Source organism: Lepidochelys kempii, chromosome 16 (genome assembly GCF_965140285.1).
Source record: "Lepidochelys kempii isolate rLepKem1 chromosome 16, rLepKem1.hap1, whole genome shotgun sequence".
Taxonomy (NCBI): domain Eukaryota; kingdom Metazoa; phylum Chordata; order Testudines; family Cheloniidae; genus Lepidochelys; species Lepidochelys kempii.
In genome coordinates, this window is record NC_136395.1 from 10,173,936 (window position 1) to 10,660,652 (window position 486,717).

At 46.0% G+C, this 486,717-nt stretch overlaps 1 protein-coding gene across 10 annotated transcripts; it reads left to right on the forward strand.

The window, feature by feature from the left end:
• The first annotated feature begins 15,347 nt into the window (after positions 1–15,347).
• CACNA1B (calcium voltage-gated channel subunit alpha1 B) lies at positions 15,348–485,350 on the forward strand. Of its 10 annotated transcripts, none has more exons than XM_073313878.1 (47): positions 15,348–15,448; positions 24,745–24,884; positions 191,747–191,838; positions 194,899–195,051; positions 205,631–205,818; positions 258,393–258,496; positions 284,439–284,554; positions 294,661–294,717; positions 295,471–295,542; positions 297,285–297,374; positions 301,337–301,546; positions 316,398–316,510; positions 320,873–320,985; positions 329,169–329,300; positions 330,254–330,326; positions 336,060–336,177; positions 343,780–343,847; positions 352,026–352,132; positions 359,347–359,409; positions 370,806–371,627; positions 377,274–377,491; positions 379,597–379,723; positions 383,651–383,780; positions 385,805–385,864; positions 388,301–388,407; positions 399,781–399,877; positions 401,912–402,072; positions 403,596–403,733; positions 404,694–404,895; positions 405,633–405,797; positions 406,951–407,061; positions 407,203–407,286; positions 418,712–418,828; positions 422,534–422,599; positions 423,201–423,292; positions 428,659–428,809; positions 437,601–437,728; positions 442,410–442,506; positions 459,699–459,807; positions 462,636–462,743; positions 464,087–464,244; positions 466,988–467,115; positions 468,204–468,342; positions 469,803–469,952; positions 477,897–478,104; positions 478,479–478,678; positions 484,041–485,350. In XM_073313878.1, the coding sequence occupies exons 1-47, from the start codon at positions 15,356–15,358 to the stop codon at positions 484,578–484,580; spliced, it is 6,915 nt and encodes a 2,304-aa protein (XP_073169979.1). In that variant the 5' UTR covers positions 15,348–15,355; the 3' UTR covers positions 484,581–485,350. The 10 variants fall into 10 exon arrangements, with proteins under 10 accessions (XP_073169979.1, XP_073169983.1, XP_073169977.1 ...); XM_073313882.1 differs by having other exon boundaries at positions 464,087–464,199; XM_073313876.1 differs by lacking the exon at positions 442,410–442,506 and adding an exon at positions 446,856–446,952.
• Positions 485,351–486,717: the final 1,367 nt, after the last annotated feature.

Below are 486,717 nucleotides of genomic sequence, written 5' to 3' on the forward strand. Positions count from 1 at the left end.
TCTCCTGTGGGCCATACGGCCCCTGTGTAGGGTCTGCTCTGGCTGTGCTACACGGGAATGAACAGAGGCTTGCTTCTGCCTGAAATTTGGCCCCGATTCTGTACTGAGTTGTCCAGCAAAGCGCATCCTCTGCTGGGAGTGCTGCAGAGAGACCGGCCTCGCCGCTGCCTCTGGCTGTGCAGAGGGTGAGCGGTGCAGAGGACGCTGCTGGCCAGCGGGCAGACCCTGAGCACCTGCTAGGTCAGTTCTCCCTGACGCCATGCTCTCTTCCCAGCCCTGGGGCCCCCAGGCACCGGGCTTCACCTGCCGAGCTGGGCACGCGCATGGGGGCGGCTCAGAAAAGGGCCAGGCAGAGCTGCTGGAGCGTAGCTTTCTGAGGGGCAGGCACAGAGCTCCAGCCTGGATTTCAGGTGCCTGAGTGACACTGGGGCACGACTACACCCCGGCTCAGATTCGGGCGGGCAGGCCTGGCTGCTAAGTGGATCCCAGGCCCCCCTGTGGCTACGCCCCTGCTCTGTACCCACCAATGGTCAAGAAATGCTGAGATGCAGGCTGCTGAGCTTCAATCAAACCATCCTCTTGGGGAAGCAGGGTCCCCTCCCCGCTCAAGGGCAAGGGGCAATGCCCTTTCTATCCCACAGATGACCCATACTCACTGGTGAGGACCCCCATCCCTTGGCGTGTCTGCAGAGGGAGGGAGACCCACTTGCTTGGCATTAGTCTTCCATCTGGACTCCAGGCCCCTATGGGCAGCGCGTGCTGCTGACTGTTCCCTCCCTCTAGCTAGGGGAAGGAAACCTTTGGGGGAAGGAAGGTGTTTTGAGAGGGTGGAGTGGGCATCCTCTTAAAGAACTGACAGCCAGCAAGTTCCCCAATCTTTGGGAGGGTGATCCACTGGAGAGTGGCTCCTTGTAAGGGAACTCAGCCAGGGCTTGTCCCTCGGCGGGGCGGTGGGACATCACGCTGCCTCACTACACTCTCTGCTGGGTTGGGGAATACCCAATCTATGGCCTAGACCTTCAGGCTGGGCCCTGCAATCAGTTCAATATAAGCCCAGGCCCTGGGTCAGGGCGGGGCAGCAAACAAAGAGTCAGCAGCTCAGGCCCTCAGGCAGGGGCTGAGCCAAATAGTTCCACCGCAAACCCCAGGCTCCTAGTGTTAGCAACCAGGGGGAGGAGGAGATGGCCACCGGCAAGGTGGGTGGCAGGGGGGACGCAGGCCCACCCACTCCACTGCGTCCCTGCCCGGGGCCCTGGCAGCGGCCGAAGACCCGCTGCCGGGTCAGTGGGGATCCTGGCCGCAACACACTGACATGGGATCTGGCAGTGCTGCAGCCAGACTAGGGTTGGCTGCCCCCGGGCTACTTCCAGACTCCCCCTCGTAGGGTACCTGGGTCAGGGTGGTGTCCTTGGGGGGGGTTTCCAGCATCATGGGCTCCTCCAGGTCGCCGGCGAGGGGTAGGCTCGGCAGCTCCTCCGGGTCGCCGGCGAGGGGTAGGCTCGGCAGCTCCTCCGGGTCGGCCGCGGCTTGCTGGGGTCTCCCAGGCTGGAGCCAGGCCATGGGCATCTGGCCTCTCCACTTGCTGCTACCCATCTGAGCTCTGGGGTTGGGCTTTTCTACTTCCTGTCCCGCACCTTGACCTCTGGGGGGCAGGCGCAGGATCCACTGGCTCTGCCCACTTTGGTGTCTGGGAGGTTCTTCCCTCAGCGGGGTGGTGGGGCACCACACCACCTCGCTACACTCCCCTTTATGCTTCCTGTCCCTTCACTCACCAACACCACCCACGTCCAGTGATCCTCCACTGCACAGCATTCTGTAGGGTGGCTGCTGAGGGGCAGGGGCTGGGTTGGGGATGAAGCCATGTTAGCCTAACACCTCCCCTCCTGCCAAAGCTAGGGCCAAAGAACTGAGATCTTTGCTCCTTTTCATCTCTATGAGGGAGGGAAAAAACAGAGAGGTCGATCCTAGCCCTGCATGTGTAAGTACAAGACCTACTGTTGGAGGATAACGGGCCAGTGTCCTGACTTATTACTGTCTTGTGGCCTGGTGTTCTTCCACCAATGAAGAAACTGGGGAAAAAATAATCCCCCAGTTTAATGCTGGTGCAAGAGGGGTATTTTATGTTCTGAACTGATTCACCTTTTCTTTCCCTTTGGAAACTGCTTTTATTTAAGCAACCGTGAACACAAGAGAGAAATCACTGTGTTCTGTACATGACCAGAGCTTAATTAAACACCGAGCCCTAATTACTTGGGCCAAAGATAAGTGACTAAAGGCATCTGGGAAAACAGCTGAATACTTAATTTACACTGGGGTGTGGGGTGTAACTTCCACCATTAGCTGTCTAAACAATGGGCACTCAACCTAAGCTTATTGATTGCTTACTAGCTGTAGTTTAATGGCGCACCTCTCTTCATGTGCAGTCATAAAGCTGGACTCTGCCTCTGTCTGTATTGATAATAGTTACAAAGTAGAATTTTACAAAGGCGGAGCTGCTCTTCAGTACCTCACCCCGTCTTAAGCCTGGGGGACTCCTTGACTGTCAATATTATGCAGCTCTCAGTCCAGTTCTCAAAGCACTAGTAATCTGCATTTCAGGAGGGGATATTCTAAGGCACAAAAAGTGCTCCCTTTGCACTTAAAGTTATTAATGGAGCTAGCTACCTCCCCTTTGTGCCTTTCAGAATCTCCCCTAATAACTACTATAGATGGTGAGCAGCGAAAGTTAGTCTGAGCACTTCACTGCCATGCCCCCTTTTACACATCTATGGGCGTTAATTTCTCCGTATGTTAGAAGAATGAAGGATGGGCATAATTTCTTTCCTGTAATTTTAGGGAGGTTGTAACATGGCTTTTCTTAATCTGATTCTAATCGGAATAGCTTCACAGCCCCCCGTTAATTGTATCACACAGAACGATTCTCTGTTTCCTCTTTTTTAAAAATTATGGCAGTAGCACCTGGAGGCCCCAATTAGGATCAGGGCCCCGTTGTGCTGGGCGCTAACCATACGAACATGGGGAGAGACAGTCAAAATAGAAAAGACAGACAAAGGGTGGGCAAAGGAAGTCTCATCATCCCCGTGTTACAGACGGGGAACTGAGACATAGATATTAATTGCTCAAACCAGCTCCTATTAACTTCCCTTGATTTTGTTGGGTTTTGGGTCAGGCCCTAAGGCCAAGATCTTTAAAGCTATTTTAGGCATTGCTGTGTGCTTGGCATTGCAACACTTAACTGATTTAGGAGCCTGATTCTCATTTTCAAAAGGGATTTAGGTACTTAGAAGCACCTTAACTACAAGACCATAAAACAAGTGCTGGACAGACAAACTTCTGTAAGTCCACAGGTTTTTGATTGCTCTGTTTTTAGTGAAGTCGTTGCTATGCCAGCTTTGACATTTACGTTTCTCCCCAATCAAAAAAACCTAATCACAGTGTCCACTTTTTTAGTACAATTTCTCTCCACCTCTTTCATATTTCTCCCCACTCTAAGGACTGCAACAAAGGAAGTGGCGGCCCCAAGGATGTGAGGAAGTGATCCTTGTGTATGAAATTGATCCTTCTTATTTTCCATCATCTCCCCAGAATCCACTACAAATTGTGCTTCTTCCTAGGTTAGAGGGCCCAATGCACAAGAACAATTTCCAACTAATGAAGAAAAGCAAGTCATCAGTAGAAGGGTTAGAACGTGCCCTGGGAATATTTCCTTGTAAAAGAAGGGTGCAGAAGAACATAGCAAGTCAGGCAGGATTGGCTCCCTCAGAGAATGCTCATACTGCTAAAGGACCAGGAAACCTAACCAGAATCTTGCATATCTCCCCTCAAAGGTTGGAGGGAGAGAGAGAGACCATATTAAAATGATATGTGTCTGTCCTGAGGTGATCATCAAGAATGATTGACTGATGAGATAAATATTGATTGAGACAAAGCAGGGACACTGCTTATCTTGGAGGATAATGAAGCTCAAGTTCCCAGCACATGAACTCCACTAAATATTATAGACATGGCGAATGGCCTCATCAGGCACATCCAGGAATCTCTCTAGGATGATGTTTTTGGACAAAGTAAGGTTTTGGAGCGGGGAGGGGCAGGAGCTTTGGTTGGGGTTGTGTGGCATGCATTTTAAAATGGTGATTGAAATTAGAATTCCAGGAAAACTGGCTCAAAAATGGAGGCTAATCAGCAAGCTTAGCTGTCCATATGCCATCTGACTGGCTTATTAAGGTCTCCATTCTGAAACTCTTCCTCAATTTGAGTGGTACCTAGCTGTTGATGTCCGGGGCGCTACCTGAGAAGGAAGGTACTACTGCACATAAGGGTGGCAGAAGGGGATGCTAGGGAAATTTTTCACCTTAAAGCAGCTGCAGCAGTTGGGGTGCAGTCACTGCTGATTGGCTAACACATTTCCATTGGGGCTGTTTTCAGTCACTCTCGAGCCAGGACTCTTTCCTTGTATGCAAAACTCATCTTTATATAGGGCAAATGGCTGTTTGTTCCACCCCACTCCTGTTCCAGACATGTGCCATTATGCAGGTGAGTGTCCAATTACTGAGTGGCTGTCAGAGGTGCTGAGCACCTGCAACACCTTATTGAAGTCAATGGGAGCTGCAGGTCTCAAAAAATCAGGCCACCAGCTTTTTTGGTCTTAGAATGTGCATTTAAAATGCACAGACCAATTTCCCAAATGAGGAAGAAGAGAACTCTGCAAACTCTGCTTGTGTACTCTCCCCCTTAGGTTCTCTGAAAGCTGACAGAGGACTTCAGGGTTCTGTGCTGTGGGTTATGGCCTCCCTTTAGGTGCCTCATTCCAAGCATTCACAAAATTGGAAATGTTGCGTTGTATGTTCCTGTGTCAGGGACCTTCTTCAGGGCTGTGGGCAATCTTTTCTTTGTTCCCTTAATGCATTAGCACATTATCTTCCTCATCACTGAGAAGAGTGAAACATTCCAGGATAAGTCACGGTCTGTCTCTGTTCAATAATAAGGGTGGTAGTAAGTTAGGCAAAGTGTTTCTCTCTTCCTCTGTGTACCTTTACATGCAAGTGATAAGAGCCACACAGGCAAATTTCTAGTGGGGACAAACTGAGGCATTGCCAGTTTCATTTGGCAAGGAAGAGGGGAACTGGGTATTTGTGAAAGTGCATAGCTCAGGGCCACTGGTGCTAGGGTAAGACAGAGAGGAGGCACTGTGCAAGCTTCTCTTCCTACCTGCCCAGCCCTGACCTGGAACAACCTAGGTAGTCCAGTCTTGGGCCCCCTCTACCAGCATTGGTAATGCACATCACTCCTGAACTACAACAAGAAAAGGAGGACTTGTGGCACCTTAGAGACTAACAAGTTTATTGGAGCATAAGCTTTCGTGAGCTACAGCTCACTTCATCGGAGGCATTCAGTGGAAAATACAGTGGGGAGATTTTATATACACAGAGAACATGAAACAATGGGTGTTACCATACACACTGTAACAAGAGTGATCACTTAAGGTGAGCTGTTACCAGCAGGAGAGCAGGGTGTGTGTGGAGGGGAACTATTAGCTCATCTTAAGTGATCACTCCCCTTACGGTGTGTATGGTAACAGCCATTGTTTCATGTTCTCTGTGTATATAAATCTCCCCACTGTATTTTCCACGGCATGCATCCGATGAAGTGAGCTGTAGCTCACGAAAGCTCATGCTCAAATAAATTTCTTAGTCTCTAAGGTGCCACAAGTCCTCCTTTTCTTTTTGCGAATACAGACTAACAGGGCTGCTACTCTGAAACCTGAACTGCAACAGTTACTGCTCACCCAGTCTTGGCATGTAGCATGACGCTGCCATCTCAGCTGGGGTCATATTTTCAAAAGTATTTATGTGCCTAAAGATGCAGACAGGAGCCTGGTGGGATTTTCAAAATGCCCAAACGGGGTGGCGCCTAAGTCCCAATCAAATCAATGGGAGTTAGGTGCCTAACCTTTTGAAAATACCCCTCAGTGCCCATTTTTATGTTTATGCACCAGGCCCAGATTTTTAAAGATATTTAGGCATTGCTCCGATCAGCACTGTGTACCTAAGTCTTGTTTTCAAAAGTTACTTAGGCACTTACTCAGGATGAGACGTAGGCTCCTAAGTTACTTACATCTTGCAATGCTGAGCAGAGCAACATCTAAACACCTGTAAAATTTGGACCCTAAATGCCTTAGAAAATCTGTCCTTTAACACCTAATTTGCTACAGCCTACTGCATGGAGAGAGTTTGTTTCAAAAAGTGTGGTGGATTTCTGTGATGCTGCCAAAATAGCTACTAAAAATTAGGGTGAGATCCACCAAACTCCAGGTCTCCTGGGGTGGAAAAGCGAGTGTACCATCATAGCCCATCACCTGCCTCTGTTTGCTGCCAAGTCTTCAAGGATGAGGGTGAAGAACTTTGTAAAGAACAAGCTCAGAGGTACTGGTGAAAATAAATGTACAAAGTCTCTGAAATACAACTAGCAGGACCCATTCAATTCAGTCTCTTATTCAGCACCCATCACCATGGTATCTGAGCACCTAATTAGGTGCAAGCAGGAGCAGTCTTGCCTGATTGGACTTCACTGGCATCCACAAAGGAAAGCTGTAATTAGCGTTGCTGGGGCTAAGCCGTGAGCATAGTGACCTTTTAAATGGGAGCCTGGACACCGGTTGGTGGGCTCCGTGCCTCTTCTCACCACTCAGCCAGTAGCTGAGCAGATGCCATTGTTCCCTGCGATCCTTGATGTGACATGCAGCCAGCAAAGCAAATTTTTTAAAACCCTTTATTATCCAGACATTGGCCTTAACATCCAAAGCCTCCGCTGACTCTGAATTTCTGACGGTCCTGATTATTTAGCTAATTGGGTGAGCGTAGAGCTGTATGCAGCAGCCTCAGACGCATGTTAAACCTGCTTCTTCTGCAACAGAGAAATGGCTTTGGGTGGGTTTCATGTAAAATAGCCTTTTAAAAGGATGAGGGGCAAGGAACCCATCAGAGAGATGGGATGGCTTGTAGCCGATCTTAGTGTGCAAGGAAATGCGTTGAGTATTAGAGAGCATGATGTCAGAGGCAGTGTGGGCCAGTGGATGAGGTGTTCTTCCGGGACTTGGGATACCTGGGTTCTATTCCCAACTTGGTTACTGCTCTATGGCCTTCCTTCCTCATGTCTGCTTTCCCTCCCACCCTGTGTCTCTCCTGTCCTCTCACTTCAGGGGCAGAGACTGTCTTTTACCGTGTTTGTTCTGTGCCTAGCACAACGGGCCCCAGTCTCAGCTAAGGACCCTAGGTGCTAATGTAATACAAATAATAATAGGGGAACCAAATGGGACATTGCTCTGAGTCTAGGAGAAGTGTGAATAATAGGAATAGTTCCATCAAATGGTTTTCTTTTCAATTTCTTTCTTGTTGGACATTTTATTTTGTTCTTTTCTGTCTGATACAATTTAAAGAGCAATCCCTCCCATCCCCACTCTCTCCAGTCATCTTTTGCTCAGCGGTGTTAGGTATGCTCTGACCAAGCTAGGAATAATCATATTGCACTTCTGCAGTAGGTTTCACCCCAAAAACACGGGGAAGACCCTTATTCTTACCAAAAGTGCCACTGGGTCCTGAATGTGAGGTGTTGGCTTTGACCTAGAGAGCATTATTGGCTTGATCTTCGGAAATGCTGAGGTTTTTCGCAGCTCATCCATGGCTGATCCATATCTGAGGTCACACCTTGGCTCCACGGCTGCTGATAGACTGGAATAAAGTTTTGCTCCATCCTTAGGTGGTGCACAATTTTTGGGGGGTGGTGGTCGTGGTACTTAAATGAAGTGCCAAATAATATGCTCAGTTGTGGCCTTCCCATGGCCTCATCTGAATCCAAGCAGGGTGTTTGCCAAGGAACCTTCCCCTTCCCTCTGAGAAGTCACTTATGATGTGGGCCAGCCCTCATGGGAGTCTTTGGAATGTAATGGCCCTTCCTTCAGTTTACATTTAGTCTCTTCCCTATCGCCTTTCTACTACCATCTCTGCAAAGAGCTACCTGCTAGACTACAATCTTGGTGACCAGCCATAAGAGGATGTTGGTGTGGTGTCTTTCCCAGCCAGACAGAAGACCAAGCTCAGGCATCTGGGGCATATCAAGCTGCAGGTGACCTATGGTGCTTCCACATGGTTGAACCAAAAAGCCCTAGAGTTGGGGCCTAAACTTAGGAATTTCCACATGTTCTGTTGTCATGGTGAATAGTGTCCAGTGTGTCCCATAAGAATCCCATCCCACTAAATAGGGGACAGCAGCCCCTTTATATCCAAATGGCTGTAACTTTGTATCATTCTCTTTAGCTTGCTATCAGAATGTAGGCTTTGCTATTCTGGATCAAAATATTGCTCTACCAAGCCCACTGTCCAGCCTCAGGCACTAGCCAATGCTTGGTACTTCAGAGGAAGACGAACCCCCTCACTGATGGTGCAATGTTGCTCCAGATGGAGGATGGGGGAAGGGCAGAAAGAGTAATTCCTCTCTGGTGGCAGAGACAATAGGTTGGTGCCATAAAAGCATGAGAAGCACCATCATCTTCACACTGGTAACTGTAAAATGTTATTCATAAAATGAGCCAGTCCATTTTTAGAACAAAACTATTTAATGCTTTGTCCACTTGCAGTTGTAGATGCCACAGTGTTTTAAATATTTCCTTATTGGTTTGAAATTTTCTGTCCATTAATTTCCTTGAGTGACCCCTTGGTCAGGTAAAATGTAAGAATATTTTTTTACTGTTCTTTTCATAATCTTATGTACCCAAGATAAATCTCCTTGTTTCCCTTTTCAAGGCTAAATAATCCTAGCTTTTGCAATCTGTCTCTTATACTTAAGTCCCTCTATGTCTCCAGACAGCTTCACTGGCCTTTTGGATCTTTAGAATCTCAGCTTGATCTTTCCAGAGGTATAACAAAACAGATCATGCAGCTACAGAGAAGGGCAGAGCGGAGGTGGTAGTGTGGACTCATAGCTAGCACACTTCGACTGGGAGGTCTGAGTCCAAGGTTTTATTCCCAGATTTACTATGGGCCCCCTGAATGACCCGGGGTAAGTTCTGACCTTCTCTGTACCTCAATTTCCCCATCTGTTAAATGGAGATAATATTGACCTACTTTGCAAAGTGCTATGAGATCTACTTATGAAAAGTACGATATAATATCTGGGTACTAGTTTAATGTCATTACAACGTTTGCATTATTTTCTAGTCATTATGAATGTACCCAAGGATCCTGTTTAATGTATTATTAACTGCAGCTCCACAGCTGACTATCTCATGGAGAGAGGCCACATGGTCTAATGGATCCACACAGAATTGGGGGATAGAGCTCTAATTCTGGCTCTGAGTTGATTTGCATTACCATTGTGGATATGACCCTTCAGGCACGGTTCTTTAGAGATGCTGAGCATCCACCACTCCTGGGGAAGGCATCAGGAGTTGGAGGTGATGAGCACTTCTAGAAAGCCCCACATACCCAAAGCTGGTTGAAATATTTTCTATAGAAAGATTTTTCCATCCAAAAAATGGGGGGGGGGGGTGTTGGAAATGAAATTGTCCATAAAAAATGTCTGTGCCAGTAATAAATGGGTTTTAATTGAAAAAATGAAAACAACAAAAAATCTCAGGCTTTTAGCAACCAAAACCAGAAATTTGCAGGTACCATAATAATAAAAATTAATAATAAATCCACTTTGGAGTGTTTTGGTTTTTAAATTCAAATGATTTTTTTTGTGGAAAACATTTAATAAAAATGAAAAAAAAATTTCTACAGGGAGAAAAATAATTTCCCCACCAGCTCAACCCAAAACCGCCCTGAGCCCTGACTTTTCCAGCTGTACAATGGGAATAACAATTCCCTGCCAGCCAAGCAATAAGGTGAGGTCTTGCGTTTTGAAGATGTAAAATCTATATAAGTCTTATTCATTTATTTATATTTTCAGGCTGTCTGGGATGACTCCCAAGATTGTTTTCCTCTCTGAGGATCTTGCAAATATCAAGCCCATAAGGACATATGACCGGAGGCTATTTTGTCAAGGAACATTACCCTGCAGTTATCCACAGGTTCAACTGTGATTTCAAAAGAGATTGGGGTCAGATTTTTTTAAGGGGCGGGTACCCACAGTTGGGGCTACTGGGAGACTGAGTGGATAGAACATAGGACCATATTTTCTTAAGGCTTCCACATGCACAATGAGGACAAGATTTTCCAAAGAGCCCAGCACTGAACATGCACCCAGTGCACTGGACACTTTTGAAAATCCCTGGCCTGGACTGTGGGTGTTGGGAAACCATTTCTATATCTCCTCTACCAGCAGGCTGCCAATTCATCAATTGTATCTCTACGGCTCTCTACACTGGAAGCTCCTTTATCAGCATTTTCCCAACAGACCTTAGAAACCAGGATGATGTGGATGTGTCAGGATGGTACCATGTTTGCCTTATCACCGAGGCAGGCGGTGATATCATTCCTCCATTTTTATTTGTTTCTGTGTTCCCTTGATTTAAATGTCCTACTCTTTCACCCTGGCTCTAAAACAATATATTGCCTGTAATGATTACGCAGGCTTCCACACAGGTATACAAGAAAGCCCATCTAATTTCAAAACCCTGTGGAAGAAGCCAGTTTCTTCTTTAAAGTCACATGTTAGCAGACAGCAGCTGACCCTATTTAGGAATACACTTCTGTCCCCAGCAGATGTAAGTATTGCAGCCTTGCCTAAATGGTGGGTTGGTTTTGAACTGAGACAGCTTGGATGACGAAGGCAAAAATACATTAGCTGCTAGGCATGAAATGAGTCCAGGATTTCCTTTTGGGGGAGAAGTGAAAATGCCTTGACTGACTTCTCCGGAGGGTACATTTTTAGAGTTACTAGTTGTTATACCAGGCTTAGTCTAGATGTAGAAGAAGGGAATCCACCCCAGCTGCCTAATGCAGCAGCATTTGATGCAAAAGGCTGCAAGAATAAGGAGAAGTTAACTTCATGACCTACACTGAAAGGGAATAAAAGAGGGAGTTGAAATAAACAGGATTAAAGGATTTCATTGGTAAATACAGGGTTAAAGGTAGCCAGTGTTCACACCAAGGGGAAGGAGAGCAAGTTCTCCATAATGGAACAGTTGTACAGGTTCAGGGAGGGGGCTGTTAATGCCCAGGTACAGAGAGACGTGTACACACACACACAACGCATCCCCGCTACCGCTCCCGAGCCACTCTTTATTCTTAACCACAAACCAGTTAGAAAAACCAGGGACCTTATCATGCCCTCGGGGTTAAGCCGAACTCCCCCTAGAAGTCAGTGAGGGTTTCTGGGGGCAAATCCAGGGTAGGGCCCCGGCCCTGGGCTCCAGAGGGTCGAAGAGCCCCCCCGCCCCGCAGTGACTCCGCCAGAACCAATCCGCCCAGGAGCAGCTCCCCGGTGGGGGGCTGTGTTCATGCCGTCCCGGGGGGCGCGGGCCGGGGGGTTCCGGGGCTTCCCTCAGGCGCGTTACTAGTCCAACAGGATCAGGCCAGCCCGTGGCTTCGGTGACTCCGATTTCTCCAACCTGGCGTTGGCCCTGTGTGGCCGGCCCTGCGCCCCCTCAGCCCGGCTGGGCTCGGGACGTTTGCAGCGCGTCCTGGGGGCCGGGCGGGCACGGGCCGAGGCCGGCAGGACTCCTCCCGCTGAGGCCCGCGGCAAAGCCCGGCGCGTATGGACCGGGCGGGGCGGCTCCCCCGGCCCGCTCCGGGCGAGTCTTCCAGCAGCTGGACAGCGCACAGCTGGCGGGGGCGCGCACGCGCGTGGGGCCACCTTCTTCTCAGTTCTCTCCCCCCCTCAAAACAAAAAACAACCCACTTCTAGGTAGCCCCGCTTCAGCCCCAGCACCGTCCCCATCGCCCCCCCCCCCCCGCAGCCCATGTATTGGGGCATCTCTATGGCATGGATCCAAGCCCCCACCCCACTTTGCACCCCCCCCCCAGATCACTGGGGTGCGGATGGGCGGGGGGGGGTGTTATGGGGTGGGGGAGCGAATGGATCTCCCCACCCCCTTGCTATGCATTCAGGAGTCTGCCAGGGCTTGGCAACGAAGCTGGGGAAAGAAAATCTTGGTTCTCTCTCCCTCCAGGGGTTGTGTTGGCCTGGGTGGAGCTGCCGCAGCTGATTGGCTGAGGGGAGTCACCGGGCCGGGCTCTTATAGGGGGCTGAGGTTCCACAAACCGGTTACTCTGAACGTTTCCATTCGAGCGGCCGGTGACTCAGGGGGTCTCTCCTGCGCCGCGCTCTGGCTGCCTGCCCTGGCCACCGCCGGAGGAGAGGGAAGCCCCAGCCGCCCGGGGAGGAAGGGGAGAGAGAAGGCCAGAGGAAGGGGAAGGAGGAAGAGAGCTCGGATTCCTGCCCCCCCCCCCAGCCCGGAGAGCCTTCGCCCTCCCCCGGGGGAGCCGCCTGGGTTGGGAGAAGCATGAGTTTGGGCTGGAGGGAAGGCACCTGGATGGGAAGTTGAGCGCAGCCCTCTCCACTCCCTTCCGCCGGGTCGGGAGCGCAGCGTGGCTGGTCTGACCGGCCGGTTCCTACCGATCCCTCTGCTGCTCCCTCTCCCCAGCTGCCGCCGGAGGAGCCGAGGCGCACCCCCCTTCCTGCCCTCCCAGCAGCGAGGCCCCAGGAAGGAGAGTCCTGGGTGCTGGGATGCGTCTTCCCCCTGCCTCGGCTGCCAGTGTGGATTGTAGCGCCCGGCTCTGTGCGTTGCGAGAATGGCTCGGTTCGGAGATGATCTGCCCACCCGCTATGGAGGCGGAGGTCCGGCCGGGGCTGGAAGAGGGAGCAGCCGGCAAGGTGGCCCCCCACCCGGCCAAAGGATGTACAAGCAGTCGATGGCCCAGAGAGCCAGGACTATGGCTCTCTACAACCCCATCCCCGTCAAACAGAACTGTTTCACCGTCAACAGATCCCTCTTCATCTTCAGCGAGGATAACGTTATACGAAAATACGCCAAGAGAATAACCGAATGGCCATATCCTTTCGGGGAGGGGTGTGTGCGGAAAGGGGGGGGCAGGGATCAAACCGGGCTGGGTGAGTCTGGGGGTAATAAAAGCTTGGGGTGTGTGGGTGTGTCTGGGTATAAAATAGATCGGGGAGTGCTTGTGTCTGGGTATAACATAGAGGGGTGTGTGTGTGTGTGTGTGTGATCTGGGTATAACAGAGGTGTGTGTGATCTGGGTATAACATAGAGGGGTGTGTGTGTGTGTGTGATCTGGGGGTAATATAACTGTGCTGAGTGTGTGCCCAACCTAGATGTGTGTGTCTGGGGATGACATAGGTGTGTGGATCTAGTACAGAACTTGTTTATAATATAAGGGGTGGGGGGGTTTGAATATAATATATGGGTGTGAAATACGTGTATTTTTCTCTGTGTGTGTGTGTATCATGCGTGCACATACAGTCACATTTCCTGCTATTCAGAGCAGTGCAAAGGGATCTGGAGGACATCTGAGGGTAAATTATGGTTCTTATTTTAATATTTCCCCCCCCCCCTGCAGGAGGGCCAATGTGAGGTAAAATGGTGACACCTTGGCATTTAAGCTAGTGCTAGGGACAGCAATAATCAAGGTCTCCTTACTGACATCTCGCCAATACACAATTGTTGCAGCCTGGTTTTTAGCACCCCACCTTGCCCAGGCTGTTTCAGTGGGAACTGATGTTAGCCCTCTCACTTTGAATAGGGTACCAGAAACACCCGGAATCAGGAGAGCCAAGGGCTGGGTTTTGGCTTGGTTTGTTTTTTAAATGCTGAGTGGCAGAGTGAGACAGGACACGAAGAGGCGGTCCGTGGCTGTACTGCGAAAGGGGCAGATGCTTTTCATCCCAGAACCAGCTCCCTGACCAAGTGATCTGCAGAGACTTCGCTGGGAAGGGGGGACTCTGCTTCTGTTGCGATGCGTGCGGTGGGAGGCTGAATCCTTGGCAAAGGGAGCCAGACTCTTCCTTTGAGGTTTAGGTTGCCAGGGTGCATGTGTGCAGTGGATAATGTGCACCAGCAGGAATGCATTGCACTGGGGGATCTCAGGGGAGCCTGTTGTTTTCATTTCATCTGAAATCACACCCCTATTAATCCTTGGCTAGCAGCAGCAAGGCCTCCTCCCTGCCTCCTAGCAACCCTTGCACTTGCCAGGAGCCCAGCTCCCATTCAAACCTCCCCAGCTTGGACGCCGAGGGTGGCTGGTGGGAGTGGAATGCACTGGTTTGGTGACTATCCTTTCCCCACGGTGATCTCTCCGTTACTGTCCGCAAACACAGGGATGGCGGCTGCAATCCAGCCTGGAATAAACAAGCAGCCAAAGCCCCAGGGGCAGCTTTTCTGCCAGTCTAGGGGCAGTCTCCCCACCTCCCCCTCCTTCTCCTTTACCACGAAGGAAAGGAAATGTACAAACTATAGAAACCCCCGAGTCAGCAGGAAAAAGCAGAGCTACAAAATGTCCGCAAACCCCACTTTCCTTGGGGAAGGTCCAGCTCAGTCCAGAGGCGAGTTAAATGTATGGTACTTGCCGAGGATGCTCTCTGGGGTGAAGCCAGTAACCTGCTCCATGGAAGGACTGGCTTGTGGTCGGGGAGACCAGGCACTGTCCTTGCCCAGGGGAGCTCTCCGCGGTGCTGGAAGTGTCACTCACCGCTCTGAGCTACTCCTCAGTGCTGGAGCCAGGCAAGGGTTTGCTCATGTGCAGGTCGGAAAAGAAAGAGAGAGAGAAAGGCAGAGGTACAGTATTCCCAGCTGGCTTTACTATCCTGTGAAGCTGGTTTCCCTTCAGCAGCCATCTACACCTACCAGGCACTGTATCTTTCTCTACACTTTGATCTGGCATGGCCATCCATCAGTAATTCATATTTCAGAGCTAGACAGAAGGCTTGAAATCTAAGTTCCCTAACCTGACACTTACTTATCTACATAACATGCTTAGATTTAAATTCCAGAGAATTGCTAACCCGTATTTCAGTGGAGGACATCCAGTTTCACTGTCTGTGGGGGGGCACTTTAAAATGTCAGTCTTTTTTTAAAATCAAAACTTCCTGTTTGCTTTTGGAAAAAGGAGAAGACGAGAAACCCAGAATTTATAGAGGGATTTTGTGTGACCAAATCTAAATCACTGGTTCCCAAAGAAGGGAATTGATTTCTTAAAAACCTCACAAGCCACCCCTAGAAGGGACTGAGGTATGATTCAGAGAAAGCCTGGTTAAGGGTTTCCAGGAGAGACCAATGCCACTTGGATGATCAACCTCTATAAACGTGTAATAAGAATACATGGGATTATTCTTCTTGCTGAAATTCTCCTTGTGTCAGCTAGTTTCTTCTTTAACTATTGGCCCTACTCCATTTGAATACATGATTTTAGCTACAATCATAGCCAATTGCATTGTTTTGGCTTTGGAGCAGCATCTACCAGAGGATGACAAGACACCCATGTCAGAGAGATTGGTGAGTTGCATTTATTTATTTAGATTTTTACTATTTTTTTTTTTTTTTTTACTATTCTGTGATAGGAGAACCTACCCACCCAGTGCTGGATTCCCTTAGCAATCTTTTAAAGATACAGTAAAAGCTGTGTTATCCATCACTTTACCAACTGGAAAGCTCTAGAAGCCGGCATTTCTGATATCCATTAAAAGTCCAGTTGGTGCGGGGCCAGCAGGCTCCGTATGACTCCTAGGCAGAGGAATGCTGCTCCTAGGCAGAGGAATGGCCACAAGGACTCCGTGCACTGCCTCTGCCCTGCCCTGAGGAACTGCAGCCAATGGGAGCAGCGGGGGTGGCACCTGCAGGTGGAGGCAGTACGCAGAGCTGCCTGGCCATGCTTCCGCCTAGCAGCAGCAGGGACATGTCGCTGCTTGTGGGGAGCTGCCTGAGGTGAGCACCAGCCAGCTCCAGCACCCCAAAACCCATCCCGCTGCCCCGAGCCCCCTCCCACACTCAAACTCCCTCCCTCTTAGTTAACCAGAATTTTTGACTTACCGGCACCTCCCATTCCACCAACATGCCAGATAAAGCTTTTACTGTACATGTATAAATAAACAGGCCAGAACAAATAACCCAGCCACACCATGAATATAACAAAAATAAATGACGTTCTCTATATGACCCCCACCAGAGTTGCACACCACTACTAGTCAGCCCTGACCATCTTAAAGTCAAGGGAGAAAAGTTGGACCCCTGAAGACCAACAAACTCAGGCTGTTACGGACCAAGGTGGGAAGAGAATTCCAAAGGCTTCAGTACTATATGTAGAAATGAATGACCCTCTTGGGTCATTTCCCCCAGTATTCTGTATAGAATACAGAGGGTTTTCTTTACTCTTCAGATATCGTCCTACTGAAGATACGTTGTGAGGGACCTCTCAATGCTAAACTCTTTGGATTTAGAAAAATTTACTATCTTGCCAAAAAGAAACCAGCTTACAAGGAAAAGTAATTTACCAGCAGGCTTTATGGTAATGAGTCAATTACTTTATTTTAAATGGAAAATAAGAATAGCTTCAAAATGATCCTTTCATTTCTTATCACCCGATGACAAAATGGGCAATGTTTGGTTTCATTTTTTCTTACTCTATGCAAACTGGAGTGACTTCCAAGCTGGAATGAATGGATATTGGTGCTTGTTCGGTGTGGGACTAAATCTGAATCCATCTGTGTTTTACATGTATAAATGAAATGATGCAAATTAAAGTAATATTAGGCTTAAAGCCAAAAGCTAGGAAATTAAGGAGATTCTGATCTATGGTTGTTAGTTTCCTAGGCTTTGCAGTACCTGATCTCTAGAATAGCACATTGCCCTGAGCAGTGTTGATGAGCTGAATAATTCTTTAGTAAAAGGAATACAGTCATAGGTGATAGGACTGGAAATGTATCCAGGGTCATTTACTGGACCCACCTTTTCTTGTGCAAGTTGACCTGCTAGTGTCTGTTATTTATTTGTATTATCAGAGTGCTTAGCAGCCCTATTCATGGACCAGGATCCCATTGTGCTAGGCACTCCACAAACCTATGAATTTCCTTAATTGTATCTGTATTGATTTCCCCAGCTATTGAGTTGAAAAGAGCGAAGGAAAAAAAGAGGAACTCATGCATACATGTCCAACGTTTTCACCATTCTATGATAGAATGATGAACGATAGAATATGATAGAATGATAGAATGATAGAACCATCCGATGAAGTGAGCTGTAACTCATGAAAGCTTATGCTCAAATAAATTGGTTAGTCTCTAAGGTGCCACAAGTACTCCTTTTCTTTTTGTTCTCAGTCTTGGGATTTATGAATTGGGGAAGGATGGTTTTGTGATGAAGGCACTGGCTGGGACCCATCTGGCTTCAGTGTAAAGATTAAGGACTTGGTAAATGCTGGATTTTCCCTTGGAGTTCCTAAAAATATGAACCAGCAAAGGGGCAAAATGATTTCCTAGCCTACACTCACCCAGTAACTCTTAAGTGATGGATTATTCCAAGCAACAAGGGGCACAATTAGCAAATCTTCTTTTATATCCCTACATTTCTCTAGAGGTAAGGGATTGGGGGTGCGGGATGGGGTAGAGAAGATAGGGTTCTATGCCATGTCTGAAGCGGAGAGGAGCATTTTATTGGTCTTCCCCCCCCCATCATTTTAACACCTTTCCTCAAGGTTCCTATTGCGGGTGGTGTCCTGCTGGGATGCTTGTCAGTTGCTGTCAGTGTTACTCATTAGTGAACCAGAAGTTCACCAGTGTGTGGCATAAAACTCACCCAGTTCCTATGAGTTAAGTGCATAGTCTCTACAGCACTGCCAGCTCTTACTGACTGATGGAGTACGAGTTGATCCGTAGGTTTTTGGCCCACTGATAGTGGACAGCAATGTCTCAAAGGGTGAGTGTACGCTGTGATAAAAGACCTGCAGCATGGCAGTGGCTGGCTTAGGTAGCTGACAGGCTCATGGGGCTTGGGCTGTGGGACTATAAAATTGCATTGTAGAGGTTCGGGCTTGGGCTGGAGCTTGGCCTTTAAGGCTTTGTAAAGGGGAGGGTCTTCAGATGAACCTGAACATCTACACTGCAATTTTATAGCCCCACAGCCCAAGCCCTGCAAAACTAAGTCAGCTGACCCAGGCTCTGAGACTCTGAGCCGCAGGTCTTTTAGCGCAATGTAAACCTATCCTCAGGCAGCCTTTATAGGTATGTTTACACTGCATACTCAGCCTGTGTCTGTGGATTTGGTGTTTCCAAGCCCATGGTTTTTATCCCTGTGTAGGCATACCCATAGTGTGCAGTATAGACATGTCATGGGGCCATTTTAATTAGAGTGTTTTGATAGCCATAGTTAAGGTTGCCAATTAATTTCCATTCTAAAGGCCTTACCGTAGAATCATGTTGATAATGTTTTGAAGTTAGATTATTTCTTTCATCCTCAAAGTGTATTGCAAAAAATAAGGATTGCTAATGAGAAATAGTTTTTTGTTGGTGTTCCAATTTTTCTGCCGTGGGTCACAGCCGGGGCTGGGCAGGAAATGGTATTTCTCTTCCACAACAATTTTCAACACGTTTTCCCCGTCCCAACTTGGACTGCAAATCTTTCTTTGTTTTGTTTTTATTTTTTTTTGTTCAGGTCAATAAAAAATATTTTATTTCAATAATTCTGAAGTGTTTCATTTTCATTTCAACCTTTTCCCCTTCTTTTACTTTTTTTTCTTTAGTGAAAATGTACTAACATTTTGAAATGAAAAGTCCTTTTGACTGAAAAAACTGAAGCTTCCCAGTTTGAGAATCTTTTTACCAAAACTATTTCAAACTGGGTGTTTCCTTGACCCTGAAGCCGTTTTGTGAACAGTTTCAGTTTGGAAGAAATGGCATTTTAGGGTGAAAATTTCCCAGCCAGCTCTAGTTGTGAGGCATCTTGAAGGTGCTTCCTGTTTCTCCTGCAGAGCATAAGCTGTTTCTTTGAAAATGCTAAAAAACTAATGTTAGATTGCACAATAAAACACATAGTGGGAAGAATTGCCCTCTCATTTTTGATACCTGGGGCCAAATCCCAATCCCATTGAAACCTATGGCAGTTTTACCATTGACTTCGGTGGGACTAAGAGCTGGCCCTTTTGGTGTAAGGATTTAGAGCCACATCTTCCCCTCTTGCACGTTTATTAAACCACGACCATGAGTACGGTGGAATGGGAGCTGTTAGCTGAAACAATGATCAGCTCACGCCTTGGGAATGGGAATCAAGCAGCACTGCAGAAGGGATAGAGGACTGGCCAGGGAAATACTCCTACCCGAGTATTTGAACCCGAGCCTTATGGACCCTTGGACCATACATGTGGTAGTTTCTAGAGTGTGTCAGAAAGGGGGCGGGGGAAGGGAAGAACTGCAAAAATTTCCACAAAGTTTCATTTAGTTTTGTTCAAATTTTGTTGGTGTAAAGTTTTCCGTCCAGCTCCAGTTGTTCCCCTGCTTTCATAGGGCTCGGCAGTTCCATCGGCCATGGCAGTCCACTAAACAGCTCTACTGCTGTGCTATCACTGGCTGCCCGATTCCCTTCACCTGCGTCCAGGTGACCCTTCAGCTGGGTTTCCACATGGCCTGTGGGAGGAGCTAATGCCCCCCCAGTCGGCTTTAATGTCTGCAATGTTTCAGCATATCGAAGGCTAGTTTTCTGGGCTAGACTTGCCTAGACATAAAGGATCTTCCTTTATTCCTCTTTCATGGCGGCTGCATGCAGTTTGTGGCTGGTGGCAGTTATGTGATGCCATGGTTTGATTCCTTCTGATCACGCTTTCCCTTTACGTGGCCTCTCCAGCCTCCTCTGGCTATAACACACTGCTTTGCTCCCTGCTTTGCTCAAAGAGGCCGTGGGGCATATGGACCTCAGTGTACATAATGTCCATGCTTGATTGTAAGACACAGGAGGTTTCTACCTGGCGATGCTCTGGACGACTCGCACACTTGGGTTTTTGGGATGTTTTTGATGTGAAGGTGGGGTAAAGCTGCCTGCTCTGTTATTCAACATGACAGACTTTTTAACTTGGCTAATGGATTTCATTCTTTATCCCAGCCACAGGCATTCAGTGCAGTCATACGCAAGCTGCTCAGATTAACCTCTGTTTGTACAAAGCCTCTATTTACCAGCACACCCAAACCTATTTGATTTGTCACCCAGAGCCCAAGGAACAACATTAGGAAATGAACCGGGAATTGCAATAACTTTCCAGAATCAGAGCGTGTTTCCGATCTGAAACTTATTTATTAATCTGTGTTTCTGGCCCAGCCCGGCTGCGTCCACACTAAGCAGCCTGCTGGCACAGCTTGTGGCCAACTTCTCCACCAGAATTCTGCCCTGGTAGGGAATGTTGTCAAGGGTCCCCTCTGAGCACATAAAATGCCACCCCAACGTCCCACCAGGGTTGTGGATTTCCCCCCACCCTCCAGGGAAAGGCTGAATGGGGCTACATCAGTTACCCAAACTTTTCATGTCATGCCCCCCCTTTACCCCTCTCCACACCCCCCGGAGCAGCGGTGGGGGGTGGGGAATGCGGACAGAGGTAAGGGGGGGCGGAGGCTGGGGCCGGAGTCGTGGCTGGGCTGGGAGCCACGGGCTGAGGCTGTGTCCGCAGCCAGGGGTGGGTCTGGGGCCAGGATTGGAGCCATGGCCAGCGGCCGAGGCTGGGGCTGGGAGCCGAGCCACATGCCAGGCCATAGCTGGGGCCTGAGACTGGGGCCAGGGCCAGTAGCGGAGCGCAGATGGGTCATGATCGGGGGCTGAAGCTGGGGGCAGGGATGGGGCCAGAAGCAGAGCCATAGACGGGCTGTGGTTGGGGCAGGGAGCTGGGGCCAGGGCTGGGAGCAGAGCCGCGGCTGGGAGCCAGGGCCATGGCTGGGGTGGGGCTGGAGCAGAGTGGGGCTGGGTGGTGCTCCCTCTCTGCCCCCCCATGGGGGCTGGCCCAGGCCCTACTGGGATCCACTGCACATTCCTACATGCCCCCCTAGCAGGGAATACCCCACAGTTTGGGCACCACTGGGACAGATGGTGATCGGAAGGCATCTCCCTGACTGACAGCAACGTTGCTGAGTTGTCAGCCAGAGGGAAGAGACATGCCTCATTGGGCTGAAACCATGGCAGTTGGTGAAAGGGGGTCTGAAGAAGAGAGGCCCCCCACATCAGAAGAGACCTCCCCTCGCAGCACCCACCCCAGCAGTGTGTGTTTGTTTTTTTCTTTTCAGCAAAGACATGAGCCCATCTCGGACCCTCTTTTCCCCCCAGCCCCCTTGGAGCTGCCAAGGACTTCCTTCCCCTTCCCCTTAGCTTTGGGAGGGACTTACCCTATAAGGCCCTCTAGTAGAGTACTGGGCCTTGGGTGCATGTAGGCACCATAGTGTGTCTTATGGGCGATGTCCTTTTAAAACTGGGTGCCGGGGGTCACAAGCCACATGGCTCAGAATAAGCATGTGACCTACAGGACCCCAGATATAAGGCTTTCTGCTGCCTGAAACGGAGAGGAGAGTCTCAGAGTAGGGGAAGGGCTGTCTCCATGAGCTGTGCAGATGGCCTGGGGGGAGAAGCCAGGTACTAGAGGAGCCTGAGGGTAGGGCTCTCCAGAATGGTTGATGGGTTAGAAAGCCTTCAGGGGGTGGACCCTGCTGGTAGGGGGGTGGGGGAGGCAGGGAACTCTTTGTCTATTGGGTTGTTGAGGGTCCTGCGACTGAGGGTGGGCTAAGCCTAGAGGGGACTGACTCTTTGTGAGCCCCTACTCTGTGGGGGGAGCAATGCTTCTACTTATTGTGTGGGTCTAGGAAACCAGACCCTGAAAAAGGAATGGTCTCTGATCATGTGGGGTTTGTGTGCTCAGTGGGGAGCTGAGAAAGGAAACTTGAGGCAGCCGCTGTGCCTTGGTTTCCCCTTCTTGGCTCCAAGATGGCTGTGCACCCCCCTTCTCCATGGTTCAACCAACATCTCTCTTTTGGGGTCTGGTTTATTAGACATGCTGCTGAATTGGAGCCTATGTGAGTTGTCCCTCGTGTTGGATTCTTTTCTCCAAACAAATGCAGCTCCTGCTGTAGAGAAGCAGCAAGAAGAAAGGGTCTCTTTCCTTCCCCCCCTCCCCCCCAAATCCTAGGATCTCCATCTGGATGTGTGACCTGCAAGCAGTAGCCATCATAAATCAAAGTCAGGTGGTGGCCACCTCACCTTTCCCTTGTTGCTAACTAGGAGAGGGGTCTGGGAGCTTCAGCGGAGGTCCTGGTATAAAAAAAGTTAGGAATCATCAACTTAAATCAAAGAAGGAAAAACCGTGTGAGTGACAGGAAGCCAGCTACAGGCTTCCTGCCCTAGAGAAGGGATAGATTTTTGGGGGGTGGATACTGAGGGATGGAAGAGGGTAAAGACTCTGGGGGAGAGAGGGGTGGGGGATACACCCTCCATCCAGTCTGCCCTTTCTCAAGCTATGAAAGCAGTTAAGGGAGGAAAGAAGGCCAAGTAAAAAGCCCAAATATCATGCCTTCAAGTTGATCTAGGGGATTTGGATGCTTAATTCCTGTTAATTTTAATAGGGTTTGAGCCTCTAGTTCCCTTTGATGTGTTACAAAACTCTACCCTAGAAGTTTGGGAGCAGAGGGATAAGTGCCTTGTTAGTTGGCTGAAAAATGAAGAAACTTTGTCGCTACAAACGTGAGATTTTTTTGGGGTGGGGGGAGCGGGAGTTTGAAATTTTGAAATGTTTGACCCCTCTCTGCCCTTGACAATAGGAACTGCACACACATACCTCTGACAATTGTTCCTTTATAGAGTGGGTGGGAAACTGTGGATTGCTGAGTTTTTTTTTTCAGATGTAGTCATTCTTTCTAATTACTTGCAGATTTCCTCAGTGAATAATCCTTGGTGTGAATATGGATGGGTGTTCATGCTGCTTTTGCTTTTGCAGCGTGCGTGTGTTTGTGGGTGGAGGGTGGCTCACTGTTTGTGGGTGGAGGGTGGCTCCCTGCTTCCTGCACTGGTGAGAGTTGGGCCGTTTATTGTATACCCCGTATGGAAAGTCTGAGCATGTGCACATGTGCTGGGTTTGAGAGCTGAATAAGAGGGTTTTATGCTGGCAAAACAAATTCTTGGTGTCAAACTCACTTCCTTACCTCTTAACCTGGGATAGTCAAACCTGCTGCTGCTCCTGTCCAAAAATACTGGACAATTCCCCACTGGAATTGTTTTGATTTAAATGGCAATACACCAGGGATGAAGCGAGCCCCTCAGAGGCCATGGGTCTTAGGCTTCCAACTATCGGCCCTTTTTTGAAAATGGGACATGGGCTGCTAAGTCACTTATGGTGTGTATGTTGGAAAAAACAGCCACCACCTTACAGCAGCAAGTTTCAGAGCCCGGCTCTACAGATTTGGGCTCAGGGGGCTCATGCTACCGGGCTAAAATAGCAGTGTAGATGTTCTCACTTTGGGTGGAGCTTTCCTTTGAGACCAGCCTCCTTGCCAGGCTTCACAGCCTGAGCAGGAAGGTCTACATGGCTGATTTTAGTGCCGTACTATGATCCCGAGCCTGTAGATTCAGGCTCTGAAACTTGCTTCTGTGGGGGATTTTCTCTGCAGTTTAGACATATCCTTAGGTGCTTTAGAAAATTGTACCTAATGTCTTTGCCTTTGTTACCTCCAGCTTATACGTTAATGCCAGCCACAGCCACTCCTCTTTGGCACCAATTTTCTGATACTTAGATGATTTAAAGTAAAAATTAACTAATATTATAGTGCCACAAATGTCTATGGTGCTGAACAAAACATGGCCCCTACTCCCAATGAACCGACAGTATAAAGTTCTGATCGTGCAGTGAACTCCACATGAGACCAGGAAAGCTCATTGCAGGGTTGTGAGGCCAAAGAACCCAGTCCCATTATCCTTAATTGGGCAAAACTCCAAGGGAAGTGAATGGGAATTTTGCCTGAATTGTGATCAAGTACTAAGTTAAACAAAAATAAATGTGGGATAACAATTCAGATAAGGGAAGCTGTGGAGACACCATGGAGGCGAAAGTTACTGAAAGAAGAATTGACGGAAGAAATGATTTTGGAGGAGGATGGGGGAGGGGTGGATTACTGTACAAGAAGTGGGAAGGCTTTTAAAAATCAAATGAAGCTAAACAGTTCATTCACAAAGAGTAATCTTGGTTGAATTTTGCCTTACATTTATTAAAATGAATTTGTCCACAATCAGGTCAAACATTCTCAAATCATTCCAAGATTCAACTTATTTCCCCAACAACTAATTTTCAGTTTGCAGATCATTTGCAAATAGCATGTTTCCAATATTTGCAGTCCACGCTGGTCTGATGGCCTATGTGTCAGGTGCTTTTGTTTCTGGTCCCTGGCTGCATGGTGTTTGTAAGTCACCAACATGGGAAGAACTTTGCAGTGTACAACTAAACCTCAAATTTGAAACTTTGCTTTTGGTGAATATTTGATCTTAAAATTCCCTTTTCATGACTACTGGGGCCTCTGAAGCTTGAATGCTCAGATATTCATGGCAAAAGAAAATGAGACTCGCAAACATGTTGAATCACAACTTAGTTTTGAATGTAAAAAAATATTCGTGTAACAGTTTTTTTACTTATATGCCCTTAGGTCTGGTAACATAAATATATATGGGTTTCCACTTAAGCAAGAAACTTGAACACTGAATATATTTATTTTTAGTTGTACAAAAGTTGAGGCAAACACAGAAATGTCTCTCTCTTTGACACCTCTAATTTTTCCTCCCCTTCCTTTCAGGATGATACTGAGCCGTACTTTATTGGAATATTTTGTTTTGAAGCTGGTATAAAAATCATCGCTCTGGGGTTTGCTTTTCACAAAGGCTCTTATCTCCGAAATGGCTGGAACGTGATGGATTTTGTCGTTGTCCTCACAGGGTAGGTGACTGTTACTATTGGTTTAAGTTTGCTAAGGGATTAAGGTTGCTTTGTTTCATGTTGTGTTTTTTTTAACTTTGGATCCATGAAGAATTGAAATATGTACTGCAGTAAAGTTGTGCATTGCTGAACTTACTGTCTTTAAATAATAGCTGTTGTGCTGAATGAGTTGGTTTTGAAGTATCGTTTGAACGGAACTAAAAAGAGGTTTTGAAGACTTGTTAGAATCCATACTGTCATACCTTGCCTGGATGCTCTGAGAGATGCATTCTTCCATTGCCAATAGGCACTCAATTGCCAATAGGCACTCAAACTCTAGTTACAATAAACACTCCTCTGAAATGGTGGAATAATTTCAAAAGGAAACACTGACAAAGGTGATGGGTGAAAGTTTGTCTTTGTTGAAACAGCTGCAACTCCATCAGACTTAATGGAGTTTCATCAGAGATGAAGCTGACCCATTACAAAAACGTGACTTTAAAAGGAATATCAGAAAGAGGCTGAGTGTTCTCAAAAGCTGTACAGTTAAAAATTCTGTTTGTGCTTCCTGAAATGTGGAATGCACATGTCTAGCTGGAAAACGTCTGTTGGGCTTGGTATGTTGCACCTATGCTGAATGTGCGTTGTCCCTATTCTGTATAACAGTTTACAATTACGTACTTTGCCATTGTGTGTTTAGCCAGTGAGCGATTACACAAGTAACTTTGTTTAAAGAGTTCTTGTGACTCCATAATGATTTATGAACTGTACATTTAAAGTCCAAAATACCTGTTAAGGTTTTGAAGACCTAACTGAGGACCCGATCATGCAGTCTTTATACATGCAAACACCTGATTGATTTCAGTGGGAGTTTTGCCTATAGAAAACTGTGGAATCAGCCCATTAATGTTAATATCTACTTGTTTCACCTACCTCTCTCTGGCATCGTGAGTATATTCTCATGGGGAATATACATTCGCTGATGTCCGTATCCTGGCATGTGATGTGGAATGGAGTGCTGTTAGGAAAGTGCATCCACATGGACATATATATAAAATATAATTTTTTTTTCATTAGATACATTCTGACTGTAATTCTATTTGTTATTCAAAGTACCATGTGATGTGACTGTCAAGATGTTGAAGGGAATTTTTTATGCATTAAGAAGAAAATAAATGTGTAGGCTTTGATTCTCCTGACGCTGACGTAAAACAAGAGCATCTTCGCTGAAGCCGAAAGGAGAATTGGCTCATATTCTAGGAATTTGTTAGAGGCACCAGGATGAAACCTGAATTAATGCAGTTGCTAGAGTCATTGATGATGATGATGACAGGATGTTTCACATCCTATTTCTCATTGTACCCTTGTAAAGAAAGGAGAAACAGACCTCGATTCTGGAAAGTCCTTAAGCACATGTTTAAATTCACCCTTATTCCACAAAGCATTTAAGCATATGCTTAAGTCTGATTCCAAAAGTACTTATGCTTGTGCTTAAAGTTAAGAGTACAGGGGTTTTCTTGAATCCAGATGCTTTTCTGAATAGGGGCCATATATCGGTTTATACGGGCAGGTTTTTTGATTTACTTTTTTTTAAAGACCTGAACACACTGTGTTAAATGCTTCCTGATTGTGACTGAGTTGCTCAGGATTTAGCTATAGGAATACTCCTGGTGCGTGCCATGCCTATGGGATAATAAATGAATGTGTAATGCTGTAGCCATGACACGGGCATATTATTGCTATAATTTCTATTACAAGTATTTGCAGAGCTGTTTGATCTCTGAGAATAATTGTGGATTACCAGTTTGATTAGACAGCTGTAATAAGGAATCCTGTTGTCCTCTGCAAACATGTATAATCCTTTGAAGTACAATCCTGTTAATGTCAAGGCTTCTGGTTTCCAGTGGTGGCACTAGCTGGGTTGTATTGAAGTTATCTTGTACATGGACTTCCCAGCAGGCAAGCAGTGCAGGGAAGACTTAGTATAAACTGAGTGACATCAAGTATAGCAGCCATCTCCAGTGAAGAAATTCATATCACCTGTAAATATTACAATTTATGGCCCTGATTCTTTGGCACCGTACTTAAGTGTGTGTCTAACGTCAAGCATTGAAATCAATTGGATTGCTCATGAGTTTAAATTAGTTATGTAGTGTCCATACCTAGCTGAATTGGGGCCTGAGTTTGCAAGACCAGTAATGAAAAGAAGGAACCTATGGGACAAAAGTGGTGTTGAAAGATCTGCAACATCACACAGGATATTAAATTAATTTTTCTATGAAGACTCTTGTACTCTGGTCTAAATTTCCTAGATTAACAGGTTATTCTTAGCTTACCGTTCTTGCCACACATTTTCTAGACTAAAAGGCAAGAATTTAGGGTTGTTTGGGCATCACTGGCTATCTCAGATATCTTTATTACTCACTCATTTTTCCCCCAATAACCCGTATACACGGGAAGCTTTAAGCGAAGCTATTTTGTTAGAGAGAGAGATCATTATGGCATCCCTGCAAGAGGACTTTAAAGAAAGGGCACTGAGGAAGAATGTTTACCAATAACAAACGTGCTTATTTCTTCAGGGAAGATTTTGCTCGTTGGTGACATGAATTCAGCTTGGGTTTTTCTTTTCTATGAAAGGTGATAGCAGATCAGTTTATTTAAAAATGCTCGTGCTGTGTGTGTGTGTGTGTGTGAGTGACACATCAGAAAATAATAAAAATGACCTACAGTAGTAAATCTGCAGCTCATTTCAGATATTTATAGAATGTGTGCTACCGTATTACTCGTGCTACGCTAATATGGCAAACTTTATCATTGCCAAGTTATTTTCTTCTTACCATGCTACTGATACTTTGTGAGATGGATTAATTTCTCTTGTATGGAAAGTGCACAACTGTTTGTGAGATTGTGAAAACAGATGATGTGATACAGAAAATTACACACACAGAGCGCCTCTGTTAATCCTGTTTTCTTTGTAAAGGTAAATGATGAACACCGGAAAACCTGATCTCATTTTCAGCTTTCAGCTTAAACCCAGAAAAGCAAAAAGCAGATTTGCTCTCATTAGCTGTTTCCATTGGGAGAGGGCTAGTTTTTGCTGTGCTTTTATCAAACACATCCTTTGTGTGAATTTTAACATGAGCTGATCACCTGTCTCAACAGATATTCTGCAAACTGCCATACCCCTTTCTCAGCCTCTTCTCCCCCACCCAAATCCTGAACCCAAATCCTGGAACATTTTTGATGATGTTCCTGGCTACCAGCAACGATAGACGTTTTGTCTGTCAAAATTAGACATTAGAACTTGTTAATTAGAAAATAAATCACATTTCTGGTATCTGCAGCCAGGATCAATATCCTATTGAACTAAACTGGAGGCTAATAGATTGTGGCCTAAAATGGCTTGTTTTATCATTCCAGAAAGCACTCAGTCAGTGTCTTACCGCAAAAGTGCTGTGGTGTCTCTTTCTCATTTACTTTTAGGAAAGCCTGCTGATTTGCTCTTAATAAAGGCAAGGGAAACAAATAGATTTCTGCTCTTCAGAAGATTTTCTTTCCCCTGGAATTTTTTTTTTTTTGGTTTGTTTTAAACTCCTCCGGTTGCAGACAAGTACCAAGGAAAGTTGCATTGTTGTGATGTCTGTTGCTACATTAGAAGGAGCCGCAAGTATTTAATAGCTGCTGTTATTTGACTTGTATAATTTTTATTGGTGTGTGTTAACTCCAGTGACATTTCTTTCCAGTAGTAACTGTTAACAAAAAACCCAAACAAAATGCACTTGAGCAAGGGGACCAGAACCAGATGAGCTTGTTAATTCATTAGCACCAGAGAATGGGCCCTCCGCACCCCTAGACCCACCTGTACACCTGCAATGTGTCCTGTATGGCAATTCCCAATGTTTTGGGGACAAGTTCTTCCACCAGCTAACCACCTTCTGTGATGCAGCAGTGTCATTCCCAGAGGCTTGGTGTAATGTTCCTTTGGATTAGGGCCTGATCCAGAGACAAGTGGAAAGATTCCAGTTGACATCAGTAAGCTCAGAAACAGGTCCTGAATGAGGTAGATGTGGTAAACTCCCTCTACTCTATAGAAGGAACATGCTGCGTGAACCTGTTGCTGTTGCTTGCAATTAACAACTAGCTGTAGCCTGCCATACAGTCACACTTGTGCACTCCCATCGGAGCTTTCACCCACTTTAAGTTGCACGTACTAAAGGGAAACATTGTTGTGTTCACTGTAACATGTCAGCAGAGCAATTTTGCATAATCGTGTACAGTGTAGCCAATGGAGGGAAACTTGATTGTGTCTGCTTGAGCATTCCACGCAGCATAAGGAGCGGTGCGCTCACACAGTGTGGGAAGACCGACTGACAAATGTCGGGCGGTATGTTCCAGCCGAGCTGTTTCAGTCTCCGCTTCCAAGGAAGCATCGCTCTAGTAAACCCAACAGTAGTTGGGAAGCTAATTCTTTCTGCACATAGTAACGGCCTGACTGTCCTCGACATGGATCTGGCTAGTTACCAGGATTGTCCTAATTATGTCACCAATTTGATATACGACTCTTGTAGCATGGTGCAAAAAGCAGTGGCTTCTGTACCTCCGTGGTATCAAGTCCCAGAACACTGTACTTTCTTGTCTAAGTGCAGGGCAAGCAGCAAGTATCAAATAAGCAGCAGAAAGCAAGAGGAAGCTAAATACGTAGCTTCCTTGCTTGATTTAGGGTCCCAAACCCAATTCTCTTAAGAGTTACCGAGTCTGACAATTATTAGGAGAAAGGTACATGAATTGTGTGGAGCTCTGATCATGCAGCCAGAGAGGGAAATACCTTACCCTGGTTTCGCTAGTGTTTGTTTGACATGGGGGTGAAGAGTACTTGCAAAGTGGTTGGTAAAAGAATGAAAAGTGAATTTCTCGATGCATCCGTGTAGGTTGGGATTTTCAAAACTGCCTGCTAGATTTAGATGCTCAATTCCTATTAATAGGTTAAACACCTGGAAAATGAGGAACACACAATTAGTGACCGCTTGTGAAAAGTTTGGTTTAAATAACTTGCCTGGCATCATATAGGAATTCTGTGGCAGAAGCAGGGATAGAATTCAGTTCTCCATGGTAGCATTCACCTGCCTTAGGCATTAAATCATCTTTTCTCTTCTTGCAGTTCTCTGCCTCATTCACCTTCCAACTTCTGCAACAAATGAGGCCAGGGTCCCACAGACAACCGCCTTTTTCACTACACAGCCTCGATTGAATCCCAGAGCAGGTCCGTCCCATGGAAAGAATCGAATGGGGTCATGTAACTAAAGACTATCGGAAGGCATACATACGGGACGGGGCAAATTAAAGGAGCACTGGCAATGTTAATTCTGGTGCTTTCTAAATGAGGAGTGCTTGACTTTTCAACCTTAATGTTTTCATTACTCTAGTTTTGGTCTGTAATAGACATAGCCATGGAGATATGTATGGAAAACATCATTCACATAGGAGACTTTTACATCTTCCATATCTTTTACCCACATTTTCCTAGAGTCCTGCTATTAGGGTGTATTTTTGTGGATTATTCCCCTGGCACAGAGCTCACGGTGTCACGCCTTCAACGGGGCATCTACCTGGCTCTTTTAATTGTGCCTACCATTTCCCACGCCTATGTCTCTGTGCGTGCGACAAAGTTGGACTTGTGTGTCGGACTGCAGTTCCCCAGGCAACTGGCGTTTGTGTTTGCACAAAGAAGTAGATTGAAAGAAACTGTTGGTGCAACATCAGAGGCTGCTTTTGAAAATATGCTCCCTGGGTTTGTCTAATGAACCTCAGGCCTGAAGTGGGTTAGGGGCAAAGGGACCAGAAGAGGGGAAATGTAGATTTGCCTGCGCTTGGTATGTATTTAACCCTTTTCATGTCTTCAGCCGAAGGCAAAGCTGAGCACAAGCATCAGTGGAAATGGATACTTTCACAGGAACAGGCTTTAATCTTGGTAATTTGTTGAAGGAAACCAGCAAGCCTCTTTGTATCACTGCATTGTATGGGTGGCGATAGGCTGCGGCTGATTGCTATTAATGTTGTGAATGAGTCACGCTAAGAGCAAAGCCTCTATAGAATTAGTCAGTCTGATCCCTCTTTTCAATTTCTTTTGTGCTTTCGTGATGGATGGTGACTTGCTTGTGCAGAAGAGCTAGCAGTACCTTGCAAAATGAAATTAGATAAGAAATGTGACAGGGTGAAGAGGGTCTATGTGATTTCCAGCGAATGCGGCGTTAACTCCCTGCTCAGATCTCTCACTGGTGTCTGGAAGGGAATAATGAGGCAGAGTGAGAGACCAGAGGCCCCAGTAATAAATAAATAAAATCAGAGAGAACCCACAAAGAACCAGCTGCTTGGTAATTGGCAAGAAGGGCCTCTGTGGGGGCAGAACTCCACCTTCAGGAGCTCCCTCTAAGGGGCTTGGATTGTGCCCATCACATTGGTATCTGAGCCCCTTCCAAGTTTATTGACGTGAATCCAAGAAGACTTGAGAGGCAAGGTGTTTCAGTGAGAGGGCATCAGACTAGGAGTCAGGCCACCTGTGTTTCGAACCCAGCTGGGCAAATTACATCACATCTCCGTGCTTCTATTTCCTCTCCAAACCTTTTTTCTCTGTCTTGTGTATTTTGACTGGAAGTTCCTAAGAGCAGCCAGTGCCCAGCGCAATGACTACCAGGTCTCTGCTGGCATCTCTTGGCGCTCCCATAATGCAAATCATGCTGATGTCTCTCTATCTTTCCTGCCCCCTGCCCTGCACAGATGTTATTGTGTGAAATCTGTGATTTTTGGTAAGGACTCGAGAAGGCAGCTGGAGAGGTGGGTTGTACCATATCCATATGGCTGCCTTGTGAGCCTAGGTGAGCCTTTCCTAAGCCCTGTGCACAGCAAGGCTCAGGAATAAAGCCACGGAGGGAATCTGTGCTGGGTGACAAACTTTCCTTTAGTCTCCAGACCTGATGCCCCATGGCACGATATTGCGGGCCAGGCCAGGACCTCAGCTGGTGCAAACCGGTGTAGGGCTTAACGTTTATATTGCAGTAGCGCCTACGAGCCAACCAGGTCATGGCCCCGCTGTGCTGGGTGCACACAGGCTACATCTACACTTGAAGCTGGTGCTGTGATTCCCAGTCCATAGAAAGAAAAGGAGGACTTGTGGCACCTTAGAGACTAACCAATTTATTTGAGCATGAGCTTTCGTGAGCTACAGCTCACTTCATCGGATGCATACCGATGAAGTGAGCTCTAGCTCACGCTCAGATAAATTGGTTAGTCTCTAAGGTGCCACAAGTCCTCCTTTTCTTTTTGCGAATACAGACTAACACGGCTGAAACCTGTCCATAGAGATGCATTCGCATTGGGTGTGCACACGCAAAATAGTGGTGTGGCCACAGTAGCATGGGCAGTGGTGAGCAGCAGAAAGGCCTTCACCCCCCACAGTGCACATCCACCCAGACCCCTGTGCTGCGACTGCCCGTGCTACTCTGGCTATGCTACTATTTTTAGCTCCCTAACTCAATGAGAGCCAGCTCTGGTATGTCTACGCAAGCTGGGATTCACGCCCTCCCCAGCTCCAGGTGTAGACAGAGCCATAGAATAGCTCCACCGACTTCAGTGGCGTGACACCAATTTACACCGGTTGAGGATCTGTCTGCCTTGAGAAGGGGAAGGAAACGTGAACCCCAAAGAGCTTCTCGGGGAACCCAGAACATGTCTGACCTGGGACAGCCTAGGCACCAGCCCTGCCGTCTAATCTGTGCAGCTCCATTGAAGCCATGCGGATCAATGGCATATTTGAGTCTTTAGTTTGAACTCATCCATGTCATGATCCACGCAGTTTTTAAGCCTTTCCTTTGTCAGGCGGTCCAAGCCTGGAATTTCTGCCCACTCCTCCTCCTCCCCCTGTGGCGGCAAGATGTGAGTTTCAGGTGAAAGTCGCTGAAGGGAATTGGCTAATGAGCTTAAGGTGCTTTTTGTTTTGTTTTATTAGTAGGAAATACTAGAGGAGCTGACTACCTGGGCTGTGAATAGACAAATAATGGGCCTCAGGCAACAACGAGCAAGGAGGAGGAGGTCTGTGACAGATAACGTCACTCCAAAGAGAGTGAGGAAACAGGACAGTAGCACTTTTCAGATTTCCATCTCCTGCCGATTTCCATGTTTTGTGCCTGTTAACAACTTCTCTGCAGCTTTTCCTGTTAGCAAAAGAGAAACAAAATCCCCCATGATTATTGCTGTGACATTACTGGAGAGCTTCCTCCTCCTTCGCCCACAGACCCTGCAGTTGGGCTGCCTGCAGAAGGGCGGGGGGAGGAGGGGAATCCATGAGCAGTTGAATGGAAGGCATGTTTCCCCATTGCAATAGGGGAAATTATCTGAGCTGATAACGCAGGCCGGGATCGTTTATCTAGGCAGCAGTGTTACACATTTCATGGCATTAAAAGGGAGGCTGGTAACCACAGAACATCATCTCTATCCAGTCAGTTAGCCGAAGAATGTCAAGACAATGGGGGCTCGGTGTGGTGGGGAGGTTTGCTGTGGTCTGTCCCTAAGCTGTGATGGTTCTGTGAATGCCGGGTGATGCAGGTGTCTGTCCCCTAGGGAGGCAAGGGAGCTGTTCCCTGCCCTGGTGGATGAATCTGGTCAGCTGACAGTTGCTACTCTCTAGGGGCAGAATGTGCTACTAACTAACTCAAAGTGTTGCTTCCAAAATGGGGGGATTCTATATTAGGCCTTATCTTCACAGTTAAAGAGGAACTGATCACCGAACAAAAAATTAATGGTAACTTCGGGCTTGTCTACACTATAAAATTAGGTCAACTTAAGTTAGGTCGACCTACAGCCACAGCAGTAATTAAATCGGCTGTTGGTGTCCACACGACCCTCTTTCCGCTGGTAGTGCGTGTCCTCACCAGGTGCACTTGCACTGATTGAAGAGGGGCATTGTGGGGCACTGAGAGCCAGAGTGTGGGGCGCTGACAGCTGCAAAGGGCTCCCAGCTGGAGCCCCCTGGCTCTGGGGCTGACAGACAGAGCTGAAGACCAAATGTGAAATAATAGCAGCCGTGAACCTGACAAAAACATCAATTTCACTTCTGGTAGGTTCCCTGCTGTGAAACTGGGCCCCCTGCTGGGCTCACAGCTCAGGCTGTCAGCCCCCAGGGCATGCGGGGAGACTGACAGCTGGGACCCCCATTGCCACCTTCCAGTGAGGGATTGGGGCAAGGGGGGAGGAGAGCCTGGGTGGCTCAGCCAGCAGAGTTAAGGACAATAAAAAGGAGTTTAAGTATATTAGGTACAAAAAGAATCCTGACGATAGTATTGGTCCATTACTAGATGGAAATGGTAAAATTATCAGTAACAAATATGCAGAAAAAGCAGAAGTGTTCAAGAAATATTTCTGTTCTATATTTGAGGAAAAAAGCAGAGGATGTCATATCCTATGATAACATGCTTTTCATTCCACTGGTATCTCAGCAGAATGGAAAACAGCAGCTACTAAAGTTAGACGCTTTTAAATAAACAGGTCTGGATAACTAGCATCCAAGAGTTTTAAAAGAACTGACTGAGGAGCTCACTGGACCGTTAATGTTGATTTTTCAAAAGTCTTGGAACACTAGGGAAGTTCCAGAAGACTGGAACTAAGCTAATGTTGTTGTGCCAATATTTAAAAAGGGTAAATGGGATAATGCGGGTAATTACAGTCCAGTTAGTCTGACATCGAGCCTGGGCTAGATAATGAAAAGTCTGGAAAAAAAGGGACTAGGTTAATAAAGAATTAAAGGAGAGTACTGTAATACCAATCAAGATGGGTTTATGGAAAATAGATCCTGTCTAACTGGATACTTTTTGTTGATGAGATCACAAGTTTGGTTGATAAAGGGTAATAATGTCAATGTACTATTAGACTTTGACTTGGTATCACATGACATTTCGATTAAAAACTAGAAAGTTATAAAATTAACATGGCACATATTAAATGCTGGCTAACTGATAGGTCTCAACATGTAATTGTAAATGGGGTGTGAACGGGTGTGATTCTAGTGGGGTCCTGCAGGCACTACTTCTTGGCCATATACTATTTAGCATTTTTACTAGTGACCTGGAAGAAAACATAAAATGATCGCTGAAGTTTGGAGATGACACCCAAATTGTAGAAGTGGTAAATAACAAAGAGGACAGGTCACTAATACAGAGCGATCTGAATCACTTGTTAAACTGGGCACAAGCAAAAATGTGTGTGTTAATATGGCTAAATGTAAATATATACATCTAGGAACAAAGAACGTAGGCCATACTTACAGGATGACGGACTCTATTCTGGGGGAAAAGGTTTGGGGGTTGTGGTGGATAATCAACATGAATTTCCAGCGTGACCATAAGGCTAATGTAATCCTTTGATGCATAAACAGGGGACTAAGAGTAGAGAGGTTATTTCACCTCTGTACTGGGCATTGGCTTAACTGTTGCTGGAATACTGTGTCCACTTCTGGCTTCCATAATTCTAGAACAAGGGCGGGCAAACTTTTTGGCCAAAGGGCCACATCGGGTTTCCCAAATTGTATGGAGGGCCGGTTAGGGGAGGCTATGTCTCCCCAAACAGCCAGGCATGGCCTAGCCCCTGTCTCCGATCTGACTCCACCGCTTCTCGCCCCCTGATGGCTCCCCAGGGACTCCTACCCCATCCACCACCCCCTGTCTCCTGACCACCCCTGGACTCCTCACCCATAACTGTCCCCTGCTTCCCAATCCACCCCCCCCTCATTCCTGACTTACCCCCTGCCCCATCCAACCACCCCTTCTCCCTGTCTCCTGACTGCCCCCCCGGGACCCCTGCCCCATCCAACCCCCCTGTTCCCTGCCTCCTGACTGCCCTGACCCCTATCCACAGCCCCGGCCCCTGACCATCCCCCAAACGCCCCTGCCCTCTATCCAAGCCCCCGCCCCACTCGCTGCCTGGAGCACCGGTGGCTGGCGGCGTGGCTGCCCCAGGACAGGAGCCGCGCAGCACCGAGCACCGGGTCAGGCCGGGCTCTGCAGCTGCGTTGCCCCGGGAGCTCGCAGCCCAGAGCGTTGTTGCCAGTGGTGCGTGAGCTGAGGCTGCTGGGGAGGGGGAACAGCGGGGGAGGGGCCGGGGCTGAGCCTCCCGGGCCAGGAGCTCAGAGGCCGGGCAGGAGGATCCCGCAGGCCAGGTGTGGCCCGCGGTCTGGAGTTTGCCCACCTCTGTTCTAGAAGGATGTTGATAAATTTGGAGCGGGTTCAGAGAAGAGCCATGAGAATGATTATAGAATTAGAAAACAAGCCTCAGAGTGATAGACACAAGGAGCTCAATCAATTTAGCTTAATAAAGGGGAGGTTAAGGGGTTTGATTACTGTCTATAAGTACCTACATGGGGAACAAATATTTGATAATTCACTCTTCAGGCTAGCAGGAAAAGGCTTAACTTGTCCCAATGGCTCGAAGTTGAAGCTAGACAAATTCAGACTGCAAACATAAGTCCATCAATGGCTATTAGCCAGGATGGGCAGGGATGGTGTCCCTAGCCTCTGTTTGCCAGAAGCTGGGATTGGGTGACGATAACCTGTCTGTTCATTCCCTTTGGGGCACCTGCCATTGGCCACTGTCAGAGAACAGGATACTGGGCTTGATGGACCTTTGGTCTGACCCAGTATGGCTGTTCTTATGTTATGTTTTTTTTAAATAAAGTATCAATTTTTAACATAGAAGGCCACAAACCATTAGAACAGTTTACCAAGTGTCATGGTGGATTCTCCATCACTGATAACTTTTAAATCAAGACTGGATGTTTTTCTAAAAGATCTGATGCAAGAATTATTTTTGGGAAGTTCTCTGGCCTGTGTTTCACAGGAGGTTGGACTAGCTAATGGTCCCTTCAGGCCTTGGGATGTCTGAATCTCTGAATGAATCGACTAGCATCGCTGTGGAAGCGGTGCTAGTGGTTCAGAGAGCAAAGAAGAATAAAAAGGCAGCTCTAAAACAGCTCTAAAACTTGCATGATCTTCAATGCTCTAGAGTAAAAATGTTGACGAGGGAGGAGGGTGTTGTCTAATGATTAGTGCTGAAGTGTGGGACTGAGGACTCCTGTGTTCTCTTCAGACACTGACACACTCTTTGGCCATGACCAAGTCACCTAGGCCTCAGCTTTCAAAAGCAACCTCTGATTTTGGGTGCGTCAGTTTCAGAATACCCAGCTTTAGGCATCTAAGGGCCTGACCACCAGTGGTGCTGAGAATGCGCCGACAGCTCCCCTTGAAGTGGATGGGAACAGTGGGCAATTAGCCCCTCAGAAAATCCACCTACCAGGTATCTAAAGCCAGGCAGCTTTAGAATTAGAGGACACTTTTGAGAACACGGGGCTTTAATATTTAGGACCAGGGCTGATGCTAAAGGTTTTTTGGTGCTTTGGGAACATTGAGTTCCTCAAGGTTTTCTGAAGGGGGATGATGGCTTGGCAGCAGCACTGCTGAGAAGGATCTGGGAGTTGTGGTGGATCACGACCTCAACATGAATCAGCAACGCACTGCTGCTGCAAAAAAAGCAAATAACAGAGGCAGAGCATGCAAGTTACGGGAGGTGACAGTACGGCTCTACTTGGTGCTGGTTCGGCCTCAGTGGGAGTACTGCGTCCAATATCTGTGTCCGCTGTATAGGAAGGATGTAGAGAAACTGGAAAGGATCCAGAGGCGAGTGACGCAGATGATCAGAGGGATGGAATGCAAGTCATATAAACAGAGGCTGAAGGAACTGGGTATGTTTGGTTTGGAGAAGAGGAGATTACGAGGGGAGACATGATAGCAGGCTTCAAATACTTGAAGGGCTGCCATAAAAAAGGTGGAGAAAAATTGTTCTCTCTTGCCACAGAGGGCAGGAGAAGAGGCAATGGGCTGAAACTACAGCACAGCAGATCTAGATTAAATCTCAGGAAAAATGTCCTAACTGTAAGAACAGTAGCACAGTGGAACAAACTGCCTAGGGAAGTCACGGAAGGTCCTTCACTGAAGGTTTCCAAAAAGAGGCTGGATAGCCACCTGCCTTGGATGGTTAGACAACAAATCCTGCAGCTTGGCACGGGGTTAGACTAGATGACCCTTGTGGCCCCTTCTGACCTTGTGGTTCTATGATGTGCCAAGGAGGATCAGGATGTGGGGAAAAGTGACTTCCACTTCATTCATTCCAAACTGTCAATAACTCTAGAACTTGAGAGTGGGAAGGGGGGTTGATCCAGGCTGGGCCAAGGAGCCCAGGGCTTCTGGGAGGCAGGGGAGTGGTAGAGTGTCGTTGGGCCATCACGTACATATCCCAAGAGCCAGGAAATATTCCCCTGACTCTCAGATGATTAAACTGTTAATCTGCAATGTTATGGCAACATTTTTAGTGCAATCTACTGGACAGCACACTGGACTGGGTCTCAGGAGACCTTGATTCTATTCCTGACTCTGCCACTGGCCAGCTGAGTGACCTTGGGCAAGTCACGTCACCTCTCCATGCCTCAGTTTCCCTATCTATAAAATGAGAATAATGACACTGGCCTCCTTTGTAATGCCTTTTGAGAGCTCCGGATGAAAGTGTCCTATAAAGGCTTGGTGGTGTTAACTCTGGCCCTCCTGTGTCTGTCTGCTTACACAGGAAGGTGTGATATTACTCTTTGATGTTTGAGATCTCTGGTTGAAAGGCCACTGCATAAAGGCAAAGTGTCTTTAATATAGTGGACGGTAGAATGAATGGGGCAGCGCATGGTTCCCTTAAGCTAATTCTGGGCTGGGCCAAATGTGAAGTCTTGGAAACTCCACTTCTCCAGTGTGAAAACAATGGATCAACAGGAATCCTAGTTGAGCCCAAGCCGAAATAGCTCCTGTTTCTCCCCCCCCCAGGGGACACATCAGGCATATAAAGAGCTGGGATCTTTGAAAAGCCCTTTGTGATTCCTGCAAATAAGCTGGCTGGTTTAATCCCTTATTTTTTTAAAAAAAAATCTCCTTCCTCCCTGGTGTTTCAGCATTCTCTAAATCGGTAGCAGGCAATGAACAGAAGGCTTTCTCTCCATTCTCTTGCCACCAGCCAGTCAGTCAAAGCACCGCCTGTTGGCTTTCAATAATTGAATGGAAGGACCTAATTTGCTCTGGTATTTCTATGGAGGAATATTGAAGATGCCTGTTGATTTTAAGTGGATAACTTATCCTGCCTGTTTGGTTAGGCCACCTTGGTTTCAACAGCTGGCTAGTGTTGGGACAGGAACGAGGTTCTGATTAAAAACCCATTGCTGATCAAAGTGGACTGGGAAAAGGGTCTGAGCATGCTATTATTGCTGGGCTGAACTAAAATTCCAGAACCAAGCACCCTTAAACTGTGGGTATAGGAAGTAGGCAATGAAAATGATGAGAGGGCCAGAGAAACTTGCATATGAAGAAAGACTGAAAAGACTGGGCCCATTTAGCATGGGACATGGTGGAGGTATAGAAAATAATGATTCATACAGAAGGTAAATTGTGTGTTCCAACCTCTCCTTTCATAATGCAAGAATAGGGAATGTACAAAGAAACTCAATCGCAGCGTAAACATATGTGATGCATAATTAACCTGTGGAACTCATTGCCACAAGAAATAACTGGGGCCCGCATGGATCCAAAAAAGGACTGGATACTTACACGAACCAAGAAGACATCCACAGTTATTTTAGAGAGGAAACACACACACATATATATATTTTTTAGAAGGGATATAAACTCTCCTGCTTCAGGGCTGTTAATGATGGGAGTTAGGAAAAAACTAGGGTAGTTACTCCATAACTGTGCTCTATGGGGTGTCTTTACAGTTCCTCTGAAACAGCTGCTACTGGCCACAGTCAGATCCATGATATTGGAGCACTGGTCTGGTCTATACAGCAATTCCTAATAAGCTTATTTAGACTATGAAATGCCACATGTTGCCATCAGGTACACCAGGAAAGTCATCAGTGATGTGGATGTGAGATGCAGGCTCCAGCACTTGACATCGTTAGATCAAGACTGGCTATGGTGCTAAAAGACATCCTGCAGCTCAAGGAAATGATGGGCTTTGTGCAGAATGGGTGGATTTTCTGGCCTGTGTGATGCAGGAGGTCAGACGAGGTGATCGTAACGGTCCCTTCAGGCCTTAAACACGATGTATCTGTGCAGACGCTGGAGAGCAGATTTTGGCTCTAAAATTGTGTCATTAAAATGAATTGTAATGGTGAACATAGGGCTGTTTTTCCAATAATGTAGAAATGGCTTCTGTGCAGAACAGCTGTTGTTGGTCTCTGTGGCCACACCCCGCTTCTTGCTACACCGAAGTCATCCTCCACGATGGGAAGGCAGGGTTCAGAACAGACAGTGGCTGGCCGCAGCTAGTGGCAGGCTCTTGTTGGCGTGTTGTGTAATGTTGAAATGAAAACATAGCTGTTAAATACAAACTTCCCATGCCTGGAGAAGAATAATGCAGCTTCTCGTTCCTTCTTTTCCCAGAGGAGAGTGTTGGACTCAATCCCCACCACCTGTAAGGCAAGGGAGAGAACCTAACTATGGTCCTCACCTGGGAGGTGACTGCCTCCTGGGCAGAGGAGGAGGAGCAAAGCTGTATAAGGAGAGAGAACTCAGGTGGAAAGGGGGAGACCCAGGAGAGAGGAGCTCAGGAGAGGTCCCTGTTCCTGGGAAGGGCCTGGGGAGAAGGACCAGTGGGCCGAAAGCAGAGCCATACAAACAGGGTTAGCTCCTGTGGTAAGGCCCTAGAGGGGAGACAGGGTTGCCGACCCTCCCGGTTTCATCGGGAGTCTCCAGGAATCAGGCTTGATCTCCCTGAGGCTACTGAAGCCAAACTGGGAGATTTTAGGCCACTAAAAGCCCAGTGGTGCAGTGGGGCTAAGGCAGGCTTCCTGCCTGCCCTGGCACCATGCCGCTCCCGGAAGCGGCCGGCATGTGCCTGCGGTCCCTGGGGGGGAAGCCAGGGCGTCTCTGCGCACTGACTCCACAGCTCTCAATGGCTCGGAGTGGTGGGTGGGGGGGTGTCGGCAGTGCACAGAGGCCCCTGCCTCCCCCCTCCCCCACAGGGACATGCCGGTGGGGAAGCGGTGGGGCAGGGCAAGGGTGTTTGGGTTTGTCTGCTTAGACAGTTGGCAACCCTAAGGGGAAGGGAGTTCTGAGCAAGGGCCCATGAGGACCAGGGAATGAGATGGAAGCCCATGAGGGATGGAAAGCTAGTTTCAATGGTACTTGGACTCCCAGCTGGGAAAAGCCTGGGGGAGGAGTTGATGTTGAGCCCTGGGGAGGCAAAGGACCCTTTGTCCATAGTCAAGCCCAGGAAGGGCAAAGGGCCTTTTTGTTTAGAGCTGAACCCCGGAAGGGGATTCAACTATTGTGTGGCTTGGCCAGTGAGGCAGTCCAGAGATGGGACGGACCCCTGCGGCTGAGGATGTGGTCCCCAGAGGGAGCGCAAGAGGGAAAGCCCCCTGCAATGCTGCGTCTGGTGGCAAAGGGATGCTCTAGAGGTAAAAAGGTGCATTTCCTGGGCCACTAGCTCCCTTCTGCTCCATTTCATAGCCATTTTATAGGTGTGGTAACACTCTGCCACTGGGTTCTGGCAGGGGGCTAAACCCAGAAGGAGGCCTGGATCCTTTCCAGCATGGCTGGGACTGCAGCAGGGGGTACGATCACCTGAGGCTCTGGCTGCTTGTAAGCTTAACTGTACAACAGCAGATGCTGGCTATGCACATTCCCTAGATATGCGGGTAATACTGTTTCTGGTATTTGGCAGGCAAAATTCCAGACATGGAACAATTTCACAGCCCTAAGACTTGGCTAGATAAGTACCTATAGATGATCAACAGCACCTAAAGCCTCTGCATTTCCAAATGCAGTGGATATAAATCCTGTGTCTTCACTGAGATTGCATTAGCGTTCAAGGCCCCAATTCAGGAAAGCAGGTGTTTAAAGCCCACTGATTTTTCAAAGGGACTTAAGCGTGTGCTCAAAGTTAAGCACGTGGCCTAGTGCTTTACTGAATCAGGACCCAAAATGCCCATTCTGAAACATTTTAGCAGGTGACATCCTATTTACTATCCTATTTACTAATGTATCCTATTTACTAATGTATAGTGAGTATCCCTAATCTGACATTGAAAAAGATTTAATAGAAACAAACACATTTTTCCAGTTTTCCTTTCCTGGTGTCAAATGTCATTTAAACACTTCCCAAACAGAGGGAGATTTTGGTGCTGGAGATTTTATAAAGTCCTGAGATGAGGAATTTTCCCTGGGATGCATAGCTACAAAGTTGAGTTGAGTGAATCCTGTGCTCTTCACACTGTCTAAAATCCCTTTTGTGTAGTAATGGATAAAGTGTTTTAAATTGGATACGTACAATGTAAGAGGATTTGGGAATACTAAACTTGGCTGCCAATTGTAGCAAAGATAAAGCCACTCCTTGATCCATTAAGTCCATTACCAACAAAAAAAAAAAAAAAGCATTTCTCTACCCTCCACCCCCAGGCCCTCCAGTTACAAAGTTAATGCTAATTATACCCGATATAAAATTAGGGTAACCTTGGATTAGCACAAGAGGCGAAAGGGATGAAAAGGTGGGTATGATCCGATTCCCCTGCTTTAACTGGACTACATTAAAAGACGACTATAGAGGCAGGTAATGCTGTGTAGTCACAATGAGACATGCAGGACAGTGCGATTTCATCTGTCATAGGGTGTGTCCACGCTGCAGCTGGGAGTGTGCTTGGGTAGACTGACATGCACTAGCCCTGCTTAAACTAGTGTGCTAAAATAGCCGAGGGGCGTATGGGCGGCAGCTCAGGCTAGCCACCTGAGTACAAACCTACCTGGACTCCCTGGGTACATACTCAGGTGGCTAGCCCGTGCGCCCCCTGGCTACGCTGCTATTTTTAGCATGCTCGCTCAAGTAGGGCTAGCACATGTCTGTCTCCCCGAGCTGGAAAGAATACGGCCAGCTGCAGTGTAGGCGTACCCATAGTTAGTGTGTCCTCGTGCATAGAGCACTGGGCTGGGCCTTCAGAGACCCGGGTGCTATACCTGACGCTGGCCTGCTGGGTGATGGTAGGCAGGACACATCACCGCTCTGTACCTCAGTTTCCCCATGTGTAAAATGAGGATAATGATTCTGACTTTCTTTGTTAAGTGCTTTGAGATGTACTGATCAGAGCTAGCTATGGTTATTTTTAAAGGCACTTAAAATGTCCCAAATAAATGTTTAACAGTCTTTTTTTAAAGGTGTTGAAGCCAACTGGGGGGGCATTTGAAGCTGCTGATATGCCGGCACACGTTTGACTGCTATATCCAGACCCTCCTTTTCTTCCTCCTGCGCTGCCCCCAGCCACAGCAGCACTGTGTTCCTGTTCGTAATAATGGTTCTGACCTCCCAGCTCCTCAGGGACCCTTGTTGTTGTTATGGGGAGGAAGGCTGGGTGAGGCTTAATTTCAATTTCTTATTTCCCTGTTAATATATTAACCTAATCTCCTTGAGAATGCCATTAAAAATCAATTACGTTAATGGGGCTCAGTTGGAGATTTTCTAAAATGTGGTTATGGCCAGAAAAGTGACTTTGCAATATTGGCCCCTTGGTACTGCAGATATTTGCTCCTTATAGAGATCTTCCCGGTCATAGCTGTGCATTTTACTGACAAAGTTTTGGCTCATGTCAGCTCTGCAGAAGGCAACGTAGCGGCTCAAGGGCAAGCTGTAAATTTCATGCTCCAGGCCATAAGCCCATCACTTTTTGGGTCAGGAGGGAATCTTCTTCGCTCCTTTATTAATTATTTGCATTGGACCACAAGTGCTGTACTCAGCCCTTTGCAGACAGGAAAGAAGACAACATCTCTATTAAGCTTGCAGCCTGGACCCTGGGCTTGCAAACTTACTCCAGAGGAAATACTTACTACCCTGTGTAGTCGCACTAAAGTCACATTGTTTGCCTTCCTATTGGCTTGCCTCCTAGGTATTTTTGAAGTGCTTCTCACTCTGATGTCTGAGTTCTGTTCCTCAAAGACCTGTGGTACTAGTTGTTGTTGGAATCCGGCTACTGGAATCAGTAAGCCTATGGTCTAATCTGGTATGGCATATGCTGTATATTTCCACCTCTGCTGCAATCTTACGTGCATGTAATGGAGGGAGGAAGGATTGTCTGGTGGGTAGCCCGGAATACAGGAAACTCCCATTCAATTCCCTGCTGTGCCCTTGATTTGCTGTTCAGAGGATGCGTATCTTACGAGGGGGTGAAATACTATTTAAATTCATTCCTGTAACCTAAAGATCTAAGGTAACAATTGATTTCTAAGGCATCTATTCAGTGAAGGGAATTAATGTAGTTACTGGAGCATGTGTCCTTGCAGTGTCCCCAGAGTGGATATCAGGGAGATGGGCCTTTCATGAGGTGTACTTCCACCCCCTGCAGTGACCGTAGAGTGGAAGCAAAACTTGCCAACAAGAGCCCAGATTCTGGCCCATGCTACTCAAAACCTGCAAGGTGTAGTGACCCCCAGCAGAGGAAGCGGTGGACGAGAAGCTGGATATGAGTCAGCAGAGTGCCCTTGTTGCCGAGAAGGCCAACGGCATATTGGGCTGCATTAGTAGGAGCATTGCCAGCAGATCGAGGGACGTGATTATTCCCCTCTATTCGGCACTGGTGAGGCCATGCCTGGAGTATTGTGTCCGGTTTTGGGCTCCCCACTACAGAAAGGATGTGGACAAATTGGAGAGAGTCCAGCGGAGAGCAACGAAAATGATCAGGGGCTGGGGCCCATGACTTACGAGGAGAGGCTGAGGGAACTGGGGTTATTTAGTCTGCAGAAGAGAAGAGTGAGGGGGGGATTTGATAGCAGCCTTCAGCTACCTGAAGGGGGGTTCCAAAGAGGACGGAGCTCGGCTGTTCTCAGTGGTGGCAGATGACTGAACAAGGAGTAATGGTCTCAAGTTGCAGTGGGGGAGGTCTAGGTTGGACATTAGGAAAAACTATTTCATTAGGAGAGTGATGAAGCATGGGAATGGGTTACCTAGGGAGGTGGTGAAATCTCCATCCTTAAAGATTTTTAAGGTCGAGCTTGACAAAGCCCTGGCTGGGATGATTTAGTGGGATTTGGTCCTCCTTTGAGCAGGGGATTGGACTAGACCTCCTGAGGTCTCTTCCAACCCTAATCTTCTATGATTCTATGACTAGCTTGCAGCCAAGTGATGTTCTCATAGGCAAAGCCCTGGGTAGTCCATGGCCTATAATCAGTGGCAATGCCCACTGGGCACTGTAGCGGATTGGAAACTCTGATCAGCTGTTTCATTTCAATTAGCAAGTGGGGGCTTCAAGCTAAGTGTGATATGGAAATGGCTAATACAACAGGCATAAAAACCTCAGGGGTGGTTTCATTCTAAATTCAGTTGGTTTTATGCTGTCCAGTGGTCCACAGATGTTTGCACTGGCAATCCATAACCTCATCATAGACCGTAACAGGGCCGCCTCGGTCTACAAACTACGCAGAGACCCATGTGCTGGTCCAACCCCTTGTGCAGTTTATTTATAAAGGAGTCCCACCACCCTCACGGCATACATAGCATCTTTAACAAGCCGGGGAGAGCAGTAGCTCTCTCCTTCTTACTGCCTGCTTCCCCCCCTTTTTCACTTCCTTCCTGTGCCTATTTGTGGCCTCTGGCTAATGGCTTAATTAGCCTTTGTGCCCTGCCCCACCCACAAATTAAGCACAGCTCTGCTTACTCTGCTCCAATTTGCTTTTCCTGATTGGAGCTGCTGTGAACAGAATCCTGACTCATGCTTTCATACCGAGCGCTCTGTCACATAGACAGTGGAACAGGAAGCTGGACATTTTCGCAGTACCGGGCCAGGCATGGAAATTATCTTGGGATTGTGAGATAAACACATGAATTGGATGCTTTCTCGAGTGGCATTCAGGTCATCCTTAAGTTTCAGGGTTAACAGCATGATTGAGATGGTTAGGGCAGTTGGCACCTCTTGGAGCTGTGTGCAGACTGAGAAAGAGAATGCTGTATCGGTTTCTGAGGGTTTTTTAAGGTTATCTGTACAGTTAGGGGGGTAGAAACATAATGTGAAAGAGCTGAAGCTTAGATTCTGGAGCACAATTCTGCAGAGTGGGCTGAGTTGCATGTCTCTGAAATCGTGGTGTACACAGGTCTCCTTGCTAGGAGAATGTGAGGGTGGCGAGGTGAGGTTGATCAGTCGGGGCTTTGAGTCATGGAGGGAATTGAAGAGTCTGGTGCCCTCATGCATCATGATTAACTGAGCTCTTACAGTCTGCTCAATGCTGTACTGAACAGGGAGGAGAAGAAGGTGGACACTTTCCCGGGGAGCTTGTGTGCTGGCAGTGACCGGCATCCTCTCTGTTTACCCAGGGGTTTTGCCTTCAGTGGGCTACTCATTGCCTGAATGGAGATGGGAGTGCCAGGGCAACTGGGCTTAAGTCATGCACAGGGTGGCAGAGGCAAGGGACGGGGGCTGCAATGGTGGTTCTTAGGGAAACTTTTGCCCATTTTATTCAGAGTGCCCATCTCTGTGTGTGATGGAGCGACTGAGGAGTGATACACTGCAGCCTGTTTACTGTAGGGACGGGCTGACCCTGGCAGGGGCTGGAAGGGAGAAGGCTGTCTAGATTAGTCATGACCAGTTGTTTGAATGGGGAGAGGAGGGACAGACAGTGTTTCAACTAGGATTTAAAAAACCAGATCTCACTTTGTTTCCACTGGAATCCTTCCACAGCCATTTTAAGAGCCCCTCAGAAACGCTGCGGCATTGTTTTGGGGGGTGTGGGGTGTGGAGGGATGGGAAAGATTGGCCATCTACTCCTCTTCCACCCCCCCCCCCCCCAGCCACAACATGGCCCCAGTTTTTCTCTTGAGAAGTCTGGTTTCTGTATTCGCACCACCCTTGCCAGGCACTCTAGGTAACTCTTCCTACAGCGTGCAGGAGTGAAGTGGCATGCTCCTAGACCACCCAATGGACCAGCAGCAGAGCGAGGGATGGAACCTGTTGGCTTCCAATCCCCTGCCCTTACCACTGGGCCTGCTGAGGTGCCCCTGGAAAAGAAGCATATTAGGTGCACATCAGCTGTGATGCTTTGAGGTAGGGGGACATCTTGAAAACGGCTGATCTAGTGCCTTTCAGTGGAGCTGTCATCTTCCAAATCAGGTACAAGAGCTGCCTTTAATGGCTTATTGCCCTTAATGTTTCAAACCTGAAATCCAGGAAGGTGTGTGAGGTTTTTCCAGGCAGGGCTAGCTTTCCCCAGCAATGCCAAATGCTTCATCTCACATGCAGTCTGCTGATTAAGCAGTGCTCAGGGTAGATTAGATTGAAATCTCCAGGCTTTTCTTTTCTATCAGGTGCAATTGGAGGCCAGGCCTCGGCATTCACAGGCAGTGTATCTGGCAGGAAACACAACCAGGTGGCAGCTAAGCTGTGACTAAGCAGCTCGAGTCTGCAGCAGCGTGGAGTTAAGCTGCAGAGTGTGCCAGATGCAGAACCTTTAGAACTAGTGCTTTGAACAGGAAAAAGTGTGTGTTTGTGTCTGCAAAAGAGAGACAGACCTCCAGAGGTCTGAGGGGTGCTGAGGACACATCAGCAAAAATGAACTGAACCGGAAAGCAAAGTTTCCCCCTGGAAAATACATTGGTTGGAATTCTCTCTCCTCATGTGGACTGAGAGGATGGGGTACTTGGAGAGGAGCTTTGTTGATAAAGGCCTGACCATGGCAGTTCATTTTCTCCCTCGCATTGGTACTGTAGTTCCAAGAACATTAGAGCCTCTTCGGCGAGAGCCCTTTGAAACTGAAGAAAAGAAGCCACCCAACTGAAGCCTCTAAATAAAAAATCATTTGCGTTAGCGGCACAAATGCAGCTTTTAAAAAAGCACCAAAATATACCCGAGGCTTCTCCTCCTGCAGCACTAGGCAGGTGAGTGACGTTCTGATTCTGCTCCTGTATAATGAAGGGAGGTCTGACAGACATGGCAATTTCCTGCAATATCCTTGGAAGACCTTATTGTATTAAGGTGGGCTTGGAGTTTCCTAGGGGGAGATGTGACAGATGTGAGACTTTTGAAGTGAAAAGGAGTTCAGACCATACTGAATTGTGCTGGATAAATATGGACATCTAGGGACAACAAATGTTAAGTGGATTTCCTGGGGAAACCCTGGGGAGTGGCTAATGCAAATTCCACACCTGCAGTTATAGAAAACCCCAGCCTTTTGTAGCTATGCCCTGAGGAAAGGGCCTTTTCTGCTGATTACCTGTTACAGCAGCCCAAGATCAAAGGCCCGTGCCTGGGGCTGATCTGTCCAGCCTTGGTTCTGGATCTAAGACACATGAATCTGTAACCCCAGTGAAACCCAGTTGCGGGGTTTGAAGGACAGAAAGCTCCAGAGTGCCAGGTTGGAGTTGGAGGTGACCTCTGCTCAGCTTTTTAACATGTACGTAGGTTTTTATGTTCTAAGATGTTATCTCTTTAATGCTCCTACCTTAAGAATAAATGTGCTTGCTTAGAAGGAGCTGTTTGGTAACTTCTAACTGTGGGCGATACATTGCCTTTAGAGAAAAGGCAAACTGCAAGCCTTTGGGGCAGTCTGGCTTGCTGGGGATGTCACAGTGTAAGGCAGAGAGCTGTGCAGTCTTAAAATCCTGAGTGAGATGCAGGTTTCTGACAGCTGGGAGCGACAAGCCTGAGGTGGGTGCCCTTGATGGCCCATGGAAGGGATGCCGTTCCATGAAACTGTGACTGGAGGGTGCTTCCTTTTTGCATTGTGAGGAACAGCCACTGCCTCCCTTTGCTGCACCCTGCCAAACCACCCCCCCCCCACACTCACTGAGTAGTTTAGCCCTTGACAGCTAAATAAATGCATCTGGTGTGACCATCAAGCCTGGACACATGGAACATGGATGGAGCATGTGTGGAGAGCTGCATGGGCACGTGTAACCCACTAGTAAGTTGTGTGCTGCTTCAGAGATATGAGTAGAGCCAAGGATCACTGTTCTTCCTGTTTGTCTGGACTGGACAAATCTGGGGAAAAATCAGCTAGTTTTTAACAAAACTGAATTTTTTTTTTTGGGTTGCTGTCACTAGAATGAGAAACCAAAAAAACTTCACTCAGATCCAACAAAATGTTTTGGTGCTTAAATTTTTTTTCTCCCATTCTCCCCCTGGCCAAAACTATTATTTAACCTAAATTCACGAATAGTTTTGTTGTCCTGAAAAGTGCATTTTTTTGGGGTGGATTTTACTATTTGCTGAATTTCTTTTTGCTGCGCTCAAGATCTGAGTCTGTTACAGCCCCAGTCAGAGACCCTGATTCTTTAGCTCAAGCGGTAGCAGCCCGAGCTTTTAGCTATGGAGGTCCCAGTGCAATCCCTGGTGTGTCAGCCAAGGTGGCCGCTGTCACGTAAGCACAAGGTGAAATGCAACGAACAACAGAGAGACTAAGCAGGAGAAAACAGCCTCGTGTTAGACGTAACTTCAGCACTCTCACTACCCCACATTGTAAACTGGGTCTGTGAGATCCAGGCTAGTGGACTGAAGTGTTTTTAAGCCTGTGCTTGAGCAAACGCACCGCATTGTAACTCTGGGTTTGTAATTGCTAGACCCGGGTCTTTCAACCGTACTGGGGCATCCACCCTGGACCACGCAGACCTTCTGACTCGGGTCGGTGGCTTGAGCTGCATCCACACTGCAAAAATGACAGGGCTCGGACCCGAGTCTCAGCTCCGGAGTTCTTGCTGACCTGAGTCAGACAGATTTGTGTGTGGACAATGGGGGGTTTGGGCTCAGGCCTGAGTCTGAGACCAGGTTTACAATGCAGTGTGCACACTCCCTGAGTTACTCCAGGAGGGGAGCAGGCAGTTCAGAGATTCACTATAGTACTGTCTCCTCAGACATGCCCCTCCTCTGCTCACTCCTTTTTGAACCTGTGCCCTTGAAGGGGAGGTGGTCCATTGTGCAAGAGGCCTGACCTCCACCTCAGTGCAGGGGGCTTTGCTTGGTGGTTAGTCCTAGTTAGGCCCCCACGTAGCCTCCACTTCATTGGAGTGCCCCAGCCTTGCATCCCCTGAGCGAAGACTCATGATCAAGGCCTGAGTGGTTCGTTCTTCAATTTCATCTCAAATGGAAGCAGAATACAGCCTTGACCACATGTGCTTCACAACCTCCCGAGTACTGTGTCTGACGTGCACTTAAGGGCTGCGCCTTTTCACGTACGCTCACTGGGCCATTCCTATTCCACTTTAGATGCAACATGGATGCTCCATCAATGAAGAGAGATTATGGCTGTGTGGACAATATGGGTACGTCTACACTGCGGTAAAACACCCATGGCTGGCCCATGTCAGCTGACTCGGGCCCTCTCTGCGGAAGATGGGGGGAGGGGTGGTTACACAATTGCAGTGTAGATGTCCCCATATTGTCCACACAGCTGTGGAAGCTGAGCCTGAAAGTCTATACTGCAATTTTACAGCCGGTGTCTTATTGCAGTGTAGACATACCCAGTGAAACTGCACAGCTTCCTGTGATGGTTCCAACAGCCTCCTCCACCTTGGTGAATTCTGTCTTCTCCCAGTCACAATTCATCCCAGTCCTCTGTGCTTACTAGCACGGAGCAGTAGGAGCAGAGGGATAGACTGGCACATGGGAACTGAAACCAAGCTGGTCTGGCTAATTTTAGGCCTGTATTGCAGCCAAGTGTTCCTTGAAGTCATTTTGATCTATTGATTTGCAGTTCACCGTCTCCCTAGGGGCTGGCCCTAAAGGAAAGCACCCGTTGTGCTCAGCAGGGCAATCTGAATGTGCCATCTAGGTGAGGCCCAGGCCTATGGAATGCTGTTGCTCACATGGAGACTTAATCAGTCTGGCTTAATCAGAGCCACCTGCGTGAGCTGCGTGTACAATGCCTGCAGCTGAATTCTCAGCGCTGGCAAACAATGGCAGAAGTAACCCGCAGGATCGCACATACTGTTCCATCAGGGCCCAGGGACACAAACCATTTCTATAATAGCATCAGCCATTTGTTGGCATGAGGTTGAAAACGCAAGTGAGTCGCAGATGCAGAGTATGCGGGTCATCCCAAGTGATTGCTCATGTGAAAGCTTTACCCCACTCCACCCCGTCACGTAGTCCGTGGGCGCCACATTTGAACGAAAGGGGATTCTTAGATGTCTTGTTAGTACTCTTAGCTTTATTTATTTTAAAATTTATTTCAGTGGTACTATTCTTTATCTGGCACCCATGTACTTTGGGATGCAACTATCTCAGAAGAATGATGGAGACTAACTTTTCTACCCACTGAGGCCTAGCAGACGTACAACCTGAGATCTTGCGAAGCCCCAAGGCTAGAAACAAATGCTGCTCATCAGTAGAAAGGCTGGAATCTCCGCTGTACAAATGCTGACCGCCTCCAGTTGAGATTTGCTGCTGCACCTCCAAGAGATGCAGCCTGGGGGAAGGAAGCAAAGGTCACTGTAAGCCTCAGGAGCACGGGCTGCCCCAGGAGCCAAAATGGCCCTGGTATGTTAGAGCAGTCCTGGGGGTGCTCTAATTTATGGCAGCATGCCAAAGTCTTCTCTACAGCCCGGCACAGCCCAGAACCCACATTGTGATGTGTGGTGGAGTTCTGCCCCCTGCCCCAACACTCCCCTCTGACCCTTAGTCTTGCCTCCAGCACCATGTGTCAGGATTTGCAATGGCGTCAATACAGCTCTGCACTATGCCTGGGCCAGAGGAATTAGCCCTCGCCCCTTGCAGTACAGTACTCACCCTTACGTGCTGCTGCAGGGAGGTATTCAGGCCGGGCAGGGCATAGTATCAGTGTCTCTGTCTCAAGTCCTGCTGGTTTGCCAGATAGCCGACCTTCAAAGCCGTGTCTGGTCCAGCAGTAAGTATAGCAAGTGTTATTTTCAGCCTCTGGGACCTGCTCTTCCACTAGAAGATACAAGTGACTTCAAAGGGGAGATGCTTGCATTCCACTGCCGGAGAATGATGCCCTGTTTTTAGCTAATGCACATTTGGGAAAGGGGAAGAAACCTTTCCTTACCGTGGGGTCTTTTTGAAAACGGATCAGGTTTCCTCCTGCTTGTTTGAGCTAGAGTTGCAAGGTTAGGCCCCTGTACTTTGATTGTTATGGAAGCTTAGAGGCTTCAGCTGAGATCAGGGCCCCGTTCGGCTAGGCCCTGTACAGACTCCAATCAGAGGCAGTTATTGCCCCAAATACTTCAACTAAATTTTTCAAAATGGGTTATGGATATGCTCCCAAATAAGCCAAATTTACATGCCAATGAGAAATCTGTGTGTTCCTGCTTGATTTCTTTAAAAAAAAGAAATGGGCAATTATTTTTCCCACTGGGAAAAGTGTGTATATATCTCTTTAAAACTAAAGCTAGTGGATGGGTATTTAAGAAGAAACAAAGGAAAAGGAACAGAAAGAACTAGGCGGGCAGGGGAGACTATCTCCTTTCAGCTGAGACCAAGCCTGGGAAATTTCCACCCAAAAGTGATGAGTAAGGCTACAATTATGTCCCCGAGGTCACGGAATCCATGACTTTCATTGGCTGCTGTGATATTTTCTGCCCTGGGGTTGGAGCTCCCAGCCAGCCCCACCCTTGCACCTCCCAGCCCCCAACCTGGTGGGGGGACCCCACAGCTACCAGCTGCTCAGGCGAGGGGACCCCACAGCAGCCCTGCCCCGGGGCAGCCCAGCCCCCGGAGCTCTCACGCACCACATCGGTGGGGGATCTGGGAGCCCCAGCAGCAGTGGGTGCTGAACCCACCTATCCCTTTTGTCAGGGATATTTTTAGTGACAGTCAGGGACAGGAATGTTTTTTTATTTCCCATGACCTGTTCATGGCTAAGAACATAAGAATGGCTATACTTGGTCAGACCAAAGGTCCATCCAGCCCAGTATCCTGTCTACTGACAGTGGCCAATGCCAGATGCCCCAGAGGGAGTGAACCTAACAGGTAATGATCTAGTGATCTCTCTCCTGCCATCCATCTCCACCCTCTGACAAACAGAGGCTAGGGACACCATTCCTTATCTATCCTGGCTAATAGCCATTAATGGACTTAACCTCCATGAATTTATCTAGTTCTCTTTTAAACCCTGTTATAGTCCTAGCCTTCACAACCTCCTCAGGCAAGGAGTTCCACAGGTTGACTGTGTGTTATATGAAGAAGAACTTCCTTTTATTTGTTTTAAACCTGCTGCCCATTAATTTCATTTGGTGGTCCCTAGTTCTTATATTATGGGAACAAGTAAATAACTTTTTCTTATTTACTTTCTCCACACCACTCATGATTTTATATACCTCCATCATATCCCCCCTTAGTCTTCTCTTTTCCAAGATGAAAAGTCCTAGTCTCTTTAATCTCTCCTCATCTGGGACCCATTCCAAACCCCTAATCTTTTTAGTTGCCCTTCTCTGAACCTTTTCTAATGCCAGTATATCTTGTTTGAGATGAGGATACCACATCTCTATGCAGTATTCAAGATGTGGGAGTACCATGGATTTATATAAGGGCAATAAGATATTCTCCGTCTTATTCTCTATCCCTTTTTTAATGATTTCTAACATCCTGTTTGCTTTTTTGACTGCCGCTGCACACTGCGTGGACGTCTTCAGAGAACTATCCATGATGACTCCAAGATCTCTTTCCTGGTTAGTTGTAGCTAAATTAGCCCCCATCAAATTGTATGTATAGTTGGGGTTGTTATTTTCCAATTTGCATTACTTTACATTTATCCACATTAAATTTCATTTGCCATTTTGTTGCCCAATCACTTAGTTTTGTGAGATCTTTTCGAAGTTCTTCACAGTCTGCTCTGGTCTTAACTGTCTTGAGCAGTTTAGTATCATCTGCAAACTTTGCTACCTCACTGTTTACCCCTTTCTCCAGATCATTTATGAATAAGTTGAATAGGATTGGTCCTAGGACTGACCCTTGGGGCACACCACTAGTTACCCTTCTCCATTCTGAAAATTTACCATTTATTCCTACCCTTTGTTCCCTGTCTTTTAACCAGTTCTCAGTCCATGAAAGGATCTTCCCTTTTATCCTATGACAACTTAATTTACTTAAGAGCCTTTGGTGAGGTACCTAAAAATATCCCTGACAAAAACTTAGCCTTAGTGATGAGCCAATGAAAATGGGGTTATCATAACGAAAGCGTTCTCTGTTAAGTGACTATTATTTATATTGGAGACAGCAGAAAAAGTCTCTCTGAAATAAATACAACGTGGCATTGGAGAGCTAGCTACACAGGTGGAGAAATGAAAACAAATGGGCAAATATTCGTAGTTAACAGTATCAGTCCAGTTTTTATTTTAAGTGTTCAGATTAATTAAAGAAAAAGAACTTGGACTATTGCTCTATTCATTTGTAGATCAAAATGAAGCTGACATGTAAAATAAGGCACGATGACTCTGTGTTATCATGCACTGGTGTTTAAAATGCATGAAACAAGCGGATCCAGACTTTAGGTACACCCTCTTGTTGCATCCGACGAAGTGAGCTGTAGCTCACGAAAGCTTATGCTCAAATAAATTGGTTAGTCTCTAAGGTGCCACAAGTCCTCCTGTTCTTTTTACTGAAACTAGAGTTCTCTGAATTAAATCATGTGGAGTTAATACTGATTTCCCTTTTCTTGTCGATGTGGGATTAGGGGCTCCACATCCGTCAGTCCAGACTACTCAGTGCCATGTTGAGCATTTTTCTTTTAAGGCCCATAACAGCGTGATATTAATCGTGCCATATTGTAAGATGTAGCGAGTCTCCTGTTAATGCTGCTTGTTACAAAGGGGAGACACAAGGTGCAGCTGACTCAGTCTGCGGTTTGTATGATTGATGGACTAACTCGGCTCCAACTGCAGCTGCAGGCCAGAGGGGTTTATTTCTCCCTTCCCCGATGTTGCATTAATAAATATATCCCACACATGCTGCTCTCTGCCATCTGACTGCAGGCCACTGCCTCCGATTCCTGCCACTGCGTGCGTGTGTTTGCGTGTTGCTAATGCAAACAGCTCGTGCTACTTTGCCACAGGTTCTGCTTAAAGAAAGAGAAAAAAAATCGCTACTAATCACTCACAAGTCTCCCAGCTCATATGTGAATCCCTGATACACGCTTATACACCTACATGTCTCTCTTGTGCATATACACACCCACTGGTGCTCGTTATCCAACTTGTGTACGCACCCTAACTGGCAAACCTTCTGATTATGTACCTACTGCTGGCTCCCTCCAACACGCTGCATAGCCCTTTAAATTCTGATGGGCGATAGGCACCTGTTGAAAAGGATTATGGTTCTAGGTTCTGGATTCTAGGTTCTGTTCCCCACTCTATCATACCCTCCCTGTACAGCTTTGGCAAAGCGAGTAGGGCTGAGTTGTTTTTTCAGAGGTGGTGTAAATCCACAAACCTAACTGACGTACATGGGAGCAGCAGCTGTTCTTCCTATTGATTTCAGGGGGCCTTGAAACAGGCCCCGAATCTCTTGACCACACGGCCATGTGTTCTGCATGGGCCCGATCCTGCACGACTGGTGTCGGTGGCAAAACTCCAGCTGGCTTCAGCGGTGCAGCCTTGGGGCCTGCGTACAGTATCAAATGGGGAAGTCTTAGCGATATCTCACTGTCCCATTTCACTCCTCTACCCCGCTTCCCCTTAAACAAATGTCAAATATGTGTCTTCAAAAACCTCTTTATGCCTTTGCACTTACACCACCTCTAACAGCCTAAACTATATCAAAATCGAGTATGTTTTGTACAGCAGGTTTGTATTTGTGGTGTTGGAGGACAGAGTGGGATGACCGTGTTGAGGTTCAGTAGTATCGTACTCCACTGAAATGAATCGGAGCACTCCTGGAAATGAGGAGGAAGGGTATCAAATTCTGGGCCTTCGTGAAAGGTCTGTGCAAACAGGTCAAGGAAGCCAGATGTCTTCCAAAAACCCGTGGCTCTGGCTTGCAATCTGAACATCTCTCCTTCATGTAACGGGGAGACAGGAAGACATGATACCCATTCTACTTCTGCTGGCTGTGTCACTTCTCCAGTTCCTTGGGGATTATGTGCAGGGCACCGAGAAAAGCTTGTTGGATCTGGAAAGCTGCTGTATCCTGCAATATTGTTCCCTGCATATAACAGGGCCAGATAGAAAATATTTTAGCTGTCAATCTTTGTAATGACTTTTTCTTAGAATTTATAGATCTCTTTGCTCTCATACAAAGTATATTCCCCATATTGTTCCAACATTGCCGGTGTAAATTTGAATCCGTCGTTTTGAAATATCACTGTAAATGCCATATAAATAATGGAGCATCTTGAACCCTTGTAACTTCAAATTACCGTTCATTACTGCAGAGTAATTATTACCCCATCAATGAGTCCTTGGTACTTCTGAATAAGCCTTTCCATCCTCCCACATCAAAGTCTTTTGGAGAGGCAGTTTAGAGTTGTTCTGAACCAAAAATACTTACTTGTTTATGGGCCTGATGATCTTGTAACATAATGGTTGGCTTTGTAGAATGGTTTGTGATGGAGGCACTGCCAGAATTCTGATTTGAACAAACCTTCCCTAGAGTTCAGTGTAAGTTGCAAATGTGCCGTTACCATATAGGTCTTCAAAACAGCATGCCAGTGTGTGTGTGTGTTCTTGACCTATGCAGGATAAATAAGGAATCTCTGCAGACGTATGTGTCTAGCTGCAAATCTGTTCTTCCCCTGCTTTTATGTGTTACTTCCAGGCAAGCCTTATGATGGGATTTTTGATGATGAAAGTAGATAAGCTCCAACACCAGAAGTATGATTGTAGTTAGGCGTCCTTTTATTGAATGCAATATCCTTCCATGGTATTGGGTTAGGTTCTGGCATTCACAAAGACCAAATAATTGGTATAGCTCCATCAAAATCAATGGCTAAGAATCTGGCCCAAAATCTTAGTGTGATCAGTTAACGGCTTTCTAGTACCAGTTAAAATTTGGAAGTTTCAAACTGCCATCTTCCCATGAAGGTATTTCTTCCATTTTGGTTTTGCTTTGTCACTGGGCCAGCTGAATTGTGCAATAGCTCTTTCTTTGGTGAAACCACTATCCACAATATCTAAAGGGGCATTTGCAACACAGAGTTAAATTCTGGAGCAGAAGACAAGTTTTATAACACTTATTCTTCTTTGTAGGCTAAAACTGTTTGTGCCACTTCTTGAAGTCTTCTGTTGTGTTTTTCATTGTGGGATCTGCTGTCTTTTTTTTTTTTTTGTAAACTATATTCTTTCAGCCTCTCTTTAACTTTATCACTAGGTATGTTACATTCTTTGACTCCCCTCACCACAATTGGCATAAACTTCCCTTTGTTGTCAGTCAAAGTAGAAGGACCAAGGATTGAATGAGCCATGGAAACTGAACTCCAGTTTCCGCTCGATCCTCTAGGGGAGTGGCAGAAAGGGTGGGTAATATGGGAGATACCTGAACTGATCTGTGGGTAAACAAAGTGGCCCACTGCGGCCCCTATCAGCAGCACTAGGATAAAAAATGGAATGATTTGGTCAATTGGAGGTGTTGAAGAATGGATCAATCCAATGGACTATGAAACTTAAAATGTAATCACCCGGGTTGGTGTTTTGAATGGAGGTCTCTGGAGGCTGCAGATCTGCTATGGGTTTATTAAGGGAAGTTTTTGAAATGTGCTCAGGATTTTACTGCTTTCTCTCCTCCGTATTGCAGACAAGATGGCCCTGACGCGCTGAATAAATGAGCATGCTGCCGTCTGGCCATTTTACATTTGTAAGGACCATTTAGCACACTTCTATTTTTTTTCCTCTTGTGCGAGGGAGCTTTTCAAAGTGAGGGTCAAGGAACTCGATGCAGGCAATTGATTCTGTTCTTTCAGCTGTCCTTGCTAGCAATACAGCTTTAAATATCTCTAACGGCATTGTGTAAAACTCCCACGAGCTCAGGGATCCCACCTAGACCAGGAGAACATGGCGGATTAAGATCCACACACATTATAGAATGTCACTGGTGAGTGGGGTGAGTATGGGGCTGTGAAGTAGGAACCGTGGAGCTCTAAGATCAGCTGTGACAGACACAGACACCTTCTATGAGTTTGGACAGAACATTTACCTTCTGTGTTGCACTTTCTCATCTGTAAGGAGGCAATGTGTCAGGGTCAATTAACGTTTGAAAATGAAAAGTGCCTTAAGTGTTTTATTGTAAGCTCTTTGGGGCAGGGACCACCTTTTTCTCTGTTTTGTTCAGAACCTAGCCCAGTGGAGTCTCGGTTCATGACTGGGACTCCTAAGTGCGACTACAATACAAAATATAACTCTGACATTATTATTACGGGAGACCTTTCATGGGGCAGGGGTAAGGAGCCAGGGCACGCTTTTCCTAGTGTGAAATCCATTGCCGGGGTGTCAGACACCAGGCCCAACTGGTGCCATGGCGGTTGTGCTGAGCATTTACTGAGCAGAAGCTAACCAATGATGAGCACAGCCTTCATTGTGTTTCATAATGAAGATGATACCTAGCAGTTCTACAGCAGCCAGAAGCTGGGAATGGTGATGGGATGGACCTGTAATTGATGATTACCTGCTCTGTTCATTCCTTCTGGGCACCTGGCATGGGGCACTGTCAGAAGACAGAATGTTGGGCTAGATGGGTCTTTGGTCTGACCCAGTATGACTGTTCATATGTTCACCTTTCATCGGAGGAGTTCAGGCTAACCTGCAAAAGCTCGTTAATTAAGTCTCCCAGGTGAACATAGTTGTGTACTCACAGCTGTAGTTGAGTACCGTTATCCCCATTTTACAGATGTGAGTTAGGAAATGGTCCCATAGTGATTTAGTGGCAGAACTGTCTGGAACAAAACCCAGGGGTCTTGACTACTGATCATTAGACAACTCCATTTTTTCCCAAAAAGCAAGATATGGTGGTGAACTATGGCAGGGAGCATGATCTTCCTGTTTAGCCAGAGCTCAGTGTGACCTTCACCTTAAATCTCTGGGGTCTTTTTCATGAAGACATGAAACCCCGGTCCTGGCCCAGGGGGGTCATTTCAACTTTTACACTTTTCAGCAGTTAAAAGGTGTTAATCCAAGTGTCCTGCCTAAAACCCACCCGAGCCGCTATCTTCCTAAGTTCGCTCTTCAGTGCGAACTGCATGTAGTATCTTCTCCACTTCCTGTCCTAAACTATCATTATGCCTTTGTAACAGGGTGTGCAGAGTCAGCAGCTGGCTCAGCACTGTGTCACTCTATTCTGCCCCAGGCTACGTTAATTGGGACCTGACTGAAAGACAGGCAGTTGGCAGAGGGTGCCAATTAGTGGAGTAGAGCTACACCTGAGGTGCTAATTGGGTGGAAGAAACCCCAGCAGCTGGGCCTATGTGGGCAGACAGGAAGGAAGTGATGGGGAGGAGAGAAAGAAGGCAGGGATAGGCAGAACTGGCTGCTGCTAATACCGTATCCTTCCCCAGAAGCAAGTGGGGGAAGCTGGCTACGGACTATAAATTGTAGGTAAAGAACAGCCCAGGCTGCGGCCTGCTGAAGGGATATGATGAAGCATGGTGGCGGCGGCGGCGAATAACACCTGGAGTTGTGGTGTCAGTTCTTGAGGCTGGAAAAGACAGTCAGAGGACCGTTCCATGAGAGTGTTTTTAAATAGCTGCTTCCTTCTACCCAGGAGGTGGCTGCTTCTGTATGGTAAGTGAAGTGACTCCTGTTCCTTGTAAAGCACTTTAGGGTCATTTGGGATGAGAGGTACAGTATAAATGTAAGGTGGCTATTATTTAAGTGTGGGGAGCCTTACCCACGGAGTTCAATTGTGCATAAAACCAATTGGAGTCTGAACAATGTTGAGGAAAAATTGCAAGCTGGGATGGCAAAGTTGGGGGTGCGGGAAGAAGTAATCCCTGGTTCTTCAGCAATAAAAGTCCCAAAGTCGTGGCTGGCAGCCCCTAGCTATCTGAGCTTGACCTCCGAAGTAAAGAAGTGGCAGGGTGGTTGGTGTCTGATGGAAATGTAACGTACAATCATTGCACACTTGAACACTGGCGCTATCTGTGTGGTGCAGAAACACAGGCAGAAGCAGTTCTGAAAATGCTCTACTGCCTTTGAACGTCTCCCAGCTTAGGGGGAAAATGTGCATTTAAAAAAAAGTTCACAATGCAAAAGACCCTGGTATTGCTCTTTATGTGTTAAAGTAGGAGAACCAAATCTTACCCTCATCTTCCTAGGACATGGCTCTATCTGCCGTAATTGGGTGATTCGTTTGTTCCTCTTATGTATTTCAAAGAAAGATTCAAGAAAATGAAATCCAGTATTTCCCATGCTCAGAAGGGCCCGATTCTGATCTCACACCTTGGTGTCTATCAATGAAGCCAAGAGAATGGCTCCAGGAAGGGAGACCAGAACCAGACCTGGGTACTTTAGCTCAGGAGTTTGTTCAAGTCCATTCTAAGAACAACTCTTTGTACCGCTGAAAATGATGGACTCAATGAGATTGCTGACCAGCCCTTTGTGCACCTGTGAGGTCTGAGTCCCATGTGCTGCTGTGTGCGTGGACCTATGTAAAAGGGGGGAGCCTTTATCTCCATATGCCTAAGTCGTTTCACTCAACTGGATCAATCAAGGGTTACTAATGAGGTTCTTAAGGGGCCTGATTTGCTTCTCATATACTTATTCCAGCCAGTAGTTGGAACACTTCATAGCACGTGAACAGTATGTCTCCCTGAGAGTTTTTATGTCCCAGGATTCTGAGCCATCCCTTCATCCAGACTTCTTTGGTTTGGAAATCTGACAACAGAAGCAGTTTTCTCATGGTATATTAGGCATTTCCTGGCCAGACATACCATGCCCAGAGGAGGCTGCCTCTTCTGTCTGGAGGAGACAGTTCAACAAATCTTGGCAGGGGACCTGACAAGGTGAAGGGGAAAGCATAGGACTGAGGGTTGACGCAAGAGAGGCTGCATGATAACCGTGGATTGTGGAGCTCTTATGGAAGGAATCAGTCACAAAGAGAAGGGGCTATTTATTGTTGGGGTTGAAAGGGAAGGGCGTATTAGAACCCTCACAGCTGTGTCTGAGGGACTGAATGTAGCTGGGATCAGCTGTTCTGTTTTCCATTCAAGAGAATTACTCACTTACAGGGGGAAATGGGCTTTAAATCTCTCTGCCTGTCAAGCTGGGGGAATGGGACAGGCGACAGTTAGCTAATCATGTTGCCAGAAGCATTGGGCATATGAGGGTGTTGGGCTCAGATGGCATGGCTGAAAAGTAAAAGTGGAGCTTCCAAGCCTTTGCCTATTTATAGATGCTTCTGCCATCGCTTCCCTGGTGAGCATCGCTGGATGGGAGTAGGGTGGGCAAAGATCTACACCGTTCTTTTCCAGCTAGGAACATCTTGTGACTTCAGGGGTTGGATGGAGAAATACGTTACTTTCTTGTCCAACCTTAGGAAGGTGCAACAGGAAAAAAGCTGCTGTCATTGGCTGTATTGTGTCCTAGGGGCCAGGGCACCGATTTTGGCACATAACAGATTGTTGTAATGTCCTAGGCCAGCCACGCTTGTCTGTGGGCAAGGTAGCACAGGCCCCTTTAGGGGTGGGGTTCAGACCATGCTCAAAGCATGTTGGCTGAAAAAAAGACTTTGGGGGTCGTGGGGCGACAGTCATCTGAACGTGAGCTCCCAGGATGGTGATGTGGCCACCAAGACTAATGCAATCCTGGGATGCATAAACAGGGGACTCTTGAATAGGAGTAGAGAGGTTATTTTAGCACTGTTGAGACCATTACTGGAACACTGACATATTCTGGGGTTCAGAAAAGAGCCACAAGAATGATTAAAGATTAGCAAACAAGCCTTATAGTGATACTTAAGGAGCTCAATCTATTTAGCTTAATAAAGAGAAGATTAATTTGTAAGTAACTATATGGGGAACAAATATTTTATGGTGCACTCTTCAGTCCATCAGACACAGGGCATACCACAATCAAATGTCTGGAAGTTTAAGCTAGACAAACTCAGACTAGAAATAAGGTGTACATTTTTAACAGCGGGGCAATTAACCTCTGGAACAATTTACCAAGAATCCTGGGAAATTCTCCATCACTTGCAATTTTTAAAATCAACATGGATATTTTTCTAAAAGATCTGCTCCAGGAATTATTTGGGGTAGTTCTCTGGCCTGTGTTACACAGGAGGGTCAGACTAGATGATCACAATGGTCCCTTCTGGTCTTGGAATCTATGTGAATCTGTTTGCTATGCCCCCATCCCTCTGCTAAAGAGCTGATCCAGAGTGTAGAAGTGTGTGGCAAGGGCGGGGATGGGGACGGGACATATAAATAGTGTGAAACAAACTATTTTACATCCCCCAAATTCATCCTTCTCCACATTGGAAAATCTTATTTCCTCCCAAAATGACCAGATGTGAGATTGTGCAACCTCCATTGCTCTGCCTCATGCTCCTCTTTCCTGAACGAGTTTGGAATGTGCATTCCAGGTTGGGAAATGCTTGACCTAGACAGGGAGAGGAGACCAAAGAAGTTCAGGGAATTTGGATCAGCCTCAAAACTTCCAAGTTCTTCCTTGCACCGAGCCTGCACAGATTGGCTTTGTGGGAAAGCAGTATTCTAGCATCACCTGAGAAGGAGGGTGTTTTTATTTAATGTGGGTAGTTGAAGGAGCTGCAGGGGAAACATGTTACTGAATAACTAACTGTGTGAGTGTTGAAGATACCGTCAGAAAGGTGAAGTGTGTTACGGGCGTTCGGAGGTCTGTAATGAGGACAAATTACATCTGAGCAAACACTTCAGTCGTGTGACATTTGGTTATTGCTGGCCTCAGGCCCAGCTGTTAAAATCCAGTTTAGAACTTCTAACGGATTTACAAAAATGATTCGGTCAACAAAGAAACAAACAAGCAAACAAAAAAGAAACCCAGAAAGGTTAAGAACCAACGATTGGCGTCGTCATGAATGCCTTCGAAAAACAGGTGGTGTGGGGGGGTATTATGGGAGCTTTTATAGGAGTGAAATGTCGGAAGGTCCTCACAGTTGCAGTCCAATGGGGTGTAGTGAAGCAGAAGATGAATCTAATCAAGATGAGGGTTGGAACGATGAATCTTTGAACAGTGTTTCCAGGACGCAGAAGTGAGGCTGGATTTGCACCATAGAGACGGAGCCTTTTATTATCTGTCAGTGTTTTCACTGGGAACGTGTTCAAATGCTGCACTCATTATTTCAAGTAAGCATCAAATTGGGAGGCTTAGAAGAGGCCACTTCTACCATCAGGCCTCTGATCTTCATAGGAAAGATGCCTTCAGGAGGATAGCATGTTGAAATTTTTCCTTCTTTACTCTCCTGTGCCTCTTTCCTCAGTGCATGGAGGGAGTGGGGATGCAGAGAGAGGATCTGCCCCTCTGCTTACTCTAGGTCAGTGGTTCTCAACTTATTCACCATTGTGGGTTGCGGCCCTGAGGATGTCACATGGGCCGCAGCTTGTGCTCAATAGGCTGCAAGTGGCCTGCAGGTTGAGAACTACTGCTCTAGGGTTCTGATAGGCACATGGGGAAACAGCCTTCTCCCATGCCCCGAGGGTCTGTGTTTTGTTTTGCATGGAGTGTGTTAAATACCCAATGCCATTCTCAGCAAATAAGTTGCTTGCTTATAAGACAAGGATCCATGAAAGAAACTGCAAGGTGTAAAGTGACCAAATGTTCAGGCCTTCTCTCTACCTGATACAGAAGGTTAAAAGGACACAAAGTTGAAATAAAGCAAAACAAAACTACTGCCTCCCCCCAGTAAAAAAAAAAAAAAAAAAATCATAACAATTGAAAAAAACCCTCATGGGACTTAAATGACATTTGCCAGTCATCACCCTGAGTGCTCTGCCTGTATCCCTTTCTCCCTATGACTCGTGTTTTTAGACTGTGAACTCCTTAGTGCTGAGATTTTTACTGCTTGTTTATACAGCCCTAGCCCAATGTACCTTTGATCTCGGTGGGGACCCTACTCCCTACTGTTGTATAAATGATAATACATAATAGCCATATTTTTTTCCCTTACAAACCACCTTCTACTGTGCTCTGTGTTGCTGTGGTTGTACATTTCCAGTGGAAGAGATTGAGGAAGGGGGAAGATTGTCAGAGGCACAAACAATTATGTCCCTACCTGCCACTGGATGCCTTTGAAAATCTTCCCCGGAACCTTGGGTCCAGATTTTGAAAAGTGACTTGTGACACGAGGTGCCCAACTTGAGACATCTCAGATGTGTACCTGGTTTTCAGAGGGCAGCTGCTCGACACTTTCTGCAGCCTGCTGATGAGCTCTCAAAACCAATAGTCGCTTTTCAAAATCTTGGCTTTAATTTCTTACCATGACACCTTCCATTTGCAGCTGAGAAATTTGCCAAGGAAGATGCTAGATCAGGGCAACCATCATATTTTCTCCACCTCTGACACCTCTCCCAGAACAGGCTCTTATTTTGCGGAGAAGCGGTAGCTTTTACCTTCTGCATTTCACTGACACACTCTTAGTTCTCTCAGGCAAATTGTCTCTGCAGCTGCAGCCACTGGCCACATCGGGCCAAGCCGCGAACACCTGCATTGTGATGTCACAAAGGGCCGCGGGGCCAAGTGAGACTTCAAAAACTTACCAGCAACTTCACTTTCCAGCTAATTATTTTTTTCCAGAGTTTAGAAAGCTGCACTCCCCACTGAGACAAAGGGCTCTGTACGTGCCAACGTTGATATTTCAAAGTGGAGTCATTTTTGAGCTATTGAGGTGGAAAACAAATATGTATGTCAATTTAAAAACATTGGGCTAAATGCACTTTTTCAGCCAGCACTCCTAACTTAAATGCTGAAAGCATTTAGCTGAAACTTAATAAATCAATCAATAAATCACCACTGTCACACAGAGACCAAACATGGCAAATTATCGCTCCAAACCAAAATATTTTAAGCCTGTTAAACGCTTGTTTATTTGTATTTCACTAGAGCACTAGTCATGGACCAGGAATAGGGTTGCCAGGTGTCCAATTTTCGACTGGGAAGCCCGGTGTAAAAGAGACCCTGGCGGTGCTGACTAGGCCGCTAAAGTCCGGTCAGCGATGCAGCGGGACTAAGGCAGGCTTCCTGCGGCTCCCAGAAGTGGCCGGCAAGACGGGCTCCTAGGCACAGGGGTGGCCAGGGAGGCTGTGGGGCAGTGCCTGTGGGCGCAGGCAGTGCACAGAGCCCCCTGGCCCCTCTGCATAGGAGCCAGACATGCCGGCCGCTTCCAGGAGCCACCTGAGGTAAGTGCTGCCCAGCTGGAGCCCGCACCCTCTCCTACACCCCAACATCCTGCCTGAGGTCAGAACCCCCTCCCGCACACTAACTCCCTCCCAGAGCCTGGACCCCAATCCCAACCCCCAGCCCCAGCCCTAGTCCCCCTCCTATACCCAAACTCCCTCCTAGACCCTGCCCCAGCCCTGAGCCCCCTCCTATACCCAAAATCCCTCCCAGAGCCTGCACCCCCACCTCCTTCCCCGCACCCCAGCCCTGAGCCCCCTCCCACACCCAAACTCCCTCCTGGAGCCCTCACCCTGCACCCCCTCTCACACTCCAAACCCCTCATCCACAGCCCCACCCCAGAGCCCATATCCCCAGCCAGCGCCTCTGCCCCACCCCAGAGCCCCCTCCTGCGCTCCAAGCCCCTCATCCCCAGACCAGACCCAGAGCCTGCATCCCAACCCCTTGCCCCAGCCCAGTGAAAGTGGGGGAGAGTGAGCGACGGAGGGAGGGGCCTTGGGGAAGGGACGGGGTAGGGGGTCGGGCAAGGGTGTTCGGTTTTGTGTGATTAGAAAATTGGTAACCCTAACCAGGAACCCATTTTGCTAGGTGCTGCACAAACGCAGAACAAGATGGTCCAGTCCCTGGGGCCTCGGCCAGTTAGGGGCACTGGACAAGCACATCATTAGACCCCTCCCCACTATTATGGAGTCTGATCCGCAGTCTTAATAATAATGGGCAGTATCAGGTGCCTACTAGAGTATAATAGGCCTCTCCATTTTGGATGGAGAGTAAAAGGGGGATTGGGGACGGGCTAAGACTTTACGGGTGATTATCACTGGGCATTTCCACACTTGCAAACATTTGTGGGGCCCATACTAGGGCTGGTGTTGAATATGCTCATTAATAGTCCAGAACAGGGATTGAAGAGAAGGGTTGACATTTGCAGGTGACAAGAATTAGGTAAGTCAAGACTAAAGAATTCCAGAGGGACCTAACCAAGCTAGGGGAATGGGCAGCATAATTATACATGGATTTCAATGCTGACAGAGCTGGGTGATTTTTTTTTGGTTTGTTTTTTGGACAAATAGCTTATCTGATAACAAGTGAAGTTTTGGGTCGACTGAAATGATTTACAAAGTTGGGTCAAATAGTTTCAGTAAAAAGGGGAAAAAAACCAGAAGAAATGTCAATGAAATGTTTTGACTTTGCTTCTAAATTTAACCAATTTAATTTTTACCAGGGTTAAAACAAAACAAAACCCTTTGTTTGACCTGAATCTGTGTCATGTGCCCCCCCCCCTCGTTTTTCATTTTGGGGAGGAAAACCAAAAGAATTTCCATTTTGGTTTGACCCAAAAGGAAGAAAAAAATCCAGGTTTTTTCTTCCTTCCCCACCTCTGTTTGGCCACTGAAACAAACAAACAAAATCAAGTCTGTTATCTGTGCTGTAGACCAGCACTTCTCAAGCTATCTGATGTGGGGGACTGGCAACTTTTCCCCCAATGTGCGCGCAGACCGGCAGCCGATGGCTCACGGACCGGCACCGGTCCGCGGACCACCACTTGGGGTAGCACAGCTGTAGACGACAACAACAGAAAAGGTTTTATGCTTTGGAAGGAATAATTTGAATTTCTCGTACACCTGGACGGGTTCTAAATGAACAGTCAACACTTAAGAGAAAGATCTGGGTGTCACTGTGAATGGCTTGATGAAAACCTCTGCTCGATGCAGCAATCCTAAAAAAGCCAACTCATAGACCATTGTGATCATCTAGTCCAGTGGTTCTCAACGAGGGGTAGGGGTACCGCTCGGGGTACGCAGGTCTTCAGGGGGTCCGTCAACTCATCTAGAGATTTGCCTAGTTTCACAACAGGCTACATAAAAAGCACTATCAAAGTCAGTGCAAACTAAAATTTCATTCAGACAATGAGTTGTTTATACTGCTCTCTGTACTATACACTGAAATGTAAGTACAATATTTATATTCCAATTAATTTATTTTATAATTATATGGTGAAAGTCAGCAATTTTTCTGCAATAGCCTGGCAGTGACACTTTTTTGTATTTTTCCGTCTGATTTTGTAAGCAAGTAGTTTTTAAGTGAGATGAAACTTGGGGGTACGCAAGACAAACTGGACTCCTGAAAGGGGTAGCGTAGTCTAGAAAGGTTGAGAGTTGCTGATCTAGTCTGACCTCTTGCACATTTTGGGCAACAGAACCTCATCCATCTCTAACTACCTTTTTAGGATTAGAATGGGATAGAAAATAAACCTGGAGGCATGCCCTCACCTGCAATACCATGTTCTGGTCTGATCACGGCATCTGAAAAAAAAAATATATATATAAAAATCATATAGAAGGTGTCCAGATGAAAATTATTGACCTGTAGATATGGAAAAGCCTGGAGTTGTCTAATGTAGAGCAGAGATGTATAAATGGGGAGATGAGAGGTATACACAGTGAAGAATGATCCAGAGAAGGTAAATCGGGCACTCCTGTTCACGCTCTCTCTCTCATTACATGAAATTGAAAGGCAACAAATGGAGAACAGTTACATGATAATGCTTTCTTTTTATGCAGCACATAATTAACATGGGGAGCTCATTGCCACAAGGTGCCACTGAGGCCAGGAACTTAGCAGTTTATTAAAAAAAACGGACATTACATTTGAGTAATTACAAAAATTTCCACAGTTACGCTAGATAGAATTATTGAATTTTTAAAAGGAAGGGTAGAAACCATCATGCTGAAGGGCATAATGCAAAGGCTGAAGTGCTGGGGACTAAGAAGAAACTTTCCCTCCAGGCAGGTTATTCCATAACTATCCCCCTGGGGTTTCTTGCACTGTCCTTGGCTGCATTTGGTACTGGCCACTGTCAGAGACCCTGATTCCTTGAAGCCTTCCTTCTTCAGGAAAACACGTAAGCACATTCTTAAATTCTGTCAACTTCAGCACATGCTTAAGTGCTTTCCTGAATTGGGATGGATTTATTCATGTGCTTTCCTGGGTCAGGGCCGGACACAGGCTGCTACATGAGATGGACCTGTGGTCTGCTCCAGACTAGCACCCTTATTTATTTATACAGTGCTTTACAGAGCCAATGAAAAGGGGTGGCATGCTTCCCTCGACCCCCAAAGAGAATGCACTGTGCTTCCCCAGAAATAGACAGGGCTCTGAGGCTCCTTCTCAGGCAGTGAAGCATCTCTGCTTGGAGAGAGGCACCGTTTTGAAAGATTACTCAGTCAGCATTACTTAATGTAATTGTTCTCCCTGTACATGCTGTCTTGTCCCAGCAGCTGGCGGGATGGATTTGGACATTGCTTGGCTTAGACATCTGTTGGGAACTTGCGTGGTGAAGGAGCAAGGAAAAGAAAATGCATCAGCCGCTGAAGGATCTGATTTTTGATTTCTTGCCTCCTCAGGCCTGTTTAAGGGAATCCAGCTCAGCTAGTTCCCTCCTTGGGCTGCTCCTGGGGCAATGGTTCAAAATGCTCTGCCTGCTGCATGAGCTTCGCAAGAGAGGGGTGACCGAGGTGGTAGTATATGAATAGCCGGGGTGTGTGGGGCGAGCCAAAGTGCAGTGCAAGATCAGTAGCTCTGCATCACGGAAGGGCTGGTGGGTGGTTGGGGAGGGAGCCCGGCTGCAGTTAAAAATAAAATCTCTGCATACGAAAGGGAAAAACAGCCCCTCTTCTGCAGTGCTCGCTCGGTTCCCCACCACCACCTCCCCAGGCTTTCTCCCTTGCCCCGCCCTGCCCCACCCTCACCCCAAAGGCTCAGCCGCTCTGCTTGCTGTCAGGTTGAAATTAGCCGGGAAGAGAGACAAGGCCTATTCCTCCTTGCCTGGTTTCTATGGTGATATTCCACTCAGCTGTTTTCAGCTGGTCTCCCTTTAGTTCCCTGCAGATAAGGCAGCCTATGCTATTATGCTGCAGCCTGGGCTCTATACCTTGGCATCGAGCCGAGGGCTGATAGCACGGAAATTAAACGGCACTAGGTGGAATGAATTTCACGCTGGCTTTGGCAATAGCCGGCATTATCTCGTAAAATAATATTTTGATTGTTTACTGCTGCTGTTTGACACTCCAAGCCGGGAGGCTGGAAAATGCACAGAAAACACTCAACCTCCTTTTCTTTCGGCCCTCCTTTGTGGTGGAAAGCCCAGGGCCTCTCAGCGATGACCTGAGCTAAGACGCTGGGGTGACATTCACACGAGGGTAGAGAGTGCATGCAAAGGCCTCACAATGCTGCTGAAAACCTGCCTGGCCCCTCTGTGGTTAGGGGCAGAGAGCAGTGGGTGACTGGCCATGCAGAGGGTCTCAGCATCACCTAGAGACGCAGGAGGTTACCGGGGATTACTGGATCTGCATGTACTTGGATCCAGTGACCCCCACCTCTTTCTAGGGGTCTGGCATGGCTGCGGTGCATCCCCCTCAAGGTCTGCACATGGGTTTTAGGGAGCGGACCTAATCTCCCCTCCTGGGTTTCCACATGCAAAGCTTGATTATTCAGGGAGGGGGAATGAATTTCACTCACTGAGAGAAGAAGATGGTGCAGTCTGCCCTCACTGCACCTTACCCTGGTACCATCCCCTAATATTGCAGAGCGGGGTGGGGTGGGATCTTTTTTTCAAGCAGAAGCTGCCAATTAGCGCTGTTGCCCAACCGGAAAAATTGGCACCAGTATAATTTTCTAGCTGATTGGAAAAGAATCCAGACGTCAGGGTAAAAAAGCAAAATAATACTTAACAGCAGCTGCCACCTGAGGATTTCAAAGTGCTGCACAAACATTGACTTAGTCTGTGCTAGCTGGGTATTACTGCAATTTTACAAACGGGGAAACTGAGGCACAGAGGTGACATGACTCACCCAAGTCCGTTGCAGAGCTGGGAGTAGAACAGTCTTTTTTTTTTTTAAATACTCCTTCTACTCTCAGGGCTTCCACACTCTCTGCAAGGTGCTGGGAGTCATCCACTCTCCCCGATTTAAGAGGCAGTTGAGGGGGCTAGTAGAAATTGCTCAGCACCTGGCAGGATCAGTCCTGTAGTTTGGAAGCTCACACGCAAGTAAGGAAAAGATAAGTATCTCAATTGCCATTTGCAATTAAAAGTGCATTCTCCCCCTGATGCTTACTGTCAGAGTTTGATGGTTATTTACTGGCAGTCATTTACTGATGCTTAGCAACCCAAGTCACAATGTTGTATTCACTCCCACGGGAGGGCAAACAAACTTGTGGGTTCTGAAAAGTTCTGATTGTTGTTGTTTTAATCGCTCCCTGGTTTCATCAGGGGTCAGGGATGGAAATGGCTTGAATACCAGGTGTGACTGGGCTGGCTGGGCATGCTCCCATGAGGGCCTGTTCTTGTTCAGCCTCCCTTTGCAGGGTTTGGATGCAGGGGCCAGCACACTGCGATGCTGAGAGCATCTTGGTCTGTCCTGTGAGTGGGCCTGGTTTTTTGCTGCTGCCGAGGGACACAGTGGGCTATGTCTGTATCAAATTTTGAACTCCATTTTGTATGAAGTGTCAAATGCATGTCTGGACATGCCCAAAGGCATCCCATTGTGTTATGTTAAATTTTCTGTAGCTCTCCAGTGCTTGAAGGGTGAAGTATCTGTGGTTAAGAAATTCCTTTGCTAAGCCTGTGTTCCACACCATAGTGCCGTTAAGGGATTAAATTAGAAGCCTAGAGAGCCCACAGCCATAGGAGCACTTAGGGGCATGTGTAAGTGACTGGGGTGAGGCTTGGACATCTCAGATGCTGGTTTCAGGGTCTATGATGGCTGGCCAGTGGCCCATGTGCCAAGGAAGGGCATCAGAGGAGAAGTCTCAGTCTAGTACATCTTAGGTCCCAGACCTAGAAACAGTGACTAGATTCTACCCAGGACTGGCTGGAGATTGGACATTGGACGGGGTGGGCCAAGGCTCTGAGGTGACACCAAGCATTCCCTCTCACAGGGGGTTGGCTGGCTGGTTCTTGCTCACATGGTCAGGGTCTAAAGGATCACCATATGTGGGATCTGGAAGGAATTTTCCTGCAGGTGAGACTGACAGTAACCATGGGTTTTTTTTGTCTTCCTCTGCGGAGTGGGGTGTGGATTATCTGGGCATAGCTCCTGTAAGCTATTCCCTGTGTGATGATGTACCCCATAATGCTTTATAGAAATATGCTTATGAATGTAAATATGACATAACTGGAATGTTTTATGCTACATAACCTTTGCAAAGATATGTTACATGGCATATGTTCTACTGCATGTTTTCAGCTTATTCATATGTATGTATCCTTTTTATATCTGAAGTTCTGAGCATTGGCTGTATGCTTGTGTTTAAAGTGTTTGCTGTAGAAAGCACCTAAGGCAAATTTGATCAACATAGTGTGAGGGGGTTATTTAAATAAATGGAGGCACTTGGCGAACAATGGACCTTGATAGATGCCAATCCACATCTGAGCTTTCCTGGGAACATTCCTGTAGAGAACTAAGTCATGCATGGACATGTGACTTGCCCATGTGACTCCAAAACTCCATCTTGTAGAGGGGATTCTACACAGGGGGAGAGAGGGGTTTAAACCCACAAGGAGAAACTATATAAAGCCTCTCGACCCCCAAAGGAAACCTGAAAGAAACTGGAACAAAGGACAGTAAACACAGGGGGTGTGAGTGATTGCTGGGCCCAGACTAGAAGGAGACTAGTCCGTAAAAGAAGCTTACTGGAACATCTCTGAGGGTGAGATTTCATCTGTAATCACTTTCTAACTGTATTAGGCTTAGGCTTGCGTGTTGTGTTTTATTTTATTTTTTGCTTGGTAATTCACTTTGTTCTGTCTATTACTTGGAACCACTTAACTCCTACTTCTTGTATTTAATAAAATCACTTTTTACTTATTAATTAATCCAGTCTATGTATTAATACCGGGGGGAGGGGGGGGATAAACAGCTGTGCATATCTCTCTATCAGTGTTATAGAGGGAGAACAATTTGAGTTTACCTCGTAAAAGCTTTATACAGGGTAAAACGGGGTTATTTGGGGTTTGAACCCCATTGGGAGCTGGGTACCTGAGTGTTGGAGACAGGAACACTTCTTAAGCTGTTTTCAGTTAAGCCTGCAGCTTGTGGGGGACGTGGTTCAGACCTGGGTCTGTGTTTGTAGCAGGCTGGCATGTCTGGCACAACGAGGCAGGGTTCTGAAGTCCCAGGCTGCCAGGGAAAATGGGCTCACAGGTAGTCTCAGCACACCAAGTGGCAGTTCCCAAGGGGGTTTCTGTGATCCAACCTGTCACACCCTGCCATTGTAGAGGCCTCAGGTCTGGGTTCACCTTGTTCTCTCTGCCTATGGTACATGATAATCCAGTCTCCTGTAGGCTGTAATACATTGTCTAGGTGTGAGTTTAGAGTGCAGATGGTGGATGATGGTGGTGGCTTGTGATAGACAGGAGGTGAGACTAGATGATCTGGTGTTCCCTTCTGGCCATGAGCTCTGACTCTGACAATATTCCTCACCTTTCTGTCCTTACGGCTGCTTTCTTACCTCGGGGTGTTCTCAGGTGTTGCGCTCCAGGGGAAGGAGTGCAGCACTGTTCCATGACTACTGTTTTTTAGGACAGGCTTGTGTGAAGAGAGTTTTGCAGTGCACCTGAAAAGTGGCAAAACTAAGGTTCATTCCAGACTCCCACAGTTCAGTGCTTCTCAGTTGAGGGCCTGCTGTCCTGCCTGTGAAATGATCCCAGGCGGGAAGGGGGGAGGGCAGGAGACGCCATGATCTGCCCCTGCCCTGAGCACCAGCTCTGCACTCCCATTGGCCAGGGACTGAAGCCAATGGGAGCTGGGAGGGCAGTGCATGCATGCAAGAGCAGCACGTGGAGCCTCTGCCCCCGCCGAGGAGCCAAACCTGCTGGCCGCTTCCGGTTTTGTGCGATTAGAAAGTTGGCAACCCTATGTCTTGGGCAGAGCAGGAAATTAAACACTGGTCTTCTAGGTCCTAGACTGAGGCCTGACCCACTGGACCAGCCTTTTGCTCAAAGCATATATCAGCCAAACTCTCTCAATTCTCAACTGGTTTCCATGTAGAGCTATACTAGGGTTGCCAACCATCCAGGATTTTCCTGGAGTCTCCAGGAATTAAAGATTTAACCTCTAATTAAATATGATTTCATGTGATGAATCCTCCAGGAATACATCCAACCAAAATTGGCAGTCCTAAACTATACATTTGGCCCAGTTTTGTTCAGACCTTGTAGGAACCCAGGTGTACCTGGGGGCAAACCAGCCTGAGTCTCATGTACATGGGTGAATCTGACCCGGAGTAAGCCCAATTTGGAGTTGTGTTAAGAAAGTTCATTTCCGTTCTAGTGATGACCATTGAGCTCCTACTGACTGACCTGCGCTGGAGCTAATTTAACTTCCTTGAGTTTATTTTTGTCCATCACAGACTAACAGCTTGAATGTCTGAACGAAATCTGCTTTTTTTCGTTTCCCCTTCCAGTGAAGTATTATTAATAGATGAGGCATTAACAACGAAAAGACCATTTGAGAAATAAGAAAGGACATTTGCTCTACAGGGAAAAGAAGCAACAGCAAACCTCCATATAAAGCATATAACTTTTTAAAAGGACCTTGACAAGGACTCTTTCTCTTTATAATAGGCATTTTTATTCCCTATTGTTTGGTTCAGCCAAGCTCTCTGCTCCCTCTAAACAGTTTAAAATCTGAAGGACTCTTCTTCCCCCCTCCCCAATATCATGGTCGAATGATTTTAAGGTAGGTCAGGTGTTGACTCAAAAAGTCTTGCCTTGAATTTCATTTCCTTTTATCGCTCCTGTGTGAGATTTGCATGTCTCTTTGGGCTCTGAGTAAACACTGCCTACAAGCATAATCAAAACTCATGCTTCAGAAAATAAGATGATTGCTTGCAGGGATCAGGTAGGAATTGTTTTTCTTCTATTTATAGGGTTGGCTGGATAAATTGTGGAGTTTTTTATGGAGGGCTGGGTGGCCCTGGTGCTTTCCTCTGGATTTATAGAGAGGCACAGATGCAGGCAGACTTGCCAGACCAATGATATAATTGAACATAGAATCATAGAATAGCAGGGTTGGAAGGGACCTCAGGAGGTCATCTAGTCCAACCCCCTGCTCAAAGCAGGACCAGTCCCCAATTTTTGCCCCAGATCCCTAAATGGCCTCCTCAAGGATTGAACTCACAACCCTCGGTTTAGCAGGCCAATACGCAAACCACTGAGCTATCCTTCCCCCCCAAACATGACAAAGTCTATGCCACAGACCCAACTTTAAGAACACAAGAATGGCCACACTGGGTCAGACCAAAGATCCATCTAGCCCAGTATCCTGTCTTCCGACAGTGGACGATGCCAGGTGCCCCAGAGGGAATGAACAGAACAGGTAATCATTAAGTGATCATAGAATAGAATCATAGAATATCAGGGTTGGAAGGGACCCCAGAAGGTCATCTAGTCCAACCCCCTGCTCAAAGCAGGACCAATTCCCAGTTAAATCATCCCCTGTAAATGATCCATCCCCTGTTGCCCATTCCCAGCTTCTGGCAACTTTGAATGACTCATCTCTTGGCACTTGGGAGGTGTGAGTCTGTTAGAAGCACCCCATGTCCACAGACCATGAGTTTTGGATTAAGATCCAAATCAGAACTCCATAGATAGGGCCAGTTTTGGTAGAGAAGCATCAGATGTCCATGGGAGCTGGGAACGCTGTCATTGCTCTGGAACTGACCTGCTTCTGGGGTCATGTGGATAAAACACACCTAGCCCTCCTCAAGCAGAGGGAGTGATGCCACAAAACTTGGTCCTAGGAGCAAGGGTGGAAAGTGAACGGATGACACCCTCCTTCAATCTCCCCCTTTCCAAACCAGCCCTGTGCCTCATGTTTCCTCCACCATCGAGTGAGGGTGCCACACAACTCTCCACATCCACAACATCCTGCATGCCCCCTGCCAAGAGATGGGCGTCACTCTTCCCCTTATTCTGATAGGGAAACGGAGGCATTGGGGGCAGGTGAGGGGTGCAGCACGTGACTTGCCCAAGGCCCCCCAGCAAGCCAGTAGCAGAGCCAGGAACAGGAACAGAGCCGGTTTGCCTGACTCCCAGTCATAGGAAATATGTGTAGGACTTGAACCACGAGGTCACAGCTTCCCAAATGCCGGTGTGACATAGGCAAAGTGTGTCAGCAGCTGGTTGGAACAGAGACCCTGTTATCCCTACCCTGCAAGTCTTCGTAAGTACCAAATATCCTGATGATTTCAAACTCCGTGGGAAAAAAGGCTTATTCTGCACCAGACATGAATGAGGATAAATTATCCACCACTAACGTGTAACAGCAGAAGAGCAGAGTAAGCACTGGGAGGAGCACACCCGGCTAATGTCCTCTCTCGGAGGTTCACTTCCTTCTCTCTTATCATAGAATATCAGGGTTGGAAGGGACCTCAGAAGGTCATCTAGTCCAACCCCCTGCTCAACGTAGGACCAAACCCCAGTTTTCACCCCAAATCCCTAAATGGCCCCCTCAAGGATTGAACACTTCTCACAGCACTCAGCCAGACCCTGCGAGGTGCTGAGTATCCTCAGTACCTCACAGGGCCAGTTCCTTAATAAACCCCCTGAGTTATTTGGGGGAACTTATCTAGCCCCATTACTGTAGTATCTGAGTACCGCAGATGCTGGTAACGTATATATCCTCACAGCACTCCTGTGAGGTAGGAAGTTCTATGAGGCCCATTTCACAGATGGGGAGCTGAGGCACAGAGATGACTTGCCTAAGGAAGCTGTGGCAGAGTAGGGAACCGAACCCAGCCTACACCTGCACTGAGTTATGCTGCTCCTGCTGCACCTTTATGGGTTGCATTCTCAACTGGTGTGAGCTGGAGCTAGTGACTTATTCCAACTGAGAATCGGGTCCCTCCTGTATTCCTCTAATAACAAGATTCCTCCTAGTGCAGCTTCATGCACAGCCTGGCAGGCAGTCTCTGAATGGGGAAGCAACTTACTGGAGAACAGTATTTCCTAAACGCAGCATCTGTTCCCTTTTTGCCGCAGCCCCAGGCGGGGACCCACTGTGTTATTTAAATGCTTGGGGGCATTGGCAGGGTTGATAGGAAAAATGAAACAGTCCTCTGAGTTTTTCAGGTGATGTTTTATTTGGAATTCTAGGGCAGCCCTCCTACGTCAATTACCAGAGGAATTGCAGTCCCTCGGGGATCTGGATTGGCTGTATTTACAGGCGTTCTTGGAGATTCAGTAACAGGTTGCCGCTCCTGGTCCAGTATGTTGAGGTAGAAGACTTAGTAACTGAAGTGGTTAACAACTTGAAATCAACGCAGGGGAGCATGCAGTTGGCCTTGTGATTAAGATGTTGCCTGAGACACAGGAGCTCTGAGTTAAAATCCTGGCGTCTCACCGCTTTTCTCTCTGATGTTGGGTGAGTTGCTTGATCTCTGTGCCTCCGACTCACCCCTCTTTGAAAGGAGGGCGATAGTATTTCCATTCTTCAACCCTTGGTCCATCCAGCCTGTTTACACTTCGGGGGAGGGCCTGTCTCGTGGTGTGTTTGTACAGTGCCCCATGGGGCCTCAGTCTTGATTGGTCTCGTTGCTGCTACTAGCTATGGTAATGTAAGCCCACGGATGCTGCCGAGGAGGAGGCTGGTGAGTGGCACTCCTCTAGTGCGTGACTCATGTTTCCGTACGCAAGGAGCGAGACTGGCGTTTTCATTCTACAAGGACGTTAAGTTTCGAGGAGTGCAAAGAGCCAGGGAGAGATCGAGAGCATAGTTTGTGTGTCTCCCGAGTAATCTGCCGCAACCCTGGGAACAAAATGGCAGGCAGAGCTCTTACAAATGTAGAGACGAGGGACACAGTAAAACGAAGCCAGCACAGCTCCAAGCTACCTACGCTGCAACATGGTCCAGTCAGCTAATGTCAGGGCATCTGAATTTGAGGTGCCAGCAGCTAACCCCAGCTCATTTGCACACCGTTCCCAAGGGCGGAGGAGGGGAGAATTTGAAGGCTGGGGAGCAACTACTGGAGCAGCCTGAGGGGGAATTTTGCCAGTTCATGTTTCTTATTTCCGGCCTTTCCCACCCCATGGGAGGTTCAGATGCCCTTTGGCTCTGCTACTCCCACCATGCTGTATGTGGGTGGCTATTACTGCTACTGCAGGTACAGTACTAGGAATGTGCATAGCCCTTTAGCATTCAGCTAAAGGCCAATAAATGCCTTGCAAGATAAACTGAGAACAAACGGGGAGATGGCACCAGAGGGAGGGGAAAGACAAGGGAGAGGACAGCATGATGGTGCAGTCAGTCACATGGAAGGCTAGGACACATGTCCCCCCAGGACACAGACATTTGGCTTCCCTTGCCCCCTACAATCAGTTCATCTGCCTGGTGCTCTCTCACTGTGAATACAGATTGCAAGCTCTCTGGGGTAGGGGCTGTCTTATATCACCGATGTGTAAAGTGCTTCCCTGTGGCCGAGTGGATAGGGCTCTGGACTAGGACTCAGGAGACTTGGTTCTAGTTCTGGCTGTGCCACTGCTTTTCTGGGCAACCTGAGGTAGGTCACTTCCCTTTTGGTGCCTCAGTTTCCCTTTCTGTAAAATGGTGATGATAATACTGGCCACTTCTCTAAAGAGCTTTGAGATCAGTGGATGAAAAGTGCCAGAGTAGAACTAGGTTATTCCTATGACGTGATGCAGGGAGAGATGGCCAGCAAAGGGGACGGAAATGTAGGATCCCTTGCCTGTGAGGTTGGTGAGCTTGAGATGCTGCTATCAAAGGCCTTACTGCCAGGATTAAACCTGTCAGGGTCTCTGTTCTCCAGTGGGATCACACTGAGGTTTCATTTAAATACAAGTGGAGAAAGGAGGAACAGTTACCTCTCTCCCTCATCTCTGTTCCAGATCAGTGAACACCATAGAGACACTAGACGTGGGCCTGGGCTGCGCCGTCTGGATCCACATCTTGAGTTTCCCAAGTTTCGGGGGCATTTGGCTCAGGCCCACCTCAGGTTGTTATTGTGCACAGTATGTGCCTGCATGATGACACGCTCCTGGCACTTCACCACCATTCCAGGAGAGGTTGGGCCAATGCAAGTGCGTGACTCAATGTAGCTGTGTCCAAAGTAGCCAGGGAAACTATTTATCAAATTCTCTTTGTCTCTTTCTCTCTCAGGCACTTGCGGTGTCCGTCACCATGTGTTGGTGCTGGGGCACAGCTGATTAGAAAAGCGTTGGTTTTTTTCTGTAGAAAATCTCCCCCAAACAGAATATGAGTGGAAAATGTTTTAGTTAAAGCCCGATTTTTCCATCAAAGAATGTTTTCAACAAGATTTTTGACCAGTCCCATGCTGGGGCTTAGTGCTGTGAGAGAAGGTATCAGCCTTCACCTAAACCTCATGAATTGGATCTTGTGTGTTGAATAAAGTGATATACGTTGTCTAATGACAACTTTGGCCCTGAAGCATGAGCACGTCCTGCCTGAGCTATAGGACCCAGGTCTGCTAGCTTAGACAGCAGCACATAACCCTCTAGCCACGAGAAGATGACAGAGCCCTACACTGCCGACATGGGTTAGAGTAATATCTGGTGTTAGTGGGCCTGACAGCAATTTTACACCAATGTAACCCCACTGACTCCTGTCACCAGTAACTCCTGATTGACCCATGAGGAAATCAGAAGAGAATCAGACCCTATAAGCTTATGAGTGCGGTGTTTTTGTTTGATTTGTTTTAGCATATTATTAGGCTTGGCAAATTCAAATTTTAAATAATTTTGATGGATATTAATATGCTTTAAATATTTGAACATTTAAATTGATTTAAAAAATTTAAAGTTTTACAGAATTCTAGCTTTTAAGCATTTTTCTCAAAAAAAATTTTTTTTTAAAATTTTCGCAGTGGGGGAAATTCCGGGGGTCAGGCAATAATTATTTAATGACTGTAGACGTTGAGAATCAATGACTGTTAAATCACAAACTGTCAACATCAGATGTCAAAAGATACGAAGTAAATAGCCTTAAATCAAACTCCAAGTTCTCAAGCAATGTTTTTTTCTTTCTTTGCCCATCTATACATTTCGACAATTATCGATGGAAATGTTTTTCCACTAGTTTGGGTGTGTACGCTGACATTGATTTTCATCAGCATTTACTGATAAAAATCTAATCCTTCGAAGCCTAAATGCTACATTTAGAATAAAATGTTCATAAAACCGGATGAGTTAATTGTAACTCTGCTTTACCCATGATGCACTTTACCCACTTATTGCACTCATGCCAGTCAACGGATCCCTAACAACCACCACAGCCACTTGCTACCTAGAGATCAAGCCGGGCGTTGCAAGTGATCATTTATTAAAAAAGTAGGTGTTTGGATCAGCATTAGTTGAGCATAGGATGAAGGAGATGGGAGAATCAAGGGTTAAAAGTAACCAAAGAAAGAGGGGGTTTGGGGGAAGTCCTTGTCCTTTAATAAAAATTGGAGCTGGTCGGGAAAAAACAAAACAAATTTTACAGGAATTTTTCAAAATATTTTTGGCTGCTTTTTTTTAAATTTTGAAATTTTGAAGAAATGTTTGGTGATTGGTAATTTTGTCAGCTCTGTAGCTGGTCGAAAGACATGACATTTTTTTAATAGAAAATGTTCATTGCAAACTTGAAATGTTTGAAGTTTCAACCAGCCCTAACAAGAATGTTTAGTCACACTCTATACACTCTTTCTCCCTATGTGATTAATATCTAAAAATAGGGACATATTCACTGTGGGGACGTGGTTTGAACTTCCATGGTTCTGGGCTTGCAGGGGCTGGTTTGGCTCCTGACCCAGGTTAGGGCACCCTTGAGACCTGCCCTGTTCTGCTCTCCTCACTGCCACAGGGAAATCACTGGGCACAGCTTCCCTGGCCATGACTAATCCCTCTAGTCCACCCCTTCCCTCCTGTGGTCTTCCCTGAATGGGGTCCCTGTCTGGAGGGTTTCTGTGTGGTATCAAAGAGCTCCCTCCTATACTGACACTGGTCTACTCAGAGTCATAAAAATGTAGTACATCCATATTGGGTCAGACCAAAGGTCCATCTAGCCCAGTGTCCTCTCTTCTGACAGTGGCCAGTGCCAGGTGCTTCAGAGGGAATGAACAGAACAGGGAATCCTCAAGTGATCCATCCCCTGTCGCCCATTTCCAGTTTCTGACAAACAGAGGCTAGGGATGCCATCCCTGTCCCTCCTGGCTAATAGCCATTGATGGACCTATCCTCCATGAATGTATCTAGTTCTTTTTTGAATCCTGTTAGTCTTGCCCTTCACAACATCATGTACAGCAATTCCTTGGGGTTGTTCTGAAATTTTAAAATGGAGCTTCTCCCACTCATTTAAAAAAATAGCTGGGATCAAAATGTACTTTCCCTATGAGGTAGCCAGGGCATAAAGAAAGCAGCATTATCTAGTGGTTAGAGCATCTGACAGAGCCAAGCGTCCTGGGTTCTATTCTCTGCTCTCCCACTGGTTGGCGTGGTGAGCTTGGGTAGATTGCCTTCCCTCTCTGGGTGTTGGTGCCCCATCTGTCAAATGGGGTAAAGAGACTGAGATCCTCAAATGCGACATGAAATATAAATGTGAGACATTTTTGAAAAAAGTTACTACCTTTAAAAAGTGCTTCTTTCTCCTCCCCCCCCCACATCCCTGAATGAGCCAGTCAGCCACCTCTGACATCCCCAAAGGGCTCTTATGGGTGTATTGTGTCATCAGCTCATATTTATTTATTTTTCAGTATGACAAAGGCTCATCCCATGCTGCAGGTTCATGCTGAGGAAGCATGGCTTTCCTGGGTGGGGAGGCATTTCTGGGAAGGGTATCATCAAAATGGTGGCACCAGCCCCAGTCCAAAAGCCATTCAAAAAACTTGGGCTCTGATTCTGTGCTGTGCTTCCAGAAGGCGACAGCCCCTGGGGAGAGCTGGCAAAGGTGGCTTCACACCACATTTACTTCCTCTGGACTGTGTAACTTAGAGCAGCCCCCATGTGCTACAGGCCTCCCCTTAATCTCCTGTCTCCTTGCACCTGATGGGCCCCCTACGTCAGAGTTTGTGGAGGGTAGCTGCAGCTCATTAATGGACCCCCTGTGTTGCTGGCGTGAGGGGGAGTCTGTCCTATTCTCTGTGGAATGTCCTATAGCCCAACCCACTATTCAACCTTAGTTTTCATTTTAAAAAAAAGCCTCTAAACAAGGAAAAGAAAAATCTCTCACAATTCTGAAAGTGAAATTTGAATTGCACATTCGTGAAGAAACCTGTTTTTAAAATCTACAACTGTCCTGTCTATCTATATCTATCTAAGGTGGATTCCTCTGCCAGGAGTGCAGGATCTGAAGTTAACAACATATCCAGTTATATTAAGTTCCGCATATACAAGAGGGTCGAATAACCGTTGCTGTGGGAACAGTAATTTTGAAATAACTTAATTGCAGAAAAAAAATCAATCTCTGCCTTAAAAACTTCAGTTATAAAGGCCTCCCCCAAAGCACTTACAATGCTGGGCAAACTATTCATATGCACTAATAAAAACCAATCTCATACATAGGTGTGGCAGAATTCAATTTTGATCAATGTTTGTTTTGCAGCTTTTTTCAACTTTTACTGATTTACATTTTCACAGTTGTACAAAATGATAGGGTGGAGGGGTCAGACGATTATTTAATGACAGTAGATGGTAAGATTCATATACCATCAAAACACAACTTATCTCTCACATGTCAAAATATACAAAGTAAATCAAACTCAAATAAGCTCTCAAGCTGCATTTTCCTTACTTTGCTTATCTATACATTTTGATGATCATCAATGGAAATCTCTTTTCGTGTGTGTGTATGGTGAAATTGATGTTGACTGATAAATCTCACCCTTCCAAATCTCCTCATAAATAACACAATCTAGAAATGAAACAAAGTACTAAAAAGAAGCATCATAGAAATGGCAAATGTTTTGCTGTTTACATTTTTGCGGTAAAAAGGGGGGGGCACTTTTCCTTGCATATCCAATAGCAGTACCACTCCCGTTTGGTCCCACCTATCACAAAGGGAGGGACGGTTTGGAGGCTACTACACAGGACTGCAAGTGAAGAACTGAACCGAGAGTTCTTGCAGTCCTGTGCTCTAGCTACAGAACCATCCTCCCCATTGTGGTAAACGGGTACAAAGAAATGATCGTGGCACCAAAGATACAAAAAAGAAATGGCAACAAATTGGCGATGTACTCTGTGTATATGTGTACATAATCTTGCCATTTGGTGTATTTTGGTACTTGGTTTTAAGTCTGATGTCTCCTATATTTGCAGTATGAAATCTGTTCATTATTGATGATTCCACTAGAGCTAGTTAGGAATTTTCCATCAAAGATTTTCTGATGTGGGAAAATAGCCTTTTTGCAAAACCAAAATGTCCCACAGGAAATTGCGTGTTCGTTTTCACGCTGTGCTGCGATGGTGGGTGCAGCCTGTATCTCTGTTCCAGTGTCTGTAATGGGGAGTGTCCGACGCCTGAATATTGAAACTCTCCCCCAGCCTCCCATCTTGAATGGAAGTGAGGGATTGATTGCACTGGCTGTAGCCAGGCCTAGGGTAGGTAGGGGCAGTTTTGCGCATGATTGCCAGAGGTCTCGAGAAGACAGTAGTGGAACCTCTGCATAACTGAGTCAGGTACTTCACCGTCTTCCCCACTGTTATGATTATTGGCATAGAAGAAGATGCAGCCCCTACCCTGTGACGCTTGGGCCTAGATTTTCAGAGGTGTTGATCACCAGCATCTCACGGTGGCTTCAAAGGCAGCTGTGTGTGCTCAGCATCTGTTTTTCTAACAGATCTGCTCTAGGAATTATTTTGGGAGAAGTTCTATGGCCTGGCTTATACAGGAGGTCAGACTAGAAGATCACAGTGGTGCCTTCTGGCCTTGGAATGGATGAATCTAGCACCTCTGAAAACCAGCTGACAGTCTAAGTGCTGGGTTGTGCTTCTCAGCCCATGACTGAGGTGACATGGAGCCATGCCAGTCCAGCAAGAGAGGTTCTCAGAGCTCCTAGAAGGAGCTGCTGCTGCCTGGGCTCTTAGGGTGGCCGCTGAGCGTGTCTGCAGAATACCAGATATTCCAGTACTTCCGGGAGCAGTATGGGACTGCCCTTGCCTGTATGACCCTGTCCCCCCCAGCGTGACCTCACATGCACGGGGGAGTGGCATGGTAAGCTCCTCAAAATGGCATCTTCCGTCCCATGTGGCATGATACCGGACACAACCACGTCTCATCTGGTTTTCTGTCTGTACCAGATGGGACAAACCTTAAACAGGATTGTCCAGCTTAACAGTAGACAAATGGGCTGCTTGTGCGTGCTCCTCTGTGATCTGACATGCCAAGCACAGCGACTGCAATCAAGGCTGGCCCTTGCATGGGATGTGCAAGTGGGGGAAGATTCTGGCCCTGTGATCTAAACTGCCACGAGCTCGGCTAACCCCTGCTCTTCCAGGCTAAGCCCCTTCCCGCTTCACTTCCTACTGCTCAATGCATCTCCAAATGGGCTTTCAGCCCCCTGCTGTTCTATTTCTGTACCCACACAGACTGCATCTCAGACCCGACGTCCTGCCTGCCCCGCTGTTCTAGTCATAAGCAGGGCCTATGGAGGTGGGTCCATGATACAAACAGGGAACCAGACTGTGATCGCCAAGCTTATTCCACTTATAACTGAAGGCAGATTTGCATCCAGATCCACAGAGCTGAAAGGCTGGTGCAATTACTCGCCTAGCCACCCACCGCTCTCCCCAAGAGCTCCATTTTGACGTACACTAGTGCTGACAACTGTAGCATTTCCGACTAGTGCTTTGATGTTCTCAGGCTGAAGTATGTTGGAGGAAGCATAAAAATTGCATGTAATTATGCTTGGCCTGGGTCTATGGGAGAAAGCAAACATCAATATTGATGGATGACAGCATTTATGTTTTATACAAGTATGTATATGTGCCTCTCTATATTCAGCAGAGTCTTTTGATCGGTGTGTATGTGCTGGAACATGCAGGGGGGTTCTTGGGCTGTTTTCTCTTTCTGGGGCCAGTGTCGCTTGGCTTAGAACGACAGAATGTTACGGTGATCTTTCCAGCCTGTTAGAGCAAAGGGGTGCTGATCCTTAAATTGCAAGAGATCAGGCCGTTGGCATCTGGGCAGCAGCATCAAGGAGTCTCTTTTGGGTCCAGTTTTTTTTTTCCTGAATGTATTTTTGCCCCATCCCTGACACCCAATGAATAATTCAGAATGAAAGATGTAAGAGGGAGAAGGATGTTGGCTCATGACAGAGGAGTGGGAGGGAGGGGTTAGGAATAAGTGCTGGCAGCCTGTGACAGCCAGCCCATTAAAAAGAGAGAGATTAGGCAGGCGTGTTTGAAGATGAAAGATGTTTGTGTGCCTGTGAGCTGGGCACATGTACAGAGAGGGCATGAAGGCGGGTGTTCCTCATGGGAGAGTTGATGCTGATGCCAAGCAGGGGAGAGTTGGGGGAATATACTAAGTGTGGGTGGGGTGGCTGGGTAGCCCAGGCTATATATATGTGTGTGGGAGGGGGAGGGGGGGGCTGGGAGTGGCTGGACAGCGCAGGGGGGCGTGTGTGTGTGTCGGGGGGTGGGGGTGGCTGGACAGCGCGGGGGGGGCGTGTGTGTGTGTCGGGGGGTGGGGGTGGCTGGACAGCGCGGGGGGGTGGCGTGTGTGTGTGTGTCGGGGGTGGGGGTGGCTGGACAGCACGGGGGGGGCGTGTGTGTGGGGGGGGTCGGGGGGTTGGCTGGACAGCGCGGGGGGGGGCGTGTGTGTGTGTGTCGGGGCTGGGGGTGGCTGGACAGCGCGGGGGGGGGGCGTGTGTGTGTGTGTCGGGGCTGGGGGTGGCTGGACAGCGCGGGGGGGGGGGGGCGTGTGTGTCGGGGGGGGTGGGGGTGGCAGGTAGGTAGGTGCCGGGGGTATGTATGGGGTGTGGTGTGGCACAGTGTTCAAGTGCCATCATCCTCACATGAGAGAAGATGCTGGTTTTTTTTCAGTTCTTAGTGATTTGTCTCAAATCAATTGAACTGTCTTCTGCTGCATCTTCTCGCCCAACCCAGCTGCTGCTGGAGCCGTGTCCCAGGCCTGCTGGTGGTGGTGTGGGCCAGGGATGGGCCACGTGGCTTCATGCGACAAACTGCTCTTGGGAATCCAGAAGCAGTGAAGGAACAATGCTCCCATCAAGCTGCCAGCTGGACTGTCTCAGGGTTGGCACCTGCCCCTTCGGAAGGGTCAGTGCCCGAGCAGGTGGAGAGAAGCCTCACTGGAGACTCGGGTCAAGGAGAAGCCCCCCGTGATTTATTGTGTAGGGTTCCTGTTCAACACATGGAGCCAATACAAACACAACACGCCTTGCATTCCCTTCGGGCAGCCTAAGGCTTTAGACCAGTAGCAGCATGATCAGGCCAGCTCCCCAGTCTCTCAAGCTCCCCCATCATCCTGGCTTTTGGTTAGAGAACCAACCCTTTTCTTCCCTGTCCCCACCCACCTCTCGTGGGAGTTGCCCAGATCCTTTTCCTCAGGTCCTGAGCGTAGCTAGCCTCAGTTGCACCCTCTGGCTCCAGCTCAGTGCAGGGCAACCCTCTTGGAAAGCCCCGGTTGGGATTCAGCCCCAAGCATTCCGTGTTGCTGTGTGGCTCAGCCGGGCCTCTTCCCAGCAGCAGCCAAAGGCCTGTGTACCTGCCCCCATGCTGACTCCAATAGATGCTGCAGACCTAGCTATGGTCATGTCTCCCACGGCTTCCCCTTTACCAACTTCTGTCCTTCTAGACCGCGCATCAGCTAGTGTCCCCCAGGCTATTCTGTTCCATGTAAGTTCCTACACCACTCGTATCTGAGCACCTTCCAGCCGTGCATTGAGCAACGTGGCCCATTCCTAGCCCATACCCCCACCAGACACTGGGACACAGGGAGGTGGCTGCAGCAGCTGGTTTGGATGAGGAGATGCAGCATAAGGCTGTTGAATTGCTTTCACTTGTGATTTGAGACGAATCAAGAACTGAACTGAAATAAAACAATATTCTCTCACGTAAAGATGGTGGCATTTAAATCCTGTGCTCCTCAGCCACCTCCCCATCCCACACCCGGCACCCTCCAGCCACCCCATCCCACAGGGTACCATGGTCTCTCTGCTCAGATGCAAACCTTGCCACAGAGATGCATGCCTATGTTCCTGCCAAGTCAGATTACTGCAATTCTCTTTACCTGGCGTATCTTAGAATAGGACTGGGAGAGTGAGCAGTTGCAGAATACAGGACCTGTTTGCTAATCTGGGGTGTGACCCCTAATTAGCTCATTATCCTATGCGGGTCAGGCACACCGCACATTAGCAAGGGAGTATAAGAGAAGTGCATTGCATCTCCCTGACCTGTGCCAAGCTCGACCATTTTATTGTTCTAAGGTAGGATGTGCCATCTAGCTCAACCCTAGATCCTACCTCAGCCCGATGTTTATGCACCTCAAACATGCATCAGGGAGGAAGACTGTCCCCTTTCTATAACTGGCAACCCCCTTGGGCTCTTGTGTACTAAAATTGTCGGGGGCAGTTAATGTGTTAGCTGAAACTAGACTTACAGTGTTCATGGAAGCCTGAGGCTGAGAAAGATTGGAGCCAGGTGTATTGCAGACAGGTGTGCAGTTCTTCCCATTACACCATCAGCTCTGCCAGTGCACCCCAGCTACAGAACCCCCTGCTGTTCCAGTCCTGGGCCTCGCAGCATTCTCCTGACCTGCAGCACTTTCTGCTTACCCAGCCCTGAATCTTTCCTGACCAGAAACAACTACCCAGAATCAATCTGCCCACTCACTCGACACTCAAGTATTGGCAGGTAGCCTTGTTAGTCCTCCACTTGGCAGGTAACTCCCTTCTCTTCATGTGTCAGTATAATAATGCCTGAATCTGAAATTTTCACTCCATGCATCTGAAGACGTGGGTTTTTTTACCCACGAAAGCTTATGTCCAAATAAATCTGTTCATCTTTAAGGTGCCACTTGACACTTGTATCCAAGCCCTATTATAAAGCCTTATTTCACCGAAGACCACGATGGTTCTGGAGGCTACTAAACTTAATGCATCTTATGACCTCATCTAAACTCGGTCTCACATCTCTGGGAGTGAATTACTAGCACTAGGGCACCAGGATCTTACTAATGGCTGCTGCTGTTCAAGTGGAAAAGGGTTCATATTTATGAACGGGGACAAGGGTGGTAGGACAGGGATGTGAGGTAAGGACCGGCGGTGACTCTCTGATCCCTGTGAGGTGGGCTGTCGGTTATGCTGGGCTGTAACTTACATTCCTAGAGGCAGCCTCCTGTGCCACTGAACCCAGCAAGAGTGTCTGACTGCTGCCGATGACAGCAGCCTGGCTTCTCAAAGTGGAGGCAGATGGCACAAGTCAGACGTGTCCTTCAGATGGTCTATAGATGGATCCCTGGCCATAGATGGGTACCTGCTGGGCTATGCCAAGAACAGAGGCCTGTTATACTAAGAATCCCGGTGGTTTTATAAAAAGTTTCAAGAATGTTTTCTCCCAAAAAGAGTTGGACTTAGAACAAAGTGCAGTGATTAGTAGCTAGAAGACCTTACACAGCCAACTGAATATTTACTGTGTAAGGGCTGAATTCACCCCTCCCATATTCACACACAGTATCTGCTAAATGAATTGAGTGAGACAAGGTGGGTAAGGTAATATCTCTTAGTGGACCAACTTCTGTTGGTGAGAGACACAAGATTTCGAGATCCATTTTTCTTATTTTAGGGGGTGTGTGTGAAATTTATCTTGTGCAGAGGGGCATACGTTAGTCCCACTAAATGCCTTTGAGGATTTAAGTTTTGCACAGGCCTTTGGCAAATTACTCACATTATACTTAGGCATATCTGAGAGCAACGTCTAGCCCAAAGACCACATAAAACGCTAAGTTTCAGAGTAGTAGCCGTGTTAGTCTGTATCCGCAAAAAGAACAGGAGTACTTGTGGCACCGTAGAGACTAACAAATTTATTTGAGCATAAGCTTTCGTGGGCTACTGTATTTTCCACTTCCTACTGTATTTTCCACTACATGCATCCGATGACGATTTTATGTACACAGAGAACATGAAACAATGGGTGTTACCATACACACTATAATGAGAGTGATCAGTTAAGGTGAGCTATTACCAGCAGGAGAGGGAAAAAAAACCCCAACCTTTTGTAGTGATGATCAAGATGGGTCATTTCCAGCAGTTGTCAAGAACGTGTGAGGAACGATGGGGGGTGGGGGGGAAATAAACATGGGGAAATAGTTTTACTTTGTGTAATGACCCATCCACTCCCAGTCTTTATTCAAGCCTAAGTTAATGGTGTCCAGTTTGCAAATTAATTCCAATTCAGCAGTCTCTCATTGGAGTCTGTTTTTGAAGTTTTTTTGTTGTAATATTGTGAATTTTAGGTCTGTAATCGAGTGACCAGAGAGATTGAAGTGTTCTCCAACTGGTTTTTGAATGTTATAATTCTTGACATCTGATTTGTGTCCATTTACTCTTTTACATAGAGACTGACCGGTTTGGCCAATGTACATGGCAAAGGGGCACTGCTGGCACATGATGACATATATCACATTGGTAGATGTGCAGGTGAACGAGCCTCCAATGGTGTGGCTGACGTGATTAGGCCCTGTGATGGTGTCCCCTGAATAGATATGTGGACACAGTTGGCAATGGGCTTTGTTGCAAGGATAGGTTTCCTGGGTTAGTGTTTTTGTTGTGTGGTTGCTGTTGAGTATTTGCTTCAGGTTGGGGGGCATCCAATGAAGTGAGCTGTAGCCCATAAAAGCTTATGCTCAAATAAATTTGTTAGTCTCTAAGGTGCCACAAGTACTCCTATAAAATACTAAGTGTTTTGCAAGCTTATTCCATTAGAGACACACGATTCCTAACCTTCAGTCATTCAGAACAGTGACTGGCAGGAAATGCCACTTCGTTACCTCATAATGGTGAATGGTGCTGGGGCCTCTCCCAGCGTTAGCTGGTCATCCTCTAAAACTGCCAGTTGCCTTAGATGTCTTACATTGAACCTAGCTATTCCTAATAGTTAAGTATACTGAGATAATCGCATCTATTTATCTAAGGCAAAACTGGCCTCAGTATATCATCTGACTATCAATAGGGCAGCTTCTGTTTTGTTTTTCAATTCTTATTCCAACTGAGACCTGCTCAAATTTTCTGTAGTGATTTGCTCTGTATTGTAATTAGCTACATGGATGAGAATTTCCTCTCTTTCACACTTTAAAATGAGGCTGTACTCTGATAAATGATGCTGTAAAGATGAGATCATAGGGTGTCTGTCTTAATTTCGTGTCAAATCAGAGCTGTAGGAATTTTCCCCAAAAATGTTTCAATGAATCTGTGCAGAAGTATAGGTTTATTGAGCAATGCGGTGCGTTATCTTAAAGCACATGCATTCATTCCACTGCCCTCAAAGCCTGATTAGCCAATGAGAGTTTGTTCTGAAAATGTAAAGTTTCTAACATTGCATTTTATTGGTTGAGTATTGTCACATGATATCATCTGGGTGAGATTTGGGGGTGGAGTTTCTGTGGAGAGTCCCAGACATTTCTCTACCATGGGTTGTTTGATAGTCTGTATTGACATAGAGCGAATGTGGCTTAGAATTGAGTAGAGCTACTTGAAATTTTTAGAACAAAAAGTGTTTGTCAAATTGCCTCTTTTATTTTTGAGAACAAAATTTTTTGGAAAATTGTTGTCCGAAAGAGAGAGAGAGAAAGCTTGGAGCATTGGACCTGGTGCAAGGCTTGATGCCTGAACCAAAGTTAGCAAGAGCTATGCTATGTACCAAAGCCAAGCCCTGTCATAAAGCAAACGCCTGCTTATAAGTTCATTATCCAGTACATGAACTTGGCAAAAACATGGCTAGCATTGCTAAAACACCAGGCACTCCTAAGAAGTACTAGGCGCAGGGTGTTCATGTAGGCACATTCCAGAAAGCGAGTACAGGTACACCCCAAAATTGAGTTATGGCATAGACACAGTCCTGGGAGATGGGGGGGGGCATAGCAACCCCAAGTAAAACAATGATGGGAAGAGGGAACAAGTTGATGGATGAAGATGTTTTGTTCAAACTGGCAAGTACAAGGTGTAGGGTTGGTACCCTACCAATGTCAGGAATGTAATATGGAACTTGTTTGTATCAATGTATAAAAGAGAAGGAATAGGAGGGGCATCAATGTCCAGCCAAGAGGACAGCGGAAAGTCCTGCCACTAACTGAGCTGACTCCTTGCCACTGAGCACTTGTGTGTTAGCACCTGTAGAGATTGATCCGGGAGGGTGGTACTGCATATTGAGGGCAATAAACCTGGCTGAGCGCCTTCGCTGCTGAATCAAGTCTGTGGTCCTTCTGGATAGCATTTATTGAGGTCCCCTAGGCCAGCTATCTGCGCCAAGCTGATACAGCACACGGCGAGACCACGCACAGACAGCACACACTGCCAGCTGATGATTGTCAACATTGTCCTTGCATTTTTTTTGTTTGAAAACTTCTGTTTTTAAAATTTTTAACTATTTCAAAATTTTTTTAACATTTTTTTTATTGATCAAAAACCAGCTTTTTGGTAAACAACATCATTTTACAACCATTTCAATAATGTTTTCAATATAAAACATTTTTGAAAAACATCGTGAACAATTTTGAGAAAACGGGTCTGCCTCAAATCCACTGAACTGAAAAGACTGTTGAATTTGTTGACAGAAATAAGTGGGGTTTTTTTCCAGGCTGCGCTAGAACGGAGACATTTGATGCTTCCTCAACCGTGGGCCCTGCCTCGGGAACCTCCCTTTCCCCTGGGAGTCTCAGGACCTCAGCTATGGTCTTTCTGCTTCTTTTGGACCTTATAATAGGAGGTGCTGAGCAAACACCCTTCTTTATTTATGTGGGAGCGGTGGAGGCTCAGCACTACTCTAGAACTGGGCCATTTGTTTGCATGGTTGTGTAAACTCTGAATGTAAGCCGGTGGGCTTTTTCCCCTTTCAAAGGTCAAGCTGTCTTATGTCTGTGCTAACACTAGTGCAGAACTCACTGTAACCTTCTTCCATATACAGTTAAAACTCATTTCTGCTGCAAATCACTCAATCCAACAATTACCTAAAGGCATGGATTAAGCAATCCCTTTGCAGGTTTGTTACTGTGTTGTACTAAATCCAATTAAGTTTTCACACAGTAGTTATGTTGTCATTGCGAGTAGTTTTCTGTCTGTTGACTCTCCCTGGTGTGAAACCCCCTAGACTAACCAATGACTGATTGGAAATTCATTAATCATTAATCATGAATCATAAATTCATTAATGAGAGATGCCACCTTTAGAGAAGATGACAGGAGAACCAGTAAAATGGAGGTGAGCAAGCTAAAGCTCCTGGCAGGGAAGATGACCATTGACAGGGGTAGCAGAGGATCGGGAGCAGATTTATGCTCACAGGATTTTAGCTGATAAAATTAGGTATTCTCTATAGCAAGATTTTCTCTACACGTCCATCCTTCCTTTTTCCTTCTCATTAAAACATTACTACTTCATTTCCAGGTCTTTTCAGTGACAGTGAGAGTTGTCCTATCAGCCCATTCCGTGCACTTGCGAACACCACATTTAGTTTTCTTTCTACAACCAAGGGGATAATTTTTGGTAAACTTAATGGGAGGCAAACATTGTTCCTAGAACTGGGCAAACAATTTCCAATGAATAATTTACTAGGTAAATCTAGGTCTTTGTCCTTTTTTGAAAATTCTTCAGTCTTCATAGATACACCCCTGCCTGCAAAAATTCATTTGCTATCCTGGTATCCTGCTATCCTGCTATTCATTTGTGCTGGAAATGGCCCACCTGATGATCACTTTAGATAAGCTATTACCAGCAGGACAGTGGGGTGGGAGGAGGTATTGTTTCATATTCTCTGTGTATATATAAAGTCTGCTGCAGTTTCCACGATATGCATCCGATGAAGCGAGCTGTAGCTCACGAAAGCTTATGCTCTAATAAATTGGTTAGTCTCTAAGGTGCCACAAGTCCTCCTTTTCTTTTTGCTATCCTGAATCATCAGAATTTCTTTTGCAACCAAATTTTAGCCTATGGATGGCTCACCATCTGCTTGTTATGAGCATTTATGCTTGTAGAGCTGAGTGAATACAGTCATTGATTTTTCCTCGTTTGGGGCTGAAGCAAAAAATACAAGTTTTTTAGAAATTGGTTTGGTTAGAACCAGAACTGATTTTTTTTTCATTTTCTCATCAAAATGGAAAAAAAAAAGCCCAGCAGTGATCTTGACCCAAAATGTCAGTTGACCCAAAAAGATTTATTTTGTTTTTTTGTTTTTGTTTTGTTTCAGGTTGTTTTTGGGTGGTCGTCATCCATTGAAAAAGAAAAATAGCTGAATTTCCTAAGAAAATGCCATTTCAAAATCAAGAGTCTAAATGTCTTATTTTGAAATGGCTGAAATTGACCATTTTTTACTTTTTTGGGGAAAATATTCCCCTTTTTTCTTTTTCAAGCAAAATTATTTGTGAATTTGGGAATTTTGGTGTCCTCAATAATGCATTTTTCAGCATATTTACTATTGACCAAAAAAGTTTCTCTCATTGCTACATGCCAGTGTTTGTTCATTATTCATGCTGTATGATTAACCGCTTAAGTCACATGATGCTAATTCTGGCCCCTGATTGGACAACCTGTGATGTGTAAACCAGAGGAAATCATTAGTTGGGGACAGAGTATGTTCACTTCAATGAGAGCAAGATGAGCAGGCCTGGGGAATATTAAAGCATTTAAAAAGCTTGTCCTTCCCTCTTATGCATAATGAGGAGCATTATAATATATATGGCTAGGCATGTGATTCCTGGATTTTTAAAATATCTGGGCTCTTTCCTCATAGAGTGAGAGATGCCAGATTTATTTATTTATTTAGCAATTCCCTTTTGTTTCGTAGAGCCAATATCATTGTGTTTGCATGTATGTATGCAGTGCCATTTGCCGAGGGTATAGCCACTTATCTTTCCCGACTAGCTGCCTCATTGTCAGGGTTCGGGCTAGAGGGTTCAGGACTGGCTCTGTGTTCTCCATCCCATAAACTGTACAGTTTTGTTATAATGGACTGCTAGGTCTGCTATAGTTAAGTCCAGCTTTCTGTTTAAAGCTTGACTCTTCTTAGCGCTCTAAAATCTCCATGGTTTTATAACTAAATGACTGACCCAGACTGTCTGGTCTCCACGTGATGGCATGTTATCACCTCTAATCACAGGTATGTGTTTAATGACATCCTGGCTTGGGTTGTCTCGGGGGACTGAACCCAGGACCTCTGGGTCTAAACCCATGAGTTTCTACTGCTTGACCTAAAGAACCTTGGCTTTTAATGTGGAGGCAGTAGTAGCTTCATAAACCTCTATACATCATCCACCACTAGAGAGTGACAAATGCCTGCATTGGGTTAACGGAGGTTAGTGATTCTCAGCCAGGGGTAGGTATAGCTCTGGGGATACGCAGGGGTCTTCCAGGGGTACATCCACTCATCTAGATATTTGCCTAGTTTTACAACAGGCTACATAAAAAGAACTAGCGAAGTCAGTACCAACCAAAATTTCAAACGTACAATGACTTGTATATAGAGCAGTGTACGCTGAAATGTAAGTACAATATTTATAAACTATACTTTGTAATATTTGTAAACTATACGCTGAAATGTAAGTACAATATTTATATTCCAATGGATTTATTTTAGAATTATATGGTAAAAATGAGAGAGTGGGCTGTGACACTTTTGTGTATTTTTCGGTCTCATTTTGTAAGCAAGTAGTTTTTAAGTGAAGTGAAACTTGGGGGTACGCAAGACAAATCAGACTTCTGTTGGGTAGCGTAGTCTGGAAAGGCTGAGAGCCACTGATGTAGGTTATACGTGGGCGATTGCATTGACAAACAGTTCAGCCACCTATTATCTTTGCTGTTGATGGATTGCCAGCTTTCTGGCCAGGAGAGTTTGCAGAACTGCTGTGTTTCATACTGTCCTCTCACCATCCCATAATGTAGACAACAGAACTACTTAATGGAACTGCCAAATGCATGAGTTGAATTCACTGGTCTCCACTTCCTACCATTGCCTTTCTTGCCCAAATCCTGGCAAAAAGAGGGAATAAAATGGTTGCAAAATACTGGTGAATCAAGCTTACCCATTTTATTCTCAAGACAAATACTTCTCTGCCGTGTTTACGTCACTCTGATTGTTAATTAGTGGTAACTCACCTTCCTCCAGGTGTTCTGATTTGGTCTATCTTGAAAAATGTAGGTAGTAAGCTCTTTTGGAGACAGAGACCAGGGGAAAGTCAATGGGGCTTGGGCTTCTAAGTCACCTTCATCCTAGTTGAGTGCCCGAACCACTGGGCTGAAGCTTAGAAGGGGGAGATGATGCTAACCCCTTCTCCAGCCATTGTGGAAACCCTTTTTGTTTCACTATTTTCAAAATGTCTGAAAATCGAAAGGAAAATTTTCAGATTGAACCAAAACCTTTAGTTTGGAGACTCATTACTTTTTGATTCACCAAAAAATTCCAAAAGATGTTGGTTTTGGTTCGGCCTAAAACACAACTTTTTTTTTTTTAGACTTGCCAGAGAACTGAAAAATACACCACCTGCCCGCCTCTACATCTGACAAGCCAACCATTAGTCACTGGTACCCCAATTCAGCAAAGCACTTCAGTGCGTGCTTAACTTGAAGCACATGCTTAACTCCATCAATATTCAGCAAATGCTTAAGACAAGGGCTTAAACAAATAGTAACAATAACACTGAAAGCTGTTTGTGAGGATTGCTTTCTGGTAACTGAAATCAGTGAATCCAGACTTATTTCCTCCTCTTTAGCTACAAAACAAAAAGATTTCTATCTCTCTCTTTGCTTTGTTGCCTTGAATCTACCCTCAGGCAACTTGCAACCATCTGAGACCAGGAGACAGTGTCTCTTCTGCAGCAGCTTTCCATGCTTAGATATTTCCCACCATGCAACACACCCTGTAGGGATTTTTTTAAAGCAAAGAAGTAGCTTGAGTCTTGGAAATCTGTGCTGGGGATGGGGTGGGGGGTGTTGCCCTACAAAGCACACTCTTCGCCAAGGACAAAAATAAATAGCTCCTTTAGGTTTTGCTCCAGCATTTGTTCTGAGATGGCAAGTTTCCTTTTGATTTTCATCTTAGTGTCTGCACCACCTTTTGTGAATATGAGATTCAGCTAGCTTGAAAGGAAGAGAAAGGCAGGCAGAAAGAGAAGGAGAACCAGACTGAATTCCAGACTTCAGGTACAGGCCCTGTGTTGTCATCTACAACACCAGGATGAATTTGCTTTCAGTTCAGTCCCAGGTGGTAGGGTCGATTTTTAGCACTTGTGAATTGTTTGCCCCGCACAGTCATATGTTGCTTCACCCTCCGTTCTGGCTCAGTCTGCGAGGCAGCAAACAGAAAGTGGAGGGAAAGCCACAGCGACCGATCCCCAGCTTTAAGAGCTTAGTGCTGTGGGCAGTCTCTCAGGCGGTGCATCAGTGTGGATGAACGGCCACTCTCTGGTGAGCTGTTGGACACCACTAAGACTTAGAGCTGCTTTGTGCCCCTTGAAGACTTGCAGCACGGCCCTATTTTTTAATGCCTCAGATATTTTTAGATCATGAGCGACAAATATAGTTAATGCATTCTGCACTGACGTCAAACCCGGAGCCGGTGGGTAGCTGGAACGGCTTACGTTTTATTTAATCATCTTGGTAAGCAATTTCCCCCTCTCCCTTTCTTTGTAGCTAGAAAGAAAGGATCTACAATGTCTCTAATAGCCAGGCCATTGTAGCCGCAGCCATGGGGAAGAGGGTGATGATGATTTTTTACTTTGGCCTTGTCTAAATCAGGAACTGGATTCTCTGTTACCTTTCACCTTGTGCAGTCATTTACACCTGGCAAAGTGGGCATGAAATGGTTCGGATTCGATAGGGTTTGTGATGGGATGCCCTGGTCAGTGTCTGTGATGTGTACAGCTGGGCAAATAACTGATCTTTTGGTTCGGTAGCAGATTAAAAAAATTTGGTTCTGGTTGAATCGAATCTCAAATGGGTTGGAACTTCTAGGTGAATTGCAAAAGCCTGTCTGGGGTCTGTCCCAGAGCAGGGAGTAGAACTTGGGTCTCCCCCTTTGCTCAACCCCTTACTCCCATCACCTTGGGTTAGAAGTTAAGTGTGGTGTGGGGGGGGAAGGGGGGCTGAGGGCTGTGTGGGAGGGGGGAAGGAAGCAGAGGCATCACCACCACGAACTTCTCCTCCACCAATTTTATGACTGACGGCAACTATTGGTGTCAAATTCACAAATAGTTTGGGGTTGACCAAAACTTCATTTCATGGTGAATGACTTATTTGTCTGAAAAATTTCACCCCACTGGAGTTATGTGCCTCCCCGCAACCCCCCGTGTGCCTACTTCACAGAGAATCGAGTCTGTTACAGCCCCAGTTACAACATTTGGCTCTTTAGCTGAAGCTGTAGGACCTAATACTATATGTTCTGAATATCGCTGGTGCGGCAGTCAAGATGGCACCTGTCACATTTGCCAGCAAGCCTACAAAAGGGTTCGTAGCAGAACGGTGACATCAGTGCAAAAATAAGACCAAAAGCCGCTAAAGCTGGGGCTGGCCCTGCAAGGTACCATGAGCCTCGTGAGATGGGAATTTGGGGTGGCCAGCACTCTTGATTCGAAACAATGGAGTGCTGAGACTGCAAAGCGCAGAGCAAACGCACAGAAGCCAGTGCTCCAAAGACAGGGGTGGTTTGAGACATTGGCTGTGGAAGCTGCTTTATTTATTTATTTTTAACAAGAGACCAACATCTTTGAGACTTTAGGGGGAGGAGCCTGCGAACTGGAGCAGCGCAAAAGGCTGAGCTCTTGTGGCTGGCGTTGTCACAGTCAGCGTATGCTGCTTGCCTGGTGAGACGATGGCAGGAGAGTCCCCGATGGGAGGCATTGGCTCGGTGAAAGAAAGATGCAGCAGGATAGTGCATCAGGGACGGTCTGCTGCAGGGAACCACCAGCGGAGAGACGTGTATGTGTGAAAAGCGATTCATCTCAGCCTCCCTGCAAATGGCTTACATGTGGCCAGGGTGGGGAGGCATGGGTTTATTTTGCCTGGAGTTTCCTCCCATCCCTGCTCTTTTCCTCTTCTCTCTGCCTTCTGCAGTCCCTGCTATTGGAGATCTCAATCTTTCAGCAAGTCCCGTCCCCGTCAGTCGTTCCACAGCCTGTCTGTGATAAGGCGGAAAGGCGTCCCAGCATGGGAAGGATTGCCAGCTCCCCTGCCTGTCACATGGCCTATCTGGGGTGGGGCTGTACGACGAAGGGGGAAGCCCTTGCAAAAGAGACTAATATGGGGTCTGGCACCAGACCCAGGCTGTGCTGCAGGGTTTGGAGCAGCTTTGCTCTGGATTTTTCTTTGCATCGGTAAAGGGGAAAGGGGCTTGAACTGAATTTTAACTGGGGCGTTATTTCATTGTCTCTTCCCCCAGCTGGTGAATCTGCTCACTGGCGTATGCTGTCCATACTCTACCTGGTGCTAAAACCCTTCTCCTCCCTTGCCCTGATTATAATAGCTGTCCTGCCAGGCCTTTCCCTCGCGGCCTGATGCTCCACCCCACCGTCCAGTGTTCCACGTGCCATTGCCAATCGTCTTCCTCTTCTGCTGTGCTACCCCCTTCCTTGAATCTCTCTGCTGGCTTCTTGTCTCTTACTATTTCACCTTCATGCTTCTTGAGCTCCTCCTAAAAGGCCCAACAGGATCTAACCCCCGGCTTCCATCTCTGCTTGCCATCACTTCCTCTGGTCTTCCATTGCTCCCACCACCTGCCTGCCTGCCTCTGGCCCTCACCTGTTCTCTGTGCTATGCCTTCTGTCAATCTGCCATATAGAGACTGAACATAATCACTGGCCTCCTACAGACATCCCTCCTCCATTCTCTCATCCTTCCCTTTCCTGAACTGCCGTCCAGCATTCTGGCATATTTGCCTCTCTGACGACGTAAGCTCTGCAGGGCAGAGAATGAGCCTGTAATAATTGAGAGAGAAGTTATTTCATATTCGGTTCTCTAATTTGGCCTGTACTATGCAGGAGGTCAGGTAAATGGTCTATTAATCCATAGGGGTTTTAGGATATTTTGTACAGAACACGACTGGGTTTGTAAAATGTCTAAAAGCACTAAGTGACCATGGTTTATAAGTGCTGTTCACTTTCTGTGCTCAGGTGCTTTGGAAAATGTAAGCCTTTATCCCCACTGTATCCTAAAGGAGTATCCATAAGAGACAAGTTTTTTGATAGATAATATTAGCTGTGCGCAGCCCTTCTCTGCCTCTCATTTAAAAATCTCAAGCGCTAATTAATTAAGCCCCACAGCCCTCTGATGAGGGTCAAGTATCATCATCCCAGACTTACAAATGGAGAAATGCCGGCAAACAAAGTTTATTTGCATAAATGGCCTGGTGACCGAGCAGGGGTTAGAAACCCAAACTCCTGGCTCCCAGCCCTGTGGTCTGGCCACTGGATACCTCATTACTTATTGTTACTTTTATTCTGATTTGCACAATTCTTGTTACAGGTTGTCTGGGGAGCTCTGCCCCGTTTTGATTACACTGAATACCCGAACAGTCAAAACACGAGCCAATCAGATTTTCCAGTTCAAAAGAACGCCTTAACGTACATAGTCTTTGGCAGAAAATTTAAAAAAAAAAAAAAGATCGAGGAGACGTTATTTTCTGTATCCAAGACCATTTGCTGAAGTCTTCTTTTATTGAAAGAAACGGCGTGTGGCAGGAATAAGGATTTCCAATAATGCAATCGGAGCGAGGGATGTAAAATTCAGCTTGCTTAACGGAGTGAGGCCCTGGGAAACCTGCTGTACAACCTCCCTTTTCTGAACCAGAAGATAAAAGCCTCTGCTCTCCAACAGTGTTTTAACAGGCAGCTTTGAGACAGCGGTACGTTCTACTTCGAGTCTATGTCTCCGTGGGCACTCCACCGTAGGATCTTGACTGGAGATTTAAATGAGCAGTGTCTGCAGATCCACGCTTGCATGCTAGACAAGCTCCTGTCCAGAGCCAGGGTATAGAGGGAGGAGTGGACCCACTGCTGCTCCAGTTCCTTCTTGACTGCCTGCTGTTTGAGATGGAGCAACTGCTGTGTCGCCCTCTTCCTAGATGCTGCTTCTCCTGCTTTTATTTTGTTTTATTTTAGAATTTAGTTTAATTTTATTTTGGCGTAAGTTTGTGCTTTAGGGGGACTCCTGCGCAGTCTCTTGGGATCAATTCCTTGGACCCCTTTGCTCGGCAGCTAACTTCTGGGGAGTGCCAAGGCTCCAGGATTTGAATCCTGCCATACCTGCCATAGGTTTGTCCACCAGCTGTCACTGGTGTCTTGGAGACGCGCATGTCCCATCCAAGTGCAAGGTTTGCACAGGGTTTAAAGAGCCAAGAAAGAGGTGAGATTGAAGCTTCTTCTGGCCCATGGGGTCCAATTTTCTCCTCCTCTACTTGGCCTCACCGTTCCAGTGGCTAAGGATACGTCTACACGGCAAAACAAAACAAAACAACCCTGCAGCCGTGAGTCTCAGAGCCTGGGTGGCCTGACTTTGGGCTCACGCTACGGGGCTAAACGTAGCCATATAGACGTTCGCTCTCAGGATCTGAGAACCGCCTCGCCAGGTTTCAGAGCCTGAGCTCCAGTCTCAGCATGAACGTCTACATGGTACTTTGAGCCCTGTAGCACAAGCTCCGTGAGCCTGAGTCAATTGATCTGGGCTCTGAGACTTGCTGCCGCAGGGTTTTTTTTGCAGTGAGGCTGCCTCGGGGACGAAGCACTCTAAGAAAAGAGCCTCATTCCCCTGAAAGAAACCCCAGAAGAAGGGGTCTGTCACCTCTCAGAGCTGACCCCTGGGAGACCTCATGTCTATAATGGGTATGGCCGAGGCTCCCACAGACGCTGCCACCGAGGCGTCAGTACATTCTGCCCTGATACTTCTGTCAGGAAGTAGTGCCAAGAGGCACCACCCCCAGTACCATCTACAGAAACTTCTAGGCATTGAGATTTGTCTAAAACAAAAGACTTGAAAAAGCCCAAGACGCTGATATCAGCATTGTCCTGAAGCCGTACGGACTCCTCTCACCAGCCCTCTGCATCCTCTCTGGTACTGTCCTCTTCAGCTCACGCATATTTGGAGTGCAGAGATATCATTTGAACGGCCACCTCTGTACCACCTTCAACTCCGGCTGGGTTACCGCCCCCTGCTAGAGCTCCAGTACCGTCCCCGGCTCTGACAATCCACTCTGATCACACACCTGCACCCTCAAGGTTCCTCTGTTGCAAGGATGTATTCATCTTCGGGAGGATAGCTCAGTGGTTTGAGCATTGGCCTGCTAAACCCAGGGTTGTGAGTTCAATCCTTGAGGGGGCCATTTGGGATCTGGGGCAAAAATTGGGGATTGGTCCTGCTTTGAGCAGGGGGTTGGACTAGATGACCTCCTGAGGTCCTTTCCAACCCGGAGATTCTATGATTCTATGATCTCCAAGGAACCAGAGTGATCTTAGGAGGCACTGAGAGAAGCTCCCGTCTGGTACTGCTACGTCCGTCGGCACCAAACCCTCACACATGACAGCAGGCACCAGCCTTCTGATACTGACCTGTCCTCCAGTTCTTCCAACACCTTCTCAGCCCCCAGGTCCAGCCCTGGCATTGATGTGCCACCCCCAAGACAAAAAGGGGGGGCCTGGATATCTGAAATTTCAGTGCAAGGCTCTCCATCTCTACCATACCACTTGACACCCATTGAGGTGTGCCCCAAGGAGGACTCACCAGAGTCCTGAACGCTCCCCAGGTACTCTGAATGTGAATACCCCTGCAGACTCTTCTCTTACCCACTATAAGAGTGGCCACCAGTACCACACATCTGGCAGTTCAGGAGGAGCAACAGCTACCAATGGAGGAGGAGACCTCTCCATCACACACACCCTCCTCTTCTCCCGACAAGGCAGTGATGCCGTCCCCACCCTCCTATGCAGACAATATTAGGAGCTTTCAGGACCTAACGAAGCCACTTGCAGAGTCTCTTCAAATCTCTGCGGACGAGGTACAGGAGTCTCGGCACTCCCTTGTGGACATTCTACGTCTCATCCCCCAGAGTAAGAGCTCTGCTCATTAATGAAGTGCTCTTGTCTCTAGCCTATAATCTCTGGCAGACCCCCAGTGCTCGCACGTGTAAATGGGCAGACAAAAAATATTACACACCAGCCAAAGCACTGAAGCATTTCCTTCTTTCACCTCCATCCCAGTTTGTTTGTGGTGGATGTGGTCAATGAGAGAAACAGTCAAACTTGTTCAAAATCTGCTCCCTTTGACAAGGAAGCTAACACCTAGACTGCCTTGGCAGTAAGAGTTACTGCGGCTCTTCAATCTCAGGTAGCAAACGATCAAGCCTTGATGGCTTCAACAGCTATTGGAAGCTTACTCATTTTATTGACCACCTGTCACAGGGCCAGAGGGAGCAGCACCAGGCTGTCCTTTCTGAGGGCCAACTCATAGCCAAAGCTTCCTTGCTGGTGATACAGCTTCATGGTCTTTAGCCACCGATGTTATGTTATGAGCATCTGGGCTCCAGTCGCTTGGCATTCCTAAGGACGTACAGAACATGGTGGAAAACCTCCCCTTCAAAGGGTCTAAGCTCTTCCGTGGCAATACGGATACCTCTTTCCACTCCTACCAGGACTCAAAGACAACACTGAGTTCTCTTGGGGTTTATGTACCTGGAACAAAAAGGCAGACAGCACAATGCTCCTGGCTGTTCCAGTGCAACCCATGTCATCTATTCCAAACCAGCAGAAACTCCTAGAAGGAGGTACAAACCTCAAAAGAAGGGACCACCCTTGATGGTGACTCTCTCCCCTCCCTCCCCGCCTGAGCCTTCTGCTAAATGACCATTTTGACAACCTGGTTGACAGTCACAAAGAACCCTCATCTCAGGATCTGCTGTCAGAACCCGCCATCCACCCCCTTTGCAGGCTGCCTATCCCACTTTCTACCTGCTTGGGAACTTATCACCTCAGACGTTAAGTAGATCCTAGAGGTGGTTTCTACAGGATATACTATCCATTTCCATTCTATGTCCTCCTCCCTCTTCACAAGGATCCCTCCTGCACCTGTGGGTGTTAAAGCCTGTTCCCTCAGAATTAGTTGGAAGAGGTTTTACTCCAAATATTTCCTGGTCTTCATAACAAATGACAGCTGGAGGCTGATCGTAGGTGTTCAGGTTCCTGAGGTCTAAATTCTTTGGCAGCATTTCAGGCATGGGATTATGGTAGCCAGAATCACCATCTTAAAGTAGGATGATTGGTTTGCTGCCCTTGACCTTCAGGTCGCTACGCACGCCTCACACAAATGCCTTCTGCATTTTGACATTGGCACAGACCATTAGCAATATTGTATCCTTCCCTTTGGTCCAGTAATCCTCGGGACCTTAATCAAATTGAGGCAGGAGCAGATGCGGGCCACCTTAATAGCATCTTCATGGCTGAGACAAGTGTGGCATTCAGATCTACTTCATCTTTCAGTAGCGATGCCTCCTTCTCAGATCAAACCTCCTGGCACAGTCTGGGTACCATGAGCCACCCCAACCTCGTATCTTTGAGCCTCAAGGGCTGGCTCCTTGATGGTTCTCAGATTTAGAGTGGGCTGCTTGGCAGAAGACCGGGCTGTAGTTTGAGTAGTAGGAAGCCCTCCACATGTAAAACTTACCAGCAGGAGTGGAACTGCTCCCTTTCCTTGTGCTCCCCCCACTCTAGATCTGCTTCTGAAGCTCCTCTCTCAAAGATCCTAGACTACCTGTTGGAACTGAAAACATAGGGACTGTCCAAGAGTTCTGCTAAAGGCAGTGGTTACGGCCTTCCATTTGCTTATCGAGAGCCTTCCAGTCTATGTCCACCCACCCACAGCCAGAGTCCTTGAGGGCTTATCTATTTTTATTTCCTCATGCCTGGAACTTCCCTGGGACCTCAATTTGGTCCTCAACATCTCAATGAACACTCCATTTGACCTTGTGGGTACCTGTTCATTCCTTAATCTTTCCCTTAAGGCTTCATTCCTGGTAGCCATCATCTCTGTCAGAAAGATGGGAGAACTCGGGGTGCTCCTGGCTGACCCCCCCCATGCTACCTTCTACCACGACAAAGTCATGCTGTGCCCCCTTCCTCCATTTCTAGTGAAGGGCATGACAGACTTTCATATCAATGAGGATATCTGTCTGCTGGTATTTTATCCTACACCCCACCCCTCAAGAGAAGGGGTTAGTTTCTACACCTGAGATGCGAGAAGGGCTCTTGCCTTCTATCTAGACAGGAGGAGAATCAAGTGATTCGATCAAGTGATCCATTCCCTGTCCATTTCCCCCAGACTGTTTGTTCCCTTCACTGAAAGAATGAAGTGGCAGTCAGTTTCCATACAGAGACTGCCAAAGTGGGTTTCAGATTGCATCCTAGCCTGCTACGAAGCCGCCGGGGGGGGCAGACTCCTCACAGAATGATGGCCCGCTTCACCAGGCTCAGTCCACTTCTATAGCCCTTCTTAAAGACATTCCCATGGTGGAAATTTGCAGGGCTTCTATCTGGTCCTCAGGTCACATGTTCTCCAAACATTACACTATCCTACCTGCATCCAAGACAGACACAACTTTGATGCTGTCCTCAAACTGTCTTGGATCTTCCTCCTCCACTCCTGCCTGCACATGGAGTTACTGCTTGGAGTCTCCTGTGGTGGAGCAGAAGGAGAGGTTTATACCGGAATTTGAGTTCTGCAGATGTTTTGTTCCTATGGATGCTCCACCTCCCACCCTCCTTCCCCTCTGCTGATGAGTCTTCTAGGGTCTGTAGCTGAGAAGGAGCTGGAGTGGTGAAGGGTCTGCTTCTTCCCTATATACTTTGCTCTGGAGCACAAGGTTGTGTAGTGTGCAGGACCGGGCCCATGGACACTGCTAACTTAAATCTCTGGTCAAGAGCTCATAGGACAGTGCGCTCCCACTCTACTGTGGAACACGTATAGCAACAAAATATCTCAAAGAACTCAAGTTGCCATACACAAGTAAGCTGTCCTTCTAGTGGCCCTTGCCTGGCTTCCAGTCCTATGAACTCCTGGATTTTAATCCCAGTACTGGCACTCCATTTCCTTGGCTGAGTCACTTGATCTCTTCCTCGGACCTCTTGTCTGAGAAATGGGGATAATGGTACTTACCTCACTGGGCTGTTGTGAGGCTGAATTGAATGGTTGTGAAGTGCTTTGTAGCTGAACAGAGCTAAGTAATTTAGCTCACTTCATCGGATGCATACTATGGAAAGTATAGAAGATCTTTTTATACACACAAAGCATGAAAAAATGGGTGTTTACCACTACAAAAGGTTTTCTGTCCCCCCACCCCACTCTCCTGCTGGTAATAGCTTATCTAAAGTGATCACTCTCCTTACAATGTGTATGATAATCAAGTTGGGCCATTTCCAGCACAAATCCAGTTTTTCTTCCCCGCCCTCCCCTTCCCCCCCCCACAGACCCATTCTCCTGTCGGTAATAGCTTATGTAAAGTGATCACTTTCCTTACAATGTGTATGATAATCAAGGTGGGCCATTTCCAGCACAAATCCAGGGTTTAACAAGAACGTCTGGGGGGGGGAGTAGGAAAAAACAAGGGGAAATAGGTTACCTTGCATAATGACTTAGCCACTCCCAGTCTCTACTCAAGCCTAAGTTAATTGTATCCAATTTGCAAATGAATTCCAATTCAACAGTCTCTCGCTGGAGTCTGGTTTTGAAGTTTTTTGTGAGTATTTGCTTCAGGTTGGGGGGCTGTCTGTAGGCAAGGACTGGCATGTCTCCCAAGATTTGTGAGAGTGTTGGGTCATCCTTCAGGATAGGTCGTAGATCCTTGATAATGCGTTGGAGGGGTTTTAGTTGGGGGCTGAAGGTGACGGCTAGTGGCGTTCTGTTATTTTCTTTGTTAGGCCTGTCCTGTAGTAGGTGACTTCTGGGAAGTCTTCTGGCTCTATCAATCTATTTCTTCACTTCCGCAGGTGGGTATTGTAGTTGTAAGAATGCTTGATAGAGATCTTGTAGGTGTTTCTCTGTCTGAGGGGTTGGAGCAAATGCGGTTGTATCGCAGAGCTTGGCTGTAGACAATGGATTGTGTGGTGTGGTCAGGGTGAAAGCTGGAGGCATGTAGGTAGGAATAGCGGTCAGTAGGTTTCCGGTATAGGGTGGTGTTTATGTGACCAGCACTGTAGTGTCCAGGAAGTGGATCTCTTGTGTGGACTGGACCAGGCTGAGGTTGATGGTGGGATGGAAATTGTTTAAATTATGGTGGAATTTCTCAAGGGCTTCTTTTCCATGGGTCCAGATGATGAAGATGTCATCAATATAGCACAAGTAGAGTAGGGGCGTTAGGGGACAGAGCTGAGGAAGCCCAACACTCTCACAAATCTTGGGAGACAGGCCAGTCCTTGCCTACAGACAGCCCCCCAACCTGAAGCAAATATTCACCAGCAACCACATACCACACAACAAAACCACTAACTCAGGAACCTATCCTTGCAACAAAGCCCATTGCCAACTGTGCCCACATATTTATTCAGGGGACACCATCACAGGGCCTAATAACATCAGCCACACTATCAGAGGCTCGTTCACCTGCACATCCACCAATGTGATATATGCCATCATGTGCCAGCAATGCCCCTCTGCCATGTACATTGGTCAAACTGGACGGTCTCTACATAAAAGAATAAATGGACACAAATCAGATGTCAAGAATTATAACATTCATAAACCAGTCAGAGAACACTTCAATCTCTCTGGTCACGCGATTACAGATATGAAAGTTGCGATATTACAACAAAAAAACTTCAAAACCAGACTCCAGCAAGAGACTGTTGAATTGGAATTCATTTGCAAATTGGATACAATTAACTTAGGCTTGAATAGAAACTGGGAGTGGCTAAGTCATTATGCAAGGTAACCTATTTCCCCTTGTTTTTTCCTACCCCCCCCCCCCAACCATTCTTGTTAAACCCTGGATTTGTGCTGGAAATGGCCCACCTTGATTATCATACACATTGTAAGGAAAGTGATCACTTTAGATAAGCTGTTACCAGCAGGAGAGTGGGGTGGGGGGACAGAAAACCTTTTGTAGTGGTAAACACCCATTTTTTCATGCTTTGTGTGTATAAAAAGATCTTCTATACTTTCCATAGTATGCATCCGATGAAGTGAGCTGTAGCTCATGAAAGCTTATGCTCAGATAAATTGGTTAGTCTCTAAGGTGCCACAAGTCCTCCTTTTCTTTTCACCACCCATCTAAAATCTTAACACTATGTGGTTAAAACAAAAAGGCAATACTGATGCAGAACTGGCTTCATGGTATCTTTACAGCTGTGCTTAATTGTTTTTCCTGTGAAGGAAGGCTTAGGGAGTGCTGAAGCTTTTGGCTGTGCCGAGGGTAGGAGCACATAAGTAAGGTGCTCATTATACATCACCTAATAATTATATTAATCCAGGCAAGAGCAGTGTCTCAGTGCAAAGATCGTTGCTGTGGCTCATACTACTCCAGCAGCAGTCAAACTGGACGTAGGGAAGAATTACTGATAGCCCTGCTTATTTTGGGTTGTGCTTAGTTGGTTCAGGTTCATGGATTAACGTCATAAGAGTGAATGTCTCTTATTTCCTGAATTGACTTTGCTTATGGCCCTGCCACTTAATTCCCCATCTCCGCCAAAAGCCTGCACTCATGTAATGTCCCTTTAGGCGTTCACGGCACTTGTTCCAGATTTCTCCTCCCTGCCTTCTCAATGGGCCTGCTTGCAGAGCCCTGGTGCGTTGTCCCCATATTCAAGAGTCATGCTGCTCCTGCTCCATGCAGGGCTTAGAGCCCACACGCTCAAATGGGAGGCAGTGGCTGTGAGAGCAGAGATCTTAGCCGCGCACACTGCTTTGACTGTCTTTATATGGCTGACCGCCATTGTAATATACCAGCAGGGCTCCCTGCTTTAAAAACACTGTGAGCTGGATTCTCAGCTGCATCCAGTCTGTACTGAGCATGGGGAGGAGGGGTGTAACCTGCTCTGATTCTCTCTCTGCCCCAGCCCTGGAGGGCTGCTGTAACCTGCACCAGTTGGCAGTGGCCCTGAAGGGACCAACCACTAAGTGGAGATTGCCAGAGTGCACAGGTCTTCAGCCGCTCTCCCTCTAAACTGCCTTCTCTGGGATCTGTGGGGACCCGTGCAGTCCCTCTGTTCACTGGAGACCGCTCCCTCCACACACACACGCACTTTGGGAGAATCCTCGGAGAGGACGCTAAAGCTAGTCTCTGCTCCTGGGCATTGCGAAGAGAATAGAGAGGGACACCGAACCCGCCAGTTCTCTTCTGATTCCAATGAGAAAAATGGGCTCAGCTGCTCCAGTTTTGGGGATGGATTCCAGGAGAGAAGGGGGGAGCAGAGCTCAATTTCTGTGGGGTGGGAGAGGCCAATTTCCTGTGTTGCTCTGTATCCTTGGAACTTGGATGCATGCTGGGGCTGTGCACGCGGTACCTGGCCATCACCCGTCTTGAAAGGGTTACAAATGGGCATGATGGGCTCAGCTGGTTTGCTGCCTAGCTCCGAAGGGGAAAGAGGCCCCATTTCCTTGATGCTCCTTTCATACGCTTCAGTGCTTCAGTGGAAAGCAGACTTGCTGCACTTACACGCTTTCATTATTTACTAAACAAGGACCTCGTTTATTATTTAGGGAGAGACGTCTGTAAAACGGACTCAGAAGCCCACAGCAGCGGAGTTTGCCTGCTCTCTGGGCTGCTGCATTGCCTCCTGCTAACCACTGTCCAAAGTGCTCTGCCTCTCTCAGCCCTCCTCTCCCTCTGCCACTATCTCTGTATGGCACATCCCCAGCTACATTCTCCAAGTACCAATGTTCTTTCTCCGCAAGAGTGAAAGCAAACAGCTTTCTTAATAGAAAGGTCTCTTTGTGCCATGATGTGACTTTTTTTTTTTTGCTTCATGAACAAAAAACTTTTGCTCTCTGGATTTTAAAAAGTTAAAGGCAGGGGTTTTGAGCCTTAAAGGGCCAGGCTCAGACTTCAGTTGCACAGGGTGTAAATCCAGAGAGGAGCTACTCCATGTTGATACCGGATGCAACCAAGATCAGATTATGGATTTTTCTCCTCACTTGGTTCAATCTACAAGGCAGGAATTTTCTATTATAAATCAAATTCTAGTACATTTATTCTATAAATCATCCATCCATTCCAGACACTACATAGATATATTTTCTTCTGCTCCCATTCTTGCAACAGCTCTGCATGCCCCACATGAAAGCTATGGTCAATTTCTCACTGTTCATGGCAGGAAGCGGTACCAAGCTTCGTCCAGCTGTACTTGGACTGCAAGCTCTCTGGGGCAGGGATGGTCTTGTCATGACATTTGTGTACAGTGTCTAGTACAGTGAGGCCCTGATTTGCTGCTGGAAGGCCTCCAGACATTATTGCAATGCAAACATATAACTGTCCATCCAGTAGGAAGATAAGAAAAAGGAACCGGACAGAGAAATACTTTTGCAACCACATGGAGATCTGTGGGGTGGCCTGGGCATAACTGAGTAGAACGGAACCCATTGTGTTAGTTTAGACCCCTTCAAAAGGATGAGACTTTTGCCACGCTGTGGCTGCTGATCAAGTTACGTGAGCAGCTCTGTAAGTATGCCATGAAGCTGACACCTCCAGTTCCTCTGCAGACACCCCCTGCTATGGTATTTATAGAGTGCCTGGTAGTGGGTGGTGTGATTTGTTATTTTTTTTTTTAACTTTCATTCATGAGGGATGATGCTGCACATCCCACTCATGAGTAATGCAGCCATCCCTAGCTGCTGCAAACAGAGCAGCTCAGATTCAGGGACAAGCGTGCCCACTCAGCTGTTCTTGGAAAGGATCTGAACAGAGAGAAAGCTAGCTCTGCTTCGAGTGGGCACGGACAAGAGCAGGTTCCCCCATACCAGACGGCCCGCTCAGGGCTTGGGCTGTTGTAACAAGCTGCTGGCGTTGCCCTTTTTAGCTGGACCTGATTCAGCTCCCCTCCTTTGCCTGGCGCACTCTGCTCGCCTTCTGGAGCTCTCCTCCTCTCCTCAGCAGGCCCAGGCCCCCTCTGACAAGCCCTTGCCCCCTCTGCAGCCTAAGGTCAAGGCCTCCTAAAGTAACCAGGCATTTGGGTGCCCAGCTTGAGAGGCTTCAAAGGGGCCTGCCTTTCAGCACATGCCAACCACCTGCCCCCTGAAAACCAGGCTGCTTTGTGTCCCTAAATTCCTAGTCACTGTAGAAAGTCTGAGTAATTCCCCCATCAACAGCTCCCCAAAGGGGCCTTGGAATGTTCCCAGCCCTGCTCCACCTGTACCCTCCCTACCTGCCGTGACTTCGCACCCCTCCTCCCCTCAACAAGCCCTGACTCCATCCCTTGCCCTTGGGTATGAAATGGCCATCCACCTCCCTACCTCTGCTGGGGTCTCTGAGCCCCTTCCTGGGTCTTCTCCTGAAGAAACGCTGTGGTTGCTTCAACCCAATATTGGGTAAGACCCACCGATCGGGCTTTGCCGTGAGTTTGCCTCCACCAGCCGGCACCCCATATGTCTGAGACGGGAGCTGAGGTGTGTGTAATTCTGTGCCTCCCGGAGGGAAGTGCTGTCCTGTACAGAGATTCTTCATACGCTGGGCAGTCCCTGTTTCTTAGGGACCCTGTAAGCAGCTCAACGAGACACGAAACGCAGAGACGGAAAGTTCAGAAGACTCAACGTTTCACAGGGCGGAAGAGAACAAAGACTCTTCAGAGAAAGGTGCCAGACTGACACCGTCACTGTCTGAGTGCTTCTCTCTAGCCACAGAGCAGGTGCCGCACAGATAGTGCAAGCTTCTAAGCCAGCTAACCTCAAGGGACCCACCTCTGTTTGGTCCTTGTCCTCTTGCTTCAGTGAGTGCCAGCTATGGAGTCACGTGCGGAAGTGACTCTCAGATGCATGGACCCCTGCCCACTGGACTGAAACCAAACGCTCATTTTGCATGAGCCACCAAGCAGGCATCAGATGGTAATTTTTTTGAACCCTGTTGCCCAGGGCTGGATTCAACCCAGCAACTTACTGGCTCGGTGAAAGGCTCCTTAGCTTGTTATCAATCCCCTTGAGCTATCCAGTACCCTGATAGGTAAAATGTTGGAAAAATATGTATATATCTTCCATATATAGAATACTGTGCTTTTGTGCTGCATTGCTCTTAGCACAGGAAATATAAATATTTCATGTAGAGCTGCGGTAAGATCAGTTTAGCACCCAGGCAGTGTTTTTTGCCACGCTTTTTCTTAGGGAATGTGAATGTCAATACCATGAAATCCACTTAAATGCCAAATGTGAGACTAAGCACTGTTGGAGTGTAAAGTTGTTCCATGCCAATTTACACAGCTGCGGCGTGCACTGGGGCCTCCTTCGAGAGGAATGCAGAAGGACAGATGGAATCTGTTACATGGATATGACCCTGCCAACCAACTGGCTGAAAGAAGGAAGCTGCGGGACACGTTAACCTGACAGATCCTTTAAATAAGCAAACCTGAGTCTCTTCCTTTTTGCCCGGGCGATGGCTTGTACAATGAATGAAGACAGCCCTAGTGCCCCAAAACTAAACACATTTTAAAGAAAACCATTCAAGTCAATGCATCTGAAGAAGTGGGATTTTTACCCACAAAAGCTTATGCTCAGATACATCTGTTAGTCTTTAAGGTGCCACCCAACGCCTTGTTATTCAAGTCAATTAAAACTGCATGTTTGAGAGGCTGCTCTACCCTTGGCTCTCCGACCCAGTTACCTCTCAGCTGTCAATAAACCAGCAGAGATGAAAGTAAGATGCCCTCAGAACAAGTTCTGACTCTAGGAAGCTTCAACAGACTCCTAGCCAATCTGGCCCGGAGGCCGATGGATCTCTGCCCTGGAGCACTGTCATATTCGCAGTGATACATCTGAGGGGGGTTGAGAGAGAGAACGGCCGAGCTCTTCAAGGTCCTCCAGGGCTGTCAGTGCAACCTTATTTGGAGGATGACACCCTCAAAGTGCCCATCACTTGCCTACTCTCTAAAAGACTCTTCACCCCCACATCTGGAGGGTGAACTTCTCAAGAGAGTGGGAGAAATGGATGGGAGGTGGGACCAATGGAGATAAAACTGGGGAGCAGAAGAGAATGATGAGGTGGTGGGAAAAGGTGGACGAGAGGGGGCTGGGGCCTGTGGGGAAATTATACATGGTAACATAGAGGGGAAAGGCCCGATCAGAAAAGAATGGTTTGGAGGAAGCGAAGGATTTTTACTGAAAGGATAAAGTGAGGCATGTAAACGGTGGGTGTCAAATATACAGATAGCCGGATCCCAAATTACCATCTCCAATGGGAGCAGTTGACACCAACGTCACCCTCTGCAGGCAAAGTCAGCAGAGATGCCAAAGAGTAACTGGGCTGTGGAGACTGAACCTGGCTGTGACTCACTGAGCTGGTTAGGGTTATAGCTCACTGAGGACACAGGGAAGCTTGCAGTGCACTGTCTGTGCCACACTAGCCCTGTTCTGCAGATTAACAGAGACTTTGAGTCTCTAGGACTGTCGGCCTGGCACCAGATTCACTATCAAAAGGATAGAGAGAGAGAGAGAGAGAGAGAGATTTGCAACGCACTGTAATCTATTGGTTAGAGCACTGGACTGGGTCTTTGGAGACTTGTGTTCTGTTGCTGGTGACCCGGGGTGAGTAATTTCCTGTCCTGGTGCCTCAGTTACCCCATCTGTAAAATGGGGATAATGAAATTGAACTCCTTTGTAATGTGCTTTGAGATCTCCTGCTGAGAAGAGCTAGGTGGTGGTATTGTTAAAGCAGACTGAGCAAGATATCGGCTGTTGTGTAGTGCTCTGCTGAAATGGGGTAATGGGTTCTGGTGATGTACAAACTCAGCCTGCTTTCCCTTCCTTTTCATTAGATATAGGTGCTCAGGCACAGTCTCAGTGCGTCACCAGTATCCTTCTCTAAGAGCTTCAAACGGGGCTGTTTGAGGGCTTGTCTACACTTAAAACGCTGCGGTGGCATAACACACTTCCGCAGCGCTTCAGTGAAGACGCTGCCGATCCCGCCGGGAGGGGTTCTCTTGTCAGTGCAGGTGGGCCACCTCACTAGCATTGTCTACAGCGGGGGTTAGGTCGGTGTAACTGCGCCACTCAGAGGAGTGGATTTTTCACGCCCCTCATTGGCGTAGTTATACTGACCTCATTTCGTAGTGCGGACCAGGCCTGGCTGCCTGAAGCATCTTGTGTCTGTGTCCCTCCTCCTGCTGCAGGCTAGGAAGGAATCGTTCACCCCATAAAACACTTTCCGGTGGTGCCCAGCGGGCTCAGTTCATTGCTGCCTGCACCTTGTGGAGTAATTTACACCAGTAGAAAGCGGGTGGGAAGTGCTATCAAATCGGAACAGCAGCATTTTGCACTCCCTGGGCACTGGTGTAAATGATGCCATTAGGCAATGGTGAACTGGGCCTACCAGAGTGTACCAGATGTTCGGTTCACCCATAGTGCTAGTAAGCAGCAGGCCTGAGCTAGAAACCTGTTGAACGCAGTCCTGACTGTCCAGTTAGTGAGGTCTGAGCTGTCGTTGGCCTGGCATACTTACCATCCTCACTGTGCATGGGAGAAGGTGAGAAAAAACCCCTCTAGTCTGCTCCCCTTTCTCTCTTCCAAGGAGAGGAACTCCAGGGGGGTTGGAGGAGAAGACTGCTCTCCCAGGTTATCCCTGCCCCAGGGCCTCCTTGGGAGAAAAGAGCCCATCGAGACGGAGCCTTCCCTTTCCCAGGTGCTCAGAGAAGGGGAGAGAGGGTGGTGTAGAACTCTTCCCGGGTTGAGAACATGCAAGGGAAGACTGGCTCGCAGAGAAGAGCTGCAGAGCTGCTGATATTCACGTTTGGGGCCGAATGTTTCCTAAATAATACGATCCCCAAATCATCCGAGTGCAAGCATCAGGGCAGTGTATCAGCCTGTTCCTTCACCCTTGCTCTCAGTGTTGCCAGCTCGATTTTTATCATGAGTCTCAGGATACTTTGTGTCTTTGCTCAAAGCCCCAATTCCTGGAGTCCTGTCATTAGGTGAGACTTTGGGTTTTTTGTTAAAGTCAGTCTCTTCCTAGCCTTCATGGCTACACAGTGAAGCTTATAACAGGACTCCTAAAGGCTCAAACAGACAACAAAAAAATCCTGAATATTTTCTTTTAAAAATCTTATGACTTTGTGGGTGCCTGTCTCCTGAGACTTGAACCTCTGGGGTTGGCGATAGAGTTGCTGCAGGTCCAGATCCCAACCATTCACATTCACTTTTAATATAATTTTTTAACTTAAAGAAGCTAAATCAGGTGTATTTCTGCCTGGAGGTGTCAGGGCATGCTCCCCGATTAATAATGCTCCGGTTTAGTATGGCAAATGCCCTCCCATAAAAACATGATTAGAAAGCAGCCCATAAACAGAACCGCAATCATTAGCACCACCTAATGCATTGCAGCCTTGCAATATTTCTTTTTCCAGATCCTTTTCTAATTTCTAGTAATTGAGCTCAATGAGCCTGCTTGGAACTGATTTCTCCACACAGGTTTCTTTACGTCTATTTTTGATGTCTGGCCTATCTCCAGCTTGTCACTTGATGGTACATTTTATTTTAGCTTCTTAATTTGCTGCTAGAGTTGTCAACAACATGCCCCCCCTCACCCCCCGCTGTTGGTGGTGGTTGGAGTTTTGTTTTGTTTTTGCTTTTGCTTAAATAGAGCAGATGTATTTCTTGGGGAAATTAACCACTTGGCTGCTGCTAAATCTTCCAGGTACATTCAGGTAGAGGGCACTGGCCGTACTGTTAGCATGCCGGTTACGTTCAGGCAGAATACACCTGGTGGGCTGTTGAGCGTTTGAGGAAATATTCAGGAAGAGAGCAAGCCCTTGCTATGAAGATGAATGTGCTAGGCACATCCTCACATTCCTTTGATTCTAGTGGCATGGTAATAAAATTGACGGTACACAACGGTTGCGTCAGAGAACCATCTGCAAAGGGGCCGATGTCTCTTCCCCTTCCAGAAAAGGTAATATGTTTCAAGGAGAGATCGTGAGATTGCAACCAAACTTCATGCGTGCACACTGTTCTGCTAGTAAACCTAGGGGCCGGATTCTCAGCTAATGTAAATCACCATCATTACACTGACTTTAGTGAAACTACACCAGTGTACACCTGCTGAGGATCCGGCCCTATCTTCATGGCTTTCTTGTTCAGTTAGCCATTGTAAAATGCAGCACCCTTGTTTCATTGTTATCCAGTGACAAAAGTGATCGAATGGGAATTGTGATACAGCAGCAATAGGCACAATAGAGAGGGCAGCAGCACCTGCCTTTGTGACTTCCTCGTCCCTCTTACTCTCCCCGGTGCAGGGATATGCCGTCTTACAGGGACTTTCACCCAGAGAGCTTTTTTTTTTGTGCTGGCCCTTTAAATTTGGTAGAACCCATCACTGCAACCCTAAAGAAGCCATTTTGCAGGTTTCCTGGTGCATTTTCTCTTCTTCAGATGTTAAGTGTTGTGGCCTTTCTTATTGCTCAGGAGCCAGGCTGTTCTCCCAGGAACCACTCTCCTACCCCTGGCTGTAATGTGCTGGCTTTTGAGTACGTTCCATTGCCCCTCTTCTGGGTCTGAGATGTCAGCCCTAAACATGGAATCAATTCTGAGCTGCAGAAGCTGCTTTTTTAACTCCCCAGTACAGGCCTGTTGGCGGGCGGGGGCGTGTTCTGAGGAGGGCTAGATAGAAAATTGGGGGGGGGGGGCCCTGCGCTATACATCTTGTGTGCACACGCCACCCTTACTTCTGCAGTTCTGGACGGTGCCTTCGGAGCTGGGTACCCAGCCAGCAGCCTCTGCTCTCTGAACGCTGCCTTCAGAGCTGGGTGGCTGGAGAGCGGCCGCTGTTGGCTGGGCGCCCAGCTCGGAAGGTAGTGCCGCAGCCAGCAGCAGCGCAGAAGGAAGGGAGGCAATGCCAGGCCATGCCACCCTTCCTACTGTGAAATGTTTGGCCTTTGCACTGGGAGGGGTGGCTACAGGGGGGAAGGGTGGTTACAGGGGAGAGGGGGGCTAAGGGCCCCTCAAGCCCCCCCTCCCAGGACTGCCCCTGCCTGTGGGCTCTTTGCGCTAGAGGTCATGTGACTAATTCTAGCTGCCTTGTGCATGCTGCTGTCTGATGGGACATGATGTCTTTATGTAGCCATTGCTCATTGCGGAGTCTCTCTCATTGAGGAAATAAAGCACATGTTTGTAGCCTGTTGCTCAAGTGCTGATCTACTTGCTTTGGCTGAATCATCAGCCACATGCACATTATCACTGTTTGTTTACCTTGCTACTGAGTTAACCAGCAAGTGTCTCTACAGAGTAGAAAGGGAGGAAAAAATTGTTGAAGCTTGTTTTGGGCTGAGATCTTTTAGCTTCTTTGTCGCTGCCTAGGCACGCTCCAGGTACCTAGGGCAAAGGGTACCTCCAGAGCTGTCCAGTGGGAGTGGCACATCCCCTTTTGAAGTGACCGTATAGTATTGATCGTGCGGCACTGCGAAGAGGACGTGTGGGGTACCTTTGGCTGCACTCGTGGTGTGTTTTTGCATTGATCATTCTTGGTCCATAGCACAGTACAGTGGGTGTTACTAAATGTGGCTGTTTCACTGAAGGCCTATTTATTATTATTATTATTGATTAATGGTTATTTATGTGTATGATGGTAGAACCTAGGCACACATGTGATGAATCAGGGCCTCCTTGTGCTGGGTACCGTACAGACAAAGAAGAAAGCCCCACCCGGGCGGCTTACAGTCCTGGTGTCAGGTGGGCAAAACAGATAAGAGTCAGGGAGCGTGGGAGGTGGTAACATGAACAGAGTTTAGCAGGGGAGTGCAAGGCTCACACTTCACAAGTTGCTGATGCTCACTAAAGGTTCCAGCAAGGAACTCAGCCAACAGCGTGACTCCTATAGAAACAGAGGTGAATACTCATCTTGCAATTGCTATCCATTTATTTGCCAAAGGAGGTGGGGGTGGTGGGGGTTCAGAATGCAGACCTCTGCAGAGGGTACACCTCATGGTGCACCTGTAGCTTTAATAAAGAAGGATTTCAAGCCTGATAGTCATGGGAAAATAGGTACGGTGATAGTCATCGCCTTTAATGCTGTTGTGGTCAGCTGGGTGCGGCACCGAGGACTGGGACCCGAGTCCTCTCCATGAAGGAAAAGGAAGGAGAATGACAGGCGGAAGTTGGGATGCAGAGTTACAACAGAAATTTCCCTTATCTCCTGCGCAGAAAGAGACTGACGGAGAAAATGAAAGAGGCAGAGGCAAGGGTGAGAAGCCCTCAAAGAAACTGCTCCCACGTAGTGGTGCAGCCTTGTGATTCCATCAGCTCTCACGAGCAAAGCTGGCTCAAGCAGGGTCACTACTGGGATGGGAGTTGGGACGGGTTGGATCATTATGGGGAGACCCAGTGCAGTGCGGGCAGGTGTTAGTTATTCAGTAGGTGGTGCTCTGTCCCAGTGGGTCTTCTCGCTCAGTGATTTCTCAACCAGGGGTACACGTGCCCCTGGGGGGACGCAGAGGTCTTCCAGGGGGTATATCAACTCATCTCGAGATTTGTCTCGTTTTACAGCAGGCTGCATAAACAGCACTAGCGAAGTCAGGGCAAACTAAAATTTCATACAGACAATGACTTTTTATACTGCTCTATATTGTATTGTAAGTACAATATTTATATTCCCATTGATTTATTTTATAATTCTATGGTCAAAATGAGAAAGTCAGCAAATTTGTCAGTAATAGTGGGACTGTGACACTTTTGTATTTTTATGTCTGATTTTGTAAGCAAGGAGTTTAAGCGAGGTGAAACTTGGGCTTACGCAAGACAAATCAGACTCTTGAAAGGGGGACCGTAGTCTGGAAAGGTTGAGAGCCTCTGTTCTAGCTGAAGAGCTGTAAAATCTTTCATCAGCAGCCTTCCTCTGCCTCCTTTCTGGCTGCTGCCGTGATGGGTCCTTTTGAAACATGAGCAAGAGCTGCAGGAGTTTACATGGGATGAAGGGAGGAGGAAAAGGGCAAATTTCTTTCTTCAGCTAGCAAGAAGAAATGAGTGTCAGGCTGGAAAATACAATCGAGGGGAAACAATAATAAAATGTACACAGAAAAACTAGCCCCATATTGGTCCATAACTCAACCTTCAGTTTTTTAAGTAGTTCATCAACATTTAGGGGTTTGGGTTTTTTTAGTGCTGTTTGTTTAATACAAACAGTGCTGTTTCTGATGATTGAGCAAAGTCCGATCCTGGTTTCTCCCATTCTTAATTATATCCCTCTCTGTATGTGGCTTGTGGGATTAGTGGTCAACTCCATTATCTCATCCGTGCTTATAATGCCATGTGGGGTGTGTTCCTTCTCCCAGGTTAAAGGATGGATGGTTTTACAATTTCAGCACAGGACTGGGCATCTGTACCTCTGGGTTCTCTTGGCTGCCGCAGATTCACAGGGTGTAAACTAGGGCATATCACTTTATAGCTCTAATATACTTCATTTTCCCAGTCTGTAAAATGGGGACAATTAAACTGACCTCACTGGGGAGAAAAGCTGAGAGGAGAGGGGAGGAGACTGAGGTTTAAATGAATTAATGATTGAAAATCACCATGAGTTTCTCGGACAGAAGGCGTCTTGATCCTGCCATATGCTGTGAAGCCAGCTGGGCTTCCTGCAGGTTCAGGGGCCCACTTGAACGGCAAATAGCAGGATTGGGGCCATACTTGCTGACCAGATACTGAGCCAGCCTGGGTTATGAGATCTGACTGCAGGCCCTACAGCACGTGATCCGAGCCACAGTATTTACATTTTTCACGCAAAGGCCCTAAAATAATCTTCACAGTCCAAGAGAAAACTTTAATAGCTGTCTGATGGTAAATTTCCATGTCAACTGCTCTGGAATTCGGTTTCAAGGCAGAGCCAGGAAAAGCATATTGTCGCTGGGGGATTCCTGGTTATGTGAGAGCCACAAATGTGACCTAGCAGGGCGGCAATCCAAAAGATGAACATAAAGTTTGAACGATACCAGTTGCCTCATTCCAAGATGCAAATGAAACACCAAATGTTCCAGGACAAGCTGGGGTGCAGTTTCTCTTTTTAGAAGGATTTGGCCACCCCCAGATTGGGTCTCATGTAGTTTCCTTCATGAACATATTGAAGGCAGAATTCATCATCTTGATCACTTATTCCATATGGCCATTATTCCTCCTGGATACAGTTTTGCATTTGCTTTTTTTTTCTCTTCTTTTTGGCTTCCAATTCCCTGATTTTTCATCAGTGAGACTGGGGTCCATCATAGCTTTAACATTTGTCTTGGTCAAATGTTGGAAAAAAATGAGCCTGGAGCAATTGTGTATTTCTAGCACTTCATCATGTGTTTTCTTTCATGTACACTCATTTCATAGTCACGCTCACTCATCCACATGGTTACACTCACACATACTCAGGTACTTACACTCACAGAAATGCACATGCCCATACTAACTCCTTCTCATGCTTGGCCTAGTCCTTACCCCCATCTCAACATGAATAAATAGGCAGGTCTTTCTTACTGGAGTGTTGTTGTAGCCATATTTGTCCCAGGATATTAGAGAAATTAGAGGTTTTTCAAAAACAGACTTCAAAGAGAAACTGCAGAGCTACAATTCACTTGCAAACTTAACACCATCAATTTGGGCTTGAATGGGGACTGGGAGTGGCTGGCTCACTACAAAAGCAATTTCCCCTTTCTTGGTATTGACACCTCCTCCTCAATTATTGGGAGTGGACCACATCCACCCTGACTGAATTGGCCTTCAACACTGGTTCTCCACTTGTAATGTAACTCCCTTCTCTTCATGTGCCAATATATATTTATGACTGTATCTGTAATTTTCACTCCATGCGTCTGAAGAAGTGGGTTTTTTACCCACGAAAGCTTATGCCCAAATAAATCCGTTAGTCTTTAAGGAGCCACCAGACTCCTTGATGTTTTTAAGGTAGGCAAAGTGATCTCTTTTACTGGACCCACTTCTGTGGGTGAGAGAGACAAGCTTTTGAGCTCCACAGAGCTGAAGAAGTGCTCACCCACCTTGTCTCTCTAATAATCTTTGTCATTTTGCCCATTAGTTTGAGGCTATTTCATATAAATGCAGTGTATCGTTAGTTACCGTTGAAGGGGAAAGTGTGATGGCAAGCAATTGCTGCTTTCTCTGAGGAGTAATTGTTGCATCAACACATGGCTTTAAGCTACTCTATTAAGTTAGTGTTTCTTGCACCTACCATATGAGCCTTGCTTCAGAGCATACAGGGACAAATTAAACATCCCGGGGAGGAAAGTCTGTCAACAGGGTGACTTTTGTAGCACTCTTCTCTTCAGCACAGATCTTCCCAATGACCAGAGAGCATGGTGAGAAATAGATTTGATCTGTGATGTGCCCTGGCCGATGGGATCCCTGGGGCAAATGTGGTTTATTACGGGAGCTCTTTGTGAATGGGCCGGGGGACTGTGGAAAAATGCAAAGGGCTGAGTGCTTAGTTTAGTCTGAGAATTACCCACATTCCCCACAAATTTGTTTTCTTTTATTGTTGAAAATTTGCATCAGAGATAAGGAACCAGGAGGCTGAGGTTGTAGAGAGTCCTTCACACCAAAGGAAGGAATCCTGTTGCATTTTAAGTTTTGTTTTGCATGAATAATTTGTGTGTGTCCCCTCATTCTGGGTCTTTGTTGCAACTGCTTCCCGCACATGGGCTGGAGTTGGATATGAAGCCTCCTGTTTGAAGCGGCTGGTCTGCGGGATCTAACTACATCAGCAGGCTGTAATGAATAGGGAATGAGCCTGTCCTTTTAAAAGAAAGACTTAATTTTCCTGTGTCATCGTCCTGCCTTCGCAGAGCGAGCGAGCGAGCTCCTAGGGTCTGTGGGGTAAAGAAGCCCTCTGCTGCATGTAAGTTGTTGTAAATATCAAGTAGGAGCATTAGGCTCTTGTCCTGTTCTTATTTCTGCCTTGTACAGCGCTAAGCACATGGATAGCACATACAAAATGATTAATGGAGACTGAAGTCCACAGGAGCAGGCCTTTAGTCAGACCGGGCTGGCCCAAGAGTGCTGTGAGCATGAAACAAAACCAGAAAACTCACAGCTGAGTTGTCTGGGCCAGAAGCCTTTTCTCATGGGCTCTTTCACACACTAGCTGCGGGTCTGAGAAGCATCCCAGCTTCTGAGAGCTCATGGGAGTGGGACCTTTCCTTGCCTGTCTCTATATGGCATGCTAACTTTGCACCTGGCCCCAGATTACAGGGCCCATGGGCACACAGTCATGCACCCTGAAAGTGTTGGTGTGTCAATGGCACCTGCCCTGGCTGTTACGAATGAGACTGGTGGGTCTCACAACCCCCTTCTCTTCTTTCCCACCATAATTTTGCATCATTTACTGGGCACTTACAATGCTATTGAGAATTGGACATTACTAGAGGTTCTGGAGGGCTTTGGGGCATCTCTGCTCCTCACCTAAAGCATTCACTTCCCCCCCCTCAATGAATTGGTTTCTTTGACTCTCTTATGCCGTCTCTGTGCCAGTGGGGGCCCAGTCCATTGGCATGGCCTTAACCACGTAGTGCAGACCATGTCTGATACCTACTGTCCCTTCAGCAGAGACGTGAAACTGGGAGAGATGCTTGTGTTGGCACAGAGGAATGGAAATGGGAAGCCTTCTTCAGGCTGAGCCAGTTGCGCTGGGATTACCTTTGTCTCAAGTGGAAATAGTCATTACGTCATGTGCCATCTGACATGCATTAGGTCCCAGGGAAGATGACACTGGTACCAGCGGTTTCTTTGCCAAGACTCAGAATCTGGAGACCCCTTGTCTGGCACCTCAAGGCACTGCCGAGAAGGCAGCCTCCCTGCTGGTAACTAAGTGAGAATGTATTTGGCATTACCCTTGATACTTGGCATTATTACTTTATTTTTCATATGAAAAATAATCACCCTTGTGGCCAATTTATTCCATCAAAATTAATACAAATGGCATTGGAAGCATGTGTGATCCCTACAGAATATCTCTACTTAGTGATCTGATACACTGTAACCCTAGAGCAAATGTAGCCATATTTTAAGTGAAAGAATAATGACATACATTTTTAGCTCCTTTCATCTGAGTATCTCAAAGTGATTTAAAATATTAGATAGCAGAAGAACCCTCTGTGACTTAGGCTAGTATTCTATTTTACAAATGGGGAAACTGAGGCACAGAGAGATTAAATGGCTTGATCAGGGTCACACAGAGTTGATGTCAGAGCTGGAAGTAGAATCCAGGATTGCTGGCTCTTAGCCCTCTGGTCTAACAACACCCTCTGCTTTCCTTCACTGGTCGTCTTTTCCAATCCTGAATATTGTGCCAATAGTAGATATTCGTGCGCTGTTTGGAAAGTGGAACCGTAAATAATTGATTGCTGTCACTTTGTATCACTTGGTATTACACTGCAAGGATCGATGCATTGCTCACTGTGTCAGCATGATGGAAAGTTGCATAAACGGAGTCAGTGAATTGCTAAGCGTTTAAAAATCTAGCCTGCAGCTCTTACCCCGACACACAGACACACACCCCTCCTGATTTCATCTACACACTTCAGCTGGAAACATTCTTACAGTGCTTTTAGCTTTTGCTAGCAAATCTAATTAGGACTCCTTGGAATAAGAGGTGGGCCAAATTTTTCAGCTAAATTTTTTTGGCAAAAAAAAAATGCAATTTGGCATCATCGAAGCATTTATCGAATTTGTATCATTTCCCCAAATTGTTTGTGTTGAAAACAAATTCCCCCGATGTTGAAATGTTTTGTTGTGACATTTATAGGTTTGAAATGACTTTTTGTTCAGAAATTTCCTTCAATTTTATTTTAAAAATATTCAGTAACATTACCAATCGCTCCATCAAAATGAAACATTTAATTTCAGGTCGAACAAAACATTTAACTCGACCCAAAATGAATTTGCTTTTTTTAAAAAAAATTTCGATTTGCCAAAAATTTCAAAAAAATGCATTGTCCAGCCCCACAGACTGGGTTTTCAGAATAAGCAGCAAAGCGAAAAATCCATTGTTTGCACTGCTCTCCTTGGAATAGGAGAAAACCTGGACCCAACATGAGTTTAGCTCTTCCTCTCCCTCCCCCAGATGCTGTTGGAATGAGGTGAAGCTCCGGGAGCCCTCTAGGATCCTAGAACTGAACTGGTCCTTCCCTCGAGCATGGGGGAGCTGTCAGTCACAGACAGCCATGCCCTCCAGGCCCAAACCTCAATGCTTGTGTTTTGACTCCTTTTATCTCCCTCCCCAGCCTGGCCTGAGTGAAAGGAGCAGCTTGTCAATAGGCACCGCTCAGCCAAACTCCCACTTGCAGAATTCCCAGAAGATAGCAACTGTGCCCACAAGCCGGGCAGACGTCCGCATATGCATTTGCTATGTGTGCATCTCAGGCAGGTTCAAAGACTGCTGATAAACCTGCAGGCTGGCCAGGTCACTTCATGCCAGCAAATGCCAATGTGATGTGTAACAGCTCAGGCTCCAGGTCCTTCTGAATAAGAACTCCATGGAGGTACTGACTGGATCCACCTGAGGGTTCAGGACGGGTCAGGTGGCTTTATGACTGCTGTGTCTGGGACAGTGATGGGGTATAAAACCCCACCCTGTGCAGCACAGAGTTAATGAGCTCACCTGTGAGAGCTGTCAGACTGGCAGGGAGGAGCTTAGTGAGGTCTTCAGTCCTCAGCTCCCAGAGCAAGCACTGGCTAAAGGCAAGAACATCTCAAAGGACTGCTGCCTGGCAGCCCACGCCCAAAAAAAGAGGGAAGGAGGGCATGATGCTGAGCCACTTGTGATGGGCACTATTGATTTGCATTAACCAGTGAGGCTAGTTGCCACAGTTTACCTAAAGCCCTCTGAGGGAAAAGAGCTCTACCACACCTGGGGGACCATGAGTTTGTGTTTGGCAGACCCAGAATGGGGGGACACTCCAGGCTGGTTATGACTCTGACTGGATTGGTGTGGTGGAAAACCTGGACAGTGCAGAGCAGAGCCCTGGGTGAGTGCTGCGTCCCGGCGTAGGGATGCCCTGGGGTAGGAACCCTAGTGACAGAGAACATCACAGGTTCCCCTCTTCCTGTGTAACAGGAAGCTATCCTCTATAACTTCCTTACCTCTCTCTGGAAGCACACTAGTTCTGTCTGGACATGCTGTCTTGCCCCATGGGATTAACACCCATGTAAGATAACACAGGATTTTAGAGCAGGAGGAGATGGATCATCCTTTAACCTTTGAGTGGGAAGCCCAGAATTTCTGGAGGACACCCTGTGTATGCAAACTGGGGTTTACATGCATGCAAACAATTGTGCATGCAGCTGGTGCAGTGTTAGAGGCCACTTTGGAAAGCTTGGTTCAAAACGTTTTCTTGTGCTAGTGTGATTGTGTAAAGAGTGTACCCAAGTCTGAGTGGTAATGGCTGGGTATGTATTACCCCAGGTCTGTCCCTTGGCTTCTCCTGGTGCTGCCTGGTTGTGCATCTTTTGTTTCCTCTAGCGTAATCCCTTCTGTGTTTGAAGCCAAATCCGGCAAAGTGGTGGCTAGAGGGATCCTCCGGGGTAAGCTGTCTGAGTCTCTTCCCATATACATATGGTGAGGCAGCATCCTACCAAATTCCTCCGGTTGGTCAAGCTAATTGAGGATATGAAGAATCTTGGCTGTTTCTTCAGCTCAGCTAGTCAGAGGGACAAGAAATACAACCCACAAGGTTAGAGACACTCAGGGTACGTCTACACTGCCAAAAGAGACCAGCGGCAGTGAGTCTCAGAGCCCAGGACAACTGACTTGGGCTACGGGGCTTGTACTAGGGGGCTAAAAAACAGCAGTTTTGGGTTTACACAATTTGGGTTCTGGCTGGAGCCCAGGCTCTGAAACCCAGGCTCCAGCCCAAACCCAAATGTCTACAGTGCTATTTTTAGCCCCGCAGCGTGAGCTCAGTTCAGTTGACCCAGGCTCTGAGACTCACTGCCGTGGGGTTGTTTTTGCTGTGTAGGTGTACCCTCAGTTCCCAAATGGTTGGAGCCACCCTAGCTGGCTCCTTTGTCACTCCTCCTATGGCCCAGGGTATGACGGGAACATTAATGAGCTTTAGTTTTTCTCAGCTGGTACAATAGACTCTTAGCCAAGTGGGTGAATTTTAGAGCATCTCTGAAGCTGCTCTAAGCTATGCCAGAGCCCAGTCCATTGTAGAACAGCTCTCAGGACCAGGGAGATACAACTGGCTCCTTTTAAGCCCCTCACCCCCACTCACTTGCACCCACTGGATAATGGAGGCAGCTAAGAATCTGGCTCTTAATTCTTGCTGAGGATGGTGGAAATGGATGAAATCAAAATGCTCATCAGCGTTTAGGGCCCAAAAAAACCATTATTATCATCTAGTCCAAGGGTTCTCAACCTTTTTCTTTCTGAGCCCCCCCCCAACATGCTAAAAATCCCTCCCTGGCCCACCTGTGCCACAGGTGTTTTTCTGCCTATAAAAGCCAGGGCCGGTGTTAGAGGGTAGCCAGCAGGGCGATTACCCCATTCCACAGGGGGCCCTGTGAAACTAAGTTGCTTAGGCTTTGGCTCAGCCCCGGGTGCTGGGGCCTGGGGCCCCAGGCTTCAGCGCCATGCGTTGGGACTTCAGCTTTCTGCCCTGGGCCCCAGCAAGTCTAATGCTGGCCCTGACTGGCGGACCCCTGAAACCTGCTTGCGGCTCCCCAGGGGGCCCCAGGTCCCTGGTTGAGAACCACGGATTGAGCCTGACCTGCTGCCAAAAACCACACATGGTAATTTCTGGCATTGTAGAGGGCTGAAACCCAGAGAGATTCCATAATTCGATTTGGGGGATCTTCACAGTAGAACCATCCTAACACTTCACTCTGCTCTCTTGTCCCTGCTTACCCTGGCTATTGCCTGCTGCTATGAAGGGTTTGGGTCACAGAGGATTCAGGCTGCATCAGCAATAATTCTGGACTGGTTGGAGCTTGACATGTAGGATGGGGTGGGTGACAAGGCCTCCTGCCTAAGGTTGCTTTGTAGGGTCTGAGTCCATCAAACACAAGTTGTCATTTGGCTATCACTGTTGTTGGCAGCTGGTGCTGGCTTGAATGCATTCAGGGGGGAGGGATAGCTCAGCCGTTTGAGCATTGGCCTGCCAAACCCAGGGTTGTGAGTTCAATCCTTGAGGGGGCCATTTAGGCATCTGGGGCAAAAATTGGGGCTTGGTCCTGCTTTTGAGCAGGGGGTTGGACTAGATGACCTTCTGAGGTCCCTTCCCACCCTGATATTCTATGAGTTTGTGCTAAATAAAACTCCTTGTGTAGGCTTTGGATTATCAGTGCAATTGCTTTAAAAAGACAGAAGATGTTTAAATGGTTGTGAAGGTGTTATACCTTTGCCATCTATGTTGCAGGCTACATGAATCTAAAGAGCCAAAGATCGTGTCTGGTGATGGCTGGAATGCTTACCTGCAGCTTTCTTAGGGAAGGGTGCTGAGATTGTTAGCTGGGATCTTGGTCTTATGCGTCTTCTAAAAGATGCGCCTTCAGCTCACTTCCTTCCCTTCCTCCTGTGGGTGCTTAGGACCACCCGCTGCATGAAGGGATGGAGGGTCAGGTCCCGCTGGAGGGAATGTTTCTATTGTGTACCCTGGAGCCTCCCTGTACTCTAGCAGAGTGGAGGAGGGTTTGTGTGGGGGTAGCTCAGAAAAATATCAGTGGGTTAGGAACATGCCAACCACGAGGGCTACGATCCCATGTATCTCTGGGCTAAAGGTGAATTATTATGCAAAGAAATAGTGTGGAGTGGGCCGGCATAGAGACAGAATATTTCAGACCCTCGACCGTAAACACTGCCAGGAAACTGGCTAGTCCTGAGCATACAAAGTAGCCCTCATCTATGCAGTCTTCAAAAGGTTAATAGGAAATAAAGATTACAAATTAAAAAAATCCAGCAATAATCAACAGTGCATGTCTGTGACATTAGACAACAATCTGGGGGAAGCTTGGGCTTTCGTGAGTTACACTGAGAAACCACTCCCCTATTTCATGCCTAGCAAGCCCAAGTCTCACCCACTTGTCAGTGTATTATGTATCCCCTTCGCTTCTTGATCCACTGAGGATCTCAGACTGTTAGAGCCCTCAGCCACAGAGCCTGGCTCTTTAGCTCCAGAGATATGGATTTATGCATTTAGCTCTGGAAGCCCTGGTTCAATCCCTGGTGTTGGCCAAGATAGCAGCTGTCATGCAAGCACACACTCGGCCCCCTGTTCTATGGCTCAGCATCAGCCCACAGAGCTGGTTGAGAAAAATCTCCTGCCCTCTTTGGCTCTTGAACTAAATTCCCTCCCTCTCTCCCCACGAGTGGATCCCTCTGGAGCAGGGTCGAAGCACATTGGCAGGCCAGTGGATGGGAAGCTTGTGCTGCTGCTGTTTGTGCTATACCTGTCTTGTGCATAAATAGAGGACTTTGGTCTCCAGGGCTGCGAATCCAGAGTCTTTCGCCAGCACAAAAGGCACTGAACCAGATTTTGTTTTCAAACGTTCCCCTTCTCACGACAGCTGGCAATGAGTAATCAGAACAGGGAAGCAGACCCGTCTCCTGAGACCTGGTATTAGTAACTCATTTTGCCCTTTCCTGCAAGGCCGTGATCAAATCTGCAATAATGTCACTCTGTATCACGTCTGCTGCTAATAACCGAGATAGGAGACATGCAAACATCTCTTTAGAAGCCTAGAATTGCTCCGGGAAGATAAGGCGAATGAAGACAAGGATTAGCTAACTCGCTGAGTCATTGTGGTGGACACACATTTTCAATATGTTTCACGGGGAACATGGAGTTTAGTGATCAAAGCAGTTGTTTCAGTTCTAAAAGCCTACAAATCATATTTGAGACCAGATTGCTGATTGCCGTGGCCCCCTCCCTTCCCCAGAGCCTTCCTCTAATTGGGCTTAGCTGGGGATTCCGCATCACTTCTGGTATTTCAAAGCTGCGCCCCCCCACCCCGCAAAGAGCAACCCACCGTTTGGAACACGGCGAGACCTGTGGCCTGACTTCGTTGTTATGTTGTCATCCCTGTTCAAGGTGCCAGATTTCAAAGACAGCAGCAGTAGCATAGGAGGATAAGATTTACTCTCCTCTATCACCCGGGGCTCATCAAATCCCGCTTCCTGCCTTGCGGTTGCCAAAAGGCAGCTCCCCATACGCTGTAATGCACCGTGGGAGCTGCAGAGTGCTGTACCTGTGTGGGGGTGGAAGGAGCAGACATCAGCTTACTTTTGGGGAAACATTTCAGGAGTGGAAACAGTAAGGAAGGCAGGGACAGAATGCCAAGATGCAGCTTGAACAGGCTCAGAGTGGATTTATTTGGTTTAAATATCCTTAGGGAGACAGAGGGCAGATACTCCCCTGTGACTGAGTTCTACTCAGCTCAGGGGAATGGTGTTAGGGGAGAAGGGTCGGGGAGCTAGTTATGGTTCCTGGAGTCTGTGCTGCCCAGCTCTGGCATCTATTAGAGCACCCCCTAGGCTGCTCTAACTTACACCTATAGAGCTGTGTTTTGCCATGCCCTGTCTACATACCCTCCCTAGCCCTGCCACACCTCTCATGCTAGGGATGTGGTTAGCACAGGTGTGTGCTCTGACATCTTTATACCAATGGGGAATCCCCCACACGCCCTGATAAGAGGAATTCTCCATGGGCTGTTCATGGCCAGAATCTACAGCAGCGCCAAGGGGCAAACCAGGATCTGCCCCGGCCTATCTGTACGATGCACATGACGCTTAAATGGATTCCACTGAAACTTAGTAGGGCTAAAATGTTGTGTGTCTGTGATAAATAGAATGGATGGGCCAGTTTGGCTTAAAATTAGTCTCTCCCCTCCCAGAGGATCATCTCAAACCTTCTCCTGTGCCTCCTATGGAACTGGATCCACGAAGCAAGTGTTGCCTCCCCTATTTTTGCTCTCTTCTGTCTCCCTCTTGGTTGATGCTGGGACCCATCGCTGCCTCTGCTGGACTCTTGAACTCCCCTAGTAATCATGCCCTATAAGGCCTAGCGCTCCTGGCAAGCCCCAAATCTGGCAGCTTCCCGGGTAGCGCTGCATGTTCCACTCAGGGAAGTCCCAGAGGCATGACACCCCAGTGGGGGAGCAGCAAGCCCATATCAGCACCTGAGGAGGCCGGGAGGAGAGCTGTGTGATTTTTGCCTGGAGGAAGACTCCAGGGGGTGTGGGAAGATGAGGCTCCTCTTCCAAGAAGAGCTTTGGTACGGAGTCTACTAAAGGAGATCAATTTGTTAGTCTCTAAGGTGCCACAAGTACTCCTTTTCTTTTTGCAGTACAGGGAGGTGGATGATGAGTAGCATCTCCCCAGGGGGGTTCTGGGATGGGGGAAGGGCTGTCAAGTTTCACAGGAAGCATGTTGCTGCAGAGGGCTGAGTGTGGGAAGAACCTGCCTGATAAAGGGAGGTGACAGGAAGGGGATGGGATTAGAGGGTCCTTGCCAGGTGTGGCTCATTTGAGTGAATTTCTGGGTGTTTGTCCAAAGTGAAGTCTAGGCTCTCGCCCATTGCTAGCTGCGAGCCCCCGGAGATCAGCACAGTTCTGAAAGAGAGAGACAAGTTCCACTCCTCTCTCCGTAACATTGTTCGCTGTAGCGAGCTCTTTCTGCATGAGTGGCTTGATATTATGAGCATCCAACTATGCCAAGTTTGGCAGGGTGAGTCTGATCTGATCTGGGCGTTGGAGTCTGTCCTCCCCTGAACCCATCCTCTTTGCTCTGTCCTGAGAGCCCTCAGCTCTTTGCATGTTCCCTCAGCAGCTCTCTGTCTTGGCACAGCGGTCTGTGGGACCTGATTGGTTAACTCACTCGGGCTGGGCTAGGGATCCAGGAGAAATAAAGGAGCCTGGTCATCCATTGATGGATGCAAAACTGAGCTAAGCCTTGTTTAAAAAGAAAAAAACCCAGTGGCTCAAAGATAAAACAGGGGCCCCAGATCCAAACCTCACACCTCCCTCACGCACAGAGGAAAAGGAGGGCCTGTGTGTAAAATGGGATGGATGAGACAAATGCCAAACCCCAGAACGCTGGGCAAGGCTGGATCCATACTCAACTTGCTAGTGTGGGAACATCTCTATTTTAAAGCTTCTCGAGTGCTGGGTTAACTATATTTTCTTGTCCACCCACCGCTGGGCTCCATCGGAACCAGGTTGCCAAAATTATCCAAGGGTCCCACCAGCATCAGGATGCCAGACTTAAGCTCTCTTCAGTTGTTCCAGTCTCTATGCTGTCCTTATTGACGATAGTAAATAAAGATGGGGCTTATCAAAATGGTCGGTCTTGTTTCCTTGACATGTGCATCGAATGGTTGAGGTAATTTCCCGTTACTTTTATGCTTTGTACTCTTCCTGGAGCTGTCGGGATATTGCATATACTGTGTGTCTTGGATCTTTTTCTCTCTTTTTTTCCTTTTCTCATTTGCTTGCTTTTTAAAAAAATCCTGAAACAACAACAAAAACCAGCTGAAGGACTAAGCTGCTTAAAAACACAATGTCTGTGTGACAAGGTGGGTGAACTTTATTGGGCCAACTTCTCTTTTGTCTCTCGAATATCCTGGGACCAAAACAGCTGCAACAACACTGCAAACAGCAATGGAAGATACTGAATTTTGCTGTCTGATATGGACACTCCACAACACAAAGAAAAAGGAAGCAAAACTTAGCAGCAACATCTACTTCCTGAACAAATGCAAGATAACAGCCGGTGAAATGAAAGATATGACCTCACCCACCTTGTCTCTAATATCGTGGGACCAACATGGCTACAACACCACTGCAAAGACAGTATTTTCTACGTATAAGTCTAAATCTATGCCGCAAACCAAGCCCTTCTGAACTACATTCCAGCTAAAGGAATAAAGGACTCAACAGAATGACGCAACTGTCCATGCTCCCAGGGTGCCAGGTGGCAACAGACTGATGTGAAAAAGGAGCAGCCCTTTTCAAAAGCATCCTAGAATCCAGGGTCATGTCTACATTACAGGCACTACAGCAGCACAGCTAAGTTGCTGCAGTTCCATAGTGTAGACACGTCTGATGGTAACAGAAGGGGTTTTTCCATCAATGTAGGTAATCCACCTCCCCAAGCAGCGAGAGCTAGGTTGATGGAAGAATTCTTCTGAGCTTCTAACCATGCCAGAGGTTAAACTGGCTTAACTGCAGTACTCGGGTGTGATTTTTTTTTTTTCATGCCTCTGATCACTGTCAACCTACGTTTTCTGTGGCTCATGCCTGGGAAATGCGCCCTTTTGTCTTTGGTAGACTTGATCCTCTTAGTTCCCACTGTTGTTGGGTATAGGCCCTTTGTTGGGTGTGACCAGCTTTGGGCCCCACCCTACAAGAAGGATGTGGAAAAATTGGAGAGAGTGCAGTGGAGGGCAACAAAAATGATTAGGGCGCTGGAGTACATGATTTATGAGGAGAGGCTGAAGGAACTGGGATTTATTTCATCTGCAGAAGAGAAGAATGAGGGGGATTTGATAGCTGCTTTCAACTACCTGAATGGGGGTTCCAAAAAGGATGGATCTAGACTGTTCTCAGTGGTAGCAGACGACAGAACAAAGAGTAATGGTCTCAAGTTGCAGTGGGGGAGGTTTTAGGTTGGATATTAGGAAAAACTTTTTCACTAGGAGGGTGGTGAAGCACTGGAATGGGTTACCTAGGGAAGTGGTGGAATCTCCTTCCTTAGAGGTTTTTAAGGTCAGGCTTGACAAAGCCCTGGCTGGGATGATTTAGTTGGGGATTGGTCCTGCTTTGAGCAGGGGGTTGGACGAGTTAATGTCCTGAGGTCCCTTCCAACCCTGATATTCTATGGCTCAAATCACATGCTGCTGTTTCAGATGGATGGGTGGGGTTTATGCACCGTGTTGGATGACAGGGTGCAGAATTCCCCCCCATAACAGGGTATAAAGGCCCTTGAAAGCTTGAGGGAAACCCTCCTAGGTCAGCACAAACTCTTTCCAGGCTTACTTGGGGGCAGGGGATACAGTCACTTGTGCTCCAGACTGTGCTGGAATTGCAAGCTGCTGCTTTAAGAGGGGTGCTCAGTAGCAAAGTGTGCAAGCAGCGGCTGGTGGGTGTGCCTCAGTGCTTTAGGAAGCAGGCTGCTTTGTCTCTCTCTGCTTTGGGTTTCTCGTGTTGTCGTTGAGAGTTCTCAGAATTAAAGTAGCGTCGCATTGCAACCTTCCAGCAAGAGCACGGTATGTTTTTAGCGAAGTTCTCTGTTTGTGTGCTGTGAAATATAACATCACTGAGGGGGAAGAAGGGATGTCAGGGAAGCAGTCTGAGCTTTGGAACCCCAAAAGCACTCAGCATCTGATTGGTTTTAAAGCCAAAATTGGAAGTCCATGAGCAGGGCCATCCTTAAGCATACATAGCATAGGCGTAGGGCACCTGAAAATTTGGGGCACCCCTGGGTCTTAGCGTCCACCATTTAGCCTCTTGCAATCCCTGTTCTGACCCTTCCTGAAGGCTCCCACAGCTAGCTGCTGCAGCCTGGTGAGTCTTCCTCCAGAGGGGATCTAGTAATTTAAAAGTGAAAAAGTATTTCAGCCTGCCAGACTTATTAGCACAACGTGAAACTGTTCAAGAGCCATCAAGGGGTAATGAAGCCATTTAACAGGCATTTGCCAACCCCCAAGTATCTACTGTCAGTTTCTGAATTTACTGACAAAACAGCTGTGCATTACTGTAATATTTACTCAGAACATGTTAGGCTACAGGACCTTAGTTTAAAATTTGCTTTAAAAATATTTCATTAGTGTGTTGCTGAAGATTATAAAATCACATCTCTTAAAAAATTCTTGCACAGATTTTTAGATGCACAGTCTGAGTATTCATCTTCAGCCTTAAATGCTTGGATCTTCGGACATATAATTTTTTAAATAAATTATTCAAAAGACCACCCTTATCTAAAATACACATGCGAGCACGGGCTGCTGTCGGGCATAGGGGCGCCAGTTTAATGATACTGCATAGGGCCCCATAAATCCTAAGGACGGCCCTGTCCATGAGCGGGAGTTGGGGGCAGGACCTTTCCTTTATCCTGGGTAATGAGGAACAAGCTGGTTCCTAGCTGGTCTCTTGTGAGATCCAGGATTTCACAGTAGTTGGAAAAGGTATTCCCTCCTGGCAGCCTGGGGCAAGGCAGGCTGGGATATCAGCCGGTAGATAACGCTGCCCCTTTCCCAGTGAGGGAGAGACTTAAATAGAATCAGTTTGTTTCTTGGTCTGATCCTTTTTACTTTATAGTGGACCTTTGAAGCAGACACTTCTGATGAGTGTCTGAACCTATTTCTATGGGAATGTGGAGACACATCACTGTTGTCTTGGTTAGGGTGAACTGTTTAAAAACGAACAAAAAAACTCAGGCAGGGAAAATTGATATTTTTCTAGTTTGATGATATATTCCATAAGATGCCTTTCTATTTGTTTGCTTAATGTGCCACGCCCTATCTTCATTCTCAGCTATTTTGTTCAGTGACTGGGCCTGGCTGTCCTTTAGGAATTGTTGGTTTTAGCTTCTTTCATAGCATTCTGTGTCCTCCAGCAAGAAGTCCTTCGGGATAGACGTGTATGTATGTATTTATTTAGTGCCTCTTTCTGGCTTATTGACTTTAACACCTTCTTTGAATCCCACTTAAATGAAGCTCTTGTCCTGTGATTTCAGATTGATTCAGTTTTCTTCCCTGTCAGCAGTTTCCCTCCCCCAGCTCGTAAATTTCACCTATTTCTGGTTTGTGACCTCTTTAATGTAATCCCCTGTAAAAATAGTTTTGAAAATACCTCTCTGTGTAAAGAGGCAGATTCTCTTAACAGTGATCTTCTCTCTTAATCCTGGAATTATATATTTTAGAAAACACATGGTATTTCTCTGCTAAAGCCAGTGCTCCGTTTTCCCAAGATTCTCCTGTAATTACTGCCTCAAAATAGACTTTTTCTCTGTTTGTTTTTTTGGTTGCTGTGGTTGCAGATTAGAATATGGAGATGCGAATCATTCATCGGCTCAGACAGACACTGTTGTACAACTGAACGGGCTGCGTATGCCGGTCCACAAGGGGGCACTGTCTCTTGCCATTTTGGTAACAAAAGCCCACAAATTTCTTTCCTTCATGCCCCTACACTTCTGAAAAAACAGCAGCAAATGTCTCCGGAAGCACCTGAACCAAATTTACTGTGTTTTGCATATGCAAATGTAGTATTTGCATGTAAGACCATTAGGCCACTCTGGGTGCATCTTTTCCTTTCCCGGGGGAGCAGACTAAGCAGTTATTTGGGACTGCCCTTGGGCATATGCTAGATTGCAAACTCTCTGGGGCAAGCGCTGCCATTTTGTTCTGTGTTTGTACAGCGCCTAGCACAATGTGGTCCTCGTCCATGACTGGGTCTTGGAGGCGCTCCGGTAATAATAATGAGGGAGAAATTGGATTAGGCATGGCACTTCAAACTCCTGCATTCCCATGCATAGCTGGATGGTGTCAACCAAACTTAGATGAGATCAACCCTACAGACTGCAGAAAACATCTGGAGTTCAGGCTTGGCCAATAAAATCCGCAACTACTATTGATCCCTTCTCGTATGCGAAGGGCTATGGTGGGTACGAGGGGAGTAACTTTGTTCCTGTGAACAAAGCACCGAGAAGCAGTGACGGATGTTTTTGTGATCCATTGCTTGCTGTTCCTGAGGGATGGAGCTCAGTCTGTCGCATCTGTAGTTGTCCACTCCGATAAGGGCAGTTGGATCTCAGAACTCAAAGAAGGCTGGGGAGGAACAACGATGAATTCATGGCTTCCACTTTGTAGAGCATTCGTTGCCCATTTTGTCAGGTGTATTAAGGACAGGGCGGGGAAGTCAGCTTCCTATGAAACATCAGATAACCCTCAGAGGTGCAAACAGCTGAGAGAGAGATCAGGAATTGGATGCTACCAGTGTTGAGATACCTGCCTGGATGGAAGAATCATCTGATCCACTATGGACAATCTTAAATAACTTCCATTTTTCTAAAACCAGGTGGGCTGAGAGATGCATTTGCCATTTGCAAAGGCAGCTGTGTTAGGCATTCATCTTATTTCCTGCTGTTTATTTTGCTGCAAAGCAATGGACTGACAGCACCTCCTAGAGTGTGGAATGCACAGTGCAAGCTTTCCTGCCCCTGTTCTCCTAGTGCCCCCTCAGTCCTGATATGTAATGATACCCATGTACATTTCAATGCTTAGTCTTGGCTCTCTCCTGAGCAGGGACTGCTGGTCATGCCAAATAGGGCAGTAAATTTGTGCTGTGGACAAATGCCTTCTAATACCTAGGGCAGACAACCACGAAACTCATCTCACTGATGACTTAAGGTGGAATTTAAATCTAAGTCCCCAGAACTAAGAAGCTAGACCATTAGCCTGCTTTCCTCCCCACGCTGTGAAAATGCCTCTGGAGTGAACCCAAATGCTGGTGTTTCTGATGTACAGTGATATTACAGTATTTCAGCGGCAATAATGGGAAAGGCTGGTGGTACATGTCTGACAGCAGACAGGCAGAGGAGTGCTGCAGGAGAGACAATTATCTGTAGATTAATTCAGAGGCATGTCCATTTTTAGCAGAGTACCTGTCCCATTTACATCAGAATCCTTTTTTCCCCTTCCATCCTGAAGTGGTTTTCACTCCTTTTTTATTTCCTCTTGAGTGCCCCGCACATCCCGGATGAAGTGTTGAGACTCACCCCCCAGCCCCATTTGCTGCTCACCCTGAGCCCTTGTGTTGCTGATGCCAAGCTTGCAAATGAGAGAGTGAGTGCTTTGCTGGTACTCCCTGGGCCCGTCAGTGTCTGACTCTTCTCAGGCATAGTTGTGTCTCCGGATAGTTGACTAAAGCAGGAATAAGCAAACCGAACACACACTCAGGAACAGCCCAGGGAGTTTAGGAGAAGATGCAGAAATCCAAGATGGTGCAGCCATTTTCATTTGGTGAGTTACCTGGAATAAAGGATCCAATTCAATTCTGCTGAGCAGAGACACACCATTCCCCTCGCAGTCTGAGCGCACTGCCTTACACTTGCCCTCGGTCCCCTGACAGACCAGGGAGAAAGGGGCCCAGGAATTGAACCTGGCCTTTTGCATGGCACAGGAATGGGCTAACTGAAGTATCAGCACCTTATACTGCATTAGCCTGTACCTTGTTACTATTCTGTGAGGCCTCTGCTTTGAGAAAGGACTTACTTAAACACATGCTTAAAGTCCATCCCCATTTAGCAAAGCAGTTAAGCACCGGCTTAACTTTAGGCATGTGCTTAAGCACTTTGCTGAACAGGGATGCTTTCCAGACTCAGGGCTGAAAGATGGGGGCAGGCTGGGTGGATACAACTGATTGCAACATGGGGTTGCTACTGAATGGGACAGTGTGGTCTAGTGGCAAAAATGGAGCAACTGGAGTCAGGACTCCTAGTGACTTGTGTGACTCTGAGGGTATGTCTACACTGGCAAGTTTCTGCGTCACAGGTTATACCACTCTTCTTAAAATGCTGGAATTCAACTGCTGTTGTGTGTCCACACTGTGCTCGTGCCGCTGGAGTGCGTCCACAGTCGCAGCTCTTGCGACGGCAAAGACAGCAGTGCGTTGTGGTAGCTATCCCACTGTGCAACTGGCCGCAGGGTGCTTTGGGAAGGGTTTGCAATGCCTCATGGGGCAGGCAGAGTCACACGATGCAGGTTTCCCAATCCCATTGTTCCATGGGCACCCTACGACGTTGCCAGCTGCTTTTCAAGTGAAGTGGGGGGGACTGTGTGAGACAGGGAGTGTGTGTGAGAATATGGAGGACGCACACACATTCGGCAAAGGTGGTCAGAGAGGTGCTCTGAAAGGGGAGGGGCGCATGCCTCCAGGGCAGCCGAGTTCAAAACAGCAAGCAGAGCACTTGAGGCATTATGGGGCAGCTCCGGAGGCCAATTACAGTGCAGAAAGCAATCAAGTGTCTACACTGGCAATAGGGTGCTGGGGCCTCTGCGCAAACAGCCTCATGACTCTCGTCCAGGTGGTTATTTTTGTTTTGCAGGACTGCAACTGAGGAATTTCTGCGCACAAAGTGACTTGGCAGTGCGTAGGCGTCTGCAGTTTGAGTGCAAAAAGCTGCCTTACTGCGCAGAAACTTGTCAGTGTAGATGTAAGCGGGGGAATAGTCCCGCTCTTGTGGGGAACTTTCCTGGCTTCTGCACTACCCCGGTGAAGTGGGCTAGCAAAAGGATCTGAGTCCTTGCTCCCACTTCCTTTACCCAGTGGCCTCCCTGCCCTTGAGGACTCCCCTTCCACTCTCCTCTCTGGCAGAGTCCTCGTAATCCCAACAAGGCTGGGCCCAGGATTCCTGGGGGGCTCGACCCCCAACCCTGCTGTGGTCACCTAGGACAGGGGCTAGGGTGTCCCCACTCCGGGGTACTCTCTCTGCACTGGGCACTTCTTTGACCCACTGACCATTACATACAAGTTAAAGCAAATGCAAGTTATTTAATCAACAATTAGTTTGAAAAAGAATAAGGAAAAATGGGAAAGGTTAAAGGAAACACATCACCCTGCTCTGTGGCTGGGAACATCACAAACAGCGTCTCTGGAATGTCAGGGCAGTTCACAGTCTGTTCCTTGTAAGTCCCAGGCCTCCTGCTCAGGCCCTGGCCGTGCTGCAGGAAGGCTGTGGGTTGGACACTTGCTCTGGTGGTGGCCTCACGCTCTCAGGCTCTAAGTAGTAGGACCCTTCTGCCCAGTGTCGCCCCCGCCCTGTCGGGGTTACGATCCAAGCCTGGCCTGCAGAGCCCCTTGGCTGAGGTGTCTCCCTGTGCTGGGCCCGCTGCCCAGGGTCCCCCTCGCTCTCCCCAGCTGCTCACCGCACCCAGCTCCGGACTGCTCCAGCCCCAGCTCCACCGCTCTGTCTCTGCTGCTCTGCTGCCAGCTCCCTGGGCTGCTTCTTTGGCCCCTCTGGCTCTGGTTGCTGCAGCTCTGCTCCCAGGACAGGTCTGTTCTGCAGGCTGCTTCTGTGACTCTGCTCCCAGCACTGACCTGCTTCCTGGGCTGCTTTTCTGGCCCCTCTGGCTCTGGTTGCTGCAGCTCTGCTCCCAGGGCAAGTCTGCTCTCTCTGGGCTGTGCCTCTGGCTTTGGGGCTGCAGCTCTGCTCCCCAGCTCAGCCTGGGCTCCTGCTTTCTCCTTAGCTCAGCCCCACTCTGTCTGACCCAGGCAAATCCAGCTAACACAGAGGACGGGACCTCCTTGGCCTCCTAACTCCCTGATGAGCCTGCCTGCCCTGTCATTCAGGTTGACCTGGAGCATTGGCTTCTCCCCATTGTTCCTGGGGACTGTTAGTCTCAGGGTCCTGATTTCCCATAGACCCTTCCCCTTTTAGTACTGGGAGCTAGCCAACCAAAACACCCCCACTGACCCTTAGTAAGGGGGCAACAGTCCCCTTACATAGACAAGCCCCGAGCAAGTCGGTTCATCTCTCTCTGAGTTGTTTTCCCCATTGGTGAGAAGGAGTGAACACTGCTCCCCTGCCTTCATAAAGTGCCTTTTGCCTGACAAACAATGAGCACTGTCAAAGGGCAAATTGGGCTGCTGATTGGTGAAGCTCCGAGAGCCCACTCGGCACAGACCTAGGAGTGGCAGTCCTTCCCCAAAGGCTCTTACAGCTGAAATCGCTGCCTGTTTCTGCACTAGTAACATGTTTTATTCTTCGTAATAAAAGTTTGATAGTAACAAAACAAAGGCAAGACCTCGGCCCTGGGTGTTTAATGTTTGTTGGAGACAAGGGAAATACTGTATCAGAGGCATTGCTCAATGCCACAGTGAAGATGATAAAAGCTCTTGTTTTCAAAGAGATGGCATTATATTTGTCCTGGTATCTGTGTTTATTTCTCCCCCCTTAATTAATCACAGCAGTCCTCACTATGGTTCTCTCTTCTTCGTCTTTTTTTGTTTTGTTTTGTTTTGTTTTCTTTGCTTTGGGGTAGGGTGACCAGACAGCAAATGTGAAAAATCAGGACGGGGGTGAGGGGTAATAGGAGCCTATATAAGAAAAAGACCCCAAAATTGGGACTGTCCCTATAAAATTAGGACATCTGGTCACCCTAAGGTGGGGGAAAAACCCACAAAGGCCCCAGGATGAGTGGATGCCAGAGGAATGTGCTGTGTGTTTGTGTGTGCAGGGAGACACCACTGCTGAGCAAGGCAAAGCCCACAGTCTGACATAAGCTGGTTGTTTTTATAACTTAGGTGCTCTCTCCCCTGAGTCTCATTAAATCTGAGTTTACTTATCTGGTTACTGAGCTGCATTAGCTTGGAATTCACACCTCTCATCAGTGAGCAGTGCAGTTAGCTCCACTGATTTAAATGCTGCTGTTTAAAGTGGTGTTTGAGGCCCTGCCTTGGTGGGCCAAAAGGATGCTCTTTGTGTCCCACTGGTGGGTGATACCTGTCCTGCTTGCTTACTGAGCTATAAAGACTGGGAGTTTCTTATGGCCCCTAAGTACAGAGCTCTGTAGCTCAAACCCTTGTGACGTGTATATAGTTAGCTCTGTACCGCCTCGGTTCAGACCCTGGTATTGCCAAACTGGTAGCTATCATCATATTTTCTTTCACTGTGTTAGCTCAAGCCCTGTGAATGCTTAAGATGCAGGCTGACCCATTTGAAGTTGTTAGCTGGTCATCACGTAGCCCAGTAGGGAGTGCAAGGACAGGCACAAACCAGAACCCTGGCTCCAAATGACCCTGAAATTGGGAAAGTTCAATCAGGATCTGAACTTCTGTGGCTTGGGCTCATCTCTGAACATGAAACAGAACAAGATTCTAATGCAGTGTTTCTCAAATGAGGTCACCATGGCCGCATGTGGCCACCAAGGCCTTTTCTTGTGGCCACAGTCATCTGGGCTGTGATGGGGGCGGGGGGACGCAAAGCAGTGGCCCCTCTTGCAGGGCTGCCAGCAGCGGTTGGGCCCTGCCCCTGCTCCAGAGACTCTGGAGGTGCAGGCAACTGGTGAATTCCCCACTTTCCTGGGCATAGGGGAGGCAGGCTTCAGCCACGGGGCTTTAGGTTCCATCCATATGGTGGCAGGCTCTCGTTCTGGCCCCAGGCTCACCACCCCTGCCCTCATCCCTGGGCCCCACTGTCTCCCTGCCCACCTCCTAAAGTTTTTCCTAAAGTTAATTAAGTGCTTTAGGAAGAATTGTTAGCGTGGCCACCAGCAAGAGTTGGTGGCCACACTCTGAGGCTACCAAAAAATTGGTTGTGAGAACCCCCGCTAATGTGACTAAGTTCATCTGGAACCCAACAGAGCAGCAGTGTGTGTATGTAGCTAGGGCTTGTATGTTTGTAAAGTTATTAAACATGGTTGTTTGCAGCCCAGCTGTGTCCTGTGGTTGGCTTGTATTCTTAGCATTGTGTAAAAAGCAAGGACACAACCTTATTGGTCTGTTTTCTGGTATGGAATTTTAATTGTTTAGAGATGTGTTGAAGGCACCTGGATGCCAGAAACAAATGCCTTTTAAAGTTGGTGTATATTGAAATAAAATAAACTCATTCGGAACATAAGGGGGAAGAAACAAATAAGCGAATAAAATGACAACACCAAAAAAGACAGAAGAAGTAAAGGAGAGGCAAGAACGGGTTTGCAAAATAATCTCTTGGGCCTCAGACTCCCTCCCAGCTTGTAAAAGGGGGAAATTAATGTTCACCTGCCATACAGGAGATGTTGTGAGGATCAGTTAATTGATGTTTGTAAACCTCTCTGAGATCTGGAGGGAAAAGGAGCTAGGGAAGTGCAATGTTTTATTAGGAATGGGGGCCTCGGAATGGGGGTAGGATGGACTAGATGACCTCTTGAAGTCCCTTCCAGCATATGATTCTATGAAAACAGATGCATCAAAGAGGAACTGACCTGATCTGAAACAGAACCTTTTCGCAAGGACTGAAAGCATCCACCAATTTCCTCTCCTCCCCATGCCCAGTGATTTTTACTGACACTACACCTCAGTGCTCCTTGGTTCATGGCAAGATAAGACCTGTCCAGAGCCTTATACCCCCATGGCGTCCCACTGAAGTCATACCAAAGCCCTGAATCTGAACAAACACTTAGATAATAGTAAATGAACAGTCAATAGACAGTATCTTCACAAATATTTTCCCCTTTCCTGTTAGCAGAATGTCCATGATCTCCTCAAATTGACTTGTCATTTGAAAATTGATGGTCTTCATTTTTGCAGATTTCTGTTGCTATTTGCAAATTTCAAATCTGGAATGCAAGCTGGCTTGCTTAGTTGTGATTGGCCATCTCAGTCACATGGCACTATTTCTTTATCGGATTGGGGGAGTGTTATTTTTTATAAACAGGTTTGTGGTGCAAAGGCATGTATGCAGTTTGAATTGGCTTTTAGGGAAAACCCAGGCTAGCAAATCTCAGTCCTGTGGATGTTCATGGATTAGGATATGATTGCAGCCAACGGGAATTCATTTAAAAATTGGAATTTCCCCTGTCAGGATCCCTTTTAGGGTCAATCAAATATTTTGTTTAGGATCAATCAAAACATTTTGCTTTGCTTTTGACTTTTTTATTAATCCTAATTTATAATCTAAAATAAATTGAAATGAAAATGCTATTTTGCAGTGAAAAAGTCAAAATGAATTGTTCTAACCTTACCAGAATGAATCACTTGGCTTATTTTCTCCGTGACATTGTGTTGCCTGACACATTCTTGGGGAGTGTTTCCATTTCATCGAATCAGCGTTTTCTGACAGAAAGCTGTTCCCCTGGAAAGTTTTCAACCAGCTCTAATCCTTACCTCTCTTTTCTTGCCCTAAGGGCGTCTCTGGAACTGAGTTAATTAGGTTCTTATATGTATAATTTCTCTTCCTGGTGACATAGTTTTAACTAAATTACACTTGATTCAACTTTATAAAAACTGATTCCCAGCCACTGAGCCACATCCTCCCCAGCTTGCTGAGCTCAGCAGCCTTTGCTGGTCTTTGATGAGGCAGCTTCAGGGAAGCGGCAATGCCTTGGAGCCTGTTTTGGGCCCAGTTGGCTCGCTATCTGGAGTCAGATCTTCTAATGAATCCCGACTGGTATCCTACACAAAGCCGTCAAGAGCTGCTTGGAGCGATTGTTCACACCGAGAGGGTCTGAGTTGTGGCTTTGTGTGTTGCACGCCTGTCAGAGAAATGGCTGCCTGCTTTGGTCAGCAGTGCCGAGTGATTGGGTAAGAGGGAGTGATGGGAAGGCAAGAAGGCCTTGGGCTGGAGTTTCTTTGGAAGCAGAAGCTGTATAAGTGCGGTGGCATTGTTAAACAGCAGAGAATTCAGACGTGATTTCAGCCTGTCTCTCTCCAAGTTGAAAGAGCTAAGGGGGAAGAAAAAAGTGAACTCCCCCCAGATTCACTGGTGTCGCCTCCCCTTTTCTGGCCTCACACTCCAAATTAATTTGTCATCTGCCATTGTGGCAAAGCGAACTCCTCGGGCCATTAAAAGTCCGGTTGGCGGCGCTGCAGGGCTAAGACAGGCTAGTCCCTACCTGTCCTGGCACCGTACTGCACCCCGGAAGCGGCCAGCAGGTCCGGCTCCGTGGCGGGGTGTGTACGGGGCTCTGCACGCTGCCCCTGCCCTGAGCCCTGATCCCCCCTCCAAACCTGGAGCCACCTCCTGCACCCCAAACCCCTCATCCTGGCCCCACCCCAGAGCCCTCACCCCCAACCCCGTGCCTCAACCCGCAGCCCACTCCCACACTCCAAATCCCTCGGCCCCAGCCTGGAGCCCCCTCCTGCACCCCTAACATCCCATCCTGGCCCCACCCCAGAATCCGCACCCCCTCCCATACCCCAACTCCCTGCCCCAGCCCGGAGCCCCCTCCTTCACCCTGAACCCCTCATTTCTGGCCCCATGTCGGAGCCCCCACCCCCGGTTAGAAACCTTACCCCCTCCTGCACCCCAATCCCCTGCCTCAGCCCAATGAAAGTGAGTGAGGGTGGGGGAGTGCAAGCCACCAAGGGAGGGGGAATGTAGTGAGCATGGGCAGGGCCTTTTTAGGGAAGTGGTGGGGCAGAGGCGGGGCCTTGGGGAAGGGGCGGAGCTAGGGTGTTTGGTTTTGTGTGATTAGAAAGTGGGCAACCCTACCATGGGGCCGCGGCACCCCTCAGGTCTGGCCTGGCAGGTCCTCGGACATGGTGAACCATGCCTCGAGCAGCAGGAGGATGAGCAGCCGGTCCCAGCAGCTGCGCAGCCAGTGGCAGGGTTTGTCCCATGGGGGCCCCTTGCGAAGCTCCGTTCTGGGGCCACCACAGGACTTGGGAGGAAGATGGGGAAAGTGGGGGAGCTGGGCCCAGGAAAGCAAGGGGTGCCTCCCCCTCCCTCAGAGCCCGTCCCTGCCTGTGCCCAGCTCGTGCTCCCAGCTGGGAGCTCTGCTGTCTGGACAGCCCTGCTTTTCAGGTCCAGTCCCTGTGCTCCCTTGCAGCATCCCTGTTCTGATCCACCTCTGAGCACCAAATGCGTCTCCCGGCCTGGGCCAGGCACTGGTGGCTCAGAGGATGCTTTGCAGGGGAGGGAAAGGGGCTGCCCGGCATGGAAGCACAAGGGCTGGAGCCTCCAGCGAGGGCCTTTCATTTGGCCCGCTGGGTGCTAGCTGTTCCTTCCTGCTCCCCACTGGGGGCTCTGCTGTTACGGTGGCCTCGCTACTCAGCTCCAGCTGGCCCTGGGCTCCTGGCAGCTCCAGCCCTTGCACTCTCTGTCTGCCAGGTGGCCCCTTTCCCTCCCAGCGGCAGAGCATCCTCTGGGCAGAAAAGGGGGGTGTTCAGAGGCGGGTCGGTGTAGAAATGCTTGCAGCGGAGGCTGGACAGGGGAGAGCAGGTGCTGGAGCTGAGGGGAGCCTGAAGTGGAGCTGGCTTTAGGTAGCAGGGCCATCTTTACAGCAGAGCCCCAGGCAGGGAGCAAGATGGAGCCGCTGATGCCCGGCAGGCCAGATCTGGCTTTCAGCCCCCCTGGTAATTGCACAGGCTGCAGGTGCCTAACACTGCCATTCTCCGCAGCAAGGCCTGGCTGGCCCCACTAAGCATACTGTACAGCTGTTAGGTTTTCATATTAGAAGGCAGGGGCCCAGAAGTGTATGTTCACCTAGGGCCCGGTGATGGGTTAGTCTGGCCCCGAGGACCAGGAGGCAGGCCTCAGAGTGACGGAACGAATGGCATCTCCATCCTCCACACCTCGCCCAAGAAGAAAATTTCCAACAAACGTGAAGTCTCTGGGCTATTAGTGCTGCCACTGGGTGTTTCTGGGGTATGTCAAACCCTAGGGAGGCACCGGACAGCGCTCCCAATTAACTCATGTTCCCCTGCCATAAACTAGAGTGGAAGGACACATCCCCGCTGCATTAATGCCAAATCATTTTCCTTTGATTAGTGTGATTGCAGTCCAGCCGTTCTGGATCTAATAGGAACAGACATTTAGTCATGAATTTTTGCAACCAGGCAACTCTCCAAAGAAATACAATGCAGCGACTTCTTCCTTGCATGGTAACCCTTGTAGTTATCTCATGAGCTATTTCTAATGGGAGGGGTAGAGAAGGAGATGGACCTTTCTCCTAAACCAGGCCAGTGGAAGGCAAGGAGGGGAACCAGTTTCAAAGAAGCGGCCTTAATATGCTTCCTTTTGTTGTGCCAATATCTCTTTTGCCTGTGTAAGCATTTTCTCTGCTCCTAAAGATGGTGTGGATTTTGCTAGTGTATTATGCGGAGCAATTCTCATCTGCAGCTTTTCTTCTGATTTGTTTTCCTGGGTTTTTGCTGTGCCGTGGACTCCAGCTGCACTGTTCAGATGTTCAGTGTTTGACAGTGCAGCTCAGACCTGCCCTGGATGCTTAATGGCATCCTGTGGACAGCTGATCTGCTTGTGGATGGTCGTGTGATTAAACCATTGGATGGGGACTCTGGAGGTCTGGCTTCAGTTCCTGGCTTTGGGCAAGTCACTTCATCTCTCTGTGCCTCGTTCCCCCATTTCTAAAATGGGGATAATATTTCTCAACCCCAAAGGGAAGTTGTAAGGATAAATTCCTTAATGATTGAGAGACGCTTGAATACTCTGATGGAAGCTATATAAGTACATAGGTAGAACAAGCTCATGGTCTGTACCACATATGAAGAACATACCTTACACACGCACATTCCCAATGGCACATGCAAGCCATTTGGATGTGCGTTGGCCAGGTGGGTCTGCCACTGCCTGATCTGTATGTGCACATTAGGTGTTTGTGTACATAAGCCAGACATGCAAATATATGTGAACAGTTACAAGGGCCTAGATTTGAACACCTGGTGCTTAATGTTTCATCAGGTGGTAGCTGCAGTCAGTCTCCCACGTAGCTAATATTGAGCCTAAACCTCACAGAGTTGGCTTTTTTAATTTAAATTTTTTATTAGGGTAATTATTGTACAATTACCCAGGGTCCTGTGCTGGTCCGACCTGTATCAATTAATCTGTTTTTCCCCAGGAGTAGGAGAACGGTGCTCTTTGCCACCTTAGATATATCATTTAGTGATACATTCTCAGCTCTCTCTGATGTGCTGCTGTGATTAAGAGAGGGAGAAAAACTCTCTTTATGGATGGCTTTAATTGAAATCCACTTACCCAACGAATGCCACAAATCTCCAAAGACCACAGTGTTCATTAGCCTTCGTGCAGATGATATTTTTAAGAACATGTGGATTTGTTTATTAACCCTCTCCGGGCTGCTGAAGAGTTGGGAGCAGAGTGGGCTGTCACGTTGGATGGCTACTGGGCAGGGTTCTCATTGAAGGTTGGACAAACACGGTTTGCCTCATTCTGAATGCAGTTGAAGGCTGTGGGGTTCAGTGTGCGACAAGTTCAGACCTGAGAGTCACATTCCGCTTAGGAGATCCTGAAAATCGGAGGAGAGAGGCAGGATATGAGAGGAAACTTAGTGAAACCATCCAGGAGCTAATAGATCAGGGAGCAGGGGAGGGAAACACTACAAACTGAAGTTATTGTTCCATTTGAAAGTGCCCTTTTGTGCTAGCCTGGGTTTTTTGGGAAGCAGGTGGGGTTCTCTGTCTGTCACTCAGAGAACTCTGCTTGGTTTTGAGCTGGCTCTCCATGCAAAGCCAATGGCTTTCAATTACAGGAAAAAGGGTGGTGACCGAAAATAGCTGTGCAAATCCCAGAAAATATCTGGAGAGCTTCTTGGAAGCCTTTTGCCCATCCCTGACTGATCATACAACTTCCTAAAGGGGGAGGAACTCTGGTCTGGGAAAGGAGGGGCCCGGTCATGGCTCACGAGGGAAAGCAACACCACTGCCCCCCTCACCCGCCCCCCAGCTCTGCCTGCTAGCCCTACCCCAGGGAGGGGGCAGAGCACAAGAGCACGAGTGGCTATGCATAGGGATGTCCTGGTACTGAGTGGGTCCATGCAGAAGAGGAAGCTATCCCTGTTTGGAGTGTGGCTACCTACAGGGGACGTCAGGGATGGGCTAGGAATGTGGAAGGGGTATAATTTTATGAGCTGACAGGGGGCTGGGATGGGAGGTGGGGAGAGGTGGGATCTCAGAGCCCATCCCAGTGCTTTGAACCTGAGGGCCAATAGGGTTAACTGTTCCTTCTTGCTGGTTTGTTGGAGATAGATCTGAACTGTGTACATGCGTGCACACACACATGTGTAACAGGCACACGTACCTTTGGGACCGAGGACATGATTACAGTCCCGTAGGCCCACCACTCGGAGGTCAATCCTTGGGGCTTTCCCTGGTCGGCCCGTTCCCCTCCCCTCAGCCCAGGGATCCCCACCGCTACTGCCAAGCACTCTGCGTTCCTGCCGGGGCACTGGCTTGCACCCAGGAAAGATAACAGTCCCCATCAGAAAGTCGCCATGATGTGTTGCTTACAGCATTGAACCCGCATCCTTCCTGCCTGCAGAATCAAACCCAAAGGGTTTAGGTCTCTCTTCCTCTGCCGCCTTCACTTCCTACTCTCTGAGCCCAGTGCAGTGTATTGGCCACAGGACAGTGGACTCTAGGCAGTATGGGCTTGATCTTAGGTGCCTTGAAGTCAATGGCAAAGCTCTCATTGAGTTTAATGGTGCAGGTTCAGGGCCTTTGTAGGCCATAGGGTTCTCAGGCTGTAGGCTGTTGTGTGGGCTCTGTGCAATACATGTCCAGTCCAACACCCTTTGAAGTCAATGGGAGTTGATCCATTGACTTCAACAGGCTTTGGATTAGGGCCTGTATAGGCCTCAGTGCTCCTGGGTGGTATAAAGTGGGTGCCTTGCAATCCTTATGTATAGTACTTAGAACATGGACAGTAATACCCTGTATAGCGTAAGCACTGTAATTCTCCTGTGCCTTGTGCCACTCTTCTGCCCAGTTCTCAGCATCAGCTATGGCCCCCATGGCTTCAGTAGGGTGATGGGCCGACTTTCCCCCTTCTAAATCATTAGCAGCCTTATTATTATGACTCCTTGATTTGTGATGGTAACCAGTTCATCAGCCCGTGACCCTCTATGTGCTTATGCTAATGTCAGATCTGGACTGTGGGGTCTAGTCATTTCTGGCCGCATTCCTGCTCCTCTCTGAGCAAACTCATTTATTCTAGCCTGGGGCCTTAAAAATACCCCAAGACACAGCTCTGTGCCTCTCTCTTTTGCAATAGGCTGCTTACAGCACGGCCAGCTGGGAGAACAATTATGCATATTGCTCCTGAAAGAGCCCTGGAGCGCCCTCAGAAAAGGCTCCCAGCCCTCCACATTGCCCTGCAGCAGTCTGCAAAGGGGGGCACGCCTGCTCCACCAGCCAGCCTCTTTTTAACCCCTTGGATCCCCTCCTTCCCAATCTACTACAGCTCTAGGGCTTGTCTTCACTCTCTAATATTCTGTCTCATATACACCTGGCGACAGAGTCCAGCTGCTCCCAAAACACACTGGGCTGGTTGAATACACTGAAGTAGGGGAGGTGCTATAGTTTAGTGCTGGCTTGTGAGCCAGGAGACCTGGGTTTTATTCCTGGCTCTACCAACGACCATGGCAGAGTTATTTCCCCTCCCCTGGGCCTCTGGGTCCCAGCCCACTCTTTAGAGACAGAAAAGCCCTATTAGATCATCCAGTCCGTCCCTTGCCAGTGCAGGATTGTTCCGTACCATCCTTTCCAGCTCTGTGATCTGTCTGTTCAGTCTGTCATCATGTGTAAGGCCCGTCCGAGCAAGGACTCCATCACAATGCCCAGCCAATGCTCCTTTTATTTTCATGAGTGCAGAGCTCATAAATTGCTGAGTGATGGGGATTAATGTGTGGGCTCCACCTGGTTCTCCCTAGTGAAAGGCGGAGTGTATCACACTGATACCCACCTTTACCTGTGATTCCTATCAGGCCAGTTTGTCTATTGTGGGCCTTAGTGATCTCGGTTTCGTTTCACTTAGAACCCAGCTGAGACCAGATCCTTTCTCACTGCCCATGTTAGAGATGGGAGGGGGTGAGCAATAAGGGTCTCTAGAGAGGTTATCAAATAAACTTTATTTTCAAAGTTTGCCGCCTGCCTTGTGCGTGCACATGCTTATCCTTGCATTGACAGAGCTAGGAGCTGCATGCATAAATGCCTGCAAATATGTGTCTCTGCATGTAAGAGTGAATTCATGCCTGATCAGAGGGTCAGGACAAGGTCTCTTCTGAAGACCCCCATATAATTGAAGGGGGCTTCAGCCACGCGCAGGCCTCGTGCTGGCCTGTACAGGGGTCTATTTCACGTGTAAGTGAGGGATTTGCGGAATGCAAATGGCTGCCTTTGCTGACTTCCTGTGCACAGGCTAGGTGGTGCCTTTGAAACCTGGGCCCTCCGTGTATATTTTGGAGAAAACCCCACTGTTTTGTGTGATGCTGGCTTTAGGGCTGCAGTTCAGTGACTGTACATGAGTAAGCTGTGCCATACTGAAGAGATTGCATTCATCTGGGGAATAAATACACAACTCTTTCTGTAGGCCAGGTGTGGACTGTTGGTTACACTGTTCTCTGGTTGTGTAGATCCCCATTTAGCAGAAATCTTTCCAGCCACTGTTCTGTCTCTAGGACTATTGCCTGTTGATAAACCAGGCGTTGGGGCTCTTCTGGTGCTCATGTGCAGTGTTGTTCCTTTGTAACTATTGCTTTGCAGTAGGATTGGTTTAGGGAGAGGCCTGGCCCTCCTGTAGGGGCTAGGGATGGTAGTGGATGAATGGACGGGAGCAATGCCAAGCAGCATAGGCGCCGACTCCGGGGGTGCTCTGGGGCTGGAGCACCCATGGGGGAAAAATGGTGGGTGCTGAGCACCCACCAGCAGCCTCCTGATCAGCTTCCTCTCTGCCCCCCCAGTGCCTCCTGCCTGCCAGTGGGCACCACGGATAAGCACCTACCCCTCCCTCCCCACGCCGCCCGCCTGCCACCCAAATAGCTGTTTTTTGGCGTGCAGGAGGCTAGGGGGAGGTGTGAGGATGCGGTGTGCTTGGGGGAGGGGCGGAACTGGGCGGGAAGAGGTGGAGCTGGGGTGGAGAGGGGGTGGGAAGAGGCGGGGCTGGGGTGGGGCCTTGGGGAAAGGGGTGGGCTGGAGCGGGGGCGGGAAGAGTCGGGTCGTGGGTGGGGCCTTGGGGAAAGGGGTGGGGTGGAGCAGGGGTGGGAAGAGCTGGGGCTGAGGCTGGGGTGGGAAGAGGAGGGGCTGAGGCAGAGCAGAGGCGGGAAGGGGCGGGCCTGGGGCAGAGCCAGGGTCGAGCACCTCCCCCCCCCGCCCCGGCACTTCAAAAAGTCGGTGCCTGTGCCCAGCAAGTTTTCACCCTGCGTTGAGTTGTAAATGGTTGAAAGAGTTCGAAGGCCGGGACCCAAGCTGAAGGAGATTTGCTGTTGCAGGTTTGGGATGTATGATGATCATGACGACGTATCGTAGCGCCTAGGAGTCCCTGTCGCAGACCAGGAGTCCAGTGTGCTCGGAGCTGTACAAACACAGAACAAAAAGACAGACCTTGCCTCAAAGAGTTTTTACAGTCTAGCGGGACGCCTGCACTTACAGCAGCGTGCAGAGCCTGGCTAGCACAGGTATAGAAAGTGAGGTGTGGCTAAGGGGAGTGGAGTAGAGTGCCCTACATACCTGAACCCCCAGGCTATGTACCCCACACGGGCTCGCTGCACGCCCAAGCACTGCCTCTCCTGTCTACACTGCTATTTTTCACAGTGTAGTGTCCTGTTTCCTCCCTGCTGCCAGAGCCTTTCGCTGCCAGGTGCGGCGTGGATCCAGCCTGCGTTCACTGCGGCGGGTAGCTGCCCGTGCAGTGCCCGTACGCTACACGCTGCCATACGTGCGGACGAGGCTTTAGTCTAAGATGAGACAACAGGTGGATACAGACAGGTGGAGAGTACAAGGAAACCGTGAGATAATATTGGTCGGCATGATGGGCAGTGATTTCAGCACAGCAGCAGGCTAGGCAGACAGATGGGCAGGAGCCATTCTGAGTATGCCTTGGAATGGAACTATTGGTTTTACCTATTAGGGATGGTGAATAAGAGTTACCTGTTGCCATTTCTCTTTTTGTCTGTCTATCCATAGCTATCAGTTTTCTCATTAGAGGACATTGCTCTAGCTCCATGCATCCTTTCAGAATGCTGCTCAGCTGTCAGCCAGGATGAGAAATAGTCATTTGACAGGAAAGTAAAATATCCTTTGTTTTTTTCCCATTGCTCTCCATCCTTGCAGTGAAGGAGAGCTGCGGGGTTCTGCACCTGGGCTTGACCCATTTTTATGACCGTTTTGCAAGGCTGGCTTCACATATCACCACATCAATAGAGCTGGTTGGGAATTTTTGGACTAAACTTTTTTCCCCCCTCGGAACGCAAAGTGGTTGTGGGAATGTGTCCATTTTGACAAAACTTCGATCAGGAGAGGTGTCTCGGCTCCAGGATGGAATGGACAGAGAGCCCAGAATAGCCCAGTGCTATGAATCAGACAAAGCAGGGACTGGAATCTGGATCTCCCACATTGCAGGAGAGGGCCCCAACCAGCAGGCTGTAGAAATAGTCTTTCTTGGTTTTCATGAAACATTTTGAAAGGTCTCTGTTTCATCCCAACCAAAACAGGAAAAATTTCCCACCCAGCTTCGCATGTTAATCTCAAACGCAGGCCCTCTGCTGATCTTCCAGCCACTAGGGGGTTTGGGAACTAGGAATAGCTGAGATCTTCCTTCGGCCACCGAGGATCATTTGCTCTGAGGCTGCAAGATGATTCCACATTGCACCAATTGGGATTGGGCAGGGTGGTAGAGGGGCAGTCCATTGTGGGCTTCCTCCCAGGCAGGGACAGAGGATGGTGCATATGGGGAACTGCTGGTGATGGATTAGCAGGGGAAACGATACCCATCTATCTCCGTCCAGCCTGCTCGGTGCCTCTGCTGATCTCTTTTGTCTGATGAATGGGCTCTGGGGGTTATTTTTCTTTGCTCTGGAGGCGGAGGCTGGGCCTTTTCCCCTAACAATGAAATCCTGTCTGTTGTGCCAAGGACTAGCCATTGCTGGGCAGTGTGTGCGGCGGGGCAAGAAGGGTGTTTTGTTTCCTCATTGCAAGGAGCTGCCTGCTGAAGACGGGCCCTCTCTCTGCATCCTGCGTGGCAGTGAAATATGAATGGGTGGCAGCAGTTGCTCATTAAAGCCCATTAATAATTAGAGCTGAGTCCAAGCGGAGGGTCATGGCAGCGGCATTTGAGTGAGGCTGCACAGAAACAAACGGAGATGATGTAGACCAGGCTAATATAATTCAATAAGGCCCCTGTTGTTCGCGCGCTGGGGTGCCCAGAGAGCTACCCACCAAGCCAAATGGAAGCCAGCAGCACCAAGGACAAACAGAGACCAGGGACCAATAGATCAGGAGGCAGATGGCCACCGGGCAGGCTGAGGAGACGGCCTAGCCAGGTGTGAAGACCCCCTCTGGGTCGCTCCTCCTCAGCAGCTGAATGAAACATCTGAACGCTGGCTCTCACCTGGCACAGCCCTCGTGCTATTATTATTACTTTGTGGATTGCCGTAGTGCCTAGAGGTGTCCTACAGAACTAGAGGTCTCCTACAGCCCCACGGTCTTAGATACTATCCCTACCTCTAAGAGCTAACTATCTAAACAGACCCTACAGACAAAGGGGAAGTGACTCGCCCAGGGTCACAAGCAGGCCAGGATGAGAACCCAGGTGTCTGGCTTCCCAGCACAGCACCCGCTCCGTTGGGCTGCTCTGCTGTGAGGGTTAATTCAGGTACAGCAAAGGAAAGCAGAGGCAATTGATAACCCCTTGGCTGTCTGGTTGCGCATCCCCTTGAACTGTGAATTTGTGGCTCCTGCTTTGCTGCATCGTGGTATGTGGCTGCTACGGGACGCTGCGGTGGGAGCTGCAAAGCCGTTGAATATCCTCGGAGCTGGGTTCGCACGACACAGGGTCACTGTCAAAATGAGGGTAGTCCGCACACGGGACATGCGACAAGCCCCTGGGCAGCCCTCGAGGTAGGACCTGTCTTCGTGGAACAGTTCAGGCCGACCAAGGGGAGCGTTCCTCATGGGCCTTGGTGCAGATAGTTGCAGAGCTGGTACAGTACGGAAGCAGTGGCATGCCGGAGTGCGGCCGGGGTGAGGGAGGAAAGAATTCAGAGCCATTGCTCCATGCCCTCTTCCTGCGTTTTGGAATAGCATTTGTTTATGCCTCAGTCAGCCCGCTCTGCACTGGGGGCTGAGCGCACACAAGCTCGCTTCACTTCAGGCTTGGTCCCGTCTGCCTGGTGATAGCTCAAGACCCCTGAAAACCCAGCTGGTTCCCGGTTCACTGCAGCAGGACAGGTGGATTGATGACAGCTGACAGGAGAGACGGGGCGGATTGCTCCTCTTGGAGTCACCTCTTGGGGTGGGAGACCATGCAGACTACACGAGTTGGAATGCCCACGTTTGGCGAGTCGGCTCTGGACACGGTGGTACCTTCAACTTGGAGCGTCCTTTGCTGTTGACTCAGACCCTGAATGTCATTCTGTTTTGCGTGACTGCTGAGTGGCAGTCAGAGGAGGATGCCTGCCTTTGTCTCCAGCTCTGTTGTCCCTGTACTTTTGTTTCGCACTCGGTTCGTGGCTGGCATTTGTCTGAAACAGATCAGCTGAGAGGGGAAAGGAGGTGGCTGGGGTGTCTTCTCAGGGGCTGGTGTGGAAGCACATTGATGTTTCCATTGAAAGCTGAACCTAATGTGTGATTTATCCAAAGAGAGGGTCTCCAGGAAGACTTCAGCTGGCTCCGCCAGAGCAGTGCAGCACTCTGCAGGACACGAGCCATTCATTAAAGGCCTGCTAGGGAAAAACAAACCCTGTCTCTTTACTGGCTGAGGACGGACATGAGCTACCTGCCTTATAGAATCATAGAATATCAGGGTTGGAAAGGACCTCAGGAGGTCATCTAGTCCAACCCCTTGCTCAAAGCAGGACCGATCCCCAGTTAAATCATCCCAACCAGGGTTTTGTCAAGCCTGACCTTAAAAACTTCTAAGGAAGGAGATTCCACCACCTCCCTAGGCAACGCATTCCAGTGTTTCACCACCCTCCTAGTGAAAAAGTTTTTCCTAATATCCAACCTAAACCTCCCCCACTGCAACTTGAGACCATTACTCCTTGTTCTGTCATCTGCTATCACTGAGAATAGTCTAGAGCTCCCTTTCAGGTAGTTGAAAGCAGCTATCAAATCCCGTCTTATTCTTCTCTTCCGTAGACTAAACATCCCCAGTTCCCTCAGCCTCTCCTCATAATTCATGCGTTCCAGTCCCCTAATCATTTTTGTTGCCCTCCGCTGGACTCTTTCCAATTTTTCCACATTCTTCTTGTAGTGTGGGGCCCAAAACTGGACACAGTATTCCAGATGAGGCCTCACCAGTGTCGAATAGAGGGGAACATTCATGTCCCTCGATCTGCTGGCAATGCCCCTACTTATACATCCCAAAATGCCATTGGCCTTCTTGGCAACAAGGGCACACTGTTGACTCATATCCAGCTTCTCGTCCACTGTAACCCCTAGGTCCTTTTCTGCAGAACTACTGCCGAGCCATTCGGTCCCTAGTCTGTAGTGGTGCATCAGATTCTTCCGTCCTAAGTGCAGGACTCTGCACTCGTCCTTGTTGAACCTCATCAGATTTCTTTTGGCCCAATCCTCCAATTTGTTGAGGTCCCTCTGTATCCTATCCCTACCCTCCAGCGTTATCTACCTCTCCTCCCAGTTTAGTGTCATCTGCAAACTTGCTGAGGGTGCGATCCACACCATCCTCCAGATCGTTTATGAAGATATTGAACAAAACCGGTCTGAGGACCGACCCCTGGGGCACTCCAGTTGATACTGGCTGCCAACTAGACATGGAGCCATTGATCACTACCCGTTGAGCCCGACAATCTAGCCAGCTTTCTATCCACCTTATAGTCTATTCATCCAGCCCATACTTCTTTAACTTGCTGGCTAGAATACTGTGGGAGACCGTGTCAAAAGCTTTGCTAAAGTCAAGGAACAACATGTCCACTGCTTTCCCTTCATCCACAGAGCCAGTTATCTCATCATAGAAGGCAGTTAGATTAGTCAGGCATGACTTGCCCTTGGTAAATCCATGCTGACTGTTCCTGACCACTTTCCTCTCCTCTAAGTGCTTCAGAATCGATTCCTTGAGGACCTGCTCCATGATTTTTCCAGGGACTGAGGTGAGGCTGACTGGCCTGTAGTTCCCCGGATCCTCTTTCTTCCCTTTTTTAAAGATGGGCACTACATTAGCCTTTTTCCAGTCGTCCGCAAGGCATGGAGCTCCCAGAGTCATGGCGTCACCAAACAGTGGTAATGCATGGGGCAAGCAATGAGCCAGGAGTGGAGAGCAGCCCTGGGATTCCAGGTCTCATCCACAGAATTGTACAATAAACCCCTTTGCATATTAGTCAAGTGTTTTCCTTCGTGGCTATTCATTTCTTATTGTTAAGAATCACCACTCACTGGCCTCTGACGTAGCTATACCACCCAGTCTCCTAGTCAGCCAGCTTAGCAAGCAGACATTTGGATGGGCGTATTTATCCTGGCATTAAGGTATAAGGCATGTGAACGCTGTAGAAATTGCAAAGATTATGGCTTAATACGACTACTCCAACCAGTCAGGATTAAGGAGCACCAGGGAAGGGTGACACAGGGAAGGCTGGAATGATTGGATCGTGTAGATGGAGTGTGTGCAGGGAGAGAGGTGTGTAAATTGTGGAGATGGTTGGTGGGGGTGTATGTGTGGGAGTGAGGAGTATATACAGATTGTAGGCATGCTGGTGTGTGTGTGGGGGGGGTGGGGAGGGAGAGAGCACACGGAGCGGGTGAAGGTTGTGGTGATGGGATGTGTGTGGGGGAGTGCAGGGGTTGTGGCGACATGGGTGGGAGGGGTGGGTGCAGGTTGTGGTGGCACGGGGGTGGGCGCGAGGAGCGGGTGCAGGTTGGGGGGGTGGGTGCGAGGGGCAGGTGCCAGGGTTGTGGCAATGCGGGGGTGGGTGCGAGGGAAGGGGGCAGGTTAGGGGGGGGGCGGACGTGGGGGGCGGGTGCAGGGGTGCGTGTGAGAGAGATGTTTTGCAGGCACAAGAGTGTTGAGCGTCCAAACCTCTCAGTACCGAGCCAAGAGTCGTCTGCTGAGTGGCCTGCGGGCTGCCGTGTTCAGCTCACATTCAACGCCCCCAATATCCAAATAACATTCAGCTGAATATCAGCCTCTGCCCTGTCTCGAGCCAAGGCCTCCGCAGTCGGGACCTCCCCGCCCCAAAGGGTTCGGCTTTTCCCCTCGCTCCTGAGAAGAAGTCGTGGTGCCTGTTTCCCTCCAGTGACTTTCAGGGGCCATCATGGGGGAGCTGGTTGGCCTGTGTCCCCACATCCTGCCACCTGCTGTATTTGGCTGCGGCTCCGGGGGAGTAGCTAAAGGATGCCTGCTCCTTCGGAACAGGAGAGAAAATCCTCTGAGATGGATGTTTTGGTTAGTGGGCTGCCTGCCTGCCGACTCGGGCCCATTTTCCTTCCATCCACCAGGCCCCTGCTCTTGCTCCCAGACCCGCAGCTTCATTCGCTCTGAGAAGTTTGGTCACCACGGGGAATGGCTGAGGCCACGCGTGCCCATTCTGTCTGGGGCCTGGTCAGAATCTGAACCCAGACCTCGAGAAATAAAAAGGTGTGGGCCTCAACCCAGTCTGCCTCCAAGATGGCTGTCCTGCATGGGACAACCTTGAAGAAGCACATAGAGGTGGCTGATCTTTAGTGATTTCCTTTTGGCAGCGAGAAGGACAGGGAAAAGCTGTAATTATAAAGCTCTTCTAACCAGATATTTCATGCTCCTAATTGCTGACACTGGCTGGATCGGGATGTTTTTTTTCTCCTCCTCCTCAAAAATGCTGGTTAAAGGAAGCTCATCTTTCAGAGCAAAGTAATGGGAGGGATGTGGGCCGACTCCCCCACTCACCCATCACTTTGACCGTCTGTTTTCATGGATGCACTACAATCAGAGGGGAGCAGGGAGGAATTTATTGACTGGCATGAAGCAGCTTGAGCCTTGAAGGTGAAGTTTGACTTAATCTTCCCCGGAGCTGAGCAGGGCAACCTGCAAATTATCTGGGCTGGCAAATGCCGGAGTCCCGGCAACCCAGCAGGCTGAGCAGCAGAGGAACAATTTGCTGACCTTGCACCCCACAGAGAGGCAACACATTACTATGGAGGACGATCAGTCAAGGAGCTGGGGCGGATGGTAAAACTGCTGCCTCAGTGCAATCCAGCTGCTCTAGCCAGAGGGGAAGAATCCAATTACAAGCAAAGTGATGGGGTCTCTGGGAGACATGGCCCAGCAGCGATGTGGGCACCGGATGGGAGCTGACAGGCCTCGTTTGCATTGCAAATGTTAATGCCCCTTACGCTGCACAGTTATAGCCAGGCTGATGAGTTGTGCTGCTTAGGCAGGGCAGAAGGAAAGAGGTGGGTCCGGTCACGGCCTCAGCGCCACCGCAGGGCTGAGAAATCAGGGGGAATTTCCAAAGAGCAAAGGACAAAAACCGAAGTCTTTGTAGTCCTTATGATTTCTTTTTACACAGTTCCAGAAATGCTGAATCGGCAGCGAGTCCTGTCCCCTGCCTCTCCCAGCCACGCACATTGCGATCTGGCCCTGCTGTCACGCCAATGCACGGTTGCAGTAGCTCCACTGTGGCTATGGTTCTGTGAAACCAGCACCGACAGGAGGAGAAGTAGGACTCCTGGGTCCCACAGGAAGTGATGGCTTTAGCTGAGCTCTCAGTCAGACTGTAGGATTAGGTGATGATTACAGCTCTGTGTGTGTGTGTGTGTATATATATATATATATATATAGAGAGAGAGGTAGGTAGGTAGGTAGGTAGGGAGAGGGGGGTAGTGCAGCCCAGTAGAAGAGCACTACCTTGGGTTCATAGAATCATAGAATATCAGGGTTGGAAGGGACCCCAGGAGGTCATCTAGTCCAACCCCCTGCTCAAAGCAGGACCAATCCCCAACTAAATCATCCCAGCCAGGGCTTTGTCAAACCTGACCTTAAAAACTTCAAAGGAAGGAGATTCCACCACCTCCCCAGGTAACGCATTCCAGTGTTTCACCACCCTCCTAGTGAAAAAGTTTTTCCTACTATCCAAGCTAAACCTCCCGCACTGCAACTTGAGACCACTACTCCTTGTTCTGTCATCTGCTACCATTGAGAACAGCCTAGATCCATCCTCTTTGGACCCCCCTTTCAGGTAGTTGAAAGCAGCTATCAAATTCCCCCTCATTCTTCTCTTCTGCAGACTAAACAATCCCAGTTCCATCAGCCTCTCCTCATAAGTCATGTGTTCCAGTCCCCTAATCATTTTTGTTGCCCTCCTACTTTCCAGTTCTATACAGCTTTGGTTCTTAGCTCCCTAATGTATCCGTTCTCATACTATCCAGCCACACCCAGAAGCTACCTGGAAAGGGAGTTGATTACGGCTTGGTGGATGTTTCAAACACAGCCAGCTTAATGGAAACATCTTCTCCAGCCAGACCCAGCTCCCCTCTCAACCTCCCTGTCTCTATATATAGCTGTTGGAGATCTATAGTTGACTCTTTCCCAGACAGTTCCTGGAATTAGCTGGCTGGGTTTTTGAAAGCACTTTTTGAAAAACCAGAAATGGCCTTTGCTGGAGTTGTACGCTGTCCGAGGTTGTTTTGGGAGGACCAGGTGTTGCTACTGGCAGGTGTTAACTTCCTGTGTTTTCCTCTTTGGGTTTAATTGTCTTTAGTCCCTCTTTCTTGTTCTCCTGATGTAGCTTTTGGAAATTTCACACAGTTATTCATCCTGGTGAAATCATTCCTCCCAAGTCCTCCTGGCTATGCAGTGGCCCATGCCTAGCATCCTCTGGGGCAAAATGTGGCATTTGTTAGTGCAAATGGAGAAGACTGCAAGTTCTTTAGAGGCAGTGACGATATCTGTGTTGGTGCATATGGGCAGCAGCACCTAGCACAATGGGGCGCCGAGGTGTAACGTTAAATATTCACAATAATATAAAGGCCCCACAATATTGTGCCCAGGTCTCCCAAGGCATAGGCGTAAATCCAAACCCACCAACACTTGGTGGCCTACGAATCCTTGAGAGCTCCCATTGCTGCAAGATGAGACCTCTGGCTCCAAGCTGAAGGGAGTAGCAGAGCCGTCAGCATCTGGAGGATAAAGAGAGGATTGTGTGGGTTAGGATGGATGTTCTGAGTAGGCAGACATTGCTTTGGCATGGCACCTGTGGGCCCATCTCTGAAAGCCATTAGTGTTCCAAAGCAGTATTCTGAGTTAGTTGATTTAGAGGAGTCTCTAGAGGCCCCCAGCTGAGACTGGGGCCCAGTCATGCTTGGTGATGTACAGACAGGTAGTGAGAAACAGTCCCTATAAGGGAGAAAACAGGACAAAGGATAGGAGGGGGATTAGAGAGGTGAAGAGATAGGTCTAAAGTCAGCCAGAGGCTCTAAAGCAGAGGCAGGAGCAGAACCCGCGCTCTCCAGACATATAGGCCGGTGCCCTGTCTATTAGGCCACACAGCCTCCCCTTGGGGCAGGAGATTGTGTGGATTTTTTTGGTAAAGGTTAGATGGCCAGTCAGTTTATGCAGTATGGGAGCAGAACTCTATAAATCAGACTGGCATATAAACAGGACTGGCAGGGCCTTAGCCCCATTCATCATATTGTTCCCAAGCTCCTCTGCACTTCCTGGATTCAGCCAGGACCAGAAGCAGGTTGGCTGATCTACCACCAGGGCAGCCTTTTTGCGGGTATTCCAGGCCTGGCCTGAATGGGGAGTACTGGGAACCTTTCAGCCTCTTTATGCAGATCCAGGATGTTTGGATACTTTGGTGAAGCATCTGTGGTGAAATCCTGACCCCATTGAAGTCCATGAGAATATTGCCATTGTGTTCAATGGGGCAGGATTTCACCCCTGACCCTTCAGGGTGCTTTACCAAACTACTAGGCTTCATTCACCTGTAGCTACATCTAGTTGTTACCTTCTGTCTTGAAATGGGGTCTGAGATGTACAACCCATCTTCCCTGTTCCAGGTGGTAAGTGGTCCTACTGGAATGACTGGGAAGAACAGTCCTAACTAGAACTGGGTGAAACACATAGATTCCATGACACCGAAATGTTTTGTGAATTCATAGCGATTTCACCGAAGCGTTCATTCAAAAAACAAACCCTAAAATTCAGAAGAAAAATCAAAATGCTTCAGTGATTTTGGTTTTTTTTATTGAAACAACTGTTTGATTCAAAATGTCCTTTAATTTTATTTTTTTTACATTTCAGAAACTTTTAAAAATGGTCCAAAAAAAAAATTCATTTGACCTGACTTTTTTTTTCTACTACCTGATTTGTTGAAAATTTTGAAAATGTTCACTTTTGGTCCAACCTATAATTTTATTTGTTTTCAACTTTTGGAATGGCCAGCCAACCCAAAAATCCAATATTCAGCTAGCTCCAGTCCTAACCCTTCATTTTGAGGGATGCAAAAGAGTATGGGGGAAGTATTACCCAGAAGATCATTTGGTCAGTTATTCATAGATCTAAGACAGCAATTATTCAACATGTTCCAAAAACGAACATAATTAGTACAATTATCTGTCTCAGATGGTAATTTAGTCCATTCAGTAATAGTTCAAGGCATAAAAAGGAACTCATCAAACAATGGGTCTGACACATGTAAGTCAACATCTTCCCATCCTGATACGTACAGCATGTGCTGGTTCAAAAATATAATTACAGAGATCAGTTCCAGATAAGTTGTTGTCTAGAAGAAAAAGAAGTTTAATTCTGTTCAGTTGTTTGTGTAAATGCCAGGCATGAAATCCTTCAGATGCAAAATTTTGGGTTGAAACTGGCAGAGAGATAGTATGGACTAGTGGTTAGACCACTGAAGTGCACTTCAAGAAATTGGGTTCTATTTCAGTCTTTACTACTTGCCTAGTAAGACCAAAGCAGATGCAAGGAGTTACAGAAGGATCTCACAAAACTGGCTGACTGGCCAACAAATGGCAGATGAAATTCAGCATTGATAAGTGCAACGTAATTCACACTGGAAAAAATAACCCCAGCTACACCTGTACAAGGATGGGTTCTACATTAGCTATTACCACCCCAAAAAGATCTTGGAGTCCCCATGGATAGTTCTCTGAAAACTTCTGCTCAATGCACAGCAGTGAATAAAAACGCTATCGGTATGTTAGCAACTATTAGAGAAGTGATAGAAAATAAGACAGCTAATATAATGCCACTAGGTAAATCCATGGCACACCCACACCTTGAATACTGTTTTTGAGACGGGAAACCAGAACCGGACAATCTAGTGGAACTCTAAAAGGTTCAGAGAAGGGCAACAAAGATGATCAAGGATATGGAAGAGCCTTAAAAGTTTAGGCTTAGTCAATTTAGAAAAGAGATTACTAAGGAAGGATATGACAGAAGTCTATAAAATCAAGAATAGTGTAGAAAAAGTGAAAAGAGAAATGTTATTTGCGCTTTCACACAGTACAAAAACCAGACGTCATATGATGCAATTAATAGGCAGCAGGTTTAATACAAACAAGAGGAAGGACTTTTTTTCATACAATGCACAACTAACCTGTGGAACTCATTGCCAAGGGATGTTGCGAAGGCCAAAAGTATAACTGGGCTCAAAAAAGAGTTAGATAAATTCATGGAGGAGAGGTCCATCACTGGCTATTAACCAAGGTGATCAGGGATGCAACCCTATGCTCAGGATGACTCTAAACCTCTGACTACCAGAAGCCAGGGTTGGAAGATGGGAGTTGATCACTCCTTAATTGTCCTGTTCTGTATTCTATCCCTTAAGCTCTGGTACAGGCCACTGTCAGAGACAGGATACTGGTCAAGATGGCCCATGGTTGGACCCAGTATGGCAGCTCTTATGTTCTTATGATGCTGGGCAAGACACTTTACCCTTCTGTTTCCTTTCCCACCCATTGTCTATTTGATTTGTCACAGTGTTTCCATCTTTTGTGGGGCTTTTTTTATTGTGAGTCTCACAATATTTGGTGCTTTCCTTCCAGCCCCAGGTGCTGGACTCAACAAAAGATGGCATGATGGTCTCATCTTTTGTTTAAAATGAAAAACAAGTTTCCAACCCTCCTGTTTGCAGAAAAAAGCTTGAAAGCATGAAGTGAATGTGCCCTAAAGGGTCAGAAATCAGAAGGCAAGGGAAAGGAACCAAACCATTTTTTTTTTTTTTTTTAAAAAGAACCTCTTGATTTTTAAGCCCATCTCATGTTTTTGGGTCCTGGCTTGTGATTTTTGAACGCTTGGAGTAGGCAGTACTGTTGTAAGCTTGTTGGGGTGGGAACTCTTTTTTGCCATGCGTTTGTACAGCATCTAGCCCAACGGGGCCCTGATCTCAGCGGGGGCCTCTAGGTGTTATCATACAACAAATTAATAATCATTAGGAAGGAACTGGCTGTGATTTGCTCCCAGGTCAGGGGCTCTTGTGGGCTCCTTCTGCCTTTGTCTCCCCGCCTCGGCCTCCTGCTGTATTTCTTTAATGCTCAACCGTCAATTAGCTTTTACATTTCCCAGTGATTTCTTGATGGTGGGCCCCATTGCTGCAAACATTAGCTGGAAACTTTAGTTACAGAAAGAAGAGCACAAAGTCTTGTGGCAGAGGAGATAATTACCTTTCTAATATAATTATGCTGGGGTTGGTGATCCTTTTATTTCAGTGCATGTACTTCTGGCGGTAATATAATAACAGGCAAGGATTAAAATTTACTAGGCTGTTATCAGTCTCCCGTAGCAATCGGAGCCCATTTCCCTCTCAGCGGAGAGAAATTTGTCAGAGGAGATCACAGCTAAACATTAGGGAAGAAGGAAAGGTTTGGAGAGAAAAGGGAAAAAAAAATCTCCAGTTAAATCAATTCTGTGGGTTGTTTTGGTGGCACTGATAACAAGGCAGGATTAATGGCATTTTAGGCTCAGCTGGCACTGGTCCACAGTTGGATCTCCAGGCGTAGAACCTAACCCCGCTTGTTTGAAAGTACTTACATGGCAGACTGATGGAAAGACCTTCAGGTTATGTTCACACTATAAGTGCTACGGCAGCGCAGCTGCAGTTCTGTGAGTGTAGACGCTCCGGCGACGGAAGGGGTTTCCCTGTCACTGTAGTAAATCCATCTCCTCGAGAGGCAGTAGCGAGGTCGATGTAAGAATCCTTACGACAACCTAGCTTCATCTACAGTGGGGGTTAGGTCGGCCTAATTAAGTTGCACAGGGCATGACATTTTTCACAGCCTAGAGCAATGTAGCCAGATTGATCTAATTTTTAGGTGTAGACCAGGCCTAAGTTCCTTGCTGCTGTCTCAGGTTCTTTCCACATAGAACACAAGGGCTCCAACATTTTGGCAGTTCTACCAGATTAGAAGTCAGGGACTGTGGAGAATTGGGAAATAGATCTTATATATCTATATAACAACATATGCCCCTCAGTGTATTGGTGTGATATTACTCTGCCTGACTGCATAGAGTTAGATCAAAAGGGATTGTTAAAGGAACCAGGCAGGGAAGGAAAAACAATGGCCTACATAAGGGCATCTCTTCAAACAATAGCCAGGCTTACAGCCCTGAAGGGAGATTTCTCAGCCTGGACTCCGGTGACAGGGCTGTTTGGCAAGGGCGAGAATCTGGAGAGGAAAAGCCACTGATCTGTCAAAGGGGCTCCCGGCAGAAAAGGAGTGGGGAAGTGGTCAGCTCAGCTGGTAGCTGACCCAGGGGAGCATGCTGCAGGCTGACCCAGAGACTGACAGAACTAGGATCCGCAGCAAGCAGGCTACAGCTCAGCCTGCAAAAGAAGAGAGTCTTATCCAAAGGCAAAGTCTTATCCAGCTGGTTTTAGGAGGGGAATATAATATGTGTAGGACAATGTGTTGCCCCATTTCACCCCGAGTGGCTTGTCAAAGTTTGGGGCCCTCGGGCTGGTCCAGGTGGAAGTAGAAATGGATGGAGGCTGGTATTTTCTTAGCTGCTTCTGTCTTGTTTGTTTGCGAGGAATGTACAAAGTCCTGCTCCTCTGAATGCAGGAGGAAGCAAGAATGAAAGGAAGAGTTTCTTAGCTGACTTCCCAAGCCTCTTTAGCCAATCTCCGAACCAAAGGATTGCTCTAGCTTTGCTTTGGCGATGTCTATGCTACACAGCTTTTAGTGACATGGCTGTGTCACCACAACCGCGCCGCTAAAAGTCACGCAGTGTAGTTGCTGTTTGTCGGCTCTCCTGCCGACAAAAAGCTTCTGCCGCCAATAGGCAGTGTTTGCATTGTTGGCAGGCCAGTGCTCCTGCTGACGACGGGCTGTTCACACTGGCACTTGTCGCAGCAAAACTTTTGTCTTTTGTGGGGGGTGGGGTGGTTAACACCTCTGAAAGACAAAGTTTTGTCACTCAATTGCCAGTGTAGACATAGCCTTAGGGTCATATTGTGCTCACAGGCTACTGCTTGGCTTCCTTGCATTTTGCCTCCACCACTCGAGGTTCTTGTCTTTTCTGCTTTCTCCCCCTCAAACTCTCGCCTTCCCCCCCCCCCCCTGCATCCAAAACAATACTCAGCCCAAGCTCCTGGGCAGGTTCACACACTTATTTTGTCTTAGGTGGGGGCTTATGCTTACAGGTAGGTGTGAACACACCCTTCAATTAACATGTCAATCTCAAAGGGGTTTAACAGGAGGTTTCTCCCAGCTCGTAACAATCTGCTCCTTGGCCTCTTTGTTATTTTAAATTAGGGTGACCAGATGTCCTGATTTTTTAGGGACAGTCCTGATTTTGGGGGCTTTTTCTTATATAGGTGCCTATTACCCCCCTAGCCCCGTCCTGATTTTTCACACTTGCTGCCTGGTCACCCTACTTTAAATCCACTTCTAAGTGCGGTGTCCGTTTTGGGCAAAATACATCCTGTATTGTTTTGGTAAACTACCACCGTAGACAGGAGAGATGTTTGAGCAGAGCACAGAGAGCAACGGGGTATTAACGGGAGACGAAGGCAAGAGCAGGTGCACTTCGCAATGAGGGCCAGGAGCTGGGGCCCACGGGGAGTCAGGGATGGGTTCTCTTACAAGAATTCTCTGCTTTGGCACCTCCCAAGTCCTTGTGCCTGACTGATCTCACGCTGCTTTTCCCTGGATGCATCTCCACTGGCTTCAGTGCGAACACTCCTGATTCACACCGGAGCAAGAGAGATGAGAATCGGGGCGGGTAGCTGGATCACGGAAGGGATCCCCACTGGAGAGTGGGCAGACACAAGTGTCTGGGCAGGACTGTCAAAGTGAGCCGATGCGACCAGCCCCCACTTGCCACCGTGAATCAGCAGCAGATGCTTTCAGCCGCCACCCTCACCATCTCCTAGCGTTGCTGTCTGAGGACAGGGTTGTTCTGGTTATGGCTGAGCCTAAACCCCCAGGGTTCTGACTTCTAACCCCTTCCCTAGTGTTTTCAGGGGTGAAAATTTCCTGAAAATTTCCCCAGCATGCCTATGCTGTGCCATCCTGAATCTCTCAGCTATGCTCAGCACCTTCTTCTCTACCCCTCCCTCCCCGCCCATGGGATTCTCCTCCCAGAGACAAGGAAACACTTCTCAGCCAGGTCCGAACGTGGGCTTGGCTCCACTTCCTGAGAGGCAAGTGTCTTCCCAGCTGCTGACTGAAGGATGACTGACATCTGGCATAAGCAATTTGGACGTCAAGGCTTTAGCATGTCACTGCCTGTCAGGGTTCTCCTGCTGCTGCCAGCTCCCTTTCGCAGCCGCACAGGGTGCCAATCAGACGCTGGAGGTGCAGCAGGAGGCTGGCCAAATAAGGGAACAAATAACGTCCCCCTTCCTCGGAACGGAAAAGGCGTGTGGGATCTGGGGAGGATGCGTGTTCAGGAGTTGGGGCTCCCGGGTTCTCTGACCAGCCAAGAGGGGGCATGTGGGCTAATGGTTAGAGCTTGGGAGTGAGAGTCAGGAGTTCTGGGCTTGATTCTTCCCCTGACGCCCCCGGACGATGTTGAGTAAGTCACTGAATCTCCCTGTGCCTTAGTTTCCACATTTGTAAAATGCAGATGTGATCCTTACATACCTCTGCGAGGGAGAGTTGCGAGTCTGAACTTACTTTTGAGGAGCGCTTTGAGTTCATCAAAAGGAAGGTGATATAGAAAGGCAAGATTTTATTATTTCACCTCCCAGGGGGCTACCTCTCTCCTATCTGTGTTGTTGGGTCCCTTGCTGTCTTGACCACCGCCTTCCTAAGTGAGACCCAGGAATAGAACTCGGAAACACCTGGCTCCCACTGGCAGGCTCGGAGATGTTTTCCTTCCTGAGATCTGTGCTGGGCTCCTGAAGTGGAGGTTCCAGAGCATCCCTGTCCTCTTTACCTGGGGTTAGTCTGCACTTGGATTCTTTTTCACTGGTGGCAGAGGCAGTAAAAGTGAAGAGTGGCTCTGGACAGCTGATCGAAATATAAAACACTGAAAAGGTCAGAGTGGTACAGTTTACTGTTCTCTGTCGCAGAACATAAGAGGCATTAAAATTCTGCTGTCTCATTCTTGTAACAAGGGAGAAAGTTGTAACGAGAGAAGAAAATGGCAAAAAAGAAACCCCCAGACCCGCCAACTAAACAATCTCCCGTGAAACAAGATTGGAACAACACAGGGAAATGGTGCAAACTGAACCCTTTGTAGTTACAGTCATAACTTCGAGGGGCTTGCATTGGTGGATTCGTATTCCAGCCTTTCACTTCTGGAGACTCAGGTTCAAATCGTGCCTGAGGGCAGGCCACAAGTAATGGGAAATTGGTGGTCTGAGCTTTCTTCTGGTTTGGTTTTGCCTACAGTATTTTAACTCCGTCTCTGCTCAGTTGGCTGGAGTCCTAGACTGGAATAACAGAGGTGTTGCAGGAAAGATGTATTATGACGGATCTGTTGGGAGTGACTTCAGGACTGGAAGGTCAAAAGTGGGGTGTGGGGCTGTGGTCTCGGCAAACTCGCAGTTGATGCTGTTTGAGCCCTTCCCCCTCCCAACCACACACAATCCTTTGTGGAGGATTGCAGGCTGAATGTGCAGTGCCTGGCCTGATCGCTGAGACCTGGTTTCTGGGAGAGACATGCCTCTTGGAGTGTGTTTCTGCTGAACTGCTTGTCACCTGCCCCTGGCACGGCTTTCGCACTTGCAGCCACTTCCTTGATCCTGCCTGAGTCTGTGCGCACCTTTGCTACTGAACACACTGGAAGAGCATTTCACCTGGCTTTTGACTGCTCTTCCCCTCCCGCGTCATGCTTCATGACAGGTTGCCAGGCTGCCTGGAAATATGACAACAAAGCAAAAGGGAGCTGGCAAAAATCCCCACTTGCCTCTCTACACCTTATAAACGACTGAAGGAGTTTTCCTTCCCTGCCAAGCGTGTGGGCTGCTGAAGATTACTGTGACAAGTGGCTCACTTATATAAATATCAAAGTTTGATCAGTCATCTGAGCCATCAACAGCTAAAGAGGCAACTGGGTTTCCCTGAGCCGTGCTCTTCAAACCCAAGCAGCGTCCTGAAATTGAGCCAAGAATCGTGTCCATACAGAGCACCTCTGGCAGGCTGGTTTCCCACCTGGTGGGGGCGTAGCTGGCTGAGCGATTTCACATAGCTGATGCTGCTGTTGACAATAAAATGATGGTGTATTTGTTTCATGTTCAAGTGCTTAAGGCCCCGATGTATCCTGTCTTAAAGCTGTTGTGATCTGATGCAGGGAAAAGCCTTCCTTTGGGTTTTAAGGAGAGCTGCTCAGAAAGCGAGTGGTTTTCCTAGGAGAAAGGCCTAGCGAAAACTCTTTGTTAGGAAATGTTCATTTTGACAGATGCTTTTTTTCCCAGGGGAAGTTTTAAAATGATTCTAAACAAAAAAGTTGGTTTAGAATAAACTTAAAATACCATTTTGGTTTTTTAAAAAGACCAACAAACCCAGAACAACATTTTAAATCAAAGTGAAACGATTCAAAAATCAGTTTGAATAAAATTATTTTTCAGCAGGAAAACTTCCTCTATGAAAGACTTCAACCAGTTCTGGTTCTAAGTGCTGGCACGTCTGTGCATTTGCTTTGCATACTTACCAAGAAAGTAGTCACTTTCCTCCCACCAAGAGTCACTGTTTACGTAGGCTCAATACAAAAGCAATGTTTTGTGCTCTGTTATGTATATTACAGTCGTGCCCAAAGGCCCTACTCCACTGTGCTAGGTTCTGTACATCCATACGCTAAAAGATAGTCCCACCCCTAAAGAGTTTATAACCTGCATATGACCTGACCGCCAAAGGGTGGGAGGGGAAATAAAGGCACAGAGCGTTGCTCAAGGTGACACAGCAAATCAACGGTAGAGTTGGGAATAAGATCCAATCTCCCGAGTCCAGGACAAGTGAGTACCCTGTGCATCACACCGTGCTGCCCCCTCCTTAGGCTGCTCTGCAGCAGTTGAGGTTTGTTCTCAGCGCTGTAGTGTGGCAGATTCCCGGCTAACAGGGATCACGGGGAAGAACGTGGGTGCAGAGCTGCCTGTGGGTTCGCGCTGCTTCATAGCATTGTGGTTTGCATGCGGTAGTTAGACTGGGGGCTGTGGTAAAAGTTCCCTTTTGCACCACCCTGAAGGTTTCAGCACTGGCTACTGCTTGTCCGTGTCTCCAGAGATGCACATACAGAAGAAACCGGCAAAAATGGCTGGAAGGAAAACAAATCTGTAAATAGTGCTGGGAATCTATTTCCCCACCACTGAAGCACCAGTCTCCTACTGATGCAAATGAGGATTAGGCGCAGACAAGGGATGGCAAAGGAGAATAGATCCCTCAAGGTCAGATAAATCACCTGGTTGGGGGCCTCTGGAAGAATGTGGCTAGAACAGAGAGTCCACCTAGCCATATAACCTCCCTCCTAGAGTGACACATTCTAGATGCTTCAGACGAAGCTGTAGTCTCTTCTTCTCCCAGTCAAACACCCACACCCATCTAGTCCTGTACATAGGGTGGGGGTGAGAAATCCTCCTTAGATCTACCTGGTGAAAAGTACATGCATCACAAATGGGGACTAACTGACCTTACAGTTCTTTAATCCTACCCAGTGTTCCTCCAGTTGCTATTCATTACAGACTTCAACCACAAGATATGGGGTTGGTACAGGTATTCCTAGCTAGAATTCTGTATGGCCTATGTGTTATGCAAGCGGTCAGACTTATCATAATGGTTCCTTCTGGTCTAAAATCTATGTGCCAAGTCCTTAAAAAATTCTTAGTAAGCTGTTTGCCTGCATTAATATCCCGCAGCAGCGAGTTCCATAGATTTATGTACAGGTTGTGTTTAAAAACTAGAAACCATGCAGTGCTAATTTGTTTTCTCTTCACTTGCATCATAGGGCTCCCTCTCTTCTGTTAGAGTGTGAGGCTTTGGTTCATGTTGGAATATCCACATTTCCAGTGACATACTTTAGACCTCAACAATTCTAAAACTCAGACTGCTGTGAGGAGAGAGTAAGGCTTTAAGTTTTTCTGAGAACAGTGCTCTTCCTGTTTCTGATCTTTTCCTTTAGGTGAGGGAAGCAAGGGGATGTGGGGAAGGGTCCTAGTGGCTACATTAAGCCAGAATTTTAGGTGGGGGACTATAACCCCCTTAGCAGGTAATTGTGTATGTACTTAGTTAACTAAGGGCACTTTGGCAGTTCCCCTTAGCCTTGCTGTTCAGGGTCCTTGTTACAGTCTGACTGCTGCATTTAGGGCCCTCTTTTGGAGCATGTATGTGTATTTAGCGACACAGATGTGTCAGAGCAACAGAGGGCTCCAGCTCTGTGCCCTTGGAACTACAAGGCCACCACCTTTCTGGACAAAGAGGATGACTGGAGAGGGGCAGGATAGAGTTCCTCGGCACAGCTCCCTAACTCGCCAAAGTGTGGTAGGGGCTCGCTGACCCCACAGCATCTCTCTGGGGCGTGAATTCAGCTCTGAAGGCTGAGAAGGGAGAATGTGATCCCCACCCACAAGGGGGGGGGGTAAAATGGGGTCCTCTGCTGCTCGTTCCCAGATGGGGCCCTCTTCCTTACTCGGAATGGGGCTACTCGTCCAATCCCTCTGGCCAGGGGTGAGGTAGGCTGCAAGAACAGGGACGCCCCGAGACTGCAGGTCCTCTCAGAGCCAAAATAACAGCAGCAGCCGCTGACATGGACACAGGCACATCTGGAGCTGCCTCCTCCCTGCCGTTTCCAGGGTTACCGGAGGAAAGAATCTCTGATAACTACAGACGAGAGGAAAGTAAATGACTAAGCGATTGTCAGAAATGCTTACTATGGAGATTAAACTCCTTCCTCCCCTTCCCCACTGGAGTTTAGTGCTTCCTAGGCTGGGCTCCGCTGGATGCAAATCCTCAATTAACTCAGGCCGATAGAGTGGAAAGTTGTGAAGAGGCTCCTTCCTGCCTTGATGCTGGCTGAGAAGCCAGCCTCAGAGCAGCATTTCCTACTATTTCCCTTTCTTCCTGGAGAGCTTCTTGCCTGAGGATTAGCGCTGTGTGACAGAGCCACAACCCAGAGAGAAGCAATTGATTGCGAACAGGGCTGGGCCCCAGGAGCTCCTGAGTTCTAATCCTAGCTGTGACATGCTCTCTCTGTTAACTCGGGCAATTATTATTTGCATTACAATCATGCCTCAAAACCCCACTGAAGATCAAGATCCCATCATGCTAGGCACTGTATAACCTTAGTAATAGTCCCTGCTGCCAAAGGCTTTCTAATCTAATTAGACAAGACAGACAGAGTGGGAGGGGAAACAGGCAACTGGAGAGAGGAAGCAAAGTGACGTGCCCAAGGCTGTTCAATAGGTCAGTGGCTGAACCGAGTCCTGGTCCTCTCAGTGTTTTCATCACCCCGTGCCTCAGTTTACTTGCTTGCAAAATGGGGATCATCTCTAATTCCCACAAGGTTTGTGAAGGTTCATGGTAAAGCCCTTTGCAAAGGCTTGACTAACACTGCTAAATATTTCAGCTGCTTTGCAGTGTGGTACAAACTTGAAAATGGTCCCATTTCAGTGACAAAATCCATTGTGTTTCAGTTTGTTTCTTTGTTGGTTGGAAAATGGGCTTCTTGTCCAGTCTCCTCCCTCTGGATGTGTGATAGGCTGTTGAGAGAGGAGACAGCTTCGCTAGGGTGCTCTGCCTGCATTGGTGTTGAAGTGACGAGATGAACAGTACTCGAGAGCAATGAGCAATCTGCCCTGTTGAGGTCCAGGTTTAAGGACAAAAGGGCTTTCCTCACCCAACTGAACAAGGTGGGGTCTGCCTCAGCCAAACCCATCACGAGAGAGCTCTTAGTTCTTCTCTCTGGTCCGGTGCTCTCTTTCAGCTCTTTGCCTCTGTGGTTATGAATCTCACCCCTCAAAGTTCAGCTGCCTCCCACTACCAACCTCCTTTGCCATGGAGCCTGAGCAGCACAATCCGGATCCCGTCAGAACTCCCCCAAGGTTCAGTGGTGCTTGGAACCAAGGGTTTTGGGTTGAGCCTAGGGCCAGCCTTCCAAGCTAGATCTGGATCTGGAGCCCATCTTCCTCCTGATCCAGGGTTGCCTGCTCTCATGATTTTATTCCGAGTCTCGCCATATTTGGTGTCTCCCCCCCACAAAGCCCCAGCTCCTGGAGGCCTGTCATTACATGAAGAGCTCAGCTTTCGTTTACCCAAAGTGAGTTTCTAGCCCTCGTGGTTGCAGCGAAAAGCTGGGAGACGTGACCCAGGGGCACCCTACAGCTCAGAAACCAGCAGGCAAATTAAAAGAACCCAACATTTGTTATTTAAATCTCAGGAATTTTAAACCACTCTCATGATATTTTTTGGGGGGAAGGGCTTACTGACAAGTTTTGAGTGCCTGATGTTGGCAATGTAAGTTGGGATTTGTTCTGCCTCTACTCATGTTGGTTAAAACAGCCTCAGGCTATAGAAATTAAGAGTGGGCTCCCTATGGGTGATGTGGGCAAAGAGCTTCCTTCCAAGCCCTTGCCCACCCGGCTCCTCACCCATGGATCCCTAGCTGTGCATGGATTGGGGTGATTGTACCACTACGGGGGCAGCTCGCATTCCCTGTGCCCTTTCTGTGCAGGCAGGAGGGATTCCTGGCCAGGGACCTCTCTACGCTAGGCTCTACACGGCCTGATCTCTGGCTCTAGGTTGTGTAAATGAGGTGGGAAATAGCTCCTCAAGTTTGAATGCAGCCAGTAAAGGGCTGTTTGTAAAAACTGGTTCTGCCATTGTCTGTATTGAAGCTTGTACCGATAAATGTTCTGCTGGCATAGCGCCGCTTACAAAACTACTTTGGTAGCGTGCATCCACCCTGGGCGCATTGTGCCTATGGTGCATCAGGTGGTATTGCCAAAAAGCATGTTGCATTATGGGTAGGTGCCCCAGCGTCCTCTGTGCTGCCGTCGCTGGATGTTGTGGAAAAGCCCCTGTGCATTGTGGGCTACCTGCGTGCCTCTCAGGGAATTGTGGGAGTCTGGGGACAAATGCCCTCGATTCCCTCTGTCCCATCCCATAAGCTGCTCCTCTCGCATGCTATTGACAAACGTGCTGTAGCAAACAGAGGAGAGCAGCGCTCTTATCTGTGGCACGGGGTGTACGGCCCTGTTGCATTTGCCAAGCTGCAGCGCTCAGACAGAGGGTGACCAGCCAGCGAAGGCGGAAGCTGAGCAGATAGGAGAGCACCAGCCTGCTCAGAAGGCTGCCAACTTCCATCCCCTTTCTGCAGGCTTGTAACTTTCCAATGGGCCTAAAGAGACAGCTGTGGACACTCGGAAAACTCAGGCATTTGCTGCTGTGCTGGGATCACATCTGTCAAGTTCCAGCTGAGTGTAATTTTTATGACTGAATTCTAGAGCACAGAAACACTGAGCTTATGATGAAAATGCTACCAGGCTTTTATCGACAGCAATTTCTGCATTAGTAACAGTCTGTTGGAGAGCAAAAGCCGCTGTCACTGGATTCCTGATTATTTGAACCCCTTTCTCTTACCCTGTCACAGAGATGCTGACTCTCTGCAGCAGGGAAATCGCATTGGCCTCAAAGGCGGGGAGTTATAAAGAGCCGGGGGGTGGGGTGGGGTGGTCAATCTTAATTCGACGGGGACACTGGCCGTGCCTGTCCTGCCACCTGTGTCATTAGCTAATAGCAGCATCTGTGCTGGCCTTGCGGGCAGCTGCCTTTTCTGACCACGCTGGGAAGAAGAAGGAGGCTGAGCAAAATGGAGAGGAGGAGAGAGATTGCGGCTAGTAAAACGTGACCGGGGAAGGGGAGAAAATGTGACTAGTGAAATGTTTAGGGCGAGGAGAGAGACTGTGGCTAGCAAAATGCCCCCTGCGTAGAGAGAGCGGCTACCAAACTATGGGGGAGAAGGGGTGTAGGTAGCAAAATACACCACGGTACTGGAAACAGCAGTCAGTGAGTTGATTGCTTCTAGAAGTCAAGTTCCCAGCTGCCACATGCAGTAGCTGCTGTGGGGAGCTCAGAATCCAGAATGTTTGTCCCCCATGGGCCTCAGTCTCTATCCAGGAGGGGATATTGGCACTGCTGTCTGCAAGCAGAGAGCAGACCCCACCTGCTGCATTTCAGGGATGACTGGAGCAAGCATTTGGTTGAACTCGGTTCGTGAACCGACCGGGTCTGAAGTATGCCCAGTCCCCATGCTGCTGGGAACTAGCCTGACTGTAGTCTGGGTCTGTAGCTGGTCCCCCTCCCACTATCAAGGTACTTCTGTGGCCCTCCTCACCCTTGTATCTGAGCCTCACTGTCGTTAGTGGGTTTTATCCTCACAACAGCCATGTGAGGTAGGGACGTACCAGCCCCCGTTTAACAGAATGGGAAACGAGGCTTAGGGTAGGGTCAGTGATTTGTCCAGGGTTGCACAGGGAGTCTATGGCTGCAGGGGAAGAGAACCCAGGTGCATGGAGTGCTGAGCTCTATTGAGAACCTGGCTCTTACTTAGGTGCAGAACTCCTTTGAAAATCAGGCCCATGGTGCTTAGACATGAGGGGACTGATCCTGTGAGGCACCTGGCATCCTCAGCTCCCCTTGGAGGCATTTATAGCTGACGATGCACAGCCCCTTGTACAAGGTGCTCGGAACCTCAGAGAGTCAGACCCTCATTATTAGCCTATCAACACCTCCTTGGCACAGGCATGTATCAGCCCCATGGGGCAATGGAGGGGCAGAGGTTCTGCAGCTTACCAATGGTCACACAGGCTATGTCTGCACTGCACAGATACCGCGACGGATGGGCACCTGGGTTAGCCTAACCAGAGTACCAGCATCCTCTCTGCAAGGTCCATGTGACTGTGTCCTCACTATTTCTGCACTTGCCCATGTGTGTCTGGGGGCAAATCCCGTAGTTCTTTGTGCTGAGACTCTTTAGGGTTCTTTCCCAGGCAGTTGGCAGTTGTGGGAGAGCTTGTCTGTGCTCTGGGGGGAATTGTAGGGAGGTACTGGCATTTACCTGAGGGCTGTAATACTTTGGTCTAATTTTGGTTGGTTGTTAGGTTTAGTGGGCGGATTCTGGGTGGGGTTGGTGGCCCGTGATGTACAGGAGGTCAGACTAGATGGTCTTGGTCTTTTCTGACCTTAAACTCTTTGGCTATCAGCACTTGAGTGATTTAGCTTGCATCCTTACTGCAGAGTGAGTAGGTTGCAGCCTGAGTTAAAGAGGATAAGAGACTTGTCTGAAGTTATCACAGAGTCTGTGGCATAACTGGCAATAGACCCCCAGATCTTTTGATTCCCAGTCCTGTGCTCTGTGCATCAGATTAATGTGGTTAGATGTTTGGCTGCATGTGTGTGTGTTCTCCCTGTGTGCTGCTCCAGCTCTGCACAGACAACCGATACAGCAGACCTCGAGTGAACAGCCCAATGGCCACAAGATCCATTAAGGTACAAAGGCGCCAGGCCAGGTTTATTGTCAATGAAGCATGGTAGTAGCACCTAGCAGACTCCATGGGGATTCTAAGACATGTATGCCCATGACAATGGACACAGCTCAGTGACTGGCGGGACTTTTTATTCCCCCCTCGGCTGGACAAAGATCCTTCCTCTGAGATACATCTTAATACCCCGATACAAACAAATTAGTACTGCCCCTCTGACATAGTTAGTTACTGCCCCTTGACGTGGCGAGTTATCACCCATTACCTTGTACATGTTGGTTCGATTAAAACATCTTGATTATGTACGGTCATCCTGACCTTATCTTTTAGGAGGGATCAGTGTGTTCCTGTTATCCTTGGGGGATGTTTTTGTACCATCCTTGATATCAGGATATGTTTGTGTGAGCACTCTGTGCTTAGCACTTCTTAGGAATGTGTATCTCTGCAATATCAGACCTATTCTTGCCAGATTCTGTGAGCAGGTCCTGCCTCATACCAGGCCTCTGATACAAGGGCTTCTGTCTCGGGCGCTCTTCCTACTACAACTACATTTGATCTACTGGGGTGCTGAGGGTTTTGCATTGGAGTCCATCCCAGCGAGGGTCATGCGACCAACTCCAACCCTAATAAGAAATGAGGGGCTGACGTGTGCATTTCCTGGAGTAGTGTATCTAAGCGGCAGAGAAGGAGCTGGGGGTTAGTGTTCCAAGGTGATGGAGGAGGAAGCGGATAGGAGATTCTGTTGCAGGTTACCTACTGAGGCCTCTTGTCTTGTTGGATAATTATTTTTCAGCTGACTTTTTCATGGCTGCTCAGCAAGAATGCAGAGGAAATGTGATGTCTGGTGCAGATACTGCCTTCCTCCCCAGGATCTTCAATTCGTGGGCAGGCTGGGCTGGGAAGGGTACTCTTGGAGTCTGGAAAGAGCTCGTTCTGTGAGAGGAAGGAACATCTAGCATTCAGCAGATGTGCTGCTGTTTACCATCAGGCTGCTGAAAACCACTGTCCTCCTGCATGTTGCAGATGACTCCCTGGTGCCCCCAAAAAGGCCCGATTGACACTAACATTTCTGGGGATCGCTCCACTCAATGCACAAGACTGGGACAGCCCCACTGGTGGGAGCACTAGAATGGATGGGGCACTAGCTTCGTACCCATCACGTCATCGTTTGTTCTGTGTTTGTACAGCGCCCAGAACAATGGGGCTGTCACCAGCATGAACTATCCCTCCGAGAATGCGCCTGCTAGGAGCTGAGGTGGATGAACGAACTTTAAAAAAAAAAAAAAAAAAAAAAAAAAAAAAACCCCAAACAAGTCACAGTTCCTTGTTCTGTTGTCAGATTGATTCTGTCTTCCTCATGTCAGCAGCCCTGCTTGCGTTGGGTTTAAAGCACTGTCCGGATGGCTATACAATTATTGCCAACTTCCATTCATTATAGCAGATAAGGCCCTGAATTTATTTAGTAGAAGCAGATGGAGGGAATACACAATATTGTAGATATCTTGGCAAACTGTCTCTTCTTTAGAACAACATTACACAGTTGCTGTAATGACTCTGGCAAAAAAACACATCCACTCTCTCCTGTTCTTACACTGTTATGAGAGTTACATAGCGGTGAGTATTAATAGACATGAGATGAGTCCCAGTGTTGCCAATTCTCACAATTTTATCGTGCGTCTAGTGATGTCTAGTGCTGTTTGTGAAGGCCGAGCTCCTGGAGTCATGTGATTAGAGGAGAATTTCTGCTTTCATTTAAACAGTTTCTAGCTGGCAGGGTTGCAGAGAAAAGCTGACAGGATCTGAGTGTACCCTAAAGGCTCAGAGATAAGAAGGCCAATAAACAGACCCCAAATATTGTTGTCATTTAAAATATCTCATGATTTTTTGGGCCTGACTCATGGTTTTCAAAGGCTTGGAGGTTAGCAGTGCCGAATCTCCGTGCAGGAGGCTTCTTCCACAGATGGTGCAGGACAGAAAAGTAATGATTGTGCTTTGGGCCCTTTAATCCAGGGGTCCGCAAACTTCATTGCCCTGCGACTCCCTTCTGACAACAATAATTACTACACAACCCCAGGAAGGGGGAATGAAGCCTGAGCTTGCCCGAGCCCAGCTGCCCCGGGTGGTGGGGCCAAAGCGAAGCCCGAGCTCCACCACCCTGGGCAGGGGGCCAGGGCCAAAGCCCAAGGGCTTCAGCTCCAGGCAGAGGGCTTGTAACCAGAGCCCCACCGCCCAGTCGAAGCCCTCAGGCTTTGGCCATGGGCGGTGGGGCTTGGGCTTTGGCCCCGGGCCTCAGCAAGTCTAGGCCAGTCCCGGCAACCCCATTAAAATGGGTTTGTGACCCACTTTGGGGTCCTGACCCACAGTTTGAGAACTGCTGCTTTAATCTGTCAGATTTGAACATAAGATGCAGTGGGAACCTATGGTTCTGTCTGCTTGCTCAGTGCTTTCACTGGTTGCAACCTCCCGTCTGAGATCTGGTTACCAGTGGGCCTTGTTGGGATCAGCAGACTGAGAATTGGTCTGGGAGGGCTCTCTTCAGTTACTGCTGGAAACAGAAACAAGGTCAGGAAGCCACATTTCCGTCACCTCACCTGCTCCATCCTAGCTCCCCGCCTCGGTTCCTCCAGCCTTCTTCCTGGCAGTGTCCCAGCCTGAGGGAGAGGGCAGGGCCTGGCCAGGAGGGAAGACGGGGCATATCAGGAGGGCAGGCTGGAGTGGGGAGGAGTGGTTCCTAGTGGTGGGATGTAGAGCCAGTCCGGTCTTGCTGCAGAAAAGACTCCAGGAGATGAACACCTGAAGATCAACCACCCTGCTAAGCTCTAAAGAGAGGAACCTCCGCTCCTTCCTCCTCTTCTAAAAGAGATGACCTATTTGTCATTTTTACCCCTTCTTCCCCAGGAGACCCTCACAAAGGCCTGCTGTTGGCAGGTTTGCCATATAGTATGATCCTTGTAGTCTTGTTAGGTTCATGCCACATGCCTGAACTAAGATAACCAGCTAGATTCTTAGGGGACTCTCATTCCTGACAGAACACTTGGGGTGAAAGATCAGGCAGGCCTCATGCTTGAGAGAAGCACGGGCTTTGATCTACATGACCACCATCCCTAGATACTGGTCACAGGTTGGACTGGACTCTTTAAGAGGTAGCAGGCCCAGTCTACCAGTGCCTAGGGTTGCCAGGAGTCCAGTTTTCGACTGGAACGCCCGGTCGAAAAGGGACTCTGCTGGCTCAGGTCAGCACTGCTGACCGGGCTGTTAAAAGTATGGTTGGCAGCACAGTGGGGCTAAGGCAGGCTCCCTACCTGGCTCTGCACGGCTCTCGGGAAGCAGCTGGCATGTCCCTCTGGCTCTAGGCAGAGGGGTGGCTATGGGGGAAAACCGCAGCCAATGGGAGGTGCGGGGGCAGTGCCTGTGGGTGGGAGCAGTGCGCAGAGCCACCTGGCTGCCCCTGCGCCTAGGGGTCGCAGGGATATACCGACCGCTTCCCGGGAGCTGCCCAGAGCCCACACCCCTCATCCCCTCCTGTACCCCAACCTCATGCCTCAGTCCCACACCCAAACACCCTCCTGGTGCTCGTACCCCCTCCCGTGCTTCAACCCCTTGCCCCAGTCCTGAGCCCCCTCCCACACCCAAACTGCATCCCAGACTCCATGCCCCAGCCCCCTCCCTCAACCCAGAGCCCCCTCCCACACCCTAAACCCCTCATTTGTGGCCCCACCCTGAAACCGGCACCCCAGCCCAGTGCCTGTACCCCCTCTCATACCCCAATCCCCTGCCACAGCCCAGAGCCCCTTCCCACACTCCGAACCCCTCAGCCCCAGTTTGGAGCCCCCTCCTGCATATCAAACCCCTCAGCCCCAGCCCCACCCCACAGCCCGCACCCCCAGCCAGAGCCCTCCTTCCCTGCACCTCAACCCCCAGCCCAGAGCCCCGTCTTGCACCCCAAACCCCTAAAACCTGGCCCCAACCCAGCCAGAGTCCTCAGCCAGAGTCCAGCCCCCAGCCAGAGTCCTCAGCCCCTCCTGCACCCCAACCCTCTGCCCCGGCCCAGTGAAAATGAGCGAGTGAGCAAGGGTGTGGGAGAGCGAGCGACGGAGGGAAGGGAGATGGAGTGAGTAGGGGGCGGGGCCTTAGAGAAGGGGTGGGGCAGGGGCGGGGCATGGGTGTTCCATTTTCTGCTATTAGAAAGTTGGCAATCCTACGCCTGCCTCATTGATGGCTTTGTGATGAGGCATGATAGAAGGTAGCTGGTCTCTACAAAGAGCCAGAGAGGTAGCTGCAGCAGAATGTAGATGGCTGCAGGAGAGTTTGAGATGCCAGGGGAATGATTCCAGCCAGGTAGGGCTAGGGGTGGCCTGCTAAAAGCAGGGAAGGGAGTTGGACTGTGTCCACTTCATTTGGGGACTCTAAGTTTCGCTTGCGACTTTGGTATTAATAAACCTGGACCCTCAGGAGTCAAGTTCCTGGGTCTTCTCTATCTTAACCGAGTGAAGAGCACACCTTTCCCTCCCCCACCCCCACCCCCAGTGTACACGTGCCCTCTGCTATCTGGTTCCACATCCACCCTCTTTCCAGTAATGGGAGAGGCAACCCCTCAAGGCTGAGATGAGGACCTGCAACTGTGCTGCATGCATGAGGTTCCACCAGGGATCCAGGGATCCGTAACTGGGTCTGGGGTGGAACTTGAGAGGTGTGACAGCGGCTCTCTGGGGCCATGGCCCCTCACTTCTCTCCCCTCACATACCCCAGGAACAAACAGCTGTGTCTCCCTTTGCAATGCTAATGTAGCGAAGTGGAGGGTGACCTACTTTCTGGCTAGATCCAAATGCAGGATGGTGCTTGTTTTCCCAACGCAAAGTCAGGAAAACGTGGCCGGCCAAGCTTCTCTGCGAGCTTGCTTCATGTTCAGTGGGAGGAAAAGTCCCCTTTTCTGTTTTGTGGGTTCTGGCTATTAGTCCTGTCTTACCTAGCGTCAAACAAGGCAAGATCACAAGACACATGATTGCACCAACATGTGCCCATGCTCCTGGGGAGCAGCCCTGTCCCCTGGCTCTCTGCACCCTGCAAAAGCTCAGCTGGATTTGAAAATAGCATGGCTCACGATTCTTCTGGCTCTCATTATAAGAATGGGAGGGTGTGTGGGGATCCCCCCCAAGGAGCAAAATCTGATCCAGAAATCATGCTCAGGAGATTGGCTTTCGGTAGCTCATTTTGGGATTTTGAAGCCTGATGTCTCTACATTGTGACCGTTCCTTTTGTGGGGCAGTCCTTGTGGCTTATTTTAGGAAGGTGCCAAACACCAGCCTGGGATTTTCATGGGGTCCCCAGGTCAGATGAGCTCCGTTAATTCCTAGAGATCAGTCCATAGGGATTGATGTATGCCATGGGTGACTTTCTGCCCTGCTTCTGTGCCTCCAAGAATGTGTCTCTGCATTTTATTTGCTGATGCAGATTAATGAGGCAATGAGGAGAGAGGTTTACATTATATATCGAGGCCAAGTATCTTTGTACTGATGCCTGGTGTTTAATATATATAACCAGGGCTTGAGAAACCCACCCAGGATGTGTAGGAACTTGGAGCGAGTGGGGTGGCTGGGGTCAGGGAGCAGAACAGCTCCTTCCCCTGAATGCTTCTGTTTCCCTTCGTCACTTTGCCTCTCTGTGCTTCTCTCTGCCCGTCCTTTGTCTATTTCATTTGTAAACTTAGAGCAGGGACTGTCTCTCTGACCTCGATTGGGGCACTGAGGTGCTAGTGTCATGCAAATAATAAATACCAACGAAGAGTGCTAACGGTTATCTACCTTTAAATTGCACTGGGGTGGCTTTGGTCGTAGGGTGGGCTTTGGGGGGCTGGCCGCAGAGTTATTTTTCGTGTGGGCTAGCAGGCTTAGTCGTGAAGCTAATAAGTATTGGGGAGCTGTTTCACACCTTCTATATAATATTGTAATCCCATGTTGGTGGGGGCAAATTGTTGTTGTCCTGCTTGGCAATGGCTCTGCCATGGACAGGGGTTACATAAAATTAGAGCTAAGGCTCTTTGGGCCGGCAGAGGAAGGAATGGCTAGAAAAGCACTGTGCAGAAGTCTGGCTGGATGATTGCATTCCTTTATGTCAGCCGTCCAACAAAGAGCAGGCAAGCTGGGTGCTCACATGTATGTCCGAGGGTTACTGAGGTCGATGGGGTTAGGGAAGTTAATTGGGGATTGGTCTTGCTATGAGCAGGGGGTTGGACTAGATGACCTCCTGAGGTCCCTTCTAGCCCTGAAATTCTATGATTCTATGATAAGTCTCTCATCTGTGGGTTAGCGGACTCCATGTTAAACTGGCCATGCTATAAATTATACGGTAGTGATTAGCATTCCTAATCTATTTGTCTGCCCGAATTTGGTGTCAGCTGCTTGCCTTCAGCAGCCAAGATAAAGCTCACACTCCATGAAATCAAATTGACTAGAAGAGGGCATCTTTCCAGATGGTGCAGTCAGTGCTGTCCTGGAAATCTGTGACATAGCTGGGAGAACAAGAATGTAAGGGGGAGAGAGAGACTGACAGCGATGCCATAGTGGTCGTTCGAGTTTGGAGGCAAGCCAGCCTTGCAGATGTGAGCAAAACCACTGCCACCATCCTGACATCCAGTTCAAGAGCTCATGCACTAGCCTTTCACCACCACTGACCTGCCTTTGGATCTGTTCTTGGGTCACAAGTGGGGGAAAAATAGTTTGATCTCATCCAATATCCTGTTAGTCCACATCCACCAGTTAATCCGCCAGGATTTGGTGGCAGAGGTGGTGTATGACTCAGCAGTCTCTTCTCAAGTAAGGTCCAAGTGTGGGATAACCAGAGTTAAATATATCTGTGTCTACATGGACTGTGATTGTGGTGATGAGATCTTGCTCTTGGGAACATCACTGGGTCACTGCAGGGATCAGGAAGGCAAGAATTGCTACACCCCCTGGGGAAGAGTCACATTACATGTTGGTTCAGCTGCATTTTGGAAGGCTTTCGTCTTCCTCGGAAGCATCAGGAATACGCCACTACTGGAAACAGGATAAATGGTTTGATGGACTAGAATGACAGTTTTGGTGCTTCTAAGTCGAGAGTAGCAGGAATTGTTCCAGGTCAGCACTGAGGTGAAGTAGCAAGGCTGTGGACCTGACTTTGTCCCAGTGTCATAAAGCAGAAGTAACTGCACTGAAGCCAATGGGATTATACTCATGTAATAGTGTATGATGTGAGATGAGAATCGGACCGTGTGTGCAGTAACCCTTGCATAGCACCTCACCGCATGTTATGCCTAGGTCAAATGAGTAGTATGAATTCTTCATTTTCACGAGCATCAGATTCTCATTGACTTTCAGGGTGCCCTGAAAGGCGTGTTTGCCAGGCTTTTCTGGAGTAGGTGGGTATCGCGCTCTCGCACAAATGACTAGTACATAGGTGCATACATGCCCTTCCTCTTGATATTTCCCATTGAGTGCTGCTCGTTCTGTGGAAACATGTGCTAAACTTTCATATCAAAATGAGAAAGGAAGTGACAATCACTTGGTCTTGCTTGAAATCGGGCAGATTCCCCTGAAAAGTTCTGACGCAGCACGTGAGTGGAACCGTTCAGGAATCTGCTGCCACGGGGCTGAGGTTGGAGTGAGCTTAGAGCGATTTATGGTGTGGGGTAGACGCTAGAGCTGCTCTGTGTTTCCGAATAAAGATCTCTAATTCCAAACTCCGCTGTTTGTGGGGCTAGACGGTTGATTACACTCAAATTCAGCCAGCTGCTGGTATTCACAAACCTTGAAAGTCTCATCAACTTGTATCAGAAAAATGCTACTCACTATGCTTCTGTTCAGTTGTCCAATCAGGGAGCAGAAGCAATGCCATGTGATGAGAGCTGGTTGGAAAATTGTAAATACTTTCCGTGAAAAGGTTAGGAAAAAAACAAAAATATTTCTTTTATTTTCTACAACTTCTGCTGATTTAAAAAAAAAAGGTTTTGATGAAAAACTACACACCAGTTTGCAAAGACTGATCATATTTTTTGGCAGGGTGCAGGAGAGTTTCCTAGAAAAATCAGAAAATGTTGCAAAAAACATTTTCTTGTAAAAACGGGTTGTTTTTCATTTAAAAATTTGTTTTGGAATGAAAAGATTTCAACCGGTCCTACATTTGATCAGTAATAATAATTAATCACTGGCCGAGGCCCCTTTATGCTCAGCTGTGTACCAGCAGGAATAAATGACAGTGCCTACTTCAGAGCTTACAGTCTAAATGGAGAAGACAAGACATAACTGGTGGATGAAACAAACAAGCAGGTCGGGGTAGGGGACAGAGGGTGACAAAAAATGATAGACTAATGATGCACACAGCCTATCAGGAGCAGTAAACGCAACTTACCATCTGCCTAGCTGCTGTCAGGTTTCGGTTTCCTGTATGTATTATGGCAGAGGTGAGTTCCAAGGAGGGTCAGGGTGGTGACTTTACAGATGTGCACAAAACGGCTTTTCCAAGCAGAAGGGGCAACATGGGAGAAAGCATGAAGGTGCTTGGGGTAGAAGCACCGAACTGGACAATTGAGGCTGGTGTTGAAGAGCGAATAGATACAATGAATGGGTCGTGAACCACTCAGAGTCTGGAAATTTGTTATCCAAGCTAGTCAGCCAGTTCTTGCAAAGAACGAATACAACTGACAGCAGTCAGGCGTGACTTGCAAATGAGTCATAGACCAACAAAGTGGCCTGCATGTGCCAAACACTTACTATTCAAACAGCTGTAGCAGAAAAATTGTGGAACCCTGTGATATTGCATTGATTTCAGTGTCCAAGCAGGAGATGGAGGTCTCTGAAGCTTAGATGACTTGGTATGGGTCTAGAAAGTCTGGGTCCAAAACTTGGTTCTACTCCTGTTTTGTTATAAGGTCTTGGGCAAGTTGCTATATTCCATTTCCCCACAAATAATATGGGGATAATACGCATACCTATTTTTGAAAAGAGATCTGAGACCAAGAAGAAAATGCCGCATGGAGATTATTGGTATTTATTAGGACAGATATCACCACATGGGGCTATTACACATAATCTTAAAAGTTCTTTTTCTTATTGTGTGAGCATCATACAGTCTTTGAAAAACTGCTGTCTTGTTGATTAGGTTTGTGATGGAGTTTCTTCGGAGGGAAACTGTGGCAAGCATCAAGAGAGCTGTCTCTCTGCCTTAATCTCTCTACCTTGAGTCAATTCTTGAACCGGAGGTGCTCCCTGGGAACTGGATACTGGTGTCTGGGCTGTGGTCGCTGAAAGAGGGGTTTTTCTACACAACATTTGGGCTCACCTCTGTTCTAGGAGTGGTGTATATAGCGTAAATAAACCAGTTACATTAAAAAAAATACCCTGCAGCTATGCCACTGATTTCTCCTCTGATGGGAAACTGAGCTGCAAGGCCCTGACATCTGACGGTGCTCTGAAGAGGGGCGATGCTGTGGTTATTTACCAATCTCAGTGGTTTCAGCTGCTGTTTGACATGACTCTTCACCCCCCCACACCCCTCCACACACACACACACACACACACACACTTCTAGACTAAAGCTGCTGAATTTCTCACAACTCTAGTTACAATTCTCATGCAGAGATCTCTCCGCGGTCCCCTCCATTGCAACTTATCTCATTATGAACGGCGACCAGGGTTTAGGCTGAAAAAAACAGGCCAAATCATCTGCAGTTTGGTGTTCTTCTAACCCTGAGCCTCAGTGATTATTCTCTGCTGAACCAGGACCCACAGTGTCATTTAAGCAGAGGCATCCACAGAAAGCTCCTTATCTAGGATCATTATTCCTGGCACTTAAGTCAGAAAGTCTCCCTGTGTTCAGTTCCCTTTTTCCTCTCCTCCATCCACATATGGAGAGAGAGCAGAAAGCCTTTGTCATCTGTTCCTCACGGGATCATGTGGAAAAGATGAACTAAGTCTGCTAAAAGGCTTGAAAGCCAGGATGAATGCAAGATAGCAGCTGTTCTGAAGAAGAGGGTTAGCTTTTTCCAACCCTCCTTGCCTCAGGCTTTACAGATCCAGAGGCTCAGTTTGAATAAATTTTCTGGCCTTTTCTTGCGACTGTCTTTGATCAGCATTTCAGTAAGAAGATTCACAATCATGTCTCCATGAAATCCCTGGCATCAGGTGACAATGTGTCTCTCGCTGTACTAGTACAGTAAAAATACTGAGTCCCCCGGAAATGAAAACAGACAATTATTTACCCTGAGTTTTTTCTTTTTCCCCTTTGCATCATTTTATAACCAGAGGAATAAGCTTTTTTACATATTATCCCAGGGACCACTGGAACAGAAGATGTCACATATTTCTCATAAATGGGCCTTGGTCTCTGAGGACAGAAATTGGCCAGAGAGCACTTTCATGGAGGGACATAAGATGGGAAGTTTAGTTTAGCCAAGTGATAGTACAATGGGATAACATAGTGCAATGCTATTGGGCAGTGCGGGAATAATGCACTCCATTTTCATCTTTGGACACCTTTGTTACAAGCCTACATTAACTCATGAAAAAAGAGTCTGGTCTCTCACTCAGCCTGCTCACACAATTCACGATTCGACAGCAGAACTCACTGCAACAAGATGCTATTCCAGTCAAGAGTGTAGTGGGATTTTTCAAGAGCATTAGACATTTATATGGATAACAAGAATATCCAGGATTCAATAGGAAATATTTTAAAAATAAAGTAGCTTTGGAAGGAATGCAGATCTCATGCTCAGGGCATAAGTCAACTTCTGACTACTGGGGTTGAGAGGGAGGAGCCTTTCCTGGGGGAAGGTTGTCCCATCACTGCCTGGGTCTGTTGCATGTTCCTCTGAAGCAGCTGGTACTGGCAGGCCACTGTCGGAGACAGGCTTTTGCGCTAGATGGTCTGGTATAATTGCGGATCCCAAGGGTTTTTCTTGACTCAAGCAGTTCTTGATCTACTCAGGTAGTTCCAAAAAGCTCCAACATTCTGCAGGAGCCGCAGTGAGGGGGAACATGCAGCCTAGCACACAGCTGTGGGGGTAAATCTGTTGCCACACGTGCCTCTCAATAAAATGAGGTTTCTCTCTGGAAAGCAGAGTCTGTATTGTTTCAGCAAGACTTTGTGCTGTAGCTTCATTGTCAGTCTCTAATCCTCACACTTGTGTAAAAGTCCCTTCCTGACACAACTGCTCAGCTTTCAGTCTCTTCCAATCCCGCTGGTTTCCCAGTCCTCCAGAGAGTCCTCCAGCGGGGAAGTCAAGACCTACTATTTCTAAAGCAAAAATCAAGCAGAAACCACCCACCCCAAATCTACAAATCATCAAGATGTCCTTATAACTCATCAAGAAGCATGAAAAGGTACAGCCCCAATTTTTTCCCTTGTTGCTAAGTCGCCTTTTAAACTTCTTTCCCTCTATTTTTATTCTCACTGTCAATTTCCTCCTCCAGCTCTGGCTCTTCAGTTACTTGCTCTTTGTTCTCACTTGTTACGCGTGCAGACAGGAAAGCTTCCGCAGGATTTTCAAGTCATGCTTGTCATCTGGCTTGTTTGATCTCTCCCTTTCTCCCCCATTTTTAATAATCCTTCTTGCTCCAGCACAGCCCACAATGGGTTCTGAGGGTTTACAGCTTGAGTTCAGGGAATGGGGCGGGGGGGGGGGGGGGAGCGCGGGGGAGAAAGACAGCCCTTGTGCGAATTTTATGAAGTTAGCAGAAGCCTTCGGTTAATTACATCCTTCCCTTCATTGAGGATTGGTATTATTCTCCATGTAGAACGGCAAAACAGCACAGTGGCAGAACTGGCCATACAGGAGCTGTAGATTATCATGCAATTATGTGGGAGAAATGACGTTATTGCAGAATATCCGGAAAAGTGCCTTACAGGAATTGTATTGTCACACACTGGGGTAGGGCAAATGGTTATTAACAACACAGGGGAGGCGAGTGGCTGAGATCCTTGACTAAAGGGGGTGCAGGGAGTGGGGGTAGCTGTAAATTAGGGAGTTTTTATTAACTTCAAACCTCTTCAGAACATGTCAGGGGAATGAAGAGCTGCCTCTGAGCAGAGACAGCCGGCGCTGTCACTGGGGCACTTATTGGCACCATGGCGCTCATTGACTCTCCTGCATCCACTCCCAGTCTCTCTCCAATAAGTTTGAAAGCAAACTGTGAGAGCACAGGGGCTACTCCTCTCAGCCTGTAGCAGACAGGAAAAGGCCTGGGTCAGGATGACATGAATCCATGTGAAAGCCACGGGAGGCCGCAGGCACAGCCAAGGCAGACGTTTAAGGCTTGAAGTGCGTGGTGCTGCCGGGCTGCAAAGGTTTGACACGTGAGCACTGGCATGGTGGGGGAGGGGAGGAAAAGGCGAATGGCAGCGTGAGCACGAAAGCTTCAAATTCGCTGCCCCTGAATGCGATAGCTATTGGTTTAAATGATCTTCGGGAGCTTGGGCTCGAATGGCAGCCCCTCACAATATGTTCTCATTCTTTTCTGGTTGCTCCAGTTCGTTGGTGCTTGGGAAGATGTAGGGCTAGTCACACTGGCCAGAGACAGCTGTAACGTGGCTTGGTGCCCGCAGCTCACTTCGTTCAGCCCCTGCTAGGCCCGGACGGGGCTCTCACCCTGCTTTGCCAAGGCACTCGGATCCTGACTTCAGCACTTCCTGCTGCTTGAGTCCTGGGCTCCCCAGTGTATTGCATGCCGGGGCTACACTGAAAACTTCCGCAGGCATAGCTTTGTCAAGCGGGGGTGTGATTTTGCTGACGTAGCTGTAGACAGTTACACAGCAGAAAAGTCCCTGTGTTTGGTTTAGCTTATTTCATTTGGGGAACTTGTATAAGCTATACTGACAAAAGCACTCTTTTGCCTGTAGCAGCTGTATCGACACCAGGAGGGTTAGCCAATCTAGCCATACCAGCAACCGTTTTCTGGTATAGACAAGGCCCCAGTCCTGGTCTGCCAAACACTTGATGATTCCTGTCTCAGGCTTTTTTACAGCGTTCCCCGACCTAAAGCATCCACTATGCTATTACAACTGCTGGAATCTCTCACAGCTTTGGTAATACATCTTAATGCCTACTTGTGACAACCTCTGCTAGCCAAGTCCTTTGGACAGAGTGTAAATTGTGCTTCATTGCTTAGCGGGTTTGTGATCTGGGCACATGTCCAGGGATGGACTAAAATGAGCCTCGCTTTCAACAGAACCATAGACGAGGGTTGTTGGAAATAACATCCTGGGCTGTCTCGTCAACTCTTTGGTTGCGTAGGAACCTCTCCTGCTTGAGCCTAGCTTTGAGTCCCTTTAATATTTGACAGGTTTCAGAGTAACAGCCGTGTTAGTCTGTATTCGCAAAAAGAAAAGGAGGACTTGTGGCACCTTAGAGACTAACCAATTTATTAGAGCATAAGCTTTCGTGAGCTACAGCTCACTTCCTCAGATGCATATCGTGGAAACTGCAGCAGGCTTTATATATACACAGAGAATATGAAACAATACCTGTTCCCACCCCACTGTCCTGCTGGTAATAGCTTATCTAAAGTGATTTCCAGCACAAATCCAGGTTTTCTCACCCTCCACCCCGCCACACAAATTCACTCTCCTGCTGGTGATAGCCCATCCAAAGTGACAACTCTTTACACAATGTGCATGACAATCAAGCTGGGCTATTTCCTGCATAAATCCAGGTTCTCACATCCCCCCCACCCCCATACACACACAAACTCACTCTCCTGCTGGTAATAGCTCATCCAAACTGACCACTCTTCAAGTTAAAATCCAAGTTAAACCAGAACATCTGGGGGGGGGGGGTAGGAAAAAACAAGAGGAAACAGGCTACCTTGTAAGGTACCTTGCAAGGTAGCCTGTTTCCTCTTGTTTTTTCCTACCCCCCCCAGATGTTCTGGTTTAACTTGGATTTTAACTTGAAGAGTGGTCAGTTTGGATGAGCTATTACCAGCAGGAGAGTGAGTTTGTGTGTGTATGGGGGTGGGGGGGATGTGAGAACCTGGATTTATGCAGGAAATAGCCCAGCTTGATTGTCATGCACATTGTGTAAAGAGTTGTCACTTTGGATGGGCTATCACCAGCAGGAGAGTGAATTTGTGTGGGGGGGTGGAGGGTGAGAAAACCTGGATTTGTGCTGGAAATCACTTTAGATAAGCTATTACCAGCAGGACAGTGGGGTGGGAATAGGTATTGTTTCATATTCTCTGTGTATATATAAAGCCTGCTGCAGTTTCCACGATATGCATCTGAGGAAGTGAGCTGTAGCTCACGAAAGCTTATGCTCTAATAAATTGGTTAGTCTCTAAGGTGCCACAAGTCCTCCTTTTCTTTTTAATATTTGAGGCCAATGCAGCTCACTAGGCAGAGAGTTGCATTGTCAAGAATTCCACCCCCCCTTAATTGCTTTCCTAAGGCAGGATTTGAACCCAGCTCTCCAGTGGCAAAGGGCAGCGCATGAACACATCATGAGCACATCTGCAGGACATTGGGCCAGACGGCTTTACTGACCTCTGTGGACGAGGATATTTTTTCCATCTGGGAAGGAGACAATGGCAGCAGTGATGGCTGCATGGGCAGGAGGCAAGAATGGCTAAAAATGGCCTGGGTCTGTGCAACTGGATAACATGGTTTTGGTAATTAAATATTCATGGTAAATAGGCTCCATGGCCTGTGATGGGATGTTAGATGGGGTGGGATCTGAGTTACCCAGGGAAGAATTTTCTGTAGTATCTGGCTGGTGAGTCTTGCGCATATGCTCAGGGTTTAGCTGATCGCCATATTTGGGGTTGGGAAGGAATTTTCCTCCAGGGCAGATTGGAAGAGGCCCTGGAGGTTTTTCGCCTTCCTCTGTAGCATGGGGCACGGGTCACTTGCTGGAGGATTCTCTGCTCCTTGAAGTCTTTAAACCATGATTTGAGGACTTCAGTAGCTCAGACATAGCTGAGAGGTTTTTCGCAGGAGTGGGTGGGTGAAATTCTGTGGCCTGCGTTGTGCAGGAGGTCAGTCTAGATGATCATAATGGTCCCTTCTGACCTAAATATCTATGAAAAAAACGTTGGCTCTTGTAGACTCCATTGGCAGGGCTAGTTCATCCACACCTTCTTTTTTGTTCCTTCTGTTAAAATAGCCGCACAACGATCCTATCAAAACTTAACGGATGTTGCTTACAGTGACTTTAAAGGGAGCGATCAATAGGGAGTAGGTGAGGTGCTTTTCCCTTCTGAGCTGTTTTCTGTAGTTGACATGTGTTACAGGGGATCTTCCTTCCCCAGATCTTAACATTTTCATTGTCGAAACCCCAAAGGAAGAGCTGCAGTAATTACTCTTGTCATTGAGGGGACACTGAGTGTCTAAGTTGGCTGGAAACCAGGGGTTCCAATTTCCTTGCTCCGGGAAGATTGCATTCCTGATGCCTTTTGGATCCTATGCCCTCTTTTCTTCCCTTGCTGCTGGAGTGAAATGTGGTGCACTCAGGATAGCCTGAAACTGTGATGCCTTTTTGTTGTCTGTGTGTGATGCCTTTTAGTGTCTATGAATTGTCTGCCTGCCAAGATGGCAGCCATTTTGTTCTCAGAGTTATTGCAGACTGTTACAGGGTAGATACTCACACCATGCTCTTTCATGGAGATTTTACTTTTTTTTTTCTTGTTGTTTTCCTTTCTCTAAAGTAGGGTGTTTTGGACCAAACTTACATTTACACATGCATAGAGTAAACACTGTACATTGTTGTGTACAGGAACTGCTTTAGTTCAAAGAAACCATCAGCATTATGGAGTCTCTAATAAAGTGTCTCACACGATAGCCTTGTTAGGGGCTAATTTATGGTGTGACAGGGGGATGTGTTCCCCTATCATCTCACTGGGAAATGGAAAAGGAGCCATCTTTCTTTAGTTGGAGGTTGGCCAACTGCCCCATTCCCCAATAAGACCTTGGGTAGGAAAAAAGGGGGGCAATGAAATTTTCTTGGAATATTTTCACCCCTCACTGAATTTTCAAAAAGAAAAGGAGTACCTGTGGCACCTTAGAGACTAACCAATTTATTTGAGCATAAGCTTTCGTGAGCTACAGCTCACTTCATCGGATGCATACTGTGGAAAGTATAGAAGATCTTTTTATACACACAAAGCATGAAAAAATGGGTGTTTACCACTACAAAAGGTTCTCCGTCCCCCCACTCCCCTGCTGGTAATAGCTTATCTAAAGTGATCACTCTCTTTACAACGTGTATGATAATCAAGTTGGGCCATTTCCAGCACAAATCCAAGTTTTCTCCCCCCTCCCCCCCACACAAACCCACTCTCCTGTTGGTAATAGCTTATCTAAAGTGATCACTCTCCTTACAACGTGTATGATAATCAAGGTGGGCCATTTCCAGCACAAATCCAGGTTTTCTCCCCCCACACACAAACTCACTCTCCTGTTGGGGGGGGAGGGGAGAAAACCTGGATTTGTGCTGGAAATGGCCCAACTTGATTATCATACACGTTGTAAGGAGAGTGATCACTTTAGATAAGCTATTACCAGCAGGAGAGTGGGGTGGGGGGACAGAAAACCTTTTGTAGTGGTAAACACCCATTTTTTCATGCTTTGTGTGTATAAAAAGATCGTCTATACTTTCCACAGTATGCATCCGATGAAGTGAGCTGTAGCTCACGAAAGCTCATGCTCAAATAAATTGGTTAGTCTCTAAGGTGCCACAAGTCCTCCTTTTCTTTTTGCGAATACAGACTAACACGGCTGTTACTCTGAAACCTGTCACTGAATTTTGAAATTCAATTGAAATTTCAGAATTTGAAAAATTTCAACCAACTCTGTGGTTGGTTCCATCTGGAGTTAGTGCAGTAGGTAGAGATAGACATCAGCTGAAGATGTCATTGGCCTGCAGATTTCTGGACACTGGGGGCCAGTTTTCAGAAGAGCCATATTACATGCACATTTCGTATTAGGTGCACGATAGGAGCCGAGCTCTTGAAAATATGACCCCAACTGTGAGTACTGAGCAAATTTCAAAATGTCATCAACATTCTGAATTTGGAGGGGATTTTTGGTGGGATGGGGAGTGGGTGAGGAAATTTAGAATTGTTTTTCATAATTCCTCTAGTCTCCAATTGATCCAAACAATTATGGAGGTGGTTGAAATTTTTCATACTTGGAAATTTGCAAAATTCAAGGTTGTGTGCTGTGTGAATTCCTCCCCACACTCAGGATCTTGTGGGGTGGCTCAGCAATCTCCTAAAGAGCAAGGCAGGCGACTCCAGAAGGCTAAGTTAATAATTTTGAACTCATGTAACTGAAGGAGGTAAAATTGTTTAAGATTAAGTGGAAAACATCAAAATCAGATAAAACAAAAAGTATTTGTGTGTCTGTGTACATGGGACCTTCTACTCTACTGGATGGAATCAGAACTGCTCAACCGTGTGTCATAGGCTCTATATTGCAGAGAGCTAATGAAGATTTTCCTTTAGCTCGAGTAGCAGGGATATGTAACTTAGGAGCAGGCAGATATGCATTGTATGTTTTCACTGGCTACTGAATGCAGTGTAATGACCACCGTGAAGTCCTAGGTGGCCTGAATTTGTTATCATTCTTCATTTATTTGTATTTTGAAAAACTCACATTTAATTCAATTTCTTTCTTTCTCTCTCTTTCTCACCTTTCCCACCCCTGCCCCTTTTTGTCTTAAATCAGGATTCTAGCCACCGCTGGGACTGATTTTGACCTACGGACCCTGCGAGCTGTTCGGGTATTGAGACCTTTGAAATTGGTGTCAGGAATTCCAAGTGAGTGTAAAGAGAACCATTGCAACATCATTGTCAGAGAGGCCCCCTGGCCTTTGGGGTCTGTGTCCTCTGATCTATATAATCTTCCCCCTGCTTCCTATCACACTGGGGTGCCCTTGCTTTCCACGCCTGAGGTCCTGATTTTCCATTGCTCTGTGTTGTGGGTCAGCTTTTACACCTATGCAAAGGGCGTGCAAAGTGCTCCCTACTAGGCCCCAGGATTGGAACTTCACAGATTTGGTTCTTGAGACGTCTTCACTCTGGGACTTGATCTGTACTCCAAGCACTGCCAGATGCCAAGTTTGCCAACCTTCTGGCCTCTCGAATTGGCTCGAATTGGCTCGAATTCCCAAGGGAGATCTTTAGCTGGAGCTAGGGCAGTTAACACCAAATGTGGCTCTGGCCTCCCATGTTACTCAGCCTGTAAGTAACACCAGGTAAGGGCAAGGGAGATAAAGGGAGAGTACCTCTAATCAAGTTTTCACCATAGGCAACGTGATACTTTTATCGTTTGAGTTGCCCAGATGCTCTGGTGAGGGGCACTGTAGAAATACTTTGCAGAGGACTCCTAGTGATACCTGTTCATTTTTCCCTTTCTGAATTTGGAACTGAAGCATTTTCCATGCAGCATGAGGCAGTGAGAGGAAATTGTTTCCCTTTTAAATGGGATGCACTTACATGAAGCTCAGCTGTTCATCCAGACTAACTCATTAACATCCTTCTCCTCCTCTCAAACAGCAGCCTGGTGTTTCAGCTCTACTCCAGAGGTGGTTTCTTGCAGCCAAAACACCAGGGGCTGTGCAGAGCTGATGAGGAATGAGCTTCCCTGCTTCTTGTGCTGGAAACTTGAGACTGCAGTTCCCTTTGGGAGCACAGATTACATAGGCATTTCCCATGCAGAAGGAAAGGGCTCGTGCCTCAGCTTGTGACAAGCTGACATCTATTTATTAATATGTATTTGAAATGAATAGTCATAGGGAAATGCCCTTCATCTGTTAAGCACCAACCAACAAATGCTTTTTGATTGTGCAAGGCCATTTAAATAGACATGATGAAGCATTGGAGGGGAAACTAAGCTGAAATGACTTATCTAAGATCACTTGATAAATCAGAGCTGGGACTGGAACTTGTGTCTACTACATCCCAGCCTACTGCTTTATCCACTAGGCCATTGACTGACCCTTCTTCCGAGCCCACTTGTGAGGTGCATTGAGAGTGTGGGGAAGGATTGTCCTGCCATTGCCCATGCTGTGGGTGGATAAAGAGCAGCTTCCACTCCCCAGGGCTGTAAATCAGGCACCTTTCTCTAGCATGAAATTCATATGAAAAATTAAAGCAAGTTTAATAAAATAATCATGATCCCATATAGGAACCACAAGGAGGGTGAAATCACAGATACGAGAGTTTCTTAAAGGAGAACAACACACCCACTCCATTGCATAAAGGCATCCCTGAGTAAAGAGATCAGCACAAGGAGTATGCACCACTTAAGTCCAGCGTACGCCTTATTCTGAATGCGTAAGTGGGACTTCCGTGGCACAGAGGCTGTGTGCGGGCTCTCTGCATAGGGGCGAATTTCACCTCACTATAACCACACAACATTACACACTTCCATGGAATACTCTAGGGCCCCAGTCAACTTTCTAAAACTGATTATCTGGTGGGAGAGAGTCTCCCATTTTGATGATTACATGTGAGAAAACTGCCACTTTTTGCTTCATGGGCACTTATGCCTTATGAAAACAGACATTCAACTTAATACAGCCAGCCACAACTCTTCCGCCCCTTGAGCCGAGTGGTAACTATAGCCCAGTGTGACATCATAGATTTAAGGCATACTATAGATCTGCTATATAATTGAAAGGCTGCTTTGGGATGATCCTTTTGCCCCAGTGTGGGCCCCACAGCCAAGGTAGCTTTAAACGGGTGGTTAACAGTGCATTGCTTTCCTTAGGCACATCTGCATAAAATGATCAGACACCTTTATCTCTTTGCCATCTCCTCTTTTCTCCCCTGTTTTAATTGAAACTGAATTTGAGTGCTGGTGAAAAGGCCCAAGATTGGAAGCCCGAGAGACAGCAGGCCTTTTTGTTTGTCAGTGGGTCTCACTTAAAGCAGGGCAACGTTTTTCCGACTAATCGTTTAGTCACTGAAAAATGCACGTGGGGTTGACTGAAATGATTGGCAACTTTGCTTGGAGTTTGCTGAATCGTTTCAACCAAACTGGAAAAGTCTATGTCCGTCGGTAATGTCGATAACATTTCGTTTGGCTCCCCAAAAATTCTGTTTTGATTTTTCAGGCTTTTGTCAGAAGCGAGGAAAAGAGTCCTAAAAATGACAGGGGAGGAGGCGGTGCTGGTGTTGGCTCCCTTTATAAGCTTTAGCTCCCAGGTTAGGGCATTCAGTGGGGATGGGGGAGACACCGGTTCAATTCCCCTCTCTGTCTGATGCAGAGCAGGCATTTAAACTTGCAGACTTGGCGATGGGATATTCTGGTATGGGGCTTTCTCAAACTCCCCTCTTAAAGCTGTTCCACTTTTTATCGATAATTATAGTCACTGGAGCAGGGCCTTAAAGTTGGGTCTCCCACCTCCCCGGCGAGTGTGCTAACTACCAGGCTGAAAAGCATTCTCACTTCCCCCCCTCGCCCAGTGACTGTGACTTGCCATGATGCTCTCTCTGACCCACTGACTCCTTGGCCCCTGTGGGAAACAAGAGTGCCAAATTCACACCGATTGTGGCATTAATTTTTTTGGTATTTGGACCCATCCTCTGGGCGCTGGCTTGAGACCACCAACATGTTTCACATGAGCCACTGAACAGCTTTTAGGACCTGGCCTGGCTCCCACTGATGCTAATTGGAAGATTTTGATGGGATCTGGTTCGGAGCCTTAATCCTTACTGAGCAGAGAGAGCTTTGAATCAATGACCTAGAAGAAGAGGCATTGCTGGACATTGCCAATCCAGAGCATTTTATTAAAAATCCAAAGTCCCCTACCTTCCAAAAAACCCTTCTTTTCCTCCAGTCACTGACTACAATAATTTCCTTGCTTCCTACAGGTTTGCAGGTTGTCCTCAAGTCCATCATGAAGGCCATGGTGCCCTTGCTCCAGATCGGGCTGCTTCTCTTCTTTGCTATAGTGATGTTTGCCATCATTGGGCTGGAGTTCTACATGGGGAAGTTTCATAAAACCTGCTTCTCGAATGAAACAGGTGAGATTGAGCTGCTGCTGTTCCCTCAGTAAGTCAGCAGGGCACACATTGTCTGTTTGAGGGCCTAGTGTCCTCTCTCAGGGAAGTGACCTATGTAAGAAAGGTTGAATTCCACCAGGTTTTTTGTGATGAGACTTAAAGCCAAAGTCCAGGAGCTTGTCTAGTGATGATCCCATGACCCAGAGGTGTCGTGACAAAATTCCAGCTGGCATAATTACCTTCTGCCTCCCTTATTCATCCTGCAGTTTGACTTGGATGTAGTGGGCCCAGTTTTCTGCTGATACAAATCTCTGCAGCTTGACTGACCCGGTACTCTTGACTTCCTGTTCTAAACTGTTGTGCACTGAGCCTGTTTCTGTTCTTTCCAGGGTGATTTGTGTGTAACATTTGATGATGAACACAATTTCCAGTTTTTGTCTCTAAGTTCATTCAGTCTTCTTCAATTTCTCCTTTCCATTCAACTTAGTTTTCTGATTCTTATTTTACCCTCAGTGTTTTCTGGCTTTCTTCTAGCTGATTAAACAACAGCCTTCTATATTAGACTCCTTTCTCCCTCCTGCTTTGTTTTCTTTTTCCCCTTCCACTCCTCCTCTCCCTCCCAGCCCACTTTCTCAGTGCTGCAGAACGCCTGGGTGCACACATGCATACTGCCAACCAGATACATTCTCCTCTCATTTACAGCACTGTGGCTGGGATGGATTGACTCCCAGTTTACACCAGCATGTGTCAGAGGCAGCTCAGGCCCTCTGTGTGTGTGTGACTTTTGCATTGTAACTGGCAATCAGGCACTCATGGCGCTGGCTGGATGCAATGACTTTTGATTTCCAGATGATTGGGGTTCTGATGTGCAGCTGTTTAATTGTGAGATCTCTAGAAGGTTGCTGGGGTAAGAGATAACACCATAGCATGAAGCCTGGGTTGGGACAGATGGCGAGCAGCAGAGAAGTCAGAGAGAGAGAGAGAGAGAGAGAGACGAATGAAAATTCTGGGAGGAGGACACAGGGGTGAAGGACTTCACAGAGAGGGAAGTCAGAACTGGACAGAGCTTTGAGAAGAGCAGGCCAAGGGCATGACCGTGAAGGTGAGTCTGAAGGATAGTCCAGAGACGGTGAGAAAGAGGAACTGGATGGCCGCTAGGTATGACTGGCCATCGATGTGAGGGTTGAAGTCCCTGTGAATAAGGAGAGACAGGGACAGATGGAAAAATCAGTCAGAGAGGAAGAAAGGTCCAAAGGGGTGGTTCAGAACCCAGCTGAGGGAGAGACGAAGGAGGGAGTAGAGTGCGAGCAGGCCAAAGCTGAGAAGGAGAGGGCCGAATGAGGGGCTATGGCAGATGAGAGGAAGGCGGAATCTATGGCATAACCACAGTCTTCCAGGTGGGGCATGTAGGAAAGAGAGAGGCTTAAGAAGGAAGTGGCTAGGGAAGCAATTGTGTGGGGTTTGGGAAGAGTGTGACGCAGGCTCCTGGAGCGTGGCCGGGGATGTTTAAGTACCAGTCTTGTAAGGGCGACATGGCTGGGCCCTTAGGATACGAGATAATCATGTTAAACAGTGTGTGCTAACACTGTGAAAAGTATCTGCACGCTGACCCCTCCCATCTGCTGCACTGACTCCATAGTCCCGCGGGGCAGCCCTGCCGTTACATACAGTCCGATCAGCAATGCAGCACCTGTGGTTGGAGAGAGAGAAAGCCCCCACAGCGTGTTAATAAAAGGCCAGATAAAGGATAAGGATAAAACCTGGCAACTGCCATAAGAAACGTTGCGTCCTGGAAATGGGAAATTGGACCCTGCAGTGAAAATAACATGTGTCTACCTGCCGCTATGTAATAAACCCCAGAAAATAGAGGATTAGGGCCCGGACAATCAGAGTCCCTTAACTAAGGGCAGGGTGCAACATCAGAATAGCCGCTTGGGGTGCAATTTAACTGTAAAAAACACAGAGCGTGTTCTGCTAAGTCAGCTCTTTTGGGGGGGCGGAGGGAGCCTGTCTGTTTGTTCTGTGTTTGTACAACAGCCCAATGGGGTTCTGGTCCAGGACTGGGGCTCAGAGATGCTACCACAATTCAAATTGATAATAACAATATTACTGTACTGGAAGTGGAAGATCTTTCCCAAGCGGAGACGGCAGTGTAAGCAGTTATATAGAGCTTTGCCTTTTCAAAGAGCTTTCCAGCTATTAGTGAAATGATCCTTACACCCCCCTCAGTGAGCTGGGTAGCTATTTAAATAGGCTTAAAAGGCTGCCTGGCCATTGAATGATGTGGGGCTTTCAGCTCTGTTCTGGGCTCAGAAATAACTTCCATTGAACACACGCACAAGGCCACTGAGCAGCAGCATGGGAGGCAGTGTTCCCTAGTGGTTAGAGCACTGGACTGGGACTCAGGAGATGTGATTTTTATTCCTTGATCTGTCAGTGTGTGATGGCTGACCTCGTACAAATCACTTCCCTTTGTGTCTGTTTCCCCATCTGTAAAATGGGGGTAATGATACTGACCTTCTGGGTAAGATGCTTTGAGATCTCCTGATGAAAAGCGCTAGATAACAGCTAGGATTGTTCCTATTTTAGCCCCATTTTCTAGCTGGGGAAATAGAGGCACCGAGAAGGGAAGTAACTTGCCCAAGCTCACCCTGCAGCTCACGTGATAGAAATGGGGATGAGGTTTCAGGGGCCGGTTTCTCCGTTCTTGCGCCCTGTGTAGTCATTTATGCCAGTGCAAATGAAAAGCTCCTGAGTCAGCCTGGTAATGACTGGTGTGCAAGCAGCAGCACGGGGTCAGGGCAGCGGACAGTCTGGCCCCAGGTCTCCCGGGTGACTGAGGGGATGCAACTGGGGAGATGTTTGTTTGAGATGAGAGAAGATTGCAAGCACATGGGAGCAGAGACACAGGTGGGAGTCGGACTGTTTGGGGCCTGGCTGGTGAGGAGGAGGATCTGGTGTGGTAATGAGACAGCCATCGTCTGGGCTGACGCACTGGGGACCTCCAGAGGGAAAATCGTGAGTGGCTAAAGAGCCAACACTCCATAAGGGGAGCTGTAACAACTCACATCCGAGGTGGATTGGAACAGAGGGAGACCTGTAACGCGTCTACACCACACCGGTGGGTTACATGTGGAGCCTGCCAACGAGTGAGTGTGAGGAGGGGAGAGCTCTGGATAAAGAAGATGGCTAGAGTGGTGGTTAGTGGTAGACAGAAGATGGGGAGAGGTGAGAACCAGGGAACAGAAGATTCAAGTGATCAGGTGTTGGTCTAAGCATCACCTAATACTCTTCTTCATGCCCTTGGCACTTAATAAGTGGGCAGAGCGCTGCTTAGAATTCTCAGCCTTTCCCTTACTGACATGGCGGCTTTGGTGGGTGGTGCGAAGGAGGGAAAGTAATTAGGTAGCTGCTGGGTTTTTTTCCATTTAATGTTTGTAGCTTCTTTAAAAAAAATAAAATAAAAGCCACAGTCCCATTTATGGCCACTTGGGAGCCATCTTGGTGTATGACATCATGCTGATGTTATGACTGACAGATCTCCAGGCCAAGCGGAAGGCTGAGCCCTGTTTGTGGCATGTGATGTAACATACCCCGCTTAGCCCTGCTCTTGGAGCAGCACTCGAGTATGGAACTGGGAGCCCAGCCAGAAGCTTGTGAGTACCATACATCATGGCATCTGGCATCTCGACAGGAGGGAAGCAGGGCCAGCTCCAGAATGAAGGTTATGACCTCCTTAAAGCCTCCACCTTACCAGTGTATGAAGGAGTCGCTGTTAAAGGGCACCACGCAGCTCTCTGCTCTGCTCTGTGGTTAATGTGTTCATCTACAGATGAATTACCGAAATTGATTCTACCCAGTTCCCTCTCCTCCCCTCCTCGCTCACTCCCTCCGATCGGAAACGGAGCAATGGCATTTCTGAAAAGGCAGCGGGCGAGGTTTCCTGGATCTGGAATCCCTCGTGTGCAGGGAAAGCAAACATCCCGCTAATCTAATCAACCAGCCTTTTAAACCTAAATGCCTAATCTCCGAAGTGGTGCATTAACAAACTCAGGTCCATTTGCTCTGAGCATTGACTTCAGGGTGGGAATATGAACCTCCTCAAGTAGCTACATACCTGGAACAGTAGTAGGGCTGGGGATCTGGGGAGTTAGGGGGCTTCAGGCCTGGTCTTGTTCACAGTCCCCAAATGAAACAGTCACTTAGGATTCTTATGGAAGCCAAGAAGCAAAGAGCAGTAATTCAGAAAGACGGTGAGCTCATGGGATATGAATGGAAATGTGGTGGCTCAGATCGACACAGCATTAGTAATCCTATGGTACTGGGCGGCTCAACTATAAGGGGCAACTATGAGTGTTTGTGGGGTTTTTTCCCCCCTCAAATATCAGGGAAGGTTTGTCACGTGACCTTTTATGTATGGCACAATGGGCTGTTCTGAGCTTATGGAAAAGACCCTTTGTTTTGGTGAAAAACAGGCAAAAAATCTAAGACCCACACATTAGTGTGCAATTTTCAGTGAATATGTGATATATTTTCCACTCTCCATAATCTTCCATGCACTCGTGTGTTGCTGACATATAGAATTCTTTTATGCACAGCCATTTGCACCTGTTCTCATTCACCATTCCCTGCTTACCAGACTCCAGAAGTTAAGGTTACAAAATCATCTTGAGATAGGAAGGCATTACACTAATTTCTGAATTTTCCTTTGGACACCTACCTAGCCCTTTGAAACATGCAGTAGAGCAGTGATTCTCAAACTTTTGTACTGGTGACCCCTTTCACTTAGCAAGACTCTGAGTGCGACTCCCTTTATGAATTAAAACACTTTTTAATTGTGATGGGGTAAGGCCAGATAGATATATTAGCTCCAGGCTAAACAAATCCCTGGTACCAGGATAACTGAAATGGCAGCTGCTCTAGGTCAATTAAGACAGCTGGGGCCAATTAAGAACTTTCCAGAAGGCAGAGAGAACGTTAGGTTGACTGGGACACCTGAAGCCAATCGGGCTGGCTGAAACTAGTTAAAAGCCTCCCAGTTAGTCAGGTGGGTGTGCATGTCATGAACTGTGGGAGGAAGTTGCCAGCAAGTTAAAGAAGTGTGGGCTGGATGAATGGACTATAAGGTGGATAGAAAGTTGGCTAGATTGTCGGGTCAACGGGTAGTGATCAATGGCTCCATGTCTAGTTGGCAGCCAGTATCAAGTGGAGTGCCCCAAGGGTTGGTCCTCGGGCCGATTTTGTTCAATATCTTCATAAATGATCTGGAGGATCGTGTGGATTGCACCCTCAGCAAGTTTGCAGATGACACTAAACTGGGAGGAGAGGTATATATGCTGGAGGGTAGGGATAGGATACAGAGGGCCCTAGACAAATTAGAGGATTGGGCCAAAAGAAATCTGATGAGGTTCAACAAGGACGAGTGCAGAGTCCTGCACTTAGGATGGAAGAATCGCATGCACTGCTACAGACTAGGGACTGAATGGCGAGGCAGCAGTTCTGCAGAAAAGGACCTAGGGGTTACAGTGGACGAGAAGCTGGATATGAGTCAACAGTGTGCCCTTGTTGCCAAGAAGGCCAATGGCATTTTGGGCTGTATAAATAGGGGCATTGCCAGCAGATCGAGGGACGTGATCGTTCCCCTCTATTCGACATTGGTGAGGCCTCATCTGGAGTACTGTGTCCAGTTTTGGACAAGAAGGATGTGGAAAAATTGGAAAACGTCCAGCGGAGGGCAAGAAAAATGATTAGAGGACTGGAACACATGACTTATGAGGAGAGGCTGAGGGAACTGGGATTGTTTAGTCTGCGGAAGAGAAGAATGAGGGGGGATTTGATAGCTGCTTTCAACTACCTGAAAGGGGGTTCCAAAGAGGATGGATCTAGACTGTTCTCAGTGGTAGCTGATGACAGAACAAGGAGTAATGGTCTCAAGTTGCAGTGGGGGAGGTTTAGCTTGGATATTCGGAAAAACTTTTTCACTAGGAGGGTGGTGAAGCACTAGAATGGGTTACTTAAAGAGGTGGTGGAATCTCCTTCCTTAGAGGTTTTTAAGGTCAGGTTTGACAAAGGCCTGGCTGGGATGATTTAGTTGGGGATTGGTCCTGCTTTGAGCAGGGGGTTGGACTAGATGGCGCCCTGAGGTCCCTTCCAACCCTAATATTCTATGATTCTATGAAGTTGTGCTGTTGGAGAGGTTGAGTAGTACACACTGTATCAGGCACAAGGAAGGAGGCCCTGAGGTAAGGGTGAAGTGGCGCTTGAGGAAGTGAGGGCTGCTGTGGGGGAAGTAGCCCAGGGAATTGTACATGTCATGTTTCTAAAAGGCCAGCTACCATAGCTGATACTATTAGGGTCCCTGGGCTGGAGCCCGGAGTAGAGGGTGGGCCCGAGCTCCCCCCCCCGCCCCCTGATTAATCACTGAGACTGGGAGACAACAGAGACTGTGCAAGGAAGGATAACTTCTCACCTCCCTCACTGGTTTATGATGAAAATGGCTCCGTAGACTGTGACCCTTGTCTCTAGAGAGAGAAGGGTTACGTGGAGGGTCACAGTGAGCCTCTGAGGCAAGCGAAATCCACCAGGAAACGTGGGACCCACAGAGGCAAGGACAGAGCTTTGTCACATAATATATTTAACACCGTTATAAATGCTCAAAGCAAAGCAGAGTTTGGGGTGAAAGCTGACCGCTCGCAACCCCCCTCATAATAACCTCACGACCCCCTGAGTGGTTCTGACACCCAGTTTGAGAACCCCTGCACTAGAGATTATGGACCAATTCTGCATTTGTTACATTAGGGTAAAAATCCAGAATAATCCCATTGAAATCAATGGTGTTATCCTGGATTTATAACTGAGAACAGATCGTAAACTCTTTGGGGTTTCTCCCTTTGAGTCTGTATAGACTAGAGGGTTTTTTTAACTTGAGGTAATTGATTGTTTGTTAACTTGAGTTGCTAAAAGACTAATCTAGATGTGACCTAAACAATTGGTGTGTGATGCAAACTTTGTGGTTTAGTTGTATCCTGGGACAAACCTTTATGGCATGGCTTTAAAAACATGTTAGCATTTAAAAACTCAAGTTAACTAGTATTCAGTTACAAGAACTCTAGACTTGAACAGGGTGAAAATATTTCATGTGAACCCTTTTTTCACCCAAAAATGCAGATTCAGGTTGACTGAAACAAATTTGAGAATTTGGACTGATTTTGCCAAATTGTTTGTCGGGGGAAGAAGGGGAAATTTCTTCAGAAATGTCAAAACTGTTCAGTTCAGCATTTCTGAAACCAGCATATTCAGTGATTTGCAGAGCCCAACTCTAGGCTGTGTATGGACAGCACCTAGCACAATGGGGCCCTAATCTCAGTTGCAGCCGGTAAATCATTATTGGGATTCAAATGATGATAATTTGGCCGCATCACTGTGCAAACTTTAAAAAAAAAAAAAGGAAAAAAAAGTGGAATAGCTAATACAGATTCCCTCCCCAGGACTCCCTTTTTCACATGGACTTTAGAAGACCCTATTTGCTTGTCATGTCTCCTGCTCATAAGGTAAGCAATACACGTAGTAATAGATGTTCATTGCCTTTAGAAAGGATTACCTTGCAACAAAAGGCCAAACATCAGAAAGCAGGCCGCAGTTTTCCAAGGGGCCCCTGGAGAATTGTCCTCAAAGACTTTGTTTTCTTTTTTTCTTCTCGCTGCCTTGCCTCAGTAAACCCTTCAACATTCATTACAAGAGCCAAAGCGACCCACACGGGAGCCTGAGGGCAGAATCTTGTATTAAGGGGCTGGTGAGATGGGAAAAGGTTGCTTGCACACACCGTATTGTGAAATGCCACAGAGCCCGGCTGCCAGACTTTCCTCTGCAGGCTTCTTTCTGTGTAATTATTTATTATTATGATTATTTTATGATTGTTATTACTGATTTTTTCCCTCTTCAGTGAATTTGATTTAGTAAAGCCTGATTCCCATTGTCCCTGCCCTCGCAGTGTCTTTTTGTAAGGACCTTTTCCTCTGCTGATGTGGTATAAAGGGACCTTAGTGTAAATGAAATATGTGGGCTGATGAGTTTAGGCCTCATCTGGAGTACTGTGTCCGGTTTTGGGCCCTACACTACAAGAAGGATGTGGAAAAATTGGAAAGAGTCCAGTGGGGGGCAACAAAAATTATTAGGGGACTGGAACACCTGATTTATGAGGAGAGGCTGAGGGGACTGGGATTGTTTAATCTGCAGAAGAGAAGAATGAGGGGGGATTTGGTAGCTGCTTTCAACTACCTGAAAGGGGGTTCCAAAGAGGATGGATCTAGACTGTTCTCAGTGGTACCAGATGACAGAACAAGGAGTAATGGTCTCAAGTTGCAGTGGGGGAGGTTTAGGTTGGATAATAGGAAAACCTTTTTCACTAGGAGGATGGTGAAGCACTGGAATGCATTACCTAGGGAGGTGGTGGAATCTCCTTCCTTAGATATTTTTAAGGTCAGGCTTGACAAAGCCCTGGCTGGGATGATTTAGTTGGGAATTGGTCCTGCTTTGAGCAGGGGGTTGGACTAGATGACCTCCTGAGGTCCCTTTCAACCCTGATATTCTATGATTCACTGTGAGAATCCAGCCCTGGGCTCCCAAAGCTTCTCCATCAACTGCATGGCGGCAGAGTAATAACTGCTCTGGATAACGGTGAGCATGGGAATCAAGAGGAATATGGAGATAAAGTGACTTTAATTTTTGGTTGGAGAGGAGTGGGTTTGAGTGTCCACCTGGCAGGTGATCGATCTTTGCTTAGTCATGACAACAAATTGCTATTTCTGACCTTGCTCAGAGCCAGTGGGATGGGGGATCAATCGTTCTTTGCTTATTCATGACACTCAGTGGATATTTCTGGTCTTGTCTCGGATGAGCTAGGTCACCCTTTGCACACGTCCTCTGAGGTCTTTCTGAACGGTAGAAGTCTATACCTTCACCGGGGCTGGAGGATGACCACCATAGAACAGAGACTATGTTTTGTACTCAGGGTCGCTTTACAAATGAATTAAATACAGATGACTAGTGCAGTGATGGTTTAGGACCAGCAGAGCAGCCATTATTAGTAGTTGTTCATTTATTATTTGTATTGTGGTGGTGCCTGGAGGCTGGGCTGCCACTGCGCTGGGCTCTGTACAAACATGTAACACAGCGTCAGTCCTCGTCCCCCAAAGGCTTACAGTCCATTCCGTGTTCGGCGGTTGGCAGCCATGGACATGAAAACCTGCTTCAATGAGAGAAGTAGCATTGGCAAGGGCATGCCATCCTCCTCCTCTACACTCTCCAACATGGGCCAGGAGGGAATTGGTATGCCCTTGCCCCAGATCCTCTGCTGAATATTTCCCTGCTAGATGGCCCCTACAGCAGTTCAGCATTGCCTTCTTTGCATTGGGGAGGAGCACCAAATTGCTAAGAGACATGAACCCACTGCCTTCTGTCCCAGAGGCTAGCATGCTCTCAGTTGTGCTGAAGTTAAAGGGCTCAGTTCGCCACTCTGTCCTACTGTCTGGTCCCAGAGAAAAGTTAGTTGTTTAGGTGCAGCTCTAACTTTCACTGCTGGCCTTGGGCACTCCTTGTACCGATGGGTATTGTTTCACTTCAAGTGGGAGATCTATTTCCAGCTGAGTAGACATGCCCACACTAGCTCTGATCAAGCTAGCGGGCTAAAAAAAAAAAGCGTACCCATGGCAGCATGAGCAGTGGGATGAGCTAGCCGTTTGAGTGCGTAGCTCCTCTCCTGGGCAGGATCAGACTCGGGGCTGCTAGGCCCTCCCACTGCCATGGCTACACTTCTGGTTTTAGCAATCTAGCTAGATCAGAGCTAGCGTGGGTACGTCTCCGAGCTTGGGAAGCGATTCCCAGCTCAAGAAGTGTAAACGTGCACTAGATAGGATTGGGTTTAGCTTTGCTCTGCCCCTCCCTTCATGACCTCGCCCTTGGAACACTCTCAACATTCTCCCTTCCTCCCCTTATGCTGGGACAGTAGCTGCGCTAAGTGGTCTTAGCGGACCGGAGAACTTGCCTCATGATCTTTTTGTTTCTGTCCATCATCACTCTGACGCAACAGGCTGAATACAATAGTAGTAATGTTAATACTTAGCACTTTTCTACACATTACAGTATGTCACTGAATCAAAGTATTCACTCTGCTTTAAATCCAGGGCATCTCCTTGGTCTATCACCTGGTTTACTGCTGGCACTGGTTCCAGGGCATGGATGGGGGGGCTGCAGTTTTCTGAATGAAAGTCTGACTATTAATGCTATGGTATTGCTCAGTTGTGGCCCCAAACATTGCACTAACCCTGTTGTGAGCTGTAGGTTTTGGACACAAGGGGCCTGATTTTCATTTACATTGTCACTAAAGTCCCTAACACACCCCTGGCAATGTGAAGGGCCTTACGTGGGCATACAGTATAGCTACACCCACTTTAAGATCCCAGAGTAGCATAAAGGAACCTTAGTGTAAATGAGAATCAGACCCTGCTTCTCCTGGAGGCAGTTTGGTGAGAGCTCAGTGATACCAGTATCTTTGATCAGTAACTGTGTTTTCCTCCCCCTGACCCTTCTTGTCTCTCTGTAGGTGAGGAGGTGGGAGATTTTCCTTGTGGAGAGGATCCCCCTGCCAGGCAATGTGAGAATGGAACCACATGCAGGAAATACTGGCCAGGCCCCAACTATGGAATTACCAACTTTGACAATATTCTGTTTGCTGTGCTAACTGTCTTCCAGTGCATCACCATGGAGGGCTGGACTGACATCCTCTACAATGTGAGTATCACAGACAATATTCATAAAGTTCTCCAGGCGATGTGTGAATTGCCTTTTTCTATTCCACTGCGAGGGCAGGCTTCGCACAGATTCCCAGTATGGAGAACAAAACAAGGAAGAACATGCCAGTGGTTCATTCTTACTGGGATAAGATAGAACTCTGGCTTGAGCTGCAAAACACATCAGCTGGTTGGTGTTTTTCCATCAATAGCCCCCAGCCCAGGCTTCCGCGAGCACTGTGCTTTGTAGGACATTCCTTGATGCCTTATAATCCTTTACGGGTCCCACAAATCATTATCACAGTCCAGAGAGACGGCATTTTGAGGTAGCATTCCTTGTATTTGCATACCTATGTAGTGACTTTTGATGCAGCCAAAATGTCATCAGGTTACATTGCAATGTACTGGTGCAGTTTCACACCAAATGGGTTTGTCCCATTGTAGGAACTCTAAGCATTGAGTTCATCCTCACTATTTGTTATGGAATATATTTCATCAAAGGCCTAATAGAAATGGCACAATCAGTGACTCCTTCACATTCGTCTCTTGTATCTAGGGGCTTTCCCTACAGCCTAGGTGCACACGTAGTGCTGTGTATTGTAACATGCTTAAAGGAACATAGGTAGATGATGGTCCAAAATGGAGTGCTGGTTTGGGTTATTCTGGGAGAGTTTTACAAAAGCTAATTAGCCACATTCTTACCTGCCGTATCTCCACTGACTTGGGCGGAGCTGCACCCAGGATGAATGTGGTCTTTTGGGTCTCAATCTTCATTGCCTTGCACTTAGTTTAGTCATTGACACATGTACAAAGTGGGTACAAAAGGCTACAGTGTAGATCTGAGAGTATTTTCCAGCTGTTTTTCACCCTCTTTGTGCCATGTAAATGACTGCACTGGGCACAAGGGAGTAGAGAACGCTGGTTGTAAACACGCTCATTAGTGCTAGTGACACAAAGATGTTTTGTATTTAAATGAGGGGTTTGTGCGGTAATAGCCGATGCAGCAGTGTGCTTCAGGGCAGGGAAGACGTCTATAGGATGCCTTGAGTAGTGCTATAAAGCATGAGAACAAAAACTATGTGACTTATAACCACTCCAGAAGTGCTCTAACCGCCTGCTTTACAGGTCTTAATGTGCTTTATTGCTTATTGTGGAATGGAATTTAGACATAAGGGAAAGAGTCAGATGATTGCATTCACTGAGCATTATTGTAATGGGCACAGCCAGTGACCTATGAGAAAACTTTAGTTGTGCTCAGTGTTTTAAAAACCATTTAATTATGGGCTATGGGACCCCTTCCCTTGGGATATTTCTATGACAGCAGGACAACATGGTTAGCAGCAAGCACGGTAAACTGTAAGGTGCAATTCTGCTTTATTTGAACTGATACATCTCATTTATTTTATTCCCTTCTCTCTTCATTGCACAATTCTTCATTTCTCAACAATCGCCGGCCCATTTAGATTGGTCGCAGAAGTCTGCAACCGCGAGGTGGAGGGAAGGCCTCACTTACCAGCCGTGCTCTCCACCTCCACTCCCTGCCTATTTCGTCTCACCACCAGTCCCCCCAGACCCATTCACTGACCCTTTGTCTTCTCTCCACAATCAGCAATCATGTGAAAAGCCCATTAGATTCCTGGTTTTGACTGATTAATCAATAAATGGCATATTAGATCATCTTCTTCCAGCCGGCCTTTTGTCTAGCATGCAGGGAGCAGAGCTGGCTATTGGAATTGATTCGGGCTTGCTTTGAAGTTATTGCAGTACCGTTTTTAAACATCCATTAACCTAATTGGAAACCGATACATTGATCTGAGGCAGCAAGGATTGGCTGTGCAATCAAGATTCGGACGCTGAAGATCTTGTCTGTGAAGCAGTAAGCTCCAGCTGCTTATCCCTGGTAAAGCCTTAGATGTCAGGTGGATTTCCAATCACCTACAAGTGGGAGGCTCTGTGGATGGCTGAGGACAATGTTTCTTCAGCTGTGAGGCTGGCATTCCTGTGGGAGCACCAATGCAACCATGGACAGTTCAAAAATGGGGGATTGTTTTTCTTTCCAACCATTCTATCCCATTTGTGATCTGCCTGTTACCATGGTTTCAGAAGCCCCAATTGAGGAAGGTTCTTACGCATGTGTGTAACTTTAAGCGAATGAGCATGTGTGTAACTTTAAGCATCTGCCTATCACCATTGTATCCCCCCTTTGACTTCAACAGGAATGCTCACACGCTTAACACTGTGCATGTGATAAGTATCGTTGAGAATCCTGGCCAAAGAGTCACCTAGCCATCTAGACTCAACTAAAGCAGAGTTAGATGATAGCCAGGTCTATCTGTTTCCATATTACCCGTCCCTCTGCCAGCTGCATGCCCTATATCCCTCTGATGGTACACTCCTATCACTCACTAGTGAGCTGTGCTCTTCACAGGGTAACAGCAGAGTGAAAGGGGGGGAGAAGAGAAGGGAAGAGCCGTCTGGTTTGTTGTTTTTTAATTGCTTAGTATCAGTGGGGTAGCTGTGTTAGTCTGTATCCACAAAAACAACGAGGAGTCCGGTGGCACTTTAAAGACTAACTGATTTATTTGGGCATCAGCTTTCGTGGGTAAAACCCCCACTTCTTTAGGTTCCACTGGACTCCTTCGTTGTTTTTGTAGTTGCTTAGTTTTTCTCTCGTTTTCCCCAGTGCCTACTCATATCATTTTAGAAACCCACAACAGCGACTGTTAAGCTCATCAGAGCTAATGTGCAGTGATGCAACTATCAGACTGCGCACAGCAGAGAGCACCCAGCCCACCAAAGCCTGCGGCTCCAACCAACCCCACTGTGTACCAGCTATTCTGTAGACTTTGCTGTGGAGGGTGGAAGTGAGCCAGAAAGACACTGTGTTTTCTATCCATCGCTCTACAAGCACATTACAAAGGGAGGGTGCAAGAGTCATGATCCTCACTAGACAGAGGAGGGAAAATGAAGCATAGAGCAAGAAAATGAGTTGACCAAAAGTCAGTAGCAGAATCTAGATCATGCTGACTCATCGCCCCGTGCTCAGTCCATTAGACTACAGCTACCTCTAGGGCAGAGCCCAAACTCAGGGACCGAACCCATGTCTCTGGACTGCCAGCCCAATATTGTGACCCAGTCTTCCCTGCCCGTGTGCCTAAAATGCAAAATAGGAGAGGCCTGGATATTTTCTCTGGTTTGTTAATAATGAGCATGTGTAGTACATAGCTTGGTGGGGGGAGGGATAGCTCAGTGGTTTGAGCATTGGCCTGCTAAACCCAGGGTTGTGAGTTCAATCCTTGAGGGGGCCATTTGAGATCTGGGGCAAAAGTTGGGGATTGGCCCTGCTTTGAGCAGGGGGTTGGACTAGATGACCTTCTGAGGTCCCTTTAAACCCTGATGTTATATGATAGCTCCATAATCTATGCAACACTTTAAGAAGCAGAGTAAGACGTGGCTTCTACCTTGCAGAACCTGATCTCCCCCTCTTTCCCCCTGTCTCCTGGAACCCATTGAGGGCCTGGTTATTTGTTAAGGAGTTTGCTTTGCTCTTGGGGCATTCTGCCAGGGAGGAGAAGGTTTCTGGGCTGGGACAGGTGAGGGTGGATTAGGATTTTAAAAGGGTGGAGCCTGTCCTGATAGGAGACCAAACCTCTGGTCTGTTCTGCTTTTCCCAGGTGAACCTGCCAGACCCCGGATGCAGGTCTTTCACCTTGGCCAAGTCGTGGGTCCACTTTTTGTTGTGATGCTTAGTTAATATTTGCAAAGTGCTGTGAGATCCTGAGATGATTCTCCAGGGAGATACAAGTATGAGTATGCTTTTGTAAGCAGTCAGGGCTGAGACTTCTCAAGCCGTCAACTGCCCAGGAGCCAGTGAAAAGGTCATCTCCCTGTTCCCAGAAGTGCTGTCCCTATTCCCCTGCCTTTGAGTGAACACTCTCCAGCTCCTGCTAGAGTTTGGTTTTACTTGGGCTGGGCAGGCCGTTTACTTTCCCTCTCACTTTCTGCTGTTAAAATGGGCTACCATGGAGTGGGGTCCGTCCCAGGGACTGAAAGTGGGTTATACTGCCGGGCAGTCTGAGGCCCAAGGCCATTATGGGGAAGTTGAGGTTGCAATGAACTTGGAGAGCCATTAGTTTCCTCCTGAAAAACGAGCGGATGGATTGTTTGATTGCTTTGGATCAATAGCACTCTGTCACTGTTCATATTTCTCTGCTCCTGCCAGCGCTGCTGCTGCGCTCTATCATGAGGGCAGTGGAAAGAGGTACTGCTTTTTCCCTATGTAAGTCATCGTTAGGGTCACTCATAAACTCAGAAGAGCATCGCTCACATCCTAGCAGCTTAGCCAGTTCCTCATTAACGTCACCAGGGAATAGGAGTGGTTTTCCCCCAAAAGCAACTTTGGGCTGATAGAAATAACCCATACTGATTGGTCCTGTTGTTGGAGCCCAAGCCTTATAGCTCAGGACTAGGCTGGCAACTAAACCCCAGAGTTCTGGCCTGTTTGGGCTTTCGCACGGTGATTCAGCCCATTAGAAAGATGGGCCCGAGCTGCAGCATTGGGGTTTGGACCTGAAGCCCTCCAAATCTTGGGAGTTTTTGGATCTGATGTTCTGATTTTTCCTGTTCTGGAGATAGACAACCTGCAGAGATCAAATCCAGGCACAAACTTCCCCAGCCAAGGAGGGTGCTTTGGGTCTGGTTTGACATTTGGGCTCAGCTCTTTCACAAAGGGTCTCTTTAATGGCAACAATTGTTCTGTGGGCTGTTTAAGTGTTTCTAAAGGATTGTGCTGACTTCACATCTGATATGGACATGACCTGCCCACAGGTTATTCAAGAGTAACACATCAAGCAGAAGGCAGGGCTTTGTGATAGATAAGACTGGCTTGGAAATCCTTAAACCCCTTGGCATCTCCCTCTTCATGATAATAAATGGAGGAGTAAGAAAGGCAAGAGGTGGATCTCAGGTTTTCATGGACTGCAAAAATGTCTTTCCCTCTTCGTCTCTCTCATCTGTTTATGCTTTTATGGGAGTTTCCCTTTAATTGGAGTCAATGAAAGCTTTCTAGCAAGGCTTTATGTGGAAAGTGATTTATGCTTGAGGCAAAGAGATTAAAGCATCAATCAGGTAAAATGCTTTAAGAATAAGCTAGAGGAAGCTCATTTCTGAAACAGTAGCACAATAACAGCAGAGTAATCGCTCCAAACAAGCCCTTCTGCATGCTGCAGGCTCACCAGCTGTGGCCTGCACCCAGCCAGAAAGCTGGTGTGAGTTTAGAGAGCAACAGATGATTTAGAAACAGTCCCTTTGTCTTGTGTGCCAATGACAGGGAATCATCTTTTCTCCTGCAAAGAGCAGAACCAAAATTCAATCCTTCTGAGAGAACCTCAAGGCCTCTTCATAATCTGAAAACATGATTAAAGCATTGACCGAGTCCATCTACACTGCCATGTTTTAAATGGGTTGGAAGACTAATGTGCCATAGCCGTTTTCTCCACTGTGGCAGAACATGTGTTCTCAATGTGGACTCAGGAACCAGTTTCCCTTGTCACAGCCCACCGTCTTAGTATCAGCGGGGTAGCTGTGTTAGTCTGTTACTCTTTATGGCTCATTGAGAAGATGGACCTGAAACTTTTTCTCCGCTGTAGCACGGGGTCACAGACTAGGGACCGAATGGCTAGGCAGCAGTTCTGCGGAAAAGGACCTAGGAGTGACAGTGGACAAGAAGCTGCATATGAGTCAACAGTGTGCCCTTGTTGCCAAGAAGGCCAATGGCATTTTGGGATGTATAAGTAGGGGCATAGCCAGCAGATGGAGGGACGTGATCGTTCCCCTCTATTCGACATTGGTGAGGCCTCATCTGGAGTACTGTGTCCAGTTTTGGGCCTCACACTACAAGAAGGATGTGGAAAAATTGGAGAGAGTCCAGCGAAGGGCAACAAAAATGATTAGGGGTCTGGAACACATGACTTATGAGGAGAGGATGAGAGAACTGGGATTGTTTAGTCTGCAGAAGAGAAGAATGAGCGGGGATTTGATAGCTGCTTTCAACTACTTGAGAGGTGGTTCCAAAGAGGATGGTTCTAGACTATTCTCAGTGGTAGAAGATGACAGGACAAGGAGTAATGGTCTCAAGTTGCAGTGGGGGAGGTTTAGGTTGGATATTAGGACAAACTTTTTCACTAGGAGGGTGGTGAAACACTGGAATGCGCTACCTAGGGAGGTGGTAGAATCTCCTTCCTTAGAGGTTTTTAAGGTCAGGCTTGACAAAGCCCTGGCTGGGATGATTTAATTGGGGATTGGTCCTGCTTTGAGCAGAGGGTTGGACTAGATGACCACCTGAGGTCCCTTCCAACCCTGATATTCTATGATTCTACGTAGAAGGTTGAGAACAATTGTGGGAAGATGATAGAGTACAGATGGGACCACAGAGATTCCTGCGTAACATATGGCCAGATTCTGAAACCTTTACTTATCCATACTAGTACCTTACTTTGAGAGTAGCTTGCTGAAATACAAAATAACATTGTTCTCTGGACTCCGGAAGCTATGGCTTTTCTCTGTACAACACAGATGTGACTGTATCTCCCAGTGGAATACCATTCTGGGCACCTTGATACTAGATACACACCATTAAATTGGCGGGAACTTGGAGAACAAGAATTAAGCGGCTGGAGGGACTGAAGATTAAAAGAACTTAATGTGTGTACCTTGGCTAAATGATTGCTAAAAGGATTAAGATAACTACCTAGAAGTGTTTATAATAATTTACATGGTTCCTTTCATCCTAAAATGCTTTACAAATTATATACAGTACACACCATACAGCACCACTGAAGTACAGCCTCCTGTGCTGTGGGGATTGGAAACCAACCAGCAACCAGTGAGGGATGGGGAATTTTGAACAAGTACATCAAAGCAAACCTCTACTCTTGCTAAATGTTCCATAGGATCTTTAGAATAAAATGATCACCCACCACAGTGCCCAGAAGTCCGAGTCATGGACAAAGGACCCCACTGAGCTAGGTGCTATACAAACGCCAACTAAAAAGATGGTCCCTGCCCAAAAAGCTTACAGTGTAAGAATAAGACAAGACAGTGGGTGGATACAGGGAGGCAGATGCGGGGACCATGAGGAAACATTGACACAATATTGGTCAGCATGATGGACAGTGATCTTGCTGCATCAGTAGCCTCACCATTGTCAAGCTTTTTGTTGGTACCACAACCAAGGAAAGTTTTAAGGCGAATGAGTTAGTTGTGCCGATGTTTGGAGGGAGCTCTTTCCAAGTATGAGGGGCACAGGAGACAGTATGCAGGGCGGACAAGGCCTTGCTTTTCAAGGTCTCTTCTATGGAAAGTGAGTTGCGTGGAACTTAAATTTGATCCTGTGGACTGAGGTTTAATTTCTATTGAAGACTCTTACTGAAATACTGGTGAAACACTGGAATGCGTTACCTAGGGAGGTGGTAGAATCTCCTTCCTTAGAAGTTTTTAAGGTCAGGCTTGACAAAGCCCTGACTGGGATGATTTAATTGGGGATTGGCCCTGCTTTGAGCAGGGGGTTGGACTAGATGACCTCCTGAGGTCCCTTCCAACCCTGATATTCTATGAAAGGCAGCGTAGCATGGAGCAGTGAGTACGCAGCAGGTGTCCTGGGTTCTGCTCCCGGCTCTGCTACTGAATAACTGTGTCTTGGGGCAAACTCTTTCACCTCTGCCTTGGTTTCCCCATCTGTAAAAGGGGACTTGTAATGGGATACTGACTCTTTAATACCAGAGGGGTGGTAGTTTGAGATGCCAGTTATTTTGTTCCAAGTATCCATGGAAGGAAGGGAAGCAGTCCTGGGTTATAGTTTGTCTGGCAGAGGGAAGGTGAGGGAAAAACCAAAACCACTGTTCCTTTAAGGGCCTGGGACCAAGAGCCTTGTAGAGTGGCAGGGCAAAGTTCCCCCCTCTCTTTCAGCTGGCCCAGGCAAGGGTTTGCAGTTATTAGACTCCAAGCCCTGTCAAGGAGGAGGAAGTCGGCTAGCCCACGTTTCCCAGAAGAAGGGCTGTGAAACCTTGAAGGGTGAGTTTGTGAGCTGGGGCCAGGACTCTCTCAGCTCCAGAAGGAGGGCTGTGAAACTCTGAACCTAGGGGGGTGGGTGAAAAGGACCTCACTTCGGGGAGTGGAACTAGGTAGAATAAATTAGATCCCAAGACAGAAGAGGATATTGTTTTGCTATAAGTGCATTATTCTGAGAGCCCAGAAGGAAACCAAGGGAGGATGAAGGGGATGAAAATAAGAACAATGAGATGAGACTGGGAAAAGGAAAAGTGAGGTTGAATGTCAGGAAAAAAAGCTTCTTAGCCGTGAGGCTCAGTAGAATAGTGTCCCATGAGAAACACGGGAGCTCTACTGCTGGAGTTATTTCAGACTTGACTAGACAAAGTACTCAGGTCATCCTGCTCATGAAGGATTGTTCTTATTAGTTCTTTCTCCATCCCCAGTTCTAGAATTAGTTACAATATCCTTGGGTACAATTCTTTACATCTTTAAAATGTGTATAGTATAGAATCATAGGAATGTAGGGTGGAAGGGACCTCAAGAGGTCATTGTCTTCTACTCCATGTCACAAATGTAGTATGGTATGGCACACAGACAGTATATGGGGATTTTTACCATACGTTCAGTGGCCTCCATATGAAATTAGTGCAGGGGACTGGACTAGATGATCTCTCGAGATCCCTTCCAGTCCTACAAATCTATGATTCTATGGTGTATGTTTTCCACAGGGAGTAGGAGAATCTTTTCTGTTTGTCTCCTTCTCTTGTGCTACGTCAGTGGTTTTTGCTCTCTTCCATACCAGGACTCCTTCCTCCATGCTAAGTGCGGATGCGCCCTCCCCTCTTTTCAGGATCTAGCCAGAGCTCACCCTCATTTCGCAAAGGCCAGGTGGTTGCAACTCCCCTGCCACCTGCCCGCGAGCTTCAGGTTGAGAAATCCCTGTGCTACACTGAACAGGAAATAAACAGCAACACTGAGTTGCAGGAGAACTGAGGTGTGCAAGTCCTGGAGCCTAGTACTTTCACAAATCCTGGCCCCACTGAAGTCTCTGTAAGTTTTGGTGTTGACTTCAGTAGGGCCAGGATTTCATGTAGGATCTTTTTTTTTTTTTTAAACAGGAGCTCAAAGCTATTCAAGGGAGTTTGCGCTGCAAGATGTGGAATGTCCTGCAGAACACACAAAATTTCAAATTTCTCTCTCTCTCTCAATAAGGAGAGATTGTAATATTTCTTGTGAGTGCAACACCTGTTTCTCCTGTCTAATACCAGTGGCCAATGGATATTTCATATCTGTGAACTACTAGGGCTAAACTGCTATGCTAATATATGCTTTTGGCACCTTAGAGACTAACCAATTTATTTGAGCATAAGCTTTCGTGAGCTACAGCTCACTGCATCGGATGCATCCGATGAAGTGAGCTGTAGCTCACGAAAGCTCATGCTCAAATAAATTGGTTCGTCTCTAAGGTGCCACAAGTACTCCTTTTCTTTTTACGAATACAGACTAACACGGCTGCTACTCTGAAACCTGTTAATATGTGCTTTGTGGTTCAAAAAAAAAATCAGAATTGACCCAAAACTTGATCCTAATTTGAACCCAACCTTTAGCAGGCTTGAGAATGGCTTTTGATTAACTTGGCCCTATTTTTCATTTCCCCCGGTATCTCTGAGTTTCCTGGTTCCTGTTAGAAGTGGAAGTATCAAAATACAATGAGAAAACTTGTTCTCACTCTATATCCAGCCCAAAGACAGCAGCAGTCCCCGGAATTTGGGGAGATACCCTGTGCTCATGAGACTTTCGACCCAGTTATGTTTCGATAGTTCAGATAAGCATCTCCATACTTTTGGATACTTCTTTCACCTAAATCTAAAAGACAAATTGTTTGAGGTTTGCCCATCACTAAACCAAACTGTGAGTCCTAGAGTCTGGGGGGTGTTGCTGGGATGGCTGTCAGGGAGGATTTCAGCATGACCAGCCTAGGCTCTGAGAGTCATCAGATTTTTAGCTGAGAAAAGAAAAACTGCCCTCAAAGGAAGGTAGAAGTGGATTGAAGCTTGATATGGAGGAGAAAAGTAAATAAGATGTAGTAATGCAGCCCTCACTCTCATAGATAGGATTCACCTTTGGTTACTTAATGGGAAGGATGGTTCAGTGGTTAGAGGACTTTCTTGTGCTCTAGGAGACCCGCGTTCAAGTCCTTCTCCCGCACAAACATCCAGGGTGACCGTGGGCAAACCACTTAGTCTCTCTGTTTATAGAAGGGTTTGTATAATAACGCTACCCTGCCTCAGAGGCGTGTTGGGATCACACATTAAAGACTGTGAGGTGCTCAGATACTACAATGGTGGGGTCAGATAAGTAGCTAAGATAGGTAGTTTTTGTTTGAGAGATTAATCTCTGTGCAGAGGCCAATATAAGTCTAGGCAGTACTTAAATTCTCCATTTAGGGTTTAAATGGCTTTTATTGGCATTTTGCACAGGGGTGGTTTTCACCCTGAGGCGATCTACTTCTGCCTGCACATGTGTGATCATCTCACCTACTCTGTCTTAGCTGTGAAATAAGCCGGCAAACCCCACGGGATTCCAAGGACGTAGCTTTGAAATCATTATTTTCTCAGAACGCACCTACCATCCTGCCCTCTATTGTCAGTTAGATGTGATTTTAACTGCCAGCCCAAATCCATAAATATTAGGCACCAGCATCGGCCTGAATAAATGAGGGCTCATTTGCACTTGATATTTATGTGCACCTGAAGCTAGCTGTCTGCAGTGTCACTGGCTGAGGGGATTTATGGAGGGCTCTCACTTTTCCATATGCGTGTGTGTGTATCAGCTCTCATTGCTCTCAGTGAATGTGCTGAGGAATAAAAACTGTTTAGCCAGCAAAAGCATGGGCAGCCAAAGGGTAAAAAATCACTTGGCAAAAATGTGACTTTTAATGAAGCCACAAAGGAGGGGGTAAAAGGACAAGTAAAGGTTTTATTTTTTCACCCTGACCACACATCAAGTTTCCAGGGTGACTTTTTCTTTTTAAGCTGCATTCTGTGTACTGTCCAGCGGGTAGAATTTGCACTATTTGAAAGTGGGGTACCATGAATCCAGATTGCAGAGAGCACCATGCCTGTAAAATGGACCGTGCAACCAAGGTTTTGGAAATCCCTTCCCTGGGATGCTGTGGGCCATGATGCTGGATTCCTTCTTGGGTGGTTGCTTAGTCATAGGGAGGGCCCTAGCAAATTCACGGTCCATTTTGGTCAATTTCATGGTCATAAGATTTTAAAAATAGTAAATTTCATGTTTTCAGCTATCTGAATCTGAAATTTCACAGTGTCGTAATTGTGGGGGTCCTGACCCAAAAAGGAGTTGTGAAAGGGGTCACAAGGTTACTGTAGAAGGGGTTGCACTACTGCAACCCCTACTTCTGGGCTGCTGCTGGCGGCGGCATTGCCTTCAGAGCTGGGCAGCTGGAGAATGGTGGCTGCTGGCCGGGAGCCAGCTCTGAAGGCCGAACCACCGCCAGGGGCAGCGCAGAAGTAAAGGTGGCCTGGTGTGGTGTTGTCACCCTTCCTTCTGCCCTGCTGCCTGCAGAGCTGGGGCCTCAGTCAGCAGCCGCTGCTCGCCGGCCGCCCAGCTCGGAAGGCAGCAACGCAGAAGGAAGGGTGGCATAGAATGGTTTTGCCACGCTTACTTTTGCGCTCCTGCTGGCGAGGCGCTGCCTTCCGAGCTGGGTGCCCGACCAACAGCTGCTGCTCTCTGGCTGCCCAGCTCTGAAGGCAGTGTGGAAGTAAGGGTGGCAATACCATGACCCCCCTAAAATAACCTTGCCACCCTCTGCAACTCCCTTTTGGGTCAGGACCCGCAATTTGAGAACGCTGGTGTCCCCCATAAAATCTGTATAGTAGAGGGTAAAAGCACACAAAAGACCAGATTTCAAGTTCCGTGATGTGTTGTTCATGGCTGTGAATTTGGTAGGGCCCTAGTCATAGGAATAACTACGAGGGATGAGAAGATGATGCCTGCCCACCTGCATGTGTGTTGATATCAGGCTGGTTAATCTGAAGCTGCAGTGCTTTCTTGTGGGGCCTGGGACACAGCATTATTCACAGTGTTGGGACCCAGAGGGTGGACAGAGGCTTCAGATACGTTGGTATGTCTACACTGCAGTCGGAGGTGTCATTGCAGCTCTGGTAGACATACCCACACTAGGGTAGATCTAGCTAGCACGGCTAACAATAACAGTGAAGATGTGAGGGCAAGGGACACAGAGGTCTAGGCAGGGTGGTACTGCCTGCACCCCTGCATCTTCACTGATATTTTTAGCCATGCTAGCTAGATTACAGCTCTCATGGGAGTGCCTACCTGAGCTGCAATTAAACCTGCGATTGCAGCATAGAAATGCCCATTGGCAAACCCCACTGAAGGCTGGTGACCTCATGGTGCAGCCCCCTGCAGAAAATACGGAGTGGTGAGGATAAAATGTCAGAAGCTCGGAGGAGCTAAGAAACGTGCTATCACTCAATGTTCTGAGGCAAGTCTTCTGTGCAGCCTCCTCTTGAGAAAAAGCAGCCCCAACCTCCCTGCAGTGCATGGACGCAAAAGGCAAAGAAAGCAAGAGTAATCAGTCGTATTGGAGAGCTCCTCCTTTCATCTGTTGTCTGGGGGAAGGTGTCATCAGGGTCTAAGTTATCATCACTGAAGTAGCTCTGATTAGCTAAAAGTTCTGAACGCTGAGAGATGTGGCAGGGAACAGGAGTTGCAAACACAGGAGTTGCATTAAGGAACCAGTGTAGCTTATGCCATTTGTACTGAGGCTCATGTGTATAGTGTGGGAGTGGGGAGAGGGGGGTGAATACCAGAGCATGCTGTCTGTAATGGGGGACCCCGTCTGCTGCAGAAATGGGCCACATCTATAATAGCTTTCTCCTTTTCGCCCCTGCAGCGCAATGAGAAATTTACCAGCCTCCTCAGCCTCTAAAATGTTGAGTGCTAAATATCATCCTATTTGATTAGGGATACTTGACCTGCTAATGAGAATCATTATCTCTCACACATGCAGCGGCGATGGGTTCAGCTGCTACCACCGATAGAGGAAGCCTTTGGATTGTGTAAGCCTAGGCAATGGTGTGTTCGGGACAGACAGTGCCCACCCACTGTGTGAGGAGTGACTGCAGCTATGAGTGCAGCTGGATTAGTTAGCTGACAGTGAATGGAGACTGCAAGGTGGAGGTCGGTAAGCCTAATTTCAGTACTGGGAAAACTGGTTGAAACTATAGTGAAGAAGAGAATTGTCAGACACATCGATGAACATGATTTGTTGGGGAAGAGTCAACATGGTTTTTGTAAAGGGAAATCATGCCTCACCAATCTACTAGAATTCTTTGAGGGGGGTCAACAAACATGTGGACAAGGGGGAACCAGTGGATACAGTGTACTTAGATTTTCAGAAAGCCTTTGACAAGGTTCCTCACCAAAGGCTCTTAAGCAAAGTAAGCTGTCATGGGAAAAGAGGGAAGGTCCTCTCCTGGAAAAGTAACTGGTTAAAAGATAGGAAACAAAGGATAGGAATAAATGCTTAGTTTTCAGAATGGAGAGAGGTAAATAGTGGTGTCCTGCAGTGGTCTGTACCGGGCCCAGTCCTATTCAACATATTCATAAATAATCTGGAAAAAGGGGTAAACAGTGAGGTGGCAAAATTTGCAGATGATACAAAACTACTCAAGTTAGTTAAGTCCAAAGCAGAGTTACAAAGGGATCTCACAAAACTGGATGACTGGGCAACAAAATGGCTGATGAAATTCAATGTTGATAAATGCAAAGGAATGCACATTGGAAAACATAATCCCAACTAAACATATAAAATGATGGGGTCTAAATTAGCTGTTACCACTCAAGAAAGAGATCTTGGCGTCATCATGGATGGTTCTCTGAAAACATCCACTCAATGTGCAGCGACAGTCAAAAAAGCAATGAGAATATTAGTAACCATTAGGAAAGGGATAGATAATGAGACAGAAAATACCATATTGCCTCTATATAAATCCATGGTACGCCCACATCTTGAATACTGCATGCAGACATGGTCACCCCATCTCAAAAAAGATATATTGGAATTGGAAAAGGCAACAAAAAATATTAGGGGCATGGAACAGCTTCCATATGAGCAGAGATTAATAAGATTGGGACTTTTCAGCTTGGAAAAGAGACAACTAAGGGGGAATATGATTGAGGTCTATAAAATCATGACCGGGGTGGAGAAAGTAAATAAGGGAGTGTTATTTGCTCCTCATAATACAAGAACTAGGGGTCACCAAATGAAATTAATAGGCAGCAGGTTTGAAACAAACAAAAGGAAGTACTTCTTCACACAACGCACAGTCAACCTGTGGAACTCTTTGCCAGAGGATGTTGTGAAGGCCAAGACTATAACAGGGTTCAAAAGAGAACTAGATAAGTTCATGCAGGATAGGTCCATCAATGGCTATTAGCCAGGATGGGCAGGGATGGTGTCCCTAGCCTCTGTTTGCCAGACGCTGGGAGTGGGGGACAGGGGATAATCACTTGGTGATTGCCTCGTCTGTTCATTCCCTCTGGTGTACCTGGTATTGGCTGCTGTTGGAAGACAGGATACTGGGCTAGATGGACCTTTGGTCTGACCTAGTATGGCCGTTCTTAGTGATAACAAAGACTGGGTAGCTCTCTTCCTTCGGACACAGGTTTACAATTCACCCTCGTTAGTCTTTCCCTTGCTTGCATTTCCATAGAAGCCCAGAGCTACAACCACGTACAGTAAAATTGAGTGGTGGGAGGAGGACCTGGTGCAAAAATGCCGGAGGCTGGCAGCTGCTTTGAGTGGCACATCAGCAGGATAATGCTTCGCTCTGCCCAGTGGTGGCAACTACAGATCAGAGCTCATGCAGAATTGCCAGTGGAGGATCTTCAGATGGTTCAATGTGGGAAACACTTGGGGATGAGCAAGCCAGTTCAGCAAAAAGAAAAATAAAGATGGATCCGGCTCTTTTGCCTGAAACACAAACTGATCCCAGGAGCCCTGCTGGCTGTAGTGTTGAGATGTGTGAGATTTGGCTCAGAACAGAGAGTCAGCACAAGGCCTGTGCACCACTTACACCATTTCAATCATCTTTTGAGGACTTGAATGGAACTTTAGAGAGGCATAGTGCTGGCTTTTTGCACAGGGGTGAGTTTCACCCATATTCTCTATCTGTCTTATCCCTAAGCCACAGACGTTTTGTTTCAGTGTGTCAGGAATCTCATTACATCCAAAGCTTTTCGCTCAATATTTATTAATTTAGCTGTTTGCTACTCTTCATTAAAAAGCACCCATCCAACACTTGGGGCACCCTTCACAACGTTTTAAACATACATGTATAAATAAACAAACTCACCAGTTACCCCCATATCAAATCCAACCCAGTGAATGAAGCTAGGCGAATAATGGATTTTTCAGTTAACTGGCAATTCCAAAAAAAATCAAGGAAAAATAAAATAATTTCAGGCGGATCTGAAAATGAAGCTTTTCAAAATGTACAGCTAATTGAAAATTGGGGGGGAAATTGTCATTTTGAGTTGAAATTAATGTTGTTAGACCTGAAAGAAAATGTTTCATTTTGAGCAATCTTTAATATTTTTCAGTTGTTTTTAATAAATTTGAAGGAAATGAAAAGCTTGTTTTTGAACATTTGGAAAATATCAGAACATATCAGAACAAAAAAAAATATCAGAACAAAAAAATATCAGAACATATCAGAACAAAAACCCAGAACATATCAGAACAAAAAAAAAAGTTTTTCAGGTTTTATCTGGCTGAAACAATTTGGCAAAATCAACATGAATTCATGAAACATTTCAGTGTCATTAAATCTGCATTTTTTTTCCTCAAAAAAAGTTTTGGGTAAAATATTTTGCCCCTATCTACCAACAACAGACATATAACAAAATTTAATTAAACTCTGCACGCAGTCCCATTCCACATGACTGCTACCATGCCCAATCCATCTCCAATTGCTTAAATATGGACCTTCCAATATGCATTGAAGGCCAGCACTGTCAGGCCAAGATGAGTAGTCAGCAGTAACCCAGAAGCAAAATTAAAATTCTTTAATCTTTTGAGTGCTCTTTGGTCTGCTTTAGTTTGCAGCAACAAAAATCATTAATCCTGTCGTACAAGGCAGAAGCTCATTTTTTTCAGGATGGATTTAATTGCCAAAAATGTCTTCCTAGAAAATGTGAAAACCAACCTTTTTAATTGTGACCAATGGTTCAGTATGGAAATCCTTGTACATCTGCATGCAGGGGGCTGGTTTTTTTCAGGTCATGTGATAAGAATAGCAAGTGATTCACAATATATAAGGAAGGCAAGAACAGAAGTGGGCTTTGTTTTGTGAGGATGACCAGCTTTTGGTAGTGGCTGAAGTCTTTTTTTCGGTTCATATACGGGCAAACCCCCATTAACCTTCCCCAAGAGCTTTGAGTAAGGACATCAGTAAATAATGGGCCAAATCCTGCCGTTGGATATCTATGTGCTTAAAGTTAGGCACTTCAGAAACACCCAGGGTGGACTGATTTAAATCCGTGATTGAAATCACTGATTTTAATCACGATTTAAATCAGCAAGCGAAAAACCTTGATTTTTACATATTTTATTTTAATTATTTTGCTTTTTCATTATCAGAGGTTGATTTGACTGGTTAGCCATTACAACGTGTTGATTTGAAACTCAATGCAGCTTTTACACTACATTTGGTGTTTCTTTCTGAAAACCATGAGGATACACTATATCTGTGCACATTTATTTAAGCAATCTTCTTTTGTGTGCATCACAAGTTGCTACCTAGATTATTCAGCTATTGAACTGCCGCATCATCAAGGGTAGCAAGGTCTGGCAGTCCACCCTCTAGTCTTCTAATTGTGCTTTCTTCCACCACGTGTTTGACCCTCTGTGTCGCTGCCCCATGATTGGGCTAAGCCAAATTCTGCATTGTGGCAATCACTCTGGCTGTTCCTGTCAGCAGCCTGTTAAGCCAAGTCCAGGATCTGTGTTTCAATTTGCAAACTGGTCGGTGTAAATTAGGGCTTCGGGAGTTTGTCAGAGTGCCTGTCTCCCTATCCCAGAGTTACTGTCACTCAGCGAGGACACAGCTGTTGGCCCTGTTATGCCATTGTTCATCCAAGATTGGCACTGGACCAGTGGCACTGGACATGAATGGCCCCACAAAAGGCTGTTGTGAAGTCAGTCGTGGCAAGTTAGCTGACTTGATTTAAGCAGTTATATAGCTTAAGCTGCATTTATTCACACGTTTTATTTTTTTACACTTTTTTATCATGTTAGAAAATGGTGAATAATGCACTTAGTTACCAGATGATTAATTTTTTACTTGTGATTTGTGTCAAGCTTTAGTTGCATGGGAATTTGAATCCAATTAAAAATGCAACCCTCTCTCAGCATTTTACAGTTGTTGTTTAATTAATTAAATAAAACTACCTTAACTATGCTGGATACATACAAAAAAAATGATCAAAACATGTTTTGCATTTAAAACTCTTTTAATAAACAGAGAGGTATTTTCTGCAGTTCCTAAACTGAACTGATTGTTTCTGGTCACCATGTCCTTCCAGATTTTAGAACTGGTAGTTCTCACCCTCACACCTCGTTTTTATACGTAGATTGGAGGAGGAAAACAAGCTTTTGTGCTTTTCAAAGTCCTATTCGTTTTTAACTTTGAATCATTGAACTGAACTAGCTAAATAAACTGAAATGAAGAGAATATTCTCTCTACACTACAGAAGAGGCTACTGTGGTCAAAATGTGGTTTAGCATATTAACCTACTCTAGTTCCAGGTGCTTAGCCAGTGACTTTACAGGTTCCCTGGTTCGAAATTCTTTAAAACTTTGGCAGTAAACATATAAGCCTATTTTTATTTACTTTAAACTTACTCTAATCTATTAAAATCATTTAGATCTTAACATAGATAGTTGCAAGTTCAAACAGGTTTATTTTTAAAAAGAAATCTGTATTTAATTTAATTGGAAAAAATCCAATTTAAATTTAAAAAAAATCTAAGTTTTCTTTTTAATCATCAAATATTTATTGACCCTGGAAATACCTCAGACACAGACAGCTGCTGGTAATGAAAGCTAATCAAATGTATATAACACATATATCTATTTCATTAATTGTGCTATCCACACTTTGGCTTCTAATTCAGGTTAGGTCAAACATCACTTCCACTTATTTGGATGATTACTGTTAAATGTTCAAAACCCCTTTGAGAGCCGACCCTCACTACCTAGCATCACAAAGTTCACCTGTTTATCAAAACTTCTCTGTTGGTTTAAGTGGGAGAAATCCCACAGAAGCCAAAGGATGAAATTCTGGCCCTATTAAGTCAATGGCAAAATACTATTTGGCTTCAATAGGGCTAGGATTTAACCTATAACTTTAAAAGTTAACTGTAGTTTTTATCATCTCATCAGAACTGTGGGCTCATTTTTACTTTAGGGCAAAGGTTCAGGCTGGGACTTATTTTACCTGATCCCATTTGCCAACCCCCGCTTAAAGGTCCAAATTATCCAGAGCATCCCCTAATTTTGGATGGCCAATGTGAGACCCAGATGGTCTCATTTTCAGAGATGCTGGGAGTCTCGCTTCCTGCTGAAATAAAACAATTGCTTTCCATTCCAAAGTTCATGGTTCCTCATCTAGAACTAATTGAATAAATCTAAAGACATAATAATAATTAATAATAATAGATTTGGCTTTTGCCTGCGGCTGAAACAGTCTTGACAATGGTATATTTAGCTTCTACGATCGGTCTGATATGCATCACTGATCATGCACCATACCTGGCTGGAAGCACAAACTGTCAAAGACCTAGTGCTGAGATGAAAATTCATCTTATGTAAGCCACCCCCACCCCCTAAAAAGTCATGATATAGCAAATGATCCCTCTTCAGGAAAGCACTTGAGCAAATGCTTTAGGTTAAGCAAATGTCTGAGTGCTTTGCTGAATCTTCAGGGTCTTATGTAGTGTACCGGTTACCATATATTCAGCAGTAGGTTGAAACAAAATGACAATGGGGCAGCCTTCTCACAGGTTTTATGAGAGGCACTTAAGATACCCAGTAAAGGAGTGACATCTATCATGCCCACCAATAGAGCCCTTTTAGCAAAGCAATTGACTTTGGAAAAGAATCTAAAATCTCTCCAAACAGCAACTTAATCATTGGTGCTTGCCAAGAAATGAAAGCTGAAGCTGAAGAGACATTCACTTGCAACTTGACAATATTATCACATTAAGGGGACAAGCATCTCTCTCATGTGTCCAACAATTGGTATCCTGCATAAGGAAATAAAGCCAACTGCATGCTTTCAAAAATATGCCATCCTGCTAATGCCTCGACTGTTACATCTGCGGTTATAGTGGAAGAAAATAACAGGACACTTATTAACAATAAAAAGCAAGACAACACACATTTTAATGGTCTGCCAGAAACTTTATTCACCCTCAGGAGTTCCTAATGCAAACAAATAAGTAGAGCTTGATTCTCCATGCAAAGCAAAGTGGCTGTGTTCTGGCCAGAGGCACCCAGAGCAGAATTCCCTTTTTCTAGGCCATTGGAGAACTCTCCAATGTTGTCAAGATGGTGGAGGTATCCTAGCTGTCTCCTGTGCTATCTGTCACCTGCATCGCTGGTGTCAGGGGAGTGTTGGGATAGGGTCAGAGAAAGGAAGGGCACAGCGGAGCAGAGTTCCACTACACCCAATCTTCTATTTGGGTAGCTCCCTGAGAGATACTGTGAACCCCTTGGCAATATCTAACTTAAGCTGGGGCTGGGCTGTGTGGGATCAAAGAACTCCATGCTGCGATTTCCTCCCCTGGGCCCAAGCAGATCTCAGGACTGGTGGAGATTTCAGCCCATAGCGGGTTTTTTTGGTGAACCTAACGTTCAACAGAGGAAGTTCAAAGTGCTATAATGGGCCTTGCAAGTGGCAAATCTCCAGGGTTGGATGATTTTAGCAGCAAGTTCTCTAAATCTTCTTAGAGTTTCTAATGCCTCAAATATATCAAATGTTCCGTCACTCCATTGCACAGGGAAAATTGCCCAGCTCCCGTTTGGAAGTCAGCATTGCTACTCCTGAAAAAAAGTACCGTAGATCATACTGACCAATATCACTAATGACTCAAGACAATAACACTCTGGCAAAAAGCCTCTGGGCTTGTCCACAAGCAGATTTTATACCAATTTTACTGTAGTGTTCTAGCAACCGCTATAGTTAAAGTGACAATCTCTGAAAGTGGGTGCAATTAAACCAGTATAAAGGTACTGGTATAGTTTATTCCCACAGATTTACTGAAATGTGATGTACGGCTGTAAACACTGGTATTACTGTATCCACACGGAGGAGGTTTTACTGATTCAAATACATCTGTTTCTAGACCAATTTAATTAAATGGTGCAAAAGCAGCGGGTAAACCGGCCTTACCAATTTGGTTAACTCTGCTGAGTCATGCTGACCACCTCATTCCAAGGGGTGCCACAAACTGCCATAAAATTCTGTGAAAGCTAAGCACCATTTATGCCATTAAACATAATATCAGCCTTCTTCTAGCATTAGAGGCAGAGAAGGTTGTGTGGTGACTATCTTTTAACATTGCTGGAGATGCAGAATTGCAAGCATTGATTTATAACCTCCATCAGACTGTTCAGCAATTCTCGGTGTGCCTTCTTTTATTTGAATGGCTCCCAGTTAGTGAATTTCTCTTTAAAAGATGAGATACAAGGCGCTGGTTTTTATTTTGTTCATTTTTTTGTCACCTCTCCTGTTTGCTGTCTCACTGAACCACTTACAGTAGCTCTCAGATGCTCCAGAGATTCAGAGCATTGCAATCCATGATAAAGAACATAAAATTGCTCTCTTCACAGATGGCATTCTGCTTATCTCAGTGTAATGCAATCCTCCATTCAGTGCCTTAAAGGAGTCTTAGAGGCCTTCAGAACTATATCTGCTTTTTTGTGTAAATCTGGTAAGTCAAAGGCAATGTCTTGAGGCCAGACTCCAGCAAAAGTCTGTTTGATTTTCCATGTCAATGGGCCTCTTGAGGTATCCAAATACCAAGGGTTATAAAATTTACCTAGTTTAACAAATCCAGTAATTTGAAATGTGTAACCCCTTCAGAAATGGTGTAACTTTCCATTGTGTGTAGCCAAGTCATCTTGAGAACAATGACTGGCCTTTCCTAGCTGTTACACTTCCTACAAGAGGAGCGTTGCTTTGACCTACTTGGTCTAAAATAGAAGAGGATGAGCTGGAGCCATGCATGCCGCGCTTGTGTGAATGGTAGCTGGTAATAGGAACAGATGCAGCTGCAAACAATGCATTGGGAATTTTAAATGGTCCAGTCACTGTGATCCCTGGGCAGCTGAGTTCAAAACTTTTACCAGACAGGTTAATGCTGAAGGCAATGTTGCATTGTGGAACTGTTGCAGGAGGACATAAACCAGTACAGATCCAAGTGTGCCAATAGATGACTGATGATAGAGGGCTACCCAGACAGAAAAGCAAAGCAGATATTAATCTCCTGGACTGGAAATTCCTTAGCCAGGCACCTGTAATTGGATATGTTTGAAATTGGTTATGTTTTACAGATACCCAGAACAGCAGCCACCCATTGCAAAGCAGTGGTGCAGCATATCATTAACCATTTTTCTTTTCAACATGATGTGTGGCCAGACTGTGCCTTCAGGGGTTCAGGCAATATACTTTACCACGCTGCAAACATGGAAAAAGGTAATCAGGTTTCTTGGCCTGGAGCCAGAATTTTCACTGACTTCCCGGATTAGCATTTTCAACTCCCTCCCCACTTCCAATTTCAAATTAGAGTTGAAATTTTGACAAAATTTTTCATCTACATTTGAAAAATTTTGACCAGTTCTACAGGATGTTGAAAAAGTGGATTATTTTTTCTTAAAAAATGTTATGAGAAGATCATCCCCTAACTTTTAATCAGAAATTTCTATCCACAATTTTGTTGAAATTTTTAAATTTGGGAAATTTTGAGCAGCTTTGCTAGCAGGTTTTTCTCTCTGACAGGAAAGACTAAATTTAAAACAAGGGAATTAGGGAAGTAAGTGGTCAAAGTATCCAGGTGTTGGCTGAGAATCCCTTCCATCCTGTGGAAGTCATTTCCGATGTCATCAGTGCACACGTACTTTTCGACCTGCATTTCTGGAAGGTTGTATGTTGTATATATTGCATAAAAGGGGGGCCAAAACTGACCCTTGTGGAAGGCCATTGCAGAGACATTTAAGGCAACCAGTTTCCTCCCCAACTTAAGAATGGCCATACTGGTTCAGACCCAATGGTCCGTTACAGGATGAAACTTCATATGCTGATCATTTCTTGGATGAACTGCTCCATCGGTGACAAGGAATAACTTGCAGCCCCTTGGCAGTTGGCGCCATGAGCCACACGGGGTTGTGGGCTGCTCACAGATCCGTGATGACTGCACCAACTTTCTTTTGTGACGCAAATGCATTTTCTGTGTCTTGAGCCAGACGAAGTACTTAATCTTGGGTGCATCGTTGCCTCCTGAGTCCAGCCTGAATGTAAGGCAGCTGAGGTTCCAGTAGCTCATTAATTTGCAACTTAGTCTCTCCATCCGCTTGTAGGTAACACGCATCTGAGAAATTGGGCAATGCTCTTTGGGTTTGTCAGTGGTTTCCGTGGCTCAGGAATCACTAGAGCGTCTGCTCTGCACCATTTTTATGGGGGGAGGGGTAGCTCAGTGGTTTGAGCATTGGCCTGCCAAACCCAGGGTTGTGAGTTCGATCCTTGAGGAGGCCATTTAGGGAGCGGGGGCAAAAATTGGGGATGGGTCCTGCTTTTGAGCAGGGGGTTGGACTAGATGACCTCCTGAGGTCCCTTCCAACCCTGGTATTCTATGACTCTATGATGCTGCAATCCTGAGTACAGTGTTTCAGAAATCGAAGCAGCCAGCTCTTGGTGATTGGTCCAAAGTCAGAGGCGAACTCATTATGGATGATATATCCAGGCCAGGAGCTTTGTTAGGCTGCAGCTGATGTATAGCCAGGTTGAACTTTGTTCTCCACTGAGGAACATGGACTCTCTCCTGCCATTGAATATTGCTTGGAAGCCTCTAGCTGCAGCACTTGCAGGAAAATGCAGTACTTTGTGCTGGATCCGCTATACTCCTCCTGTTCGCTTTTGAACAAAATGAATCCAAATCTCCATTTAAGGTGCTCTAGGTGTGGTTACCAATCCTAGGCCTTGTTCTTGGGGCGGTCATTTCATATAATGGTGTTGGGCGTTGATCCACCATTTCATACATTCCAAGTTGGCAACTGGCGACCTGGTGCTTTGCTAAACTTTCTGGGAATTGGCCCTTAGGATGGACTTTCTGTCACTGACTTAGGAGTACAGAGCATGTCTGCTATGGCATGTGGGGGAGGGGGCGAAGTGCTTATCCCAAGTTATACCAACGGAGCTCTCATTACAGTTTCAATCAGCCCATGCTTACTGAAGCCAACACACTGGATCAGCACCACTGAAAGAAGATTCTAAAAGCTATAGGACACACACACTCACTCTCTCTCTCTATAATATATGTCACCCCTTTGTCTGACACTAGCGGCCCATTTTTACACCAGTGTTGCCCCTCTGCTGAGTGGCAGAATATGCCTGGGGCTTTGTACGTCAGCTCCCCGGTTCCAGGAGAAACCAGTGACACTGAGTCTGGGTATATTCTAAGGGTAACTTACTTTACTTACACTATATATACCCGTCCTGGTCAAACAGCATGCAGGGCAACCCCTCCTTTCAGGAATCTCTGCCCAGTGTCTGGTTCCCAAGGAGCGATTCTGCCTCATGCACTGATCGCAATCAGAGCCCAGTTGTAAGCATGAGACTCACTGGCCGATGTGCCCCCATAGGATTGGGTATGGTGGAGCAGGTTTTCCTTCTGTGCCCTCTGCAGACAGCTGCTGTGGCTGTGTGGTGGTCTGTTGCCTTCTGCAGCTCAGCCCTCTGACCGAGTCACCCTAGAGTCCCACCCCTTCTGAGGTAAACCCATGGTCCAGCGGATAGTCCTTTGACCTCCCATTGAGCCAACTCCGGTCTCACTAGTCCTTACCCCTGCTGTCAAGATTTCTCAGTAGTCCTTACCCCCCTACAAGGGGTTCCTGCTTCAGCACTCTCAGTGGGCTGGTAGGGAGCCCAGGCCCTCCTCCTCTACTGGGTCCTAGTCCACAGTTCTTTAATAAGCAGTCGAGGCCCAACTACAGTCTCCTTACTTAGGGTTACCAATTTTGGTTGGATGTATTCCTGGAAATTTCATCATGTGACATAATCTTTAATTAAAGATAAATTTTATTAATTCCTGGAGACACCAGGCCAATCCTTGAGGGTTGACAACCCTGCCTCCCTGCTCCGTTTCCTACCCTGCTCTGTCTAGGGCTTTTGCCACAGCATCTTCCCAGTTTCTCAGTGTCTGAGCTCCTTCCTCTCTCAGCCTCTTCCACAGGCTCCCTGCAGAGCATCTAGCATGCTCTGCCAGCTGGTTCTGCCTCCTAAGAGTTCCCCCCACCCACCGGCTGAGCAGTTCCTGACCCTACAAGAGTCTCCCTGTGCTCCTTCCAGACTCCTCCACTGGCATGAAGAATCCTGGGTGGACTCACTTCCTCTTGCTTTCCTTCCCAACTGCCTTGGACTCCCTGTCATAGATGTACCTTTCTTCAGAGACGCGCCATCTGCCTGCAGTTTGCCTCAGCTCCCTGACTCCAGCCAGGCTTCTCTTACTGATCAAGAGCCAGAGATCTGCTCTCCTTCCTGGTCAGGCCACAGCTGAGCCAAGTCCCCTCCCTCCAGGCTTGACACTTCCTGCAGGTGTAGCGGGGGGTGCAGCCTCCCCCACATCAACCCCTTCTGGCCAAGTGTGGGCTTGGTATACTCCCTCACACCAAGGCAGAGAGCAATCTCCCCTCTGGCTCCCACAGCTCCTGCTCCCCAAAGTGCCAGTACACACGTCTTGCATAACTCAAGAAGTGTATCTTCCCAGGAGTCAAGACTTGCTTGCACACGAAGGGCTCGTCTACACTTGAAATGCTACAGTGCAGCTGTACCACTGGACCACTTTAGTGTAGACAGCAGTGGTCCCTCTAATTTTTCCCACCCTTGTGCAGAATGAATTTTGTTGTGTGCACCAATGTGGAGGTGATGTGTCAGGTGAGCTATTACCAGCAGGAGAGTGGCGGGGGGGGGGGGGGGGGACGGGACCTTTTGTAGTGATAATCAAGGTGGGCCATTTCCAGCAATTTACAAGAACAGTAGGGGGGGAAATAAGGGGAAATAGGTTTACTTTGTATAATGACACATCCACTCCCAGTCTTTATTCAAGCCTAAATTAATTGTATTCAGTTTGCAAATTAATTCCAATTCAGCAGTCTGTCGCTGGAGCCTCCGTGGCCCTGCCCCATGCCCCTTCTCTTCTCCTTGAGGCCCCATGCCCCTCCTCTTCTGCCCCCCTCCCCTCCCCAGCTTCCTAGCCAAGCTGGAAGCTGGAGCCAGGCTGGGGAGCCTGGTTCCTTCCGGTGCAGGCAGGTGGAGGATCCACGGCTCCCTACAGCTGCCCACGTGGGGTGGGGCCAAAGAGCCACAGCTGGGCCATGGTAAGAACCGCCCAGGCAGCTGTGGGGAGCCGCGAACCCTCGACCTGCCCTGCGTGGGTGGCCAGGCACTGGGGCCAGGGGCTGGTCTCGGGCCCCCCACCCTGGGCAGGTGGAGGGTCTGCAGCTCCCCACAGCTGCCCAGACTCCCTGGGCCGGGCTCCAGCTTCCCACCTGCTGGGGGGCGGGGCCTCAGGGGTGTGAGGAAGGACAGAGGGCTGGTTCTGTGGCGAAAAGTGGATGGGCCAGACCTGTCCACTTTCAAAGAGTGGGAGGGCTGTGGCCCCTTGGCTCCCCTGTTCCAGCACCCTGGTACAAATATTCTCGAGCTTTGCTAAATGATAAATCAATTGACTACCCCTCAAAACTCTCAAGATATCCCAGTGTCATGCTCTAGTCAACTAGTCTGATTCCCAGAGAGTTACTAGAATTAGGTATTTTGATTTACAATGAATATTGAATGAATGTAGGGGAAGGATTACTATTTAGAGTTTTTAATTGCTGACTTACATATTATTAATTTGGAAAAAAATTAGGGCTGTCAAGAGATTAAAAAATTAATCATGATTAATCGCACTGTTAAACAATAATAGAATACCATTTATTTAAATAGTTTTGGATGTTTTCTACTTTTTCAAATCTATTGATTTCAATTACAACACAGAATACAACGTGTACAGTGATCACTTTATATTTATTTTTTATCACAAATATTTCCACTGTAAAAAACAAAAGAAATAGTATATTTCAAATAATACAAGTACTTTAGTGCAATCTCTTTATCATGAAAATTGAACTTACAAATGTAGAATTAAGTACAAAAAAACCCTCCATTCAAAAATAAAACAATGTAAGACTTTAGAGACTACAAATCCACTCAGTCCTATTTCTTGTTCAGCCAATCGCTCAGACAGACTTGCATTTGCAGGAGATAATGCTGCCTGCTTCTTATTCACAATGTCACCTGAAAGTGAGAACAGGTGTTTGCATGGCATTGTTGCAGCTAGCGTTGCAAGATATTTTAGGCCAGATGCACTAAAGATTCATATGTCCCTTCCTGCTTCAACCACCATTCCAGAGGACCTGCGTCCCTGCTGATGACGGGTTCTGCTCGATAACAATCCAAAGCAGTGCATCGACCGACGCAGGTTCATTTTCATCATCTGAGTCAGATGCCACCAGCAGAACGCTGATATTCTTTTTTGGTGGTTCATGTTCTGTAGTTTCCACATCAGAGTGTTGTTCTTTTAAGGCTTCTGAAAGCATGTTCCATACCTCATTTATCTCAGATTTTGGAAGGCACTTCAGATTCTTAAATCTTGGGTAGAGTGCAGGAGCTATCTTTAGAAATCTCACATTGGTACCTTCTTTGCGTTTTGTCAAATCTGCAGCAAAAGTGTTCTTAAAATGAACAATATGTGCTGAGTCATCATCCGAGACTGCTATAACATGAAATATATGGCAGAATGCGGGTAAAATAGAGCCAGAGGCATACAATTCTCCCCAAGGAGTTCAGTCAGAAATTTAATTAACGCATTTTTTTTTTTAACGAGCATCATCGGCATGGAAGCATGTGCTCTGGAATTTTGGCCAAAGAATGAAGGAGCATACGAATGTTTAGCATATCTGGCATGTAAATACCTTGCAACGCCGGCTATAAAAGTGCCATGCAAACGCCTGTTCTCACTTTCTGGTGACGTTGTAAATAAGAAGTGGGCAGCATTATCTCCCGTAATCGACAGCCCTAAAAAAAATACAAAATTAAGCATTCATGTGCATCGAGTACTTTACAGTGCAGTCTGGTTTCCCCTGTACAGTCTGTTATCTGTCATAACAACCAGTGCACTCGAATTCCTAATGAGTATTCCTCTTTTGGGGGAGTGGTATAGAGAGAGTGTCTAGTGGTTAAAGCTTTGGGGTTCCTGAGTTCTATACCCAGCTGTGCCACTGGATCGCTGTACAACTTTGGAGAAGTTTCTTCTCTAAATGCAGGCTCCATACAACCTTCATGTCACCATTGATTGGATGTGGTTGGCACCGACAATCATGCAGATGCTGTGTTAATGCTGTGACGGTGCCCCCCATAAGGCTTTATGGAAATATGCTTATGAATATATATGACATAACTGGAATATGTTCTATGCTACATATGCCATGTAACATATCTATGTAAAGGTCATGATCTACTGAATCTATTAATCCTATTTGTATGCACGTATCTTTTTTGCATTCAAAGTTATGAATATTGACCATGTACTGGCTTGATTTCTAAATAACCTTATTAGGGCATTTGGTCAGTTCCTAGAGAAAGGAATTTGCAAAGTTAAGTGCCCAATCAAGAATCACTTAAGGAACAATGACAGGTTTCAGAGTTGCAGCCGTGTTAGTCTGTATTCGCAAAAAGAAAAGGAGTACTAGTGGCACCTTAAGAGACTGACCAATTTATTTGAGCATGAGCTTTTGTGAGCTACAGCTCATCGGATGCATCCAATGAAGTGAGCTGTAGCCCACGAAAGCTTATACTCTAATAAATTGGTTAGTCTCTAAGGTGCCACAAGTACTCCTTTTCTTTTTGCGGATACAGACTAACATGGCTGCTACTCTGAAACCATTCAAGATACAGGCACTCCTCACTTATAATCCTCCCGGTTGACGTTGTTTCGTTATTACGTTGCTGATCAATTAGGGAACGTGCTCCTTTAAAGTTGTGCAATGCTCCCTTCTAACGTCCTTTGGCAGCCACCTGCTTTGTCCACTGCTTGCAGGAAGAGCAGTCCGTTGGAGCGAGCTGGTCGGGACTTGGAACCAGGGTGGACCAGCAGCCCCCCTATCAGCTCCCTGTTCCCCTAAGCTCCCTCTGCAGCAGCTGCTCAGCAGGCTAACAATTGCGGGCAGTTCAGCTGTCCCTCCCCCCACTGCCATGTGCTGCTCCTGCCCTCTTCCTCGGAGCTGCTCCCCGAGACTCCAGCTTGCTGTGGGGGGGGGGGGAGGGGAAGAAGAGGGGGGCTAATGTCAGGATGTCCTCCTCCCCCCTGCTCCTGCACCCTGCTTATCGCATCTTCCATAGAGCAGGGGGACACACGGATGGAGGGAGCTGCTGCCTTAGGCAGCTGCTGCGGTCTGGTCTCAGCTTGCTGATCTAATTAATAAGCCAGTTTACTTCTGACCCCACGCTCCATACTTAAAGGGGAAATGCGCATCTCTATCTCTCGAACACACACAGGGTGTGTGTCTCTGTCTCTGTCTGCCCTCCCTCCTTTCCTGCTGCCTTGTAGAGTGTGAGAGTTAACCCTTGAGGGCTCAGCCAATTGCTAGTTCATCATTTAGCAGTAAGGCATTCCCTGGGATATATCCTACTCTTTGACTCCTCCACCTCAACCAAGCTTCACAATCATCATTGGTGTGTATAGTATTAAATTGTTTGTTTAAAATTTATACTGTGTGTGTGTATATGTCTGTGTTAAAGTAGCGTTTTTCAGGACCATAACTGCAACGTTAAGTGAGGAGTTCCTGTACCATGTGGTCAATGGCTTCTACCTGTAAAAACTGAGAGTCCTGCATGGACATGTGACTTGCCCAGGTGACTCCAGAACTCCATCTTGGAGCTGGACTTTGCATAGGAGAGAGGAGGGGGGTCTCCACCCACAAGAGAGAGTCTATTTAAGTCCATGGGAGACCCCTCCATTTTGTCTTCAGCTAGCTAAGGAGATAGCCTCTCCACCCCCAAGGATACCTGAAAGAAACTGGAACAAAAGACAGTAACTACAGGGGGTGTGAGTGATTGCTGGACCCGGACTAGAAGGAAATTAGTCTGTAAAAGGAAGCTTACTGGAACTGGTGAGGTTTTGTCTGTATTCAGTTTTCTTAGACATGAGACTTGCGGGTTTTATTTTATTTTGCTTGGTAATTCACTTTGTTCTGTCTGTTACTTCTTGGAACCACTTAAATCCTACTTTCTGTATTTAATAAAATCACTTTTTACTTATTAATTAACCCAGAGTATGTATTAATAGTTGCGGGGGGGGGCAAACAGCTGTGCATATCTCTCTATCAGAGTTATAGAGGGCGAACGATTTGAGTTTACCCTGTATAAGCTTTATACAGGGTAAAACAGATTTATTCAGGGTTTGGGCCCCATTGGGAGTTGGGCACCTGAGTCTTAAAGACAGGCACACTTCTGTGAGCTGCTTTCAGTTAAGCCTACAGCTGTTAGGGGACGTGGTTCAGACCTGGGTCTGGGTTTGCAGCGGGCTAGCAGGTCTGGCTCAAACTAGGCAGGGTGCTGGGGTCCTAAGCTGACTAGGCAGGAAAGCAGGAGCAGAAGTAGTCTTGGCAGATCAGGTGGCAGCTCCCAGCGGGTTTCACAAATGCTACCAGCTCAATACTGTCCATACTAAGGGTCCAACCCAGATCTTCCATTACCAACAGGCATTGTGATTTTCTTGGACCTCATTTTAGATTAATAATTAAAGTCTAAAGCTGTTTTAAAAATTGTGGGGAGGGGAGTGATTCGCTAATGTAAGAGTTCCTTGGTCAGATTGTAATTCTTGACAGTGAATTAAACTTTTAACAGTGCCAGGCTGGCGGGCAGCTGAGCACTCATATGAATGAGGCAGCTTAGTGAGTGCACAGTAGTACAGGACTGAATGAATTTTTTATCACTTGATCCTATTAGCATATTTATTGATTGATTTATTGGTGCCATAAGCCTTCAGATCGGTGCAGAAAACATTCCAGTTCTCTCTTTCTCTAAGTCTGAGCTTCTGGGAAAAGGGTAGGGTCAGAGGAGAGGGAGGGGGGAATAACAAAATAAAGATTTAGGTCCTCTTCATACTCCAGTTGAATTAACTGCGTGGTGATTTGCAATTACTGTATTTAAACACACACTGCTAGCAGGGTCCAAGCACAATTTCAATGTTCCTAGCTCTCAGGATTTTATCCTGAGTCTTGTGAAATTTAGCCTGGATTTTTTCTTAAATCCCAAGCTTCTGGAGTCATGTGAGGGTGAGAATCTCTGTTTTTATCTTCTTTCTGTTTTCTTAAGGAATTTTCTAGCCCTCATGACAGCGGAGAGAAGTAGTGTATAAAAGGCGTAGTGTATAAATCTGATGATTTTTTTAAAACATTGTGCATTGGCAATAGAACTGGGTGGGCAAGTATCTGATTTTCTGATTTCCTGGCAGTTCTGAAAAATTGAAAAAAAGAATTGATTTGACCAGAACCATTTCCAGAAATTGCAAAAAAAATTTGATGAATAAAAAAAAAAAATCCTTTTTAGATTGAATGACTCAACCCGCAACTGATCTTTTGCAGTGGTGGAGAAGGAGGAGGTTGCTATTCTGACTTGTAGCTCATTGGTCATAACACTCCCCGGGGATAGGGGAGACTCAGGTTTGATTCCCCACTCTGCCTGATGTGAAGAAAGAATTTAAACTTGGGTCTCCCACTGTGCAGGAGTGTGTCCTAACCAGGGGTGTATATGAGAGAGAGAGACTTTTGGTCAGGAGAACCATGCTAGCAGCCACTGTGTTTAAACGCTGATTCAGCAAAGCTAGCAAAGCTATCCATCTGAGTGTGCAGCTTCTAACAAAAATAAGGTAATCTCAAGATTCCATTTATAAACCATTAATAAAGGGCTAATAAAAGAGAAATGGGTGTTTCAATAAATGGTCAATCAGTTGTTACAGATTGTGAGAGACCAACAGGGCAATGCGTTTTTTATTACCATGAGTTACAGCCATCCATGACACCAGTAGCTGATGTGCTTAGAAACTTCCATACCATCTCCTGTTCAAGTCTGCAACGTGCTTATAACCTCTATGGAACATTTATAAATGGAACTTTACTGTAAAGTATCTCAATCATGATTATAAGGAGACTTGGAATAAGTACCACTCTTACAGTTAATAAGAATGCTGTCCAGTGTGTTTTTACCGTATTTTATTTCGTTTGGGTCTCTGTTGTTTGGAAAATTCTACTGGAAGTGTGAAAATCAAGGGTGAAATCCTAGCCCCTTTGAAGGCAATGGCAGTTTTGCCACTGACTTCAACTGCCACTGGCCAAGATATCACCTAGAATGTCTTCCCCACCCACTTTTGACTGCCCAGTGTGCCGTGGTGGATTTCCACTGAACAATCCTGAGAGATGGGCGAGGTGTGCTCGACCTTTTATTGAACCTGGGTTACATTCTAGATGACTCCGGTCCAAGTTTGGGGAGAGCATGGGCCAGTTTATTTTGTGGTGCAGATTATTCACACCCCTGAGCGACAAGTTATACTGAAGTAACCTGTAGTGCAGACAAGGTGTGAGCTAAATACAAGTTGGGACAGATAGTTAAGCATAAGGAGTAACACGTAGGAGGGCACTTGAGATGGAGTGGGCAATAAGAGTTAGATTGTTATACAAAAGGATTTTGAAGTGGGCTAAGGGTTAGCAGTGAGGTGTGTTCCAGGTTGTTCCTGTTCAGTCCATGGTTTTTAGTGTCTAGTGGCATTATGAATTTAAGTTCCTGAGCTCACCTCTGGAAGGTGTTGTGCAAGAGTTTCCTTTGAGGACAAATATTGAAAGATCAGATATGGAGTGATCACTTTGTGAAAAGTGTTCACCCACTGGTGGCATGGTTTCTTGTCTTTTATTATTTTTCTGTGTGATTTCATTCAAGAGCTTAGTGATTGTCTGGTTTCATCCACCTAGTTGTTGTTGGCGCATTTGATGCACTGGATGAGGTACACCACATTCTGTGATAGGCATGTGTAGGACCCATGAATCTTGAGAGGTATGTTGTGGGGGGTATTTCTCATAGCAATGGGAGGTATGTCTGCAGGTTTTGAGTCTGTTGTTCTGGCAGGGTCTGGTGCCGCTTTGAGTTATTGTGTCCGGTCTGTGGGGAGCTTGCTTCTGATGATGAGTTTGCCAACATTAGGGGGTTGTTTGGAGGCCAAAAGAGGGGGGGAAAGATATCTTTCAGGAAGTAGTTCCTATCAAATATGGATTGTAATTGTTTGATGATATTCTATATAGGTTCCATATGTTGTGTAGTGTGATAGGTGACAACTAAGGGTGTGCAGTCAGTGTTGTTTGGTTTGTTTTTTTCCTGTACTGAAATAGGTTCTCCTGGAGTATTTGGGTGGCTCTTTCCATGATGCGATCTACTTCTCTGGAGGAGTGTCCTTGTTTAGTGAAGATGGTGGTAAGTGTGTTTAGGTGTATACCCTGGATTTTCTCCTCCTAGCATGTTCTGTGCTATGTGAGTGCCTGGCTGTAGCTAGATAATTTCTTGGTATGTTTGGGTAGTTACTGGATCTGTGAAGGGAAATGTAGTGATCCATGGCTTTCTTGTAGATAGTCATTTGTAGAGTTCTATTTTTGAAGCTAATCGTGCTGACCAAGAAGTTGATTCTGGTGTGGGAGTATTTTAGAGAGAGTTTGATGGATGAGAGGTGGTTGTTGAAGTTGAGGTGGAAATCTATATGGGAATTTAGAACGCCTTTTCAGAGAAGGAAAATATCATTGATATATCTCAGGTATCTTGTTGGTTTCATGGTGCATTTTTCCAGAAATTCTTCCTCAAGATGGCCAATGAAGAGGCTGGCATATTGAGGAGTCGTCCTCTTACCCCTAGCTGTTCCCATGGTTTGAGCAAAGTGTTTGTTGTTAAGTGTAAAGTTGTTAAGGGTGAGGATGAAATGGATGAGTTTGGCAATGTGTTTTAAATGGATTTTGAGTGTTCCACGTTATTTTGTAGGTATTTGAGACAGGCAGTGATGCTGTCATAGCGAGGGATGTTGATGTATAAGGATGTGACATCCATGATGGCAATGACAGTTTTCTGTGTGATGCGTGGTTTGAAGATGGTGTCTATTATGATTCCTGGTACTCTTTTAGTAAGAGTGCCCTGGCAAGATACGATGCGTCTTCCTGGGTCCCTTATTGGTGTATCTTGAGAAACAGGGGAAAGGTCTCTGGGGAGGGTTCATGGGGGATGAGGTTGTAGAATTTTTCTTGGAGTGGCTTGGAGCAGGATTTCATGATATCTTTAAAATTCTGTGTAATTGTGGTGTGGAGTTGTCCTTTAGTTCTTTAGAGTAGGTGGTGTCAAAGAATATTCTGTTGGCCTTGTTGAAGTAGTCAATGCGATTAGGACTACAATAGTGCCCCCTTTGTCAGCTAGTTTGATCACTCTCCAGTGGTTGGATTCCAGGGATGGTATAGCTGTCGCATTGATGGTAGAGAGACTGTGGTGGATCTAACGTTTGTTGAGGATTTCATAGTCAATTTTTTTTCCTGAAGCAATTGACATAATGATCAAGTGTGTGGTTTCGTCCACTGGGGGGCATCCAGTCAGGTAATTCTTTTTTCTTATGACCATTGGTGGGGATGTGGTAATTGTGGATGGTGTCATCTTTGTTGTAAAAGAATTTCTGGAGGCAGAACCAACGGAAGAACTCTTCTAGCTCTCCACATGCTAACATGGTATCTGGTTCTGTGTGGGGAAGAAGTCCAGTCTTTTGGAGAGTACAGATACTTCCCTTCTGATTAGGGGTAGTCTTGTTAGGTTGCTGATGTTGGAGTGTTGTGCAGTGCCCATGTGGTGGGGCCTAGTGGCTTGGTTTATCCCAGAGGTGGTGTTCTGTTGGTTGTGGAATTACTGTAGTTGGTTCCACTTTTTTGTTTTTGTGTTGGATGGCTGTCAGCAGGGTATTTTTTAGATAGTTGTTTTGGGTGTCCTGCATGATCTTCAGGTAGGTTTCCTGATTTTTTTAAATTCCAGTGTGTGGGAGCATGTGATGATTTCTTGTTTGAGATGGTCCCTTCGGGAGTATCTAAGGTGCAGGAGATGGTTCCTCGGTTTTCCTGTAGTCCTCCTGCAGAGCTGTTCAGCACGTTTGGAGTTGTATGTAGTGGTCAGAGGGTTATAAATGGTAAGTCCTCTGGGGATGATTTTTTTTTATTGCATTTGCTCAGGAAGTGGATGTCACTGGTTAGTCCAGCTTCCCTCTTCTTCATGTTGTGAAGTTTCCATTTTAAGCACCAAAACTATGTTTAGTCTCTTAGAAGCGTATTATACTTTTATTTTATTTGTAATGATATCTGTTTCCACTGTCTTATCACTTAAAGATCTATCTTTATTAATGAACTTCTCTTTGTTTTACCCTAAATTCATGTCAGTGCTGTAATATTAAAGTAAAGCGTGCATCCTCAATTGTGCTAGCAGGCTGTTGTGGTCACTGTCTCTTCGGAGACAGTGGAGCTGGTAATTTCTGTGAGTGTCCAGTGACGGGCTGGGTATTGCAGGGGAAAGCTCTTCAAGGAGGTTCAGGCAGTGGGATGCGCCAAGCTTTACCTACAAGGCAAAGTAAGGGCTGGCAGAGTCCTGAGAAATTTGCTTGAGCTGGCGAAAGGGGTGTGTGTGTGTGTGACAAGGAGTTGTCACTCAGTTTAGCACCCACAAATCTCTCTTTTGCTAGGGCAGAGGTGTAGCAAGGTCACCCATAGTTCTCCTGCCCTGAGAAAGTATCACACCTCTCTGCAGATCTCTAACTCCCTGGTGTGGAGGGGCACATGGGGGTGCATCATGAGTAACTCCACAAAGCTACTGTGGACTCAGCTGGGCTCTGAGTCCACGTGAAAGAGAACTCAGGGCACCTCAGCTCACCCCTGCCGAGAGCTTCCATTAGCCCAGCCAATTCAAGACTGCCAGACCATGTTTTCCCTGGGTTGGAGCCTGGTTTCATTTCAGTTTCTGTCCAGAATGCAGCAAATAGCCCCTTTTCATCCGTGCGCTCACGTCTCATGCTGCCTGCTTGGCCACCTGAGACTTAGCTCTTCTCAGCAGGGCCTTTAGGGGCAGACACCTGCTCTCCCTCTGCCTGGCATTCAAATGCCATGGTGCCATTGCAGTAGCTTTGTTCTCCTGTGTATCAGAATCTGCACATCCCATGCTGTGCTGCTTTGCTTAGGCTGGTGAGGGCTCTCCCCTTCTGCTCCTCTCTCCCCCCCCCATCTGCCCACTGCTTCTATTTTTAGTTCCCTTCTTTTCAGCCATTCTGAGATTTGATAAAAATTAGCATTAAGTGCATCACTGCTCATGATCCTCTGAGACTTGGGCATGAGAAAAATAGATCATGATGAAGTGGCGAGGTCCCGGTTGACTAGAAAAAGGCTAATGTAGTGCCCATCTTTAAAAAAGGGAAGAAGGAGGATTCGGGGAAGTACAGGCCAGTCAACCTCACCTCAGTCCCTAGAAAAATCATGGAGCAGGTCCTCAAGGAATCAATTTTGAAGCACTTAGAGGAGAGGAAAGTGATCAGGAACGGTCAGTATGGATTCACCAAGGGCAAGTCATGCCTGACTAACCTAATTGCCTTCTATGATGGGATAACTGGCTCTGTGGATGAGGGGAAAGCAGTGGACATGTTATTCCTTGACTTTAGCAAAGCTTTTGATTCAGTCTCCCAAAGTATTCTTGCCAGCAAGTTAAAGAAGTATGGGCTGGATGAATGGACTATAAGGTGGATAGAAAGCTGGCTAGATCGTTGGGCTCAATGGGTAATGGTCAATGGCTCCATGTCTAGTTAGCAGCCGGTATCAAGCAGAGTGCCCCAGAGGTCGGTCCTGGGGCCGGTTTTGTCCAATATCTTCATAAATGATCTGGAGGATGGGGTGGATTGCACCCTCAGCAAGTTTGCAGATGACACTAAACTGGGAGGAGAGGTAGAGACGCTGGAGGGTAGTGATAGGATACAGAGGGCCCTAGACAAATTAGAGGATTGGGCCAAAAGAAATCTGATGAGGTTCAACAAGGACAAGTGCAGAGTCCTGGACTTAGGAAGGAAGAATCCCATGCACGACTACAGACTAGGGACCAAGTGGCTAGGCAGCAATTCTGCAGAAAAGCACCTAGGGGTTACAGTGGAGGAGAAGCTGGATATGAGTCAACAGTATGCCCTTGTTGCCGAGAAGGCTAACGGCATTTTGGGCTGTATAAGTAGGAGCATTGCCAGCAGATCGAGGCATTGATGAGGCCTCATCTGGAGTATTGTGTCCAGTTTTGGGCCCCACACTACAAGAAGGATGTGGAAAAATTGGAGAGAGTCCCGGGGAGGGCAACAAAAATGATTAGGGGGCTGGAGCACATGATTTATGAGAAGAAGCTGAGGGAACTGGAATTGTTTAGTCTGGAGAAGAGAAGAATGAGGGGGGATTTGATAGCTGCTTTCAACTACCCGAAAGGGGGTTCCAAAGAGGATGGATCTAGACTGTTCTCAGTGGTACCAGAAGATAGAACAAGGAGTAATGGTCTCAAGTTACAGTGGGGGAGGTTTAGGTGGGATATTAGGAAAAAACTTTTTCACTAGGAGGGTGGTGAAGCACTAGAATGGGTTACTTAAAGAGGTGGTGGAATCTCCTTCCTTAGAGGTTTTTAAGGTCAGGTTTGACAAAGCCCTGGCTGGGATGATTTAGTTGGGGATTGGTCCTGCTTTGAACAGGGGGTTGGACTAGATGACCTCCTGAGGTCCCTTCCAACTCTGATATTCTGTGATTCTATGACGTGAAAGATCCTTCACTCACATCCCCATCTTCCCACCTCCCAGCTCAGAGTGAGCTTTGTGGTTCTTTGAATCTCTGTTAGGAGTGAGTGACCAATGCCAAACTATGGGGAGAGGGCTTGGCTTTATTTTCAGCCCCTCGCTTTAAGAGGAAAATGGGAATTGCCTACGTCAGCGTTTCCCAAACATCTGAGATTAGAGCCCCGCTTCAGGAAAATGAAACTGTTCTCAGTCCTACCACCCCTCAACCCCATGATGTGTTGTCAGAGGCCTACCAATCTTAATGGATACATGTACTGTGCCCCTCTCCCCATAACTGATGTTTCTTGCCACCCCACGAGGCTATATTATCAGAGTCCAAATTTCCTTATCAAAATGATTGGGTCACTTGATTCCATTGATAAATGTTTGATAGCTGTGATAAGTGTATTAATACGTGAGTAGAAGGTGTAGATACCTTCTGCTGATGTGCTTGGAACTATCATGGGTGGTTCTAAGCATATCCCACACTTTGGAAAACATTGGCATTGATGGAACAGGCATGTGGTCTATATAAATGTGGAAATCCAGCTTCTGCTACTGGCCTGTATTGGAAGCTGAAGAGAGAAGCATAAAAATCCGCATCATGCACCTGGACAGCTGTACCATAACAGTGCTCCGAGTAGCTCTCAAAGCAGGCCCTGGTTTTGGCCACGTGAAATGTGGACTGTGACCTATAGTCTTGTAACTAGTGTGGCGGAGTCTAGCAGCATCCTTTTGCCCAGAAACGTTTATAAAAATATGCCTAGAAGTAGTGAATTCTCAGGGGGCCAGAGTGGCTTTTCATTTGAGCCAATAAAAGAAATCTATTAAGGGTTTGGGCTTGTTTGTATTTTAATCATTTAATATCAAATGCCATGTTGATTCTATGCTGGGTTCATTTTTGATCAAATTAGCAAACAGCTGTGCTCTTTTAAACATAAAACGACTGAGAGACTGGAACGTAATGATTTTTTCTTTCTCTTGTTTTTAAATATTGCTGAATCTGGAGTGTTTGTGAGAATTGAAAGAATTGCAGAGCTGGGCTGATTCTCAATCGGCTGCCCAGTTAGGAAGCAGGAGCTGTGAAAGGATATGAGGAGGAGGAAGGGAGGTTTGAGTTGTCTGGTCCCTTATATCATTAAAGCAGTAACTCGAACAGCCCAGTTTTTGTTTGTGCCAGCAGAGGGTGTAAAAGATGAATCAAAGAGCTGCTCTCTTGGAGAGAGGGTCATCTCACTAGTCTTCTTCTGCCTTCAGCTTGTGAGCAGAGGTGGCTCTAGAGGCCTGCAGTCCTTCAAGTTGTAGCAATAGTAAAGGTAATCTTGAGATCAGAAGCCATGCAGATGGGCAGAATTCCTGTTTGCATGATAGGAGATTACGGAGGGACATAACCCTCTCTTTTTAACTATTGCTGTCCCAGAGATGATACAAATATCAAAATGGGCATGCATGCTTGAGAGGAAGGATGGTGCAGTTGTTAGGGCACTAGCCTAGGATTTAGGTAACCTGGGTTCAGTTCCCTGCTCTCCTACATACTTTGGGTGGGACCTCGAGCAAGTCACTTCGTCTCATTGTGCCTCAGTTTCCCATCTGTAAAACAGGTTTAATAGCACTGACCTGGGTTGCTGGGAGAGTAAATACATTTAAGACTATGAGGCACTCAGATTCTTTGGTGCCGGGGGTTATCTAAGTTCTGAAGATAAATAGATGCATTGTTGTATAAGAAAAATGATGCAGAAGGATTTGGGGTGAGGAGAGGAAAAGTGGGGACTGCAGTTCCATTGACCCACCAAACCTGCCTGTTTTTCAGCTCACTATCTGGCCTTGCCACTGAGCTGCAGCTCCAAATCATTTGGTTACTTGAGACCTTTTGTCAATAAAATTCTGCAAAATATTTGTAAGGAAACCCAAAAGCAGGCTCTTGCCAGGTAGGCCAGACTCCAGCCCAAGCCTGAACTTCTACACCACAATTAAACAGCCCCATAGCCTGAACCCCACAAGCCCAAGTCACAAACCAGCCGCGAGTGTTTAATTGCAATGTAGACATGCCCTGTGATTCCAGATGAGTTTGGTTCCAAGACTTTGTTTTAAATGTAAATCCAAAGTTCCAAGTGCAACTTAGGACTTGTCTATGTGGGGACATTGACTGGAATAGCTATTCTGTAACAATGATTCCACTATAGCAATTATAGAATAAGAGTGTCCACATGGGAATTCCAGAATCACAATATAGCTTCAAATTCACATCCTGCCTTTTATTGGAATCACCTCCCATGCAGCCAAGCCCTTAGGTGTCAGCAAATCCCACACAAGCCAAAAACAAAGAGAAAGTTCTTGCAACAACTCTGCTATCCAGAAACACTCCGTTTGGTACAGCTCTAATTCTGATTTACAGTCACAACCCACCAGCCCAGTTACTTACAACAGAAAGGGATGAATGAGCCTATTCCAGTGGTGCTGCTAGAAACTCTGGGTGATTCAGATGTGTGTCCAGTGCTTCCCATTCAGATGTCTTGTTCCTGGGATTTAGACATGACTGTGGGAAAAAAAAGTTTGCCTCAAACTCAAGTGTAGCATGTAAAGCCTCCGTTTCATTTCAAAATATACATCTAGCTATGAGCCCAAGCCACAACCTTCAGGCCAGGATACAAACTGCCTTAAAGTTCAGAGGTGCTTGGATCTGCCATTTTGGCTCAGCCCCTTTTGAAGATAAAGGGGTTTGCTCTGAATTGGATCTGAATCAGGATCCGAGTTGAGAGAGGTTCAGATGTGAAGTTTTGGGTCAGGCTCATCTTTAGCTAGGTTTTCTGGCATTTTTTAAAAACTCCAGCTTTTGCTTTTCACTCCGTGGTTTCCTGTGGTAGCGAAGGACATGGGCTGGGGAATATAGAGTATGGTTTTGACTTATGTTTACTGCCCATTAATTCCAAAGACTGATCAGTTTTCATTGTGTCCTTCACAATGTTGAATACCTCTGTCAGACCCCTCTACCGCTTCTCCTTTCTAGGCTACAGAATTCTCAGTATCTGTGTGTGTCTTCTAATAGTTAGGCCATCCGTCAGCCAGTTTTATTTTGCTGGGAAAGGTCTGCTGATATTGTTTCTACCCAAAGTGTCATGCCAATGTAGAGCTAAATACCAGATCTACTCTATCAATGGAACTGAGCATCTGAAAAACAATAACCAGAGTTATTTGACACATGCTATGTCTGCACTACGGAGGCGTGGCTAAAGCGTAGACACTTCCTACACTGATGGAAGGGGTTTTTCCATCAACGTAGGCAGTCTGCTTCTCCAAGCAATGGTAGCTAGGTCGAAGAAAGAATTTCTTCATTAACCTAGCTGTGTCTGCACCAGGGTGGCTTAACTATGGTGCTCAGGGATGTGATTTTATAAGGCTGATATTAGACCGGGTCTATGTCTATGCCAAAGTTAAAGTGGACTGAAAAAGAAAGTTTGCAAGTAGCTACTATGTGATTTTATACTACTGGTGTAGTGGCTATGGCACTGGACTGGAACTCAGGAGACCTAGATTCTGCTCCCAGTTCTGCCCCTGACTTGCTCGGTGACTTTGGGCAAGCCTCTGTGCCTCAGTTTCCACATCTGTAAAATGGGGGTACTCATACTGACCTCCTTTGTAGAGTGCTGTTAAACCTACTGATGAAAAGTGCTATAGAAGAGCTGTCTATTATTGTTATTACTATGCCACTGAAAGTCAAAGTCACATCCGTTTGCTGACACCGGCTCATTCATGGGTCTGTAGAAACAGGAGATGGTGAGACGAAATCTCTTGGACTGTGACCCATCTGACAGGGCAGAATTCCTCTAGGCAGAGCCCACTGGCTTTTCATAGCCTTTTGTAGACCAATGGTTGTTTAATGGCGTTCTCTGCCTTGTGACCCCTGACAGCATCTTACATCCGAAGACATGAGCACTTCCTATTGTTCGAGTCATTATGGTTTATTGTCCATTGTGTAGTTAAAAGAAAGCACTGACCCTACAATTCACAGAGGAATGCAATTAAAGTGTGTTTCTGTAAAGCACAGAGCAGGAGGATAATCTCAAATAGAAATCATAACAGCGTAGCCTACCTGTGTGTATTGCTAATATAACCATCATTGACATAGGCTCTAGGTGTTCCCTTTACCAATTAAAAGATATTCCAAGGTTCACTTTTTTCCCCAAAACAATTTTAGATGGAAAATGGCCCTTTTCCCCCAAACTGGAAATTCTTGCCCAATTATTTTTTTTGTTTACATTTTCTGTTATGATGAAACTGGAAAACCAAAAAGGAGCTTTTTTGTTTTATTGCTTTACCTCCTCCCCATCTCCTTTTTCTAGAGCCAAAAATGAGTGTAAAATTTTTTTAAAAAAAAGTGTGCAGAGAAGGGGGAAAGAATAAAGGGGGAAAAGGTAATGCCGAAAAAAAGGAAAAACTTAAAAAATTTCAAAACCAAAATTTTTTAATAATTGCTGGGAAAAAACTTGAATAAGCAAAAACCTGTTTCCTGTTGAGACCTGCAGAATGAAAGGACTGCAACTTTCTTGAACCTTTTCACAGTTTCCCCTCTCAGTTTGTGACGAGCTCTGCTTTGAACCTTTGAAAAATAAAGCAAGTGACGTGTAGTGCCTAATTAATATTCTACTAGCTGTGCCTACTTTTAAGGCATCTGAGTTCTTTGGCATAGACGAGACAAAGTGAATCAAGTGCTGATCAGAGCTCTATTCACATAGAAATGCTATTGTCAGCTGAAACCAGGCTAGGGAGGCATGGGCCATCTAACCCTAAATGATGCAAAGGGATCAAAGTGTTAAGGGGTGACAAGTATCTGCTTGGGAAGAAGTATTTAATAATGAGCTCTTCAATCTAGAAAAAGATGTAGTACGATCCAAAGGCTGGAAGCTGAAGGTCTCAAATTCAGACTGGAAGTAAGGCATATATTTTTAATGGTGAGCGTAAAGAAACCACCGGCACAATTTACCAAGGGTCGTGGTGGATTCTCCATCATAGACACTTTTAAAATCAAGACTGGATGTTTTTCTGAAAGATCTGCTCTAGGAATTACTTTGGGGCAGTTCTCTGGCCTGCGTTATACAGGAGGTCAGACTAGATGATCACAATGATCCTTCCTGGCCTTGGAATCTATGAAGAAAATATCTTCGCTGGATCACTGAAGATAATTTCCAAGTTTATTACTTAGCTTAGAAGCTCTTTGTTCTATGTTTGTACAGCACCTACCACACTGGGGTCCTAGTCTGTGACTGGGGCTCCGAGGTACTACCATATTCAAAATAATAATTTCTGCATTGTGCAGGACTTGTGTGGGAAGAAGTATTTGGCGCTCTCAGGCTTTCAGACTGTGGAAGAGGACAGGGGCGAAGGGGGATGCTGGTTATTTTCCCTAGTGTTACAGTTGATGAAGAGTTAACAGGATGCCAGAAATTTGCATGTAATCAAAATTTTGCTGCAAACCCAATGAACTATCTAGAGGGCCTATTAAAAGGAAGAAACAGATTATTGCGCAGGCCAGTTTCAGGAACAAAGATAATAGAGGGAACAGAAGCTCTAATGAAAGGCTTTGTACACATGCTTCTCGCCTAGCCAAGGGGGACAAAATGCTCAAAAAAGAACATTTACAAAAAAAAAATGTCCCCCTTAATAACCACTTTGCAAGCAACACACTTGCCATGGCCAGCTGCCTGGTCGTGCCTCAGCTGAAGACCATTCAGAACCTTTAGCTAGTACAGAGTGAGCCCCCATCTGCTTAATTCACAGGGGATGTGTGACACCTGTGGGGCTGGGCTGGCTTCTAAGCTATTTCTGGGTGTTCGTGTTAGGAGGATGAATGGTCCAGTGTATAGCCCTGCACCAGACTAGCGTAGAGACTTGCAGCGGGACTGACCTCCTGCGGCTCCCACAGGACCTGCTGCTGTAATAGTGGGAGCAGGTGGGAATGGGTATTGCGGGGTGGGATGGGAGCGAGATTAAAAATAGTCCCGGGCAGTTCTCTAGTCCAGTGATTACGGGGCTAGCTTGGGATGTGGTAAACCTGGCTTCAATTCCTTGCTGTGTCACAGGCTGTGACCTTGGGCAAATCATGGAGTCCCTCAGCACCCCATCACTGAAATGGGGATAACAGTACTTTCCTACTTCACAGTGGGGCTGTGAGGATAAATGCATTAAAGATTCTGAGGTGCTCTGATAGTACGGTAAGGAGGGCACATTTAAATATCGTAGAGAGATAAATAACTTGTTCTGATTGGTTCGGCGATTGCCTCTCTGTGTGAAATTCCTAAAGGTGCTTGACTTTGTAGCCCCCAGTCTGAAATGAGAGGTGGCTAGAAACTGGCCATTCTCAGTGTAGGGTCTGGAATTTGCTTCTTCTCATTGGTCCCCTGGAGCCCGTGGTTGTCCTGTTGCAAAGTCTATCAGTTTTTCTAGGGTGGAGGGCTAAGTGGATGGGAGCAGGTGCTGGGAGAACTTTGTTTGGCTGGGTAGAGGAGGGCTCCATGTGGAAATTGGTCCAAATTCTACTCTGTTGCCTGTGTTGATTATGGCAATGTGTATCTGCACCCAGAGCTATGAGTAGGAAGAAATGGAAATAAAACACAAATGGCTTGGCTAATTAGCAGAAGTGGCATGGAGAATTGTGAAAATCGGATGAAAGATAAATGGAATTCAGCTCAGTGATCTAGCTGAGAGTTTTCCCCGATGTGAAAGTGCTTCTTTAAGGGAAGATTATAATTTAATTGCCCCAAATAAATCAGATTCTGCCAGTAGTTAAGTTAACTAAGATAGAGTGAACTTTGGGTACGTCATGCATTTTTGAAAAAGACATACTAACGGGCTAATGGTCTGTTTATTTCCACCTCAGATACCACTGTCAAATTAAATCTCTTCTCTATTGAACTCCAAAACACTTATAAACATTTCTTTGTTAACTTCTGCATCAGCTGCGTTTCATACGGACAGAATGTCCTATGTCACCATAGTGGCTGTACTCCTTCCCTACAAGAGGCAGAGGCATTCAAGCCAAATCTTCCACCCCAGTCAAGAGGGGAAACTTATTTAGACAACTCTGTGGTTCCCTGTGCAAAGACAAATGAATTGATTCTTTGTTATTGGTGTAAACCAAGAGTAAGCCTGCTAAAATAAATGGATTGTGCTACTAAGAGAAGACCACCAAGGCCACTATTCAAAGAAACCTTCAGTTTTGGCTCTGTGGACAGAACCAACCCAGATGGACTTGAACTATGGGGGTACATACTCCAACAGCTAGCTTGTGCTGCCATGGAGCCACTGCTGTTGGTACCTAAGCTAACATGGGTATGGCTACACGGGCTGGAGTCACACCTCCGATTGCACTGTCGACATACCCTTAAAGAGACTTCGGGTGCTGATCCTAGGCAGCAACACAGACTGCATTTGTTAAGTTGGGAGGTGGAGAGCCAGAGGGAGTCACAAGATCTGTGTGTCTCTAAGCCCCCATAAAGAATCAGCACTTGAGCAACTACAGTCCCGTCCTGTCTGATCACTTACCATAAAAGATGCTACAGGTCCTTGCCACCCCTCTATTGCTACACCATTCTGTAGTTCCTGGTTTTGACTGGGACCAGAAACAGACACAACCAGAAACGACTCTTGTGGTATTGCTGGCTCAACCAGAAACACCAGGGTGGATTTCCAAATTTTGCAAATTCTAGATGTTCAAATAAGTATCTCAGCATTTTGGATGCTTATCGCAGCCTGAACTTCCAAGTCCCCAATGATAATGTTTTACATTCATCCCAAAGAATTCCAACCTGTGTGCATATACCACTCACTTTGGGTGGTGTGAGGCAACCAAACGACACGCATTATTCTACTTGAGAACAAAGATGATGGAAATTTTGATCGAGAATAAGCCCCTGCTCTATGAAAAGTGCCATGAAAGCTTTAATGTCCAGTCCAAGCTGACAGGACCTTTAAAAACAAAGTCTCATCCCTCTGTGATAGAAGAAGAGCCATTGTGGCCAATGGGATAAAGCACTGGGACTTCAGTGAGCTGGGTTCCAAAGGCCAGTGAGTTGAGAGAGGGTGGAGACAGGTACCTGTACCTGGTGGTGGGGGCCTTTTGACACCATTCGACCCTTCTTCTCTCCACTGTGTAATAACAGAGCTAATTTAGACTCAGTTGAGAGCCTCGTTACCACAGAGCTGAAACACTGATACCTAGGTCTAAGCATTGGACCTGCTCTGGGACAGTGTGCACCAGCGGTGAGGCTCCCCACTAACAGCTGAAATGACTGAGAGCTGTGTTAAGTGATGGGACCTGAAGACATCCTAGTGGATTGGTGAGCAGCTAGCAGGGTGGCCAGCAGAGAGCTGTGGAGATCAGTCAGCAAGGCGACGGGCGGAGAGGCTCAGTGGTTGGCCAGCATGGTGGCTGGTGGAGAGGTGCAGTGATCGGCCAGGCGGCTGCCGGGGAGGAGCGGTGACTGAGTGCCCAGGCACTGGAGTGAATAAAGTGCCTTCTTACCCACCTCCACCCAGGGTGGGAGGTGAACTCTGCAGATGCATCTCTGGACTCTGCGTCTGCACTGACCAAGGACAACAACTGTGAGTGCGGTGCAGAGAAGGGATGGGCACGTTAAAGGGGCTTTTGGTTGCTGGACTTAAGAACCCGATGGAAAAGGACACAGCCCAACTTACTTGGAGGTTAGTTTTTTCCTCATGGTTTAGGTTTATGAACCCTGTTTGCGGTGTTTTCCCAAAGTAATGACAGGTTACTTCCCTCCTTTTAGTAAAAGTTCCTTTTCTACACTCAGACTCTGCTTGCAAGAGGGGAAGTATTGCCTCTTAGAGGTGCCCAGGGGTGGTGTGTAATTGTCCCAGGATACTGAGTGGGGGCTTGAGCTGGTTTTGTGTCATATTGTTGAAAAGAAATCCCTAGGTATTGAACCTGGTCCTTGTTGCTGCCAATTCCAATGGGCAGGAGGGTTACATATAGCACCTAGCCCCATGGTGCATCTAGGTTCTACCAAAATAGCAATATGTGAAATTAAATGTATCTGTCTCAGAGTTATGAAGGACTTTTTTGACCAATTGGGATTTGAGCTGGTTATTCCAGAGAGGCATCAAATATAATGTCTTGACTGCTAAACTACCCCATCACTGATCAAGCAGTGGGAGGAAAACATAATAAATCACTCTGTGTTGGAACCTGAACTTAATATCAGAGGGAGAAAAGGCCATTGAGACTCCGCCAAGGACTTGTCTACATGCAAACTTGTACTGGTTGAACTTAGTGTGATTTGAAACCTAGTTAAAACATTGCAAAAGGCTGTGTGGACGCTCTTACTTTGGTTTACTTTCTGTTTAATTTAAATGGCTTAGGAGCAGGTTAAAACTAAAATGGGTTAAAACCTAGCATGCACACAGGGGGTTGCAGTGGTTAAACTAAACTGGTGCAAATTTGCACATAGGCAACCCTGATCATTATTCGTGTACCCGAGAGGTGGGAGTTGAGGGACTGCTGAAGGTGATAGCGAGGTTTTGTGGGAGGGCCTGGAGAGCGTTCAGTTTTCAACTAAAAACCTGGAAGGCAGGAGGCGAAATGAAAGATAAATAGTGGTTTGTTCAACTATTCTGTTTATTGTTTAAAGTTCACCGCAGCATGACGGTCCCAGGAAGGGGAATTCAAAGGCTCTGCCAAGTGCCACCCAGCATCTTCCTGTGGGGGAGGCCTGTTTTGTTCTACTGCTTTGTTGTTCCCCAAATGGATTTCATCTCTCTCAGCACAACGTTTAATGGGTTATTTGAACAGGTCGTTTAAACACGCATTGCCATTCTGCTCGGGCCATTCGGCCCTTGACATGTGTGAACCTGAGCTGCAGAGCAGGAGGTGGTGGACGTATTGTTTGCCCAGGTTGCAAGAAACTGTAAACTCCAGGCTTTAAACCATGCTTAGTCCCTTAAGGTATGTCTACATTGCAGTTAGACACCCGGGGCTGGCCCGTGTCTGCTGATTCAGGCTTGCAGGGCTTGGCTCAGCGGCTGCATAACTGCGGTGCAGATGTTCGGGCTGGGGCTGCGGGTGTCTAATTGCAGTCTAGACATACCCTTCTTGCTGAGAGAAGCCCCTTGAGGCATGTGCTAGTTTTCAGCTCTCTGGCTTCTGCTAGGTAGAGTGCAGACAATTTGCCTTTGAATATTTGGGAGTTCTGTCGCTCATTAGAAAAAGTACATCATTAGAAACCCAAAGGGGTGGAGGATGGAGTGATTGTAAGGTTCCAGGAGCCATTTTCTCCTGTGGAATTTTTCTCCCTTGGAACATTAGCACAGGTAGTGGCTGGCCATTCCCGGGGAGGGAGTGTGTCACTGACAACAACGCCTCCTCTCAGTGTTGTTAGCTGATCCCTTTGCACTAAACAGATGACTGGACACATTTCCTTTTCTTGTTCAGAATCTTGGCTTAGCGTCATGTGAAAGTGTAAAGGGACGCTTCTGAAAAAAAGAGATGGAACAACAGGTGGGAGGGTTTGTAGTCTGGTTAAAGTTAGGGAACTGTGGAGTCAGGGCTCCTGGATTCTACTCCCTCCTCTGGCACCAATTCATTCTGTAGCCGGATGCAAGCCTCTTAATCTCTCTGTGCCTCCGACTGCTCATCTGTTCAATAGGTTAATTTAATACTTCTCTACCTAAAAAGGTACGTATGATGCGAAACTAACATATGTGCGTTAGGCACCTGGGCATTGCTAGAACAGAGGCTCTCTGTTAATGCAAATTGTTTTACACTAGTCTATACAGAAACTGCTGCAATCTCCCCTTGCTGTTTGTTGCTTGGTCTGGTTCCACAGGGAACATCCCACTTTTCCTCCCAACCCCCCTCATCGTTAGTGGAGATGTAGCTGACAATGGAGGCAAAGTCTTCAGGAGTATTTACATGCTCCTTTTTCATACTGATGCTGGAATGTGGCCCCTTTGATCAGCACTGTTTGAAGTCAGTGGAATGTGGAATTCAGCAGCTATGCCCAGGATTCATGAAGCTCCCCTGGTGATTCCCCGAGCCAGAGGGAGTGTGGAACTGAAAGTCGGTAGAGTCCCTGGAGGTAGAACTTTCCACTGCCGTGAGGTACACAGGGTTGGGGAGATCTGACTGAGCCGGCAGGTCTCCATTGATCTGGGCTGGCTGGAGCAGAAATCCCATCTCGTGTTTAATGGAACTGGGTTGAGCTGAGTGCGGCTGTTGCTCCTTCTCTTCCAGCGGCGAGAAGCTCTGAAAACAAAGACATCCTCTTCTTCCTCCTCCCGGTTTAACAGGGCAAAAGGGCTCTGTGCCCTGACATTTTCAGTGGCATAGAACCACCAATGAAGCTGCATCCAAGAAAAGGGCGAGAGAAGGGAAAGTGGCAGGGTGCAACAAAAGGGTTTCTAGTCATTGCAGCCAATTGCAAGCAGGAGTGAATTGCTGTCAAGCAGATTGTCTAAAAGCATAATTTTAAAAGAATTCACAATGAGACAGAGGCTGCCATCTTGCTTGTGCAGCGAGACAAGGTAGCCTAAGGCTTTAGCATGGATTAGGGCAACAAGAATGTCTGGGGGTTTGGCTGTACAGCATCTGGGACGGGTTGGGCAAACTTTTTGGCCTGAGGGCCACATCTGGGTATGGAAATTGTGCGGCGGGCCATGAATGCTCACAAAATTGGGGGTTGGGGTGCAGAAGGGGGTGAGGACTCAGGCTCAGGGGTGGGGATGAGCGGTTGGGATTGCAGGAGGGTGCTCTGGGCTGGCACCGAGGGGTTTGAGGGCAGGAGGGGTATCAGGGCTGGGGCAGGGGGCTGGGGCACAGGAGGGGGTCGGGGTGCAGGCTCCGGGTGGCCCTTACCTCAAGCAGCTCCCAGAAGCAGCAGCATGTCCCCCATCCAGCTCCTGCGCGGAGGTGCAGCCAGGCACCTCTGTGCACTATCCCATCCGCAGGTGCCACCTCTGCAGCTCCCGTTGGCCATGGTTCCTGGCCAAGGGGAGCTGCGGGGGCACTACTTGGGGCAAGGGCAGCATGTGGATCCCCCTGGCTGCCCCTACGCATAGGAGCTGGCGGGGGGACATGCTGCTGCTTTCAGGAGCAGTGCAGAGCAGGGGAAGCCCCCGCTCCTGCTCCCCGGCTGCAGTGCCGGAGCAGGGCAAACCCAGGACCCCGCTCCCCAGAGGGAGCTCAAGGGCTTGATTAAAACGTCTGGAGGGCTGGATGTGGCCCCTGGGCCGTAGTTTGCCCATCCCTGATCTGGGAGGTGTGATTCCTGGCTCAGGTATATGTACACATGCTGGCTCCACTCGAGCTAGTGTTTATGAGCAATGGGACTGTAGCGGCATGGGTGGTGGGTTGGGCTGGCCACCGAAGTACCTTCCCGCCCTAACTCCTCATTGTTTGTTCAGCCGAAAGTATTCGCCGGATTTGACCGGAATTTGCAAACCGTTTTGATTTCAGCAAATTCAAATGAAAAGTTTCCGCCAGCTCTGGTGGTAAGGATAAATGCCTGAAAGACTGTGAGGTGCTCAGATACGGTGGTGATGGGGAGGGTCACGTATAAACCCTTAGCTGGGTACACAAATGGGGCTTGTAAAGTGAAGTGCCAGCTTGCTGTTGTCACTGAGGTGAGTGTAGCAGTTCTGATGCTGCTGGGAGCGGCCCATAAGCGCCTTCTGCATCTTGACGCAATGCTGTCACCTCATTAAAAGTGTTTTATTTCCATCCCTTCCCTATCCGGTTAGTCCTGCGATTGGGATTGAGCAGCACAAACAGTCAGCCAAGCATGAACTGGAAGCATAAAAATTGATTTGATCTCTTGGCTTCCCCCACTTAATGAGGAGGACTGGAGTCAGGATGTGGGAGTCCAGCCCAGCCTCTCTGCTCATGGAGCACTGCCCTCTGCGGCCGCGGCGTCCCAGGATACGGCTGCAAGGCTCTGCTGCCGAGGGTGGGGAGTTCCTTTTTCCTGGCAGCTCACAGGTGAATTCACGAAAGCATCTCCCTGGGGCTGTGGAAAAGACCCTGCCCCCGAGAAGATTTCTATGGCCCCTTCTCCCTTCCTGCTGAATGCGGCCTGCACCTTGAGCCCTTTGTGCACGCGAAGAACACACAGAGCAAGGCCCTTGCCTGCTCCAAACATAAGGCGACCCTGCAGACGCTCAAAGAAAAGTGCTCAATGAGACACCTTTCTGCCCATTCTATTCTAAAGGCTTTGATCGTGGAATTGGATCATGGATCGGTCACCAAGTTTGGGCTTCGGCTGAATAAGTAAATGATAAACAAATGATCACTCGGCAACATTTTAACCTATAAAGCAGTGGATGTTTATATGAATTCTCTCCTCCCATCTATGCCCTTCCTCTGTGCTCCCCCTTTGGCATTTTCTAGACCCCTGTGTCCCATCAGCCTGGTCAGGGCAGGCCAGACTACAGTTCCCAGTATTAGTAAATGTGGTCTGCCATTGAGGAAGCGTTCCATCCATGTGCCCCACTGTGTTAGCTGTGCTCTTGGCCAACAGAGTGGGAACTGAATGGGGTCCTCTAGGGCTAAAAGCCTATGCTGCTAGAGCTTGAGCGAAGGGACCATGGTTCGCTCCCTGGTGCTGTAACAGACTCATCTCCTCCGTGGGTCAGGCACGGAGGGGCACGTGTAGTGCACTCTCACCGCTGGGTGACCGCTGAGCGTCAACACCATCAGCGGAGCCAAAGCACTGGGGAAAGAGGCATGAAGGGTGACACCAGTACTCACACTTCATCCTCGTGTGTTCAGCACAGTCCTGTGGAGAAGGGGCAGGGAAGAAAAAGGGAGGAAGAGTAGAAGGGAGGGAAACTAAGACTGGGAGGAAAGAAGAGAACAGAAAGACAGAAAAAACTGCAAAAGGAGGAAAAATATGGGGATGGGGGAAGGCTGAAATATATTGGTGGTGGCATTTGTTTTTTTTAAAGTATTTTGTGGGAGTGGGGGGATGGACCGGGTGTGGGACAATCTTTCTTTCTTTCTTTCTTTCTTTCTTTCTTTCTTTCTTTCTTTCTCTTCAGAGGTTTGTAACTAGGACAGCATGAAATGCTGGCAGGGACAATTTGTTAGCCCCTCTTATTGTTAGCAAATCACCAGTCAGCTGCTGTAGATATTTATAAATACGTTAGTTATTCAGAGAACCTTTCCTTATGAATCTGATCCTTAGTCTCAGTTGTTCGAGGAATGGTTTGTGTCAATGTATACTCCAGCGGTGACTCATGAGCTATTTGCCACGATGAATACTTCAAGTCTTTTTGTTATCTGTAATTCATACTGTATAACTGGTCATCTAAGTCACACGGTATTTGTTTTTGCTCCCTGATTGGATGACTCCCAAACCACACAAGGAACTTTCAAGATGGCTTCATGAACGCATGTGATTCAAATACTTGTCAACGCATTTGTGACACTTCCTCTTCCTGTTGTGAGCAAAATTTCACTTGCACAAATGTTGGGGAACAGTGAATATAAGGCATGACACATTGTGAATAAAAGACTCTGTGTCAAAGAGAGGTAATGGATTTTGTTCAAGCCAGTGCTCACAAGTATTTCCCTGCGGTATTTGCCAAGTTCTGTTTGCAATCTGTCAGGCATTTCAGGCCTGTATTAGGGATGGAGGAACTGTGTCATTCTTTCACCATTAAAAAAGAAGAGATGCAAATTTTCCTTGTTCCCGCCCCCCTCCCCCCCATCTTCAAATCAGCTGATTCAAAAGTCGCTGCATTCTTCCTCCACAAGAGAAGAATCTGAACGCTCCATGGCACTTGGCTTGGGTAGTGGCCACATGGCATTTTACTTTTCAGCAATTACTTGAAGAGCTCCCTTGTGGTTAAAGAATGCAGAAACTTTGTCAGAAACTAAAACCCGGTCTTCCCCCCCAGTACACATAGTTGCTTGCTCAGAAAGTTTTAGATTCTGGTTTCGATGACAGACTTCCAAAGTGCGGAATAAGCAGATGTGAAGTTGGCATCACTCTAAAGGCTACATTCACCTTACTTGTTTTCCCAACCATTTTTCTCTTTTTCTGTTTGTGTGTGTGTTTCATTCTGTTCCTCGGATTTCCGTCCTCAGTTCAGTTGCTGCACATTTAACAATACCAGTTCATATTGGCACAGTCTATAGGGAGTCTAAAGGGAGGACCCATTGTCCATTGCCCTGCAATGATAGATGTTTGCTTTTCTGGGGACTGATAAAATATTGCTTTTCTTTCTTCCCTTCTCTATTTCCAGACCAATGATGCTGCAGGAAATACCTGGAACTGGATTTACTTCATCCCTCTCATCATCATTGGCTCTTTCTTCATGCTCAACCTGGTGCTGGGCGTGTTATCAGGGTAAGGCGCCAATGACTTGTCTGTCTCCACCTGGATGTGAGAGGCAATAACAGCTGCAGCATGTTGGACTGCGTGTTGTGGGCAGGGACTGGGACGGGAGGGTGACACACCAGACTCAACACATTGATTTGGTTTCACTCTCTACCTACTCCCTTTCTCTTCCTTGTAATAGTGTGCCCCATGAGGCCACCACTCAGCTGTAACCTGAGGCCACCAGCAGGGCTGGTAAAAAGTCAGTAGCCAAGATGGTCCCGAATTGTCAAGCATGACTTCAGTTGCCAGGGTTAGGGAGTTTCATGGAGTAAACTAATTTAGGCCTTGTCTAGCGAATACTTACTCAAGTGCTGAACTGTAAGCAGGTGAGTAGCCCCACTAAAGGCAGTGAGACTATTCTGATGCTTAAAATTAAGCATGTGAGTACATGTTTGTAATGCATGTAACGGGCTCCAGTGACGGTAACAGCCTGCTACTTACTCCCAGATGATGGAGCTACCTTGTCAGCTCATGCAGTGGTAGGGGCTTGTGCCTTGGGTTACATCCACTATGGTATCTGTGGCTACGTCTACACCACACAGAACTTGGGGCAGCGTGTAGGGTATGCATAGCTACACCTCACAGTGAAAGGCAGGCTGTGTCCATGCTGTGGTGTGTAGCTACAAATGTCCGTGAAGGTTCTGGCTGGGGAGAGGCAGTGGGGAGGGAGCTGGTCACTACACTGCCTAGATGGAGGAGACACTGCTTGTGTGTTTAGACAGCCGTGTAGGGCATATAGCCTGGGGGTTCAGGGGTGTCTTTACTTGCCTACACAGCTATTTATACCCATGTGGGGGGGCATGTAGTGAATATACTCTGTACTCTGCCATTTGTGCAGTGTAGACGTAACCAGTTTGTATGAAACCCCAGTGTTGCCAACTCTTATGATTCTATTTTATGTCTTGCAATATTTTGTGTTCTTCTTAAAGCCCCATGTGATGGGGTTTGTCTGGCCTTTTCTGCCCCCTGCTGGAGCCATTGGCTGCTTGATACCTGTCTGCTCAAGGAAAATCCACTCAGAGCAGGCTACCAACAAGACAGTCCTCTGGAGGTCTAGAAGGGCCTGGAGGAAAAGCAGACCAATCAAAAGCCAGCAGACCAGTTAAGAAGGCTTGCCTGCTTCTTCTCAGGAGAGAGATGGGTGAGACTGGAACAGAGGAGGTGTTGCTCAGTGCTAGTCCAGGACCCCACGGCTGGGCCAGGCTCTTCCTTCGAGTGCTGCAACTAAGTGTTTGCATTTGAAGTTCGGCTTCTTTGCATAAAAGTGCAGACAGCCAAATCCTGAGTTTATTTGGTTATGTAAAGGTTGAGAGAATGACACCGATCTGCTCCAAGCAGGTGGCCAAATCTTATGGATTAAGGTGGGGTTTGGCCCTAGAGGGGGCATTATGGAGCAGCCCCACCTGCCACGCCTCAGCTCCTGGAGAGGAGAATGTCAGCTTCCATTTAGAAAGTGAAAGTACATTTCTAGCCCTTCTTGTTAAGGGGGCAAGCTTGAAAATGTGGAATGTAAAGACTCAAAAACCAGAAGGCAAATAAAAATAACTCTGCTTAATTTTTAAAAATTTCATGATGTTTAAGCCAATCACCTGTTTTTTTGGGGGGGTGGGGGGAAAGGGCTGACTCAGATTATAGTAATGCATGGAGTTGGTAATACTGAGCCAGGGGTTCATTACATTTGGATGTGAGACTTTGGTTTGGCCCATTAGAGAGAGAGAGAGAGAGACAGCTGCTAAATTCAGATCCTAACCTGAATGTCCCCATCACCCGTAGATGTCTGGATCTGGGTTTATCATCCAGACCCATCTCAATAGTACACAAACTCTTACAGTGTATGCAACTGGGTGCCGGAGCCCCTCCAATAAACCAGTATTGGGCTTGTGTATGTGCACCTCGATTTATGTCTCATAGCACGGTTCTCAGCCCTTGTTTGCTGATTGCCCTTCTGGTAAAAAGAGAGGAGTGTGCAGCTGTGTTGGAGGAAAAGGTTAATGCCCTTTAATATTGCAGCCGTTGCTCTTTCTCTGTCTTACGTAGCCAGGGAAATAAAACGTTCTTCAAAGAACAGATCCATGCCTAGAATTTTTAAAAGAGCCTCAACACCCACAGATCCTCCTGTGTTCAAAGCAGGTGTGGGGGGAAAAGTAGAGAGCGGCTTTGTGTGAGGATCGGGAACAGTGCCCTTGAGCAGGAAGAGTACAGCTGGCATAAGTTGTTTCAGAAGGTCACGGACAGGGTCAGAGTTAGGGGCAGGCGATCCAGGTGACTGCCTGGGATGCAAGGCTTGTGGGGCGCCGGGCTCAAGGCGCTGTTTTTGTTGTTAGTGACAAAAGGGAAAATAAAACGTTTGAAGTAAAATGTTTCAGGTACGCCATATGTGGATTCGTTTTTCACTAACCTTCTAGAATGTTCTGGACCTTTGTAGAATCTCATGGAACCTTCCAGTCTTGCTTGTATATGCCATGAATAAATACAGATCCTAGCAAACAAATTTATTGTCTTACACGACAGGGATAAATCATGCATGCAAATCGTGCATCAAAGTCGTGCAATGGGCTACAAATGCAATAACACATAAGGTATTCAAAAGTTTAATAAATGGAGTTGGAGGGTCTGAAGATGCTTCTTGCCTGGAGCGCCGTTTGGTCTAGGGCTGGCCCTGGTCACAGAACAGGCTGGTGTCTGGCCAGCTGAAGAGCTTTGCTTTCCCTTTGTTCCTAGATGATTGGTGTGGGGTAATGATGTTCTGTCGGGGCCATTGGCCAGGCATTGTCTGCTCTCAGAGGTGTTGGCAAAGGGGAAGCTCATGTCTGTACCCATGTGATATTGTACCGAAAGCACTTGTGCAGCGGCTGGAGCTGGGGGTGGTGCAGTGTTTGCACAATTCACCTGCAGGGTTCCCCAGTCTCAGCCCAGCTTGGTTAACAAGATGTTAATAATAATAATAATTAATAACAATAATAATAAACAAAAGTCGCAGGTTCCTGTTCCCTTAGGTTTGGACTCAAGGGTGATCTTGTGACCACAGCAAGGCCTTGAGAGATCTGTTTCTAGCTCTGCCACATGTTTCTTCTGACCTCAGGCAAGTTACTTTGATGCTCTGTGCCTCAGTTTCCCCATCTGTATTTTAGGGCAGATAATACCCACCTCACAGGGAAAGACTCAATTAATTAAGACTTGTAAAGAACTTCACAAGGAAGATCCCCTGAGGAGAGGCTAAGAGAAAGATCCAACCACCTGGGGCCGACATTAGCCTCATTGTTTACCACACCACTGGAAGGTACTAAATGTTACGGTGATGAGGAGAGTGTAGAAGAACATGGCAAGTTGCTGTGCTTAATTTTAGACGAGCTGATGACGAAGCCTTGCATTGCTGCAGGCAGTGACCAGTGCCGTCACCTTCCCTAGGAGAGGGCTCTGCAGCAGCACTTCAAAGAAATGTGTTTCTGCTGAAATTATAGGAAAAACCCTGTATTTCCTGGGAAGAGTCTTTGCCTGCAGATTTCAGAGGGGTAGCCGTGTTAGTCTGTATCAGTAAAAACAACGGGGAGTCCTTGTGGCACCTTAGAGACTTACAAATTTATTTGGGCATCAGCTTTCATGGGCTATAACCCACTTCATCAGATGCATGGAGTGAAAATACAGTAGGCAGGTATAAATATACAGCACATGAAAAGATGGGAGTTGCCTTACCAAGTGGGGGGGTCAGTGCTAATGAGGTCAATTCAGTCAAGGTGAATGTGGCCTATTCCCAACAGTTGACAAGAAGGTGTGAGTATCAACAGAGGGAAAATTACTTTTTGTAGTGACCCAGCCACTCCCAGGCTTTATTCTGGCCTAATTTGAAGGTGTCAAGTTTGCAAATTAATTCCAGTTCTGCAGTTTCTCATTGAAGTCTGTTTTTGATCATTAAAAGAGAGAGACAAAGGGTGAAATCATGACCCAAGTCAAGTCTATGACAGAACTCTCACGGACTTTGATGAGGTAGGATTTCACCCAAGGACTTTATATTAATCCACAGTACAGCTGCTCAGTGTTTCGGCTGCACCCAGCAGACACCAACCCCCCTGCTATGGACAGCCCCAGCGATAAACCAGCTTCCTGTTCCTGTAAAACAGAGGCAAGCGTGGATTTGGGGCTGAGGTGCTAGTGGGACCAACACCAAAAGTGTTCACTCCGAAATTGTCTTCAGTATTTATCTGGCCCCCATTATCATTATCTCATTATGTACGTGCCTGGGAGATAGGGCAGTGCTGCAATCCCCATTGTACACCTGAGAAACTGAGGCACAGAAAGGGTAGTTGGCTTGCTTGAGATCACACAAAACATCTGAAGCGGAGTGAGGAATTGAATGCTGATCTCACAAGTCGTAGGTCAGAACCATAATCAATATACCATCCTCCTCCCATGAGTGTTACTCGTGTGATGATATACGTCCAACACCTTAACCTTGCAAACTACATAGATATGTATATGACTTTTTTTAATTTGATTTCTAGTTGCGTGTATAGCTTCCACTTGCCACAGTTGGTGACATGGGAAGTCATGGAATAGACTTTTAACTAAATAGGTCTGTTAAGGTTCCTTCCTCACTCTGAACTCTAGAGTACAGATGTGGGACCTGCATGAAAAACCCCCTAAGCTTATTTTTACCAGCTTAGGTTAAAACTTCCCCAAGGTACAAACTATTTTACCTTTTTGTCCCTGGACTTTATTGCTGCCACCACCAAGCGTCTAACAAAATATAACCGGGAAAGAGCGCACTTGGAAACGTCTTTCCTCCCCAAAATCCCCCCAAGCCCTGCACCCCCTTTCCTGGGAAAGGCTTGATAAAAATCCTCACCAATTCGCATAGGTGAACCCAGACCCAAATCCTTGGATCTTAAGAACAAGGAAAAAGCAATCAGGTTCTTAAAAGAAGAATTTTAACTGAAGAAAAAGTAAAAGAATCACCTTTGTAAAATCAAGATGGTAAATACCTTACAGGGTAATCAGATTCACAACATAGAGAATCCCTCTAGGCAAAACCTTAAGTTACAAAAAGACACAAAAACAGGAATATACATTCCATTCAGCACAGCTTATTTGATCAGCCATTTAAACAAAACAGAATCTTACGCCTATCTAACTAGATTGCTTATTAACCCTTTACAGGAGTTCTGACCTGCATTCCTGCTCTGGTCCCGGCAAAAGCAACACACAGACAGAGAGAACCCTTTGTTTTTTCCCCCCATCCAGTTTTGAAAGTATCTTGTCTCCTCATTGATCATTTAAGTCAGATGCTAACGAGGTTATCTTTAGCTTCTTAACCCTTTACAGGTGAAGGGTTTTTCCTCTGGCCAGGAGGGATTTAAAGGTGGTTAGCCTTCCCTTTATACTTTGACAGGCTCTTGGGTATTTATCATTGTGATCAGGTTTTAACGAATTCCCCTCGATTCCTGGATTAGGGCCCTTTCCCAGAGTGGCAATGGAAATGCTATAGATTTCTGACCTGTTTAAAGAGATGCCGTCATCTCAAAAACCATCACCAATAATAAATAACTTTAAACACAAATGAAATTACCTACATTCCCAGTAGCACTGGAGATTATGAAAAGAGCAGTAATAAAAAAAAATCAAATTACTTTTCACCATTTATCTAGGAATTTCGCTTGCTAGCCATTTATACTGCACTCAATGCTATATAATATCTGAGTACCGGGCAAAGCTATGTTGTTTGAACAGCTACTACTGGTTCTGGTCCCGTCTACTTTAGAGAGATTTGCACCACTAGTTAGACTCCTTTACAAGTCTGGTACCCATGTAAAGCTGGGTTTGTACCGAGGAAATTGGTAAACCCTGCTTTACATTGGCGCAGTGTGTTTACATTCCGGCTTTTCACTGATGTAGAGTGTCAATAATGTAACACCAGTGCACTGTTCTCTAATGTAGACAGGGCTTAGCACGTGGGCTCTCTTTACTACTCCCCTGTCCCTTCTCTGTGCTGGGAGTTTTGTTTCCTTTCCTCTCTCGGTGAGTAGTGCAAATAAACTAGCCTGTTTTGCTTCCTGGTTCTCACATACCAATAAAATTTGGCAATGTTTGGGTTGCAAACACTGCAGGTGCGGTATTTGTTTTAAAAGGAAGGCCAAATAACCCCTCCATCCCCATTGTTTCCAGTGGAAATTAAAGTAAAATAAACAACCAACAACAAAAAAATGGAGAAAAATGTTTGGCTCTTAGGTGTTAGTAAAATTGTGATATAAAAATAACCCTAAACATCAGACCACACTTGACGTGACAATGGCTAAAGATGTAATTAAAAGCATGTTGGGGCTGTAATTCAGATTAGATTAGTCTCTGCCTGCTGTACGGCGTGCCCCCCCCCCCCCATGCATGCTGATCAAAGTTCTGCCAGTGTTCTTGTAATCAGTTAACATTTAAATACTCTCTCAGAATGGCCTTCTGAGCTTTCTGCTCTCTTTCATATGATGCTCACCATTGAAGCGGGTGGCTGTTTTCTCTTCCCCCATGCAAGTATCATGGGTCAGATGGTCAAAAGAGCTCAGCTCCCTTTGAGACACCAAAATAAAGTGGCCAGATTTTCCAAAGGAACACATGCCACTGTGACTACGATGCAATTTTTAGTGAGCTAGCTGGCTCAAAGCTAGCTTGGATGTGCTTACGTTACACATGGTCTCCGGATTGTAGTGTAGACATACCCTTGCCATATCGATTCAGTATGACATTAAGGGTGAGTCTATAAGGACAAACTCAGTACCCGTTTTCCAGTGGTAATGCAGCTGCACCAGTCTTAAACTGCTCAAGACCAGGTTAGGATGTTTTAGCCCAATGGCATGGGTTTTCATGTCTACACCAGTGGCTTATCACTCATGCAGCCAAATTCTACCAGTTGATGAAATCGAGGTCCTAATTTTTCTAGTGTAGACAAGGTGCAAGTCTCTGCAGCAGGAACAAAGCTGCATACTCACCATAGCGTGACAGCTGTGTGCAGTCGTGTTCTTCACTTCGGAATTTCGGAGCTTGTGTGCCATTATCCTTTGGAACCATTGATCAGGGAGGAATAAGACTGGTAGATCTCAGTGCCAGATCATAGAATATCAGGTTGGAAGGGACCTCAGGAGGTCATCTAGTCCAACCCCCTGCTCAAAGCAGGACCAGTCCCCAATTTTGCCCCAGATCCCTAAATGGCCCCCTCAAGCATTGAACTCACAACCCAGGGTTTAGCAGGCCAATGCTCAAACCACTGAGCTAGCCCTCCCCCATGTTCCTCTCAAATTGAGGGTATGCCTATCCCTTCTCTGCTCTGCAGTGAGTCATATTTTTTTCCCTCACAGGCTGTCTTCTATGTTCCTTTAGAACCTTTGGGGGTCTTCACTCCCACTCCTTCCTTCCTTCCCTCCCTTCCCTATACCAAGATCCCACATCCCAAGCACTACCCTTTTAGCTGAGCATGAGTAGCTGAGACACCCTTCAGAGATGACCGATGCCAATAATTCACCTGGCTGGCATCTGTTTTACTGGGCTAACCCTCCCGCTCATAAACATCAGTGGATGGTGTACTTGATCAAGTTGGACAGATACAGTGTGTGTTTGGCCATCCATCCATCAACCCAGTCATCCGTGCCCTAGAAAATGTATCAAACTGGCTTAAGGTGTCCGCATGCACTCTTCAGTTACAGAGACAGTAAAAGCCTTTTAAAGAGGAAAATGTTTACCTCAAAGAAACCAAATTAACAACCCGACCAATGTTTCCCATGCAACTTGCAGCGAGCCCACCCAAAGTAGCAGTATCTCAGGCTTCGTTTTCACTAGTGAACTGGATTGGTTGTACTGATCCAACTTAACCACAAACAGGCCTGTGTGTCTATACTAGCCTGGCTGAATCAGTTTACGTTTTGTCCTACATCCATAGGCGTGCTGTCCTAAACTGTTTTGGTTGCAGTGCCCTCTGGGTACCTATCCCACAATCCCCACCTTAGCTCCCAGAAGCCGTGCCTTCTTGGAGATTCCACAAGGCCACTAATGCCGTCGCAGAAGGCCTAGCTGAACAGTTTTAGTTTATTTGCATCCACATTGGCACTAATCTGCTCATGCTTTAACTGTTTTATTCAGCCTGCTGAAAGGTGGTCTGCCTTAGCTAGTTATTAAAACATTCATGGAGTATTTCAGGGACTGTTGTGTGGATGGCTATATAGTGTTCTCCCTTCTGTAACCGACAACACCGCAGGGTGTGGCTCGGAGTGCTGTGGTCCCCTAAATGGTTGGTAGTGTGCCGGGGGTAGGCTGTGAGATCAGACGCGAGTGCTAGAGGTGCTCCAGCCACTGGGCTCTTCTGGCTCCAGCGCTGGATGGATACCCCAAAACACTCGCATGCTTCAAATTGATAAAAGGGTCCTACCAGGAGTAAACGGGGCAGTTAATCTAGGCATGGCTTTTTTTTAACATACACAAGAGATCAGCTAATAGTTCCTAACTCTGCCCCTAGGGGCAGTCCAGGGGTATACAAGGTAACCAGGTCCAGTTATAACCTTGTACACCTCTTGGCAGCAGGCTACAATTCTGTGTCCTCCTGCTGTGACCTAAAGCAGGTTCCCCTCCCAGCATCAAGGTGTGTCTCTGTCCAGCTCTCAGGCCCTCCTGAGTCTCCTCCAGACTGCCTGCTATCCAGCCTTTCCTCAACAGCAAGCTCCCTGGCTGCTGGCTGCAGTTTGCTACTGCTGTTCCCATCTGAGCCTGAGCCAGATCCCTCTCACCCCAGGTAGGGCCTAGGCAGTGAGATTATGGAGACTTCTGGGGGCTGGATGTGAACGGGGTGGTAACAGTGGCCAATAATGAGCCAACAGATTCATTCCTATACATTTTTGCTCAGTGTAAATGCTTTGACCAGGCCTGTGTAATTGCTTTAGATTGTACCATGGCAGGAGCAAGGGGACAGGTGTCATCAAAAAAGGATGGGTATGAACTTGGTACAGAGCCTGAGCCTGGGTCTGAATTAATTAGGCTGTTTGCTAACAATTTCCCACTGTTTCTGCCATCAGTGATGGGAGCGGTGGGACCACAGGGCACCAGCAGCTGCCAGCATTCCTCCCACAGGAGCAGTGCATAGGGCTGGTCTGTGGGTCAGGGCTTACAGTGCGCCGGGCTGAAGTGGGGACACACTGAGCTGGGTTGCCACCTGCGGGGAAACCCCCCTCTGATTGGCTGCTCTTCCCTATAAGGTGGGCCAGTGGGGCAAGCAGCCAATCAGAGCTGCAGCAGAAGTCCTGTGAGCAGTGACTGACAGCTCCCCTGCCCCTCCCACTTCCCCTCTCCCTCCTGGCAACACTGGGTCTGGGGAGGGGAAGAGGGAACTCTTGCAGCCTACCCCCCAGACATGGGGAGAACCCCAGGAGGGGAAGTCGTGAGGCTGAAGGGCTGGCAGAACTGAAGAGGGGGCTGGAGGGTACAAACAGATGTGGGGGCAGAACTGATGTGGGGACTGGATTGATTTGGGGGCTGAGGGGCAGAATTAATTGCTGGGCAGATGGGATGATGAGACACCCGCACCAGCAGTCTTTTCAGACCACGTTCAGCGTTGCTGGGAGGGGAGTGAGTAGTTACAAGTGGCTCACTCCGGATGTGCATCCAAAAGCCTGGATGCTTTTACATGTGAACCTCTTGAGTGTGAAGGATGGTGCTGGACCAGTCTTGAAAACGAGCTTTTCTACAACATGGATGGTGGCCCTTGGGGATTTTCCAGCCCAACCAAGAAGCAAGAACTGCCTTTTTGGGGCCTCTGCTCCCAGCTGCAACCAGGAAGTGCAGAGATGCACCAAGATGGTAGCTTTTCCTGGTGGAGACATACCTGTGCATCGTCTAGACCGGCCGTGTGCAGGGATAGACAACATCAGCAGCCTTACTTATATTTAACACTCCAAGCGTGTTTTATACTCTGCCACAGCCAGATCGACAGCACTGGCTCCGAGTGGCCAGGCAGGGAGGGTCCTTCTGCGGAGGGAATACTGCTCGATATCGCTCAACACGGAGAATGACTCTGGCTTCAAGGTGCCAGGCTTAATGGATTTCAGTGGATTTGAAGAGCTCATCTCTGGCTTGAGCTAGCAGCTGTTGATTGCCCTGGAAGAGCTACTGCAGCTTTCATGGCTCACTGTAACAACGCATCTTAAATCTCTCCTGCTACAGCTCATTTTGAGCAGGTTGTGCCCTATCACGGTGTCGTCTGAACTGAACTTTCCATACGTTCTCTTCCCGTCGGCTGCTATTTTCTCAGTGCTGAGGTAGTGTGTCCTAGATTATCATTGCTTCCCATCTCTTACAGCGTCCCCAGGGGATTCCTTACCCTTGTGTGCTGGGAAACTGTGGCTTCAATCCTGATTACTGCAGCCTATTGGCTGGGAGCGCCCAGCTCCGTTCAAACCTCATTGAGCCGTCTGTCTTAGTGGCTCAATTTGCTAAGTTTCGTGACAGATTTTTCCCTTTCACAGCATTCTGCTAGATTGAGATAATAAAACTTCAGCTTGTGAGACATGCAGAGACTGCAGTAGAGTGAAAGCTAATTAATGTATCATAATGGCAAAAAATTCCTTTGTCCTTCTTTTCCCTCATTATGAGGGACAATCACTCGTTTTCCACCCAGATTTATTTCCATCCCACGCTTACCTACTGCGATCTCGCTTTGGCTGATATCAATTACTTGCCTCAGAAATGCTGCATAATGGAAAGGGATGTCAGTGCTATAAACGTATCTTGCATCAGTTTCAGATTCCTGCTCTCTCGCTTTGGGTGATCTCTGTTGTGGGGCTTAGCCCACCTTCTGCTCCACATTAGACCTGCAGACAGAGCACGAGATGGGTTGACTCTCCCTTCTTTCCCACCGCCACCCCACTTGGGTAACAAACCCATTGCTGTAAACAGCAGAGAGACTACGTGATCCCTGCAGAGGTGAGAGCAGAACTTCTGGTCCATGGGCCATGGGTGAACTGGCCCTTGGGGGAGGCTAGTTCCTGGCTCCTCCCCTTTTGCCTGAGGCCCCGCCCCCCACCGGATCCCAAAGCACCCCCACCACAGCCGCTGGCCTCCCTGCTCCAGCCCCAGGCCGCCTCTACACCTGCAGCCCGAACACCAGGCAGGTGGCATGGCCACAGTGCCCCCCAGCCCCAGAGCACCGGGCAGGCCGCAGTCCCAGCACCCCTGATCCCAGCCCTAGAGCACCACATGGGTGGCAAGTGGACGGGGCCACACTGGGCTGTTCGGGGAGGCTCAGCATCTCCCAGCCTCTGATACCCGCTGCCCATTTTCTGGTCCAAAGTACAGGCCCCCCCCACTTGAGTTCAATGACCCTTAGTTTGCAGCTCTGGTAATTGGTCCCTTATTCTGTGTGTGGCCCACTAAAACAGTGGCTCTCAAACTTTCCAGACTACTGTACCCCTTTCGGGAGTCTGATTTGTCTTGCGTGCCCCCAAGTTTTACCTTCTTTAAAAACTACTTGCTTATAAAATCAGACATAAAAATACACAAGTGCCGCAGCCACACTGTTACTGACAAATGGCCGACTTTCTCGTTTTTACCACAGAATTAGAAAATAAATCAGTTGGAATATAAATATTGTACTTGCCTTTCAGTGTGTGGTAGATAGAACAGTATAAACAAGTCCTTGCATGGATGAAATTTTAGTTTGTACTGACTTTGCGTGTGCTGTTTATGTAGCCTGTTGTAAACCGAGGCAACTATCTAGATGAGTTGACGTACCCCCTGGAAGACCTTGGGTACCCCCAGGGATACGTGTACCCCTGGTTGAGAGCCACTGCACTAAAGGGTATCGAGAGCTGTCTGTCATTCACTCACTCCGTGTTTTACACACTTACCCCTATTGGAAGTGAGGTAGAGGATGGAGCCTTTAGTATGAACCAATGGGGAGACCAGATTAGGTTAAGCTGCCTGGGGCTGTCCTTTCCCATTGGGATGGAGAGTTGCTGGATCTAGTTACAGCGTCCCTCACCACTCCCTCTCATTTTCTGCCGCAGGTTGAAAATGGCCCTTGATGCTGTGGGATAAATGGGGCTGCTGTCCCCAAACCCCCGCCTCAGAGTTGCACTGCTATGGGGTCTGCAGCATTACTTCCTGGACCAGGAAAATAAAATCGCAACTGACACAAGCTGGGTGTAAAGACAAAGAGGCTGCAAGGGCATGAAAGGGCTCGTCTCTGGGCCTTTCTGCCTCCCCGTCTCCAGGGAACACGTGGTGCTTTCTCTGTTTGAGTCATGTTTGATTCACTCCAGGCTCAAAAGATAGAGATGGTGGCAAAGCCTGGATTGATTGCGAGCATCGCTCTCCCGGTAATGCTTTCATCCCTTTTCAGCTAGCCGAGGAGAGCTATTTTCTCCTCTCTGCAAGCGACGAGAGGGAAGCAGCAGCAGCAGCAGCTCTGGCTGTGCAGGATTGATCGAGCCTAGACCTTGGCCCTTCCTGAGATAAATGCCAGCTATTAGCAAGGGCTGGTGGCTCCGCCAGCTGGGCTTCTCCTGCCCTCCGGGTAGCCCCGTCTCTGAGTCCAGTCAGGAAGCAACGGGGGGAAGGGGGGCGCTTTCTCCCGTGGACAGCATGACGCAGCCAGACGCCAGCCAGAAGGCCAGACGGGGTTGGATAGCACTGGGCATGCTGGGGATTTCATGTACCTAGCGGGAGCACACAGCTTGGCTTAATGATGAAATCCTAGCGGATCTTAAACATAAAAAAGAAGCTTACAAGAAGTGGAAGGTTGGACATATGACCGGGGAAGAGTATAAAAATATTGCTCGGGCAAGTAGGAATGTTATCAGGAGGGCCAAATCGCACCTGGAGCTGCAGCTAGCAAGAGATGTTAAGAGTAACAAGAAGGGTTTCTTCAGGTATGTTGGCAACAAGAAGAAAGCCAAGGAAAGTGTGGGCCCCTTACTGAATGAGGGAGGCAACCTAGTGACAGAGGATGTGGAAAAAGCTAATGTACTCAATGCTTTTTTTGCCTCTGTTTTCACTAACAAGGTCAGCTCCCAGACTGCTGCGCTGGGCATCACAAAATGGGGAAGAGATGGCCAGCCCTCTGTGGAGATAGAGGTGGTTAGGGACTATTTAGAAAAGCTGGACGTGCACAAGTCCATGGGGCCAGACGAGTTGCATCCGAGAGTGCTGAAGGAATTGGCGGCTGTGATTGCAGAGCCATTGGCCATTATTTTTGAAAACTCGTGGCGAACCGGGGAAGTCCCAGATGACTGGAAAAAGGCTAATGTAGTGCCAATCTTTAAAAAAGGGAAGAAGGAGGATCCTGGGAACTACAGGCCAGTCAGCCTCACCTCAGTCCCTGGAAAAATCATGGAGCAGGTCCTCAAAGAATCAATCCTGAAGCACTTGCATGAGAGGAAAATGATCAGGAACAGCCAGCATGGATTCACCAAGGGAAGGTCATGCCTGACTAATCTAATCGCCTTTTATGATGAGATTACTGGTTCTGTGGATGAAGGGAAAGCAGTGGATGTATTGTTTCTAGACTTTAGCAAAGCTTTTGACACGGTCTCCCACAGTATTCTTGTCAGCAAGTTAAGGAAGTATGGGCTGGATGAATGCACTATAAGGTGGGTAGAAAGCTGGCTAGATTGTCGGGCTCAACGGGTAGTGATCAATGGCTCCATGTCTAGTTGGCAGCCGGTATCAAGTGGAGTGCCCCAAGGGTCGGTCCTGGGGCCGGTTTTGTTCAATATCTTCATAAATGATCTGGAGGATGGTGTGGATTGCACTCTCAGCAAATTTGCGGATGATACTAAACTGGGAGGAGTGGTAGATACGCTGGAGGGGAGGGATAGGATACAGAAGGACCTAGACAAATTGGAGGATTGGGCCAAAAGAAATCTGATGAGGTTCAATAAGGATAAGTGCAGGGTCCTGCACTTAGGACGGAAGAACCCTATGCACAGCTACAGACTAGGGACTGAATGGCTAGGCAGCAGTTCTGCGGAAAAGGACCTAGGGGTGACAGTGGACGAGAAGCTGGATATGAGTCAGCAGTGTGCCCTTGTTGCCAAGAAGGCCAATGGCATTTTGGGATGTATAAGTAGGGGCATAGCGAGCACATCGAGGGATGTGATCGTTCCCCTCTATTCGATATTGGTGAGGCCTCATCTGGAGTACTGTGTCCAGTTTTGGGCCCCACACTACAAGAAGGATGTGGATAAATTGGAGAGAGTCCAGCGAAGGGCAACAAAAATGATTAGGGGTCTGGAACACATGACTTATGAGGAGAGGCTGAGGGAGCTGGGATTGTTTAGCCTGCAGAAGAGAAGAATGAGGGGGGATTTGATAGCTGCTTTCAACTACCTGAAAGGGGGTTCCAAAGAGGATGGCTCTAGACTGTTCTCAATGGTAGCAGATGACAGAACGAGGAGTAATGGTCTCAAGTTGCAGTGGGGAAGGTTTAGATTGGATATTAGGAAAAACTTTTTCACTAAGAGGGTGGTGAAACACTGGAATGCGTTACCTAGGGAGGTGATAGAATCTCCTTCCTTAGAGGTTTTTAAGGTCAGGCTTGACAAAGCCCTGGCTGGGATGATTTAACTCGGAATTCGTCCTGCTTCAAGCAGGGGGTTGGACTAGATGACCTTCTGGGGTCCCTTCCAACCCTGATATTCTATGATTCTATGAGGGCAGATCTGTCGCAACGTGCTCTGCCATCTGCATCATTATCAAGTCTTAGTCCTCCCTCACGCTTCCTCAAAGCGTATTGTTCAATGTTGGCGATTTAATCTTCTGGCTCAGATGCTGGTGTCGTTACACAAGTGCCTTTATGCTCCAGAAACTGATGCTGGAAAAAGCATCTTCTCACTCGGGGCCTCTGCTTCCTGTGCGGCTCTCAAGCCCGTCGGTTCACCGGTGCCCAGGCTTTTTCGTTCGTGCCGGCGCAGCTACTGGGCCACGCAGGGGCTGCAGAAGGCCATGCACACAGCAGTGCTGGGATGGGTCTGCTGTGTGTCTGGAGGTGGGAGAGCCTGAACAGGGAGGCTGCCGCCCCAGCGCCCTGCACTCCGTGGGGGCTACGTTCAGGGGCGTAGCTACAGTGGTGCAGCCGCCCCAGGCTCACGAGGCTGTGGGGGCTCAACCAGCAGAGGCTGCTCTACTTTCGGCACCAGGGTAGTTACACCACAGTCTCCCTACAGGCAGACGGGGCTCTCCCGCACCCTCCCCAGGGCCATTCAGCCTCGCGTCATGAGGGATGGGGTATGGCAGGCTGAGGGAAGTGCAGGGTTATAGCCGCTGCCAGGAGGATCCGTCAGATGTATTCTCCGCAGTGCAGAAGCAGCCGCAGAATTGCTCCATGGCCAGGGATGACTGAATGGCCTCCTCTCCTCCCAGCTGCTGTGCGACCTCCCCGCGCAAACCCCATCAGCAGGTCCGGACTATGCCTCTAGCGCAGCAGTGCCTGCAATGGGCACGCAGCGTGGTGTGCTGTCTCCTTGTCCCAGCATCAGGCGCCGTGGCTGCTGGTTCCGTTACACCTCCCTGCAAGGGCTCCCTTTCGGAGGGGAATGTCCAGGAATGATGCTGAAAGGCACCAGCTATGCACAGCTCTGAAGGAAGGCAAGTGAGAGCAGACACGTACCCTCCCTTCTCCATGGCTCTCAGAGCCCGCTCTTCAGTTTGAAATGTCCAAAGTGACAGGGCAGCCAGCCCTTCCCTTGAGAGGCCATGCTGCAACCAAAGCCCTCTCAGTTGTATTAGATGTCATCAACACCAAGACGTTCCTGGTGATGTTTTGCCAAATACTTCGCTTCCCTAATTTCATCTCATTTCATCCCAGCTCAGTTATATACCCCCTTGTATTGCTCTAAACAATTCCTCCTTGTTCTTGGTGTGTACACCCTTCTTGCACCCGTAGATTGTACCACCTCCTTTCCAAGTGGTTTCCTAGCCAAGGTAGACATATGTAATTCTTTCCCTCCTAAACAGAAAGGAAGGATGGCCCAGTGGTTATGCTTCTAGCCAGGGATTTGGAAAGACTTCAGTTTTCTACTCTGCTACAGACTTTGTGCATGACCACGGGCAAATTGCTTAGCTTGTCTGTGCCTCAATTCTCCATCTATGAAATGGGGGTAATAGTGCTACCTTACCTCACAAGCCTATTGTTAAGATTAAATGTGTTAAAAGTGGTGAGGTTCTCAGATAGTAATATCTGATTGGGAAGGGGGGAGCAGGCCTATATGTACCTGAGATACATTTGTGTCCTTCAGTCTTCACTAATCTCTCTTCACATTGTTTATATCTTTTTGGTAGCAAGGTTCCAAAACCAGTTTTCTCCGCATGGCCAGATAGCCACGGGCTTGTGTCTTTCCTTCTCAGCACCCTGATACCTCTGTGCATGCAGCCTCGAATTGTGTTGGCCTGTGCTGCTACCATGATGCATTACAAACTCCTTTCGAATGTGTGGCCCATTGTCACTCCTGGATCTCTCTTGACTTGCGGCTGCCTGCATCTCTCTCTCTGTCTCTCTCTCCCACCATATATAGGCTTCAGATTATTTCCCCCCCAATTTACTTGCCTTTGGTTTTTTTTAAAGACAAATTTCATTTTATTTTCTACCTGTGTTTGTAACCTCTCAGCAGCTGCTCTGGTTAGGGCATTGAAGAGAAAGATGTTCTCGTCTCGCCTCCCCCACCCCTATGGCTCCTATCTGCTGATATGAATAATTCAGCTGCTGCTGAGCCTGCCTTTGTTCTTTGCACAGAGGAGCTTTTCTAAGCTACACCAAAGGTTGGCATCTTTGAGGTGGTCGGACTGTGGCTGGCCCGCTGGGACATGCAGAGGTTAGCACGATGGGGGTCTCTGTTCTCTTGCAGCCATCTCCCTGACCTACCATTTCAGGCTCTCGGAGGTGTGCCGCTTCACAGGGCGAGGTGGTGGGCTTCTACCTGAATTATTCAGCTTCCAAAAGAATTCAAAGGGTTGCTGGCCCTGTTTCAAGTGACACTTCCTACTGAAAATACATCCATCTGGAGCTAAACAAGGCAGGAATCAAAGGAAAGACAGCCTACGTTTAACCCTGCTAGGGTCCTGAGCTTTGCTACTGTATCTCAAATCCCCTGCCTCTTTTTTCACTGTCTTTTTCTACCTCCTCTTCAGGGCTGCCAAACCACTCACCATTTTAATTCCTGGACCCATTTCTAAGCATCCTTAGAAGTCAATGGGATTGACAGATGCTTGGCATGGAATGCCATTTGCATTTGCAAATACATCTACATTTGGCAATGCTTTTCACTTTGCAGGATTAGTCCCCTGTGTTCTAACTTTTCTTTTCTTTTCTTTTCTTTTCTTTTCTTTTCTTTTCTTTTCTTTTCTTTTCTTTTCTTTTCTTTTCTTTTCTTTTCTTTTCTTTTCTCCTTAGCGCACTCTCATTGCTTTTTCTCGCTCCTAGGGCAGGTTAGCAGTGATTAAATGGATATTAGAGTCACGGAGGGTTGGTGTCCATATGTCTTTTAGTTGTATAAACAGAATCACAAAGTGGCTGATTTTGCTGCAGCCGGGAGGGATTGCATGTTACAATGGATTTACTGTGCTCCAGCAAGACACCACAGAGATATGAACCTGCAGAATAAATTCTTCCCCTGGAGCAAGGATCCGTTTTTCATAAACACTGGAACGCTAATGTGGTTACTGAGGGAAGCGTAAGAACATTAACAAGATCGGATTCCTAGTGAGATAAGCTGCGGGGGCTTTGAAGGACTTTGTAGCTGGGATTTGCAGGAGGGGAGAATGTGGGCTTGCTGCAGAAAGGGTGGGCTGGCAGGTGCAGCGTAATGGTAGTGTCATCACTGGCTGACAACCATCTGAGGAGAAGCAGCATGTTGCAACAAAGGAGGCTGAGTTCAAGATGGAGCAGCCTCAGGAACATGCACTCCAAGGGCTGGCGTGGGGTTGATAACAATGGAGGGATGTACCAACTGCAGTCTGGCACCGACCACTGTCGGAAGACAGGATACTGGACTAAATGGACCATTGGTCTGACTCAGGATGACCGTTTTGTGTTCTTATGGTGTCTTGGTAACCCATGCAGCTGTGATACTGCTGTCTTTAGACATGTGGTACTTCCCACCCTGGAATGGCTTTCTTCATCAGAAGCAAGATGGCCACAGAATGAAAGGGAAGGCTAAGCAAAACCCACCATTTCTCTTCTCCCACCCCACAGGGAAGCTGAATGAGCCAGAGGAGTCTAAGGAACCTGCTCCCTCCCACCGTCCTTTAAATATAGCCAAGTGTTCCTGCTTATATGTGGACTCTTTTGATGATGGAGACACAGTCACTGTCAGGCCATGGGGAAAGAGTTGGCGTGTTGCCCCATTCCCTGAGCGGAGAAGCAGACTGAACACCCCCAAGATTAGGCCTATCAATATTTCACTGCCCCAGAACAAACCAGGCTGGATCCTATGTGACATACTGGGGCACAATCCAGTCTAGTTGGGGGCTGTCTCACCTCAGTCTGCAACATTGGGTGCCTTGCAATGCTTTGCTGTAGTAGCTCCCACCTGGGACACTCACAAACAACCTGCCAGCATGCAAGCTACACCCTGAGTGTCTGTGGGTAACTCCTGCCTGCCAGCTACACCGTGGCTCTCACCAGCCTGGGTTATACTTCAGGGTGACCCCAGCATGCCCCCAGCCCCAGATCTTCCCCCAGGAATGTGTGTTGTGTACTGCCCAGCCCTCTCCTGGAAAGTACACATATATTCAGCCCATTATTCCTTTAAGGGAATAATATGACAGTTTATTATTTTAAATAGTTATCCAGACACTTCAACTTTAACACTCAGGATTCGATAAAACAGTAAAACAAGTTTATTAACTACAAAGAGAGATTTTAAGTGAGTGCAAGTAATTAGGCACAAAAGTCAGAAATTGTAAGAAGAAAAATAAAGATAAAACGTTTACTGGTGCCTAACTGAACAAACTATATTAGATTCAAGCAAAATTTCTCACCAAGTGCTTCCAGCAAGGTTCTGACCAGACTCTTCAGGACAGAACTCCGCCCCCAAAATCCAACAGTTGTTTTCTGTTGTCTTCTCAGGTGCAGAGAATGCAGCAGACAGGGAGAGTGGAAGGGGTGTCTTGGGGTGTCTGCCTCTTGTTTTTATAGTCCTGTCCCCCCTTGGAGAAGCATTTCCAGCTGGGAGCAAGGTGACAGGCAGTCTAGTGAAGAAAGGAAACTGCTGTTTCTTTGCTGATAAATAGATTTTTTTTGTCCCTGTTCCCTTCCTTGCCAAAGAATGGCCACTTAGAATGTAATGATTCAGAATATTGGGAATCATTAAGACAGTGATAAATAATAAGACAGAAAATATAATATTGCCTCTATATAAATCCATGAGACGACTAAGCAGGGATATGATTGAGATCTATAAAATCATGACTGGTGTGGAGAAAGTAAATAAGGAAGTGTTATTTACTCCTCATAATACAAGAACTAGGGGTCACCAAATGAAATTAATAGGCAGCAGGTTCTTGGGAGATTTTTAGGCCAGTTTTAATTTCCTGAAAGGTTTGGAAAAGACTCTGAGAAGTATCATTTAGGAGAACTGTCTTTACCAGACCTCTAGGTCTTTTGAGGTTCCTTCGTCACTGTTCACACCAAGGGTGGATTAAAACTAAGTTGGTCCCTGATCCACCAAGATTTTGGGTCATACCCACCCCCCAACCTCTTAAAATGGCAAACTCTGACAAACTCCCCCACCCACACAGCCCTCCGTTCCCCCCCGAACAGCTCTTGCCTTCCTCCCACTCCTCAGTCTTTCATTTTCCTGCCAAATGAGGCAAACCAGCATGTGGCTGTCTGGCACCACTCAGGCAAGCTTGGCCCCAGCACATGCTATGCTGACAGATTCACTGCTGCATTCAGTCTTCCTCTGACTGTGGGGTCTGGATCCCAGGGAACCAAAGAAGTTGCCTTATTCCAAATCTTATTTTCAGCTTGCATTAGGCATCAGCTGTCCATTTCTCTAGGCTGTTGAATGACTAGGCTGTTTAAGATACTGCTTGCTGTTCCCTAGCAAGCCTGTTCTTGGGCACTGCCCTACATTCAGCAACAATAGCTTCCAAATTTAGCCTCCGCAGAGCTCATCCATCTCTCTCGGCCTACTTTATTTTTCCACCTAGAGAATTCTCTTCAGCCAGTGACCAACCCAGACTCTGCAAAAGCCGCCTGGCTTGCCAGCTCTACAAGGAAGAATAGCCTTCTCACCAGTTATGTTCATATGGCTGGACTCTAGTCAGATGGGATTATGTTTTTCCACATAGTGCTGCACGCCGTTAGCTTCTTGTGTGCTATGCACGGCAGATTCAGTGTAGCTCTTCATCAGTGGAAGGTCAATTCCCAGTTGAGGTGACAGAGTTGTAGGCTTCTGAACTAGGTTCTGATTCACAAACTAAAGGGGCCTTTGCATGTGCCCAGCTCATCTCTTTTTGGGCACTGGATGGTGATGAAACTGCTCTGTTAGGTCTGTGCTTCAGTTTCTCTCTCTCTTTCTCTCTGCCTGCCTGTACTGAGCATGGCTTTCAATTCAGTAGCCTATGTCTGCCATCCTATTTTAGGAGCTGTGTTCTGATAATTTATGTACAGCACAGTTATATGACTCTGTATAAGAAGGTAATTGTATATAATAATAATAATAAATAGACAGTACATAGCAGCTTTCATCTGAGATGGGTAAATGTTAATGTCCTCATTCTACTGATGGGGAAACGAGGCTCAGGGAGGTTGAAGGACATGGCTGAGGTCACACAGGAAGTCAGAAGTAGCTGACCCCGAGAGGCTGGTAGGAAACCCAAGAACGATGGCCAAATTGTCCAACACTTGCATTTCAGCTGTTTGCTCTAAAGGAGCAGAGCTAACCCTGAGACCTGCTCTGCAGAGACCAATGAAAGGAAGCCAAGGGTTTGGATGTTGTGACACAGTTTATGTCACTGCCAGAGGAAATTGTGGAAACCACATTGCTTGAAATATTTACAGCGAGCAAGGATAAACCACTTGGAAGACCTTCATCAGGCAATAATCCCCTGTTGGTCCTGGTGGTGATTAGCTTAGCTTAATGGTCTCTTTTCCTTAGCGATGATTTCCCTCAAAATGGCCGTCCTGACATTTTTTTACACCCTGATTTACTTTCATCTTCTCCCCACCCAGAAGTTGACCACCCTTTGTGTCTCTTCCTATAGGCTGACTCCAGCAACTTGAACAGCCTGCTGCGCTGAGCAAAAGCAGTGACTCCTTTAGCTCAAGTGGTTTTCATGCTGAAGGTCCTGGGTTTGATCCCTGTTCATGGGTGTGGTGTCTCCATGTAATTTATTACAGATATATTCTGTATGTAGGCCTCATAATGCTTGATTGTCTTGCATCCAAGCAAGGAGTTGAGTATGGGGTTTGCCATAGTGAGGCCTCCTGGCTGCCAGCCTCACTGTGGTGTGGTCCCTGGGTGTGGGGAGAACATCTATGGTGCCGTGCTTTCACTGTGCCCCCTGCTGGTGCCCAGCCAGCAGGGAGCCCCTGGGACAGGAGAGAGTGAGGTGGAGGAGGAAGAAGTAGCAGGGAGCCATTAGGGAGCATGTGGGGGGACAATCTGGCTTCTGGACGCACATAGATGAACAGGGAGGTTGATGGGAGGCTGAAGGGGATGATGGGAATTTGAGGTAGCCTGGGTTGAATTATTCCAAGACTCCAGGCTCCCACTACCTCCCCCAATCCTGTTGTTTGCCTTGGTAAAAGTGGGCTGTGATGGGAGAAAGTTTTAGAGCCAACTGCATTGGGCTATGTAGATGGGTGCCTCCATCAGCACCTTGGTAACCTGGTACTGTCTGGGATCACCAGACTTAGTGGAGTTTATGCCCAGCGGGGGGGAGGGGTGTTTTTCTCTTTGTACCAGCTTACTCTCAAGAGTAGATCAATGAAACAACCATCTCCTTGAACCACTCGGAGTCTGTCTCTGGTGCCTGAACTCATTTGCACAACAGTAGGAGAAAGAGAAGAGAGACACTTGGAAAAGTGATGCCAAAAAGAGATGAACAGGTCATGGGCCATCCAACCCCTGGAGATGGTTGTCTCCAGCTCCAACTTGCAGTGAATTGTTGGAGAATCTGCTGCCCGTCCTGTGGATAGATAAGGGCTTTCGGTCTCCAGGGCTGTCAGTCTGGCATCCTTCACCGGCAGCATTAAATTCACAATGAAAAAGAGCCAGGAAAAAATCTCCTCTCCTAAAGTTAGAGCTTGGTGTGTGAAAGGCTAGATAGCCCTGCCTGCATGGGTCACTGCTGTTAGCATCTCACCTCCCCGGTGAGAGCACTCTCTTGTGCTTCATCTACCTCCTGCCCCAAAGTATGCGTGACATCATGCTGCAAAGCATCCACCCATTGAAACAGAGAAGGCCACAGTCTGTGTAAACTAGCCCCACTGTGTGAACGGGACACAATGCCGGGGATCACCTTACAAGGAATAGTCCTGTCGGTTGAGAGCTGCTCTGCTGTGTGGCGGGATGCCTGGATAGCTCTTTCCTGCTTTCACTTCTGTGACGCTATGGGGGATTTTTGGTTGTCACTGGTGTGAAAATAACAATTTTGGTAAATAAATCAGAAGGTTCATTTAATGCCAGCCACCCCCATCTCAGGGTCCTTCTCTGTTCTCAGCGAGAGTTGGATGAAAATTTTCTGACAACATACTTTTTTTTTAATGGAAAATGGCTTTTGGATTTAATAGAAATTTGTGATCATTTTGTGTATGTGTGTGGGGGGGGAGGGGGCGGGCAGTTGCTGAAAACCCCAAAACTGGAAAACTTGAGAATTTGTTGGTCTTCAGTGTTGTCCCCACTTCCCCACAAAAAGAAAGAAAAATGTTTAAGAAAGTGTGTGTGTGTGTGTGTGTGTGTGTGTGTTGAAAATTTTAATGGAGGGAAAAAATAATCTCCCCCACTGTGAGCAGATGCATGGGGATAGTCCTCTGTTTCCATCCGGCATCTACATGTCACCACCAGGAAAACCCTTCCCCAAAGCGCCCTTGTCTGCAGTCCAGGTGGCTTGGGTGGCAGCTCCTTAATCATACCAGAGAGTCAATGAGGAGTGAATTGAGGTGCTCTTCCTCCACAGCTTGTCCAAACTCAGCCACCATTGGAGAACAAGAGACCTGGCCTGAAATACAGCCTTGCTCTTGCATGTGGCAGTGGTAGAGCATATAACTTTAGGATTAAACATATTCCATTTGTGGCTGTACCTGGCAGAGGTCACTGTAATGACATGTCTCCAGGGACTGTATCTATGATAGTTGATTACATACAACTTCCTCTGCTAGTCAGTGTTGGCTGGAGCCTGTCACAAGGTCTAACCTTGCATCTTACAAGCAGGTGTCAGTGAGCCTGGTTAGGAGCCACAGTATTACAGTCTTGGGCCTTTCTGCCTCATTCGCTGCAGGATCTAAATCCACTAGTCAATAGCCAAGAGCATATTTAACCTCAGCTAGGATTTACTTTTCCCTGGGCCCAGATTGTGACTGGGGGGGGGGGGGGATGTGCACGTGTAAGGGACCTCTCCCCACATTTTAGGTGCATTGCTCAAGAGCCAAGAACATTCATAGTCGCTGCACTCAGGAGAACTCAAAGACTGCTCTGTCCAGGCCCACTGCAGCACACCTTGCCCAGAAGCGGGTCAGGGGAGACTTTGGCCCTGTTTTTGTGCCTCCCACTGCTCTAAATCTTGGACAGGTTAAGCGCAGTCCTTCAGGACACTCTGCCTGGGGCACTGCAGCACCAATCACCTCCTACTCAGGGCTGTGCTTATCTGGCACAATCTAGCCCTGCATAATTTGCAGTGAAACACACTGTATAGCAGTAATCATAGCCCAGCTGTGCCTCCAGGCATGGCAGTTTTAAAGGAGTACTGTCTCTGCCCCGGCACTGTCAGATCTCATCCCTCCTCTCTCTGAAAGAAATCAAAACTGACTGGAGGTCCCATGGCCTGGGCCAATGGGTGCTGAACCAGAAAGGAGAACATTAAAAAAAGACAGAGAGGGAAATCAGTATCCCTGCCGACACGTGCAGGTTTGCGAATCGCAAGCTAGACGCCCACTGAATACCAAGGCAGGCACTTGAGACTGGGAGTGACCGTGCTGCTCCTCCACCCAAAGAATGGGGTCATGAGTTGTGCTGTTGGATGTGAGAGGGGAGAGGAGAGTCATAAGATTGAGACTGAAGAGCAGAATAACGGCGTATGTGATGGCAAGTATCAGCTGCTAGCCAGTTGCGCTGTGCTGTGAATCAAGCTCTCACTGCAGTCCCTTCAAAACCAGTCAGACAATCCCTCCTGACTAAGCTAAAGTGTAAGCTTTGACAGATGAAATGAAAATCATGAAGCTGCCTCCGGCACCTCTAATCCCCTACCCCCACCCTTGCTGTTAACCATAGAGCGTGTTTGGATAACAGGGCTGGATGCTTTGAATGGGAATCTAGAAAAGAATGACAAAAGTAACTGGAAGGCTGCAGGGACTGGCCAAGCTTGGCTCAATGATGGCTAACTGGAGGATAAGAGGATCATCTGTAAATACTTGGAAGGTGTGAACACCAAAGGTCCAATCCTGATCTCCCTCATACCACTTTTACCCAGGTGTAAACTCCATTGGCTTCAGTGTAGTCACTCCTGATTTACCCCCAGGTGAGATCAGAATCAGCCACAAAATGAGAGAGGGACTGGCCAGGGTAATTCAAAGCTGTGTTCCTGGGAGCCACTGAATTGAAACAATGAGCAAAAGGAACAGCAGGAGAATATCAGGAAAAGCTTCTAACAGTGATGTGTGTTAGGCTGCAGAATAGCCCTCATGAGGGAAGTGGTGGATACACCATCGCTAGGGCGATTTAAACACAGACTAGAATATAATGTGTAAGAGATTGCCCCATTGGCTGGGGGATCCATTAGATGATTCTGTGTTCCGGGTGATTTCTGGCACACTCCTCTTTATAGTTCCATTTTTGACTATGGGTTTCCATGTAATTTTAGGTTTCAGAGTAACAGCCGTGTTATTCTGTATTCGCAAAAAGAAAAGGAGTACTTGTGGCACCTTAGAGACTAACCAATTTATTTGAGCATGAGCTTTCGTGAGCTACAGCTCACTTGATCAGATGCAAGTGAGCTGTAGCTCACGAAAGCTCATGCTCAAATAAATTGGTTAGTCTCTAAGGTGCCACAAGCACTCCTTTCTCTTCATGTAATTTTAGCAGCGAATGGGACTTCCCGGATCCTCAGCCTAGGGTTGTGTGAGATGTTTGACCATAACTGCCGAGTGCCCACCCGCACTCTTGATTCAAGTTTGACTTGCATGTGTGAACCTCCACCCAGGCCTGTGAAAGTTCAGCGATGGGCTAAAACTCCCCATTCTGAATTCTAATCCACGTTCAGCGTGCTTTGTGACGGTACGAGTCCTACAGGCACCTCCGCTGTGGGATAATATTTTTACCTTTATTAAGTTGTGTTTCTGGGAAGAGCTGAGGGTTTTGTTTGCATGCACCTTATGACGTAGTGTTGTTATGAGTAGCAGCGGTATGGTGGTTGTTTTAGTTATTTAGTATAATGGTAGTGCCTCACAGCCGCAGTCCTGCACTGGACCCCATTGGGCTGGGCAAACAGAGAACAAAAAGCTTACAGTCAGAGTATGAGCCCTGAGATGACAGGTGGAGACAGACAGACAGATAGGGAAGCAAAAGGAAATAAAGGGACAATATTTGTCCGTACACCTGCTGCCTAACTATTGACAAGTGTTTTGTAGGCATCCTGGCAATGGAGAGTTTTAAAAGTAAATTCGAAGGAGAAAGGAGGAGGAGTTAAGCTGTCTTGAACCTTGTGTGATCCACATTCTCTCTCTCTGCAGCGAGTTCGCCAAAGAGCGTGAGAGGGTAGAGAACCGCCGGGCCTTCCTGAAGCTCCGTAGGCAGCAGCAGATCGAACGAGAGCTAAACGGGTACTTGGAGTGGATCTTCAAGGCAGGTAAGGAAAGAGCCCTCCTCCTGCTTTGTCTCAACTTGTGTGTGCTGTGACTGCGACCACCTTGTGATGCTAAGGAAACAGCCTTGTGTTGAAAAATTAGGCCTCTCCCCCTTTTAAATAGCATGAAACCCTGACTGACACTGCAGGGCACACTGTCCTCCCAGCTCCCTAAGTTGCACCCACAAAATATGCTTCTGCAAACAGATAACTGTGTGCTCAAAACAAACAGTTGCACGTGCAAAATGGACAAGTGCTTGCAGTGACTCATTCTGTGCCCATACCTGCCTCTTTGTTCATGCCTGTAACTTCTGTGTCCGTGCTTTACCATGCACAGCTTAGGTGCCTCGATTTGAAAAAAAAATGACCTTGTGTATCTCCTGTGGCTTCATTTCTTTTCCTTTATTTTTTGGATGGCTTTTACCCCTTCTGCAAACCCATCCATGGATTGCCCTGCCCCTCTGTGAATTCCTCGGAGGCATTCACATTTGCTGGGATTGGAAGAGGAGCTTGCAGTAGTCAAGGCAGAAGATGGCCGTGGCCTGGACAAGAATTTTGACAGTCTGGTCAGAGAGGAAAGACTGAAGCTCTGAAATGTTAAGTAGGAGGAAGAAGCAGTCGCAGTTTGTATGGTCACAGGAACCCGGTATTTCACACAGTTCTCTGTAGAGTGGCAATCAAAAGCCAGTTGTATTGACCAAGCTTCATTGAATGTAACTGCTCACCTGGAACTACCCTCAATTAGTTAACCACACTTTATCTCCCTTTTAATTCTGTGGTTCCTTAGCATTCGAGAAAGGAACCATTCACATTGCTTTCTATTTATAAATTGTCCCTCCATTTGTTTACAACTTTGTGCTACTTCAAATTCAAATTAATTAAAGGTTTATCTAGTAGCTAGAGGAGAGGATGCCTCAGTTCTAATCCCATCTCTTGCTGCCTTGCCTTAGGGGCCCTCGTGACTACGTGGTCTCTCTGAGCCGCAGGATGTGTCTACGCTGTAGCCGGAGGTGTAATTTCCAGCTCAGATAAAAATATATGCGCTAGCTTTGGTGGATCCAGCATGCTAAATAGCAGTGTGGATCCATAGCAGTGTGCCCTTGGCAGCACAAGCCGTGGCTCAGGCTAGCCACCCTGAGTGCTGTCCTATCTAAGATCCTACGTAGGTGCTCTGGGTGGCTAGCCCATCCTGCCACTCTGGCTACATGGCTGTACTTAGTATGATAGCTCAATCAAAGCTATCGCAGGTATGCCTACCCCAAATAGAAGCTATACCTCCAGCGTAGAGGTACCCTCGGTTACCCCCATCGGTCAAATGAAGATAACAACACTGTTCTTGCAAGGGTGTGGCCTGGTTTTATTCTGACTGGTGAAAGAGCTTTGACGTGTTCTGCTGAAAGGACCTGTGCAGGTGCCAGCTATTACTGGAAGTGGCTGTTTGAAAATTGAGGTGCGTACGTCGCAAAACATGCGGTGAAATCTCTTCCCTTAAATTTGCACGCCACTGCGGTACCTCTCCGTGGGAACGTCTGGCTGCTGTGTCACTTTGCCCCCAAATGTTGCGTGAGTGTGTGGTACAAATGCTATGAAATGCCTGTCGTTTCCATTTTATCTAATGACATTTAGAACTGCAAAGCTTAAAGGAAGTAGCTGAATCAGGGAATAATAAAACACTCCTCCAGAGGCATTGTTGGAAATACAATAGCAGTGCAATACAGTGCAGCCTGAAGGAAGTTTCATGCAGCAGAAAAAAAAAAAAAAAAAAAGAGTGAGCTAGGTTGGGAAATCATTAAATGCAAAAAGTAACATAGGGGGCTGTGCTAAAGCTGAGAAATCAAGCGCTCAGAAGTCAGGTCTTGAAATCTTGGCCCCAGTGAAGTCAATGGGAATTTTGCCAGAGCAAGCTGCTTCAGAGGAAGGTGAGAGAAACCCATTCTGGGGAGCCCTGGACCAACCAACCCACATGGCTACTTAAGGAATGCAGAAGTAAGAATGCTGGCATTACTAAAAGACCTTAGAGACAGCTCACTGCTGGTAAATCCCCAAAGCAATATACCTTTAATGGATGCAGAAATGGACTTACCTGAGGCTGCTTTAATGGAGGAGTTTATAACTTTGGCAGAGGCCTATCTAGTTGAGGCATCTGAAACAAAGGTGTGCTTAGTGGTGACGTCCTTAATATGGGACTGCTTGCATGAGGCATACTTAATACAGGAAGCCTTAATTGAGGGAGTACTTAACAAATGCTTTTTAAACAAAAGGGTAGGGAAAGAAAGAGAAAGCACTGGATTTAAATGTGCATGACTTAAAAATAAATTACACCCATTTTCTTAAAGCTTGAATTGATTTCTTCCCTCCCTTCCCCCCCCGAAACAGTGTTATAAAACAAGCCCTGCAAATGCTAATATTTCAGCTGGAATTTAATTAGAAGAGTGGTTTTGGTATTTTTAGTGCTTCCAAGCTTGAAGACAGCCAATTTTACTTAAACTTCCCAGAAGAGCTTACCTTGGGGCTGAGACCAAGCACTGAACATTTTAGCTCATCGGAATTTGTTTGAGGAAGCTGTGAGTGACGGGAATAGAGGAGCTTGTCTGGAAACTGCATCTCAGCTCGGAGTGCAGGTTTGGGAGAGTGTTTGGGAGAGAAGAGTTTGTTGCGGGAAGACTAGGCCAGACAGGAGTCCTGCATTTGGCTCTAAATGGGGTGTGATCACTCTCATCTCTTGGGGAGCCCAACAGTCTAAATTCAGCTCCTGTCTGTCTGTGCCAGGGATGTGGGCGGTTGTGCCTCAGGGTTGGCACAGGGTCATGGCTAGTGGTTAGAGCAGGAGATGGTAGCCAGGGAATCAGAGTCAGAGGCTTGGTGCCAGGGCCAATGGTCAGAGCCAGAGTCAGAAGACAGGAACTGGAGCTGAGGTTCAAGATGGGGGTTCTTAGTGTGAGGCCAGGCAGGATCAGGGCTGGGGACAGGGCAGGAGCAGAGTCTATCTGTGGGCACGCGCTTTGAGCAATCACTGAACTGCTGCTACGCATAGGACCTGGTTTGCTGATTCTTTCAATCAATCAGGTGGCGTAGTCAATCAGGTAGCCTACTACAGCTGCACTCATTAGGTTGCCAGGAGACTGGCTTTGCTGCCGGCCCCGATTCCTGACTCTGTCAGAGTTCTGTTTCCTGGCCCCATGAGTCTCCCCAAACTGGCTGATAGTTTCAACGCTCCAGTGAAACATCAGGTGGCTAGGACCAGTCCCTTGGAAGGCTGTGAATATCAGGGCAGAGTCCTTAAACTGGAATCTGTTTTCATTGGGGAGCCAGTTCAGAGAGCAGAGCACTGGGGTGATGTACCTGTGCTACCCCATGGTGTTAAGCAGATGGGCTGCCGCATTTTGTACCAGTTGGCGCTTTCCCAGGGTATGGGGCTCCATTCTGAGATACAATGAGGTGCATTAATCAAGGCTGGAGGTTACGCGTGTGTGGATCACCGTGGCCAAGGATGACATGCAGACTCCTGCTCGGCTGTGGATGAGGCTGGTGGCTTTTTACTGTCACCATCCTTTGGACGCCTGGTAGCACTGAAGACTGCAAAAGGACCCCCATAAGGACTGCTGCAGACCATATTAACACTGAGGGCCGATGCCCTCAACAGAGAGGGCTTGTTATCGAGGAAGTGGCTTTGCCCCCAAAAGCTTATAGCCTACATTCACAGGCGGTCCAAGTGAGAATCGCAAGCCACGGAGGGAGGCGAGAGGAGGAGGTGGGCACAAGAATAAGACCTTGGGGGTTACTCATTCCAACATGTGCATGTCTTGATGGCTCCCTTGCAGTTTTCCAGGGGCAAATTTATATTTTTAATGAATGAACTTGCTTTGCGTAGGCAACCCAGCAAATATGAGTTTTTAGGAGGTTTAGGGGGGATGTGGATAAGGAGAGGATGGTTGTTAGGCAGACACATTTCAGGTGGGTGTTTAATAGATAATGGGGCATTATGGAAGAAGGGCCTGGAGGTGGACAAGAGAGAAGGAAGCCAACATATAGGGTCTGATTCTGCTTTCACGTTGGTCTAAATGTGGTGTGACTCTGTTCGGGTTAGCAAAGATACACTGGTGTAAAACTAGGATGCAAGGAGAATTTTTATAGATTCATAGATTTTTAAGGTCAGAAGGGAACATTGGGATCAACTAGTCTGACCTCCTGCATAACCCAGACCACAGAACTTTACCCTGTAACTCCTGCCTCAAGCCCGTAACTTCTGGTTGAGCATATCTTTTAGAAAGAGACACCTTTGATTTAAAGACTGCACAGACTAAAGAAGGAAGTCCATGGGATTTTTTTAATAAACCCTGCAGAAGGGTAATCCCAACCCACTGTTGAAACGTAGCCAGCTCCTGATGCGCAGTGTCTGTGGATTGCGTTGTTTTACAGCCCTAGACCCACAAACACAGTTCTCTTACCAAACACCACTTCCTCAGCGAATTCACCGCCAAGGGATACCTAGCTGGAAACTAGGGAAAGCTGCTGTTGTGTTGGGAACCTTCAGCCACTCACTCTCTGCTGGGGAAGGGTATTTTCCCTTTGGCTCCAAGGGAAGGTGGCAAGGAGTTTATGTGAAACGGTGCCCTTTAGGGGAATAAAGGAGAAGAGCACTGAGGAGACACCGATTTAATCCGTGAAAATGATCTTGCCACTGCTGCTTTCTTCATTAAACTCCTCAGAGCTGTAGCAACTGTTAGGCTTTCATGTTGCATTTCTGAGGGAGCTGAGAGCTAGAACGTCCCTCTGGAAAGAGAAAAGCATTCCTAAGTCCCCAGATAGTCTTTTGAAGCCATCCCTCTTATCTTACAAGGACATGCATCATTTGAAAATGTTTTCGCTTTGGAGACTGAAAGTCTTACAATTCAGAGTGAATCAAGCCGCTTCTTGCATTTTAATTCCTTTCAAGTCCATCTCCTAGCCATAGCCCTTCACTGCCCGATCCTGTGCATTTCTTTTCCCCTGGAATAAGTGATGTTTGGGACGTTTCATTTAACCTTTCTCTTCCAGCTCATTGTAGCGTGAGTGTCATGCTCCGGCATTGTGCGCTTTTAAGAGCATCGGGATGTAGCCTTTGTGGAAGAGGCACAGAGACAGCAATCCCCTCACCCAGCTGAGACTAGAAGCCTGGATTAATTAGAGAGTCAAAGCCATGCCAGAGATTCAGCAGGAGGGAGCTCATTCATGGGACATGTGATGGGCCCAGATGAAAGTTTAGTGGGGTTCTCCTTATAGATGCATTTTTGTCTTTCATATTTACTAGCCCCAGTGACTTAACTTGCTTTTTCTGCCTTGTATTTCCATTGCATCTTTAATTCCAATAATCCAGCCTTTTCCTTGGTGCACACGGTCCTTTCTCTACATGCCAGAGATTGTAGAAGCAGCAGTGGTCTCTCTGTTGTGATGTTTGGCTTGCTAGCTTGCAGCTCTTTAGGGAAAGGGCTGTCTTTATTTTGTGCCATGTACAGGTCCAAGCATATTCTCAACACTTAATTAGTAGCAATAGGTCTAATCTTGAAGGCAGCCATCACTATGATAGTTAAGTGCAGAGAGTTCCCTACCCCCATGTTCTTAGTGGGCAGTGGTTGCTAATATAACCCTTGCTCCTTGTCAGTTATTCTGTCTGATTTAGAATTATCACCTGCTTCCCATCCTCTCAATTTTCTTTCAAATGTTATATTTCATGAGAATCGCTAAAGCAACACAAAAAGAAAAGGAGGACTTGTGGCACCTTAGAGGCTAACAAATTTATTTGAGCATAAGCTTTTGTGAGCTACAGCTCACTTAATCGGATGCATGCAGTGGAAAATACAGTGGGGAGATTTTATATACACAGAGAACATGAAACAATGGGTGTTACCGTACACACTGTAACGAGAGTGATGAGGTAAGGTGAGCTATTACCAGCAGGAGAGAAAAAAAACCTTTTGTAGTGATAATCAAGGTGGGCCATTTCCAGCAGTTGACAAGAACGTGTGAGGAACAGTAAGGGGGGGGATAAACATGGGGAAATAGTTTTACTTTGTGTAATGACCCATCCACTCCCAGTCTTTATTCAAGCCTAAATGAATGGTGTCCAGTTTGCAAATTAATTCCAATTCAGCAGTCTCTTGTTGGAGTCTGTTTTTGAAGGTTTTTTTGTTGGAGAATTGCCACTTCTAGGTCTGTAATTGAGTGACTAGAGAGATTGAAGTGTTCTGTGACTGGTTTTTGAATGTTATAATTCTTGACGTCTGATTTGTGTCCATTTATTCTTTTACATAGAGACTGTCCAGTTTGGCCAATGTACATGGCAGAGGGGCATTGCTGGCACATGATGGCATATATCACACTGGTGGATGTGCAGGTGAATGAGCCTCTGATAGTGTGGCTGATGGGATTAGGCCCTGTGATGGTGTCCCCTGAATAGATATGTGGACAGAGCTGGCAACGGGCTTTGTTGCAAGGATAGGTTCCTGGGTTAGTATTTGCTCTGCTTGCAATTTCTATGGATTGCGTTGTTTTACAGCCCTAGATCCACAAACACAGTTCTCTTACCAAACGCCACTTCCTTAGCGAAGTCAATGCTGAGGAAGTCATAGTAAAAGATACTAGTCACAAGGTACCACGCCTCCTCCACTGACCTGCTCATTCAGCAAGTTAAAAAACCTGTGTAAAGTTGCTGAAGTTCCTCCAGTGTGTTGTGGAAGGTGCTGCTCTTTAACTCTGCCCAAGATATTAGGCAGATGGGAGTATCCATCTAGAGAGGGAACTTTTGGGAGCTGGGACAGAGGAGGACCTGGAGGGAAATTCTAAGGAGAATCAAGTTTGGGGTGGATGCTTTGGGTGAGGTATTTTGTTACTAGTAAAGGCAAACCCTGGGCAGCGGTTGTGTTTGGGAAGCAACTCAGGGTCTGTGTGCTGTGAGGAGGACAGAGGAAGGAGCCATCTGATTTACGGTGCTGTTCTGAAAGAGAGAGCATGTGATATGGGTGAAACACGTCTATACTAAGCTGTCACATCACATAACTCCCAACGTCCTACTGGCCTCTATCCTTATGACTGCTGGACCCTGACCGTCCTGATTAGGGTTGACTCTTTTGTTAGTTTATCTGATGTGGGGACACACATGATCCATGACACTGTGATGTTAGTACATCATGTTGCATCAATACCTCGTCACTGCTCAACCTGGTCCCATGTTCACAAACGTGGTCCCATGTTCACAAACCCGAAAGACTTGAGACTTGGGACTGCTCTTCAAGTGATGTCCACAGGAGGGTGAATAGCCTTGCGAAGATCTGACTTGTGAGCTCACTAAACATGAGGCCAGTCAAAAAGTGGGAAGTAAGACTTCTCCCCCTCTTATCAGTCACTTGTTTCTGAAAAGAGCAAATAGAAATTTATTTTGTTCCTGCTCTGATAGGAATCCAGTGTAGAATGTACATGGGGCTTCCGTTCAAAAAAGTTGTTTTTCTGGGGACTTTTCATAAACTAATAACAGGTTTCAGAGTAGCAGCTGTGTTAGTCTGTATTCGCAAAAAGAAAAGGAGGACTTGTGGCACCTTAGAGACTAACAAATTTGTTAGTCTCCAAGATGCCACAAATACGCCTTTTCTTTTTAATAAACTAATAGAGTCTGTAATAAGATTACATTAAAAATAAAGTTCCTCATAGTAGCAATGAGTTCACCATTCTTGGCCTAAATCAGACGTGGCATAAGCACACACATCTCCACAGAGTTCCATGTACTTATGCCAGGTCTGAATTTAGCCTATTGAGTCTAATGGTGTCTGCATGACATACCCCTGAGTTTCACTCTTTGCAGCACTCACCTTGGCCAGCATGTCAGGTAGTCCACAGCATAATGCATTCCAGTCTCTCGTTTATCAACTTCAGGTTCTAAACGATTGTGCTCCTTCAGCAGAGCCAGCTGGCGGCAAATCTCACAAACACAAGGGCACACCTCTTTGTATCATTTCTTCATAGTCTTTGCTTCAGTTGCAAACATGAAGTTTACACTCAAATCTAAGCCAGGCTGTTGGATTTTAGTTTTCACTGTAACGTAATGTATCTGGCTAGGTGGAATAAGGCTCGGAGAAGCTACAGATAAAGACCTGCATTATTGGGATATGCAGTCCATCGTCCTGCCAAAAGAAGATCGTTCTATATTGTACGTTTACTACTCCTTGGCTCATTCAAAGGTAAACTGGACAAAGTGACAAGGGTTCTATTACTTCCCTTGGGAGACTATTCCACAGCCTACGGGACCTGACAGTCACAGACCACTTCTTTCCTTAATTTATCCCAGTACCCCACATTTAGTACCCCTTTCTACAAAGGTAAATTATTCCTCTTCCTCTTATTTCAGATACATCATATTCCCTTTGAGTTGTCACTTAGCCATATTTAACTCTTGTCTTCTTCTCCCTCCCCACCCCACTCCTAAACATTCCCGCAGCTCTTCTCTGAACTACCTTCAACTTGTACGTATCTTTTGGATACTGAGGTGTCCAGTGATATTCCAGGTGGAGTCACACATGAGCCATCTAGAAAGGCACTTTCTACTTCCCTGTCCTGTCACGTGATGCCTTTACATATGCGCCCAATTATATTGGACTCATTGGGTACCTTGTAAAACTGCAGACTCATCTATCATTTGCTCTTTGCGATCACCTTCCAGTCTCCGTCAGCACCTCTGCTTCCTGGATTTCTCCCTCCCGCTGACTGAATGTCTCTAATTACTTTGCACTCAGATGCATTAATCTGCATTTTCCCCAGTTGAATCTCATTTTGCTCTTTTCTGCTCATATTTCTAATCTCTCTGACCCTTTGTATTATTTCTCCTTTCAATTTTGTGTCTTTTCATTAGTTTAGCAGCATTCACTACCTCTTCCATATAATTAATAAAGATATTTTAAGACTGTTGTTAACATCCATCTCTCTAGTATCTCTCTAGATAGCTCCCTCAAGTAATAGGTTCTTTGCTGTTTCGTCTGTTTCTTTAGCCAAATCTAAGATGATTTAAATTGTCTTTTCAAGTAGGATTTTGTGAGATACTCTATCAGATACTTTACTAAATCCAAGTGCACAGTTATGCTCAAGAATGTAAAGAAAATTACCATTTAAAATGCCAAAGTCTTGTGAGGTTCGCCAGTCCCTTCTTTAAAAAACCCTCTGACAATTCAGTATTGTACAGTAATAAGCCAAAACACTGTAGAACTATTTATACAAACCCTGGCCTTTTGGATTGTTGCTGTAGAATACTGCATAGTGTAGTTTCATGTGGATGGAATTTGCCCTACTCTCTAGTAAGTAAAAGCCCAACTGGTTCCATGCTTTGGCTTCAGTCAATACTAAGTTCATACATTACTGGAAAGCATCATCAACTCTGCCAATTTTGGAGACAGTTCATATAAACATGGAAAACAAAAAATGTATACCAAGTTTTTTCATGTGTATTTCATGTGTAGTTTTAGCTGTGTTGACATAGTGGATGAAATCCTGACCCCACTGAAATCCACTGGAGTTTTGCCAGTGTCTTCGGTGGAGCCATGATTTCACACAGATGAGTTGCAGATCAGTGCATAATTGCCTTAAGTCCTGGCATTGATGAGTGAGTGTCTGAGACATGGTAATGGCATACGGCCTCTTTCACTGCTGGTAGGATGGTACTACAATATATGCTTACGCCTGTGCAGATCTTGGGTCCAGGTTGGAGTAGATGGCAACAATTGCTCTCCAGATAATCTCCACTGCAAGCAAGTGGGTGGGGACTGGGCAGAGAGGTGTGGGCAAAGCCAATGCTCTGCCATCTTACTTGTCTGAGGAGGTGGCTCGGTGAGAGGGGAGAAGCAAGCTGCAACCTTTCTAAGGTTTTAATAACTTGTTTTCTTCCTTGGAGCAAGAAGGGCACAAGGGAGTAATTATGACTCTCGGTGCTGCCCCTTATTCAATGCTGAGTCTAAAGACTCAGTCTAGTTGGGTGGTATGGTGAGCTGAGGCTGTGGCAAAGGTCCACGCCCACTGCCTCCCAGTCAGGGAGCTTTACAATGACAATGCAACTGATCCAGGGTTGAGCGCTGCTGTTTCCCTTTTTTCAGAGGAGGTGATGCTGGCAGAAGAAGACAAGAATGCTGAAGAGAAGTCCCCTCTGGACGGTAGGTTGTTTTGCCTTGTACTTTTCCTCTTGCAATAGAGGAGAGGTTTATATGCCATTTGCAGATGTGGTTTTCACTGTGACCTAGCGGGTACAAGCACCATATCTTTGCATGCAGCTGAAAATTCTGATCCTAGTCTTGGAGCAAAGACAGCTAAAATTCCCTCTTCCTGTGTAGGACTTCTTCAAAGTTTCAGGTGGACAATCAGCAGCTATGAGACACGTCTTTCTGGGATGGGGTGCCACTCCTGGGATATGCCAGACTCCCAGTGTAATTGTGGGGGTCTGGTGTGCACAGGGCCCCCTACCAGCCTCTGGGTTGCATAGAGGGATGTGTCTACTTGTAGCCTCGAGGGGAAAGCTGCAGTGTGGATGCCAGCAAAATAAATAAAGGCAGGACTCTAAATCAAGGTTTTCAAAAGGATTTGACAAAGAGACTAAGACCCCTGTTACTTTTAAGCAGTAAGACATAGCAGGGTGTGGTGATCTTATCTAATCTCACGACTCATAGGGGCCTCATGTTAGCAGGAGAACTCGAGGGAGTACGATTTCCAAAACAGGTGCCGTGAGACTAGTGTTTTCCCCCTGCCTCTGACATCAAGCTCTTAGGATGTTACAGACAGTGAACGTTCAGTTAAAGACTCTTCCCTCTCCCTTTTCTGACCATCTTTCGTCCTCCTGTGTCTCCTCCTTTTCCCTTCCCTCCCCGTCCCTCCCCTTCTCTTTTTTTGTTTCTCCTCCCATTCACTGTCAGGGAGGGCCGCCTCCGAAGGGCCAGTTCAGCAAGGCACAGCACCGGCGGAGACTGGCGGCAGCAGCTACAACAGTGAGTGGATTGCAAATCAACAGGGGGTTAGGTGTCACAGTGGGGTGATGCTTTTTGCTCGTGGCCTCAGATCCTGAGTACCGTAGGTCACTAGGAACAAGGTTTGTCTGAATCCTCCATGGCCACTGGTCCACCATTCGAAAGGATCACAAAATCTAGCGTGCTTTGGAGTGGTTGGTGATCTGCACGCAGGAGAGGCCCAGGAGTGGAAAAGCAGGGGGTAGGGCAGGTCAGGTTGGAGGTGCTTTGGCAGAGCTTTGGGGTGGGAGGGAAGTTTTGCACGGTGCTTGGCGGGAGCCAGTGCTGTTGGTGCCTCATTGTAATGAGCACCTGGTTTGGAGGAATAGCTTTACAAGGTGGGAGTTGTATAAATAAAACAGAGATGGACTTAGGTCACAGAATTCAGACCCAGATATTTAATGCCCCAAAGCTGGGGCCTGTTGGACACTGGGGCCTGTTGGTGTCTAGGATTTATGTTCAGCCTGTTATAAAGTCGGTATATGCAAAAATTGGATCCAGATCCCAGTTCCGATTAGAACCCTTCACCCTCCAAAGTTCGGATACTTGTGAATCTGGGGGGGTTGCTGTGAGCCCATCTCTAAAGTGAACTAACTATGTAATCATTTATAAGAAGGATTTTGATGCTGAGGAGGTGGTGCACCCATTATTCAATCATAGCAATGCAGCTGGTGTAGGATAAGGATCCCCTGTTCACATTACCCTAAACCCCAATTATCCTCAAGACAGTTCTGACATAGCAGATTTCCTATAGGTCTCTAGTGGACAGTTTGTATCACCACACCATGGAGTGTCTTACTGCTGGTATCAAATGGTGCTTAATCATTATATGGTTTTTAAACTTTTATCAAGACGGTATCAAAATATTTTCTGATAGTTTGCAAGGTTCCAAGGCAGGTGGTCTAAGGCTCAGAGCCGGGTTTGCGAGGCAGCAATTCCGCTTTGCCACTGACATGTTCAATGGCCTGGGGCAAATCAGGTAATCTTTCCGTGCCGCAGTTTCTCCATCGGTAAAACAGGGATAGTGATATTTACCAACCTCACAAAAGGGGTTGCTGGGTCAGGCTTATGTTTTCAAAGAGTTTTGACGTCCCCAGATGGAAGGTATTGCAGAGTGGGTGTCATTAAAAAGACATTCACCATGGGATATTATCTGCTTACCCGTGGTATTTCCTGTGCTTAGGGCAACATACAGTGGCAAACTTTCTCTACTGGAATAGAGTGAATGCTGACGTTTTAATGGTGCATGCGGTAGAATGTGAATATGTTAACAGACAATAGCATTACTATCCCATATCTCATCATGGCTCAATTAACCAAGCCAAATCTCTCTTCTGCACATGCCTTTGTTTAATCTAAATATCACTCCAGTAGCTCTGCATGAACAATGGTGGCATGCCCTGCCTCTGAGCTCTAAGAAGCTACCAGATATTTGTCTTTCCTGCTGCCTTTCCACTTCAGTTGCATTGAGACATGGGTGAACAGAAGTCCTGCCTGGCAAACTTTCAAGATTTAGAAGGTTAAATAAATAATGACCCGGGTATCTAAGCAAGCAGAGGCCACAGTATAAAGCTGTAGGTTGATCCATTTGCTATGGCTTATCCGTATATGGCAGCTTTTAGCTGGCATTGGGAAGGAAATACAGGCCTTGGAGAGTGAGCGGTGGAGAGAGGATTGACTACACAATGTTTATAGTGCTTTTTATTTTTTAAATTTGCATGCAGTGTTGAAAAGAGCTACAATAAAGAAGAGCAAAAATGACCTGATTCATGCTGAAGAGGGAGAGGACCATTTCACAGACATTTGCTCCGTTGGTGAGTACTGGCCCTGCATTCTCTGACGGTGTTAAGAACTCAGGCAAAGTGCTTTCGTGTCACACTCCTCTGAGCTATTCCTTTGTTTCAACAGATGGCACTTAATTGCTAGAACCCATGGACATTTCAGCATCTGGTCCTTAACCAGTGTGCAAGGGAGTGGGAGAGGAGCCAGGAGCGCTCCTCCACACTTTTGCACTCCTGCTTGAGAGCCAGATGCAACCCCAGTCCTTGCCGTTACAGAGCCCTTGGAGGAGTCATTCCTGCATCAGCCACAATCACTCTGGGTCTCCTTTTTGGGAAATGCTCCTTCATGCATATACCACCCGCTGTGTCAGGCTGGGCCTTAAAGTGTTCTCTAGCCTCATCTCTTGTGGGGAGGCGAGGGAATGGACAAAGATCCAAGCTCATAAATGAACAGTGTTCCCTGATGGACACATGGCTGACTTCTTTAAAGAATGGCTTGTATTCTGGATGGTCGCAGGGAAACCCTAGGCTGGGTGTCTCTGCTAGCTCTATAACCTTTACCCAAGCAATGTCTCTTGTTGCAGATCTCCACATTGCTAAGCCAGATGCGGAGATGAAGGGCGCACAAATGGTCACCCCATGCTCACATGCATAAATCAGGTGCAGTGTGCACCATTATATACCTGTCCCAGACCCTTTCCATGACCACAGAATCTTCCAATACATAAAGCAGGAATGTGATAGGGTCCAGAAACCCTACTTGCTTTCCAGAAAATGGGAATTAATTCTCTTCTTAGACCTCACACAGGTGGACAGGGTGGAGTGATGAGACTGGGCTGGAGGGCTGCAAGCTCAGGCAACTCTCTGCTGCTTGAGCACCAGCATAGGGAAGGCCTTTGAGATGATAAATTTCCACCTGGAGTGGTGGCCAGGCTGGACTATAGCCCCAAGCTGGGAACATGTCCTGATTATTTTCTGGTAAATCATTTTGCCTTCTCCCCTCTAACCATCCTGAATGAACCCCAGGAAGAAACTTTGCTGAGTGTGTCTTGATTTTAGTTTGCTGCTAAAGCAGCAACTACTCTCAGCCAGCTTCTAATGCATTACCATGCTATCACAGACACTAAGGAGCAGCAGATCATGAGCTTTTAATGATGCCCGTTGAAAATGGAAGCATAAATGGTACTTTTCCATGTGCACGTACAAATGTGAATGCACCATGCACACTCACCTCCACTCTTTGAAAATTTGGCACTTAATGGTCTGAGGGCTTGTCAACATGGCAAGTTGCTGCGTGGCAAACCAGGGTGTGAATCTAGAGCACCCTAGCTTGCCACACAGTAATGTCCCATGTGGATGCTGCTATAGTACAGTGAAAGTCCCGAAGTGAGGCTTGGCGTACAACTAATTGAAAGTACAATGAGCCTAGCTGCTGCTGGGACTTTCACTGTGCTGTAGCATTGTCCACATGGGATGCTACTGCACAACAAGCTGGTGTACTGTAAAATCACACCATGGCTTGTTGTTGCGGTTACTTGCCATGTGAACAGGCCCCAAGAGATTCAAAGGTTTTGGTTTTCTTAAATGAGCAGCGGATCATTCCAGGTGAGTGCTGTATAGCACATTGGTGTGACTCTGCAACCCACCATCCCAGCCCCGGGAATCCACCCAGATTAGCCACAAAGCAGTTGAACGGCTCAGCCTGCTGAAACTAGTAGGAATTTTTTGTTGCTGGAGAAATCAGAACATCAGTGTGTGTGTGTATTTTGGAGTGAGGTGGAGTTGCTGTGTGGGTGGCAGGAGGTCCACACTGCTACAGCATTCCCTTATTGCCACGAGGTCATACAGGGAGCTTTTAATCTATTTCTAAGTCCTCTCGGGCTCCAGGAACTTGTGACGCATGAGCAATTCTCTGCATCTAGCGCCTCACGCAGCAGATCTGGTGGAAGCAGGAGCACTTGCACTCATGGATAATCTGATGCTGAACTGAGACCCATCTATTGAGCGTATGGTCAGGAAAATATCTGCGATGCCCCCTTTTCTGTGTGACTGGTTCCCCCGGTTGGGAAGAGCGTGTTTGGTAAAGCATGGCACATGGCAGAGAAGAAGAAACAAACACAGCAGTGAAAACTAAAACTGCTGCAGGCTGTGGAAGAGAGATTTTACCCTCCTGAAATGCATGAAACTCTACATATGATAAATAATCAAAACATACTGGGGTTTATGGATAAAGTGAGGATTTAATGAGGGTTTTTTCCAATGTTTTCCTTATGCTGTAGTAACATATCTCTCTGATGTGACTTAAAGGCCTTAGAAGAACTAACAATCTAATTACAAAGTGTGATGTAAATGTGCTGACCAGTGCAGTAGTTGCACTGATGAGCCTCTTGCCAGCTGTTACCTGCACAAGTTGCTCTGTAATTCAATTAATAGTGCCTCCAGGAACCTTATAGCCACATTAGAAAGCTATAGAACAATAAACATCAGTCACAGTGTGCTTTCTGAAATAATAGTTTAATCCACACTTCTATTTTCTCCCTTCTCTTTGTGTTCTTTCTGTGCTGATAAAACCCCAATGGTAGATCCTGGCTGCCTTGTGATAGGAACATTAGGTACTGGAATGGAAACATTAGCACTGGAATATCCAGCCAGTTCAGCACTCTGACTGCCTCATGTCTGGTATGGTTTTCCAAGGAAAGGGCAAAATTCTGCTCAGAGGCACATGACAAATCTGTCATCTCTTCTTGGGCCAAATACCACTCTGATTTACACCGGAGGGCGGGGGGTTCACTTCAGAGAAGTTGCTCCAGAATTTGGTTATCTCAGAGCGGTGTCCACATGAAGAGCAGTAGGGATGTAAGCGGAGTGGAATATCCGTGTGCACATCTCCTGGGCAGCTTTGACAGCAGAGGTTTGCCATAGGTTCCTGAGAGGTCTGGATTTACAGAATAACCTCAGAACTCTGACACAGATTTCTTCTTGGCCTCTGGTTAATTCTGTTGCCTTGAAGGGCAATATAAACAGTGAGAAATTCTTCAGCATCGAAGGAGATGTTATAAAACTAATAGCACTAATATCAAACACCAGGCATTTCTACAGTGCCCGTCACTGTAGGGTGGACACTTTAATCTAGAACACCTTTCCCCTTTCAAGTGTCTGTTTTTAAACATCTGACTCTTAATCAGGATTTCAGACAAGATGTGAAAGGCAGCCATAAGAGGCAGAGCAAACGGGAGTCAGCACACCTGCCACAGAGCACTGAGGTCAAATCCTGCACTGTTCTGTGCAGGCGTATGAGGTGAGAGAGGGAAGTAGGGAGCTTCAAGGGTGCTCAGCATTACTTCCCTGCACCCCGGCCAGTGCAGTGATGGGGGGCAGGGCAGCGATCGTGAACATTCTCGGTCCCAGCATTCCTGACGGCCCGAGCTGGATTGCACGGGGCAGTCAGCACACCACTCGCACTATAGAGCCACAGGGTGCCTGCAGCCAGCTCCACGGCACTCAGGCTCGCTGGCGGGGGAGAGGGGGTTAAACTCCTGTCACAAATAACAGAGTAAGTGTCGTGCTGCCCAGAGCTTGTAACCTGACCAGTTAGAGCTCAGGATTTAAGAGATTAGCTAGGATTTTTGGAGTGATTTACAGGGGCTGGGTGCCTAATTCACTGTGAAAGGCAATGGGAGCTGAGCATCTGACACCATTAGGCTCTTTTTGAATCCTAGTGTTAATCCATTGGGATGGTCTGGGCAAATCGGTGTCTCTTGCAGCTCATTGTAAATATGGCCAAGTTTGTGCTTAGCTGCATTTCCAGAGAGGGGGAAGGTTCTTCGGTTTGGATCCTCAAAGGTATTTGGACATCTAACTCTGTCATTTCAGTTAGGCATCTACATACTTTTGAGGATCTGGGCCCTTTGTGGTTGTGATTTCTAGTTTCTCACTCCCCCATTATCTTCCTGATTTTAGTGTGATGATAATCCCTTGTGTCCTCCGATGCCCAGGGTCTCCATTTGCCCGGGCCAGTCTGAAGAGTGGAAAGAATGAGAGCTCCTCATATTTCCGGAGGAAAGAGAAGATGTTCCGGTTCTTCATCCGGCGCATGGTGAAAGCACAAAGTTTCTACTGGATCGTCCTGTGTGTTGTCACCCTGAACACTCTGTGCGTCGCCATGGTGCATTATGACCAGCCAGAGGGGCTCACCACTGCTTTGTGTAAGTGCCAGGGATCAGAGTCATGTTCCATCCGGTCCTCCCACTCCTGAGTGCTCTGAGCACTAGCCCCATGTTGCCATTAACACCTGCAGCCTTGAGGCCTTTTTGTAATTTCTTATGCCTCATCCAGGAGTTTCACAAATAAATTACTAAGTGCCTCTAAGAAACACTAGAGAAAGTGGACAATGTGCTATAAAATACAGCCCAAGACACATCTTTGACTTGTAATGGTCAGCCACAAACTTAGCGAACATCACAGGAGGATTTTTGGGGGGGCTTGTGGATTGGGAAAAAACATTTACTTGGGTCCCTCCCAGCAGCTTTATACATTTCTTGAGCTGTCTTCCCCTGCGGCTGTCCAGAGACCCTCACAATTCAACCCCCACCCAGGAGATGTATAGCTTGTTCTCAGATTTTCCCTATGTTCAATACACTAGGCCATTTTTTATAGTAAAACATATGAAGATAATATAGACACTGAAGCCCTCTTGATATCAACTTGTGCAATGGACAGTTCCACTTAATAGCAACATTATTCCCTTCACTAAAACATTTTACACTAATTCAGTCCAATTGTGCCAATTAATAGCGAACCCTCTCTGAATGTGCACTTGTACAGAAAGTGGCTTTCTATGAGAGCACTTGCCTTAATAAGCCAGGCATGGCCAATGAGGAGAAATGTAATAGTACCCTCCAGTGAATCACACACTGAAAATATATCTGTACACATATAAGCAGTAACACAGGACAGGTGGGTGATTATATCATATGTCTGCGCATGTTAGATGTGCTTTAGCCCCATGTCTTCGGTCACCCATTAACATGGGCATTCAGTACTGTACAAAGGCCCTTGGAGTGTTATGGCTTTTTTAAAGTGTGTAATGTTTTATTTTGTAATGAATAGCCAATGAATCCTGCTTTCTGCAGTTAGATCCTTTATACAGGTAAACTCTTCCTCAGATGATCGCCTTCTTGCTTTCACAATGCTCCCTCCCCCCCCGCCTTTTTTTTTAATTTTTTTTTTTTTACAAAAGTAGGAGTGGCCCTGCTCATCTAAAGGTTGCAAGATTTGACCCAAAACCTCCTGAAAAATTGCAGTTTGGATAAACTGAAAATGTAAGCATACAGTGACAATGGGGATTTCGGGTACCATCAATTTCTCCCTGAGAGTTTGGGGAAGGTTGAGTTTATTATGAGGTGGAATAGCAGAGCTGCATTGTCTGTATGTATCTGACAAAGAATTCAAGTCAGATGGCTAGACATTGAATAGAAGATGATGTGTTTTAAAACCTAGCACAGAGTCAAAGCAACTGCTGAGCAGAAGGTCAGTTGTAGGGCCCTGATTCTGGCTTCATAATGGTTTAAAGGTATGGTCAGTGAAGATATATCGGTGTAAAATGTTTGTGAGAGAGATCACAGTCAGACCCTCGAAGTTTAGTTCTATGACAGGAGAGCTCATGGGTATCATGAATGTGAAGGTGGTAATGGGGTCTTAGACCCCAACAGTTTAGAGAGTTGAACAGCATGTCCATATCCTGTAATTGAGTTCCCCCATGTACTGTTCTCTCCCCCATCCTAGAGTCCCTCTTTGCAGAGGGACATTGTGAAAATGGTGCTGTAAGTCAGATGGTCAAATTGCATGATGCACTTTCCAAGATTTCCCTTTGTCTTTGGAGCCCTTGTCCCCAATCCTGCTCCCACTGAAGTCCCCTGCAAAACTCCCATGGGGATCTGGCCCCAGATCTTCAGCTCTGAGGGTGACATTTTCAGAAGAGCTCAGCACCGGCAGCTGGGGCCAGATTTTCAGAAGAGCTCAGCGTGCACGTTCCGATGAAGAGCGCACAGCAAACACACACTCACTCTGTGTGTAGAGCCTGAGGCTGAGCACTAAAAGTTCCGCAGTGCACTGCAGGGTTCACACAGACAGTTAGTGCTGTGCGCTAACTCTTCATGTAGACAAGCCCAGCATGTTTGATGTATGTATCAAAATGGGAACTGCTGAATGCTGAGCACTTTTGAAAATTTGGCCCCAGTTGTGCAGGCTGCACCTTTGGAAACCTGGCCCTTAGTGTGAAGATCAGAGGAGCTAGAGGTGGACTCTTGGCACAGTTTCATCAGCTTCATGCTTCTGGGTCTCAGTCCAGCAAGGTAAGAAGTACACTGGCTGGGACGAAGAGATCATTTAAGCATTTGCTTGATTTTACGCCTGAGTAGTCCCATTGGGTGAAATCCTGCGCCCGTTAAAGTCAATGACAAAACTCCATTTGACTTCAATGGGGCCTGGTCTTCACCCGTTGAGTTTCATGGGGCTGTTTAAAGTTAAGCATGTGCTTAAGTGCTTTGCTGGATTGGGCCAGAATGCTCAGCACCTTGAATGATCGAGCCCTTGCGCTAATATGTGAAGGTCAGACGTGGATTATCGATTCTTGGCAAATTTTTCCAAACCAGAAAAAAATAATAAAAATTAAATAAGATGTGTAAAACAGAATAACTTAGGAACTAAGTCTTCCTATCTTAAAATAATAATAATAAAAAAGATTAACTTTTGAAGTCTTTCCTTTCCCACAGGCTAAAAGGGTGAAGCTACGGGTTACTGTGTCTTCAAAGAGCTCCTGCTAATATTTACTAAAATATTTAATAATACCAGGTAACTGAAAGCTATAATGAGGGTTGGGTGAAAGGGAGAAAAAAGTCCTTTCAACTCTTCTCCTCTATCAGCATTTAGAGGGGAAAATAGAGACAGAAGACACAGGAAATTAGTCCTGCCTATTCTTTTTCTGAATTAAACAGCAGAAATAATAGATTAGCGTAGCAAGGCAATTAGAAATCTCAGGTTTAGGATTTTTTCTCAAATTGGGACTAAATGGCTAGAAAAATGTTTTTAAGTCTTTCGTTCTAACCAGAAGATTTTAGATTTCCAAGTTTGCTTTCTGGAACTGACTTATGCAGTAACATTTCTGAGGGAATGTTTAAAAAGGAATGTAAACTGAAATCCATTTCATTTTGATATCCAAGCTCACACTGAAGGAATGTTCATGTTAAGTGGAATTAAAGATGCATTTCCTGGTGGAGAGAAAAAAATCTAGGATAAAGGTGAGAAGTTAAGGGTCCAACTTATCTCAGTTGGGGCAATATGGGGCACACTCCAACCCCACTGAAATGCCGACTGTGCCATGACAGCAGTAACAGTTGAGAAGAGGAGTCTACCAGAAATGACCTCCTATTATAAGTCAGAGGCCAAGTGATTAATGATTTTGGGTCACTTAGTTCTGGGCTCCCAACTTGAGACACCTTCAAGCGGCCTGATTTTCAGAAATTCTCCAACACCTACTCTCTGAAAACCAGGCTCCTTTGCGGAATCTGAAATTGAGCACCCAGAAATGGAAACACCCAAAACCACAAGATGCTTTTGAAAATCTTGACCAGGTGCTCTAATCTGTGCATTTAGGATGCTACCCAACTGGGAATCACAGCTGACCCCTGTGATTGATTGATTTTCAATAGGAACAGCAGAAAAATTCTTTTCTCAGTCATATCTGTTCCTTGACTCTAAATGTTCAGTAACTTCCCAACCAGAGATGCTCTTTCTTATTTCTGTCCTATATAGTTTTCTGTGGTTTGCATGATCATTTCCTATGACACCTTCATTATACCATTTGCAGGCCAGAGACCTTTGTATAGCTTCCCAGGCCCACAAATAAATCCCTGAGTGGTGCTAAGGAAACACTGGTGGAAATGGGCCATGTGCTATTAGAAACAGCAGCCTGACACATTCTTGGCATGAGACTGTGGAAATTAGAAGTGGGTCCCAAGCCAAAACTCTAGATCCGAACCCCCACAAACTTGGTGGCCATTCAGATCCATGTGTGAGCTTTGCATCTCTAGCCTCTCTCTAGTTAGAATATTATAAGCTGTGTAGATTGGGGACAATTGGAGAAAAGGAGCCTTGGACATGGAGAATGAACATCAGCCATAGAAATGCTAAGTGCAAGTGTCATAGCTTGTAACTCTAGCGTCATTTCATAGGCTGGAGAGGACGATATTTCAATTAAGGAAGGGTATAGTGGTTAGATGAACCTGAACCTTGAGATGAAAGTCCAGCTGAGCTCAGATCCAACATTTTCTAAAGTTCAGATATGCATGGTTAACTCCTTGTTCATAATTTTCATTTGCTTTTGCACCTTCTGTCTTTGGCTGAGACCAGTAGCAGAAGTGCCACCATGCTGTGTGCAGTATTTCCAGCCTGTCTCTTAGCATTGAGTAATGAGGGGGAAAAAAACCCTCTTCCTTTAAGATGGTTCAACGCTTCAGAAATGCCGATAGAAACTTTTCCAAATGTTAAGGGTGATCAGATCTGGTGTTTTTATTGAGGCCTATCTCTACACTGAACCATAGGCACTCTAATTATCCCGATGTCTAATGGTGAATGAACCCTGGACGTAACAGGGTTATGTCGAAGAGTGACAGTGACGCTGAACGAGATTCCACAAAACCAGGAGATTTGAAATAGCTCATGGAAACACACAACAAAATCCTTCGCCACGACAGTGAGAGGTTTTAAAAACCATCCTTAAGATTAATCCATGAGTGAGCCTCTTTGTCAAGGAGTGAGACTTGGAAGGCCTGATGTAGAACACAAGAAATGTAACCACCTCTAATTATATTGTTTCCTGGGGGGACGCTTATAATTGAACTTGAAAGGAGCCTTGTGAACTGCGATGGGCAGGAGTCCGAGGAGTGAAGTCAAGTCCCGGAGGGTCTGCAGCACCTTGAAACTCAACCAGCACCCTCTAATTCAATTATAGCTGTCCCTCTGGGAAGCATTTAATTACATTACAAATATATTTTACTTAATGAATAGATGGTGAGAGCCTTTGGGTCTGCATTGATTTTTTTCCCCACCCCTGTTCTTTTAACTTTTGTGTTATTGAAATGCTTTGATTAACTTTCTCTGCTTGATATTTCTTATGGTCTCCACTGCTTTGAAACAGGAACTGTAGGAGCTTTAAGATATTAATTGGAATATCTGTTTAGTTTCACTTTTGTTTAGTAGCATCTGTGTTCTGTGAATTCTTTGGACTCAGGTCCTCAGTGAATAGCAGCGGATATCCACATGGTCCTGGAATCAATGGTCCACTGGCGAAACAACCATTCCCTCCGGGAGGCAACTGGGTGACTGAGCAACAAAATGGCAGATAAAAGTCACTGTTGATAAATGCAAAATAATGCATACTGGAAAACATAATCTCAACAATTCATACAAAATGATGGGGTCTAAATTGGCTGTTGCCACTCAAGAATCAGATCTTGGAATCATTGTGTATAGTTCTCTGAAAACATCCACTCAATGTGCAGCAGCAGTCAAAAAAGCGAACAGAATGTTAGGAACCACTTGGAATGGGATAGATAGTAAAATAGTAAATATCATAATACCACTATATAAATCCATGGTATGATTGCACCTTGAAGACTGCGTGCAATTCTCATCAACCCATCTTTAAAAAGGTATGTTAGAAATGGAAAAGATACAGAGAAGAGCAACAAAAATGATTAACGGAATGGGGCAGCTTCCATATGAGGAGAGATTAAAAAGACTAGGACTATTCAGTGTGGAATAAGAACATAAGAACGGCCATATTGGGTCAGACAAAAGGTCCATCTAGCCCAGTATCCTATCTTCCAACAGTGGCCAATGCCAGGTGCCCCAGAGGGAATGAACAGACCAGGCCATCACCAAGTGATTATCCCCTGCCCCCCACTCCCAGCCTCTGGCAAACAGAGGCTAGGGATACCATCCCTGCTCATCCTAGCGAATAGCCAGGACCTATCCTCCATTAATTTATCTAGTTCTTTTTTGAACTCTGTTATAGTTTTGGCCTTCACAACATCCTCTGGCAAAGAGTTCCACAGATTGACTACGTGTTGTGTGAAAAAATACTTCCTTTTGTTTGTTTTAAACCTGGTGCCTATTAATTTCATTTGGTGATCCCTAGTTCTTGTGTTTTGAGGAGTAAATAAGACTTCCTTATTTACTTTCTCCACACCAGTCAGGTTTTTATAGACCTCTATCATATCCCCCCTTAGTCATCTCTTTTCCAGGCTGAAAAGTCCCAGTGTTGTTAATCTTTCCTCATACGGAAGCCGTTCCATACCCCTAATGATTTTTTTGCCCTTTTCTGAACCTTTTCCAATTCCAGTAGATCTTTTTTGAGATGGGGTGACCACATCTGCACGCAGTATTCAAGATATGGGTGTACCATGGATTTATATAGAGGCAATATAATATTTTCTTTCTTATTATCTGTCCCTTTCCTAATGGTTCCTAACATTCTCATTGCTTTTTTGACTGCCGCTGCATATTGAGTGGATGTTTTCAGAGAACCATCCAGGATGACTCCAAGATCTCTTTCTTGAGTGGTAACAGTTAATTTAGACCCTATCATTTTATATGTATAGTTGAGATTATGTTTTCCAATGTGCATTACTTTGCATTTATCAGCATTGAATTTCATCTGCCATTTTGTTGCCCATTCACCCATTTTTGAGAGATTCTTTTGTAATTCTTCGCACTCTGCTTTGGACTTAACTATCTTGAGTAGTTTTGTATCATCTGCAACTTTTGCCACCTCACTGTTTACCCCTTTTTCCAGATCATTTATGAATATGTTGAATAGGACTGGACCCAGTACAGACTCCTGTGGGGGGCACCACGGTTTACCTCTCTCCATTCTGAAAACTGACCATTTATTCCTACCTGTGTTTCCTATGTTTTAACCAGTTACCAATCCAGGAGAGGACCTTCCCTCTTATCCCATGACAGCTTACTTTGCTTAAGAGCCTTTGGTGAGGGACCTTGTCAAAGGCTTTCTGAAAATCTAAGTACACTGTATCCACTGTACCCCCTTGTCCACATGCCTGTTGACCCCCTCAAAGAATTCTAGAGATTGGTGAGGCATGATTTCCCTTTACAAAAACCATGTTGACTCTTCCCTGACAAATTATGTTAATCTATGTCTCTGACAATTTTGTTCTTTGCTATAGTTTCAACCAGTTTGCCTGGTACTGAAGTCAGGCTTACCAGCCTGTGATTGCTGGGATCACCTCTGGAGCCCTTTTTAAAAATTGGCGTCACATTAGCTATCCTCCAGTCATTTGGTACAGAAGCTGATTTAAATGATAGGAATACTTGTGGCACCTTAGAGACTAACCAATTTATTAGAGCATAAGCTTTCGTGAGCTACAGCTCACTTCATCAAATGCATATCGTGGAAACTGCAGCAGACTTTATATATACACAGAGAATATGAAACAATACCTCCTCCCACCCCACTGTCCTGCTGGTAATAGCTTATCTAAAGTGATCATCAGGTGGGCCATTTCCAGCACAAATCCAGGTTTTCTCACCCCCCACCTCTCCCACACAAATTCACTCTCCTGCTGGTGATAGCCCATCCAAAGTGACAACTCTTTACACAATGTGCATGACAATCAAGTTGGGCTATTTCCTGCACAAATCCAGGTTTTCTCACATCCCCCCCACCCCCATACACACACAAACTCACTCTCCTGCTGGTAATAGCTCATCCAAACTGACCACTCTTGAAGTTTAAATCCAAGTTAAACCAGAACATCTGGGGGGGGGGGGGGTAGGAAAAAACAAGAGGAAACAGGCTACCTTGCATAATGACTTAGCCACTCCCAGTCTCTGTTTAAGCCTAAATTAATAGTATCCAATTTGCAAATGAATTCCAATTCAGCAGTTTCTCGCTGGAGTCTGGATTTGAAGTTTTTTTGTTTTAAGATAGCGACCTTCATGTCTGTGATTGCGTGACCAGAGAGATTGAAGTGTTCTCCGACTGGTTTATGAATGTTATAATTCTTGACATCTGATTTGTGTCCATTTATTCTTTTACGTAGAGACTGTCTAGTTTGACCAATGTACATGGCAGAGGGGCATTGCTGGCACATGATGGCATATATCACATTGGTGGATGTGCAGGCGAACGAGCCGCTGATAGTGTGGCTGATGTTATTAGGCCCTGTGATGGTGTCCCCTGAATAGATATGTGGGCACAATTGGCAACGGGCTTTGTTGCAAGGATAAGTTCCTGGGTTAGTGGTTCTGTTGTGTGGTATGTGGTTGTTGGTGAGTATTTGCTTCAGGTTGCGGGGCTGTCTGTAGGCAAGGACTGGCCTGTCTCCCAAGATTTGTGAGAGTGTTGGGTCATCCTTTAGGATAGGTTGTAGATCCTTAATAATGCGTTGGAGGGGTTTTAGTTGGGGGCTGAAGGTGACGGCTAGTGGCGTTCTGTTATTTTCTTTGTTAGGCCTGTCCTGTAGTAGGTAACTTCTGGGAACTCTTCTGGCTCTATCAATCTGTTTCTTTACTTCTGCAGGTGGGTATTGTAGTTGTAAGAAAGCTTGACAGAGATCTTGTAGGTGTTTGTCTCTGTCTGAGGGGTTGGAGCAAAGGTGAGAAAACCTGGATTTGTGCTGGAAATGGCCCACCTGATGATCACTTTAGATAAGCTATTACCAGCAGGACAGTGGGGTGGGAGGAGGTATTGTTTCATATTCTCTGTGTATATATAAAGTCTGCTGCAGTTTCCACGATATGCATCTGATGAAGTGAGCTGTAGCTCACGAAAGCTTATGCTCTAATAAATTGGTTAGTCTCTAAGGTGCCACAAGTACTCCTTTTCTTTTTGCGAATACAGACTAACAAGGCTGTTACTCTGAAACCTGTCTTTAAATGATAGGTTATAGACCACAGATAGTAGTTCTGCAATTTCACATTTGAACTCCTTCAGACCTCTTGGGTGAATACCATCTGGTCTTGGTGACTTATTACTGTTTAGTTTATCAACTTGTTCCAAAACCTCCTCTAATGACACCTCAATCTGGGACAGTTCCTCAGATTTGTCAGCTAAAAAGAATGGCTCAGGTTTGGGAATCTCTCTCACATCCTCAGCTGTGAAGACCAATGCAAAGAATTCTTTTAGTTTCTCCGCAATGGCCTTATCGTCCTTGAGTGCTCCTTTAGCATCTCGATTGAGGAAATATGATAGAGGTCTATAAAATCATGACTGGTGTAGAGAAAGTGAGTAAGGAAGCATTATTTACTCCTTCACATAACACAAGAATCAGGGGTCTCCGAATGAAATTAATAGGCAGCAGGTTTAAAACAGACAAAAGTATTTCTTCACACAATGCACAGTCAGACTGTGGAACTCATTGCCAGGGGATGTTGTGAAGGCCAAAAGTATAACTTGTTTCAAAGAAAGAATGAGAAAAGTTCATGGAGAATAGGTCCATCAATGGCTATTAGCCAAGATGGTCAGTGATGCAACCCCATGCTCTGGGTGTCCCTAAGCCTCTGAGTGCCAATTATCACCTGATAATTGCCCTGTTCTATTCATTCCTTTTGAAGCACCTGGCATTGGCCACTGTTGGAAGACAAGATATTGGGCTAGATGGACCATTGTTCTGACCCAGTATGGCTGTTCTGATGTCTTATAGGGAGATCTGGAATAGGCACTGGAACTTCCTGGATGTTTTTGGAGCATTTTCCAATTTTTCTCCTCTGCAGAGAAAGCTCATCAGCGTCGCACAATGCTATAAATATTATGGGTCTGTTATACAAGTTCTCTTCTTCACAGTGCAGACCTTTGTTTCGTGGCCTAGATGAAATAGATTGCCGTTCCCAGTGGACAGGTTTGCTTCATACAATCACCGACCATCACTGTTTACGTTAATTGCCACTGTCGCTAGCATTTTCAGGAGGAAGAGATTTCTGATCACTGACAATGCTTTAAGCTAGCACAAAATGGCATCATGTGAGCAAGTGGCTTGAAGCTGCTGTTAGACAAAGTCAGAGTGAAAATAAGGTACATGGTTTCAGTGAGGGTAATTAACCATTGGAACAACTTATTTAGGCATGTTGTGTAGTTTCCATCACTTGCAGTCTTTAAATGAAGACTAGATGCCTTTCTAAAAGATATGCTACAGCTCAACCAGAAATCGTGAGGTTGACGCAGAAGTTCTGTGAGGTTCTATGGCCTGTGTTATGCAGGAGATCTGAAAAGATGATCTCAGTTGTCCATCCAGGCCTTAAAATCTATACATCTGTGAAAGAAGACCGAGGAACTAATGGACCATAGAGACTGAACTATCCTTTCACTTCTGTAGATAAGTTTGGCTGGGCAGCGTGAAGGAAAGTCTCACGTTGCTGCTGTCCATGTTGTTCTTTGGCTCCCACCAATGGAGGTTGACATTATCCAGGGCTGTCAATCTAATACCTCCCACCTTCCCCCAGTATGCTTTAAGAATGATTTTTTTTTAAAGGCTGAACAGAAACGTTGTTACTATTATTATTTTTTGGGAAATAGAAAACTTGATCAAGATATTTGGGCCATTACGGTCTAAGAACTCAGCTCGTCTGTTTTCTTTTGTGCACCACAGTGTGCTTAACCAAATGCATTATGCAATTAGTTTCTTGATGATATCGTATTTGCCTTTGAAGTAGAGGCCCAGCTCCCTCTGGATATAAATATGCAACATTGGCAATTGAAAGAAAAAGGGTTTCTGAAACATGCATGTTTATTTATGTCTGCTGATTATTTCAAGCCCGCTCTCTTTAAGATGAGAAGGAGGTTTGGACCTGGGGCTCTTTTCCTGGTTAGAGGTTTCCACACAGGGAAGAGCAAATAAACCTGATAGTAGCATCCCCAACTCCTGCACCTAATGACATCAGACTTCCAGACAGTGCGGAAATGGAATTAATTTGTTGGTGATTGACAAAAAAGAGCCACTAACTACCTAATTCAGACGTATGGGGCAAAATGATACCAGTGTGGCCTTTGCCAGCAGCATAAATTTTTAAATTAAATTAGACTATTTGTATCAAACTATTTTCCCCTTAAATTGAATTACAGAATGCTTCTGTTTAAAGGAGATTAAATTAAATTTAGGGCCTGAATACCAGGAGGTCCAAACAATGAAATTGCATTTTCAATTATATGGGCAGGACCATGTCAGAAGAAATCCTGTTTTGGATCCGTCAGCCAGAGAAGCTGATTCATTCTGAGTTGCTCTCTTGTACTCAAAGAGTTAAGTGCTTTCATTTTTCTCTGCATCCTTGCTTCCACCCTTCCTTTGCTGCCTGCATATGGCCTCTTGGTGCCAGGGCCCATGGCAGCTGGTCACCATTGAGAGACTGCTGCCACTGCCAGCTCTGATCTCTGGAACCAGGTGCCATTCAGTCTAGTTCCGGAGGCAGGGGCCTCTGGCTCTGAAAGGACATTTAGTTTCTTCTCTCAGGGGTGCAAAGAGGAGATCTGGGGCAGGCACTCAAACTTCTTAGCTGTTTCTCTGACTTTTGACATCTGTTACTCCCATTTCCTGACATGTACCTTAAAAAAAAACACCCCCAGGTGGATCTGTCTCTCTATCCATCTAGCCAGCCGATCTGTGTTGTGTTTTCCTGTATATTAATATTTAGGGTGCAAGATAGTTATGAGTCCATGGCAGTGTTGTCTAGTGGGTAGGGCACTGGGCCAAGACTCAGGAGACCTTGGTTCTATTCCTTGCTCTGCCACTGGCCTGCTGGGTGACCTTGGGCAAGTCACTGACCCCTCTCTGTACCTCTAAAATGGGGATAATGATACTGACCTCCTTTGTAAAGTGCTTTGAGAACTACTGAGGAAAACCGCTATGTAAGAGCTAGCTATTATAATACCTATATAGAAGGATTCTCACACTGAGCCAGGACTTTTCTCCAGTGTGACTTCCTAGATCCACTCAAGAAGCATAGCTATTTTAAAAACTTTTGGGGGTAAATTTGGTGCTCTTGAAAGCAAGAAACCAAGAGCTTTGTCTTGAGCAGGGATCGGCAACCTTTGGCACATGGCCCATCAGGGAAATTCGCTGGCGGGTGGGATGGTTTGTTTACCTGCAGCGTCCACAGGTTTGGCCGATCTCAGCTCCCACCTGCCGCAGTTCGCCGTTCCAGGCCAATGGGGGCTGTGGGAAGGAGTGTGGGCTGAGGGATGTGCTGGCAACCGCGTCCCATAGCCCCCATTGGCCTGGAACGGTGAACTGTGGCCAGTGGGAGCTGCGATCACCGAACCTGCGGACGCAGCAGGTAAACAAACCATCCTGGCCCGCCAGCAGATTTCCCTGATGGGCCGTGTGCCAAAGGTTGCCGATCCCTGGTCTAGAGTTAGGTAGAACAGGCATGTGGATGGAAATTCCCTGACCTGGCCTGACCTGCAGCTCCCCTTGCTGCTTCATATCTTGCCCCCTCATAGGTAGAGACTTCTGCCTGTTTCATAGCATGTGGTGGGAAAAATATCCATGAAGAAATAGAAGGGTTCCACTAAACTCATTCCACTTATGTCCTGAAGGCCACATCCTTTGGTGGGGCTGAGTTCTGCTGAGAAGGGAACTGGAATTCTGTTTGAGGGCTAAGGAGAGTTGGAATCACAAAACTTAAAGGGCAGCTGTAGACAAAAGAGTGACGCTGTAAATATGGCATGTGAGTTCCATATTCTGTATCAATTTTTATAATGCACTTACTGCTGTTGCATCCGAACACCTTCCAGCTGTGCATTAAGCATCGAGATTAATATCTGTCATATGGTTTGTTCTTCTCTCATCCTTTCCCCAGGAGGAGAACTGTGTGTGCTGTGGAGAGTTCTGTTTTGGTAGGGTTTTGTTTTTGATGTTGCTTTTAAAAAAAAGTTCCCGGGTTACTCCTTCTCAGTGACCTCAGATCCAAGCTGCTCAGTTTATGAAGCAAACAGTAGTTTTTTCCATAACTGCGACTCCTGCAAATTCAGTCTGGGACTTGAAAAATCCAGCTGGATTCTTTCTGCCCCTTATGTCATGATAGGTGATAAAAACTTTCCAATCAAAAACTTACCTGGCTGTTTTGTGGGTGATGCACGAGGCAGAATGGAACCCAACTTGCTCTCTCCGAGCTGTGTAGATTCTGCAGGGATAACAAAAGGAAACTGCTTGGAGTCAGTCATAAAGCCAGGACTTTGGACACTGAATACACACACACAGTGCAGGTCTGTTGAATTAGGAAATGAGTCAGCAGTGTGCCCTTGTTGCCAAGAAGGTCAACGGCATATTGGGCTGGATTAGTAGGAGCGTTGCCAGCAGATGGAGGGACATGATTATTCCCCTCTATTTGGCACTGGTGAGGCCACGCCTGGAGTATTGTGTCCAGTTTTGGTCCCCCCACGACAGAAGGGATGTGGACAAATTGGAGAGAGTCCAGTGCAGGGCAACGAAAATGATTAGGGGGTTGGGGCACATGACTTATGAGGAGAGGCTGAGGTAACTGGGGTTATTTAATCTGCAGAAGAGAAGAGTGAAGGGGGGATTTGATAGCAGCCATCAACTACCTGAAGAGGGGGTCCAAAGAGGATGGAGCTCGGCTGTTTTCAGTGGTGGCAGATGACAGAACAAGGAGCAATGGTCTCAAGTTGCAGTGGGGACGGTTTAGGTTGGATATTAGGAAACACTATTTCACTAGGAGGGTGGTGAAACACTGGAATGCGTTACCTAGGGAGGTGGTGGAATCTCCACCCTTAGAGGTTTGGAAGGCCCGGCTTGACAAAATCCTGGCTGGGATGATTTAGTTGGGGATTGGTCCTGCTTTGAGCAGGGGGTTGGACTAGATGACCTCCTGAGGTCTCTTCCAACCCTAATAGTCTATGATTCTATAGGTGGTGTATTTTTACATATGGTAAAATTTGTAAAAGCACCTAAATCCCATTTTCAAAAGTGCCTGTATCATTTAGGCACCTAAGTTCTGTTTACTTTCAGTGGGACTTGGATATCTAAGTGACTGACTTAAGTGTGTTTGTGACCTAAATCACTTAGAAATCCAAGTCCCATTGAAAGTAAACGGAACTTAAGTGCCTAAATGATATAGGCACTTTTGAAAATAGGACGTAGATGCTTGTAAAAATTTTATTCATCATTTTTAATACCATAATCACACCTAGAAAAAAGGTGATTTTTCAGCTATAGCACATCTCATTTAACCAGTGATCTAAAGGGACTCCTTTTTTGTGCTAGCAATACTTAGGATCACATCTCTTCGCACATTTGAGAAAACTGGCTAACTGCACTTGATACTGTTTGATGCAACCATTGGAAGAATTTATCAATGACCTTTTTAAAATCAAGATTTGATGTCTTTCTAAAAGATCTGCTCTACGAATTATTTTGGGGGAAGTTTTACAGGGGTGCTGAAACAATTTGAATAGTGAGGGTGCTGAGAGCCATTGAACCAAACTGTAAACCTTGTATATAATGGAAACCACTTCAAGCCAAGGAGTTTGGCAGCACCCCTAGTTCCAGCACCTATAATGTTTTATGGCCTGTGTTATACAGGAGGTCAAACTAGAGAATCACAATGGTCCCTCTGGCTTTGGAATCTGTGAATCTACTACCTATTTGAAAGAGCGATTGACAGGTCTGTGTAATTGTACAGATGCAAAATATTATGGGTGGAGTTAAGGGAGGCCTTTATAAACAGCCCCACAAACTTCTTTCTCAAAGTGCTTTTCATAGAGGTGGACAGGATTTCTCAAAGCTCACATACCTAACTTCCCACAGCAGAGCTGAAACTGCTTCCTTTGTGCTTCTTGCATGATGTGCCTCTCATAAGTGTATGCCAAAATAATTGTGTGAAAGGGTACTAAAGCAGTTATCTTCCCATTGCAGAGGAGTTTTCGACCAGCAGGAGGCAGTCCATACTGTGAAGCTGTTGAACTGCATTATCTCAGCCTAGCAGGACCTCATTAACTGATTCAGCCTCTTTGCTGGTTTCTAGATTTTGCAGAGTTTGTTTTCCTGGGTCTGTTTCTTACTGAGATGTCCTTGAAGATGTACGGACTGGGGCCAAGAAATTACTTCCACTCCTCATTCAACTGCTTCGACTTTGGGGTAAGTTGACATCAGCTACACAAACTAATGTGGTGCATAAGCCCCTCCTTTGATGAGTGGTGGTATATGTTTATCAGTGAGAGCAAAGACAATGATGTCCCATGAGCACATTTTACAGGGATTAGTTACTCCTCTCTCACTTCCCTGTATAAATCAAGTGGACAGTGAGATACAATGAGGAAACATGCCAGTCTGAATACACTTCCTCTAGGAATTGTGTCCTAAGAAACCCAGTAGCCAACCAGAACTGGATGTCTGTGGGAATTGTTTTCTGCTAAAAGCCCACATGGATCCAGTTCTCATCAGCAGCCTCTCTAAGTGCTCTAATACCAAGAGATGCCATTTTGAAGTTAGGGGTGTGTTTGTGTTTTATATCATGTTTCCCTTTGCTCGGATTTCCTACCATCCTGTGGGTGACTTCCCCTCACAATACATGGGCAGTGAGTTTCAAATTTGTGTCCATAATGAGGCGTATATAATAAACGTGGCATGTTCTGGGGGAGATGCTGAGCATATGCCATTGATGTAAACATTTGTGCTCAGGCCCTCTGGAAAGACACTTCTGTTGGTGTGTGTGAATATGGGTGCCTAACACAATGTTGGGCTACATTCTGCCTACACATAGGCTTACACACCTTCTGTTGTCTTATATGGGAATTGTGTACCTGGATCCTAGGAGAGTATCTGGGCTGCAATATTTCCTGTCTCTGGAGCTCAAGATGCAGCCACCACCATAAAGATTAGAGAGGGAAAAATACAGCTGGGACATCTCGTGTGTCCTTCAGCCAGTCTGAGGTGGGACTTGGTCTGACAGCTTGGACGCTTAACTGACAAGATGCTGTGAGTGATTCCCTTCCCCTTCTGGGACTGAACTCCCTGTTTCTGCACCATTCCTCGACTGGGAAATGAATATCGAGACTCACTCCATTTCACTTTTGGCAGGTGCCCATCTAATGCCGACAGACCCCAGTTGTCGGCAGTCAGGATAGAACTGGAGAACCTCTGGAGCTTAGTGCAGGAGCCTCTACCACATGAGCTAAAAGCCAACTTTCTATTAGCTAAGGCTGTAGAGCAGACTCAATCTCTCTCTGTAAGTGGTCTCGGTTCCACTAGATGGGACAGAACACCACACCCAGAAGGTGTGTGGGTTACACCCACGTCACAAATTCCACTCTTACAGCGGACTCTAATCGGCCCCTTTGTTGGCCGTCTCAGCAGGGAGGCAAAGGACCGATCAGGCCTAGAGTCCGGACTAACCCCTTCTCTCTAGAGGGGGGCTGTCTAGAGCAGAACAAGGCCAGGGAAGGTGGGGTGTGTCAGGCTGCCGGCTGGGCTCCCAGCCCAGGAAGGACTAACACCATGCCACTCTCTCAGGACACGGTTTATTAATTGAGATTTTAAAAGCCTCTCAAAGTCACACAAAACGAAGCTATTCCCCAGACCAACACCGGCCCCCATCTCTCAGGGCCAATCATAGGAGTCAACTTTCCTCCTGCAGCCCCCCCTCAACCCCAACTGAGCTTTCTCAGCTCTTCATTGGATCACCTGACTTCTTCCCAGCTGGGACTGGCTGGCCCCAGAATCCCTGCTGCTTAAAGGGATAGACCACCCTGTTACATGTGGGAAGCATCAGGTGTATTTTCCTCTGCAGGGCTGGCAATTCCTTACCTTCTGCTGACACTGCAGAAAGGGAAACCACCACCCCCACCACCAACAATAAACCCCTGACAGAACATGTCAAATATGTCCAGACTTGGTGATTTTCATAAGAAGACACAGCATTTAGGTGCTGGCTGTGCAGACACCATCCCCCAGTTCTGTGGGAGCAAACTGTCATGCGAATAATTGTGTGTGTGGCATTGCATCCGCAACGACTTGCACCCCCAGTTTAAGTCACTTTGATGGCTACACTCCTGATTTTGGGATGTAATCAGGGACTTCAGTGAACGTCACCTAAACTAAAAGCAACAAGCTGTTGTGAGTGTAATTTTGTGCCTGCAAAAACAAAGGTTCTGCTAAGGCTGGACTGAAAATTTGGTTGGTGCCCCAGGCGAGGAGCTTGTTCAGCGCTCCTCCGCCCTTCCATTTGTTAAACTTTTGAATACCTTATTATTTTATTGCATTTGTAGCCCATTTCATGACTTTGCATGATTTGCATGCATGATTTATGCCCGTCATATAAGATGATAAAACTTGCATACTAGGATCTGTAAATCTGTATTTATTCATGCCATATATAAGCAAGTCTGGAAGGTTCCATGAGATTCTACAAAGGGCCAGAGCATTCTAGGAGGTTACTGAAAAACGAATCCACATACGGAGTACCTGAGACATTTTACTTCAAACATTCTATTTTCCCTTTTGTCGCTAACAACAAAAACAGAGCCCCGAGCTTGGCGCCCCCCAAGCCCGCACCCCAGGTGGTCACTGGGTTGCCTACCTCTAAATCCGGCCCAGGAATGGCACCCAGCTCCTACTGAAAGTCAACGGGAGTTAGGTGTCTAACAACCTGAGATGCCTTTAAAAATTCCAGTCTCTGTGAGCTGTTTTGTAACACTTTAATCTGGCTTTTAATTTACCTCAATGTGTCACTGCCTCATTTTTGGTCAAATTCTAGTGAAAGATGCTGGATTGATGTTCTCTATCCCTTACACAGGTACTGCATGGGCCACAATATGGCAAGCTTCACCCTCACTGTCTGCTAATTTCCCTTCATTTATTTCATAAAAGGCATTGCTAATCAGAATGCTCCACCCACAAGGAACAAAAACTTATACCTGATCTTGTGGGAAGAATGATTTAAGAATTTTATATTAAACACAGAACAAATCCACTGGGCCCGTCAGCTTTTCTTCATGCCATGCTGAATGAAGCACTGGTAATAAGTTTCATGGACTGGAATTCCCATGAGGGAGAGGGTTTTGATCACTTTTCTAATTCTTCCTTCTTTAGAGAGTCCATTGGGAACCCACCACTGTCTGTTTCTTCTCCCGCACCTACCTTCCCACTCCCCAATTAATTCAGTTTCTTCACCCCCTTTGGAACGGTACACAGTTCTGTCATCAGTTTAGTTTGACAAACTATCGAGATGAAACAGTTCAAAAGCAAAGAGAGAAACAACAAAAGAGAGAGACATTGGCCCCGGGAGGAGTAGACCAGTGGAGTCTTGTGTGAAGTTACTCCCAAGAGGTCATTTTAATAGGGCAAGAAAATTAATTATCAATTTAAAACTCAGAGGGTCTGGGGGAAGGTTTTATTGATGCATGATGGATTCCTAGAAAGGATACATAGTGGAGGAGAGGAGAGTTGGGTTCTGCTCAAAAGGCACTGGAATGCCGTACACAAATGGTGTTTTCAGGGTGCCGACAGTCTCATATCATCACTCTGGTGTGGTAACTGGCACAGGTCTGTCTATTCACCTTGATTTTCTGTGAAAATTGCATTCCATGGTAGAAATAAGTCCCTTGTGCATTTCAAGGCAATTATCGTGCTTCTCCATAGCTAAAGTTTCTCAACCTTTGGCCTTGCCTGAAGCTAGATATAATGGCTAAGAAATGCTTGTCTTACCTTACTGCCTAAGCAGTAACCTAGCTTTTATAAAATTCCTCTTTACTATAGTGCATTTTACATTACTATAATGCTCCCTATTTGCACTACATTTAATAGAAAGTCCCTTTGAATCTTAGGGTTTGTACTATTGCAAGCTGCCAACATTTTAACAAAATATGTCCAGAGACAATTCTTTAAATATCTCAAGGCCAGGGGCTGCTGAATGGTTGGATGTGAACTCTAGTGGATTTTAAGGATTTTTATTTACCTGCAAATATCTTAATTAACCAGCATTTGAAAGGTTCTGATCAGAGAGATACTTCCAGTAGATTTTACATAATAATAATACTTAGCTCCTATCTGGTGCTCACTCGTGAGCCTAGCTGTGCCCCTACTCATGGGAATAAGGGAGTGTAAGGAAACACTTCACATCCCTATGCATGGTTTAGGGATGGGGACAGTTTCTGCCTGACGGCTATCACCAGTCTTGTGCAAGTGGGCACTGGTGGGGAGTGGGTGGAGCCTTGGATGTGACCTCACAATACACCAGCCAACATACAGAACTGATGCAGAGGGGGAAGCTGCCCCTTTCTTCGGCTGGATCGCACATTTACAAAATTTGAGCCATTATGTCTGAGAGTTTGGGCTTTCTTGCTGTTTCCTTGATTATGCAAATTATACTGGCAGCCCCTATTAGCTCCTGCACTGTGATTGGATTCTGTCTCCTCTTTGGTCCCTAGCCCCTGTGGGAGGACCCAAAGCCACAGCCGGTCATGCAATCATTTTCCCTTTTAAAACGGGTTGTTCTTGCAGGTGATAGTGGGGAGCATTTTTGAAGTGATATGGGCAGCAGTGAAGCCTGGTACCTCATTTGGCATCAGTGTATTGAGGGCTCTTCGACTGCTGAGGATTTTCAAAGTAACCAAGTAAGTCCAGGTTCCTTTTTCACTCCCATCAGCTATTTAGCTCGACGTTGCCTGCTTACCTTGCACACTCCTGTTATAAAGCCTTGTAGAATTTCATCCCCAGCAGTAACTTGTGCTTCTGTCCATCACCCTTACACTGCCAAGCATGAACTGCGATTATCGGATGTGAGTGCGACCAGCACCCATGTCAGCCAAACTGGGTCATCGTCATCGTTGCTACAGCTGAATGAGCCGTGAAGACTAAACTACTCTCTCTCCTGCAGAGGACAAGACTGAGATTTGCCAGCATAACAAGCATGAGGAAGCTTGTGCTGTCATTACCTGTACTGTACCTAATCTAGGAGTGTATTTGAGGAGCTGTGAATCTGGCACTTTTGTGATCCAGTAGAGTTTGGTGGATGAAGCTTTTCACTTGTTCTTCTGACATGTCAGATTAATATGCGCTGGAATTAACAAACAGCTATTGTGCAATTTATAATCCATTTAGCGCCATTGCTGCAGGATGTTAAAGTTGTAATGTTGAGCTAACTGAAAACGTTATGGGCATTCGTGCCGGTTTTGGTTCCCCTCCCCCCTCCCCAAACAAGTACACCCCTCCCTTCCTCCCTCTCTTTAATTATCTCTTTGTATTAACAAGAGGAGTGTAGCAGCCAGGTGAGTGTTGGGGCCACTCAGTTCTGGTCAGTTAGCCTCACCTACCACATCTTTGCACGATTGGGGATGCAGACAAACTGTCTGATCTGTGCTAGGAGCCTAGCTGGAGACAGAAGCCGATCAGGGACTGCAGCCTGCCTAAATCCCTGGGGAGAGGGAGTGTGTTCCAGCCCCAGGGTGGTGAGGTTAAAACCCAGGAACTTGGGTCAGTGTTGGGACAGTTTGTAGCTAGCCTGCAAAGAAGGAAGCTAACAGCTGAGCCTAGCTGGGCTGATTATTCGGTTCTTTTGTTATTTTGTGTTGGATTTTAAGGGAAGGACTCTGAGGCCACAGAAGGGATTGGACTCTGTTAAGTGGCTTGGCTGGAGAGCCAGTCGCTTTTACAGCCAGAATGGGACAGAAAAGACATTGGGCAAACTGAGGCAGAGTTGCCGCAATATGTCTACTAGCCACAAGGAGGAATGCTGGTGCAGCATCTCTGTGCAAGGAGCAACACGACAAAGGTTTTAGATGGGGAGCCCAATTTTCGAACCTTAACAGGGTGTCCAAACCTTGGATGCTCAAATTGGCCAGCTAGAGTATAAAATGACCATTTGTTGTACTTACATACTTCTCTCATCATCAGCGGCACGGTTTGGATGTCCTTTAGCCCCTTAAGATAGGTTGCACTGCAATAAAAGTTATGTTCTTAACTCAGGTTAACTAATGCATGGTAGCAAACTTCGGTTAAAATAGCGGCAAAGACACAGCAACTCAGCTTTTAACTTGGATTAGCAACTCTAGTTCAACGCCAGGCCCCCAAGGGCATATCTACACTGCAGCTGGGAGTGAACCTTCCAGCTCAGGTAGACACATTCGTGATGACAAGGCTTGCGCCAGCATGCTAAAAATAGCTGTGTGGACTTGGTGGCAACGGCAGAGGCTCAGACAAGCCACCCGAGCTCAAGCCCAGTCTACACCTGGGGCAAGCTCAGGTGGCTTGCCTGAGCCTTCCCTGGAGCTGCAGCTTCCACACAGCTATTCTTAGCGCACAAGCACGAGCCCCTCTCTACCACAAGTCTGTCTACTTAACAAGGCTCCCTCCGGGCTACAGTGTAGACATACCCCTGCAGAATTGAAGTTGAGCTGCTAACCCAAGTTTAAAAGCTGAGTGTGACAGGTTGGACACCTTGGGAAGTCATCTGATGTGCTGCAATACCACTGCATCTACCTGGTCTGCCAACGTGGGCCCCCTTTAACCTGTCTTGCCATGCCAGGCTCTTAAAACCTCCTTGAACACACACACAGGCAGGGCCACAGCCCACTGCAGATCGGTTTTGGGAAGACTCAGCTTAAGGGACTTGCTCCAGCACTTAGATGTCCACCTCCCTTGGACTACAGACCCAAAGATCTATTCTTAAATTCGCCTCTTCCCTCAATGTGGAAGAGGGCTGTGAATAGAAATTTAGAAATTCTATGCCCCCAGTTAGAAATTGCATAAACTGGGTTATGTTATAACCCAGAAATAAATTTATTAACTATCACAGGTGTATTTTAAGTGGTTAAGGAGGTAGCAGACAGAACAAGGCAGATTACTAAGAAAATAAAACAGAGCACGCAAGCTAAGATTAATGCAGTAAAGAAACTGGTTACATGTGAGTTCTCACCCTAAAAATGGTTCTAATAATCTTCTTTAGGCCAGATGCCCTTCCAGCCTGGGCTCAGTTCTTTCCCCCTGTTCAGTCTTAGTTGTTTCCAGCCGTCATTTTGGGTGGGGTAGCAGGGGAGAACTGACTACCAGGATTACCTCAGTCCCCATCCTTAAATAGGATTTGCATAAGGCGGGAGTCCTGTGTTTCCTAATTTGACCCCCATTCCCTTACAGTGGAAAGTTACAAGAAATCCCAAGTAATGTTGTAGTATCAGGTGACAAGACCATCTGACTCTGTAGGGCCCTTGTAGCCTTTCTTCACAGGCTGACCCACAAGTTCACAGGAAGACTAAACTCTTTTACAGTCCATTGTCCTTGTCGATGGGCCATCCACCCTGTCTGGCTTTTCCATTGTTGTACCTGAAGTGTTGGCAATGGGTGTCACCCCAAGTAGCATAGTTGAAATACAGATACATAGTCAATATTCCTAATTTCAGATACAGAAATGATACATGCATACAAATAGGATAATGACATTCAGTAAATCATAACCTTTCCAATGATATCTCACATGAGCCATCTTGCATCAAGTATATCTCAGTTATGTCATATTTATATCATAAGCATATTTTCATAAAGAATATGGAATGACACGTCACACTGAATTGCCATCTCTTTGCTGCTATTTTAACCCATTAGCTAACCCGAGTTAGGAACACACCTTTCTTTGCTGTGTAGACACACCCTTAGAGTTATCTGGCTTTTTACATGTTGATCATTCTGCGGATCCTACTTTCACCTGTAAGTGTCTGAGGAAATCCAAATGTTGACACTTTCTGGGAATGGTGGGGAGCTGGAAAAATCATAGGTTCTCAGCAGAAAAGAAATGCCCTGAAGGGGCAGCAAGCTCCAATCAATCCAGCACTGCACATCTGACCATGAGCTATTTGAGAAAGTTAGCAAAGCAAGAGCTCCAAATGCTAGGTTCTCATTACAGCCTCACCCTGTGCTAATTCTTTCCTTTTTGCCTGGCTTTCACTGCAATATTTCCCTGAAGCATCCTGCCCTTGGATTTTTGTCTCTAATCTGTTCAGCGGAAGGCAGGGGCACACCATCCTGCTCTGAATAATTGGGGATATTATGCCTTTTGATTTGGAGGTTTTTTCTTCCTCCAGCACAAGCCAGGAAGATTGTAAAAAGCAGAGCAACCCAATGGTTAGAAAGTTAAATTGCAGCAGGCTGAAAAGGTCACAGCAGGATGGCACATCACTACCGTGAGTGGAAATGCAGTCTAAGAGGCACTGAAATTCAGAGATAGGAAGACAAGGAGAAAATAGCTCAACACAATTTCCTGCTTGTCAAGATGTAATGGGAACTGGCAGCTGTAGAAATTTAACTCCTTGTTACAGCCCTGGGGTCTGTCACCAGTCATAGATGGGTGCTGAAATGACCCAGGTATGCCCAGCTCCTCTGGATAACCCAGCCACCTGACCTGTGTGTTTGCTGCCCAACCATGTTAACTGCGAAATACCAGCCTAAGGGAGGCAGCTACATGAGGCAGGGAAAATTCCCTTGGAGAACTTTCTGTCCTGGACTATGGTCACAAAACCCCTTGTCTCTCCATCAGAGCAATTTAGCCTCTTTTTAGGGTCTAAGACTAACTGAGGTACATCTGCTTGATTCATCTCAGGGAGTCTTCCATCTCAGACCCTGAACCCCCCTCAAACCCATGCCAATCTGTCGTAAAGAAGCCCCTTTTAGGGGCTATCAATGGAGTGGGTGCAGCAGGGCATCAAGCAACCATTATACCCCATCTGTCACACACACACGCTTGGGCAGGGCTTGCAAGTACAGCTGGGTGAAATTTTCCCTCCAAAACTTTTTTCAGTGAAAAGTGCAGATTCAGTGACATCAAAATGTTGTGAATGTGTGAGACAAAGTGGGTGAGGTGATCTCTTTTATTGGACCAACTTCTATTGATGAGAGAGACTTCAGGTCCTCAGCTCTGTGTAGCTCAAAAGCATGTCTCTCTCATCAACCAAAGTTGGTCCCTTAAAAGATATTACCTCACCCACCTTGTCTCTCTAATATCCTGGAACTGACAAAGAATCATAGAGTATCAGAGTTGGAAGGGACCTCAGGAGGTCATCTAGTCCAACCCCCTGCTCAAAGCAGGACCAATCCCCAACTAAATGGCTACAACACTGCAGACAACATTGTGAATTTGTATCTGTTTCATTGAATTGTTTCTGTGGGGGGAAAAAAACCCAAAACAAACAAATTCCAAAAAAGTTGAAACGTTCTGTTGTGATATTTTTGAAACAAAACATTTTGATAAGACTTGGAGCACGGGGGAAGTTGCAGAAGCTTTCTAGGAGAGAAGGAATGTTGTGCTTTTAAATTGTTGTGGTTTTTAAAAAGGGTAAATGCGATATCCTGGGAAATTATAGGCCTGTCAGTGTGACATCGATCCCGGGCAATATAATGAAGCGGTTGATAAGGGACTTGATTAATAAAAAACTAAAGGAGGGTAAAGAAATTAATACAAATCAACATGTGGTTTATGGAAAATAGATCCTGCCAAAATGACTTAATATCTCTTTTTGCTAAGATTACAAGTTTTGCTAATAAAGTTAGTAGTGTTGACGTCATATACAATATGCTTTTTAATACGGCTAAAATGTAAATATATACATCTGGGAACAAAGAATGTAGGCCATACTTACAAGATGGGGACTTTATCCTGGGAAGCAATGACTCTTGAAAAGATTTGCGGTTCCTTTTGGGTAATCAGCTGAACATGAGCTCCCAGTGTGATGGTGTGGCCGAAAGAGTTAATGCGATCCTGGGATGGATAAATGGGGGAATCTTGAGTAGGAGTAGAGAGGTTATTTTAGCTCTGTATTTGGCACTGGTGTGACTGCTGCTGGAATAGTCTGTCCAGTTCTGGTGTCCACAATCCAAGAAGGATATTGATAAATTGGATGGGATTCAAAGAAGATCCATCAGAATGATTAAAGGTTTAGAAAACAGGCCTTACACTGATAGATTCAAGGAGCTCCATCTACTTAGCTTAACAAGGAGAAGGTTAAGGACTGATTTGATTAGACTATAAGTACCTACATGGGGAACAAATAGACTCAAAGACTTAAAGGCCAGAAGGGACCATCATGATCATCTAGTCTGACCTCCTGCACACTGCAGGCCACAGAACCTCACGCACCCACTCCTGTAGTAGGCCCATATATTTAATAATCTTAAATCGAGCAAAGGAAGTTATAACATGATACAATGGCTGGAAGCAGAAGCTAGATAAATTCAGGCTGAAATAAGGCGTACATTTTTACCAGTGAGTAATTAATCATGCGAACAATTTACCAAGGATTATGGTGGATTCTTCATCGCTGACCATTTTAAAATCAGGACTGGATGTTTTTCTAAAAGATCTGCTTTAGGAATTAATTTGGGGAAGTTCCCTAGCCTGTGTTATGCAGGAGGTCAGACTAGATGATCACAATGGTCCCTTCTGGCCTGAGACTCTATGAATCTATGAATTCAAAATGGCTTTTGAGAAGTTTCCTTCAGTGGTGTTAATTTTTTTTAAAGTTCGGGTTTGAAATCTAAATGAGATGTTTTGGTCAACCTAAAACATTTTTTTATTTAAACTTTTTGATTTGCGGAAAGATTTGAAAAATTCTGGGTTTGGAACAACCCGAAACAATTAAAAAACAAAATCAGAACAGACAGCACACCATAAAATCAGTTATTTACCCAGCTCTGCTTGCTAGTAGATGGTGGAGAAGGGAATGGTGTTCTAGGAAAAGAACTGGAAAAGTGAAACAGAGAAAAGTGAAGGAGGAGTGGGTAGCAATAGAATAATTAGGAGGCTGTGTGAAAGCCAGCTTCCTCTGCGAGCTGTCTTATAGAGCTGTGGTGAGTGGAACAGACGAATTCAGCTGGCACCCTTCTTCCACACCCTACAACAGCTGTTCTGCAGTAAGGATTTCAGATTAAGGGCCTGTCCCCCAAAACCCAGGTGGAAACTGTGGAGCAGGACTGCCATCAGGAACCCAGGCTCTGTGTGGTAGCTTCCTGGTCTGGAGAGTGGAGGTGGTAGAAGTAACTGGAGAAGAAGCAGAGCGAGAGCTGGAAGAATTTCTGCTTGCTATCCCAAAGTGATCAGAAAACCTTTAAGGGAATGTCTATACCGCACACTAAGCCTGAGCTCTGACTCAGGTTTGAGGCCAAGCCCCTCTTCTGTCCACACACAAATCATAGAACCACAGGGTTAGAAGGGGCCGCAAGGGTCAACTAGTCTTACCTCCTGCCAAGATGCAGGATTTGTTGTGTCTAAAATCAGTCTGACTCAGGTCAGCAAGTACTCAACCCCAGGTTTTAGAACCCTGCTTAGGTCAGAGCCTGAGTCCCACTGAGCCTTGGGGTCCAAGACCTGTCATTTTGCAGTGTGGACGCAAATCAAACCACAGACCTGAATGGGAAGGTCTGAATAGTGCAGTATGGACATGTTAGCACAGCTGTGAGACCTGGGGTCCAGCAATTGTAAACCTGGGTTTGCAATGCAATGTGGATGCTCAAGCATGGGCTTGGAAACTCCATGTTCACAAGCCCAGGTCCCACAGACCTAGGTTTACAATGTAAACCTAGATAACAGTGTATATAAAGGTTTAAATCCCTGTTTCCCATTGTGTGCTCTAACCCTGTTGTTTCTCAGGCTTGTCTGTCTAACTGGAGATTGTTAAAGAGATCCTCAGCTTTAATAGCTCTATCTACATTTTCTGATTCATTAGTTTTCCTAATATAAACGTTTCCTGCTTGTTCTCAGCAGGATAATAAAATGAAGAGAGAGTGCCATTTCTGTACACCCTCTCAGGACCTCCTTTATTTAGCCTGCCTCTTCCAGCTTCATGTGTGTGTATACACTTGCCCATAATGACAAGGGATGGAATAAATCCAGGATAACCTGGGTGGGGATAAGAGCAAATAGAGCAGCAGTGCCTGGCCAGGTGGAACCTGCTGTGTGCAGGTCATGAGCTGGGCTAGGTTCCCCTTCCTTGAGTTCTTGTTCACAATTGAGGGTTTTGATGCAGTGAGGTTAATTTTCAATCATGACTGCCTAAATAGGATGGCCAAATCCCCCTTAAGCACTCACATTCTATGCCTAAAAGCCTGTTTCAATTTAAATACCTGAATGTGAGATTTTTTTTTAGGTCTGTGTGTGGAAATCAGGCGTGAAACAATTGAAAGTTCATGTTTAAATAACTTCCCAAAGAACACGGTGGGAGCAATCAGGCTACTATGGAAATGACCCATTCTGTCCTGGCTCAAGTCTTACCAAAATGAGTAGTTCACAGTCCCCTCCAATTCTTTCTGACCTTGGCATTACCTCATTTTTGGCATCCCCAACAGTTGGTGTGCGTAGTAATGGAAAGGAAAATGCATGGGATTATATACGGTAGGGAACAAACCTATACTGCAGAGAGGATGAGCTAAGGAATGCTGCATTGTTTAGAACATTTAAAGTTAGATTGGGCAAAGCACTGCAGAATTCATGACTAGAGGTGACTATAGGTGACTATTCTCCACAGGCAGGTGTTTGCTCAGGATGACTACAGAGGTGTTTTCCATCTGTGACTTCTCTGATTCTACGTGTTATTTTGCTATCTGATAGACTCAAGTGGGCCACATTGTTCTGCTGGCATTACATCATTGGAGAGTTTGGCCCAGATGAATTTAAGGAGACTCTTCAACTTGGACTGTGTCCCATAGAACTCTCCTCATCACGTCCCTTTTAAAGAGCTAGATCATTTTAATCTCTCCTGGAAATGGCCTCTCCTCTCCCAGTGACACTAATGGTTGGTTGCTTTGATTTACAACCTAGATACTGGAACTCCCTAAGGAATCTGGTGGTCTCCTTGCTGAACTCCATGAAATCCATCATCAGTTTGCTCTTCCTGCTCTTCCTGTTCATTGTGGTGTTTGCTCTGCTGGGAATGCAGCTCTTTGGAGGACAGTAAGTGTAGTGTGTTCCTCATATCAAAGCAGTCCCTGAGGAAGGCAAAAGGCTGGCAGGGACTGGATGGCTCAGAGGATTTTGCAAATCTGGTTTAAATTCTTTCATGTGGAAAATTTTCCTACTGGAACATAGTTTTATTGAACCTGAGATTTCTTTTTTATGGGACAATGCCAGTTTTTATGAATAAGTTCAGCTTTCCAAACAGAAATGTCAAAACAAGCATTTTTGTTTCAAACTGACATTTTGAAAGAAACGAAGAGCATTTGTTTCGTTTAAAGATAAATTTGTAATTTTGTTCTTTAAAAAAAAATCAAAACAAAATGACATTTTATGTTGAAATGTCCGTAATTTCATTTAGTTTACTTTCAGGTGGATATTTCTGATTTAAAACTTTTGGAATTATTTGTTCCACAAATTTTTTTAATATTTTGATTTTTCCATTCCCATTTAGGAATTGAAATTAATTTAAAAAATGTTGGAATTTCCACTGAGACGAAAATGCCATTTTCTTAACAGTTTTGCTAAACACACCTCGCTTGGGTTATGTCTGCATTGCACTTTCGGCAGTAAAAACACACCCAGACCGACAAAAGTTTTACTGACGAAAAGCATCGGTGTGGACAGCACTTTCTCTGTGGGAGACACTCTCCCGCTGACAAAGCTACTGCCCCTCATTCAGGGTGGTTTTATTTTGTGAGGTCTCCCGCCGACAAAGAGCAGCTACACTGTATGCCTTACAGTGGCGAGGCTTTAGCTGCCCACCTGTGAGGCTGTAAGCTGCGCAGTGTAGACATAGCCTTACTTAACATACTGCATCCCTTCCTGAAACTGACCAGATTATGTCTATGTGGAGCAAATGTTGTCTTCTGACTCTGGTGATAGAGAATTATGAGAGCATAGAATTTTTTTTCCCTAGACTATTTAATTTTTAATTTTTATTTCCTGCTTAGGTTTAATTTTCAAGACGAAACACCGACCACAAACTTCGATACATTCCCTGCTGCCATCCTCACTGTGTTCCAGGTAAAGATGCCTCCTTTATTGGGTGCTCACTAGAAAGGAACCTTTTAGACATCTTTTGGTTCCCAATGGAGGTGATGTCCCTCAAGCTATCTGGAATTTAGGAAAGGAGAAAGTAATTTTTGTTTGCTCATAGCCTACTGTTTATTAGAGAAGAGCTTCTCACAACGTGCCGTGGGATTACAATGCACACATTTAACGATGAAATGATCCATTAAAATAAACGCTGAGGGACTCTTTGAAATTCAGGCAAACAGAATTCTTTTATGGGGAAAATGGACTGTCACTTTTTACAGACAAAAGCATAATCCAAGGACGAGAGGAAGCCCTCCAGCATTCTTCACGAGGTCACCTCCACAGTACCTTACACTGCAATGGGACTACTCATGTGTTGTCCTCTGCACAGCATCTATAACGGCATAATGTAGCAAATGAGCATACAATGACCCGCTTCCATTTCCTCCTGCAGTTGCCATAAGTTAATGAGGAGAGTTGCTGGAGAGGGGCCTGAGGCGCTGAGGAAATCAGATAGCATTTTACACTACCAAGGTTGCGGGATAAGACTGGATAAGAATTAAAATCCGTGGGGGAGCCAGGAAAGAGTCATCAATCTTAGGCAACATGATGTGATGGTACGGGAGAGCTGCAGCTCAGGTTTGAAGGCGCTGATGCTGCAGCAGCTCCATGCCTGACACTATTACAGAATCACTTGCTCAGTAAGAGAAATGGGAAATTTTACACTACTTTTTCTCCTCTCACATGATAAAGACACTGGGCAATAGGGCTTCTGTGGGATGAGAGTGAGTCTTTGCAGATCATTTGTGAAATTTATGTAAAAGTAAGTGTAAAATGGCAACACAAGATAAACTCAGTGAAATTTTGAAGCCAGCTTCTGCTACCCTGTTCATTCTGATGAAGTAATTTGATGTCATGTTTCCCCCACCACACACACAACCATTCAGAACACTGTAATAAGGGCTCCCCAAACCCAGCATTAGACCTTGCCTCTGCCTCAGTTTCCCTACTCTCATACAAGCCAGTGGGCCAACTCACTGGCCAATGCATCAATGGCTACATATATACTTGGAGCCAGGGGTGTGATTTCCAGCTGGCATAGATATACCCCAAGTGTAGATGTAGCCAATGACACTCCCACCAGTGTCAGTTTTTCAGTCCCTTTTTACCAGCAAAGCATTTATTGCTCAGACACAAATATAGATGAACATCAGTTGAAACAGGTAAACTACATCCTGCCCCTACTCCCTCCTAAGGCCTCAGAGAGCTTCTGCTGCTGCCCACACAGCAGGTATCCCCAACCAGGTCTTTCACCCAGCTGGCACATCCAGCCCTCCCTTCCAGATCCTTTCCCTAATCTCGAGTCTGCTGTAGGAGCCACTCTACTCCCTCCAGCTCTCCTCTGAACTCAGGCTGCCCTTTGTATCCCAGCAGGAGTGTTTGAGTCACAGTCTTCTATCATGTGACCCAGGGTGTTGTAGCAAATTGCTACATCTCTGTACTCCAGCAATCAGGTAGAATGCATTCAGCAGCTCAGCAAGAAGTGTTTACAACAACATTAGACCCAGAGACAGTTTATAAACCAGAAAGACCTCTGTTAGCTGTTCATCCAGCACTACTTGAGGATTGCCACTTAAATAATTATATGCTGCTAGCTTGTAAGAGGTAGACCATTGACGGGTGCCTGAGGGGATATGGAATATTGGAGACAGGATGCTATTGAACTTTGGCTCTGCTGAGGGATGTTTTATTCAGTGGCTAAGCTTCAGTGACCCTCTGCTTTTGGCCACTTTAGCTGTCTTCTTTTCTGAGTAGCATTGCTGGGTTTAAATTCATTCAGGTCCTGGTTCAGAAAGCATCCCCATTCAGGACAACACCTTAAGTATGTGCTTCAATGCTTTCCTGAATTGGCATCCCAGTCTTTGACATCACTAACACACACTAGTCAGTCTATTATTATTATGGAGCAGATTTTAAAAGCTATTCTTATTCTATCATCTGATGGCTGTTCAGCCAAACCTTTGCATTCAATATTGAGCAGTGCCGGACAAACTAATCACCATAGACCATCTGGGAAGTTTTGCCCATTTATATTTCTGCAAATGTTCCATAAAACAAATGTTGATGTTTGTGACTTTTTTCCATATTCCAAATGATCTGGCAAATAGTGTGAGCTGCTCACAGATCATTTCCCACAGCTCTTGGCGTGAGTATTCACTAGTCGTGATTTGCTATGCAATCTGTGATTGGCTTCCTAAGTCACATGATATTTCTGCTTCCTGACTGGATGATTCCAAAAGCCACAAATAGCTTTCCAGTCAGGTTAGCAATCCTCCAGGATTGCCCTAGAGCCTCCAATTGTCATGTGATGAAACCTCCAGGAATATGTCCAACCAAAACTGGCAACCCTGCTTTCCAGTTGACCCCGAACACTTCCATCCTGATTTTTCATGCATATGCCTGTTTCCCCAGCTCCTTCTCTTTCCATGAACATTCTTGTGAACCAAATTCACTCACATGAATGGTTCTGGAAAGCAAACGAAAGCAGATGCAAATTCATGGGAATTATTTGAATAAGTGTTTTTGAATCCTGTTTTGTAGAACTCATCCAGCACTAGTGCTGAGAGACCAATGGCCAGAGCCAGGTACTCAAGTTACTCTGGTATAAATCCAGAGTAAATCCATTGACTGGGGTTACTTCAGATTTACACTGATGTAACTGAGACCAGAATCCCTGTCCCTAAGTGGTCATTAGGATGTACACATTGCACTATACTTCCTCGTCTGCCATAAGAATCATCATCGTCCCTCAGAGCCTTTCCCGAGATCCGGAGCTGGTGGGCAGTCTCTGAAATTTGAAATTCTCTCTAGTATATGGTTCACATGTGGGTCGTGATTGCTAACAATACATCACGTTTTATTTTCTTACTAAATACAGACCACTGAAACGTTCTGTTAGTGGGTTGGAGTACTGAATTCCAAAACCCATTTCCTAATGCCGTAGGAAGTACTATAGTTAAAATCTTCCATACAGGGCAGGCAGAACACTAGGTGCACAAAGTTACTGAAAACACAAACAAAGTTGTTGAAAAATGGGGATGGCAGAGGCTCGGAAGAGTGAAAGTTTTGGTGTGGAATAAGCACCTAGTAGTTGTGATGCATATCAAAGCCTGAGACCAATTCATTGATTGCTATTTGTTTAGATATTATTCATGTTCTATTTATTGTTGTTGTGCCAGCATCCAAAGTCTACGATCAGGATCTGGGTCCCATTGTGTTGGGCCTTGTACAAGCACATAGGTAGTCACAGTCCCTCACCTACGAACCCAAGGTTCCTCCTCCTCCCCCCGATTATATTCTCCATTTAGATTCTGTGTTGGGTTTTGTGCTTCTCTGGCCTGGTGGTTGCTGTCTGCAACATTTGGCTGTCTGTGGCATCTTGTGGTCAAAGACGGCAGGAAGAAGCAGGTGCTGACCAGAACACCGTGTAACCCATACACCTTCTGGGTGTGGTGTTCTGTCCCATCTAGTGGCACTGAGACCACTTAAAAAGAGAGAGATAAAATGAGTCTGCTCTACTGCCTTAGCTAACAGCCAGTTGGTGTTTAGCTTACGTGGTAGAGGCTCACGCACTAAGCTCCAGAGGTCCCCGGTTCGATCCCACCCGTTGACAGACCAGGGTCTGTTGTCATTGCACCTACTGTTACTGACAAACCACAATGGTGGGGCTACCAAGTGTCCAGTGTCTCCTGTGACACTCATGTCTGCCTCAGCCCCATCACACCTTCGTGCAGCCCTGTAGGATCGAGTAGGGAGGCAATAGGGTTTCCCTAGCTGTTTCTCCTCCAGGTCACTAGGGCTGCTGTAAGGGTAAATTGTAGCTTAGCTGCCTCTTTCCCTCCACTCTGATTGTTCCCCGGCTGCAGCCAAGCTGCATGGAGCAGCCAGGAGGAGGAAGCAGCTGTGGCTGGTAGCCTGGTGCTGTGCTGCTGGCCAGGGAGAAGGGTGGGAAGAAGAGGGGAGATTGGGGCAGGCGAGTAGGAAGCAGGTTCCACAGTTGCTCCTTGAGGCTGCTGGATGGTGCTTGCTGAGCAAAAATCCAGATGGCCTCTCTGCCAACCCCTCTCACTGCTCAGCCTGTTGGCACTCTGCCAGGGGAAAGCGTGGAGCTGAGATGAGAGCAATGAAGCTGGCTGAAAAAGAAGGCGAGGGATTCACTGCTGGGCTCTGCCTCCCATCCATTGCCAACACACCCACTTCCTCTAGCTGCCCCCTGGTACCTCCTCAGCATCCTCCCAGCTACCCCAACACCTGCCAGCTAGCTCCCCTCACCCCCCAGCTCCCCCACCTGACCCCCAGCACCCACCAGATATTACTCAGGAATCCCCCAACTGTCCCATGGCACACTGCCCAGGTATCCCCTCCCTAGCACCCCCAAATTCAAACATCTTCCAGTTACCCCAGACACAACCCACAGCCAGGGTACCTCCTGCATCAGGAGACATCTGCTTCCATCTGCCTTTGCCCCATAGGCAGCCAATAGTGTTCCCCCCTGCCAGAGACAGGCTCTTCTCCTGACCCCTGTGGGGTGAAGTCAGTGACTCTCTCCCATCCATGGGAAACATCACAGGTGGAGCTATGGCAACCTTGGTGCCTATGCATGACTGGCTAATAGAAGAAGACTGAAAATTCCACTGGGCTGGCCTGGCCAGGGCATATGGGAGTAGAATAATAGGATATCAGGGTTGGAAGGGACCTCAGGAGGTCATCTAGTCCAACCCTCTGCTCAAAGCAGGACCAATCCTCAATTTTTGCCCCAGATCCCTAAATGGCTCCCTCAAGGCTTGAACTCACAACCCTGGGTTTAGCAGGCCAATGCTCAAACCACTGAGCTACCACTTCTGCAAGCGGGCAGTCTTCGCTCTGTCTCCTGCCGTCAACCTCACAGTGCCGGTGCTGCCAGGCAGCAGAAAACAGGCAGCCCCAGGGTCCGCTGAGGGAAGGCGTTTTGAGGCGGGAATAGGACTAAGGCGCAGCCATTAAGTGCTGCTACTGGTCTCCTGCTGCCAGTGGTCCCAGGTACTCCTTAGCCCTCGTGGCAGACCACAGCTGTCTCTGGTTACAGGGCCCTCTCATGGGTCCTTGGGTCCTAACGTTGGGTCCAAGGGCCTCCTCCCAGCCCAAGGTTTGGATTTGTGGATCCATGAATCCTGCCTCAAACCACCTCCAGCTGGCTGGAAGGAATTTTATGAAGTCTGGTAGATAATACCTATTTTCTCTGCTGGACCTCCCAATAATCACTATACCACTTTGGTTTTATCTAAACCAAAATAGTTTAAAGGATGTATTTTAAGGAATGTAACTGACTGGAGTTCTCAGAAGGAATCTCTCCCTATCCTCTTAAGGGAGGCAGAAAAAAATGCAAGCAACTGCCAGTTTTAGGTAGATATGTATATGGTGTTGTAGCCATGTTGGTCGAGACAGGGTTGCAGTTTATCTGCAGAAGGGGCTTCTAGAAACTATTATGGGCAAAAGAAAGCTAAATAGCCTGAAGGTGTTGGACAGGTTTCTGGCACACCCCGTTGCAGTGACCTTCTTATCAGTAGATTTCCCTTTGAGGGTCTGTGCCCATGGCAGTGTATAAATGATGCTTAAACTCTCCAATCCTTTGCTCATCTCTCTCTCTCTCTCTCTCTCTCTCTCTCATATTTAACTACCCAGATACTGACTGGTGAAGACTGGAATGCAGTGATGTATCATGGGATAGTATCACAAGGTGGTGTCCACTCAGGAATGTTCTCTTCCATTTACTTCATCGTCCTGACTTTGTTTGGTAACTGTATCCTTGCACTTCAGTATGACTTGTCCATGGTATGACATGCCGTCTCTCACTGGCCAATCAGCATTCAGGATTTTCCAGGCTTCTGAAGTGCTGGAAGGCAATGTAGTGTAGTGGGTGAAGCCCAAGTCTGGGAGTCAGGACACTTTGGTGCTGTGCTGACTTTGCCACTGGCTTACTGGGTGACCTTATGTAATTCACTTAGGGCTTGCCTCTGCACAGACCTGCTCCAAACACTAAATTAGTTTTAATTCATACCTTTTGGTATTTCACTGCAAGTCTGTGTGTGGACACTTACTTCAAATTAAGATTGAATTTAGGCCAGGGGAAAAATAATTTAAGATAAATCCGAATAGAACCTTTTAGCGTGAAGTGTGTCCACACACATACTTGCACTGAAATGAAATCCAATGTAGGCTAGGTCTACACTACAGCCTAAGCCGGCAAAACTTACGTCACGCAGGGGTGTGAATATTCCACCCTCTGAGCGACAGAAGTTACACCGGCATAAGCACTCGTGCACACAGCACTATGCCGGCGGGAGACTTTCTTGCGCCAACATAGCTTATGCCACTCGCATAAATCAGTAGGAGTTTTGCCTGAGTAAGGACTGCAGGATCTGGATTCAATAAAATGCACCATCATGCATGCCACAGCCTACTTCTCTAATAAACGGAGTATTTTAATTATTCAGTGTCAAATTATCTGATCACGTATTAATTTATTAGTATACATTGAAGCCTCCTACTTTTAGCAAATTCTAATCTCAAAAAAACTCCAGAAAATATTTATTAGGTCACCAAGTCACCACACTCATACCATATGGATTAGATTTCTCTTTAGACCTTGTGATTTGGTACTGCTGTTATGTACTGTGATAAAGTAATTGCATACTTAGTAATAAATTACAGGGGTGAAAAATTGTTCACTAAAAGCAAGTTAGAAGTGTGCTTTTCAGCCCTGGTTCAACAAACAACACATCTAGTTTATGCATATTGTACCATTCAGTGTGTAGAGCATCTTCATCTGTACCGGGACAGCTGCAGCGCTGTATGTATAGACATGGCCTTCGTTATTTATTTGGTGAATGTTTGAGTGTAAACTACCATGTTCGTGAAACGCTTCAGGGTCTTTGGATGAAAGATCCAATAGCAGGGCAAAGGAGCCTTCACGGGCTGATCAGAGTGCCTCTCAACCGCCTCCCACCTGAGAGAGCCTCTTTAGGCTTAGCGGCCTTTGCTCCAAGTCAAAAAAGATGTTTGTTTGGGAATTTGTATTAAAGGGTGGGTGGCGGGGTGGGGAATAGCTGTATTGAAACAGTCCATAGAGAATCATTTTGGGGGGAAAGGTGAGAAAACAAGATAAGTGCACATTTACAGCAGTGTACCAGCCTTTCATTTTGCACGTTTCTCCATATTCAGTGTGAGGCAATACGATAAGGACCGGCAGATTAAATGGCATCTGAGTTGTACTTGTCACATTAGAGGCTGCCTTCGGAATTACCCAGCTCTAATTCAGACTGTCAGTGAGCAGCAGTATCTACTACATGGAGCCTGGCTCAGTCTTAGCACTAGGGTATCCATCTCATGCAGTGCAGAGACCCCTCTGGAAAGAGGAAGATTTCTGAAATTGGGACTGTAGGTCGGGGGCGGGGGAGGAAGGAAGAGCTGTGGATCTTTAGGGTATGGCATCCTGAAAATGAGATGAAAATATAATCACATTGAGAGAGAGAGAGAGAGAGACTGGGAGAAACAGACTGGCTTTTAACCATAAAGACACTGAGATCTAATGCTTTTTAAAAGGATACGGATTCCATTCTTATCCCTTTCTTCCCCCCACCCTCACTAATTCTCTGCTCCAATATACTGATGTCACTCCCCAGAATTCATTAGTTACACCAGCATAAAACTTGTGTAATGGAGCGGCGAATCAGAGCCATAGTGTAGTTTTCAGAGTATTGCTCAATTTGAGTTCCACCAAGGGACAGATTCTCTTCTCTGCACCAGCCCCTTTTGGGCTAATCTGTCAGTGAAAGGCGGGAGGAACTCCCCCTGCACAGGAGCTGTGTGAGACGTGCATCTGGAGCCACTCCAGTACCTGGAGCAGTCCAGAATTAGGGAGGCACAAAAGCCAGAGAGACTTTCTCCAAACTGTCCCAAAGCTGTTGTCCCAACCTGCTTAGGAAGAGCCCTGTCCTTTATGAAATGCTGTGAGGGACATATGGCAAGGGAGAAGAGGAAAGGGTTTCCCATTGGTTGATGCACTGTTTCCTATACTGGTTTTATTTTCATTTCCATGTTACATGCCTTACAGGGCCAACATCATGTTCTTTGTACGCTCCAGCCATCCAACTGTCTTCTTTGTTAGGGATGCAAGGAGGGCCTCTTCCCTGTATGTTTCCACCCATACTCCTCTTGATGTGTGTCTGAAACTTTGGCAAATCCTCACACCTACCTGCTGTACTCTGCGAAGAACAGATGCCATAAAGGGACGCTTTGAAATCTCTTGCACTGTCACTTCTTTGTTGATTTCATTGAATCCAAGAGCAGGTAAAGGGTTAGATTAAAATAATAGTCATTATCTCCAACTCTGGAACATGATTAGCAGCTCAACTAGCTTTATGGGCTGAGCATCCCTAACCAGGAGAATTTTGCACATAAAAGGGACCTCATGATGTGGAACTAACCACTTTAAAGTTCCGTTTTAACTGGCAGACAGTTCCAGCTGAAGATTACACTTGGGGAGAACATTTTTAAAGACATTTTAATAGCCTGAGTCTTTCATTGTTTTAGAGACACAAGATGGGTGAGGTAGTATCTTTTATTGAACCAGCTTCTGTTGATGAAAGAGACAAAGCTTTTGAGCTACTCGGAGCTTTTCTTCAGGTCACTTTCATTATTCGTTCATTTTCATTATTGCCCATTTCGGTGCTCAGTAACGTGCCTCCAGGATTCTCACTCAGCTCATCCAGGAGAGAGCCACTAAAACTTTGCTTCTCATGTCTGTTGCCTGCAATCTGAACTATGTGCAAACAGCGGAATCTTCAGGGCACTATATACATACATAAAAGAAGATATGTCGAGAGTGATTCTTTAATTCCCTGTGCATCCTGCAGGTGAAAATGAGTTCACCGCCATGGAGTTTTTGCATAAATGAAGTACACAGGTGGAGAAGAAAGCCAACTGAAACGTATTTGACATTAAGGAAATCCCTATAACAGGGCTAATTCATCCCAGTGAAGTTCCTGGACCAGGTTCGGATGTGAGATACTGTGCACTGTTGCAAATCTGGAAGAAGACTTCAGTGGAGGTACTCCAGATTTACACCAGTGTAAGTGACATCAGAGTATGGCTTATTTTGTCTCTGTAGAAATATCTCTTCCTAAGTGTTTCAGACCAGTATAATTTGATAGAGTAAATTTGGGATTACTCTGCTCCCTAACCATGTGACTTTATCTCCAATTAACATTCATGAGAATCTGCACAGATTGGGAAGAACAGATGTGGGAAATGTTTTTTTGTTCTGGTTTTAAAGTGTCTCTTTTCCCCTTGATCACTCGGGGAATAGGAGCGGTAAGCCCCTGGTACTCCTGCTGATATTTCAAAAAGGATTTCAATGAGGTCGCTGCCACCTCTGTCTTTCATTGAAATACATTTTTAATGCTTGTGGCATGCAGGGGGCATTCTTTTCATATATCAGGGAAAAGTGAACCATAACTTTCAAATGGCTTATGTTGTGTCAAGTACAACATAAGCAGAAATGTCTGAAAATGAAATATCAATGTAGTCTGCCAAAACCCAACCAACCCACCCTCCCTAATATTTTTTCTAGATGTTAACCATTTGGCGGTGCAAGTAGGTATAACGTGAAGTAATAGACTGGCATTAAGAAAAGAAAAATGATGGTCAGAAACAATATATCTATTATCCTTTAGGGAACAATCCTGCAACAGTCAGATAGTGGATTAGATATGACAGATAATGTCTCTTCTATTTTTAATCCATCAGTTAAGGGGACACTCTTAATTACTTTTTAAACAATAATTTTACTATTTCGTTCCCACTTCTGTCATTTGCAATACCCTCTTAGAAGCTTGAAAAGAACACGTCTTTCCCAACCTGGATTTTCCAGGAGGCAAACCCTAAGGTACCGCCACCCTTTCCCATGGGCGTTTTCGCGGGAGTTGAAATGTACAGGGCTCTTCTCATTTTCCTTACTTGCTTCCCTGATGTCAGATCAGCTCCGGGAATGTGTGCTCCATCTGGGAGGCTGTGCAGGAGCAAAGCAACAGAAGACATTGCAGTCCCTCTGTAAGGAGTGGCTTTATTTTCAGGTTCTCAGCACCAGCATTTGATGAATTACTGCTTAGGAGAAGGAGGTTCCCCGCCTGCTTCATACATACATCCCTGCCCACCGTGGTCCGTGATCCCATCACTCAGCACAGAGCTGGCCTAAGAATTTGCGGGGGGGAGTCAGTGAGGTGATTCTCCAGGAGACTTAACTGTTCCATTTTACATGAAAGTGTGCTGAGTGGGTGTATCCTTGGCCTCCTGCTTCAATAGTGCAGCCCCGGTGTTTGTATCAGTTTATGTTTTCAAGGATCTTTGCAAGGAAAAGGGCTAGAAACTGGCTTCAAAACCAAAACCAAAATGACCCCCAAACCCTGAGATCCTTGTTTCTATATGTCTAGTTCCACAAAATCCTGGGGCTGGTTCTGTCTCAGTACGTTTAATGGGAGTGGTACTATTGGGATGGAGAAAAGAATCTGGCCTGATATAAGGTAAGGCCTTGTCTATATTCAGTCTTGCTCTGTACAGAAGTGCAACTTTGAATACAATCGAGACCTAGAGGGAGTGTCCTAAATGAAACTTCAAGGCCAAATCTATCCCTCAAAAGCAGCCTGTGATGGCCCTCTCTTTATACTTATGGAGTGAGGACAATGCTGAATGAAGGCTGCTGAATTCAGCTAACCAGCGGATTGCGTTAACTTGTCCAGGAAGATACAATCTGAGCTGAATGCTGAAGTTGTGTGCAATGCTTGATACAACCAGGGCTCCTGCCAAGGTCTTAATGTGACTCGCATGGTCCCAAAGCTCCCATTTTACCAGACTGCATTAGTTTGAAGTTGGATCAAAACTGTGCAACCCTTTAAAAGATATATTGGTGGGGGTTAACAACATTATGTGAGGCTTTTTCTGCCTATGTGTATGTAGGGGATAGGTGTAGGAAGCCAGCTTCGTGATTGCCGTTTAACCCCATTGGCTTTCTGACTGGGTTGCTCGGAGGTGTTTTGAAAGCATTGGGAGCAGCTGAGAGAATTATAGAATATCAGGGTTGGAAGGGACCTCAGGAGGTCATTTAGTCCAACCCCTGCTCAAAGCAGGACCAATCCCCAATTTTTTTTGCCCCAGATCCCTAAATGGTCCCCTCAAGGATTGAACTCACAACTCTGGGTTTAGCGGGCCAGTGCTCAAACCACTGAGCTATCCTTCCCCCACTTCCTACCACTGTGCCTTCATTGGGGTGGCTTGTCTCCCAGTGCCCCTATGTGGATCTTGGGTAGTGCCCTGCCATGGACTCAGGCTCCTTTGGGCGGGGCAGTCGTAAGATTGTTGAGGCCAAACCCTACAATGTGTCTGTGCTTCAGTCACCCAGTTACCTCAGGTGCTGGAGGCTCCTAGTCTCCCTTGGCCAGGGAGACAGTACTTACCCCCTGATGGCTGCCTCAGCTGGTAGGCTAGTGACCCTTCCTCTCAGGTAGGGAGGCAGGTAGCTCTTGCCTCTTTGCCAGTCAGTCCTAAACTGAGCCAGGCTCTCTCCTTTCCTCCCCACTCCAGGCCTGGCATTGACTGCAGGTATAATGGGGCAGGGCTAGGTGGGCCCAAAGGCTCTCTTCATCCCTGCTGTACTGATGGGCAGTTTCTCTGCTTCATCACAGTGTCCCTCAGCATAACTTAGAAATGACCAAGCAGCCTGCTCTGAGCTAGACTGTTGGGAATGGTCCCCAAGGTACCACTCAGCTAGCTGAGCATTGCTGGAGCTCAGGGCGCTCGGAGCACATCCCTCATGTGCCCCGAAGCTGAGGGGTCTGGGCCTGGGTGGTGTAGAGCCAACTACACCAGCTTTATGCCACCACAGATCCCCTGGACACTGGGGAGTCGCAGCTGCCCTACTAGGACAACTGCCTGAGAAGTGCAAAGCACCCACATAGTTAAATGGGTTCTTAACCCAACGTTTCCCTAAATCCTGTCTTAGATTTAGCTGCCATGGAAGGGTCTGCTAACTATACTACACTCCCTTCCTCCTTGCCATACTCCCCTTTATCTCCTTCACTCTTTTCTATCTCATTGCTTTCTCCTGTAAATTATTTGTTCCCTACAGCAGTGCCTTGTGCATCTTTCCCAGCTCACAGACCATGCCAGCAGACACAGCCTAGTTGTTAATTACGTTCTGTCTGCCTAAAATTCCTTCAGGCATTTCAGTTGTTTCTGGTATATTTTCAATTCCTGTCCTAAACTCTTGTGCAACAACTACTGTGTCAAACAACTACAGTGTTTTGCTCTAGTGGATGAAGCAACCCCTACACACACACACACACACACACAGGCATGTACAGTAGTAAATTACTTTGGGATTCTTTAGAGGAAGAAGACTATGCACGTGCAAGATCATCTTCATTATCATGTTAGGATCCCATTCAGCAGATCCATCAATACCTCAGACAGCCATCACGGGACATCTAGAGCTGAACACCGTGTTGTCATATATCTGATATGTTCACAACAGCATGGCATTCTTTCTGAGATGTGATTTTGGATTTGAGGACGTGTTTTGTTTTTGTTTGTTTGCAGCATATGCCCCGCCTTTTCTGTATGTACGATCTTATTTGTAATTTATCCTTCGCTGTATTGCAAACCAATACCAAAAATGGTCACAATAAAAAAATATGAAGGAACAAGGAGGAGCTGAAATCATAAGCAAAAATGAAAGTGTTCCTCCTAATAATAATTGAAAGAATAACAACAGAGAGGACATATAGTAGGTACCAGTGATAAAGGAAGCAATAATCTCATTGCCATAAGGACTTTATTGTGATAAATTGTATTTTCTTTTAGCTCGTATGTAATATTGCAGTGAGATAAATTTAACTTGAGAAGGCATTTTCCTTTTTAATGGCAACCATTGTATAGTACAGATGGAAGAATGATCTCAGAGCAAACCGCTTTTCAGCTAATGGTTGATATTTAAGTAAGGAGAGAACGAAGAAGGCCAAAAAGTAGGTGTGTGTGTTTGGGCCACCGTGGAGGAGTGGAGAAGCTGGAGGGGAAGAATGGATGAAACTGTGATATCTCGTATGCTGTGGAATAGTCTCCCCGTGCAAGTGATGAAGTTGGGTAATTTATACCTGGATTGACAAAGCACTGGAGAATATTCAGTAGGATGCAATCCTGTGTTGACAGGAGGGGAACTAGATTTTTCCTTTTCCCATGTCTGTAATACTCTGTTTGTTGCAGGCGGTGGTGGTGGTGGTGGGGAAATATAGGTGGAAGATTATGTAACTCATCACTGTGTGAAGATTTTTCCTTAGCCGCTGCCTAAAAGACACACTCCTGAATGTCTTCTTGGCTATTGCTGTCGACAATCTTGCGAATGCACAAGAGTTAACCAAGGTATGTATGAAATATCTGGCTCTTCAACCCGTACTTGTTCCGGAGGTCCTGTGGTATGTGATCTCCATTCTGCAAATGTGACTAATGAATTCTTATTGCATTCTCCCCTTATGACCCTAAAATTCTGTATAGGCCACTGGTGATGGATCTAAATGACTTGTCCTACTCCAGCCAACCTCTGGTGGCCTTGAGATTTCTCTGCAAGTGTCATGCTCCTGTGGCACCTTTATTTGCCCATTTCCATTGCTGTAGCCCTTATTTAGGGAGTTGATTTTGAAACATACATTCCTTTTTGCTTAATAACGAAGACTGTGCCTGTGCATCTTTGTACCTCTGAGCCCTCCTTAGTCTTTAGATTCCCTTTTATTATTATTATTATTTTATTTTATAGAGTGGGTAGTGAGCACTTTTCCTTGCTATCACACAAAAGTGAAGAAGGACCTCTGGTATTAGCTAGTTTCAGGGGCAGCGGTGAACCAGTTGAAGGTTTTTAGCTGACTCAATAGAATATTTTGAAGTTCTCGCCTGAGGAAATAGAGTGATTCATGTCCTATTGCCTAGTTTGGTGTTCCGTGCTAATACTTCTTCCCTTGCCGAATTTCAGTGCAAATCAGAGAATTAAAATCCTCCAGTCAGGTCTGTGGAAAGCCACTTGCAAAAGGCCTTTACAGAGTTTTAGTCAAGATATTTAAACCTGCCTGCCCCTTGGCAGAGGCAAGAGAAATTTGACACACAGGCCAGAGCATTGGCAGAATGCCAGGACCTGGCAAGAGCTTAAAATGAAGCTGAGGTTAGCTTTACTTTAATACTTCATTTTACATTGGAACATCCCTTATGGGAATATATATATACTCCAGGATTGTGCTGGAAAGGTCCAAAATGCTACAGCTGACCATAGTGTTACTGTTCTGCTTTGGATCATTACTGCAGAATCCTTCTTTGATCTCTCTGGTTTTGTTTACACATTTCTAACTCATTCTCATTGGTGAATAAAATTAACACAAGGCCTGTTGTAATGCTGCTCCCACTGCTACAATGGTGTGTGTCCTGCTAATTAACAAGGAGAAATGCGTTTGTCCAGCACCTAGCGCAACGGGATCCTGGTCCATGACGGGGGCTCCTAGGCACTAAGATAACACAAGAATAAATAATAATATCCCTTGGGGCAGTTATATTTCACAGACTTTTACGGGCTATTCCTTCTGTAGTAAAAAGGATCACTAATCCTTGTGCTTGTTGTACCAGCTGGTGAGAGAGCTTTCCTTGGTAGAGCTGTGACAGTGCTTGCCAGTCAGTGGCATGCTGTGACATTTTCAGTCAGGCATGCAGTTGTACATTGGCGCGCGAGAGGGTGTCCTCTGTGTGGTGTGACCTTGCACATACAGTCATGCTATGCGGAGGATTCCATTTCGTTCTACAAAATGGCGTCCTCCACACAAGTTCAGGGCCAGACAGAATTGTCCTGCAGGCACAGCCAGACTGAAGCATTCAATGCATGCCTTGGAGACACCGACGGCACGCCACTGTTGCCAGTAGTTCAGAGATACCATACATCCCTAATAGTTCTTGCGGTGGGAAGCCAGACTAAAAGAAGGTCCCCTATCCCACCCCAATTCCTGCCACTCAGATCCAAATGCAGTTAACTGTACCATGGTACAGGGCTGTTTTAGGGTTGAACTTTTCTTCTAGTCCTCCCTCTCTTCTCAGCAGCTGCTGCTGAGTGGAGCTTTGTTTCCTGAAAACGGATGTCTGATGTATAGCACAAGAAAGGGATAATGGGTAATAGGGGTATAAAAAATGTTCCTTTGTCTGTGAGATCATGTTTTCTGCATCTCTTTTCTGTTATGATTCATTTGAATCCTGAGTTTTGGGGATGGGTCTTAGTTTTACTGGGGAAGATTTTCTCTTACAGAAACTCAGCTGTTTCTGTGCATTATAAAATCCAGAAATTTTTAGACTAGAGATTTATGATGCTCTCCATAGGTGTATTTAATCCCTCCCATGAAGATTTTGGGGAGTCACTTGCATGCAAGGATAAAAGACTAGGCCCCTAAGGCCTGGGCTACACTGTGTGCAGGGGTGGGGTTCAAACTAAGATATGTAGCTGAAGTTGAAGTATCTTAGTTCGACTTACCTGGCCGTCCTCATGGCGGCAAGTCGACCGTGGTGGCTCCCCCGTCGACTCCGCGTACTCCTCCTGCCGAGGTGGAGTACAGGCGTCGATTCAGGGATCAATTTATCGCACCTAGATGAGACACGATAAATTGATCCCCGTACTTAGGGTCCTTGTCTAATGAAGTTCATCTCTTCCTTTCTAGTCCTTTTAACTTTCCTGTTTTGCATATATCAGAAGCTGACTCTGATGATTAGAAAACTGCCTTTGTTAGAGTTTATAGAGTGCAATTAAATATTGACAGAATCAACAAGCATTGCCAAATCACCAAGCGTCTTTTAAACTCTCTTTCACTTCATGGATCCAAAAATCACTAGGGTTTTCAAAAGAAAAGGAAGAAGATAAAAGTAATTCAGTTACTCGGCCTACCTAGAGAATGAGAGATTTATTGCTAAGTAAATATGATCATGCAAAATCCAAAATGGCCTGGAGATATAATTAAATTACTCAGGAGTCAGTTGACCCCCAGAGACTTCCTTTGACAATTACATTTTAAAACACATCAAGATCAGTTGTGCATACAATGTCCAAATACTGTAAGTAACCTGAAAATGACAAAAAACACCTCCCCACTTCCATTCAGGTCTGCATCTGTTCAGCCAGCACTCCCTGTATTAGATATGAAATAGGACATGGTTTATCACATGACTTGCACTTCTTCTGTAGCATTAACCAGTGGATTGTCACTGATAGTGGAAGCCCGCAGAGTCATGGTTGCTGCATTTCAATGCAGTTTAGTAAGCGGAAACCTGATTAGAAAACTGACCGGTATTATAAAGCAACTCCCTAAAAATGCAAACTCCTCAAGTATTCCCCCTTCTGCTTTGAATAGGAGTGTGCGCTGCCCATGGGCGGCAGGTATCAAAGGCAGAGAAAGGCTCAGCCTACCCAAACTGCCTCTGTGGCGCCCACACTCCCTCCAGGCCCCCTCCTGCTTCCAGCCATGGGCCCACAGCTCTTCTTTCCCATGTGGCCGAGTCCTGGGCCAGTGGCGCCAGAACCATGGGGGTGGGGAGGGAGTGGACCATAGCCCTCCCATTTCCCCCTTCCCCTCCTCTTCCACCTGAGCCCCACGATCCCACCCCCTGGCCAGGCCAGCGTGGAGCCCTGCCGGGGAGCCTGGGCAGCTGTGGGGAGCAGCCTCCGGCCTGTGTCCCAGCCCCCCAGGCTCCCCAGCTGCCCAGGGCAGGAGGAGGGTCCGCGACCCTATGCTGGCTCCCCACAGCTGCCCGCGTGGCTCTCCCTGACCCAGCTCCAGCTGGAAGGGGGGCCTTTGAGCCACAGCCTGGCTATGGCAAGAGTGGTGCGGGCAACTGTGAGGAGCCACAGCATCACGGACCCTCTACTTGCCCCAGGTGGGCAGGGACGCAAGCTAGGGGCTGCTTGGGCACCCCACACTGTGCTCAGGTAGAGGATCGGCCATGGCTCCCCACAGCTGCCAGCCCGGCTCTTATCATGGCTGGGCTGCAGCTCCGAGCCCCCCCGCTTCTCCTGGCCAGAGCCGGGTCGGGGAGAGCTGCATGGGCAGCTGTGGGGAGCCTGGGTCCCTCCACCTACCCTGGACGGGGGGCCTGGGACACGGGCAAGGGGCTGCCTTCGCCTCCACCTTGGGCAGTTATTTTTAGTAAAAGTCACTGACCGGTCCTGCACAATAAACAAAAATTCATGGAAGCCCCATGACCTGTCCCTGATTTTTACTAAAAATAACTGTGACAGGACAAGGAGGGAGACGGTCCAGCCCCTACCGCTGCTGTGGCTCTGGGGTCTGCCAGGGATCCACAGCAACTCAGAGATCTAGGGTCTCTCCACTACCGGGTCCCTCTTGGCGGCTTGGAGCTATGGGGGCTGGTGGCTGGGAGCTGTGATGGGCCCCGCTACCTGCAACTGCTGAGAGCTCTGGGGCCCCTGCTGGCTGACAGCTTCAGCCCTTCTTGCCCCAGAGCTGATGTGGAAAATGTCACTGACTGAGGGTTCTGGTGCTCTCAGATTCTGAAAGCTGGGAATGGGTGACGGAGGATGGATCACTTGAGGATTACCTGTTCTGTTCATTCCCTCTGAAACATCTGGCATTGACCACTGTCAGAAGACAAGATACTGGCAGATGGACTTTTGATCTGACCCAGTATGGACGTTCTTATGTTCTTATGACCTTCGTGACATAATCTTAGCCTTAATGATGATAATCCTGAGCATTCATATCAAAATTTTCATCCATTGATCAGATGCATGTTCCAGTGTAGGGATCATGGACTAGATCTCAGCTTCAGGGAAGGAATGATGATCAAGTGGTTAGAGCACAGGACTGGGAGACAGGAATGCTGGGTTCTGTTCAGACCCCCTAGGTGTCCCCAAGCAAATCACTTATAACCTTCCTATCTGCTTTCCTTTCTGTAAAATGAGGATACTGACAGAGAGGTATGACCCAGGCTGGCAGCTGCTGCTGTTGTTAGTTGTAGTAACATTGGATTTGTATTGGGATAGCAACTATGAGCCCCAGTCATGCACGAGGACCTACTATGAGACACACTGTAAAAACACTGTCTCTGCCTCAAAGAGAGCTTACAATTTAAGTGTAAGACAGAAGTTTAATTAATATGTGTATAGTGCTTTGAGAACCCTGGATAGAGGGTGCTACAGAACTATTATTGTCTTTATTTTAGTATGAAACACTTGTCGGCTAAACACTAGTTGTTCTAAGTTACGTATTGCTAAATTTGTAAATACAATAGGAGTTTTCTTGAGCTACAGAGTCTATCGAAATGTAGTGCTGCAGTTGAGAGTGGCTTAAAAGCAGGAAATGTAATTTTCTGCTTTCTGAGTTTTATGTTCAGTGAATGGGTTATTAAAAAAAAGCCAATGACAATATTTAAACCTTTGTGATCGTATTAAAGCTGGCTAGAACTTGGGAGAAGAGACAATCGAAGAACCCCAGCCCATAAAAGCAAAACAGTCAAGCCTTTGTCAAATTACAGCACTTTCAGATTTTATACCCCAAAGCGTTCATATTCTGCAGAATAAAAAAATAATAAAAAAATATACATTTGACTTACAGTAAGAGTCTCAAGTCATTGATAAATGTACTGGAAGTTGGCAGCTGAGAAACATTGACTTTGTATAGTTGTTTAATGGAGCAGTTTCATCTTGGTCTGGCTTGGATTCCTTCTTTAACTGCAATGAGGATTTGCTCATTATAGATGTACTAATATCTGGAGAGAAAAAAGCAAGCTTGAAAGCCTAATGGCAGAGGGTTTTTTCCACGTCTATAATTCACTGTCATTTTTGTCTCTTGAAAAGAGGAAAGAAAAGGAAACCAATTTCAAAGTGAGTTACATCTGATCAAATACTATTAAATTCAGACCAGTTACTTTTTCTTGCCTATTCCAGGGTGGAGAAATCCATGTGTAGGCTATGCACTAGTTAATATCTCACAAAGCTAATCTTCAACGGCAGGAAGTGATCAAATAGCATCCTACAGAGTGCTATCGTGTGGTCTATAACTGCCTTCATCTTTGAAGAGTGATTATACTCAGAGTAGTGATGTTAAAAGTGGCATTATAGGGTTCCATGTTTATCTTCCCATAATTTCCCTGACAAATTTGACTAGTTTGAAAGTTAGAAGGGCTGGCCCTGGGATCTGAGCCCAGCCAAGTTCCTTGGCTCAACATCAGACATAAAGATTCAGCAGTCAGAACGAAACGACGGTGTTGATGATGCACTAGTTGAACACAGTAGCTCACGCTTCTGCACCTGTAGGGGTCCTGCAATGCTAACAAGAGTGGCAAACATAGAAAACAGTTACGGGGTTTTTTGGAAGAGTCAACTGATACGTTTCTCAAGACACACATGGAGCAGACCTGCTGTAGAGGTCTGCTTGAGGCTAGTTTTAAAGCCTGACCTGACCCAACCAGAGCCTGAGTGCGTCAAGTTGTTTTCAGACCTGACCCAAACCCAACACTTTCCCCTGAACCTGTCAGCACTGCCGCCGACTTATCCTTGGGGCTTGACCTGGTGGGGGTGTCCCACTCCTGACGCCCCATGACTGCATTCCCTCTGCCTCCTGTCCATGGGCTTGGCACAGTGACTGGGAGAACCTCACAGTACCTCAGACTCCGCAGCACACAAAGCGCAGCAAGGTGGTGGTGGCTGGCAAGAGTAGGGCATGCAGCTGCCCCTTCACAAACCGCTGAGCAGGAGGAGGTGATCGGAGACTACTTGACCCAAGCCCGAACAGATCGGGTCATTTAACCCAAGCCTGGTATTTGGGGCCCGTCGAGTTCAGGTCAGGTTGCCATCTTCTGCTGAGTAAGAAGGAACTATCTTCTTTATCTTCATAAATGATCTGGAGGATGGTGTGGATTGCACTCTCAGTAAATTTGCGGATGATACTAAACTGGGAGGAGTGGTAGATACGCTGGAGGGCAGGGATAGGATACAGAGGGACCTAGACAAATTGGAGGATTGGGCCAAAAGAAATCTGATGAGGTTCAATAAGGATAAGTGCAGGGTCCTGCACTTAGGACGGAAGAACCCAATGTACAGCTACAGACTAGGGACCAAATGGCTAGGCAGCAGTTCTGCGGAAAAGGACCTAGGGGTGACAGTGGACGAGAAGCTGGATATGAGTCAGCAGTGTGCCCTTGTTGCCAAGAAGGCCAATGGCATTTTGGGATGTATAAGTAGGGGCATAGCGAGCAGATCGAGGGACGTGATCGTCCCCCTCTATTCGACATTGGTGAGGCCTCATCTGGAGTACTGTGTCCAGTTTTGGGCCCCACACTACAGGAAGGATGTGGATAGATTGGAGAGAGTCCAGCGAAGGGCAACAAAAATGATTAGGAGACTGGAACACATGACTTATGAGGAGAGGCTGAGGGAACTGGGATTGTTTAGTCTGCGGAAGAGAAGAATGAGGGGGGATTTGATAGCTGCTTTCAACTACCTGAGAGGTGGTTCCAGAGAGGATGGTTCTAGACTATTCTCAGTGGTAGAAGAGGACAGGACAAGGAGTAATGGTCTCAAGTTGCAGTGGGGGAGGTTTAGGTTGGATAGTAGGACAAACTTTTTCACTAGGAGGGTGGTGAAACACTGGAATGCGTTACCTAGGGAGGTGGTAGAATCTCCTTCCTTAGAAGTTTTTAAGGTCAGGCTTGACAAAGCCCTAGCTGGGATGATTTAATTGGGGATTGGTCCTGCTTTGAGCAGGGGGTTGGACTAGATGAGCTCCTGAGGTCCCTTCCAACCCTGATATTCTATGATTCTATCTTTACATGAGCATCTTTCTGGCCATAACCATAATTTAATACGGCTTCCGATTTCAGGTCTGCTAGGGTAAATCTGAAGTAACTCAGTTGAAATCAATGGAGTTACACCCGTGTAAAATTGGTATGAATAAGTTCAGTTTCAGGTCCTCTGGTACATTATTTGTTTTAAGAAAAAATATTTTCAGTCTAATCAATGGAACGTGGCCTTATTTTACACCCAAAATGTCATGCTCTTATATATTCTCTTTCCACATTGTGGCACGTGTTGCCTGATTATGATGAGAAGAGGTATAAGAAGATGCCCTCAGAGACTGGAGATTCCAGCCAGCATGCAGTGCTCCCTCTTGGCTGAGTAGAAGGAACCTAAGCAGAAGGAACCACACAGAAACTTGCATTGTAGGATTTCTAGTCTTGACAGACTTTGCCACTATATTGAAGATGAGGGCAGCTGCCATCAGTTCCATTTTATGCAGAGTAGTTGGAGCCTTCAGACTCCTCATAACTTGCTAATATGGCAATAGACAGGTAAAGCCCATGGGCCTTACTCAGGAAAATATGCTGCAACAAATCATGCAGGTTTAACAAAAACCGAATGCAGTGTTTCAGAGTGTTTAACTGTTACTTTGTTAAAAGTGGCTGTGGCAGTTGTGTGTCACTTGTGGCCATTTATGAGTTCAATTGATTTTCATCCTAGGTCTTTAACTGAATGATGTAACCCTGGATTTGTCTTGATTTCGGAAACAGGATGAAGAGGAGATGGAAGAGGCTACCAATCAAAAGCTTGCGCTCCAGAAGGCCAAGGAGGTAGCAGAAGTCAGTCCCATGTCCGCAGCTAATATTTCCATAGCAGCGTAAGTGTAATTTTTTATTATTTGGGAACTTTTATCACTTTGTTTTTATTCTTCAGACTGAGTATATATCTGTTCCATTGGGCACATGAACTCCGATGTACAATATGGAGGACTAACAAGGGCTGTAGGTTTATTTGAATACTTCAGGGTCGATCACTTAGTTGTGTGTTTTATTTGGTATCTTTGCATTTAGTTGGTTTTTCTTTGAAATGTCATTGTCTCCACTTCACTGGAAAAGAAATGCATTTTAGAGAATTTTTAAGTTATCCTAGGAAAGACTTCACCAGGTGAACTGTTATCATTTCACTTCAGAGTTTTTCGTTCTGAAAGACGGGTGTATATGACATATAAAATATAGTTTAACTACAATAATCTGTGCTTTGATAATTGAATTGTAAAGACCGCCTCCTGAATTTCAGACACAAAAGTGGCTTTGCATGCTCTTTGCTCTAAAAAAAAAAAGCCATTTGAGAGTGCAAAATGGGACACTGAACACATGAACAGACACTCCTGTATACCTGGTTCACATTCAGAAGTATCATCTTGCACGTGCAAATGTAGGCTTTTGTGCCTGGAAGTGGGGGTGATTGTGTGATCTCACTTTGGAAGAATACTTAGAAAATATTACTCTTGGGGCCAGCTTTTCAAGTATATGAATCTAAACTTGTGGAAATAAGCAATTTTCAGACGTGTGCTGAGGTTTTTGAGGTCAGTGGGAGTTTTGCCTGCATAGGATAAGGACTGAATTTGGCACACACAATTGCTTCTTTGCACATATAATACACATTTTGCTTGTGCTTCTTAGGGAGCCTGTGTTTGAAAATGAAGACGTTTTGAAATGTACTGATTGACACACACAATTATTCTGGAAGTTTATGCAACTTCATGGGGAAGTTTGAGTATCTTTGTGTCAAAAAGACTGCCCTGCTGTTTGCTGGGAGCTGCAAGTATTTCTCGACAGCCTCCAGTCCACAGAAAGGGGCAGCTGGAAATTACTCCAAGGATCAGGGAAGCCTAAACTTATTTGGAATAATTTCCTGTCCAATTGTATTCCAAAATATCTGTAGTCCAGAGAGAACCCTATTTAACTGAACAATTTTCTAATATATTTTCCCCAATGTAAATCCATCTCATAAGGCCTTCATTAGTGTGTATTCAATCTAGAATCATGTTATTGCAGCAACAATGGCACATATGAAACTTGTTCACTAAATCTGAAAAAAAAAAAAAGAATATTCTTAATCTGTTTAGCTTTTTTTTTTGCAATTTATATTTGTAGAATACGTATATGGTTAGCATCATAGATCGTTCTCTTCTTATAATGATTTGCCAGCCTCAAAAAGAATTCACAAAAGAAAAGTTTCTCTTTTTCTTTGATGTACTTCTATGTACTGTAATTTTAAAATATAAGATGGCATTGTTTATTCTATTATTGTTATAAAGTGATTGTATATGTGAAGATTACTTAGAACCCCAAACTCCCATCAACTTTAATGGCCCAGGATTTCACCGCAGATTCTTAGTTACTGACAATAGTTTTAGTCCCTGATTTTTCATCAGGCTTTGATCTGGTTTTTGATCTCACACGTTCAGTTTTGTGACTACAGTTACATGTGAGTGCAACATTGCAAGTTACTATTTGTTGTGTCTACAGTTATATCTGCTCAGACATCTATGTGCCTTTTTCATAGGTACATTCAGATGGTTAGGCCTATAAAATGAATGCAGTTGCAGGTGCAATTAATTGTTTCCACATTTAACTGCAGTAGCAAAATTGTGTTTGCAATACTAGAGGCCACATTTGGAAATGTAGAACTTATTCTCTCAACAGTGTGTCTCTAGACAAGTTGTATCTGCTGTATAGAAGCATGATATACTTACACAGGCTACTGTGATTTAGTTGCATGTGCGAGTGTGTGATACTAGGTTGGGAGAAAGACTGAAGAATCAATAGATGGGTGTTTGAATGAATAAACACATAGAAGAACAGATTACTGGTTAGAAGGTAAGTAGATGTGTGGGTGGATTGTTGGTTGGTGACAGGTGGTTTAAGAGGTGGATGGAACAGAGGATCTGAGTGATCTATCCGCACTGAACTTTTTTCTTTGAAATTTGTGTTTATAATTTTATTAGGTCTTTGTTTTTAAAAGAGGCTGTATTTGAATTTTTCTCTTTTAAATTTACTTTTCAAAAAGCATATTTTAAAATGAATTTCTATCATAACTGATTACCTGAATATAAACCAATATTATGAAAATGTACGTCAGAAGTCCCTCTGCCTGTCAACTAAAATAACTCTCTCTTTCTTTCAGTGTTCTGTAGAGATAGTGCTGTGGTTCAAGTGTTTTCTTAGTAATGTTGTTCATGTTAGCAGAATGGCTCTCAATTAATATTGTGGTTTGACTCTTAATATGATTTGTTATTAATTTGGTGGACCTGTCCTTTGGGTTCCTAGAACCTACAGAGGTGGCAAAACCTTCCGGGTGCTCAGTCTGGTAAAAAGTCATTTCTATTTTCCCTCCCTGGTGTTTAAACAGTAAGATACTGTGCTTGCTGCTTTGCTGCTATTTCTTGTCAGTTTTGTAACATTTGTGCTTTCAGTGGGAGCAAATCCTGCACCCCTTCGTCTAACCCTCTTCACTCTTATTTCCTCATCTTAGCAAAGTCTACATTTTGGAAACTCCTTATTGTGCATTTACACTACAGTGGGTGGCAGCGTACCCAAGTTTGCCATCCTCATGCATTACTGCAATGTATATATATTGTGCATTTGTTTGTATGTGGAGGTGTATATGTGTATCCATATGCCTGTGATTGTCTGTATTTGTCTTTTTGCTCTGCTGTGGAAAATAACCTCATTTAACAACAGCTAAGCTCCAGGAAGAATTCAGCTTACTGAATCAGTTACCGAACTTGCTTTCTAGGCTACAAAAGTTAGTTTCTTTTCTAGTAGGTCAACCTAATTTCAGTGTATTAAGTAACGTTTTAGAATTTTGCAGATGCATAGGATTCAGTGCGAGCAAGGATTATTTTGTGGTTGATAGATGGTGAAGTCCTACTACTGCACCTTGAAACTGTTTTAATAATTTATCGATCTATGCAGTCAAGTAAGGATATCATCTGTCTGATAACTGACTTAGAAGGTGCTATATTATAATTCTGCATCTATAACTGGGAGAGGCAATGAAGTCAGTTACTACAGTCAGTTTGTAGCTCCTGGTTTGTTGATCTTTAAGGATGTCAGTGATTCAACTTCTACTCCATAAAAAGGGCTAATAGGAGTGGATTGATTTAGCCATGACTTGGCTTTTTTTACCTGGTGAACTCTATCCTGAATAGACTTATTATTTTCTTTTTCAGGATTGAAGCTGATGTGGGACATTTTTCTGTTGGGATGTTTGTTTTAAAACAAGATGTTTTTTTAATCTGTGTTTGACATTTTAGTTTTAGCTTATTCTTTTCATTCTGGTTTTGTGATTTTTTTTTTCCGTTGAGCATTTTCCTTGCTTTATTGTTTCTTGAGGTGAGTTTGGGTTTGTTCAGTTTACCCAGAGTCGTCCTTTGAAAACCTCGGTTTCATATAGTATTTTAATTGCTCAGCCTCGTGAACTGAGCTACTGTAATAACAGATGGGACGATACAACAAGCCATTGGTGCAGCTTCCTTGGTGGCGAAAATGGAGGAGAGAGGGGGAAACCCATCTTAGGGGAATTCCCCTTTAATTGTAGGGTTCATTAGCTGATAGAACACGTTATTGGGAGGCAGGAATCAGTGCTTTGCTTCTTGCTCTGTCACTAATTCATGATGGGAGTTGGGGCAACTCATTTAACTTTTCTGTGTCTCGGTGGGGAAAACAGGGTGGTGACTTATTAACTTTGTGGAGCATGAGGCTTCATCAGTCAGTGTGTAAAGCACTTTGAGTCCTTCTGTGAGAGGCACCAGAGAAGTGCATTGCATCCGGACCGAGGATTAAGGCACAACCCCCCTATTTCAAAATGTAATTTTTTGTCGTTAAGTTTGCTGTTTCACAAACCTTCAGTCCCAAACACCACACCTTAGAGTTCCCCCTCCACCTCTTCTTTCCCAGCCAGAGATGCACCAATGACATGTACAAAAGGGGCTGCATTAAACAAAAGGATGCACCAGCTCTGTTCGCAGTTCAGTTGGCCAGTCTGACAGACACGTTATGACCCATAAAGGAATCTGAAGTCCCACGCAAGCACATCTACTTCACCACTGGCACTCAGAGGCGACTGAGGCAGAACTTGTGCTTAAAATAAATAACTTTTTTGTTTGTTTATTCCTGTGTTTCCAATGGTCTGCCTCAAACTCTTCTGGGGGAAAGTCTTAAAATAGCAACTGCAGTCAAATTACTAAATTTATAACAACCTGCAAATTAGTTGTGCCTAAGTTGTCACACTGAGTGATTTTTTTTTCAAGGTGGTAATGGTTTTGAGTTGTAGCTGGCCTCCAAGAGTCTAAGCATCCCTTGCTGTACAGCAGGTCTCCAGCTGGAGATTTTGATGGGAGAGGGAATCCCCAGATATGATGGCTCTAGCCCTGTACGGAGTGATAAGGAGACAGTTTCTCCTTGTAGCGGAATATACAGGCCAAATCCCGCACTAAGAGCTGTCTGTAGGATCGACCACGTAATTGACCACTTTAAATGACTCTGTGTTTTCCAATTATCAACCCACTCTGTTAGGTGTTGGGTTTTTGCTGGTCCCCTATGTAGTTGCTTAAGGCATTTTACTTGTGTGCTCAGCTAAGACCTCCTGCTCACAGGTAAACCCTACCAATTGCTTTGCTAGCTCTGACCCAAGGGTGCTGCCAACTCATCACAAATTGATAAATAAATAAAAGATGTGATGTTAAAATACCAAAGACAGTACATGAAAGAGCAGGTACAGTAGCACACTTCCATCTTTCACTAGCACTTCTTAGTGGTCATCTGTCCCTTTTGTACAGGTTTGGGGATGAAGGTCTGGGCGGGTTGTTCTATTTCCTCTTGTCTCTGGAACTCTGTGGTCTGTTCTACAGTCATTGTTGGGCATGGCTCTTGGTAACCAATAGAACCCTGCAAGAAATATGCCTGAATCACTAGCAAATAAAAAGTTCGGTGTATGATGACGTATAGACTAGAAGAGGCGTTCTTTTTATCTTGCCGGCTTGTCATTTCTTCCCTCTTCCTGCTCCCTGAATGTGCTGGTGTGTGGGGTACTGTGACTCTTCCAGTTAGTTTGCTTTTTTACCCTTTTTGTCATGTAACTGTGAATCAGCAAACAGCTGCCCAGAAAGACTCTCTCTCTCTCTCTCTCTCTTGGTCTCGCTCTCTCATGGTAAGTAGCAGCAAGCAAAGCTCAAATACCTCCTCCACTTCGCTTTGAAAAAGGAGGCTGTCTTTGCCCTACGAGTCTACATAGTGTGATTTCAGTATGAATTTAGCCGATGGATATTGCAGAACAGGGATTCCAGCAATGAAGACAGAGAAATGGACCTCTGGGAGCCCTTTTGCAGGACTTGCGGAGTCATGTTGGGCCAAGTACAGGGATGTTTGGCAGCATCATTGTGGGGCCTTCATCCTGCACTGGACCAAATGAGGCAATGAGGAATATGATGATAAGCATAAGTGTTTTGCCAAGGGATTTTGAGATGTGCTTTAAGCACTAAAATGCTTCAGGTTGCCCCTATGCCTCCACAAACACCTTTGCCAGTGCTGGTTCTCCTTTCCCGGAATCTCTGACGAGTGAAGCCATGACTGGTACGTTCTCTGCTATCATAAGTTTTCTGCCTAGTTTGCTCAGGCCATTCTACCCAGGCTTTAAACAGTTATGCAATTGTAGGATTTTTGCTGGGGGCTTCATTCAACATCCTGCAGCGTCCAGCCAAATCAAGAAATAAAGGAGTACCAGCTTTGGTAACCCCATAACAATAATTTCCCTTTAAAAATGTTGAGTGCAAGTACTGAAGGGTCAAAAATCCTCCTGTTTGTTTCAGTGCAGTATAAAATATACTAATAATGAAGTTATGGCAAAATAACCATATGATTGCTCCCCAAGACCATTTATTCCAAGCAAAGCCAAGTAAGTGTCTTTAATGATTGCTCCCCCACACAAGCTATCCAAGCCCCTATAAGCTAGTGTCATATATACATACACTTCACCTTGGTCTACTTTTAATTTTATAATACATTGTTACTTAATATCCTGTGGGTTTGTAATGTATATATTTAAAATTTCACCAGTTCATCCTGCTTTCTCCCCTCCAACCGCATCTCCTTCTTAGGTGCACTTTCCTATCATCTGGGCTTTCTGGCTTTATAGCACCAGTTGTTAGCTAAATAAAACCCACAAAAATCCAATGGAAATAAATCAGTGTTTAAACTGAAAGTGGTAAATTCAGAAAGAGGATGGGTTATATTTTCCACCTCCTGGGAGGGGTCCATAGACAATGTAATGTTGCAAAAAACAAATATATAGAATTATTTTTAAAATTAGAACTAAGTCTCCCTTTAAGTGCTGGAACAGGCAGAAACTGCCCCCTAATCTGTCAAATCCACCTGCTACTGCATTTCAAGCCCCCCCCCCCCCCCCGTTTAGGCAGTCACGTGTGTTAAATGGAGGCAAATCTACCAAATAAAATGTGAACAAATGCCTCTTTACTTCCATGTTTGACACACAGACATGCTTCCTGTTGCCCGTGCGAATGGTATATCCTCAGGGCTAGGTCCTTTTTCCCCTACCCCATGGATGCTACGATAACCTGAGTTGGAATTGGTGGCCTTGTGTCCTTCTCTTAGTTCAAAATGAATCATTGCAGTACATGCTGTAAATGCAAACTCCACCTGTTTCTACAAAGACCTCTGCTCTGGGACTCTGACGGTAGCTTGTGCAGAGGACTCTGGCTATGTGAGTACAGCATATTGCAGCATAAAGTCTTACTATCATTTTGTGTCTTTTGGTTCACCTTTTTATATTTTCTTTTGGCTCCGGTTTGATTTTCCAGTTGTTTTCCTTTTAACTAGAAGACGATGTCTCTGTGGCTTCCACACTTTCTGAAGCTTGCCCGGGCTCCTTCCAAGATGCACGCTGCAGCCTGCATTCGATAGGACACAGCCTGTATGAGTCTCCTCCCGATGTCTTTTATAGTTTCTCTTCTCTTCTTTATTTTCTCACCTTTTTTTGTTTTTTGTTTTTTGTTTTTTGCATGTGCAGTTTTGTAAAGCAAACTCGAGGTACTGTATCTCGCAGCTCGTCAGTCTCCAGCGTAAATTCACCGTGAGTTGCTCTCTGTTACAATATTCAGTAAATGGATTTATGATATATATCTATATATTTATAAACCTCCCTGCTTCCCACCCTCCCGATGCCTTCCCACTTCCCTTGTTTTTTCCAAAAGTCATTCACATCATTGTGGAAAACCTCCAGGCCAACATACGGTGGAAGGACTGGAAGGTGTACAGCAGTGCCATATAATGTTTGTGATTTGAGCGTGAGCAACTCTGTAGTGTTTTGTACATTGGGTGTGAAGTCCTCCACTTCTTTCCTTTCTTTTTTTCTTTTCCCTTTTCTTCTTTCTGCCCTTCTCTTTGTCCTTTCCTTACTTAGTAGTTTTCCTTTCCTTTCCCTCTTACTTTCTTCCTTGCCCTCTTCCCTTGTTTTGTGGCCTGTCTTGTTCTCACTTTTATTACTCTGTGTTACTTATACACTGGGCTAATGGTTCTGATGTTCCACCAGTGTTTGCACTTTTGGTTCAGGAGGAGAATGGGGCCCTACCATGAGCGTGCTCTTTAAAATGAAAGCTAGAATGGGAGAGTTTCAAAGGGGTCCAGCTTCTGGAAACAGGACTCAAATGGGACAATGTTTGAAAACTCTGCATAAATAACCCTTGGAAATTTGTTATAACGAGCAGACACGCTCCCCCACTCCCTCCTGGAGTTTGAGGTTAAAGCTCCAATGTATCCTAGAATTTCTCAAACATGGTGGTAGACCCGTCAGCCATTCCACCCACTTCCCATTAAAAATCCCCCCTCTCCAGGACTCATTGTGAATCATGAGTAGGCTTCAAAGGTACACGTTGCAGGTTTGTAGAAAATACCTTTGATCCCTTCCACGTCATCAACTCATTGAGTGTCTCTGGCTTATACTTTTATCATTTTGTGTTACTTTTCTACGGTGTAATGCTCTTGGGCAGACAAGTAAGTGCAGTTCAGACACGAAGAGCCAGATCCTCAGGTGCGTCATAGTAGGGCTCAGTGTGCCTGAGCAGTTGGGAAACAGAAGGCTTTCCACCACCTTTCTACCCCTTCCTCCCACTCCCTGATTCCAAATGGCATCTCAGGTCCGGTTTGGCCCCGGGACAACTTAGAGATGTTTGGACTGGTTTCTCCAATCTCTGTTCACTTTGTGCCATGCTGGAAAATTCCCCCTTTGTAGGGGGAGTCACTGTCTGTGCAAAGTTGGTGGAGAGGATTGTGATGCCTCCTTCACCAGTTGTGGTGTCTGTCTGTTGCTTAGTACACTGGAAGCCTCTTGCAGTATAAGGGGAGGCAGGTGGAAGGGAGAAGAAGGCGGAGGTTTGTCAGGGAAGGGGATGTGGCGAATTGAGTCTATGCCTGATTCTGTGCTGGTGTGGGACTTTACTCCAGCAGTGTAACTTAAAACTGCACCAGAGCAGTGTAAAGCAGCTTTCGTGTAAATGTGAACCAGGCCCGTTATCTCTGAATTTGACCCATATTGCCCATCTTGTGGAGACAGAGGCAGGCTGCACTTTTAGAAAACTGAATCTGAATGACAAAGACACAAATCACGGGAGCATCATTGACCCTAAAGCCACTTTACACCTGTTCAGTCACGTAGTGGAGCCTTAAAGCAGGTGCAGATATAGTTTATATCCACATCAAGGCCCCTTCACACTACCAGAGCAATACATGTGAATCAGGCCTGTTGTGTGTAAGGCAGATCTAGGATTCTGAAAGTTTAGCTAAGTCTGCATTTCTTTCTCTATACGGATCGGCAGTGCTCTTCCCCAGCAAAATACTTGTTTGAGTAAACAATTCACTGGATCCCATAGGCAGCTATCACTAGTTATATGTCACATGTAGGATTTCCAGTATCCAGTTTGCACCGATACAACCCCCCCTGTAACGAAACGTGAAGGACCCTGATTCTTAGTTACACTAAGGCCTACATGCAGTTTTTACACCAATATAACTGTTTTGGCTAGAGGTGTTGTTTTTTCTATGTAAACAGTTAAATCGGTACTAGGCAGTACTGCCCCCTCCACCCCCCGCGTAGTGTGGATGCAGTTATACCAGTATAAAGGTGCCTTGTAGCTAATTCTCCTTCACTGTGGAAATACTTATACTGGTATAAGATACCTTTATATCAGGATAATTGCATGTACTCTATGGGGATTCAAACATTTTAGCTACACTAGTACAAAGGGGAATAATTTTTAGACAGGGCCTAAGGCCATGCCCTAGTCATGTAAAGCACAAATAAAACTTACTTCCACTTTAACACTGCTTTGCATTGTGAGCGCAATGGAAAGTGGCTTTAATATAACTAAGAATTAGGCCCTGAGAATTCATGGCTACTGATTGGAAACATAAAAAATTTCCACTGGGATTTAGATATTTTTTCAGTATTCACTGTTTAATTTTGTCCTACGGGAATTTGTTCAATTGAAAATTGTAAGTGGCAAGAAAATCAGGACAAAAATATTTCAGGTGGCTTCTTAACAAAAAGATATTAAGGTGAGTCACCTTCTGATGTAATTTTCAAACCTTCGTGTTGTAATGAATTTATGGTACAAATACTGCAACCAATAAAAATCCATGTTTGGTTCACTTGGGAAGAAAAAACAATTAAACATAGACAAACAATTATTTTTTCTTCTAAAAAGTGAGTTATCATTGGCATAAAATACATGCTGAAAACTGGCAACTAGCTGCTTTGTAAAGTGTTAACACACAGCTAAGTGCACAGTTCTACTTCAGGTATAATTCAAAGACAAAGTGCCTTCAATCACCCAAGTCACAGGTATCTAGGGTAACATATGATCAATGTTATACATATTCTATTTACCTTAAGATGGGCAACTGAGTCCCAAACTATGCAGTTACTCACTCGGTTGGGATTCTCTTTTTATTAGAGTTATTTGTTTGTAATAGCACCCATGATGCATCAGTCTCATTCCAGACATAAAAGACAGGGTGATCTCAAGACATGTTGTAGATTATCAAACAAAGAAAGGGCCAACATTTTCAATCCTGGGTTCCTATAAGATTAGAATCATAGAATATCAGGGTTGGAAGGGACCTCAGGAGGTCATCTAGTCCAACCCCCTGCTCAAAGCAGGACCAATCCCCAACTAAATCATCCCAGCCAGGACTTTGTCAAGCCTGACCTTACAAACTTCAAAGGAAGGAGATTCCACCACCTCCCTGGGTAATGCATTCCAGTGCTTCACCACCCTCCTAGTGAAAAAGTTTTTCCTAATATCCAACCTAAACCTCCCCCACTGCAACTTGAGACCATTACTCCTCGTTCTGTCATCTGCTACCACTGAGATTAGACATGTAGCTCCATATTTAGGCACCTAAATAAGATGTTTAGAGGTGCTGAGCACCTGCTGTTCCCATTGTAGTCAGCGGCTGAAAATTTTGACTAAGCAACACTGCTACTTACTCAACATACAGCTACAACAGTGATCGTGATCAGTGACATCTTTGCAGTGGACTCACGTGGTAATCTAAGCACGTGGTATGTGGAGTGGGAGGAAAGGAGGACATGAATCTAAAGTGCTATAGTGGGCACACTAGGTAGGCGTCTTGGAAATCTAGCTGGGAAATTATAACTGCTGTTGTGTCACATTTAAGCCTTAGGGCAAATTCTGCCCATGGATGCAGTCAGTGCCCATTGACTTTAAAAGAAGTTGATGTTCTTGGAGCAATTGCTTCTCTGGTTAAAGCCATAACTGCATGATTCTGCAGCACCCATCCAGGAGGGAAATAAAAAAGCTTTAATATCCCCTGGTCCTCATTTGCCATCCAAATTACTGTTCACCCATATCACTTGCTTCTGCCTGAATTCACCGTCCATGTCTTCTGTTTTATCTCCATTCCCACAGCAAAAAGCTTCATTGAACTAAATTGTTTTGTTCTTATCAGAACCTATGCGTTCCGGGATTTAAGCCAGAACCCAGTGTGGGCTGTGCAGTTGTGCGTAATAATCGCTGAAGTGTCTTGTTGAAATTATAACGAGTGATGTAGAGAAAACAACACATTGAAAAGGAAATGTCATTTGACTGGATTTAGGAGGACTTCTGTGCACTGGATCGTTCAATATGTTTAAGCTAGATGTGGTGTTTGTTGAATCAGGGCTGAAAAGTGCACTTTTAACTTGCTTTTAGTAAAGAATTTTTCACCCCTATAATTTGGTACTTAGTATGCAATTACTTTATCACTGTGTATACCAATGGTACCAAAATCACAAGGTCTAAAGAGAAATCTACTCAATATGGTATGAGTGTGGTGACTTGGTATCTAATAAATATTTTCTGGAGTTCTCTTGAGGTTAGAATTTGCTAAAAGTAGTAGGCTTCAGTGTATACTAATAAATTAATACATGATCAGATAATTTGACACTGAGTAATTAAAAGACTCCGTGTATTAGAGCAATAGGCCGTGGCATGCATGATGGTGCATTTTATTGAATCCAGATCCTGCAGTCCTCCTTACTCAGGCAAAACTCCTACTGATTTCAACAGAAGTTCTGCTTGAGAAAGAGCTACAGGCTTTGGCTTTGAGGACTGCATCATCTCTTTGGCTGTTTGAAGATGTGAATCATAGAATCATAGAATATCACAGTTGGAAGGGACCTCAGGAGGTCATCTAGTCCAACCCCTGCTCAAAAGCAGGACCCATCCCCAATTAAATCATCCCAGCCAGGGCTTTGTCAAACCTGACCTTAAAAACTTCTAAGGAAGGAGATTCTGCCACCTCCCTAGGCAACGCATTCCAGTGTTTCACCACCCTCCTAGTGAAATGGATGACACCATTCATTTTGGTGTTCGAGGCTCTAGCAAATTGCACTGTAGTGTGGTTTATTGCTTCTTGTGAAATTGAAATTCTGGAGAGACTGGATGGCTCAGGGAATTGATAATGAAATACTAGAGCTTTCCTTTCTAGTTTACCAATCCGTAAAAGCCCGGCTCTATAATGACCCAAAGTTGTTACCATCTAAAGATTGCTCGATAGCCTGCATGAAATGAGTTGAGGCTTGCTTTCTTCTTCCCAGTGGATAGGTGTCCGTAAGAGATGGAGTGGATCATCCAATAGGTGGTTGTTGTAATCCTCTCCTCTATGGGGTCACTGGATTACTGAGGTGCAACAATACTTGTTTTGGTACAGTACTTGAAAGTGTGCTTAGTGTACAGTGGCAATAGGGCAAGAGTTTAAGCCACTTCAGCTGATGAACCTTATAGGTTCTAGCATCTGGCAGTTCCTCTGATTGCCCCAGAGCCTTCCAACCCCTGCTGACTTATCACCCTCCAGGCAGTAGAGAGAAGAACAGCAAATGTACTACTTAATTCATTCACCCTAGTGGCCTCCTTTGACCTCTGACAACTCAGCTGATTCATTACAATATCTAGTTTATATGAAAAACCGCTATCAAAACTTAGCACGAATTTTGATGTTTGTTGGCAGTTTCAGCAGCGAGACCAAGAACTGAACATGTCATGGAGAACAAACGCTCCAGGCCAGGGCTAAGACATGCTGACAGGGCAGCATGACATAAGTCAGCATTTGTGCTTCCTGGGCTGTAACTGCTGTTTGGACAGAAGACCCTAGCCCCCAGAACTACCAGCCAACTGAGTGCCCTTCACCGCCACTATTTGCATATTAATTGTTTTCTTCCAAAGAGCTAGAAAGTGAAAGAGCATTTTTATATGAGAATACTAAAAGTCAGGGTCCTGTATTTATTGGTCTCTGTTGATCCAGGAAGTTGACATTGTTGATCGTTTTCAAGCCATTTCATAAATCACTTATATGCTTCCAATACGAGTTTAATAGAGAATCTGAGCTGGTCACAAATCAGAATGTTCAAAAACTGTTTTTGTCCTGAATTCAGACAAAAAGTTGCAATATCAGTTTTTTTCACAGAACAGAAATTGTAATTTTCAATGGGCTGATGCTCATATAATGTTAGAAGGCATCTTTGGACTACATCTCCTGTGAGGTCCCATGGTCGTAGGACTCCCTTGATGTACCAAGGCAATTCAACCTGCAGGAGACTGTGGTGTATCATAAGAGATATGGTCCAGCCAGAGAGCGGAGCCCATAGACACTCAATCTACAACTCCCAAGAGGCAGTGCAGGAGCTGAGGCGGGCAGAGTTTTAGTGTTGAACTCACAGGAACAAAAATGTTTCCGTTGGGTTTAACAAACCAAAATGTTTCAGTTCGGGTCAACTCAGAGCAAACGGAAATACTTGTTAGATTTTTCTCCATAGAAAATCAAGACATTTAGGCAAAATTGAAATTTTCTCTAAAAAAAAAAAAATTCCTATTTTGATTTTGCGGAAATCGTGTTTTTCATCAAAAAACATTTCAGCAAACAATTCCCCAACAGCTCTAATCAGAAAATATTTTTTCTAGGATATGTTAAACATATAGGGCCAAATTTTGGAGTTCTTATACAGCTTTTATTCAGTCTATACTCAGGTAAAATTCCTAAAGATGTCAATGAGAAAATATGTATGATTTTTTATTCGTTTTTATTCAAGTTGTTTATATAAAACGGTTGTTCTGGAAGGTAATGGTCCATTACATAAAAGCCGCACTCTAAAACGGCTGTGATAAAAATGCCTTAGGCAATAAGAAAGTTACTTGTTCTTAAATGTGATTTTAAAAAGTACCAAAAAGGAATGCACTGTACTTTCTTGAATAATCTAGATTGTGATTGGCTGATATTTCATTTATATTATTTTTAATGAGGAAATAGAGGAGTCACCGGTCAGGAAACTGATAGATTAACATCAGTTTTATTTGACACAATGTCTGTTTTGTACAGAGAGATGTAAATGATCTGATTATAGATACTGCTTTATTGTTTGGTAGTCAGTCTCTGAAGCCAAGTAGAATTGGTGGCATTATGCAATAAAATCCACTAATCATAATATCTGCCAATCTGTTTTGTCATGTCAGGCCCTGGGGAACTAAAGCTGTGTATATTGGCGATACCACTATAAAGAATTTGAAGAGCTTTGTTGGTAGGGAACAGAATAAAGACAGTGGACATTGGAGTTTGGGAAAGAGAGGTGGATCATGACTCAATTTTTTCCTCTTATGAGGAGGTCTGCAGAAGGAATAATATGGAGAGCTATTGATTTAAAGCACCAGATCAACAGTACCAACAAAAGATGTGATCACAGAGTTCATAGTTGCACTTATTATTGTAAAGAACCATTGTGCTTAGTTCACACCCAGCATAGTCATATCTGCTGCTAATGCTATATTTAGTATCCTAAGGTTTTGTGGTACCCCCATCACTTGAGTCATTTAAAACTGAACTTGACAAAGCACCAGAGAATGTGTTAGAGGGAATAATTGTTCATTAGCTAGATTTTTTCCCATCTCTTCTGCGATTCTTTGTGTGCAACGCACATGAACTGTATCCTCATATGGTAGTTGAATGATCCTGTGTTTTGTCTTAAGGTGACATTGCTATTGTGCCATAAATAAGTCTGGTGAATAAGTTCAAAAGCCTTCCTCTCTGAAGAAATACAACATCAGAGAAGCATCACTGAAATGTGTCTATATTTCAGTTACTGTGAGAACATGTGAAAAGCAGGAATCAGATAAATTTAATCGGACAAGGAGAGTACATAATTCCCCCAGCTGCTTGAGCTTTTGCTCTGAAAAGCTCTACATACTGTTCCTGGAAGGACCAAACTATTCAATTTCCTTATTCCCATTTCCCAGCCAAGACCCTAACATGCACCATCACTTGCTCCTGATGTTCTTGACTAGTTTGGGTGTGATGATTAACTGCGGGCATGCTTAAAACTTTGCAGATAGTGTCTTTGCTTATCTTTTTTTTTTTTTTCATTTCGTTCCATAAAATAAATGTAATCATTACTTCCAAACCTCACCGCTAAGTAATTCTCTTGCTCTTTGGCTTGTTAGTAACAAAAGCTAGTGGCTGGCAATGGATTTTTTGTGTGGGTGTCACCCTTTGCTAACTGTCAGTGTAAATGATGTGACCTCAGTATTTAGAGATTCTGAAAAGTTTGTTGAGTCTGTAATTTTGCTGTCCCTGTAAAGGAAGCAAATTTTGCAAAATAGACTTCATTAATATGCAAATTACTATGCTCTTACAGGTTCCCAATGGTGTGTGTTCTTAGCAGCAGCTTCAGTTCTCAGTTGTCCATAGTCCAAACACAATGGAACACCTTGCAACTCTGAGATAATTGCATTTTTTAAATGACTATTTTGTGTTCTTAATACATGTGAAAAACAACTAAAAAACAAATCACACTGCCATTTCCAGAGCAAATGCTTCCTGCACTACTAGGTCACTGGCCTGAAACTTACACAAGGGGAAGATCTCAAACCCTACTGCAAACACCACCATATAGGGGCTGTAACTGGATAGCAGCCATAAAGAAAGCCTCTGAAATCTCCGGTCACTCACCACTTGGTAGCGGCTGGCGGGCTGGTGGTGATCCATCCCGGCCGCCCACGGGGACAGAGTGGCGCGGCCCAACCCCGGCTCCTCTGCTCCCGCATGCATGTTCTCAAAGTTTCATTAGCCACACAGGTAGGAAGTCATACCACTCAACGGCACAGCCATTCACCGATTCAAATCTAGCCTCGGTTGATAGGAATCAAAAGTCTCTACTTGATGATGACTCTCAGTCTGTCTAGGTTTTTACCTGGCACCCCTCTCCATGGTCTGAGTGCTTTAGGAATTTGTGTGGAATACATTGGGGGGTCTCAATCCAAGTGCCACAGGAGAGGTTACATCACAAAGAAACCAACCACCGTTGCACTGATTGTCCACTTTACTGGCCAAGGGCTGCATGGGTCACAAAGACAGAACTCCCCGCTGGAGATGGTCCCGCCACGTCAGGACTGCAGCCCGCTGGAAGGGTGGCGTGTGGGGGAGTGCACGGTGCTGCCGCCCGAGCTGTTTCTGTTCCGTGGCTGGATAGAGCACATCAGTCAGCGTTAGGGCTGTCACCCAATTAACACATCATCCCTATGTGTTGTTTTCGTGCTGACAGCAGGGTCTGGGCTGCACAAGACGCTGAATTAAAAATGGTCCTTGCCCCAAGGGCTTTAAAATCGAACGAACCGTATCAGCTCAGCAACTTCGTGCTGAGCGCACACAGGAAATGAAACGCAGTGCATAGAAACACACAAAATCATGCTCTAGCTTTCTTGCTGTTTTCCCTGAGCTTGAGCATCACAGGACAGATTCTCTCCCTAGCACGACCCTGTTTGTGAGCTTCCGCAAACCTCTAGTATCTCTAGACCAAGCACACAGCAGAACGAGCCATCCCCGCTGTCCCGGGGGACCCCCGGACCATTGGTTGCAGCCCCCAAGCTGATGGAGCCATCCCAAGACAGTCAGGAAATGCTCTGGTGTGGTCCCTTTCCCGGGAAGCTTCTGCTGGCAGGGCCCGAAGGTGGCTTGTCCTGATTTTAAAATTGCCAGCCCCTCAGGTGAGAATTGCCCGAGGTTTGAACTACTTTTGTAGAGGCTGCAGTTAAATAGCTGTGAATTGAGAGAGCAATGCAGGTGTCTGAGCCATACTGAGTATCCCACACTTACTCCTCAAATTCCCATGTCAGCCAGCACGCGTAAGGAGGCAAGGTTCTGCCAGCTGGGTATCTTTGGGCAGACGCTCGGGGTTGTCAGTTACAGGAAATAGTTGGAGGGCTTTCCATGCTTTCCCTTTTCTAGCTCCTTTTGAGAGCAAGCAGTACTTTAAATGATCCACTAAGCAGGTAGGCCACTGGCTTAAAATGTGCTCACCCTACAGGAAAAGCTCCTTCCAAGAAAAGAGAAGCCTTCATATTTGAACTGAACAATCAGCTGTGTTCGTTCTGATTTGTGGTCAAATCAGATTAATCTGTCTGACTGTCCTCATCCCCTCCGAGTGAATATTTACATACGTTTTTGCCTCTTTTTAGTAAAACCAGCCAACACCACTCTCAGTAAAATGCAGCAGATGTCTGAGATGCAAACTTTTCCCGACAACTCCCGTGGCATGACATAACTCCATCTGAACGCTGCTTCCCATAGGGCCTGAGAATGGTGACTGACACTGCCAGTCTGAGTCACAGAAACTCACACTCTGGTTTGTTCTGTCACTGAAGCAGACCCAAATGAATGTAAAGAAAACACTTCTGGTTTCCTATCTCCACAGCCTCTCCCAAGGCGGTCAGTCAGCCTCACAGATCTCCTGTCCCATTGCAGGGGTTCATGTTCCTGACCGGGGCAGTATAGCATCCTGTGTCCCAACTGAGATTACACCATAGAGCTGCAGATTGGTGTCTGAGAGGGAAGAGAGCGTTTCCTTTCTTGGCAAAAGGATTTTTGTGAAGGAACCATTGGCCAGTTCTGTTCTTATTTAAGTCAGTGTAAAATCCAGAATAACTCCCTTGAATCCAATGGGCTTCCTCTGGTTCCTCAGTGCTGCAAATGAGAGCAGAATTGGACCCCAAATCTTTAGAATGTCCGGTTTAACTAAAAGAGACCAACAGGAGTATATCCTCTCCTTGCTTCAGTGGTTAGGCAGAGTATGTATCGGCATGCCCTTATTGGCAAGGCTGCGGTTGCTGGTATTATGTGCTTATAAAGAAGTCCTCATCCCATCTGTGTTGTATCACCCTCCAGATCCTCTTGTGACGGGTGCAGGCTAGTTGTATGTGTCTCACGTGCACTTTTGACAGACTTGTTCCTGTGGCAGCTGAGATCAATGCCACTTTGGTAATGACTGGCATGTGCCTTGGGCTTTGGATATATCGGCGTCTACCTCTCCTCCCCATGCGCCAATGGGATAGTTCAGATTGTCTCGGGTGCTCAAATGACCATGTTCTTTGTTGAAATGGGAGAAGGCTGGGGGCAGGGCATTCTGGGTGAGGGCTCCTTGACTATGGATTCCACTTCCTGCCTCTGTTCCCCAGCACCCAAAATCTGCTGAGCTTCAGATTGCACTACCAAGTTCAGTCTTTCTCCCAGGCTTGCCCTGGTGATCAGGGATAGACTGTTGGTTAGGGAAGGGGTCAGTGGATGATTTGGTGGAATTTGGAGTGTTACAACGGTCCTTTAGGATTTTCAGGAGAAGTGGCTTTAATTTGGTAATTGTACACACCCCTAGACCATGGGATGGCCATGTTTTAGAAATCAAAATAGCCCTTTCTTATAGTACCAGTTGTGTGGGGAGATGTCACTAGCACTCTGGTGACCCCACTGGCTTTATCTGCTCATGTGTTTTCCGCTAGTCATTCTATCTTCATCCCTGTGTTTTCTTTGGCTCAACCCTACAATTCCCTGTCTCCACTAGAAATTTACATTTTCTTTTAAAATTTCTTTTGGAGAAGTGGAGCCAAACCTGATGCTGACTATCTCCTTGTCTTTTTCTCCTCTGTTCTGCAGCAAACAGCAGAACTCCTCCAAATCCAAGTCCGTTTGGGAACAGAGGACCAGCCAGATCCGGATGCACAATTTCCGGGCCAGCTGTGAGGCGCTGTACAATGAGCTCGACCCGGAGGAGCGGGTGCGCTATGCTACCACCCTCCACATCCGGCCAGACATGAAGACCCATTTGGATCGGCCTCTGGTGGTAGAGCCAAGGACCGAAGGGCAGAACAATGTCGGTAAGCTAAGCCCGGTGGACGTCCAGGAGACGGAGCAGGCCAAGGCCACCTCTGCCGACAGTGCAGAAGTGCCACGGAAGCACCACCGGCATCGGGATAAGGACAAGATGGGAGAGCAGGAGAAGAGCGACGTGGCCAAGGATGAGAACGGGGAGTCTGGCACAAACAATAAGGAGGAACGTCACAGGCAGCACAGGAGCCGCAGCAAAGAGGCAGAGGGGGGCAGCAAGGAAGGAAAAAGTGACCGCAACAGAAGCCAGGAAGGGGGCAAAAGACACCATCGTCGGGGCTCCGTGGAAGAAGGGGCTGAGAAGGAGTACCGGCGGCACCGGACCCACCGGCACTCAGCGGAGCGGCAAGCAAAGGAAGGCAACGGGACAGCCAATGGTGCCAGAAGCGAGCGGCGTTCACGTCACCGAGGAGGGTCAAGGTCAGGGAACCGGGAAGGCGATCCTGGCTTGAAAGGAGAGAATGGGGAAGAGCCCCACAGACGACACAAGATCCGGCACAGAGCTCTGTCGACGTATGAGTCGGTGGAGAAGGAGAATGGGGAGAAGGAAGGAGAGGCTGGGGAGAAAGATCTTAAGAACCATCAGCCCAGGTAAGTCAGCATTGCACACACAGACCTTGTTAGTGTGGCAGCTGTGGGGGGGTTCACTGCAGTATTCTCCAGTCATTCTCAATAGCAGTGTGGGCTGCGAACCCCCACAGGGGTAAGAGGACACAGCCACCCCACCCCACGGCAACAGGGGCTGTTCCCCCTGCAGGACAACTTTAAAATTTGGTCAGAGCTCCTCTGGTCAGTGCTGCCTTGAAGTGGTGTTGAGCTAGGATATCTCTGGCCTGGCCTGGCCTAAGCCTTTCCCCATCTCGGGCCTCTGGCAGAGGGAGGGTTGATGAAGAGTTGCACGATTGGGCTCCTGTTCCTGGCTAGCTTCCCAGCATGGCATACGTGTTCATGGTTGCACCAGCAGAATGAATTGAACCCAATTGCTTTTAACAGAGTGTTGGACTACGATTGTATCATACTGTAGTATTTACTTAGCAGAGTGTTGTTACTGTTGTTATTTATCATTTGTGTTACTGCAGCATGTAGGCGCCCTAGTCATGGAGCAGGACCCCAGGGTGCTAGGTGCTGTACAAATGCGGACAAAAAGATGGCCCCTGCCCCAAAGGCCTTGCAATCTAAGCAATTTTGTCTCCTCTTCCCAACCGATTTTCCATCTTTCCTCATGGCAAAATGTCTGGGGTGGAGCAGAAAGCTGACTGCTGAGTGTGGCCTGAAAGTCATTGTCAGACACCAGCACATTTTCCATGCCCTGTGCATTTCACGGAGCCAAGCTGTTCCTTAATAATGTGTATACATTCACGCTGTCTCTCTGATGGCCTACAGCACTGTCATGGCAGTGTTGTAAGGTGTAGTCTGGGGGCCTGTTGCGGGGTGTCTAGTTGCCTTGGGCTGCCCTTCTTTAATATTTAGGGTTGAATACATCATTCTAGAATGTCATGTGGTCTGCATGGGGCAAAATAAGCCCCAAATGGCACAGCAGCTTCGGAGCATGTAAAAAGTGTCTCGGTACTAGGGTTTTGCCCTTCTCAATGGAGATATGTTAGCTACCATCTACACAAAGCAACTGTCGCTGGACTGCCATAAGCTCACCTCCCCTCTGGGAAGAGCTAGGCTGTATTTTAAAGGCTGTAGAGCTAATTGACAGCATAGGAGGTGAATCTGTTTACGGGTGAAATTACAGGCATGCAAACGCTATGGGCCTGATTCTGCTCTCGGTTCTGTGGCACACCAATGGGCTGTCGTGCCATTGAATTCAGTGGAGTTACTCGTGACTTACGTCTGTGTCCGTGAGAAGAGAACCAGCCCATGTGTTTGCCATGTTAAGGTTTGTGTCATCAGTGCCTCCTCGCTCCTCAGACTCTACACTGCATTTGGGAGATGGGTAGACATACACCTCCTGATTGCAGTGCAGAGTTCTCTGTGCAGGTCTGGTTCTCCACTGCCTGGTGCCTTATGCAGTCTTTTACACCTGTGCAAAGTGTTCAACAACGCTGTTCTGATTTGTAATGTTTACATGCACTTTGCAGAGTTGCAAAAGGCTGCAGCTGTTGCAAGGCAGTGGAGAATTAGGCCTTAAGACTTGTAACCCATTCTGTCCCAGGGTTGCTCTATGCACAAACTGACATCAAAATAATGAAATGGCTTTTAATTCATACCTGATGGTATATTGGTACAAGTCTGTGTGTGGATGGTCTGATTTTGGAATAAAAGTGTTCTGTTTCTCCTTTGCGTAAACTGGTAACCCCTAGGGCTGCCTAAGTCATGTTGGGGTCACACAGACTCCCCAGAACAGCCCAGGATCAGCAGGGTACAAATAGAGTTGTAGGTTTTAAGGCCAGAAGGGACTAGCCAGCCAGGCCTCCTGCATAACACAAGCCGTAGAATTTCACCCAGTAATTCCTGCAGTGAAGTGCATGACTTGTGGTTGAGCTGGAACGTAGTTTTTAAAAAGACATCCAGTCTGGCCACGTTAGCCTCCCACCCTGTGGGCTATGTAGCTGTGTGCTACGCCTCCAAGAGGCTTAGTGCACAATTGCACATCGCGTACCTTCACAGAGTCGTGGAGCTTAAGGCCAGACAGGACCACCAGATCATCTAGTCCAGCGGTTCTCAAACGTACTCGATCCTGTCCCCCTTCTTTGTGTCTGTAGTCATTTGTGCACCGCTCTCCACCACACAAGTACATATACCAATAAGAAACAAACCAACATGCGACTCTCCCTAAATACTGAGAACAGTAAGGCCTTGATTCGAACAGAGCCAAGGATCCAATGTAATAGCAAAAGCAAACCTGCGAGTGTGGTCGATGCTGAGGATGAAAGCTGCGCACCGCGTTGCAGCAAACGGATTAACGTACAGATAGCAGGCGCTTTGTAGAACGCTAGGCAAGCGTCGCAGAAATCCACTGAAATGCACAGTGCCTCTAGAGACAAACGCACAGCGAGATCTGAGGACCCCGTATGTCTGGAGGAATCAGCTTTGCTAGTTATTCGTTGCTGTGAGTAAAACGTGCACAGTACCCTTTTTCCCCCCTAAAGCTTCTCACAAACCCCCAGAATAAATTCCGCACCCCCCAGTTTGAAAACCTCTGACCTAGTCTGACCTCCTGCATGCCACAGGCCTCTCAGAACCCCCATGCTAAATAGAGCCACCAACAGTAGACCAAAGCGCTGCAGCCCTCAGAGGGCTAAACTATCCTGTGCCAGAACAGGCTGAGAATAGGAGGGATCTTTTGTTTTCTCCTCTGTAAGATGAGTATAGTAACACTGACCTGCCACAAAGGGAGTTATGAGGTTACCTTAGCGAATGCCTGTAGAGCACTTTGACATCAGCAGGCGAGATGCTTCATTAAGGCATTGCAAATTAGTGCTCTTCAATGGTGATCGGGAGCAGTGGGGAGAAATCCCTTTTTAATAAATTGTGAAAAGGGAACATGTCCCTTGCAGGATGGAATGTTGTTCCGCTTAGCCCAGAGAACGCAGCTGGGTTTCCAGGCAGCCAGCCAGTGCACAGGAGGGTGGGCATATTCAGTGGGCCATATTCTGAGATATTTTGTGCCTGAAGTAAGGTAGGGGTGTCTCCTGGAGTTCCCCAGTGTGCATTGGGGACTGTATATAGTGGAGTGGAGCCAGCGGTCTATTTCCCGACCTTTTCTTGGGCACTGTACACCCCCAGGGGAGCAGAGAGAGGCTGACATTTTGTCTGGCCCTTATGAAAGGCTGTTGCCTCCCCTCCCACGGCACAGCTGCAGATGAGAACAGCAGAATCTGGCCCCCTGATCTCAGGTACAGTGCTACAAATACAGAGTAATCCCCATGAAGTCCTTTCTGTGAAAACTTCAGATGTACACCAGTGTAGGGATGATCAAAATCCTGCCTTGTGTGTCTGCAGTATCCAGGCCGCTTTCATGTCCCAGGGCATTTACGCTGTTGTCAGATCCTTGACAGTTTTGTGCATGTGAATTCCTGTTGTAGTTTGTAAATGAATTTTATTTGAAGCTGAATATGTCTGAGTGTCTTAGGCTAAGCACAATAGCCACTTACTACCCTGATTCCATCACACGCTGATTCCTCAGTAGATGTTCACAGGCACCTTAAAATGGGGGTTCCACTAATAAGCACTTAGGGGATTTTAAAAACACATGTGATTGATCAACTGGCCACTCACGCCTCTCTCAAGCTATTACAGCATATCACATAAACGTGCTCCAGACCTTCAGAGCTTGGTGAGCTTGTGCAGTTGAAATCTCTGCAGGGATTGATTTCTGCACAGATGCGGTAGCTAGTTTCACCGTTAACGATCTCTTTAGGCTATTCTTTCTTCCTGTTTGTGATCCATTTGGGAGTAACCCAGGAACTATCCTGAGCCAAAATGTCTCTTCCGTTGTACTACTTAACAATGTAAGGCGACACTTATGGGGAAAAGGTGGAAACTTCATAGACTGGCTAAGGCTTGAAGTCACTTCTTGCCCCAAGGGTATGTGTTTGATTGTAACCGTATCATGAGGCAAATATAGATTTTGGGTGCCCAGAGTCCCCTTGAGGCTCAATTTCTTAAAGATTTTTGAACAGTGCCTGAAATATAAGAATACACCCGAAAGCCATTTATAGCACATAACTCATCAATCTGCGTGACTCCATGGGATGCACTTCATGTATGGGCTAGAAGGTTGTAGCTTCATGTCTTGCACTAGCAACTGGGCTCCTACTTCCTGCTGCTTTTGCAGTGCTTCACTAAGGCAGGGCAGCTGTGTTAGAAGTGACACATTAAACCCCTTTCTGGTCATTATTCAGTCAACAGTTAAAGTGCTGGAAAACTTAAGTGCCCTGGATAATTTTCTCTCGTTCAAAATAGCTTCGACAGCCCAGTCAAACTCCCACTGAAGTCAATTACAAACCTCCCATAGACCTCAGTGGGGAAAAGGATGAGTCCATTATGTCCAAGCTGGTAGGTGTGCACTGCGTAATGGTGACCACATTCAGTGCATTGCTGTTCTCTAAGGGCTGCGGGAAAGTACACAAGCCATTCTATTCGGTTATGTTTCATTCTTATTAGAATTAATAGAAAACTTAATCACCATGAATCATTTAGAATATTTAATAAAGAAGTGAGGAAAGAGTACAAAACTGCCTTTATTGCGCTGCTAATCTAAATGGAAACAAATTAAGTTGGGAATCATTGGAGTAGGCATGGTTCACCTGTGAAGTCCTGGTAACAGAATGGAATTGACATGATGATCTCTATATAGTGCACCTTCCAACTGGATCCCAAAGCACTTTACAAATGTTATAGATCAGCCATACACACTTTGCTCATTGCTGAAGTGCAGCCACTTCTAAAGTGGAACTCAGCAGCTAGTTAACAGCAAAGTGCACCTTTCCACAACAGCTTAGATCTGGAAGTGAAGAGCACCAGGTTGAAACGAAACTGCAGGGAGATGGAATGGAATGTCCTCATTTGCAATCCGGCCAATGCAGAAAGCCTAATTTGCTTACTGTTGCAAGCGTGCCAGGGGGAATCCTTACCGCACATAGCGGGGACCTCAGTTTTATGTCTCGTTAACACAAACGGCACCGCCAGCCTCCCAAAGCCTCCAAACATCATTTGTACAGCAGCTAGCACATGGTCCATGGTTCTGACGAGCCGGTGCCGCGACAATACAAAGAATACATGATAACAGGAGCCTCATGCTTGGATGCTGGTTCAGTCGGGCTCAGAGGAGAGAGAGTCACTAGGGCTCTGTCTGCACTAGGAGCCAGGAGTGTGAGTCCCTGCTTGCCTACACGTACCTGCAGCAGCCCTCACGGAGCTGGTGCCAGCATAAGTAGCCGTGGGGCTGCACGACTGAGCTGTGCCGAGCACATACCCACTAGTTTCAGGTCGGTTTGTATTCGGCACAGCTCAGCCATGCCTCCGCTGCCGCTACCCAGGCTGCTGCAGCTATACGGCTGTTGAGACTCGTGTTAGCTCGCGTACGTGTACGTGAACAGGGCACTCGCACCCCGAGGCTGCAATGTGGATGCATGAGTTTTCCCCAGAGAGCTTCCATGTAGAGACTGAACTGGCTTAGCTGAGAAGATCTGACAGGCAAATCCTAAGGTGGCCTGGCTGCGGGGCATGGGTTTTCTCCCTGCTTTGGTCTTAAAGAGGGTTATAATCTCTGCTGTTCTCTCTCAGGGAAGCTCCGTGTGAGACAGAGGCTGGGGGTAGCGTGAGTGTCGTCCCAGTACATACCCTGCCCAGCACCTACCTGCAGAAAGTGCCTGAGCAGCCAGAAGATGCTGACAATGAGAAGAACGTGACACGGATGACTCAGCCACCACTGGACAAAACCGCCACTGTGAACATCCCCGTCACCATCACTGCGCCTCCCGGGGAGACCACTGTCATACCAAGTGAGTGCCCTGGACAGCCTGTTGGTCTCAATGGAAGTTGTAGACCATGGGCCAGATTTTCAAAAACAGCTCTGTCCATTGGGTGTGGAGCTCTTTTGGAATCCCACCCCCCGGTGCCATTGCCACACTGTGTAGACAAGCCCTGACACTGGCTTGGTGTGTTGATCTTGGGCAAGTCACTTGGGGCCTGATTCTTCAGAAGAGATGAGCACCCACAACTCCAGCTGAAGTCAGTGGGTGCTCACCACTTGTGAAAATCAAGCCCTTTAAGCCCTACTGCCTCCATGTCCCCAAATGAGAGAGAGGGAGAATACCTGCCTCAGAATGGTTGTGAGCCTTTAATTCATGAAATGTTTGTGAAGCACTTTGAGGACATCAGAGCACTACAGTGTGTTGTTAGTACCATCAGACTGGTTCTCCCCTCAGAGTGACTAGGACAAGCCCCATGTAACACATCAGCCGAAACATCACTATCAAGACGATTGAAACCAAACAGCCTGTGACCCTAAAGCGATCATCACTTTTCTGTGGCGCAGCTGTCAGCCGTGCACACCGAAAGCTTTTCATTTATCCAAAGTGAGTGCTAGGGAAGGGACAGCGAGCAGAGTTTGATTTAAGCTTGTCACTCGACGTGTGCTCTAATTAGCGAGGACTGGCGTGCCATGTCTATGCACTTTCATTATGACTCAGATGAATGCGAAATTGGTGGTTCGTTATTTGTCCTTTTTGAGCTTACATCCTGGATACGACCATTACAAGGCCCCTTTCTGAAGCAGATGAGAAGGCTGCTTCCGTTTTCACTCTAAATACAGCTTTTTCTTTGTATTGTCTGATTTGTATCTTCAGGCCCCAAGTCTCTTCCCTGCTGCATCTGTGTAAAGGGGCGTGGAACGATCTCCTAGAAAAAACCTGTTGCACAGAACTTTATGTGCAGCCCTCCCCTGCTTGTGGTCACTGGCTTGCAGGGAGGGAGCAGGGGCAGAAGGAGATGTTCTGGGAACATGACTGGAGAGCTCTTCCGAGCAAGTCGTCGTAACTTAGAGTAGCCCCTGGAGCTGCTGTAAATGGTGCTGGTAGCTGGGCCTGGAATACAGGAAATATAATTAGGCTTAAAGCAGTCTGGACTGTGCCTCTTAGGCCCCTGTTTGTACTCTTCCTCTTTGCTCTCTTGACCATATGAGATGTTCAGTAATTCTACTACATTCTGATACTGACGTCTCTTTCAGTCTCAGTCTCCCCTAGTTCTTCCCTTGTGACATTGACGTATATCTGATTTGAGAATTAGTAAGGAATTTACTCAACGTATTGTGGAAAAGGATTTAGGGGATCTGTCATTTGTCCATGCTGAAATATTGATGCGGGGGGGGAGGGGGATAAAAGGTATAGCTTGGTGGGTAAACCATACAACCTCAGCTAAAACCTCAGCTAAAACGTCACAAGAGAATGTCTGTTTGGTCTTACGAACTGATTGGCCAGTGTATGCAGCAGCTATTTGGCTAAGAAAAGACCATGCAGCATAAACAGTGTCTCTAGTTCATGTTTTGGGCATCCGACTTCAGTAACAGTCCTAACACACAGAAGTTCAGGCTTTTCGCAATCCCAGAATTATCAAAGCAAAGCTACAGCTTGCGTATTTGAGCCTTCCAGATCCATCCCCGCTGCTGGTTTATATCCCATGCATCGAAAGATTCAGGAGCAGGCTATCAGTTAGGCTCATTATCTCTAGCTGATTCTCTATCCTTACCTACTGGATTATAGAGATACCTGGTTGTTTGGGATCAAATTTCAATCCCCATTTTGTCAGACCCTTTATATAAAAAAAATAACCTTAACAGTTGCCTGCATTTGGGCATTTCCCAGTCATTTCTGAAATATTGCTTGTCAGTGAAGGAGTTAAGGAATAATTTATTTGTACTGTATATTATACTACAATAAATAACCATGCTATCAACAGACAGATAGTAGATTCATTACACTTAATCAACATGTTTGAAAGCTGCTTTTCTTTATTTTCTATATATCCAGTAGTTGAAGAACATTTGTGACTGGGATGTGTTTACATTTTTGACCTGTTTGATGCCTGTTTCCTTCAATTCACTTTGTAGTGAACAACGTTGAATTTGAAAGTAAAACGGAAGAGAAGAAAGATATGGAGATTGACGACTTGACGAAAAATGGACCTAAGCCAATCCTGCCTTATAGCTCCATGTTTATCTTAAGCCCTACGAACCCGTAAGTCGTCTCCTGCCACAGTGCCTTTCCTGTCTTGTGCGTGTGTGTGTGAATATGCCGAGAAAAATAATGTACCTTTACTAGATCTCTGTTTCGTCACATCCATTGGAAAACTAAGTATACAGCTTGACTGGCCTATGAACCAGATGCACCACTTGAGTTGGGCTTTCCTGGGGTAATAAATTACCAATGGAAAAGAGAAAAAAAAATCCCGGGAGAAGTCTGAGCTTCTGATGGTCAAGTTAGTGAATATTTGTTCAGTGATCCATCAGTGGAGACTGTGAGCTCGCTGTTGTGGATTGCTCCTCTGAATTTCCAGTCTGACCAAGAGCACATACCTTTGTCAGCGATCTGTTTTGGAGGATGGAATGTCAGTAGAAGAAGAGGAGTTATGAGGAGCAAAGGGCTGAGGGAAAGTGTTCTTTAGACCAGCGAATGAAACCAGGTTCCACAAACACCTTCCCCTGTCGGATGTGGTCCTCCTGCCAGCCCTGTAACCCCCACATCACCATAGAAGCTGAATTTCTGGGAAATTGCAAGTATTTCTTCATGAGCTGAGGCTGACTATAACATATAGGGTCTGTTGGGATTATAGCACTTTTGCTGTTTGTGGCATCTGTGTCTCATGGGTAGCTTTGCACTTTGTCTCTGCACATAGAGAATCGTGTCATTCCCAAGTGCTGCAGGACTAGACAGGTACAATCGTCATGAGCTGTAGGAGTTTTAGCATAATGGGCTGTGCGTCATTGCAAGCAGTAACTTGGGGCTGGGGCAGAGGTTAGGAATCTTTGCCGCCCCTGAGGATGGTTTGCACTATTTGTGATCATTTCTCTCTTGGATTAAACCCTGATTAGATCTGTTTTTCACAGCTCTGGCCTATAACCGCATTCACCAAGATCACCTGACCATGAGTGTATGTCTAGTTGGAATACAGACTGCTGTTGAGTAGCCTATAGGAAATGAATTGAGGGCTCAGTCCACTTCCCACTGTCAGCATGGGCTTCTCTACTTTGAGAGAAACATCTGATTTCCCCTCTACATTTTCTGTGGTTTGTTCCTTCGGCCGTCATTAAGGCTTCATGGAGGGTTGTGGTGGCTGATGGAAAAGTCTGTGGAGATTTCTGTTTCTCAGAATGCTGTGAACACATTGTACTAGTTCTAACAGCAGCTTCAAACCCAACAAAACGTCCTTTGATGAGTGTGATAATACACAGTTAATGTGAGGGAAGAGTTTGATCTGATGTGCACACAGCATGGTACAAAAGAATGATGAACTTTCTGGGAACAAAGAAATGTTGGAATTATGGGGCTTGGATCCTGGCTGGCTTGATTTTAAACGTTATTCTGCCTCGAATACTTGGCCGCCTGTTCTGCTTTGCATCAGCTGCGAGTTGACTGCCTGGAGTGAGTCTTAGGTTGTGAAACACCTGGTAACATGACTAAGCTGCAATAGCAGAAAGAATACAAAGTCCTGGGCTGAGAATGGGCTGCCTCTAGCCTGGTAGACCTGTTAGAGTAGGACAGGTGTTCTCATCCTTTTTTCAGATAACCCCCAAAACACACCCACTTTTTCTTCTGTTACCCCATCTCGCAGAAAGCTTTGAGCCCCATATTCCAGTATCCTTTGTGCTCTATTAATCCTCCCTCCCCTCACCCCCCAAGATAAAAAACAACCACCAAAGGTATAATACATAGTTCATGGGACCATATATGGTCCAAGTAGGCATGAACATACAGGGCCATGTGGTGCCCAGCACTGTGAAGGTAAGCAAGATGAGTCGAGGCCACAAGATGCCGCCCATGAAGGAGCCAAATGCAATCCTATTGTGGAGCATGTCCGCCGATCCCTGCAAATGTTGTGGCTGGGGCTACTGGGAGGAGTAAGGATGAGATCGGCCAGACACAGGGAAAGAAAGCTTCACCCTCTGCAAGAGTAATGCAGCTGCCTGTGGAACATATGCTCCCCTGGAGACTCAGCCAGAATTCCTCCTGAGCTCTCCCGCTGCGGTGTGGTCCCTTAGTACCCTGCACAGCACATCCCAGCTGAAAAGGCCAGAATCTGGCTCTCAGTGTGTGTCAATGGGATGATTTCATCTGGTTACTGAGCCCCTTTACATTCAGAAAGTTACTTTCAATGTAAGAAGGGCTAAAAACACATTGAAATGAAATGTGTCACAGTCAAATGATCAGAAGCACCCAAGGGTCTAGGGAAGGAAGATGAGGAAAACACGGTTTTTCTGGTCTGACACAGGTGATGGTTGGGTGTAGGTTCACATCTCTGGTTCTATTTCATGAAGCAGTTCCTTTCGATTTTTGAAGGGTGGGACATTTTTCCACAGTCTTAATTTCTAGATGATCTTTCCAAGCTCTGTTGTGCTGCACAAAGCATTTTTGAAAAATATAATTTAAATAGATGGTTTTTAAAGTACCAACAGTTTAAAAATGCACATACAGATTGAAAGTGATTGATAACATGCCAGTCATAGTTTACAAATATTTCTGCATCTCAGTACTTGTTATGAATGACAAATAACCAAAAATAACTACTTGTTATTTCTTTGATGAATCCAAGTTCAACATGCAAGTTAAAGTTACGAATGTTGTGGGTAATTTCACTTCTTTAGCACCCTGGAACACCAGGAGAGTTCTCCTTTATTGTAAGATACATACCTAGAGCTTGGAGAACCCTGTGAAACATTTCCATGACTAGAAAAGGAGGACTTGTGGCACCTTAGAGATGAACAAATTCATGTGAGCATAAGCTTTCGTGAGCTACAGCTCACTTGGTCAGATGCATGTAGCTCACGAAAGCTTATGCTCACATGAATTTGTTCATCTCTAAGGAGCCACAAGTCCTCCTTTTCTTTTTGTGAATACAGACTAACACGGCTGCTACTCTGAAACGTTTCCATGACTGTTATTTCAGTATTTTTTCAGTATTTTTTCATAACAAGTTCACTTCCATTGTTTTGTGCCCCTTTTACATTCACTATCCATTACTAATCTAGCAACAGGAATTACTAAAGTAAATACTTGCAAAAAGGGAATTTTAAAATCCATTATTCAAATATTTGCTAAAGGCAGATTTTGAATTGTACTTGAATTACATGCTCATGTCATAATTTAGGGCTGTTGGTTAGTTACATACATCATCCAATCTGGGAATAGAAACAACACCAAGTTTATTATTAACTAACCAACACCATGCAGATTTAAAATTTTGCATATTTGCAATTAAACATTTGCAACTGAGTGCCAATCAAGAATTATTTGCTGAAAGAATTTGTGAATAGTTTTGAATAATATAGAAATACCAGAGTTTCACAATTTTCTTGCAGATGATTCACAGTAAAAAGAGGCTAAATTTATCAAATAAATGATTGGTTATGAATTAGTTGCCCAGCTCTCAAATATTGTAGTAAAGAGCACGGTAGAGATGCCTGGAGAGAGAGAGAGAGAATAAAAACATTACATTGCAGTTATGAAACACTTTTCTCCGAGGATCTCAAAGCACATAGCAAACACTGAAGTCTGATTCTTCAGTCAAAGCAATTTCTTGCATGAGTAAGTACTACTATGGTCCTGACCCTGCATCATTCAAGTCTTTGGGAGTTTTGCCACTAAACTGAACAGGATCAAGTCAAGTCTTATGCATGCAGGGGACATTAGTGCACGGCAAGCTGGAGTGTGAACCTACAGCACAGTAGTTTGCCGTGCAGTAATGTCCTGTATGGACACTGCTACGGCTCATTGAAAGTTCCATAGTGCACTCTCACATACTGCTGTTGGAAGTAGGAGGACGGCAAAGCGTGCTACAGAACTTTTAGTGCACTGTAGCAGTGCCCACGTGGGCCATTGCTGCACGTCAAGGTAGCGTGCTGTAGATTCATGCCCCGGGTAGCATGTTTTATTTTTTGGTTCTTTCAGAATCCGACGCCTGTTTCATTACATTGTGAACATGCGCTACTTTGAGATGGTCATCCTCATCGTCATAGCACTGAGCAGCATCGCCCTGGCTGCCGAAGACCCTGTCCAAGCTGAGTCTCCGAGGAATGATGTGAGTAGTGACCAAGGGAACCAGAATATTCTTGTTTTGCTTGTCTGGTAGGAGGTGTGGACGGCAGAACAACACAGATTTCAGTGTGTGGGGGTTCCATCCAGTGATATCAACATGTATGATCTAGTGGGTGACACTGGGCTTGGGAGTGCAAACCTGGGACCTTCGGGAAGTAAGATCTGCACCCCTGGCAGCCAAGTATAATACAAAGAGAAGATAAAAGCCACCAAATCTGGCTAGAATTGATGCTGGATAGGTATCAATTAGGGTGAGACTCACACTAGCATAATGACAGCTCTCAGATTTCATGTCTCCTTCTGAAAAGCATTGCAGACCCAGCATTGAACTTTTTACTTGCATGGCCTTCCAAAGTAGTGGCTAGTCATTTATACCAACAATCTTGTCTGTCAATTTCCCTTCCAAGAACACTGAGGTTCTCTGGCCATTTCCTCTGTTTGAACCCCATCCACCTTTGAGAACCTGTGTCTTATCTGTTGATTGATGCCAGCTGGATGGGACTGCCTTGGAAACGTGGAAAGGCTGTGCCTTCGCCAGCCGAAGGGATCACTGCTGAGCTGTGGGAGGCATTTCCACACTCCTGAGGGTGGAAAACACTTCCAGGGTATTTTCATCATCTGTAGTATAGAAAGCTTGAGACTGAAGCCAGTCTTCAGAGTGGCTTCTTCTGAATGGTTTGGCACAACAGTAACCACTAGGACCAGCACAGGATGGATATTTTGTTTTTAAACAACTGCAGAAAAATACATTTAGGGCCCAGTTTTCAACAGGTTTCAAACCAGACTCTGAGCTTACAAATCCAAGTGATAATGCACACACAAATGGGCATGCACCTTATATCAACACACAAACCCCACAGCTGCAGTCACAGATTGGATGGTTGGGCACCTGTTGTGTTAGCAAATAGGTACCCATTGGGGTTCTTGGAAAGTATCTACTCCATGTCTTCCATATTTGGACCAGGGTACTCAGATGCTGTGTCAGCTAGGCACTAAAATGAAGATGATAACCAAACCTCTCCACTCGTCTCATGTGACTTTTGAGAATGAAAGCTATATTAACTTACGGGCCCAGATTCAAATACTCTTGCCCTTCAGTCACACCTTACTCCATGAGTAGCCCTATTATCAAGGGTATCAGAGGAATCTGGCCCTAAATTATCAACAAATACAAGCAGGGTCCAGCTGCCTGACTTGGTGCACAAACTGTGCACACGGAATGGACACAGTCATTTGCAAGTGTAAAAGTGGGCATACAAAACCAGAGACTGGGACTGAAAATTTCACCCTTAAAATCCAAAGCAGTTTACCAAGAAGATTATCTAACTTATAGGTGTGAACTGGCAGTGTTTTACTTACTGAGGCCTAAGTTCAGGATTCTGCCTTTTCCTAACCCCTAAAACAAATAAGGGAGCTGTATTCCTCAGACCATAGGAATTGCCATAATGGATCAGATAAGGGAACCACCTCGTCTCATAGCCTGTTTCCAATCTGGCCAGTTCCAGAGGTTTTGGGAAGGGTTCAGGAAACTTGTTAGTCAGAGGTTGGTTTATGCCCTAAACCGGGGGATTTATATCTCTACCTTACACTCCAGAGGCATTAGCAATGCTATCATCAACTATTGCAGAGGGAAGCACATTTGTACAAAGGTATTGTCAGGGAAGAATATTAGGAAAAGATTTTCAAATATTTTGATTTAAAATGTATTCACTTTGCTATTTTAAGCCGGCTGTAAACATGTGCACACAGATGATCTCTCACAGGTGCACATGAGCTTTCGGAAAGCCATTTCTTTTTTTAAAAAAATTCTGTTTCAGTTCCATGGAGGGGACTCAAATTTGTGGTCTAAACAACCTGAAAGCATCCCATGAAATGGGTATTATGCAGTGACGCTGGGGTAAATACGCCACTGCTGGAATTGACCTTCCATACACTCTTTTTCGGCAGATCATTTCAGTGATTCTGTACTTAGTCTCCTTTAAATACAGATTTCTCTTTCTGACTTAGGCGCTGAAGTATCTGGATTATATATTTACGGGTGTCTTTACCTTCGAGATGGTGATAAAGGTAAGAATATCACCATGGCTATTTCTTCAACTTTTCAGAGTCACTGTGGTATATTTTCAGGAGTCCAGAGCAAGAGATATGAACAGGGCAGAGACGCCACTCATGCTTGTTGAAAAATATTGATAATAAGAAGTTCTACCCATTATGAACAGGGCTTGGAAACAGCTGCACACACCCGTACATCACACCAGCATCTTTCTGTAGCTACTGTCTTGTTCTCCAGAATCTCTGCTTTTGTCTTAAAAAAAAAAGTTTTTTTGCTGTTATGCTTGTGAAGAAAATCTCAAAAATGTGAATGGAGTGTGATGCAGAAATGTCAGCCTGAGTTTGCAGATGCTCGGAATCCTAGTTCTGAGAAGTGTGAACAGCTCCATTCATCTCAATCAGGTGTAAACTCTGAGGCTCAGTGACGATAATTCAAAGGTCAACATTAACTATTTCATCCCACACACAGGAACAGAGAGGGAGGGGATCACAATCTGCACAGTGTATTGTGAGAAATCTCTCATTTTGTTGCTGAAAACATTTGGGAGATATTGACACTGATGGGGTTCCAAACACAAATAGTTTATTACAGTTTGTTCTTCCTTGGACAGCTCTCTCTACCTATTACAGTCAGGTAGTTTGGCCCCAAGATAACTTCCAGCAGAGCTGCCTCTGTGGATGTTATTTAATTTAATTTTGTGTAGCTGGCAAAGGGCATAAGACCAGCACACTACAGTATGTACGTATTAAACAACGAGAAAATGAACAGTACAGGTGAATGTATATTTGAGAGAAGACCAAATTACAAGAAAGGATCCAAATTGCTCTATTCTCAGCATATGTGTTTATTGTACCAAACTACCACACAATGTGGCATAGGAAATGGCCAGGAAGTGGAAAATTAAGGGGATTGACAGTCATGGAGTTCACTGGCAAAGATATGTGTAAGGAAGCTTACAAAGCATCTGCTTGTGTAACCCACTCACCTCCTGGGTGTGACGTTCTGTCCCATCTAGTGGCACCGAGACCACTTAGAGAGAGAGTTCAATGTGTTTGCTCTACAGCCTTAGCTAACAGCCAGTTGGGTTTTAGCTCATGCGGTAGATGCTCATGCACTAAGTTCCAGAGGTCCTCGGTTCAGTCCCTGCTAATGACCAGGGTCTGTCAGCATTACAATTGCACTGCTCCTGACTCAGAAGCACCATCATCTGCTTCTGAAATACTAACTTCTCTCACTAAATTACAACAGCAAACCTTCCTTTCCCCTGTTGAAAACCTGTCAAGAACAAAAACATCGCTACTGTGTAACTTTTGATGTAAAACTACTTAAGATAGTTAAGTCCCAGGAAGACTGTGAAGAGCTACAAAAGGATCTCTCAACACTGGGTAAATGGGCAACAAAATGGCAGATGAAATTCAGTGTTGATCAATGCAAAGTAATGCACATTGGAAAACATAATCCCAACTATACATATAAAATGATGGGGTCTATATTAGCTGTTACCACGCAAGAAAGAGATCTTGGAACCATTGTGGATAGTTCTCTGAAAACATCCACTCAGTGTGCAGTGGCAGTCAAAAAAGCAAACAGAATGTTGGGAATCATTAGGAAAGGGATAGATAATAAGACAGAAAATATCATATTGCCTCTATATAAATCCATGGTACGCCCACACTTTGAATACTGCTTGTAGATGTGATTGCCACATCTCAAAAAAATATATTGGAATTGGAAAAGGTTCAGAAAAGGGCAACAAAAATGATTAAGGGCATGGAATAGCTGCCATAAGAGGAGAGATTAATAAGACTGGGACTTTTCAGCTTGGAAAAAAGACGACTAAAGGGGGATATAATTGAGGTCTATAAAATCATGCTGGTGTGGAGAAAGTAAATAACGAAGTGTTATTTACTCCTTCTCATAACACAAGAATTAGGGGTCACCAAATGAAATTAATAGGCAGCAGGTTTAAAACAAACAAAAGGAAGTATTTTTTCATACAACATGTAGTCAATCTGTGGAGCTCTTTGCCAGAGGATGTTGTGAAGGCCAAGACTATAACAGGTTTCAAAAAAGAACTAGATAAATCCATGTAGGATAGGTCTATCAATGGCTATTAGCCAGGATGGGTAGGGATGGTGTCCCTAGCCTCTGTTTGCCAGATGCTGGGAATGGGCTACAAGGAAAGGGTCACTTGATGATTATCTGTTCTGTTCATTCCCTCTGGGGCATCTGGCATTGGCCACTATCGGAAGACAGGATACTGGGCTAAGATGGACCTCGTATGGCCGTTCTTCTATTTTAGAAGGAGGATTATGAAGGGACCTAAATCATTTGATCAAGGATATAGGGGTTCACTGCACTGTAGATAATACCTATCCCTGCTGCACGTCTGCATTTGGAGTTGATTCCTGTGTTTTTACATGTGTCATGTTAATTTGTTTTCTCTGAAGATGATTGACCTGGGGCTGCTGCTTCATCCGGGCTCCTATTTCCGTGACCTGTGGAACATCTTGGATTTTATTGTGGTCAGTGGGGCCCTGGTGGCATTTGCCTTCTCGTAAGTAACTTTTCTTTAGAATCTGAATTTCCGGGAAAGGAGAGAGGAGGGTGGACGTGACACTGAACTAGAGCCGTTTAAAGCTCAGTAGTTGTGGTTCCATTTCACAACAGGTTCCTGGGTTTCACAGCACCAGTTTTTTATTTTAAATGTTGGGTCAGAACAAACTTAAAACTTCAAGTGAAATTTTCATTTTCTTTCACCCAAAACTTAGGGGGAAAAGAACTTTCCATAATGTCAGCCTCAATTAATAAGCTGTTCTAGAGTTCATCGAAAGTTCACCCAGGTGTGTTTTGGTCCCAGCTGCCACTCACTCGAATCTGGACCCATGTTTGTGACTTATTGGCAAGTCTCTGGCAGCTCTGAATATTTTTAAGCTGCTCTGATTGAGAAAAAAATGATCACAGGAGATTGAGCCATTTCAGAAAGTGCATTTTTTTCATCAGATAATGTATATCTTTTCATGGAAGTGTGCAAGTCTACCCTATATGTTACAGACATAGAACCATCTCTAAACAGACGGCCAGAGTTACTGATGTTCTGTAGTTGATTTGCCTAACTCTGACAATGCAAAACCACCATAAACTCATCTTAAAGTTAAGATAGCATTGTGGTTGTTTCACATCACTGGAGCTACACGAAGTTGCTAGAGCATCCTGGTGAATCTGGCCCAGAATTTTTTCTTCTTCTGTAGTTTTTGAATTCCTTCTGTGTTTTGTCCATGAAATCTACATTTTAGATCTTTTGTTCTAGTTCAATGGCAAATGCTTCAAAAAGCAAAACCCAAATCTAAGTTGATTTGACCTCAGTCACTGAGACTGTGAAAACAATAAGATGCGACAGTCATCTTTTCCCTCTTTCTCCAGGGAGAGAGTATTGGATGTAGGCTAGTGGAAAATTGTATTAAATCACAGAATTAGATCCTTTAATCCTCTAGATTTATTTTCAACAACATGATGGTGACAAGGACTTTCCCAGAAATGTTTAGATTACAGAATATGATCAAACTGTATCATTTGCCGCCATTAAATGAAGGTAGCAATGTTGACTAGTGTTTAGAGAAGGGGACTGCGAACTGGGAGGTCTGTGCTCTGTTCTGGACTTGGCTGCTAACGAGCTTGGTGATCTTATGGGCAATTTGTTTGAGGCCCCTATTTTAAAAAATGAATTCTAGTTTTGGTTGCCCACTGCTTTGGGTACCCAATTTTAGGTACCGAGGGTTTGGTGTTCAGAAGGGCTGAGAACTCCTAACTCCAGTTGAGGTCAATCAGGCACTCCATACTTCTGATAATTAGGCCCTGGTTGTGTAAAGATGGGCACCAAAATTAGAGGCCACTTTTGAAAAACTGACCCTAAACCTCTCTATGCCTGTGTCTCCTGATCTGCAAAAATGGGTATAATAATACCTGTCAAGGTTTTATTTAGTAAGGCTTAGTTAATTAAGGCTTGTAAAAAAATTAGAGCCCCAGATGAAAAATGATCTAGAAGTGTTAAGTATTGTTAAACATAAATGTCATTTTCTGGGAAATAATGTCCATGTGTGTGGTCTACTGTAAATTCCTGATTCCCTCTCCAGTAAGAATTCACACTTCCAGGAGAGGTTGGGAGGAGAGGAATCTAATGAGCTTGTCCAGTCAGAGAAACACTTGTGTGTTCTGAAGACCAATAATATCATTGGTCTTTAAAATATCTTCTCTTTGGTGAACGTGGGTCTCTGAAGGTAATGTAGAACATCAGCAGATTTGCAGAGCCTTTTATGTTGCTGGACAAATTGTTTCTGATGAAAGATTTATAGTTTCTGCTCCTTATGAGAGTGCATTGTATTCAGCATTTCTGTAGTTCAGCCTGGCACTGATATCTAATGGTATAATATCAGCCTCTACATGTTATTTGTACATCCTGGGGTTGTACTTCATGACAGCGTGTCTTGAATGACATGTGTGTAACATATGCTTTGAGTAAATGTTGAGAATATGTTCATGGAAAGATTATAAAGGGAAGGGGGCAGGACTCTTAAACATGCACCCTTTTGGGAGACAATAATGACGGATGGGGAAACTGGGTTGGATAAAACAAGAACCATCCAAAGCCTTCCCCCAGAGTTGAACTGAATCCAACTTTTTTTGTAGTTTGGAAGAGTTGGAAGAATTTTCTATTTTTGCTGCTGCTGTTCTTGCTGTAGCTTCTATACTTCCGTATTCCAGCTGGGACTGTAAATGCTGAAATCCCATGAGAGAGACAATACTTTCAGGATTTCTGAGCTGATTGGGTGCAGGAAGTACCAGCAATCTTGGGAGAGCTTGTTCTCCAGAGAGTGCTAGTCCAATTCTGTTAACATAAGGGATTCGGACAGTTCAGATGAAGTTTGGATAAATATTCAGGCTCCTGGGTACTTATCCAGACCAAAGGCCAGCTGACTGAACCTTGTGAGTTTTGTTTATCACTAGAAAAGAACTTGATTTGGTAAGTGAGATGGGTGATTTTGTTGTACCTCTGTAGGGGTTTTTTTGCTACTAAATGCTAGAGCACAAATGTAGGTAGAGCCTACAATAATCTTGTAAACATTCTCTGTTGCAGCCTTTACTGATTCCAGTCTGCAATAAGACAGCTCAATGACTACCTCTCAGCCAAACCCATTTAATTCACCAAATTCATTTTCTTGATCTACTGTTTGATAGTGATGATCTGTATTAAATTTTGCTAAATGGGCATGTCAAGTGGACACCAAGTCAAACCAGCCCATTCAGAAACATTGTCTCCTGGAATATTGTGACAGCTTGTTAATATGAGTCACTGCTGCAAGATTTTATACTATGCGCCAGTCCACCTTCTCCTGCTTATAGTTCTTCAGATTGTAACTCAATTTATTCTTTTCAAGGTGGGCCCCAAATAGATGCTTGTAAGCGATTTAATAATAACAAAAATTATATATCTTCTATATAGCAATATCTTTCAAACTGAAGCATCTCCCTGTGTTGATGATAAAAATTGGCCAACTTCAGGCATGAATTCTACTTGCTCAATCAAATGATGCTTATGAATGGGGGAAAAAATTAGAGATACACTCCGTGGGCATCAACAAAAAAAGTTTACCCCAGATGTGTAGAATTTTGCACAGCTTGTTTAAAGTGAATGAATTTACCACAATTTGCTGAACAATGAAAATTATTTCCTCCCAAAGTGACAATGAAGTATAGCAATACTGTCTGTTTCTCAGTAGAAGGATTACTCCGACACCAGCGAGGATGTGTGTGTATATGTCACATATCAAATCTATTACTTACTTCCTTATTTATTTTATGAGCATTGAGTTTGGGGGGAGGGAGGAAGGGAGCACATATCTCTTTGTACATTGGGTATACTGTATAGACCTCTGTTTCTGTTTGTCATTGACTCTGTGCTCTTTCTTTGTCTTCCTGTTGCTGGAATCTCTCTCTAGGAGTTTCATGGGGTAATGCATTATTGCTCTCTTGCTGCATTGTTATGCCTGTGAACTGTGTGTATTCTCAGCAGAGTATACGCACTCGCCTGTGGAAATGATCCATGTTACACCCATTGACTCCTTTGTCCCTTCACTACCCATTGTTCAATGACATCCCCTTCCTCTTAACAGCTCTCATTTGTGCCTGATTACTTTAGCCAGAAGAATAAACCCAGGTTGCAGTTCCTATGTTTAGCAAAAGTCACAGATTGAAATAAGCAAATTTATATGTATCCAGCTACAGTGTGAAAGATTTGGGGGAGTGACTTATTGGGACTAGCCTTGATGTGTGATATAAGTTTGCATGAAAAATAATAAACAACTACTCGGCATAAGAGTAGCAGGGTTTAGTCTCATGTAGGGGGTTGCACGTGCAAACTCCATTAGTGGTAATGGAAGTTTCATGCACAACTTTCTGCGTTCTTAAGAATCAAACCCCGCATGAATTCTGGCCCTATGCAACTGACAATAGAGAAAGCTCTCTGACATGAAAACTGAGTGATGTGGAGTTTTGAGGGCACTACAAAAGAAAGATGTTGCAAGAGTGACCTTTAACCATTTTGCCAGGGGATCTCAGTTATGTCTGTGGGACAAAGGAGCTGCCTTTTCAGGACCACGGAGAGCTCCTTCTGCGAGAAGACAGACTGTGCCATCTCCTTTTCTGGCTTTCTAGAGTAAGAAAAGAGGGCAGGAATTCTCCTCAATCTCTCTGCAGAGGAAGATGAAGAGACAGAATGAAAGGGACAGGAGTTCTGTGATACAATCCAAGAAGTAGGATGCTTTCTTCTTTCTTCCCTTTTAGAAGCTGGATCAGTTAGGCCCTGGGTAGAATCACACTCAGGCAGAACTGTGACCTCATTTGCTCTTAAGCGGAGGAGTTCACGTTCTACCTTTGGGATTTCAGGCGATCACAGGAGACAGTGGCTCCACCCCTCCATGAATATTTGATGATAAGACTTTAAGAGCCCTGTGTACATTAAATCAGAGCTGCTGGCAGGAGCAACAGAAACAAGAAGCTTCCATTTGAAAGATCTATCAATTTTTTAACAGATCATTTGTTTATTTAAAAAAAATAACTTATGAGGTCTCTTTTGTTATTTTTAATAGCTTAAATGTATGAGCAACTCTTTACTACAAGACAATCAGAGCTGGCCTGATGCAACCAGTATTGGCCTAACACAAAGACACAGGCCAGTTTCTTTTTCCTTTTTATTTTTTTTTCATGACTTTTTTTTTTTTAGATTTTTGGGTTTCTATTTTCTGTCCATTTTCTATCATACTCTGCTGTTCTACAAAATTCATAGTACAGTGAAGATCAACTCCCCCTCTTCTTTCTCTCACACCCACAGTGTGTTTGGGCAGGGAATACTGGACAGTGAAATGCATCCTGGTGTATATCCATTAACTGAATTGTAGTACATCTGACCCTTTCAGTTTGTTTTCTAGCCTTGTACTAGGGCACTTTGCAAATCAAATTTTGAAAAGCCCCCCTTTTAAAAACAAACCCTCTTGTCCTTGTACAGATAGCTAGTTAGTGGAGCTGACAAAAAGGGGTATGTCTCATCAAGATGTCACTTGCATTGATCCATCGCATACAGTCCTGGACCCTTTAAAATTCCACTTCTCCTGTAGGAAGAGCCTTATTTTTTTAACTGGAAATCAGGGTGGGTTTTTCCAAAGCATCTACATGACTTTCAATGGAGCTCATGCCCTTAATTCATTCAGGTGCTTTTGAAAAGCCCACCCTCATTGTTATTGACTGAGCTCCTCCTAACACACAGGAAGAGTTTTAAATCTTGAAATCCTTTATTAGAAATTCAGCATGCCTCCCGTTCTCATCATAGAATGGTTTTGAAGTATATCCCCTACATCAAGAAGACTGGTGGCTATGCTTGTGGGGGGGGGGAAAGGGGTGTCACCATACTTGTTCATTAAGCCCCATGTCTGTTAATCTTCTACCCCTCCACAGGAACACAGTCACTTAATATTTGGTTATCAATTGGTTGTAGATGAAGCCTGCTCGATTTCCAGTTTGCAGTAATATCTCTCCCTCCTGAGGTTTGTGATCACTGTTCTACAGACAAAGCCTCCCTCTCCCAGATCAGCCATCCAACAGCTTCCCTCTGTACAAAGTACAGTTTCAGATTTTAAACATTGCCCCTTATTCATTGTAATAAGAAATTCTGCCCGTTCCAAGAGGGCTCCTGAACACGGCTGTGTAACTGCAAGATTCACGGCCTCAGACATCAGTGGATTTCTAGTTTGCCGGAGTTCATATTTTGTGCTGTTTTAGAGACAGTTCACCCCATGAGAAGCCCTCCCTGATTGCCTGTATTTTATTATTTCCCAGCTATATCAAGACCTGTAGAAACAGATCCATCTGTTTCCTGTGCTTCGTAGTGTGGGTGGGCTGCCAAAAGCCAGTTCTTGTTTCTATATACTGAGAGCATCAGATTTTTGTTTGCAGAGATTAGCATTGTATAGATCACACCCACAGGTACCTAATAGCTCTTCTCTTTTCACAAGACGTTTGAATCTCATTTTGTTTGCTGTTCGCACATCCTGTTTCAAAAAACAAAATTGGGCTGTGAAATTAGTTGTTTTTCTTTTTGATTCTCTCTTCTGTCTAAGGGCTCTGTCTTCCAAATAGAAAAGAAGGATGAGCAGTTAAGTCCCTGTGAGTATTTTTTTGTGCTTGTATGCCTGAAGAGGGAAACTCAGCAGAAGGATGTGAACAGTTTCCTCCTGGTTATGCTGGCAGAGATGGCCATCATACACTGGCTGTAACATCATCTTCGCTTGCTAGCATCTGGTGATGTAAAAATACATAAAGAGATCCAAAAATACTGTTTAAAGCCTTTGGGCCTGAGTCTCATTTACACTAAAGACACTTCCCTGACAGTATAAAGGGGCCTAAAGTGAGAGTAAATTACAGTCATGCTCATTTTAAGGTCTCTTTACACTGCCAGAGCCGTATAAAGGGGTCTTAGTGTAAATGGGAATCACGGCCTTTATTTTAGATGGCTGATAATTCTTAATGTAACATTAACCCATATTCAAAATTCAAAACACATTTAGGCCCTTTCGGTGTTGGTGATCTTAACTTTTGCCTTCAGTGGTTAATGTATCAACTAATAATACTGAATTATATTCTAATCCCTCCAAGAGACCCTTGCAGTAGGCCAGGGAGAACAACTGCCCATTTGCCACTCCTTCCTTCAGTGCCCACAAAGCCAGGTTAGGAAAGCATTAGCCCACTGCAGATGAGCTTTCATGTCTTTTCTGAAGGCCAGCTCTCTGTATTGAAGACAAAAGAGGCTACGGCTTGCTTCATTTCCTGCAAACTGGTTATGAATCTCAGACACCTGGCAACTCACCAGTGCAGACCTCAGCTGAGTGGCGTTTGGCTACACCTTGCTAATGTCGATCTGCCCCTCAGAATCTCTGCTTCCTTCAGAAATGAGTGCACTGTTATCCCTGTAACCACAGAAATGAGGCCCTCCTGGCAGCAATCTGAGTTGTATGTCGAATCCCTGCCTCCTCTCACATTACATTTCCGTGTCCTCAGACATCCTGCAAGAAGCAAAATAAAAACCTTCTCCTGATCCCATTGAACTAAAGGAATTGTGCCATTGACATCAGCAGAAGCAGGATCAGGGCTTAGCCCTACATGGGTTGAATCAGCCTAGCACTGCATTGGCCTCCTATTTATTTATTTATTTGTTTGTTTTGCATCTGCCAATTTTCCCACTGGCTGTGCCATTTTTTACAACACAGGCAACCATTCTCTGTCAACCATTCTCTGACAACAACAGGAGCTGATGGGCCACATGCACAATGCTAAAACGTTGTGACTGCCTTCTGGAAAAACTGCTTACAAATCGGTCAGACACAGTACAAAACCTGTCAAGTTTTTCTGCTATCCTTGAGATGCCTATGGTAAAATTTCCTAGAATCTCTTAAACCAAACGGTTGGCTTGTCATCTTAGCTTTCCACTCTCCTTCACGTGGCTTCCCTGACCAGCATAGACAGGGATTCCTTTCCCTTGACACTCACGTAACAGCCTGCCTAGAGGGGATAGTCAATAGCATGGTCCAGTCTAGCATGTTTTTTCAGCAACTATGCGGCTTAGGGAAACCATGCTCGCAATGACCTTGCTTAAGCACAGCTGTGACTAAATCTTTTACCAGCTGCATAATGGAGACAGTGCCTATTAGTCATCACAGGTCTCCTAATCAGGAGAGACAAGTTGGATGAGGTAATATTGTCTTTTCATTGCACCATCTTCTGTGGATGGAAGAGACAAGTTTTCAAGCTTCACCGAGATCATCTTCAGGTCACGACTCCATCCAAATAAATTTGTTAGTCTGTAAGGTGCCACAAGGACTCCTTGTTACTTTTGCTGATACAGACTCACACGGCTACCACTCTGAAACCTGACTCCGTCAGAGACTGTCACAGAGCAGTTATTAACATATTAAATCACAATTAATTCTCCTGATTAATGCAGCTCCATAGAAAAGGTTTGGACTGCTGCTGTATATTTTCAAATTAAGAACAAAAATATTTATGGTGATATACTTGAAAACCATATATTTTGACTGATTCAACGCCTGGGTGGCTTGGCAAGAGATTGGTCTATAGAGGGACTTTCCCAAAGCTGCCTCTTCCATCTGTATGCAGAGGGCTGTACAGAAGCAAGTGCTTCTCCCCTCATGTGCATTGGAGTTAAACCCATAAAGCCCCTTGTGACTCAATTGCAGAAGAGGTTCCTCAACCCCTTAGTCCATGAGAGAGCATGAGGCTCTATTATGGCTTTATCAGTGTATAGCTAGAACAGCCTCCCTTAAGAGTAGCAGTGGAAACGGGCGATCCCTTCCAGTCATGGTTTGGATTTCCAACCTGCAGTTTTATGCTAATGTAATTCCACTGGCTCCAGTGAAGCTACTTCTGGTTTACAGCAATGTGAATTAGAGCAGGATCAAGCTCCAGATGTGTCTGATTAAAGTGGTTCTAAAATAGCAGTGGAAGAACTCAGATGAGCTGTCCTCTCCCTGTCTGCACACCTATCCCCTCGCCCTCCATCCCTTCCAATCCAGTCATGGAACTCCACGCTATAGACTAACCTGTAAAGACGATATGATGATATAGGCAAGAGCCTCTCAGCTTTCATTCTGAATGTTCCTTATCCGTGCACTGTAAATGAACAGAAATGATTGATGTTATATTCCCCAGGGTACAATCTGGACTGCTGAACAGCTGTGTCCCCTCAATTCTCTAACCTGGGGTGCCTTTTACACTGCTTCATTGTGAAAGCAACCACGCCTGGCCCTGCTCACACCCAGCCTACAGCATATAAATCACCCCCAGCTATACTGTGTGAGCGCTATAGCTAGCCAGCCAGCCAGCCATGAATTATATTACAGCGCTACATCAGCAAATTCTCAGTCCCAGACTTGTATGTGATGTGCTGCCCAGCACCCTTCTGGACAATACAGGCTCATAGAAAGTCCGTCATTTCATTCGTAGAAAATGACGTGCACAAATCTTATTATCCCAGCTGAAGTTCCCAAACACTTCAATCCAAACACACTGGTTTAGAGAAAACAATAAAATCAGTTTAACTACTACAAAAAAAAAGATTTTAAGTGATTACAAGTAAGGAGGCATAAAAGTCAGAATAAGTTACAAAGAAATAAAAGGTAAAACACAAACTAACACCTAACTTAACAAGCTAAGAGAATTCAAAGCAAAAGTCTCTCTGACCACATGCTGTAGCAGTCTTATTAGATTAATCTTCCCGTCAGGATCTCTCCCCCAGTCCAATAATGCTTCCTTTGTCTTTTCAAGTGTTGATGCCATGCGTAGAGATTAAGGGAGAGAGGTAATCTGAGGTGTTTGCTCCCCTTTCTTATGGCATTTCTCTTCTGTGAGAATCCTCTCCAGCTGGGGTTCAGGTGACAGAATGTCTGTGGGATGGGAACATCCAGCTGATTCCTTGCCAACATGTAAATTTCTCACTCTCACCCTTTTCCCTGACAAAGAATGGCTGCTTAACCAGGTGATGGTCTATTTGATTTTGTTGACCCCTGGCTGAGGTGTTAGTTTGCTTTTTGTCTCTAAGGAACTGGTTTGTGCCTGCTTTTCTAAACTTGTAACATGTCTTATACAATAGAATTTTATAGATTTACATACATTGTTGCTACACATTTTACCAAGACAATAATGTTCAGCAGATTATGAGTTTTCAAATGATACCTTACAAGGCACACTTTGTACCAGATTTATCATAGCCTTGTAGAAAGGGTGAACATAGGGATACAGACTGTCACCCTAGGTAGAGAAAAAGATTTCAAATAGGACATGGGTATATTCACCGCTAAGATGTTGGTGCAAATCCACTCTGTTCAGTAGCGAGCAAAAGTTGTTACCTCTGATTTCTGCTCAGCTGGTCATATGAAATGACTTGTTGGTTTCTCTTGACTAATGGAGCCAAGTGACAAAACTCACCATCACCACGCTCAGCAGGGTAAGTGGCTTGAGTGAGCCATAAAGTTTGAGCTGTCCTCTTCCCCCTAGATATGGTTCCTCCAGAATAGTGTTAAGTACTTACTAATGAGGCAGTGTGGGAGAAGTCTGAACTTGCCACTGCCCATGCTGTGCAGTTCTGAGTCTCTTGGCTTATTTGTGTTTTTCTTGACATGCTTTCCCACTGGGGAAGGGAAGCTGAATGTGGGGAGCGGAGAGGAGCCAGGGAGCCTGCTCAAAGCACTGTTCATTCATGCCTTTTGTTATTTCAATGCAAGTTTATGTCTCGATCAGCCCTTAAACCCATGCCTGTAGTCAAGTTCAGCTCCATCCACAGTCTTCCATCTCATTCTCACGCCATACTAAATGAAGGTGAACTACATTGTTGTACTAGCAGATTGACAAAAGGCCTAGCTGCAGCTCTTCAGAAAAAGCCCTACTTTTTTATTTTGGGGGTGGATTGGAGAAGGAGCTCTATCTCCCCATCAAACCTCCCCTTCCCCATTAATGGCAGCTAAATGAACAGTAACAATATTGTTTGTATAAATTATTAACCTTTTGCATATGGTTTTCGTAAAAGAGAAGTGACCTCCAACCTCTGCATGCATGGCCTGAAAAATCACACTGTTATTGTTTCAGGCATGTAATATGTCTGCATATTACATGGCTCAGCATGGTCTTGGTAGCATGTCCTCTAAAAGAGACCTGAGAGCGATAGTATGGCTGTACAGAATGCAGAAATGGAAAGCTTATTCTGCCCAGGTAGGACGTGCTGTCCATCTACCTACCGGAAGGTCCAGTTCCTTCTATTCACTGCCTATTCTAAGGAAAACATTATCTCCAGACCATTAAGAGAGCTTCCCTGACAAATTGGATGGGAGCTGTCTCATGGAAATGTCTGGCTTTGTGGGAAGAGGCGGTGACATGGGTAACACAGGCCACAAATGTTTTGGGTACGGCAGATGTAACTTCCCCCCCTTCTCCCACCAGTGGTTGCAGCTATGCTGATGTGCTCTGGCTTCTCTCCTCTCTGCTGTAACCAGACATCCTCTGCTGCCCTCCTACTGGTGAGAGGAAAGGGAGGATTCTGAGCCTGGTGACACGGCTTGAATAGCTGGGAAGTGATGCCGGGATGGAGAGCACAAGCAGTTAAACTTTCTCAGGGCCAAGTTCTGCCCTCAGCTTTCCTTCTGTACATTGCTTTACGCTTCTCAAGCGGATGCTTGTCTGTAACTCCCCGTGTGAGCATCCAAGGGGAAAAATTTGGCTCCAAATCTGAAAAATCTGGGTATTTGCAGGCCTTTATATGAGCCCCACTAGAACCAAACTCCTTCCTTTTGTTCTTCTTTCATTCCCCTTTCAGAGGAAGCAAAGGCAAAGACATCAACACAATCAAGTCACTGCGAGTCCTGCGAGTTCTAAGACCTTTGAAGACTATCAAGCGTCTGCCCAAGTTAAAGGTTGGCGAATAACAGGAAACAGTTCTTCTTTGTTGGGGACTGGCAGGCTGGGCTGTGGGCAAAATTTCTTGTGTAAACTCAAAGTGGGTAACGTATAGACCTATTCTTTTATTGTAATTGATTTTAATTTTTGCCAGTTTTACTTAGATTAAAAAAGACCTCCCCTGCTCATTTAATAGTTTTGTACATTTTAATCAAATGTTAAAAGGTCTTTTGGTTTCACAGTAAATGCCACGTTCAATTTTCCAATAACCCTTATGAAGGTTGGGGATGGGGAAACCCACACAAAACACAACCTACAAATTTAACACAATTTTTTGAAATTTTGTAGTGTGGAAAAAGTAACTCCTGGAGCATTCACTTTCACTGCACAACTTGTACGCCGTGAACACTGCACGTTTTGCTCAGCTCTGTCTGTGGATATCTTCCACTGAGTCAAGAGGAATTTAATCTGTTCATCTCTTCATTTAGGAGTGTGTAATGCAGGGCGTTAGCATCAATAGCCTTTCATGTCTGGAATCCTGAGTCACAAGTTGAATGAATTTGGCCGCCTGAGCTTAGTTATTTACCACTTTTCAAGAATGGATTGAAAACTGTTCAAGAATAGCCCGCCACTGGAATTGTGGAGTGGGAAGAGTTATAGAACTAACCAGATGTGTACTGTAGAGGCTCAGTGCAGGAACTATTGGCTGTACAGTGTTTTTGTGCGCTCACCAGTACGGATCTTTTCCATTAGAGATGAGCCCAAACCACAAAGAGCTTTTGCTTTTGTGAAACCACATCAGCCGAATTTTTTTAAACATAACCCAAAATAAAAACCAGGTTTAGCTTTCGTCTGGGGCCTGTTTTATGCAAATCCACATGGTTCAGGTTCAGATCATTTCAATTTTAGCCAATTTAATTTTCACATGTGCTAAATTCATCTGAAACTCGTGCAGAAGACCAAGGCTAGTTGATTGGAAATGTAAATGTGTTGTTCTGTGGCCTTTGAAATCAGCAGTGTTAATTTTCTTCTGCTCTGGAACGCAAAGAAACACTGGCTTTTTATTAAACAAATTCTTTATGTTCAAACTTACATTTGCCAGACTGGGTTGACTACTGCTAAACAGTGTCAGTAAATATTTATATGAATCAGAAATTTAATTCATATTGCTTGTCTTCATACCTCTTTTGCTCCTTGGAAACTAGTAACTGGTCACCGAAACTGAGAGTTTTGTGGGATTATTAGAGAATATTTGAAGAAAGTGAATTTGGAATTTCTGGATTGTGCTTGCACCAGAAACATGATACTAAGAATTACATTCAGAACAACAATACCGTATGTCTTGTGTGTCCAAGCAGAACTAACCAATCCCACTCAGAATTCCTTACACTGAATTATCACCACAAACTGCTCATGAACATGCTGTAAGCCGACAGCTATTTGCAGAAATGATTTGGCAACTAATACCACATAACAAATACTTTCAAAAAGTGTTTGCAGACAGTTCACAAGCTACATTTGCCAACTAAATTATTTAATAGTTAACGCTGGTTGAATTATTTGCTACAAGTTATTTATTCAAAGCATTTTGGTATTTTATCATGAAATAATTTTTCTTATCGTTCAAACAGTTCAAATAATATTTAATGAGTAATTTATTTGACAAGTTCTATTCCCTATCAGTCATAGAATAGATTAGTCACATCTACATTTTACAGTTATTCATCCAGCTATAAAAATATTTGCTTGGGGCTAATATTTACATAGACAACTGGTTATTATATTTGCCATTTTTACTGGCAATATCACAGAATTCAGTCACATGGTTTAAACTCTTGCAACATGGAAAAAGAATGGAACTGCAGGAAGTGGGTATTAGTAGAACTAGACATTTCAAACATCTGGTGTGCAAGTTAAAGAAACCCTTCCCTGACAGACACTGTATAAATCAGGTACCTGATCCAAAATTCTATGTGTTCTTGTTTAGATGCCGAGATACCTCTCTCTCTCTCCCCTCACCTCTTCCCCTGTTTTTCACCCCACCATTATAGGCTGTCTTTGACTGTGTGGTGAATTCCCTGAAGAACGTCCTCAATATCCTAATTGTTTACATGCTCTTCATGTTCATTTTCGCTGTCATTGCTGTACAACTCTTCAAAGGCAAATTCTTCTACTGTACGGATGAGTCCAAGGAGCTAGAAAAGGACTGCAGGTACTTGCAGGGTGACAGGGAATCCTGGAAGCCAGCTGTGGATTGCTTGCAAGAAGGAAATCTTGGATCCCTTCCGGAGTTCCCTTGATGGTGATAACTCTCCCAACTCCATGTGACTTAAAGTCGCATCATTCTGGGTTCAATTAATTCTAGTGTGGCTCCATTGAATAAGAGTGCTACTTTAACAGAGTTATACCAGACATTAATTTTACCCTTCGTTTTTAATAGTTTAAATGTCTAAGACCCCGATCCTGCAAAGTCAAACACTTAACTTTAAGTCTGAGTAGTTGCAGTGACTTGTTTCAAACTAATCATGTGCTTAAAGTAGAGCACAAGCGTAAGTGTTTGAAGGATCAAGGCCTGTGTGGCTAATTTGGCTAGCTGCCTTTCTGATTTTTAAAATGAATTTTTTTTCTTGAAGCACTATTATTTGAACATTGTAGTTAATAAGTAAGAAGTTAAGAAGTTAAAATGCCATTGTTGGCACTAATATGATAGAAGACTCGTGTTTCCAGCCTGATTTGTCCTTTCCCGTTTAACAGTGGTTTTTATGTCGTTCCTATGCATCACAAGCCAGTATGCTCCTCCTTGCTTGCTTCTTTCTTTGATGATTGTCATCATCTGGGAATGTCTTCAGTAATGTCAGCAACAGCGCTTGGAACAGTGATATGTAGGTTACTCTAGCTTTATAGCAGCAGAGCAAATATATTATGAGGTCACATGTCAGCAGTATTTCTGGGGTTTGTATTTTCAGTTTCTCATTGGCTGAATAGTGGATTTGTCTTCAAACAGATATTTAGAACCCAGAGGATATTCTCCACTAGATTGCGACAGTTTGCGATGGATCAGACTATTCCAAGCCTAAGTAATTGACAAAGTCCTCTTAATTGTAAGCATTGTCTTAGGGCTACACTACAGTTAAGTCGATACAAGTTACGTTGCTTAGGGGTGTGAAAAAAACACCCCCCCCGGGAGACGTAACTTACATCGACTTAAAGTGGTGTCTACCACACGCTATGTGTGCGGGAGAGTGTTCTCCTGTCGACATCCCTTCTGCCTCTCGTTGAGATGGAGTAATTATGTTGATGGGAGAGTGCTCTCCCATCGACGTAGCACGTCTTCACCAGACGCGCTAAATCGACGCCGCGGCATTAGTTCAGCAGCAGCCAATTTACCATCGTAGTGATGACAAGCCCTTAGTAATTTTCAACTGTGACTGGCAGGCCTAGGGATATGGTCCTCCCTTCCCATGCCCAAGGATGTGGATTCAAGTCTCTGCTGCACCTTGCGCAGAGATTAAAATTCTACGGCTCTTTTAGTTTTTAGTTAGATTATAAAATCTCGGGGCAAGAACCATCCTTTCTGTTCTGCGTTTGTAGCGTGCCTAGCACAAATGGGGCCTCGATCTGAGACTGGGGCTCCCATACGCTACTACAATACAAGTAATAACGATAATCGTCCTTAATAGATTGCTGCGGAGCCTGGTCACCTCACTTGTTTCAAACCTCTGCTCTTCTTTGTAGGGGTCAGTATCTGGATTATGAGAAGAGTGAGGTGGAGGCACAGCCCAGGCAGTGGAAAAAGTATGAGTTTCACTATGACAACGTGCTCTGGGCTCTGTTAACACTGTTCACGGTCTCCACAGGAGAAGGGTGGCCAACGTAAGTACGTGAAGTTTGTCGGGTTTATTGACCCCACTGAGATGCAGTGCTAACTCTTCGTAGCTGTCAGGGACGGATAAGCAATCGACGACTTGTGCAAAGTGGATGGGGAATTCGTTATCGGCCAGGAGTCTGGTTTTCCTCACACAAATGTTAAACGAATCAGCAGCATTGGGCAGGACTTGAGTGTATTTTTCTGCACATCCCTGTGAGGTTGCACAGTGGTGTTTCCTGGGCACTTTTTGATAAATAATTGTCTGCTCACTCCTTCAGATCTGCGCTGCTTTCTTTGATGTGAAATAGATTAAGAGGTTCACAAAAGCTGCTGACCTTGAGGTTGGGGGAGAAAGGAACATGGTGACCCATGAAGAAAGCATTCCAGGCTTTTTGGCTCAAAACTATCGTTCCTGTTATGCTTACTACTTTATTTCGCTTGGCTTTTAATGGGAAATAGTAGTTAAAAATGCAACCTGGAAGTCTCTTTCATGTGGCAGGCAACCCCCTTTCACCCATGCCCCACTTCCTAATAAAATAATGAATGAAAACCTCAGTGGCCCACTGGCCCACATATTCCCAGGGCAGCATGCATCGCAGATTATTCACAGTCTTTCCACTGCTGCTGTTTCATCCATAGTGACACATAGAAGAAGAGAGGAAGGATTCAGACCCCAAAGTATCCCCTCTCCTTGCATTCAAAGAAAATTGATCATGGTAAATATGCTGCTGGGACACTAACAAATGATCCCTTATTCCAAAATGGAGCAAAAAGAAAGGGTGCCCCTAGCCCATAAGGGAAAATTCCTTCCCAGTTGCAAAGGTGGCAGTGAGTTTAATCCCATGCATGTAAGGCAGAATCTCCACAGGGAAGCCTCTGGTATCAAGTAAATCTAGAGCTATCACTGGTACTGTGCCCTGCACTTAATTTAATTGTTTTTCTTCTCTCTCTGCATTTGATTACAGTGTATTGAAGCATTCGGTGGATGCTACCTATGAGGAGCAGGGTCCCAGCCCTGGTTATCGAATGGAAATGTCCATCTTTTACGTGGTGTACTTTGTTGTCTTCCCCTTCTTCTTTGTGAATATATTTGTGGCGTTAATCATCATCACCTTCCAGGAGCAAGGCGATAAAGTCATGTCGGAGTGCAGTCTCGAAAAAAATGAGGTATCCAGGCGTTACGAATTCAGCAACCCCTTGCACACTGGGAGTTGGCATTTTTTGGCTCAGACCACCTTGCTACAAATGAAATCCCACAGCTACCATCACCAGCACTAAGGGCTTTACAGCAGTTATTAACAGAGGGAGGCCCTAACCTTTGTGCGATCGATGACCACAGTGAGAGATGTGTTGAATATGAAATTGAAAGAATCAAGTTGCCGCCCCCTAACCCTTTGCATGGATGCGTGGCCCATGGAGACCACACATGTCTGAATAGGGCGCTACACCGTGACCTGAGCAGCTAAACAAAATTACATGTCTCTGTGGACCCCCCTCCCTATGACAGATGAGCATGGTGTTAAGTACTTGCGCTCTGTGTTTGCACAGGTCCTGACTTTTATTTCTCTTGGTGCGTGCTCCACCCCTGGTCCGCCCCGAAGCCCTGCTCCCCTCTGCCCCTTCCCCCGAGGCCTCATTCTCATTCTGCCTCTTCCGGCCCTCGGCCTTGAGGCCACCCGCCTGCCCACTGCTTGCTGCTCTCCGCCATCCCCCAAGTGCCTCCCGCCAGCCTCCAAACAGCCAATCGTTCTGTGCCCAGCTGTTATGTGATAAACATACTCAGTCCACCCTCCCCAAAATACCTCACCCGTGCTCTCAAAGATAACCTGTTTCATATGAACACATTGGCTACTGGATGACCCCCGCCGATTTTGATTTTTTTTCCCCTTGTTCCTGTTTTGTAGAGGGCCTGCATAGACTTCGCCATAAGTGCCAGGCCACTGACCCGCTACATGCCTCAAAACAAGCAGTCTTTTCAGTACAAGATGTGGAAGTTTGTGGTGTCCCCTCCCTTTGAATATTTTATCATGGTCATGATTGCACTCAATACTATTGTGCTGATGATGAAGGTTAGTGAGCTGCTGTTAGTTCTTCCTGACTTCATGTGGGCTAGAAAATGTGGCATTTGCTATAGGAGCAACGTGCTTGAGACATTATAGTAAGATGGATGTGACAAGAGCTAGATTAGCTTCTGATGTTGCCTAGTCACTGGTTCGGCCGCAGTACTGTTGATAGGGCAGTCCTTACCAAAGAAGACAGGATTGCCTGGACGTGGACCATGGTAAGATGGAGCTCCCCAGACCATGATTTAGATACGAAGGCAGAAAGCTCAGACTACTTCTTCTTGCACTCCCCTATGCCTGTTTCTAGAGGAATTGGGACTCAATTCTCTAATAACGTGTTGTTCCCCACAAATCTCTCACTCCTAATTAAGGGTCAGATTCACTTCTCGTTTACACTGGTTGAAATCCAGAACAACTCAAGTCAACAGAGTTACTCAGATTTGCACCAGATGGAGAATCTTTGGGTCTGGGTGAGCTTCTCTCACCACAACACCCAAAAGGGAGAGGCAGAGGTGTCTGTATGGCATGTATGATCTCCCGCAATCCCTGGCGTAAGTTGGAGCTGCCTCAGATGAGCCCAGTGGCTGTTACATTGCTGGAGATCACTTGGGTGCAGCAGCATTCGGGGCACACTCTAACCTTCTGACAGGTTTCAGAGTAACAGCCGTGTTAGTCTGTATTCGCAAAAAGAAAAGGAGGACTTGTGGCACCTTAGAGACTAACCGATTTATTTGAGCATGAGCTTTCGTGAGCTACAGCTCACTTCATCGGATGCATCCGATGAAGTGAGCTGTAGCTCACGAAAGCTCATGCTCAAATAAATCGGTTAGTCTCTAAGGTGCCACAAGTACTCCTTTTCTTCTAACCTTCTGAGCACTCCTCCAGGGTACCTGCTACTTGTGAGGAGGTCCTACACCAGCAGAAGATTCTCCAGTGCTAGGGGAATGTTCAGCTGCCCAATTCAGATATTGTCATGACCCCATTGTGACTTTGGAATGACACAAAGGATCTATAGCGTAGACCGGGATCCGGCCTTAAGTGAAGCAGAATCTGGCCCTAAATCAATCAAGAGTCCTACAGTCAGGCAAGTCAATTATGAACATTGTTTCATCAGCATAAAAAGCCTTCCTGTAACAGCCTATCTTCCCTCTTGGTTTAGTTCTATGGTGCTCCAGACGCATATGAAGAAATGTTGAAATGCCTGAATATTGTATTTACGTCTATGTTTTCAATGGAATGCGTTTTGAAGATCATTGCCTTTGGTGTACTGGTATGTTCCTTTCTCATTTACCCTCTGCTGCTTTCCCTTCGCATCAAACGTTCATGCTGTGAGATGACACAGAGATTAAAAAACAACCCCAAATTTAATTTAGGTATTTAAATTTTCCTATCTTGTGTTTTTATTTTGCAGAATTATTTCCGAGATGCCTGGAACGTCTTTGATTTCGTAACAGTATTGGGAAGTATTACTGATATTTTAGTAACCGAGATTGCGGTAAGTGCAATTTGCTAAAGTCACTTTGTTAACCCACAAAACTGTGCCCTGTCAAGGCCTCACGTCTCCTTCCCACCAACCTATTTCCTGGAGTTACCTCTGAGGCTCCTCATGAGATGATGTGCTTTGGGGGCCCATTCACATTAGCTGTTCTTTTCCCCAGGCTGAACACACTGTCTGGCTAAAGACTCCCATTACAAGGAGTTCTGATGAGAATGGCAATGTTAGTAGCAGTGCTAGGAAATGCTGTCTCTTTCTCACTTAATGAAAGGATCCCATCCTTGAGCCTTTTTTACCCCTTCATGGAAAAGTCCGATAGAATTTAATGGAGAGGAAACCCAAAGAGGGTTATTACGATTGTTTCTGTTTAGTAGTGTCCCACACTGTGCTAGGAGCTTCTCAGAGGAAATAAGGAAGTGTTATTTACTTCTTCTCATAACACAAGAACTAGGGGTCACCAAATGAAATTAATAGGCAGCAGGTTTAAAACAAACAAAAAGAAGTATTTCTTCACACAATGCATGGTCAACCTGTGGAACTCTTTGCCAGAGGATGTTGTGAAGGCCAAGACTATAACAGGGTTGAAAAAAGAGCTAGGTAAGTTCATGGAGGATAGGTTCATCAATGGCTATTAACCAGGATGGGCAGGGATAGCCTCTGTTTGCCAGAAGCTGGAAATGGGTAACAGGGAATGGATCACTTGATGATTACCTGTTCTGATCATTCCCTCTGGGGCACCTGGCATTGGTTGCTGTTGGAAGACAGGATACTGGGCTAGATGGACCTTTGGTCTGAACTGGTATGGCCGTTCTTATGTAAAGACGCTGTTCTCTGTCCCTTCGAGCTTTCAGTCTATGTTTTGTATTGGACAAAAAGAGTGAAGGTGACAAACCAGGAAGGAGCAGATGGGGAGGAAGGAGGAGGGTTAGAACAGTAGCATTGTCTGCAACCTTAGTTTAGCCATGTTGGGGTCATTGTTCATTTTTTAAAATCTACATAAAAGGTTTCGATAGAAATTAGTATTAAAATGATGTAATAGAGAATGAGATAATTTCTGTAGAACTTACCAACTGAGCTGTACAATGTAAGACAATTACATCACTGCTAAGGAATTTTTTAGGATAGTTTAAAAATTTCCAACTTTCTATTAAATTCTATAGGACGTTTTCATAAGGGCAAGGAAGAACAATGACCCCATACCGAGAACCTGGTTTTGAACCCTGTTTATGAACTATTCTTATCTTAGCTGCTTGTCTTCATCCCATTCTGATGTTGTTTTAGCTGTGCATATTGAAAACGTACATCACTGTAACTTTTCCTTGTACATCTCCTAGGGCTTATCTACATGACAAGTTACTACCCGGCAAGCCAGGCTGTGAATCTACAGCACACCTGCTAGTGTAACATCCCCTGTGCACACTGTCCAGCTCACTGAATGTCCTGGTTTCTACTTGTCGTATGTCAAACCACACTCTGCGACTTTCAGTAGTTTGTAGCAGTCTCCACTCAGGATGTTACTGCGCGGGAAACTGGTGCACTGTATATGCACACCCTGGCTTGCCGCACATAATTTGCCCTGTAAACTAGCCCTTAGAGACTTGTTTTCAAATATTTCTGTGTGTACTGAGAGCCCAGACCTTTCTCCCTTACTTTAAGAAGTCCCGTCCCAGGGACTCATTTACAGATTGAGCCAATTGTGCCTTTGTTACCGATGCATGGTGCAAAGCTGCAATATCCCAGGACAGTGTATCCATTGCACAGACCCTGTGGAAGCAGCTGTGCTTTCACATAACTGGCTGGTGTGGGGGTGGTGATTCGTTTGGGGAGGAAAAGTTTACCCCATTGTCAGTCTTCTTTCTTCTCCCTCCCACAATTTTGGGGTAGTTTGCACTCCAGCCATTGCTAGGATGGAGCACTATCTGTTGTCAGGAGAGTGCAGAGATTGAAATTTTGCCTGGCTCTGCAGGAAAAGTGCTGGGGGGAAAGCTCAATGCTCCCACCTTTCTTCTCCTGTATCGCCATGGAGAGGCCAGCCACAGTCTGACCCTCAGCAGGCAATGAGATGGAATATAGAGCTTCCTGTAATCATAACATAGATGGGTAAATACGCATGCAGCTCTCCGCACAAATACTACATTTCACACTCAAATTGTAACAGATTTATCTAGAGCTTGTCTATGAGAACGTTTAGTTCATGGCAAGCTGAGGTGTGGATCCTACCCCACACTAGCCTGCCACAAGCTAACTGTCCACTTGGACCCTGCTGACACGCATTAACAGTTCATTAGTGCGCTTTGATCTAGTTCTGTTTGCAACAGGATGAGATCAATGCACAATACCGAACTGTTAATGCACGTCAGCAGGGTTCATGCTGACAGTCCACGGCAGGCTAGTGCGGGGTAGATACACCCGCCAGCTTGCTGCGAGCTAAATATTCATGTAGACAAGCCCTTAGTAATTCTGAAAATACAATGTGCTAGGAATGACCAATGATTTAATATGCATGCCTGCATTAGTCTTTCACTGTACTGTATTTTTTCAAGTTTAACGATGAAGTATGGAGGGCAAAATACTTGGATGGTTTAAAGGATGGTGTAAGTTACATCAGAAGATGGTCATATACAAAAAAGCCAAACTTTCAAGCACCCATAACACTTTTCATTGATGCTCCCAAGTTGCATTTTAGAGGCTCCTGGTATAAGAGTAACTAAATGTACCTAGCTCCCCCTCAGAGAGGGGTGTCTGAACATTTCCAGCTACACTGGTTCTGCAGCTTCCCTTGGCTGCAAGTTGTGTTGCAAAACTGCTCTTAAAAATGTTTCCCTAACGTTTAACCTAAACTCCCCCGTTTCAGCTCCAGCCCATTACCCCTTGTTCCGTATCCATTGACTAATGAACCTATTTTAATCCCTTCTCTCTTTTAATCATGCCTTTATAAGTGTTTGTCTACAGTTGTCATGTCTCCCTTTTACTCTTCTTTTCTCTCAACTGAATATGCTCGCTTGTCTCAACCTTGTCCTCAGTGGGTTTCTGTCATCTTGGTTGCTGTCCTCTGAACTCTCTCCAGTTTGTCGCTGCCTGTAGTAACCTATTCATCGTTATGGAACAGCTTTGTAGCCTCTGGTGAACAATCCTTTAAGCAAAGCACATCTTTTTGTAAACTTCAGACAGGATCAGGGGGCTAATGGTTCTGAGGCACCACACAAAGCTGGCTGAAGAGACGTTAGAAAGCAGCTTAACTCACTTAAGGGTGACATTGGCATGCAGATCTCATGAAATCATTGCTTAATGACACTTTTTTTTTTTTTTTTTGAAATGGCGTTCCATAAATGACATCTAGAACGGGACAGTAACAGCAATAAATAATTCTAGTTTTCAGTGTGTCATTCACAAACAGAACCGTGCTTTTGTAGTTTCATCCTGCTGTGTGCAATCTGGGCAACCTCGGCTGCATTAGAACGTTTCCTCCTTCTCCACCAGCAAAGAGGCCTGTGATACCCAGGGTGGAACCCAAGAGGAGGGATTCAGCCCCCTGCTATGGCCCCATTTCACAAACCCAGGCATGGGGGGGGGGCAAGGCTGTCGCACACAGCACTATACCCATTCTGACCTCCCCTGGTACAGACCCAGGTAGCTGTAACTTAGAACAGGCCCTAGGGCTGCCTGCATTACACCAAGGGCTGTTTTGGCCCCTGCAACATCCCAAAATCTGGAGGGCATGTGGAGCATGCCTTTGTACCGCTCCTTCCTGGCTGCCCCAGCTGAACTCCATCTCCTGGAAGTGCAGTACAGAAATTGATCCAAGCTCTCTTTCCTTTTACACTTCTAAGCGAACATTGAAATCAGCGGAAGTTAGGTCAGGATCATTGAGGATCTGGGCCTAAGCAGCTTTGTCCCTTTAAATTTCAATGGGTCCTGGGCTCCTAATCACTGAGCTTCTTTTGAAAATGTTACCAAGTTAAAAATGGTGTAAAGAACAAGGAGAGTGAGGGAATTTTGCCCTGCTTTAGCGAGAGCACTGCCGGGCAGACACCAATAACTCCACCTAGGAGCTGGAACAAATCTTAAGAGGGGCGCAGGCAGTGGGGTGCCTCATTTGAAATTTGAGGCGCATACTTCAGGACGTATCTCTTCAGTTGTGTTTAATCTTTCTCCAGGCCCAAGGCCTTTCCTGCCTCTTGTGCTCTTGCATGTAAAGGAGTGTGGGTGGCAAAGGGACTACTTTGACTCAGCATAGAAGAATGCAGCTAGTGCTTAGCCTGACGTGAAGTCACACGTCATCTCTATTCATGCATAGTCTGGAATACAGCAACCCTTGTGCATGATGCATGCACTTCTAGGATCAAGGCTGTGGTGTTATACAAACTGCAGGAGCCAGAGAAAGGAAAGGGACTTTGTTCTCAGGCCATTTTCCAAAGATCTATATCCAAATTTCCTTATTGGATGAAATGCCCCTTTTGTTGTTAGCCTGGCCTTCCTCTGGGCAAGACTCTCAGCAGGATGTAAGCAACAGTATGGACATTTGTGTGGCACCACTAGTTAACGCCTGCATGGGTGCTCAGCCCTAACTAGTTATCAGCTTGAAGTTACATATTGTTATTTTAACATGGGCACAAAGAAGTCCAGATGCAGGGGTCAGCACCACCATGTTGCGCGAAGGACACTTGACACAATTACCGTAATTAGTGACTGATACTGGGGGCCGTTATGTCATTCAGTCATTCCATTTTTTGAAAAATTACGACAGACCTCAACATTTTTACCACGGACGCTTGTGTCTGTGTACGGACAGTTGTTGCTGACCCCTGCCCAGATGACATCCTGGCCATCCTCAACTCAGCACAATTTCTGTTCATGGGTCCCTACGATGGAAAGTGAATTCCTTCCCACTCTCCATAGGGGAAGGACTCCTCTGTGGGACCAACCCTGAGATCACTGGCAAACTGTGACTAGAGATGGGCAAGAGATAGATCTGGATTGCAAATAGGTGCGATGATTCCAGTTTCCTGCTTGGCCAATCTCCCTCAACTTTCCAACTGTAAACACTCTCCAAGCCAACTAAACCAGCTAACCTGGCTAGCCTTGCTGCATCAGCACTTTTGTACCACTGAAGAGTAAAGATAAAAGGAAAAGAAATGTGTTGATTAACTGCTTTTTTTTAATTTCTTAGTCACGTTGTATGTAATTTACTTTGTGAATGCAGTGGATTTTTTTTTTTTATTTCCTTAGGCAAAAACACACATGTCAGTTTTCCCCTGGTTTAATAACCTAAGTAAATTAGGTGGAGTTAAAGACAAGTCAGTCCTTCTGAATGCAGTAAGCCTGCAGGAGGTGCTGTGAGCATATGTGAAACTGACATCTATTTCTCTGCCTGGAAATACAAAAAAACAAAATAAAAAGTGTTTGTGAACCGTTTCCTAATTTGCATTACAAAATGAAATGCAAATAACTGCCACACTGTCTGTGTTACCTTTAGGGTTTCAAAATCTGTTTTGATGTGAAGCATTTCTTTAATTTGTATAATTACCATTAAAAAAAGGGGAAAAAAACAAAATCCAATAATTTTTTTCTAGTGAAATTTTCAGAGCTTCTGGTTTTGCTTGTCCTGATTACTCATTTTCTCTTTTTTGTTTTCTGTTTTTGTTCTTTATTTTCTGTACCTACCTGCTGAATCACGCCATCCAATCAACATACAATGCGAAAACCATGTCTCCGTCTGTATGTTGTGTACCTGCTGCTCAAAAAATAATTTGTAAATAATCTTGCAAATATTCATCCATGAAAACATCACATATAGGACACGGTTGGTTTCATTGAATTTAAACAATTATTTAATTCTCTGCTTTTATTTTCTCTTGTTTTATTATTTTTATTTTTAATTCTATTTCATTTTGATGAGATTTCCGATTGCACTAGTGGAAAGCCTCACTGTTTGTCTGCAGCGTGCCTCACAACTGGCTTCTCTTGTGCATCTTCTTCCCCTCGGCTAATTGGTGACATGAGGCACATAAAGTTACCAATAGCCCATTTTTTGCTGTTTGTTGTTTCACTTGATAATGATAAAGGGGAAACTGACACTTGCTTTATTTTCATGGAGGACTGAATTAGAGTTGGAAGGATACCAGCTTTCATATGACCTGGGGTAGGGAAGATTGTTTGGCTTGGGAAATCTTTATTTTGCAGGTGATAGAATCAAATTTAAGGTTCTAAGCAACCACTATTTTATACTGAGATTTGTTGGACTTTGTGAAAAAGGAAGTGGTCCATTTAAAAGGACAATGCCGGGTGTTTTAAACCCACTGGTTAACTCTTATTGAAAGGCAAAGATTTTTAGTGATGCTGATCTAGAATTAATTTCACTGAAGTAAAAAGAGATTAGTGAAAACATTGACTTTATTTGGCTTTGAACGTCCACTGCAAAGCCAACATGCTACCATTTTGCCACCCCATGAGATCTAGGAGACAGTAACTAGCAACAAAAGCGAACCGCTCTAAACAAAATAAATGAGGCTGCGGTTGTAAGGAGTTAGGAATCCAAATCCCATTGAAACTCAATCAGCGTTAGGTGCCTAACTCCCATCGGCTCATAGGAAATCCAAGCATAGACCGTTTTATTTGCCCAAGATGAGCAAATGCAAAAAGAAAGCCATTTAGATTGTGAAAAATACATTTTAAAAACTATTCCATGTTTAATAATCCCAGGGTGGTATTAGTAACACAGATAAGGAAATGGGTTTTATTAAAAATACATGCAATTTATCTGTCAGCCTCCCTTTCAGCTGTGTTAGTTTTCCATCTAGATTTTCTGTTGCATGGTTGCGGTTTTCTCCAGAGATTAAATTAGCTTTGACCTCCATTGCAGAGTGCAAACACACACATTCAATAACCATTTAATGCAGGGTCATGGGAGGAAGTTGTCTTCCGGGAAGCAATAGAGAAGCAAAAGCAATGTAAAGTTCAAATGATGCCTTTCTAGACTTTTCTTGGTGAAATCTGAAAGGCGCGTTCTTGATGTGCTTTACAGTAACTTGAATTATTACAGCGGTAATGGTATAAGGCCATGATTGCACTACCCAATTTGTGTGTGCAAAAGCAGGCTATGAATGTACAACAAGCGAGTGCACAATTTATTCCCGTGCAATTTGCTCACCCATGTTTGAAAATGTGGGCTTTGGTACTACCCGTGGTGCAGCTTAGTGGTTTAGATCCTGACCCTCCATGGGCTGAACCTGCCATGCTGGTGGAATCCCCTTGACTTCACTTTCTAGGATCAGGGCCACAAGAAACAACATGACTGAAATGACAGAACCCCCTCTACGCATACATAGGGTGAAATCCTGGCCCTGTTGACTTCAGTGAGAGTTCTCCATTGACTTCAACGAAGCAAAGACTTCACCCAAGATATGGTCATTTCCCCTTAATATTAATAGAGTCACGTGCATTTTGGCAGATCATACCCTTCTCTCTGCACATTTCAGACTGTTCACACACTTAAAGATAGTTTTGTTGCTTCTCATTCTTAGTGATGTAGTTGAAATGTTAGTTCCCAACTCTCACCCCTAAAGTGCAGTAAAGGCTCCCCGAGATATCCCAATCACAGCACTGAAGACCCAAAGGCTGACCTCTGTCCTCAAGGCCAAATTCCTGCCACATGTGGCGCATGGCTTTGGAAAAAACGTTAATCTGAAGGAAGACTGATCGCGTTTCTGCCGTGAAGCGGCAGCAGCATGGGCCGTACAAGCCCATCTGGAATCCAGGCAACATACTCAGGTTGCTGGTCCATGCCACGATCAGAGTCATTGCATCTTCACTGCTGTATTTATCCATGGTAGGCTAAAGTCAGTGCAGGTATGCCTACCCGAGCTGCAGCCACACCTCAAACGGTGGAGTAGACATACCCTAAAGCTACAGTCCATTTGTTTTCTGTTATATCTCTGGGCCAAATTCAGTTTTGACAGTGTTGGCATAAGTTAGCTGAAAGAAAAAAGCAGGCATCTGCAGCCCACTCATGTCATTTTCACTGATTTCATCATTCTGTTAGATGTAACTAACATCGATATGATAGTCCGTGGGAACGAATTCAGTTGTGGCATAAGGCGTCACCACTGCCATTTCAAATAAAAGCTTCTGGAATTAACTTAGCCAGTAGTTTTGCTGCCAATACCCAGAGCAGAACAAAATACAGATTGCTTTTCTGCATCTTTACTGCCTCTGCTGACACTGCCAACAGCTTAGCTGTCTGCAAATGAAGCCAAGATGGTGCTGTAGATGCAGAAGGAGCAGATTTGGACAATAGCAGGATGCCATATTTGTGGTCACTTTTCTGCTTTTAAATATAGTAAATAGCTTTTACCCATTCCCATGATATAAAGTTAATACTTTAAAATAATGTCACTGTAGTCAGTCTTCAGCACCTGTGCAACAGAAAAAGGGGGGTAGCAAGAATGAAACAAATAATCCACAGGAATGACATTCATATGTCACATACAGTTAATTGGAAGGAAAATCAAGGCAAAAACAATTGAGCACAAGAAATATTGCAATGTGGAGTTTCCCCTTTAATTGCATGCAATTCTAATAACTGCTGAGGCACTCTTGCCAATGAGGGGCAGGTTTTCTACACAGTGTACTGGGGGGTAACACACATGCAATACCCCTTTGATTGTCATAGTTGCATGTGTAATGTTACCAACCAGTGAATAACATGGAGAACCATCCCTCAAAAGCTTTGTAACTGTTGATAAAGTAGGATTTTCCTGGGTTGCTAGTGATCCCCCTCTGGGCTGTTCATTTTATTACAATTTGTGAAATGGTGGCAGGTGTGTTGGAAAAGCAACTGTTGATCCTGGATCTGTTAAAAAAAACAAACAAACAAACAGAAAGTTGTTAGCCCCCCAACTCCCAATGAATTTCAATGAGAGTTGGGTGCCTAACTCCCTGAGGCACATTTGAAGATCCGATCCTGGACCAGGTTCATGTTGTAGAGATCTTATTCCTTTTTCACCTGTACTTCCCCCAGCTAGCACTTCTTACCATTACACAGTTGTCCTGTGTTTTCCCGTAGAGTGAAAAATCGAGTTAGCTAATGCAATGCTGACCATGACTTTGATCAAGACAAATGGTAGGGGGGGAGGACTAGCTCTGTGGTTTGAGCAGTGGCCTGCTAAATCTAGGGTTGTGAGTTCAATCCTTGAGGGAGCCATTTAAGGATCTAGGGCAAAAATTGGGGGTTGGTTGGTTGGACTAGATGAGATCCCTTCCTACCCTGATATTCTATGATTAAATGTTAATCATATCAGCTTCCTGTGATGATGAGGAACTGGAGTCTTGACAAAACAAACTATAGCACTTTTACTACCAGGTAAATGCAGTAATAATCCTTAGGGGGTGAAATGCTGTATAAATGCATTTCTAATGTTTTATAAACTCAGGGCCTGATCCTGTTCACACTTACTGGATGTGCACAGAACTACTTATATGAGGAGCTAGTCATGTGTGTGTTTGTGTGTGCAGGATTTGGCCCAAATACCACACCATATTTACCTATTGTATCAATGGGAGTTAAGGGCCTGATTCTCCAAAGCCATGCACCTTATGTCATCAGATGGGGCCTGAGCCAATACCTGCTAATAAGGTGGAGTCCCCCTATTGACGTCATTGAGCTTTGGATCAGGCCTGCACAAGGTCAGTATGAAGTGTGCCTCAATTCCAGTGGTGATATTCACCCCCACTATGCACAGATGCAACTGACCACTCAAAAGCCTAGACCGTGTGTGTTTAGATTGAAGACTAGATTAAATCAGTGAAGTTCTGATATATTTACATTGCTGTAACCACAGTCAGAATCTGACTCCTGTCCACAGATGGCCTTTAATGCTGAGCTGAGCTCTGCTTGGTATTTTATGAAGGAACAGTAACCTACAGAAAAGTATAGTTTTAAGAAATAATCTTTAAATCCTCTCTGTTTTTCTAACCTTGAGCAGCCCAGGAGAATCCTTGCTTCTGTTTTGCCTGCCATGAGCTGCCTTCCGTTGTAGAGAGTGTTGTCCGCTCTTTCATTGAACATCTCTGTGCTTTTCTCTTTTCTCTTTATTTTAGGATTGAGTCTGACATACAGTATATGCCTAACTCTGAGCTGCTTGCATTTTAAACACAAAACAAGTGCATGTCTGAAACTGATTTCTTGAACCAGTTGATGGTATCGGTGGAATGCAGCGCTATTGGCCCAATTGCTGAGCTGGCATTTAAATAAGTTACTAGATAAAACAAACGCCTAAAAACTCAGCATGAGCTATGCACCCAAATTAACAAGAGCGTTCAGTCACTTTAATCTGAGCAGGTATCTTGTGGTAAAAGATGATGTGGGGTGGGGGGGATGGAACAAGGGGAAGACTATACTGACTCATCTTTAGCTACAAGGCCTCCTTATGATTGTGTCACCCCCTCCATCGCTTAATACTAGGTGAGATTTTATGTAGTTAATCTAGTCAAATTAATTCTTGTGGTTAAAGTTTCACATTCATGAGATTTGGGATCAGTGCAGGCAGGGGGACATTTTTTTTTAATCTACTTAGATTCCCCCCCGGCCCTCCTATTTTAACTTTTGCATGTTTTCTTTTGGAAAGACCCCCCTCTAGATTAGCTCGTTAGATGAGCTATTTTTTGTCAATAAAAGAAAAGGGAGGAGGAAAATCAACCAAAACAATCAAATGAAAATCAAAATCCCTGACATTTATTTGATCCACCTTAAAAGGGATATTTATGAATCATTAATAAGTCAGCAGGCTCCTACGGGCAACCCCTGCTGTTGAACATTCAGTCTTCTCTCAATTCACTCTAGTCTACAAATGATCTCGCTTCTAAAGATAATGATCATGTCCCAGCAATGCTTGTCAGCAAGGATCCTGTCCTATCACCTGTTGTGTAAATATTTCTAAAAGGAGGGCACTTTAAAGTGGATTGGCTGATCTCTTCCTTTGTCATGGAAGAGGCTAATGGTAGCTCCTGGTATAGACTCTCTTGGCTTACATTGGATTCACTCTAATAGAAATAAAATGAGCCCACCCAAGACTTCAAAACAATCCCTCTCAATAGCAAATAATAATAATGCACCATCACCTTTCCTTAACTGTTTGGGAAAACCTGCTTTGCATAAAGAAAACAAGAATTCAAAGAAAAGTGTGTAAGGGCAATTTTCTTTTTATTATTTACCCAATAGCTGAGGGAGGGGCTTTTGTAGAGAGGGGTTTTCTCAGACTTACTGCATGTGGAGTGATCTGCACTGACGAATGTTTCTTTTGGAAGGTTTTCTGGTGGCCGATTTGCTGCTTAGATCGTGAAGCCGGTAATTTTAATTTCTTTTTTGCGGGCTGTGGTTTCTAGTCGCGTTAATTTCTGAAGGACACAAAACCTTTACTTTCCACAGGACAACTTCATCAACCTCAGCTTCCTGAGGCTCTTCAGGGCAGCCAGACTCATCAAACTTCTTCGCCAGGGTTACACCATCCGCATTCTGCTCTGGACATTTGTACAGTCTTTTAAGGTGAGTGGCAGCCAAGCTCGAGAGCAGAGCGGGATCAGTTAATGCTTTGCACTTCTGTAGCATCTTCCAGCTGAGGACATCAAATACTAAAGAACTAAGCTTTTCAGCATCCCTAGAAGGCAATTCTTTGATAACCTTTCTGTAAAACGGGTAATTAACTTGACGAAGGTCCTCCTTGGTCTGATTTTCAGAAGCACTAAGTATCCCTAACATCCGTTGACAACAGTGGATCCTGCTGGAAACCTTCAACACCTTGGAAAATCAGCCCCAAAGCGAGTCAGTTGCAGACACAGAAATAGAGCACAGGAGTGCAACGTTCCAGTCTTCTGCTCTGTCTGCTGCAAAACCTCTTCTAGAATTTAACAGCGGCAAAAAGAGTAGGGTCCTACAAAAATGTAGTAGGGCTTTCCAAAAACCTATAGAATGTAGAGAATGAGTGGGGCTTGTTTTGATTTTAATTCTGTAGAAGGGCTCTAATTAAATTCTGTGGACTAGGAAGGCTATCATTTTCTCCTAAATTCTATAGGGATGCCTCAGTGTAGTCACCAGGCCATCTGCAATCATAATATTTTGCATATATTATTACTGATTGTTTCTATTGTGGTAGAGGCCCCAGCCTCATGGTGCTAGGTGCTGTACAAACACATAAGTAAAAGATGCCCCAAAGAGTTTACATTCTCCTGTTAGCCAAGGACTCAAAGTGCTTTACGAAGGAAGAAAGGTGTCATGATCCTCATTTTTATAGTCGGGAAAGTAAAGCTCAAAGATGTCAAGAGATACAGGGAATCCGTGGCAGACCTATCCATTAGCCCATATCCACGTGCAGCTAACAGCATTTCCCCCCACCCTGACTTAGGTGCGTACACTGAGTTATAGCAGAGTGTGTGATGTACTGCTCTGTGTATCATCTGTCAGGCTTTCTACTGTGTATATAGCTTCCCTCTAGCTTGAGGTCTTACAGCTGACGCTTTAGATCGTTGCATGGAAGCTTGTGCTGCAGGAGCTGCCCTGAGAACAATAGTACAGGTTTATTTTGTCTAGGACCTTCCATGCAAACTGCCCCCCTGCAAATGCCTTACAGAGTTAATCCACAAATAACTGCAAAAGGAAAATGAAGTCCAGAGGGAGCATGTTTTTAACTGCGGTTTGGAATGTGATGGAGTCAGCGAGGCAGGATGTTCCCGATAGCAGAAACTTCCTCCAAAAGTAGCAAGAGAGGGTGAAGGGCATTGCTAGAGGGCTAGGGGAAGTGGGAAAGGATTGTTGAGAGGACCTGAGAGCAGGAGAAGGGTTACGAGGCAGGCTGGAGCGAGCCCCCCCTCCCGCCCCCGTGGGATTTAAAAACAAGGAGAGCCATTTTAACTAGATTTGGAAATAAATGGGGAGGTGTCGGAGGATGGAGATGGGGATAGTGTCCTTACGCTTCGTGGTGCATGTGAGAAGGAAGGCAGCAGAGGGCTGTGCAGGCTGCAGCCTGGAGAGCTGGAACTTGAGTTCATTACAAGGAGATTGTATTTAAAGTCCTTTGAGAAACTGTGGGGCAGGCAAGCTGGCGTTTCAAATACACCTTCAACATTTCTGCTCTCACCGAAGTGTCAGGCCACGTAATTAAAGAGTCTATTGCGATGGCTGGTATGCTTTAAAATAAACACCCCATGGCGTTTGTTTGATAGCACTTTCCTTAAGGATTCAATCCATGGGCTGGGTGGGGGAGGGTTTTAGTCTATCATAGCTACAGCAGCCAGTTTAAAACTAACCAAGAACATCTCCCACCCTTGGACTGAGAATGTGCCTCCTCCGAAATCAACCGGTGCTCACAGAATGGTGGAAGGGACGGGCTTGTAGTTAAAATACAAGAGTGGGACTCAGGAGACACTGGGTCTGGATGGATCAACCTCTGCCACAGACAGAGCAAGTCACCTGGCCTGGTCTTGAGAGAGAGAGAGAGAGAGAGAGTTGCAGTTGCATGAGCCAAATACTCTGGCTGGACTTCTAAGAGAGCCAGATAGTTGCAAGATCACTAGTAACATCTGTAATGATACAGGACAAAGTCAGATGACCCGAAACATTTGGGGGGCAAGAGAGATGGCCGTGTATGGAGAAGCTGCACTCTGCTTAATATACGACCCTATCCGAGACTGATTGATTTGACCTGGAAACCAAAGTGTGTGTCCACTGCCTGCTGATAATATACTGCACTTCTGTAGCAACTTCCATCTGAGGGTCTCAATAAGCACTGCGGACATGAATGAACATGTCCTCACAACTCCACCCTGAGGCAGATAAGGATTGTTACCCCCTTTGGCCCAAGTGGTTCACTGATTTTCGGGGTCTTGCAGGTTGTTTCCATTGGGAGGAGAAATCGACAATGGAGTCAAGTATATTCATTCGTATGATCCTGTTTACTTACAAGGAACGTACGAAGGCCTGTTTCCCTGAACACAGGAGGAATCAAACAGCAGGAGATAGGTTCTTTGCTTGCAGTTTCCAAGCCTCTTTCCAGCTGGCACTCAGCCCAAAAGGCCTCTCTCTCAGCTCTTTCCCAGGGTCATGCTACAAGTGCTTCCTTGGCAATCTGTCAGGCTCCCTTGCTCCCTTCTCTGTGCTTCTGAGGTGTTTCTCTTGCTCCTCTCTCTCTCTCTCACCCACGGCTGCAATCAAGTCAGTCTCCTACCTCTGCATTTGTTACCGGAATCCCAGGAAACTCCTTGGACTGCATGGCCCAGGACTGCATGTGGTCTGGCCTCGGGCGATGGTTTTCCCTTGTTTCAGCTCTCACTAAAGAAAGGGGCATTTAATTGTTCCCTCGTTTAGCCTGAATGGATCATCACGCCCCACAGCTCCAATGAGGTGGTCTGAGTGCCCAGCCCTCCAAATAACAATATTATTGTCCCCATTTTTTACGTGGCTGGAAACATAGGCACAGGGGAGTGAAGAGCCTGATCCTGAGCACCTACAGCTCCCCCTTATCAGCGTCTCTCTTCCCTCACACCATGCTGGTGCTAGCTGTCCTGTTGAGGGGATGCAGCTCCACCCATTTTCCTCCCCTCCCATCTGCTCCAGGGGGAGGAGTGAGCAGGGACATTGCACCTGCTCACCCACATGCAAAGTCCTGGTGGCCTGCACAGATTGGGTTCATACTAACTCTCAGAGGGGGCATCTAGGCCGGGTCATGGTCTAGCCCTTAATGATTTATCACTAAAACTTGGGAAACTTTTCTTTTTCCCTCCAGCGTAACTTTCTGCCCAATTAAAACCAATGCTTGCTTCTTTGTAGATGTATTTTTCTCAGATTAAGTTTTTTAAATTTTTTTTTAGAAATAGCTATTTTATCATTGTGTAACTTTGCCTGAGAACTGCCAAGGTATGTCATTACTAAGCTAAAGTACGTACCATGCAGTCTGTTGTTGCTTCCTCTCTGGGTAGGTTCTGTCTACTCACAAGGATATGTATGCAATATAACACTGGGGGAAACTAACTCTATAAAAAAATCCTAATGGTTTGTAATAAGGCAAGACCTGCTGCCAGCTGTGTATCTTCTGCAGGTCTCCTTTTGTGCTGCAACCGCTCCAGTTTCTCTTGCTAGTGCTCTCACCGAAACCACACACAGTGTGAAGAAGCACCAGGCTAACCAATAATGAATAAAGACTGTTGGCTAATCTGTGGCCCTGCTTTGTTAATACTGACTCCGTTGGTTTTTCTACAGGCCTTGCCTTATGTGTGTCTCCTCATTGCGATGCTCTTCTTCATCTATGCCATTATTGGCATGCAGGTAACATTTTGGCTTCAATATCTAAAAATCTAAGATTTGCCATGCTGACGCAGAGCATTAGACAAGCTATGGGCCTATTTCAGAGTGCTCACCAGGCTCCAGAATAGGAGAGGTGCAGAGAAGCCACCTTTGCTCCCACCCCAAGATCCTGTGCCAAACAGCACTCAGACGCACTGACAAATTGGGCCCTGGGTGTCCAAAATGAGTGTTTTTTCCATCTGGTATTCCTTGGGGATCCAATGCAGTTCTGGTGTTAAGTGGAAGTAACTCTGATTGAACTCAATGAAAGTTACACCTGCTTATGCTAAAGCTGAATTGGTTCCATCAGTTTTGGGGACAGCCAGCTTCATTTGCATCCAGGCCATCTTCTCTTCTGTTTGACATCTTTCCTGCTCCACCCCTGCCTCCACAGTATATGTGACATCCCTTTTGCACATCTGCTAAATGTCGACTCAATGCAAGTTACGTTACCACCCTCTCTAACATCTGCTTTATGCCCAGTTATGCCCACTGAGCCGCTCTCATACTTGGGACCAGAGATTCCCAGGGGAGCTTACACCAGGCTGCATTTGGTCCTGATTGTTTTTGTTTTCTTTTGCAGGTATTTGGAAACATTGCACTAGATGATGATACCTCAATTAATCGGCACAACAACTTCAGAACTTTCTTGCAAGCCCTGATGCTATTGTTCAGGTAAATAAAATTAAATCTACAAACTTGTAGGCTTTCCACATGAGTAATAAATAAGTTTCTGTTTTCATGTGCCAGTTTAATTGTTGAGGTTATTTGAGTTACATAAGTCCTCCAAGCACAGCAGTTGTAGTGAAGCATAACTCCCTCCATTTTCTGTTCCTCATGATTAGAGCTGTACACATCAGATGGAACTGTATCTAGCAGACTTTGCACACAGATTGCTGTTTCATTCCATGTGAGTTTATGCCACTAGGATTTTGCTGTTCTGAGAGATTCAACGTAATGGTTATTTTTGCATCATGAGCAACTTGAAAATTCATATTTCAAAACTGCTTGTGGTTCAAAATGAATCCATTTCCACTTGGGCTCCTTCGCATTGGAAAAGGAATCCATTTTTAAGTGAATTGTAGCAATATTTTCAACCGTCTGTTGCCTTTTTTGTGGTTCTAACAAAAGGAAAAAAAACCCTCAATATTTGGGAGCTTCACCTTTTATTGTGAGTCTTTCACTGATATTGGTGTGTGCTATATGTTATGCACAAGAAATGGTTAGTTTTTGCATAAGGCTCCTGCTTCCTCAAGCCGCTAGCATCAATATCAGGGGCTCAGGCTTTGGTCAGCCAATGAAACTTGATTCTGATGATGTAACGCTTGTAACTGGATATTCTGCTAAGGATCTTGATTAATGGAGTGTGTGTACAGCCAGACAGACATGAAATTAGCTCACTCTGGTTTGCTCATGCAGTTTAAAATAATCTGGTTGAAATTAATCTCTTAATTTCTGGGAGACCAGTACTATATGTGAAAGAAAGCATAGAATCAAATGAAGTAAAAATCTTAAAATGAGCCAAACTGTACCATAGAATCTCTATGGATAGTAATTCCATGCTTGAATAATAATATAGCAGTAGGGATATATTACTGACCACCTGACCAGGATGGTGATAGTGACTCTGAAACGCTCAGGGAGATTAGAGAGGCTATTAAAATAAAAAACTCAATAATAATGGGGGATTTCAACTGTCCCCATGTTGACTGGGTACATATCACCTCAGGACGGGATGCAGAGATAAAGTTTCTTGACATCTTAAATGACGGCTTCTTGGAGCAGCTGGTCCTGGAACCCACAAGAAGAGAGGCAGTTCTTGATTTAGTCCTAAATGGAGCACAGGATCAGGTCCAAGAGGTGAATATAGCTGGACCACTTGGTAATAGTGACCATAATACAATTAAAATTAACATCCCTGTGGCAGGGAAAACACCACAGTGGCCCAACACTGTAGCATTTAATTTCAGAAAGGGAAACTACACAAAAATGAGGACGTTAGTTAAACAGAAATTAAAAGGTACAGTGCCAAAAGTGAAATCCCTGCAAGCTGCATGGAAACTTTTTAAAGACACCGTAATAGAGGCTCCATTTAAATGTATACCCCAAGTTAAAAAACATAGTAAGAGAACCAAAAAAGAGCCACCATGGCTAAACAACAAAGTAAAAGAATCAGTGAGAGGCAAAAAGGCATCCTTTAAGAAGTGGAAGTTAAATCCTAATGAGGAAAATAGAAAGGAACATAAACTCTGGCAAACGAAGTGTAAAAATATAACGAGGAAAGCCAAAAAAGAATTTGAAGAACAGCTAGCTAAAGACTCAAAAAGTAATAGCAAACATTCTTTTTAAGTACAACAGAAGCAGGAAGCCTGCTGAATAACCAGTGGGGCCACTGCATGATCAAGATGCTAAAGGAGCAGTCAAGGGCAATAAGGGCATTGCAGAGAAACTAAATTAATTCTTTGCATCAGTTTTCATTGTTGAGGATGTGAGGGAGAGCCCCAAACTTGAGCCATTCTTTTTAGGTGACAAATCTGAGGAACTGCCCCAGACTGAGGTGTCATTAAAGGAGATTTTGGAACAAATTTATAAACTAAACAATAATAAATCACCAGGACCAAATGGCATTCACCCAAGAGGTCTGAAGGAACTCAAATGTGAAATTGCAGGGCTGCTAACTGTAGTCTGTAACTTATCATTTAAATCATCTTCCATACCAAATGACTGGAGGATAGCTAATGTGACACCAATTTTTAAAAAGGGCTCCAGAGGTGACCCCGGTAAGCCTAACTTCAGTACCGGGAAAACTGGTTGAAACTTGTAAAGAACAAAATTGTCAGACATATAGATGAACATAATTTGTTGGGGAAGAGTCAACATGGTTTTTGTAAAGGGAAATCATGCCTCATCAATCTACTAGAATTCTCTGAGGGGGTCAACAAGCATGTGGACAAGGGGGATCCAGTGGTTATAGTGTATTTAGATTTTCAGAAAGCCTTCAACAAGGTTCCTCACCAAAGGCTATTAAGCAAAGTAAGCAGTCATGGGATAAGAAGGAAGGCCCTCTCATGGATTGGTGACTAGTTAAAAGATAGAAAAAAAAGGGTAGGAATAAATGGTCAGTTTTCAGAATGGAGAGAGGTAAATAGTGGAGTCCCCCAGGGGTCTGTACCGGGCCCAGTCCTATTCAACATATTCATAAATGAGCGGGGAAAAGAGGTAAACAGTGAGGTGGAAAAATTTGCAGATGATAAAAAAAACGTACTCATTATACTTAAGTCCCAGGCAGACTGTGAAGACGTACAAAAGGATTTCTCAGAACTGGGTGAATGGCAGATGAAATTCAATGTTAATAAATGCAAAGTAATGCACATTGGAAAACATAATCCCAACTATACACATAAAATGCTGGGGTCTAAATTAGCTGTTACCACTCAAGAAAGAGATCTTGGAGTCATTGTGAATAGTTCTCTGAAAACATCCACTCAATGTGCAGCGGCAGTCAAAAAAGCAAACAGAATGTTGGGAATCATTAAGAATGGGGTAGATAATAAGATAGAAAATATCACATTGCCTCTATATAAATCCATGGTACGCCCACATCTTGAATACTGCTTGCAAATGTGGTCGCCCCATCTCAAAAAGATATATTGGAATTGGAAAAGGTTCAGAAAAGGGCAACAAAAATGATTAGGAGTAAGGAGCATCTGCCATATGGGGAGAGATTAATAAGACTGGGACTTGTCAGATTGGAAAAAAGACGTCTAAATGGAGATATGATAGAGGTGTATAAAATCATGACTGGTGTGGAGAAAGTAAATAAGGAAGTGTTATTTGCTCCTTCTCATAACACAAGAACTAGGGGTCACCAAATGAAATTTATAGGCAGCAGGTTTAAAACAAACAAAAGGAAGTATTTTTTCACACAACACACAGTCAACCTGTGGAACTCCTTGCGAGAGGATGTTGTGAAGGTCAAGACTATAACAGGTTTCAAAAAAGAACTAGATAAATTCAGGGAGGATAGGTCCATCAATGGCTATTAGCCAGGATGGGCAGGGATGGTATCTCTTGCCTCTGTTTGCCAGAAGATGGTAATGGGTGACAGGGGATGGATCACTTGATGATTACCTGTTCATTCCCTCTGGGACACCTGGCACTGGCCACTGTCAGAAGACAGGATACTGGACTAGATGGATCTTTGGTTAGATCCAGTATGGCCGTTCTTATGTTATTAATTGTAATAAAATCAGATTTTTTCAATCTTGCCCCTGGATCCTTCAAGCCAGATCCTGGCTCCTGGTAAGGCCCCTTTTTTTGTAGCTGCAGCAGCACTGGGGACTGAAAGGCTAGTTTAACCAGCCAGCTGAGGATACTCCTAGAAAGGGGGGAATTCCTGAATGGCCTAGAGCTGACTTCACTGTGGAAGGGTACACAAAGGTCTGGGGCCTGACTCTGATGATCCCCAGTTGTATCTTGCACAACTTAGAGAAGTCTCGTGGCTACTCTGACTTGTCTGAGGAATCAAGGATCAGGATCAAAGGTCAAAGGATCAGGCCCCAGGATCAGGGTCAAAGCACATGAGTCGGGTACTGTGTGGGAGGTTTTCACTGTCCATGCTGTAATATCCTATGGTTAAACACAGGGCTTCAGCACCCAAGGCTGCCAGTCCAGCAACGTTCACCAGCATTGGGGTTCACTGGAGTTTATAAAGTTTAGGGGGGAAAAAAATGGAATAACAAATATGTTAGGACTTCAGAGCCGCAGCACTTTACGCCCACTTTGCACAGATGTAAACAGCTACATAAGGTGGGGAATCAGGCCCCCTGGCAGAAGTTATGGACTTGATGCATCAATTATTGGGTGAAGTTCTCTGGCCTGTGATATACAGGAAGTCAGACTAGATTATCATAATGGTACCGTCTGGCTTTATAATCTAGGAATCTGTGAAACTAAGTGTCAGAAGCAAGGTGGGTGAGGTAATATATTTTATTGAACCAACTTCTGTTGGTGAGAGAGCCAAGCTTTTTGAGACACACAGAGCTCTTCTTCAGATCTGTGTGGTTCAAAAAGCCTGTCTCTCTCACCAACAGAAGTTGGTCCAATAAAATATATTACCTACCCACCTTGTCTAATATCCTGGGACCAACATGGCAGCAATTACATTACATACAAGCTAAGTTTCAGTCATTTGATGGAAGAATGCTCGGAAAAGAGACAAGAAGTGACCACTGCTATGGGAGAAGATACATTTGGCTCAGTCCCTCTGGGATTGGTGAATTTATTTATTTTTAAATAGCGTGTGACAGTTGGGAGTCACTTTGGGAAAATTTAAGGTTCTATTTACATCTGTTTCTTACTACAGGAACTGCTGCCATATATAACCTAAGGAAAGAGAGAGGGGGGAAGAGGTTAAAGAAAAACCCAGGAGACTTTCATAAGAAAAGTGCATCTGTGTCAGAGTGCTAGGCCACAATATTCTGATGCATCCACCTAAAATGATAGATTAAGACAGAAGAGTCTGTTTTTGTTGATTTTCAGCCACCATCAAGGCACAGCTGTTGGACTTGGGGTGGGGGGGTTAATCTTTTTTGATTACGTTTTTCCTTTGTACCTGACTGACTTCAATTAATCTATTTTCACTTTCCAGAAACAGATTCCGTTTATCCTTGTCAGGTTGATTTTGGTTCCCTGTAACAAGGTGGCTGGGGGGGGATCGTTTTCATTTCTTTCTTTGTTTCACAAAGTTGGTAAATGAATCAGGTACAGTAAATGCCAGTGCAAACTGCTTCCAAGAACGCATACCAACACACAAAAGCCAGCCATACAAGCAGGAGGTAGTTTGTAATAAAAAATTAATAAAGGAATTCAAAATAGAATTTAGAAAAGATTTTTAGATGGTGTCTTTTTGGTTAATTTGATCTCCTGTAACAGGTCCAGGTGTGCTGGGCAGAGCTCTATTACCCCTAATGATGTACACTTCTGCAGTCAAAAGAACTCACCCTTTTGCCTTTCACTGAATGTTTGTCCCCCATCTGTAGGAGTGCCACCGGGGAAGCTTGGCACGAAATCATGCTGTCCTGCCTCAGTAACAGAGCCTGCGACAGACTCTCCGGCCTCACCAAAAACGAATGTGGCAGCGACTTTGCCTATTTTTACTTCGTCTCCTTCATCTTCCTTTGTTCCTTTCTGGTAAGTCAGTCCGAGTTTCTGCTTCCTTTCCATCTTATCAAACCGCAGGCATCACATCAGCCCTTGCTAACTCCTTCAGCTCCCTTCACATTTAGCACGGAGTAGGTCCCTCTTCTCCTTCCCAAATCCTTGTTTTCTGCTGCTTCCTAATTATGATTTAGACAACATTACAAGACAGTTCCATTAAAAAGCATTTATTATCATGGTGATAAAAACCCTTTAATCTCCAAAGAGGTAATTTAGTAATTAGTTTATTGCACAGGTCTTTATCTTTCTCCCCAGGAGGGGGGTCTAATTTATGGAATTAAACATTAATCTGTTTTGTCTCCATTTTTATATGGGCTTTTGAAGAATGGGGAGGGGTTGGGGTGGTAGGGACACGGTCGGCTCTGTGTTGCTTTCAGAAAGCATCAAGTTTGTATTTTATTTGTTGGGGGTAAAACCTGATAATTTTCCACTGACAGTGTTTGGGAAATTTTCAGTCACGAAGGTGAAAGAAGCACACCAAGCTGATTCTGCCATTGTTCATCAGGCAGGGCTGGAACTCGTCATTTAACAAAAACCAAGTTTTGCCAGTCCCTTGCAAACAAACGAAAGGCTATCCAGTCCTGGAGGCTGATTCCACCTTCAGTGATGCAGGGGTTTTATGCTAACATAACTCCATCGGTGTCAGAGAATGGAGAATCAGGTACATAGGGAACAAACTCAGAGTCTGAAGAGTTGAAATCACAGCTCTGAAACTTACCAGAAGGCAAACAGGATTTATCTGTTCTACTCTACATATGATTCCTCACTGCTTTCCACTGTACAGACAAGAGATTGCCTTAAAATTTAAGAGCTGTTTATGAATCAGAACTTCACAAATGCAGCCAATCCCTATTACCCGCAAAAGACTCTGTCCAGGAAAACTAGCTTCATATGGAATTTATATGTTGTAGGGAGACGTACCACCTCATAGTTCACCATGACGTCCTTTGGCCAGCTGGAGCCTTCTCCTTGGCATCTGGCATCTCACTCCTTCCTGCATGGATTAAAATTTGTAGCACCCTGGAAGCTGATAAAAAGTTACTGAGTCCATTTACTGATTCCTTTAGAACTCCACCACTTTAAAGTTTTCCTTTATAAATCCCTAACCTAACATCAGAAATTCTCTATTTAAAAGTCCATTAACATTCCTTGGGTTCTCCCCACCCCCGTGAAAAAAATGTCACCGAATTTTCACACTCAAAATGTAGTAGCAGAATTGGAAGCTGGCGTACATCTGTGACATATACAGCCCTGCATGATCTTACACTTTGAGTCAGTGCTCCCGAAAGCTCTGGGATGACACCCTTCGTTCATTGGCAGGCCATGGGGAGGCCCCAGGCTGAAGAGTTAAGGAAAGGAGGCGGGGCTCCAAAAATAGATCGTGAAAAGTAAGCCAGCTGTAATATTTCAGGACAGACCCATTACTCGTTTTTTAAAATGTACTTGGTACTTCATTGCAATAAAACATGTGGTTCCCCACAAACAATTAAACCATTATAGAGCAGCGGCCTTGCCAGCAGGGTGTGTATTTATGGTTTATTAGATTTTGTTACATCACAGAGTTGGGGAAAATTATGTAATGTATTGGTTTTTAACATTGCTTCAGGGGCTTTAAGGATGTCTGGTTTGGCATCATTTTCCTTGTTTAATTTGTGCCCTTTGATATAAAGTCAAACTAAAAAATAGAGCAACTGTAAAAGTTGCTCTGTAGCAGTTAAATAAACCTGTGTAGACCCAGCCTTGCACTGGGGCCGACACAGAACTGCACCACCTTCAGGGGAGAACCACCTCCCATAGCTTTCCAGTTCACCTGCTGGGTCATCACTTAGGCAGTGCAACATGCACTCCCCCCTGTGGCCAACCACCTCTTTTGGGCAGTGCAGAAAGAGGAGAGGAGACAGGGTCCTGCCGCTGACTCCTACTCTGAGGCTTGGGGTGGCTGTAAGAGAATTGCTTTCTTTGATCCTAGGGGGGTGAGCAGATACTTCCAACCTGAACCTGATTCAACACTCAGTGGAGTCAAAAGAAAGACTCCAATTGACTTCTTTGGATCAAGCCCCAAACTTGAAAAAGATGCCATGGATGTGAGAACTTTGGGATTGCAATTATTATGCATGGAACAGCCTGCTGTGTAGCTAATGTGTATCCGAGAACACATAGTCAGGTGTACATACTGGTCAAGTGTACTGGCTTCAGTTCCACAAAATGAGCCGAGTACCTTCAGCAGGAATTATTTCAGTGGCCTCAGCAGCCCTGATGTAGTCAGTGGCCTTCAGTGCCACGCAGGCAGGAGGGTGGCTGCATGGAAGCCATCAGGTAAGCTCTTACCTCCTTCACTAGCCACCTCTTCTTATCGGTGTTTCTGTCTGAGGAGGCAGTATTAAGTGTAACTGAGCCTAATGCATGTTGGCGATAGCAGAAGGGATCCTGAGAAAGTATAGTCTAGGAGTAACATTTTCAAAAGCACCCAAGTGATTTAGGAGCCTAGGTCCTATGTTCAAAAAAGACTTAGGTATTAAAAAACCTAAGTCCCACTGATTTTCAATGAGACTTAGTCTCCTAAGTGTCTGTTACTTTGTAAAATGGGACTTATGCTCATAAGTGACTGAAGCATTTTCAACGGTCCATTCCCAGGTCCTTAAGAAGATAAGAATGGCCATACTGGGTCAAACCAATGGGCCATCTAGCCCAGTACCGTGTTTCTGACAGTGGCCAGAGTAAGATGCTTCGGAGGGAATGAACAGAGCAGGGTCATTTTGAGTGATCCATCCCATTGCCCGGTCCCAGCTTCTGGCAGTTGGAGGTTTAGGGACACCCAGAGCATGGAATTGTATCCCTGACCATCTTGGCTTATAGCCATTGATAGACCTATCCTCCATGAAAGTATTATGGTTTTTTTGAACTCAGTTATACTTTTGGCCTTCACAACAGCCCGTGACAATGAGTTCCACAGGTTGACTGTGCGTTGTGTGAGGAAGTACTTCCTTTTCTTTGGTTTAAACCTGCTGCCCATTAATTTCATTGGGCGATCTCTAATTCTTGTGTTATGTGAAGGGGTATATAACACATCCCTCTTCACTTCTCCGTACTATCCATGATTTTGAAGACCTCTATCATATCCCCATAAATCATCTCTTTTCTAAACTGAACAGTCCCAGTTACAGTCCTGCACAGATACAAAATTTGTATCTACATCCGAGCCACAATCTGCAAAAATGGTCCATGGATATCCACATCCGCGGATGCGGATATCAGCGGATTTGCAGGGCTCTAGTCCCAGTAGTTTTAATCTGTCCTCATATGGAAACTGTTCCATAACCCTAATCATTTTCGTTGCCCTTCTCGGCTCCTTTTCCAATTCCAATATATATTTTTTGAGATGGAGCAAGCAGAGTGGCATGCAATATTCAAGGTGTGGCCATAGTACGTATTTATATAGTGGCATTAAGGATCTTTTTTTTAAATTATCTATCACTTTCCTAATGGTTCCTAGCATTCTGTTGGCATTTTGATGGCCACTGCACATTGCACAGATGTTTTCCGAGAACTGTCCAGAATGACTCCAAGATCTCTTTCCTGAGTAGTAAGAGATAATTTAGACCCAATCATTTTTATGTATAGTTGGGATTATTTTTTCCAATGTGCATTACTTTGCACTTATCAGCATTGAATTTCATCTGCCATATTGTTGCCTAGTCACCCAGTTTGATGAGATCCCTCTGTAACTCTTCACATTCAGCTTTGGACTTAATTATCTTGAGTAATTTTGTGTCATCTGCAAATTTTGCCAACTCACTGTTCATCCCCTTTTCCCGATCATTTATTAATATGTTGAACAGCACACGTCTCAGTACAAGATCCTTGAGGACCCTGCTATTTGCCTCTCTCCACTGTGAAAATTGACCATTTATTCCTACCCTTTGTTTCCTATCTTTTAATTAGTTACTAATCCATAAGAGGACCTTCCCTCTTATCCCATGGCTGTACTTTGCCTAAGAACCTTTGGTGTGGGACCTTGTCAAAGGCTTTCTAAAAGTCCAGGTACACTATTATCAACTGGATCACCCTTGTCCACATGCTTGTTGACACCCTGAAAGAATTCTAGTAGATTGGAGCCTGGGACAGGCTCCTGGATACCTGGATTCTGTTCTCCACTTTACCAGGTGGTCAAGTCAATTCACTTTCCTGTGCCTCAGTTTCCTTACCTGTAAAATGGGGTTAGTAATACCATGTAAATTGGAAGAAAGGTCTAAAGCGTGATTCATTGGCATTCATATGGTATATTACTGTGGCAGTAAATTAGGGCCTGGGGATGTCTTTATTAGTGGGTCATGAGTAACAGCAATAGTACTTCCTGTACACGATCCCCCAACCAAAGACCCACCCCCTCCACAGACTCAAGCCCCAGACTTAATTGCCTGGTTTCATTTTAATGACTTGCCAATGCTGCGGAGCTGGAGGCCGCTAAATTCTGTTTGATTTTGTTGCTCACTAGCAGAGAGCTGGCAAACTGCTCCACCGCACTGGTTCCTGGTGCGCCATGTCATGCCACAAAGCAGCACCCACATCAGCATACGAGCTCCACGGATAGAGAGCAGAACAATAGAAAGCTGCCTCATGCGTCTCAGGTCTTTATCCAGCACATGGGCATCACTTCCACCTTTTGGGTGAGAGAAACATGATCTTACCTGTCTTCTGTGACCTTCCTACTCTACCGTCTGAGCCTGATTCAACTCCTGCTGAAGTCATCGTGAGGTTTTCCATTGACTTTAATAGAAGTTGGGTTGAACCCTTATCTCTCAGGAACATTTACCAACCTGTGTATTAAGATCTTGCTTTTGGAGGCAGAGGCCTTTTGCACGCTATACTTCCCATCCCTGGGGTCCCTTTGAGGAGTCCCATCTCTGAGATCCTAACAGAGGACATCCAGGTTCAAGACCGGTTCCTCTGAGCTGTTGTGTCTTGATTTGCTCTGATCTGAGCAGCACTGGGAAGTGTTCTCAGGAGAGGAGCTGCATACCTCCGAATGATGGGTTGATTGATTGGAGCACCTGTGCCTCTTTCTGCCTGCATTATGTATAAGGCAACAATGTTTCTCCACAGAGACAGAGTGAATCACATTGCACCAGTTATGACCTGGATTGTATCATGCTGCATATCTGCCTCAGTAATGGAGAGAGACGTTTCCTATTACAATAATACATATGTATTGAATTTCACACTGGCGAAAGGTGCTGGATTAGCAGCCCTGGAGAACAAACTCCTCTCTCTATCCACTGCAGCAAGTCGAATGGGAAGCAGTATGCCTGTATTCCCCAGCGTGCTTCAGTCCTGCCAGGCAGGGAATGTCTTTAGGTGATGAGAAGGAACTTTACTTTCCAAGGTCCATTCAGTCCTTGACCCTCTGTGGAGGGGATCATAAAGGGAGCGTAAGGTCGTGTGCTCACCAGCTGTGGTGTCCCCTTGCATCAGGGTGCGAAGCTGTATATCGTCATTGTTCCCAGCACCTCCTGCTGGCCACCTGCCTCTGGCTGGGCCTTCCGCGGCTCAGCCCTCTGGCCAAGTCATAAAGTCCAAACCCCTTTCAGATAATAAAAAGTCCAAACAAATCCAGTGTAATATTTCTTTGGCCTCTCTCAGGCAAAACTAGTAACTACTACTTCTCTAGCAGGACTCCCCATGCTGCCTGCCTCCCTCCCCCAGGGACTCTGGCATTTTATCTGGGGTCGTCCTGCTCCCATGGGAACCTAACCTGCCTTCTATCCATTTGTCACATTCTGGGGTGCAATCCAGACCAGTGAGGGGTTGTGTCATCATCTGCCCTGTATCCCTGGGTGCCTCACTGCTCTGCTGCTGTGGACACCAGCAGACAAGCATGCAGGTGACACTCGGAGAGTGTCTGTGCCCTATACATCCCTGGATCAGCAACTCTGACCCTAGCAACCTGTCTACAGCCCCACCCTGGCTTCCCCCAGCATTGGTTACTACTAGCAAGGTGACCTCAACACACTCCCAGTCCCAAACTTTCCCAAACCCATGTGCTCTGCAATGTCCAGTCCTCTGCTGCAATATTCAGAGGAATAATAAGGTCCGTTTAGCCCTTTAAAGAGAGAAAACCCAACATCTTATCACTCTAACTGGAGTTAACAAGCACTTTAGTTCTAACAGAACACTGCTGGTTTAGATTAAAGTAAAACAGGTTTATTATTTACAATTTAGAAGATGGGATTTTAAGTGATTTCAAGTATAAGAGGAAAAAGTTAGAAATGGTTACAAGAAAACAGAAGTGAAACATGCTTTCTAGTAACTAAAACTCAACTTGGCAACCTACAGTGTGGGTTCAAGATGGCTTTTCTCACCCACAGTCTTCCAGAAGGACAGCTGAACCTACCCCTACCCCAACCCCAAGCCCGGGTCAAGATCTTCTCTGGAAACCCTAAGTGCTGGTTCCTTTATCTTCTTAGGAGAACTTGGGTTCTCTGACTCTTTCTTTTACAGTCTAGTGAACGTCTGAAATGGATTCTTCTGAAGTTATCCCCCAAAGTAAAGTTTATTCAAATTGTGAGGAAGGTGACATGAAGTCTGGTGGTGAAGAATGCTTCATGCTGTTTGTGAAAATGTAAATTGTTCTGTTTTTTCAATCTCCTCCACTTGTTAGCTTGATGGCTCTGTTTACTGCATATGTGTAAATTAAGGTATACCCAGGTTCCTTTGTTTAGGACAGAATTGTTTAACCCTTTTACCTAGGCCAGGCTGTCTGGTGTTGAACATGGGCCAGTAACATCGTGCAGAGGAAATTCAGAACTGGACATATAAGTCAAGTTGCTACATACATTTCATCCTGATATCATTGACCAGTGAGCAATTACTTTGTGCAGTGATACCTCATAAGGCACATTTTGTACAAGGATTATTACAATAGTGTGTAGGGTGTGAATACAGGAGTTCTTAGGGTCACACTGTTGTAGGCCCTAGCTCAGGGCTTTCCCCACACAGGAGTCTACTCTGCTCCAGACATGTTTCTTCTACCACATTGACTCCCCTTCTTACTCCCTTCCACGGGGCCAGTTTCTACCTGTAGGACTCTGTGGGATGGAGGCCTATGCCCGTTCTCTTCGCATCCTAACAAGATGAGCTCTGCCTCTGTTTCCCTTCTCCAGATCCTGACAGTTCTCTTGGCGTTCTCACTGTCAACTCCAAGCCCACATTCAGGGCCTGCCCCACACAGGCCTATTCTACCCCCTGTGGGCTTCTTCCAGCCTGCACCAGCTGCAGGGCTTCTCTAGAGAGAGCGTCTTTTCTCTCCCCCTTCCTTCTAATCAACGTGCCTTTTATTCTCTTCTACCAGCCTCTTTCTAGCTCAAGCTGCTCCCTTGCTGATTAGCGAAAGGGGCGTCACCTGGCGCACCTGATTGCTCCCAGGTTTAGCCCACAAGGTTTTCATGAGACAGAATCTCAGGGTTGGAAGGGACCTCAGGAGGTCATCTAGTCCAACCCCCTGTTCAAAGCAGGTCCAATCCCCAATTTTTGCCCCAGATCCCTAAATGGCCCCCTCAAGGATTGAACTCACAACCCTTGATTTAGCAGGCCAATGCTCAAACCACTGAGCTATCCCTCTGTCCATCCCCCCCCCCACCCCAAGTAGGCCCTAATTCTCCTGAAGAGCCATTGGCCCCATGACAGATTAGTGCCCTTTGCAGTGTTGGGCTTTGTGATGTGCATGCCTGGGAAATGGACTTAGACCAGCAGCTCTTTTTATATGGGCTACTGATCATCCTAAAACAACCTTAATGCTGCCAAAAAGAATGGGCCAAATGGAGTTCCTGACCCTGGCTCTGTGGCCAGGAAAAAAAACCTAAGCCAGCAAATTCTAATATTATTTCTTGACACTCACAGCAGACTTCTAAACCAGGCGTTCTCAAAGGCTCTCCACTCAGGACCCCCCAGAACAATCAGTGGCGATGGTTCCAATCCCACAATCCTTTCCAGTCACATCCTATGTCTCTTTGGCATCCTGGCAAGAAAACAGCGCTATTTTGGGGTCTGGGGAGGCCTGATGTAGGTGGTTGATGGGGTTGGGTTTGTGGATTCTGGAGAGAAAGGTGGGTGCTGTTGGATGGGGACCGACCTTCTGAGTGGAGAGCTGCCGGTACTGGGGGGACACTGGCAGTGGGGCAGGAGCTGTTGTCTGGGGATGCTGAGGCAGAGATGGATGCTCTAGGGTGGGGTTTTAAGAAGTGGAGGAGAAGGTGCTGCTGGGTATTGGTGGAAGGGTTGCAGATCCTGTTAGTTGCAAGGATGGGAGGAGTGCTTCCTCTTCTCCCTTGCCTCTCCATGTGCCTGCCCCGTGCTCTGCTCCTGCAGTGACTGACGCTCCTGGGAAAGGGCAGTGCATTCAGCCTGTGGAGTCGGGTTGGGAGGGTCTCCTGTTACCATGCTATTCCCAATGGGTGAGGAGCTAGGGTTACTTACAGGCCCCACAGGAGGATTTCTCCAGTTCTTGCTGGCCTGACGTGGGAATGGTAACAGCAGTGCCACACTGCGTGATGATGAGGGTGCAACCAAGATTAAAAATTGTGCAACTTCAAGGCAAACATAGGGATGTGGAGAAACCACACCTCCCGCTAAGCAAATAAGTGCATTCTCAGTTTGCAGCTTCATTCTTCCACCTTCTTCAGCTACACATCTTAAATTGAATCCACAAGGTAAAAGGCAAGTGTGTTTCTTTTCTCCCCAACCCCAACATCCTTTTCCCCCTATGCAGATGTTGAACCTGTTTGTGGCTGTAATCATGGACAACTTTGAGTACCTGACACGAGACTCTTCCATCCTAGGACCCCATCACCTGGATGAGTTCATTCGGGTCTGGGCTGAATACGACCCAGCTGCCTGGTATGTACACAGCAAATATGTATATACACAATATATATATAGACATAGTCCATATACTGTTTTTAATGTGACTACAAGTCCACAAGGAAAACAAAATCCAGAGCTGAAAAGAGCTGGGGAGGTGAACATTGCAACCCAGATTCACTGTGCGCTTGAGATTTAACAAACCTGATGTAGTTACAGGGGAATTTCCTTTTAGCTGATATGAGAACCAGAAAAGAAAAAAAAACTCAAACCCTTAACAGTGCCAGAAAACGAATGGGTCCGATGCAAACAGAGTGCCTGATCCTAGCTCTATGGTCATGCAGAAAAGGCATTTATTATTTCTGGAAACACAACTGAACACCTTTGGTTTTCATTTCCAATGTGAAGGGGGGAAAAAGTAGAATCTCTCGCCATCTTAAGCATGTTAGTTAACACTTGAGATTAATTTCTCTAAAATCAATCTAGATACACAAAGATTATGTAGCATTTGTTAGTAGACAAGAATTGCCTTAATAATTTAAAATAATAAAATACAGTGTGTATTTGTTTTGAGGTCACGGAAAACCAGTGAAGCTTTCTTTTCACGTTTTCAAGGTGCCATTCCTCCCTAAAGAGTGTGCCCCTGATTTGCCAGTACTTTGCACGTCAAGTCATCACTTTCAGCTGTGCAACATCAGTGTAAAATGCTATCAAATCATAATTCTCCACTCACACCCGGTAGCATTTTACATCCACTCTAAACAGGTGTATGGGACAACATAGGTTGCAAGGCAGTGGAGGAAGGACTGAATGTTTTTTAATAGAGCATTGGTTTGATTAGAACATACAACTTAAATAGAGAGGTATCATCAGAAATTGTGTTTTGATCCTGGAAACATCCATTGAATGGCAGCAAGTTACAGATGAGATCTTTGATCTTTTTAAGAATACGCTGGTTTGGGGGCAAGAGGTTGAAAGCTGAGACATGTAAAGCAATAAAGAGAAGAAAAACCATTAAGCCTAACTTCATCCGATGAAGTGAGCTGTAACTCATGAAAGCTCATGCTCAAATAAATTGGTTAGTCTCTAAGGTGCCACAAGTACTCCTTTTCAATTCCCAATGAATCTCCAATAAAACATCCTTGGTATACAGGCTTGTTAAGGGAAAGGGTTTTTTTCTCCCACCCAGAAAGTGAGGTTTTGAATGAAATCTGCCTTGGATTTTTTTTTTAATCCAAATATGGTAGCGGAGGAACCTACACACAACTGGCTGGGTCCCTCATGGCAGGAAACACTGCAATAACAGGAGAAGGAGAATGTTACCACAGAATAAGGGTCAGGCTGGAAGAGTTTTAGGGTAGAGATGAAGTGGGGGTTGTCTCCCACAAGGTTGCCTAGTTACCAGGTCCCAGAGCAAAGTTTACTTGAAAACATTGCAACGAATGTAGGGGAGAAAACCATTGTGTTACGTGCCACCTTTCCGACAACGCAGGACACTCAGCCTCTACAGAAGGCTTTAAAAGGGCGAAGAGCACTCCATAAACCTGAAGGTTTTAGATGCTCTGAAGTGCAGTCAGAACCATTTCCTTGATCTTTTACAGCTTTCGGACATGGTACTGGGGACAATTTTTTTTTACAAACTACCACCCACTTCTTATCCCCCATCCTCCCCACAAAGCCACCGGGCAATGTGTTTTCCACAAAATACAGCTCTCTTGTGAAAAGGCTTCAGACTTGTACATCTACAACACACAAGCTGCCTCCAACCCCTTTATGCTTTTCATCCTCTTTTTGTTCCCCTGCAAGCAGAGCTGAAGATGTAGGGAAAATGTTTATAGATAAGAACTTAAACCCCTAATAAGAATGCACTTAAGCCAATTTAAATCAAACTTTGGTTTAATGTAGTAGCTTTAGTACAGAAAGTAAATCTGTTTAAACATAATTTATACCATCTCAAGTGCATCCACATTAGGGATTTGAACCAGTATAACTAGATTTTAGTTAGTGCAAGTTTCTAATACAAACTAGTCCTTAGTGAGTATCTGATCAGCAATCAGTGGTTATTTTTCATTTGCAAATCCTGTCCACTTTCTTACCACTGATGGGAAATTCAGTGAGGCTGAAAATTTGGGAATGTCCATTCTCCCTATAACAAATAACTTCAAATCCCATGAGCACCAATGAGATAAATTACCTGTGTACGAGAAAAAACACCAATGTGCTTTTCCTAAGATTCAGATGCTCAGACCATTGGGGTCATAAGGAGGGTGGTTTCTGCATGATTTCCTCATTCTTCTGGTTCTGAAGTGAAAGATTAAAATGTTGGTTTAAAATGATACTTCCTTTTAAAAAGTAATGAATGCATACTATGTCATGCATGAAGATCAGGGAGCTTGATTCTCTAATCTACTCCAGTTTTCCACTGGTGTGACTCCATTGACTTCGGTGGAGTTACTCACAAAGTACAACTGTGTAAATCAAAGGGGAATCAGGCCCTTTGATATCTTAGGCCTGGAGCCTTCAAAAATGTGCCTTTGCTTAATTTTACATGTGCAAGTAGTTCCACTGAAGTCACATACATCAACTAAGCATATTCTTAAGTGTTTGCAGGTTTGAGGCCTAAAATATCAGTGATTTACACTTTCTGAGACAGGACCTTTTCTTCATAATGCAGGTATTTACATGTCATGGGGAATAATAGATAATCATAATAATTTGCATGAAAAGGGATTACACGGCAGTGTGATCTAGATTTAGGCAAACTAGATTATTATTCCTACTTTTATCGCTGACTTACTTTGTGACCTTTGCCAAGCCACTTAGCCTCTGTATGCCTCAGTTTGTCCATCAATAAAATGAACAGAATAATGCCTTATCCACCTTGTAAGCTATTTGAGACTCCTAGATGAAAGGCGACGTGTGAGTGCAAAGTGCAAATATTATTATGTATATGGTAATGGTTATTTATTTTAATATTTTATGTCTTTAAAATATTATCTTCAGTGTCACCATCTTTCTCCCGGTTATTATGTCTTTAAACTTTCTTGGGGGAAAATATTCAAAATGTTGAGAGAGAGGTAAAAACAGGAAATAGCACTATTGTTTTTAAAAAAGTATTTTGCTAAATAGAAGGTAAATATGGGAATGCTAATGGATTAAAGGGTGGTAGAAACACCATACATTAGAGAGAGATAGTGCACTATGAACCCTACTAATCTGGTTCTGGGGAAAATCTCTCACATGTAAACTGATACTGACAAATGGCAATCTCTCTTTAGCGATCGGCCACTTTTAGTCATTTTAAAAAATAATAGCATTGAACTTCAAGATGACCTGCAAAATAAAATAAAATTGGATGTATGGCCTTTTTTGTTTCTTTAAGATGTATAAAGAAGACCTGAAAGGTGCTGTATTTTTCTTTACTATGTGTTTTTCCCCCTTGGAAATATTAGGAATGTCAAGCCGTTTGTCAGAGTTCTTCTTGGATGACTAGAAGTGTGTACTGTAAGTGTTTTCAGCTCTTAATTGAAAGAGCAGGGTGGTGGAATCCCTAACAAGAAGAGCTTCTCTCACAAGTATCTGAGATAAATAGGCATTAACAAAGGCAAACGAAAACCAAAGAGATTTAAATTGCCTAACTAAGAATCAGTTCCACTGTCAACTAATCGTGGTTCACTACAGTGGCATGTGTCATGTCAAAAAGCACTAGCTCTTCCAGGCATCCACAGAGTCTCTCAGGGTAGACATATCTCGGGGCTTGTCTAGGCACAGGGTTTGCACTGATGTAACAATATTGATTTAGAAGTTTCAGTCCATTCGCTAAAGGAAAATGCCACAATAGTATCAATGTGCCACAGTTTAATATCAGTTTAACTGTATTCATAGTAGTGGGTTACACCAGCTGAACTATGTAGTTTTCTAAACCAATACAATTATACCTGTGCAAAAGCTATGAGTAAACCAGCTAGGACTTTCTAATACAAAAAACAAAACCACATGAAAATATTGGGGGGGGGAATCTCTAAGGACTTTTTTATGTATCATAAAGAAGCTTAAAAAAAAGTGTGGGGGCAGGAGGGGTATAATAGCAGTTTGATTTCCTTTGCAGGTTCCCTTGAAGTTCGGTGCTGCTATTTTTTTAGATGATTTGGCTAATTATAATTAGAAATAAAAGTAATCCATGAAGTTTCTTAATCCAGCTGCTAGACTAACTGAAAACATTTTTTTAAATAATAGAATTAACCATAAAAACAACTTTGCAATAGTCTGATTTCAATTGTTACAAATGGGATCTGAATTTTCTCAGTCCTAATCAGTCTCATAAGTCTCTTAAAATAGCAAACTACTGGGCTGACTGTTAATCTTCTGTGTTCTTATATTTCAGACATATTAAAGAACTATAACATTAGTGACTCTCATAATTAAATGTGGTGGTTAGAATATCTTTTATATTGCATTGTAGTTCGGACAGTAATTAAAACAACCACGCTGCTTTATGCTGTGGCTTTTGTAGAGAAACTGGAAGTTCTCCCTCTCTAGATCTGAATTAAGGTGTCTACCACCCAGAAAATCCAATCATTGTCAAACTAACCTTGCTTCTAGAATGTTTTCCTCCTCCACCCTCTGCCATTTGCTGTGTTCTGTAGGGGAGTGATCTTTTGGAACAAGGCCTCCCTCCTTTCCTATGCTGTTATAACTTGTGATGTTTTCTTTCCAGTTGCCGGATTCATTATAAGGATATGTACAATTTGTTACGTGTCATTGCTCCACCCCTTGGCTTAGGAAAGAAGTGCCCTCATAGGGTGGCATATAAGGTTTGGAATTTCAGAGAGTCTGTCCAGCATTTCCTTCTTTGGTTTTCTTTTTTTTCTTTTTTTTTTTTAATCCAAACTGCAAATGCAAACGATACTGAAAAGAACTGGAACGTGACTAACCCGTTGCCTGAAAAGGAATGATTGACTGCCCCCTTATCCCTTGATGCATCAATTCTCCATCTACTCCTACATCCCAGCTGGCTGGAGAAAGGCAGCCTTATGAGACAGAGAACTCAAAAGCTTCCATCCCTCATGGTCTAGATGGGAAGGGGTGAGGAAGGGGCAAAGGGGCAATATATATGAGAGAGAGAAACAGCATAATAATATTTCTGCAGAATGCTGAGGAGAAAAATCTAAAATTCAAAAAGGTTTTAGACTGTTTTTTAAACTAAGAGCTGAAGGAAAGCCAACAGATGCAGAGGGCCACATGGTTCCAGTGCAGATCTCCGTTAGGGATGAATTTATTAAAGGGGGAACTCTATAGTTCAGGAAAGATGATAGGAAAGAACTTGGTGAAAATAAAGGCAGGGCCTAGTGAGGAACAGTCAAATGTAAAAGAATCCCATTTAAATATAACATATGGAGGGAAGCAACTGAATATTGACAAAATGTACAAATGCTTATATACAAATGCTAGAAGTCTTGCGTACTAAGATGGGTAAACTGGAGTGCCTGGCATTAAATGAGGATACTGTTATAATAGGTGCTGTGGAAACTCGGTGGAATGAGGACAATCTGTGGGAAATGGTAATACCAGAGTGCAATATATATAAGAACGACAGAGTAGGTTGCACAGGTGGGGGAGTGGCTCTGTCTGTGAAAGAAACCATAGAGTCAAATAAAGTAAAAATCATAAATTACTCAAACTGTACCATAGAATCTCTTTGGATAGAAATTCCCCACTTGAACAGTAGGATTAGGACAGTAGGAGTATAGTATTGAGCACCTGACCAAGATGGCGATGGTGATTATGAAATGCTCAGAGAGATGATAGAAGCAACAAAGACAGATAACGCAATAATAATGGGGGATTTCAACTACCCTCATATTGACGTCACCTTAGGAGGGTATGCAGAAATAATGTTTCTAGACATGTGGAACAGCTTCTCCTGGGACCCACAAGGGGAGAGGCAATTCTTGATTCATTACAGAGGTTCAAACTAAATATGTATGCCCCTCCCCATAAAATATAAAAACAGTAAGAGGACCAAAAAGATACCGTCATGGCTAAACAATAGAATAAAAAAGTCAAAATGGTTAAAGGCAAAAAGACATCCTTTAAAAGTTGGAAGTCAGATCCTACTGAGGAAAATAGAAAAGAGCATAAAATCTGGCATGTCACAGGTAAAAGTGTACTCAGGCAGGCCCAAGAAAGAATCAGAAGAATAAATAGCTAAAAATTCAAAAGATAACAGCAAATATAGTTTTTTAAGTACATCACAGCCAAGAAGCCTGCCAAACCGTCAGTGGGGCCACTGGATGATCAAGGTGCTAAAGAAGCACTCAAGGAAGACAAGGCCATTGCCGAGAAACTAAATGAATTCTTTGCATTGGTCTTCACTGCAGTGGATGTGGAGGAGATCCCCAAACCTGAGCTGTTCTTTTTAGGTGACAAATCTGAGGAACTGTCCCAGGTTGAGGTGTCAGTAGAGGAGATTTCTGAACAAACTGATAAACTAAACAGTAATATGTAACTGGGACAAGATGGGATTCACCCAAGAGTTCTGAAGGAACTCAAATATGAAATTGCAGAACTACTAACTGTGATATGTAACCTATTGTTAAATCAGCCTCTCTACCAGATAACTGTAGGATAGCTAATATAATGACAATTTTTAAAAAAGGCTCCAGAGGTGATCCTGGCCATTAAAGACCAGTAATCCTAACTTCAGTACCAGGCAAACTGGTTGAAACTGCACTAAAGAACAAAATTATCAGACACACAGATGGAACATAATATGTTGGGGAAGAGCCAACATGGTTTTTGTAAAGGGAAATCAGGCTTCGCCAATCTACTAGAATTCTTTGTGGGGGTCAACGAGCATGTGGACAAAGAGGATGCAGCCAATATAGTGTACTTGGACTTTCAGAAAGCCTGTGACGTGGTCCCTCACCAAAGGCTCTTGAGCAAAGTAAGAAGTCCTGGGGTCCGAGGGAAAGTCCTCCCCAATAAGTGGATAAGAGATCGGAAACAAAGGGCACGTTTACACTTAAAATGCCGCATTGGCGCCACTGCGCTGCTGCAGCGCTGTAATGGAGACAGTCTACGCCGACGGGGGGGAGCTCGCCCGTCAGCACAGTTACTCCCGCTCCGTAAGAGGCGGTAGCTATCCCGCAGGGAGAAGCTCTCTCGCCGACACAGCCCTGTCTACACGGGGGGCCTAGGTCAGTGTAACTATGTTGCTGGCGGGGAGGCGGGGGGATTTTTCAGCCCCCTGAGCATTGTAGTTATACCAGTATAGGTCTGTAGTGTAGACCAGACCATAGGGTAGGAATAAATGGTCATTTTTCACAATGGAAAGAGGTATCTAGTGGAGTCCTCCAAAGAGCTGTCCTGGGATCTGTGCTGTTCAACCCACTCCATAAATGATCTGGAAAAGGGGTGAACAGTGAGATGGCAAAATTTGCAGATGATGCAAAGTCCAAAGCTTAGTGCAAAGAGTTACAAAGGGATCTCACGAAACTGGGTGACTGGGCAACAAAATGGCCGATGAAATTCAGTGTCGATAAGTGCAAAGTAATGCACATTGGGAAAAATAATCCCAACTATACACAAAAAACAATGGGGTCTAAATTATCTGTTACCACTCAAGAAAGAGCTCTTGGAGCCATTGTGGATAGTTCTCTGAAAATGTACATTCCATATTCAATTCATGTGATCAATGAGGTTTAAAAATCTACCAGAAATATATTTTTTCAGATGGGAATAAAAACCGCAGGGCTGTATTTCAATGTTGAGATAGTGGCTAGGCATAGAAACTTTTTATCCTTTTGGTTTTGTCAGTTGTTTCTCTCTTCCTTCCTTTTCCCCATCTATCAGCCATCTGTGTAGTACCTGGGAGTGTGGTCTAGTGAGCACTCTAGAGCATTTGGGCTCTATTCCTGAGTCTACACCTGACGTGCTGTATGAACGATGCCAGTTCATTTACCCTCTTTGTGCCACAGTTTCACCATCTATACGATGGAGATAATACTTTCCCTGCTTCACAGGGGGGTTAATATTAATTAATAATGCTCTTTAACATGCTTTGGTATCCTTGTATGAAAGACCCTGTGGAATTACAAAGTAGTATTAACACACAGCCACCTGGGAAGATAAAATCAGACGCTACAGTTGTGTCCAAAGTCAACGGCAGCACCAGTAGGGGTAGCAAGCCAGGAGCTTTTCAGCTCTGCCGCCCCTTCTTCCCAATGGAGGATTTAATTTGTTGTGGACTCCGGCTGTAACAAAACTCATCAACAATGGAGTTGCAAGGCTTCTGTTGAGCCCCTGCACTTCCTAGCTTTTTCCACTGCTTCCAAACTCGCAGGCTGTTTAACGTACCCTTGTAATGAAGCCAGTAAGTGAGCCCCCTCGCAGATTGAAGGTGGGCTGGGATCTATGTGGCTGCCCTGGTCAGAGCCGAATCTGAGTTGTTGGAGGAGTCTGGCTTCGTTGGATAGGGTGCTGCAGAGATCCAGCTTTTTCTGGTAGTCCGAGCAATCTTAGGTTGCCCATGTGAAAAAAACAAAAAAGGATTCTTCTTCTCCTTCTTCTTTCTCTTTTAGCCTTTAACCTAAATTGGAAGCAAAACTCTTTATTCACAAAAGAAAAAGAGAAGCATTTTATGTGTCACATCTGTTTCTGTCCCATAACTCTGCCTACCAGCTCTCCCTGGCATGGTGAATACAACCATTTTTTTATTTGAAAAACAAGCAAACAAAAAAAGCAACCCCCACTTTGACCCCCCCAATCCCTACCCACCCCAATCCCTTTCCACGTCCACTGACTTACACATCAATCATTCCGTACTGCTGCCGCAGGGATTTGAGTGTCAGCGTTTAACCTGGGATTTCTCTGCGATGAGGAGACACCCATGGGTTCGACCAAAGGGATGGAAGCGGAGAAATCCTGCAGTTTACCCTCCTCTTTATTTTGTTTATTTGTCTCTTTCCTGAGAAATCTGATTAACCAGATATCTGTTTTTCTTGTCTGCTTTCTCTCCCGCTCCCCCCCTGCATTTTCCTCTCCCTGGTTTCGTTTCACCCTTTGTGTTGCTCCCCGTTTTTATTTTGGTTCTGGTTTGATTTCTGTCTCCTCCTGCTTTTGCCACCACACCCCCTCTCTCCTCCCCGCCTTCAATTCCAAGCGGGCACATCAGTTACACTGATATGTATGAGATGCTGAGACACATGTCCCCACCTCTAGGCCTGGGAAAGAAATGCCCTGCTCGAGTTGCCTATAAGGTAGATCATCCTTAAAAATTCCCTAAACCACCGGTGAAAGCTTCTTTTTGCCATGGCTGAAATGGGTGCCGTTTTCCTGTGATATTATTGGTGTGATCCTGAGTTCTTTCTGGTGCTTCATCTTCTTTCTACGCAGACTGGATTTTAAACATGCCACATTTTTGATAATATTGTTTTCAGTCATTAAAATTGTGACATGTTAGTTTGTCTTTCCAGCTATGTCTCCACCTATCTATATAAGTGTCGCTCTCTGTATCTTTCTGCTTCCTTTCCAGTCCACTTGCGGGGTGGGAAGTGGAGTTAATAAGCAATTTACGCTACCAATACAACTGCATATATTTTTGTATGTCTCTGGCTAGCCTTTTAGTTGTGTGGTGTTTTTTTTTCCTTTTAATTAGGTCAAAGTCATTAGGGTAGGCAGGGCCGTAGGCGGTAGCAAGTTATTAAATACAGCCAATACCATAAATGCTCTCTAATACACTCGTGGAAATAACTTCACACAAATCAAACCATTTTGGTCCAAAGAAAAAAGAGAAATCACATATAATTTGTCCTAAACAAGGTTTTAATTAAACCACAAGACACATTACATTCAAAGATATGTTAGTTGCTACATTTCAGACCCTGCTGTGGAGAGTGTGGTAGAAATGCAGAGATAAATTAGACTGACTTTATAAAGCACGGTCCAGGATTCCAGCCAATTCCCTCCCATTAGTTTCAGTGAGATTTGCGCTGCAACCACCAATTCTGCATGAAATTTGCATTTGGCGAGGGCTTCATTAGGAATATTTCTTTAGCTTTCGTTCTCATGCCTTCAAAGGGATTTGCATGCAGGACTGGCCTAACTCTGTTCCCATTAAAGACAATGGGAGTTTTTACTGTTGACTTCAGTGGAAACAGAATTAGGCCAGCATTGAGCGTTTTTGAAAATCCCACTCATCCACCCTGGGCTTTGCTTGGTGTGACAGGTTGGAATGAACCCAGACCACATCATACCTCCAAGCATCACCTGATTTCTCATTTAAACTATGTGCCACTGAGTTTCAGTAGTGGTTCCCTATGAGATGGGCCTACGCCAAACCCTGAGAGCCGGTTCCCGCCCCCTGAATTTCACTGTGGCCTTTCATAGGGCATGTAAATATCAACCAAAGTTTCAAATAAATATTTTCAACATAGCCCTTCCCTATTGTAATGCATTTCCCCTCTATCGGACAAAGTGAGAAGAAGGTAAGGATAGTTGGCTTGGAGGAGGCTTTTGGATTCAGTATTACGCGAATGATCAGTTAGGTAGCTTTTCTGTGTGCATCTTGCTATGCTCCTGGCATAAAATGTGAGTACTCCAAAGGGGGGTATCTATTATGAATATATAGTAATGGCCAATATATAGTAAACATCCTTATAAAAACTTTCCAGACACATGATCAATTTTTAAACTTCCATGTTTCAGCCATTTAAAATATCTGTTGGTTTTTATATATAAAAACCCACACACAGAAAGGGCGACATTTGCAAAAGTGGCCACCGTTTTTTTAAGTGTGTCTATTTTAGAGGCCCAAAGTCACAGTGAGCTTGATTTTTCAGAGCTGCTGGGTTTTTGTTTTTGTGGGTTTTTTGGCCACTTTCTGTATATGCTTTTTAAAGTATATGTATGTACACACACACCCCAGAAGCATAATATTTTCAATTGCATTACTTTTTCCTACCTCTCTACATTAAAAATAGCCAATAAGTGTGTTTAAAACATACATTTTAACAGGGTTATTGGCTGCTTATAATTCTGCATTGTTTAGAGGCTGTATTTGTTGTTGTTTAACCTATATATACCAACTTCTATCCAGGCTGAGACCTTAGCTACTTATCTGCCCTCATTCATCACTAGAAAGTTCTTTTTACATTAGTCTTCCTACATGCAGTTTAATTTATGTCTGCATTTATATACCTTTCCCATAACATTTAGGTACCTTTGAGTATTTTTTTAAAATACACCCACTTGTTTCTTCCACCCTTACTTTTTACTCATCAAGTAACCGCTCTCCATGGCAGGGATGTAACTGAGTCCCATAAGTAGAGACGGGTCCAAGCTGTGAAGTTCAGATTTACAGTCAGACTTTCTCTGAGTTGAAGGTGGTCAGATATATTGTTCCACTTTGGCTCACTATAGAATAGGTCCAAGCTCTGGAGTTTACACCTGGATCTTGATTTGAATTCCCCCCAAAGTACAGGAGGGTTCGATCAGTCATTGCAGGTTGGGCTCATCCCCACTGATAGCAGTAGCAGTGTTACTAGGGCGGGGATCAGCAACCTTTGGCCCATGGCCCGCCAGGGTAAGCCCCCTGGCAGGCCGGGCCAGTTCATTTACTTGCTGCATCCGCAGGTTCAGCCGATCGCGGCTCCCACTGGCCGCAGTTCGCCGCTCCAGGCCAATGGGGGCTGCAGGAAGCGGCAGCCAGCACGTCCCTCGGCCCGTGCCACTTCCCGCAGCCCCCATTGGCCTGGAGCGGCGAACTGCGGCCAGTGGGAGCTGCAGTCGGCTGAACCTGCGGACGCGGCAGGTGAACAAACCGGCCCAGCCTGCTAGGGGTCTTACCCTGGCGGGCCGCGGGCCAAAGGTTGCCAATCCCTATACTAGGCATTTCACTAGTTTAATTTTTAAAAATCCATGCTTTCACTAATAATGACATTGGCTTTCATTGCCTTTCTCCTCCATTTTTATTAACTGATGTGACTAGGAAGAGCATGTGCGAGGAGACATGGTTGTGCTGAAAATCTGCACTCATATTAACACTACATGTGAATGGTTGCATTCAGTTGCCCTAGACTCCAGTGGTTTCCAAGTGGTCATTGTCTACCTGGAGTTACCATTGCTGTTCACCACGATCTGTTTGTAACTGATGGGAAAACTCAGTGTGACCAACAGTTGGCCCCACTTGAGGCACAGTGCAACCATCCATCCTCGGCTACATGCACATGTTTCAGATCACAAACAAATCTGCTTTCTAAGAAGCCAGAAAATAAGTAAATAACAATTCAAATGACCCCCTCTAATTGTGCAACTGTAGCTCAGAGACAGCCAGTGAAAGGAGTCAATGTTTTGTCTCTGCCCTCTCCTGTTCTCTCACTGTCAGTAAAAGTCTATTTTCTGTTCTGTTGGGCAAAAGGTTTTTTTCCCTCTTTGTCCCTCTTTGACTCTCTATTTGATTGCAAAGATCTGGGCAGCCTGTATGGGTTTGTCCCTGTCTCTATCTGTTGGCCTTCTCGATAGTTCAGTGTTGTTTTTCGTTTGTTTATTTTCTCCAGACTTTGGGGCTACTGTTTCTTTCCGTCAAACTTCTTTTCTTTTCTTTTTTTAATTTGTTTATTTTGTTCCTCCTTTGTGAACTGTTCTCCTTGGTTAGCAAGACCAATCCCTGCAGAGTTGTTATGCACGTGGCTTGCTGCTTGCCTTGATAGTCATGCATGGGAATCTTTTAGTTCCTTGTTCTGACACTCCTCAGGTGACAGGAGAGCTTTATCCCAAGAGACACTGGGCGTTCGAAAGAAGAAGGCCACTTTCCTCCACACTGCTGGGGCTGGGGTTGGGGAAAGTGGCACTTTGGCTCCTTCCAATTGCTTAAAGTTCTAGTGGTTGCAGAGTTTCAAATCAGAACCTTTGGTCCATTTAGCAGAGTTTACTGAGACTTCATTGTAGTCCTGTACAGGCCTTGTGAGTTTGCCAGCAACCCCGGAGAGTGCTGGTCCCAGTTTTTTGGCAAAAAATGCAGATTTGGCGACACCGACATGTTTTGTGAGCTCGCGTCAGTTTCGCCAAACTGTTCTTGTCAAGAACAAAACAAAACTACAAAATAATCAAATTGTTTTACCAGGACACTTTTGAAACAAAGTGTTTTGGTTCAAAGCAACATTTTGTTTGTTTATTAAAAATACAAAAACCTTTACAAATGTCCAAAAATGAAAGAAAACATTTCGTTTGGATTGAATGAATTGTTTCATTTTTAACAAAATAGAAACATTTTGTTTCAGGTTGAATGGAATGTTTAGTTTGACCAGAAACTTCTTTTTTTTTTTTTTTTTTACTTTTAGATTTGCTGAAAATTCAAAAAAAAAATTGTTTTTGGTCAATTTCTTTAAAACTACCAGCAAACAGAGAAAAAAATCCATTATTTGCCTGGCTCTAGTTATGGGTCTCCCTGCTTTTTATAACGCACATGGGGAGCATGGAAGCTTCTAAACATTGATGTTTTTAGCAGGTTTGTAGACAAATAATCCTGGATAACCCCACCCTTGTGTGTATGTACACATACATGCATGCCTGGAAAACCTGCATAGGAAAATAGTCAGTGCATTATCTGAATACATTAAAAGATTTTGAGGCTGCAATGCTTGCATGCATCTTGATGCTCATGGTGCTCTCCCTTGAAAAACTGTCCTTCATGAATTTTCAAGGCAAGACAGTGAGCATTCCAACATTGTGCTTAGTCAGCTGGCAGAACTGGCGCCCAAGCGTTTGCAGTCATTGTAAACAGCTATTGACAACGGCACTTTCAGCATGGGTCTCGTTTTGTACATCCCAGAGTTTCTGATGTATCCGCAGAGAAACTGGGGAAAGGAAACCCAACCAGTGCAACGCCCTCTATGTACTTGGCAATGCATTGCTATTGAGCTGATGCCAAAGTGCCATAGTGATTGACAGAACAAGGAGTAATGGTCTCAAGTTGCAGTGGGGGAGATTTAGGTTGGATATTAGGAAAAACTTTTTCACTCGGAGGGTGGTGAAACACTGGAATGCGTTACCTAGGGAGGTGGTGGAATCTCCTTCCCTATAAGTTTTTAAGGTCAGGCTTGACAAAGCCCTGGCTGGGATGATTTAGTCGGGGATTGGTCCTGCTTTGAGCAGGAGGTTGGACTAGATGACCTCTTGAGGTCCCTTCCAGCCCTGATATTCTATGATTCTATGATTTAGAATTTGGAGGAGGGGTTTCAGTTTGATTTGAGTCGGGGCGTAACTCTTGAGCATAAAGCCATTAGGCTTGGAAAGATTTTGATTTTGATTGGTCAACGTCAATTTCACTGTACTCACACAAACTGATGGAAAAAATATTTCCATAGGTAATAGTGGGAATGTACGGATAGGCAAAGTAAGCAAAATGATGCTTGAGAACGTATTGAAGTTTGATTTAAGGCTATTTACTTCATATATTTTGACATAGGATGTTTACCGGTTATAAAGCCTTAATTTTTTGACTCATCAATATTATCCCTCAAAATTATTTTTTTAAAAAATTGAATTCTGCCAAGCCTCAATGTAACATCAACTGTTTTGCTTATTGCAGGAATATCCAAACGTTGCCCTGCTGAGGGTCACACTGACAATTTGCCAAGAATACACGGTGCATCCCCTTACCTTGCCCATCTTGAATCACAGGTGCAGCCCATGGTGACTACAAATTCCAGCATGCAATGTTTCATCTTGTTCTGAGTAACTCTCTGTTCGCCCAAAGGTTGAGCCTTGCACACCGAGATTGTAGTGCCCATGGGCTATACTTTAGAACTTCTTAGGCCATATCAAACTGGCCAGACTGGCTTTGGGGACACCCGGTAAATATTCTCCTTTGCCATCCTAGGTCCATCATTGTCATGTGATTGTGGTAACTTTATCCCATACTGGTTTTTGTTTTCTTCCTTCCCAAGCTTTGTGTCAAGAATGAGGCCAGCAGAATTTGAATGTCTGGATTAGGTTGTGAATGATTCTAAACGAATCACAGACTTTAACTGGTCTCTGTGCTAACTAGCTGATCATTCTGCCTTCTCTGAGCAGTGTTTGTCTGGGGAAATGCAATGACTACCCAGTCAAAAGACAGGGCATTAAATAAGTCAGAGCATAATATTACAACTAGAACAGGGTTAATTATTCATAGCAAATAATTTATTCAACAAATTCAGACTCTTTTTCTGCTAGCAGACTGTCCATAAGCAGTTCTCAATTCTTTTGAATGTATTCACTGTTAGGAAGCATTTCCCCCCCCCCCCAGTGATTTTTGTCCCATAAATTGCCCATGAGTAGTTCAAAGTGAGTTTTCAGTATCCAAAATTTAAGTGGTGTTAGCTAGTTTTAATAGGATACACAGAGCACATGGTATTTTTTTTCCATTGACATTTGGATGAGTGCAACAGTGAGTCAGATTCCCCATACACATACTCATGTTTACAATTCACTTCCGTGCAGAGGGTCTATAGGAAGCCTATGTGCCACTTAAATCTCACTTAAGCCCTGAGACGTATAGGTTATATAGTAGCCCTCTACACTGAGATGATTTGCCCCTAACATTCTTTAATATCTGCTTAAAATTCTCTGTCTCCACTGGAATTCCTGTAAGAAAAAGATTTTCAGGAGATTATTTGCTGAAAGTAAACATGAAATTGGCACAAATTCAGGCAAGGTCAGTTCTGTATTTTACTTGAATGAACGTCTGTGCACATTTAGTTAGTTAGTTAGTTAGTTAGTTGCCCAGCTCTAGTTACAACCCCTGTTAATAGCTGAGGAATGTCTGACTTGCTCATCTCCCGGAGCAAGAAACGCTACAAATGTAGCCCATGCTCCAGTCTGTAATTGGCTGTTATCTTGTTATCTGGTTGCTCCCCCTTCTGTGATGTAGAGAGTTAATTAGGTTTCACAGTAGCAGCCGTGTTAGTCTGTATCCACAAAAAGAACAGGAGGACTTGTGGCACCTTAGAGACTAACAAATTTATTTGAGCATAAGCTTTCATGAGCTACAGCTCACTTCATCGGATGTGAGCTGTAGCTCACGAAAGCTTATGCTCAAATAAATTTGTTAGTCTCTAAGGTGCCACAAATACTCCTTTTCTTTTTTTAGAATTAATTAGGATGCTCTAGAGAGAATATCACAGCCCCAGCGGCCTTTCACTGCAGAAACATTAACAAGATCTTCTGATACATTAGTTAGGTTCCTCTTGTTAGCCTCTGTTCTGCTCATGTTGAGAAGGGAGAGTGACTCTGAAACTGCCTAATTAAGATCTGGGGATTGAGGAGGTTTGTCTGGCACAGGTTAGGAAATCAGGAACTAGATCTCCATCTCCTGCCTGATACTTCTCTTCAAACTCCATTTGAGGAATGAAGTGTAGGAAGGGGAATGGCAAAAGGAGCAGAGAAATCTATTTCTGCCAGGCACCGAGATCTAGTGTGGCTTTTCTCTTCTTCCAAGGTAGTCTTCTTCCCCCATTTAATTAGTGTAGCTAACCACACTTTTCATTTGTGGCAGGCAGTCCCACATTGATCCTGGAGTGGAGTGAACTCCTTACTGGAGTCTCGGAGCATTGTGATCCCTTAACATCTGTATCAACACGCTCGTATGTTTTCCTTTGAAATCTGGAGTAATGGAAAAATGCTGCAAATCAGACCCTTCCCCTCCTCCCTCCAGTTCCTTATGGCAAATTTTTGAATCACACTTCAAAGCAGCAGGCAGTGCCAAGGCTCAGTAGGTCACAGAGTGAGGACGGCAGTTCTGAAATAAAGTGGGGATTTTTTTGGTTTTGAGTGGGGCATGAAGAGCAGAGGGGCTAGATAATGCTGCCCCCTCTCTCACGGAGCATGCTCGTTAGCTTTCACAGGGTTACAGTGATGTAAGGTTCCCTTGTTGTGCCGGAGAGGAGTGGAGAGGGTTAGTTCGGTCTGTGTAATGTGAACCTACTTCCGGCCACTGTGGAAGGTATCAGATAAGATAAGGTGTGCAAGTGTAGGAACCGTCTCAGAAACTTTAAGCAACATTTTGATATTTTTCTCAGCATGGGGGTTGTAGGGGGAAGTGCTGATTACATGGTTTTCAGAAGTGTTGAGCATACATAGCTCTCATGGACTCCAGTGGGAGTTTTGGACACTCAGCACCTTTGAAAATCAGGCCCCTAAAGTGTAAGCAATGGCATGTGTTAGGGATGTATTAGCAGGAGTGTTGTAAGCAAGACACGAGAAGTAATTCTTCTGCTCTACTCCATGCTGATTAGGCCTCAGCTGGAGTATTGTGTCCAGTTCTGGGTGCCACTTTTCAGGAAAGATGTGGACAATTTGGAGAAAGTCCAGTGAAGAACAACAAAAATTATTACAAGAAACATGACCTGTGAGAGAAGATTGAAAAAATTGGGTTTGTTTAGTCTGGGGAAGAGAAGACTGAGGGGGGGGGGGACACATGATAACAGTTTTCAAGTACATAAAAATTTGTTACAAGGAGGAGGGAGAAAAAATGTTCTCCTTAACCTCTGAGGATAGGACAAGAAGCAATGGGCTTAAATTCCAGCAAGGGCAGTTTAGGTTGGACATTAGGTAAAACTTCCTAACTGACTGGGTGGTTAAGCACTGGAATAAATTGCCTAGGGAGGTTCTGAAATCTTCATCATTGGAGATTTTTAAGAGCAGATTAGACAAAAACCTGCCAGGGATGACACTTAGTCCTGCCATGAGTGCAGGGGACTGGACTAGATGACCTCTCGAGGTCCCTTCCCGTCCTACAATTCTATGATTTCTGTGTGGCAGGACCTAGCATCATTGCAGGTAGATGAGGCTTTTAAATGGGAGGAAGAAAAAAATAAATATGTGGTACATATTAAGAACTGTGAGGTGCTGTAACTGGAGAAAAATGTTACTTTAAAGAGATATTTTTTGTTTATGTTGCAAGATAAGACGATATGAATCAGCTTGTCCAGTGTGAACTATATGTTTCTAGGAGCCTGAGCAGACTCATGCTAAGATGAGTGCTGGTGGAGTTAGTGAAAGGAGTGGGCGTCTCTCCTAACAAACCTGAACCCTGAGTGCTTATTCAGCATGACAGTGGGTAGCCCCCAAATAAGGGGAATCAACCATAGAAAGGGTCTGATTTTTCCTCTCCCTTTTCTCCAGGGATGCATTCAGAAAGAGGTGGCTGCTCTAAGTAGATGATTTAAAACCATTGCAATAAACAAACCCAAATCTTGCTATAGAGAGATAATGAGAGCACTTCATTCATGTGCATTACAGGTTGCTATCCTGTCTTCTGCTCTTTGGGAAGGAGTCATTCAAGAAGGGGATTCGGAGTCAGGACTCTTTGACTTCCTTTCCCGGCTCTGCTATTGACTCTCTTTGTGATCTTGGGGAAGTCACTTCACTTCTCTGCCTTATGGGAACAATAATAACCTGCCTCGGACAGGAGTAGTGAGGCTTATGGTCGGAATGTGCATGCTCAGCAAGGCATTGCAGGGAGTGCAAAGAGACTTTCCTTGCCCAGTGGCTAACTACAGTCCCACTGGAGGGCGCGCACACTGATCCTTGCTATCAACTGGAGGAGCTGGATGGCTGACAGACAGAAGGCCCTGGTCTTGTCCATCCTCTCTCCTGGCTGGGTGGGGAGGGCCATGATTGTGGCACACTTTGCAATGCTGCTGGAGCTCACGCTGCAGTTTGTGCTTCCCCCAGGAGGGAGTCTGGTTGAGTCTGCTGGACTCCCTACACCACCTCTGACATTAACAGCCAGATTTGAGGGCCAAATGAATACCTGTAAAGTGCTTTGAGATCCTCAGATGAAAAATGCTGTACAAGGGCTAAAAGTTTTCTTGACTTTCAGTGCCATGGCTGGCATGTATTGATAACACGTCCAATCAGAAATAACCCACACTGGGTCACTCTAGAGGGGTTGGCATTAGGTTATCCTATTAGTTTGCCCTGTCTGGCTGTAAAGGCTATGTAGGACTCCGCAAGGCAAGGCAGCCAGTCACATCGCTCCTGTTCTTGAGAAGTACGGGAGTTACAATGGGGCACGGACAATAAATATGGAGGGCCACATGTCCAGGTGGGCCTCTAGCACTGCACCCAGTGAACACCGGTTTGCATGTACACGGGAACGCCCGTTTGCTCAGTTATCCGTGCTGTACCACACGTCTGTTTGTGTGTGCCCTTTGAGAGGTCACCTCTAAAATCCCATCAGCACTGATTGAAATTTGCGAGGAAGGGCCTCCGTACAGCGGAGACATGTCAGTTCACAGTGTGGGCTACATTTTGCCCTCTGTGCACGAGCACAGCTCCTCTTGGGAATCAACTCTGCTAGGTCTATAGGGAGACCCAGGTTTTGCAGTCCCAGTTCTCAGGAGGATGGAGCTCTCCTCGGAGGAATTATTTCTCACCTGCTTGGTCTTCATTTCCATGCATCTTCTTTCTCTCTCCATCTCTTAACTCTCTCTCTCTCTCTCTCTCACTGAAGTAGGATTCAGTGGGACTCTTTCAGTAAGTTAACCACTGGATTGCACTGAACACACTACGTTTGCGCTAACCTTTGGCGTGCTGAAGGAGGATATTCCAACCAAGGCGCTATTCGGTTTTACACAATTGAACAGACGAAATTTTTGGAGCTTTGCCAGCATTTGATATTGCCTTTGAATTACATGGGGAGGAAACGCTCAGCTTTGATTTCGTTATCCCTCATGTCAATACACTGAGGAGAACCCCTTGTCGTTGTTTTAAAGGGGGTTCTGTTAGGTTGTGATGGTTTCGCTTAGCTCATTGATTACTAGAGTAGACCTGTAGGGAGCAGAGTGGGTTGCTGCACAAGCCTTTCGCCCCAGTAGACTTGGGATCAGAGCCTAACATGTAAAATGAATGTGGGGGTCTCAGCTCTTTCCAGTGCTTGTTCACCATTGACAAAGATAATGTGCCAAAAGGGTGCCCCAGCCCCACTTTATGTCAGCAGGGCTCAGAATAGTGTTTAAAGTCCTAACACGCCCATCCCTGCCCTTCTGAGTGCTGACCAGTGTCTCTGAGCGATTGAGTATTTATTTTATCTGTAACATCTCTTCCCCCACTCCTGTGTGGCAGCTGGCACTGGGTGTGTAGCCCCTTGCCACACAAGTAGCTGGGAGGGTTCGAGGTTGAGGGCTGATGAAGCTAATGAGAGGAGTTTTTCGTTCTGGATCAGATGCAAACACATGCACAGCTTAACACTCCAGTTTCCTTAAGCAACCAGTGTTGTTTAAACAGGACAGGCTGGATTTCTCCCATTACGCTTTACGGTGGTACAATTCCATTGACTCCACAGGAGTTACTCCTAGGTTACCCGCACACAGTAGCTGCATGGATGCTTCCTAGCCCCAGCAGACTGCCCGACTAAAATCCTGTAAAAGCAGTAGTGTGGCCCTGGCGGCACCGGCAGCAGCTTGGACTAGCTGCCCCGAGTACGGTCTCACCCGACGCCCGGAGTACGTAGCTGGGCAGCTAGCCTGAGCGGCCGCCCCGCTGCTGCCAGCACAAGCAGAGAGAGTGCACGGCTCTCTACCCGAGCTGGGATGCCCGCTACCGGCTGTGGTGTAGACATACCCTCGTTTGCACTCCTAGAAGTGAACAGGGTGATCAGGCTCAGCTCTTTTTAACTCCGTTCCAGCCTCTCTGTGGTTGCGTTTGATGCGACTCCTAAATCAATGTTCAGTTTATACCACTGGGAAATAAAATTTCTGAGATTTCCCCCGCAAAGAGTCCAAACTCTTTTTCCCCCTCATGGTGGAAAAGGAGGACGAAATATTAATGTAAGAGTCCTGCCCTTTTCGACAAAGAGCAGTTTAATGATTAGAGCCGAGGACAGAGCATAAAGACCCCTACAGAATCCAAATCCCAGCTTTGGAGTCTCTGATACAAGTCTCTGGGTAACACTTTCAAAAGCACCTGAGTGACTTAGGAGCCTACGGCCATGGCTACGCTGGCACTTTTGTTGGTATAACTTCTGTCGCTCAGGGATGTGGAAAAACACCCCCCTGAGTGACATAAGTGACACCGACAGAAGCACCAGTGAGGACAGCGCTATGTCAGATGGGAGAGGGTCTCCTGCAGACGTGGCTTGGGGTAGTTCCATTATGCCGCCGGGAGAGCTCTTTCCTGTCGGCACAGCACGTGGGGCGAGACGGCAGTGTGACTGTGTGCATGTTCAGGGCACTCCATGTCTCCCAGATGCACAGCTAGTCTCACTGCAGTGACGATGCACTCACTGACCCCACAAGGGAATTGCCCTTGCAATGTCGACCTGCTCACCCTTCAGACCGACCTGAGGCTGCCAGGTCCTGCTTGTGGCTCTTTGTCTCTGTGCTGCAGCCTCACTGTGGGAAGCAGCTGTGTGGAACAGGTAACACCCAGTGGGAGGCTGGAGTCAGTGGTAGAGTGTTCTCCTTAATGTGCCATGTCACCAGGGAGGAGAGGAGAGCTATGCCTCTTGCCTGGCCAGCGGGGACCCTGGTCGAGTGACTTTCCTTAGCCATACATAACAAGGGTGGGACTGGTTTGGTTGAAGCATCAGTAGCACCCCGACAATAGCTGCGGGAAGGGCTCGGCTGCTGCGGTGCTTCTGTTGCCCGAACCAGGACACCTGGCGGGAGATTAGGGTAGGATGATAGGTAGATGTTGCCCAGGGAGATCAAATTGATCCAGCTCGAGACAAAATATACTCCTCTGAGGGCAGCATGAATGCTGGCAAATCCCAGTCTCAGAACTTTGCGGTGAGCCCTCTGGTTCCGCAGCCTTCCAGAAAAGAAGCCACCCTCCCCAGAGGCAAGGCTGCATCTCCCAGCACACAGCACGCGAACGGCGAGCGTTTCCGAATTGCACATACTTGTGATTTTGCTATTGTAAGAATCAGGGGGATGGCTGATCACCCTAGAAGGGGCAGCGCAGAGGGTGGGGGAGGGACAGCACCAGCTGGCACTGACGGCAACTCTGCTTCATTCCTCAGCGCCTGGTGCGGATGAACATGCCGATCTCAGATCCGGACTTAACAGTCCACTTCACTTCCACGCTGATGGCCTTGATCCGGACCGCTCTAGAAATCAAACTCGCGTCAGGTGAGAGGGGAGAGGAGAGGGAGACGTGCGCGAACGTGAGCGTGAGTTCAGAAGCTGTCTTGCAGCAAGGTTATTGTGCCCAGAGGGCCAGCCTGCTAAGCCAAAGGAAGGGGACGTGATGAAGGAGGAGTTCCACAGAGGAAGTGGGAGGATCCTCTAGCCAATTACCTCCACCTCCTAAAAGGGAAGGTAGACTGATGGATTTTGGAGTGGGAGACCCCAGCTCTGCTCTGACTCAGGGTACGTCTACACAGCAGCTGGGAGGTGTAATTCTCAGCCTGCGTTGATGTAAATGTGCACGGCTGCAGCAGCATGGCCGGCAGCTGGGGCGAGCTGCCCGAGAACGCACCCAGACGGGTGGGTGTGACTGTGCAGCGCTAGCCGGAGCCGCCACCCGTGCAGCTGCAGCTCCCCTGCTGATTTCAGCCTGCTCGCTGGAGCAGAGCTCGCGCGTTTGTCTGTGCGAGCTGGGAATTGCACCTCCTGGCTGCAGTGCAGATGTATCCTCAGTGCATGTCCTCAACAAGTCACTTCACCGCTCTGTACGGCTTTGTAAACGGAGAACATGACTTGTTCACCTGAGTAAATGGCTTTGAGATGAAAAGCCCCAGGCAAGCACCAAGCGTTGTGATTTTTTTTTAAAAAAACAACCCTGACTCCTTAGGTTTTATTGCCTTAGCCAGGCCAGTAGGAAGAAAAACCTCTTCCGGCTAAAGATCCTGTCTGCTGGTAGTGGAAGCCACAAGTCTGCAAGCTCTGACCTATATTATGCTCGGAGATAAAATTCAATTATGTAAATGCTTAAACAGGCAGATACATGGCTTCCCAATTAAACAATACAATATAATAAAATCTATCAAATTCTACCTTGGATTATTAGCTTGTTTAATCCGCCTTCGAAGCTGTGGCTTCCGCTGGAGCCAGAGCCAGAGTGTAAGTGGCCAGAGCTCTTTTATGGTCATGTATAATGTCAAACCTAAAGGGAGGACAAAACATGTCCCTGTGGTTAAGATGCAGGGCTGGGAGTCAGGAGAGGTGGGTTCTGTTCTTGGCTAACTGAATGAGACTGAGGATCTCGGCCTACATGACTTGCCCAAAGGTATTTAGGCACCTAACTCCTATTGAAATCAATGGGCGTGAAGAGCCTTAAATACCTGTGAGGCTCTACATCTTCACCTCTTTGTGATACTTACTTAGCTCATAGTAGGGCTGGATGCTTTAGCTCATGAATGCACTTTGAGATCTTGGGGTGGAAATTGCTCTAGGGCAGTGGTCCCCAATCTTTTTACCTTGCACCTGCCTTACTCCTTTCCGCAACACACGCCTCCAGAGGCGGGGGCAGGGCCGGGAGTGGAGCCTTGGCTGAGGGCTGAGGCCAGCAGCTGGGACCCCAGGAATGGGGCTGGCAGCTGCGACCAGCAGCCAGGGCTGGGGCCAGGAGCAGAGCTGGGTGGTGCTCCCTCCCTGTCCCTGCCACCTGTGGGGGCTGGTCTGGGCTTCACCCATGCTCTCCTGAACATTCTCTGTGCCTAGGGGGACATGCCCCATAGTTCGGAGATCTCTGCTATAGGGGACAAAATATTATGGTCCAATGGATCTAGGCTGACTGACACCAGCAGAGTATCTGACCATGTAACTTTAAAGCAAGTGTTAAGGACTGTCTCATTTCTTAGGGGCCAGGACCCTCCTTCACATTAATAAGCCTGCGTGTGAAGGGGACAGTTGAGCCCTGAGATCCTGTGTCATTTTCTTACATTTCACTGCTGATCTGTCAGGCCAAGTCATTTCATTGAGGGTGACTGTCTGCAAGATCTTTGGCCATATGCAAACAGGAACCAGCAAATAGGACACTTTCCACAGAAGGGGATTTGAGGGGGTACAGGTAGTCAGGGGCATGGATTTGTGGTTCTGGATTTGGCCTTACCCATTATTACCTGGTTGGTTTGGATTTTTAGGTTTCCCCTGCCAAATGTAGTTGAGAGTGGCTGGTAGGACAAACAGTCCCATAAGCAACCCAGGGAGATGCAGTGTGACAGGTGGCATGCTCCAAGCACTGTTGGAATAGCAAACGCTATAAGAGCGATAACAGTCTCCTCCCTTTGCTTTTCTCTTAGAAAATCCATCTCAGTCATAGAGAGAAACTACTCAGTCTCATTCTGTGTCATTTAGCCACTTGGGAACCAGCCTGTAATCTCATAAATACTTGAATCATTCTCAGCCCGCATGTCGAGAACCCACTTTGGCCTCTTTAACGGTCTCGCTATCCTTGTGTTTGGTTTTATAGCATCTATTTGATGATGATGTTATATAATTGTCTTTTAATTTTTTGTGTGTGTGCTGTCCCACCACACCCACCCTGGTGAAGGGCGGGAGGGAAGCGCGTGGGGGGGGGTGTTAATGTAATAGCTTAAGCCCACTGTTATTTCATAGTCAGATTGTTTTCTGCTGTGGCTTCATTGTGTCCCTCAGAAGCTGCTAATGATGTGACAAGTCTAAAAGAGAAGGACATTGTTCAGGTTACAGGGTAACAGTGGCAATGCAACCAGATCAAACTGGTCCCTGAAATATTGTACAGGTCAGACTGAGTCCGTTCCAGAACTCACACACTGGTTTATAGTGGGGAGGGCTAGCACCGCCGTTAATATCTGTGGTGAAGCTGATCCTGACTCGGTATTCTGGGAAGAAGGCAGGGGGAATGGATTTGGAAAAGACAGGATCTGTTCACATGGTAGCTTGCTCGTTCATTTGAGGTACAAATGAGGAAAGTACGTGTGCGATGTATCGTCATTCGCTCTCAGCTTCATTTGCCTTTTTTGCCCCCTGCCCAGCGGGTGTGAAGCAGCACCAGTGTGATGCTGAGCTGAGGAAAGAGATCTCTCTGGTTTGGCCCAATTTGTCTCAGAAGACATTGGACTTGTTGGTGCCGCCCCATAAACGTAAGTGCTAACTAAGGATCCTCTTCCCCTTAGAAGCAATGCAGAGACATGAACTCAAAAACCCATTCCAGGCAGCCACAGAAATCCAGGTTCTTCCCCTCTTGTGGATGGTGCCGAGAGCCAACCCTAGGTGTGCACCACAGTCTAGCTGACATTGTACAGAAGCCCATTTCATCCTCTGCCTGGAGTTTCCTTCAGATGTCACCTCTGGAACGCTCGCAGTCCCGTGCCCCTATCCCTCAGTCGTAAGAATCCCAAGGTTGCTCCCAGGCATGGGTCTCAAAACTTTGTCCTATTGCCTCTTGCCTGAGCCAGTAGATTATTTACATTGTGGACAAAGATAATACATAGAGGCCAGAAGAGAGCAATGCCTTGTCCAGCCTCTTCAAGAGAGATTTCTTTGTCATGCAGCAGTCTTGCTTCCTGTAGTTTTATCTCCTTCCAGTCTGGCTCCTGCAGGTCAGGGGAGCAATTTCTACCATCTGGGTTCTGTCTGCGTCCAAAAAAAGTGAAGAGAAGGATGTTAAAGGCTGCAAAGAGCCCATGTAATAGGAAGAGGGGGTTGGTACTAAAGGCTTAATCTCCCCTAAGGATGGCCTGTGGGAGTATGTTGAGAAAATGGAAAGTTTGAAATTCTCTTGATTGGCAAAAGTAAGGGCTCTGAATCCCCTGGCTTGCTGATTAACGAGAAACAGCCCCGTCCAATCAGGGCAGCCTTAACTGAGAAAGGTATGGTGCTAAGCTGCACGACAGGGAGAGGTCAGTGATAGAACTGTAAAACAAAAACAAACAAAAAAGCCATCTGGAAAAATGAAATACAATTTAAATGTATATTATCCCATTATTCCCCTGTTGATGATAATATAAAGAAAGAAAAATAAGGCCTTTCTGATGATAAAAGCTGCAGATCTGGTATTAATTTAAATGTTCTTTTCTGTCTCCCATTCTTACACCAGCATACGGGTTTACTTGCCTAGGGCACCCTTCCTGTAACATATCCCTAAATATTTTCAACAGAGAGCAAAGCTAGGGTGTGGGTGGCTTCAAAAGCGGATGCTGTGACCCTCAGAGAGCGGAAAGGCAACAATGGTCAGGGACAGAATGAAGGAAAAGGAAAATTGCTAAGCTGAAGAAGTCTGTTCTAACCATTTCTTTCCCTCTTTTCTCTCTTTCTCCTCCTCCTTCTTCACTTCTAATGTGATGTCCTATGTGTCTTGTCCATTGCACATTTCCCCCATTTAAATAATTTCTTCCCTTTCCCTCCATTTCTGACACCCGTTCCTTCTTTCCCCCTCTCCATCTGACTCTCCTTTCTGCTTTTCACCTCCCGTTTCCTAATCCAGCTGACGAAATGACTGTGGGGAAGGTCTATGCCGCTCTCATGATATTCGACTTCTACAAGCAGAATAAAAACAGCAGGGAACAAGTGCACCAGCCACCTGGAGGTCTTTGCCAGGTACCCAGCAGCAAGACGCTGTTCCCTCTTCTCACTCCCACCAAGGTGCATGGGCATCTCACGATCATTTATACTAGCAATGAGCAAACCCCAGAAAGTCTAGAGGTCGCATTCCATCCAGCACCTGAAATTTGGGATGCTTCTCCAAGCCTTTTTGCATTTTCAGCGCATCTTGGAAGTGGAAAATCTCATTTAGTTTCTAACCCTTCCTAATTTCAGCGGAGCTGGAAATACCTTGGGTAAAATTTCCAAAAGCACCTAAGTGGTTTAGGAGCTTATGTCTCATTAAAAGACAATGAGATTTAGGCTCTTTAAGTGACGAGGAGTAATCTTTTCAAAAGCACTAAAATGTGTTTAGGCCCTTGGGAACCCAAGACCCATTGAAACTCCGTGAGATTTAGGCTCCCAAGTGCTGCCACTTTTGAAAAATGGAACTTAGGCACTGCTGAAAATTTTACTCCTTGAAAATATCTCCACCCATGGAGCTTGGGCACTTCCACTTCCTACCGTGGCCGGAACTGAGAGGGCTGAGGCGCATGTAGCCTGGTAAATTTTGAGAATGTGAGATTGCACTTGCTGCCTCCAGGTCTTCCCCCAGATGGCTGTACAGATCCTGCGGTTGAGTGTGGGACACACAGACAGAGACTTGATGATGTTTTAGGTAATACTGGCAAGTGTCACTGAAATTCTAGACGAAGGAAAGAAAGCACAATAAAGATAACAACATTTCCCAGATCATGCAGATTTGTGGTGATTGACACACTTACAACATCATGGAGACTGATTACAGTAAAGACAGGAGAAAAAGCAGTGCTGCTCGCTGTGATATTTACCACAAGAAGAAGGTGCTGGTCTAGACTTCCTGCCTAGTTGCCCGTGTCATCATCCTGGTGAGCCAGCTAGGAATGGGACTGACAATCTTTTATGCACCTTTTTCCATTCCACCCACATACATTTGGGACCATATCTAATTAAGTCTCAGGCCCTACTCATATTTGATATACTGAGAGATCAGTTTTAGGGTTGGGATTGTCCATATGTGATATTCCAGTTGACCATAATTACATTTCCAACAGTTGCTGTGAGTCCCTTTCCCAATAGTTTCGGTACATCAATGCAGTTACCTTTTATTGTAAAAAGCCCCGAAGATGCGGCCATCTCTTCATTTGTGGTTTACCCTAGGTACACGGCTAACCTATCACAAGATACAGATTGCTGTATTTAACCCTAAGTCAAGCACATATTTCATAACCTTTGGTCAAGTAGATAATATTTATGCTAACTGCCAATAGGCACTGCACAAACACTGAACAAAGAGAGTGTCCCTGCCCTAGGGAGCGCTCGCTTGGAATCCATTAGACATTAGATTTCAGCCTTGAGCGTGCCACCCTGTACTAGGCCTGACTCTAAGCGCTTAATGCTTAAGACCTATCGCCAAGTCTATTTTTAATACATGTATTTTGGTTTTTCTACTTGCTGTTGCAGCTTCAGTAACTTCCATTATTATGTCTATAAGCATGCTTTACAGATAAGTTATATTTTACCCAGAACTGTAGTCCCTCCAAGATCAGGTCAGGTGTCAACAGTCAACAATGACAAACGAGTGAAAACTTTATGCAAACAGTGAGAAAGATTTGGCTTGAGTTTGGGGCCAAGGTTTGGATTGATTCTTATTGTAGCCAAGCTAGTTCATCTGTCCCTGTTTATCACACTTACTTTTGCTCAATAATCGTTCCACAGCTCACAAGCAGAGCATTTTGTTATTGGGCTAAATCCTGCGGTTCTTACTCAGAATTTAATCCCAGCTCCCATTGACTTCAAAAGGCCTTGTGACTGAATAAGATCTGAAAGAATGATCCCCATGCTTTGTCCATGTTCACATCTTAAGGTCATAGGATAAAATCTTGGCCAAACTGAAATCAGTGGCAAAACTCCCACTGACTTTAAATGGGCCAGGATTTCATCTCTAAAGCATATAATATGGTCACAGGGTCACTCAGTTAACGCCAAGCCAGGATGATGGGTGAATTTCATTGGTACCATGAAGCCCTAAATCAGAAACATGGCCTTGGGATTGAAACCTTGGGAATTCCTGAAATAACAAGCACCTAGTAGACTTCAGGGTGATGTTACAGCAGCTGAGTACACATGCAATTTACAGCATGCATCTGTCAATAGGGGGACATCTCTTAATGAAGGCAGCGTGAGGGTATTTCAGTACGAGACTCGGCATCACAGACTGAGATCTGAGTTAGCACCTGACCCTTTAAGCTGTGGGACCTTTTGAAGTTGACTCAAAACCATATAATTTTATTCTGTTTGATCTGAAAATTGATGTGTAGCTAAAACCATTCCTCCCAAATAATCTGTCTTGTGAACTATAAAAGGCTTGGCTACTGTGCTATGGAAACGAACCGGAAAGAGCGAAAGAAACCATTTTTAAAATGTGAATTTAGTGCCGGAACAAGGTGCCAGATTGACATCCCCGGAGGCTGATATGCTTCTGTTTGCCCACAGAATGTGTACAGCAAGGACAGTGGCAGTGCATGCTTCCTTTATACTTTCCCAGCAACGTGCCTCATCCCTGATAAATAGGGACCTCTTTTAAGGTCCATGTGGCCTATACACAGAGAATGCCAGTGAAGGGGGCAATTAGTGCTGGTTGCGATCTTGGAACAGGGCTTCGATAATGTGGACACCATTAAGAACGTAACTAGGAAAGACCACACCCCACATTCTCCAAGCAGCTGTAGCTTTCTCATTGATGCCCTCTCTTTATGCATTGCAGACTGGACCAGTGTCATTGTTCCACCCCTTGAAAGCAACCCTGGAGCAAACCCAGCCTCTGGTGTTCAACCACGCTAAAGCATTCCTCCGCCAGAAAAGTTGCACCTCGCTCAACAATGGGGGCACATTGTGAGTAGTCCCCCGGCTTCCCACAATTACCTTAGACTGCGGTGGCCCCCACGATGATTTCTCCGTAATTCTCTGATTTCTCCGTATTTGAACCAGCCCCCTTATGCAGTCTGCATTTCATAACTTCCCACCATTGCTAGTTTGTGTTTTCGGGCTCCGGGAGCTTGGAATATTGCAAAAATTGCCCAGTGAACGTTCATTGATTCTAAAGAGTCTTGGAGTCAAAGAATGCCCCCAAGATATGACAGGACTTAATGTCAGTGGGAGTTTCCATGCATGGTACTGAGAAGGGCAGAATCTGGCCCTCGTTTCCTGCAGCCAGACAATACAATCTCTGCACAATATGCATGCAAAACCCTTTTTGCCACAATTGTCCCCAGTGCCCTCCCTACTTCCTGCCCTCCTTGTGTGTTAGATTTGTGTGGGTCACTCGTGCCACTGACTTTCAACATTAGACCTCTGAGATGTAAATACATTAATACCACCATATTTTTCCCTACTGGTTGATAAACCTGTAACTGTAAAAACCTAGGGGTAAATTTATCCCTGATACAGCTTTGCTGACTTCATTTGCGTTACACCACAGAGGAATTTGACCAATAACTTTTAAGATTCTTAGCCTAGCTGGCCATGTTAATGTAACTTCTCCATGTTTTACATAAGTATGTGTATTTGCTGAGTATTTTTGTGTGTGTTTACTAGTGACAGTCTAGCATTCGTCCATTCTTTTGTGAAAAATACACCTGTGATTTTAGCAACATGTGATCTCCAGGAAAAGTTTGGTCTATTGCGTCAGTCCCAGAAGTAATTTCCTAAAGCCCTGAAAACAGGTTACTGTTTTCCCTTTTAAGTAGATTGGTTTTGTTTCCATGGTCTTCCTGAGATCCTCAGGGTGAATGAGGAAATTATCTGTCAGTCAAAGTTCAAGAGCCCTGTAGTTTACTAGCTTCATCAGCCGCTCCCCTATCCAGCTTTTTTCCCCCACGACTTGAGAAGTAGCCCCCCAGACTGCTCCAGAGCACTTTAAATAAATCCAACTGCAAAACGCCTAGCACAGCAGTTCACCTTTTCTCTTCACCTTGCATCAGGCCAGCCCCAGAGAGTGGGATCAAGGAGTCTGTTTCGTGGGGGACTCAGCGCACTCAGGATGTGTTTTACGAAACCAGGACACCAGCTTTTGAACGAGGCCACTCGGAAGAAATTCCCATTGAACGGACAAGCAAACAGGTGAAGATAGAGTGGAATGTAATAGGTCTCCATAGGTGTCAAGCGAGTTATTCCTTTTGACAGCCTAATAGCTCCACATTCATGTTTTGGGCCAAATATTGCTCTGTTCGTTGCAAAAGACTTGCTGGGATGTAACTGAGAACTGAATCTGACTCATTAATGTCTTTGTAACATTTTCTTTGGCAGATGCCCCTCTTGGGTGTGTGGCAGACTCAGGCTTACTCCAAATGGGAGCATGGGGGAGGAAGAACGGTCTCATGGCTGGGCGGCTGGACTGGGAGATAGGAGACTTCGGTCCAATTCCCAGCTCAGCCACAAACTTTGCTGTGTGACCTTGAGCAAGTCACTGTGCCCGGCTTCCCCATCTGTCCCTTGCTATACAGAGGTGTGCGGCTAAAATCCATTGGTGATTGTGAAGCACTCAGGTACTAGCTGTGCAGGTCCCTAGACAGATCACTGTTACTGGTGGACAGGAAACGTGGTTGAAGAAGGCCTTCCATTTGTGTCTCTTGCAGAGGCAATGTTGGGATTGGCTGTGGTGGCTTTGGCTTAGTGTATCCAATCCTATATCTTGCTTCGTGGGCCTTCCATTTCCAGTGCTGCCCGTCTCTGAGTCCCCACTGGGGCTTCAGCTGACAACACATCCGTAGAAAATGTCCAGACCTGGATCTCATTGGCTGTTGGAGCTGCTTGGAATTGGTGCTCAGGTGACAGGCAGGGGAAGAAAAGAGAATTTGGGATTAGTTTGGCATCATCGATACATGATCAAAGGTGAACACGGCTGGACAGTAGGTGTTAAGTGGGGCAGGGCGGAGGGGCATGAGGGGTGGGCTTTAACTTTTCCTTCTAGTGAGTGTCATTTTCACAGCAAAACGTTTCGGAACTGGATAAACCGGAGCAGGGGAAATGAGCCAAGAGGAGGAAATCAGAACCCAAACACACACAGGAGGATTGAGGGACTAGTGTGATGGGCTTACGGAGTCTTTTAATTGTAGGTCACCTATTCGAATCCAGCCCAGGTCAATAGCTACTGTGAGTGTTTACCATTGGATGGCTCTTCAGTGACCTATCTGAGGTTTGGGGTCTTTAGTGCAGTTCCTAGAGTATTGACAGGGAATACTATAAAAAGCACCACCATATCTGACACTACGTGGCTCCCTTATGGACTGCGTGCGGCATGGAGACTGACCTACGCGGAGAAGGGGTCCAAGTTGAGGCGTGCTGGCAGGGCCATGTGGGGAAGCGTACACCAGCGATCCCCAGGCTGAGCCAGTTTGTAGATAAATAGTGACCTTCGGTCACCAGAGCTTTCAGGCTGGTGTCTTTGACTAGCCATAAATCCTCACAGATGAAATAGAAACCCTGCAGTTCGCCTTAGTCCTGGAACAAGCCTGGCAGAGTGATTGCTTTAAATGGACATTTATGTTCCTGCTTCTGAAAATATTTCTCAATCCAATCAGGTTGTAGAAATGAGAGAAATCAGCCCCACCCTGACCAACGGAGAACACCAGCCTGGCCTGGAGAGCCAGGGGCGGGCGGCTTCCATGCCGCGTCTGGCCGCCGAAACACAGGTGAGGGAGGGAGGCTTTACTGGCAATGGAAAACTTACAGTAAGTCAAGCATTCAACACGTTCTCTCTTCTTGTCCCTGTCATGTTGTTTTTTAAAGTGACTGGTTGGTTGTTTGTTTCTTTAAGAGAAACTGATGGAGCTGGGGGCTCAGAAATTTGAGCAGCCTTTGTGCTTTTGATCATTGGGATGCTGTATACACGGTGCTGTTCCCCAGCTGTCCCCATTCCCATATACAGGCAGCAAAAAAGAAATCCTGCTCTCTGGGCAAAGCACCTCATTTAATCTGATAAACTGAAAATGTATGTTCCGATTGACAGGGAGTCACTCTATGGTTTGAAGAGGTGTATTCCATAACCTTGCATATAACATGCCTACGTCACTGCCCTAACTTCATGGTGGGGTATATCCATAGCCCTGGGAATATAATAAGCTGCATGTTTCTTTTTGATGAGCCTGTTTATATATGAAATGTGCTGTAGGCTCTCCCTCACCAGAGGGCTGCATTGAAGTATGAAGCATTTCCTCCTCCACCCTCCAACTAGGTTTAGCAAGTAGTGCACTGTATGGTGGATTAGTAATATGATGCTTAAGACTTTACTTCCTTTCCTTATCTGATGGAGACTTGCAAGGAAGCCTTGTCATGCGAGGTGGCCTTCAGAGCTTTGTGACTACCCCTGTGCACTTCACGGGGCACATAACAGCACGGTTTTCTCAAATCACTTCTGGGCATTTCACATGTGCATTGCTAACGTGTCCTCCAGACACTCTCCGATCACCCCGCTGCCTGTTATGCGTTAGAACATCTCCATCTTGCCATGCTTAGTTGTGTCTCTTTAGCTCAAATTGCCTGATTCATATAATAATGAGTGAGTCGCATGTGATTGTGCTGTTCTACAGGTGAGACAGAATGTGGGAGGTGTGCTGAATTCTAGAACTGAAGGGCTCTCATGTATACAGCCACACCTCCAATAGATATGTCCTTCCTTCCTGACTGTCTGTATACCAGCCAGCTTGGATCAGGACACAAACTGCACCCAGCTCTGCTGTCTGGATCTCTGTGCTACCTTAAGAAAGGAACACCTTTCCCCGAGAACTGTAGGAAATCCTTGGATAAGACTCCATCTCCCAGAATTCTTTGTGTTCTCAGGAACTCTATTTATTTTGCTTAAAACCAACCACCACCGCCTGCAAGTCCCAAAAGCTGAGCTACCCTGATGGGATAGACTTGTGATAGGTTCTACCAAACCTAAAGCCATTCTTAATGGGAACAATGTCAGTGTACGAACCCTAAAAACAACCCTTCCTTGGGCATTAGTGTTGGGCATTGATCCTTTTCTTCAATGCAATATTTACACTAACTTTATATTTGCATTGCTCTTTTCAGCCTGTAGAATCCCAACAACGCACATTCAGGACTGTGCATGTAAACAGTGGTTGCCAACAAAATCTTTGCCAACGCTTGCAAAGGCAAAACTTTAGATTTTAATGGGGACCACAGTACATGCATAGGATTCCCTCACCCACCAATGAAAAGCAGCTGTGTCTTAGTAGCCATTTCTCACCAGCATCTCTTCCTGGCAAATTTCAGGGGTTAACACAGAAATCGCATGAGTTTTTTTGATGACCATGGGACACTAAAATAAAGACTAGCCCCTCCAGCACCACAGCATTCCCAGCAGCACCCTGCTCCAGTTTAATACACTGATTCACAGGGAAAGGAGTCACCTGTAGCACTTGGGCAGTCCTTGGAAAACTGCAGACCCAGTACTGACCAATCCCAGCCTTGCTTAACTGATGAGAACTGACAAAATCAGTCCCAGGTTGAAAAGCCCCATGACCCACAGATAGCCCTCCAGCAGAACAGAGAAAATCTGCCAGACTGCTCCGGGGCTCTCCCTTACACCCATCACTTTCCCTCAGGAGACTCCTTCAACCTCTTCTATAGTTTGTTTGTTTTTTTAAACAAAACAAATCGATTCCTCCATTTGCCCAACAAAGAGTTACAGATGAAGCCTGTGAGCAAATAGGGGCACGGGAGAGAGGTCATTAATGAAGCCAGGGAGTGAATTTCTTGCTCAGGAGAAGCATGTTGCAGGTTGCCCACAACGAAGCGCACACCTGCCCTGCATTAATGCTGTCACTTATTTATGAATCAGGCCTACGGTGTCTGAACAGATCTAACCTCATTTAATGACAAATGTTTTAGTGTTTGTAGCTTCAGCAGAATAACTGATGTCCTCTCTGTGTGTGTTTCCCCTTCTGTACCTTCCACCCTACCCTTTATGTGCCACTTCCGGTTCCTCCCCAAACTTTAATTTCTTTCTAACTTTTGTTAACAATTTTTTTTCATTCATCCCCTTTTCTGTTTGCCTGTCACGTCTCTGTCCTTTTGCATTTCCCGTCTTTTATCATTTCACGCTACCGATCTCGCTTCCTCCCTCCCCGTTTGCTTTCTTCCTTTCCTCTGGTCACCTTCCCTCCTGTCTCATCATCTCGTCCGCTGCACATCTGCCGTGATGTCTGACAATGGCTGCTTCAAATATTCTCTCTCATCTTGTCCGAATTGTTTGCAGAGGAGCAAAACACGGTCACCGGGGAGTTACCTAGCAGTATGTAGTTTGCACTAAGTTGTATCCTATTAAATTGTTATTAAGCAATGATTAACCTTCATTAACCCCTCCTCTCCTCCCCCACCCCCACTCCTTGTTTGGATTACTTTCTGGTGCTGTAAAGATGCAGCTGCCATCTCTCTGTACTTCAGTTCATTGTAGTTCCTTTGATCCGTAGTTGCATGCTGCACATTGTGATACCTTGCATTTGTTTATATTGCCTTGTTGGCTAAAAATGTCATAAGTGAAAACAGTAAAGGTTGCTAATGAATGAGAAACTAACGAACCTCTCAAAGCCTATGGTATATTCTCCTCCCGCATGTCTCCGCTCGAGCTGGAGGTGTCATTTCCTGCTTGCGTAGGTGTAATCATGCTAGGTTTGATTGAGCTAGCATACCAACAATAGAGCCGGGCTAGCCACCTGAGTACGTCCTAGGGTCCCGGGTGGGATTGTACTCCAGCAGCGAGCCTCTCCTGCCACTCATGCTGCTACATCTACGCTACACTCAGTCAAACCGAGCATGTGCACTGGAAATTACATCTCCAGTTCCAGCACAGACGTACCTTGGGTGTGGGTGTGCAAGTCCAATCAATGGTAATGAGAGCCTCCAGGAGGGAATATACCTGTCTGTGTGGTATAGGAAGAGAGACTGTTCTAATCTGTCTCCGTTAGTTTCTGGGTGGGGGAGAGGGTTGCACCTGGAACAACTGAAGAATAAGGCCCTAGGAAGATTTGCTTCCTATGAACTTGGCTTCTTTTTGGAAAATCTTTGCCCCTCCCTGTCGTTTCCTTTGCAGCAGTTCCTTTGGGCAGAGGTGGGTTATCAGGTTACTTAATCTAAGGTCAGGGTGGCCAACCTGGGGCTCCGGAGCCACATGCGGCTCCTTGTCTAGGCACCGACTCCGGGGCGGGAGCTACAGGTACCAACTTCCCAATGTGCCGGGGGGCGCTCCCTGCTCAACCCTGGCTCTGCCCCAGGCCCTGCCCCCACTCCACCCCTTCTGCCCCCTCCCCCCCGCGGAGTCTCCTGCGTGCCACAAAACAGCTGATCGGGAGGTGCAGGGAGGGTGGGGGAGGCGCTGATCGGCAGGGCTGCTGATGTATTACTGTGGGTCTTTGGCAATGTACCTTGGTAAATTCTGGCTTCTTCTCAGGCTCAGTTTGGCCACCCCTGATCTAAGGTCTTGATCTCCATTTTTAGGATTTTCCTACATTTCCTGCATTTACTTCCTGGCCAAGATCTGTCATTTCCCGTATCTCAGCAGGTCAAATCTGCAGTGTTGCTACCTTACCCCAGCCCCTGAAAAAAGAAATCTCCTTTTTGAATAATAAGTGTGGGGGCCTGGCACTGGAAGGCAGTGTGGAAGAAGGTACAGAGCAGGCAATGGAAAAGGAAACAAATAAGGCATGAATTATGCTGCGGCCAGTTGTTCACTCTATTGGTGACTTAAATACAGAGCTGCGTCTTCTTAAGACAGGTACCTCGGCTGAAGGACCTATAAAATGGACAGCTCCAGAGTGGGGAAAGCCCACTTCTGAGTTCCAGGAGAGGGCGCTAGAGTGGTGCGGTCCTTTATCCAGCACTTTGTTTGGGCTGCGTAACCTACCAGTCCCCTGTTCGGAGATCCTCTTCGCCTCCTTTCTCTTCCCCCTTACTTTAAAAATTGTATTAAAGCTAACGTTTAAAAAGTACATAGTACACGGGTTAAGAAAAGAGTGTCTGTACATCTGGGTATAGTGCTTAGATTATCCACAAATACAAAAAGAAAAGGAGTACTTGTGGCACCTTAGAGACTACTCTGAAACCACAAATACAAAGTTTGTTTTTAAAGTCATAAGATACAAATAGTGCACAATCAGCAATAACCCCAATTTAGGTGAACAAATTTAAGAATACAGTTTAGATATTATCATCTAAGTATTCGGGTCCATCACTCCTGAAAAGCTATACAGAGAGTTGGTTGTGGAAAGCAAATGCAGCCATGAGTGAAGAGTGTCCCTCAGTCACTGAGAATTTAGGGTAGGTTGTCCATTTAGAAAATACTTTCCTCGTGGATTGTATTTCGGTTACTGTCCCCACTGTGTGTCTCATCTACTGCTCACCACTACAAACCTTCACCACTCACCAGAGCCATCTTCCTACCTGGGCAGCGAGTGTGTTAGCCTTCCCACCAATTCCCGTCCCTTTAGACTCGTGACTCAGAATACTCCAAGGTTGCAGCCAGAACTGCCCTGCTCCTCCAACAGGCTGCAACATCCCAGCACCCTGGAGAGAGTCCTCTTGGGCATCTCTGAATCCCCGGTGCCCAGTCGGTGCCGTCCCAGTGCTTGTGTGTCTGTGAGAGCCCTGCCCCCAGCAGCAATGTTCCACCTGTGAAACTGACGGGAAGGATCAAGGTTTGAGTGAGTTGCTGGGAAGAAAGAATGTGGGGGTTAAAAACTCTGCTCAGATTGCTCCCTTGCATGTGAGATAAGAAACCCCATCACTGACACTACCCACTAGGAAATGAATGGTGTCTTTAAATTAAAAAAAAAAGGAGTACTTGTGGCACCTTAGAGACTAACCAATTTAGCTCACGAAAGCTCATGCTCAAATAAATTGGTTAGTCTCTAAGGTGCCACAAGTCCTCCTTTTCTTTTTGCGAATACAGACTAACACGGCTGTTACTCTGAAACCTTTAAATTAAAAATAATTGCATACCAGCTACCCTAATAATGTGCAAATATCAGGGGGCAGCAGACACTCAAACTCCAGTGTAAGCTAACAAAGTAGCACTACCAGTTAAAAAATAACAACCAGAACAACCCCACAAGGGAGTAGATAGAAAGGTTAAAAAGAACAAAGTTAATGCTTTGCTAGAGCTGTCATTTTAGGCGCACACAGGGGGAGGGAGCATTCTGTCACGCATATGACCAAAGGGACAGAGAGAAATCCCGAGTCCACATCCATGAGACTTGAGATTGCTGTGCGTAGAAGTCTCATCTCTACCAAGTTCCTTTTGCGTAATCAATAAACACAGTGGAGCCTCTAGAGGGTGGCCAGCATGCTGGCATGTCCATAAAGCAGGGCCACAGAAGAGCTGGAGACAAGCAAAGTGAAAGGAAAGGAAAGAAAAGAAAAACAGATTCTTGTCATTTATGGAGCTTTATCAATGGTTGCTGGGCAGGAGACAGGTCTCACGCTGAGCTAGTAGCAGTCAGGATAATGCAAGCAAAGACCATGGCAATGTTGAGAGAGACCAAAACTCAAAGCACACTGCTACCCCTCTCAATGACCTCAGCCCCTGCCCCAGAGCACTACTCAGTACATGTCCTACCGCGGTGCTAAGGGCTCAAGTTCCATTAGAGTTTCAAGAGGATTTCCACATTGGTTCTTTATGAAACCAAGAAGTCTGTCTCGTTAGGCCCTCCCAGCATACAGAGTGGTCCTCTTCTCACCGGTCTCCCCTTCAGCCACAAGGTGCCATAAGGACTTCTCGTTGTTTTTGCTGGTACAGACTAACACGGCTACCCCTCTGACACCATTCAGCCTCCTTGTGGCTCTGAACCTGCATCATGATGGATCTGCCTTTTCTCCTGCAGCACCTTGGCTACAGGTGAAATGTTCTGGAGCGGGGAGCTGCTGTTCTTAGAAAGGCAGGGCTGGGGACATGGTGGCAGTGGGGGGAGGGGGAGGAGAGTGTAATGAAGTCTCCATTGTCTATTGGCAACCCTATATTGCACTTGTGAGACACTTGGAAAGAATATTCTTAATGCTTGGATTGTAAAGGGGGAGGTCACAGAGACCAGGTCTGGCACTGGCATAGGGACAAGGCTTAACATTGCCTGCAGCAAACATGGATTTGATGCAAAGTTCTTGTCATTTGTTCCCAAGCTGGACCCCGCAGCCCTAGCCCCGCTGCTTCCTCCGGGAGGCTGCACCCGGGATCGTGTACCACCTCCCCGCCACATCCCGGGCTTGGCGGGGGCTGTGCGCCTAAGCCTTGTGACGTCCCGGGCTTGGTGGGACTGCACCCGGGGCCATGCGCCCCAGCCCTGTGGCTTCCATCGGTGGCTGCAGCCAGGCCGTGTGCACCAGCCCGCAGTGTCCCAGCACTGAGTCCTAGCACAGCTTCCCAGGGCTGTGTGCCCACCCCGTGGCCAGGGCTTGGCAGGGGCTGCAGTGGGGGCTGCACACCCCTGTCCCGCAGCTGGGCCAACGGACTAAGTGAAAGTCCTGAGCCAAAGTCTCCTCCATTAGTGATTTTCATGAGAAATCAGTGGGCTTGCACCAGCCTTATTGAGAGGAGAATTTGGCTCACTAGTTTTAACTTTTTGTTGCAGTTTATTCCCCAGGGAAAGTGGGATATGATAGAGGACGTGTTAGTTACCATTCTACATAATGCAAGAACAAGGGCTTACCCCATGAAATCAATAGGCAGCAGGTTTAAAACAAACATAAAAAAGTACTTCTTCACACAACACGCAGTCAACTGTGGAAGTTGTTGCCAGGGGATGTTGTGGAGGCCAAAAGTATAACTTGGTTCAAAAAAGAATGAGTTAAGTTCATGGAGGACAGGTCCCGCAGTGGCTATTAGCCAAGATGGTCAAGGACGCAACCCCATGCTCTGCGTGTCCCTAAACCTCTGACTGCCAGAAGCTGGGACTGGATAACAAGGGATGGATCACTGAATAATTGCCCTGTTCTGTTCATTCCCTCTGAAGAATCTGTCACCAGCCACTGTTGTAAAACAGGCTACTGGGCTAGATGGACCATTCGTCTACCCATTATAGTCATTCTTATGTTCTTACGGAGGCCAACTCACGTATTTGAACTCATACAGAGCAAGTGGCTTCGCCAAGGCCTGAAGTAACAGATTCTTTTAGTCCCAGTCGTTTGCTACAGCCGCTGGACAGCATGGCCTGTCTTTCTGCCCCACTTACACATCATTGTGTGTGCCTGCTTATTTCTTTGGTATTGCACTGGGAATGTTGCAGTTTCTGGAATTGCACTGGGTGAAAAAAACATTGGCGTATTATCTTTGCGAAACATTTAGATGTCATGCCTGCCCTGTGATCCTGCTTAGTCCTTCTTGATGACTCACATGAACACTGATGTTAAATGATGTGCATTCATCTATGGATTGTGTTGTCACACAATTCACAGTAAAGCCCAATTCAGGTATCGCCGACTACATTCGTTCCACAAATTTAGCACTAAATGTTTTATTGTGCAACCGCTTCTGTCCTTTCTCGTTCTGTTTGATTAACCTTCTCTGTCTCCCCCCCTCCCCCACCCCGAAAAACGCTCCCATTCTGGAAGACACCCAATTAACTGCAGTGTGATCTCTGCCCTCTCCCACCTGCTCCCCCTTCCCTCCCTATGCTTTGCAGACCATCCCAGACACCAGCCCCATGAAGCGCTCCATCTCCACGCTGACGCCGCAGCGTCCGCATGCCATGCACCTGTACGAGTATTCCCTGGAGCGCATGCCCCCGGACCAGGCTCATCACCACCATCACCATCGTTGCCATCGACGGAAAGACAAGAAGCAGAAGTTGTTGGACAGGTCACCCAACCAGTTGGCCGATGGGGATGCCGGTAAAGGCTTTTCCTCATTGTCGTCTCTCGTTCACACCACAGAACTGCGATGATCCTCCCAAACCGCCATTCTGCATGCGTTAGGATGAGGGGATGGGGACTTGGGAGAGAGAATGGTGCCCCAGCTCAGTTAGCTTCCTTGAGGCTTTTCCCCGTGGAACAAGGGGAAAGGGGGGGCCTTTATGGCGGGTTTCTCCCACTGCGAGTAATGGTGCCCAGCAGGGAGGCTTACATTATGTGTGCGGGGGGAGTCCCATGTGAGAGGACCCACATGGGACCCCCAGAGTTCTTGAACTTGCTCAGCCCCAAGTTGAATGTTTCTATGGTTATTGCAGCCCCAACCCATTACTTTTAAATTTTGGCGGCACATCCAGGTGAGGTGTCTTCCAAGGATAAGAAGCAGGAACGAGGCAGGTCCCAAGAGAGAAAGCTGCACTCCTCCTCTTCCTCTGAAAAACAGCGCTTCTACTCCTGCGACCGCTACGGGAGCCGGGACCGTTCTCAGCCCAAATCAGCTGATCACAGCAGGCCCACCTCGCCCAATGGGGGGCTGGAGCCAGGCCCCCACAGACAGGTGAGGAGATTCAAGGCGGGAGGAGGCCTGAAATCTTCAGTGGGTGCACCCAGGTTAAAAAAAAAATCCGGGTTGGGGGCTGGCTGGGCAATAAGAGATGGAGCCTGGTGCAGAGGGTTGTTGCCATCTGACAGCTCTTTGGAGGTCTTCTGCAAAATGAATTGATGGTCTCAGGCCAGTTCCTACCGAACAGGGGTCCATACCTCAGAATCCACCCTCCCAGTTGGCACCCTTGTTGGCAGTGTCAGGAAAGAGGCCAAGGACTAAGTGGGGCCTGCAATCTGAACTACCTTCTCACGTCTCCTGGGGCAACTGCCCCACCAGGTCGAAGCCCAGGCCAGCTGGCAGGGCAGAATGGGAAGGTTGCACTGCTGATTTTTGTGCTCTCTCTCTCCAGGAGATAGAGATATTAACCCAGCACCTATTGCCGCACTTGGCATAGAGCCAGAAACCACTCCTGGGCGTTATACAGAAATGGAGTTGTACTAACCACCTAAATCCAGACCACCAGAATACAAGCAAGTACAGTCCAGTGCAGAGAGAGGGAACCCAGAGAACTAAATCCTGCCCTCAGTTACACCTGTGCAACCACTGACTTCAACAGGGGCGACTGAGGGCAGAAGATGGCCTCCAGCATGGTCCCATCTTTGCAGCTGGCAAATTGCATGGAATAGGGGCATTTTCAGCAGCATTCTGAAACAGGAGCTAGGACGGTGCTAAATCCACCCACAAACACATCAACTGTACTGGAGTGGGGAATCAGCTAACATAATGCAAGAAAAAAAGTAGACCTTGGATGGAAGTTGAGGGTGCTCAGCACCTTGCCAGAGTGAGCCCTAAGTGGGTCTCAGAACACAGTCTAGCTCTAGTTCGAGGGAGGAGAAAGTTGTGACCACCCTTAGAAATCTGCCTAGAGCTGCAGTCTGAGTGTGACTGACAGGCCATCTCAGGAGGGCTGACTCGTACTGTCATCTGAACAGACACACATCCCCACAGCAGCGTCACTTGATAAATGGATAGCTCCGAGGGAAGGAAAGCCGGCTGCATTTGCTGTGTGGGTTAGAGACCATGGGATAAAAGTAAGGAAGGTTGAAAAAGAAGCAGAGTCTCTATAATAACTAGTGCCACCCCCAAGATAACAGATCTTTCGCCTTGTTCTGAGCATTCCTCTCTCCTGATGCATTGTACTTTCACGATTCCTAGGAGTAAAACAGTTTATAATCCCGGAGTCTGGGTGTGGACGGTAACTGAATGCTTAATGCCTCGTTCGTCCCCAACGCATTGCTTTGCAACACACACTGGCATACTTAAGGTATAGCATATGCTCTGTAAAATCATTTACTTCTTGGCCTTTTGGCTGAGACCAAGTGTCACAGGGTGCTTCTCAGGCTCCCCTGTGAGCAGTTCTACCCCGCTTTTTTTCATGGTCTCCAAGTCACCACCACCCACGGTCTGTTTTTTTTTAACCTATGTTCCTTTAATCCTCAGTTTCCCAACACGGCAAGACGTAGCATAGGTATACAGCAGGAGGAGCCTTTCACACAGCACACCCTCTGAACTCCTCCCCCTTTACATCCTGTTCCTCCCAAATATGTATCCTCCCCTTTGCTAAGCCAATTACCTCATTAGCTCTGCAATTGCCACCAAGTGGCAGTAATCCCCCTCTTCCTCACCAAGTAACAAGTTGCTTGGTTCCAGTTAAGCCCACAGACTTCTCTGTACTGTAGAAATCTCAGTGATCAGGTGCTCCAGCCAGTCATGCCACGGGAAATATCTGTTTGGTGTCTGACACATTCAGGCCCTGCTCAGGCACAGGGGTGGATTCAGTGATCAACTAAGTCTTTTCAATCTCCAGCTACTACGATCCTATTTCATACTCAGCTGCTCTGCAGATGAATTTTCTTTCTGATCCTGCTGTTCCTCCTTGAGAGAAGGGAAGAAGATGATTACTTCTGTTGTTGTTAGTGGGGTAGCTGGACCTCTCCTCTTCTACGTGTATATACTAGCGCATTAAATGCAATGCACACTTTAATTATAAAACAAAGAGGTTCCCCTAAGTTAATAATCCTTCAGTGTTGGAGCTCCAATGACATCTTATTACCCCATCCCCACTACTCCGTTGATTGTTTGTTAGCTCAGTGTGTCTCTTTAAAAACAAATGCCAGAGTTGATTTAGGAAGGACGGGTGAAGAATGTCATTCCAATGTCCATGTATGTTCTCCCTACAGGATAGCATTAAAAAGGCCCCCCAAGCGATGCATGTCAGTTGACTCACACGGGACCTGTTAATATGTCCCTTTGGTCACACACAGATTTTTTTTTTTAAATAAACAGTGCAGTCAGTATAGACTCAGCTCCACCCTAATGAGCTCAGGATGTTTGCCCTGATGAGGGGCCTGTGAGAAGCTCGGTTGGGCTGGTTTCTGCGTTGTTGTAACCTACCTGTTAACGCTCAAGGGTCTTCTTCTTTTTCTTCTACTTCTTCTATTTCTATGTGTTAGCTCTTCCCTTCCCTTGGGGACACTACCTTTAACCAGGAGCCAGGCCTGGCTTAGCAAATTTTGCCAGGGAAGCACTTTGTCTAAACACCTCAAAAAGTATCTGATTTCTGGCCCTCCCTGCTTCAAAATAAAATAAAATAAATTAGCTGACTCCTATTCCCCTCACTCTCCCCTGACTCAACATTAATGGAATGAACAACGCAATCTCTGTTTGCCCAAGTCTGCTAGTTTGAAGGTCACTTGAGCAGTACACAGTATTTGTCCTGATGTTGGCTAGCTCCGGCAGACTGGGTCCCAGAAGCCACCGCTGCTTCTGGAGGTGGTGATGTTGACTGTAATTTGGCATCTCAGGAACCACTCTGCCTCCGTTCTCCCTCTGTGGCAAGAGAGAACAACTTTTCTCCATCTTTTTTATGGCAGCCTTTCAAGTATTTGAAGACTGCTATCATGTCCCCTCGTAATCTCCTCTTTTCCAAACCAAACATACCCAGTTCCTTCAGCCTTTGTTCATATGACTTGCATTCCATCCCTCTGATCATCTGTGTCGCTCGCCTCTGGATTCTTTAATGTGTAGAAAGGATGTGGAGAAACTAGAGTGACCAAAACTAGACACAGTACTCCAGCTGAGGCCCAACCAGCGCCGAGTAGAGCAATACAATCACCCTCCGAGACTTGCATGCTATGCCTCTGTTAATGCAACCTGAAATTGCATTTGCTTCTTTTGCAACAGCATTGCATTGTTGACTCATGTTGAGGTTGTGATCCACCACAACTTCCAGATCCTTCTCAGCAGTGCTGTCACCAAACCAGTTATCCCCCATTCTGTATTTGTGCATTTGGTTTTTCTTCCCTCAGTGTAGCACCTCACATTTGTCTTTGTTGAATTTTGTGGTCTGTAGCCCAGTTCTCCAATTTATCAAGATCCCTCTGAATTTTAGCTCTGTCCTCCAAAGTGTTGGCAACCGTTCCTAGCTTTATCTCACCTGCACATTTGATCAGTACACTCTCTATTCCTACATCCAAGTCATTAACAAAGATGTCAAACAACACCCGGCCCAGAACAGATCCCCGTGGAACACCACTTGAGATCTCCCTCCAATCTGACATCATTCCATTAATAGTTACTTTTTGTTTGTGGTTGTTTAACCAATTGTGTATCCACTTAATAGTAGTTTCGCCAAACCCATATTTATCCAGCTTACTTATCAGAATGTCGTGTGGGACTGTGTCAAAAGCCTTGCTGAAGTCCAGATATATTATGTCCACCGCATTCCCCCTGTCCACCAAACTAGTTACCCTGTCAAAGAAGGAAATCAAGTTGGTTTGGCATGATGTGTTCTTAGTAAATCCATGTTGGCTGCTAGTGATCACCCCTTCATCCTCCAAGTATTCGCAAATTGAAGGTTTTATACATTGCTCTAGTTCTTTCCAGGTATCAAAGTCAGGCTGATTGGTTTATAGTTCCCCCGCTCCTCCTTTTCCCCCTTTTTAAAGATGGGCACTGCATTAGCCCTTTTCCAGTCTTCCAGGACCTCTCCTGTCATCCAAGAGTTTGTAAATATTATTGCCAGTGGGTGGCTCCGAGATTTCTTCAGATAATTCCTTCAGTACCCTGGGATGAATAGCATCAGGCCCTGCTGAGTTGAATTCATTAAAATTGGTCAGAAGTTCTCTGATGTGTTCTTTACTTATCCTGATCTGCATCCCTTCCCCTTTATTGTCTATGGTAGCTTCGCTATATATAAGACTAAAGCTGCTATCTTCCACTACCACTCAATCCACCTACAAAAATGTAATGGAAAAAATGTGTATGGCAGAACAAGAACTGGAATGACCTGATTATATATATATATATATATATATATATATATATATATATATATATATATATATATATAAACTAAGAGCTTCATTTCCAAAGTTAAGGGTGCTGTCAGGTTGTTTCAACCAAACAAGAAATAAATGTTTGTAAAAATACTTCAGAAAATTCATATTCTTGCAAATAAACAGCAACACAAGGGCCTGACTCTCCTCTTCCTCACACCAATTTTACGCTAGCATAACTCTGCTGATTTCTACAAAGTGACTCAGGGTCTGTAAGAGCATAATTTCACCAACAATGTGAAACTGACCTGTGTACTCTGCCATCCAACTTGAGACCCCAAAAAGTAAACGCACAGCATAAATAGTGAAAAGTAAATAGATTTTTAAGTGTTCTCTTTAATGATCCCAGTTGTTTTAGAGTCAAGCTGGTCAAAACATTTTCATCTTTTTGTGTGCGTGTGTGATGAAAAATGGCTTTTTTAATTCAACAGAAATATGCATCGCACTACGAAAAATCCAAAATATTTTCAGTTTTCAACAGAAAATCAAAACATTGACAATATTCAGTTGTCAAAAACCTGAAAAAGACTGCAAAATGTTAAAAAAAAATATGAAAGATTTTAGGGGGTTTTTTCCAATTTGTTTTGCGGAAAATAATAAACCTTTTCCTACTGAATAGCTCAGGTAAGGAGCTGGGAAAGAATATGATTGGTTTGTATGCCTTTTCTCTGACAATGTCCCTTTCTGTTGGAGCCGTCTGCTGGTTTGCGTCCTACTAACGCTCTGATTGTTTCTGTTCCGATTATCGCTCACGGCACTTTTCCAGCTCTTTACATCTCTGTTTTAATTGCTTCTCTATAACCTCCTTCCCCTGACTGTGCTTGTCTAAACTCTCTTTTTTTCGTTTTTTTTCTCTCCTCTTGTGATTTGTCTCTCCCTCCTGTCGCTTGTCCTTCTGTTTTTTACCCGCGTGCCTTTGTGTCTGTCTGGTGTTTCCTTTTTTATTTTTGATTTGCTGTGTTCCAATTTTCATGTAGGGTAGTGGTTCAGTTAATGGGAGCCCCTTGCTGTCGACATCTGGTGCTAGCACCCCGTGCCGTGGGCGGAGGCAGCTCCCGCAGACTCCGCTGACCCCCCGCCCCAGCATCACTTACAAGACCGCCAACTCCTCACCCGTGCACTTCACCAGTTTCCAAACCAGCCTGCCCACCTTCTCCCCGGGACGCCTGAGCCGAGGTTTGTCTGAGCATAATGCGTTACTGCATGGGGACTCTCAGAGCCACTCTCGCTCCCCGGTGGCCCGCATTGGTTCTGACCCCTACCTTGGACACCGCGACGACAGTGACAGCCCGTACCGTGTCGTGCCCGAGGACACGCTCACCTTTGAGGAGGCTGTCGCCACCAATTCAGGAAGGTCCTCAAGGACTTCTTATGTCTCATCCTTGACTTCCCAGTCTCACCAAATCCGCAGGGTTCCCAACGGCTACCACTACACATTGGGCCTCAGCACAGGCCCTGGGACATGCGCCAGAGCACGTGGCTATTACCATGAAGCCGATGAGGACGACTGGTGCTAGCACAAAGGCAAAGCCCTTGCCGGTGTACGCGTTTGGAATCGATGAGTTTTATCATCTGGATGGCTGTGTGCTCAGACACACATGATGACCGGGGTCACGGGGGCGGGGGGTGGGGGGGAGAAGAAACAGCCGCTGGCGAGAACTACTCCAAACCCGACGCCATCTGAGACGCTCGTTCAGCCTCTGTCTTTTCTTTCTATCTTCTTTTTTCCCCCCTTTTGCACTAGACAAAATAAATATAATTGAAGATCATTATTGTGGAGGGGGAGTGCTTTCTCTCTCTCTCTCTCTCTCACCTGCCTACTGCCTTGTCTAGTTAAATGACATATACCAGATGCCAAATCTGCAATGTATGCACAGAGCTGTGCGAAGGTCTGAACTTTTACAGCAGAAAAAGGACTGTCGATCCATAGCTTTTGTTGGGTGGTGGTTTGTTTAATTTCCCGGTCAGAGAGGGGGCCAGGGATGGATATTGACACTCTTGTACAAAATCGAACCTGTATTTTATCTCATTCAAACATTAAGAGGAAGAGAGCTGCCTAATGCACTGGGAAAGGAGAAACCCAGATCAGAACCGGGGACAATCCTTTGATTCAGTGTTCAACAATGGCAGTCATTTTCAATGGAGCCAGTAACAAACCTTCAGGCTGATAAAGCACTGTGTCGTCCGTGACTCTCTGCTTCGACACGCTGCTCTGTGGATTTATTTTATTTTTCCACATCAAGTCCTTCACACTGACACCCAATAAAGCTACTTTGTAAGGACTGTTTCCTTGCTGCTGGGACTTTCGTTTCTGTCTCCCCCATCTCCTATCAACTGCAACATGCCCTCAGTGTTTTGTCTTGTTTACAATATAAGCTTGATTTAGCAAAAAAAAAAAAAAAAAAGAAAAAAAAAGAAAAGAAAAGAAAAAGAGCGGGTAGTGGAAAGGAGAAAAGGAATTGGTTTTATATCAAGCTATTAGATAGAACTTTAACTTTTCATTGTGTGCATTTTTGTAAATTGTACAGTAAAAAAAGAAAAAACAAGAAAAAAAAACTTTATTTAGAGAATTAGTCCAGTTGTCATTCCAGGTCCCACTGTTTCTATTGAATGCTCCAGTTGTTCACTACTAAGTGCCTAGCCTTTGAAATCTCTCACAGCGATGATGCTCCCTCTTGCTTCAACGCATCAGAACTTGAGAAAGTGGCGGGTGGGGGGGGAGGAAGGGAGAGGAAGAGCCTGTAAGATCTGTTTAGTCTCAGATATCTACTGTGCATACAATGCCACATGTATGTTTCTTGAACAGTGTTTTCAAGTAGCCAGGTTGGAAACTTCAAAGGGGAGGGTAAAAATATTTTTTAAATAATTTTGTTAAGGAGCGGGAGGAGAATGATCAGGGCAAATAAAATCGGCCTTTTCTCGTTGAATAGAATTTCAGATCCTGCAGGAGAAATGCAGGTAAAAGTAACAGCATCAGCAGCAATGCTTTTAAAGAAAAAAAAAAAAAAAAAAGACTTTCACATTGCATGTCTAGTCTTAACTTGGTTGTGAAAGCTCTGGCGTTTCATGGTGCATAGTTCGTGTCGAGGGCGGTTGGAGAGAGCCTTGTTATTATTGCCTGTTGAAAAAAAAAAATCTGACTCTCAGGGATGAGATTTCTGTATTTTTATGTTAGATCATTTCCTTTTTGTGCGTGAGTGCGGATTTCTGTGTTTGGAGTCTGGGGAGAAGACAATGACAAGAAGGCGGGGGAAAGTGTTAAAGAAAAAGATTGACAGACCTTCCATTGATGGGCTGGAAGAACTGCTATGTGGCCATTGTTGGACGTGCTGCAGTCAGGGGTTTGACATGGCACGTTGGGAAAAGGGTGAGGGAGGAGGAGAAGGAAAACCCAGCAATGCCAAACAACAAAAGAGGCGTTGGTCAGAATGCTGGCAGGGAGTAGGCCTGAGATAGTGACCAAGCCATAGGACACTAAGACTGTAGAATGAGCAGGTACTTGGGAGGAGCAGCAATCCTGATGGGCCCGGTTTTGTTTTGTAGCTAGGTTAGCAGGGGTATCACACGCTTTAGAAAATGGCTCAGAAGGCATCTATCACTATCGGAAAAGTCTACGAAGGGGAGCAGGACAGGTGTCGGGTGGTTGTCCACATC

Coding starts and splice junctions, on each gene's coding strand:
- CACNA1B (XM_073313878.1), top strand. CDS start 15,356: ATGATTTTAGCTACAATCATAGCCAATTGCATTGTTTTGGCTTTGGAG. Junction 320,986..329,168: donor AGGATTTTCAAAGTAACCAA/GTAAGTCCAGGT, acceptor TTTACAACCTAG/ATACTGGAACTCCCTAAGGA. Junction 464,245..466,987: donor CTCTTCTCACTCCCACCAAG/GTGCATGGGCAT, acceptor TATGCATTGCAG/ACTGGACCAGTGTCATTGTT.